Source organism: Pinus tabuliformis, chromosome 6 (assembly GCF_031772625.1).
Source record: "Pinus tabuliformis cultivar Carrire ecotype Pingquan chromosome 6, CPIR1, whole genome shotgun sequence".
Classification (NCBI taxonomy): Eukaryota; Viridiplantae; Streptophyta; class Pinopsida; order Pinales; family Pinaceae; genus Pinus; species Pinus tabuliformis.
Genome location: NC_142292.1, coordinates 1,840,578,117 through 1,841,154,832, shown reverse-complemented (window position 1 = coordinate 1,841,154,832; position 576,716 = coordinate 1,840,578,117). Strand labels below are relative to the sequence as shown.

General features: G+C 39.2%; 3 protein-coding genes across 3 annotated transcripts; 2 read left to right on the top strand and 1 right to left on the bottom strand.

The window, feature by feature from the left end:
• Positions 1 to 9,400: 9,400 nt before the first annotated feature.
• On the bottom strand, positions 9,401 to 50,623 carry LOC149266365 (protein transport protein SEC23 E-like). Its single transcript, XM_089430448.1, has 12 exons — positions 49,583 to 50,623; positions 46,108 to 46,281; positions 44,947 to 45,111; positions 38,079 to 38,221; positions 30,533 to 30,608; positions 29,993 to 30,168; positions 29,788 to 29,869; positions 15,859 to 15,936; positions 14,698 to 14,859; positions 14,336 to 14,599; positions 10,301 to 10,405; positions 9,401 to 10,118 (listed from the first exon to the last, which is right to left on the bottom strand). The coding sequence occupies exons 1-12, from the start codon at positions 50,324 to 50,326 to the stop codon at positions 9,972 to 9,974; spliced, it is 2,316 nt and encodes a 771-aa protein (XP_089286574.1). The 5' UTR covers positions 50,327 to 50,623; the 3' UTR covers positions 9,401 to 9,971.
• Positions 50,624 to 200,885: 150,262 nt separating this feature from the next.
• On the top strand, positions 200,886 to 509,265 carry LOC149266363 (fumarylacetoacetase-like). Its single transcript, XM_089395970.1, has 15 exons — positions 200,886 to 201,765; positions 201,920 to 201,998; positions 267,242 to 267,300; positions 267,403 to 267,527; positions 314,957 to 315,031; positions 342,780 to 342,855; positions 343,325 to 343,424; positions 343,659 to 343,718; positions 343,839 to 343,909; positions 370,068 to 370,130; positions 370,336 to 370,400; positions 448,112 to 448,208; positions 448,442 to 448,570; positions 508,680 to 508,751; positions 508,849 to 509,265. The coding sequence occupies exons 1-14, from the start codon at positions 201,559 to 201,561 to the stop codon at positions 508,740 to 508,742; spliced, it is 1,269 nt and encodes a 422-aa protein (XP_089252096.1). The 5' UTR covers positions 200,886 to 201,558; the 3' UTR covers positions 508,743 to 508,751; positions 508,849 to 509,265.
• On the top strand, positions 460,499 to 461,607 carry LOC149266364 (uncharacterized). Its single transcript, XM_089395941.1, has 2 exons — positions 460,499 to 461,094; positions 461,217 to 461,607. The coding sequence occupies exons 1-2, from the start codon at positions 460,636 to 460,638 to the stop codon at positions 461,418 to 461,420; spliced, it is 663 nt and encodes a 220-aa protein (XP_089252067.1). The 5' UTR covers positions 460,499 to 460,635; the 3' UTR covers positions 461,421 to 461,607.
• Positions 509,266 to 576,716: the final 67,451 nt, after the last annotated feature.

Below are 576,716 nucleotides of genomic sequence, written 5' to 3'. Positions count from 1 at the left end.
AGCAGAGCGCTCTCTGTCTTCAACCCTCAGGCCTCGTCGATGGAGGACAAAGGGCAGCCATCTAAACAGGGCCCAAACAAAGACCCTCTGGGAAATCTCTCCAATAGCAAAGATTGTAATATGTGCATGGCACATACTATTATGATCAACAGTGTGAAAAAACAGCTGAAGGAGTTAACAGAGGACTACCATGCTGACCGAGAATCCAAACGAAAGAAGCTGGGAAAAAGAAAGAAGGAGATTGAAGACCTGAAGGACCGCTGCATCCACATGGAGGCAGTAATCGACCATCTTCGCACCCTCACCGAAAGTCATCAGGCAGAAGCATCGACCAGAGCCAGCGCCCAGAAGGAAGACTCGGTCACTCCTCACTTTCCGTGATTTTATGCATTGCAAATGTATTTGGTTAGGAGGATCCTATGTAAGGCAGTATAGTCGTTTATTTTCAGTTCTGCTTTCAATCAAGAGAAGCTACGAGGAATGCGGGTCTGCGTACCCGATTTTGTGCCTCTGCTCTCATGCTCTTCCCCATCATGTAACAGCTCTACTTTCAGAAAGTTTTTTTAATATATGAGTAGCCGACATTGTAAAAAAAAAAAAAAAATCCTTGATAAAAATTATTGCTAACAACCTCAACAACATTATTCCTAACATAGTCTCCAAAAATCAAGGGGTTTTATTCAAAAATGGAAAATAATTGACAACATCATTTTCATTCAAGAAGCAATTCACTCAATCATGAAAAACAAGGAGAAAGTAATGCTAATAAAATTGGACATGTCCAATGTGCTTGATTGAGTATGTCACTCTTTTCTTTATATAATTTTATAAGAATATGGCTTCATAAATTTGTTAATAACCCAAATTAAAGTTTGCATAGAAGATACTTGGATAACTCCTTAGCCAATAGCAAACCTACTTTTTTCAAAGGAGATGACGATTGAGGTAGTGGAGCCTTGTATCCCCTCATCTTAACATAATAATGGTAGATTATCCCAGTGGAAAAATTGAGTATGATAGAAGAAAACTATAGTATGGTAGAATATTCGACCACTTTCAAGGAATAACAATGGTCAGAGTGGTGAAAGAATCAAATCCTTCCTAGTTTGCAAATGACACATTTCTATTATGAGGAGCATATATCATCATAGATGAGTGATTCGAAGAGATTCTCGAAAATTTTGTAAATGCCATGGGAGGTTGTATAAATAAGAGGAAAAGCAATATATATATGGTGGAACACCTCTCCTCGAGTTTTGAATTCCATTACCAAATTTTTTGACTTTTCCTCTGTTATAAACTAGTCCTTTAAGTCCCTTGAGATTCTAATTATGTTAGGACTTCCAAAGGCGAGTAAAATTCATATATATCAAAAAATACAAAAGTATTGAATGAATAACTCAACGGCTTAACCCAAGAAGTTATGTGGTTCTTCTAAGTATGTCCTTTCCTCCTTTTCCCTTTTGTAATGTTTTGTTATTCTTGCTTTTTTTGGAATCATGCAACATGTTAGGAAAACTCTCAAAAAAATATTGAGGAAAAGGGGTAAGACCAATAACAAGAAATTCCATTTAATAAAATGGACCACCATCAAAGCCTCAAAGAGCATAGGAGATATAGAAGTCAAAGACCCTCAATTAATGAATATGGCATTGGGTGTGAAAATTGTGGCCAATAGTATCAAGTGAGGAGGCATCATGGAAGATAGGCATACATGAAAAATACCTTCAAGTAAGTCATGTCAAAAGTTTAGATTAGCAAATTCCACTAGTGAGAAGATCCTCGATTTTTAAATTTTGCAAGGCCTTAGTCAATCTCGTCCAAGACAGAATTTCATGGGTGCCTAAAATTGAACAAATAATTCACCTTTAAGGAGACAAAATTATGGGAAAGCCACTAACTATCCAAATAGAAAATTTGTATAGAATAGGAAGCCCAAGATTCCTCAATTTTTATCTTATATTTGTAAATAAGAAGGCACCAATTCTTATCTTTGGAAACATTGGACAAATATGGATATCCCATCTCATCTAAAGGTTCAATAATATGTAATTATTTTTAACCTTGAAGGGGAAACTCTCATAAACAACAAAGAATGGGGTCTAAGAGGAGGTATTTACACTATTAAAAGTGGATATAAAGTACAAATCAAAGAGAGGAACCATTTTCCAAGATCCACCATTTGGAACAAAATTTGGGAAGCAAACAGACTCCCAAATATCAAAGTTTTTAGCTAGACTCTGATTCATGGAAAGAATTTGACAACAAAAAACCTAAGGAAGAGAGGAATTCAAGGCTCATCTAGATACCCTTTTTGTATCTAGAATGGAGAATCCTCTACCCATCCATTTCTAAAATGTAACTTCACAAAGCAAGTAGGGAGAATTGCCTTCACAATTTGGGAGTTCAAGTGATCACGCCTCAAAATTGGAAGGAGGCATTCTAGATTTGGAGTAGATTCTACCCATGCACCCTCCAGAGTGTGGATAGAAATTCCCTTGTATTTGACCTAAAGGGTGCAGTTAACCAGAAACAAAATAATTTTCCAACAAGAAAATGCTTCTCCTATAAACGTGGTTTCACAAGCTAGGAGTCTCTTCATGGAAGTTTTAAGATCAAAAGGATAAAGGCAAGAATCTTGTAGAACTAAAATTATAGAAGTTATGGCTTAAATGAATGTTTTAGAAGGTCGAGTCACCCAAAATTTAGGTTTGATAACCCAAAAAAAAAATTGTCTTGGAATTAATATTATGAGAGTAAAATCTATCAAAACGAATTCTAGCATCGTATTCTGCTTTTCAACAAAGCTTCGAAAGGTAGTCAAGGGGTGGCAAGTTCAAGGGGGGGCATACTTAGACCTAAAAGGAAAACAACGTACCACTTTCATATAAGGATCCAATGTCACCAACAATAACCAAGTAGGAATCTTGCTAAATCAATAAAAGGTTTTACTTCTAATAACAACTATACATTAATTAAATCACAGTGATAGGAAATTTCCAAGATATCAATTCACCATTTGATAGACAATTCTCCACCCCTAGAATCTCATTTGAGAAGGCTTCTAAGCAAAGTTCAAGGAGCAATAGCCAATTTAAATTCTGTGGAGCATAATGATGTTTTGTGTGGGAAAAAACAAAATTATGATTTTTTTTACATGACATATTTAGGCCACCCCCTTTGTTGCTTAGGTGTAGATATCCAACAAATTGATAAACATATATTTATGCTCAAACTAACATATTTTAAGATGGTGGACTGTGACACTCATCTACACCTATGAAGGAATGAAATTATCAACCAAGGCTAATTCAAAATCACTAAACAAACAAATCAATGTACAAGACACTAGTTAGCAAATCAATTTATCTTATAGCCATTAGACATAATTTGAGTTATGCTATGAGCTACATATCTAGATTATGACAGCTCCAAAAGTGGGACATTACACAATGAAAAGGAGGTTATTGAAATATGTGAAAGGAGCATCATCTGTTGACATCCTATCATATGGGTAAAAGTAAAGAGATTTAGGATTTTAAATTCAAATTGGATAGGATCTATGGATGACGGGAAATATACAACATGTTACATGTTCAGCTTTGGAATAATGGTAACTTCTTGGATGAAGAAGAAGCATCTCATGTCGCTTTCCTCTAGAGAAACAAAAAAATTGCAATATTTTCCATCCTTTCCTTAAAACACTTGTGGAAAAATAAATGCACTCTCGTATAACATAGTCAACATAGTTTTCATGCTTGTATCTACATAAATTTCCACATTTCAAAATTTTGAAATTGCATGTTTATGTGTGTTGTGTGAGTGTATATTTGTAAATAAACAATAAATAGTTAACAAGATATAAACAATTTTTTCCATCCTTTCCTTAAAACACTTGTGGAAAAATAAATGCACTCTCGTATAACATTGTCAACATAGTTTTCATGCTTGTATCTACATAAATTTCCACATTTCAAAATTTTGAAATTGCATGTTTATGTGTGTTGTGTGAGTGTATGTGTAAATAAGCAATAAATAGTTAACAAGTCATGGATCTCACCAAACCAAGGGCACAACTTTTGGTCATTAAATGACGATAGAACATTATAGAAATATTAGTATTATTGTAAATAATTGTTTCCACTAGCTAATAAGTAATTCCAAAACCATTGTCATGCATCGTTGGCTCTAGACATTATTTGGTTATGTATACAAAATATTCATTAGGAACAATTGTGTGGTTATTTTACTTATCCTATTGGTTATGTTACCCAAAGCTTAAACGTATTCTCAAAATTTGATTATTAGCACACATTTTACTTATAGGGAATTATAAAGATAGTCATACTATATGTAAAAAGAAAGAATCATATCCACTTTATAATATGAAGTCCTTTATAGTGTTGTTATGCGATGTTCTTTAAATTGTGCGTTGTACAATATAAGTTTATTGAGATTCACAGGATTTCTATGTAGCAAAATATATATATATTAGAGTTTTAGTTTTGGCTTTTTTTAAGGATGAAAAATATGTGTGGGGATATATTCACCTTCTATATACAAATAAATATCTTCAACCTTTTAATGTTGAATATATATCTTACAGGACACAGTGATTGAGTCATATATATCTATATCTAGTCTACATGCATTTTAACCCTAAATTTATTAAGCATCAAGAGTTACCAAAACTCTCAAGAGGCAAATCATTTCTCTAAAAATATATACATTTTTTTCTCTAAAAATTATATTTTTCCCTCATATGACTCATTCTATCTTACCACTCACCCAGTCCATAAGTATGCATTCTATTGAGACTAATTAGAAACTACCAAAAAATCCTCACCAAAAACTACAAAATAAACCCTCATCCATAGTTAGAAGCAACATAAAAACAATAAAAGTTAATTTTTCACTATACAAGTACAACCATAAGAGTGTCAGATTTCTTCACATTCTCTATTCTTTAAAATTGTTACAAATTAGTGTAGTGGCAAGTGTAGTGGGATCATGTTCAATCTTGAGGAAAATCAGGAATCAAACTTTGTGTGGGGATTAAGAGAAGCTACTAATAATTAAGCTAATGCTTTAGCACTCTATTAAGGTCTTCAAATTCTAGGCTCAATAAGGTTCAAAAACCTTTTGGTAACAAGGAACTTAACAATCATCCTAAAATATATATGAAATCAATCAACCCCTAAGAACTATATTCTAGCAAGGCGCATCCTCAAAATACAAAGGGAATCGAATATATATGAAATCAATCAACCCCTAAGAACTATTTTCTAGCAAGGCTCATCCTCAAAATACAAAGGGAATTGAATTCCTAACTGATAGAATTCTTCTGTGTGCTAAGAGCATACAATAGCCCTACAAACCAACTAGCTAATTGAGTACTCTTCTAAGCATTGGATCAACAAGGGGGTTATTTCTCTATCCCATATCCTGTCAATCTAAATTTAGTAGACATAGCAAGGGTGCAAATTCCACATACCGATGGAGGATGCAAGACCAAATAGAAGGCGGTGCACATTCATTTTGAAGAGACAGGTATCTACAACCTCCAATCCTTTAGTATTGTTATTCATATGCAAGCTCATAAATGGCAGAAAATGTTTTGGGAGGGATGCAATTGGGATTATTCAAGTTCTCCATTCCTTTCATTTAGGAATACATGAGAAGCATGGGTGATTATCACTACAAGGGACATATCCTCTTATTCTTGGTGTTTTTATGTTCAGTTGTAGTTGTTTATTTTAAAGTTGACAGTTCAAGGGATTTGCTTTTACAAATGGGGTCCGCTATCCAACGGTCATGGCCCAATTGGAGTTTGGTTGTGCTTTCTCAAGCTTGATGTGGCATCGCTGGGAGGAATTGGAGAATGGTCAAACCCGACAACTCTAGTTGAAGCTTCTTGTGTGAGAATTCAAAATTATGTCAAGAACATACACAAATGAGTGTCTTCTCGATTGGTTTTAGGACCCACTAGTGTTCAATAAATATAAATTTGCAGAGCTCATGGTATAATTTTGATATGTGCATATACAAACAACTAGTTACTATTAAAAAAATAATAAAAAATAAGGTACTTGTAAGTAAATCAAACACCATAAGCAACCACTCACACAAAACAAAGACCAATGCATCCGTGTATCACATGATTAAAACCATCAAAGGAAACAGCACATGGCCCCAACCAATGCTGCCAATTGATGAAATATATTAATGCAAGAGGGAAAATAATTACATTAGTTTTTCACAACCAATCACAACGAATGACACTTTGTGCTTTTTAAATATAGATCATCAACCAATCAAGTGTTAAGTCACTAATCAATATCATTGTTAAGATCAAGATGAATATGAACCGTTAAAACATTTTATGTCTAGAACATCGTGCACATCAGATTACGTAACTACAAATGCATACAAGTGTATGACCAAGTTGATTTCAAATGACTCCTTGAGGTCTAAATATCTTAACAATTAGTTTCTAGTCTCTAACTCTAATTCGAAAATATAAATTAAGTTTTCCCTACTTGTTGCCACAGGAGAAGAAATTGTTCAACGAGTTCCAAGAGATTGGGAAATGGAGAAAATTGCTTATGAGCTCCAATTACTAGTAACTATTAAACTTGAAGCTTTCAATGTGCATTTTTTTTCCAACCCCAAGTTTATTAATGTTGCGTACGGTAGTTCAAAATTGCTGCTCATAGGAAGCATTTTTGAATTTTTGTGATCTCTTGAAAACCCAAGTTTGTTCGAATTGTTATGTTGCGTGATCACATGATTAAAATCATCAAAGAAGGAAACAGCACATGGCCCCAACCAATGCTGCCAATTGATGAAATATATTAATGCAAGAGGGAAAATAATTACATTAGTTTTTCACAACGAATCATCAACGAATGACACTTTGTGCTTTTTAAACATAGATCATCAACCAATCAAGTGTTAAGTCACTAGTCAATATCATTGTTAAGATCAAGATGAATATGAACCGTTAAAACATTTTATGTCTAGAACATTGTGCACATCAGATTACGTTACTACAAATGCATACAAGTGTATGACCAAGTTGATTTCAAATGAATCCTTGAGGTCTTAATATCTTAACAATTAGTTTCTAGTCTCTAACTCTAATTCGAAAATATAAATTAAGTTTTCCCTACTTGTTGCCACAGGAGAAGAAATTGTTCAACGAGTTCCAAGAGATTGGGAAATGGAAAAAAATTGCTTATGAGCTCCAATTACTAGTAACTATTAAGCTTGAAGCTTTCAATGTGCATTTTTTTCCAACCCCGAGTTTATTAATGTTGCGTACGGTAGTTCAAAATTGCTGCTCATAGGAAGCTTTTTTGAATTTTTGTGATCTCTTGAAATCCCAAGTTTGTTCGAATTGTTATGTTGCGTGATGTGATTGTAACAATTTTTTAATACAAATTATAATCGGTTGAATAATAAGAAGATAAACAATTAACGGAATTCTTTATAGTTTTTGGGAAGCAACAGGAGAAGAGGAAAATATATATAGTATATTTAGGAAGTTAAGATGATGAATGGACTAGCTTAAATTTCAAACTATCATAATTCTACAAAATGTGTCTTGGTGCATCGGAATTTGAACTTGTTAATGTGATATTACTTATTCCACGTACCGTATGCTTATTTTGTACAGATCTTGAAATCAGAGCTACACATTCATTTTTTACAAAATTCCCTCGAAATCAAACATCGATGGAATTTCTTACACAAATTTCAGGCATCCAAACATAAGGTAGGTTTTCTTTGCATTAATTTTTAGGGATAAATTTTGCCACTAATTTCAATCTTTCGATCAATTTATAAACCACATTTTAATTTACATCTTCATCTTTCACAAGAAAAAGCACACGTTATCAAATGACACCCCAAAATCATCTAAAGGCATGTAAACATGTGAAGAGGGGTGGGAGGCACTAGCTCTTCATCTTCTGTTGGGAAGAAATACTCGGTACCTAACAACAGCAGTGGACTGCCTGCATATCTCTAATGGTTGTAGAGTGGTGTTGAAGGATGCCCAGTCAAAACCCCACAAATCAAAGCAGGTTGAAAAGAGACAGAGAAGTTAAAAGCATAAACAGGATAAAGAAAGCAGGAAATGAAGGGTTTAGAGGGAGATTTTTGTCTTCATTCTTTGTGATTCTTCTCCCTCAAACAAGAGGCTCAAGATCTTCCATCCGAACAAAAACAAGTGGAACAACAATAAATATGTATTAAAAACTTGTCAGGAAACAGAAGGTTGATAATGCTATCGCAACGTTTAAATGCATGTGCTCCATTCAAGATGGCTAGAAGCGTTAATGACTAAAATGCATTCAAAAAAGTTATGCATGGGGTCAGACAAAAGACATCAGAATATAGTTTCCAAATTTTGGAAGAAGCAACCCGTGAAATTGGGGAAGAAAATGCGGTCCAGGTTGTTATCAATAATGCCACAAATTTTGTCAAAACTGAAAAGATGATTAAAAAGAGGTACCAAATAATTTATTGTATAGCTCATAAACTTGATTCTAGATCTGTGGAATTACAAAACACAGATACAACATAGAAATATGTTAATATTATCCCTCTATTCTAGACCTATGGAATCATCTCATCAAGCTTCTAGTCCTGGAAAATGCAAAATCCTACTCAAAATACAAATTTTAGGAATTGCAAGGTACAAAAGTCTAATTTATTTTCATTAAAGAAATGTGGAATCACTCGATTAAGCTTCTGCTCCTTGAAAATGCAAAATCCTACGTAAATGACTTTTGGGAATTCAAGTCTGGACGTATACAGTACAATTGTCCAAATTTCACTTGATAGCATTGCAAGTTTCTGGAAATCGTATTCTATATTGGGGTTTTGCAGTGCCAGATTCATAAAGTTGAAACTTAACTTTTCCCAAATTCTTAGGTTTTGTGGAAGGGATAAATTGAGACCTCCTAACAAAAGGGATTTGGCTGCTTGATAAAAAGAAAGGAAACTTAAAATAGACTGGCTGATCACTATTCATGTCCTTAGAAATGCTTGCTTACCTCAAATCCTGTTCAAATCCTAACAACACTATTCTTACACCTTTAGAACTTCATGGTGCTTCCATGTGCACCTCACATGCCTTAAAACACCACGTACTCCATTTCTTTCTTCCAGATATCCAAATAGTATCACGATCAGTGAGCTAACAAGCTTTCAGAAACAGATGGATTATACCCATAACAGGACGAAAAGGCATTTCGAGTACACATTTGAAAAACTAATCAACATACATGTAACATCTGGCCTATATAGTAAACAACGTCACAATGCAAAGTAAAGAAACTATTAACATTAACATAGCATTGAGATTTTGGAACGACTTTCATCAATTCAAAAGAAGGGTGTAAATGTCAAAATGATAATATTCATTCCGTGCATTATTACTTTTGTGCTTCATTTACAGACTAATTATTTCAGGAAGCTCCACTGTAAAATCATTAACTTAGCTCTTTTAAATGGTGACAAGAAAACAATATTGAAGTAAAAGAAGTACCATCAGCTGCTGTTACTCCAATGAACTCTCTCAGAATACAAAATGAAAGATCTAAAGGTTTATGGTTACAAAAATAAATAAACCGATAAAAGAAAAAATCCTACTGAAGTGCCTTTTACTATCACTACAACTGTCAGCATTGAAATATCCTCTCTCGAAGGTGATTTGGATAGGCTTTCACCACATTTGTCATATTCACAAAAAGCTTATGAGCCAATTGAACCCGCATTGCAAACGTTTTATTGCTTACATGGCAGATGCGACTTCTGATTAAAAGAATAATATACCTTTCTTCTTATTCGGCAAATGAAATCACCTAATTGCAGTTTCAATCTGGATCCTTGTAACCAACTCAATGAAAACTGAAAATTGATTGACAGCAGCCACTGTCCTTGCAGAATTTGGTTTACAAATATCAAGATTGCACAGCTAGCCGTTGAAGATGCTCGACAAATACTTGCAAACTCACATCATCTGTGAAGATTATGTCTCCTCCAGGAGGTGCCTCATTAGCCGAGTTATATGTTGCTGATGGATTCAACTTAGCAAGCAAAAAACGTGCCTATACCAAGAAATGCAGTTTTGTTAAAATTTGTAAGAATTATTTCTTCATCTAAAAGATTGTTTACATAAGCATACCCAAGTTCATATCAGAATATGGAAAGGACTAGCAAAAAATTATTTGCTATTGCGAAGGCTGAAGGCATACAACATACAGAGCTCGGGATGAAAGTAGACACATACCTGTGATCCATGTTGATCACAGACAACCAGTCTAGGTACAGGGAATCGTTCCTTGATTATAGCCTGTGCATCATCATGAGGTGCTTGCAACAATTGAGCAAATGCCTGCAAGAAACAGAATGTTAGAGAAGGCACATGTACAAGTATATTAGCAAGTATGGCTTAGTTGCAGCTCTATTACTCAAGATCTATGACTTCTAATTCCTACAAATGAAGTTTGGTTTTAGTACCTAAAGGAAGCATACACAATTTATATACCCCAGCCATCATATCCATGTCAGTTAATAAATGCACAAAGAAAAACCACCAACCCAAAATCTACCCAACAATGAACACTGAAATGGCCAACCAAAAATTAAATGTTGTATCAACTGGGAGGTCAGGTTGGCTTTATTGTAAGCATTACAATCAGCTGGTCAATCTGAGTAATCTGAGAACTTTGTTTATTATTCAAAATAGAAATGATGATCAATCCTTTAGTGAAAACTAGACAAAGGGTGAACCCTGAATATCAGACCCTATAACAGACCACCAAATCTGTATGATAAGTATGCAATCTATTACTCTAGTCTTTTTCTGATAAATTTTATCTATTTAGCCCAAAAAGTGTAGAAGTCGTAACCTTTGAGAAAAGATTTGAAAATAAATATATTCTCATCCTCCTTTCTCATGAACCAATTTTCAGTCTAACCATGATGTAAAGTAATAAATAAAAAAACTGCAAAGTATTACAGCCTAGTTATACCTTTGCCTATCACTTTGACCTTGTTTTATCTAACTTGCTCGAAAGAAGGCAAGGGTCCCATTCGTTGAGTACATTTCAAAGCAATATTTGAGGAGATATATTTATATATATGTTATGTCCTCTACAGCATTATAACATCCTGTGATATGTTGTAATGATGGCTCTTACAGCAAATTACTAAGCTACAGCCCTGTATTGGACGCAATCAAAAATGAGTATGTTTCTATGAAAGCAACAGCAAACACATATGCAAGGACAAAATTGTGTTTACATTGTTCCTTGATTATGAATATGACATAGCCTCAAGGTAAAGGTTATAAGATATTACAATTAGGGTTATTGACAATGTTGCTTTGCTTAAGTTGAAGTTATAAGGAATTATATGTAACACAGTGTTGAAGCTGATTTGGTTGAGAAACCACCTTCTCTCCCTCTTCTTCAGCTTCAGTAATCCTTGTTCTGCTATTGGTAGCATAGCTGTAGGAGCTGCTTAGGCACACTCCCACTTTGTATCAACTCTGGATGTAGCTTTTTTTCCCACTGACCTATTCTTTGTGATCATTCCATGGAACTTAAAAAAATTACCATATCATTATCACTTTCTGTACTCCCTCTACTATTCCCTAAAACAAAGAAAATAATTAAAAATATGATAAAACCAATTCTTCCCTTCTATATTCTGCTTCCAAATCTTTTGTTACAACATTCCTCTACATTAAACAAATTTCTCTAATTTTCTTGGTTAAAGCATCAAATTTAGAACTTTTGACTGTCAGTGGAATTAGGCACGCACAAATACACTATTGCCATAGTGCTTTAGGTATTAAAGAATACTGAAGCAGATGAACTGTTCAACCACTAATATAGTTAATGAGAAACATTGTGTAGCATTAACAAGAATTGAAAAAAATATTATGCAGTATTTTCTATTTTTTTCTTTCTTCAATTTCATCCACCACTTTTCCTGTTGCTATCACCTCTTTTTTCATTCAAATTATCCCAAGTCATAGCCAAGCTGCTGCAATTCCTGGCTACTCCTCCCAATATGTTGTCTGTAAACGGTATCAGACAAAAGGTCTTTATTCATTCAAAACTCATGATCATCACAGCAAACCATTAATTTGTCAGCATCTTTCTTTGGAGCAAACAAAACAGGCGATGCTCATTCATTTTCATTAAATTTGGAGATAATAGCTGCTTCCAATATTAAATCAATTTCTGCATAGTATATTTAGGATTCACCATGTAGGGTGTTTTAACCTTTTATCCTTTCTCCTTACAATTTAATGTGGTATTTTCTGCTTTCAGATGCAACACCCTTTCTAATTTTGTAGAACCATGCAAAGACATTCTTGTATTCTTTTGAGAAATCCATTGGTCCAACCAACAATTCTGGACTCTACTCAATTCCCATTCAGACGTGTCGACGTTCATTATTTGTTCCTAGATTGATATTTTGAGAGGGAGGTTTAAGTCTAAGACATGCACTGCCTTCCCGTAATTTCTGTTCCCAATTGTAAAATAGTAAAATGGTAAAGATAAATTTCTCTCATCCTTTGTTTGCATAGATTCTTCTTTTGTGATTTTTTGTTCTCAATTCCATTACTGTGTGTCCAACAATATATAATCTTTCCTTGCTATATTACTTCTTTTCTTAATTCAGCCAATTCATGGTTCCCTTCTGATCACTTTCTCATTATACTAATCTCATTTAAAAAAATCATCTTTGTCCCTTGTGCCTATTGCACAGTGACGACTTCCTATACTCTCAGCCTTCCTCATCCATGTGTCATCCATACTATATTGTTTGTGCCAGTTAGCACATACAAGATTTACCAAGAATGGTGCTAAAGAGTCTCTTCATTGAATGAAGACTCCTTATTTTTGCTTCATCATTAATTAGTTTTTGTTTTGATTATTTGTCATTCATTGTAATGGTGATCTAGAGGTCCATGTTTTTCACACATATTTGTTGCTTCCTTGCATGGATAGTTCTTAGCAAAATATCCTCAATCTTTCCATATTCAACATTTTCTAGTTGGTATTTCCTTTATATCCTATTTGATACGTCGGTTGTTATAGCGTCTTCTATTATTATTACTACTTTGATGTTGATTATCATACCCATTAAAGACAGAAAGGAAAAGCATAAGTACAGCCTCTCTAGAGTTTGATGGTCATTTGCTCATATACAATGATTGGGTTGCTATACCTCTTGAGTACGTGTTGACATGCAAAAGACATAGGTCAAACCCAAGCAGGCTTAGAGGCCTATGGATCTATATCTTGACCAGGTTTAACAACTCTCCAAATTTATGTGGGCAGCATTTGTAGCTCTCTATGATTAGAAAGTATTTATCCTTGCAAGAGAAGAAGAAAGAGGGAATCCAAATTAGGTCCATGACCAAAAGTAGCAACAGGCATTTTAAAAAGGGCCTATAGGATGTTCAATGAAAGCATATGTCCATTCAGTCTTGATAAGGATGCTCTCAGCATGTGCATGGTCATGAGAAGTCCCATGTGGAGTGAATACCATCTATTTAGCAATACAATTGAGTGAATCCAGCTTCACCTAGCCCACAATCTCTTCTATTTAGCAAGTTTGGTCCCCATATTCTGGCTGTCCTACCAAATTTCCACACATGATAACAATCTTGACCTTGCCACCCAATAAACAGCTTTTGTAAAGTATCGATTCAGTACAGTTACTTAGTTATGACACATTAGAACATTTATTTCTAATTGCAGGACCATTTTCTCATTGTTATCTCATCTGCTTCGCCTTCCATATATTTTGTGGTTTATTATCTGCCAAGAGGGAGTTTCCTTGGTTTTTTTCATAACACTAGGTTCCCATTTGAGGTTCTGTGTTTTTTTCTATTTCTATCTATGTCTAATCATTTCTGTTAACTTGCCATCTTGACACCATCTGTATTTAAAGATTTAAACCTCTTACAAATATTAATTGAAGTCCCAATCTATCGTCAATTTTCCCACCCAATAAAGCTAGCTTCACCATGTTGAGAGTTTGCTGCCGTAGGATGTGATCAGGTAAGAAAACCCTACGTATTGTAAAAATATACATATCCCATTCACAATCTCGCAGAAGCTTTCGATATTTGTTTGTAATCTCAAAAGCTATAAAATTATAATTTTAATTTACTGATTATCTAAACAACAAATCATGCTTTAAGGTTCTAGGAAGAAATGCAATCAAAAAGTTAACAACGAAAAGGAGAACTGAATAAGTATGCTGCACTGCCTAAATCATTAGACTCTCGAAATCTTACCTGATGCTCTGGTTGGTTATGATAGCCCATGTTGCGCCACTGAGCAATAGTCATACCATGAAAGACAACAACGCTGAAGTAGGCATCCAGCAAAAGTATACGATCTGCTGAAATAGAAGCCACATCTAGCAGTGCTGGCTCAGGAGGTGCATTGAAAGAATAAGAAATCAGCGATGGCTGGATCATAACTACAGAATTGTTGACATTCTCCCTATTCAGTAACATGCGGAAGTAAGCTGTCTCATCTGGGCTATTATTAAAAACCTGCACTAGCACCAAGGATTTATCTTAAACTCAAAGAGTAGATTCTGTCACCTCAAACATGCATCCTATTGCAACTCAAAGCAGACAGCTAATATTACCTGTACAAACTGAGAACGTCTAAGATTGAATATGAATTGTGGCAATATCGCAAAACTTGAGTTCAAGCTGAATGAAGAGACATCATCCTTTCGGTAATCACCAAATCTCGAACACACACGAATTAAACACCTGTCTAACCATCTTGTTGCATTAAACTCTTCCTGCCATGAATAAACAAAAAAGTGAGTTATAAGTACATGAAATTGCCAGTGAAAAATTCACCAGATGACAAATTCTTCTAAAACATTGATAAACATAAACAGAAGATTGCAATACTACAAAGAATGCTACAGATTGCATCAATCATATCTTAAATGCACAACAAGCTAATGTGCTAGGGCTAGGAACTTATATCATTTTTCTGGAATGAATTTACATCACATACAAAAAGCCTCAGATATTCAAGTAATGATAGCCTTCTATCTCTAGCCACACCATGACTTTGGTCGGAATTTAGGAGTAGTTAATACAAATAAAATTGCTTTGCAATCCCAACGGTTAGCTCAGTTGATTCAAACTGACTGTTTCAAGGTGGAGTTCACAATCAGGTCTCCCGTTCTAATCACACTGAATCCATCTGTGTTACCAGCCACCATTGTGGCTGGCAGTCGAGCTGCCCTCCATCTGGATATTCCAGGGAAATAGGGAGGGCTAAACGAGGTTTTCCTTGGAATTTGACAGCTAATTGCTATGTGCAAAAACAATTATTTGAACTATATTAAGTTGCCTCCACATCTTGGAGTAACGTACAACTGCGGTTTGACGTATTTTTGATGCAATTTGTAGGTATGATTTCAAGGTAAAGCATTCAGGAGTCAAAACTGTTTTCTTTGGGCGCATATTAGTGCCATATTATCATTTTTGAATTTCCCATTTTCTCTTTTACATTTTTTTGATCTAACTTATCAATTTTGAATTCCTTCCTGTTTTTCATTCTCGAAGCATAAGTTTCCTTATTTCAAATTTTTGCTTTGTCACAAAAGCAGCTTTTCCATGTTTCAAAAAAGCATTACACACAAAGTAATCTCTGCTCAAAAGTTCTACCCTTCTACTTTCCAGGAGCCAAAGATTCCCGAGTTGCCAACCTCCTGCAAAAGCATCCTCATTACCTTTCCATGACAAAAATAACATCTTAAATCCAGACAACAAAAGAATCATACCTCTGTCTCCATTTTAAAAGAAGCTTGCCTAGCCATCACAACAGCAGCAGTCTCCTGGTCAAATCCTGCTACAAGTTCCTGCAATAGAACACAATATGCTCAGATCATAGTCTTCAAATTTAAATTTGATGTCTGGTTCCATAATTTTTTCCCACGGATCTTACCATAATTCTTAAAACATTAATTCCAGAATCCAAAGTCTACTCAACGAACTTTTACCACTTAAATTCAGTTATACATCAAAATCAGACATATTTCTATATTAATGGATATTATTTAATCAACTAGAATTTCATCTAATCAAATTCCAAATATTGTTTTTAACTTTTTCCTACAAAATACTCCAGAGATGTTTTGGTTAATTTAACAAACGCTTCAAGGAGGAATGTAGCGAGCCAATTTAACAAGGACACGGGAACCTAATGTGCAAGATGGAACTAAGTATCTTTACTGAGAACATCTTAGCCTTCACAAAAATGAGTCTCGTATGTATAGTGGTGGCCTTCTAAACTCTCATAGCCAATGTACCCTTCTAAACCATCAGCAATGCTACACTTGATTTGACCATGGGACCACACAAAAGCACACAGCCATAATTACACCGTCACATATAAAGCATACTTAATTGGCAGATAACTACAAAGAATGATGGATGATATATTAAAAACTACTTGAGATCCACCACAGCTCTAAACACCATTTAACTTCCATTTCAGAACTCTTATCCAAATCAACTATCAGAACTATATCTGTCAGTACATCACAAGCACTTCTAGAAAAGATAACTCCTATATCTTTCACTTTTGTATGTTCATCTTATAGGATATTTACGTCTCCTTATGGCAAGGCTCTTACCTGGCAGGTTCTGCAGAAAAAATAAATTTGGGCCCAGGTTGGTGTCATTTATGCTAATAAGCAGAGTAAACAATAGGCCACTTACTCCCGAATTGTTCATTCTCCAAAAATGTCTAGAAAGTTGGAAGCATTACAGGGTCAAGGAATGTATGGGAATGAGGAAGTACTGAAGAAACATTCAAGTCTTGATATACAAACAAGGATACAAAAGGGAGACTCATCACCTCAAATATGCAATCCAGTGTCTAAATATACTAAATGCAAGCCCACAGGTTGAGGAAAAACCACAAGGACAGGGAATAAAAGAAGTCATACATAAGAGCATTCCTTAGGCATACTTTGATGGTGCCTCTCAAGGCATCTCCCAAAAGGAGGTTCAGGAGGGGGGATTTGTATTTCCCCTCCAATCACATGATAACCGTCAAAGCTGGGATAGGGCAGGAAACTAACAATTACTGTGAATTGATAGCTATCAAATTAACCCTACAGGTGGCTCAAGAATATGGTGTTACACATTTCTAATTTTTTGGAGATTCACTGCAGGTTATTCAATGGTTATGACAGGAAGCATCACTCAGAAATTTCACCTTACAATTACTTGTTGATGATATATAATGGAAAATGACATCCATCCCGCACATTTCTTTGTCTCATACACAGTTATCAGAACCTAAACATTCATCGCACTAGTCAACTTAACAATCTAAACCAGACTGGAACTGGCAAGAAACCGATTGATCAAAAAATACATAAAATATTCAAATTTTGCTAAAAAAATTATATTCATGTGCAACTATATGAATCCAAACCCCTACACACAAATATGTGAAGTTTCTCATTTATATAGCAAGTAATGGTGCACATAACCAAAATACCGCCAAGTGCAATACATCTTTGGATCTAAATACATCAAAAAAAGGCTCTAAATGGGCTTTAGCGTCCAAAACTAAGCATAGTACTAATGAGTAACTGTAGTCTAGAGTCTAGACTTTATACTAACATCTGATCGTATGGTAGAATCATCAGAATCCACATCCTCTTCATCCTCAAGATGACTGGACTCTACAATGGGATTCCAGCATGATTCCCCTAACCCTGAAGGTAGTGGTACGCAGCCAATATTCAGACCCTCTGGCTACAGAAGTAGGTCCAAGTCCATCAAAGAAAGGTCTTTCTGGTGCCTAACTATCCACGACCCACTCAAAAACATCCCAAAAAAATTAAAAATAGTCCCTTGAAACAGCTCCAAATATGCACAAGAAAATTAGTCCAAAAACTCTTCAACTCAGCCCTTCAAACAAGTAAAATCTGCAAGAGAGAAGCCCTCTTTAGGTGCTTGTTCAAGAGGAGGAAGCAATATGATGGATAAACACCTGTTTTTAGAGAGATTCCAGCGCATTTGCATGAGCTAATGGCAGGTTTTTAAAGAGGCTGAACGAATCAAAAAAGTGTGCAGCTGGAAGTTCAACTGAGCACAATTTTTGTAGGTAGACCGAACAAGAGGGGGACCAAGACTTGCTTGAGGTTGAGGCCAAGGTGTCCCACGAGGTTGGAGAGGCCAAGAGGGTTGAGGCCGAGTTTGCAGAGTGGTGCCGCAAGTGAGGGATGCCAAGATGGTTGAGGCCGCATTAGTGGAGTAGACAAGCAGCTTGAGGAGGGCCAAACTTGTGACAGACAGCCAACAAAATGCAAGACAATTTTCTAGAAATCGATTTTGTCAAGTTCTATCCACTGTAGTTTCTGTGTATTTTAAAATTTAGCGGGCCATTTTCCCTGGCAAGGGAGCCAACATTCAGACCCTCTGGCTACGGAAGTAGGTCCAAGTCCATCAAAGAAAGGTCTTTCTGGTGCCTAACTATCCACGACCCACTCAAAAACATCCCAAAAAAATTTAAAAATAGTCCCTTGAAGCAGCTCCAAATATGCACAAGAAAATTAGTCCAAAAACTCTTCAACTCAGCCCTTCAAACACGTAAAATCTGCAAGAGAGAAGTCCTCTTTAGGTGCTTGTTCAAGAGGAGCAAGCAATATGATGGATACACAACTGTTTTAGAGAGATTCCAGCGCATTTGCATGAGCTAATGGCAGGTTTTTAAAGAGGCTGAAGAAATCAAAAAAGTGTGCAGCTGAAAGTTCAACTGAGCACAATTTTTGTAGGTGGACTGAACAAGAGGGGGACCAAGACTTGCTTGAGGTTGAGGCCAAGGTGTCCCGCGAGCTTGGAGAGACCAAGAGGGTTGAGGCCAAGATTGCAGAGTGGTGCCGTGAATGAGCGATGCCAAGATGGTTGAGACCGCACTAGTGGAGGAGACAGACAGCCATCAAAATGCAAGACAAATTTTTAGAAATCGATTTTGTCAAGTTCTATTCACTGTAGTTTCTGTGTATTTTAAAATTTAGAGGGCCATTTTCCCTGGCAAGGGAGCCCTTAAATTTTCCAAGAAGAATTTAATGAAAAAAAAAATTGGAGCATAAAATTTTGCTATTTGTGTGTGATTTTTCCTGAGTATTTCCACCGCAACAATATTGAGTCAAAAGTACAAAAGTATCTGTTTTGTAGTTTTTTTGAATTTATTTACTGCAAAAAAATAATTTGCTGGGTGAAATATTTTATGGGGATAAAATAGCTGCAAGGAAACAAAAATCCAAAACTGGTACTTAGAAATTTACATTGTATCAGAACACTAGAAACTCTGAGAGAAAAGGAAGAGCAGTAGCACAAGGGTTTGCAGCTGCAGATTTTTATTCTTCAGCTGAAGGGTTTTGTGGTTGAAGAATTGATCTAGGAGAATGACTTCTACTGAGTTGACGTTTGAAGACCAACTATAAAGGGCATTTAATTTCAGACCATGGAATGACAGAATTTCACTGATTCTCATGAAAAACAGCCCATGGGAATTCGTTGATACTGACATACAACCTCCTTCGCATGCTACAACACAGACTGCCCACAATCTGAAGGATGTGAAAGCTAGATGCATCATCTTGGACACTGTGAAGTGTTGAAAAATAATGTGCAATGGATACAAGCACTATTTCAGAACTATGGTAATTACATGTGAATATATATTATAGTTTTTTAATCTTCATCAAGCAATCACACTTCAAAAATTCAACCAATAACCCTGAAAGGAAAGTAGAGATCACAATGTTGCAAACTTAGGATATGTGAGATCATGTGTAAGAGAGAGAGTGATGTGAATGATAAGTGAATGTATAAAATGAGAAGTTTCAAGTCTATTTTGAACTCAGGATACCCAAGGGACACGTTTCTTTGTAAGTCAGATCACGTCTCTTTGTAAATTAAACTCTAGTAAGTCTGCAAATTTACATTTTTACTCATATTTGTTAAAATGTTGAAGAACACGTAAATAATGGTGGGTAGTAACTCCTGGTAAGTATATTTATTTACATCTTGTTCCTTATCCCATATTTTACGCAAATACTTGCTTAAATTATGGTGGGTAGTAACTTATGGTAAATATGTTATTTACGTGAGTATGAGCTATTTTCAAGGATCTTAATTTTAGGTGGTTTTGTTGATTTCCTTTCTTTTAATTTAAAATTTAATTTTCTTTCATGTTTTTACATAGTATTATAAATACATCAAGGATTATGAAGACCGACCATAGCTACATTCTTCAACATTCCCTCTTAGCTAGGGAGGTATTAATAACGATTATCCAAATATTTTCTTTATACATGATCTTTCTGAAAAGAAAGGTAAATCTCATCAACATCATCAATAGGTACCACAACCTAGGTTAGCACTCCTAACCAATGGTACTCACTCAACTAGTCAACATGATCCAGTGGACGCCTCACCTCATGGCAATCTGACTAGTTCAGGGTTGCCATCACTCGTGGTCAAACCCTAGGGAAACCTATATCCCAAATCCAAAGGCCTCACTCTAGGCCATGATGTTGAAGAGGCACCACTCCATTAGTGTTCGGGACTCAGAGACCATTCTCTCTATAATGTTTTGTCCCTCATGCTATCTCACCAAGGCACCCACTCTATTGAGTGTCTTGGCCTTAGGGACCCTTCTCTCTAGAATGTTTGTCCCTCATGCTATCTCACCAAGGCACCCACTCTATTGAGTGTTCGGACCTCAGAAACCATTCTCTCTAGAATGTTCGTCCCTCGTGTTATCTCGCCAAGGCGCCCACTCTATTGAGTGTCCAAGCCTCAAGGACCATTTTCTCTCGAATGTTCATCCCTTGTGCTATCTCAACAAGGCACCCACTCTATTGAGTGTTTGGGCATCAAGGACCATTCTCTCTAGAATGTTCGTCTCTCACCAACAATCTGGGCTATGCTCTTGTTGTTACTAACAGTTTGAGCCATGCTCCTATTGTCCATCAACAATCCAAGTCATGCTCTTGTTTTCATCAACAATTTGAGTGATGACCCTATTGTCCATCAACAATCTGGACCATGCTCCTGTTGTCACCAACAGTCCGAGCCATGCTCCTGTTGTCACTAATAGTCCGAGCCATGCCCTTGTTGTCCATCAATAGTTCAGGCCATGCTCATGTTGCCAACAACAATCCAAGTCATGCCCCTGTTGTCCATCAAAAGTCCAAGCCATGCTCCTATTGTCACCAACAATCTGAGCCATGCCCTATTGTCCATCAACAATCTGGGCCATACTCCTGTTATCACCAACAATCTGAGCCATGCTCCTGTTGTCACTGATAGTCCAAGCCATGCCCCTGTTGTCACCAACAATCTGAGCCATGCTCCTGTTGTCACTGACAGTCCAAGCCATGCCCCTGTTGTCACCAACAATCTGAGCCATGTTCCTGTTGTCACTGACAGTCCAAGCCATGCCCCTGTTGTCCACCCATCAACAGTCAAGGCCATGCTCTTGTTGTCCACACAACAACAATCAAGGCCATGCTCCTGTTGTCACCAACAATCCAAGCCATGACCCTGTTGATGTCACATCAATGCTCCCTTTCATTGATAAAGGAGTTCTCCACTATTCCTAAGCTTATCTCTGAAGTATACAAACTTCGCCCGACACAAAAGCTTTGTGAGAATGTTAGTCGTTTGCTCATCAATGGAGATGTACTAAAGCTTTCTTGCTTCCTTTTGCACCATGTCACGAATGTAGTGATACTTGATACCAATTTTCTTTGACTTACCATGCAACTTTGACTATCACAAAATATCATGGTCGATTCCAACACCTGATCGACCAATCTAGAGAGTAGCTTCTGAAGTCATACTCCCTCATAGCATGCCAATCAAGTTGCATTACCATGCTTCTACAGTACTAAGTGCAACAAAGGTTTGCTTCCTGCTCTTCCTTGATATCATAGCAAAACACAAGCTAAAACATACACCAGATGTACTCTTCTTGTCATCCACACTCCCTGCCCAGTCAAAGTCTGTATATCCCTACAATTGTATCTCACCATTCGAAGCATATCTCAAACAGTGGTTAACAGTAACATGAAAATATCTCAATTTATGCTTTGTTGCAATCCAATGCTCATGTCTGGAACTGACTCAAGGTGTCTACCGCAAAGCAAATATCTGGGCTAGTATTTACCAAATACTTCAATGATCCAATCAACTTTTGGTACATGGACAGATCCACCAAGTAAGACACGAAATCTCTCAGCTTTCTCAAGTTCGTCAACATAGGAGTTGCCATAGACTTGCACTCCATCATGCCAAACTTCTGAAGGATCTTGATGACATATTTTCCTTATCCAAGAAGGATTTCACCAGGGTTCTACTAGAATTCCAACCCCAAATAGTAATGCATCAAGCCAAATTCAAAAGCCAACTCCCTTTTACACTATGCAATAAGATGCTCTATAGTGGTCAAGAACAAATCATTAACATATAGTAGCAATATCACCAACGCACCTTTTACAACCTTGATATAAAGATTTGGATCAGCAGCATTTTTTAGAGAAACCGTGTCTTGTCAGATATCCATCAATTCTATAATACCAAGCTCTCGGAACTTGTTTTAGTCCATACAAGGCCTTCTTTAATCTGGCAACTAGGACAAGGACTTCATCATAGTCTTCTCCCTATTTCTGGGAGAATCTTCTATTCTCTCATCTCTAGTCACAGACAAGCATATTTCAAATTTGCTTATCTACCTGCTCCCTCTTAATCTCAAATCTTCAAATCTCAATTATGGGATAAATCCTTTTGTCACAAGATTTGCTTCGTTCTTCCACTTCTCCCTCTGTTGCCAGAGCCATTGGAAACCTTCAACACGTATTTGTAATCCTCATTAGGAGGCCATGGAAGAACAACTTTTGAGAAGAATGTTAGCTCCCTCTTGATCTTGGCCTTCTTGCATCAACTTCATCCACAATGTCATCATGATGTCATATCTTCCTTGCATGAACTAAGATTTCTATCTACAACGGAAACAACCAATTCAAGGTTTCGGTGCTTACTAGGGTTTACAAACCCTAGATTTTCAATTTCAAAATCAAATATCATAATCCTTGAGTCACCATGCCCTTTCAAATATCCAACATTGTCAACCATCAATCAAGAGAATCCAATGATGATGTGCATTCTCTAAATCATTGAAGCAATAGTAATTTGTTCATAAGAGTTTGGCCTCCATTTCAATTTACAAAGAATAACTTCATCATTCTTAAATAGTAGATAGAAGATATCTTTCCTGGCATCAATACTTTCAATCTGAGCAAAGGTCACAAACTTTCCTTATGTGGTTGTGATCTGATCCACAGATTGCATAATAGAGGTGTCATTACTCTAAAGCATTACCTTTACGATTCTTCTTGTAGGTTTGAATTCCCATGACTAATTCAACATCGGGTAGCATCAATTCTTCATTTAGACATGTTCATGATGTTCATAAGGATAATTCGAGGTGATATATCAGTCCAAACTAATACATTTTCCTAATGCCTTCCAAAACTTCACAAAAGGATGACTTTGCTAGATCCTTGTGAGATTAAGGAACTCGATTCAAGATTAAGACAAGTATCATAAACACCAGCATCACAATTTTCCAGGTCAACCCTTTTGACCTATAACAATCATGGCATCCACTCAATACTTATGGTACAACATCAATATCAACTAGTCATCATGATCCAGTCAGCACCTCAACCTCATGGTACCAGACTAGTGATTGGAGGCAAAGACGATAATATATACTCATCATGACCGATCTTATGAAGTTCACTGTAGAGCAAGATGGAGTGTACAAGGGATTTTCACTTGGCAAGTATACCAATGTTGCATTTCCAAGCAACGAGAGAAAGTCCAAGGGTGTGTTAGACTTGATACATTCAAATATGTGTAGCCCCATGTCACCGGAATCTATGATGGGGTATTGTTATTATGTGATATTCCTAGACAATTTCTCCAAAAGGACTTGGATATACTTCCTAAAGGCCAAGAATGTGGCCTTCAATGGTTCCCGGAGTTTAAGGCTCTTGTGGAGAACTAGACGAGGAAGATTAAGGTCCTCAGATTGGAGAATGGGGGTGAGTATACCTCCAATGGTTTCAAGAATTTTTGTAACGAATACAAATTAAAAAGGAGCTAACAATGCCATATAATCTACAGCAAAATGGAGTGGTAAAAAGGAAAAACAAGGCTATCATCAATGCAGCCAATGCTATATTCATGATCAAGATTTGCCTATGTTTTTCGTGGGAAGAGGTGTGCAACGCTGTTGTCTATTTGCAAAATAAGTGCCCTCATACGATTTTGAAGGATAAGACCCCTGAGTAGGATTTCACAGGAGTGAAACCAAAGATGAGCCACCTTCACATCTTTTGTAGTCTAATTTATATACAAGGACCTTCAGAAAAGAGGACTTAAGTTGGAGCCCTCAATGGAGAAGGACATTTTTGTCGGATACAACAAGACTTCAAAAGCCTAAAGGGTCTACATTCTAGTACAGAGTAAAACAACAGTCAACAAGGATGTCAAATTCAAAGAAGGTGGGGCCCTTAGGAGGTCACATGGATCAGATATAGTAGTGGTAGAGGAATGGGAGTGAGAGGCTCTAACAACTGAGGGGCCAATACCACCAACAATAGGAACACAATCTTCTAATCATGATGAGGTAGTAAGATATTCCTTCGAGCTCTATCAAGAGGAGACCAAGATGGGAAAGCAGACATTAAGAGATGTTAGGGAGCATGTGGAGGCTCCTAGAAACACTTTCGGGGAGAGTAGATCACTAAGGAGATTTTCCAATTACATGGCCTTAATCAGTAGCATCAATGAGTCTAAGTCTTCTACTTTTGAGGAGGTAGAAAACTAGCAAGTTTGGAGGGATGCCATGGCGGAGGAGAATAACTCCATCATGAAGAATGATGTCTAGGAGATTGTTAATGTCCGAACAAGAATAAGGGCAAGGGAAAGGCACCTATGGTTGAATTTGCACAAATGGATGAGTTGGCCACCAGGTTTGAGAAGGAATTATCATTGGTGTCTTGTCTTTTTGTCACCATTACATGTAGGGTGTGGTTCGTGAATAGTGGAGCATCTCGTCACATGACGCGATCTTGAGATCTCTTCCCCAGTATGGGAAAGAAGCACAGAGACTTGCATGTGGAGCTTGGTGACAATGCCAAGTGTGCAGTAGAGAGTGAGGAAACCATACAGTTTTAATGGATTCCAAGATTCCAATAGAGGTGAATAAGGTGATGTATATACCAGGGTTTGAGAAGAATTTACTCTATATCGGCCATGGAGGATAAGGTTATGAAGTCAACTTTACAAACGGACAAATATTTAACAGGCCGAGAGGATCTAATCCTAGCAAGAGGAGAGTGATTAGAGGCAAAGACAATAATATATACTCGTTGAGAGGGCAACTAATACAAGCCCTAGTGCATGACAATGACAACCTGTATGAATTATGGCACAAGAGGATGGATCAATGACAACATGTATCAGCTATGGCACAAGAGAATGGTCAATGACAACCTATATGAGCTATGGCACAAGAGGATGGGTCACTTGCATTATAGTGCTTTACCATTGTTACAAAAGATGGTGACCGATCTTTTGAAGTTCACTGTAGAGCAAGATGGAGTGTACAAGGGATTTTCACTTGGCCAAAGATGGAGTGTACAAGGGATTTTCACTTGGCAAGTATACCAATGTTGCATTTCCAAGCAACGAGAGAAAGTCCAGGGGTGTGTTAGACTTGAGACATTCAGATATGTGTAGTCCCGTGTCACCTAAACCTATGATGGGGTATTGTTATTATGTGATATTCATAGACGATTTCTCCAAAAGGACTTGGATATACTTCTTGAAGGCCAAGAATGAGGCCTTCAATCGTTCCAGGAGTTTAAGGTTCTTGTGGAGAACAAGACAAGGAATATTAAGGTCCTCAAATTGGAGAATGGGGGTGAGTATACCACCAATGGTTTCAAGAATTTTTGCAACGAATACAAATTAAAAAGGAGCTAACAATGCCATCAATGGCCCTTTTTTGTCGGATACAACGAGACATCAAAAGCCTACAGGGTCTATATTCTAGTACAGAGTAAAACAACAGTCAACAAGGATGTCAAATTCAAAGAAGGTGGGGCCCTTAGGAGGTCACAAGGATCAGATATAGTAGTGGTAGAGGATTGGGAGTGATAGGCTCCAACAACTGATGGGCCAATACCACCAACAATAGGGACACAATCTTCTAACCATGATGAGGTAGTAAGATTTTCCTTCGAGCTCTATCAAGAGGAGACCAAGATGGGAAAGTGGACATTAAGAGATGTTGGGGAGCATGAGGGCACTCCTAGAAACACTTTCAGAGAGAGTAGATCACTAAGGAGATTTTTCAATTACATGGCCTTAATGAGTAGCATCAATGAGTCTAAGCCTTCTACTTTTGAGGAGGTAGCAAACCAGCAAGTTTGGAGGGATGCCATGGCGGAGGAAAATAACTCCATCATGAAGAATGATGTCTAGGATTTTGTTTCGAGGCCTGAGGGGAAACCAATGGTCACTTCTAGATGCATCTATAAGATCAAACATGCAATAAATGGCAGCGTCGTGAAGCATAAAGCGAAGTTCATGGCAAGAGGATTCCCCAAAAGGGAGGAGTACAATAAGAGGAGACTTTTGCCCCTTTCACCAAATATGCCTCTATCAGGGCATTTATTACCATTGCTTCAAAGATGGAGAGGAATATACATCAAATGGAAGTGAAGACTACCTTCCTCAATGGCATCAGTATATTGAGAAACCTTAGGGATTTGAGATGCATGCGAGGGAGTCCCATGTATGCAAGTTTAAGAAGGCATTGTACAAACTTAAGCAGGCACCTCAAGCATGTGACTAAAGGATTGATGAGTACTTGCTAGGCTTAGGCTTCACCAAGGCAAGGCAAGTATGCGATTGATATCTTAAAGTGGTTTGGGATGGAGGATTGCAAGCCTATGTCAACATCCATGAGGAAGCTTACTTCTTCTAAGAGTGAGTTGATGGATCCCACATTGTACAAGCAACTGATAGGGTCCTTGATGTATCTGGTTAACACTAGGCCAAATGTTTGTTTTGTTGTGAACACCCTAGCCAATTTATGGTGGACCCTAGGAAGATACATTGGGTGGCAACTAAACATGTGCTCAAATACTTAAGATGTAGAGTGGAGTATGGACTCAAGTATATCATAGGTGGTGGAGTGCAGTTCCAAAGCTACACAAATTCAGATTGGGTTAGGAGTGCAGTAGATAGGAAGAGTACTTTAGGTCGTTGTTTCAACTTGTGGTCAACTATAATCTCATGGTTCAACAAGAGGAAGCACTCAATAGCACTTAGCTTAGCAGAGGTTGAGTGCATGGCTGCGAGGCTGGTGAGTTATGAGGCATATGACTTCGTAAAATGCTCACAAGTTTATTTGGTCTTGATATGGGGCTCACAGTGATTCATTGCAACAATGAAAGTTGCATTAACCTTTCAAAAAATAGAGTGTCTCATGACAAGTCCAAACATATAGAGATCAGATACCACTTCATCAGAGACAGGGTCTAGAGAGGTGATGTGAAATTGCAGTACATATCCATAGATGAGCAGACGACAAACATTCACACCAAGCCCCTGGTGAAGGGCAAGTTTGTGTTCTACAAGGACAAGTTGGGGGTGGTGGAGAATCCCTTCCTTGCTAAGAAGTAATGTTGATTTTTATAGCCTCAAATGGTCTTCAAAATAGGCTAATTGTCTTAGCATACAAGAGAGAAGTTCTCTTTAGGTGCATGTTTGAGAGGAGCAAGTAATATGATTTATTTCCTAAGTTTTAACATAGGAAAGGCACATTAATTAATTTAATTAATTAAAATTGACTAATTGAGCAAATTTCTTTCTCAAGATAAATAATTTAATTAATTAAACGACTTAAATCTAATCTCAACCACTGATCTAAAAGGGTTAGCATTTAAACCTAGTTGTTTATCACTTTGCAGAGGATTAGCAGAGGGTTAGGGATTTTGCTCAATTTGAAATTATAAAAGGAGAGGATGGAGACAATTGTTTTCGAAAATATTCTAGCAGATTTGCATGAGCTAATTGCATGTTTGTAAATACACTACAGAAATCATAAAAGTATGCAGCTAAGAGTTCAAGTGAGGACAATAATTGCAGGTGGAGTGCACAAGACGAGGGCCAAGATTTGCTTGAGTTTGAGACCGAGGTGTGCCATGAGGTTGGAGAGGCTGAGGGTTGAGGTTGCACTAGTGGAGGAGCCGAGCAGCTTCAAAAGGGCCAAACTTGTGAGAATCAGAAAGCAAAGTGCAGGACAAATTTCTAGGGGCCGATTTTGCCAGGTTCTATTAGCTGTATTTTCTATGTATTTCAAAGAGCCATTTTCCTAGGTAAGGGATCTCTTAATTTCTCTAACAAGAATTCAATGAGAAGAAATTTGGAGGGAAAAATATTTGTTATTTGTGTGGGATTTTTTGAGTATTTCCACTGCAAAATTATTGAGTTAAAACTACCAGAGTATTTCTGTTTTGTAGTTTTCAGAAATTATTTACTGCAAAAAAAAAAATTGTTGTGTAAAATATTTTCTAGAGATAAAATAGCTGCAAAGAAACAAAAATATGAAACTCGTACTTAGAAATTAACAAAAACTGCCCTACAAATAGCTCTCCAAAACCACCCAAAAAATTCAGCTCAAGAATTCCAAATAGTTCAAACAAACTGTGTCAGTAAAATGGACATGGGGGGTCCTTTTTAATAGCTTTAGTAGGGCCCTAGGGTTAGGAATTTTGCCTGCCCTTTAAGTTATTGTTTTTTCAATAAAAAATTAAGGTTTGGTAGTACTAGCCACGCCATACAGAACCATATCAAACTGGCCAATTCAGTGCTTTAAGGTTGGTTCTGTACGAAATTGGCCTTAAGTGACGCACTGAACCAGACCAATATGGCACTGAAACCAGTCAAACCAACCACCAAATCCAGTTCGGTTTCGATAACTCTAATCTTTGCAATGATGTATTCTTGTATTTTAAAGTCATTAGCAGTCATATTTCTTTGTTGTTACAGCTCACAGTTTAGTGATGGTGAAGAGTTTTCAGATCCTCCATTTATAGATATAATCTATGTCTTTGTAAGTTAAGAAATGGTTTTTCTTTTTGTTTAGCTCAAAGATATGAAAGCATGTATGCAGAGCTGCTTGCTTCATCAGGCTACAAGCACTTTTGAATCCCTTGAGGCATCAAGTCAAAAAATATTTTTTCTTTTTTAATTTAGCTCAATGATATGGAAGGCATGTATACAGAGCTGCTTGCTCCATGAGGCTACAAAGCACTTTTGAAAACCTTGAGACATATGACAACATAATTTTTTTATAACTAAAATTTATGGACCTTTTTCCTTGGAGAGAACAGATATTTACGAGTCAAATGGTTTCTTTAATCTTGACCATTCTAAATTATGTAACAACTCTTCTGTCTCTTCTATGCCACTCTATCCAAATTTCAAACGTACCTATCATTTAAGGAAATATGGTAGTTTACACTCATGCAGAACAGCATTTGAGAAAATAATATAGTTTACAATTATGTATATAATCACATTAAAGAATTGTGCCAAACCTCAGTAGTTGCACTGCCGTCCACCCATGTCCTTGTAATTGTTGTAACCCGGAGCCTCATGTGGCCATCAGAATGCTGGTAACTGCATACAAAAGTATTTGCAACATCATGATGAAATTCTTTCCATAATTATTTTATTTGACACAGCCAACGACGCAGAACTGAGAAAAAAAAAAGCAATTTCAATGGACAGAAAACAACGTACTGTGTTAGAAACTGGATAAAAAGCTGCTGATTGGCAGCCTGTAATGCTGCGCTAGAACGTTCACTTGGTGCAACATCAAAAAATATCGTCAAGGAAGTATTTTTATCAAGTCCACACATCTTCCATGAAGTTGTATTGCCCTGACCAATCACAATGTCTGCGCAAGATGGCCCTTTCTGCAAAATTATCCATGTAAATGGCATTATTAACTGAGAGAATGAATATTTCAAAATAGAACTATATAGGTTAGGTTACTTTGTCAATGCTCTGTTAATTAATACTACTTTAATGAAAAAGTAATCTAATTAAAATATATTAAAAGATGAAATCAGGGTTCCAATTCCAAAGACCTTAAAATGTTTACTGGAAGATAAGACAAGAGAGGGTATTTATTGGGACCCAAACTTGATGAATCTAAGAATTACCTCAGTTTATCATGTATTTGAACATTAGCTAAGTATCATATAAAACAAGCACATCTTCTGAAACAACAGAAATAATACATCAATGATAGAAAGGCAAAAGTGAGCAAGTATAAACCTTTTCCAAAGATGAACAAGGTCCTATAATACCTTGAATCTTTACATCCTTGGAACAATTTACTTCAAAGGTGCCACTGCAATAAACATAGTATGTCAGCTTTAATTTAGCACAAATTTTCTTACTTACACAATTAACAATTACAAACACATGGGTATGAGAGATTTAAATTTTAAAGATGTGATTTTGTTAAAAAAAAAAAGAAAAAAAAAAACTATATTAGCATAAATGATTAGTCATGCCAAAAATGCATGTATATATATATAATAGAATAGCACCGACAACTAGTATTGATCACAAGCTGAATAAAAGATATCATCAAATTCCCATTCTAAATCATTATAGTAAGCCTCCAACTCTTCAGACACATTATTTCAACACAATCAATGACAAATTATAAACATCACACAGGTGTGCCAGATTAAAAGCAATTAAAAAGATGAAAAAAATAGTATTAGCACAGATAATGTCATGTTAAAAAAAGCAAAAAAAATATTATGAACAAAATAGCAATGACACCTGGTGCTGATCACTGAACATTGCTTGGTGCAAATCATGTTAATGACTTGATGTACTGTGAGTGTCTTACATCTATAGATCTGGCTGTGATACGTACATCAAATGTTATTAATAAGGTGACTCTTCCTGGCAATTATCAAGTGTGTGCTCTACCACAAAGCTAATAGCACATTTGCATGACTGTCCTGCTATACCAAAAGCAAGAGAAGCCCTGTCCCTCTCTTTCTCTTCTGACCTTAAGCGGATATAAAAGCTCATTAATTAAGTCCTACATCATTGTCCCCTCCTAGCTTAAGCTTTAAATGTGGCACACTCTTATGCCTCCAAATTCCTGATTCCATTGTCATAGGCAGAACAAACAGGTCAACCTGAACAATAAGATTAAGGACTACCCACTATTTGGTGAAAATGCTGAGGTTTAGGCTCAACCCCTCTACCTCAAGAAGCCCCTAAAGCAAAAGAAGTATGCTGGATAACACTAGTAACTATTCACAGCAAACAGGTAGAAGCCAAAACATCTACAGACGTAAAGGCAACAAAGCTCTGCCAACCAAGGGAGTAATATGACTAAAATGAAATAGTCCTTGGGCTCCACTACGAAGTAACAAGGAAGCCACCCTGAGCTCTTAATCCACAGGCCATCGTAGCCTTCTCCTAGGCATACCAAATGACTTACCCCTTATTAGAACACTCAATGGAAATCCTCTCAGCAGGAACTGCAAAGCAATGACTCTACAATTTTATGATCAAGGCCACTAACACGATCTCCAAAACCAGTTCAAGGCTTTGCAAAAACTACACAAGGAGGGCATGTGCATAGAAACCCTCACTCAGACTTGTCGATGGAAGTAGTCTACTGCAATGTTCAGAAACCCTAAAGGAAAATCATGATTAGATGGGTTCCGAACCTATTGGTTTTCTAGACACTATTTACTTGTGGGAAGTTATTAGGTTTGAGGCTACAGAATGTCCCGAGACAACTGACAAACTGATAATATTGCATGTTAGCCTTATGTTAGAAAAATTGGAGAACAACATGGCCATCTTGACCAAACAGCCAAACACTGGTGTTATGTTAGCCTTCTACTACTGAAATGACTAAGGACCAGCTTAGAATCAAACCAGGTTGGCATGTAAAAGACATTTAATGTTACAACTAACAAACAGTTTGTGTCCCTGTTGTCTTGCCAATTGCCCATCAGACTCTTTCTACATGCTCCTAATTTCTATCTTTCCCAAAAGAGATTAATGAAGCATGTGTTAGAAGTTTAGAGGAATACCTATAAACCACCAAAACTTCCCCTCTATAGTTCTCGACTCTCAACCTACATTCCTTCAAGCAATTTTTACTATCTGAAATGATTTTATAATTTCACTGAAGCATCTTCATCTCCATATAATTCCTGACTTGATATCTCCCCTTATCATAATTGGCAACAAAACAAAGGTTGAGTCCATATGATCACAGAACCACCCCATATAATAATTATGGTTATTAAAGGTTGAGACCTATAGAACATGCGTCTCTTCCTTGGAGGTCACAGGTTCAAAACCAGAGGGGTAGAACTTGTACATGTTGAATGATTAATATTGGACCACTTGAATTAGGCTCAAAGAGTCAGCGTCCCCCTAGAGTGGGACTAGTTAGTTTTTGTAGCATTGGATGTGTTCTAGCCACGAAATTTGGTGGAGAGGCTAAAATACATGAGATCTCCAAGACCCATAAATCGTTTCTGGAAATTCCACCTAGAAGTGACTTAATTAGATTATTAACCAATTTTTTTAATGTTTCCTAAGTCTAAACTTAGGAAAACTGGTTAATTAATCATTATTAATTCATTCAAGGTGAGAATCATCTAGAAATTCAGACGGATCGATTCCAAGATGATCCTAGCCATCGATTAAGTTTTAATCTTGGCCCTTGGTGCTCCAAAAGTGGATTATAAGAGGAAGTCGATAGGCACTTGGAGAACACACTTGAGAACACCAGAAATCCGATTTTTTTGACATATAGATTTCCAGAGTAGCAGCAACCAACTGTCGGAGAGCCAGAGATTGAAACAGTGAAGGGTAGGGACAGTGAGTCTGAAGGAGATTTTCCAAATCCGGAGAGGCTGCAGCAAGTGACAAAAGTGATCCACACAAAAGCAGAGCAGAGGCTGACGCAGAGTAGTTCAATTTAGCTGAGGAGGTCGATTCAGTTTCCAGAGGCCAGGAAAGTCTTCCAGAGGGTCAGAGAGTCACTTCCAGCAGCAGAGCCATGCTAAACGGCTTGCTCAGAGGCAGTATCAAGCCACATGTGTAAGAGACGACACAAAGGCAGCATATAAGGGCTCAAGTTGGGGTTTGGACAGCCAGTTCTCTGTAGAAGCTAGTGTCGGGATTGCTTGTGCGGTGAGAGAATTTTCTCTCTAATTATTTCTGTCAGATACTTGTTGATTGGATTGCTAGTTGAGCATCCATAGATTGTACTCAGATTTTCACTGTTGCATAATAAAATAAAACACTCATCTATTGCACCGGTTTTCCCGCATTGGGTTTTATCGGGACTTTTGTCCAAAACAATGGTGTAAATTTTATGTATGCTAGTACTTTCTCAATTTCCAACACTAGAATTTTACCGCAGTTTTATTTGTGAAGGTTGAAGTGTAATTTATTCAATATTTGTCATAGCAAACAACAAATAAATTGTTGAATAAAATTAACAATTAGGAGAATAATTTCCAGTTGTTGCAATAGGACTCCAGTTGTAGGAATTTTCACATCGTATCAGAGCGTGAGTGATCAGCCTGGAAGAACAAAAGCGGAGATGAGAATTTTGTTGTTCAATGGGATCAGCAGGCTGAAATTCTTGAGGCAATGCAGTTTCTTGATAGGCAAGACGAGTTGTTGAGGCAAGAATTTGACTTTCAGTTGCATTGTTGCTGAAAAATCGAATTGCCCAAGATTGTGATTCCAAAAGTCAAAGGGAGAAACAACAACTCAAATTTTTGTTGAGTTCAGATTCCTTGGTTGGACGTAGAGGGTTGTCCAGAAGCAGAATCAGCGTCGAGTAGAAGAGAAAAGCACACAGAACAGTCTCGGAAGTTCGAATTTCTAGTTGCAAATTGGCAGTAGCAGCTTGCATGACCATGCATTCCAGAAGGGAGTGCGAGTAGCAAAGTAGTAGTCACACATAGGGAAAGAGGTAAATTTCGACTTGATTACAGATGGCCACAAATGGGCTGAGAGATCAGAATAGGTTGGATGGTTCCTCCAACCATGTCATCTAGAAGGACGGGATGTCCTTCCTGTTGGATGAATATGGACTGGCAATTCCCCAGGATGCGGATCCCTGAAGGAATACAAGAAGGATATGGCGCGGCCGAAGCAGTTGATACTGGATGGAGTCTGGGACCATATAGTCTCACACACAGCTGGCAAGGATACTGCCAAAGAGAAGTGGGATGCTCTCACCACGCTATATCAAGGCACTTCCGAGCAATGGAAGATGATCCTGAGATGCATCAGGATGCAAAAAGGGGAAGGCATAGATCCCTTCCTCACCAAGATTCAGAAGGTTTGGGACCAGCTTGCAGCTATTGGGGTAGCACCTCAACCAACAGAGCTAGTGAGGTTGGCACTAAATAGTGTCTCTGAGGAGTGGCAAGTTTTTGTCCAAAGTATATTAGGCAAAGACAAGTTGCTAGATTGGGTCAGGATGTGGGTCGATCTACAGCAGGAGAAGTTGAGGCAAGCTCTGTTAAAGAGCTCCATTAGTGGCAACAGTAGCAAAGAACCAAAGGTGGTGAAGGAGGAGGAAAATGTGGACCTCGCATCAAAGGGTCGGAGTCAAGGGCAGGGGGAGCAGAGAAGAAAGAATGACCTGTCAAAGGTCGAGTGCTTTAGATGTGGTGAGCTTGGTCACTACAGCACGCAATGTCCCCTCAAGAAGAAGGACAAGTCGGAGAAGTAGGACCATCAAGAATCTTTTACAGAGATCGACAGGTTGTCCTCCAAATTGGAGGAAGACTTCGCAATGTTCACAGATATACCCCCAAGAGTAAGGTGGGGAGATTTGGTACTATAGTCCCAAAGAACCACAGAGATTGGGCAAAGCCCTTGAGGAGTCCACCTCATAGATCAGTACCTTGCTACAGGTGCCCACAATGTTTAGTAGCATGACGGATCAGTGGCGGTTGATGCAGTCAGTACCAGAGTGACAGTTGCAGACTAGTAGCAGTCAGATACTGAGGAGGGCAATGCAATGTTGACAGTAGAGCGGGTGGCTTAGTGCAGGGTTGGCAGCAATACAAATTCTTCTGTGACAGTGCATTTCCCTCCTCAGTGCAATGTTGGTTGCAGTCAGAGACTCGGGAGATAGATGCATCATATTCAACACAGATGATTCAGTATTTTGGATGCTTTTCAATTGCAGACATTGCAGTTGCAGCAACAATAGATGAGAGGAAGTTGCAATGCAGATGTAGAGTTGGCAGCAGTATGGCAGTGTCGGCAGCATCAGAGTTGCACAGCATTTGGTGGGCAGCAACGTAACAGAAATGATAGAGAGACAGTGTGTTGTGGCAGGGTGTGCAGCACTAGAACACAATTCTCGCTAAGAGGGAGTGTTAGTTTTTGTAGCATCATATGTGTTCTAGCCACAAAATTTGGTAGAGCGGCTAGGATACATGAGACCTCCTAGAGCCAAAAATCGTTTCCGGATATTCCACCAAAAAGTGACTTAATTAGATTATTAACCAATTTTTTATGTTTCCTACGTCTAAACTTAGGAGAACTGGTTAATTGATAAGTATTAATTACATCAAGGTGATAACCATCTAGAAACTCACACAGATCGATTCCAAGATGATCCTAGCCATCGATTAAGTTTTAATCTTGGTCGTTGGTGCTCCAATAGTGGATTATAAGAGGTAGTCGATGGGCACTTGGAGAAGACACTTGAGAACACCAGAAATTCGATATTTTTTGGCATGTCAATTTCCAGAGTAGCAAAAGTCGGCAGTCGAAGGGGCTAGAGATCAAAGCAGTAAGTGAGGGGTAGGGACAGTGAGTCCAGAGGAGATTTTCCAGATTCGGAGAAGCAGCACCAAGTGACAGAAGTGATTCACGCAGATGCAGCGCAAAGACTGTGTAGAGGCTGACGCAAAGCAGTTTGATTTAGCTGAGGAGGAGGTCGATTCAGTTTCCAGAGGCCAGGAAATTCTTCCAGAGAGTCGGAGAGTCACTTCGAGCAACAGAGGCAGGCTAGACGGCTTGCTCAGAGGTAGTATCGAGCCACATGTGTTAGGGACAGCGCATAAGGGCTCACATTGGGGTTTGGATGGCCAGTTTTCTATAGAAGCCAGTGTCGGGATTGCTTGTGGGGTGAAAGAATTTTCTCTCTAATTATTTTTGTCAAATACTTGTTGATTGGATTGCCAGTTGGGCATCCATAGATAGTACTCAGATTTTCACTGTTGCATAGAAAATAAAACCCTCATCTGTTGCAATAGGTTTCCCGCATTGGCTTTTTCTAGGGACTTTTGTCCAAAAACAGCAGTCTAAATTTTGTGTGCGCTAGTGTTTTCTCAGTTTCCAGCGCTATTATTTTTTCCGCAGTTTTATTTGTGAAGGTTGCAGTGTGACTTATTCAGTATTTGTCGTAGCAAACAGCAAATAAATTGTTAAATAAAATTAACAATTAGGAGAATAATTTCCAGTGGTTGCAATAGGATTCCAGCTGTAAAAATTTTCAAACCCCATATGAGACTGTCTCTAGACATCTCCGCCCTTGCCAAGTCACAAGTACCTGCCAATACTGGTTTGCAGGCTGTCTGTACTAGCTAAACAATTCATTGTAAAAGAAAAAGAGAAGCATGTTTCTTTTAGTAGTATGGTTGATTACAGCTGCAAAAGTAATGATATTTGAAATATCTGAGATCATAACATAACAGAGATCAGGTGTGAATATAGCTAATGTAATAAGTTATTTAACGACTTCCATTACTAACTGATGACTGATGTGGATCAACAACACTAATTAAGATCCTCAACCTTAGGGAAACTATAAACATTATTTAACATTAGGAGACTCCTAACGAAGCTTCATCGAGTGTTTCCAGTACCACTATAAAGTTATAAACCACTTGAGATATAAAGAGGTGTGTTTTATTAAATAGGAGTCAATACATAAATGTCTGTCTATAATACACCTTGGAATAAGTTATTAACCAGCCAGCCACCTTCTTTTTCAATTACCTGATCACCAGCAACCTTACTATTTTGAGGTCAACCAACTGTGTTGCATTGTTCCTTCACAAGCTCTTTCTTCCCAGACGAAAAAGGGAAAAAAGGTTAATAGAAACACAATATAGGATAGACAGAGGGCAGTGGAAGACATCTTGCCCCACCTCTGTACATGCAAATCACCAGGCTCCAACCACTCCTGCAAAACTACCAGACACTATATTGATGTATGAATTTCCAGAAATAACAGTCCACGTCAGGTCAGGAAAACATCTGATGGATGCAACTACCAAGATAAAGCACAGATACTTACAGATCTAGCTACATACCCAATTCAAGAAGATGTCAGACTACATATAAAGGGTCAACCGTCAAGATTCAAAACACAGAAATAAAATAAATATGGGGCCGCTTAAAATAGCAGTTTTGGGAGAGAAAACTAAAATGAGATCTGCAGATCTGCAGGGTGCCCCTACTATCAGCTAGACCAAGAAGGTTTGGCTTGATCCAACTTTTTTTGAGGTGGGTTGAGGAAAACATATAATTGCCAATTTTAGTAGACTTGGACATGTTCAAGATGTGAGCAATTATCCTTGTGCTGCTCATAATGAATTGAGCACAACTTATGGTGAGAAACTTCAAGGTTTACGAGGCTAAAAGAAAAATAAGTTGGGAAAAGAGAAACCTGTCACCATTAGAGAAAAATGTCCCTATAAAAAGAACTAAGTGTCTGTGTAGGATAGGAAGAAATGTATAGTAGATGATATCATATACAGCTGAAATTGCCACTAGTACTTACTTGAACGAAAGACCAAGGGATTGATTTCCAGCCTCAAAAATACGTTTGAAAGAGTCCTTGAACACAGAATGACCAAAGCTTTCTGCTAACACAACCAAGCCACCAGTTCTTTCAACTGCTACTTTCATTTCAGCAACCCCAACCTGAAATGCAGAAGTTTAATAAAAACAATCATTAAACAAGTACTGAGAACTTCTTACAAAAATATTCATCTCAGCCATAAAGAAAAAATTTCAGCAATGAACTAATGTATTATGCTCATTTCCCGCTGTACTAACCAGTACAACATAATATTGGAAAACAATCAAGCAGACATTTTTTAAGCCAGAAACTGATCACTTTAGCACATGCATACCAAGCTAAGTCACCTGAATCTGGGACATGAAGATTAGAGTGTCCACCACTGATACGTAGACCCCCAAAAACGGGACAGAGAGAAAATGATACTGTATAGTAATAATCTAAAAGAATATAGTACTGTAGAATAATAATGTATGTCCACAGCCTGACACCAAATTAACATATAAGACCCCTTGTTTGTGGGGCAAGGCACCCCCTCTCTGAAGCAATTTGACTGTTTAGTCTATGGAGGTATCCACACTACACACCCTACCCTTGTCCAGATTCAAACCTGTGACCTCCAAAGAGAACATGCTCTTAACCGTTAAGCCCATTCAGATTGTGTGTAGGTGTGTGCATTAAAATTACAGAAAAAAAATATTAAGATTAAGATGTAAATATTTTGAACATTTAGATATAAGATCGCCAATAAAGTATAAGATCATACACACAGAATAACAGGACAAAAACTCAGGAGTCAGAACAACCGTTTTTAATTCAATGCCATAAAAATGTATTAAAAAATAAATACAATGATGCCATAGGCAAGATTTCCAAAAGACAATACAAAATAGGGTAAATTCATTGAAGGATCTTATGAGTGATGAGTCATATTCTATATAGCCTGTCCTCTTGCATCTCATAATCAAAACCATCAAGATCACCACCATTGCCATTGTTGTTGTGATCTCCTCCCTCCTCTATATCGAGTGACTATCTGCATCTACTAATGTGAGCCATCATCAAAAGTGTGAAGCTCTAAGACTGGTGAATTAAGATCTGCATCTGCTAATGTGGACTATCATCAAAGGTGACCAGCTGTAGGGCCAGAGTTTTAAGATCAAAGTTGGTCAATGCTAGTAGACAACACAAAATAGGGTAGATTCATTGAAGGATATCGAAGCAATGGGTCCGGGAGTGATCGCTCCCGGGCTTTAAATTTTCGCTCCGAGAGCGAATTGGGCGGCGCCGGGAGCGATCCGGCGGAAAAAAAATACACGGACGCCAAAAAAAATCAAATTTCAAGGAACAAAAAAAAATAGTAATAATAATAATTCATTATCAGTTCAATGAGTTGAGTAGAAGTTGGAGAGCAAGAGCAAAGGAGTGAGGAGAAGCAAGAAGCAAGCACCGAGGAGCAAGGAGCAAGCCTGCAAAGAGGTAAATAACTTAGTAATTTAGTTAGTTTAGCTAGTTTAATTTAGTTAGGTAGTAATTTAGTTAGTTTAATTTAGTTTATTAACTATATTTAGTAAAAAAATCATGAATCTAAATTAAATTAATTAATCTAAATAAATTAAATTAATTTGCAGATTCAAAAGCCTACAAATATCAAACACCATGGACCTGGCTATATTTCTTGGCATTTTCCTCTTCTTGGTCCCTTTTATGGTTATTATGGTGCTGGAGAGTAGGAAACGAAGGGGCCAAAATGAAGAAGCTGGAGAGTCGCATTGATGAAAACCTCGGTGAGGAGGAGCTGGTGTAGGGTGAACATGACTCTCAAAAAACTAAACAAGACCAAACCCCATTGTGGAAATATGTTAACAGGGCTTAAACAGGGAGAGGGGGTGGAACCACTAAATTTCATTGCCCCCGTTGCAACAATGATTACACAGGTTCATACACCCGTGCTAGAAGACACCTCTGTGGGAAAAGGCCATGGGATGGAGACAAACAAATAGGAATCAAAACTTGTCCAACGGTGTCAGCAGCAGATAGAGCCAAATACATAAGGGAAGAGGAGGAAGCCCAATACAAATCAAAAAAATCAAAGGGTTTCTTTGAACCAAGCTCACAATCACAAGCACAAAGAACTCCTTCAGCATCCTCCCAAGGCAGTGGATATGGAGGCACAGGGTCATCAGGTTTAAGGCGTAGAACCATATCAGATTTCCTTGATGAGGGGTGTAGGAATGATGTGGATTCAAAGGTTTACAGGTTTCTCTATGCATGTGGGATACCATTCAATGTTCTTCGCTCACCTTATTGGCACGAAATGGTTTCTGCCATGAATGATGCCCCTAAAGGATACAAGAGCCCTGGGTATGACAAGGCAAGAACCGTTGGACTTGATCATGAAAAAGCAAAAATATCACATTCTTTGAATAGAATGACAAGTTCTTGGACTGACCATGGGGTGTCCATTGTATCTGATGGATGGACAAATGTAAAAGGCAAGCCATTGATAAGTGTTCTTGATGTGTCTGTTAGTGGGGCCAACCTGCACCAGCGGGTAGGATTAGGACCAAACCCCATTTAGATGCAGAGGTAACTAGTGGATATTTGCAAGCATTAGAAAAGTTGATACCTTACATGGAGGAATGTGCAGCTGTGCGCCTTGAAATAGGCAAATACTTCAGTGGCACTGGTTTGTTTGGTACCTTCCATGCAATGGAAGACAGAGACAGATTTGATTCTCTCACATGGTGGGAAACATATGGCGGCCATGGAATTTTGCCAAAATTGGCAAAAAAAGTTCTATCACAGATTCACAGGTTGTGAATACTTCTTCTGCAGAGAGGTGTTGGAGCACCTACAGATTCATACACAATGTGAAAAGAAACATACTCAATGAAAACCGAGCAAAAAGCTTGGTTTATGTGCACTACAACTTGAGATTGTTGAGTCATTACTGTGATCGAGCTTATGAGGATCCCACATATAAAATTTGGGACAATCACCCAAAGGATGACAATTTGGAGGATGGTATAGTGCATCTTGAAGAACTGGAAGAGGAACTTATAAGGGATGAAGATGAAGCAACTGCAGCTGCAACAGCCATGCCACCTCCACCTCCACCATCCAGTAGTAGTGCTCGAGGTCCGAGTCTTGTTCCTAGGTTGTCGCCACCTCCATCTACACCCTCACGTGGAGGGCATGTGCCTTCTAGTTCTGGTCGTTGGTCTGTGCGGGAGACTCCTAGAAGACCACCACGACCTGCTTATACTCTTGGAGACTCTCGTGGCAAGGACCACATGTAGATTTACAGTTTACTTATCTTTTCTAGTTTCTATTAGTTTTCATAACTGTTGAGTCTTGAGACCTTGACTCTTGACTCTTGACTCTTTCATATCATAATGATATTTTTTGTAAACAATATATGACTGTGACAATGAAAATTTGAAGTTTGAAGTTGGCAATTATAACTCATTGGTAATGATTGTGAATTATGAATATGATGCTTCGTGAAAGACTAAGTTGTTTAATTTCATTTCATTATTCATGTTTCATTTTATAACATTTCATTTCATGTTAACATTTAGAAGTTAGGACTTGGAAATATCTAAGATATTACTTCTTGTGATGGTTAAACTTAGCTTACAAGTACAACTTTGGTGATCAATGATGATAAATGTTATATATTGAATTTTCAATTTTGAAAGCTTGAAGTTGAAACTTTAAGATTGAATTTGATGAATCATGATTCACGAGACTCAATATGTTGCAGTTGTAATATGTATTTCACTAACTTGTGGACATGGTTGATGAAGATTATAATTTTAGATGATTGATGTGATATGGTTCAATGATCACTCTATGTTTTTTTATGTTTTTTATATCTAATTCGTCATTCTACATGTTTTTGTTGACATATATGTATCAAAAATTAAAAAATACAGGTTGTCTCTTGTCGAAGGCAGAGACAGCCTTTGTTAAAATTGGAAACTAGGGCCAAACTTCATGTGGGTCATCTTATTCATGGCTGATAATATTTTTATTAAATTCCTCTCGTCGAGAGGTGTAGGATTGATATAAAGATCATCTGATTCCAATAAGTATTCATGGAGATATGAATTTATTTTGATTATGGAATTATTATCAAGCCGACCTACAACTCATGTAGGCTCAAAAGCCCAACAGTCGTATCTATTCAAACACCATCAGTTGTGTATAAATACAAGAGGAATTTTCCTCATTTGCACTCACTCATCTCATCACATCTCTCTCTCTACTGCGCAGAAAAGAGTCTTTTCTCTACTGCGTAGAAAAGGGTCTCTCCCTCACACATGTGAAGCCGGAAGCTGCTGAAACTGAAGTTGCAACTGCAGAAGTAAAGTTTGACCTGCGTGGACTAGAATATCTCCTCATCTGAACTGCATTGCAGGTTCATCTGAACCTCCTCTGAAAGCCGCAACTTTTGGTGGTGGAATCAAGTCAATCCGACGAACGATTTGCAAGATATCGACTGCCCTAGTTTGAAGGAAGTTGCTGAAACTGAAGCTGCAACTGCAAAAGTAAAGTTTGACCTGTGTGGACTAGAAGATCTCCTCATCTGAACTGCGTTATAGGTTCATCTGAACCTCCTCTGGAAGCCGCAACTTTTGGTGGTGGAATCAAGTCAATCCGACAAATGGTTTGCAAGATATCGACTGCCCTAGTTTGAAGGAAGTTGCTGAAACTGAAGCTGCAACTGCAGAAGTAAAGTTTGACCTGCGTGGACTAGAAGATCTCCTCATTTAAACTGCGTTGTAGGTTCATCTGAACCTCCTCTAGAAGCCGCAACTTTTCGTGGTGGAATCAAGCCGACTCGACGGTCGATTTGTGAGATATCATCTGCCCTAGTTTGATGATGAAGCCGCTAATGTTGATGTTGCTGATCTAGGGTTTGCTACTGCTGATATAAATCAGATTTATTGTACTATTTCTCTCTGCTGAATTATTGAAGATAAAAGAAGATTTGATCAAAGGGTTTCCCCACACATTGTGGGGTTTGTCCCTAACTAGCCGCCGCATCTTGTGTCTCTTGTCTTGGCTTGTTTTCTGTCAATCGTTTAATGTTCTATCTGCACTTTACCTTATGTACATGTGATTGCTAATCTGTGGAATATAATAAGAAAAAGAAGTAAACTGTTATAATCATAGAACATACCATAACTCAACAGCCTTCCCTTAGAGGACAATTGCAGACAAATCTGGGGAGATTTTGTGACTGTTAATTGACTACACTTGGACCTGTTGAAGGAGTCTAGCTGCTTTGCTAGGCTGTAAGCCATAGCAAGCAGCTAAGACTGGTGAGTGTAAATGGTTGCAGCATATTGGATGCACTGATGGATGTAGCATGATGTGTGCAGCATTGGGTGCAACTCATTGATGAGAGCAGCTTAGTAATTGGGTGCAGTTCAGTGATGGGAGCAGCACAGTGATGAGACAATCTCAGTGATTGGGAGCAACACAGTGACAAGTGCAGCAATATGATGTGTACAGCATGGTCATAAGGTCCAGCATTGTGATGATGGGTGCAGCATGGTGCAGCACGGTGAGGTGCAGCGTGATGACAAGATGCAGCCCAATGATAGGTGAAAGAGTCACCTTGGAGAATCAGTTGAAGCAGCATGTCTTCAGCGGATCTCATGTATCATTTTCTTAGAGATGATCTATGCTCTTATCTAGATAAGTCAAAGTGTTGACTTCTGTTGTAAATGTACTTTCTCTCTCTCTCTCTCTCTCTCTGCTGAACTATTGAAGAACATATAAGAATTGATCAAGGGTTTCCCCGCATTGGGGTTTATTCTTGGCTAGCGCCACATCTTGTGTCCACTTGTCTTGTCTTGTCCTCTGCGATTTATGTTTATGTTCTATCTGCAGTTTACTTTAATGCTGATTTGATTGCTAATCTGGAAAAGATATTGAGCTAACTCTGAAAATTGAAATAAAATTGCTCTAAGCATAGAACATACCTAAAATTAATAGAGGGATATGCAAGCGTCGAAACAGCAAGAATGCTTGAACAAGTGTACACTATGCAGAAGTAGCTATAGAGGGAGCAAGGGTTTACTATATAGTATATGCAGTGCTTAATGAGGGAAGCAAAGGATGCACCAGATGGAGCAAGGGTCTATACAATGCTGAGTGTACACTGTATAGGAGGTGACAGACTCTGGAGGGAGACAACAAAAGATTCTTGAGTGGAATCTGGATGCTAAAGCTTGGATAGCTTACAGACTTGCAGATTAATGATAAGCGAGGGATACGGAAGTGTCGAAACAGGAAGAATGCATGCCACCAAGTCAAAATATGATGTAATGGTGCAAAAATCTGACATACGCTTCATTTTTGTAATTAAAAAACAAACCCTAAATTAAACTTACCATATTGCCTAAAACAAAAAAATTCATTCAATTCGCCTTGGGGTTCGAATTCAGCTTGAGATTCAAATTCATTCAGGTCCATTATTAGGTTAGACTTTTTGGTTAGGCAAACTTAAATGAACCTCGATTTTTTTTGGGTTCACCAAATTCCAAACCTAAAGGTTAAGGTTCGGTGAACCATGTGACTTAGGTTAAAGGTTCTGAAAATATTAAGCTATGATTGTAACAATGTCATTTATTCACATGAAACTTTAATTCATGAAATATGATATATTTCAATACTATAAAAACAAAAAAAGTTTCAATGTTTAAAAGCATGTTCAAACTTACAATCAAATAGAGGAAAAAACACATACAGAAAACCAGATCATAATCATGAACAAGCTTCATCGTGAATTGAAATGAAGTGTAAAGGAACTTACAAAATGTGACACTACGAACCTGGTCAACGCACAAGCAAAAAGATCCAGGACATGACCCTGGTTGACAAGTTGTTTTGCAAGGCTGTCATAAAATTTGATAGCTTTGTGATAATGTGGAGCTGCATCTTTGTCTAGGTCTTTGTGGGAACGGACGGGCTCAGATAGATCCTTGGACACAATCTGCAACCAATTGAATGTCTTAAATATCTTGCCATAACAGAGAAAAAAACAGGCCACAGAAACACAATCATTCTTTGACATTCAGGATATAGATATTATTTCTACTTGTCTACATCACAAGAAACAACAAAATTTACAACAATACAGATTTTGAAAATGGCACTTTCAAATTTCTGGAAACAGTGAAAAGGAGCACGCACACCACACGATCACAGTGACACACGTGCACACGCACAATGTCAAATGAAGACCCAAAATATTACATATGCTGTTTATGGAGACTCCTTTAAGGTGGCCAGTTTCTCTATCCCATTATTCCTACTCATAATCAAGTCTAAGATTGAAATATCCACCCCAATCCATCGTAACACATATTCAGGAACCCTGTTATTATCTTAGAGCTTTTTGCTTACAGACTTATCTATATCTTGCAACATCTTAGATGTTCCCAACAAAATTTCAGCTGCCTTGTACACTTCACTATTTTCTAGATCTCTCATAAATAATTTCATTGGCTAGCACATGGGGTTAGCTCAACTGATTGTCACCAATGTTACTGGGCATTTGACTAGTTGCATGCCAGGAGATGCCCAGTTCAAATCCCCTGGGTTAGACACACCAGTCTACACAGTCAGATCTACTAGGGATACAATCCACAGATGTGAGAAGCATCCCTTGGGTTTCCCTGCAAGAATTTCCTGGGGAAAAAACAAAAACTTCAATGGCTAGATTCAATAAAGAAAATGTTCTTAGTTGTTTCATCAGTTGAAAAACATTATATATCCTAACAGAAATTCACTGAATATAAGAAACTCTTGAAATCACCTATGTTGTTCACAAGAGACTGCAGAGAATACATTACTAAAGCGCCAAAGTAGACATGCTTGATAAAAGATTAAAACGCCTGTTTACACAGCATGCAAGAGAACACAATGTATAGTGCCACATGTAAGTTGCTGAACAGGTTGGATAAAAGCTTCTGTGCAATTATCTTACCATCCCTGGACCCTCCGTACATGGACCACCAACAAGAGCTAGAATCCGAGCTCCAGTTCCCGGCACACAAGCACCAAGTAAACCTGCTGCAACACTTAAAGCCATGCCAGTACAGCGCATAGCTCTACTATTAGCTCCTACTGGCCATTGATCCCTCTGTAATTCATCAAGAAGCTGCAAAACAAAAGGCATGTAAGAACATAGGGTTTTGCTGAAAAGATTGATTGAAATGTAATCTCTATAAAAACTTATTTTAATGTTAATCTCCACTCCCCAAAGCACAATCTCATTGTTTTGAATTTTTTTAATACAAAAGCTTATATAAGCTGTTGAATGTTCTATGAAGTCCAAACATGAATCAGAGCATAGTCTCCAGAGTCCAAACTGCAAATGTGAAAATGTGAGCACCATATAAACCAACTAGATTTGGAAAAGATAAAATTAATTTCAGCACCAGAGAGGTCTCTTGGGCTTTCTATGTTGGAACAGACATCAAAATTGAAAAGTAATGACCTCATATGATTCAAGTTCTTGTTCACTTAAGTATAGAAGTTGATCAACCTTCTCTCTATATTCAAAAACAAAAAGTGCATTCCAATGCCTCAGGTCACTTATAGCCGGTACAAATATACTATAGACTAATAGGCATCCACCAGCCAGTACAAGAACTCTAAAATGACAAATAGGCATCAAGAGGCTTCGAAAGCAAAGGGCGTGTAAGTAAGTAAGGATTTGCTGAGCCCCAAAGGTTACCTCAAGTGATCATAAGCCAGACACGAGATCTCTCCCCCAAGTTGGGGAGATCACAGGTTCAACTCCCTTAATCCCATCGGGGTTAAGTGCTTGGGAACTTAGGTACTGATGGTTTACCCCATAGGCATCCAATGGGCAGTACTAGAAGTCTAAAATGACTCCAAATATATCAGAATTTGAAATAAAGATCTGAAGATCAAGGGCAAGGTTGGGAAATATGAAAGTTATAAAATAACACTTAACATTATAAACATCACTCAGAAATTCAAATAGTCACAGAAAAACACAAAAATTACCAATTCAAAGAGGAGATATACATAAATCCCAATAACGCTATAGCATTTTTCAAGTTTAGAGGCTAGAGCATAAAGCGGGGTTAAAGTAGGATAGAACATCTAGGACATCTAGAGTAGTCTTGATTTGCCTTTAAATCAAATTATTTAGGCTTTTTCCCTAAGCTTTTTTTTAAGAAAGATTCAGAGATTCAGCTGGCTAAAAGGTTTGGGATCCGGACCTGAACCAAGTATGAACCTGAACTTGTACCCAGTCCAACCAAATCTGGCAAGTAACATTTATCAATTTTGGAGTCTATAGCAATTTATAACCAGCTCATCCCATTTGTCTGAAGGAGTTTGTGAAATTTTCAATGTAGAATCCAAAGTTACACGGGAAATTAAAATTAAAAAATAAAAATGAGACTAAATTTCAGGTATGTCTCATTAATATGAAAGGTTATAATGTCTATATAGTATATATTTCAATAACTTGTTTCTATATAGTATAGTATGTTTTTACTACATACTATAAAATGCCATGGAATCTGGACAGTTGACAGGCCTGTTGGTTGTCCTCTGCGGAATCGTGTAATAAAAACAAACAAAATTAATTTTGTGTTTTTTAAACAGACCACTGAGAAGACACGTTGAGTCCATCTGATTCATGTTTGACTTGCATGTCTTAATCATCTTTGAAAGTGAAAATTGCAAGTATTATTCAGGTTGGGTTCTGACTTGGGTGAACTGAATTTTGATTTCCTCAAAGAGTAAAGCCAAGCTTGAAGGTTGACTCAAACTTGGAAGAGTCTCGTAACAATTGTGGGAACTACATCTCATGCACTTTTCCCACCTGCATTGGTAGGTTGGGGGAAATACACAAAATAGTCAACTCAAACAACTCAATCAAAGATCAAAAGCAAAACAGCAAAGCAGGCACAGATACCTGAATAACTCAGAATACATTTGCAATCAAAAATGATGATTCTAATTGTACTGAAACCAAACACACCCCACTTATCTATTTCAAACTCTATGTTTATTGACTGCTCCATTCATTGTGATTGACTTTAAAAATTATGAAAAGCTAGATGAGGAATCTAAATGGCATGCACTTGCACTACTTGCATAGATGGGTTCAGGGAAATCTATTGTGATGTAACAATGCCTTGACATGTATATTTTGATGGCATGGCAATTGTATCCCTCTAGAAATACAACTTCCGGTTTTTTAAATTATGTTTATGGTTATGTTTGTTTTTAAAGTCCTTGGAGACCTACCCAGTCTATGAGACCTCTTCTCTTAAAATCAAAGTTGAAAAACAAAATTGATATAGAATTTAATCTGAGAATTTGATAAATGATGACGGTTTGTGACATCTTGTCTCTGCAGAAAGGAGCTGATTTATGAAATTACTTGGATCAGTATGGTTTTCATGGAATATAAGTATAGCCTCAACTCCAAAAGAAAAGAGAAATTGCTCTGCTATATGGATGGATGCCCTCGACAAATGTAAGGAGCCACCTCTTGGGTTTCCCACAAAGTTTTCATTGGAAGGAAAATAAGCTTCAGAATTATTTCCAATAATGTTTATGCTTATGTTTGCTTGTAAAGTCCTTTGAGACCTACCTGGTCTACAAGACCTCTTCTCTTAGAATCAAAGTTGAAAATCAAATTTTGGTTTAGAATTTTAGAATTTAGCCACAGAATTTGTCGAATGATGTTGGGTTCTTGGCACCTTGTTTTTGCAGTTGAACACCTCAGTTATTAAGTGTCTTAATTTGGTATGTTTTTCATGGGATATGTTCTTGGCATCTTGTTTCTGCAGTTCGAAAGCTCAGTTGTTAAGTATCTTAGATTGGCATGGTTTTAAAGGAATATAAGTATAGGTTTTTATGTTTACTTTTCAGCCCTTTGCCACCTAACCCGGTCTATAAGACCTCTTCTCTTAGAATCAAAGTTGAAAATCAAAACTTGATTTAGAATTTTAATCAGAGAATTGGACGAATGATATTGAATTTTCAACATCTTGTTTCTGCAATTGAACAGCTCCGTTATAAGATTTCCAAGATCGGTATGGTTTTCATGAAATATAAGCATAGGCCAAACTCCAAAAGAAAAGAGGTTGATCTGCTATCTGGATAAGCGATTCCGGCTACTCCCTCAGAGATCAAAACAAAACACTAAAAGGGGCACAGTCGTCTAACTGCATTAAGAAAAAATTGAAAAAAGCTAGAAATCGGAATTAGATCTCGTGCATTTGCTTTATTTGCATGGGTAGGTTAGCGAAAGACTATTTTGATGTAATGATTGATGTAACGATGGCTTGACATGTTCACTTTCAAGCACGAAGTATCGGGTTTCCGAAAATGAACGAAATGAAACCCAATTCAAACAAGCTGCATGAGAGATCAAAAGCAAAAACACTCAAAGGACCACAGGTACATACAGAATTCAACGTGTATTCACAGTCCGACGCCGCAAGCAAGAATCGATTAATTCCCCCAGCAGTAACACCATTCAAACCCCCTCCACCTGGCATCCCACCGACGGTCGTTCCCTTTGGAAATCCAGGCCGAGGCCCCGTAAGCCCCAGCTGATCCAAAATCTGCTCTTTAGAAATCTCCTTGGAACCCCTGAAAACGTAAGTTTTGAACAGATCTGCAAACCCCAATTCGTGCACATGAACCTGCGTCCCGAATGTAATCAGCCCCACCAGAGCATTCTCCGGCAGCAGAGTTATGGCCTGGCGCAGGGCCGATTTCACGTACCCCAATTCCTCTTCGATCACGCACGTGTCCAGCACGAACAGAAAGACAGGGTTCGGGTTCGAAGCCCGTTCACCGGAAATTGCGTACTCGATGGTCGTATACTGCTGAAAAAGCTCGGCAGGCACATTGCTCTCGTTGATCATGGCGTAATGCTGGGGAAAATGGTTCCGCTGGTAACAAAAGGGGCATAGCCAGATCTTGGCCGTGTAATCCACGCGACTGTAAGGGTTTAGAATGCAGAGACAGGATTTGCAGCGGAGAGGAGGGTAGGGCAGGACGGGCATTTCCGGCGCCGTGCGGAGCGGGCTGTAGACGGCCGCCAGCGGAATTACGCATTTGCTAGCTTCGATCTTGGAGCTCGGCCACACGTTCCATGTCATCCGTATGCTATCCCTACTTTCCATCTCTAGGAAGTCCGCCATTGTTGAAGGCCCTCTGAGCTCAGCTTTGCGAATCGATCAGGGGCCAAGGAGGTCCTACGTTCGAGTCTGGATCTGCTGGTTTATGAATTCTGGGAGCTGCTGTTCGATTCCGGGAGCTGCTGTGGATCGAACTCTAGTTGCTCATCGTGGATCCGCTGACCCGAGACGATCCACGCTGAATTTGTGTAGTTCTTTCGCTCGGTTTGTTTTGTATTCAGCAGGTCCTTTTTTTTCGGTGTTCTAGTGGTTTAAGGGGTGAGATTTCTAAGAGCAGCGGACTTTGGAAAGTGTATAAAGTGAATTGTGGAAATTTTATGTACAGTGTGGGTTTCCATGGGTTGTTGAGGGCGATATTGGTGTGGGTAATTTAAGGTAATGTTACCTAAATTTGCGATAATTAATGGCCTTTTATCATACTTGTAATTGTGTGGGTTATGTGAAAACAGTGCTTGGTCTGTGTTTAATTGGTTGGTATGAGTGGAATTATAAATAGATTAAATATATATTGATCATATTGATAAATATTGGAAAGAAGTCTATGATTTTTGGTTGCTAATTTGTTTAATAATTAAATAGGGAAAAGAATAGAAAATAGTTTATCAATAAGGAGTTTCAAAATTTGAAAATCAAAATAGGTATTTCTCAACAAAAACTTTGGTATTGTTAACAATTTCGTAGCATCTAATTGCTAATGTTATAACCCAAGAAAGCAATGTCTACATGGTGTTTTATTATGAAGGGTCTCTGTCAGGCCAGGCAGTGACTCCATTAGGCAAAAAAACTGATTCGTTTATTTCATTAGGTAGCTATTGTTATATACATGAATGTGACTGATCAGTTCATCTTCTTGATGACTGTTCACATTCCAAATTCACCCAATCGCAGAGGATTAGGTGTCAACATTCCCCCCCTTAATCTGAAGGGATGTTGGTGAGTGCAAGCATCATTCTGAATCTTTCAAGCTTTTCTCTTCCAAGCGCTTTGGTGAAGATGTCTGCAATTTGCTCATTTGTGGAACAATGATGGAGATGGATTGTTTTGGCCTCAACATGATGTCGAATCAGATGATATTTAGTATTGATGTGCTTTGTACGATCATGGAACTTTGGGTTCTTGGCCAACTTTATTGCAGAGGTGTTGTCAATCATGAGTGGAGTTGATTGTACTTGTTTTACCTGTAAATCTTCAAGAATTTTCCTGAGCCACACAATTTCTTTCGTTGCTTCAGCTGCTGCCACATATTCTGCTTCTGTTGTGGAATCTGCTGGAACTGATTGTTTCCGTGATCTCCAAGAGACAGCTCCTGATCCAAGACTCATAACATATCCTGAAGTAGATACTCCAGTTTCTTTGTCTCCATCGAAGTCTGAATCAGAGTATCCAATCAAGCTGAAGTCATCCACCTGTGTATACTTGATTCCAAGGTCTTGAGTTCCCTTCAAGTACCTTAGAACTCTTTTTGCAACAGACCAATGTCCCTCACAAGGCTTTTGCATGAACCTGGAGAGGATTCCAACAGTAAATGAAATGTCTGGTCTAGTAGTAGTGAGGTAGATGAGACTTCCTACAAGCTGTCTATACCTTGTTGCATCCTTCAATAGATGTGAGCTTTAAGTTTTGTTCCATTGGAGTAGAAAGAGGATTGCACTCTGTCATGCCAAATCTGTTTAACAAATCTCTAATGTATTTCTTTTGAGAAAGAAATATGGATTTTGGATGTTGGGTTACTTCAATGCCAAGATAGTAATGAACATAGCCCAAATCAGTCATTTCAAAACTTTTTCCTAATTCTTTCTTTATGGATGCAATATAGCTTTCATTGTTCCCTGTCATTAAAAGATCATCTACATATACCACAAGATATACAACTGTTTTGCCAACTTTCTTGACAAATAAAGTTGCATCATCAAGATCAAAATCATTGAAGTTGAGTTTCAGAAGATGCTTAGTTAGTTTTTCATACCAGGCTCGTGGTGCTTGTTTGAGGCCATACAAGGACTTCACAAGTTTGCATACTTTATGTTCATGTCCTTTCACATCAAATCCTTCAGGCTGGGACATAAAAAAATTCTCTTTTAGATCTCCATTCAAGAATGCAGTTTTTACATCCATTTGATGGACTTTCCAACCGTTCTGAGTAGCGAGTGCAAAGAGTGTCTGGATGGTGGCCCATTTTGTTGTGGGAGCAAAAGTTTCCTCATAATCGACCCCTTCCTTCTGTGCAAAGCCTTTTGCCACAAGCCTAGCTTTGTGCTTGTCAAGTGAGCCATCAGCTTTGTATTTGTTCTTGTAGACCCACTTGCAGCCAATTGGTTTGGTTCCAAATGGAGGATCAACCAGCTTCCAAGTGCCATTCTTTATGAGGGCATCATACTCCTTTTTCATCGCTTCTTTCCATTCATCATGAAAAACAGCTTATTTGAAGAAAGTTGGCTCAAAATCTGTAGACAAGTTCAATTCACAATCATAAGTAACATCCATATCAACAAGTGAATTAGAGTCATCTACATCACCTCCATTTTATCGGTTTGAATTTCTGGTTCCTGTTTTTCCAATTTCATCAGGATGAACACTTTCACGTGTCTTTGTCAGCCACTTTGGGGGACCTTTCTGAGATGGTCCAAGCTGCTCTATTGATTGAGTTGGGACTGAATCAAGATTGAGTCTCCCAATTCTATCAATTACATCACTTAAAGCATCATCCGTTGTTGGAGTTTCATGCAGGGGAGATTGTTCTTCAAAAGAAGATTCCACATGTTGATCTAGTATAGGAATCCCCCCTTCAAGATGTGGAATCTGATTATCAAATTCTTGAAATGATTTCGTTTTTGTGAATCTATCCAAGCGATCAAGTTGCCGCTCAACAACATTGTCAGATTTGGATGATTCAAGAAAATGACATCTCTAGATACAACAAACTTTTTATTTACTTCATCATAGAGGCGGTATGCTTTAGAGGTGTTTGAATACCCCAGGAAGATACACTTACGACTTCTAGCACCAAGTTTGTTTCTATGTACCTTTGGTATCAAAGAATAACAGGTGGAACCAAAGATCCTGAGATGTTTTACCGAAGGAACATGTCCATACCACAATTCATAGGGAGTCTTGTTTCTTATAGCATTAGATGGACATCTATTCTTTATATATGCAGCACATAGAACAGCATCAGCCCAAAACATTATCTTTACATTTTTGAAAAAGAGCATGGATCGTACCATATTCAAGATTGTTCTATTCATTCTTTCAGCTACACCATTCTGTTGGGGATTATAAGGCATAGTTGTTTGATGTTTAATCCCATGTTGGTGAAGATAGTGTTCAAATTCATTTGATGTATATTCTTTTCCATTATCAGTGCGAATAGACCTAATATGAGATTGTGCATCATTTTCAATCCATTTATGAAAATTCTTGAATGTTTGAAAAGCATCAGATTTGTTCTTCAATAAATAAACCCAACACATTCTGGTGTAATCATCAATAAATGTCATGATATATTTATTTCCATTTGCAGAAGGAACAGGCATTGGACCACATAAATCTGAATGAATGAGTTCAAGCTTCCTATGTGCTCTTGAATGTGAATCATGAAAAGACTGTTTGCTATGCTTTCCTAGAATGCAAGCATCACATTGCTTATGTTTCCTAGGAATTGTAGGCAAACCAGCAACACCATTTTTCTTCAATAAGCGGAGACTGTCATAGTTTAAATGTCCAAATCTAGCATGCCATAATAAATTTGATGGAAGTGTACCTTCTTCGTGATGAGAAATATATGAGAAATGTTGTGCATGAGCAGAGGTTCCTTGCAGTTGAGAAGCCTTTCTTCTTCTATTCCCCTCGTGACAAGTGAGTGGTCAGATGCTTTTCTTACCTCAAGCTTGCCATCAAACATATGAATGGAGTGACCTTGTTGGCGGATGTGGACCAAGGAGAGCAAGTTTCTCTTGAGCTGTGGGAGATATAGAACATGATCCAGAAGAAAGTCTGGAAGACCAGGCAGTTTAAGCCTGATTGTGCCAATCCCTAATGGCTTGATTTTTGACTGATCTGCAAAGTATACTGCTCCATCAACATTGTCAGTGAAATCTTCAAAAAAATCTTTTCTATGAGTCATATGAAAGGTTGCTCCTGAATTAAGCAACCAATCATTTTTCGAAGAAGCAAGTGAAGCATTAAACAAATCTTCATTTACTCCAATGTTACATTGTGCCTCAATATAGTGAGCGGATTCAGGTGCTTTACCATTGTCTGTATCATCAGTTTTACCTTTCTGCTGGTTTCTTTTCTGCTCAATTTTGTCCCATGGTAGCTTGCATGTAGAAGCATCATGTGATCCATTTCGTTTGCAGCGAATGCAATGTAAGTCTACCTTTTCTCCTTGAGAATGTCTGCCCCCCTGCCTCTGAAGTATCTTCCTCTTCCTCTTCGTCCACCTCTTCCTCTTGTAGAATCTTGAGCATGATGCTTTTCTTTATGAGCAAGACAAACAGTCTCTTCAGAAGATTCAGGGACTGTCTTCTTTCCAAAGGCTTTCTCTCTTTCAGCAAACTTTTTCACAAGAGAATCAAAGGTTATATCTTTAAGATTTCCATTTGCTTGTAGAGACTCAAGATAATTGGAGTAAGTAGGATAGAGTGCCTTGAGAAAAGCAATAAGAGGGATATCCAGCTCAACCTTAGTGGATTTAATATCATGCATTATAGACTTTACTTCAGATGCAAGAGCAAGAGGATCATTATTTTTCAGTTCAAGAGTGAAGAATTTAATCATGAGCTGAACAACTTCAAGTGCAGAATGTGAGTCAGAGTTCTTTTAGCTTTTGTAAAGCTTCAAAGGCAGTTGAATATGATGAAATATGGCGACTTACTTCTTCATTTACAGATGTTGCGATTAATGCATAGGCTTTGCTGTTCTTGTTTTCCCAAATGACGAGCTCTTTGTCTGATGTAGGCTGCACTGGGTCATTTTCTCCTTCTCCGACACACACTCCCTTCCACAACTCATTGAAGATGAGGGTGTGTTTTATCATCCGAGACCATTCAGGATAGTTCTCCTTGCCAGTGAGAACTATTCCTACCATAGAGATGATTGAATGCATTATGTAAAAAAATACTTCTGCTGATATACAGTGAAATTGTACTCAAAAGGGCAAAAAAAATTTCAAACACTTTTATGTATTGTTTCTTCAAATCCCTCCAAGGATCCTCATATAATATATCCACCATATTCCATATCTACAAACTATTCAAAAAGCGTCCAAAATTTTTTCTCAAGCAAGATGGTGAATATATATATATATATATATATATATATATATATATATATATATGCTGGTCAATCATCAGGCGTCCAAAACTCAAACGTTGGTCAACATCATTCAAGCCACAGTTCAGTGGGACAGCGCATTCAAAACATATATAAACCACGCATTAATTCAGCACCGCTATAATATAAGCCACAACAAATTAATTCAGCACCGCTATCTCAAATAAAAAGAACACTGCATACAGCTATTCAGGTCTTTGTCAGCACCATTATCTCAAAAAAAAAGGAGCACTGCACGATAGTCTTGTTCTGAAACACCGCTATCTCAAAAAAAAGAACAACGCATACAACATTCAGGTCTTTGTGAGCACCATTATCTGAAAAAAGGAGGAGCACTGCAGGATAGCCTAAACTCCAAAAGATCTATCAAAAAAAAATTTGCAATTAAAGCTACAGGATTGAATTTGGTAAATAACGCACGTCTGGACAACTTTTCACACGCATATATATGAACAGTTATATATGGGACGCATTTTAGGATAGTCCGTATCATTGAGAAAATTCATATTAAAAATTATCTCCCGCCAGCTTTAAGCGTATTGCTTAACCAATCCAATCCTTCACAACGGGCCTTCACCCTTTATTGCTGAAGTAATGAATATAGCCCATTTCCGACTTTTTATCTTATGCAGTTCGAGAGCCTTAATTACTACAACATTGTCGACAGAGACCACCACGCTTCCGCTGCGCACCACGCTTCGAACCAGGGCGCAAAGAACCACGGGTATGCAGGAGAATATGACTACAGAAATGGATGAGGCAACCCCTGAAGCAATAGCATTAATGCCGCTTAGAATTGAACAAATTCCTCAATCGCTGTTCGGCGTTCAAGACGCAGCGACGGCAGCCAAAATTGATGAGAATGCCAATGGAATCGAACAAAGCAGCAGGTCCGATGTCGATCATCCAAACACCGCAACACCTCAACACAATGTCTCAACAAATGTCTCAACACAGAATACGACCCCTTCAGCACATCATGCAGTGACACGCTTCAACGGATGTATTCAGGAATGAATGAGATTTGCAGAGTTTCGACAGAGATTTTAGCATAGAAGCGAAATGAGCTCGGACAGGCCATCATCAGGACAGAAGGGAATATGGCAGTGGCAAATCATTTCAGGACAGAGGCAGAGGAGCGCTCAGTGGACAGAATGACAGAGGCGTTTGAGGACAGAGCTCAGGCCAGCGTACAGCCCATAGTAGCAAAACTGAAGGGAGTTACAACTATTTTTAAACTTGGCTCTGATACCATGTCAGGCCAGGCAGTAACTCCATTAGGTAGAAAAACTGATTCGTTTATTTCATTAGGTAGCTATTGTTATATACATGAATGTGACTGATCAGTTCATCTTCTTGATGATTGTTCACATTCCAAATTCACCCAATCGTAGAGAATTAGGTGTCAACAGTCTCCATATAGATAAGAGATAATTGTACTTGGTTATGTGGAGCTCGCATGGTTTGCAATGTAGGCAATTCAAAACCTTCGAGCATATTTTTTAGTTTGTCTTTTAGTCAAGTCTATCTAAGTGTGAGTTGTCTTTGTGACTATGGCATTTTTCTATCTCCCTCTAAGTATGGGTTGTCTTTGTGACTATGGCATTTTTCTATCTCCCTCCATGGAGCATTATGTTGTTAGGCAATCAACATTCTTGGGCTATTGAGTTTCACTCTATTGTGGATGCTTGTAAGGGTTGAAGTGTTTTTTTTTACGATAGAAGGATTGCAATGATGTTTTATTAAATTTTGTTCTCTTGTCATAAGTCTTTTCATGGTATATTGGCATGGGTGTTAAGTTGGCCTTTCATATAACTATGCAAAGTCAAAAGGTTTAGGTTGATATTGAACACCTCTAGAAACATCTAGAGTATTGGGTTAGTGGCCCCTATATTGTGGTCAAAGGGCCATCTAAACATTCTTACTTTGTTATTGCAAGCTCACACAAAGGGGATGGTACGCTCCACCACCACATCGACAAAGAGGTTTGCAAGCGTGGGAGGAGTTAATTGTTGGTGTACCACACAATGAAACACTTCATGGCTCTAGCCTTTGGTATTTATGAAGAGCCTGAACCTCGGAGCCTCCCAATGATGGATTGGAGCATATATAGCATGTTCGCATCAATCCCTTGATCTTTGGATGATTGTGGCTAGCATCCTCCAATAATAAACATGGTTACTACTTGGTGTTTTCTAATCAAACTCTTATTCGTTGCCCTTTGTTGTATTAATTATGTGATTTGTAGGTAATTTATGATATTATAATCACAAAGGTTTTGGCTTAAGCCGATGCATGTATTTTTTTTTAACATCTAATTCGTGGCTATTTTGGCTTAAACCAAGCCATGCCATGTTTTGTTTTTTAGTTGTTCTTGTGGATGATACACATGATGTGACATGTATTTTTTATATCAAAGCCTTGTAAAAATTTTCGATATAAATAATCGAAGATTAAATTCAAATAGATACATATTTTTAAGGATAACACTCAAGAAGGGAAAGGTATGAACCAATTACTTTGTTGTGTTGAGTCTTCTCTCACAGTAATCTCCACCAAATATTAAACATATCATCATTGGTTCCTTAAACATGAAGCGAACAAAGTTCCTTCTACAAATTAATTACTCCAAAAGACTTGGAATATAAAGATATCCATGAGGATACAAATATTATATATTAAATGGATGAATAAGAATGATAATGAATTTACAAATGAGAAAGAGAGGCTTGCTTATATATCAGGCAAGTGTCTCTTCATGAAGAGTCATGTCTCATTTAGACATGCTTCTTCAACCTAATTACTAATTAACTAATAGTTATTTATGCTTATTATCATTTATATTATTTTACATTATTAATATATATTTTATTTGTTACATTGCGTCCTTCCTCAAAAAGCTTTGTCCTCAAAGCTTGTCGATGACAAAAGGCTTGATCTCTCTTTCGGCTTTGAACGTCTTTCTGTCTTGGAACAGTCATCTTCGTCGATACAAGCTGATATGATCTTCTCAATGACAAACATAATTGTCGCACTGAGAAGGGATCAGACCATCCCAGATTAATCTTTTGTATAGTATTATGATCACTGGAATTTTGTAACGACTTGTCAGCATAAGACTGGATTGAGGTTACATCACTATTATATGGAACATCATTTTGTTGTTTCTGGTCTGAATGGTACCGATACATAGCATGGTTGATTGGTCTCCTCTCGTGATTTAGATGTCGATATGGAGTTTTTAGATTTTCTTCTGGCGAAGATGTTGTTGAATTGGTTATGGAACATTCACTTGGAATGTCCATTGTTTGAACTGCAACATCTAAGTATGTAGTTTATTTAACTGACTTGTCTTCTTGAGTTGTCATATTCACTCAATCGGTATTTGTTGTTTTGTCGTCAACTTGAATTCCTACATTTGATGTTTTTTTCTCAATAAGTTGTTGTACCTTGTTTTATAATGACTTCTTATCCTTCTTAAGTTTCTTAACTTGCAACAGTAATTTTTCGCTATGGTTTTTAAATTGAGAAACTTCTTCATTTTTGTCAACATTGATTTTGTCAATTTCTTTTTGCATATTTTGTAATACCTTTTTACCTTCTTGAGACATTACTTTTGAAATATCTGAGATATCTCCTAGTGTTACTGAATTTGGTTTTAGTGTAAAATCTTGGAGCGTTATTTTCTTCTTCTTGTAAGAAAATGTTAAAAACTTCTTCTTTGTATTTAGAATAAAGGAACCTAGAGTTTCCATCCAAGATAAACCCAAAATAATGTCACCTTGATTGTTCCATAGGGTCTGAACTGAGAATTGTGATACAAATGTATAATCTTCAATGTTTCACTGTAAATTGGCTATGTCATATATTTTATTGCGAAAAAAGTCTAATTTTTCAGTTATATTTGACTTTGGAATCACTAGTTGGTTTACGATTTTAGGTGTTATATAGTTTGCATCTTCCGGCGGAGAAATAGAAATAATAACATATTTTCTGCAAAAGTTCCTTTAATGTTAAATAACGCTTTACCGTCTCTTTCTGGGAATCTTATGGGCTTCATTTTTGTATTAGACTCCATTTTTGCTTCTTGAATATTAAATATTTTTTAAATTAATTTTTTTAATAAATCTTTTTTTTTCTATATATATTTTCCAAATATTCTCCTTTAATGTGGATTGTTAAAAACTTGAATACCCTTTAAATTACTCCTTTATATTGTTGCCCTCTATATATGTACATATTTCTTTATATTAAGACCTCTTTTCAAAATAACTTTATTATCTTATAATAAGAGTTTCACTTCTTCTTTTTTAATAATAAATTGGTCCCTTTTTTTATATACTTAATTACTTCCTTGATAAATGTTTAATGTCATCCCACTTAATAAATATAAAGGTCACGTCTTTTCATATAACACGGTCATGATGTTAAAATACCATGGGCTATTACCATGGGTTGTTTCTAAAACCACGGGCTTCTCCTAGTAAAAAGTTTTAAATATCACTTGGTATGAGATTTTGTATCCGCTTTGTTTTTTCTTTTACTTTTAAAATACCATGGGAAATTACCATGGATTGTTTCTAAAACCATGGGCTTCTACCAGGTGATTTTAATTCGTTTTTTATCTTTCTTGATGAATTTTTTTTTTTTTTTTTTTTTTTTTTTTAACACCTTTAATATCTTGTCTTCTTTTTTCTTTTTCTTTTTAATAATCCTTTTAAGTATATATAACATTTATATTAAATCAATATATATCTCACCTCTTTTGACTTGAATGTGGCACTTCCCGACTTTTGAATTTCGCCTTTGTATATATATATATTTTTAAACCGTAATAATCTTACTTTTTATTTTTATTTTTTACTTTTTCTTCTTCTTCTTTTTTTAATTCATTTACTTATAATTTTTTTTTTGGGCCAAAGGCCTAGAAAAACAGAGAAAAGAAGAAACTCCCAAATTCTGAGCAAAATGCTTCAATTGTACGGAAACAAGGTTGACAAATTTCGATGGCCAAGGACTTGAATCGGAGAACAAGCTCTGTGCACCGATTAAGCAACCTAGAGAACCAAACTGCTCTGATACCAATTGAAACAAACAAAGTTCCTTCTACAAATTAATTACTCCAAAAGACTTGGAATATAAAGATATCCATGAGGATACAAATATTATATATTAAATGTGTGAATAAGAATGATAATGAATTTACAAATGAGAACGAGAGGCTTGCTTATATATCAGGCAAGTGTCTCTTCATGAAGAGTCATGTCTCATTTAGACATGCTTCTTCAAACTAATTACTAATTAACTAATAGTTATTTATGCTTATTATCATTTATATTATTTTACATTATTAATATATATATATATTATTTGTTACAAAATATTATTAGGGACATTATCAACTCAAATTGCAAATTCTCACATTGCAACAAATTATCACGAACTTTGTTACCGTCTACCGATGGAAAGAAACATGCAAATTTGTGGTCATCTCCTCCACTCCAAAATAACCCAAAATATTGGAATGGTGCACCTTGTGCAACACTTGCAATGGGTGACTTTCTAAATAATGGAGTTAATGCTCAAGGTGTAAGTAATTTATCCTTTAGTAAATAGTCACAAAACTTATCCTCTAGGAGGAATGTCATGGAGTTATACAAGAATGCATGGAAGTGTGCAATATCTAAATGTTACATGTAAACTTTATTGAAATCCCTAAAAACAAAATGTTGAAATTGTGTAAACTTTGTCCATTGAATGGTCATGACAGGAAACTCAACACTTCTTGTGCTTCCTTTTTTGTACCTATTCATTGTATTGAAGTACTATATGTCTGTTATCTACTTCATGTGATGTGCATTCTTGATCTTGTTATGTGTATGGAGAGAGTGGAGAGGCTAATGGTCATCATGAATGACACCTTTTAGCAAGCATCTAATAATGCCAACACTTAACTGCTTCAATTGACATGGACATCTCTTAATCATATGGTAAATAGCTTAGAATAGTGTCTAGGAAAATCATAGAGTGGTACACAGCAAGTCTCCCATGTTGCATAAATATTGCACTCCTTTGCATGCCCAAAGAAAACCACCACAATCTCATATGTGTGTTAAATGTTAGGTGAGATAAGAATACAAGCAATCACAACTTAGCACTCAATACATTTGAATTCATCTTCTTGTATTATGACTTTACTAAAATGGGCCTTTACATGGTCCAATGCATTCAAAGTGTACATGGCATGGGACAATTGCAACACAGACATTATGAGATAGTTTGGCATTCACATGAAGTTTTGTGAGGCATTAATATTCTTCAATGGTGGCTAGTTGAAATTTTTTGAAATATTGTGATATCAATGCCAAGTCCATCTTACTTCACACGCAATTGAATCCAAACAAGTTTTATCTATGCAAATATATACTTCTTCCTATTCACAAATGGCTCCTCTTATGGCATTGTTGTAAATACTTGGTCCAAGTGCTTTTGATTATCCTCTCTAAATTAACTAAAAATATGTATGTCCTCTAAAGACACAATCACAAAAGAGTAAAGATATGGCCTTAGCACTCCATTTACCACCCCCATGGACATCACAAGGGTGTTAACATGACCAAACAACATCATCAACCAATATTGAAGGTTGCCTTTTATGTATCTTCGAACTCAATGTAGGTTTGATAAATATTGAGCTTGAAAAATATATTGTTAAAGTACTTAACTCCCTAAAGTTGATATAACGAGTCATCAATGTAAAAAATGGACATTAATTTTCAATGGCAATTGTGTTCGAGAGTTTACACTCTACACATGTTCGCTTAAAACTATAATACTGAATTCATAAGGAAATGGGTTTGGTCAAATGTGGTCTTTGACCAATAGCCCTTGAATTTGCTTATGGTTTCATTGTTTTTTAACAATAAAGTACTTTCCAAAGTCTCATTTGCTGGAACAATTCCCTATTGCAAGGCAATGGAGTACTGAGTTTTGTAGTGGGAGGCAATCTAGGTGATTTTTAACAACTCTTAATAGCTTTGCAATAGCTCACCAACTATTTAATCTCTTTTACTTCTCTTATCACATTAGATAGGCAGACAAAACAACTTTGGGGTCCTAGTATCGATTAAAGAGTACCACTCCCTACTCTTTCTTTAGTCTTCCTACGTTATCACCAAATAAGGTTGGTTGTCGTTAATGAGTTTATATTGAGCATGAAGATTCCCATGTTTCAGCATATTGTTGTTCATAGTATTTTGGAATGAAATTGTGTGTCATATTTTGAAACTTCCAACGTTTCAAGTCGGCACTCTACCGCGTTTCGAGTTTACATTGGTTTGGACATTATTAATACACTTCATCACCATGTTACATGTATGTATTTCAACAAACCACGTTGCACCCATCAAATGAAACAATATAAAACTCCACTTCATATACATATTTTGTTGAGATATGAGCTTCACTTAAATTTGCATTCGATGTGTGTGCTTTTGTTCCTACTATACCACAACAAGGAGTAGGGCTATGGATACACAACTATAGGGAAGTTATGCTTCTTTGTTAGTGGTTTTGAGTTGAGGTGTAATTTGTTTCTAGTGTCAAATATTCCATTCACAAGATCTTCATTTAGATCTCAATGGAGAATGATGTTCTACATTTAGTGTAATTAGGATAGGTAATCAACATCAAATAAATACGTTCTACTTTGACATTGGGTATCAATACCTCCTTTCCTCCCTAAATTCTCACAATTTACTCCTATAAATTCTCTATATGCACCCACCAACTTTCATCCTCATAATTTCCTTTGTGCCTACAGTTGTTGCAGAATGGAAACATTGATCGTATTCTTCACTATATGTCATTCTTTAGGAGTTTAGGGTTTATCTTCTATTACGAGGTGTACTAACCTTAACTTGAAATACCAAATAGAACAAGCAAATGTTGTGCAAACAAAAACATTGAATTGTGATCATTGTTTTTAAATGAATTTATTAATTTTTGGTGTTTAAAAACTTATAACAACATAATCTCAAGAGAAAGATTTACATTTATGTACTAAAAAATTACTTCCAAAAGAAAGTCCCTATATGATAAAAATGTCTAATTTTATAGGGTAGATAATTAGAGAGTTAAACAATATCACATCGGTAACTACCAAAACCCTACCTAATAATCCTTAAGTTATATCCTTATCCAAGTATAAACTCTCTTAACTAAAATTGGTTTCACTGCCTACTAGTTTCTTTGTTTTCCAAACATATCAAAATAAAGAAACCACAAGTCAACATAAAATGATTGTTGTTGTAGAGAAGCAAAAGTAATAATCAAACCAAAGTGCATCAAAATGTCACATGTGAGATCTAACATATGAAATTCACAATAAGATGTTGATGCTTTTGTTAGCTTTCAATGTTACTATGAAACTGTTTACACCATACTTGGGGTGATTCATGTGATACGGGGTGTGTGGTGTATGGATGAACCCTGGTTGTTAAGTGATTGACATCCACATATGGAGGTGGCTTGCACTTGAATTACTAGACCTTACATGGATGCTTATGTTGATTTATTCTTTGGAGTGTTGGAGACCTTTAGATAGCTTGGTGACAATGCTCACACTAGCCACATGGAAAATGGTTGCTTTCGTGTGAAGATGCCTTGCTTTAGAAGAGGAGTTTATGCATTATGAAAAATGGCATTGAGCCTTAGGTGGCATGGGCACACTTGGATCACTTGGTTTGGTCTTGGTTTGGTTCGTTGGGTGTGGGGAAGGGAAGGGAAGAAGCTCATGGAGATGAGTTGAATAAAAACGAACTAGAAGTTCAAGACCCTTATTAAATTATTTGCATTAGATAAATTGCATTAGAGGGAAGATGAGGATAGTGGATCGGCTAAGGGGCCTGGCTAGTTCCACATAACCAGCTGGACAATAATGCCACAATTGTAAAAATGGCATAAGAAGGAAGTTCCCTAACTATAACTATGCTTGGTTGATATATGTTTTATATCTCATGAATATGTGAATGATGGGAAAAATAAGAAAATGGCATAATGGTGCCATATCATTTGAAAGGTCATTTGTTGAGAACCATCATAGTAAGAGGATAATTAATTTAATATCGTGATTGTGTAAATGGTATGTAAATAAATTTTTTTACTTATTATGTTTTGGGTAATACAGTGAAGTTACGTGATGGATCCCATGTCACGAGGAATTCCCATTGGGCAAGTGTGTAATAATGATTTTCTTATTGTTAACTACCACAGTTAATGTACTTATGCTTACGCTTATGACATTTATTGTGTAAATGAATGAAAACAACAACAACTAAAAGATGGACTCTAAAAACAACAACATATGAATAGCATGGAATATGTGCATGTACAACACATGCTTGTCAAAATGAACATGCACAGGTTTGGGAGCATGGATGAAGATATGCTTGAATTTGATACATAATGAAAATGTCTTTATGAGAATTCCATCGAAACTTGTAACCAACAGGAATTGATAGAGTTATGACTAATATATGAAGTTGAGATCTTTTCAAGAATTGGTGAATATTGCAACAATAGGTATGCCAAAAGCCAATTGGACCCCCTTCAAAAGACTTCAATTGAAAGCACTAGTAATCATAACCAAGTAAGTGAGGCAACTAGTAAGCAAGGGTAAAAAGGAGAAGGGAAGGAATTTAGTAGGAATTCATTTCACTGAATTTGATATATGTTATTTCAAGATTAGAGCATGTATTCTATGGATGCCCAAGAAGGGGTAGGGTTAAGGTAGCTAGTCATCGATATGAAAGATGGAAATGAGGTAGCAATGCGTGCAAAACAAAATAGAGATCTAAATCACTCATGAATTCAAGATATGCAATTATCATTTCTGATTCGTCGAGGTATTGAAATAAAAGTTAATTTTATTATGAATAACTTAGAATGAATTTGATGCACCCATATGATGTTATGGTAATTTCATTTTAATTCAATAGAAACTAACATAATTGTTAAATATGCAATAATTTTGAGATCGCTTGAGTATGTTGTGAATCTTTGCAATGAAAATAATGTTGCTTAGCTAATTGAAAAATCATATTGTGGGTAGAGTGCTAGAATGGGGTTTGAGATAGAAGGCACCATGACATGATAACACCACCTAAAAAGGATCCCAACAATGTGACTAAAAAATCTCATGCCCATGAGATCAGGATTTTAAATGAAGCAAAGTTAGGCAATTAAACTTTTTTATTTTAAATTTTTGAGTATGTCTCATGGAAATTAAATGTTATGGAACAGGTCAAACAATGGAGCATGGATCTCAAGAAGGAGACTGTCGTGATGGCATTACGGTCATGTGGCCCCTTGCTTTCCTCATGGGAACAAGTCATAACTGATACCTTGATTGTAAGACTCCACGAGCAGTGCAGTGGAGCACGACAAACTGTCACTTGGCCATAAGACTCCTTGCACATTATATTAAAGCATGTCAGATTGACACTTGGACATAAGGCTCTAATTATTTCCCTATGCAGGAAAACCCCTGTTAGCAATCCATGATTCCTTTTAGGCTGAAGGAAAAGGGTCACAAAGGTAACCACAAACCTCTTTTGGTTGATAGACTGGTCTTCTCCAATCAAAGGGGGCCCCCTCACTCGAAAAACTCAGAGATAAGAAACTGTGGAGAACAAGTTCTACCAGAGACCAAATATGAAAATGTTTGATTTTTTTTATTGGGGATTGGTGAAGGATTCTGGAAAAACTAATGCATGTGATCATGACCTCCCTGGTTCATCATGCCTATGCATTTCCCAACCAGTTTCATATACAAAGGCTTGACTAGTACACACTCCAAAATAGGAAAACAGTTTGTAGTATAGTGGAACGTGAAAATCAAAACACTCATCTACAATAGCAGAACAAATGAAATTTTCATTACTACAATTTCAATGAATGAATATCAAGAGGAAGAAATAGACATTCAAAGGCATAAACATTTCATTTTTGCAACTAAAATATTCGGTACAACTAAATAAGAGCATACAAAATGAATTCTAATGAAGTTGTTCCATTACACCTTTAAAGTAGATTAGGAAGAAAACATGAATAAGATGACAGATAAACTAGAGAATGACAATTTTGAAGCATCATACCGCAATAATATTTGTAATGCTAACTAGAATAACTTCAGCATCAAGCATATTCATTAATAAAGATCACATCATGTGTCTGCAATTGCTCAGAACAATGTTCAAACCAACAACAACCTATTCTATCTGTGTTGTTTAGTTTAAATAGACCATAGACAAAACATAATAAGTGTCTAGATACACTGCATCACTAATCCAAACAGCGGATCGATATAAAACCAAAAATAGGAAAGCTTAAGCTCTTTGAGTCCTTTTCCTCAAAAAAAAAAACATAAAAGTATCCTTGGCTTTATCTTAATACAAAAAACTAAAACTTTGTGAAAGCAATCCTATCTTCAAAGAATATTTTCATGAAATGAAACAACAAAAAGAAGAAAAGTTGATTGTTGACTATGCAATGGCTGCGTAGCAATTACGCAACAACTATGATGGCACTTTTTGCTTCCAAAGATGGCATGTGGTTGACAACTGATGGTATGAGTTGGCTGCCACCTCTGCTCCATGCTCACCCCTTTAAATTCTGAAAGTCGGCTTCTTCCAAATGCTCATGCAAGTCTATAGGCAAGGCCTGCGTAGCGGCTGCATAGAAAACTTTCCATATTGCCTCTTATATGCCCTTCAGTCTTAACAAAACACAACCATACTACTATAGGCCACTCCAAACATCAGAATCATTCCAACACACTGATCAAAACAACATCTGCAACTTGAACCCAAAAAAGAAGTACCCCTGTTGTGCAATGTAAATATTTTGAGACAAAAGCTAAAATTTCAAAACTTCAAGAAATGACATGTTACCTCCTCTTCCTTTTGTTTGAGGTCTTGCTGGTGGAAGCTTGAGGTGTGGGATATTTGTGCTCAGTGGGCACTAGCAGAGTGAGATTTGTTTCAGACAGAGCCTTAGACCTCAGCCTTGGCACTCTTCCAGGTGAAGGTGCTTTGGTTGCCTCCTTGTACTTCTTAACCAGTCCCCATGCCTTGTCTAAACTCTTCTTCATGCTCCTCATCTTTGCATTCAATACCAGGTTCCTGGTAGAGGTTTTCGCATTGTCTTCTTACAGGAATTGACCATTTAACAAAATGTTTACCTTTGTCAAGGGCTTTGGATGCCTCACGTACTTCCTTGTCACAATTCTCCAGTAGATGCTGCACAAATTTCTTGTAATTCTGATTCTCTTGCTTAAATCTCTTAACCTCCTCCTGACTCTCCTCGAGCTCTTCTAGACATCTCTGATACTCTTTCCACTGGTCAAAATGTGGCTTACCAGGTGCTTGAGCCACATTTTTCATTTGTTGCACATAACTTAGTTTTGACTTGGCTGATCTAGTTGTAGGCCCACTGGACTCCCCTCCAAGTTCTTTGGCATGTTCAGCAAATGAAACATGTTTACCTTTGTCCTTAACAATGGGTTTAGGAAGTGTCTTTGCACTTTCAGCTGCTAGTTGAGCTGTCTGTTTCAAGTCTCTATTTTTCTTCTTGCTTATCCTAATAAATTTCAACAACTGCATGAGGGACTAATCCCTCCACACCCTTCTTGGCCCTTGACCTAGTCCTAGGCCCCATCAAAAAATCTTCATTCTTGATTATCTCTTCTACTTTAACTTGAAACTTGGTGGTCTGAGATGATGCCACCTGAACCTTTGTTTCCTGAGTTTTCTCTTTTCCTTTTGAAATCTGCTTCTTACCCTACTTACCAAGTTTGCTTATGGACTTCTTGTTGGGTTTTTCATCCTTTTCTTCAACCAACTTTGTCTCTTTCACTGTGTGGGTGACCTTCTTCTCATGTGTTTCATGCACTTCTTGTTCCTCCTCACAAATTTTGACCGATGAAGATTTTGTCTATGGTAGTAAACCAATGCTAGATAGAAAGTCAGACTAATAAATCTTCTTCTTATCAACTGCAAACTTGACCAAAATTTTAATGAGGGAGAAATGGAAAAGACTGGACATATGGTTATCCTTCTGGAGCTAAACTTTTGTTGCCATCCTTTCCAAACTTTTGAGTAAGAAGAAAGGTAGGTTCATGGGTTTTTTGTCTGTGAAATGCCATAGAAGCCTCAAATGATACTGGTACACCCTGCTAAATCTACCCTCACATGTGAAATACCTCTATATAACTTTCAAAATCTCATTGTAATGGTCCTGAAGGTACATGGTGGGGAAAGTTGTAGCAAACTTATCACCGAACTTAGGCTTGACAAACTGTTTAAAAGCTTAAATATCAAGCTCATCACCTTTGAACCAATTTACACCTGTTGTAGGTAGGCTTGTGGCATCTGTAATACTTTTTTTTTATGACAATGATTTCCACATTCCCCAATTTAACTCTATTATCATGGAAATTGAAGGCGATTAGGCTAGCCAATCTTGTGTTATGACCCACTTTTTGAACTTTTTGATAGAATGGAATGCAACCAACATTTTCGAAGGCGACTCTAATGGTTGGGGAGGAGTTTATTAGGTTTAGAGTGTTGGGCTCAATGTGTACAACATCTCCTCCCTTTCTGCTAGTAGTAGGAGCCATTAAACCTAACACCTGGCAAATTCAACTTAAACTTTATGGCAGGCTACGTGTACAGGACAGAGAATGAGAGACTCGACAATTGTGACAGCGCAAAACTCCACTAGACAACAGTACTACACAGTGATGACAGAGTAGGTTTATAATATTCAAGGTGAGCAGGAAAACATTCTATTTGACCTTATAACTTACCCTAGCCACTCAGCATTGCAAAATGACCATGATTTCTCATTTAAAACACACAATCTCGAGCTTTAGGATTCGAATGTACGCATGGTTGACAGGGTGTGCGCATTTTTTCAAAGAGAATGCAATAAGAGAAACATTGTCCTTAATCGGAGTGTTAAACATAAAATTTACAGGTTGGGCAACTGACTCCTACCTCCCACAAATTGAAAATTGATCTGTGTTAGCATTGGTAGCTTCAGGGACACATTGCGCAGTGGTTGCATAATGCTCTACGTAGCAATGATGCAACACAATTTTTTGAAACTCCTTGCAACCTGGCCTTCAATTTATAACCAGTCTTCAATTCTCCTGCATGATGAACCAATACATCTGCCTGCGACCAAAAACAATGAAAATGACGACCTCCTAGAGTGATTTTAAAATGATTCCTAATCTCTGATGACATAATTAAACATGTTGTTTAATTGGTGCTCCACCTGAAAAGAAATCATATTTGAATTTGGGAGCGTGATAGGATCTGGGAAAAAGATGTGGGTATGATGACCAAAGTTCGTGTATGATGTATGTGGGTGATGTTCACTCATCATACGAAATGATGTTTTAGCAAGGGAATTTAGGCCTAGGGTAAAAGGGGATTTAGGCTTAGAATATAATAAGGGATAACATGAATATTTTGGAATAGGAAATAGTTTGAAAGAATAAGGGGATGGGGGAATAGGATAGGTAGGGCTAAGGAAATAAATGGGGAATAAGGAATGGGAAACTTTTTGAGGAAAATAAATGATATTAGAAGAGGGAGAAAAATTGTGATATTTGTAACCATGTTGCTTTAGACATCATCCCTTTGACTGTAAACACATGTTCAGGTGAACCCTCTAACAAACCCTCAGTTTGACATGAACCCTGACTCAAAAATTATAATGACAACTCTCAAAAACTTGAACACCCCTTCCCATTATAGATCAAAACTTTGATGACCAAGTTCATGATGACTTCCCAGGCAGTGGTTGGTCAAACTCATGATAGTGAAAATGTTTGTGAGTTTGACCTGTTCCATGACAACAAAATTATGGATTCGAAGACATTCAACAAATAATAAACTAATTGACTCTACATTGCCTCCATTGGGGATGGTAGCCTCCCTGTGAGGTGCCAAGAACAACACCGCAACCTAGAAGCCTATCCATTAGGCAACGGAAGCAATGTACAAAACTGAGAAAAAGACTAATAAACTAAAAAAAATTATTGACTGGACTGACTGAAAATGATTGCATAACTGACAAACTCTTATTTGACAAACTGACTTATTTATGGCAGCAAATCACTGGAATCTTAGGGCCTTCTCCTCGGGCTTCAAATTCCAATGATAATTTCCCACACCTACTGAAGATATACATACAGTCGTGTGAAATGATCCCACCAATTTAGCCAATCAAGCAAATGGATACTCACTTGAATTTTGCCCACACTTTCCTTGAGCGAGCAGAAAAATAAGAGAATGACAACTCAAACTTCCCACTAAAAATATTTTCATGATCCATGAATTCCACAATGTTCTTCTGCTCTAATGATTATAAAAGACTAGCCACAGGATCTTGAAAAACATGGAATATTCCCTTAAGATATCCTTCTTGTTGACTTAGAGAAAATAAAAGATATTCTTCCCTTGAAGATTCCAACTGAACAACAAAAGATTCTTTAAAAACGAGATCAATCACCTTTACTTGATGATTAGAAAGAGGACGAAAGCATACTTTCAGGAACTTAGGACTATATTCGAAAGGAATGGGAGAAATTTTTTCATTAGTCTTGCCATGTACGTCAAAGAAAGGAAAAGTTTGTTGTTGAAAATATTCAATTAAGGTAGCCACATCAGCAAAAATTTCCACATCCACGGGGTCTTCAATAACCTTCTTTTCATGATTTCCTTCGTTAGCTGTAAACTGAGACAAGGAATGACATGAAGAATAATTTTCTTCTTCTGCCTGAACACTATAGCAACTATCATCTACCATTTCCTCCTGTTGTTGGAAAGGATTCTCATACTCTTGATCATGAAAAGACGGACAAGACTCCTATAAATTATTATCAAACTCAAAGGATGTAAGATGACTGTCATAATTAAAATCCTGTTGGGCTTCATTTTCATCCAAGAGAGAGGCTACCATTTCTTCTTAGTGATGAAAAGGGTTGTCATGAAGGGCCTATAAAATTTCCTCATCCATTAACTCATTATCTTCATACAAGTTTTCCAAATTTTCAATGAAACTCTCAAAATGTCCACTGCAATTTTGAACCAGCAATAAAGACAGATAAGATTCTTTAAAATTTTCAAAGAATATTGTATGAAAATGCTTTAAAGAACATAAACTAGCTGCTAGTAATTTTTCATACCATGACCTTGCCTTTCCTTCCAGAGTAGCCATGAACATCTTCATGAGACAATCTTCATGCCATTCAACTTTAAGCCTCTGTGAATGCATATGAAATTTGATGAGATGTAAAGCAGCATCATCACTCTTCTCATATTTGAACTTTGGAAAATACGATTACCAATCTATACAAGGCATGCGATTTGGAAATCCTGGAATGTGATCTCGATTCATGGGAGCATACCTCGCAGCTGAATTCATTTTGAAAATGTGGAGACACTAGTGGAACTTGAAAATATGAGTTTTTCTTTATTAGAGTCAACAGGTGAATGGTTCAGCCTTTCTAAGTGTGATTGTTCTCCACCATCAACAACCAAATCTGAAACTTTGAAAATCTTTCAGGGGGAATATGAAACCATTCGGTCCCCGACAACAGCGCCACTATGTTAGCACTCCAAGACCCCTTTTAGGTTGAAGGAAAAGGGTCATGAAGGTAACCACGAGCCTCTTTTGGTTGATAGACTAGTTTTCTCCAACCGAAGGGGGCTTCTCACTTGGAAAACTCAGAGATAAGAAACTTTGAAGAACAAATTCTATCAGAGACTAGATCTGAAAAGTGTTTGATTCGGATTGGTGAAGGATTATGGAAAAACTAATGCATGTGATCATGAACTCCTTGTTTCATCATGTCTATGCATTTCCCAACCAGTTTCATATACAAAGGCTTGACTAGTACACACTTTGAAATAGGAAAACAATTTATAGTATAGTGGAACGTCAAAATCAAAACACTCATCTACAATAACATAACAAATGAAATCTTCACTATTGCTATTTCAATGAAAGAATATCAAGAGGAAGAAAGAGACATTCAAAGGCATAAACATTTGATTTGCAACTCAAATATTCGATACAATTAAATAAGAGCATACAAAATGAATTCTAATGAAGTTGTTCCATTACACCTTTAAAGCAGATTAGGAAGAAAACATGAATAAGATGACAGATAAACTAGAGAATGACAATTTCGAAGCATCATACCGCAATAATCTTTGTAATGCTAACTGTAATAACTTCAGCATCAAGCATATTCATTAATAAAGATCACAACATGTGTTTACAATAGCTCAGAACAATGTTCAAACCAACAACAACATGTTCTATATGTATTGTTCAGTTTAAATAGACCATAGAAAAAACATAATAAGTGTCTGGATACACTGCATCATTGATCCAAACAACACATCGATCTAAAACCAAAAAGAGGAAAGCTTTAGCTCTTTGAGTCCTTTTCCTAAAAAACAAAAAACATAAAAGTATCCTTGGCTTTATATTAATACAAAAAAATAAAACTTTGTGAAAGCAAACCTATCTTCGAAGAATATTTTCATGAAATGAAATAGCAAAAAGAAGAAAATTTGATTGCTGACTGTGCAATGGTTCGTAGCAGCCACGCAACAACTATGATGGCACTTTTTTCTTCCAAAGATGGCACGTGGCTAACAAATGATGGTTTGAGTTTGCTGCCACCTTTGCTCCATGCTCATCCCTTTAAACTTTGACAATTGTCTTCTTCCCAATGCTCGTGCAAGTCTGTAGGCGGGGCCTGCGCAATAGTTGCATAGAAAACTTTCCATACTACCTCTTATATGCCCTCCAGTCTTAACAAAACACAACGATACTACTATAGGCTACTCCAAACATCAAAATCATTCCAACGCACTGATCAAAACAACATCTGCAACTTGAACCCAAAAAAGAAGTACCCCTGTTGTGCAATGTAAATATTTTGAGACAAAAGCTAAAATTTCAAAACTTCAAGCAATGACCTGTTACCTCCTCTTCCTTTTGCCGGAGGTCTTGCTAGTGGAAGCTTGTGATCCAAATGGAAAATGGCATCAACCCATGGTACTCATCCACCCATTTTATTCATTGACCCATGGAATTTACCCATGGTATTGTAAATGGCATTTGCCCGTGGTATTGTAAAATCCACGCATGGTATTCATTCACTTATGGAATTTACCCATGGTATTCATTCACCCATGGAATTTACCCATGGTATTGTAAATGGCATCTGCCCGTGGTATTGTAAAATCCACCCATGGTATTCATTCACCCATGGAATTGACCCGTGGTATTGTAACTGAAAAAAACTATAAGTAACAAGTCACATTTTGTAAAAGGACAGATTTTCCGCCACAATGTAGCCTTTACAGTTCAGAGGCATGTAGCCACCACATCTCTTCTCAGAGATAAGCTACCATCGCCCTAGCTGGTTTATTTCCATTACTATTTTAAATAAAAGTTTCTTTGTGGTTTTGTTTATTGGGCATTCTCCTTATTTTTCTTCTGGCAATTCAAGTTTTCAGATCTTGGGGGTCTCTCCTCCCAAGATCCATTTCAATCTTTTAGATCTTGGGGGCCTCCTCCCAAGATCCGGATTAGTGGTATCAGAGCAGGTTATGATTCCATGGGAATGAGGGTTTGATGCATATTTCAGTTTCAAATTTTGCAGCAATATTCACAAAACTTTAGGCATGTGCTACAACCTCCACAAAGCACTTTCTTGGGTCAAGCAGGAAGAATTTTTATTTTTTCATTTTTCTGTAGGAATTTTTTTTGGGCGGCGACTTTGCAGATCAGATCTGAAACATTTGGTACAAAATTTACAAAAACAAATACCAGATCTGGATTCCTCTCGAAAAATCACCCAATTAAAAAAAAAAAGGGTCGAATCGGAGTTCGGATGTGGGAGATATCGCTGATTTGAAATCAACTATTTTATCAAAAATTTTGTGACGGCGAATTGTTGCAGCGTGAATTTGAGATCTCAGAGTGTCTAGATAAGGATTTCCAACTCATGGGAAGATGAAAAATGATCTTTCTGCTTCCAGAAACATGTTATAATAAATATTATGAGTTATATTGACTGAGTTATGCCCATTTTAATTCTGGAGTAGCATTCGGAGTGGGTTCCCATTGGAGACGTGCCCTTCCACCCCACTTTAGTAGGCACCTGCTTCACATTCATCAGTTTCAACATAGCAGCATTCGGCTTGGGTTATTTGGAGACGTGCCATTCCACCCCAGGCTATGTAGGCACCTGCTACTTCATCAGCAACCAACATCATGGTTATGGGTCAACTGCATAAAATCCTTGTCATCGAAGTCCATTTGCTAGGCCGCACACTATCAGAATCACAGTTGGTCACAAGCATTACAGGGTATCTCTATCCTCGGATCTTCGTTTATCAAGGATTTGGGTTAACCACATAAAACCCTTATCTTCAGTGGCTCTTCATATTCAATAAAGGCTTTGCAGGAGGGACTTTACGCAATGGGGACCATTGCTTCTTAAGGAGGGAGGAATGATCCAAATGGAAAATGGCATCAACCCATGGTACTCATCCACCCATATTATTCATTGACCCATGGAATTTACCCATGGTATTGTAAATGGCATCTGCCCGTGGTATTGTAAAATCCACGCATGGTATTCATTCACTTATGGAATTTACCCATGGTATTCATTCACCCATGGTATTGTAAATGGCATCTGCCCGTGGTATTGTAAAATCCACCCATGGTATTCATTCACCCATGGAATTGACCCGTGGTATTGTACCTAAAAAAACTATAAGTAACAAGTCACATTTTGTATAAGGACAGATTTTCCGCCACAATGTAGCCTTTACAGTTCAGAGGCATGTAGCCACCACATCTCTTCTCAGATATAAGCTACCATCGCCCTAGCTGGTTTATTTCCATTACTATTTTAAATAAAAGTTTCTTTGTGGTTTTGTTTATTGGGCATTCTCCTTATTTTTCTTCTGGCAATTCAAGTTTTCAGATCTTGGGGGTCTCTCCTCCAAAGATCCATTTCAATCTTTTAGATCTTGGGGGCCTCCTCCCAAGATCCAGATCAACTTGGGTCTTTGAAGCTTGAGGTGTGGGATATTTTTGCTTAGTGGGCACTGGTAGAGTGAGCTTTGTTTCAGACAGAGCCTTAGATCTTAGCCTTGGCACTCTTCCAGGTGAAGGTGCTTTGGCTGCCTCCTTGTATTTCTTAACCAATCCCCATGCCTTGTCTAAACTCTTCTTCATACTCCTCAGCTTTGCATTCAATACTAGGTTCCTGACATAGAGGTTTTTGCATTGTCTTCTTATAGGAATTGACCATTTAACAAAATGTTTACCTTTGTTAAGGGCTCTGGATGCCTCACGTACTTCCTTGTCACAATTCTCCAGTAGATGTTGCACAAATTTCTTGTAATTCTGATTCTCTTTCCTAAACCTCTTAACCTACTCCTGACTCTCCTCGAGCTCTTCTAGACATCTCTGATACTCTTTCCATTGGTCAAAATGTGGCTTACCAGGTGCTTGAGCCACCTTTTTCATTTGTTGCACATAACTTAGTTTTGACTTGGCTGATCTAGTTGTAGACCCACTGGACTCCCCTCCAAGTTCTTTGGCCTGTTCAGCAAATGAAACATGTTTACCTTTGTCCTTAGTAATGGGTTTAGGAGGTGTCTCTGCACTTTCAGTTGTTGGTTGAGTTGTTTGTTTCAAGTCTATGTTTTTCTTCTTGCTTATCCTCAAAAATTTCAACAACTGCCTAAGGGACTAGTCCCAGGCCTCATCATGAACTCTTCATTCTTGACTGTCTCTTCTACTTTAACTTGAAATTTGGTGGTCTAAAATGATGCCACGTGAACCTCTGTTTTCTGATTTTTCTCTTTACTTTTTGAAATTTGCTTCTTAACCTGCTTACCAAGTTTGCCTATGGACTTCTTGCTGGGTTTGTCATCCTTTTCTTCAACCAAATTTGTCTCTTTCACTACGTGGGTGACCTTCTTCTCATGTGTTTCATGCACTTCTTATTCCTCCTCACAAATTTTGACTGATGAAGATTTTGTCTGTGGTAGTAAAACAATGCTAGATAGAAAGTCTGACCAATAAATCTTCTTCTTAGCAATTAGAAACTTGACCAAAATTTTAATGAGGGAGAAGTGTAAAAGACTCGAAATATGGTTATCCTTCAGGAGCTAAACTTTTGTTGCCATCCTTTCCAAACTTGAGTACGAAGAAAGGTAGGTTCATGGGTTTTTTGTTTATGAAATGCCATAGAAGCCTCCAATTATATTGGTACACTCTGTTGAATCTACCCTCACATGTGAAATACCTCTAGATAACTTTCAAAAGCTCACTATAATGGTCCTGAATGTACATGGTGGGGAAAGTTGTAGCAAACTTATCATTGAACTCTGGTTTGACAAACTGTTTAAAAGCTGAAAAATTAAGCTAATCACATTTGAACCATTTTCACTTGTTGTAAGGAGGCTTGTGGAATCTGCAATGAGTTTTTTTTTGTGACAATGATTTCCACATTCCCCAACTTGAGTATCTTATCATGGAAGTTGAGGGCGAATAGGCTAGCCAATCTTTTGTTATGACCCACTTTTTGAACTTTCTGACAGAATGGAATGCAACTAGCATTCTCGAAGGCGACTCTAACGGTTGGGGAGGAGTTTATTAGGTTTAGAGTGTTGGGCTCAATGCGTACAACATCTCCTCCCTTTCTGCTAGTAGTAGGAGCCATTAAACCTAACACCTGGCAAATTCAACTTAAAACTTTATGGCAGGTTATGTGTACAGGACAGAGAATGAGAGACTTGACAAATGTGACAGCGCATCCACTAGACAACAATACTACACGATGATGACAAATTAGGTTTATAATATTCAAGGTGAGCGGGAAAACATTATATTTGACCTTATAACTTACCCTAGCCACTCAACATTGCAAAATGACCACGATTTCTCATTTAAAAGACACAACCTCAAGCTTTAAGGTTTGACTGTATGCGTGGCTGATAGGGTGTGCGCAACGAATTTTTCAAAGAGAATGCAATAAGAGCAACATTGTCCTTAATCAGAGTGTTAAACATAAAATTTACAGGTTGGGCAACTGAATCCTACCTCCCACAAACTAACTTCAGGGACACACTGCGCAACGCTCTGGGTAGCAACGACGCAACACAATTTTTTGAAACTCTCTACAACCTGGCCTTCAATCTGTAACCAGTCTTCAAATCTCCTGCATGATGAACCAATACATTTGCCTGCGATCAGAAACAATGAAAATGGCAGCCTCCTGGAGTGATTTGAAAATGATTCCTAATCTCTGATGAGGTAATTAAACATGTTGTTTAATTGGCGCTCCACCTGAAAAGCAATCATATTTGAATTTGGGAGCATGATAGGATTTGGGAAAAAGATGTGGGTATGATGACCAAAGTTCATGTATGATGTATGTGGGTGATGTTCACTCATCATACGAAATGATGTTTTAGCAAGGGAATTTAGGCCTAGGGTAAAAGGAGATCTAGGTTTAGAATAGAATAAGGGATAACATGCATATTTTGGAATAGAACAATATAGATTTTGGAACGGGAACTGATGTGATTACCCGTTTCGTTGAGGTAGCAAAAAAGTCAATCGATTTTGAAAAGTGGTGATGCAGAATATATATATATTATTTTTATTTTTATTTATTTATTATTATTATTTTTTTTAGAGCATATGTTTTACACTTTAAATTTTCTTATGTATCAAACATAAATATTTGTTATTAAATATTAGTAATTTTCATGTTTATTTTGAAACGTGTTGATGCAACATCAATCCCTTTTTTTAAAGGACTTATTTTTGGCACTTTATATTTTCTAATGTATTAATTGTGGATATTTTTTAAAGAATATTACATTTTTTTACACTTTAAAATTTTATTTTATTTTATTTTTATTTTTATTTTTATGTTCAATTGTTTTTTAAATGTTAATTACTTAATAAATTTTCTAGTTGTCTTATTTCTTCTTTTTTTTAAATGATGATTACTTAAAAAAACAAATATAAAAAAACATTAAAAAATATGAAAAAAAAACAAATTATTTTGTAAACCATAATTTTTATTTTTTATTTTAACTATAAAAATAAATAAATAAAAATACAACAATTTTTAAAAACTATTAAAAAAGCAAAAAGAATTAAAAAATTAAAAACAAACCCGGTTAAAAAAATAAACAAAAAAACCAAAAAAATTAAAACAATGTTAAATAATTTAAAAACAGACACTAAAATTGAAATTTTAAGTTTTAAAAAATATAAAAACAAAAAAAAATCAAATTAAAAAAAAAGAAGAAATCATAATTAATTAAAAGGGTGGGGTTATGAGAATTGGATATCAGCCCGCTCACTTCAAAAAAAATTATTAATAAATTTTTTTGTTAATAATAATTTATTTATTTATTTTTTATTATTAAAAAAAAATTAAGTGGGCAAGGCTGAGATTCGATTCTGAGAATTGGATTTCAGCACTACCCACTTAAAAAAATAAAATTATTAACATTTTTTTTTAATTATTTTTTATTTTTATTTTTTATTTTGAAGTCGGCGGGCTGAAATCCGATTCAAATGCGGCGCTTGGCGGGAGGAGCTGATATAGGATTTCAGCGCCGCCCCTTTTTTTTTAAGTGGGCAGAGCTGAAATTTGATTCTCATAATTGGATTTCAGTTGCGCCCACTTAAAAGTGGGGATAAAAATAACCCCTCTAATTATTGGACAATTATTATCAGCCCTCTCCTAACCAAGTTATATGGTATTATTTTGGAAAGGTAGTTGAGCATATGGCTTGAAAGTGAAGGTAAGCGGGCTAAAGGCCAAGCGGGTTTTAGAAAGCAACACTCAACGACAGACCACCTCGTTACGCTTAAGATCATTGTGGAGGAATGCCGCAATGATAAATCCAATCTCTTTTGTTGCTTTGTGGACCTTAGAAAGACTTTCGATACGGTTCCTAGAAACAACCTTTGGAACAGATTAGAAGAGCTAAAGGGTTCCCTTTGAGTTGAGAGTTGCTGCTATAAGGTTATACGAGAATGTAATTGCCAAGTTAAAGAGCAATGAGGAGTGGTCGAAAGATATTAAGTGTAATATCAGAGTTAAACAAGGTTGCCCCCTCTCCCCTACCATATTTGGCATTTACATCGACAAGCTAGAAGGTTGTTTAGAGGAAGCAGGATGTGCTGGCACGATCTTAGCTGGGATAGTCATCATCCTTCTTCTCTACGCTGACGATATTATTCTTCTCGCAATGTGTCCATCTGATCTTGATAAGCAACTTATACTTCTTAAGGATTTCTGCTCTACCATGGGTATGATTGTTAACACCCACAAAACAAAAGTTATGATTATCAAATCCAAGAAGGACACTTATGCTAATTTTATGTATGATAATAGTAACTTGGAGGAAGTGTCTTCCTATAAGTACCTAGGAATTAATATTCATCACAAGCTCAACTAGAACTATAACATTGAGAAAATGATTAATGGGGGATGGAAAGCTTATTTTGGTCTTGAAAATAATTGTAAAACAACAAACTTCGTAATGTGGGATAGAAAGAAGTTCGTATTTGAAACTTTAGTCACTCCGATTATCTTATATGGATGTGAGGCTTGGGGTTGTAGCATCTCTAGAGAATCCTCGAGAAAGATTGAGCAAATCCAGAAGCGTTTTATAACGTATAACCTCAAAATTAAAAGTAAGACACCCCATCCTATTCTGCTTATAGAAGTGGGTCTTTCCCCTATCGAGAGCCTAGCTATGACTAGGCTTTTGTTGTACAAGCACAAACTCTTTAACATAGGAGACCATAGACTTCCTAAGCTAGCTTTAAATTCTACCCAAAACCACCTAACGCTCAAACGAGGTTGGTATAAAGATACCAGGTCCTGGTTAAACCATTGGGAGATCGACGAGAATGTTGCATTGCAAAACATTAATAACATTAAAAATATTGTTACTTCTAAGTTCAAAGAAAAAACGTGGTGTGAGAAAGATTTAGTAGCTAAAAGAAAATTAAGATATTATAAGGAGGTCATCAACCCCACCCTAGAAGATCAAAAGTATCTCTCTGTTTTAACTAGCTCAAATAAGAAAATTAATATAGTCAAGATTATAACGAACTCTTGTGAGCTCCATAGTGAAATGGGTCGTTGGGCAGTTCTTAAAACACCATGGATGGAAAGGTTCTGCCATCTCTGTGAGAATACAAACATCGAGGATGAAAATCACCTCCTCTTAGAGTGCCCCGCGTATAACGACATTAGATCTCAGTTTCAACATCTTTGTTGCAACACTGACATTCCTAACCTTTTACATTGTCAAAATTACAGTGAGCTTGGGAAGCTTCTCTCCAAACTTTTTGAGCATAGAAATAAAATCTTAAATCAAACTAAATAATTCGTTTCTTTAGGTCCGATAAACCAAAGTTTGGCCTCAGTGGACTTAACCATCATCGTCATATATATAATAATAATAATTTATTTATTTTTTAATAATTTTTCTTTTTCTAAGATTTTAATATTAATGTTCAAATTTTTTTAATTATATATATATATATATATATATATATATATATTAATTTTAATTTTAATAGTTTTTTTAGTTCTTGTTTTTTAAAATTTAATCTTAATAGTTTTTTAAATTATTTAAATTTTTATTTTTATTTTTTTAATAGTTTTTTTAAAATTGTTGTATTTTTATTTATTTATTTTTATAGTTTTTATAATAATAAAAAATAATTATTTTTTTCTTCGGAAAACATGATTTTTTTTATTAACATTTTTATGATTGATTTTTCTTTTTATTTATCATTTTTTTAATTTCATTTTTTTTAAATATATATGTTTTCATTTAGTTATTTTCTTTTTTATTTCTTTTTATTGCTTTTATTTTTAAATTTATGTTGTCATTATTCTTTTGAAAATTTAATGTTTTTCGGAGTCATGATAAAATCTTTTACATCATTTTCTCAAAATGTTGAAAATTTATCCCAAAAAAAAAGGACGTTATTTTAACATCAACACTTTTCTTTTTTAGGGTGTTTTTTGGACAATTTTTGCACAAAAAATTGGTTTCCATTGCCATATTTAAAACATGTTGAGAATTTACCTTAGAAAAAAAATGTTATTTCAGCAACAACACTTTTCATTTTCGAGTCGATTTTTCATGTTTTTGGGGGATTTTTTTGCTAGAGTTCCCGTTTTAAGTTTATAGTTCTCATTTCAAAGCTTACATTGTTATAGGAAATAATTTGAAAGAATAAGGGGATGGGGGAATATGATAGGTAGGGCTAAGGAAATAAATGGGGAATAAGGAATGGGAAATTTTTTGAGGAAAATAAATGATATTAGAAGAGGGAGACAAATTGTGATATTTGTAACCATGTTGCTTTAGACATCATCCCTTTGATTGTAAACACATGTTCAGGTGAACCCTCTAACAAACCCTTAGTTTGACATGAACCTTGACTCAAAAATTATAATGACAACTCTCAAAAACTCAAACACCCCTTCCCATTATCGATCAAAACTTTGATGACCAAGTTCATGATGACTTCCCAGGCAGTGGTTGGTTGAACTCATGACAATGAAAATGTTTGTGAGTTTGACCTATTCCATGACAACAAAATTATGGATTCGAAGACATTCGACTACTAATAAACTAACTGACTCTAATAACCCCCAAATAGGTAAACTACCCGAAATGATGGTTTCTTGGGCTTAGACGGGTGAGTAGTTGATGGGGGCCCATCCAAGAAAGTCCTCAGACAAGTAGACTACTTGGAATGGGAGTTGTCTAGGCTTGGAAGGGTGAGTCGCTGATGGGGTGCTTATTTGCATCTTAGTGATTGAATTAAAACCACTAGGTGCTTGTAGTTAAACTGGAAAACCACTTAATGCTTACTAAGTGCTTGCTAATTGGCCGATGCACCACCTTCGCAGTGGAATCAATCCATGGCTTAAAATTCTTGGGTGCTTGTTGTTGGTTGTGAAACAACCTAGTACTTTCCAATTTGTTGTTAAACCACATAACTACTAGGTGCTCACTATTGGCGTGAAACCGCCTAGTGCTTGTCAAATTGTTGTTAAACCAACTAACAATTTGGTGCTTGTTGTTGGTTATGAAACCACCTAGTACTTTCCATTTGTTGTTAAACTGCCTAACTATTGGATGATTGCTATTAGCTATGAAACCACCTAGTACTTGTCAATTTGTTATTAAACCACCTACATAGTGGATTCAATTCTAAGAAGTTGAGAAACACTGGCCTTTGTAATTTGGGTGAAACCCCTATGTTTGAAATCCAGAGACTAAGTGAGACAGAGCTCGTTTAGTAAATATCAAGCTTGTTTGGTAAAGATAAAGATGGATTCATTACTTATGAGGACAAAGAAAGCAAAGAGTAACCACAAATATAAGTATCGATTTAAAGAATTTGTTGTTGAAAGTGTGGTTTAATTTGATTTAATTTTTTTTATTAATCTCATAAGAATTGTATGCTTATGATATAGGTGAGATACCAAACTATCCATCACAAATATATGGTGTTGATCGCAAGCAATATCAAAGCGGTATCCGCACGGTAATATCAGAGTGGTGCAATAGAAGCATACTAGAACTAAAGACCTTAGGGGCTAGGACATTGTGCTGATAACGGAATCCTTTAATATGCATTTCTCTGCATGAGATATGTTGTGAGTGACAAATGTTTTGTGTTATTAGAGAAAGCTAGAGGGATGCCTTGGCTGTGAGACTCCATCAGGACTCTTCATGTGCGAGGAAGCTTTGCTAATGAATGGGTCGCCTAAGGGACTGGGGAAGCAGAGAAGGGTTACCCGAACTTGGAAGGTATGTGACTGCAAGTAAGAGGAAACCCAAGTAAATTGGTTTTCAAGGAGTCATGTTCCTACTCATTAAGACCATAAATGCATTAGATGTGTCCTGGGAAGTAATAAGCTGAATGTGTTCCCCGTGGAACCCTTGAAGACAATGGGTGACATGGCTGGATAGGAAAATTCAAGACATAGAAAAATGTCGCTAATGTAAGAGTTAGAGTTATAAGACTCAATTAATGTTTATGTTCTCCGTTGTAGAACACTGAGGACGATGTTCCTTTAAGCGGCTAGGGTTTGTAACATCCACTTGTGCTATCCCTATTCCTTGTAATAATAATTGTGGTTGTAACACCAACATGGAGAACCATGACAGGATGAAACCTAATTAAACATATGACAATTTTAATTAAAATTAATTTACTAAAACAATTGAAGGTTGGATAGTCTTACAGATCCTTGGTCTTAGGGAAGTTTACTTGCTTACTTGTTTTAAAAATCCATGAACCATACCGAACTAAATTAATGTTGCAATTGCTTACAATCGAGAGAAGCCATTGTCTGACAATTTTAGAATGATATGAAGTGAAGAAGAATTGGGTTGTTGCCAATCATCAAGAGATTATATTTGGGTGGTGTAAGTAGAGGGTGACGCCCATTCCTTTTCCCTTCTTGTGGATCGAGGAGACAATGGAGAGAGAAGACCCTTGAGGAAAGATTGATATGAGCCAAGTCATTTCTCAAAGAAAATGCACCAAAGAGCAAAGTTGGTCTCTCCCAGTTGCATGAAGGGATGCAAAAGTACCTATTTATACATAGAGTGAAGGAGCACAGAGGGACGTTGGGACTCACTTTGGTTCTCTATCTCACTCACTTTGGATCTCTATCTCACTAGATCACGCTGGTTCTATTTTCTATCAGAAGGCATTCAACAGTGAATAAAGGCGTTGTGTAGTTGTAGGGTATGGTATAATTGTCTGGGAAGCACTAGAGATAATTATCAATCTTATAATCTAGAGTTGGTGCTTAGTGACCCTAGGTGTTAATCCCTATGACTGTGTTTGAGATTGTGGAGCTCTTTGTATAATCGTGTGTGGTTTGTATGAATCTCAGTGAATGACAAAACTATTGGTGTAAACTTCCCCTCTACAAGCATTTCCTCGGACTCTAGCTATAGCTCAAGGGTGGTCAGCTGCAAGAAAGGTTGCAGTGTAGATGGCCTATGGTTGGGTGGAGAGTGGAAGTCCTTCCTTTAATTGTTAGTTAGTTTAAGTCACAAATATAAGTATAATGGTTTAAGCATATTTCATTATGAGTTATGATAGTGTTTGTTTATGTTATTGGCTGATATTTTGTTTTATAAGATTTATTGATCTAGGTGGATATTGGTGGCCACCTGCCTATTCCACCTAGACGCCCCAGTCAGTTGCATTTGTTTCCTTGTTCATTTACTATTTTTAGCAGTTTTTCAGGTCTTGAACTTCCGGAGCAGTTTTGACCTCGTAAACGACATTTTTTTGGGGTCCACGGCAGGCCTGTGGCCATAAATAGGAACTTGTGGAAAAACCTATAGTACTCGGCAAGACCTTTTCAACAAGGTATTGTATGCGCCAAACGGAGATAATATGACCAAGTTACGACCCTAGGAAATTGGTTGCGCAACTAACCCCAACAGGGCCCACAAATTCTTGGTGTTACACCTCCTGGGATTAGGGTTTTAGTTGTTTAATGTTTTCTCATGTTTTCCAATAATAAATCGGCTGAGCATCATTGTAACATAGTTCAGAGGCATGTAGCCACCATATCTCTTCTCAAAGATAAGCCACCATCGCCAGAGCTATCTTATTTCCATTATGTTTGTAAGAATAGTTCAATACTTTTCTATTAATTAAATGAAGTGTTTTTTTGCTGCATCTTTGTGTTTATGATTATATTTGTAAGTTGTTGCATTTTTGTTTAAGTTTGGATCAGTGGTATTAGAGCGGTCTGCTCTTTCTCTATTTTTCTTTGCATGTCCCCAACGAGGCCAGGGTATAAGGAGTTATGGCTTGATCTGGTTGAACCATTGCAAGATCAGCCTTGCAAAAACCAACGACCTCCAATGGCGAAAGAAAAGAAAGACGAGGGGGCAGGAGATCATTTCAATATGTTGCTCGATGAAGCCCTCGAGTGATAGAGGGATGCAATGATGGATAACTTTGCCCAGATCCTTCGACGGCTACCCACAGGCAATGCATCTTCATCTAACAGCCACTCTGGAGGCACCACTCCTTTTAAGGTACAAGTTAACTTCCATATTTTCATATTCGAAGGCCTGATAGATGTAGATGTCGTAGATAAATGGTTAAATTTGTTGGAAGGATATTTTCCAGTTCATGACTTTTCCAATTGGGAAAATATTACTTTTGCACTTCTAAAATCCGCCCCATGCATCAAGGACTGGTGGGAAACCTACTGTGAACAAAATGACAAGAGTGAACCCTCGCTATTTTCAACCACAACCACTTGGAATTATTTCCGAGATGCCATCAAGGAACAATATTACCTTGTGAGGAGCTATGAAAACAAATACATAAAGTGGACCATGCTACGGCATGGAAGGGACCAATATGTGCCAAAGTTAACAAATATTTTCCATACCCTTCACACAAAGATGGGTATCAAGGATATTGAGCGGAATGTACTGCTCAAGTACCGCAACTATCCACACAAGTACATCCAAGACGAGATGGAGTTCTTGGACATTTCCTTGCTCGACACGACGTATTAGTACAGTATCAAGATTGAGTAGAAGTTTAAACAGAAGAAGCGAGACTTTGGATCTACAAACCTAAAGCAAGGAAAAGGTGCCCCCAAACCACAGAAGGACCAAGCTAAGGTGGGGCCACCCAAGATAGTTGCCGAATTTGCAAGCAAAGAACAACACCACGAAGATGAAGAAGGACTCGGGAAAATGGTGTGAGTTCCATAAGAGCTCCATTCATAATACAAGTGAGTGTCTAGCCAAGCAGTCATTGGTGGCCGAGTTGAAGGCTTCCAAATCAGACGCAAGTTCCGACTTTCAATCAGAACCCAATAAGGGAACTGACAAAGGGAAGCAAATCATTGATGCGGAGCCTAGTGCCACTGTGGCCAAAACCAAGATCCATGAGATTGAGCCTGAAGATCCAGAGGAGGCGGGAACACCTCTTCCACTCACAGATGTGGGTGATGTAGGTTTTAACCCTGTACAGAAATTACCTGCATACGAATTCTAAAACACATAAAATAAACAATGCGAGAGCATAACACATAAAACACATATACATAGAGATTTTCCCTTGGATCCCAAAACCGAGACTACCAGCTTGATTTTTTATTATGTTTCTTTCAATGTTACAATACATATTTATACATGCTGAAGCATCCAATACCATGGACCAAAAACCATTGCGTCCAAAACCATGGATCAAAAAACCATCGCGTCCAAAACCATGTGCGGAAATCATGCACAAAACCATTGGTAGGTCCGCCCAACCTAACATAGGGTCCAAAACCAGGACCCCATAGAGTGGGGTTACTTGTACCCCTCAAACCCCCTGTGACTCCCCTCGCTATGCAATCATCGCAACCAAGGGGGGGGGCTCTGCCCCCCTTCTAACCCCCTGGTTAACTATGTGGGCTAGTCATGGAAAGAATATAACACAACCAAACATTCTCCCACTTTTTGTTTTCTTTCCACATGGGGTCACAAGAGAGCTTAGTCATTTCTCCATCCCTGCAATGCCCATTGTTTATCTACACCAAGAGAACTTCTCAGAGCTCACAAATTTTGTCAATGCATCTGCAACATTCTTCAAAGTGTCCACCTTTACCAGCAACACCTTTTTGTCTTCTATCATATCCTTCACAAAGTGATACTGAACATCAATGTGCTTTGTCTTTGAATGATATGAAGGGTTCTTTGCCAAGAAAATTTCACTTTGGTTGTCACAGTATATCCTTATAGCTCGCTGCACTAACCCCATACTTGAACATAACCTCTGCAACCAAACTGCTTCCTTGCTTGCATGAGTGGCTGCCATGCATTCTGCCTCTGTAGTTGATAGTGCCACTACAGATTTTTTCTTACTCATCCAACTGACTGCACCTCCAAATAAGTTAAACACATACCCACCTGCAAATCTTCTTTGATCTAGATCTCTAGCCTAGTCTGCATCAACAAAGCCACGAATATCCAACACTCTATCCAATCCTGGTCTTCCTTGGTAGCACAAACTATAATCATTAGTGCCACTCAAATACCTGAAAACCTGCTTCAGTGATGTCCAATGCTCCTTCCCTTGTTTTGACATAAACCTACTCAATACTCCCACTACATGTGCAATGACTGGTCAAGTACAAACCATTGCATACATCAGGCTACCAACTGTACTTGCATATGGAACACGGGACATGTCCTCTTCCTCTTCTTGTGTCTTGGGACACTGTTTAGTAGATAACTTAACACCTATAGTAATAGGAACCTTCACTAGTTTACTATCCTGCATATTAAACCTCTGCAGTATTGTCTCGACATACTTCCTCTGATTTAACCAGAGCTTCCTCTTTGCCCGATCTCTTTTAATTTCCATGCCCAAAATATAGTTTGAAATACCAAGATCTTTCATGTCAAATTTGGAGGACAATTGGGTCTTCAAATCCTAGATAATTTCTTTGTCATTTCCAACCAGCAACATATCATCCACATACAAGACCAGATAAATAACATGGTCACCAATTAATTTAAAATACACACAGTGATTTGCTTTGCTTCTAGTGAAGCCAAGTCCCCGTATAAATGTATCAAATTTCTGATACCACATCCTTGGTGACTGATTTAACCCATATAGAGACGTCTTTAACTTGCATACTAGTTCTTTCTTACCCTTCACCGCAAAGCCTTCAGGTTGCTTCATGTAGATTTCCTCTTCCAGATCCTCGTGAAGAAATGTTGTCTTCACATCCATCTGTTCTACCTCAAAATGAAAAGCAACAACAACAGATAAAAGTAATCTAATAGAAGTTACCTTGGCAACAGAAGAAAAAATATCACCAAAATCAATTCCCGGCACCTGGGAATAACCTTTTGCTACCAACCGAGCTTTGTATTTCTCCACCTTTCCTTCTGCATTTGTCTTCTTCTTGAACACCCATTTGTTGTCAATAGGTTTCCATCTAGCCGGCAACTCCACCAGATCCCAAGCCTCATTTTTGTGCAAAGATGCCATTTCATCAACCATGGCCTCTTTCCAGAGTTTTTCATCCTCTGAATCTACTGCTTCCTTCATAGTTCTGGGATCATCATCAGTAATAGATAAAACAAAATTTGAACAGAAAGCAGATGGACTATACCTTTCTAGATGCCTTCTTTCTCAAACTGATCTTCTCACACCCGGAGTTTGTGGCTCTTCATCTTCTGATTCCTCCTCTACTGTAGAGTCTGATTCTTCCTCCTTTAGCTCAAACTCTATCTTCTCAGGTTTCTTTGGTTGGACTTCATGTTTAATAATATCTTTCACCTCTCTGAACACCACATCTCGGCTGTACACAACTTTCCTTGTTACTGGGTTCCAAATCTTATAACCCTTTAAACCATCCTTATACCCAATAAAGATGCACTTTTCAGATTTACTATCCAACTTGGTTCATTTCTCCTTTGGAACGTGTACATATGCATCAGATCCAAATACCCTCAGATGCAAAAGAGAGGGTTTCTTACCAGTCCATACCGCTTGTGGAGTCTTATCCTCCAACGCTGATGAAGGTGATCTGTTGATCAGGTAACATGTTGTGTCCACCGCCTTTGCCCAAAATTCCTGTCCTAACCCAACACCACTGAGCATGCTTTTTTCCCTTTCCATCAACGTCTTGTTCATTCTTTCTGCAACTCCATTTTGCTGAGGTGTATATGGAGTAGTCTTCTATCGTGCTATACCACACTTCTTATAGAATTCTTCAAATTCCTTACCGCAAAACTCTTCACAGTTATTTGTCCTCAACACCTTTATTTTCTTCTCTGTTTGGTTTTCCACTAAAGCCTTAAATTCTTTAAACCTGTCAAAGACTTCAGATTTCTTCTTAAGGGAATATATCTATGTATTCCTTGAGAAGTCATCTATAAATGATACATAGTACATAGACTTACCCAATGATAGAACCTTCATAGGTCCAAACACATCACTATGCACAAGCTTTAATATCTATTTCGCCCTCTTACCACCATGTTGATGTCTCGAAAATCGCTGCGTCAACATCGGGCAAAACCACCCTGTTCGGACCTTAAAAGCAGCTTGTTTTCCGTTTGGTGTGGTGGCTCCGACTAGATATAATGGGACCAGTTTCCCAATGATTTATAAATGAGATGGATAAGTGATCGATTTTCTAATATCTAATGGGAATGATGGATGATTTATTCTAAAATATAACAATATAAATAACTAATCTATCCCAGGAAGTTTCTCTCTTAGTGCAATTTTTGATGATTCTTATTGACAAGTAGACATATAAATGACTCTACTTATAAACAAAAATATTCATTCATATGATAATTACTTTGTTCAAGTAGTTGAACAAAGTAATAATTAAAATGTTATCACACTAATATATCATTGACATACATATGTATGAAAAATAACAACTCTTAAACATTCAATAGTAATAAGTCAAATAATTGATGTGAAAGAATATACATATATCAATAATAGCAAAATAAATAAATGCTGGTTCACATAAAAGCATGAAGCAAAAACATAGATAGTAGTACCATATGTATTTGAGTCTTCTTCGATATAAATCGCATTCAGATCCCACCTTTCAACTTGGAAATACTTTTACAAGAAGCAATAGTGCATATCACATAAAAGTATTCTTCATCAAAACTCAGAATTCAGGTCCAGTCTTTATAAAAATAAATATATCGGAAGCATAATAGTGCAACTCCCAATCCAAATCTTAATACAAAAATTTGAGGATCCTTTCTAAAAACATGAAAGGGTCTCATAGATGATAAAATTTCACATAGGGGAAGAACAAGTGAGATGTTATGACATAATAGGCCCAACTGTTTAGACAATGCATTGGTAATTTGCAGAGCCTCCGATTTGAATTCTCCCACTTGGGGATATTTTTTGAATCTTTCTATTTGCAGTGATAGTTGAGCGATCTATTCTTCCTTTGATTTAGTCGACTGTTCATTTAATGATTGCAACTTGCTCAATGCTTGGGATAGTTCATGTTGCTTATGAATTGCATGTTGATCAATCTTTTGTTTTTCTTTGAGCAATTGGTCATTTGACTGCCTCTGGGCTGCTAACTGTTGTTCCAACTGCTCTATCTTCTGTTGCTTCTCTTGTACCTATGTTTCCAGCAAAATAATTGCTTGGTCTGTTTCCTTGAGTAAGTTGCTGACCTTCGATGCTTTGTCTATTGTAGCCGCCGTGTATGCTCCAGCATACTGAGAAAGTTTAGTGAGATCATCAAATGGATTAACCTCTTCTCTCCATACCACATTTGTTATCTCCATTTGTGAAGGGAAAATAGGAGATTGATCAATTTTCTCTTTTTTCCTTTGTCTATTTATTACAACCCTATGCTTAGGGCTGTAGAAGACATCCAATGGTGGTATTTCTTCAACATGTAAAACAATTTTATCGGAGGGATTTTTTGGAATTATTTCTACATCCTTGTGAGTTATGGGTGGGCCACTAGTTCCTTCAATCGGAACTATATTGATTGCTGATTTCTGACCAGTTGTCATCTCAGGTGTGCTGAATCCTTGTAGGCTCTCAGTATTACTGATGATAGAATCAAATTGTTGCCATTCTTTGATCAGTTTAGGGTCAACATAAATGCTCGAATCAATGAGTTCACTACTTTTTCCTTGTCCCTGCTCCTGCTCTGGCAATTTTTCTTTTTCGGGAATCTTTTCCACTATAGGAGTCTTGTCGGCAGCTTTTTGTTCGCTTTGACTTGGTGGCTGAACTGTAGGGGTTGTAGCTAATAGGTCCAAAGGCAGAGTTTGCAACCTCTGGGCTCTGAGCCTATTGAATGTTTCTAACCCCTCTTCTCCATACCTGATCCTAGCCAATCCTTTAACCTGAAAAAATGTTTCGACTGAAGCAAATAAATCATCAAAGTCATCCGCTTCATGATTGAATTTGGCAAGTTTAGCTTGAGCGGTGACGTTATGGGCAACCTTCCTTGGGTCATATTGCCTGTTTGGAATGGTGACAAGATTCGGCATTTGAATCTTCTCTACCTCTTTCTTTGCATGCTTGTAGTCGTGTAAGATAAAAATTCCACATCGTAGGGGGAATATGGGCCACATATGTTTCTTGGAATCTTTAAGGGTCCTGGATGTCCCTTCGACTGTTATCTGATATGCCAATTCCTGTGCTAACAATTTATCGGGAACATATAGAGGGAGAACATGGGGTTTAGTAAGACTGCCAAAAAGTCTCACATAGGTAAATTTTTCCTCTCCAAACCAGCTACCTACTGCTGTCAGGTCAATTGCTGCTTCCTGGGATATCCCGAGGGAAGGCTTATTGAAAATAGCATAAAATACAAGTAAAAAAAAACCATTGCAAATTCTGTACAGGTGACTTTTATAGTGTGCCTTCCACAACTGCTTGTGATAAATATGAATCAGGTTCGGATGTTGGCAAGTCCACTTCCATCCGAGTACCAGGTATTCAGAATTAAAACAAATAATATCCAGAATATATGCACTGTAGTAGAAAGGAGGAATGATCCGGGAAGTTGTATATGCATTCTTTTTGTACTCTAATATTTCAGTGACTAGTTTATCAAATAAAATATTTGCCCAATCCATAACATAGCCATTAATCGCAGCTTCCATTAAGGGTACCATATCTATAGTGAATTTTGCAAAATCATGTTGTCCCCATAATCTACACAACATCGCTCCAACATAACAATAAGGAGAAGCTAATGAGTAGACAAAATATTTACCCGATGACTCATGCTTATGTTTCTCCGGGAAATGCCTCTAGTGCTTGATCGGGTCCGACTCCAAGTCGTTTTCCTTTGCAAATGCTTCCAAGAATGCTTTGTTATATTGCTTCTCAGGCGGAGGTAGATGGTTCATTTGCCTGAGATCTTCAGGCTTGAATGAGCCAAATATCCTTCCATCAGTTGTGGAAAATGTTCTATCTGAATTTGGGATTTTCTCAACAACCCATCTTACCACATCAGTATATGGAAAAATTTTGGCCCGCGCTGCTATCCTGTGAAGGTATGAACAGGCTAATTATTTGAAAGTTCCCTCTGACTTGTTGGTTGAATCAGTTGTGGATTCCTCCTCTAATTCTTCAGGCTCCTCTGCTTCTATCAAATTATAAATGCTTTCCTAGCTAGCATTTCCCAGACCTAGGCATGTTGTATCTGATATTAATCCCTTCTTGCTCGGTCCTGGTTCTTTGGCTACAGGAGTTGCTTTGGGCTTCTTAGATTTCTTCTCCATCTTCTCTAGATTCATGGGCTCAAAGAAACTATGCACAGACAATTGCAAACCGTAATACAAAGATATTATCGCTAAAAGCCAATATGGAAATTAACAGAATTACGGTGATTGACATATGATAAATCAGACGCAGTTAAGAATTACCATGAATGAAATCTTTTAAAGGATCTACCCTTAACTGTAAAATTTAATAGCCATTCGAACCGCCAATCATGGTGAATAAATACCATAAATACCCATCTCGTCGATCATATATCGAATGATTATTTTAAGCGTGCTTTGGATTTCCTCGATCAGCAATCGGCGATAAATCGCAAATCGCAATCATGAGTTTCAAAGGGAGAGGCTTTAGCACTTGCAACAAATATCTCCGATTGCCGAAAAGTGGTATTATAATAAAGCGGAGTATTATGCATGCAAACTGTTTTAGCGTATGTTTACCTTTTGAGATGCGAGCCCAATTGATTGATCGCAAATCGGGGCTTGGGTTGCGCTTTTATCCTTTTGTCATATGATTTCTTCGATTGTCGATTGCGATTTTCTTTATCGGATCGGAGGATTTGATGAGGCCTTGTTTCTGAATGTCCCTTTGTCATTGCGATATGCAATCTTCGATCGCTTTATCACAATGTAGTTTAATTTATAATATTTTAAATGAACACTTTGTTTTTTATCAAAAGGCTTTATAAAATGAATTATTTACATCAGGCCTTTTGATAAAGATTTTTCTTGTAATGAGGTCAATACCAGTTTTATTCATCAACTCACAAATCTAACTAAGTTTAAAAAAAGGGACCCATTTCATATTAAAAATTTTGTGTAATTTTTTTTATAGAAATGGGAGGTTGTTGTACAGCACAACAATTGGCGATTCACTGGAAGAAACAGTTATCTCTGAGAAAGTAATGTAATATTTTAACCTTCTTAATCTGAGAACCTTAGTGGATAGAGAAAATTTAATATAACTAGGTAATCGTAAATTCTAAATATAATGAAAACTATTTTTGCTATTTCTTTCTCATCTCAAAATTAAATACATTCTAAGTTTAAGTAAACCTTAATTGGTTGATAATGATAAAACAAGAGACTTCTCCAACTTAGCTTGTATAATGACTCCTTTTGTCACAGGTAGAGCCACTGCTGCTAGTGAATGTTCATAGTCTCTGTAGGGCTACCTTTTAACCATTTGATCATTCATTGTCCCATCCATTTTAGAGTATAATTTAAAAGAATGAATCCAAAAGATATGTTTCCACATTTTTTGTATTGCATTTTCTTTTTTCCTTATTTTTATTTTTATTTTATTTTGTGAGATAAAAATGCATTGTCTTGGTTTGGTGGCCAGATGTTGACAATGTCATTCATTGGTTTTAATTTAATTGAACAAGCTGGCTCGTGATGAGACCCCTTGTCTTATAATCATAAGCCATTACCCTGTTTTGGTATGCAGTGTTGGTAATGTCAGTTGAACTAGTCCCCTATGATTATGGTAAGCAGGCTCGTGATAAAACCTCTTATCTTTTACATCTGATATATTTTAGAATTACACTCTGAAAAATTATAAACTTTAATGGATGGGATGAATAATTTTCTCCGTAAGAGAACATGGATAACAGTTTTGGGAGTTAAAGATACTAAGATTGGACTAGTCTTTGTTTTCTATTGATAACCCTTTTTTTTGGCTTCTAAAACTTATAACGATTTACAATATTTTCAAGTCTTGAGAAGATTTCACAAAATAAAAAGGGTTTTTAGAGTTTAATTTTACCTAGTTTCCTATAACTTTTTCTTTTCCTTCAAGGTTTCCATATATCAAAAGTAAATATTAAGATTATTTTCTTTTAAGTAACTTTTTCAAGATAGTAAAGACCAATAGAAGACTATTTACAACTTTATTTTCTAAGAAAGAAAATAAACTAATTATTCACACAAATATAGCTGAAAATTGATTATTTACAATGTGAGAAGGGGTTACCTCCTCAATTGAAGAATTTTTTCAAAATAATCCCATTGATAGGAAGATAATCTCTCTTTCCTCATAGATCTTGCAATATGAATGTTGATGGGCCTATCTTCTCGCTGATTTAGAATGGTTCGAACCACATTGTCTGAAATTTAATGTGTTTTCCTTTATCCTCGTGGACTTTGTCCCATTTCAAAACAAGATCACCAACTTGTAAATGTTTTGAGCTGGTTGAAGTTGTATCAAAAGAAGACTTGATAATTTGTTGATGCTTCGCATGTGTAATTCGGGCTTTCTCTCTTTCTTCTTCTAGTTTCAGGATCTGATTATGTCTCAATTGAATAGAAGATGAGGGATTTTCTTCAATAAACTGCACTAAGGCTAGTGATGGAAGTACTAAGTTTGCTGGTATGACATCCTCATTTCCATACACTAAATTAAATGGAGAAGTGCCTATTGAGGCCTTCTGTGTTATACGGTTTGCCCATAGTGCAAATATCAAAGACTTATGCCAATTCTTATGATTCTGATCAATAGTTCTCTTAATAATTTTAATAAGATTTTTATTGGTAGATTTTGCTAAACCATTACCCTGAGGGTAGTAGTTTGCAAAATATTTCAATTTGAATCATTTTTTGCTGGCAAATTCAAGTATGAAATTAACAGAAAAATAAGATGCATTATAAAAAATAAGAGCGTTTGGGACACCAAACCTGGTAGTGATGAACTAATCTATGAATTCAATGATTGCTTCAAAATTTGTTGTCTTCAAAGGAATTGCTTCTACCCACTTAGTAAAGTAATTTGTAGCTGTAAGGATATACCTATGTTGTTTGGATGATATCCAATCCCCATTGTTCAAAGGGTTGTTCAATGTTGACTGGTTGCAAAGGAAAAGCTGGCTTCCTTTGTCTTCCACTAGTAGTTTGACATGTTCTGCATTTCCTTACATATTCATGAGTGTCTTTAAATAAGGTGGGCCAATAATACCCAGCATGAATAATTTTGTGGGTTGTTGTGTCAGCTCCAAAATGTCCTCCTATTGGACCATCATGTAATTCCTGCAAGACCTTTTGCGCTTCAGGTTTTTCTAAGCATCTTAACAAAATTGAATCATAATTCCATCTAAACAACACATCATCAACAATCATGAAGTTTTTTTCTTTCAGTCTTATGGCACATTTATTTTTATAGGAAAGATTAGAAGGAGCATATCCATTTTTCAAATAGAATATCAAATCTGCATATTGAGATTCATGATTAATGGTACTTATCTTATTGATTTCTTCAATATTGTTTGTATCTTCATGTTCCTGAATATTAGAAGCTCTTGCTAACAACCTGCAAAAACCTTGGCCTTTGACAATCTTTGTTGGTCTAATGTCCAAATCATACTCTTGTAATGTCGTGACCCAGTTTGTCCTTTTTTCTCCTAATTCCCTTTGAACTAGTAACTATCTTACTGCTGAAAAAGGGATTATAACTTTTGTGTAAGCCTTTAAGAGAATGGGCCTAAAGTGTTTTATGGCTTTGTATACAACAAAGGCTTGCTTTTCAACTTCAGAATAATTAAGTTCAGCACCTTGAATATTTGAACTATAAAATGAAATTGGTGCTTCTAAGTTTTGATCATTGATTTGTGTCAGCACTGCTGCGTAAGATGAATCAGATGCAAGAGTATATAAAATGAAATGATTTGAAAAATCAAGGGTGTTTAATGCGGGAGCATTGATAATTGCTTGTTTGATTGAATCAAAAGCCTCTTTTTCTATATGTCCCCATTTAAACACTAAGTTTTTCTTGATCATGGTTTGTAATGGTAAACTAATTTGTAAAAAATCTGGAACAAATCTTTTTACAAAATTAATTTGACTTCAAAATGATTGCATTGTTTTTTAATTATGTGGAAATGGAATGTCAGAAATCTTTTTGATTTTATCTGGATCAATATAAATACCATCATTTGAAACAATGAACCCTAAGAGTTCACCTTGGTCAAGAGCAAAAAATGACTTCTTAGGATTGAGTGAAATGCCATACCTTTTACAATGTTCAAAGGTTTGTTTCAAATCATGTAAATGATTTGATATTTTCTTAGAGAAGACAGTAATGTCATCCAAATAGACAACTACTGATTTATTAATTAGACCTTTGAATGCTATGTCCATCGCTCTTTGGAATGTAGCTACAACATTGATTAATCCGAAAGGCATTTTTTAATAGGCATAAGTCCCCTACTTAGTTCTGAAAGTAGTCTTAAGGTTGTCATCGGGGTGTACCAAAATTTGGTTATACCCTGAAAAACCATCTAAGAAAAACATTAATTCAGAACTAGCTACTGAATGGAGAGTTTGCTCCATTGTTGGTAGAGGGAAGTTATCCTTTTGACTTGCTTTATTAAGATTTCTGAAATCAATACAAATTCTAATGTCACCATTTTTCTTCCTTACTGGCACCAAGTTGGACACCTAATTTGAATGTCTAACAGGAAAAATGATCTTAGCTTTCAAGAGTTTGTTTAACTCAGCTTTTATTTGACTTTCGAGGTTGGGATGAATTTTCTTTAATTTCTGTTGTACTGGTTTTTCTTCGGATGTCATTGGATTTGTATGCTCTATGATAGAAGTATCATATGTTTTCAAATCATCATAATTCCAAGCGAAGACACTTTTATATCTATTCAATAATATGATAAATGCAATTCTTTCTTTTGAAGTAAGTCGTAATCCCAGATTGATGTTTTGTGGCTTGTCCTCTGTACCAAAGTTTATTAATTCAAATATCAAAGTAGAACTTTGGAGCTTTGAATTAGTAACCTGTTTAAACCTATCTTTGATGTCATAAAGGTCTTCAAGTTTGACCACTGGTTTAAGTATTGAATTTTCTTCAAGTTTTTCTTTCATTTGAAGATCATACGCACTTTCATCAATGATTTGATCATCGTAGGACTTATTAGAAGTTAAGAAATTTAAAATGTCATCATCATGATTGAATACTCGCCAGTTAGTGACATTATCGGGAATCGATGGTCTGAAAATTAATTCTACTGAAAACCTATCAAGACTGTAATCTTCAGATGGAAGGAGCTTAGAAGCAACATTAGCTAGTAAATCTGCTGCTGCATTCTGAGATCTAGGAATGGGAGAAATATTAAACGCTAGAAAATGAGATACAAGGTCTTGTACCAAGGATTGATAATGTTTAAGATGACTAGAAAGGCAATGTATAGTATTTCTGACTTGTTTTATAACAATTTTAGAGTCACCAAACACTTTCAAATATTGTACCTTAAGACCAATTGCTTTATAAAGTCCTTGAATCAAGGCTTCATATTCAACAGTATTATTTGAACACTCAAATTCTAATCTACATGATAGCATGGTCTTTTCTCCCTCAGGACTAACTAAAATACATCCTGCTCCTGCACCTTCATTAGATTTAGACCCATCAAAATATAATGACCAAAATAAAGGTTTATCTACAGTTTTATTTACAATTTCCTCAGCAATTTTAACACACCTTGATGTATCTGTTTGAGAAAAAATTTCAATTTGAGATGTGAAATTATTAACTGAGAAAGGTGATGATTGAGCAGTAAAATTACCAAAGAATGATTTAGATGAGTAGTTACCCAGAATGTTGTTGTTGAATGCTATAGGCTGGTTTTCTTGTTCAAACTCTGTTACAGTATGAGTCATATGCTTCTCTTGATCAATCTTAATCTGATTTGGCTTTCCTTTATAGGGCAGCCACATGTGAGACCAATCGGTAGAAATGTAACCATGAAGTTTCTCAGACTAGTCTCTACTTAAAATCAAACCATAGAACTCAGGAATATCAACAATTAAAATGTCAATTCTCTGAACCACTCTTGGATCAGCTGATAACCTAATGGTAACTGAGTTGATTTCTCCTAACACTTGGACCTTAGTTCTATCTAACTGGACAATATGGATTGCAGACTTTTGGGGTTCAATATTCAGTTTAGAACAAACTGAAGTCGACATTATATTCGATGAAGCCCCTGAGTCTATCAAGCAATTGTGCAGATTTCTATTATAAATCTCGTAGGTCAAGAGAAAAGGAGGAGTATGGGAATTTGATCTATCTCCAATTAGAACAACATCAATAGCTTCTACTCTACCAGGTGGTGGTTTACCTGTCTCATTAGCAGCTTTGGACAATACAACATTTGGAAGCGGAGAAGAAGGTATTGCATCTAATTCTTTGAGCAGCAATTTTTGTTGATGTTTGAGTTTACTAAGCTCAAACATAGTGATATTTGCTTTCGTTTTCTTCATATCTTCAATGATGTTGTAATCCATAGAATCTGTAACTACTAACGTTTTAGATGTTGAAGGTGGATTGGAAGCTGATGGTTGATTTTGGGTAAGTGCCGCTGTAGACTTATTTGTGGGAGTTTTTTCTTTAGTAGTAGTACCCATGTTCCTTTTCTTCTGAGTTACTTGAATAGGTTTTGGAGTGCCTTTACTCCTAGTACTTACTAGGAAAGCTTTCTGTTCATTTTCAGTATCAGAATTGGGAAAAATGAAGTCCCACATCCCATGACACTCTACAGTTACCTCTTCTTCAGTTTCTTCAGATGATAAGACTGTATCTTCTTCTTCATTGTCCTCAAAGTCTGACTCTGCGTTAGATATAGCATTAGGGGGTTTTGATTCTAATTTCTTAAAGTTTCTAAATGGCTTTTTAGTTGAAGTCTCAACTACATGTTTCTTGATTTCTATCATTTTATTTGACATAGTCTTTAGAACTTTTTGGAGACCTTCCATATCATATGGATCTTTAGCCATTTTCTTCTTCGAATCATCTTTGAACGTGACTTTTTTAGATTTTCTATCTTCAAGAGCAGCTTTCTTTTCTAATGCTATGATACGTTTTTCTACAGTAAGTGTCTCTTTCATATTTTCTGCTAGAGTAGGTTTTGCAGCTCTATCTACAAAGATAGCTATGTTTGAAGGTAAAGCTGTTATATACCATTCACTTCTAACTTGTTCACTAGGTTTAGAGGCAGTAGGAATCTTATTTAAGAGTTTATTAAATCGTGAATTAAACTCTTTAATAGGATCTCTAGACTCTGTTTTAAGATTTGAAAGATCATTGATTAACGTTGCTACAGATCTGTCATCACAGTATTTAGTTAAGAACTATTCTTAAAAAATATTCCAACTAGTAATGGATCCTGATGGTAAGGAAAAGTACCAAGACCCGGCTGATCCTTGTAGGGTATAAGGAAAAAGTCTGACAACCACATCTTCCTCAGTAACTCCTTTTAAGTTGACTGACAACATAAAGTTGTTTATGTGTTCATCTGCCTATATGCCTGCATCTAGATTGAATTTTGGCAACCATTTTTCAGGATGAGATGGCAATGGGTGCAAAGGTGCAGGCATTATGACTGCACCAGGATTTTTCCATGGGTTTTGTGCCATTGTCGAGCTACTAATGGATGATAGTGCAGATGAAGTTCCAGATGGTTGGGAAGGAGCAGATATTGAAGTTTGAGATGGTTGAGAAACAGATGTTGAAGCTTCAGTTCCCTGTTGAACGACAATCTAAAGTGAAGGAGTGGATAGTTGACTTCACAATGGAGAAGATGAAATGGATGATGATGATGAGATAATTTTATTATCAGATCCTTCAGTTATCTTCCTTGCTTTTTTCCTTTTAGGCAAAGGTAACTCAGTAGGTTCAATACCAAGCTTTTCACTATGAAGTCTGGTGAGGGGGTGAGAAGGAACGAATTGCGAAGTTACATTGCCTTGAGATAACTTGGATTTCTGTGGTGATATTGAGAATCCTTGAATTTTGTGAATTAGAGATTGTACTTCAGGAGATTCTAGAGTTAATTTATCTGAGATGTTTTGAGGTTGAGCAGTGGTTTTTATTTCGTCAACTTCTCGCTTGAAAACTGGAGTTTCAGCATGCGAGGGAGAAGTCGGAGGTGAGGTGGAGGGAGATTTAATCTCAGAATGGATTATAGATTTGGGTTTGCTCCCCATTCACAGTTCATGCCCTCCTTCTAGCGCCAAATGTTGATGTCTCGAAAATCGTTGCATCAACATCGGGGAAACCACCTGGTCCGGACCTTAAAAGCAGCTCCTTTTCCGTTTGGTGTGGTGGATCTGACTGGATATAATGGGACCAGTTTCCTAATGATTTATAAATGGGATGGATAAGTGATCGATTTTCTAACATCTAACGAGAATGATGGATGATTTATTCTCAAATATAACAATATAAATAACTAATCTATCCCGGGAAGTTTCTCTCTTAATGCAATTTTTGATAATTCTTATTGACAAGTAGGTATATAGATGACTCTACTTATAAAAAAAAATATTCATTCATATGATAATTACTTTGTTCAAATAGTTGAACAAAGTAATAATTAAAATGTTATCACACTAATTTTTATATATCATTGACATATATATGTATGAAAAATAACAACTCTTAAACATTCAATAGTGATAAGTCAAAGAATCGTTGTGAAAGCATATACATATATCAATAATAGCAAAACAAATAAATGCTAGTTCACATAAAAGCATAAAGCAAAAAAATAGATAGTAGTACCATATGTATTTGAGTCTTTTTCGATATGAATCACATTCAGATCCCACCTTTCAACTTGGAACTACTTTTACAAGAAGCAATAGTGCATATCACATAAAAGTACTCTTCATCAAAACTCAGAATTCAGGTTCCTTCTTTATAAAAATAAATATATCAGAAGCACAATAGTGCAACTCCCGATCCAAGTCTTAATATAAAAATTTGAGGACCCTTTCTAAAAACATAAAAGGGTCTATAAATACTATCTAAACTAACAAACTATGAAATAAAAATGCTATGTGCTGATATAACCAAATCACAAAAATATGAAAATCTTCTCGAAATAGGTATGCTGCAGTGGGTCATAATGGTTCACTGTATTGGCTGATCATTTGGTGGCTTGAGCTGACAAATGGCAAGCATCGGTTGAAGTTCTGGAGGATGACTCATGTTTGAGTGTAACTGAGCAGTATATGTGGCATCGGTAAGTTCGGGAATCATATGGCCGATTGCATCGGTGAGGCATTTCATCGCTGTACGCTGACTGTATGGTTTAACAAGGAAAAACCAAAAGGTTTCCCATGTTAAAGTTTGAATTCTTGCGATTAATCTTTCCCTCTTCTCTAATCCTTGTTTCCATGTCTGTTCTAATGCTTTCACTGATGGAAGTTTCCTTGGAGAACACTCTGTAATTAAATTTGATAAATAAAGAGTATCATTAATCAGTTCAACCAGATTACTTGTTGCCGATCTGCATCTTGATGTCGCTCTTTCTGCTTTCATTAGTTGAGATTTCCATTTAGTGAATAGGATTTCTTTATGCGATTCCAGAATTTGTGGTAGATTAGTAGCCTTTCCTTCTTTGGTTTCTTGCCAAGAGAGAAAATTTGTTAATCTTTCATCTGCTTTTTCCAAATTTAGTCTTACATCAACTAATTTATCAACCATAGATGATGAAATTTCACATAGGGGAAAAACAAGTGAGATGTTATGACATAATAGACCCAACTGTTTAGACAATGCCTTGGTACTTTGCAGAGCCTCCAATTTGAATTCTCCCATTAGGGGATATTCTTTGAATCTTTTTATTTGCAGTGATAGTTGAGCGATCTGTTCTTCCTTTGATTTACTCAACTGTTCATTTAATGATCACAACTTGCTCAAAGCTTGGGATAGTTCCTGTTGCTTATGAATTGCACGTTGACCAATCTTTTGTTTTTCTTTGAGAAATTGCTCATTCAATTGGTCATTTGACTACCTCTGGGCTGCTAATTGTTGTTCCAACTGCTCTATCTTCTGCTGCTTCTCTTATACCTGTGTTTCCAGCAAGATTATTACTTAGTCTTTTTCCTTGAGTAAGTTACTGACCTCCGATGCTTTGTCTATTGTAGCCGCTGTGTATGCTCCAGCATACCGAGAGAGTTTAGTGAGATCTTCAGATGGATTAACCTCTTCTCTCCATACCACGTTTGTTATCTCCATTTGTGAAGGCAAAAGAGGAGATTGATCAATTTTTCTCTTTTTTCCTTTGTCTCTTGATTATAGCCCTATGCTTACGGCTGTGGAAGACATCCAATGGTGGTATTTCTTCTACATGTAAAACAATTTCATCGGAGGGATTTTTTGGAATTATTTCTACATCCTTGTGAGTTATGGGTGAGCCACTAGTTCCTTCAATCGGAGCTGTATTGATTGCTGATTTCTGACCAGTTGTCATCTCAGGTGTGCTGAATCCTTGTAGAATCTCAGTATTACTGATGACAGAATCAAATTGTTGCCATTCTTTGATCAGTTTAGGGTCAACATAAATGCTCGAATCAATGAGTTCACTACTTTTTCCTTGTCCCTGCTCCTGATCTGGCAATTTTTTTATTATTATTTATTTATTTATTTATTATTATTATTTTATTTATTTATTTTTTTATTTTTTTTTTCGGGTATCTTTTCCACTATAGGAGTCTTGTCAGTTGCTTTCTGTTTGCTTTGACTTGGTGGCTGAACTGTAAGAGTTGTAGCCAATAGGTCCAAAGGCAGAGTTTGCAACCTCTGGGCTATGAGCCTATTAAATGTTTCTGACCCCTCTTCTCCATACTTGATCCTAGCCAATCCTTTAACCTAAAAAATGTTTCGGCTGAAGCAAATAAATCATCAAAGTCATCCGCCTCATGATCGAATTTGGCAAGTTTAGCTTGAGTGGTGACGTTATGGGCAACCTTCCTTGGGTCATATTGCTTGTTTGGAATGGTGGCAAGATTCAGCATTTGAATCTTCTCTGCCTCTTTCTCTGCATGTTTGTAGTCGTGTAATGTAAAAATTCCACATCGTAGGGGGAATATGGGCCACATATGTTTCTTGGAATCTGGGTCCTGGATGTCCCTTCGACTGTTATCTGATATGCCAATTCCCGTGCTAACAATTTATCGGGAACATACAGTGGGAGAACATGGGGTTTAGTAAGACTGCCAAAAAGTCTCACACAGGTAAATTTTTCCTCTCTAATCCAAATACCTACTGCTGTTAGGTCAATTGATGCTTCGTGGGATATCCTGGGGGCAATTTTATTGAAAATAGAATAAAATACAAGTAAAACAAAACCATTGCAAATTCTGTACAGGTGATTTTTATGGTGTGCCTTCCATAACTGCTTATGATAAATATGAATCGGGTTCGGATGTTGGGAAGTCCACTTCCATCCAAGTACCGGGTATTTAGAATTAAAACAAATAATATCCAGAATATATGCACTGTAGTAGAAAGGAGGAATGATCCGGGAAGTTGTTTATGCATTCTTTCTGTACTCTAATATCTCAGTGGCTAGTTTATCAGACAAAATATTTGCCAAATCCACAACATAGCCATTAATCGCAGCTTCCATTAAAGGGACCATATCTATAGTGAATTTCACAGAATCATGTTGTCCCCACAGTCTACATATCATCGCTCCAGCATAATGATGAGCCCCAGAAATGGGTAACTATATGGGCTCATTTTGCCTATTATTTCCATTTAATCCACCATTCTCTATAGTTTTGTGCATGCTTTGAATATAATTATGTCAATTGAGTGAATGGGGATAGTCACTTTGCCACATAGTCTAATGAGAGTTTATTGTAGATTTTTGGACAATTTTTTGACAAGGACCATGCATTTATGAGCAGATTAGCAGCCAAACTCGAGAAAACAGGATTGAGGACTTATAGGAGGGGTGTCTCCTTCATTAATGGCCCATTCCTCGAGTTCTCCACCGGCAACTCGGAGTTCAAAGGCCACCACATCAATGATTCCAAGGGGCAGTCGTGCAACTCAAGTGGGGTTGTTGTTATCTCCAGTTTTATGCAGCCAAGTTCCTTAAGTTTAGGGGGACTGTTGGGGGTCCTCACTTGTATAAATAAGAAGGCTTCATGCCTCAGTAGGTTAGCCATTTCATAGTCTATTTCCGCAATTTTGTGCAGTCTTGTACTCAGCTCATTTTCGAGCTCCTTTTGCAGACACTTTTGTGATGTAACTATTATTTTTTGATCAATGAAGATGAATCCAGCTTTGAATTAGCATTGATCTTTTCTAGAGGGCTGAAGCTCTTGGGTTAGGGCCCAACCCAAGCTGCCCAACACCTCCTTTGTATATTTATATGTTTTTTTCTTGCATTCATAAGCTGATTTCTGTTGTTTAGGATTAATCTTGCTTTGGTAAAATAGGTTGCTTTTGATGATTAAATTAGTTGTTCTTGCTTCCATTTGTTTAAGTAGTTTACTGTAGTAACAAAGAAAGATCCAAAAGGGCTACCAGAAGGCCTTGATCCCCTTTCTCCCTCCTTGGGACCATGCATTGAGTACCAGACACTGTTGCTGCCACCAAAAACACGTTTTTACCTTTCATGCAATCTCTAGTGTGATGTTTTGAGATGGAGAAGCTGATATTTGCTTGGATTCACATGATTAGACCATTTCATGTTCATTTGCCATGGCTTTCTCACATGATTTGCTGTTCATAAAGTTTTGTTCAACAGTACTATGTTTTTAGGTCAGATTTTAAGTCAAATTAGGAAAACTCTGTTTTTTCGGTTCTTGCTTGGGTCAGTTTTAAGAAGTAGGTGTGCAGCTCACTTGAAAAACATTCCAGCTCGTCATCCCACCATTGCACAACCTGTACCAGCTCATCTTTCACAGATTCTTTTACTCATTTACCACATTTCGCCAAACTGCCCTAATTTTTGCATTTTTTTCACCAAGTCGCTTTCTTACCCTTTGAACAAATCAAACCATCTCTTTCATTCCTGATCTTCATCAACAGAGTCCTAGACCCTTCAACACCTTCATCCAACCTTCATTTCCTTTTTCCCACCATTCTTTCCACCTTCAAACCTCCAAAAATCACTTTCAACCTTCTATTGTAGAACTTCCTGTAGATTCCCTGCAGCCTCCTGTAAAAGTTCATGAGAGCGATTTTTCGAAGTCTGATCGCAATGGAAGTCTCTAGAAGGGTACTAGGGACTTCTTAGGACCCCTCCACACCTTCCTCACCATCTGCAAAAGCCAACTCCATTTTCCTTTGCCACCAAACCACTGCACAATCACAACTAGTCAAATCACAAACATAATAAATCCACATAAAAATACTCAAAATTGCAAAAAGATGATTTCTTTCCATTTCTCTTCAGAAGTAGCTTGAATGAATGCAATTTTCCTTTTTTAGTAATCAATGGCACCCATCTCAGTAGTTTCCATCTCTTTTCTTGCACTATTAGGGTTTGCTAGGGTTTGAGTTCCATTTCAGTTTTCATTCTCTTTCTGCAAGTAGAATAGCCCCTGTAGAATTAATCTTCTGCCATCATAGTAAAAGCTTCTTTTGAGAACTCATAGAAGTTGGCTTAAGTTTCTAGCAAACTTGTGCCAGCTGATCAAGTGACAGCCTGCAGTAAGAGCTAGTACTTGTGCATACAACATCGTCGCTTCCAAGTTTGTTACGAACTACCGCTCACCACTCTTTTTAGTGCCGCTGTCGGGGAAGTGTCAGAGTATTTGTGATCACTGCTTTTCTTCTATTTTCTACTGCAACATTCTGCCAAGTAGTTTATTTCAGCAAGAATAGAGTAGTTGTTTCATTTCAATTCCGCAATTTCATTTATGCAAAAGTAGATTAGACATTTCCTGCTTTCATTTCAATTCTGCAATTTCATTTCAACAAGTGTAGATTAGACATTTCCTGCTTTCATTTCAATTCTGCAATTTCATTTCAGCAAGCGTAGATTAGACATTTCCTGCTTTCATTTCAATTCTGCAAATTCATTTAAGCAAGCGTAGGTTAGACATTTCCTGCTTTCATTTCAATTCTGCAATTTCATTTCAGCAAAAGTAGATTAGACATCTACTGCTTTCATTTCACTTATGCAATTTTCATCTTAGCAAAGTTTATTTTAGTTAGTTGCAATTTGTTGTTCAATCCATTTCAATTTTTGCAGGTACAAGTAGAAAAAGAAACACAAAAATCCAAAAAAGAGATTTCCTTTCATGTCTCGTAGGAACAAAGACAATTAAGGGAAATTCCTACCCAACACCCCCAACACATCATTGAGTCACCCTTCTCTCTTCTTTGGTGGCAGTGATCCAAAAGATCTTATAGGTGAACCTCCATAGATATACGAAGATCCTATAACAGAAGAAGAGCGAGAAAACATTCCTCCTGAGACCATGGCTGAAAACAGAAACGTTAGAGGGAATGGGGAAAGAATAGAAGGTACCTTTCCTATCCGGGAGACCAATGGGGACACAAAAATGAAAAACATAAGTCCTTCAGCCCTACCTCACTTCCATGGACTAACTACCGAAGATCCTGATACTTTCTTGTTTGAATTTGTTGTTCTCTGTCGAACCTATGACTATGCAGAAGACAAGCAGAAGTTGAAGTTGTTTCCTTCTACCCTCAAGGATGCAGCCTTGCGCTGGTTCATGGGGTTACCTTGAAACAGTATCACAACTTGGGCTCAGATTTAACAACAAATACCGGGACTATTGCAAGTCAAAGGTAACCAAGGAAGAAATCTTCCGTATGACCATGGGTAGTGATGAATCTTTAGAAGACTATGAAGAGAGGTTTCAACTCAGTTATAAAAGGGCTAGGTGCACACTTGACCCTGAATCTCTGAAGTTGGTTATGCTTAGAGGAGTCCCTGAAGTCCTTCTAAATACCCTCCATTTGCTGGCTGAGGGAGACATCTATCAACTACCTTATGATGACATAAAGACTGTGTTTAGAAACCATTCCAGGTCAGCTAGGAAGAGAGGTAGGGGAAGTCAACCATTAGCCAGTACATCCTCATCCAGCTCATCCCTTAGAAACGAACTTGAATATTTCAAGAGCGAGGTGAGGTAGACTCTTGCCATGCACATGGATACCTTGCATATCAAAAGGAAACAAGAGGAAGCCGAGAGAGCTCTGGCCATCTTCTATCCCAGGTGCACGAGAAAGCACCCTAGGAACGAATGTCCACTGCACTCTATAGAAGTGTGTGTAGTCTGTGAACAAGACCATCCTACGAATCAGTGCCCTTCCTTGCCCGGAATCAAAGCTGCATATCAAGGGGCTGAGGGAGCCATTGAACCACTCTATTTCATGAACCAAAGGAGGCCACATGGGCCCAGACCTTACCAGCAGGGAATGCAAGGGACCTCCCAGAGCTATTACAACCCCAATCAAGCCACTTCCATGCCTTCTTGGGGTCCCCCTGCTCATCCTTCCTGGTCCACACCCCCTCCTTGGTCATATCCTCCTCAATACTAGGCCCCTCCAGTTGCTCATTCGTTTCATCCTTATGCTCAGCCACAGCCTCAGTGGAGTGCACCTCATCAGGGGTGGAGGCCCCAGTATAACTCTCCCCCCGCTCTTTTGCCTCCACCACCTACTCAACCACAACCATTACCTCCTACTCCTCCAAGACAACCCCAGATACCTGCTCAACCGAACCCGAACCCCAACAACAGACAGGCCTAGCAGGTATATAGTGGGGAAACATCATGCCCAACCTATGCTATGGAGATTCAGGAGATTAACCTACTATCTAGGAAGGTTCTCCGAGATAGCCAGCCTCCTCCTAAGGAGGATGAGGAAGAAAAATAGGAAAATGAACCCAAAGTCATTCCACCATTTCCTGAGAGACTAACTAGAACCACCCAACCGACCCCAAAAGAAACTGAACTTCTGGGAGAACTGAAACAGTTATGTGTAAAAATACCCTTTCTCCAAGCCATAAAGGATGTGCTTATATACAACAAGATGATCAAGGAGAAGTGCTTCAAACACCCAAACAGGCGAAAGCGAGATGCCCCAACTCTTAATGTCATAGGACAACTGTCCGATCTAATGTTGGGGCAGGTAATTTGTCTGGAATATCTAGACCCTAGGAGTCCTGTAGTCGATGTCCACATCAATGGCACCATAATCCCCCATACCTTGATTGATCTAGGGGCTGCCATTAATGTGATGACCAGGGACACTATGCTCAAACTCAACCTTCAGGGTTCCCTAAGAAAGACCTCAACAGTACTGCAGTTAGTAGACCGCTCCACCGTGACCCTTGAGGGGATTGTGGAAGATGTCATGGTCTCTATTGATTCCTAGGAGTACCCTGCTGATTTCCTGGTTCTCCAACCAAAGGAAAAACTCACTGGGTATCCTCTCATCCTGGGAAGACCTTGGTTGGCTACTACAGATGCCTACATCAGTTGCCGAGCTGGGAACATGACAATCAAGAATGGGCATATGTCCAAGCAGCTAGTCCTCTATCCTCCTGCCCAACCTCTGCTGGAACATGATTTACCCCTCTGGTTGGAGGAGGAAGATGAGGATGAAGTATATTCCGGACCATTGTGTACAATAGAAACTACCATGGGGGTCCACAAACCGAGGATGATCTTATTGAGAACTTGATCCAGAATCCACCCCCCAGTGTGTTGCCCTTAGAAGAGATGGTGGAAGAAACCCAAGCGAATCCTCTAGTTGATCTCTGTGTGGTTGATCCGAACTCCCACCGAGTCAAGAACATGGAATTTGTCCTAGACAAAACTTTGAAGATCAACTCATCCTTGTCCACCTCTCAGGAGAAAGAATTGTGTAGCTTATTGAAGAATCACTTGGATGCTTTTGCTTGGAGTTATAAGGAGATGAAGGGAGTCCACCCTTCCGTTTGCACTCATCACATTTACATTAAGGAAGATTGTAAACCAGATAGGCAGCCTCAAAGGAGGATGAATCCAGCCCTTAAAGACATTGTCAAAGAAGAACTGCAAAAGTTTCTGGATGCAGGATTCATCTACCCCATCTCTGATAGCGAATGGGCTTCTCCTTTGGTGCTAGTGCCAAAGAAAAACGGGAAGTGGAAAATCTGTGTAGATTATCAGGAACTGAACAAGGCCACCAAGAAGGACCATTTCCCTTTTCCTTTCATAGATCAAGTGTTAGATGGCCTGGCAGGGAAGAAGTTCTTCTCCTTCCTAGATGGGTTTAGCGGGTACAACCAGATCCAAATCAGCTCGAAAGACCAGGATAAGACCACTTTCACTTGTCCATGGGGTACTTTTGCATACTGGGTCCTTCCTTTTGGGTTGTGTAATGCTCCCGCCACTTTCCAGAGAGCAGTACTGAGCATATTTGCTGAACTGGTTCATGATTCAGTGGAGATCTATATGGATGACTTTACCCCTTATGGTTCTAACTTCTAAGAAGCTTTGACTAACCTGGGAAAAGTTTTAGCCAAGTGTATTGAAATGAACCTGTCCCTCAGTCCTGAAAAATGCGAATTCCTGATGACTGAAGGGACCGTGCTAGGTCATACAATTTCTCAGCAAGGATTACAGGTGGATCCCAACAAGATTGCTATCATCCAAAGGGTCCCACCTCCTCAAAAGGTAAGAGATGTTCGAAGTTTTCTAGGCTTAACAGGGTATTATAGAAGATTCATTAAGGATTTTAGTAAGCTAACCTCTCCATTGTTTGGTCTTTTTGGGAAAGATGTTGAGTTTATATGGACTGACAATTGTCAGGAGGCTCTAGATGCCTTGAAAGGTAAGCTGGTAACTGCCCCAATCTTGAGAGGTCCAAATTGGGCCCTACCTTTCCACATTCACACAGATGCCTCGAACAAACCGATAGGAGCAAGCTTAGGACAAGTTGAAGAGAAGTTGCCTTATGCCATATATTTTGTCAGTAAAAACCTGTCTAAGGCAGAATTAAACTACACTGTAACTCAAAAGAAGCTCCTGGTTGTAGTCCATTCCCTAAACAAATTCAGACACTACATCACTGGCTATCAAACATTCGTACACACTGATCATGCTGCAATTAGGTATTTGATGAATAAACTAGATGTAAACACTCGTATCATTAGATGGTTACTTTTATTGTAGCAATTTCATTTGACTATTGTTGATAAGCTAGGTAAGGAAAATGTTGTTGTTGATTTTTTGTCTAGACTAGATCTGCCTGTAGGTGAAGAAGGAATGGTGGATGATCAAATGACAGAGGAACACTTATTTGCTATTTCAGTCATCTCTCCATGGTTTGTTGATATAGCAAATTATTTGGTTTCAGCACAGTTTTCGTCACACCTGTCCTCAAAAGAGAAGAGTAAGATCGTGAGGAAGGGCGCCCCATTCACTTGGATTGGGGGCAATCTTTTCAAACTTGGCCCAGATCAGATTTTGAGGCGATGTGTCAGGGAAGAGGAAGTCTTTGACATCCTCTTAACCTATCATGATGGGCCTTGTGGGGGGCACTTTGCAGTAAAGAGGACTGCTTTCAAATTTTTGCAAGCAGGTTACTATTGGCCCACTCTTCATCAAGATGTTAGGAGATACATCAATCAATGCGACTGATGTCAAAGAATGGGGAAACCGACTCCAAGGGATGAGATGCCCCTGCAACCTCAAGTGACTTTCGAGCCATTTGAGAAGTGGGGCATGGACTTTGTGGGTCCTATCAACCCTCCTTCAAAGCATAAATCTTACATCATTGTGTGTACTGATTATCTGACTAAATGGACAAAAAGAAAGGCAATCAAAGCAGCAACAGAAGAAAAAGTAGCTGAGTTTTTAAGGAAAAATATCTTCTACAAGTTTGGCTACCCAAGAGAGTTAGTTATAGATCAAGGGAGTCAGTTTACCTCCAATTTGGTTGAAGACCTGCTCACACACCACAAGATTAAGCACATAACTTCCACCCCTTATCATCCACAAGCAAATGGACAGGTGGAAGTCACCAACAGAGCTTTGGAAGGGATTTTGACTAAGGCAGTGAGCAGGAGCAGGAAAGATTGGGTAAACTGATTGGTTGAGGCCACCTGGGCTTATAACACCACCTGGAAAACCACCACAGGGTTTACACCCTATGAGCTGGTCTACGGGAAGAAGGCTCTGCTGTCAATAGAATTTGAATATAACACATTAAGGATGGCAGCTCAGCTGGACATAGATCTCGGCCATGGACAAAAGGAAAGATTGCTTCAACTAAATGGATTGGATGAATAGAGAATGCAGGCTCTACTCCACTCAGAGGTAGTCCAACTTCAGAGCAAAATATGGCATGACAGACACCTCAAAGAAAAACAATTCCAGCAAGGAGATGGGGCGCAACTGTATGATTCAAGATATAAAGATTTCAAGGGCAAACTGAGGACAAGATGGCTAGGACCCTATACAGTAGAAAAATGCAATGACAATGGTTCAGTCCTTATCCAGACCATAGATGAAGAAGCCATCCGTATGCTCGTTAATGGGCATAGATTGAAGATCTACAGGAAGCCCCTTTCCAAGCAGGAGTTCATTGAGAATCTAGGAAAAACAGTGTTGATAGTGGAGCAGGTCCCTGCCTCCACTCCACCCACACCCTAAAGAAAAAAAAAATAGGAAGAGGAATAAAAGATCCCTGGGCGAAAACCTCTTGGAGGCACCTAGGTCAGGCAGTGTGGGTGAAAACCTCCTGGAGGCGCCCCGACTGTCTTTAAAAAAAAAAAAAACAAAAAACCTATCTTCTTTCGAATGAATTGCATGTCGTAGGAGGGTCACACAAGAGAGAAAGACAGGACCAGGCTACATGCACCCTTCATAGTCCATCCCTCCATCATTGTCATCCTTTTCCAGGCCTGAGTCTCATTTGTTCTGAAAATTTCGCATCCTACAGGAGGACCCTGTAGAAATTACAGAAAGGCCAAAATCAATTTTAGAAAAGAACCCGAGGGTTGGAAATTCATCTAGAAGACCTATGAACCTCCCTACCACCATCCATCTGCCTAACTCTCCATGTCATCTCTGCACACCCGCATTTCCACTCATCTTTTCCTTTCCCTGCATAGACAAAATACAAAACTCTGTTTTTATCCACTTTGAAAACTCAAAAGAAGATGACAAATAAAGTAGCAACATTCTTCTTGATTATGCTTACCTGATACCTTCCAGCTGCTATGTCGTCCATTCAGAACCTTTATCAGCTATCTTTTTAAGCCCGCTCAAGCATCAGCCTAAATTTCAGAAGGAGAAGCAACTACAGGAAATCCTGTAGGATTCCTGTAGCAGCTGATCCCTTTGTAAAAACAAACTCCAGAGATAGGATCAACGCAGTGGGATGTATGAATCATGTAAGGAGCAGATCGTGATCAAGGAATCATCATCATAAGATGAAGGCTGAGCATGCAAAGCACTAGCAGCAACGACAACGAGGAAATGAGGTGCCAGAGTCCCAAGTATGCATCGCACAACAACGAGGAAATGAGGTGCCAGAGTCCCAAGTATGCATCACACAACAACGACTAAGTAAGTAAGTGGCTAAACCTATTCCTCGATTGCATGAATACTATTTCAAAACTGCATGAGCTATGGGAATGGTCACGATTGAGCAGACTCGGTGGCCAGCTAACTGGCCACCCTTGTTCAGTTCACACACCCTCGTGGAATTCAGTTGAGCCACATCCAATTCAAACTGCCGATCAAATACGCAGTCAGCACGCGTGCCATGTCAACTTAGGAAGAAAACATTCGAAACCGGTAGTGGTGGCGGTGTATAACGGGAGTAAGGGAGGTGATGGCGGTCAGGTGGCATGAAGAACCATAATTACACTGACGTAGGGCCAATGGTTCGGAAGGGGATAACGTACCCATCCGACCACCTCATCTCCTCACCGTGGATTACGCCAACAGTTAAGTACAGTGCAGTCTAAGCCTCCACCACCCTTTGGTTCATTCTCATGCTATGAAGCTCTCGACTAGAGTGCTCGTCTACTACCTTCAGAGCAGCGAACCAGTAGTTTTCTGCCAGTTTTTCAAAACCCTCCCGCCTATCGGGTTCTACAGGAGCACTACTGCATTCTACAGGAGCAGGAACACATTCTACAGGGAAAATAGAGAGCAGCTTTGCAGCCGAAAAATTTGAAATTCTTGTCAAATTCAAGCTGGGAATGAGGTAGGCTCGAAAACCTGCTCTGCATACGATATGTTTAGATAAGGTGGTAGCTTAAAACTAGAGTAGTGGGTGAAGAAAAACGAGGAAAGAGAAATTCAAAAGTCTGTTGTGTCTTTTCTGAAGTTCTACACAGTCTCTCTGTTCCCTTCTCTGTGTTCAAAATTTGCCTTTCTCTTCCTCACATTCTGCTAAAAAAAGGGGATAGAAATCAAACCTGGGGAGGAAACGAAAATTGCAAGTCTGTTTACTCTGTGAAAAACCACTGTTTTATATAGTCCCTGTTCTGTCAACGTATTGATTTCTTCCAAGAACCAAGAAGCAAATTCAGGTTGAGAACAGTTTGGAGAAAGGGAGAATTGCAAATTGGTGTTGTGAAGAAGGAGCACACGGGAAATTCCTCCTACAATTCAGAGAAAAAAACACAAAACTCAGCTGTCCCTTTGTTTCTGATTTTGGAAATTGTTGTTTTTTCTTCTCACCTAAGCACTTCAGAAACCACTAAACACCATGCCAGGAGGTTTTATGAGAAAGGAGCCTTTGAACTCCAACCAATTGCATGAGCACCATGAGGTGGTGGCCCTCTTCACCAGGGCAAATTGGATGATTTTCTTTGAAAGAATTCATGGATATGATGATGAGGTTACTGAATAATTTTTGATGTCCTTAAGACCCCATTCGAAGACACATGCTACAGTCAGTTTCAGGGGTATGACCCTAGAGCTTACACTTGATTTTATCAGTCGAATCACAGGTCTTCCACTTGGGCTCCCTTGGAGCAAGGAGGAAAAAACATTGGGACATGTTCCCAAGAAGAAATGTTTTCAACCTGGGGAGCATCATGTAGAGGATAAAAATGGGGTGAGAAGGACAAGCTTACCTCCTCCATGGAGTGAAGTCAGCTACCAAATAATGAAATATATCACTTGTGAAGGAAGGTTCAATATAATTTATGGTTATCACTTCAAGTTATTGCATGAATTGAGGTATGGGATGGACCTACCTCTAGTTAGAAAACTCAGTCTCCCATATTTCCTCCTCTAGTTTTTGATAGAATGTGGCACCAAGCTGAATGCAGGGGTCCCAGACCAGCTGGCCCACCATGGTCTCATTAAATTATTGGTGGAAGATGCCCTACACACATACACCATCCCCATAGCTTGGGAAATTTTCAGGAATATGTCCAGAGAATATGACATCAAAATTTTGACTGAGGACATCAGCCCATTTGGTAGTGAGGAGGAGGAAGAGATAGAAATTGAGAAAGAAATGCATGAGGAGACACAAAATATTCAAATAGAGGTAGAACAGGAAATAGAAGAGGAGCAGAAATAAGAGGAGAAACTTGACAAACCCACTGTAATACCTAAGGCAGAAAAGAAAACAACCTCAAAGACAGAGAAGAGGAAAAGAACAAAAATTGAGAAGAAAAAGCCCAAGAAAGCCCAGAAAAAGACTACCACAGGAGAGGCAGGGACCCAGCAAGGAAAAGAGAAGACATTACCAGAGATAGCAGAGACACAAGCAAAAACAACAGACACAGAAAAGACTGCAGAAGATGAAGGGGAAGAACAACAGAAAGAAACATCCCCTGAAACATTGGCAAAAGAAGCAGCAGCTGTGCTGGCTGCATTGAGCACTCCAGCAAAACAAAAGGGAAAAAGAAAAAGAGAAACATCCATGTATTTCAAAGCCAGAGATACATCAACCCATCTGGCAGTGAGGAGGAAGAGATAGAAATTGAGAAAGAAATGCATGAGGAGACATAAAATATTCAAACAGAGGTAGAACAGGAAACATAAGAGGAGTAGAAAGGAGAGGAGAAACTTGAAAAACCCACTGTAATACCTAAGGCGGAAAAGAAAACATCCTCAAAGACAAAGAAGAGGAAAAGAAGAAAAATTGAGAAGAAAAAGCCCAAGAAAGCCTAGAAAAAGACTGCCACAGGAGAGGCAAGGACCCAACAAGGAAAAGAGAAGACATTACCAAAGATAGCAGAGACACAAGCAAAAACAGCAGACACAGAAAAGACTGCAGAAGATGAAGGGGAAGAACAACAGAAAGAAACATCCCCTGAAACATTGGCAAAAGAAGCAACAGTTGTGCTGGCTGCATTGAGCACTCCAGCAAAAAAAAAGGGAAAAGGAAAAAGAGAAACATCCATGTATTTCAAAGCCAGAAGGAGCACCAGGATAAAGGTGGGAAAGCCCCAGCCACCATCAAAAGAACCTATAATAATTGAGGATGCACCTACTGAGAAAAAGGAGTAATCCCCCTTTAAATATCTATCACCTATGAGAGATGGAGTCCCAAAACTTCCACCTGGAAGGAAAGAATCAGACTAATGGACTCCAAAACAACAACTACAGGAAGGTCCCCTGGCAGATAAGGAAGCAGTAGAGAAACCGCAGCAAGAGGAAGAGCCATAGCCTGAGGTTGAAATGATGATAAAGCAGCAATAAGAAAGAGAATCTCAGGTAGCTGCTGAAGTGCTAATGTTGAAGCAACAATTGCAGGAAAGGGAAGCCTAGATGGCCTGCATAGCCAGCTAGGCAATGGAGGCATTGCAGTGTAGGCAACCAACTAGATCCTATGCACTATATCTCAAAGACCAATGGCTCTAGTTCCAGATTAAAACATTGGCCCAAAGGGGCACAATCCCATTCCAAAATTATGGTCAGTTTATGCATCTATGTGCTACTAGTTCAGCTGAGGATAAAGCCAAATTAGCAGAATTTTACTTACATAATATGGCACTCCCTGATATGAATTTTTGGGATCCGAATGCTGCATTGGGAGACCTACAACTCATGGCTATGGCTTCTTGGATGAGCCATGAGGAAAAAAGTGTAATGGAAATTCAACAGATCATGGCAAAAGAGCTAAGTGAGCCCCTGCGAATAAGGGTCGAACTGGAAGACCCCTCAACTATCGTATATGCTCATCAACACCTTGCAAGCAATCCTCAAGTTCTCCATGACTACGTTAAAAGGCAAGCACAAGTTATCGCTCATTTGAAGATATGGAAAGATTATTTGGCGATGATTGCCTTCATGCTTGCATGAGAGGGTGGAATACATTGTCATATAGCTGAAAGATCAGGGAGTATCACTCCACAACCAGAATGAGGGAGGCTTTGGTGAGAGTGCCCCTATACAAACAATCAATGCAAAACTTGAAAGCCAGCTAGATTGGCCTTAAGTTCAGTCCTCCACTACTCTTAAAACTATTGGAAGGGGTTAAGGAAGAAGAAGAACAAAAGCAATGGGAGGAAGCGGATAGAAAGACAGGTTTTCATGATAGGGAAGAGGACATCACCTCAGAGGCTTAGGATGTCAGGGAAGCTGTTAAAGCTATCAAGGATGAAGAACTGGATTAGTTGCTCAGAGGATGAGCAACCCATTCAGCAGGGGGGTGATGATGAGCCCCAGAAATGGGTAACTATATGGGCTCATTTTGCCTATTATTTCCATTTAATCCACCATTCTCCATAGTTTTGTGCATGTTTTTAATATATTTATGTCAATTGAGTGAATGGGGATAGTCACTTTTCCACATAGTCTAATGAGTGTTTATTGCAGATTTTTGGACAATTTTTGGACAAGGACTAGGCATTTATGAGCATATTAGCAGCCAAACTCGAGGAAACAGGGCTGAGGACTTATAGGAGGGGTGTCTCCTGCATTAATGACCCCTTCCTCGAGTTCTCCACCAGCAGCTCGGAGTTCAAAGGCCACCACATCAATGATTCCAAGGGGCAGCCGAGCAACTCAAGTGGGGCTGTTGTTATCTCCAGTTTTAGGCAGCCGAGTTCCTTAAGTTTAGGGGGATTGTTGGGGGTCCTCACTTGTATAAATAAGAAGGCTTCAGGCCTCAGTAGGTTAGCCATTTCATAGTCTATTTTCACACTTTTGTGCAGTCTTGTACTCAGCTCATTTTCGAGCTCCTTTTGTAGACAGTTTTGTGATGTAACTATTATTTTTTTATCAATGAAGATGAATCCAGCTTTGAACCAACACTGATATTTTCTAGAGGGTTGAAGCTCTTGGGTTAGGGCCCAACCCAAGCTGCCAAACACCTCCTTTGTATATTTATATGTTTTTTTCTTGCATTCATAAGTTGATTTCTGTTGTTTATGATTAATCTTGCTTTGGTAAAATAGGTTGCTTTTGATGATTAAATTAGTTGTTCTTGCTTCCAGTTGTTTAAGTAGTTTGCTGTAGTAACAGAGGAAGATCCAAAAGGGCTACTAGCGGGTCTTGATCCCTTTTCTCCCTCCTTGGGACTATGAATTGAGGACCAGGCATTGCTGCTGCCACCAAAAACACGTTTTTACCTTTCATGCAATCGCTAGTGTGATGTTTTGAGTTGGAGAAGCTGATATTTGCTTGGATTCACATGCTTAGACCATTTCATGTTCATTTGCCATGGCTTTCTCACGTAATTTGCTGTTTATAAAGTTCTGTTCAACAGTACTCTGTTTTTAGTTCAGATTCATGGGCTCAAAGAAACTCTGCATAGACAATTGCAAACCGTAATACAGAGATACTGCCTCTAAAAGCCAATATTGAAATGAATATAATTACGGTGATTGACATATGGTAAATGAGATGCAGTTAAGAATTACCACGAATGAAATATTTTAAAGGATCTACCCTTAGCTATAAAATTTAATAGCCGTTCGAACCGCCAATCGTGGTGAATAAATACCATAAATACCCATCTCGCCCATCGTATATCGAATGATTATTTCAAGCGTGTTTTGGATTTCCTCGATCAGCGATCGACGATAAATCACAAATCGCAATCGGGAGTTTCAAAGGGAGAGGCTTTAACACTTGCAACAAATATCTCCGATTGCCAAAAAGTGGTATTATAATAAAGCATAGTGTTATGCATGCAAACTGTTTTAGCGTATGTTTACCTTTTGAGATGCGTGCCCAATTGGTTGATCGCAAATCGGGGTTTGGCTTGCACTTTTATCCTTTTGTCATATGATTTCTCCGATTGCCAATTGCGATTTGCTTTATCGGATCAGAGGATTTGATGAGGCCTTGTTTGTGAATGTCTCTTTGTCATTGCGATATGTGATCTCCGATCACTTTATCGCAATGTAGTTTTATTTATAATATTTTAAAGTAACACTTTGTTTTTTATCAAAAGGCTTTAAAATGAATTACTTACGTCGGGCCTTTTGATAAAGATTTTTCTTATAATGAGGTCAATACCATTTTTATTCATCAACTCACAGATCTAAGTTTTAAAAAAGGGACCCATTTCATATTAAAAAATTTGTGTAAATTTTTTATAGAAATGGGGGGTTGTTGTACAACACAACACACCAGAAGGGAAACTAACTCGATTCTGCTTCCCATATACACAATTTCTACAGAAATCAAAGTCCAGAGAGTTATTACTCATACCTTTACCATGAAGTATTCGAAGACTCTTCTCTCCAATATGTCCAAGCCTTTGATGCCACAGCATGGTCTTCTCTCCAGAGACCACTAGATTTTCTACTCCACTTTCAAGAACCACGGAACTGTTGCACCCATCAACAACAGTGCTACCTTGCAGCTTGTACAGAGTTCCAATTCGAACTCCCCGCATCAATACCAGTGCCCCCTGAACCATCTTGCAGGTATCCTTCTCGAACACTGTTTTTACACCTGCATCATCCAGCTTGCTTACAGAAATCAGATTTCTGGCTAATGCAGGAATATGCAGAACACCCGGAAGTGTTCTAACCCTTCCACCTTGCAACTTCAACTTTACTTTTCCGCAACCAACAATTCTAGCCTTCCTGTCATCCCCCAAGAAGACATCACCACCTTCATATCTCTCATACTCGTAGAATCACTCCCTATGGGGAGTGAAGTGAAAGGGTGCACCTGAGTCAATCAACCATGCCTCATGATCTACATGTGTAATTTAAGAAGCCAAGTACACATCCCCACCTTCATCTGAGGCGGTTTTTGCCTCTACATAAGGACCATCATCATATCCCTTTCCTTTATCAGGAGCTTTAGATTTATAGTCCCTTTTGTAGTGCCCGTCCTTTTCGCATTTCCAACACACCACCTTTATAAGTTTTCCTGGAGATTTAGATCTCCCAATCGATGACTTATTTTTGTTTCTGTTCTAGGACCGTCCTCGTACAGACAAGGCATCACCATTATGGCTCTCCATATTTTCCATCTCATTTCCTCCGTCAGCAAGGATGAGACTATTTCATCAGACTGTAAGGCAGTTTCATTGCTACCTATTGCAATAACCAGACTATCCCACGAATCTGGTAGAGAACACAACAAACTGATGCACTTATCTTCATATGAAATTTTAATATCAACAGATGATAACTAACTTACCATAGTATTAAACGCATTCAGACGCTTTGTCACCGAGTCTCCATCTTTCATCCTCATGTTATACAACTTTTTCCACAGGAACAGTTTATTCACCAGAGACTTAGTTTGGTACAAAGTCCCTAACTTTTCCCATAAAGCCTTCGTCGTAGCTTCCCCTGATACATTCAACAATACTGAATCTGAGACACACAATCGTATTGTTCTCTTTGCCTTCCGATCCAACTTCTTCCATTCTTCATTGGACACTCCCATTGGTTTAGTACCCGTATCTACCGCAATCCACTGAACTTTATCCACCAACGGATCCTCCATCTTGAGTTTCCACAACTCAAAACTCTGACCATTAAATTTCTCGATCTCTATCTTTCCACTGCTTGCCATATTCTTTCACCACTAGAATCTATCTCGTAGATCTCCCACTGAACAGGGTCTACCACAAGCTCGAGCGAAACCCCTCAGCAACAAAGGCATCCCCATGAAGCCAAAACAACTTTGATACCAAATGTAGGTTTTAACCCCATACAAAAATTACCTGCATACGAATTCTAAAACAAGGAAAAGAAACAATGCGAGAGCATAACACATAAAACACATATACACAAATATTTTCCCCTGGATCCCAAAATCAAGACTACCAACTAGATTTTTCATTATGTTTCTTTCAATGTTACAATACATATTTATACATGTCGATCCATCCAATACCATGGACCGAAAACCATCGCGTCCAAAACCATGGACTGAAAAACCATCGCGTCCAAAACCATGTGCGAAAATCATTCACAAAACCATAGGTAGGTCTGCCTAACCTAACATAGGGTCCATAGAGTGGGGTTACCTGTACCCCTCAAACCCCCTGTGACTCCCCTCGCTACGCAATCAACGCAACGAAGGGGGGGCTCCGCCCCCCTTCTAACCGCCTGGTTAACTATGTGGGCTAGTCATGGAAAAAATATAACACAACCCAACAGGTGAAGGGTTTTTCGTTGTAGTTCATTATCGACAGTGGGAGCCGAAAGAACCTCATTTCAGTAGAGATCATAAAGCGGCTGGGCCTAAAGACTACAACACATCCACAGACGTACACCATCGGGTTTCTTCACCAAGGACGAGATCTTCACGTCAGCTAGCAATGCCGCCTACCTCACAGCATCAAGCCCTTCACGGATGAGGTACTGTGTGATGTTGCTCCTCTTGAAATTTGTGATGTTTTGTTAGGATAACCATACTTGTGGAAGCGACATGTTGTATATGAGTCTAGACCTCGCTCTGTGATTATTACTTTGGCTAATAAGTTGTACAGGATAACGAAGGAAGCCCTGCCTACTGTCATCTCTTTGATCATTGCGAAGCAATGCAGTCAGATCATTTCCCAAACCAGGAATTTTTTTTTCCTTATGATTCGCCCCCAGGGAAAGAAGAAGTTTGTGGCCACGGTTTCCATGCAAGACTCCTCTGCATAGAAACAACAGATTTACAAGGTCGTGGAGGAGTATAGGGATATTTTCACCTCACTCATAAGGGTACCTTTGCACTATCAGGTCAAGCACTCCATCGATCTGACCCTAGGCGCGACGCTGCCCAATGGACTGATCTATCGACGCTATGATATGGAGAACGATGAGATCAAGAGGCAGATTCAAGATCTATTATATAAAGGGCACATCAGGCCAAGCTCATCACCTTGTCGGAGCCCTATTGTATTGGTACAGAAGAAGGATGGGACTTGGAGGTTCTGTATTGACTATCGAGCACTGAACAAGCTCATTGTCGAGAATAAGTACCAAATCCCGCAGATTAATGACCATTTAGATCAACTCAAAGGGGCCAAATATTTCAACAATATTGACTTGAAGTCAGGTTATCACTAGGTGCATATCGAACCCTCCGATGTGTGGAATATTGCCTTCAAATCCAAGGAGGGCCTTTTCAAATGGTTGAACATGCCATTCGGATTGACGAACACCCCTGCAATATTCATGATATTGATTGACGAAATCTTGCGACCCTTCACCAATGCATTTGTGGTGGTGTATTTAGATGACATCTTGATCTTCATCCAGAGTTAGGAAGAGCACCTCCACCATATTTGACAAGTCCTTCAAACCCTGTGACAACACAAGTTGTGTGATGTCTTGGAGGAATGCACCTTTGGCCTAACCCAGGTTCCATATCTATGATACATCATTGATGAGCAGGGTGTACATGTGGACCCAACCAAGATACAAGTCATTCGGGATTGTCCATCCCCAACCACTCTAACAGTTCTTTGCAGTTGTTTGCCTTTTGCCAATTTCTACCATAAGTTCTTTTTGGGGTTCTCTCATATCACTTGCTCTTTAAGTAAAGTCACCAAGGGTGGAGTGAAAGAAAAGTTTTTTTGGGCGGAAACTCAACAAAAAGTGTTCTCCAAGTTGAAGAATCGCCTTTGTTCTACACTAGTGCTCACATTACCAGACTTGCAACAACCATTTGAGATTGAAACAGATGCCTCCGACTATGCTAATGGTGCAGTTCTTACTGAGCATGGGCATCTGATGGCTTACCACAAAGAAATGTATTCCATTGTGTAGGCCTTCAGTCAATGAAATCATTACATTATAAGGAAGGAAATGATCATCCACACAAACCATCGACCTCTACAGTTCATACAGACACAAGGGAAGTTGCAAAACGATCGCCATTAGAAATGGTCCACTTATCTGCAACAGTTCCATTTGAACATTAAGTATAAGAAGGGCAGCACCAATAATGTCATTGATTACCTCAGCCGGCCACCGGTCATGGCGTTAATCACTGTGCTCGAATCATGTGGGCATGAGACATCGGGGTGTCCACATCTTTACAAGAGAAATCTAAAATTCAACAACATATACCAGACACTCCTAGAAGGGAAGCAATTTCCAAATTTTCACCTTCAGGATGCACTGTTATGCCACCTGGGACACATTTTTGTTCCTTCAAGTGAGCGTGCCAAAATGATTTGGGAGGCACACTACAGTCGGGTCGATGGACATTTCGGAGTAGAGAAAATAGTGGCAGTATTGCAAAGTATTTTTATTGGCCGAAACTTTGTGAGGATGTTGGAAAGTACATTAGATCCTGCACTGCCTGTGCCATTTCCAAACCAACCATCAAGAAGCAAGGTCTATATACTCATCTACCTACTCCTAGCCAGCCTTGGGATCTGTCTCCATGGATTATATGTCGGGCCCTCCTTCTACTAAGCATGAGAACGATTGTGTTTTCGTGGTCGTCGACAGATTCTCTAAGATGGCCATCATGGCAGCTTACAAGAAGAGTATCATGGTAGAGGCCACTGCTAAGCTCTTCTTTGAGTGAGTGTGGGTACACTTTGGGATCCCACAGTCCATTGCCTCAGATCAGGACAATAGATTTCTGAGTGCATTTTGGTCAAGTCTATGGTCAATGTTGTATACAAAACTTACTAAGTCCGTGGCTTTCCATCCCCAAATTGATGGTCAAACAGAGGTTGTCAACATGATGATCGTACACATTCTGCACATGTACAACTCAAAGCATCCACGCACTTGGGATGAAAGTTTCCCCTATGTCCAACACAACTACAACAAAGCTCTCCACAACTCAACAGGGCACAACCCCTTTCAGGTATCGCTGTGATTTCAACCATTATGCCCCATTAATGTGGCCATACCATTTATAGCCACTTAGCTAGATTCGGCTCACGTTCAATTTGAAGCTGAAAGGGTAAAAAACTTCATTGAGTGCATTCAAAACATCTGCCAACAGGTCCATGATATATTGGATAGAGCCAATGCTAAGTACAAGCAACTCCATTATTAACATCTAGTGTCACACAAGTTCCAGGTGGGCGACAAAGTTTGGCTACATTTGTAGAAGGAGACGCCTTGTTGGACCCCACCACAAGATTTTCCTACTCCATTATGGGCTATACACCATCATCAAGGTCGTCGGTGGCAATGCCTTCGAGCTAAACATCCCACCGTTGCTTGGTTTGCACCTAGTATTCAATGTAGATTACCTTCGACCATACTTTCCACCATTTTTGGACACATCTGACATTGCAGAACAACTCACACCAATAGAGCTCAACCTAGACTGCATGGAATAGGCCACAACTGATCAAATCATGGACAAACAGATAAACAACACTTGCCAACAGAGGATACAACTATATCGAGTTGTCAAAGCAGACCAACTCCTTCACCAAGGCAAGTGGTTCACCAGGGACCAGGTTCAACATAAATTTCTTCACCTCATGGAGGCTCTACATGCAATGGGGACCATTGCTTCCTAAGGGGGGAGGAATGATCCAGGTGGATACCCGCCTATTCCACTAGACCCCCTATTCAGTTACATTTGCTTCCTTGTTCATTTCAGCATTTATTATTTTTAGCATTTTTTCAGGTCTTGAACTTCCGAAGCAGTTTTGACCTCCTAAACGATGTTTTTTGAGGTCCGCGGCAAGCTCTTCGCCATTGGCAGGGTCTTGCAGCGAGACCTTTTGAACAAGGTATCATACGTGCCAAACAGAGATACTATGACCAAGTTATGACCCTGGGAAGTTGGCTGCCCAACTAACCCCAACGGGACCCACAAACTCTCGGTGTTACATCTCCGGGGTTAGGGTTTTGATTGTTTAGGGTTTTCTCATGTTTTCCAATAATAAATAGGCCCTTGGGCCTCATTGTAACACAGTTCAGAGGTATGTAGCCACCACATCTCTTCTAAGAGATAAGCTACCATCGCATGAGCTATCATTTTTGCATTTTGTTTGTAAGCATAGTTCAATATTTTTCTATTAATGAAATGAAGTGTTTTTCTGCTACATCTCTATGTTTATGATTATATTTGTAAGTTGTTGCGTTCCTGTTTAAGTTCAAATCAATGGTATCATATCGGTCTGTTATTTCTCTGTTTTTCTTTACATCTCCCTAACGAGGTTAGGGTATAAGAAGTTAGGGCTTGATCTGATTGAACCATTGCAAGATCAGCCTCACAAAATCCGATGACCTCATGGCAGACGAAAATAAAGACGAGGGGGCAGGAGATCCTTTCAAAATGTTTCTCGAGGAAGACTTTGAGCTATAGAGGGACGCGATGATGGATAACTTTGCCCAGATTCTTTGATGACTACCCATAGGCGATGCATCTTCATCCAACAGCCACTCTGGAGGTGCCACTCCTTTTAAGGTACAAGTCAGCTTTGATATTCTCATATTCGAAGGCTTGATAGATGTAGATGATGTAGATAAATGGTTAAACCTGTTGGAAGGATATTTTTCAGTACATGAATTTTCCAATTGGGAAAAGATTACTTTTACACTTCTCAAAGCTGCCCCACATGTCAAGGACTGGTGGGAAACCTACTATGAACAAAAGGACGAGAGTGAACCCTCATTGTTTTCAGTCGCACCCACTTGGAATTCTTTTTGAGACACCATCAAGGAACAATGTTACCCTGTCAGGAGTTGTGAAGACAAATACATAAAGTGGACCACGCTACAACAGGGAAGGGACCAAGATGTGCTAGAGTTCAAAATTTGTTTGCCATACCCTTCGCACGAAACTGGGTATCAAGGATATTGGGCGACATTTGGTGCTCAAGTACCGAAACTATCTACACAAGTACATCCAGGATGAGATGGAGTTCCTGGACATTTTCTCACCCAGCACGACGTATCGATACACTATCAAGATTGAGCAGAAGTTTAAACAAAAGAAGTGAGCCTTTGGATCTGCAAATCCAAAACAAGGAAAAGGCAACCCCAAATGACAAAACAAAGTACCAAGCCATGGCGGGGCTACCCAGGATAGCCCACCGAATCCGCAAGCAAAGAACGTTACCATGAAGACGAAGAAGGACACGGGAAAATGGTGTGAGTTCCATAAGAGCTCCACTCATAATACAAGTGAGTGTCTGGCCAAGTAGTCACTGGTGGCCAAGCTGAAGGCTTCCAAATAAGACGCAGGTTTTGACTCTGAATCATAACCCGATAAGGGAACTGACAAAGGAAACAAATCATTGATGCGAAGCCTAGTGCCACCATGGCCACCACCGAGATCTAGTAGATCGAGGCTGAAGATCTAGAGGAGGGGGGACGCCTCTTCCACTCACAGATGTGGGTGAAGGGTTCTCCATTGCAGTTCATTGTCAACAATGGGAGCCAAAAGAACCTCATTTTAGCAGAGGTCGTGAAGCGGTTGAGACTAGATACTACAACACATCCACAATCGTACACCATTGGGTTGCTTCACCAAGTACGAGATCTTCACGTTAGCCAACAGTGCCACCTTCCCTACAACATCAGGCCCTTCACAGATGAGGTACTATGTGACGTTGCTCCTCTTGAAGTTTGTGATGTATTGTTAGGACAACCATACTTGTGGAAGCGACATGCTATATATGAGTTTAGACCTCTCTCTGTGATTATTACTTTGGCTAATAAGTTGTACAGGATACCAGAGGTAGCCCCACCAACTGCCATCTCTTTGATCACTGCAATGCAATGCAGTAAGATCACTTCCCAGACCAATAAATTTGTTTTCCTTATGATTCACCCCCAGGGAAAGAAGAAGGTTGTGGCCACGGCTTCCAGGGAGGGCTCCTCTGCACAACAACAACAGATGGATAAGGTCTTGGAGGAGTACAAGGATATTTTTGCCTGACCCACAGGGGTACCTATGCAATGTCAGGTCAAGCACTCCATCGATCTGACCTCAGGTGTGCCGCTGCCCAATGGACTGATTTATCGAAGCTTTATTCTAGAGAATGATGAGATTAAGAGGCAGATTCAGGAACTATTGCAGAAATGGCACATCAGGTCAAACTCATCACCTTGTGGGAGCCCGATTGTACTTGTACAGAAGAAGGATGGGACATGGAGGCTCTGTATTGACTATCGGGTGTTGAACAAGATCACTATCCAGTAAGTACCCAATCCTGCATATTGATGACCTTCTGGACCAACTCAAAGGGGAAAAATATTTCAACAAGACTGACTTGAAGGCATGTTATCACCAAGTGCCTATCAAACGCTCCGATGTGTGGAAGACTGCCTTCAAATCCAAGGAGGGCCTTTTTGAATGGTTGGTCATGCCATTCGGATTGACGAACGCCCTTGCAACCTTCATGAGACCGATGGACGACATCTCGCGACCCTTCACCAATGCATTTGTGGTGGTGTATTTAGATGACATCTTGATCTTCAGCCAAAGTTGGGAAGAGCACCTCCACCATATTTGACAGGTTCTTCAAACCCTGCGACAACACAAGTTGTGTGCTAAGTTGGAGGAATGCACCTTTGGCTTGACCCAAGTTCAATATCTGGGCTACATCATTGAAGAGTAGGGTGTACATGTGGAGCTAACCAAGATACAATTCATTTGGGATTGTCCATCCCCAACCACTCTAACAGAGCTCCATGGTTGTTTGTGTTTTTTCCAATTTCTATTATAGGTTCTTGTTGGGGTTCTCTCATATCACTTGGTCTTTGAGTCAAGTCACCAAGGGCAGAGCGAAAGAAAAGTTTTTTTGGTCGGAAACTGAACAAAAAGCATTCTCCGAGTTGAATAATCACCTCTGTTCTGCACCAATGCTCACATTACAAGACCTGCAACAACCATTTGAGAGTGAGATAGATGCCCCTGACTATGCTATTGGTGCAGTTCTTACTCAACGTGGGTATCTAATGGCTTACCACAGTGAGACATTTTCACACCCAGTCCGAAAGTGCCCCACTTATGACAAAGAAATGTATTCCATTGTGCAGGCCTACCATAAATGGAAGCATTACATTTTGGGGAAGGAAGCGGTCATCCAAACGATCCACGACCTCTACAGTTCATACAGACACAAGGTAAGTTGTTCAACGATTGCTGTTAGAAATGGTCCACGTATTCGCAATAATTCCATTTGAACATTAAGTATAAGAAGGGCACACCAATAATGTTCCTGATTGCCTCAGTGGACCACTGGTCATGACGCTAATGACTATGCTCGACTTTTGTGGGCATAATACATTGGGGTGGCCACATCTTTACAAGAGAGATCCAAAATTCAGCAGCAATACTAGACACTCTTGGAAGGGAAGCAAGTTCCAAATTTTCACCTTCACAATGCACTGTTATGCCACTTGGGACACAATTTTTTTGCTTCAAGTGAGCGTGCCAAGATGATTTGGGAGGCGCACTACAGTTGGGTTGCTGGACATTTTGGAGTAGAGAAAACAAGGCAGTATTGCAGAAGTATTTTTATTGGCCAAAACTTCGTTAGGATGTTGGGAAGTACATTAGATCTTGCACCGCTTGCGTTATTGCCAAACCAACCATAAAGAAATAAGGCTTGTATACTCATCTACCTACTCTTAGCCGTCCTTGGGAATCTGTCTCCATGGATTATATGTCGAGCCTTCCTTCTACTAAGCACGACAACAATTGCGTTTTTATGGTCGTCGACAGATTCTCTAAGATGGCCATCATGGCAGCCTGCAAGAATAGTGTCACAGCAGAGGCCACTGCTAAACTCTTCTTTGAGAAAGTGTGGGTACACTTTGGGATCCCAAATTCCATTGTCTCATATCAGGAAAATACATTCCTGATTGCATTTTGGTCAAGTCTCTAGTCGATGTTGGATACAATGTAGAAAATCTGTGATAGGTTAACCCGATAATGCAATATAAATCAAAGCAGAATACTATAACCTACTTCTACTATCAATTTGCAGAACCTTAAAGATCGAGCTGAACAATATAACCATAAGAAGAAGAATCAATGGCACAATACACATGAAAATACTTTGGGGAAAGCCTCAGCTAAAAAACCCCACACTATTGTATTATCATACATGGTGGAAATACATAGGAATTATACAAAGCCTTAGCTCTCACAGCTAGCCAGATCTCAGTACAATCCTCTTAGATGCTCATAGGAAATCATGGCTTCTCTCCAGCCTTCCTCTCTACCCTAAAAGCACCTATTTCGTTGCGTTGTTCCTTGTGGATGATTCTCCTATTACCAAGTGGAAAAGTAATCCTTCAAAACTGCGCAATACTTCAAGGATAAATCCTTGACTGCATGCATGAGTTTTCTCCATGAGAAAACACATGCAATTGATAGTACACTGTCCTTGAACATTAATCTCAACTGGGTCTTTCTCAGAATAGACATGCATGAGTTTCTGATGAGGGAATCTTCAGTTAACTGGAGTAGCACTAGTTGAGTGTATTAATGCATCAACTGACTGTTAACTTACTATTAGTTCCTCAAACACTTTGGAACTAATTTAACTGGACTTAACGCAGTAAACTAAGTTAACTAATTACAACTCAAATATAACTTAATCTTATCTTCTTAATTTAAGGGATATCTCTTGCATGACTTCCCAAAAACTTATAACTTAAATTTATCCAACTAATTAATTTAAAATAAAATAATTAATTATTTCTAAGTAGCTGTTAAGGCTAAATTTGATTTTAATTCACAACTTAATTCAATGACAAATTAAATTGCAATATTCTTGTTGCCATATTTTAAGACTCCCTCTCAACAAGAAAGGGATTATCTTCCACCCCGATCCTGTCTCTATGGAACTCGAATTTACACTTTGACAATGCCTTTGTCAAAATGTTAGCATCTTGCTCCTTTGTCGAAATATACTGCAGCAACATGATCTTCCTCGCTTGTGAAAAGCCACGGGCAACAAATATTGGCTTATGCTTCTCCACACTACCATCAGCAGCTTGATTTACCTTGTAAATCCAACGTGAACTCACAACTGACTTGTTCTCCGGTCTCGGAACCATGTCCCAAACACTGTTACGAACTATGGAGTCATACTCCACCACCATAGCATCAACCCAAATCGGTTGTTGCACTACTTCCTCAAAGGAAGATGGCTCAATCTCAACACATTCCCCAGCAAGGGCCATGTATCCACTGTACCTCTCAGGTGACCTACTCTTTCTATGTTGAGAAGATGGTGCTCCCACATTCTCTCTCGCATCCTCCAACAATCTGTCAGCTTCTCTTGTGCGCTTATGTCCATCTCTGGAAGAGTCTGCTTGAGTGGATGTCTCCACTCCTAGAACCTCTGCATAAGGCTGCTCCACATTAGTTTGAGGCTCCTCCTCCTTAGGAACCAACAGTTCCTCCACAGCTTGTAGTTGGAGCTCCCTCTCAAGGGAAACTCACATGGCCTTCTGCTCATCAAACTTGAGATCTCTGAGAACCACTGTCCTTTGACTGGTAGGCAAATACACCCATAATTGTGAGCTGTATCAGTGTACCCCAGAAATATCCCCAACTCTGCTGTTAGCTCAAGCTTCTTCCATGCATCCTTTGTCACATGGAAATATACCGATGAGCCAAAGATCCTGAAGTGACCCACATTTGGTCTCTTACCGGAGAAAGCTTCCTCTGGTGTCTTCATCCCAAGTATGCAATGTGGGCTTCTATTCTGCAAATAGACCATTGTGTTGCATGCCTCAGCCCACAAGTGAAGTGGTAGGCCTTGGTCATGTAGCATTGCCCGTGTTGCCCCTACAATAGTTATGTTCTTCCTCTCGGCCACCCCATTCTGCTGTGGGTTATGAGGTTCCATCAACTCTCGTTTAATTCCTTCCGCTGCACAACAGTCCTTAAAATCTTGAGAGACATATTCTTCACAATTGTCACTTCTCAAAGCCTTGATCTTCTTCCCTGACTCTTTCTCGACCAAAGATTTGAACTCACAAAACTTTGTGAAAGTTTGGTCCTTCTTCTGCATGAAATAAATCCAGCATTTACGAGAATAGTCATCAATGAAAATCACATAATACCTTTGCTTCGTTGTGGATGCCGTCGAGAATGGTCCACACAAATCAGTATGAACTCACTCTAAGATAGCCTCTGCTCGACTATCTCGATCATGAAAGGAAGACTTGGTGTACTTTCCCAAGGTACAACCTTTGCATGTGTCAACTTGCTCAAGTTTACCTTTGGGAAGTCTTGTAGATATCTATTGCATTATCTTCAAAGCCCCATGATGCAAATGGCCCAACCGCCTGTGCCACAACTCGCCAATGTCTTGGCTTTGCACCAATTATGCTTTCGTACTCAATGCTGCACAATCATCTACCTCTAGTTTATAGAGATTATTCACCCGAATCCCTATCCTCTTGGTCTGACCCGTGTCTATGTGTCTTACGAACGCCTTTCCTTTACTAAAGACAACATCATAGCCTTTATCCTCAAACATCGCGACCGATACCAAGTTCTTCTTCAGTCCAGGCACATACATCACATCTGTCAAGGTGAGAGGAGCTCCATGCTCCCTCTGAAAAGCAACCGCGCCCACTCCTAAAACACTATACCTTCCATCGTCACCCATCTCTATGCGCATTTTGAGGTCTTTCTCCTCTAAGGCACTGAATAAATTTTTATCACTGGTCATGTGGAATGAGGCTCCACTGTCAAGATACCATACACAACCCATCATCGATGACACCATGCATGCGATGAGGGTAAAGTCCATTTCGAACTGAGAGGCTAATGCCTCACCTTCCGATCCTTCTGAGGATCCCTTCTTGGACTTCTTCGATGGGCAATTAGTCGCATAATGTCCCATCTTGTGACGATTAAAGCATCTTACCTTAGACATGTCACCCTTCTTCCCTCCATGAGAAGAATTCGGTTTGAAATGGGAAGCCTTCCCCTTCCCTTTCCTTGCCTTACTTGCTAAGGCTAGATTTTCTTCATCATCATTCTTGGATGGAGAACCATCTCGTGTGCTCCTCCTGATCTCTGTTGCATAAGATCGGACCACAGTCATTCCCAATCCGACAGTTCCTCCCTTCCATTCACAGAGTCCTGGTAGCTATTCCAACTCTTTGGAAGGCCAAGGAGAGCGAGGCTTACCATATCATCATCGGCAGTAGTTATTCCCACACTGCCAATCTCAACTCTGCAAGTGGTGAGCTTGTTCATATATGTGGAAATAGTATCGCACTTCTCCATCTTGATTCTTCGAAGCTTATCCTTGAGTGCTAATTTCCTCTGGTCGCTACTGTTCTAGTAGAGGTCCTTCAATGTCTTCCACATTGAAAATAGAGTATCCTTCCCATGGAGACTCGAGACAATATGGTATCGAACTCCCTGAAGGATAATCCGTCTCGCCTTCGCCACACACTTCTTCCACTCAGCCAACTCTTGTGCATTAATTGAAGCTGGCTTTGGGATTTCTTGATCAATGAATTCCTTCAAGCCATTATCTTCTAATACAACCTCCATTCTATCTTTCCAGCTATGTAATTCGAGCTACCTTACAAGGCATACTCGAGTCTCAATCCATAGAATGCCATTGGCCAACCCTGAAGTATGATATTTATTCGATTTCCACTTGCAACCCCAAACTTCAAACTTCGAATTCTCTTCTCAGTATATTGTTCACAGCTCCGATACCATGTAGAAAACCTATGATAGGTTAACTCGATAATGAAATATAAATCAAAGCAGAATACTATAACCTACTTCTACTATCAATTTGCGGAAGCTTAAAGATCGAGCTAAACAATATAACTAGAAGAAGAAGAATCAATGGCACAATACACATGAAAATACTTTGGGGAAAGCCTCAGCTAAAAAACCCCACACTATTGTATTATCATACATGGTGGAAATAGATAAGAATTATACAAAGCCTTAGCTTTCACAGCTAGCCAGCTCTCAGTACAATCCTCTCAGATGCTCATAAGTAATCTTGGCTTCTCTCCAGCCTTCTTCTCTGTCCTCCAAGCTCCTATTTCCTTGCATTGTTTCTTCTGGATGATTCTCCTATTACCAAGTGGAAAACTAATCCTTCAAATCTGCGCAATCCTTGAAGGATAAATCCTTGACTACATGCATGAGTTTTCTCCATGAGAAAACACATGCAACTGATAGTACACTGTCCTTGAACATTAATCTCAACTAAGTCTTTCTCAGAATAGACATGCATGAGTTTCTGATGAGGGAATCTTCAGTTAACTGGAGTAGCACTAGTTGAGTGCATTAATGCATCCACTGACTATTAACTCACTATTAGTTCCTCAAACAGTTTGGAACTAATCTAACTAGACTTAACTTAGTAAATTGACTTAACTAATTACAACTCAAATATAACTCAATCTTATCTCCTTAATTTAAGGGATAACTCTTGCATGACTTCAGAAAGACTTCTAACTTGAATTTCTCCAACTAATTAATTGAAAATAAATAAATTAATTATTTCCAAGTAGTTGTTAAGATCAAATTCGCTTTTAATTCACAATTTAATTCAAGGACAAATTAAATTGGAATATTCTTGTTGCCATATTTCAACATACAAAACTTACTAAGTCCATGGCTTTCCATCCCCAAACTGATGGCCAAACAAAGGTTGTCAATAGGATGATCGTACACATTCTAAGCATGTACAACTCGAAGCATCCACACACTTGGGATGAAAGTGTCTCCGATGTCCAACACAACTACAACAAAGCTCTCCACAGTTCAACATGCCACAATCCCTTTAAGGTAGGGCTAGGATTTCAACCATTATGACTCATTGATGTGGACATACCATTTATAGCCACTCAGGTAGATTCGGCTTACGCTCAGTCCGAAGTTGAAAGGGCTAGCAACTTCATTGAGTGCATTCAACAAATCCACCAATAGGTCCATGATATATTGGACAGAGCCAATGCTAAGTACAAGCAACGCCATCATCAACATTGAGTGTCACACAAGTTCCATGTGGGTGACAAAGTTTGGCTACATTTGTAGAAGGAGCGCTTTGCTGGACCCCACTGCAAGCTTCACCCGCTCTGATATGGGGCCATACACCATCACCAAGGCTGTCGGTGACAATGCCTTCGAGCTCAGCATCCCATCATTCCTTGGTTTCCCCCAGTGTTCAATGTAGATCGCCTTTTACCATAATTTCCACCATTGTTTGACACATCTGACATTGTAGAACAACTCACACCAATAGAGCTCAACCCGTACTTCATGGAATAGGCCACAATTGATCAGATCATCGACACACAGATCAAGAACACTCGCCAATAAAGGATACAACTATATTGAGTTGTCAAAGCAGGCCAACTCCTTCACTAGGGCAAGTGGTTCACCATTGACCAGGTTCAACAGAAATTTCCTCACCTCATGGAGGCTCTGCACGCAATGGGGAACATTGCTTCCCAAGGGGGGAGGAATGATCTAGGTGGATATTGATGGCCACCCGCCTATTCCACCTAGACCCCTTAGTTAGTTGCATCTATTTCCTTGCTCATTTCAGCATGTAATATTTTTAGCATTTTTTTTGGGTCCTGAACTTCCGAAGTAGTTTTGACCCCCTAAACGACGTTTTTTGGTGTTCGTGGCAAGCCCATAGGCAAACGCAGTGCCATGTGGCGAAACCTGAAGTACTCGGCAAGACCTTTCCAACAAGATATCGTGCGCACCAAACGGAGATAATATGGCCAAGTTATGACCCTGGGAAATTGGCTGCCCAACTAACCCCAACGGGGCCCACAAACTCTTGGTGTTACATATCCTGGAGTTAGGGTTTTGGTTGTTTAGGGTTTTCTCATGTTTTCTAATAATAAATAGGCCCTTGAGCCTCATTGTAACACAGTTCAAATGCATGTAGACGCCACATCTCTTCTCAGAGATAAGCTACCATTGCTCGAGCTATCTTATTTTCATTCTGTTTGTAAGCATAATTCAATATTTTTCTATTAATGAAATGAAGTGTTTTTCTACTGGATCTTTGTGTTTATGACTATATCTATAAGTTGTTGCATTCCTGTTTAATTTCAGATCATTTATGAAGGAATACTTGAAATCACTGCATGTTCATGGTAGACAAGTTGCCTCATATGTCTATATGGTTATATTGACTTCTAACACTGTGTGACTATTATCATCTTTATGAACTGCAAGGGTATCATCTGAGATCAACAACTAACCTATTATCACATTTGTTTCTAGTCATTTGACATGCTTATGAATTTGAAAACTCACAACCATAACCATGATTGTAGGTCATCTTGCATGTTATGAGTTTAGTTTATACGTTGAATGTTAAAAGAATATTTCGATAGATCTTGTTGTCGCTTCCAGAGACAGCCTCATATTGCTTACAAGACAAGTGCCTGGAACATTCAGATTTTGTATGTCTAATATTATTCTTAGGAAACTGGACACACACACACACACACACACACATATATATATTACATGGGTTGGTTCATTCATCTAGAGGCGTAAACCATGTATTTCTAGTACTTCTTCGCATATACAACTCACAGAAATATATGTATAAACTAGTGGAGGTCGAGTACTTCAAGGACCTACAGTTTAATAAGCTTTGGTAGAACAAAATGAGAGGATAAGGAGATAGAGTAACTCATCACATATAGCTTGAAGTGTAAGGAATTCTACACTTATTGCATAGAGCTTGAAGCCTCCAGAATTCTACACGTATCTGAGTTAAAGGTAGGTATAATGGATGAAAGAGGTTGTATGCGATGATTCATGGAACACATTTTTAAAGATATATTATCAAAGATACATACAGGAACATGCATTAACGATTCAATACAAATGAATCTGTAAGAACATATGAAACATTCTAGCAGCTACGATTACATGAATTTAGAGAAGAAACATGGACATAATGGAATTTAACAGAGGTATAACATACTGTAGTACTCGAAGGAGGAATCACCACCATTTCCTTAATATTGTTAAGATATTCCAACACATAGGAAATAGTTAAGTATAACTTGGTCTAGTGTAGAGTTAGGTAAAGTGTGTTTCTTTACTATGTACTTTTCTAACTTACAATTTGACGGTCACGATATGTAGTGATTCGACGGTTCACTCTCCTCGGTATTACCGACACTTGATCCATGGCTTAACACCCGATTGGTCCATGATCTCTATTTAAAGAGCATGGAGGGTCATTTGTAGGGTAACCGTTCATGAGAGAAGCTTATGTAAATTTTCATTCTTTTATTAATAAATTGCCTGAAGTGGCCGCGTTGGCTCAAGCCTCGGACTGTTTCCCTCTTTGAGGGTTTTAACCATGTCAAAAATACTGGTGTATTGATCTGTGATCTGTGTGTGAGCAGTGTACTTTGGTGATCTGTCTAAGGAACTTACCCTGTAAATTCCTACATGGTATCAGAGCTATTTGAGGATTGCATCCATTAGTGATCCAAATATGAAGCCGGTAGAACTGCATCTGATTGTCGTTTCCTAGATCCACTGTTACTAACTGCTTTCGAGCTGAGAGGACTGCTCTATTGTGTTAGGAGCATCTGTTCTAGTGAGGAACCCCTTTCGTTTGACGTGAAAAGGTTTCCTGTAGCTCTAGCTACGTCATTTCTAAGATCTGGAGGTATACAATGTTTATTTGCAGTTTCTAGTTATTTTCTCTCTGTTTATTTCAGTTTATTTAGCTCTCTGTTTTTTTTTATTACTGGATATATACCTTTAATTTCTATGTATGCTCTTTGCCCCGCGACTCTGTGAGATCTGGGCAAATCAGAAACATAAAGGAAGGATTTTTCTCATGCGTGTGCTCGTTTCCGCCACTCCTTAGTGTGATCTCGGAAAATAAAAAACATTGAGGAAAATATTTAGTTTCCGGGTAAAGGTAACTTCAAGCCGTAAGGTTTGTTTTTTTTTTGTATGTCTGTGTTGGGTTTTGTGTTTTTTGTTTTTTAGGCAAAAAATAGCTTTCTCAAGTAAGCACGCCCCCAAAGCTTCAGTGACTAAAAAACAAAAAAAACAAACCCCCCTTCCTCTTTTCCAAAAACTACTAACCTTTTAATCTAGCTCACTTGGTCCAAAGCTACTTTATGAGAATAGAGGTCTTGAGTTCATGTCTTTCTTTTTGTTGAGCTAATTAGATTAAGTTTGGAAAGGGGCCGGATTTTTTTTTAAATATAACATTATCATTCATTTCTGCACAATCCCGCACTTCGTTGGCATCTTCAACAACTTTTCTTCAAAAAGCCATAACTTCTTCATTCGGAAGCCGTTTTCAGAGCCATTTTTTTTTAATCAGCCTAATTTTTTGAGATCTTTCCATTGGAACACTTAGTTTCAAAATCTATAGCTCTAGTTTCTATTAAAATGGAAATTCCATGCCAAGTTATTCTTGACAACACCAACTACTTCCAATGGTGGTTCTACATTGTGGATTTACTTAGAAGTAAAGGTCTTTACAGAATAGCCTCAAGCCAAGAAACCAAACCGAAAGATGAAGATAAGGCAGCCAAATGGGAAAATAGGCAAGATCAAGCATGTGGGTTGATAGGGATGTCTATTTCTCCAGACCTTAATTCCATATTGCAGAACTTGAGACTCCTAATGAAGCAATGAAACAAATCACTAAAGTTTTTGGAATTAAAAATGAACTTAGAGCCCATCAACTCGAAAATGAGTTGCTTACATTGGAACCCAATAATTTTTCTTCCATTGAAGATTTTTTATCCAAGTTCAAGACCCTTAGACTTCTCTTGGAAGGTGTTAAGGTTAAGAAAGAAGATGGTAATCTTATCTATTCCATCCTTACTAAGTTGGGACCGGCCTACTCTGTGTTTGTTTCCACCTTCCATTCTACAAGAGAAGCCTTCATTTCTCAAGGACAAGACTACAAGTCCCCTTCCTTTGATGCCTTTTGTGATTCTTTAATAAGAGAACAAGAAAAACTCTTACATCTAGGTCTTCTTAATATTGGAAACTCTTTTAAGAAAGCCTTAGCTGCCCAACAACAACCAAATTCAAAGAATCCTAAGAAGCCATATCTTAAAAAGAATGGTCCTAAACCAAACAAGGGTCCTAAACCATTTCAGTCTCAAAATGAAAAATCATTTCAACAAAATGATAAGGCAAATAAAAACAAAGGGAAGAAGACTGATAGACATTGCCACTTTTGTAATCGAGATGGCCACTTAGAATCGAAATGCTTTAAGAAGATGGAAGCCTTGGAAGCAGCAATGAAGAAGCATAACATCCATTTGGAGCACTCAACAACTTCAACTTCATCTTCAGGAATGGCACTTTCTGCATGTGGTTGTCAAGCATCTCAGTTTGGATATGCACTAAATGTATCTTCTTCTTCTCATTCTCATGAGTGGGTAATTGATTCTGGAGCTTCTTATCACATGGCCAAAAACAAAGCCATGTTTTCTTCTTTAAATGATTGTAACACCAAAAGTATATATCTTGGTGATGATAGATCTCTTAGTGTTGTAGGGACTGGAACTGTTCATATAGACAATGGTCAATTCAATGATGTATTATGTGTTCCAACCTTATCTTGCAACCTTCTAACTATATATCAGATAACTCATTCAGGTGAAGGTAAAATCATTGAATTTTCACCTCACGATGTTGTAATTAAGGAACTAAGAGATCCTAGACAGATTTTAGCTACTAGCATTTCTGATGATTCTACAAGGTTGTATAAGTTTAACAACTTTGGGTCATCAAATCTTCCCTCGGTATTTGTTGCTCATAATGATGAAGTGAGCAAACTTTGGCATGAGCGATTTGGTCACTTAAACTATCACTCCCTTCAGAATCTATGCAAAGAAAATATGGTGACAGGTCTTCCAATGGTATCTTGCAGAGATGATGTTTGTTTCGGATGTGTATTTGGAAAACATCATCAGGATAGTTTTGAAAAACGTGCCTCTTGGCACGCCTCAACCCCTTTACAGCTTGTGCATAGTGATATGTGTGGTCCACTTCGAGTTGTTTCATTCTATGGCTACAAGTATTTCTTAACTTTCATTGATGATTTCTCCAAACGCACTTGGGTATACTTCTTAAAAATCAAGAGTGAAGTGTTTAACATGTTCTTGGCCTTTAAGGCCTTTGTTGAAAAACAATTTGGACATCAAATTATTAAGCTAAGATCTGATAATGGCGGAGAATATGTTAACAACAAATTCATCAACTTTTGCACTGAGAATGGAATTAAAATGCAACATATTGTTCCATGTACTCCACAACAAAATGGTGTAGCTGAAAGGAAGAATCGCACCTTCTACAAAATGGTGTAGCTGAAAGGAAGAATCGCACCTAGTTCGGCAGATGTGCCACCTCTCCCTATCCCTTCTACTTCTGAAAATATTTCTTCTTCAAACGTTGATAGCGACGATGACAATCCTCTCCCACCTTCTCAGGATCCTCCTTTAGCTCCTCAGCTTCCAAAATGGGTCCGTGCTACTCGGGATGCAGCAGGTGCTCTTGCCGGTGATCCTACAGATAAGTGACGTACACGTTCTTAGTTCGATAGAGCCTCTTCTTTACTAGCTCAAGCTTCAGCTAATTATGATCCTAACACCTTTGCAGAAGCTTTAGGCCATCCTGATTGAGACGCAACTATGAATGAAGAGTATCGTTCATTATTGGCAAATGATACATGGGATCTTTTTCCCCTTCCAAAGGGACGAAAACTTGTTAGATGCAAATGGGTTTACAGAACCAACTATGGACCAGATAGAAAAGTTGATAAACATAAAGCTCGTCTTGTTGCTAAGGGTTTTTCACAAGTTGAAGGCATTGACTATACTGAAACCTTCTCCCTTGTTGCCAAAATGAACTCTATTCGCCTTGTTCTTTCCCTTGCTGCCTCTTTCAAATGGGAAGTCCATGAGATGGATGTTAAATATGCCTTCTTGCATGGGGACTTTCATGAAGAAATCTATATGGAAAAACCTACTGGCTTTATATAAACAGACTCCAGCCTTGTATGTCAGCTTAAGAAATCCCTTTATGGTCTCAAGCAAGCCCATTGGGCTTGGTATGCCAAAATGGATAGATTTCTTTTAGAAACTGGATTTGCTAGGTGTCATTTTGGCAATACTGTCTACACCAAGAAAGTGGCAAGTCTCTTATCATTCTTGTTATTTATATTAATGATCTTATCCTTACTGGTAGTGATCCCAACCTTATAAACCATGTGAAGTCCAACCTTAAAAAGAAGTTTGAAATGACAGACTTAGGACACTTGCATTATTTTCTTGGTCTTCAAGTCTTGCAATGCAAGGAAGGTATTTCCCTTTCCCAGTCCAAGTATGCATGTGATCTTCTACGCCATTTTCACATGGAAGACTGTAAGCCAACCCCTTCTCCCTTTCAGTCTGGAGCCAAACTTTCAGTCACTTGTACTTCCCCTGAAGTTGATGCTACCTTATACGGTCCTTTTAGGAAAACTTTTGTATCTGACCCATACTCGTCCTGACCTTTCCTTTACTGTTGGCCTTATTGCTCGGTTTATGCAAAACCCACATGAAAGTCATTGGAAAGCAACTAAAATAATACTTCGTTATGTTCGAGGTACAATTTAGTTTGGGATTCATTGCAGTGTAGAAGCATGTCCTCTATTAGTTGGTTTCACTGATTCTGATTGCGCTGGTGACCTTGATGATCAGAAGTCTACTGCAGGTTATGTGTTCACTCTTGGTTTCGGATCTATTACATGGGATTACAAGAAACAAAGTGCCATTTCTCTTTCTTCAGCAGAAACAGAGTATCATGGTGTCGTAGAAGCTAGTAAGGAAGCCCTGTGGCTTTGTCAGATCCTATCAGAGTTTGGATTTCAGCAGCAACATCCGACTACACTTTGGTGTGATAATCAAAGTGCCATTCAACTATGCAAAGATCCAGTCCAACATTAGCGCAGTAAACACATTGAAATGCACATGCACTTCATCAGAAATCTCATTCACGACCATGTTCTTGAAGTGCAATATTGTTCAACAGATGATCGTTGCAGACATCTTTACAAAGGCTCTCACAGAGGCAAAGTTTCCTAAACTTCGATTTATGGTTGGGGTTCAGGAAGTTGTCACTAAGGGGGGATAGGCTCTAATGCCTCCTTCCTTCTCCTATTGTGTCATATTTGTACATCCTTCAATCCTATCCCAAGTTGTTCTTAAGGGGGGATGTTAGGATATTCTGACACATAGGAAATAGTTAAGTATAACTTGGTCTAGTGTAGAGTTAGGTAAAGTGTTTTCCTTTACTATGTACTTTTGTAACTTACAATCTGACAGTCACGATATGTAGTGATCCGACGGTTCATTCTTTCCTCAGTATTACCGACACTTGATCCATGGCTTAACACCCAATTGGTCCATGATCTCTATTTAAAGAGCATGGAGGGTCATTTGTAGGGTAACTGTTCATGAGAGAAGCTTATGTAAATATTCATTCCTTTATTAATAAATTGCCTGAAGTGGCCACGTTGGCTCAGGCCATGGACTGTTTCCCTCTTTGAGGGTTTTAACCATGTCAATAATACTGGTGTATTAATATGTGATCTGTTTGTGAGCGGTGTCCTTTGGTGTTCTGTGTGAGGAACTTACCCTATAAATTCCTACAAATATTATAAAGATTCATATCATAAAGTTATACAGTCTCGAAAATAACATGTAGTTCTTTCTTTTGGATTCTAAACCTGTGTGAAGTGTTGCTTCCAACTATTTATATGGAGAGGGGAGCATTTAACAATAATTACAACAAAATATCTCAGTCGAGCCTCAACAGTCGGATCGACTAGCTGTCTCGGCCTGGGATGGCTCAGTGGCCCAAAAATGACTACAAGAGATTAATTGCTTCATTAAATGGCAACACATTATAGGATAACAAAATGATTCAACAATCAGATGAAAACGCCAACAAAATATCTCCATGCCAATCCATGGGATCGCCTTTGCTTCAAGTTTTTGCTTTCCCAAGGTCTGGCCTCCTGTGTCAATCAATCGATTCCCGTCGCTTCTACCTTTACTGCTTGAATCATTCGTTCTTCAAAGATGGGAGTAGCCAACTATCATTTTCATGCCATAGTACAAAAGCAGAGGTCGCCTAGACGGTACTTCATCTTCCCCCTACATGGATCACCATGCTGGATCATTAAGTCCTCCCGAGCTTCCATGTCTTCATTTACTTTGTCAGTGTCGACCTTGATTTCATGTCACAAGGGGCATTACAGGGTCATCCCATGCCGATTTTGAATGTTGCATCTCCTTTCAAGTTTAAATTTTTTCATTACTTTATCGCAGAGTTATCACATTCAGATTTCCCATTAAAGGTCCTTACGGTGTGGGACATTCTGATCCACTTTAGCCCCTTTTGCTTCATGTGACCAGGGGCTATGACCATGCCTTTAGTCCTTAGGTGCTAGGACCTCTAGGCTCGTGTACATGAGGCTCGTCCATTTGTTAAACAAAATCCCGCATATCGATGATTTCTAATGCTTGCTTGTGGTGCCTCCTCCCCAACATTGCGATCTTTGATGTGCGATGTGGTCTGGCCCCCTTGGAAAAAGGTTGAGGGAGAGTATGTGCCCTCTATTGCTTACGATTTCGAATGCCAATCGGGCCCACTCAAGATATCGCAATCAACAATTTCATAATATTTCCTTTGTTTGCTCCCTTTGACACTTGCAAGTGCCGACATGCGGTATCGCTTATCCTGCTCAACTCTTCATTCTTTGCTCTTCTCGTGACCATCAGCTAGCCCTCGTATCGAAGCCCTTCAATCAGAGTTCTTTAAATATGAGGTTTAAACTTTATACAACAATTTTCCTCATCCTTTGATCGTCGATCTACGAGATGACGTCATCCTTTGCCATGTGTCACCTTGTGAGTGGTGACACGTGTCACCCTATTTTGGCCCCTTATGACTCGTTATAATGCCAAAACCGCATGCCACGTGTCCTCCGTACTGCCATGTGATGATGATGTCATATGCCATGCAGATTTATTGGGTCCAATAGTATTCTGCCACGTGGCCCTCTAGAAGAGAGAGAAAAAGGCCCACTTGCCCTTAGTTATTCACTGACATTCTATGTTAAGCATAATCAACTCTCCATGATGCTTTAACACTATTAGTGTATTCCTCCCGCAACTTCTCAAGAGTGGTCCATTGGACCTGTTGATCGTTGATTTGCAATATCGGTGATCGTTGATCGCTAGTTTTACCCCAAACCTCTGATTGCCTCATCGTTGCTTGGACCTATTGATTTGTGATTCTTTCCTCCTTGCAAAGGTGACAAAACCCCCATCTTTAATAGGCGATATCTTCTGATTCTGGGGTCAATTTGAGGAGTTCCATAAACCGTTGGAAAGCTTATTCCGAGCACTATCCAATGGAGAGGGATCAATTTACCTCTGAGATCTTTTGTGGCTTGTAAGATGGTTCAAACTTCGGTGCTCTTTTTCACTTCTTTGTACAACTGGAACTCTCTTTTCAGAAGGTGACAACATTGGCTCCACCTGGGGACGGGGCATTGGATTGCAATGCATCGAGAACCTGTAGACTGTGAACTTCTCTTTTGGGCATGGAGTCTTTTATAAAGAAATGATAATTTTGTGAAAGTGGAATTTTCATCAAAAACTGGAATTTTCATATAATAAATACAATACACACATCGATATTTAAAATGGGTGCAAGACAGGTACCTCTAATTCTGGAAATAGAGTTTGAGGAACTGACCATTTAGTGGCAGCTCCAATGATTCATCGTCCATATTTTCGAGTAGGTATGTATTATTTCCTTTCTCTTCTGAAATTTTGAAAGGGCCGAATCAAAGTGAATTGAATTTTCCATGTTTGTCTTTTTCTTCCCTCGAACATCCCACAGGAGAACTAAATCTCCTGGTTGAAGAGGTCAATCCTTGGCCTTCTTGTCAAATAGGGATTTCATCTTTTGTTGGTAATTTTCCAATTTACCCCCCCACAAGTGTTCTGTTTTCATGACGTTCAACCAGTTGGTTTATCCTTCGTGTCAAGGCGCTTGGCTATTCCTCAGCTTCTTGCAATAACTTTGCCACTGGCATTGACAATTGTATTGGGAAGATTGCATGCTTTCCATACATTAGCTCGAAAGGCGATTTTCAAGTGGATCATTTAGGAGTCACTCGGTTAGCCCAGAGGGCAAAATTCAATTGGGTGTCCCAGTTCCTCTGATTCTTGGTGATGGTCTTCTTCAACACTCTCACCATAATTTTGTTTGAGGACTCATCTAAGTCGTTACTTTGAGGATAGTAGGTAGTGGAGTGCCCGATGATGATATTGAACTTCTGACAGAAGCTGATGAATTTTGCAGATTTGAAGACTTGAGCATTGTCAGTGATTATTTTGATAGGGAAACCAAAACGTGATAATATGTTTTCCTCCATAAACTTAATTACCACCGAGTCAGTAGCGTTTCTGGTTAGGATGGCCTCTACCCACTTGGTGAAATAATCCATGGCTATTAGTATCCACTTATGTTGGCCACTGGAAGGTGGGTTTATCTCTCCTATGAAGTCTAGTCCCCACTGTTTGAAGGGTTCTTCCACATGCACTGGGATCAGGGGAAGAGGAGAAAGATTTGTCTCTCAGCAAAGACTTGGCACTTTTGACATGACCTAACTTGGGAATGAACATTTCCAAACAGTGTAGGCCAGTAGAATCCTACCTTAAGGATTTTGTGAGTTGTGGTCTTCTAGCTGTAATGATGTCCACAAAATCCTCCATGAAATTCCTCAAACACGTTATGAGTTTCGCCTTCTACCAAACATAATTACAAAACTCCCACTGGGTCCTTCCAATAGAGTTGACCATTGGATATGATATACTTTTGAGCTTGCAGTCTCAGGGTTTTGTACTTAGATTTATCCAGCCCTAGTGGGCACCTTAGGAATAAGAGATAATGGATGATATTCTTATACTAGGGTGATCCCTCATATTTAGCATAGATCTTTTGCTCTGATGTTTTAATCCCATTCTGCTGAACTTCTATTCTACCTTCCTCTATTATCAGGTTTATCCCCAAAGCTTGGCAATTAGATTATGATAAAATCTTGGCCAACCCCTGGCCTTTTATGAGCTTAGTAGGCTTTATGTCTAACTCATATTCCTGTATCTTTTCTATCCACCTACCCCTTTTTCCTTCATTGTCTCCTTGCATAAGGATGCCCTTGACCGTTGTCATTGAGACAAATGCTATGATTTCTGATTGTAGCACATACACTCGAAATACCTTCAAAGCCTTGACTAGTGCATAGACTTGTTTCTCTAAGATGTTATATTTCAGCTCATCATCCCTCAAGACTTGGATGAAGAAGGAAATGGGTTGTTCATAACCATCTTTATTCTTTTATAGCAGAACTACGACAATAGTATGAGGAGAATCAAAAGAAAAGATATAGAAAGGCATTAAGTAGTCAGGGATGACTAATATCGGCGCTTCAACCAAAGCCTCTTTAATTCTAGTAAAATAATCTCGTGGGGGGAGGGGGGGGGGGGCAGGGCTCCACCTGACTTCATTTTCCTTTTTTAGCATATCTGTAATACCCTTCACTATTTTTGCATAATTGGGTATGAACCTCCTTAAGAAATTTATTATCCCCAAAAAGGCTTGGATATCTTTCTTATTTCTGGGTAGAGGAATATGACTGATAGCTTCAACTCGCTTAGGATCAATTTTCACTCCTCCTTGCACTACTATGTGTCCTAGTATCTTCCCCTCACTCGGGGTGAACTGAGATTCTTGGGATTCAAAGAAAGTCCATACCTCCTACATTTCTCAAAGGTGAGCTTCAAGTGGAGGATGTTTTCTTCATCGGTCTTAGAGAAGATTGTGATATCGTCCAAATATACCACTATGAACTTGTCTTGCTCCCCTACAAAAGCTATATTCATAGCTCTCTGAAACGTGGCCCCTACATCAATAAGACTGAAAGGCATGTGAGAATACATGAAAGTTCCCCAAGGGGTGGTGAAAGCAGTATTCTTCTGATCATTAGGGTGGACTACCACTTGGTTTTAACCATAGAACCCATCCATGATGGAAATTCTGACTGACACAACCACCTTTTGCAATATGTAATCCATTTTAGGCAGGGGGTAGTTGTCTTTCAACGATGCCCTGTTAAGGTTCCGAAAATATACACATATCCTTATTTCTCCATTCTTTTTTTGGACTGGGACTAAGCTGGCCACCCACTCCGAGTACCTTAAAGGCACTATGATTTTAGCTTGTAGAAGTTTCCTCACTTCTTTTTCAATGTAGGTTTTGAAGAGATTTAAATACCTTTGTTTATATTGCAAGGGGATTCCTTTTGATATTCTGACCATCTGGGGTTCATCTTTGAGTCGATATTGCAACATTCTACTTGTTTGTCCATCTTCGGAGCCATTGGTTTGGAGACTACATCATCCTTGTTAAGTAATCTTTCTAGTGGGACTAGCCGACGAGGAATGGTATTCCCTTTCAGTTGTAGAATTTTATGTCAAACCATTATGTCTTCCGACAAAGTGGGTTCTTGATCTGCCTCTTTTTCCTCTCCTTGATCAATGGTTGAGTTAGCGAACTCCCCAACTAATTGTATAAATTGTTTGATCTGCTCATCGTCCTTGAAAACTTGCCAATGCTTGACATTATCAGGTATAGAGGGTCTATATCTGACCTCCACCTCGTACTTGAGAAATGGATTTTGAGGGGGTTTCAAATTGCTTACTGCTACAACAAGGGAATAAACCATTTTGTTTCCTTCTTTGGGCAAAAATTGGGTATTAAAGGCCAAGAAGAAGTTATCAGTCAAATCCCATACTTCATTCCGGTAAGTCCTAAATCTAGGGTGTTTAGCCTGGCATTGATTTTTGATTTGCTTCACAATCAGCTTGGAGTCTCCATGCACAATTAAGCATTCAATATTCATATTCCTTACTGTTTGTAGCCCAAGGAGCAATGCTTCATACTTTGCCACGTTGTTGGTTGCCTCAAACTCCAACTTAAATGAGACAGGTATCAGGCTGCCCTTAGGAGATACCAACAATACTCCTGCTCCATTTCCCTCTTTGGAATTTTCTCTGTCAAAGTATAATTTCCACACTTTGTTTTCATTTATGTGCTGGTGTTCTAACTGCATCATTAGGTGTACTGGTGTTTCTTCTAAGATGGTCTCATCTTCTTCTAGGAACAGGCAGGAGAGGTCGCTTTCTTTTCCATACACTGGAGAATTCTTAGAACCTTCAGCTGGGGTCACAGTTTTTACATATGTGGACTCCCTATACAACCTCCTTCCTTTACCTCCAAAAGTGGGAATAGTGGCATAAGTTAGATCCAATTTGATATAGCCCCCCACATTGGAACCCCAAGACCTAGATAAGAGCATGTCGAATCGAGGGGGAATATTTTCCACTATGATGTCCATCACTATGCTCTTCATAGGATCTAAGCTAGGTTTACCACCAAATATTTTATCATTCCCAAGCATTTGACCCTCTTAGAGTCAAAGAAGTATAGGCCATTGCAAGGCCTGGTGACCTGCAAGCTAAGTTGTTCCATCACAACTAAGGGAATGAGGTTATGCAAGGCTCCGGAGTCCAACATGCAGTTATGTAATAAGAGGTCATGAATTGCCGGGGTCACATAGTAGGGTGTAGTGGAAGGATCAAGTTCTTCAACATGAGGCGCAAAAACAACCATTTGTGTTTCTTCTTGAAGGCTTAAACAATCATGGGTTTGTACTAAGGTGGATGGAAGCATGGACTGATAGACTTGGGATTTATAAGTGGGCTACTTTAGAAGTTCAATTAGAGGAATAAGAACCTTTACCATTTCAAGTTCCTTCTGAAGACTGAATGTAAGTTGGCCTTTTTCAACACCTCCTAGCTCTGCTTCTCTTTCCTTAACACTGGTAGTTTTTGTCAGAACAAGTGCCTTATCTTCTGTGTGTACCTCAAAGCTATTACATTCCTTATTTGAGGAGACTTTTACCTTGGATGATTCAGTATTCAACTTACCTTTCCCTTTATTTGGCACTGGAGGAATATCTTGGGGAGTAGTTCCCTCTTGTTGTTCTGGTTCCCTCGACCTCTTTCTTGAAGATCTTAGATCATACCTTTGTTGTAGCTGTGATTGCATGAAATCCACAAACTGTTTACAGTAATCACCTATGTCCTCCTCATTTGTTGCTGCTTCTCGATCATGACTTGTCTCCTAGTGAGCCATATTTTAATGTTCTTCTTCAGAGAAAGTGGAATACAAGTTTCCTTGCATTTCATGTGTATCCGATGTTTTTTCATTAGGACCATCTTCTAAATATAGAGGATGAGGGATCTAATCGAGTTGAGCTTTTCTTTGCCTTTGAAGTATTTGCAATGGTGTCCTTCTATATTGTGGGTTATAACCTCAGTTGTTACCTTGAGCATTCTATTTCAGCAGACTCTTTTTCTCCAGCTCGAGTTTCACCACCTTATGCGATAAAGTCCTGATGAGTTTATCCATTTCTTCCTACTTTGAATCTGGTGATTCTTTAGCTTGACTAGAGGAGGATGTTTCTTCTTCCCCCTTTTCTTCTTAGTAGGTTCATCCTTACCTCTTGACTTCCGTGTCGAGGTGAAATTTTCTTCTACCTCAAGAGCATCAACTTGGAGTTGATCCAAAGTGTGAGACTTCCTTTCTCTTAGGGTAAAACCAAAGTCGGATTCAAAGGCTCCCACAAATACTATGCGAGCAGCAGCTTGAGGAGGCTTTATCTCACCAGGCAAGTTATTATACTACTTATTGAACCTTTTTATGAATTCTGAAATATCCTCTTCTGGCTTCTTCTTTATAGCATTGAACTCTGTGAAGACATACTCCTGATTTCTCTTTTCACCCCACTTTTTTGTGAAAGAGTTTTTGAGTTCCTCCCAGGTAGTGATGGAGGCATTAGGTAGGGCTTTAAACCATTTTCTGGCTTCTCCATCAAGGGATTATACAAAGAGTCTCAGGGACACATCCAATTTTTCTACATTTAGATTCTCAACAAAAGCACAAAAGGTTTCAATGTGTCTCTATGCAGTGTTTTCATCCTCCCCATTGAACCTAGGCAAAATCTGTAGGTAATATTGAGGCATAGCACTTAGGGGTTGAGGTAAATCAAGAGGGGCATATTTATTCAATAAAAAACCTAAAACAACCATCTGAATTAACGGAGGGGGATTGAGATTTGCCGAAGGAACTTGGGGATAAAAACACTATGGTTGGAGCGGCTAGACTTAGAGCATGGTATGTAAGGATCTTAGGAGTAAATTTTGAGTAGTGAACGACAATGGGTTGGGAGCTGGATGAGGAAGCTTCAAAGAATGATGAGACAGTAGAATAGGTAATAGGAGTTTTCTCCTTCCAGACTCTCCTGAAAATTAATTTCTCTGGGTCAGATACATATGGGGTTTTCTGCTGCGGTATTTGAGCAAATGTGAGGCTTTCTAAAAGCCAAGATGATAAATGATAATGGGATTTGTGGAGTCACCAAGGTGATGAGGATGCAATTAGAATGTCTTTTCTCACCTAAATAAAGAGTACTTAATTTTTTGTATCCTAGGGGAAAAATCCGTCAATAAGTTCCCCGACAACGACACCAAAAAATGTTGTCGCTTCCAGAGATGATCCGAATTGGATCCATAAAGGATAATTAATAGAGCCATGGTTGTACCGGGTCGGGACAAACTTCAAAGAATTTATAACAGCGATAAAAACACCTCTAAACCAGTGGCAATGGCAGCCAACGTGGAACAACGAGGACCTCGGTCAAAGCGCGCTGACCGAGGCCCATGGAGACTGCGCGGGAGGCGAATTTAGCCCTTGGGAGGCCCGGATCAAGAAAAGGAGGAGGTTTTTGATGCGAAAAAACCCTCAAAATGGGGAAGCCTCGAGTACTTGGCCGCGTGGGAGCGGGAAAACCGTGGGAAAAAAAGGCTAGGCGCTAAAGGACAAGGCGGGCCCCGCGCTCCGAAAACCGGTGGTATTGATCAGGGGTACCCTCAAACAGTAAGCGGAATTGGCGAAAATGGAGTGATCCCACTCAACGATCAATGTGTGTCAAGCGGAGGAGAGAGAAAACCACCGTTGATCGTGCGCTAATGGTCAAGCAAGTCAACCGCGTGAAACGTGCGTATGGCGTCAGATCTGGAAGCCCCAGATCTAACGGATGAGATCGCGCCCGATGGGAAAGCGGAATGATGGGGGATTAAGCCACAGTTTGTAAAGATTTGACGTCTGATTTGACTGCCAAGGTGGCAAAAGACTCATTCCACGACGTAACCGAATAAACAAACCGACGACGCAGGCTGGCGCAGTTGCAGGAGGACATGTGGCCACTCCCTAAGGGCCTAATGATGATGCCGAGAACAGGGAACTCCAAGCGCAGCTGCGGGCAGGAAAATCGATGGAAGTAGAAGAGGAAGTGAATCGCCATGGGTATGAATGGCTTCAAAGCCATGAACAAAGAACAGAAAAAGAACACACACACACACAGAAAAAAAGGAGACCAGAATCCCGAGAGGAGGATGGAACACATAAAGGAAGGACAGAGAGAAGAAAGATAGTGAAGCAATAGCAGAGTGGAAGACAGAGGGTCGAGCTGACCAAAGGTAGCATTGAGCACCAGAGAGCTTGAAGGATTCAAGCCATCCCAGAGAGGATCTGTTCAGACTGAGCACCACATTGGGCTCTCTCCATTGTAGACCAGAAGGTCATAGAGCTGGTAAGGAAAAGATTCTGTGTACTCTAGTGGCTTGGGGCATCCAAGAACCACCCTGCCAAGCAAATTCCGTTTCAGGAGACTCACATTGAGCTCCTTCATTGTAAATTCTCTGCTTCAAGACACAATAAAAGAAGGCCACCACTGAGAGCTGGACCGGAGATGTAGCCCTGGAGGATAGGGTGAACTCCTTATTAATTTCTTGTGTTCTTGTATTTGCTTACTGTATTTCTCTGCTGTTTTCCATTTTTAAGTGTCTGGGTATTGGCAATCTGATCGATCCGTTGCTTAAATAACTTGGACACACCAACATATGAGTCTGTAATACCTTTAACTAATAAATCTTTAACTGAGGTCACTCATAGGGTGATTATCAGATCAAGTGGTATCAGAGCTTTAGGCTGTAAGGTTAGACAAGCTTATGTTGGTTTAGTTGTTGAATGCTCACTAGATCAAAGATTAAATTAGGAGAAGGAGAGTTGGTCGAAACTAATCCTGAAATTGGGAGAGTCTATCCTCGGAATACAATGTGAGAGGAAGGTTCTGTGGGGCCACACCCTCAATTCATAGAGAGTTTCCTAGCTATAAAGTCTATGGTAGAAGAAATGTATAGGGACTTTAGAAATCATAAGGATGAAGATTCATCAGGTTCTAAACAAGACAAAGAAGAAGATGAGTCTCATTCCCATGACCACTCAAAAGGAAAAGGGAAAGAGGAAAACTTTCTCACACCTCCTAATAGCCCTGTGCATAATAAGAAATCATATTTGATTAAGCTAGATGTTAAATTTGATTTGCCTATATATGATGGAGAGCTTAATGCTGAAAAGTTGGACAATTGGATTAGACAAATTGATGTGTATTGCAGAGTGCAGAACATCAACTCAGGCAAGAGCAAAATTCAGCTGGCAAGCCTACACCTAGGAGGCACTGCCTTGGTTTGGTGGGAAGGCAGAGCCCAAGCTGACATGAAAAGACATGGTAAGACCATCTCTGTCTGGAGTGACTTTATCTGCAATTAAGAAGCAGTTCTATCCATTGGCCTACATGCAACAAGCCATGATGAGTTGGCAAACCCTTCGGCAGTTGAAAGGGCAAAGTGTGCAAGGGTATACTCAAGAATTTAGAAAGAGAGCATTGATTCTAGGGATCTCATTAGACTCACTAGAGACTCTTTTGAAGTACATTGGTGGTCTACACAGTTACATGAGGCATACCATCCTCATGTTTAATCTCACTAGTATAGATGAGGTATCTGTACAAGCTACTCATCTAGAAGCTAGAGGAAAGAATGGAAATCTAGAACTTGGGGGACCATCCCAACCCACTGCAAGCAAGAGCAAGGAGAAAAGAAAGCAGAAGTGGAAAGCGAGGAAGGCTAACACTGCACAAAAAGGAAAAGCTTCATGCACTCACTGTAAAAAGGATGGGCATGATGATGAGCACTGTTGGATTCTACATCCAGAGCTGAGACCTAAGAAGTCTGAGGGCAAGAAGAAGAAGACTGCTGCAGCTATTCAGAAAGATTTGGGGTCAAACTCGGGAGATGAAACAATCATTACAACCACATGTATAAAAGGTAAGAATTTTGAAGCATCTACTAGTAATTCTGCTCAATTTGTTATTGATGAAGAACATGAGAGAAAAAGACATGAGCTTTTCCATATTCGAGTTATTTCCAAACACCAAAAGATTGATACTTTGTTTGATAGTGGCTCACAAGTAAATCTGATTTCTGAAGCAATTGTAAAGAAATTGGGATTAGCAACTACACCTCACAAGAAACCATACCCACTAGGATGGTTGAATGATAAAGCACAACTACAAGTGACTAGACAGTGCAAACTCAAGTTTTCTTTTGGGTCAACATTTGTAGACGAGGTTGAGTTAGACATAACTCCTTTGGATATATGTGGAATTGTTTTAGGAAGTCCTTACTTGTATGATAGAAAAACTATTTTCTATAGAGTTGAGAACAAGAATCTACTTGTTAAAGATGGAATCGAATACTTTGTAAGAGCTCATAAGCTTAAGAATAATTATACTCTCATAAATTCAGGGCAGATGAAAAGAATGATAAATTCATGCAAACAATTCTTACTAATGGTTGTAAAGGAAAAGAAACCTAATAAAACCAATGTATTTGAGGGCTGTAATGCTAACCAGCAAGTTGATATAGAAAAGATTGTTTCGGAGTATGATGTCCTATTTCAGGAACCTAAAGGTCTGCCACCCAAAAGGGAAATAGTACATGATATTATTTTGCGGCAAGATGTTCCATTGCCTAACATTGGAATGCACAGGTTGTCTTTTTTAGAGAATGCTGAAATCAAGAAGCAGGTGCAGGAGTTGCTCGAGAAGGGGTTCATCAGGCCTAGCACATCACCATGTGGGTCACCAATCGTTTTGGTGAAAAAGAAATATGGCTCGTGGAGAATGTGCATTGACTATCGAGCACTAAATAAGATAACAATACAAAATCGTTATCCCCTTCCTCGCATAGATGATCTTTTAGATCAATTAAAGGAAGTTGTTTATTTCACCAAGCTGGATTTGCACAGTGGATACCATCAGGTCAGAGTTGTAGAGCAAGATGCATGGAAGACTGCTTTCAAAACAAAGCAGGGATTGTATGAGTGGCTGGTTATGCCTTTTGGCTCAACCAATGCCCCTGCTACTTTCATGAGATTAATGAATGGTGTACTCAGACATTTTCTCGATGATTTCGTTATTGTATATCTCGATGACATTCTGATTTTTAGTAAAACGTGGGAAGAACACTTAAAGCATGTTAAGCAGACATTAGATGTTTTGAGAAGAGAAAAACTTTATGTTAAACTCTCAAAATGTCAATTTGGCAAAACATCTTTAAATTATTTCGGTCATATAGTAGGGGGTGGTGAATTGAAAATAGATCCCTCTAAAGTGGCAATCATTGTAAACTGGCCTAAGCCCAAGTCTGCTACGGAAGTGAGAAGCTTATTAGGAGCAACAAAATATTGGAGGAAGTTCATTTTTAACTTTTCCTCAATTGCAGCTCCCTTACATGCTTTGACAGGATTGAACAAGGTGTTTCAGTGGGGAGGCAAACATCAAAAAGCCTTCGACACCTTGAAAGAAAAGATTCGTACAACACCTGTACTAGCATTGCCTGATCTACAAAGACCATTTGAGATCCAAACAGATGCCAGTGACTATGCCATGGGAGCAGCGTTGACACAGCACGATAAACCCATATGTTATCACTATGAGACTTTTAATCTTGCAGTAGTTAACTATCCTACATATGATAAAGAATTGTATGCATTAGTTCAGAGTGTGAAAAAGTGGAAACATTATTTAATGGGCAAAGAGACAGTAATACATACTGATCATCAACCACTTCAATATCTACACTCCCAAACTAAGTTGCAGCAATCAAGACACTACAGGTGGATGGGTTTTCTACAACAGTTTCATTTGGTCATCAGATATAAAAAGGACGTACACAACAAAGTTGCAGACATGTTATCTAAACCCATTATAAATGCATCTACTATACTTAAGCATAATTCTGTACTACATGAAAGTTACATGGAACAATATGCTCAAGATATAGACTTTAAAGATGTATATGCAACTTTGAGTCAAGGCAAAAAGGTATAAGAATTAGATTATCGTGTGAAAGACCGACTCTTGTATCATTGTGGGAAACTATGCATTCCACAAACAGAGAGAGTAAATATAATTAGAGAGGCGCGCACTTCTCTGATATCAGATCACTTTGGGGTAAGTAAAACAGTTGCACAGCTGCAAAGATTTTGTTATTGGCCGAAAATGAATGAGACAGTTTCTAGATATGTAAAAGGGTGTACTATGTGTGCTAAAAGCAAACCTAGCAATAGAAAACTAGGATTGTACACTCCATTACCAGTTCCTTCTCACCCTTAGGAAAGTGTTCCCATGGATTTTATTGGAGGACTGCCTAAATCTAGAAAGGTCATGATTATCTGTATGTGGTTGTGGATAGGTTCAGAAAAATGTGTATTTTGATACCTTGTAATAAACAGATTACAGCTGAACAAACTGCAAAACTATTATTTGAACATGTATGGGTTCATTTTGGATTACCCACTTCTATTGTATCTGATCGAGACACTCGATTTGTGGGAAAGTTTTGGTCAAGTCTGTGGGAGCTGATGGACGCCCAACTGAAGAAAAGCACAACTTTTCATCCACAAACCAATGGCCAGATAGAAGTAGTTAACATGATAGTGATCCAGTTACTCAGAGGATATTGCAGAAAACATCCTAAGCTTTGGGATGAACACTTATGTTATGTGCAGCATGCTTACAACAGAGCAAAACACTCTTCTACTCAGAGATCTCCTTTTGAGACCTGTTTTGGTTTCATACCAAGGTCTCCCTTGGATTTTGTCTTTGGTAATGATACCATAGTTGATGGACACAGTGATGTGCACAAGGTAACTAGGTTCATTGAACAGATCCAGGAGATCCACCAGGCAGTACAGGAACAGTTGGAAAAGAGCCAAGCCAAATACAAAGCAAGGCATGACAAGCATCGGATGGAGCATAGTTTTCAGGTTGGAGACTAGGTCTGACTGTATATCAGCAAGGACAGGATGCAAGGTGAAGGTAAAAAGCTAAAGCCTATCAGCTATGGACTTGTTAGGATACTTGAGAAGATTGGTGAAAATGATTTTCGCTTGATCTACCAACTTACATGCACATCTACTCAGTCGTAAATGCAGATTGTTGAGATTGTTTGAACCTTCAATGATTGAGGATCTTGAAGAGCAGAGTCAATTGCCTTCTATTGATGACCTGCTACCTGAATATCTGAATGAATTGCAGGAAGACACAGTCTTGGATAGGAAGGTGAGGAAAATGCACAGGGGAGATTTTGAGTACCTCAGAGTTGGACTCAAAGGTTCGAAGCTGAGCAGTGCAAAGTGGATTGAGATTGGGCAAGTGAGACAACGATACCCTCACTTAGTCGAAGCTTGAAAGAAAACAAACTTTTGGTGGTCCAAAAGCTTTTTAGTGGGGACGCCATGATCCGAATTGGATCCATAAAGAATAATTAACAGAGCCATGGCTGTACCAGGTCGGGACAAACTTCAAAGAATTTATAACAGCGATCAAAAACACCTCTAAACTAGTGGCAATGGCAGCTAGTGTGGAACGACGAGGACCCGGTCAAAGCGTGCTGATCGAGGCCCATGGAGATTGCGTGGGAGGTGAATTTAGCCCCTGGGAGGCCCGGATTGGGAAACAGCGAAGGTTTTTGATGCATTGCTGGGAAAAAACCCTCAAAATGGGGAAGCCCCAAGCACTTGGTCGCGTGGGAGCAGGAAAACCGTGGGAAAAAAAGGCTAGGTGCTAAAGGACAAGGCGGGACCCGCGCTCCGAAAATCAGTGGTATTGATCGGGGGTACCCTGAAACGGTAAGCAGAATTGGCGAAAATGGAGCGATCCCACTCAGTGGTCGACGTGTGTCAAGCAGAGGAGAGAGAAAATTGTCGCTGATCACATGCTAACGGTCGAGCAATTCAATCGCGCAAAACGTGCATATGGCATCGGATCTGGAAGCCCCAGATCTAACGGCTGAGATCGCGCTCGATGGGAAAGCGGAATCGACGGGGGATTAAGTCGCAGTTTGTAAAGATTTGACGTCCGATTTGACTACCAAGGTGGCAAAAGACTCATTCCATGACGTAACTGAAGAAATGAACCGACGACGCAGGCTGGCGCATTTGCAAGAGGACATGTGGCCACTCCCTGAGGGCTTGATGATCACGCCGAGAACAGGGAACCCCAAGCACAGCTGCGGGCAGGAAAATCGATGGAAGTGGAAGAGGAAGTGAATTGCCATGGGTACAAATGGCTTCAAAGCCATGAACATAGAACACAAAAAGAACACACACATAGAGAGAAAAAAAGGAGACTAGAATCCCGAGAGGAGGATGAAACACAGAAAGGAAGAACAGAGAGAAGAAAGATAGTGAATCAATAGCAGAGCCAAAGACAGAGGGCCAAGCTGACCAAAGGCAACATCGAGCACCAGAGAGCTTGAAGGATTCAAGCCATCCTAGAGAGGATCTGTCTAGACTGAGCACCACATTGGGCTCTCTCCATTGTAGACCAGAAGGTCACAAAGCTAGTAAGGAAAAGAGTCTGTGTTCTCTAGTGGCTTGGGGCATCCGAGAACCACCCTGCCCAGCAAATTCCATTTCAGGAGACTCACATCGAGCTCCTTCATTGTAAATTCTTGCTTCAAGACACAATAAAAGAAGGCCACCACTGAGAGCTGGACTGGAGATGCAGCCCTGGAGGATAGGGTGAAATCCTTATTAATTTCTTGTGTTCTTGTATTTGCTTACTGTATTTCTCTGCTGTTTTCCATTTTTAAGTGTCTGGGTATTGGCAATATGATTGATCCGTTGCTTAAATAACTTGGACACACCAACATATGAGTATGTAATACCTTTAACTAATAATCTTTAACTGAGGTCGCTCATAGGGTGATTATCAGATCAAGGGACAACCCCAGATTGCTTACAAGACCAGTGCCTGGAACATCCAGATTTTGTATATATAATAATAATAATAATAAACAACATGGGTTGGTTCATTCATCTAAAGGCATAAACCATATATTTCTTGTACTTATTCACATATACAACTCAAAAAAATATATGTTTAAACTAGTGGAGGCCGAGTAGTTCAAGGACCTACAGTTTGATAAGATTTGGTAGACTAATGAGAGAGGATAAGGAGATAGACTAACTCATCACATAGAACTTGAAGCATCAAGAATTATACACTTATCGCATAGATCTTGAAGCCTCTAGAATTCTACACTTATCTGAGTTAAAGGTAGACATAATGGATGAAAGAGGATATGTGTGATGATTGATGGAGCACAATTTTAAAGATATATTATCAAAAATCTATACAGGCGCATGCATTAACGATTCAATACAAATGAATCTGTAAGAACATATGAAACATTCTAGCAGATACGATTACATGAATTAAGAGAGGAAACATGAATGTAATGGAACTTAACAGAGGAATAACATATTGTAGTACTCAAAGGAGGAATCACCACCATTTCCTTAATATTCTGAAAGATTCATATCATAAATTCATACATTCTCGAAAATAACATGTAGTTCTTTCTTTTGGATTCTGAACCAGTGTGAAGTGTTTCTTCCCACTATTTATCTAGAGAGGGGAGTATTTAATGATAATTACAACAAAATATCTCAGTTGAGCCTCAGTTGTCGAATCAACTAGTTGTCTCGTCTTGGGATGGCTCGGTGGCCCAAAGATGACTACAAGAGATTAATTGCTTCATTAAATGGCGACACATTATAGGATAATAAAACAATTCAACAATCAGATGAAAACGCTAACAAAATATCTCCATGCCTATCCATGGGATCACCTTTGCTTCGTGTTGTTTCTTGCTCAAGGTTTGGCCTCCTGTGTCACTCAGTTGATTCTCGTCGCTTCTTCCTTTACTTCTAAAATCATTCATTCTTCAAAGATGGGAGTGGTAAACTATCAGTTTCATGCCATAGTATAGAAGCAGAGGTCGCATGGGTGGTACTGCATCTTCCCCCTGCATGGAGCAACATGCTGGATCATCAAGTCCTCCCCAGCTTCCATGTCTTCATTTACTCTGTCCGTGTCGACCCCGATTTCATGCCACAAGGGGCCTTACAGGGTCATCCCATGTCGATTTTGAATGTTGCATCTCCTTTCTTAAATGCCTCAGCTGCCGACACACCACGCCTTTAAAGTTTTTCACTACTTTATCGTAGTTATTGCATTGGGATTTCCCATTAAAGGTCCTTACAGGGCGGGACATCCTTATCCGCTTTATCCCCTTTTACTTCATATGACCAACGACTATGACCAGGCCTTTAGTCCTTAGGTGTTAGGACCTCTGGGCTCAAGTCTGTGAGGCTCGTCTGTTTTTTAAACATAATCCCACATATCGATGATTTCTAAAGCTCGCCTTTGGTGCCTCCTCCCCAACATTGCTATCTCCGATGTGTGATGCGGTCTGGCTCCCCTTGGAAAAAGGATGATGGAGAGTCTGTGCCCTCTGTTGCTTGTGACCGCTGAATGACGATTGGCCCCACTCGAGATATCGCAATCAACAGTTTCATAATATCACTTTTGTTTGCTCCCTTTGACACTTGCAATCATCGGTATGCGGGATCGCTTGTCCTACTCAGCTCTTGGTTCTTCGCTCTTCCTGTGACCATCGACTAGCCCCCTTATCAGAGCCCTTCGATTAAAGTTCTTTAAATGAAAGGTTTAAACTTGATACAATGCTTTTACTCATCCTCCGATCTCCGATATGCTAGATGATGTCATCCTGTGCCACGTGTCACCTTATGAGTGGTGACACGTGTCATCATGTTTTGTCCCCTTATGATCCCTTAAAATGCCAAAATCGCATGCCACGTGTCCTCCGTACTGCCACGTCATGATGGTGTTAGACGCCACACGGATTTATTGGGTTTAATAGTATTATGCCACGTGGCCCTCTATAGGGGAGAAAAAAGGCCTGCCTACCCTTGCTTTTTCAGTGACATTATTTGTTAATCGCAATCGACCCTCCACGATGCTTTAACACTATCAACGTATTCATCCCACAACTTCTTAAGAGTGGTCCGTTGGACTCGCTTATCACCGATATGCCTGGACCTGCCAATCGCCGATTTGTGATATCAACGATCACTGATTGTTGGTTTTACCCAAAACCTCTCGTTGCCTCGTCGCTGTCTGGACCCGCTGCAATTCTTTCCTCCTTTCAAAGGTGACAAAACCCCCATCTTTAATAGGCCATATCTTCTAATTCTGGGGTCCATTTGAGGAGTTCCATATACCGTTGGAAAGCTTATTCTGAGAACTATCCAATGGACAGGTACCAATTTAGTTTTGAGATATTCAGTGGCTTAGATGATGGCTCCAAACTTCAAATCTCTTTTTCACTTCTTTGTACAACTCGAACTCTCTTTTTAGAAGGTGACAATAGATCCGATGGCCACTCACCCCATGAATGATGTGATGATTTTGTAGCCATGCACTCTTATATATTTTTTTAACCGAGAATTGTAATTAGATGTAACACCTTGAGATTCACCATTTTAAGTATGGTTTGTAACCCTCTTATGTGATCATGTAAACTTGTATGTCACCTTGTTGTTGAATCAATAAGTCATATCTCATAGAAGAGGTTAACTAGCCTGGAATGGTCATAAGAGTTGGAAAAATCTGTATAAATCAAAGTGTGCAGTGTTGACAATGGGAAAATGGCCATTGATACCATGCCTTTTTTATGCCGACTATACCCACATACGTTGGTGGCCCTGGTTGATTTCCTTTTATATCAATACCATGGATTGCTTATCGCTCATGCTTCGACATCATTATGGGATCCCTTAAATATCTATGTAATCAAGACTATGGATTAGTTCAAACTTTGACAACATTGTTAGTGCTTCCCTTAATGCCCAAAGGTAGTCACCATTAGATAATACATGATCCCACACTATCCCCAAATTCATCACACCTAGCTCTAAACACCAAGGGCTTACAACTTCAAAGCATATGACTACTGTTAGATGTGAAATTTTTTATATTGTTGAAGTTACTAGTTATTATTCACCTACATGGAGAGATTATTTGTCATATGTAATTTTTATGTGACAAATACTAAATAAAACACTATTGTAACTTCACAAAAAATTAAATCACAAGAACTGAGAAAATATTTCACACACACAAAATAATGAACACGATATTTTTGGACAAATGTTAGAAAAACTTTGAAGGAAAACCAATGCAACATATGAGGATTTTTGTTATTCTTCTTTAGCGAAATCTGTGATTAAAATTTTACAACTACTTGCTGTAAATTGGCAAAGCTGTGGTAATTAATTTTCTCCAACTACCATCACATAAAAATACCTAGAAGGAACTTGGCCTCCATCTATAATATAACTTGGTGCTCCTAAGACAATCCAACCTCCCTAAGCAAGTGCGTACAACCTCACATGTGCAACCCTGGATGAAAGAAATCTGATCTCACGGCCTCTGGAAAACTCATCCTCCTGCGACAACAAAACTTGGCCTAACCTATTATTGGCATTATGATGTATGTGTTGTAATTGATGGCAACCCACTTGTAGCAGAACAACTCACTTGTATATAGATGAATCTATAGAAGAGATATCAGATGTGACAGAATGCATAACAAGGGTGTTTACAAATGTGATGAAATGTAGGGCAGCTTCAAGTAATCAGTTCAAAAAGCAACTCACTCAGATGACAGATCACAGTACTGCAGGTTAACAACACAAAATTACAGATCAGACTACACATAATGAAGAAAGAGAGGTATACAGGTTCACCATTGACCAAGCCACGTATACATGCAGTTTCACTATATACAAGTCGCGTATATGTACACACGCACTTTCACAAAAGGAAAAGCGCGTATACCTTGGAAAACTAAGTGTTTGGTCTGAAGTATTTGGTCCATGGTATTTTGATCCATGGTATTTTTCCAAGGTATCAGGTCCGAGGTATTGACCCCAGGTATTTGGTCCAAGGTGTTGGTTCTAAGAGGTTTTGGTCCATGGTATTGAGAAAGGCCCAAAACTATAAAAGGAGGAGAAGATCATTAGGCCATGTGTGCAAGTATCAAATATCTGATGAAGTGTGAGATCTAATATGCAGGTTATTAGCTTATGGTGTTGTGCTTGATCTGAACCAAGGATGAACCTTAGCATTTGATGAAGGATAAGATCTAATGATGTATCAGGATCTCAAGGCTTGAAGTGAATTATCTTTATGTGGTTTCATCATGTATCTGAATAAATGACGCATGTTATAGTATGTAAATATGATGATTTGGGTATGACTGAAGTATGGAATAGTTGTAATGTATGAACCACACTGGTTGGTTCGAAACGCGTCGACAAAAGATTGGTTATGTGATTATGCCGAAGATTATCTAACAATATTATGGATCACAGAAGTCTAAATTCCTTAATCATTTACAGATCTGTACGCAGGTTCACTTTAGAAAAGAAGCGTATACATGCTGGTTCTGCATATCAAAGCAGTGTATACATCATAAATTTGATTTGTAGATCTGTATGCTGGTTCGCCTTGAGGAAAACGTGTACGCATGCAGGTTCGACACATGGAAGTAGCGTATACCTTATAAATATGTTTTAGTTGCTTCTGTTTGTTGTTGCAGTGTTCTGGGTTCTGGTTACTGTATTCTGGCGACAACATTCTGAATGATCAGATTGATGGGTTGTCAAAGTGGTTGATCGATTTGGTTGAGGTTGGTTCAAAAGGAGATTGGTTGATGCAGATATATTTGATGATTGAATGATGTTGTTAATGGATCCATTCTGAAAATTTATGAAACGTGGTCCATGGAAGAAAAGAGAAGGTTGTAGCCTTCTATAGGACGACACCTACGTGCTATTAAACATATCAACTAGTACAAGAGCTAGGGGGTTGTATCTCCCTTCCAGTAGAAGTTGGAGAATGAGGGAAGGTTGTAGCCTTCTGCAGGTAGAAGTCTGCGTACTGGTATAAGACTGCGCCAGTACAAAAATTGTAAATAGAATTCTCTTATTATTAAAAGAAGACAGAGAGGATTGTAGCAGGTGGTTTTCACCCACATTGGGTTTCCACCTTATATCTTGGTGTTCATGTGTGTTGCTTATGTGTGATGCTTTATTCTGTATTTACTACAATGTCTAATGAATTCCTGATATACTGGTTAAAGTTCAAAGCATGATAATTTGGACAAATCAAAAGGTCTCTGCATATATGCTAGTTGCATTAAGTACAGTTGCGTATACATGCTAGTTTACTAAGTTGAAGTAGCGTATACAAATCAATTTTGAAAATTAAGTTATTAATCAGATAATACTAATTCACCCTCCCTCTCAGTATTATTTCCGACAATTGGTATCAGAGCAGGTCCTTCAGAAGAAGCTTGATCGCTTGAAGGAAGATCCATCATCATGAGTAATCAAGAAAGCGGGGGATCCATCAGACCGCCAATCTTTGATGGGAGTAACTTTGTTTATTGGAAGGTAAGAACCACGCCTATCTTCAATCTCTTGGAACAAATGTATGAGAAATCGTGGAAAGAGGATATACATTTCCATCAACAATTCCTACAGATATAGCAAGTAAAAAGCAATATGAAACCAATGCCAAGGTTGTCAATACATTATTGGGAAGTCTGTCAGAATCAGAGTTTGTCAAAGTTAAACAACTCAAATCAACCAAAGAAATATGGGACAAAATCATTCTAAGCTACGAAGGAGACTCTCAGGTAAACGTGCTAAACTGCAAACTTTCATAATTCAATATGAAACTCTTAAGATTCACAATGATGAAAGTATAGCTAGTTACTTCTTACGTATAGGTGATATTGTTAATTACAAGAAGAATTTGGGTGAAGAGATAAAGGAAGTTACCTTAGTTGAAAAAGTTTTAAGATCCTTATCTGCTAAATTTGAATCAAAAGTATCTGCCATAGAAGAAAAGCAGGATCTACAGACTATTACTATGACACAACTTCACGTAATCTTAACTGCTTTTGAGATGAGAAAAGGAGGTCCATCAGATATGAGAGAAGCCGCATTTAAAGCTTCAGCGAAAGGAAAAGAAGAACTCAATGATTCATGACATATTTCACAAGAAGAAGAGGAAGCAAACTTTGTCAAGAAGCTTCAACGGGGTTCCGAAAGATTCAAAGGTAAACTACCTTTCAAATGTTTTTCCTGTGGTAGAGTTGGTCATTACGCTGCCAAATGTCCTCATAAAGATAAATATGATAAAGGGAAGGAATCTGCAAAATGGAATAGAAAACAAAGTTTAAGTAAAAAGAGCTACTATACTCATGAAAATAACGATGGTTTATCAAATAGTGATGAAGATGAAAATAGTAATGACTATAGACTTCTGATGGCTTATGAAGATGATGATTTTTTGGATGCTTTAGATCAAGATGACCTTTATGAAGAAATTTGTAAACTCTAAATCTGTTTAGAAGAAGAGAATATGATTATAGATACCTTGACATACCAACTTGCTAAAAGAGAAAAACACAATGAAAAGCTAGAATGTGAAATTGTGGGTCTAAGAAAGGATCTTGAGAAAACAAAAGCTCTCAATATTAGATTTGCTAAAGGATCAGAAACCTTAAATTAAATTACGAAAATGTAGTGCTCTCCTCTGATAAAGACAGGTCTTGGATATACTAAAGAAACATCTCAATCGCAGAAGTCATCAACCTCCACTAAAAGCTATCTTGATGCAACAAAGAGCAGTGAACAATTTGACAATCGTCAGCAAAGGCATAAAGCATATCATCAAGTGAATCAGGCTCTATTTACTTCAAGGATGAACAAAAGCCACAATCAATCTCAGGTAAATCGTATTCAATTTGCTTCAAAGATAAATATCAATAGAAACTACAATCACCAGGTCAGTAGATTCGATAATTGTAGGATGTTCATTAATGGTCAATGTTTCTCATGTCATAATTTTGGACACAAAGTTGCTCAATGTGTTGCCTACAAAACTATCATGACTAGAGAAGCACGAAATCAAAGGAATGTGACAGGGATCAAAAAAAGTTCCTATAATAACTTTTCTCTTCTTGAAAAGTAAATAGAATGCTCAATCTGTAACAACTTTGGCCATGAATAATCTGAATGCAGGAGTAAATTTCGGCAAATAGCTCAAAAGGAGCAAACTTTATTAAATCCCAAAATATGGAGAAAGAAAGAACCGCAAACAGAAAGATGAGGTATAGCCTTGTATGTAGAAGGACAAGAAAACTAGTGGTACATCGACAGTGGATGCTCAAAACATATGACAGGTGACAAAGAAAAACTACACTCATATAATGCCTTAGAAAAGGAAAAGAGTGTCTCATTTGGAAACGACACTCCTGCTGTCATAAAAGGTAAAGGCTCTGTTTTCTTGAAAGAAAAAGTTAAAGCTGGGAATGTTATGTATGTTGATGGCTTAAAGCATAACCTGTTGAGTGTGAGTCAAGTGTGTGATCAAGGAAATGAAGTAGTGTTTCAATCAAATTTATGTGTTGTTCGTGAGCTTGATACAAGAGAAACCGTGATCAAAGGGACAAGAACTCCAAATAACCTATACATACTCAAGGGAGGACAACAACAGTGCTATCTAAGTAAAAATGATGAAAATTGGCTATGACATAGAAGATTGGGACATCTAAGCTTTTCTCAAATAAGAAAAGCATGCAGATTCTAAGCAGTTTGTGATCTTCCAAATATCAGCATTCCTAAAAATACTATATGAAAATCATGTCAATTCGGTAAGCAAACCAGATCTCACTTCATCGAAAAGGAAGGGTCAGCTAGTAAGCCTCTTGAACTTGTTCATACTGATTTATGTGATCCATCAAGGAAAAAGTCACCTCGTAGAGAAGAATACTTTATATTGTTCATTGATGGTTTTTTCCAGAATGCGTTGGATAGGTCTTCTAAAGCATAAAGACGAAGCATTTGAAAAGTTCAAAGCCTTCAAAGCTTTGGTTGAAAATGAATCAAATCGCAAAATCAAATCCCTAAGATCTAATCGAGGAGGGAATTTACCTCGGATGAATTCTTTGAGTTTTGTGAACAACATGGAATAAAAAGGCAGTTCTCCACCGCAAGGACTCCTCAACAAAATGGAGTGGTATAAAGGATGAACAGAACTGTTCAACAAATGGCTCGTGCTATGCTAGATGAATCTGGAATTCCTGCAACCTTCTGGGGTGAAGCTACATTCGCCGCCGTCACTATTCTCAACCAAGCAAATGTTTGGGTAAGCAGCACTCAAACTCCACATGAACTTTGGTATGGTAAGGCTCCTACTGTAAAATACTTCAAAGTTTTTGGAAGCAAATGTTACATCAAAGGGACTGATGAAAAACTTGGTAAGTTTGAACCCAGAGCAGATGAAGGTATTCTTCTAGGATACTCTTCCTGAAGTAAAGGATATAAATTTTATAATAAAGACTTGGGAAAATTATTGAAAGTATTGATGTTGTCGTTAATGAAGCATGCAAAATCCAAAACAGTTAAAAACTGAAGATTATGACAATGAAGAAGATGAGGATCATTTTCCCACATCAAATCACACTGATTCTAAAGAAGAAACCATTGAAGCACCAGAAGAAGAGTTAAAGATAGAAGAAAAGACTCCGTCCAGGTATGTTCAGAAAAATCATCCAGAAAATCAAATTTTAGTGGAAAAAGGGGCAGGTGTGCAGACTAGAACAACCACTGCCAAAGCTTCAAGCTATCTAGCATTACTATCTTCCATTGAACCTCAAAATGTAAATGAAGCATGCAGAGATGAATGTTGGGTCAAGGCCATGAATGAAGAACTTGAGAAAATTGAAAAGAATAATACTTGGGAATTAGTTCCTAGACCTCATGATAAGAATATCATAGGAACTAAATGGATATTCAAAAACAAGCTGAATGAAAATGGAGAAGTTATTAGAAACAAAGCTAGACTTGTTTGTAAAGAATATGCTCAACAAGAAGGTATAGACTTTGAAGAAACTTTTGCACCTGTTGCTAGACTTGAAGCCATAAGAATGTTTCTTGCTCTTTCTAGTTTTCAGAAATTCAAAGTATACCAAATGGATGCAAAATCTGTCTTTCTTAATGGAGACTTAGAAGAAGAAGTCTATATTGAACAACCAGAAGGATTCATTCTTGGAAACAATGCAAATCTTGTATGCAAACTCAGAAAATCTCTCTATGGTCTAAATCAGGCTCCAAGGGCATGGTATTACCATCTTGACAAATATCTCCACCAAGAGGGTTTTTCAAAGGGTTCAACAGGTAGCAATCTATATACAAAGATGGACACTGGTAAATTGCTAATAATTATTGTGTATGTTGATGATATCATTTTTTGTAGCAATGAAGAATCCATGAGTCAGAATTTTGCTTTAGTAATGAAACAAGAATTTGAAATGTCCTTGCTTGGTGAGCTTACCTATTTTCTTGGTTTACAATTTCAACAAAATAAAGATGGTATTTTTCTCTCACAAACCAAATATCTCGAACAGATCCTGAAAAAATTACGGCATGGAAGATTCTAAATCAGTATGTACCCCAATGGTAACAGGATGCAGTCTTAGCTCAAATGATGAATCAACAACAGTACATCAACCAACTTACAGATCCATGATTGGCAGTCTGCTTTATCTAACAGGTACCCGATCGAACATCATGCATGCAGTGGGAATAGTTGGAAGATTCCAAGCAAATCGAAAGGAATCACACCTTCATGCAGTCAAAATGATCTTCAAATATCTTCAAGGAACATAGAACTTTGGTTTATGGTATCCTAGAGATACAGATCTTACACTTCATGCAAATACAAATGCAGATTGGGCAGACAGTGTTGATGACAGGAAAATCACTAGTGGTGGTGCATTCTATATGGGTTCCAGGTTGGTGTCTTGGTTCAGCAAGAAACAAAGTTCAATTGCATTATCTACAGCTGAAGCAGAATACGTGGTTGCTGCATCTTGTTGCACACAATTACTTTGGATGATGCAAACCTTGCAAGATATTCAGATCACATGTACTCCACCCATCTCCATTCTATGTGATAATACAAGTGCCATCAGTATTTCAAAGAATCCAGTCATGCACTCCAAGACCAAGCACATACCCATCAAATATCATTTCCTACGTGAACAAGTGCTTGAACAAAAGGTCAAATTGGAGTATGTTCCCTCCAAAGAACAGGTTGTTGATATATTCACTAAACCACTGCCCAGAGAGACATTTGAATATCTCATACAAAAGCTGGGAGTAGTTTCTGCATCATCCTACTATTAAATCCTATTTTTTAGAGAAAGGTGGTTATACACGAGTTTCATGAAGTGTAGTCGCGTACATACGCGAGTTTTTGTGGACACAATCGCGTATATGTTGGTTTGAAGAAAAGTAGTGGGCCAGACTCAAAAAAAAGGGGGGTCTGCTATGGTTCTATCAATTATCTGCTATGTTTGATGATGGTTTCAATCTACTGATATATTGGTCCTCATAGTGTTTTTGATCACTTGATGTATATCTGATTGATGATGATGCTTTGATATCTCTTACTGACATATGCAATGATCAGATCTGACAGTGAATAGGTGGAACAGGTTCAGGGGGAGAACATGGTTGATGATATTTTAGGAACTAATGATGGACATATACAGGTTGTTGGTCCGGATGCCATTGACAGATACTGCTGATGATCGTCGCTGATGACTATCATGGTCTTGTTTACGACATTTGGTCTATGCTATATATGTCATGTATATATTTTAATGTAACGGTCATGAAAAGACCTAATGTGTAACCCCACTATGCATGGGATGGATGATGTAATGTTTCTTGTTTTTGACATGTATAAACAATTGATATATCCCCACTTGGTTGGGTGGATGAGTCAAATTTGGTATATCCCCTCTTGGTTGGGTGGATGAGTCAAATTTGGTATATCCCCACTTGGTTGGGTGGATGAGTCAAATTTGGTATATCCCCACTTGGTTGGGAGATGGATGCATGTATGAGTCATTGATGATAGGAAGGTCATTCGTGATGTATGTATAGAGTCATGTTCTTCTTTTAGAACATCTTTTTGCAAAATTTGCTTATGCTCAGGGGGAGCATGGACTCGATCATGGGATCTCAATCAGCACACTTCAGCATATTAGAGAATTCAGCATGCACTTAGGGGGAGCATGACCCTCTGCCCTTGATGTCAAAGGGGGAGAGTGACTTGGTGTGGTTGTTGCCATCAAGTCCAAAGGGGGAGATTGTTGGCATTATGATGTATGTGGTGTACTTGATGGCAACCCACTTGTAACAGAACAACTCACTTGTATATAGATGAATCTACATAAGAGATATAAGATGTGACAAAATGCATAACAAGAGTGTTTACAAATGTGATGAAATGCAGGGCAGCTTCAAGGAATCAGTTCAGAAAGAAACTCACTCAGATGACAGATCACAGTACTATAGGTTAACAACACATAATTACAGATCAGACTACACAGAATGAAGAAAGAGAGGTATACGCAGGTTCACCATTGATCAAGCCGTGTATACATGTGGTTTCATTGTATACAAGTCGCATATACGTACACACGAACTTTCATAAAAGGAAAAGTGCATATACCTTGGAAAACTAAGTGTTTGGTTCGAAGTATTTGGTCCAAGGTATCGGGTTCGAGGTATTGACCCCAAGTATTTGGTCCAAGGTATTGGTCCTAAGAGGTTTTGGTCCATGGTATTGAGAAAGGCCTAAAACTATAAAAGGAGGAGAAGATCATTAGGCCATGTGTGCAAGTATCGAATATCTGATGAAGTGTGAGATCTAAGATGCAGGTTATTGGCTTATGGTGTTGTGCTTGATCTGAACCAAGGATGAACCTTAGCGTTTGATGAAGGATAAGATCTAATGATGTATTAGGATCTCAAGGCTTGAAGTGAATTATCTTTATGTGGTTTGATCATGTATATGAATAACTGGTGCATGTTATAGCCTGTAAATATGATGATCTGGGTATGACTGAAGATTGAAATATTTGTAATGTTTAAATCATCATTTACAGATTTGTACGTAGGTTCACTTTAGAAAAGAAGCGTATACACGCTGGTTCTGCATATCAAAGCAGCATATACATCATAAATTTGATTTGCAGATCTGTATGCTGGTTCGCCTTGAGGAAAGCGCGTATGCACGCAGGTTCGACACATGGAAGTAGTGTATACCTTATAAACATACACATAGCCCTATTGTAAACATACACATTAATGGTATTGAAATTCCAAACAACTTGATTGATTTAGGAGTAGCCATCAAATATCATAAGCAAAGAAACTATGGATTAGTTAAAGCTTCCTAATCTTCAATATACCCCAACTTTACTACAATTAGCAGATAGATCCCTGATCAAACCAAATGGTATATTGGAAGATGTTTCCGTGTCTTTAGATCCATAGGAGTATCCTATTGATTTTATGATTCTAACTCCCATGAATAATTTTGGAGGCCATCCATTGATCCTTGGTAGACCTTAGCTAGCTACAACTAATGCATTCATAAGTTGTAGATCTCGTGATATGTATATCTTTGAAGGTAGCTCTACTAAGAAATTCACATTGTATCCCCTTGCAAAAACAATAACTGAAGTCGAAAGTGAAGTTTGGATAGATGATGATAATGAGGTCTTTGATGACATTCAACCAGTATTTACTCTTTCACAAATAGATGAGGATGATCAATTAACAATTTTGATGAATGATAATGATTTTTATTCATATTGTGAGCAAGATCAATTTTTTCAAGAGCAGTGTAATATTGAATATTTATCATCTCATCAAATGGATTTACATTTTATGGAAAAGTTTGGCAATTCCTTAATAAAAATATTTCCAGGGAAAACATTAAACATTAATAATAACTTGGAAGAATCTCAAAAGAGAAAATTGATAAAGATGCTACAAAAACATTCGTTTGCACATGCATGGGAATATATTGATATGAAGGGAATTGATCCTAACACATGCATGCATCACATTTACATTCGAGAAAATGCCAAACTAGTTAGAGAACCTAGGAGAAAGATGAATCCTAATTGTCAAGGAGGAATTACAAAAGCTGCTTAATGTGAATTTCATTTATTTGATATCATATAGTCAATGGGTTTCACCTTTACTGATTGTTCCAAAGAAGAATGGAAATTTGATAGTGTGCAATGACTATAGGGAAATGAATAAGGCTACTTTAAAAGATCATTTTCCACTACCTTTTATAGATCATGTACTAGATACCTTAGCAGGGAAGAAATATTTTTCATTTCTTGATGGTTTTAGTGGATATAACCAAATCCAATTAGCACAAGAAGATCAAGACAAAACAACCTTTACATGCCCATGGGGAACATATTCCTATAGGGTACTTCCTTTTAGGTTATGTAATGCACTTGCAAGATTTCAAAGAGAAGTCTTAGGTATATATTCTTATCTAATTCATGATTGTGTGGAAGTTTACATGGATGATTCAGTGTCTATGGAAATACTTTTGAAGAAGACCTTGAAAAATAGAATAAGCTCTCATTAGGTGTAAAGAAGAAAACATTTGATTAAGTCATGAGAAATGTTTTATGATGTTTAATGAGGGGATTTTTTTAGGCCACCATCTTTCAGGTGAAGGAATTAAGGTGGACACATTTAAGGTGGAACTAATTTCTAAAATTTCAGTTCCTACTTGTTAAAGAGATGTTAGAAGTTTTATTGGTTTTAGAGAATATTATAGAATATTCATAGAAAACTTCACAAAAATAGCCTCTCCACTTTTTAAACTTCTTACAAGAAATTGTGATTTTGTTTGGAATTCTAACTGCTAGAAAGGATTTGAATCATTGAAGTAGAAAATCACTTAAGCACCAATTTTAAAAGGACCTAATTGTTCTCTCCCTTTCCATATTTCAATTGATGCTTCAGATACAACTTTAGGAGCTATGTTGGGACAAAAATATCTAACTCCTTATGTTATTTATTATACAAGTAAAATTTTGACTCCTCCAGAGTTAAATTATACTGTAACAGAAAAGCAGTGTTTAGCTATTGTGCATGTCATCAATAAGTTTCGACATTATATCACTGATTATGAAACTTTCATTCACACAGATCATTCTGCTATTAGATAATTAATTAATAAACCACTTACTAATGGCAGGATTACCATATGGTTGTTTTTGTTACAAGAATTCAATATTAGCATTCTTGACAGACTAGAAAAACAAAATACAGTTGTTGATTTCCTTTCTAGAATGCAGAATGATAATAATGATATTCCGATAAAAGATAATTTTTCTGACTAGTATATTTTTGCAGTATCTACTAAAACTCCTTGGTTTGCAGATATTGCTAACTATTTGGCTACACGAAAGTTACTCCCACAATTATCAACCAATGAGAAACATAAATTTATCAAATTCAGTGCACCTTACTCTTGGTTAGAGGGAGAATTATATCGAACTAGACCTGACTTAATCACCTGAAGATGTGTTCGAGAAGATGAAGCATAGATATTGAAAGATTTCCCTGATGAACCACGTGGAGGACACTTTGCTGATCAAAGAACTGCTTACAAAATCCTTCTTTTGGGATATTATTGGCCTTCTCTTTTTAAAGATGCCAAGGAATATGTCAAAAGATGTGATAGCTGCCAAAGAATGGGAAAACCCATTCTATTGGATGAGATGCCTCTACAACCTCAGGTACTTATAGAGACTTTTGAAAAATGGGCTCTAGATTTTATTGGTCCAATCAATCCTCCATCTAAGCAGAAAAGGTATATACTTGTTTGTATAAATTATGTTACAAAATTGGTAGAAGCTAAACCACTTATTTTTGCTAATGAAAATGTTGTAGTTACATTTCTTTTTGAGGATATTTTTACTCGTTTGTTGGGTGTGGAGCCTGATTATCTTCTATAGTACTGGCATTTTGGACCCCAGTTCAAAATGGGGCGGCAACGCCGCCCGTAAAATGATCGCTGCCGGAGCCCCCCCTGGCGGGGGGTTTCGGGGGCAGCGCCCCCGAAGCTAAAAACAACTGTAAAATTGCCTTGTAAAAGTATAGTAATTTCTAGTCAATCTGGGCCGTTCATTAGGCGGATGATCTGACGGTAGAACTTATGTTTAGTTTAGGGTTTTTTTCCCTAGAAGGCAACCCCTCTCTTTATATGAGGGCATTGTATTTGAGGCTGTGATATATGTGTATTCGGTGAGCGAGAAACATAGAGGTGAGACTGTGAGAGAAAACAGAGGATATTACAGCGGTTTTGCTGTAGGTTGTATCTCTTCATTTTGCTGGATAATAGAAAGGAAGGACTGGCTGTTCGGGGTGGACGTAGCCCAAACTGGGTGAACCACGTATATCTGTGTCTCTCTTGTTTTGTGTGTTTTCTGTGTTTATATTTCTGCAATATTTTATGTGTTCCATTGCTCCGTAATATATAAATTTCTAACATCGTTTTGGTGTCCCAAGGTAAATTGTGACATATCAAAGTACTCAATTCACATCCAAGTTGGTGCAGAAAATAATGGAGCAATACAAAATCAAACACCAGAAGTCTACTCCATATCATCCACAAGCCAATGGGAAAATGAAATCTACTCATAAGGCACTTGAAGCAATTCTAACCAAGACAATACACTTTCATAAAAGGGATTGGGCAGAAAGGCTTCCAGAGGCACTTTGGGCATATAATACCACATGGAGGAACACTACTTGACACACTCCCTATGAGTTTGTCTATGGGAAGCAAATATACTTCCAATTGAGTTACAAGTGGAGACTTTCATAAAAACAACAAAATTGGGCCATTGTCTGTCTAAAGCTCAAAAACAAAGGTTAGCACAATTGAATGAGTTAGATGAAATTCAACAATATGCTATCCAAAGAACTAGCGTAGTCCAGCAGCAAAGATCAAAATGGCATGAGAAATTCATCAAAGCTAATAAGTTCAAGCCAAGTGACCGAGCTTTTCTTTTTGACTCTAAATTCAAAGATTTTCAAGGAAAATTTTAGACTCACTCGCTTGGTCCCTATGAGATAGATATTGTCTTCAATAATGGAGCAGTTAGAGTCAGAACTATTGATGAAGAAAATATTGCCTTCATTGTTAATGGTCATAGACTAAGGTTCTATCATAAACCATTAACAAGAGAACATTTTGACAAATATTTGCAAAATGATTATGATTTCAAGATGGTTGAGAAAGGAGAATTTTCTCCTAATCCTCCATCCAAACTATATTTTTCTTTCCTAAATTAATATATATATATATATATATATAAACCAACATCGTTGACATGCCTATACAAAAAATCTTAACTAAAAACCATGAATTCTTGGCGGTTTAAATTTTTCATATTCCTTGTCTTTTCCCACTTTATATTTACCCCTATTTTCATCTAATGAATTTACATGTCTAAAGCAACATTTTTTAGGCGTAGTTTTCTTCAAGTCTCATGAGGAAGCAACAACAATAAAATTTCACTTCATCAAACAAAACAAAACAAATTCAAAGAGAACAACTATTGAATCAGTGACATTCCATAGCCAACTTTAAATTCTATAGATCACATCAATCTCTATATCTAAAGAAGCACTAGAACACTCTAGACCCACAACAAAGGAGAATACATCAAAATTCAAAGAGGTATGTGCTAAGGTATGCAAATAGGATGTGAGGTTATTTTTCATTTAAAGACCATTAGATTTTTAAACTCCTTGAATGATCATGATATATATATATCATAAAAAAACAAAATTTTGAGAAAATTTTAGACTTTGCAACACTCCTACAATTATATTCCCACAATCATATCCTTTGTAACCTTATGTTGTCATCATATCCTGATTTGTCACATCGAAATCTCTCTATAATCGCCTAAATTCTAACGATCCTATAAAGATGGATCTAAGTATTGTAGCAATCATTTACACAAAATGAGAAATTATATTATGAATTGACCACCACCATAAGTGACCTATTTCACTTTCCCCTGACCTTGACACCATCAAACTATTCAGCCTTATCAATCATCCTTCCATCACCTCCATCACCTTTGTCGAGAGAAAAAATTCAGGATCAAAACTCCTCCCTCACCATGGGTGTCGTTGTCAAATCAGAACCCAATGGAGTAAAATTTCTTCAAGCATATCCACTTGACAAAGATCCGTTGCAGCAAGTGGGCTGGCTCGATTTCTTAATAAATTTGATGGGCACGAGACAGAGGTTACAAAGGCATTTGCAAAGGATTTTGATGGAGTAGAAGTGGAGATTGGAAACATTAAACTCATAATTACATAGTCCATTATGGCAGAGGCAACAAACTTACCCACGAATGGGGAGAGTTGGTTCAAAAATAGGAATATTAAAGAAAAATAATGGACAATCTTCCTCCGAGACCCAGGTATGGACACTTCCATCTTTAAGAAGGGCATATTAGTAACTACACTAAAAGCTAAGTGGAGAAATTTGCTACTAGTCATTTAGAAATTTCTAGCATGTGAGGGACAGTATGGAACCATGTTTTTCTACCATGTTCAACGCTTAATGCACTCCATTGATGGAAATGAGTTGAATTTACTCTATTTTCTACTTTGTAGTCTCAAGAAAATGGCTTCTAATGTACAACTTGTTCCTAAAACCCTTGACAGTGCCCTATACCATCATGTGTTAATTAAAATTCTTGTTGAAGCACATTTGAATGCTAAGGGAGATAATTGGAAAAGTTTTGTTTGGTTTGAAACCATTTTATGGAAACTCCAAAAGAGGAAGTAGTTACAAAAATTAAGAGAAGTTGTCGCAGGACAATTTCAAACCCTAACCCTAGGCTCATCAATGAAGAAGAGGGTTTGACTATCAATGAAGTGGAACAAATGGAAGCTTCACTAGTGGTACCTGAGGAAAACACCCCTCTTTGTTAGAGTTTATAGAAAATGAAAAATGAAAAACAAGATGTTAGAAGAAAGAAAGATAACACAAGCATCAAGCAGTTTGAAGAAATAAAAGAAACAGAACCACGGGACAAAGAACAAAGGAAAAAACAAGAGAAAAAAGTCTCTAAAAGAAATTGGAATCATGATTGAAGTTGAGAAGGAGTAAACACATTTATAAGCATTTAAAAATACAACCACTTGAGATAGTTGACCTCGAGGAGGGAGATCATAGCATCAGTGAAGAAGCGAGAGCATCACCATTTTATCAAATGCTAAGTCCAACTAGGAAGACACTTGATATCGATCCAATCCAACAAAAGGTCTATGACTATGTAGAATCACTGGAGAAAAGAGCACAACAAAAGGTAAAATTCCCTCTCCAAAGTGAATATGAATATACTTTTAATGAATAAGTCCCCTTGACTTATGGCATTCCTAAAAAAGAATACAAGATTGAAGATCCTTTAAAACATGATATATATGAGTTAAAGGTACTAAACAAGCATCTCAAACAAGAAAACGAGGAAACAAAAGTACAAAATGAAATTTTGAGGACTCTAAATGATGACATATTGTTTGCATTTGTGCCACTGGTATAAGAAAAACAAGAAACTCAAGACGAACAACAAGTTTCTCAGAAACAAAGTCAGAGGGTTGGAAAGTAATATCTTAATGAGGAAACCCAAACTAGCATTTAATGGTAAGAGTCGGCAAGGAGCACTAATTTGGATGTTCTAATCCAAGCTTCAGAGATAGCGCAGTGAACAAAATAATTTACAAATTTTGAAGTTTTGATCTGGTGTGGGGGAATGTTGAAGTCCTAAATTGTCTTATTTTTTATAACCTTTTTACTTTCCTTTCCATCCTTTTCACGATAGTTTTGCTACATTTTCAAGTTGAAAGGTCACCTCATATATCCTCAAACATCATAAAAGGTGTCAAACATTCATGGTTTATAGTCTATTTTTTCTTTATGAAATTTAATCAAAACATTCCTATAGCTACTGAATTGCACCCATTATGTAGCTAACCAAAGATTCTGCAACTATATCCATGATTAGACAGGTTCCAATGTGCTTGAGGAGGAACAAAGGATATAGGTAGATGGAAAATGTTTGATATATGGACATCCACCTATCACATTTATTTGGCAACTCACTTGGTTCGAGAAAACTAATGGTGAAACCAGAAGTCAAATCTGGTTATAATACCTTAACCGTGCACAAAATTTGAAGGAGGATTGTGGCATCACTAAGCGAGAGTGGAATTGGACAAGAAGAGTTTGGAATAAAAAGCTACCATATGTCAAATTGAAATCTTCTCATGATTTTCTCTTCTCGTAGCAAATCATGAGAAGAATAATTCCTATTTTAGTTTAAGCTCTTATTTGTCAAATAAAAACTAGCTTCTTGGCTTATAACACTCGACTGTTATTCAACAGAGGATTATAAAAAGCCTTAGAATGAAGCAATGAACATCTTTACTCTCTTTAAGTCTGTAATCATTTGCTATTGAATACCTCTACATTTAATACAAGTTACTATGTTATTTCGGTGATTAATGCATGGGTGAATAGCTTGATAATTGATTTCATGCTTTCGGTCAACAGGAGGCCCCCTGAAGAGTTGTAATTTAGTTTAGTAATTGGTTATATTAGTTGTTGATTTATTTCATGAGTAGTTTCTTTTCACTACAACTAGTTAGATGGTTTCGATTGGTACTTTGTTAATTAATCTCATGCTTTCTGTGATCAAACATTAGGTAGTATGCACAGGTCGAGTGATCATACATGTTAAAAAGACTAAAAACATTTCACTTTCACTGTTTTCTTCTTCTAATTGTTTATTTTAGATTCATCAATTAATGACCAAATCGACTCTAGTCTCAAATGCTCACACTAGTAGGTCCTCAAAATTATATTTTGGATTGTCATTTTCAAGTTCCGTTTCTGAAGCCCTTAGATTAAATTTTCCTACTGTTGAATAGAGTAGAGATTTTGGTTTCCAAGTATTTGGAATAACATTTGAATTTGTTGCAAGTAGAATAAGATTTCAATTTTGCTGATTAGAATAATTTTTTCAATTCAATTCAAATAGATTAAATTGTAATTCTTGTCAAAATATAAATAGTTTCAATTCAGTTTGGTAGTTTATAACTCTCAATTGATTTTGCCTTGAACATTAGTTTGCTGTCAAAAGAATAATTTTGATGAAAAGAACATGTGCGTAGGAATGATATGAGTTAATCTAGTTACATTTACATTTTATCTCAATCTCATCTTCTAAAATAAAAATTATAACTCCTAGCATATAATGTGCACATGCACTTCACAAGTAAACGAACCTTGATTGAAAATGAATGAAGTAATTTAACCAACAATGAAATTACCCATCAACCACATTTGATCAACCTCCTCGCCTTGAGGGAGTCTAATTGTGTCGTTGCAAAGGAAGGATGGAACGTGGAGACTTTGCATTGATTATAGAGCCTGAATGAAATCACTATCAAGAACAAAAACTCAATTCGTCAGGTTGACAACTTCTTGATTAGCTTAATGGTGTCAACATTATGCAACCATATCACAAAACAGAAGAAAATATAGATCAACGACTTGAAAATTAGCCTCTTCGAGGGGGAAACCTACTTTACATCACATAAATGAACAATTCTTGAATGATATAAATGACAAGACCTCCTTGGTATATATAGGACTCTAAAGGGTCACAATATAATCAGGGACTACATAATAATAATAATGTAAGGGCTCAATAATAAAAATGGTGGGCTTCTATGGGCCTCAAGAATAACAATATGGGGGTTACATGGGGCACAACAATAACTATATGGGGGCTACACTAGTATTATAGGGACCTAACATGACCCTCTCCTTCAAAAAAGTGTTGTCCTCAATGCTTGAGTAGTTATGGATGCTTCTGTATAAAATTATCATTCTCCCATGTGGAATCTTCAACTGTTAAGTTATTCCACTAAGTGAGATACTCTAAAATTGATTGATTTCGTAGATGTCAGGTTCTTGATTCCTTTACTGCTTTAGGCTCCAATATGATTTTTCCTTCCTCGTTAAGTTCTGGAAATATTGTTTGATCTAGGAGCTTGTCACATATAACCTTCTTTAATTATGAAACATGGAAAAATAGGCGTACTCGAGAAGATGCACATAGCTCCAATTTGTATTTCATAGTACCAATATTTTGCAACACCTTGTATGTACCATAGTACTTGGGTGATAATTTATTATCCTTCTTAGCTTACTTGAGGGACATTTGTTTGTATGGTTGAATCTGTAAAAATACCCAATCACTTACATCAAAACTTATTTCACTGCTGTGCTGATATGCTTGTTGTTTCATTTGTTTTTTCTTCAGAGTCAGGTTATCCTTTAAGAGTTGGAGAACTTGTTTTTTATGCTCGATGTGATATTCCACTGCTTGAACCTTAGATTTTTCTCTTACAGACAACATGATGGACAGTGGATGATATCCATGAAGCGTTATAAATTGGGTCATTTTGTTGTGGTATGGAAGGAAGTGTTAACCACCATTCTACCATAGGTAACCACTTGACCCATTGTGTTTCTTTATAAGATACAAAGCAACAAAGATATCCTTTCAAACATTTGTTCACTATCTCATTTTTCCCATCAGATTGAGGATGATAAGATCAGCTATGAGATAATTGAGTACCAAGACAAGAAAATAATTTTGTCCAAAATTTGCAGTGAAAATGGGATCTCTGTCACTTACAATAATCTTTGGGTTTTCATGTAGCTTTTGAACTATTTCCATAAATGTAGTAGCAACTGTACTGGCTTTGAAAGGATGAGATAGTGCACAAAAGTGTGCATACTTAGTAAGTCTATCAACTACCAACATGATGACACTCTTTCCTTCAAGCTTGGGTAAAATTGTGATAAAATCCATAGAGACATCCTCCCAATGTGACTTGGAATGGCTAAAGGTTGTAACAAACCCGGTGCCATAATTGTCTCAACTTTATTTTGTTGGCAAACCAAACATTCTGCCACAAAATTCCAAATATCATATTTAAATCCATCGCCAAAAAATTATTTCTTGACCCTGTGTTAAGTTTTTAAAAATCCTGTGTGCCCTTCTAAAGGAGAGGTGCGCAATTCTAGTTGTTCTTGAACTATTTGGTGAATCAACTGAATTTTCTCAATGAATTTCTTTGCCATGTCTATGTCACTATGTCCACAGCTACATCTTTCTCAAAGATGAAATCCAAAGGCGATTTAGGCAAATACCCAAGACATGCCTCAAAAGGTGAAGTTAGAGTAGAAGAGTGTTTTGCTCGGTTGTAAGCATGTTGAATATAATGCAATTGTTCATCCCACAACATAGGATGTTTGTTGCAATATCCTATTAGCAAATGAATTATTGTCTTGTTTACTACTTTAGTTTGACCATCTGTTTGCGGATGGAAGGTTGTACTTTTCTTCAACTTGGTGTCCATCAAGTTCCATAAACTTGACCAAAAATTCCCAACAAATCGAGAATCACGATCACTTACAATAGAAGTAGGCAATCCAAAATGAACCCATACATTTTGAAAGAAAAGTTGAGTTGTTTGTTCAGCTATAATTTTCTTTTTACAAGGCATTAATATGCACATCTTTCTGAACCTATCCACAACTACATACAAATAATCATGACCTTTCCTTGACAAAGGAAGACCTCCTACAAAATCCATAGAAACACTTTCCCATGGTCTTGAAGGCACTGGAAGTGGTGTGTACAATCCTAGTTTCCTATTACTAGGCTTACTGACTGCACACAATGAACAACCTCTGATAAAACGTGACACACTTTCAAGCATACAAGGCCAATAAAAATACCTTCGAAGATTTGCCACTGTTTTACTTACACCGAAATATTCAGCAATAAGAGAAGTGTGCGCTTCCCTTGTGACATTTACTCTCTCTCCCTGTGGAACAAAAAGTTTTCCCAAATGATACAACTGATTATCATGTACATGGTAGTATAATTCCTCAACTTGGTGGCCTTGACTCAAGTTTAAATATACCTCTTGAAATTCAACATCTTGTGTGTATTGTTCAACATAGCTTTTAGGCAAAACATAATTATTCTTGAGTCAAATGGATACATTTACAACCGGTCTAGAAAGCATATCAGCAACTCTGTTATACATACCTTTATTGTAGCTAATTACCAAGTGGAATTGCTGTAAAAATCCCATCCAACGAAAGTGCCTTGACTGTTGCAATTTGGTTTGAGATTGTAGATATTGCAGAGGTTGATGATCGTTATGAATAATGGTTTCTTTTCCCATCAAATAATGCTTCCATTTCTTCACACTTTGTACCAATGCATAAAGCTATTTATCATACACAGGATAGTTTATAACAACACCATTAAAAATCTCAGATTGAAATGAAATGGGCTTACCATGCTGTAAAAGAATTGCACCCATGGCATAGTCACTTGCATCTGTCTGTATTTCAAAGGGTTGTTTCAAATCTGGCAATGGCAAAACTGGGGTTGAACTCATCTTTTGTTTCAAAGCATCAAATGCTTTTTGTTGTTTGTCTCCCCACTGGAAGACAACCTACGCACTAGTCAACGCATGTAGTGGAGCTTCTATGGAGGAGAAATTGGAAATGAACTTCCTCTAATACTGCACTGCTCCTAGAAAACTCCTTACTTCTGTAACTAATTTGGGTATGGCCAATTCACAATGACCAAAACTTTAGAGGGATCAATCTTCAACTCACCTCCTCCAACTATGTGGCCCAAATACACTAAGGAAGTTTTCCCGAATTCACATTTAGACATCTTTAGAAATAACTATTCTTTTCTCATGATATCCAAAACTTTCCTAACATGCTTGACATGCTCTTCTCGTGATTTGCTGAACATCAAAATATCATCTAAATAGACAATTATAAACTCATCAAGAAATGATCTTAAAAAATCATTCACAACTCTCATGAATGTAGCTGGAGCATTACAAAGACCGAAAGGCATAACCAACCACTCAAACAATCCATGTTTGGTTTTAAAAGAAGTCTTCCATATTTCCTCCTCATCGATTCTAACTTGATGATATCCACTTCTCAAGTCTAATATAGTAAAATAATTTTCATTTTTCAACTGATCTAGCAAATCATCTATTTTGGGAAGTGGGTATCGATTCTTTATTGTGATATTATTTAAATAAATCTACACACATGCACCATGTTCCATCTTTCTTGGGTACCAATATAATTGGTGAACCACATGGCGAAGTAGAAGGACGAATTATTCCTTTATCTAACAATTCCTAGATTTGTTTTTTAATTTCTAAACTTTCCAGAATTGACATTTGATACATACCAATGTTTGGGAGTGGACAGTCCTGCTGTAGCTGAATTTCATGATGAATTCTCTTTTTGGCGGCAGTGCCTTTGGTTCTTGAAACATGTCCCCATATTGATTGACCACATCAACCAATTTAGCTTTCAACTTCACATCACAACCTGCAAAGGATTCCTGCTCTGTTTCATTCTTCTGCTTGATCATGAGGAGCAGGAGACTCTTGCTGGAATTAATGAGTCGTTTCATTTCCTATGCTTGCCAAAGACAGACTAAGATTTCTGCGATGAGGTCTCACAACGTACTCCACTCCGTCTTTGAACAAATGGTATTTGTTTTCAAATATGTGGAAAACAACCTTCCTGTCATACAAATACGAACTTCTCAGCACAATTTTTGAGATGTCCAATGGTGCAATGTCTAATTCAACTTCATTAATGAAATTGGCGGTGATTGCAAATCTGAAAACGCATTTCCATGTGACGTGCAAATTGGCATCCTTGGTTATCCAACCCAATGGATACGGTTTATGATGAGGCACGGTTTCCAAATTCAATTTCTTGACTAAATCCACATAAATTATGTTGGCCTAAGATCCATTGTCAAACAACGTATCAATTTTTGTATGCTTGGAAATAACTTGGATATGGAACAGCTCGATTCGATTTTCCTCATTCGATTTTCCTAACCTCTTTGCTTGCTTTTGCCATGACTTTTCCTTTGGTGACTGTGGCTGCGATTTTTTTTCATCCCCTGAGTCTAAACTCAAGTCTTGTTGTGCAACAACATTGGTCTTATATTTCCCTTTATTGTTGAATTTCTTTGGTCATAATCCTGGATGAAGCTTCCAACAATGTGCTTCATCATGTCCTTCCTTAGAACAATTCTTGCACATGGGCCTCTCCCCTTGTTTCTTAACAAAACCATTTTTCTTCTGCTTTCCTTTAAACTTCTTCCCTTTTTCAACACTCTGAAATGGATTCTTCTTACCCTCTTCCTGTATATTTTTCCCTCTTTCTTCGAGGTGTGTAGCTTGAGCACAGACCTCATCAAAATTCATGGGAGTGAACATAAGAATGGTATGTCGAAGATAGCTATGCAACCCTCCTATGTATTTCAGCAAGGTATCTTGTGACTGTAAGTCTACTCCTAGTAGAAGAGCTCTTTTCCTAAACTCTTGTGTATACTCTTGCACATTTGACCTTTCAACTGTCTAAATTTTTCCAATTCATAATGGCTTTTTGCATATGAGATAAAATATAGAACTGTCTTTTTATAGTAGCAATGAAATCAGACCAAGTAATAGAGATCTTACCATGTTTCTTGATATCGTCTTGAGTCCTTGCTTCCCACCATACAAGTGTTGCATCCTCCATTCTCAATGAAGCCAACTGAATCTTGATATCATCCTCTTGAAGGTTCTGAATTCTACAATACACCTCCAATTGACGAATCTAGTTATCCAGCTTCTCTGCATTAACTTCTCCATTGTACATAGGCAACTCGAATTTAATGCCAAGATTCAGAAAAGGTGATTTACCAACCCCTTTTGAAGAATGATGATGAGTATGAGTAACAGTGGTATTTGTGGAAGAGTGTGAGGATGCTTTCAAAGAAGAAGATGAAGAAGATGGTGGATATTGGAAGGCTTGTCTCCATTCCCATTGTTTCCTTTTCATTTATCTTCTTTTCCATTACCTCCTTCTGAAGAGCCTTCTCCATTAGGAGGCTTGGAACTTTCGCCTTGCAATATGTTGTTCCTCTCTTCATAGAGGACCTTAGCCATCTATATCATATCAAGGAAATCCTTTCTGAAGGTCTTCTCATCTTTTGTCATGATAGGTTCTCCTTCATGAGACATGGTCTTTGAAGACTCAACTACAACTTGAGCTTGTACTAGTATTGGAATCTCAACTAGAACTTCTGCAACTTGAGGCTGAAATGGTGTAGAAGACTTTGGAAACCTTGATCTTATTCCCTTTCACCCAATTTCAGGGCTTTCAACCAACTTTCCTTCACCTCTTTTGAGCTTTAACCTTGTGAGCATGACATGAACTTGCAAACAATTAAATCCTTCTTTCACAAAGCAAATCTAGTAAGAAAAACCAGTGCTCTGATACCAACTTGATCTGAATTGGAGAAGATTAGTAATGTTTAACTAATTCCCCATTCAAAAATAAACCCAATATGCTTATCATTTGCATTTCAATTGCTTAAGGATTCAAAAGCTTTTGCAATTAATAAATTCCCAAGAGAGATTCTTATGTAAATGTTATAAACAATTTAACATAAAAACATATGTTGTACAACAACAATATAACAACAATGAACATCAATATACAACACACAACAAGCACATGATAAAGGAGTTCACCCCTCTTGGGATATGTCTTTTTGGTCCAACTTCTAGTGGCTTGGGCCTCTCTATTATGCTCAAATTACATCAAAAGTGTGTTTACAATGCTCAGATGCCTCTGAAACTTGTCTCAATGAGTTCAAAATACTCAAAAAAATTCCATCCATCCTCTTATTTCATCCCATTTGGATAAGAACTGAAGAAGTTATGACTTCTCCCAATTTCTCCACTAATTGTTCCACAAAATGCTCCAAAACTGACCAAAACCCTTTTTCCGCTACAAAATTTGTTAGGAAGCGAAAATTTCACCGCACTGCGAGCCATATCCTATCGGCCATATCGCAATCACAATCGGCTAAGCTACGAGCTCTTAATACTGAAAAATGATGCAATGTGGGGTTACGAACCCGACGAGATATTAAATTGGAACTTATAAAACTCCTGCATCTGGAATCCTCCTGCTCATCGCAATCGGCGAATTTGGGCGGGCGCAAGGTCTTGTTTACCCGGTAGAACACCGCAATTATGATTTCGTTGACCCGTCGGTGTGTTAAAATGCAGTATAAAAATTATCGCGTCTGGGTCTATTGCATTGGAAACTCAATCGCGTCGGGGATGATTCCTGTTGCTGCTTCTTTCCTGCAATTGTGATATGTGTTCTCATTGCATCGCAACCCTGAACCTGCCGGGGGCCGATTTGTAACACCGAAACACTTACTGCTGCGATATGAGATTTGTGAAGGCCAATGAGGGGCTTCCACTTGGTGCCTCCTTATTCGCTAAAGACTTGCCACATCATCTTAATCTTTCCATGTAGGCAAGTCAAACCTAGACTTTGACTTGGTCTAACTTCTACATACGAACTTGATTTTGTGTCATTCGCACTGTTGGATTCAGAATGACCAGATCTTCATTCTGAAGTTGAGTTTGACAAGATTCTGACACTTTGATTTTTTAGCGTAATTCTAAGCACCTAAGCAGCGTTACAGGGTGGTAACAGAGTGGATTCATTTCTCTTTGGGTGATATCTAATACCACAGGGTGGTATTAGAGCTTCTAGGTTGCAATACTTGGACTGGATGGGATAGATGTGATTGTTATGCATGCATATTAGTCATATTCATGCATTGTAGTGGTTATGGTTGTGGTGTAAGTAATCAATGTTATAGTCTATGTTACTATGCATGATGTGGGATGTTGATAGAATGATGATGATGATGATGATGATATATATATATATATATATATATATATATATATATATATATATATTGTGTTAATCTAGATTGATTATGCAGACGAGATAACCTTCCCTGAACTTCGCAGAGGTATGATTTTGATTATGTCTATATTTGGTTTATCTAACATGGCATGTTTGCAAGAAATAGAAGGTCGGAGATGAAGAGCATAATGGTGGACTACATTTCATGTGACTCTCCTTACAAATAAACTAAGAAAAAAGGAGATGTGTATTCTCGTGATTTAGCAGATACATTGAGAATTCTGAAGGTAGAAATCAGAAGTCGCAAGGCAGATAATGACAAGATAATTGAGTCATAGGAAAGACTTGCCAGAGCTTAGGAAAAGAAAGCAGAGGTCAATGCAGTCATCCTTCATAGCTTATCATATTTGCAGGGACATGGGCATCCAAGAATCAGTCATGGACAATAATACAAGACTAATGGGGCATATGGTGGCAGGTCTCGATCAGGATACAGGTTGGACATGGATGACATAGTTAGAGGTGGCAAATGGTTGAATACACCTGACAAGAGAAGTAGTGCTTATGTATTTTATTCTAGTTTTGGTTAAGAGAAACATCATGGTCATCATCGCCATCATCCTTATCGTAGGAGTGAGAAGCAATATTTTTCAAATGAGTTCAAGAAATCCAAACCTCCTACTTTTGATGGGGATCTGAAGAAACTATAAGATGCAGAAGGATGGCTACTTGGGATGAAGAAGTTATTTGAATTTATACACAGAATATGAAATCCAGGATAGCTATTTTTAGTCTCAAAGAAAAAGAAGATATATAGTGGGAAGACGTGAAGCATGTCAGAGGCATCAAGGTAGAAGAGTTGATTTGGCATGAGTTTAAAAGACTCCTTCGAAATAAGTACTTGTCTGAGAGAAATTATAATGGAAAGGCCAAGGATTTATATGAGCTGAAGATGGGATCTGTGACAAATGAAGATTATAGGACTAAGTTTCTGGAGTTATTGAGGTATGTTCCATATCTCAAGGATGAGAAAGAATAGGTCCAAAGGTTCATCAAGGGATTTCCTTTAGCATTTAAAGATCAGATTGAATATGATGAGCCTTGATTATTGGAGGATGTCATCGAGAAGTTGAAGCATTTTTATGAGAATTCTAAGTGCAAGTTTGAGCCTAAGAAGGGTTTAAAAGGTAATGAGAAGACTAAAGGGAAGTGGCCTCATAAGTGAGGAATACTTTAGGATGTAGGTGATAAGTAGAATGTGACACCTTATAAGAAGTTCAATGCAGTTGACGAAGGACATGGATTTCAGTGTGAGGAGCATAACAAAATAAATGGAAAGAAGCCCTTGCAGTGTTGGACTTGTGGTGGAGAGCATCGCAGGAGAGATTATCCTCAACACCAGGGTGGTAGACGTTAGATTTACAATGCTCAGGATGCACAGACAGTTGAGGATGTTGGTTAGAGCATTCCTCGAATTTATATAACACTTAATAATAGACAGGCGGACCATCAGACATTCATTATTGAGATGGGAGATAAGCTTTGTGATCAAGTTGTTTTCATTTTGATTGATCCTTGACCTAATTATAGTTATATTAGTCCTGACCCGGTGGATTAGTGTGGCTTGAATAAAGAAGTGCATGCAGAGTCTTGGTTGGTGAAATTAACTACAAGGACAAAGAAAAGAGTTCATCATTGGGTGAGAGATTGTGAATTTGAGTTGAATGGTATTACATCAACACATCTAAATGTGCTTCATTTGGGTTCATATAGTATGATTTTGGGCATGGATTAGTTGTTTACTCACAGGACCAAGGTAGATTTTTATGAGAATGCTATTGAGTGCCTGCATGATGATGGAGAAAAGAGAATATTACAAGGAAAGAAGAATCCTACATCAATGAGAAAGGTTACAACTATGCAAAAAAAGTGCAGTTGCAGGAAAGAGTGTGTATTAATATTTATAGTCATAAAAGAAAGGATGTTGAGGATGATGAAGTCTTGAAGAGGTATCCTATTTTGCAACAGTTTCAAGATGTGTTTCTTGCAAATATTTCAGGGTTACTGCCTCATAGGGAAGTGTAATTTTCTATTGAGTTTGTACCAGGAGTATCACCAACATCAAAGGCATCGTACACGATGAGTACTCTAGAGTTGGTAAAATTGAAGTTGCAGATTAAGGAGATGCTTGATAAAGGATACATAAGGCCAAGTGTGTTGTCTTGGGGTGCATCACTATATTGTTTGTAAAGAAGAAGGATGGTACTCTCGGATTGTGTATTGATTATAGGAAATTGAACAAGGTGATTATCAAGAATAAGTATCCTTAGATGTGGATTGATGACTTGTTTGATCAATTGAAGGGAGCAACAATGTTCTTAAAGATTGATTTTAGATTAGGATATCATCAGGTGCACATCAAAGAAAAGATATTTACAAGATTGAATTTTGTACCAGGTATGGGCATTATGAGTTTGTAGTGGTTTCTTTTGGTCTTACTAATGCTCCGACTACTTTCATGTGCTTGATGAAAAGTGTGTTGTGTCCTTATTTGGACAAGCTTGTGATAATGTTCATTGATGATATATTGATATATTATAAGAACGAGGAAGAACATATATAGCATCTAGTAACAATGTTGAGATTGTTGAGAGGGCATCAGTGGTATTCCAAGTTGAGCAAGTGCAACTTCTTTCAGACTGAAGTTCATTACTTGGGGCATGTTGTTTCCAAGGAAAGTATAATAGTGGACCCGGAAAATATTAGAGCTATCATCGAGTGGTAAGCTCCTAGGAATGTGGATGAGGTTAGATCATTCATGGGACTAGCAAGCTATTAAAAGAGGTTCACCAAGAACTTCTTACAGATTGCCTATCCTATTAAATCTTTGCAGAGAAAATTGGATAAGTTTGAATGGACTGAGGAGTGTACAACTAGTTTTGAGAAGTTAAAGCATTTGCTTACAAATGCTCTAGTTTTGAAGATTACAGATCCTGATAAGGAGTTTGTGGTATGTAAAGATTCTTGCAGGAGAGGACTTGGTGGAGTCCTGATGCAAGAAGGGCAGGTGGTATGCTATGAGTCAAGGAAGTTGAATGAGCACGAGCAGAACTATGTGACTGGTGATATTGAGTTGGAAGTTATCATTCATGCAGTGAAGATGTGGAAACATCATCTTCTTGGTAGTCAGTTTATTCTGATGAGTGATCATAGTGGACTGAGGTATTTGTTTGAGAAACCAAATCTAAAAGCTGGGCAAGTTAGACGGTTCAATATTCTTAGTGAGTTTGACTTGGAGATAATGTACATCAAGGGAAAGGAGAATAGGGTTATATATTCTCTTAGTAAAAGAATGTAGGTGAATCACATTTAAGTTGTGAACCCTTATGGAATAGATGTGTAGGAGCAAATATTGCAGGAAGGACAAAATGATGACAACTATCAACAGTTGAGGAATAGGTTGCAACATCAGGTTGAAGATGATAGGGATGAGGAGCATCACCTCATAGATGGGTTAGCCAGATTCAGGAATATGATTTATCTGTCAGATAACATTGAGCTAAAGAGGCTTATCTTGAGGTAGTTTCATTTCAAGTTGTATTCAGGTCTCCCGGTATACCAGAAGACTTTGGCAACAATCAAGAAGTTCTACCATTGGCCGAACTTGAAGAAAGAAGTGGTTGAGTTTGTTGCTAAATTTTTGGATTGTCAACATGTGAAAGCTAAGTGTAAGCACCCATATAGTCTATTACAACCTATTCTGATTCCATAATGGAAATGGGAGGTCATTTCCATGGACTTTATTACAGGTCTGTTGAGGACATCGAAGAAAAATGATTCCATCAGGGTTGTGGTTGACAAGTTAAGAAAGGTTTTTCACTTCATTGCAGTGAAGTCTACAAATTTAGCTAGTGAGGTAGCTCACATCTTCATAAGGGAGATAGTGAGATTGCACGGTGTTCCACTTATAGGTTTTGGAAGGAGTTATTTCTAGGCTTGGGGAGAGATTTAGCCTTCAATATAACTTATCATCCGCAAACAAATGGACAAACAAAGAGGGTTAATATGATTATCGAGGACATGTTGAAGATGTATGTCATGCATCAACAGAGGAAGTGGGAGGAGTATCTTCCACTGGTGGAGTTTGCATATAACAATGTGTATCAAGAATATTTGAGGATGAGTCCATTTGAGGCTCTTTATGGGTGGAATTGTAATACTCCTATCAACTGGAGTGATCGAGTGAACCAGGTGTTGATTGGACTGAACATGTTGGCTGAGATGGAGCAGGAGATGCAGGTTATAAAGAGGAATTTGAAAGCAACATAGGATAGGAAAAAGAGTTATGTAGATCAACATAGAGCACTGAAGGAGTTTCAAGTTGGGGAGCATGCGTACTTGCACATCAAACCCAAGAAGAGATCCTTGAGGATTGGGCCATGTGCCAAGATGACACCTCAGTATTGTGGGCCTTTTGAGATCCTTGAGAGGATTGGACCAGTGGCCTACCCACTTTCACTGCTGCCAACAATGAAATTCCATTATGTTTTCCATGTTTCAATGCTTAAGAGATATGTGCAAGACGTTGATCATGTGATTGATTGGTCTATATTGTAGGTGGAACCAGAGGGACAATTCCAGCTAGAACCACAATGTGTATTGTAGTGTAAACAACTCATGCTCTAGAACAGAGCAATCGAGCAAGTTAAAGTGTAGTGGAAACACTTTGGGCCCAATGAAGCTACATGGGAGACAATTGATCAAATGCGGGCTATGTATCCTTCCTTATTTTCCGGCTGAGCATATGTGTTTGGTATATGTGTTCTGGTTTATGTTTATATATACATATGTGTATTGTAGATAATTAAACAAGTTGTGTTATAAAGCTCCAATAAGCATATGTTGTAAATACTACATTGGGTTGTGTTATAAAGCTCCAATAAGAAGTATGGTGTTCATGGTTCAACAATTTGGTATGATTTAAATGTTGCATCGAGTTTTGTTATAAAGCTTCACGGGCAACATGTTTTTCTAGTTATAAGCATCATTGAACACCGAGCACAGTGTTCCCCCAAAGGGTAGGGGTTTGTAACAACCCTTGGTTGATTGTCCATGTAAATAAAATAAGACCAAGGTCATGGGACATGTATTCCAAGATGAATGGTGGGTAAAACATTATAATGGACATCACTTGTGGATTAATAATGGATATGGAAATTGGCAAAGGCAAAGAGGCAATAATTGGCATTTAATTACGAAAATAAAGGAAAATAGGACACATATTTGCATGCAAGGGAAATATGAGGAAAATGAAGAAAATAGAGGCATCAATGATAAAAAGGCTTCAAAGAAACAGTTCACAACTTTTGTTAGTTCAATTTTTGGCTCTCTCATTTCATTCTCTCATTCACTGGGATTGGAAAAGGAAAGCAAAGGAAAGCAAGGAAGCACAAGGAGATTGTGCTTCCCTATGGCTGTGGGTTGGAACAAACACCCTGGAATCCCTAGAACAATTTGGGTTGAGTTATTAGTTCCTGGAGTCGTAGGTTGGGACAAATGCTCTGGAGCCCTTGTGTAACATACCTAGTCAAAAATCCATGTAATAAAGTTAATAAAGGCGAAATATTAACCAAGATCATGGGACATGTATTCCAAGCTGAGTATTGGGAAAAAACATAGTGATGGAGATCACTTGTGGTAAATAAATGGCTATGGAAATTGGAAAAGGAAATAACAAAGGCTTTGGAAAGGCATGTGGCATTTATTTATGAAAATAATGGAAATTAGAGAAAAGGGAGGTGAAAGGTCACAGGTTGCATGTGAGGAGGAAAATGAAGGAAAATAATGGAAAATTGAAGAAAATAGAGGCTTCATTAATAAAAAGGTTTTTGAGGATCAGTTCACAACTTTTGTCACTTTAGTTTTGGAGCTCTCATTCTATTCTCTTTCTCTCATACTCTTGGACACTTAGAGTTTACTTGGAGCACTCTTGGAGGAGTGTGGCATACTTGGGATTTGGAGCAAGAAGGAAAAATAAGAGCATGAAAGTGCAAAAGGACACTGGGATCAACAACTACAACAGGTTTTGTTTGTAGGTACCAAGTTTCATGTGTGATTTGCTTGCTAGTTTTGGCATGCATGACACATGCATGTGGTTTCTTGGTTATGATCTGTCATTGGCATGGAGGATTTCCTAGATTGACAGTGGATTTTCCTAGCCTTTCCATTTCCTGAATACCCATGGTGATTGTGGGTTTTACCTTTTGTTTTCTGGTTTGTTCTCATATTCCTTTCGTTGTGGTTTGAGTTACTAGTTCCTGGAAGCCTTGGTTGGATAAATGCTTTGGAAGCCTTGTAAAAACTTGGGTTAAGTTACTAGTCCTGGAAGCCTTGTTTTGAAAAACGCTCTAGAATCCCTTGGTGGGTTGAGCGCCCTTGTTGGAAAAACACTCTAGAATCCCAACGACAACTGTGGGTTGAGTTACTAGTTATAGAAGCCCTGGTTGGAACAAACGCTATGGAGCCCTGGACAACCTGGGGAGGGACTAATTTGGTGATTCTTAGTGATGTCCGACTGTGAGGTGGAATCATTGGTGGAGGGTTGAGGTGGTTTGGCCTCTGGAAGCCCTGGTTTGGTTTGTTTGGATTGTTTCATGAGATCCCACATTCATGCTTGGAATATGACATAGGGATGATTTGATGAAAGAGAGATTTGGTTCAGCCTAGTCTATGGTTGGGTGGTTCGTGGAAGTCCCAGAATTGGTTGAATTTTGCATATGTTAATAAGAACTCTCTTTCCTCTTGTATTTGATGGATAAATGCACTTGTTATTATGTGGTTATATGGTTGTTATATCCTTGTTATTTCTGTTGTTTATATGTTGGTTATGAGCATGTTTTATGACAATGATGATGCATGGTTCTCATCATGTTTTGATTTGTAAATGGATGAAAAATGAATATATGACCTAATAGTTGATAATGCAACTATTGTGATAAGGCCTCAATGCTTCTTATCAATTCTCGGATAAGTATGAGACCCATATGCTCAGATATGTTGTTAGAACCTCTAGGCTACATATTTGTGACATATTTGAAAAAATTCCTGTCATGGCTAGTAGGGGTCCAGTCAAGTCATTGATCAAATGTTTGCATTAGTACCTTTGTTTCCTTGTTATTTATCATTTTCCAAAGTCTCATGGAGTTGTGGGTAGTGGCTTGAGTCCTGGCCCTTTAAAAGTCCACAGTCGCTAGGATGACCTTGTTGTGGGAGAGTCTCAGTCACACTGTTGCTTTGTCATGAGAGCGACTGCGGTGTTAGGTCAGTGCAAAGGAAAGTTTCCTCAAGCGTTAAGCACCTGGAAGGGTTGGTTGGATCATGAAGGTTCTGTAGCATGTGTGGAAGGTCTGTTTGGCTTAGTTATGTGAGTTCCACTTCCTTAACTGTACATGGGGATTTGAATCACATGATAGTGGCCTCTTGTAACATGTTTACCCCAGTGGACCAGTTAGCTTGGGTACATGTGGGAAGAGGGTGTTACAGAGTGGTATCAGAGCATGGTTTACCCCTTAGACTGAATGGGCGGTGTGCGTTAGTCATGCATACATGTCGATTACATATGTGTTACTTATGCTTATGGTCTATGTGTTTGTTCCTTATGCATGGTGTTGGTCATAGTTGTAGTAGTGTCACCATGTGAAAGTTGATGGTGATGTTGTTGGATGTGTTCTTCATGAGTGCATGTCATTTTTGCATGGGTCATGCATGTCAGTGTTCATATGTTGTTATGAATGCATTAGTATGGTGACAGTGGTTGATCCGAATTAGATCATTATACTAAAATACTGAAATACGGTGATTATAATTATCCGTTTTCCAATTCAAATTTAAAGAAAATAAAAGATATACCCCTTAAAATTTTAATGTGAATTCCCTTAATCTCTAAATAAAAATGGTTGGGCGCCATTTAATATCTAACTTATTCACAACTTCGACACTATTTAACATCTAACTTTTTTTTTTTTTTTTTACAATGTCGGCTACTCATATATTAGAAAAACTTTCTGAAGTAAGATCTAGTACCTGGCGAGGAAAAGAGTAAGAACTGAGGTACAAAACCGGGTACGCAGACCCATAGTCCTCAAAGTTTCTTTTGATTGAACACAAAACGGTAGACAAACGGCAATACTGCCTTACATAAGAACCACCTAACCAGGCAAATTTGTAATGCATAAGATCAAGGATAATGAGCAGTGACCAAGTCTTCCTTTCGAACGCTGGCTCTAGTCGAGTTTTCTGCATGTTGGCTCTCAGTGAGAGTGCGCAGATGATCAATAACCGCCTCCATGTGGATGCAGCGGTCTTTAAGATCTTCAATTTCCCTTTTTCTTTTTTCCAATTTCTTTCTTTTGGAGTTTCTATCAGCATGATAGTCTTCTGTTAGTTCTTTAACCTGAGCTATAAGGTTGTTAATCATCACAGTATGTGCCTTACACATATTACATTCTTTGTTGTTGAAGATGTTCCTCATTGGGTCTTTGGTCTGGGCCTGGTTGGAGGTCTGGCCTTGCTGACCCGCCATTGGAGTAACCTGAGGGAAGAGAAGGGAGAGCGTGCTTTTGAAGAGGGAATCAGAGTCCGCCTTGAAGAGCGCGGGACCGCAGAGGAGCTGCGAATTTGAGAGGAGGCGAAGGGGCCTTTCGGTCTTCTGGCAATCTCTGCTTGGGGAGCAAGAGCGACTGTTAGAAAAAAACGAATTCACATATAACTGAAAGTTTCTTACCACAGGCTCAGTACCGGTGAGGATCCTTGAGGAGAAGTGTGCTACCCAAGTGCACCAGGAACTTGCTGTAGAAGATCGATCGCTGACAGAGGAAATGTTATGGAGCTGCCCACTGTTTATAGGTGACGGAAGGTTCTGCGCGCTGATGGATCGGATCTGAGAGTGCTCAAAAATAGAGTGAAAACGATCAGTTTCCATGATTACCATTTTGACATACTGATTGCAAGAGGTATGGACTTTGCTGTATACGCCCAGAGAGCCGGCCTTGGAAGGACAAGGAGTCACGCGGGCAGTTCGGACGCTGAGGGGTTTAGATGCCCGAGGTTGAGATGCTCCATCATTGAGCCGGAAAATGCAGAGAGATGCGACAAGGTGGCTCTGATGTCTGAGTTGACTACTCCCTTGGTATGGAACGACGGCTGGCTTGTGCTCACGGGATTTCCTTGGCATAGAAAGAATTGTTTTCTCTGACCTGGCCGATCCTCCTTCTGACCGCTTGGTTAGCTTGCTGGTCAGCCTCCTTGTTGAAATTCCTGAGGATATGATTAAAATTGACTTCTCCTAACACTCTGACGTTCTCCATGATTCGATTCTTAATGTTGTTAAGGGCCAATTGTTTGAAGTCTCTACCTGAATTCATGGCAGCTATTATAATAGCTGAATCTCCTAAGATGAGCAGATTCTGAAGGCCTTTGCTCTTTGCAATGAGAGAGCCCAGAAGGAGGCTATAGGCCTCGGCTTTGTTGTTAGACATTTGGCCTAAGCCCCATTCAAAGGAGACCATAGTGTTCCCCTGCTCATCCTTAATGATCCCACCAGCCCCAGCTTGGCCTGGGTTCTTTTTTGAGGCTCCATCAAAATACAGGGTAGGCCTTTTTTGTTTCCTGATCCAGGTACTAATTTCTTCTTCGGTGCCGCGGAGCTTCCAATTCTGATTGCCATTCCTCTCTCTGTTGCCTACAAAAGGTCTTGGAGTAAGGTTGAATTTTCCCAGCCAGTCCTTGAGCCTTTCATCCTCGACCTCCAGGTCTTTCTCAGAAACCCCTGATGCTTCGAAAGACTCTGCAATGAGGGCAATGGATTTAGCCACGATACCTGTAATGGAAGGCTTTTGGTTGTTGAAGATGCATTTGTTACGTGCAATCCATATTTGCCAACTCAGATTTGCAGGGATGCTGTTCCAGATCCTATGCACTATGTGGTTACCTTTTTTGGGTTGATAGAGTCTTTTGTCCCAGTTTTTGTGGAGGGTCGAGATCTGAGGAGGGAGGGCTTCTGAAGAGATAGCGCCAGAGAGAAGGTACCAACAAGCTTTAGATGTCGGGCACTCAGCAAAGAGATGAGTTATGGATTCTTCTGCTGACCTGCAAAGACAACACATAGATGGCCCCTGGATACCTCGTTTCCTGAGGTTCTCAGCAGTTAGAATTTTGCCGTGGAGAAGGGTCCAATTGAATAATTTGACCTTTGGGGGGCATTCAGGGCGCCATGCAGCTTTGTACAGGGGCCAATTGTTTACCACAGAGATGTCTTGGAGAGCTTTGTATCCTTCTTTAACTGAGTAATTGCCCCCATTTGGGTCCCAAACGAACTTGTCTTCATCCCTTCTGCTGGTGGGTGCTGAACCACTGAGGGAGCTTTTGAGCTCATCCCAGAGCTTGACTAAATTTAGAGGGAGATTGGGGAGGAACCAGCCAGCCCAGCTATCATGATCCCATAGAAAGATATCAGAGAGAGAGTTGAAATTCGAATCAGCCATCCATCTTTGAAGGGGGACCATGTGATGGAGGATTTCTCTGGCCTGAGACCCCATTATTCTATCTTTCCAGATGCTTATTTCTTTGCCATTCCCCGGAGCTCTAGAGATGAACGGCTTGCAAAGGGGGATCGTTTTCTTGATAAGGTTCCAAGTTGGAGTGCCTTGCCTTTCTATGATGTTTTCTGTTAGGATATTGCTGTTTGGGCCATTTAGGTATTTTTTCTTCATTATGGAAGTCCACCAAGCCCCTTTTTCATTTAAAATCCTCCAGATCAACTTGAAGCCCAATGCTAGATTTGCTAACCTAGGAACCCTTATTCCTAGCCCACCCTTTTCCACCGGAAGGATCACCTTATCCCACTTTACCAAACTGAACTTCTTGGTATTCTGCTTACCACCTTGCCACAGAAAACTCCGAATTATCAACTCCATATGATTGTGAATGCTTGCCGGAGCAAGAGCGATAGCGAACTGATATATGGGAAGAGAGGCGAGGACTGACTTGATCAAAATCGATCTGCCTGCTAAATTCAACCAGTGCACTCCCCAACTTTGCAATTTGCCTCTGAGCTTTTCAATAATCTTGACCCAAATCCCTGAATTGATTTTCTCTTTAGCCAGTGGGAGCCCCAGATACATGAAATGGTTCCAATTCAGCTGCGCTGGAATTTCCATGATGAGGGATATGCGCTGTAAGATATGGTTAGGGATGTTCCAGGCATACAACATGCATTTGTTATTGTTGAGTTTGCCTCCTGAGGCAAGAAGAAAGAGGTCCAAGACTTTTTTAAATCTCCTCGCCATTATGCTAGATGCACCTCCTATGAGAAGGGTGTCATCCGCAAACAGAGAATGATTGATACCTTTCGATCCTCTGACAATTTCAATCCCTGTTATTTCTCTTTTCTTCCTCCGATTTTCCAGCTTCGAACTAAGAGCTTCCGCCATAAGAATGTAGAGGAAAGGAGAGAGCGGGCACCCTTGCCTCAGGCCCCTAGAGCTTTTAAAAGCTTTGCTGGGCCTTCCATTTATGAGGGGGGCGGTCCAATTGCCCGATATGCACTCCCGGACCCTGCTTATAAAGAGCTCTGATATTCCCATCTTTTTAAGGACTGCCTGGAGGAAAGAGTGGTTTACTCGGTCAAATGCATTGGCCATGTCCAACTTCATTATCATACCCTTTTCATTCCTAGTGATGCTACTTTGAATTGCCTCCTGAATGAGAATTACATTATCAGCAATTTGTCTCTTCGGGACAAAGCCCCCTTGGTTCTCCGAGATAAGGGTAGGAAGGATGGATTTAAGCCTGTTAGCAAGGATCTTAGTTATGATTTTGTAGGATACGTTGCAGAGGGAGATAGGACGAAAACGATTAAAGGAGAGGGGGTTGGGATCTTTAGGGATTAAGGCAAGGAAGGAGGATTTTATTCCACTGCCCATCTTGCATCTTTGGAAGAAATTTCTAACAACTCTGATGTAATCCTTTTTGATGATGTCCCAGTGTGTCTTGTAGAAATCCACAGTGAAACCATCGGGTCCCGGGGCCTTGTCTAAGGCCATATTGCGCATTGTTTGCTCAATCTCTTCCTCAGTAATTTCCTTGTCCAGCTCAGAATTTTGATCTTCAGAGGTTTTACATTCCATCGTGTCAAGAATTTCCATGCCATCACTGCTTTGCTGGCCCGCGGTGAGGAGATCTTGGAAATGAGCAGACGCAGCCTCCATGATTTCCTTTTGCTCTTTTATTTCTACTCCATCAACAGAAATTTTATCTATATTATTACCTGCTCTCCTGATTTTCAAGTTGTTGTGGAAAAAGGAGGTGTTCCTATCTCCCGACTTGAGCCATAGACATCTTGACTTTTGTCTTTGTTCCTCTTCCTCTTTTCTGTTCAGCTTGTACAGTTCCTTTTGGAGTTCCATCTCTTGGATCTGCTCCTCTTCCGTGTCTTGTCTGCTGTCTTTCCCTTGATCCCACTGCATGAGTTTGGCTTGGAGTGCAGATTTGTTTCGATTTTCTTCTATTACCTTGGTTTTGACCCACTGTTTGATGGCCCAACGCAGAATCTTTATTTTGGATTCCCAGACATAGTGCGGGGACCCTCTGATCTCTGTTGACCAATGTTCTTTAATCAGAGTTCGGAAATCTTCCTGATCCTCCCACGCTTTGTTGTATCTGAATGGTAGCGGACCCAGATTTTCTCCTTTATCCAATTTGAGTGCTACAGGCTTATGGTCTGAGAAGCTCCCTTGGATAATGAGACTTTTGATGCATGCAAATTTAACCACTATTCTGTCTTGGACGAGAATTCGGTCCAGTCTTTCCTTAATATTGTTTCTACCTGCTCTCTTGTTGGACCAGGTGAATCTCCCATTCTGAGGAGGGAAGTCCACTAAATTGTGATTTAGAATGATTTCCTCAATGGCATCCCTAGAGGGATCAGCCAGGAAGTTTCCCCCCATCTTTTCATCAGCATTCCTTATTAAATTTAGGTCTCCCCCTAGAAAAAGGTTCCGTCCTTGAGTTTCTTGGAGGTCTGCTGCAATTGACTTCCAACAGGCATCCTTGTCTCGATAGTGTGGGGGGGCGTAGACATTATAGATAGTATATTCTTCTGTCTCTGTTATGTTTTGAATATCTGAGCGGATCCACCAGCTGCTTTGCTTTTTATTTAACAATTTCCATTTTTGTTTGTTCCAAATGGTCCCTATGCCCCCTGAGGCACCAGCTGCGCTAACTGCTATTCCTTCATAAGTTCTGTTATTCTTTAGGTAGTTTTTGAAGTCCTGTTCATTAATTTTGGTCTCCTGGAGGAGGAGGATGTCTGGGTGTTCTGATTTAAGAAGGTCACGGACTGCGTTGACTTTGAGGGAGGAGCCCATCCCCCTACAATTCCAAGAGACCAGATTCATTACTTAAATAATTTGTTTTGAGGACCTCCTTTCTCTTTCCCTTTCTCGCCATTTCCTTTCATCTTATCCAGATAAGTATCCATTGGCTGTTGAATCCCTGTTGTCATTTCTTTTGCTGCCGCCTCATCCCTTACTTCCTTATTTGTTTTCCTTCCGACTTTCCTTGGTGGTTCTACGGAAGTGTTGCTTTCCTTAGACTTGTTCCGGGTTAATATTCTCTCTATAGTGTGTGGGGGGGAGGAGGGAGAGGGGGAGGAAGGCGGGGGTGACAGGAGGGACTCTAGGGAGAGGGGGGGGGGAAGGAGGGTCAGCTTCTGATAAGGTTTCAAATGGGTTGGAGGATGCGGGCATGGTCGGCCTTGACGGAGAAGGGGGGAGAGGGGGGGCTGTAGGGTTGATGAGTTTTCCTTTAGGAGGGTTGGGCCTCTTCTTTTTGACGGTTTCCCAGGCTTCCTCTGTTGTTTCAGGGTTAGAATCAGAAACATTTGCATTTGCTTTACTACATCTATTGGCAAAATGTCCATACTCGTGACATACCTTGCACTTGAAGGGGAGCTGTTCGTAATCGACTTGCTGAAGGTGCGTCCATTGGTCAACTCTGAGCTTGATGGCTTCTGGTAGTCCCTTCCCGAGGTCCACTTCTACACAGATTCTTGCGCATGCGTGCATGTTCTCCTTTGGTTCCGATCTGTCAATATACTTCCCTATTCCGTTTCCAATTGCCTTCACTGATTCATCTCCCCAGCAATGTAGAGGGAGATGCGGGAGCCGGACCCAGACGGGAACTGCATTGGGGACATCCATCTCCGGGTCAAAATCCGGTGTCCATCTGTTTAGGTAAAGGCCTCTAGTATCCATGAAATATGGGCCGTTCCGGAAGATTAGGTTTCTGTCTTCCACTGTTTCGAATAGGAACGTAAAAAACCCTCTTCCGCAGAAGCGGATCGCTATCTTGCCTTGCACGATTGAGTTCCAGTTTCTTTCCACCCATCGCTGAACAGTGCGTGGGGAGGGCCATAAACCTGTGAACTGACCAACCAAACCTCTATCAGCTAGAGCAACTGCCGTTCTCCGGGGAAGGGCAGGGGGGCGGAATTTCTGGGATCTCATCCATTTTTTTGACGAAGCGAGAAGTAACTGGTCTGATCCTCTCCGAGGAGTTCTCCTGGGTGAGGGAGGCAAAAGATTTCATAAGATCGACCTGATCCGGTCCAGAAGGGCCCAAGGCCGCCATGGTCGGGGAACAGCCAGAGGCAGGCGACCTAGCAGCAATAGCTGCTAGGCGCAGGAGCAAGGAGAGGCAGGGTCGAGGTCAGGAAAGGCGAGGGGGAGAGAGGAGACACGGGGAAGGGGGAGGGAGGGAGATGGCGGGCTCAGGGGGAGGCCCGATCGCAGACAGACCTCGCAGCCAGGCTGCAAGGCACGGGGAGGCAGAAGGGGCTCAGGGCGCGGCCATGGCGAGGAGCGCGCGATCCATAAAAAATCAGATTAGCATCTTTTGAAAAAAAAAAAAAAAAAAGATTAACATCTAACTTATTCACAATAATTTTAAGGAATAAAAATAAAGAATTATCTCTGAATTATTATAAAACCAAAATTCAAATACGACTTTAATCTTAAATTTTAAACAAAACATTGCATTTCCCAATAGGGAAATTGCACCTGTGTAAACTTCTGCAACTCCTCACCAACCTTAAAAACCCGAAAAAAAACCAAAATATTTGTTCGTTCTCGTTGTCCTTTATCTACACGGGCTTGTACCACTTCAATTATGAAACTTTCTTCAAAGGGACACTTCTGTCCATACCCATATAACGACTGTCCATTATTAAATTATGATTGAAAGATACAAATTCGGTACAGAGAGACTGATATGACAAGTCAGGGAAAATCCCCATTGCCAAATCTCTTACTGCCAGAGATGAGCTTGGGAAACAAAAGAAAACCTATAAAACTTGTACAAGTACCGGTAAACAAAAGATAAGGGAAAAAATGAAGGATGAAAAAATATAAATGCAAATTTGTTGGCATGCTAGCAGACTGAGGAAATCATCCAGCGTCTTCTGGATACAGAGTACAGTGCAGATTCTGTCCGCCATAAAAGGTAGGACGTTCAATAATTACTCAATCATTGAAGATTGGAGGACGATCAATAATCGCTTGGTCGTGTTGTAACCATGGGCTGGTGGGAGTCTAACACACTCAGATTTGGTTCTTCTCAGAGCATTTCTATTTTGGCGCCTTATCCCCAGACAACATATCCCAGCTGTTTTCGTCGCCCCAGGACATGTTCCCAGGAGTTTCCATTCCCTTGGGCCAAAACTTGGGTGATTCCTGTTAAAAAAATCCCTACATCCAAAACATTATCTACTACTCCCCTCTGCTTGCCCTTATAAAAGGTGGTGAGTGATCACAATATGCTTATTATTGGCAAGGGACGTGATTACTAACTTGGGAGGAGCTACTGCTGCTGAATTTGAATTTGGCAAGGAAGGGAAAAGATCAGAGCAGATGACTACAATGAAATCTTTCATCCCCATAAGTCCAGAGTCCCATTTCTCTCTGCAAAATCTGCCATATGGAGTCTTCAAGCCCACTCAAGCAGAGGAAGCGAGGCCTGGTGTGGCCATTGGTGAATGTGTATTAGACCTCAGCATCCTTTCTCGAGCTGGCCTTTTCAAAGGACCTCTGCTCAGCGGATCCGATTGCTTCCTTCAGGTTCTTACTTTCCTTCCTCAAGTTGGGCAGTTTTTCTTTATTGCTAGTTTGGCGAAAAGAACCACAGTTCTTCCAGTTGGAAGGAATAGGATATGATATTATATGTGTTCTATATTCAGTGTTGAACTCACATGCCATCAAACCCTTTTTGTAGCCATCTCTTAATGCTTTCATGGCGATGAGAAGACCTGCATGGAAGGAGGCACGGGCAACAATTCAGAAACTTTTGTCAGGTAAGCTTTGATGCCCACGCCTGATGTCATTATCACAAATGCATCTTGTCTCGAGGCATGAATGACCCCATAATAAACGTTATGTCTGTCTTCCTTTTTCATATAAAGTTTTACAAATCAATTTATTATTTAACCTAACAGAGCACATTCACAATATGCTAGCAAGGGCCACATGGATGTAAGTTATAACCAGTAAGTATTCAATTTAATATTTAGCCTAACGGATCATACTCACGATATGCTAGCAAGAGCCACATGCGTGTACGTTATAACCAGTAAGTATAACTTAAAGCAATAGTCTAACTGTTAGATGTTTTGGCCTTTTTTGGATAACTTTTTCGGTATGAAATCTGGAGAAATTTCTTGGAATTTTAATTTCCAGTGATGTAATCTACGAAAATTAAGTGCCACAAGGTTTTTCAGGGCACTGAATCTATTTATACACTCAAAAAACACATTTTAAACCATTTAAATTCATAATTATGACAAAAAAATTATATCATCAGATTTCGACAGAAAAGACAAAACTTCTCTTATCTTAAAAACACTTACTAAGACATCTTTGGCCTGATGGGGCATGCGGGATAAATGTCCGATACTTAGTGGACTTAGTTTGATTATGTTTTATGTTGTAGTTTATTCTTTTTTACTTTATTTTTTGTTTCTCCCGTCTGAGTGTATGTACTTGTTAGATGACTGTATTTTTTCAAATCTAAAGTTTGAGTATTGGATGGTATAGGCTTTTGAATCTGTTGGAAGCTTTTAAGATCAGAACATTACTATTAAATTCTTCTGTGTCATTTATTTCTGAAAGATAAGTGTTTTCTAAGCCATTGATCTTACATTTGCCTAGATTTTCTCAAGGCCTTTCCTTATTGCTTCAAATCTTCTGCATTTTGTAGAAGGATGATATTGAACCAATTCTTTTATCCAAGAACTGAATTCTTTTCTATCAGCTTTCTTGGAGAGATGAAAAGGGAGGACTCCATTGATTTTAGGTTGTTCTTTTCATCGATGATGCACCTAAATATGTATTTTTTATTGTAACCCTAAACTCTATCCACCAAAAACAATCTGACTGGCTTCAAGAGTGCAGCTTTTCAAACAGATCTAAGCATATAAACCACATTTATCGCAAAGGATTGTTACTATCGAAAACTGGAAGAGAATAACCAAACAAAAACGCATGAAAATGTCACAAACAATATGCCAAATCTGTTGTATACACTTCACAATAAGATACTGTTGTTCTGTCCTGAAGAAATCAGTTTCAAGCTGGAATAATTTGGAAATCAGTTTCTAGCTGGAATAATTTAGGCAGAAAACACGGAAGTAGAGAAGTAAAATGATGTAGAAGAAATGAGGGAGTCTCCTCAGTTAATCTGTCCAAAACCACCTAAAAACTGTAGAAAAATGAGATTGTCTCTCTTGAAGCTCATTGTAATTCCTAGTTGGAATCAGCAATTATTGCTTGTGGATTTTGGCCTCCGAGCATGTGCAGACACTAGATTTTCGTCCAGATTCTGCAAAAATGTAACCGCCCTCTCAAGATTCTCCAGCCCTGTATTTCAAGTAATGCAAAAATGATAGCCCATACAATGCTGTCCTTTTCTTTTTGATTTAAAAGCCAATAATCCTAGCCCACTATCCTTGGGTTCGATAAATCATTTCAAGATTATGGAAAATATGAGACGGTGAACACTTGTAATAAAATGCGCATTTAATGTGTCTAAGGCCTCTCTTCTAACACTTAGATATAAACAATAGCCATATGGGTACATAAAGATTTAGTATGTTTTTCACTTAAGCGACCCATAAACATTCAAATGCCTTTTAAGTATAAAACATTGAGCCGGCAACACAAAGTGAAACATAACTCCCGGAAGACATTTTGGATGGCTAGGAAGTGAAGCATTCTAAAAAGTAGACTCATGCTCGGTTCCAACAACTAGTTCCATGCCCCCAATGGGATAATCAGAACTCACAAAAAATTCCTTAGAAATAGTGTCAAGAGTTTTCTAACAACATTTTGAATCTAGAGGTTCAACGAAATCAAGAAATGATCATAACATCATGACAGGTGAGTGAAGAACTGACACTTGAAGTGGATCCCAACCCCGCTACACCTAAAAAATAAGAACAATTGTTATGAAACCAAATCTCACAAAACAAAAGAAAATATAGATCAACGACTTGAAAATTAGCCTCTTCGAGGGGGCAACCTCCTTTACATCACATAAATGAACAATTCTTGGATGATACAAATGACAAGACCTCCTTGGTATATATAGGAGTCTAAGGGGTCACAATATAATTAGAGCCTACATAACAATAATAATGTAAGGCTACAACAATAAAAATAGTGGGCTTCTATTGGGCACAACAATAACAATATGGGGACTACATGGGCACAACAATAATAATAAGGGGGCTACACTAATAATAACAATAAGGGCATTACACTAGTATTATAGGGATCTAACATGCCCATCTTCTTCAAAAAGTGTTGTCTTCAACTCTTGAGTAGTTATGGATGCTTCTGTACAACATTCTCATCCTCCCAAGTGAAATCTTCAGCGGGTAAGTTCTTCCACTTAATGAGATACTCTGAAATTTATTGATTCCGTATTTGTCGGGTCTTATTTCCGTGACTACTTCAAGGTCCATTATGATTTTTGCTTTGTCATCAAGTTCTGGCAATATTGTTTGAACTGAGAGCTTATCACCGGTAACCTTCTTTAAGCATGAAATATGGAAAATTGGGTGTACTTGGGAAGGTGCAGGCAGCTCCAATTTCTAGCCCATAGTACCAATCTTTTGCAACACCTTATAGGGACCATAGTACTTGGGTGATAATCTATTATCCTTCTTAGCTTGCTTGAGAGACACTTGTTTGTATGGTTGTAGCTGTAAAAATACCCAATTGGCTATGTCAAAACTTCTTTCACTGCGATGTTGATCTGCATGTTGTTTCATTTGATTCTGTGCCAAACTGAGGTTATCTTTTAAGAGTTGGAGAACTTGTTGTTGATGCTTGATGTGATCTTCCATTGCTTGAACTTTAGAATTTTCTCTTAAAGATGATGTGATGGATGGTGGATGATATTCATAAAGTGCCATAAATAGGGTCATTTTTGCTGCAGTATGGAAGGAAGTGTTATACCACCATTAAGCTAGAGGTAACCACTTGACCCATTGTGTTTGTTTATCAGGTACAAAGCAATGAAGATATCCTTCCAAACATTTGTTCACTATCTCAGTTTGCCCGTCAGATTGAGGATGATAAGATGAGCTATGAGTTACATGAGTGCAAGACAATAAAATAATTCCGTCCAAAAATTTCCAGTGAAAATGGTATCTCTGTCACATACAATAATCTTTGGGTTTCCATGTAGCTTTTGAATTGATTCCATAAATGCGGTAGCAACGGTACTGGCTTTAAAAGGATGAGATAATGCACAAAAGTGTGCATACTTGGTCAGTTTATCAACTACCACCATGATGATAGTCTTTCCTTTAGACTTGGGTAAACTTGTGATAAAATCCATTGAGACCTCCTCCCAAAGCTGACTTGAAATGGCTAAAGGTTGTAATAGACCTGGGGTTTTAATTGTCTCAACTTTATTTTGTTGGCAAACCAAACATTTTGCCACAAACTTTTGAATATCAGATTTAAGGTCATCCCAAAAAAATTCCTTTTTAACCCTGTGGTATGTTTTTAAAAATATTGAGTGCCCTCCTAAAGGAGAGGTGTGCAATTTCAAGAGAATCTTTTGTTTGATTTTGGAATTCTTACATAGATATAAGCGATCTTTGTACCATAATGAGTCATTTTTCCAGATAAATGTATCCGATGTACTGGGATCTTGTTTCTACCTCTTCATCATTCTTCCATTCCTCCCTTGCTTTAGTTATCCAGTCAGGTTGGATAATAGAAATGGCATAGAGCAATGCTTCCACATCTTCATCCCTTCTTGAGAGTGCATTTGCAACAACATTTTGCTTCCTTTTTTTGTAGATGATTTCAAAGTCATAAACCAACATCTTAGTGGCCCATTTTTGCTTTTCTTCTGAAGATAATCTTTGTTCCAAAAAGTATTTAAGACTATCATGATCTGTTTTTACCTTGAAGTGTCTTCCCATTAGGTAAGGGCACCATTGCTTCAGGGCATGTAGTATTGCTAACATTTCCTTCTCATAAATAGGTTTGTGTAAATACTTTCCCTTGATTGGACGACTTTCAAAAGCAATGGGTCTTCCTTCTTGCATTAAAACAACACCAATTCCATTTCCTGATGCATCACATTCCACCATAAAGGTTTTTTTGAAGTCTGGAGTAGCTAAAACTAGAGCTTGGCACATTGCCTCTTTAAGATGTTCAAAGGATTTAGTTGCTTTTGGAGTCCAAAAAATGCATCTTTCTTTAGTAATGTTGTTAGAGGTGTTGCTATTTTCCCATAATTTTTAACAAACTTGCAATAATACCTTGTCAACCTAAGAAATCCTCGAAGATGCTTTAGGGTTGTGGGGATTTTCCATTCCTTGATGGCTTTAATTTTGTTAGGACCCACCTTAACACCCTCATGAGATACAATATGACCCAAACATTCCACCTCCTGTACCCCAAAGAAACATCTGGAGATTTTTGCATACAATCGTTTATCCTCCAATAGTTTGAGCATGCTTTCAATGTGTTGAACATGATCCTTCCAAGACTTGCTGTAAATTTTTTTTTTCTCGGTAAATCTATTCTATTTTATTATGTACAGAAGAAAAACATTACAGGCATATATTCAGATTGCCCAAGGCCGACTGTGGCTCTTTGGAGCATGATTTCTCAACACCAGACCCGCCCTCGCAGGGGCTGCTCGACCAGACAAAACTATCCTCACAGTACATTAAAATATGACAGTGAATCTTTACCATGCAAAAAACATCCCGCGCAGGGGCACCGGAGCAGAGTAGAACATCCCTCGCAGGGGCAACAAAAGAGTTATAGACATAGCCGGAGCCGACATAGACATAAACGTAAACTAGAGGGACATAGCCATAGCAGACATAGACAGAAACATAAACCAGAGAGACATAGACATAGATATAAGACCGGAACAAGGCCTGCACAATTGTGGAAAACGACAGATTGAACCAGTGGAGGTTAGTCCTCCGACTTCTCCTCGACAATTCTGCACCATCCATACTTCTCTCGCTCTTCTGCAGTGGGGAAGGAGTCCCAGTCTTCAGCAGTGTTCTCCTTGGATGTCGACGCCTGCTGAGCCTGAGGGCTGATGGAAGCTTGCACAGGAGCCCCCGCCGGTCTTTCCTCGTCACCTTCCATGCTTTCGTCTGGGACCTCCTCCTGATTGCGCGAGCCACCCTCACCATCCTGATTTTCCTCGATGAATAAGACCGAAATGTGAGCATTAATGCGTGGTTTATTCTTCGAGCTGCCGAAAGTGAAGATGGCTGAGCCAAACGCAGGAAGAGGGTCTGGTTCAGAGCTTGGACTGCTCGCATCCATGAACTGGCTCGCCTGGAGGGGATTGGCCTCTGCCCTTCTGTGGCAATTACAGCAGCAACATTGGAGATGGGGCTCTGTAGCTGGAGGACGAGAAGACCCTCCCCGAGAAGAGCCTCGTCGACTGAGCAGTCTTTGCCGGGGTCTAACCATAGTTGCAGGAGTACCAGCGGCTTGAAGCAGTATTGCGATTGAAGACCTTCCCAACTGGATACAGCCCCCAACTGAGTTAGCGTTGCTCTCAGCAGACCTGGGACAACACTCAACAGAGCAAAGGCGGCAACCAGCAGAGTTTCTGGCCTGGAGGCAACCCTCTCCACCTTGAAAACTGGCCTTGACAGCAAGAGTTGTGGCCTGTAGAACAGAACAACACTCAGGAGCCTGAACCTTGTTACCACAACACTGAGCTTGACCCTGCTCCATACCTTCAGCCACCTTAATAACCTCAACATTCCCTCGATACTTGTTTTCCATAACTGCAGATTGCAGTCGCACCAATGAACCGGACGCTGCATTGAATTCCCATCACCCTCACCTGAGCTTTTAATCTTCGGCGGTGAGAGACGCATTAGCATTTAAGCTTGAGCTTAAGGCTCCACATGGCTGGCATGTGTCTCCTCCCTGCCACCCGTACTATCACCCGCATCCGGGACAAGACTTGCTGTAAATTAGTATATCAATGATTTGAAAATGGAATTCATCAAACCTTGAATTGTGGAAGGTGCATTAGTAATGCCAAAAGGAATGACCAAAAATTCATAACGAACTTCATGAGTTCTGAATGTTGTTTTCAGAATGTCTTCAGTCTTCATTCTAATTTGATGATATCTTGACCAAAGATCCAGCTTGATGAAGTAAATTGCTCCATGTAATTCATCCAACAATTCATTAATGACATGAATGGGAAATTTGTCTTTAATAGTGAACTTGTTAGCTCCCTATAATCCAGACACATACGCCATGATCCATCCTTCTTGTGTACCAATACTACTGGAGTAGAGAGAACTTTGGCTAGGTTAAATTATACTTGCCTCTAGCATTTTTGCAACCATACATCAATTTCTCTCTTTTGGGCATAGGGATATCTGTAAGGTCTGATGTTTGGAGGAACGCTTCATGGAATCAAGTGAATAGCATGATCATGATCACGAATAGGTGGGAGGCTTTTGGGAGTCTCAAATCCCTTGGAATGATTGTCCAAGATTCTTTGGAGATCTCGAGAAACAAATGATTTCGACGCTTAAACATCTAGTGAGCATAACTATGCAACTTGTTGAAGGAAATGTAACTAGGTTCGATCTTCATAAATGTACTTTTGATATTTGTATTTATTCAAGAAAAGAAATATTATTTTTATAATATATGTCAATGAGTTTCTTGCTCATTGAAATAGGTCAAGCACATGATTAAGTGCTATAGGTAAGTCAAATAGTCAAAAGGAAATGTTGAAGACCTTAAAGGCATGTTACACTATGCATATAATTGTATTAGAGTCAAAAGGAATACCTCCAAGAAAAGTCAAAGTCATCTCCTTGCAACGAAAGCCTCCAAGCAGAAAAATGGTAAAGAAATAAACAAGTCAGCCTCAAGTCTACATGTTGGCCTCAAGTTGGCTCAAAAGAAGGAGACATACTCCTATATAAGAAGCCATTAGACCTCCTCAACGTAGAAGTGAATCATCTCTGAAATCTACGAGATAGAGGACGAGAAAAGGGTAACAATGTTGATTTGGGGTAACATCGGATGTGCTCTAGCCATGAAAATTGGTGGAGAGGCTAAAGCACTTGAGGTCTCCAGGACCTAGAAATGGTTTGCACATATTGTACCCGGTTTGGGAGATATTAAAATAATTAATATTTTTAATGGAGTTCCTAAGTTTAAACTTAGGAAAAATAAAATATTAATGGGTATTAATATAAAACTAGGTTAGAAGGTTCCAAAAGTCATGGATCAAGCCAAATCTAATCTTAGCCATTGATTAGAGATTTAATCTCGGTTGTTGAAGGACCAACGAGAAAATTATAAGAGGAGGCTTGAGGGTCAGTTGGAGAACACACCAGAGTGATCAGTCATTCATTTTTCTAGAGCGGGGTTGCTAAACAAAGTTGAATCAGTGATCAGCAGCGAGGGGCAGTGAGTACGAGGCAAAGACAATATTGAGAGACCAACGCAGCAGCAGGGAGAGTGAGAGCAGCAGCAGTTCAGGCCACGTAGAGCCCAACAGAGACAATGCAGAGGCTAGAGGGACTGTGTCATCCACGTAGAGGCTACTGGAGTGATGCAGAGGGTCCCAAAGGCTGCGCAATGCCTCAGAGGGCTGATGCAGAGGGTCCTGGGGCTAACGCAGGTCAACAATAGACTGACATAGAGGCCAGAAGGGCCAGCGTTGAGCTTCAGTTGTGCCGGAGAGGGTTTTGTGGGACAAGTTTTCTGAATACCTATTTCCGAATATAGAGGTATTGCTGCCGTGTATTTTTCTCTGTCGGGTGAGCCGGTTAGGCACCCTGTTGTACTCAGAAAGATTGCATAATAATATAACCCTCTGAATAGCTACATTGGTTTTCCCACATTGGGTTTTTCTGGGGACATTTGTCCAAAAATAATGGTGTCACTTGTGTGCTTGTTTTCTTTCAATTGATGATCTGTATATGTTGTGACTGTATTGTGTTTATTTCGGTATTTAAATGTTTTAAATAACTTGTTCGAATTTAAACAAGTAGAAGAAATAAACCAGCAGAATACAAATTAAATTTCTAATGGATAGACTTAGAAAATTCAACATGGTATCAGAGCGTGGTTGCAGATCACAGGAAAACTGAAGGAGATCCGTGACCAATTGACTTCCATAGGGGCCACGCCGGATCTGGAGTTGGTGGTAAGGACCGCACTTAACGCGGTATCCGAGGATTAGGAGACATTTTTCCAAAGCATACTGGGCAGGACGAGTCTTCTGGATTGGGAAGAACTGTGGGCGGCTCTTCGTCAAGAAGAGATCAGACGACTGACCAAGGCGGGAAGTAGCATCAAAGGGGTCAGGATCAAGAAGGGAAGAGGGTGCGACTCTAGAATCTGTGGGAAAGCAGGACAAGAGGAAGAAGAAGGACCTCTCCAAGGTCAAGTGCTTCCATTGTGGGGAACTGGGTCACTATGTGAACCATTGTTTAAGGAAGAAGAGTAAGGGAGAGGCTTTTGACTCGAAGGCAGCGCCAGCGAGGGTGGAGAAAGAAGTTGAGGAGGATGACAATTGTGCCATGAGTGCTCATGTGCCACTTGAGAAGAAGTGGGGAGACATCGAGCTGTAGTCAGGAGGACTATAGGTGATGAGGGGCAGGATCCTTGAGGTACCCAACCTCTTATATTATACCTTGCTACGGGACCCCCGAAGAGGAGTAGCAGGACTGATGGATGTAGGTAAAGACGGATGCGGATGAAGCAACAGAGAGTGCTACAGTGTAGGAGTCTCAGACAGCGCGAGGCTAGCAGGCTGCAATAGTGCGAGAGGCACGAGAGTGTTTCACCAGTGCAAGATGACACAGAGAGGTGTGCAACGGTGCGAGATGCAGCGAGTTGTTGTAGCAACGCAGAGATTAGTAGAGGGAGCACTTGTTAGCGGCAGAGGGAGCTTCAACATTGGGAGTGTTTCTAGCCTGACAGGGATGTCAGAGTTGGGTGGATCAGTTACTTACTTCTCAGTAGCTGAGTTGCAGTGCAGTAGTATGATGCAGCATGATGAGAGGGGGATGCAATGCAGATGCAGCGCTGGGAGGATGGACCAACAACAGCACAGATGCAGAGGGAGCTGCCGTATGGATGCAACAGTGGCAGTGGTAGGGCCATGGGCAGTAGTACAGGATGTAGAAGTGCAGAGGATGTTGGGTGGGGAGGCCTAGCATCAGCACTGGGATCAGTGCCGTATGATCAGCGTAATGCTCAGTGAGGAGTATTACTAGAGCACAGTCCTCGTTAAGAGGGAGTGTTGATTTGGGGTAGCATCAGATGTGCTCTAGCCATGAAAATTGGTGGAGAGGCTAAAGGGCATGAGATCTCCAAGACCAATAAATGATTTAGACAGATTGTACCCTGTTTGGGAGATATTAAAATAATTAATATTTTTAATGGAGTTCCTAAGTCTAAACTTAGGAAAAATAAAATTTTTAATGGGTATTAATATAAAACTGGGTTAGAAGGTTCCAAAAGTCATGGATCAAGCCAAATCTAATCTTAGCCGTTGATTAGAGATTTAATCTCGGCCGTTGAAGGACCAACGAGAAAAGTATAAGAGGAGGCTTGAGGGTCAGTTGGAGAACACACTAGAGTGATCAATCATTCATTTTTCTAGAGCGAGGTCGCTAAGCAAAGTTGAATCAATGATCAACAACGAAGGGCAGTGAGTACGAGGCAGAGAGGCAGAGACAGTATTGAGAGACTAGCGCAGAAGCAGGGAGAGCGAGAGCAGCAACAAGTTCAGGTCACGCAGAGCCCAACAGAGACAACACAGAGGCTAGAGGGACTGCGTCATCCATGCAAAGGCAGCTGGAGTGATACAGAGGGTCCTAGAGGCTACGCAGTGCCTCAGAGGGCTGACGCAGGTCAGCAGGAGGCTGATGCAGAGGCTAGAAGGGCTAGTGTTGAGCTTCAGTTGTGCTGAAGAGGGTTTCGTGGGATAGGTTTTCTGAATACCTGTTTTTGAATATAGAGTTATTGCTGCTGTGTATTTTTCTCTGTCGGGTAAGCCGGTTAGGCACCCTGTTGTACTTAGAAAAACTGCATTATAATATAACCCTCTGAATAGCTGCACCGATTTTCTCGCATTGGGTTTTTTCGGGGACATTTGTCCAAAAATAACGGTGTCACTTGTGTGCTTGTTTTCTTTCAGTTGATGATCTGTAGAAGTTGTGACTGTATTGTGTTTATTTCGGTATTTAAATGTTTTAAATAACTTGTTCGAATTTAAACAAGTAGAAGAAATAAACTAGCAGAATATAGATTAATTTTCTAACAGATAGACCTAGAAAATTCAACAAACAAAAGGATAGTTTAAGGGTCTCCAAGTGCAGCGAAGAAGAAAGGAAAGAAGACTGAAGTTCTGGACTGTTTCTAGGGCTAGAAACAACCACATGTGCGAAAAAAAAGGAGAACTGTATGCAAGTATAACAACAATAACATTTCAGTCAAGTATCCATCTTTGTTTGGGCTAGATATTAGGCCTACAAGGCCTCTCACTCAAGCGAAGGAGTCCCTCCCTCAAGCGAAGATAAAAGGAGCCTAAACTACAATCTAACCTATCACATGTGTGAGAATTTAGGGCTGTTGTACAGTCATATCAATTTTCATATATATCTCAAGAAGTATTTTGTTGGAGCAAGAAAAGGGTGTCTCCACAAGCAAAGGACATCACCAAGAATTAAATAAGAAACATCTCATCTAGAATCTCACATAAGCAAGGTCTATCACTAGTTGCCGAAGGAAGTAGGAGGACGGAGTGTCGGAAGAAGGAGGACGAAGTGCTGGGAAAACAAAGTGTTGGAAGAAGGAAGGACTTGACTTGTGCTTGGAGGGTATTCTTTTTGAAGGAAATGTAACTAGGTTCGCTCTTCATAATTGTAATTTTGATATTTGTATTTATGCAATTAAAGAGAAATTATTTTTATAGTATTTGTCAATGAGTTTCTTGCTCATTGAAAATAGGTCAAGCACATTTTAAAGTGCTTCTAGAAAGTCAAAGTCAAAATGTAATTATGATAAGACCCTTTGAGGGCATGTTACATCTTGTATGTCAATGTACAAGGTCATGTGAACACCTCAAGCAAAGTCGAATCCTCTCCTAGCCACAACGAAGTCTCCAAGCAGCAAAATGATAAATAAAATATGAATTATCAAGTTGGCCTAATGGACAGTCATGTTGGCCTAAAGAGGAGGGACAAACCTCTATTTATAGAGGCTGTCCACTCCTCATTTGACATCACTTCACTCTGAAATCTGCAAGCAAGAAAGAGGACTAAGAAGGATGAAGAAAAGCCAAGGTAAAGGGTTACAAGGGCAGCGAGATAAGAAGGCGGAACAACAAAGGTAAGAAGGTCATTTCCAGAATAGCTACAACCACACGTGCGAGGTTAAGGAAGGTCTGCCTGTGACCATAGCAACAGAAAAGTAAAGGTCATCATATCTCAACGTTTTGGGTGCTAACAAAGTCTACAAGGCCTCCCTCCACAAGCAAAGGAGAAGCCCTCACAAGCGAAGAAGAAGGAAAGGACAAGAAGGAAAAGGAGACTGTTTTAGGGTTTCTGTCCACACATGCAGCACGTAAACCTTTGCAGATTTGACAACAGAAGAAGGAAGCAACATTCGATATGTATCTAGGTCTACAAGGTATCCAAAGGAAAGCGAAGAAGACTCTCTCTATAACGAAGTAAAGAAGCCCTAATGTTCTAGGGTTTCCTAACTTAGACAAGCAACAAAAGAAGGGTGAAGTGCTGAGGAGCAAAGTGCCGGGAAAACAGAGGTCCATGTGCCGGAAGTTGTAGTGCAAAAAGAGGAAGGATTTGACTTATGCTTGGAGGATATCCTAGTTAAGGGTCTAGGGTTTGGCAGTTGTTCAAATAAGAAGCTTCAATAAGAGAAAACATACAAAGGGTTTACCTCTCAAGAGTGGAGAGGTTTTGTCCTTGGCAGAGAGCTAAACTTTGTGTTCTTGTTATTTTGTTTTGGTAGTAGGTTGATGAAGCACACACATATGCACTAATATGAAGAATACAAAGCATAAGCTAACAAGAAAAGTAAAAAGACTCCACAAATTGTTATTAAGTAATGAAGAATCACACTACACTAGTATGCCCTAGATTCTTCAACAATTCTTAGGGTCTAGGGTTTGGCATTGATCAATAAGAAGCTTCAATAAGAGAAACTTACTCAAGGCTTTTCCTCTCAAGAGAAGAGAGGTTTTGGCTTTGGTAGAGAGCCAACACCTTGTGTTCTTGTTCTTATGTTTTTGGTAGCAGTTTGATGAAGTACACACACATGCATTAATAATAAGAAGAAGATTAAGCTTACAAGAAAAGTAAAAAGACTCCACAAATTGTTATCAAGAAGAAGAAGAATCACACTACACCTAATTGCCCTAGATTCTTCAACATGGTATCGGAGCTAAGGTGACACATCAAGGAAAGGGCAACTCAAGAACACTCATCATGGAAGGACATCTACAAAGTTGAAGCATCAAGCCGAGAAGTCTCAATCACTTCAAGGAAAAGAAGGCTTGCCATCTATCATTCATCAAGGAAGACTACATAGCAAGAAGAAGAGCCTTACAGAAAGGCACCTACAAAGAAGTCAGATCAAAGAGGGACCTACATCATGTACAAATTACCAAGCAAATCTCATCATCAAGCAAGTCCACTTGGAGAAGGCAACTTGAAGAACATCAAGATCCTAGGAAGGCAAGCCATGAAGTCTTCAAAAGAAAATCCACTACGTCTAAAAATCTATCAAGTAAGTATATGGCCCCTTTTAAATATACACCAATGTCTTTTTGCAAGGAAAACAACAAGTTTGTAGGTACTAATAACTTTCTTGCATGGAAGAAGAGGACTAATTTACTTCTCAAGGAGAATGAACTTCTAGAACATGTCAAAGGGAATATCACTATCCTTGCTAAGGAACAAACCCAAGCCTTAGCCAAGTACAATAAGGATGAGACAAGAGCTCAAAGGATTCTAATAGAATCTATCAAGGACTCTCTCATTCCTTATGTCTCCAAATTTGAAACATCAAAAGAAATCTATGATAAACTAGTAGAGCTATTCTCAGTAACCACTACTAGAGAAGTGATATCTCTAAGAAATGAATTGTACAAGATGAAGATATCAAAGGAAGGAATAGCTCCCTACTTCATGAAGATCTCTGAGATGAGAGATCAACTTCAAGAGCTAGGGGAAGTCATGTCCGACAAAGAAATGACAACTGTAGTACTCAATGCTCTACCTGAGGATTGGGGCAACTTCACATCTAGCATATATGCCAAGAAGGAAGCTACCACACTAAGTGAAATGTGGTCTCTATGCAAGACAAAGGAAACTAGACTCAAAGCCAAGGAAGATGTGGGATCAAAGGAGCAAGCATTTGCTACCATGGCCAAGAGAAAGGGAAAATTTGGCAAATTTGGTCCACGAAGAACAAACAACAAAGATATGTCTAAAGTCCAATTCTTGGGATGCCACGAATGTGGACACTACAAAAGGATTTGTCCTTAGCTTAAGAAGGACAACGATAACAAAAGAAAGAGGGAAGAAGCTCACATGACTCAAGAGGTGAAAGAAGAAGAAAAGAAGCAAAAGAAGGAAGATCCTCCGGATCTCTACTATGACCAAGTCAAACTCTTTACTTCAAGTCTTCTTTCAAGGTTTTGAGTAGGATAAGAGCATGTAGGAATAAAACAAAATTGCATCATTAGAAACATCTTCTAGAATCTAGAAGCATGAAGTACATAGAGTTCTAGATACTCATGAAGAAGTCGCATTTATAATGAGAATAAAATGCATGGTTAGAAATATCTTCTAGAATATAGGAGCATGGTAGATATAGCTCAAGATATTCATGTAAAAGGATCATACATAGTATAGGACCTCATCCACGATGAAAGAAAATTGATCATGATTAAGAATCTTAGAAGACCTCCATCATCAAAAGAAAAGAAACATTTGCAAGGCAAGGGTCTTTAAGATCCTATGATGGAATCTTCAAAAGAAGGTTCATGAACCAAAGTAGATGTCTCATTGGGAATCCCATTCATGGGATTCAAAAAAAGGATGATATGCAGGCAAGCTAAGATGAAGCAAGAAGGGCCACACCAAGGACAACCAAATGAAGCTAAGATGATCAAAGGAGAATCAAGATGAGGTATGTATGCATCAAAGTTTAGTCATGTTATCATTTGTATATTATTGAGTCATGGGAATAGTTCTATAACATGATCAAGTAGGAAATAATCTCTTTCACCAATGACATGCTCGAAGGCATGTACTACAATGCAATAAAGGTCAACAAAATGATATGCTCACATAAGGAGTATAAGATTGCTGACTAAGAAGCAAGAAGAAATGCTGACTAGTCCAGGAAGCAAGTAATGAAGAAGTGCTCTCAAGGAGCATAAGGTGGTTGACCAATTTATCCAAAGAGAAGCAAATGAAGAAAGTAATCAAGCATGTGAAGAACACCATGATCACCATCTAACAAGATACTTTGAAGATATCTCCCGAAAGAAGGTAGGACAACTCTGACAAAGGAAGGACCCTTGACACCTATGAAGGCCTTGGAGATATGAAAGATGCAGATAACTTATTCTACTCTACAAAGATGTCATGATGAAGAAGCCATCCAGCAAAAGAAAAAGCAATGTTGAAGCAATATTAGGATGAAGTCATGATGGGCTACTAGGTCGAAGCATGTAAACAAGCAAGTACGACGAAGCATCCATGAGAAGAGTATTCTGAAGCATGGAAAAAATTCAAATGACAAAGGAGTATCCAGATGACAAGAAAACCTGATGTATGACAAGAAAGCCACTTTCCATGAAGGAAGCAATGACATGACAAACCAGGAAGGAAAGTGATCGATGGATGGTTCCCTACCTAGAAGAAGTTGGAACAAAGACTTCATGACATCAAAGAAAGGAAGGAGATCAAGCAGCTGAAGGACCCGTGAAGTAGAAGTTGTTGATGAATGAAAGAGTCCCTAGTTAAGAGGGAGCTCTGACAGGTCCCTGCTCAAGAGGGAGTTTGGGATCACCCCTCATTACAAAGGAGTGACAATTGTGTTTTTCCATTTCATGTATCATGCACTAGACCAGGACTAACAGCCGTAAGTTGAGATGAAGGCCTTGAATGGAAATGTAGACACAAGCTAGACACAACATTCTTGTCTTCACTTGGAAGAAAGAATGAGAGGATTAGGTAATCATCTGGCATCTGATACTCTTTGAGGATGTGTAGGGCATCCAAGACAAGAGCAGGCAAGAGGACCGATATTCTTTGACGGTTGGGAATCCAAGATAAGAATAGTCCTAGAAGGTCATACTCAGAGAACACCCGGGTGGGTATGTACCTTGAGAGACAATGATGAAGGTGTCTATAAATCATTGGTTTCACCAACATTGTAGCTCATGGTATCATGAAGAGATGGAACTGTTAGTTTTGGCCTTGCACTATGACAATGCTGATTGATATGATGCTATAACAGATGGATTTCAAATCCGGTTTCTCTTATGTGAATTCATCAAGATTGAAACATAACCAAACACCTTGTAATGTTGTATGAATACCTCCCTAGTTAAGAGGGAGTGTTGAAGGAAATGTAACTAGGTTTGGTCTTCATAAATATACTTTTGATATTTGTATTTATTCAAGAAAAAAATATTATTTTTACAATATATGTCAATGAGTTTCTTGCTCATTGAAATAGGTCAAGCACATGATTAAGTGCTATAGGTAAGTCAAATAGTCAAAAGAAAATGTTGAAGACGTTAAAGGCATGTTACACTATGCATATAATTGTATTAGAGTCAAAAGGAATACCTCCAAGCAAAGTCAAAGTTATCTCCTTGTAATGAAAGCCTTCAAACAACAAAATGGTAAAGAAATAAACAAGTCGGCTCAAAAGAAGGAGACAAACTCCTATATAAGAAGCCATTAGACCTCTCAACGTAGAAGTGAATCATCTGTTGATTTTTGGGGTAGCATCGAATGTGCTCTAGCTCCGAAATTTTGTGGAGGGGCTAGAGCAAATGAGATTTCCAGGACCTAGAAATTGTTTGGTGAAATTCCACCCAGATTGTATTTTATTAAAATAATTAATATTTTAATGGGGTTCCTAAGTCTCAACTTAAGAAAATTAAAATATTAATGGGTATTAATGAAAATATGGGTGAGAAGCTTCTAAGAGATGAGGATCAAGTCTAATTTAATCTTAGCCATTGCTTAGAGATTAGATCACGACCGTTGATTTCTCAACAGGAAAAGTATAAATGAAGGCTTGGGGTCAGTTGGAGAATACACACAGAGAGAGAAACACTTGAGCTAGATCGAAATTCTGGGGCATGGTTTCCTGAGAATTTCGGAGTGAGCTTCTAGTGTAGAGAGGGGCAGTTCGGCAGTGTGACTTTCATCCAAGGCTGAGAATACATAGCAGAGAGGAAGAACAACACCGACGAGAGACAACGTAGCTCCGGGAGGGTGACACAAAGGCTGGAGGGTTGACGTAGTCACTCAGAGGCAGCGCTGGGGTTTCTGTGAGGCAGATCGAGCATCAGTTCAGTAGATCAATTTCTGAGTTGCGAAGGCTCATTGGGAGGGTGACGCAGCTCCTCGAGGAGGTGACACAGTTCCAGCGCAGAGTTGGGAGCAACCATCGCTGCACAGTACTGGGGACAACACAGTCACCTGTGGGGTTTGTTCATCCAGTTGTTGGATTCGCCAAAATATCTGTCTTCGGATAGAGGTACTTTTGCCGAGTTTATTCTCTGTTGGGTGAGCTGGATTTGGCACCCTACTTGTATTCAGAAATTTGCTTAATAATAAAACCCTCATATCTGCTGCACTGATTTTCCCACACTGGGTTTTTCCGGGGACATTTATTCCAAAAATAAGTGTGTCCTTTGTGTGATTGTCTCATTTATTTTTCAGTACTTGATCTATATATTGGTGTAGGCTGCAGTGTATTTGCATTAATATTTTCTGAATATTTATGAAAATAACTTGTTAAAATGAAGAACACAAGTAGGTAATGCAAATCAGTTTACTGCAGTAGGATTTTTGGTTTGTTAGGTTTAGATATTTTCACATGGTATCAGAGCATTTGTAGATCAAGGAGGACTAAAGCCATCAACAAAAGGACAGAGGAAAATCTGTGTGTGAAGACAATTGTCCCTAGAGACATCACAGTTTCTGGACGAGAGAGTAGAGGAGGGGTGGCGCAGTCACCAAGGGAGGCTCACGCAGAGCGTGCGTCAGCCTAATTGGGTGCCGTTATTGCTGCAGAGGGCAGCGTAGTGGTTACTGGGCTGACACAGAGACTGTTGAGTCTCGTTTTTCCAGTTGTCGTGGCTAGAGGTGCAGCATATATTTCATTTGGAGTTGCTGGTGGGGTGAAGATTCTGTTGGTGCAAAACAATACCTAGTAGGGCAGAAGAAAAGTAGAGGGAATCAGTTCCTCAAAAGATTTCTTGCCAAGAAATCTAGATCCAGTGCTGAGCAGCAACAAAGAGAGATCAGAGAGGGGTGGTTCGACAGTGGTTGGCAGAAGGATTTCCGTGAAGGAAATCAAAATTTAGAGGGAGCTTGTTCCTTAGAGGATTTCTAGCGCCAAAGAAATCCAAATCCGATTTTTGCTGGGGCAGCAGCGAAAGAGGGAGAAGAGAACCATTTCGACATTCATTTCAGCATAGATGGTCGTTAACAGACTGAGGGATCAGGATAGGTTGGATGGAGCATCAAACTTCGTCATCTGGAAGGCCAGGATCCTGGCAGTTTTGGATAAAAATCGCATCAAGGATTATGCCTTGAAGACGTTTGCTATTCCGGTTGATGCTAATCCTCTCAAGAAGTACGAGGAGGCTCAGGCAAAAGAAACGTGCATAATCTTGGACGGGCTCAAGGAATATGTGATCCCACATATTGCTAAGAAGGACACAACAAGGGAAATGTGGGAAGGCTTGACCACATTGTATGAGGGAACTTCCGTTCAATGGAAGATGTTGCTTGAGAGTCAGTTGAGACAGTTTCAGATGCAGAAGGGAGAAGAAATTGATCCCTTCCTTCTTAGGTTGCAAAGGATCCGTGACTAGCTAACTTCCGTAGGGTCTACACCAGATGCTGAATTTATGGCCAAGACTGCCCTGAATGCAGTCACTGATGACTGGGAAACCTTTGTCCAAAGCATCTTGGACAGGGCTTCTCTTCCTAATTGGGAGGAGATGTGGGCAGCTCTTTGACAGGAAGAGATCAGACGATTGACCAAGGCGGGAAGCAACAACTGTTGTCCTCTGAGATAATTCTAGGTTAATTATTCATTCTAGAGCATCTAAAATGTTTTGTTGTTTTAAGTTTTTTTGGATGACCAATGTTATGAACAGTTAAAGACAGGTGCTTAAACCTTAACAATGCTAAATACAATGAAAGCGTTGATTCTTTGTCTCTAAACAATTAATTGATTTATAGTTGCAGGAATAGCAGAGTTGAAAAAGATATAACTCACTAAATATTCATACAGAGTATTTATCTAACTATAAGATAGAATGCAGGTAAACAATGTTTACATGCCCAAACAAAATGTAATTAATTCTATGAAGATGGGTGTGACAATTTATAAATGTAGAGGAGTTTATAATAACAAACAGTGTTATAAACTATTCTCTAATATTGATTATAACTTCACAGGGGATTTAAGGTAGACTAACATTCAATGTAATCTTACCCATAGTTCTTCATTAAAACTTAAATACATGAAGAACAACATAATGAAATGAAAACATGAGAAAGACTCACAAGGAGACAAACTATTTGAGGCAAATCTAGAATCCTTTCATTAATTTGAAGCAAATCTCCAGTTTGATTACGATTCTGCTTTGGAAAGCTCATCCAAGGGTTCAGCACTTAATAACTCGAATGAGGAGTTATTATACAAAAAAACTCGATTTTCTAGAAATATCTTTAACAAATTACAAAAATAGTACAAAAATATAGGACTCCAAAAATTGTTGAGCTACTGGCACTGTCTTCAAGGAAGTTGTTGATGATCTGGCCCCAGAATGTGCTGCCTCACTGTTTGTCAGTTGTAGGTGAAAGTTACTCAATGATTTCACACAAGTGATCCCATCTGTCTTCACTTGGTATAGAAAGATTAATTAATTTTCTATAGACTTCATCCACCTCGGTATACTTTTCAAAAGTACGCTTATATACAAAGATATGTTGAATTTCATGCTTGATCTTTAAATCAAAGTTTAAAGCCTCTAAGAAAGCCTTCCCTATAAGATGACCTTTGATACCTGCAAATTTAGCTTTATCAGTTGCAATTGTATAAAGCTTTTGGCAATATTTCTTCAGACTAATCAGTGTTTCATTTGGTGCTACTAGTCCTGGAAATCCTCTTTGATTAAGCAAGTTGAACTTAAAATGAAATCTCTGGACAACAGTTCTCAAAGTCTGGCACTTTGTCTAAAACTAAGTCATAAGATTCTTCTTCTGCAAAACTTTCTTAATCTCTAAAATGGTTTTTGTTCTGTTTGCAATCTGAATCTCTTCTAATTCAACTCTATTTTTGAATTCAACACTTTAATCATATTTGTTGTCTCATCTAGTTTTTGTTTAAGTGTTGTTTTGACTTCTTCAATAGCTGTCTAGCATCTAGTAATAAGCTCTTCCCGTTCAAAAATAATTTGTATGGAGGGCCAAACTTCAGTTATAGCTTGAGTTATATTTGCCCAAATGTTTTCCTTGGCTTGGACCAAGGTCTGAGTCATTAGTGTTGATTTGGGGTAGCATCGGATGTTCTTTGGCCATGAAAATTGATGGAGAGGATAAAGCACATGAGATCTTGAAGACCCATAAATGGTTTGGGGAAATTCCACCTGCTTAGAGAGATATTAAAATAATTATTATTTTTAATGGGTTCCTAAGTCTAAACTTGGGAAAATAAAAATATTAATGGGTATTAATATAAAATTGGGTGAGAAGGTTTTAAATGACATGGATCAAGCCAAATCTAATCTTAGTCATTGATTAGAGATTTAATCTCGGCCATTGAAGACTCAATAGAAAAAGTATAAGAGGAGGCTTGAGGGTAAGTTGGAGAGACACCAAGTTGATCAGTCAGTTCGATTTTCCGGAGCGGGGTTTGCTGAGAGAAATCGAACTAGTGATCAGAGTTGCAGCGAGGGGCAGTGAGTGCATAGCAGAGAGGCAGACACAGAACCAATAGGAGCCACACAAAGGGCCAGAGTGACTACGCAGAGGGCTAGAGGGCCAGCATAGAGCATCTGTAGGATGACGCATAGCCTCATAGAGGCGCTGGAGAGACTTTCGTGGAGCAGACTTGCCGAATATCTGCTTCCGAAGAGAGTTATTATTGCCAGATTGATTTCTCTGTCGGGTGAGCCAGTTTGGCACCTAGTTGTACTCAAGAAAAGTTGCTTAATAATAAAACCCTCAGAACCGCTGCATCGGTTTTCCCAAGTTGGGTTTTTCTGGGGATGATTGTCCAAAAATAACGGTGTCCCTTGTGTGTTTGTCTATTCTTTTAGTTGATGATCTGTAGATAGTTGAGACTGCATTTGTGTTTATTTTCAGTATTTATATAGTTAAATAACTTGTTAAAGAATAAAACAAGTAGGTGAAATAAACTAGATAGTGCAGGAAAATTTCTATTGGGTTAGACTTGGAAATTTCAACAATTAGTGACTCATTTTCCAACTCTTCAATCTTCTTGGTCAGTCTGTGGGTCTTCTGCATCTCTTCTACATAAAGAGTGTCATTCTTTATTTTCCGTGCCTCCAGATTTTTGAATTTCTTCTAAAGTTTTTCATTTTCCTATCTCTGGAGAGACAATTCTTGTATGACGTTATTTAGATCACTTGTTGTTGATGTAGACTGTGTTGTCGCTGATGTTGATTCTCCTGCGGTCCTTGCCATTGTGATGGGTATAGCTGTGACTGGAGCTATTGCCACTTGTGTAGACTTCCTTTTCCTTGAGCAAGCTTTCTATCTGCTCCTCCATCTTCTTTATTTGTATATTCCGTGCAATGATTAGTTTGAGAATTTCTTCTTTATGTTGCTTGCTTTCTTCTATCTCCTTGGTTTGAAGATCCTCTGTAGAAGGTAATTTGCGTTGCTTCCTAAGTGCTGTAATGTCTGCATTCTTTTTCTTGATGATGTCCTCTACAACTTTAACATCAATGGGATCATACCCAATCTTGATCACTAAATCTTCTAATGATTTGACCCTATTATCCTTTGCCAAGGAGGATATCTTCTCTATCTTCAATTGTGACTGCACATTTGAAAGAGCGGTTCTTAACTTTGACAGTGCCATGACAGTGTTAGTCATGGTGGAGAAAAGCATCTCTCCAGACTGTCTATGCATGTCCATTTGGTCGATAGGATGTATTTGTTTTGCATCAAAAGAAAATATGGTTTTCTTATAGTCTGAAGAAGTCTTTGGAAAAGGCACTTGGGCCTGTAAGAATGCCATTTGCATCCTTCCTTTTTCACTGTCAAATGCTGTCAACAATCTATGCTGTGAAGTAGATGTCTGCTTCCAGAATTGAGCATAGACATTGGCCTTAAGAGATTCATTCTTTTGCTTAATTTCCAGAAAATTAGTAAAAATATTTGGTTCATCGTGTTCACTTACTCCTGTTGACTGTGTAATGTTCAATAGATTCTGTGAAATTGAAGAGGAGGATGGAGTATTAAGGACATTTTCCTTTGATCTTGTAGAAACCTGTGAATCATCCAAATTAATAATTATTGGCTCTTTCTTACCTTGAACGGTGGTAACTTTAGGATCAATGTTCTGTTTCTTCTAATAAATGACAAACTCTTTTGCACCCTTTGTTGAAGATGATGATTCTTCTCTCGGCCTCGTTTCCCGTTTACTTTGAGAAATAGGAGTCTGGAGGGTAGAAGTAGGTAGAATTTGCTCTTCTGTTTCTTGAAATGTGTTCTCCTCCCACTGTTCTTGATTCCTGTATTTCTCAATCTCTGGTCTGGGAGTGTGATTATAAGGTGTGGTTTTGAGTTCCACCCTTAAATTAGAAATTATGTTGAATGGGTCATATGACCAGGTAAAGTTTGGTTGGAATCCCATTTGCTTGAGAATTGAATTTGCTTCAATTGCTGCTGCTTTGGTATTACATATAAAAGGTCCCACTTGGGACTTGATCTTAAACTGAGACTTCCTCTTACCTGAAACAAAATGAAGCTCATCCATGTTAATCATTTGCCTTAGATATTCAAGAGATAAAATTCTCATTGGAACATATTTAGGCAACTTATATGGAGCTAGCTCACAACCATATACCCTTATATTTGTATAATTCTGGTAAAGATACCAGTCTCTAGTTTTGTCTTGGTCACTCAAGTGTAGGATCCTTTTTATCTCTAAACTAATTCTAGGTTCACTCTGGCTGTTAAGAAGTTGTTCAACTGGATGAATGAATCAATCAATAAAATCTGCAAATTTAAACTCGGTTGAGTTTCTTCTGACCAATGAGGTCCACTGTATAACTGATTGATTGATTTGTTGATCATCCTGCTTATGTAAATTTATTGGCAACATGTCTCCTTGTTGAAAAATGAACATATGAACCAATATAGAAGAGTATTTGAACACACCCTCAGTAGTGATCTTCATTATCTGTTCATGCATATTTTCAGCCAAAAATTAACTGTAATTATACATGAATGTTGGCTTGTGCTCTTTGGAGAAGATGGATAGATAACCTAGAATAGGTTCATCTACCCATTGGTCTGTCTAGTAACCTAACAGGCAAGAAACTAGGGAGATGATTTGTTTGGCTCTCTCTAGGAACATAGAGGCTGGATATGGAGGATTCTTTTTGGGAAGCTCAGCATCTTTTGGAAGAAAGATTTCAAAAATTTGAGTTCTTTGGGGGAAAGTGAGTTTATGATATAAATCCATGAGGACAACAACGGAGAAATGGCTAAGGGAGTCATTCTCAGGAATTAGTAGCATTTTGTTTATGGTTTCAGGTGTGATAGAGATTAGAATGTCTCCATTCTGGGCCACAACAGTTCTTTGGAGGGGATTATACCTAGCTTAACACCACATGACCAAATAAGGAAATAAGTGGGTTTGAGGGAACATAAACATGGGCAACAGGGATTCCCATAGATTAATCTCATCCTCTGAATCCTGGTAAGTTTGTTTTAACTAGTGGTGTAATTCGACCATATTGAATTCACACTCTGTATCAATGATTTTGAAAAACTGGTCTGCGAAGGGGATATGGTCAAGGTCTAGGGTATTAGAGGTTTTAATATTTTCCTAAGTCGGGGTTTTGCTACCAGAGGGTTGGTCTTTTCTCTTTGATGCCATATTCTGAAAAAATAGAGAAGAAGAGTAGAAACTGGTGAGTCTGGTATCTGCTTGAAAAAGTAAGCGCAGTCTGTAACAGAGTTTAACCAGAACCGAGCTTTAAAACTTGTAATTTCAAACAATGGCAATGAAGTCAGGGGAATCGCGTGAAAGGAATGGAGGGTTTATTTATAACAACAAAATGAATTACCATTAAGATCAAACTGTTACCAAACGGGATTTGGGAGCATTAATGGACAACAAGAACCTGGTAACGGGCATGTAGCAACAAGTATGGATACGTGGGATAATATGATTATTGGAGGGAATGCGCGGAAGTGGTGTGATAAGCTTTGGTAGGATGACGTGTTGTTGTTAGCAGGATAAGTGGATTTCGGATGGGGGGGTAGTGGTCAGCGGTATGGAGCTTGGGGGGGGGGGAGGGGGTGTGAAGTTGCAAGGGGATTACACGTCGCAAGGGGCCCGCCGAAAAGAATACCACTTTTTGGACCCCCCTCCCCCCTTGCCGTTAACGTGAAATGGGGGAAGGGGGTGCGAAATGACTTCCCCACCGTTGATCTGGGCAGGGAAGAGGATCACCGTTGAAAGCAAGCCACTCAATAGCGCTTGGCAACAAATAAATTTTGTTGTTTTAATCTTTGTTACACAAGAACCTCTCCCAAGAGTTGGGAAACTCGTTCCAATGGTTCCCGCGCTCCCAGGAGCTTTGGAATTGTATGGGAATGTTCCTTTTTCAGAGGGAGCTGCAATGGGAGCTTGAGAAAGTTCCGAGAGCTTTGAAGACTATTTTTTTGGGAGTTCTGATGTTCCTTGGGGTTGGGGAATACAAAGCCTGTAGAGAAATATGTTGAACTGCCCACAAAACATGAGCCTATGTTGAAACCTTCGCAGGAAGAAAGGCCAAAGACATCCTTAACACCAATATCCTTAATTGAGAAACTAGAGCAATCTCTTGATGGGTTAAGGAAGCGTGTGGCACCTCGATGTAAGGGCGATATCTGGGATGTCATGCTGATGAGTATTTCTTTTGTTGTTTATGTATATATATCGCAGAAGATTGTGTGTGCATATTGTATGTGGTAGTCAATGCTTAAACATTAGAGTTGCTTTACTTTTTCTCTTAAGAACAACTAGAGAAACATATGTAAAACTACTCCTTTGTATTTTTAAGCCAGATTGTTTCAAGGACTCATCATGTGTCAGAGAACTAATAATGAACTTGACATTTTTATATTTTATATATATAAAAGGTAGAGACTCGTGAAGAGAGACACCCAAAGAATATATTTATATATAAGAGAGATTATATCTTTATTATTTATATATTTAAATTGATTTTAATATTTTAATATTTTGATTCAATATTAATTTTGATTATAATGACATGTAAATTGTAAACCCTAGGAAACTAGAATATAGTTTTGAAGCTCTGTAACCCTAATGGTCAGGCGGCCATGAGTTAGGCGGCGCGGGGAAAACTAAAAACTGCAGCAAGCGACAAACACAGAAACCAAGAACCAGAAGAAATGACAGAGGAGGAGAGGAGGGGAGAGATCCCCTCCTATCGAGACGCGGCGGTAGGAGAAGGCCAGAACACCAGCAACCAGGCGGAAGAAACAAGAAAACCGGGACCTGTCCTTGGAGCATGATGGCAGGCAGCAGAGGCAAGTGTTTACCATGTGCGACGGAGAAACCAAGATTTATAATCCCGATGAACAAACTGGAGCGATACAGAAGCTACATGAAAGACCATGCACTAATCTGCAAGTTCATCGGAGTATGGCTGACGGAAAAGGACCTCACCAGATGGATCTAGCAAAAATGGCAACCCTGAGGCCATATTGAGCTAAAGCTGGGAGCAAGAGGCTTCTTCACGGTAATCTTCTTGAACCTGCAAGATAAAGAAAAGGTGTTTGAAAATGGTCCTTACTTTCATTATAATGTTGGACTGTTTATGAGATACTGGGAAGAATGTTATAACCCCGATAAGGAAAAATTCTTGGCAGCCCTGGTATGGGTAAGGTTATTCGGGCTACCAATGGACTTTTGGGATCTGGAAATCCTAGAGGGTATAGGGAACACAATAGGAAGCTTTGTTAAAATAGCTAAAACTACCAAAAAGGGAAGATACACCTCATATGCTAGAATTTGTGTTTACATGAATAAAGCTGACCCTATTCCAGATACAGTCGAGTTAGAGTATCATGAGGAGGTATGGCAACAAACCCTCGACTATGAGCACATTCCATTCAGATGTAGAAGATGTCATGAGTATGGACATTTGTTTAAGGAATGCCCACTCAATACAGAGGAAGAGGAGCGAAGGAACAAACAATAGAGGAAAAATCAAGAAGACAAGGAAGGGTTTCAGGAAGTAAAAAGCAAAAGAAGGCACACAAGAGAGCACCCCAGTGAAGGAAGGAGAGAACAACAACAAACCAGCCAAGTAATACAAACAATGTTGAAATCCGACAAGAAGAAGAAGAAGATAACAACGAGACCCAAACAATGGACTATCAGGGAGAAAAAGGAAAGGAAAGCAGCACAAGTCAAGGCAAATCACATACCAAGAGAAAGGCACAAAGTGAACCAACAGAGAAGGAGGAAAAGGAAGCGAGGGAGAAGATGGACAATGCAGTAATGGAAATTGACACAAGCAGAGGAGAAGAACTAAGCTCAGAAGAAGAAGTATTGTGGAAACTTCTAGATGAATGGAGACACCTGGATGAAAGATTCATTCCAGAAGAGCAAAAAAGAATATACAGAGAAACTTTTCAACAGTACCAAGCGAAACAGGGACAGGGAAAGATGGAAATGGTAGAACAACTAGGCCTCCAACAGGATAATACTCAAGACCATCAAAGCAAAGCAAAAGGTGGGAAAAAAGAGGTCGGAGAAATCTACAGGAATCGATACAGATCATGGGAGAAATGTTAGTGAACACCGAGAGAGTAGTTCCGCTCTCGGTGGTATTCCACCAGACAAGCCAAGCACCCCAATGATAATCACATCCTGGAATATAAGAGGCCTTAATAGTAAAGGCAAACAGAGACACTTAGCGGAAAGGCTAAGAAAAGAAAAACCCCAACTAATGTTGTTACGGGAAACAAAAATCTCAGGAAGGAAAATGGAGGAAATCGTAAACAAAATCAAACCGAAATATGAATGTATGACCATAGATGCGAAAGGCAGTGCGGGAGGCATAGCAATACTATGGAACCTTGCAGAAATCATAGTAGATTACTAGATAGGCATGAAAAGAATACTCACGGGGAAGTTTCGGTTAATCGGAAATAGAGAATGGTTTCTAGTTTCAGCAGTATACAACCCTCATACACTAGCGGAAAGAGGAAGCTTTCTCCTCCAACTTTAGCAGCTAGGAAACCTTCATGAAGAAAAATTGTGGTTGATAGCAGGAGACTTTAACATGACAACATCAAAAGATGAGAAGAAAGGTGGACTGCAAAGAGAAGAGCCAGAGATGGAGAGATTCAAGGACCTTCAAGCAGAACTGAAAATGGTAGATATCCCAACCATAAATGGAAAATACACGTGGAACAATCGACGAGGAGGGAGCAAACAAATAGCATCCAGGCTAGACAAATTCCTAGCAACAGAACACTTCATTGGAAAAGATATCTTCTATGAAGCAACAATCCTCCCGTGTCTAGGGTCGGATCACTGGCCCATTAAAATAGAAATCGCTATGAATTAGCAGACATAGTATAGACCCTCTAGGTTTGAGGCATTCTGGTTGAGAGATCCCACCTTCATAGATAAAATGAAGAATTGGTGGAAGGAGACTGAGATTGGGATGGAAGGAAGAAATAAAATGCACACCCTCCAACTCAGATTAAAAGACTTAAAAGGAAGGATAAAGAAGTGGAACAGAGAAGAATTTGGAAATATTCATAAGGAATAAGAAACGCTCCAGATAAAGATGAAACGAATACAATAGAAAATCATAGATGAAGCAAGAAATGAAGAATTGGCAGAAGAAGAAGGACTGGTGCTAAGTAAATTGGAGGAAAGAAGAAAACAAGAGGAAATCTTATGGAAACAAAAATAGAGAATCCAATGGCTAAAAGAAGGAGAAAGAAACACGAAATTCTTTCATAAGGCAATGTTACAGCACCGACAACAAAATAAAATATTCTCCCTAAAAGACCACCAAGGTAACAGGTTAACACATAAAGCTGAAATGGAGAATCTAATGGTACAACATTTTAAAGAGCTCCTGACAAAACCCAATATCAGAAGGGAGGACAACATTGATAAAATTAGTCAACATATCCCCAAAATAGTGACTAGAGACCAGAACTTGGCACTCCTAAGGGTCATAATGAAAGTAGAGGTGGAGGAGGTAATAAAAAAGATGGCAAAGAATAAAGCACCTGAACCAGATGGATTCACCTCAGAATTTTATCAAGCCACGTGGAACTTCATGAGCCAGGATATAGTGAATGCAGTAGAAGAGTCTCGATGCACCAAAAGAATGCACCCGACCTTGAATGCTACATTCCTAGCCCTAATACCAAAGACAGAGAACTCAGAAGAACCATAAGGATTCCGACTGATAGCGCTCTACAACATTATATACAAAATACTAGCTACAATCATGGTGAATAGACTAAAACCAATATTACCAGAGTTGATATCCCAGGAGCAGACAGGGTTTGTCAAAGGCAGACAAATAATAGATGGCATAGTGGTAGCACAAGAAGCAATTCACTCATTGAAAAATTCAAAAACCAAAGGGATGCTGATAAAACTAGACCTAGCCAAAGCTTATGACATACTTAATTGGGGATACCTCCAACAAATCCTAAAGGCATACGACTTTGATGACAGGTGGATAAACTGGGTAATGTCAATGATAACTATGCCAGTTATGTTAGTACTACTAAACGGGTCACCAACAGAAGCCTTCAATCCATCTAGAGGACTTAGGCAGGGTGACCCGATATCCCCGTTCCTGTTTATCCTCGCAGCGGATGGACTAGGAAGACTGATAAAAGCTAAAGTTAATAGCGAACAACTGAAGGGATTAAGACTTTGGGGAAATGACCTACCTCTAACCCACCAACAATTTGTCGATGATGTTATGTTATATGGACAGGCAACACTCAAAGAAGAAAAAAAAATAATGGAAATTCTCACAGAATTCACAGGGGCCTTTGGGACAGAGATAAGCAAAGAAAAATTGGAAATTTATTTCTTCAATACCCAAGCTTCCTCCCAAGCCTTCCTGGCAAGAACCATGGGATTCAGAGTCGGGAACTTCCCTACAAAGTACTTAGGCATCCTGTTAAATGACAAGCAAAACAAAGTTGCTAATTGGGGTACCCTGATGGGTAAAATTCAAAGGAGAATGCAAAACTGGACATTTAGGGCGTTGAATATCCCAAGCCGCATAATCCTACTAAAATTAGTGCTCCAGTCCATACCGATCTATCAACTTACCAGCCAAGCCACACCTAAAACAATCTGCCAGAAAATGGTAGATATGTTTAAAAAGTTCCTATGGCAAGGGTCGAGTAAGATAAAAAAATGGGTGCTAGTAAATCCCTAAAAGAACGAGGACTAGGCCTGAGAGATCCATACATCCTGAACCAGGTAATGGGGGCAAAGTTGTGGTGGCGATGGACACAGGGAGGGGACGACCTGTGGAAAAAACTATGGGAGAGAAAATATGAGATGCCCAGGTCTCCAGAAGGAAAGCTGAGAAGCCAAACCGAGAAGAAAGGCTCTGCAATCTGGAATTTGGCAAGTGCCAATAGGGATCTGATTAGGGAGCATAGCTTCTAGGAAGTAAGAGGAGGGGATAAAGCGAATTTCTGGGAAGAGGCGTGGCAACAGAGAGAAAAACTCAACAACCAGCCTCTACTCCAAGAGATCCACCAGTTCACCAACGAAACTGAGGGCGATACAGTATGAAACTACTGGAGCCTGGAATCTGATGGATATTGGAGAAAGTGGAAACAAAAGGAAAACTGGCCAGAAGCACCTGTAACAACCCACTGGGAAATATATGAAAAGGAAATGGAAACAAGGAAAGTAGCGATCAAAGAAGGGACATACACTCTAAGATGGGGACATAGAATCAAAGGTATGTTCACAATAGTAGAAGGATACCATCTAAAAGTAGGATACAACAGACACCCAGAAACAAAAAAATGGGAAAGCATATGGAAAACAAAAACATGGCTGAAGGTAGCATTCTTTACCTGGATCCTGAGCCACGGGAGAGCACTAACATGGGACCAGCTGAGGAAAAAAGGAACGCAAGGCCCATCGAGATGCGCCCTCTGCAGAGAACAGGAAGAGACCATGGAGCATTTAACCAACGCTTGCAAAGTCAGCGGCAACCTGTGGAGACAACATCAACAACTTTTTGAAATCAGTGATAGAGACATAAACAGCATGAAAATAACGATAGAGAACTAGAGGAATAAACCTTACCAGAATACGATCCTGAACAGGGCATGGAGACTCTCGATAGGATTCGTTCTGTGGAATATCTGGAAAGAGCGGAATCGATTGATTTTCAAGGAGGCTGGTAGAGCAAATACAACTACCAAGAGTACGAGGGTAGTGACGGAAGAGAACGACAGAGAGGAGGGCAGGGCAGAGAGCAGGAGGGCGGGTAGAAGAATGATAACAAGTGGCAGGACAAGGACAGCAGGAACACGGCAAGAGCAGCTGGGAGAAAGTGCGGATTAATGAGAGGAGATGGCAGTAAGGACAGAAGGGCAGCATCCCGAGATGAGGGTGTAGGGATCCGTGCAGGTAATAAAGCTAGACAGGTGGCAGTAAAGGCAAGGGACCAGAGGGAGAGAGGAATAAAACTTAACGAAAATAAGAATATAGCAAAATGCATGCAGACGAAGACGAGAAACGCTGGCGAGAGGGAAGGTGGCCGAAGAGCGAAGACGCAGGCGGCAGACGGAAGAGGAAACAAATCGACAAGTTGGTATGTAGTCCTTTCGCTCCACATTCTTGTTAGGCTCATAATTATTTTCAGTAGGAAAATAGGAAGGCTGATATGGAACATGCATAAGACTGTAAAAAAGGATAACAGAACCTGTCGCAATAATGGTAAAACCAATTTCGCAATGCATCTGAATTTCCAGGGCAGGGAGATTGGGTGGGAGGGTTTCGCACCCACGAAGGGAGAGGGCCACCCTGTGAAAGAAGCCTGTAGTATTCCCTGAAAGAACATGACCCTAGCCAGCCCTGTAGGAATTGATGGGAGTGAGCCAGTAGGCAGAAGGGAAGAAACTTGAGGAAAAAACCCCAAGGATTATAGTGAACCAGGCAATCATGCAACCTTGGGGAAGGGAAGAAGAGCCGGCTCCAGGAGGAAACCTGTTGACAAGACAAAGAGACCCTGGGAAAGGTGGAACAAAAATCCGACCTCATCCGGGGAGGAACCCATGAGGATGACCAAAATGGAAAGGCTGGGCACAGACTGCTGCCACGGGAGGAAAATGGGAAGAAACCCAAGCAAACACCAAACCCTTACCAAAAAAAGGACTGGCTCTAAACCCAATCTGACTAAAACCCCGAAGGTAGCAAATACTGGAAAGGGAAAGAAAACGAGCAATTGGGAAATTGTTTTGATTCAATATTACAACTCTGATAAATGCAACGATTTTGTGATAGGTATATTAACATACCGGGGAAAGTACAGTGAAAAGAATAGAGAACACCAGGAAGAAGATAGTTGCAGACAGGCAGGGAGCAAAATGGCCCCCAGGAGAGGAAAGAGAGTAGCCAAGACGGAAGAAGGAACAAGTGGGCCGACCAGGAAAAGAGGAAGGAAGCCAGGCAGTGAACATATGAAGACAATTATTGACGCTTACATGGCAGGGAATCCGTCGGACATTAGAGCCCAAATTGCGAGTTGGGAGAGGGAACTGAACCAGTGTGGAAAAAGTCCCGAAAAAATCGGGATTTATTCCTAAAAATGCGATTTTTTCAGTGAAAGGATTAAATCGGCTGATTTTTTGGCGATTTTTTCAAAAATGAAAAAATCGCGATTTTATCAAAATACTCCCAATTAAATCGCGAGTCGATCGAAAAAATCAACGTGAAATTTTTTTGGCTGATAAAAAGCCGCAAAGGGTTATTAACTCGGTTTAGTTTTGCCATTTGGCCTGTGCGTTTTTCATTGCGCGCTGTGGCTGCTGTGGAAAACCGAGAGAACAAGGGTTTGCATTGTGCAAGCGTGGAGAGGAGCCGACATAAATTCAAATTGTGAGCCGGATTGATAGCATTGCTGCATTTGCCAAGGTTGACCGTTGAACAATCTGCCGTTGAATAACTGTTCCAACTTCCAGTTCAACATTGCCGGTAGATCCAATGTTAAATCCTTTCCTGTTTAATATTTATTGCTTTTCATTTCCTTATAAATATTAAAAACAAAAGTCCTGCATGAATTTGTTCTACTGCTACACATGTTAAACTTTTAAAGGATTCTGTTGGTTCATTTCTCAATTTTGTGGGTTTGAAAGTTTTTGTTGGAAACTTAAATTTTTCTGAAAGAGCCTGTGGTCTCACCAAAAAATTTACCTTAGGTATGCAAAATGAAACCCAATGAGAAATAACCTCAAAAAAAATTGCAAAAAAACATTACACTTAAAACCCTTGAAAGAAAATTCAATTAGGAGCAGAGGGTAGCCTTAAAATGCTTGTGGCTTCGTAGAGAGACTAGGAAAGGTCTGCAGCCCTCAAAAATTCCCAAAAAAAATTGATAACTTAGGCCACAAAGGAGGAGGGCTTTCCCTTTAAAAAATTAATTTGTTTCTCTTCTTATGAGGCCATATCCACCTGTAAAAACTTGTTTAAGAGATCTACGCCCTACCCTTCAAATTTGCAAGCAAACAGTGAAGTAAAATCCCAAATATATATTCACAAAATAAATAAAAAATATATACACAAGGGCTGAAAATTGAAATCACAGTGATAGTACCACTTTCATGCATTCTTTCCATTCAAAGAAAATGCGAAAACAGTGAAGTAAAATCCCAAATATATATTCACAAAATAAATAAAAAATATATACACAAGGGCTGAAAATTGAAATCACAATGACAGTACCACTTTCATGCATTCTTTCCATCAAAAGGAAACTTGCTGATGCCTGTTACATGGCAGCTTTCCTCACTTGCACTATGCTAATTTTTTAACAAATTCATGCCCATGGAGTCACATTAATGCCTATGAAATTTGAATATGTTAGTGGGCAGTGTAGAGTAGCACAGTTGTAGAAAGGGCATCAAATGAAAATCACTGTGACTGGTCACTGAACGACATTTAATATTTCCATATTTTGGGAAAAATATGATCAAATTTTATGTGATGTATTACGGTATTACTTATGGATTCTTGTCATATATTATTGAGAAGTCATATATATTACAGTGACATTTTGTTCTGTCATTAAATTGATGGATCATTGCTACTATTTTGATGGATCATTGCTAATTGAATTTGTTTCATTTTTTTTGTGCCCAAGTTTAAACTTTAAATTCAAACTCAAAGTTTAAAACAAAATGCCAAGGATTTTGGATTCTATGTGGGAGTTTGGTGAGCCTGATGCTACACCTGAAACTGGGGGAGTCAATAGAATGTATTTGACTTGCAAGTTGTGTGGCAAACATATGTCAGGAGGCATCAACAGATTAAAATTCCATTTGGGGCAAACTCTGGGGCAAAATGTTGAACTTTGCACAAAACCAAGTCCAGAAATCATCCGACGGGCCATTCAATCATTGATGGATAAAGAGGAAGGAAAAGACACCAGGGTAGCACTAAGAAACCAACTTGTAGGGGGCTCAAGAGTGGGGGGAATTGAGAGTGGCAGTGCTTCTACAGCAGCATTGCCTTTCTCACCTATGGGTACTCATCCTTCTATCTCATCTTTTTTTGTTCCTAGAACAACAGCTGATTCACAAACTGGGATCAAATCATCAATGAAAAAAAAGGAAAAGGCAGACGAGGGGTTAGAGAAACAACAGGTCATATGGAGAGTGATTGATCAGCGATGGAACAATACCCTCCATTCCCCATTCATGCTGCAAGTGTCTACCTCAACCCTGCATTTTCTTATGCTTGTGGTTTCAGATTTGATGCCGAGGTGATGGATGGATTCTTCACTTGTGTCGAGAGGATGGTGTCATCTGAGCAAGAACATGAGGAGATTTCTAAAGAAATGGAGGTCTATAGGATGGGAGGTGGCACATTTGGTTTTAACATGGCTATTAAGAATAGGACGACCAAAATGCTAGGTAAGCTTCAGTTTGTTTCAAACTTCCAAGTTTAGAATTTCAATGTTTTTTTTTGTGTTTCTCATTTTTCTTTTAACTTGTAGATGCTTGGTGGACAAGCTATGGTGCCAGAGTACCCCATCTCCAAAAGCTTGCCATTCGAGTGCTCAACCAAACATGCAGTTCCTCTGGGTGTGAGCGCAACTCGAGTGTATTTGATAAAATGCACTCCAAAAAGCGCAACAGGTAAAAACTAAAAAGATTTCAAATTAAATTTTTTGAATTCGTTTGATTAATTTTAATATTTAAATTTTCTAACTACTAATTTACAATCTATGACTCTAATACAGATTGGAGTCCCAACGCCTCAATGACATGGTCTACGTGTACTGCAATCTTTGATTGTGGGTGAGATAGCTTCAAAAACCTACTGATGTGGAAGCCATCTCATTGGACAATATTCATACCACCGCTGCATGGAGAGTCGAGACTGAGAGGCTGATCTTGGACACGATCCCGGATTGGTTAGGTGTGGATCTAGAGGATGTAGCAGTTGCAAAGTAGGGAGAGCCAGCGATAGAGGAGGAGGAGGCGGAGCAACATCAGGGTCAGGAGGCAGTAGCAGAGCTGGATGAGGATGCTGAGGAGGAGGTGACACCATCTAGGGTGGGCAGCAGCAGCGGCAGCATAGCACAAAGGCCACCTCTTCCATCAGCTTCTAGAGGACGATTGAGTCCATTTCATTTTGTATCCCCAGGGGCAGGGTCTTCTTCCTCTAGAAGAAAAGGCAAAGCCATTCCCTATTCCCGTAAAAGGGGAAGAGGATCTCAGTGACTGATTAGTGATTACTTGATGACTTTTAGATGACTCATGATGTACATTTATTATATTTTTTGTTGATATTTTGAATCTTGAGAGTTGAGACTTAGACATGACTCAAAATTCAAGAGTTGATTCACTATTTTGATATGTGATGTAGCACTAGACTAAATATACATATTATGTATTAGCTTTCTTTACATGTTTATGTGGAAATGCATTTATTTGATGTTGTGGATACTCTAGATGTTAAAAAAAAAAAAATAAAAAAGAATAATTTTGTGTTTTTTTAATTTTGCCGACTTTTTCGAAAAACTCCCGACTTTGCCGAGTTTTTCAACTTTTGGACCCTTTCCGAATTAATCCCGACTTCGACTTTTTCCACATTGAACTGAAGGACATTATCAAGCACCGGGACATCCCCATGGAAGAGTGGGAAAGCATGGTGCCGGATCTCAGGAATACTCGTGGAAGGCATTCCCTATTTAGGCAAACCATACAACAGTACTGGGTAATGAAGAACGTGGTGGCACAGGCCATGACCCTGCATCGAGAGCAAACGACGGGTGAAGGAGCAGAGGCACAGGAGAAGAACAAGGAAAAGGACCCAGTCATGGCGGGAATTACTCAGGGAGATAGCGACAATTTAGATACAAACCTACATAAATAACCTAGCCCTGGGTAGAATTGAACAGACTCTTAAAGAGCTGAAGTGGAGAATTGAGCAGCGGAGCGAGATGCCAGGATCCAGTGCCAAGGCGCCAACCCCAGTAATATCCTCGGATGAGGATTGACGCAGTGATCCAGTTTGATTTCAAAAAATTTTCTTTTGATGAAATGCATTTACATGTTTAATTTTCTTTCTAGAAACAATAGTATAGACAGTCAAAACAGTGATGCTAGATGGATAGCAATAAACCTCTTTAAATTTTGGACAGGGTTTAATGCTGACAGGTGGTTATCTGGTTTCCTTCGGGCAGGTAAGCCACCTGGAGCAAATGGTTGTTAAAGTTTTTGAAAAAGGAATATAAATAGAGGAACTGCCAAGTTTACAAAAAAAAAAATATTAATTTTGATTATATATAAATTATATAATATATATATATACTTTTTTTTTTAATATTACTGCTCTTGATTAGCCGTTTTAGGTAAATTTTAGGGAAACCTCGAGCCGATACTGACACCCGTACCCAAGTTCCCAATGTTCCCATGTTCCAGAAACTCATGCAACATAGCATATAATTAATCACCCTTAAAAAAGCAATTAACTCCTAATTAAAGCAAAATTACTCTATGAATAGGTGCATTTGATCTAGCGGCCATTTTATTTTTCCTAATTCTATTCTAACCCTACTCTAGTACATATTTTGCATTTGGCCAAGTTTTGAGTATATTTGGTCAATTTTTCTTCCTATTCTATCCTATCTAATTCATGTTCAACCAATATTAAACAATTTGGTGAACTTATTCTTAATCTAGAGACAAAAATTTAAATGATTTGATCATGGCTAAATTGTATGATTCAAACCAAAATATTAGGTTGTGGCATTTAAACAAGCTACACAAAAAACCCTAATTTATTTCTAATGCAAATATTATCCTTTTCTAGTGGTATTTAGATTTGCTCACTTATACAATTGTTTTTTCTTTTCATGGGGTTTCCTTTCATCATTTTTTTATTGCATTTTCATTCTTTTATTCTATTTTTTTTTATACCCTCTTTTTGTAAAAAAAACTAACTTATCAAAACCAAATATGTTACAATAGCCGCAAGGGATCAGAATCAAGGAGGAAGAGGAGGATGCGGCTCTCGCATCAACAGGACAACAAGGGCAACAAAAACGAAAGGACATATCAAATGTCAAATGCTTCAGATGTGGAGAAATGGGTCACTTCACCACGCAGTGCCCTCGGAAGAAGGGCAAAGAAGAGAAGTCTGACTCAAAGGCTGGTCCAGTGTAAGATGACAAAGAGGACGATGAAGATTGCGCCATGAGTGCTCATGCACCTCTAGAGAAGAGGTGGGGCGATATTGAGTTATAGTAGGGAGGACTACATATGTGGGCAGTATTCTTGAGGTGCCCTAACCTTTGATCACTTACGACTACGGGAGCCCTTAATGACAGTAGCAGAATGACGGAGTTAGTTGGTGTGAGGGATGATGGAGCAACAGTGGCAAAGCTAGAGTGCCAAAGTCTGAAGTAGCGCAGTAGAGCGTTGCAGCAGTTTGGAAGGCACAGAGTAGATACAACAGTAGCGCAGTAACATCAGAGGGTCAACACAGATTAGCAGTAGAGGTAGCTTCAGTGTCAAGGGGCATCCAGACTGACCAACATGTCAGCTTTTGGGTGGCTTTTCAGTTGCTTACTTCTCAACAATTGAGTTGCAGTGCAGCAGTTAGCAGTGGCAGTGCTATGGGCAACATGATGCAGCATATTGAGAGGGAGTTGCAGTACAGATACAACAGTGACAGTGACAGTGTCATGGGCAACAGTACAGATGACAATAGCACAGTGGATGAAGGGCAGCAGCTCGAGCATCAACAACGCAAAGGACCGATATCATGGATCAGTGTGATACTTCTACTGGGAAGTATTGCTAGAGCAAATTCCTCGCTAAGAGGGAGTGTTAATTTTTGGGGTAGCATCGGATGTGCTCTAGCTCCGAAATTTTGTGGAGTAGCTAGAACACATGAGATCTCCAAGACCCATAAATCGTTTGGTGAAATTCCACCCGGATTGTATTTGATTATATTATTAATATTATTAATATTTTATTAAAATAATTAATGAAAAAGAACAGTGAAATACAAGCACAAGAATCAATCACATCAACACAGTTATTTTTGGACAATAGTTCGTGGAAAAACCCAATGGGGGAAAACCAGTGCAGCAGATAAGGGTTTATTTATTATTCTTCAGCAAAAATCTCTTTACAAGGAATGATTTTGTAGAACATAGAGAAACCTCTGAGAAAACACCTGAGATAATTTTCCTCCTCCCTTTGGAGAAATTCTAACAGCCCAAAGACCCTCCAGCCTTCACTGCGTCACCTCTACGTCATCTCTGCGTGAGAACTGCGTCCCTTGTTACGTTGCCTCTCAGAGCTGTCCCTCTGCACTGTCGCTCTGATGCATTGCGTCACCTCCTCCTCAGTCTCTGACTGATGCTGATGCCCTCCTCTTCCTTCACTCTGCAACTCGCCCTCTAAAATCGAACTCTTACTCCTTGAGAATCGATTTCCCTTGGGTTATTGAATATTTGCCCGATGTGTCTCCAAATGACTCTCAAGTCTTCCTTTATAATTTTCCTGTTGAAATATCAATGACCGTGATTTAATCTCTAATCAACGACTAAGATTAAATTAGACTTGATTCTTGTCTCTTAGAAGCTTCTCACCCATATTTTTATTAATACTCATTAATATTTTAATTTCCTAAGTTTAGACTTAGGAACCCCATTAAAAATATTAATTATTTTAATAATATACAATCCGGGTGGAATTTCACCAAACAATTTCTTCCCAATGTGCCCTCTTTGGTTCCACCATGAATTGATTGAGGGTGTTGACAGTGTAACAAATGTCTGGCTTGGTATTGACCAGATACATCAGGGACCCTATGAGTTGCCTATACAAGGTGGGATCGACTTCTTTATCTTCAGACGCGTCAGTCCTCTTGTAGTTGGTAATCATTGGAGTAGCCATAGGTCTACAATCTTGCATTGTGAACCTTTTCAAAATTTCTGTAGCATATCTCCCTTGTCCAAGGAAAATTCCACCCTTCTACTGCCAAACTTCCAACCCCAGAAAAGAATGCATTCGTCCCAAATTCTTCATGTCAAATTCTATAGCTAGGTTTTCCTTGTAATCTTTGATGAGCCTAGATGAACCTGTTAGGAAAAGATCATCCACATATAATACCAGAATTAGAGGCTCATTCTCTGCAATCAGATAGTAGTGGTTGGGATCTGCATCACACTTGATGAATCCGATCTTTTGCAAGTAACCATCAATTCGATCGTACCATGCTCTAGGTGCTTGTTTAAGCCCAAACAAGGCTTTCTTCAACCTGCATATGTGAGTTTTCTTCTCATGTGTCTCAAAACCCTCTGGTTGTTCAATGTATACTTCTTCTATCACTTTGTTCAAGAATGCAGTCTTGACGTCCATCTGGTGAATCTCCCACCCCATCTGTGCTGCAAGGGATATCACGGATCTAATAGAAGTATACCTGGCTACTGGGGTGAAGGTTTCTTCGTAGTCTATCCCTTCCTTCTAAGCATACCCCTTAGCCACGAACCTGGCTTTGTATTTTTCCACACTGCCATTTGCAGCATATTTGACCTTGTAGATCCATCTCGAACCTACAACTAACCTGTCTTGAGGCCTAGGTACCACTTCCCAGACATCATTGACCATTATGGAACTGTATTCCTCCACCATAGCATCTACCCATACTTGATGCTGAACGACCTCCTGAAAACTAGAGGGTTCTCCAACCTGAGCCACCAAGGCTTGGTATCTATCTGGTTGTCTACGCTCCCTTTTCTCGTTCCTAGGAGCTCCAATGGAATCCTCTGCATCCCATAATATTTGTCGAAGTTCCTGACTCCTTCTTCCACTCGTAGTGGGTAGATCTATTTGCTCCTCCTCCAGAGACTCCACCCGTTGTGATACCTCTGGATTTTTGTCTTTTGGAGAAATACTGGTGCTGGTTTCTTCCGAAGGCATTTCTCGGGATTTCCTAAAAGCTTTGTCCTCCATGAACTTTACATCCCGTCGTACTATGATCTTCCTATTTCCCAGAGGATAGATTCAATATGCGTTAGCATTCTTGCTATATCCCACTTGATATCCTTTTTCTACAGTTCAATCCCACTTCTTCCTCTTTTCTTTGGGTATATGGTAGTATGCCAAACTCCCAAATATTCTGAAATGCCACACCTCAGGCTTCCTATCGTGAAGACACTCTCTGGAGTAATCTTACCTAATGCCCTATGAGGAGTCCTGTTCTGGACATACACTGTTGTGCTGCATGCTTCTGCCCATAGAAATTTGGGCATATCCTGATCATACAACATTGCCCTTGCTGCTTCAACAATAGTCCTGTTCTTCCTCTCTGCTACTCCATTCTGCTCTGGATTATATGGAGCTGTCCATTCTCTTCTGATGCCTTCCCTTGCACAGAAATCAGTGAAGTCCTTATCAATGTATTCTCCACCATTGTCTAAGCGCAACACTTTTATCCTCTTCCTTGTCAGATTCTCAACCAGAGCTTTAAACTCTTTGAATCGATCAAAAACCTCATCCTTGGTTTTTAGAAAGTAGATCCAAGTCTTCCTGGAATGGTCATCAATGAAGGTGACGAAGTATTCGGCACCACTAAGAGCTTTTGTGGACATGGGTCCGCAAATATTTGAGTGTATCAATCCCAGAACACTCTTTGCCCTACTGTTACTTCTGGAATAAGCTGCTTTGGCGTACTTGCCTAGTACGCAACCTCTGCATACATCATCTCGTTTGGTACTTAATTTTGGAACTCCTGTGACGATTTTTCTAAGAATTCTTAGAGCCCCATGGTGTAAGTGCCCCATCCTCCTGTGCCATAGTTCATTCAAATCTTTTCCCCACTGCTGCCTATCAGTGCCATTGGAGATTCTAGCTGTAACTTATACAGTCTGTTACTTTTGACTCCAATTTGGGCCTTCTTCTTCCAACTCAGATGTTTGACATATACTTTCTTCCCAATGAAGAAAACATCATAGCCCTTGTTTTGTAACTGAGATACAGAGAGTAAGTTCATCCCCAATCTAGGCACATGCAGCACATTGGTAGCTCGAAGCTGATCCCCTGCTTTTGTTTGAAAAACTACAAACCTCTTCCTACGGGGGTACATTTTGACTTATTTCCCATGGTGATTTGGAATTTCATCTGTTCTTCTTGATAGCTTGAGAAACATTCTCGTATTCCTATCATGTGCGCAGAAGCTCCACTATCAATATACCAAAGCTCAGAGGAAGCAGAACTTGCCAAGCAAACGACTTCTTCCAGTCTGGAAGCTAACATAGAATAGTCGTGATCCATATTCTTCGTGCTTTCCTCTTTCCACAGATAACTGCGTGAGTCCTTTTGAGTTGTTGCTCCAGCATCATGCTCCTGACTTATTGCAGATTCTCTAATCCCGTTGCTCGATCTCTGCTCTGATACCATGTGAAAATTTCTAACACGAAATTCTACTGCAGTAACTGATTTATTTCTCCTACTTATTTTCCACAATAAGTTATTTACAAAACCCTTCAGTAAACATCAAAGTAAATTCTACTGTAGTTGTCACAGAATAGCATAGAGAAAAAGAACAATGAAATACAAGCACAAGAATCAATCACATCAACACAGTAATTTTTGGACAATAATCCCCGGAAAACTCAATGCGGGAAAACTGGTGCATTAGATGAGGGTTTATTTATTATTCTTCTGCAGCAATCTCTTTACAAGGAATGATTTTGCAGAACATAGAGAAACCTCTGAGAAAACACTTGAGATAATTTTCCTCCTCCCTTTGGAGAAATTCTGACACCCTAGAGACCCTCCAACCTTCACTACGTCACCTCTACGTCATCTCTGCGTGAGGACTGCGTCCCTTGCTGTGCTGCCTCTCAGAGTTGTCCCTTTGCGCTGTCCCTCTGATGCACTGCGTCACCTCCTCCTCAGTCTCTGACTGATGTTGATACCCTCCTCTTCCTTCACCTTGCAACTCTCCCTCTGAAATCAAACTCTTACTCCTTGAGAATTGATTTCCCTCGGGTTACTGAGTATTTGCCCGGTGTGTCTCCAAATGACTCTCAAGTCTTCCTTTATACTTTTCTTGTTGAGATATCAACGGCCGTGATCTAATCTCTAATCAACGGCTAAGATTAAATTAGACTTGATCCTCGTCTCTTAAAAGCTTCTCACCCATATTTTCATTAATACCCATTAATATTTAATTTTTCTAAGTTTAGACTTAGGAACCTCGTTAAAAATATTAATTATTTTAATAAAATACAATCTGGGTGGAATTTCACCAAACAATTTCTGACTCTTGGAGATCTCATGTGTTTTAGCCCCTCCACAAAATTTCAGAGCTAGAGCACATCCGATGCTACCCATGCTACCCAAAAATTAACAAAAAGGGTAACAAAAGGATAGTCTAAGGGTCTTCGAGTGTAGCGAAGAAGAAAGGAAAGAAGAGTGAAGTTCTGGACTGTTTCTAGGGCTACAAACAGTCACACGTGCGAAGAAAAAGGAGGATTGTATGCATGTATAACAATAGTAACATTTCATTCAAGTATCCCTCTTTGTTTGGGCTAGATCTTACTCCTACAAGGCCTCTCACTCAAGCGAAGGAGTCCCTCCCTCAAGTGAAGATAAAATGAGCCTAAACTACAAGCTAACCTATCACATGTGCGAGAATTTAGGGCTACTGTACAATCATATCAGTTTGCATATATATCTCAAGAAGTATTTCGTTGGAGCAAGACAAGGGTGTCTCCACAAGCAAAGGACATCACCAAGAATGAAATAAGAAACATCTCATCTAGAAGCTCACATAAGCAAGGTCTATCACTAGTTGCTGAAGGAAGTAGGAGGATGAAGTGCGAGAAGAAGGAGGATGAAGTGTCGGGAAAACAAAGTGCTGGAGGAAGGAAGGACTTGACTTGTGCTTGGAGGATATTCTTAGGGTCTAGGGCTTGGCATTGATCAATAAGAAGCTTCAATAAGAGAAACTTATTCAAGAGTTTTCTTCTCAAGAGAAGAGAGGTTTTGGCCTTGTCAGAGAGCCAACATCTTGTGTTCTTGCTCTTATCTTTTTGGTAGCAGTTTGATGAAGTACACACACATGTATTAATAATGAGAAGAAGATTAAGTTTAGAAGAAAAGTAAAAAGACTCCACAAATTGTTATCAAGAAGAAGAAGAATCACACTACACCTAATTGCTCTAGATTCTTCAACACAATTATGCCTCATTGTTCTTTCTCAAAAGCTTTGTCATGCGATTAGTGCTGATTATCTTCCCCAGTTTCCCTACGATGCCCCTAAATTCAATTTCCTTTCCTTCCCAGGACAATTTTGAGAAAAGTTATTGAAAACTAAAAGCTATTGTTCTTAAATATTGTAAACATTGGACTCGTAATACAACATCAACACTGTGAAAATTTCACCACTGAAATTCTATTGCAGCAACTGCAATTAATCCTTCTAAGTGTTAATTAATTTAACAATTTATTGCTATGGAAACAATGAATTAATCACATTGCAATCTTCACAAATAAAAATACGGCGGAAGATAAACTGGAATTTGAGAAAATATTGGCGCACACACACACAAAAATTTAACACAGTTATTTTTGGATAAAAGTCCTCGGAAAAACCCAACTTGGGAAAATCGGTGCACCAGCTGATGGTTTTTTATTATTAAGTAGCAATGAGAAATTCTGAGTACAATAAATATCGCTAAACTGCTGAATCTATCCAAGAGAAATACTGGCAAAAATTCTCTGAGGGAAATTACCCTTTCTCCGAGCAATCCCGACACTTGACTGCATCTGAAAAGCTAGCTGTCCAACCATCTCTACGCAGGCCCTGTGTCACCCTACCGCAGTCCCTCACATGCTCTGCCTGAGTCAGCTGCCAATCTAGCCATCTTGCCTGCTGCTGACTAAGAAACTCTCTCTTCGACACTTTGAAAGTATTCTCGACCTCTGGAATTGAAAACGAGCTCCTTTTTAGCTGGGATGAATTGCCCTCTCGAGGTTCTGCTGATCCGGACTTATGCAGGAACGCGACAGAATACATATATAAACATCAACACAGAGATGTAGCATAAATAAATCTTCATTTCATTAATATTAAATAACGGAAAGATGCTTACATACAGAATGGAAATAAACTAGCTCGGGGGATTGTAGCTTATCTCTAAGTAGAGATGTGGTGGCTACATGCCTCTAAACTATGTTACAATGAGGCTCAAGGGCATTTTTATTATTGAATAACCAAGGGAAACCCTAAACAACCAAAACCCTAACCCTGGGAGATGGAACGCCAAGAGTTTGTGGGCCCCGTTGGGGTTAATTGGGTAGCCAACTTCTCGGGGGTTGTAACTTGGTCATATGATCTTTGTTTGGCATGTATGATACTTCATTAGAAAGGTCTCTTTGAGGACTACAAGACTTGCGGTAGGCCCTAGCCTACAACTATGGTCCTGCTGCGGACCTCAAAGAAATGCCATTTAGGGGGTCACAACAACTCTGTAAGTTCAGGACTCGAAAAATTGCTAAAAATAGTATATTATGCTATAATCAAGGAAACTGATGAAACCAACTGGAGGTTCAGGTGGAATAGGTGGGTGGCCACCAATATCCACCTAGATTAGCCCCCCCCCTTAAGAAGCAATGGTCCCCATTGCATGTAGAGCCTTTGTGAGGCGATGAAATTTTTGTTGAACTTGATCCTTAGTGAGCCACTAGCCCTGATGAAGGAGTTGGCCTGCTTTGACAACTCGATATAGATGGATCCTCTGCTGGCGAGTGTTCTTGATCTGTGTGTCCATGATCTTATCAGTTGTGGCCTATTCGATACAACTTGGGTTGAGCTTTATTGGTGTTAGTTGCTCAACAATGTTAGATGTGTCCAACAATGGGGGAAAGTATGGCCGCAGTTAGTCCACATTGAATATTGGGTGCAGGCCAAGGAACAGTGGAATGCTGAGCTCGAAAGCATTGTCCCCTACAACCTTAGTGATGGTGTAAGGCCCATATCGAAGCGGGCGAAACTTGCGGTGGGCCCCAACGAGGCGCTCCTTCTGCAAATGTAACCAAATTTTGTCGCCCACTTAGAACTTGTGTGGCACCTGATGCTGGTCATGACGTTGTTTGTACGTAGCATTTGCTTTGTCCAATATGTCATGGACTTGTTGACGAATGTGTTAAATGCGCTCAATGAATCTGTTAGCTTTGTTAGGTTTGGACTAGACATGTGCCGAATCTACCTGAGTAGCTACAAGTGGTATGGAAACATCAATGGGACATAGTGGCTGGAATCCCAATCCCATCTGGAAGGAGCTGTGGTCAGTTGAACTGTGGAGAGCTTTGTTGTAGCTGTGATGGACATAGGGGAGGCTTTCATCCCATGTGCGTGATGCTTCGAGTTGTACATGTGCAAGATGTGCACGATCGTCCTGATGACGACCTCTGTCTAGCCATCAGTTTGGGCATGGAACGCCGTGGAGTTAGTGAGCTTGGTATCCAATGACGATCAAAGGTTTGACCAGAATGTACTTAGTAATATGCTGTCTCGATCTGAGATAATGGACTGTGGGATCCCAAAGTGTACCCATACTTTTTCAAAGAAGAGTTTGGCAATGAATTCTGCTATGATGCTCTTCTTGCAGGCCACTAGAATGGCCATCTTATAGAACTTGTTGACGACCACGAAAACACAGTCGTTGCCATGCTTGGTAGAAGGAAGGCCTGCAATCCATGGAGATGGATTCCCAGGGTCGACTAGGAGTAGGCAAGGGAGTATACAGGCCTTGCTTTTTGATTGTAGGTTTGGCAATGACGTAGGCAATGTAGGATCTGATGTACTTCCCAACATTTTGTCGAAGGTTCGGCCAATAAAAATACTTCTGCAACATTGCCATTGTTTTTTCTACCCCAAAATGTCCAGTGACCCGGCTGTAGTGCGCCTCCCAAATCATCTTGGCATGCTCGCTGGAAGGAACACAAAGGTGTCCCAGGTGGCGTAATAGCGCGCCCAGGAGGTGAACGTGTAGAACTTGCTTGCCTTCTAGGAGCATTCGGTATGTGGTGCTGAATTCTAGATCACTCTTGTAAAGATGTGGCCATCCCGAAGTCTCGTGTCCACAAGAGTCGAGCACAATGGTCAACACCATAACTGGCGGTCAGTTGAGGCAGTCTGCGACATTATTAGCGCTACCCTTCTTGTACTTGATGTAATGGAACTATTGCAAAAATGTGGATCATTTTTGATGGCGATCGTTCTGCAACTTTCCTTGTATCTATATGAACTGCAGGTGTCTGTGGTCTATGTGAATGACCGTTTCCTTCCCCAGAATGTAATGCTTCCATTGTTAGCAAGCCTGCACAATGGAATACATCTCTTTATCATAAGTGGGATACATTCGGATTGTATCTGAAAGTGTCTCACTGTGATATGCCACCGGATGCACCTATTGGGTAAGAACTGCACCAATAGCATAGTCGGAGGCGTTTGTCTCAATTTCAAATGGTTGTTGCAGGTCTACTAATGTGAGCACTGATGCAGAACAGAGGCGATGCTTCAACTTGGTAAACGCCTTCTATTGGGATATAGACCAAAAGAACTTTGTTTTCACTTTGCCCTTGGTGACTTGACTCAAAGGCCAAGTGATATGAGAGAATCCCAACACGAACTTGCGATAGAAATTGGCAAGTCCCAGAAAGATGCGGAGCTCTGTTGGAGTGGTTGGGGATGGCCAATCCCCAATAACTTGTATCTTGGATGTGTCCACATGCACACCCCACTCATCAATAATGTGACCCAGATATTGAACCTAGGTCATACCAAAAGTGTATTTCTCCAAATTGGAAAACAATTTGTGTTGTCATAGGGTTTGGAGGACTTGTCGAATATGGTGTAGGTGCTCTTCCCCAACTCTGGCTGAAGATTAGGATGTCGTCTAAATACACTACCACGAACGAGGTCATGAAGGGCTACAAGATATCATCCATCGACCTCATGAAGGTTGAGGGGGAATTCGTCAACCCGAAAGGCATGGCCAACCATTCAAAAAGACCCTCCTTTGAATTGAAGGTAGTCTTCCACACATTGGAGCGTTCGATTGGTACCTGGTGATAACCAGACTTCAAGTTAATATTGCTAAAATATTTGGCCCCCTTAAACTAGTCCAAAGGTCATCAATCTGTCGGATTGGATACCTATTCTGGACAGTGATCTCATTTAGCGCACGATAGTCAATACAGAGCCTCCAGGTTCTGTCCTTCTTCTATACCAACATGATCGGGCTCCCACAGGGTGATGAACTGTTGATTTGTGGTAGCATCGGATGTGCTCTGGCCATGAAAATTGGTGGAGAGGCTAAGGCACATAAGATCTCTAAGACCCATAAACGGTTTGGGGAAATTCCACCCGGTTGGAGAGATTTTAAAATAATTAATCTTTTTATTGGGGTTCCTAAGTCTAAACTTAGGAAAATTAAAATATTAATGGGTATTAATATAAAACTGGGTGAGAAGGTTCCAAATGACATGGATCAAGACAAATTTAATCTTAGTTGTTAATCAAAGACTTAATCTCAGCTGTTGAAGACTCAACAGAGAAAGTATAAGAGGAGGCTTGAGGGTCAGTTGGAGATACACCAAGATTGATCAGTCAGTTCGATTTTCTGGAGCATGGCTTGCTAATAAAATTTGAACAAGTGATCTGTTGTAGCGAGGGGTAGTGAGTACATAGTAGAGAGGCAGAGATAGTGCCAAAGGGTCAGTGCGGTGACTAATGAGGCTGACGTAGAGGCAGCTAGAGCTACGTAGACGCAAAAGGAGCCACGCAGAGGTAGCTGGGTATTGCGTAGAGGTTGAGGGGCCTGCGTGGGTGACACAGAGGGCCAAAGAGCTGACATAGAGAGTCAGAAGGCTGACGCAGAGGGTTTAGAAGTGATGCTGAGGCTAGCAAGGCTGACGTAGAGCCAAGAGGAAGCGCTGAAAGGATTTTCGTGGGCAGACTAGAGCTGAGAGGCTGAATATCTGTCTCCGAGAAGAGGTATTACTACAGTGTAACAATCTCTGTTGGGTGAGCCATTTCGGCACCGTAGTTGTACTCAAGAATCTGCATAATAATAAAACCCTCAGAACTGCTTCACCGGTTTTCCTTTATTGGGTTTTTCGGGGGATGATTGTCCAAAAATAACGGTGTCCCTTGTGTGTTTGTTTCAGTATTTCAGTTGATGGTCTGTATATGAGTTAAGGTTGCATTTGTGTTTATTTCATTATTTATATTTATAAATAACTTGTTAATGGAATAAACAAGTAGGAGAAATAAACCAAATAATGTAGTAAGGGTTTCTAATGTGTCAGACTTAGAAATTTCAACATGAACTTGGCCTGATGTGCCCTTTCTGCAACAACTCCTGAATGTGCCTATTGATTTCATCGTTCTCCAAAACATAGCATCGATAGATCAGTCCATTAGGTAGCGGCGCACCCAGGGTCAGATCGATGGAGTGCTTGACCTGACAGTGTAGGGGTATCCTTGTGGGTGAAGTGAAGATGTCCCTGTACTCCATGACCTTGTCCACTTGTTGTTGTCGTGCGAAGGAGCCCTGTTTGGAGGCTGTGGATGTGGTCACAATCTTCCTCTTGTTCTGAGGGCGAATGATAAGGAAGACAAATTTTCCAGTCTGGGAAATGATCTTAATGCATTGTTTAGCAGAGATCAAAGAAAAAGAGGTAGGCAACGTTATTTCTGGTATCTGAAGCGAACAAAGTTCCTTCTATAAATTAATTATTCCAGAAACTAGGAATATAAAGATATCCATGAGGATATAAATATTATATATTAAATATGAATAAGAATGATAATGATAATGATTTACAATGAGAACAAGAAGCTTGCTTATATACCAAGCAAGTGTCTCTTCATGAAGAGTCATGTCCTATTAGACATGCCTCTTCAACCTAATTACTAGCTTAACTAACTATTATTTATGATTATTATCTTTTACATTATATTTATATTATTTATATATTTTATTCGTTACATTGCCTCCTTCCTCAAAAAGCTTTGTCCTCAAAGCTTGTCGATGAAAAAAAGCTTGATCTCTTTTTCGGCTTTGAAAGTCTTTCTCTCTTGGAACAATCATCTTCGTCGATACAAGCTGATATGATCTTCTTAGTGACAAACAAAATTGTCGCATTGAGAAGGGATCAGACCATCCTAGATTAATCTTCTGTATAGCATTCTGATTATTAAAACTTTGTAACGACTTGTCCTCGTAGTACTGGGTTGAGGTTACATTACTCTTTTTTGGAACATTAGTTTGTTGTTTCGGTTCTGACTGGTTCAAATATGTAGTATGGTTGATTCGTCCGTTCTCATGGTTTTGGATGCCGATATGGAACTTTTTTTGTTTGATTTTTCCTTACTGGGCATGTGCCAATTTTTATATTTTCTTCTGGCGAAGATGTTGTTGAGTTGGTTATGAAACATTCACTGGGGATGTTCATTGTTTGAACTGCAACATCCAAGCGTGTGTTTTCTTCAACTTGCTCATCTTCTTCCTGAGTTGTGACATTCACTGAATCGATATTTGTTGTTTTGTCATCAACTTGAATTCCTACATTTGATGCTTCCTTCTTAATAAGTTGTTGGACCTGGCTTTCTAATGACTTCTTATCCTTCTTAAGTTTCTTAATTTGTGTCAGCAATTTTTCGCTATGGTTTTTAAATCGAGAAACTTCTTCATTTTTGTCAACATTGATTTTGTCAATTTCTTTTTGCATATTTTGTAATAGCTTTTTACCTTCTTGAGACATTACTTTTGAAATATCTGAGATATCTTCTGGTGTTACTGAATTTGGTTTTAGTGTAAAATCTTGGAGCGTTATTTTCTTCTTCTTGTAAGAAAATGTTAAAAACTTCTTCTTTGTATTTAGAATAAAGGAACCTAGAGTTTCCATCCAAGGTAACCCCAAAACAATGTCACTATCAATGTCAATATCGTCAAAACGTAAGGTTTTCACGGTGAATTTTGAGGTAAAAGTATAATCTCCAATATTTAGGTGTAAATTGCTTATATTGTATTGTTTGCCAAAAATATTTGTTTCAACTATATTTGATTCAGGAATCACCAATTGGTTAGCACATTTAGGACTAACATAATTACTTCTTTCAGCACGACAAATAGAGATTATATGTATCAACATATTTACCAAAGGTTTCACGAAACCTTTCATCTCTCATTTTTGGACTACACTCAATTTGTTTATTGGTTGACTCCATTTTTACTTTGTTAAGATGAAATTGGGATTTTTTTTTTCTTTTATATATAATATTTTTTTTTTAACTCTCTTTTTATTTTAATCTATAAAATATATTTCCACTTCTCTCTTATAAAAATCTAATATATATATATATATTTCAAATATTCTCTTCTTCTTTTGCTTCTTCTTCTTCTTTTGTTCACTCTTTTAATAAAATTCTTATATAATAATAATTTTTTTTATATATAATTATAAATTATATATATTATATAATTTTAATTTATATATATTATAAAATTATAATTATATAAAATTTATATATACTTTTTTGAGACCCACTTTTCTTTTTATATGTAACTATATAGGGCTTATATAGTATCCTTTTTTTATAATTAAAATAATATTTTTTTTAGAATTTGGATGAGTCGTGACTATTTTGGATGAGAGGTGACTCTTGGTACGGTCACAATCTTTAGATTTGAACGATTAAAATTATTTAGATCACACCTTTTTTCTCCAATGTTATCAAAATATCTTTTACTTTTTAAAATACCATGGGCTATTACCATGGGTTGTTTTTAAAACCTCCTGTAAAAAGTAATATTTACGTTCACGTAAGAGCTTTTGTATCCTTGTTTTTTCTTTAACTTTTAAAATACCATGGGCTATTACCGTGGGTTGTTTTTAAAACCTCCGTTAAAATGTTCTCCACGTAAAAAGTAAAACCTCCGTTAAAATGTTCTCCACGTAAAAAGTAAAACGTATTCCTTTTGCTTTTTGTTTTTCTTTGTTTTTCTTTTAACTTTCTAAAATACCATGGGCAATTACCATGGGTTGTTTTAAAAACCGCGGGCTTCTCCACGTAAATTTTTTTAAATATACTTGAAAAGATTCCCGCTTATCTTTATTATGCACTTTTATCAATAATGTAAAACCCTTATATATATATATTTCATTTTTTTTCTTCGGAATATATTGTTTCCTTTGCTCTCTTTTTTTATATACCCTTCTTCTTTATTTTTTATTAATTTTTTTTAAATAATGGCCAAAGACCTAAAAAATGGAGAATCTCCCAATATGTAGCGAAACACTTCAATTATGACAACAACGAAGTTGATGATAGGTTGATAGCCAAAGGCCTGGTGATCAGCCAACGTGGCTCTGATACCACATGAAGCGAACAAAGTTCCTTCTATAAATAAATTATTCCAGAAACTAGGAATATAAAGATATCCATGAGGATATAAATATTATATATTAAATATGAATAAGAATGATAATGATAATGATTTACAATGAGAACAAGAAGCTTGCTTATATACCAAGCAAGTGTCTCTTCATGAAGAGTCATGTCCTATTAGACATGCCTCTTCAACCTAATTACTAGCTTAACTAACTATTATTTATGATTATTATCTTTTAGATTATATTTATATTATTTATATATTTTATTCATTACAGTATCCTGTACAATTTCTGACCCAAAGTAATAATAACAGAATGAGGTCTGGATTCATATACAACATGACGCTTCCATAGGTATGGCTGACCTAATAAAACATCACAGACTTCCAGAGGGGCAACATCGCACAATACCTCATCTACAAAGGGCTTAATGCTATAAGGCAAGCGACACTGCTGGCTGACACGGAGATCTCGCCCTTGGTGGAGCCACCCGATGGTGTACAACTGTGGGTGCGGCGTTGTTGGTAGCTTCAATCTCTTAACGACCTCGGTTGAGATCAGGTTCTTCTAGCTTCCACTGTCAACGATGAACTGCACCGACGAACCTTTTACCCACATCTACGAGTGGAAGAGGCGCTCCCCCTCCTCTAGATCCTCAGGTTCTGCCCTTTGGAGCTTGGTGGTGGTTATCGTCGCAGTGGGTTCTACGTCAATGATCTGCTCTCCCTTGTCGGGTTCCAACTTAGAATAAGAGCATGCATCCATCTCTGAGGCTTTTAACTCGACCACCATTGCTTGCTTTGCGTGACATTTGTTCGTGTTATGAGTGAGAGTTTTATGGAACTCACACCACTTGTCGGTGTCCTTCTTCGCCTTCCCATTATTCTTGGCTTGCGGCTTTGAAGAGTTGTCGTAGGGGGTTGCGGCCTGGCTTTTCCCTTTGCTATGTGGTTTGGGGGCGCCTTTGCTCTGCTCTAGGTTCGCAAATCCAGAGTCTCTCTTCTTCTACTTGAACTTCTACTCAATCTTGGCAGCATATCGGTATGCTGCACCAAGCGAGGAGATGTCCAGGAACTCCATTTCCTCCTGAATGTATTTGTGCAAACAACTGCGGTACTTGAGCACTAGATGTTTCTCAAAATCTTTGATACCCAACTTTGTGCGTAGGGTATGGAAAAGATTCGTCAGCTCATGCACATCTTGATCCCTTTGCTTCCGCAGCATAGTCCATTGTATGTCCTTGTCTTCATAACTCTCGACATTGTAATGGTGTCTTAGAAAGAATTCCAAGTATGTGCTGCTGAAAACAGTGAGGGTTCCCTGTCGTCCCTCTTCTCACAGCAGGTTTCCCACCAGTCCTTGACGTGGGGGGAGGCTTTGAGGAGTGAAAAAGTAATATTTTCCCTATTGGAAAAATCATGAACCGAAAAATATCCTTCCAACATATTAACCATTTATTTACGACATCTTCATCTGTCTAGCCTTTCAATACGGGAATGTCAAAGCTGAATTCTACCTTAAAGGGAGTGGCCCCTCCAGAGTGGCTGTCGGATGAAGATGCGTCGCCAGTGGGCGTCCGCCGAAGGATCTGGACAAAGTTGTCCGTCATTACGTTCCTTTGTCACTTGAGGGCTTCTTCCAATAATATTTTGAAAGGATCTCCTGCTCCCTTGTCTTTCTTTTCTTCTGCCATGGGAGGCTGTTGGGTTCGGCGAGGCCGGTGTTACAAAAGCTCAACCAGTTCGAGCCCTAACTCCTTATACCCCGACCTCGTTGGGGACATGCACAAAAAGACAAAGAAAGAGCTGATTGCTCTGATACCACCGATCTTGACTTATGCAGGAATGCAACAGAATACATATATAAACATAAACGCAGAGATGCAGCAAAAATAAATCTTCATTTCATTAATATCAAAGAACTGAAAGATGCTTACATACATAATGGAAATAAACTGTCTCAGACGATGGTAGCTTATCTTTGAGAAGAGATGTGGCAGCTACATGCCTCTGAACTGTGTTACAATGTGGCTCAAGGGCCTTTTTATTATTGAACAACGAAGGGACCCCAAAAAACTACTAAAAATAGTAAATTGTGCTATAATCAAGGAAACTGATGAAACTGACTGGAGGTCCAGGTGGAATAGGTTGATGGCCACCAATATCCACCTGGATCATCTACATTGCCTCTGCGCAACATCTTGGAGAAACTCTCGGCCTCCTCCTTCTGACTCTCTGGAACTGGAAAAATTCCTTCGGACTCACTATCTCTGCCCCTCTCTATCTCTTCTTCCCTTCTCTGGATCGAACTCTGCCGACAACTACTACTGCGCTCTGGAAAAATAGAACTGCCCAAGGAAATTGATCTCAAGTGTGTGTTCTCCATCTACCCAGCGACCTCCTCTTATAATCTCCGGTTGGGACTCCAACGACCAAGATTAAAACATAATTGATGGATGAGATCATTTTTGGATCTATTCGTATGAGTTTCTAAATGATTAACACCTTTCTCAATTAACATTGATTAATTAACCCCTTTTCCTAAGTTTAGACTTAGGAAATATTTAAAAATAGACTAATAATTTAATTGAGACACTTCTATTTGGAATTTCCAGAAATGATTTCTAGGTTATGGAGAACTCCTATGTTTTAGCCTTTTGCACAAAGTTTGAAGACTAGAACACCTCTGATGCTACAAAAACTAACACTCCTTTTTAGCGAGTAAGGTTTTCTAGTGCTGCACTACTGTTACAACGCCCGGTCTCTATATCACCCTCTATCACGCTGCTGATGTTTAGCCATCGTGACTGACTACCATTGCCTACCAACCACTGTGCAACTCTGATATTGCATCTATGCTGCTGTTGACACTGCTATGTTGCTGCCAACTCTGCATCTGCACTACAACTCCCTCTCAACTGTTGCTATTGCTACTGCAACTACTGCAACTGAGAAGCATCCGAAACACTGAACCCACTATGTCCCTGTGTTGCATGTTTCTCCTGAGCATCTGACTGCTACTAGCCTCTGCACTGTCCATTGGGGAATCTGCACTACTGCTGACTCTGCTACTGAGCCTCCTACTCTGCGATTCTTAATATTTGACTGCAACTGTCACTGTGGAATCTGACTGCATCAACTGACACTAATACATCCTACTACTGAATACTGTGGGCCCCTGTAGCAAGGTAATGATCCATGAGGAAGACACCTCGATGGACCCTTCCCAACCTCTGCGCTTCTCTGGGACTATAGCTCCATATTGCCCCACCTCACTCCTGGAGGTATAGTTGCTATCATAGCAAAATCTTCCTCCAGCCTGGAGGACAACTTGTCTCTTTGCGGACGCTGCTGCCTGGTCCTGCTTCTCCTGCTTGTCCTTTAGAGAGGACATTGGGTAATATAGTGGCTAAGCTCACCACATCTGAAGCACTTGACCTTCAATAGGTCCTTCTTCTTCTTCTTCTCCCCCTGTCCTTAACTGGGACCCTTTGATGCTAGGGCCACATTCTCCTCTTCCTTCTCAACTTTGGTTCTCTTGCTGCTACTTTCACTGATGGTGCTCTTTAATAGAGCTTGCCTCAACTCCTCCTGTTGTAGGTCAGACCACATCCTGTCCCATCTAGGCAATGTGTCTCGGCCCAAGATACTTTGGACAAACACTTGCCACTCCTTTGAGACACTGTTCAGTGCCAACCGTACAAGCTCTGTTGGTTGAGGTGCCTCCCCAATGACTGCAAGTTGATCACGGACCTCCTGAATCCTGGTGAGGAAGGAATCTATGCCTTCACCCTTCAGCATCCTGATGCTTCTTAGCTTCTCCTGTAGGAACATCTTCGCTACTCAAAAGTGTTCTGATATAACTGGATGAGAGCATCCCACATCTCCTTGGCAGTATTCTTGCCAGATATATGCGAGAGAGTATATGGTCCTAGACTCCATTCTCGATCAACCGTTTCGCCTTCGCCATCTCTTTCCTGTACTCCTTCAGCGGATTTGCATCCCAAGGAACTTGCACCACATTATGTACGTAGGCTTTCAGGCCATATTCATCCAGAAAGGACATCTTAGCCTTCCAGATAACAAAGTTGGAGTCACCCTCCAACCTATCCTGATCTCTAAGCTCAATTGTGGTCATCTTTGAATCTGTACGAAAAACTCCCTCTTCCTCTGCTTGTCTGCTAACTCTGCTATTCACACTCCCTTCTGGATTGATAAACTTGCTTGCAGCTATTGCCAACTGCAACTGGGAAAATCAGATTTCTAGACTAGAAACCCTCTGAGAGAAATGCATTATGTGTGTGCCTTTCTCTTCCACACGATGCTGATTCTACTACTGCAAACTGCTACAAAACCCTTTTGCACTCAAACAAGAAATCTGCCTAGCGAAAAAACTTGATCATTGCTCTCTCTGCCTGCTGGAATCACTCGAATTGGAAAGCCGAATTTTTCTGCCCACCTGCACTGAAAAATCGAACTTGCTGAAGCAACTTGAACTGCCTGGCTTAGGTTTTGCGCAACCTCCAGTTTTTCGTCCTGCTGTCCACTTTGAACAACGAATTTTTGCCTCTGCTTCTGAGCTTCCCCGTTTGATCAAAATCTCTCTGATACCATGTGAAAATTTCACCATTGAAATTCTATTGCAGCAACTGTAATTAACTCTTCTAACTGTTAATTAATTTAGCAGTTCATTGCTATGACAACAATGAATTAATCACACTGCAATCTTCACAAATAAAAATATTGCGGAAGATAATTGGAATCTAGGAAAATACTGGTGCACACACACAAAAATTTAACACAGTTATTTTTGGACAAAAGTCCTTGGAAAAACCCAACTTGGGAAAACCGGTGCAGCAACTAAGGGTTTTTATTACTAAGCAGCAATGAGAAATTATGAGTACAATAATTATTGCCAAACTGGCGAATCTATCTAAGAGAAATACTGGCAAAAATTCTTTGAGGGAAATTACCCTCTTCGAGCAATCCCGACACTTGACTGCCTCTGAAAAGCTAGCAGTCCGACCAAGCTTTGCGCAGGCCTGCGTCACCCTAGCGCAATCCCTCACATGCTCTCTTGAATCAGTTGCCAATCTAGACGTCCTGCCTGCTGCTAGCTCAAAAATTGTCTCTTCGACACTTTGGAAAATATTCTCGGCCTTTGGAAGTGAAAATAAGCTCCTCTTCAGCTAGAACAAATTCCCCTCTTGAGGCTCTGCATTGCCTATGCGCAACCTCTTGGAGAAAATCTCGGTCTCCTCTTTCTGACTCTCGAACTGGAAAACTTCCTCCAGACTCACTGTCTCTAGCCCTCTTTGTCTCTGCTTCCCTTCTCTGGCTCGAACTCTTCTGGCAACTGTTGTTGCTCTCTGGAAAAATCGAACTGCTTAAGGAAATAGATCTCAAGTGTGTGTTCTCCATCTACTCATCGACCTCCTCTTGTAATCTCCAGCTGAGACTCCAACGACCAAGATTAAAACATAATCAACGACTGAGATCATGTCTGGATCGATCTGTGTGAGTTTCTAGATGATTCACACATTTCTCAATTGATATTGATTAATCAACCCCTTTTTCTAAGTTTTAGACGTAGGAAATATTGAAAATAGGCTAATAATGTCATTGAGATAGTTCTAGGTGGAATTTTCAGGAACAATTTCTAGGTTTGGAGAACTCTTGTGTTTTAGCCTCTCCACAAAGTTTCGAGACTAGAACACCTTTGTTGCTACAAAAATTAACAAGCACCACCCATTAGAATGGAAAACATTGGACTATTCAATAGATATTCCTCCATGGTTAGATTGATATTATGAAACTCTCCTGAGCAATTTATAGTGCCTCCATTTGCAACCATCATTTGACACTTTGGTGCTGGATATCAAAAGCAATTCAATTCCTTGACTATCTTACAATGAATAAAATTATGGGTACTACCAGAATCGATCAACACTATTACCTTTTTTTGTTGATATATCCTTCTACCTTAAGAATTTAGGAGTGGTAATTCCTGCCAATGCATTACAAGGTATGGTCAGATTCATTTCTTCTTTCTCTAGGGTTGGTTCCTAGTGTATATCCTCTTCTTTTGATGTTTCTAGTTCTTTTTCTTTATCCTTTTCACAGTCTATGTAAAATAATATTTTCTCAACACACTTATGACCTGTTGCACTCATTTTGTCAAAGTTCCAAGGAAGCAGAAAAATTGAACCCTTTGACCTTGGTGGTTAAGTCAAAGTCATTTTTTTGAGGAAATTAGCTCAAAATAATTAATTTTGAGCTAATAAAAAAGAGATTTAATGAGAAATTCGAAAATTTCTCAATATAAATCTTTTCAACGACTAAGATTAAAAGGTCATCAAGGATTTAGCAATGGCCGAGATTATTTTGATGAAGATCAAGCCAACTAGCCGTTATTTTTCCACTTGGAAGATTTATCAATAAATGAGATAGTTGTTCATTAGAGAACTTTTAAGGTCTAAAATGGGCCTCCTAAGAAAAATGTACAACCAAAATAAACTTTATAAGAACCAATAAGATTCAAGATGATGATGTCAACCATGGGGGATGATTCCCTGATTTTGGGGTAAAAAAGTAAAAGGATTAAAAATTAATAAAATAATAAAACTACTTTTTCAACTTGTATTTTCAACTTATATCCCTAAGGTTTTACTCAAATTTCGAGCGGGAGTACTCGTTGGATGTAAAATTTAATTCCTCATCCAAGGAGTACCCGTGTTGCATTCTTTCGATGGACCCTACTGCACGAAAAATGAGAAATGCATGAAAATCGTGATTGCAATCACGTTTTTCATGCATTTCTCATTTTTCGTGTAGCAGGTTCCATCGAAAGTATGAAACATGGGTACTCCTTGGATGAGGAATCAAATTCTGTATCCAATGAGTGTTCTTGCTCGAAATTTGAGTAAACCCATAAGGAGATAAGTTGAAAATACGAGTTGAAAAAGCTACTCCAGTCAAGCATCTATGGTCACTATGCAAAATTGAAGAAACTAGGTTGAAGGAAAAATCTGATGTAGGATCAAATGAGCAAACTCAAACATATGCTTCTATGGCAAAGAGAAAAGGGAAGTTTGGGAAATTTGGTCGTCAGAAAAGAAAGAAGAATATGGCAAAGGTTCAATGCTATGGATGTCAAGAATATGGGCACTACAAAAGAGATTGTCCTAAATTCAATAAGGACAACAATAAAAGAGGAAGAGAAGAAGCCCATTGAAGAAGTGGAGGAAGCTGAAAAGAAGAAATCCAAGAAGGAGGAAGTAAACCATCTCTACTATGATTGAGATAGTCTTCCTCACCTAGTTCTTTTCAAGTCTCTATTTTCAAGTTTTTTGTTGTATGGCTACCATGGTAGGAGTCACTTAGAGGCATGATAGGATGCATCATGGCATCAAAGAAGCATACGATTGAAAGCAAGAGCTCATGACATCATATTAGAAAAACATGAAAGATGGCTGAAATAGAAGTCTATGACAAGTCAACTATAGAAGGATGTAGCTCTTGGTAACCTCATTAGAAGCATAAGTAGTACTTATGAGAAGAAGAAAGTCATCTAGTATAAAACTCATCATACATCATTCAAGAAGAACATTTGTTGGATGAGGAAGATCAAGATCCTTCGTTGGAATCTTCACTAGAAGGTTCACCTATTGGAAGCAACAAGCGTCGCACCGAGAAGTCCACCTTGTATGGGACTCATGGAATGAAGGTATGATGTCATGAGAAGCAAAGCAGGTCAAAGTGGCTAAAGTTCTTTCAATCAAGGAAGCTGTTGAAGGAAGTCTAGATGACCTAAAGGAAGAAATGAGTTATTCATGCATATATTTAGTTAAGTCATGTCATATGGTTGCAGATATCATGGATGAATGCTCTACCTCAAGAGCATGACCCAAAAGAAAGGATCTCCTCCTTTGGAAGGATGCATGAAGGCATGATTCACTTTTTTGACTAGATGAAATCAACATAATGTCCTTGTATGAAATATGAGGTGGTTGACAAAGTTGGAGGAACTATGATTGGAAGTTCCTGGGAAGAAATGTGTGAATAAAGAAAGGAAGAGATCATGAAAAATTCAACTATGGAGAAGGCAATCAGCATCCAAGGACTAAAATATTTGACTATGATATCTCCATGGGAAAGATATGAAGATCTTGATAAAGTTTGAAAAAGAAAGAGACCCTTGACTTTGTATAAATATTTGGAGATGTGTCAATATATATGCATGATGTTGATGCAAACAAGGAGATGTCATGATGAAAGACCATCACAAAGGTAATTTTGATGTACACTTCTTGTTTTTGAACGATATCTGGATGGGCTAATGCAGGGCTACCAAGGAAGAGTTGTAGATGTCATCTACAACTGATTCTCATGTTGTAGGGTGAAAGATCCTGAAGGAAACTTGACATGAAGAAGGTAGCAAGGCATAAAGGAAAAGCCAGATATGGATTAATCTATCACTTTCCGATGAAAAGAAGGATGACATGACTGACATGATTCATGAATGAAAGTGATGGATGGTCTGTTCCCTATGAAGAAGTCCCAAAAAGATGTAGGCTCCATAACAAAGAAGAAATTCATGAACATCAAAAGAGGGAATCCTACAAGCCACTGTTTGTTCCATGATCTCCACCTAAAGAGCTGCTGGAAGCAAGTCTTTGGTCAAGAGGGAACTTGGTTAAGTCCTTGATTAAGAGGGAGCTTAGGTACATTCCTTTTATAGGAATGGGTACATTCCTTCATTGGAATGGGTATATGCTCTCTATTTTAGAGGGAGAGATAGACACATCATTCTTGTCTTCACTTGGGAAGATAGAATGGAGGATTGGGTAAGCATTTGGCATTCGATACTCTTTGAGGATGTGATAGGGAATCCAAGATAAGAGTAGTCGTAGAGGACCAATATTCTTTGAGGTCTGGGAATCCAAGAGAAGAATAGTCTTGGTGGAACATATCCTGAAAGAACTCGGGTGGGGTATATTTTGAGAGAGACAATGATGAGGGTCTCTATAAATCATTGGTTTGACCATCATTGTTCTCTAATCTTGTGGAGAGAAAGAGCAGTTAGTCAAGGCCTTGCTATGTGAGAATTTTGGATGATATGATGCTAAACAGATGGGTTACCAATCCGACTCTTATTATGAGAATTCTTCAGATTGAGAATGTCCAAGGACCTTGTATGGATTATGAATACCTCCCTAGCTAAGAGGGAGTGTTGAAATATGTAACTAGGTTCAGTCTTCATAATGACACGTATAATCATGATTTTATGTAATTAATGAAAAGAAGAAAAATAAAATTATTTTATGCTTGAGACATGGGTTTCATGCTCAAGGAATTTTATTCTAGATCAAGATCCCATTGTGAGCTATTAGGATTGGTCATTAAGTCATTTGATTCATTGTCATATATTGAAGACTCATTAGCCCCAAGGGTTAGCTCAGTTGGTTGAGTTCTCGTTGCTAAGTACCTCGCTAGTTGGGAGGTCAAGGGGTCAAATATCCTCGACGCCCTTGGGGTTAGGCCTTGCTTGTTTGGTTGGCGAATAGATCCTTTGAGGTTGATCTGCCTGGATTTTCTCGTGGATGTAGTGACCACCCAATGTCCATGAACCACCCTTAAAACAAAATATTGAAGACCTATTTGGGCATGTTACATATTGTAAAAGAGAATTTATTTGAGTCATTAGAAGAGTCAAAAACCCTCCAAGACCTCGTCACAAGTCAAGTCAGCCTTCCAAAGAAGCTATAGATCATTCTAGAAAGAGATGTCGGCCTAGACAAAAGGACAAGTCAATTTATTTGCATGGACAAATCACTATATACAGGAGGACTCGGCCTCACTTGAGAATATATCCATCAAGCATCCAAAATAGAAGAAGAAATGCGAGTAAAGGGTAGAAGGAAGCCTCTCATCCAGTGAAGGGAAAGAGAAGAAGATTGAAGTCATTTTGGCATTGTTTCTGGGTCATCTTCCTCACACGTGTGACTCCAATTAGGGTTACTGTAGTAAGGTCACATCAGTCCTTGAAGAAGCCAATAAAAAGGTCACTAAACAAGCATCCTTGCTAGCTGAGATCACAAGGAGAAGTGTCCAAGTAAAGTGAAGGGAAGGAACCTCACCAAACTCCTCCAATCAGCTCACATGTGCAAAATTGCAGTGATTTTAGGTAGGCCGAAAATTGCAGGTCTGTGTAAAGATGCTAAATTTCAGAGAAGCCGAGATCAAAAATGTAAGAAGCTAGTTTGTCAAGCGTTGACTTGGAAAGAAAAGAAGAAAGCGTTGTCAAAAGGTCTTGTGACTTGGTCTTGGAGAGGTTAGTAGGTCAAGGGTCTCGGTCTTGGAATTCATCAATTGAAGGTTATATAAGAAGAAAAATTTGGTGGGTTTTCCTCTCAATATTGGAGAGGTTTTGGCCTTGGCTGATCGCATATATCTTGTGTCCCTTATCTCATTGTTGTTTATATTTTGATAGTTGTTTGATGAAAAGATCACAATAATAATTGAATTAAAGAAGTGTTGAAGAATTTAGGGCAAATGAAGTTAATGAGATTCTTCTTGCCATGATAAATATTTGTGAGGTTTTCTTAACTTTTCCTTATTAGTACAAGCTTCTTTCATTTTTAGAGTGTGCCTTCTTAGTTCATCAAATAGTTACTAAAATGAAAGAGATAAGAACGCAAGATGTTGGCTTTCTGCCAGGGCCAAAACCTCTCACTCTTTGAGAGGAAAACCCACACAAAATTCTTCTTATAGAGACTCCAATTGACGAATACCAAGACCATGACCCCTGACCTAATAAGCCACTCCAAGACCAAGTCACCAATCCTCTTCTTTGTCACTTTTGAGATCATCATTATCACTGCTACTTCACTGAGGTCATTATTATTGCACCACAAAGGTCATTGCAGTTGCATCTTTGCTTGTACCTTCACCTAGATCATTGCTGCAATTTCACTGAGTTCATCACCATGTCAACTAGGTCTTTATATTGACCTTGTCTTCATCGAGAACATGATTGTGTTTACATGATTACTTCTATGAGAGTATAGATGCACCTATAATGTATGCCAAGACAGAGAGTATCACTGTAGGATCATTAAGATTCTTATCATTACAATGAGACTGTGACTGTGAGCATGCCGAGTGTATTATCCTCTTCATAGCAGGTATGCAGAGACTGTGTGTGCTACTTTGAGATCATTGTGATCCTTAAACATGCCAAGAAAGTAAGACTGAAATTACACTTAGAATGTATGTCGAGACAGTAAGGGTTACCGAGATCCTTCTTGTCACATATATGCAAAGATTGCTTAGGAGACAGGTCATCCACCGAGACTATGATAGTATTCTTTCTTGCACCGAGATCTTCCCTACACCGAGACTGTAATTACTCATTGTAATTACTGATGAAGTTTCAGAGACATCCGAAATTGTATCCTCCTATAGTGCGAATTGCAGACCCTTGTACTCATCTGAATTAATTTTGAGAATCCGAGTTCCTGTGCTTTTTGTGGTGACCCTGGCCACAAATATATAGTGGTTAGCATTGTATATAAGCTGACATGAACCAACGAATAGATGTGTCACCTTATTTGAGCTGACTTGAGTGTATTTAATTTGATTTGTAGGCCGACATGAGGTAGAGGATTGTGCTTGTCATTTGGAGGGCTTCTTCCAAGTATAACATGACTTTATAAATATTATAATGACTTTTATTCATTATGACAAATCCTAAAGACATCAAGAAGAAGTCTTTGACCTATGAATATGAATAACACTTCTTGCTCATGAAACCCATGATGCAAGGAATACAATAAATATATTTTTTACATAAACTTACAAGTCATTATGAAAACTGAACCTAGTTACACTTTTTTCAACAAGAATAACCTAATTAGTATAAGTAAAAAGTATTCATAGGCAGTTATCATTGCTAGAGAAATCACCTCATCTCTTTACCCTAAATTTCTCAACACTCACATTGTCTACTCTGGGATGGAGTCATCTATAGATGTGCATGTGAGGAGTCATATTGTCTACTCCAAGATGGAGTGATCTATAGACGTGCATGTGAAAATAGACTACATCAACATAGCAAGCTCATGAACTTTCCTTGTGGAGGATAAATTTCAGCTAAGGAGAAATTTGTTGCAGCCAAGGAGAATACCTTCTTCACTAAGAGGGAGTGCTGATTTTTTGTGTAGCATTGGGAGGTATTCCCACATGCCTAAGTCAGCCTAGAAGAATTATGATGAATTAAAATAAAACTTTGATGACAAGTCTGCCCAAAAAGTCAAGTTAGCCCTGGAGTGTGAAGAAACATGTTCCTTGGGTTATTTCACCCCATTTGACTAGTATATATAGGTGATGTGACATTTCATTTTCTCCACCAAGAAGAGCAATTATGAGCATGAAGAAGTCAGTTTTGGAGATCATATTTCTATCTCTCTCTTGGCCGCACGTGTGAAGGAGTCTTTGACCGAGTTCTTGGACGAGTTTGACCAACATTCTTGGATAGTCACACTAGTGAACAAAGGATGAATTTGACTGCAGGAATTGACTGAGTTTGACTATTTGAACAAGCTGATTTGACTGCACTTTGATCAAAATCCATACTTCAATTGACCACAGGAAGGTTGACCAGGCTGACTTGACCAGTGTTGAATTTCTAATATTTTGGCTGATTTGACTAGCATTGACTTGCTGAAGATTGACCAAGTTTGACTGGTATGTTGACTTGCATTATTGGCATAGGTTTCTAGACAAAATTGTTGGTTTTGTAAACCTTGTTTGAAGAGTAATTTATCCTAAAGAAAGGTTGTTGGGTTTTCTCCCAACGTTGGGTTTCCGAGGGTAAAATTTGTTGTCTCTATTGTGCATGGCTGTCTTTCTATGATCTTTGCTATTTCAACTGCATTTATTGTTGATATTTTCTGATGTGTAATTATTCAACGATATCAGTGGCATAAGAATACTATGTGAAAATCATTAGGAAGTAATTATCTGGTAGAAAATTGTTTCTATTGTATATCTTGTAGAAAAATTCAACAGGGGGACGCATCCCTGTGGATTTCTATGAAAATTCTTACTTAAAAAACCCTATCAAATGTTTAGAAACCAAATAATCAAAACCTTAAAAATAAAGTTGACAAGTCAACAAATAATAAAGAACTTTCATGCTTGAAGGATTGTACTCAAAGTTTACTTACACAAATTAAGAATCTAAAGAATGATAAGAAGTCGTTATAGAACAAGTTATAAGTTATAACAACTTAACAAGAAAGTACTAAAGAAACAATGATCAAACATATGGAACTGCATAAGTCTGCAGACGTAAAATTCCAAGTCAAGGAGAAAGGAAGCAATACAAATCTAATAAACATCACAACTCAGAATGGTGCAAATCTAGTTAATATAAAGATATTCTCAAATGTCGAAGTACAAACAATGGAAATGCCAAGTGCACTTACTAATAGAAATTCATCAATCAACAAAGCAACACAAGTGTCCAAAAAAGACTTACTACCAAAAGTGAAACAAGAAAGCAGAACAAATATGGTAAGTAAAGATCAAGTTAGAAGGACACCTTATCAACATTCTAGTCACAGGAGCATTCCTTAACGAATAAGTGTATCAACATTGCTTTGAACAAAAACAATTGACTTATATTTGAAAGAATATCAATCCCAGAATAATTTGGTCCCAAAGTAAAGTCTTCTTGAGAATTACAATACAATAGGTTCTTTCCATAGAACCCTATAAATGTACAATTCTATAGAAGATTGAATTAGCATGGTTAGATCCTCTGATAATTTTAAAACTCTGCTCAATGCTTTGACGATCATATCATCTCACGTCCTTAACCATCATCAACTCAGGAATTGAAGGATCATGGAAAGACACAACTAGCCATAACGAATGCATAACTTTTTATGCTTTGAGGACAAAACATGTTTAAAGGGACAGACAATGTAATAAAAACACCACACCCAAAATAAATAATAACAACAATGAATAAACTTAATACAATAAATGAAATGAAAAATCCTAACTAAAGGACATGACAATGCTAGAAGTACACTGTCACATACTTTGTAATCATATCATATCATTCATTCATTTTCGTATTCAATTATTTACTTGTGTTTTATGGATTTTGGTCTATTGTCCTTCTTATGTTGAAAACTTATACAATGAATGAACTTGGATCATTTCATCTTGCTTTTGAAAAACTGGTGTTATCTTGATGTGCACTAAAAAAAACTAATGCTTATTATCTTCTCACAGTTGATGAACCGGCCTTGAGAGATAATGCTGAATTGCAGAAAAATGCATTGTTCCCAATGGTGAGGCACTTATTTTTCTCTTTTAACCCCCAAACAGTTGATATGAAATTTGCTTTAAGCTATTCATATATCTGATAGAAATATTGCACTTTTGATCAACAGAGTCAAGTCCAGTTGATGCTGCCTGCTGTAATAGGGGACTACACAGATTTTTTAACCTCCAAGAATCATATAAAAAACTGTGGCATGATATTGCGTGGCCCTGAATATCGTATTCCCTCAAACTGGTAATCATACTTCTTTTAAATATATTTGAAGGAGTGTTGAATGTGAATAATACAATGGTTCTGACTGGTTCCGAGACCTATCCTGAGTTTAATCTGTTTGATTTTGTAGGTGGTAAGTAGGCATGGTTATCACAAAATATTTCTGTAATACACTTTTCCATCTTTTTTGAAAAAGGAAAATAGGACTGCAATAATATAATTTAATGTTTTTCCAAACATCCATAGAAGCAAATTTTCAAAGGGGAGAATCATTGAAATGACAATATATTATTCAAAGATTTTTGTATGTCATAAAATATTTCTGATCATTGTGCTAAGAGGCACTCTACAGCCTAATATGACAGTGATGTTGTAAAACATTATGTAATATAATATAATGTTATGTTGACTTGGTCAAATTATTTAAAATAAAATTAAAATTAAAAAATAATAATTAATACTTGATATAGTTAGATGTTGGTTTGACGGATGGATAGGTTGCATCCCTTCATATTAGGGATAGGGGAGATGTTGCAATGTTCATAAATGAGTGTAAACATTTTGATAAAAATTTAGGAGAGTGGAGATGTTGTGTAAATACTAAATACTCATTTAAATAAATATATTTACCTAGAGTTACTGCGATATCTTATATGATATTATATCTTACATCCTATTAATTTATCTAAGTGAGATATGGTTGTTGTATGTTTTGGAGACGAAGGTGATGCTTCTGTCATTGAATTCATGAAGAGTTTGTCGGCAAGAAACTTCAAAATGATAGAAAAAAAGGTGAATGTTGCCATCAAGGACATGTTTAGACATTTCTATCCATTTTTCCCTTACTATAACTTGAGAGATGGTTGCAAGCTTAGGTATCTAAATAATATATAGAGTTTTAATGTAATATTGGGTTTAATATATTATCATATTTGTTAATGCATTAGGCTAGAGAGCTTTAGTATAATATAATATAATATTATAATACAAAATATTAATATTATATTATATTAGGGGTGGCAGGGAAGGGACCCTTATGGCCCCAGAGAAATCAAAGTTTTAGAGTATTCATGGGGCTTGGAGAAGATGACAAATAATCAGGTATAATCCTATGGTTTACTCCAAGGCATTCTTCTCGCCAAAGAATTTTAGGTCTCTTCTCTCATTGTGTTGGGTGACTCCCTTTTAATAATTCAATATTTGGTTAAAGGAGTTTCACCTAGAGACAAAGTTTTGGAATATCTCCTAAATAAAATTAAGAAGGTATCAAAAGATATCCCAAAGATGAGTTTCAAGCACATTCTAAGGGATAATAACCAGGAAGCAGATCAATGTGCCAACCAAGGTTGCAATTTGAAGTTTGGAGAGTTGATGGTTAATGGTCAATTAAGACCATCCTCCATCCCTTAGTGGATTAAGCATGAATCCTATGTTAAAGACACAACATAATGAACAAACTGTGTCTTCCTCCACAACCATTGACCTTTGGCTGGAAGCTAGGGGAAAATTGGATAAACATGAGGAAGAAATCAAACTCCTTCATTAATAGGTTGAAGAATTGAGATCTTTGGTCAATAGTTTGGTCTTAAATATGAAAGATTCAGTCAATTCTAACAACTCTAATGTCAAGTGTTCAGACCTGAAAGATCCAGTGGATCTGGGGAAATATGTTGTAATCAAGGATTATATTTTGAAGTAGGCTATATGTATTGCAAGTTTTGTTTAATTTTGGGGCTCTATTGGAAGGTATTCACCTCCAAAGACCGTATATGCTTAGTATCAGTTGTATTCCTCTTCAGAGTATAATTTTGGTTCAAGAGTCTGTAGATGATACTGAATATGGAAGAAAATTGTAATGTAACTCCTAATGTACCACTGCGATCCGAGCATAAATTTGGCAATTAATACAAAATTTGCAATTGAGGTCCTAATTCGAGTTTAGATTATTTTGACATTAATATTTTTCTTTTTATTACTTAAATAGATGTATTGATTTCAATGTAGATGTTCATTTATGATATGATGTAATTAGATGAATGATGTGCATTGCTTTCAAAGTAATTAGATTAATAGTGTGCATTTATTTCGGTGTATGCACAAAGTAATTATTAACAATGTACATTGATTTATGTGTTATAGTGATCATCAACCTAGATCCATATTAAATAAAAATGAACAACAAAGAGCCTAGATCCATCTTAGTCATTAGTTTATATATATCTTAAAAGAGAAATGAACAACAAAGAGCAAGCTGGCAGAGAAAGGCACAAGAAATGAAAACTAAGGATGTATTGATTTTAGTATAGACATTAATTTGTGATATGATGTAAATAGATGAATGATGCACATTATTTTCAAATTAATTAAATTAATAGTGTGCATTATTGACATTGAACATTGATTTTTGTGTTACAGTAAGCATTTCAACTAGTCTCATTTCTATACATTATAGGTTGGAAGGAATTACACATCTATTACTAACACCAACCTGGATCCATCTTAACTTCGGATCTTAAATTATTGATGTCGGGCATTGATTTCTATGTTACAATAATCATTAGCCTATATCCATATTAAATAGAAATGAACAACAAAGATTCTAGATCCATCTTAATCATTAGCCTAAATCCATCTTAAATAGAAATGAACAACAAAGAGCAAGTCGATAGAGAAAGGCATAAGAAATGGTAGTTATTGAGGAGTATCAACACCAAAGGGTGAAGCAAAGAGCAGATCAACAAGATAGTCACAACAAATAAGAATTGAACAACAACATGAACATATGAAGGAAAAAGTTGAATGAAAAAAAGCATATCAAAGAGAATATCAAAGAGCATATCAATAAGGAAGGGCACAAAAAATTACAATTGAATAGTGTTTATTGCCCCAAAATCTAGCAGGTCTTGTGAGGGGAGCTCACAAGGTAAGAACTAGACTAAGAGCCAAGTTCACTGTGAGGTGTGGCCCATGTTGAGAAACCAAGTGTTGTATAGATTAAGGCTTGATTCCTCTTTCTTGATAATTACTTGTGAAAAGTAGTTGTCTTATTTTAAAATTATGTTCTCTTCATCAAGCAACTATACAAAACTTCAATGCATAAAGATTAGAAAGAGACAAAGAACACTAGAAATTAGGCTCCAAGCCAGGGAAAAACCCCACAAGGGGGAAAACCCAAAAATCCTCTTCTTATAGATCTAGATCAAAGTGAGATATCCAAGACCCAAGACCAAGACCAAGACTGTCAAAAAGATCCAAGTCAACCCTTTTCCAAGTCTCCTCTTAGTCAAAGTCAACAAAAGTCAATTCTGGTGAAACCTTCTCAAATCTAGTCAAAACACAGAAATTTCTGACTTGCGGTTTGGAACCATAACTTTCATAGGGTTACCCCAAAACCTTCACACGTGTGAACAAAAACAAGCTAGAAAACCTAATTTTCTCTCTCCTTTGACTTCGCTTGTTTTTCTTATCTTGGCACATAAATCGATGTGATGATGATGAAATAATGAGGTCGATTTGACTTGCATTTATACATGTCCAAGAGGGTCGAATAGCTACCCTTAAGGCCGACTTGGTCTTGTGTTGACTTTTTGACTCAAAATAAAATTCTTTTTCTTTTTCTTTACAAAAGTCCAAAGAGGACTTAATTACATTTCTTTTGACTCATAAAAAAAATCTTTTTGACTCAATTGACCCTATAACCATGAAAAACATGCTTTGACTAAAAATAAAATAATAATAATGAATATATAAATACATCAATGCTACATTTTGAATTACATTGTTAAGACTGATAGTAGTTACATTTTCAACACTCCCTCCTAACTGGGGAAGTATTCATAGTGACACAACAAGATACTATCAAACTGAAATATTCATATAAGAAAGGATTCAAATTAATAAGCATCAATGATGGTTTGCATCATCATAGCCATCATTGTCAAAATAGCAAGGCCTTGACTAACAAGCTCTATCTATTCACTAGATCATAGCACAATGCAGGGAGGCATAAATTTGGACACTGCCACCTCTCAGGCACATACCCCATCCGGATGTTCACTAGGTATGTCTTCACAGGGCTATTTCCTGCACTAGGAATATCGGTCCTCAGGACTACTCTTATCTTGGATTAAATTCTTAAAGAATATTGGTCCTAGATGCTTATCCAATCCACCATTCTCGTTACCAATGCCTTCACTAGGCTTACGACTGTTACTCCTGGCCATAGTGCATGACACATGGAGAATATGGTGTCCACCATCACTCCCTCTCAACCAGGGAGGAGATATCTACAAGCCCAAGCTTGTCTTGCAAATACTCAAGCTTCTTGTTAGGAAAAGACTTTGTCAATATATTTTCTATTTGTTTTTCATTGGAGACAACTGTAGCTTCAAGACCCCATCCTACACCAAGCTTCAAATGTAATGATATTTGATATTAATGTGCTTCGTCCTTGCATGGAAAATTGGGTCCTTTTTCAACTTTATGCAACTTTGGTTATCACAACATATGGTAGTAGAGTCCAAAGTTCCTTCAAATAGATCTGCAAGTAACTTATAGAGCCAAACTGCTTCTCGAATAACTTCACTAGCTGCTATGTATTCATCTTCAACAATACTCAATGCAACCGAGTCTTGTTTCCTGCTCGTCCTTGGAACCATAGTGGATCCCAAACAAAAATAACCACTTGTAGTACTTTTTCCATCTATATCATTGCCTGCATAATCCAAATCTGTGTAGCTCAATAACTAAATCTCATTACCTGCAACATATTTCAAGCAATGATGTATTGTCCCATGGGGATATTGTAAGATGTGTTTAGCTGCTATCCAATGATCATGTCTAGGCTCCATCTTAAACTAGCTAACAATATTCATTGCAAAACATATATTTGGCCGGGTGTTCACGAGGTACATTGAAGAACCAATCAGCTGTCGATAGATTGTTGGATCAACAAAACTTGAATCTAAACTCCTTAGCTTCTTCAAATTGGTGATCATAGGTGTTTTCATAGGTTTACTATTCATCATTTCAAATTTCTGCAAGATTTTGATCACATATTTTCCTTGACCAAGACAAATCTCATCGGGTTTCTGCCAAACTTCAAGTCCCAGATAATAATGCATTAGTCCAAGATCTTTCATATGAAATTCAGCTGCTAGTTCCTGTTAGTTTTTGGAAATGGAGTTTGGAGTAGCATCAGATAGGCATTCTAGTCTCTGAAGTGTCTAAGAGGCTAAGGAATACGAGATCTCCAATACCCATAAAATGTTTTGCGAGATAATCTTGCGAAACACCTTAATTAAATTAATTTTCCATAATTAAATTATTTCCCAAGTTTAACTTAGGAAACGTGGTAAATTAAAGTGAATTAATAATTAAGGGTGTTCGATATTTCTCTAGAGACTTCTATTGATGAAGTCTAAATGATCTTAGCCTTCGATGGAGATTTAATCATGGCCGTTGAAGGCTTAATGAGAGATTATAAGAGCAGGTCGAAGGGGCTTGGAGAAGACAGATTTGAGGATATCGAGCATCAGTGTGGGAGGCAGTACAAATTTCTCAGTGCACAGTTTTCAAGCGAGGGAAGAGTTCGAGCCAGGGAAGGAGAGCAGAAAGGGTTGCAACAGTGAGAATTTCTGGAGAAATCAATGAGCGAAAACGGGAGCGGGGGGCGGGAGTGAAAATGGGAGCGGGAGCGACCATTTTCAGAAGCTCCCGGTTTGGGAGCGAATCCGGGAGCGATTTTTTAAAAATATATATATTTTATATATTTTTTAATTTTTGATACATATATGTCAACAAAAACATGTAGAATGATGAATTAGACATAAAAAACATAAAAAAACATAGATTGATCATTGAACCATATCACATCAATCATCTAGAAATTATAATCGTCATCAACCATGTCCACAAGTTAGTAAAATACATATTACAACTGCAACATATTGAGTCTCATCATCATGAATCATGATTCATCAAATTCAATCTTAAATTTTCAACTTCAAGCTTTCAAAATTGAAAATTCAATAACATTTATCATCATTCATCACCAAAGTTGTACTTGTAAGCTAAGTTTAACCATTACAAGAAGTAATATCTAAGATATTTCTAAATCCTAACTTCTAATTGTTAACATGATATGAAATGTTATAAATTTATAAAATGAAACATGAATAATGAAATGAAATGAAACAACTTTAGTCTTTCACGAAGCATCATATTCATAATTCACATCATTACCAATGAGTTATAATTGCCAAGGCCCAACTTCAAACTTCAAATTTTCATTGTCACAGTGATATATTGTTTACAAAAAATATCATTATGGTATGAAAGAGTCAACAGTCAAGAGTCAAGGACTGAAAACTCAATAGTTATGAAAACTAATAGAAACTAGAAAAGACAAGTAAACTGTAAATTAGAATCTACATGTGGCCCTTGCCACGAGAGTCTCCAGGAGTATAAGCAGGTCGTGGTGGTCTTCTAGGAGTCTCCCGCACAGACCGACGACCAGAACTAGAACCTCCACGTGAGGGTGTAGATGGAGGTGGCGACAACAATGGAACAAGACTCGGACCTCGAGCACTGCTACTGGATGGTGGAGGTGGCATGGCTGCTGCAGCTGCTTCATCTTCATCCCTTACAAGTTCCTCTTCTAGTTCTTCAATAAGTACAATGCCATCCTCCAAATTGTCATCCTCTGGGTGATTGTCCCAAATTTTATATGTGGGATCCTCATAAGCCCGATCATAGTAATGACTCAACAACCTCAAGTTGTAGTGCACATAAACCAGGCTTTCTGCTCGGTTTTCATTGAGTCTGTGTCTTTTCACATTATGTATGTAGCTGTAGGTGCTCCAACACCTCTCTGCAGAAGAAGTATTTACAACCTGTGAAAGAACTTTTTTTGCCAATTTTGGCAAAAGTCCATGCCTGCCATATGTTTCCCACCATGTGAGAGTATCAAATCTATCTCTATCTTCCATTGCATGGAAGTTACCATACAAACTAGTGCCACTGAAGTATCTGACTATTTCAAGGCACACAGCTGCACATTCCTCCCTGTCAGGTACCAACTTTTCTAATGCTTCCAAATATCCTTTAGTTACCTCTGGATCTAAATGGGGTTTGGTCCTAACCCCACCCCCTGCTGCAGGTTGGCCCAACGAAGATGTAGAGTAGTATTTTGGCATAAGGATATACGCCAAGCAATGTAGTGGAAGATTAAGCCTATTCCACCGTTCACACACACAATCATGAATTAGTTTGTACAAGTTGGGATCTCTATTATGAACAATGTCTTTTATTTCCCTCAACATGGTATCCATTTGCTCATACACCTCGCCAATCACTGGTTTGTCTGTATCTGCAAACCGAATCATGTGATAAATTGGCTTGGTGAAATCCAATACCTGCCTCATAGTTGTCCAAAACTGCCCATCAAGAGCGGCCTCCTCCACCATTTCAAAACCTACCATGTCAGCTACATTTGTAGCCCTTTCCTTTAATACCTGCCAATGTGGACTTGATACCATGCTAGCTAATGCCTCTCTTACCTTCAAAAGGCGCCTGAAGGTGAGGTAATAGCTACCAAATATGGTCTTTGCAATCTTCAGCAACTCCAATCTCGAGTGGCTGCAGAAAAGGCCATGGGTATTGCTATGATTTGTAATAAATTTTATCATTTGTTTGCCTTTCTTGTACAAATCACCAATCCATTGGTATTGTTCATTTTTGTTCTTGACAATATCATGCAACAGAAGGTTCAATGTGTGAACCAAACATCCAGACCAAAATATGTTGGGGTATTTATCCTCAATAATTGCTCCCGCTGCCTTACAATTAGGAGCATTATCAGTGATGACTTGGATGACATTGTATGGGCCAATACGCTCAATTGTTTCAAGTAATGCTTCTGCAATGTTGATGGCGGTCTTGAACTTGTCTGAGTAATCATGTGCAGCTAGAAATATGGGACCACTAACAGACACAGCAAGAACACTTATCAATGGCTTGCCTTTTACATTTGTCCATCCATCAGATACAATGGACACCCCATGGTCAGTCCAAGAACTTGTCATTCTATTCAAAGAATGTGATATTTTTGCTTTTTTAGGATCAAGGCCAACGGTTCTTGCCTTGTCATACCCAGGGCTCTTGTATCCTTTAGGGGCATCATTTATGGTAGAAACCATTTCGTGCCAATAAGGTGAGCCAAGAACATTGAATGGTATCCCACATGCATAGAGAAACCTGTAAACCTTTGAATCCACATCATTCCTACACCCCTCATCAAGGAAATCTGATATGGTTCTACGCCTTAAAGATGATGACCCTGCGCCTTCATATCCACTGCCTTGGGAGGATGATAAAGGAGTTCTTTGTGATTGTGAGCTTGGTTCAAAGAAACCCCTTGATTTTTTTGATCTGTGTTGGGCTTCCTCCTCTTCCCTTATGTATTTGGCTCTATCCGCCGCTGACACCGCTGTACAAGTTTTGATTCCTATTTGTTTGTCTCCATCCCATGGCCTTTTCCCGCAGAGGTGTCTTCTAGCACGGGTTTATGAACCTGTGTAATGAGTGTTGCAATGGGGGCAATGAAATTTAGTGGTTCCACCCCCTCTCCCTGTTTCAGCCCTGTTAACATATTTCCACAATGGAGTTTGGTCTTGTTTAGTTTTTTGAGGGTCATGTTCACCCTCCTCCAGCTCCTCCTCACCGGGGTTTTCACCAATTTGACTTTCTCCAGCTTCTTCATCCCCCTCTTCAGTTTGGCCCCTCCGTTTCCTACTCTCCAGCACCATAACAACCATAAAAGGGACTAGGAAGAGGAAAATGCCAAGAAATATAGCCAGGTCCATGGTGTTTGATGTTTGTAGGGTTTTGATTCTTGAATCTGCAAATTAATTTAATTTAATTTATTAATTTAATTTAAATTTATGATTTTTAAACTCAATAAACTAAATTAAATTAACTAAATCACTACCTAACTAACTAAACTAACTAAATTACTAAGTTACTTACCTCTGCAGGCTTGCTCCTCGCTCCTTGGCACTTGCTCCTCGCTCCTTTGCTCTTGCTCTTGCTCCAAACTCTTGCTCAATGAAGTCACAATGAAATTTTTTTAGGCCCATTGGGCTTTTAAAACTAATTATTTTTTTTAAATTTGATTTTTTTTTGTGTCCGCGGAATTTTTTTTTCTTCGGATCGCTCCCGGCCTCCGTCAAACGCTCCCGGAGCGATTTTTTACGCCTGGGAGCGATTGGGGAGCAATCACTCCCCGATCGCTCCCGGGCGTTAAAAATCGCTCCGGGAGCGACGGAGCGATCGCTCCCCGAAACGCTCCCGAACAGGGCAGGGAGCGTAAATTTTTTTTAGGGAGCGCGCTCCCGAAAATCGCTCCCATCCGGGAGCGATTTTGGGAGCGCGCTCCCGAGCCGCTCCGGCACGGAGCGCGATTCGGGAGCGGGTTCGAGGGGGGGGGCGCTCCCCCGCAACTATGGGAGAAATTATCTGGTGGTTTTCAGTTTCTAGATCTAGGAAGGGGATGTTGAATTATCTAGTAGGGAGGTCAAAATTCTGCAGTGCAAATTTCCAGTTGTCAATGAAGTGTGAGTGTAGGATCTAGAGCGAAGTGCAGGATCCCGGATCTACATCCCAGAGGTAGAGTGAATTGGATTCAGGATGAGAAAGGGGCAGGATGATTCATCTAGAAGTGATCCAAAGGTAGATCGATTTCTCTATAGTAGAGAGTGCACATTTCCAATCTAGCAAAGTGAATTTGCTGGGAAGTGCGAATTTGACAGAAAAGGCTAGAACAAGTTGCTGTGAGGAAAAAAAGTAATTTTCCAGTTGAGATAAATTGTCGGAGTGAGGCCAGGAAGGCTTGTAGTTGTAATTTTGTAAGTTTGCTGCATAATAAAATAAACCCTCATCTGCTACACTAGTTTTCCCTTCGGGGTTTTTCCGTGGACATTTAGTCCAAAATGGCTATGTCAGATTTTTATTGTGTGTACATTTATATCTCAGTTCCTATTTTATTCCGCAACATGTTTTATTTTAGTGAAGATTGCAATTGTGAGTTTATTGATATTTGTTGTAATAACAAATAAATTACAATCAGTAGGAGATAAATTTCTAGTTAATTGCAATCATGGAATTTTCACATGGTATCAGAGCGGTAAAGATTAGATCAGAGGCTCTAGGCGAAAGGAAGCATGTCTTGCAGATTCAAAGGGAGATCTGAAGCACCAGCTTCCAGATTTGTGCACGCTAGCAAAGGGTGCGAATTACAGAGAGGCAAGAAATTCGATTTCCAGATTCAATATAGAGGAAAAATGCGAATTGCCTTAGATCTTTAGCAACAATCAGTGTGGTTGCCAAGAAGGGATTCCAAAGAGAAGATCAGTTAATTCATAGAGAAGATCTGAACGCAGAGATTTGTAACAAGAGGTTGCAGCTGCAGATCTGCACAGGGAAGGAAGAGAAAAGTATTATGCCCAAGACGTCCCAAGTGTATTTGAATTTCTTGATGCCTCAGATTTATCTTCCAGATTGGAGGAAGGATTCGCTTAGATGGCTTGTCTCTCTAGCTCAACTTCACAAGGCGTCTGGTATATAGATAGTGGAACGTCAACGCACATGACAGGAGTTAGAGACTACTTCTCTAACTATAAAGAGGAGGAGATGGACTTCCAGATTCAGTTGGGAAACAAAACTAAATGTATTCCAGTTGGGAGAGGCACTGTTGAGATTCAAAGGGAGTAGGGAGCTAGTACCAATGTTACAGATGTGTTGCATGTGCCAGGCTTAGGCATGAACCTCATTTCAGTGTTTGAGGTATAGGACAAGGGTATGATGTCTACTTCGTAGGGAAGAAAGTGTTCATAAGACACCAGAACTAGAAGAAAGTGAGGCAGATTTGAGTCGAAGAAACATAATTTACAGGTTCTAGTTCGATTCTCCAAAGGCTCTAGTAAGCGACAGTAATAGTAGTAGTAGTAACAGTGGTAGAGACTTGAATGAATTATGGCATAGGAGAATGGGTCACTTACACCATGGAGCACTGAGAATGCTCAAGGAGACAATAACAGGTGTTCCATAATTGAGCATGGAACACGATGATGTGTGTAGGGGGCGCGTACTTGGGAAATACGCTAAGGAAACATTCCCAAGGAGTGACAGTAAATCAAATGGTGTGCTACAACTTATAGACTCAAATATTTGCAGCCCAATGTCCACTAGGTCTATCAGAGGATACGAGTACTTTGTTACCTTTATTGATGACTTTTCTTGGATGACCTGGATCTATTTTCTGAACACCAAGGATGAAGTCTTCAATCGATTCAAAGAGTTTAAGGCTTTGGTTGAGAACCTAACAGACAAAAAGATCAAGGTTCTACACATAGCTAATGGGGGAGAGTACACATACAATAACTTCATTGACTTTTATGTGAAGGAGGGCATCAAGAGAGAATGGATAGCTCTATACAACCCACAATAGAATGGAGTGGAAAAACAAGTCTATAGTAGGACCAACAAAAGCCATGCTATATGTTGTCGCTCAGATTGTACATGCACTATGACGACTTAGGTCGGGGGCTGTCACCCTGATCCCTGACCTCTCCGTTCTAGCTGTTTCTGTTAGGTCCCTATAATACTAGTGTAGCCCCTTATTGTTATTAGTGCAACCCCCTTATTGTATTGTTTTGCCCATGTAGTCCCCACATTGTTATTATTGTGCCCCATAGAAGCCCGTTATTGTTATTGTTGTGCCCTTATATTATTATTGTTATGTCGGTTCTGATTATATTGTGACCCCATAGACTCCTATTTATAGAAATGAGGACTTGCCATTTGTAACATCCAAGAATTGTTCATTTGTTTAATGTAAAGGACGTTGCCCCCTCGAAGAGGCTGATTTTGAAGTTGTTGATGTATCTCTTCTATTTTGTGAGCTGGTTGCATAACATTTGGTATCAGAGCTTTGGATTTTAGGGTTTCACTGCTTCAAATAGGTCATCATGACATTTTCACTATAACTTTGTTCTACGAAGTTTCAGAATATGAAATTAAAACCCTGAGCCGAAATCCTGATGAACCTTGTGTCCGAATTTCAGAACTTGTATCGCTATATTTTAGGAGATATGATCCAAGGAAGTTAGGGTTTTTGCAAGTTTCCGAATTCCATATCAAATAGGTGACCTTGGGAAAATCATCATAACTTTCTCTTTGGGCATCATATTCAAATTTCGTAAGAGGTGACAGAAAGAGGACGGATTGTAGTTTGTTGGGTATCGTTTTCAGGGCTGAAGGTTGAAACAGTGACACGTGGCACTTTGTACAAGTTCACTCTACTGAACCTGTCTATAATCAAGTCATTGTGGGAGATTAGGCATAACTCTTTCTTGGAGAATCCAATCTCGATTAGACTTGCGGGGTCGGAAATTTGACTCAGAGGGCTACCACAGGAAGAAATTTCAGAACTTGGAGATCCGAAATTATAGAGTTATAATCGTTTCAATATCAAGCTCCTAAAAGAAAGAAAAAGAGATATGAGAAAGTTTGATGGCAAGGATCCGGTAACTTGGATACTATAGATGGAGCAATATGTTGATCTACATGATGTGCAACTGTTACAAAAGGTATGTATTGCATCCTTATATTTAGAACCGGATCAGTTTGTATGGTATGGAGGGCTCTGGTCTCATAAACGACTTGTCACCTGGTCAATTTTCACGGAGGAAATGATAGAACATTATGAGGATACAAAGAGCAACACCTTCTTTAGCCAATTGATAAATATCAAACAAAAGGATTCAATGGAAGAGCACATTGAGGACTTCCAAAAATTGAATATAAGGGTAAATGATATTCCAGAGAAGCAGAGGATTGATGTCTTCATAGGGATTTTAAAGGATAGCATTCAACATGAGGTTTGTCTTTGGGAACTTGATTCATTGGAGAAGGCATTCAGGGTAGCAAGAAAAATTGAAAGCAAAATTATGGCAACAAGGAATCCTACCACTCACAACTATAAATATGGAAGTGTTGTTACTCCTAACCTTCCACAACCTACAAGGTTGACACCACAAAAATTGGAAGAAAAAAGAGAAAACGGGCTTTGTTACAGTTGTGATAACAAATACACTAAAGGTCATAAGTTTGTTGAGAAGAAATTATTTTACATAGATAGTGAAGAGGAGGAAGAAAATGATCAAGAAATGTCAAAATAAGAGGACATACACCAGGAACCAACCCTAGAGAAAGAAGAAATGAATCCGACCATATCTTGTAGTGAATTGGCAGGAATTACCATTGCTCTGTATCTGATAAACAAACACAATGGGTCAAGTGGTTACCTCTGGTTGAATGGTGGTATAATGCTTAAGCAAAAATGACCCCAGTTATGGCACCTTATGGTTATCATACACCATCCATCACATCATCTTTAAGATAAAATTCTATATTCAAGCAATGGAAGATCACATCAAGCATCAACAACAAGTTCTCTAACTCTTAAAGGATAACTTCATTTTGGCGGAGAATCAAATGAAACAATAGGCAGATCAACATTGCAGCGAAAGAAGTTTTGATGTAGGCCACTGGGTATTTTTACGGCTACAACCATACAAACAAATATCCCTCAAGCAAGCTAAGAAGGATAATAAATTATCACCAAAGTACTATGGTCCTTACTAGGTGTTGCAAAATATTGGTACTATGGCATACAAATTGGAGCTTCCTGCATCTTCCCGAGTGCACCCAATTTTCCATGTTTCATGCTTAAAGAAGGTTATAAGTGACAAGCTCCCAGTTCAAAGAGTATTGTCGGAACTTGACAAAGAAGGAAAAATCATATTGGAACCTGAAGTAGTCATGGAAATAAGAACCCAACAGCTACGAAATTGATCAACTTCAGAGTATCGCATCAAGTGGAAGAACTTAACCGCTGAAGATTCTCTATGGGAGGATGATAATTTTATACAGAAGCATCCAGAACTGCTCAAGCATTGAGGACAACACTTTTTGAAGAAGAAGGGCATGTTAGGTCCCTATACTGCTAGTGTAGCCCCTTAATGTTATTAGCGCAACCCCCTTATTGTATTGTTGTTCCCATGTAGTCCCCATATTGTTATTATTCTGCCCCATAGAAACCCACTATTGTCATTGTTGTTCCCTTACATTATTATTGTTATGTCGGCTTTGAAGATATTGTGACCCCTTAGACTCCTATATATAGAAAGGAGATCTTGTCATTTGTATCATCTAAGAATTGTTCATTCGTGTATTGTAAAGGAGGTTTCCCCCTCGAAGAGACTATTGTTGAAGTTGTTAAAATTGGCAACTAGGGCCAAAATCCATGTGGGTCATGTTATTTATGGCAGCTAATACTTTTCTTGGATCTCTCTCATCGAGAGGTGTAGGATTGATCTAAAGATCACCCGATTCCGATAAATATTCATGGAGTTATGAATTTATTTGTGTTATAAGACAATTTGTCAAGGTCGGCCAGCAACTAAATAACAACCACATGTGCTCAACGTTTTAGTATAAAAGGAGATGACTTGAGAGTCATTTCACACACACTTCTCTCTTGATTTCTCTCCACTTGTCTTGAATTTTAGAGGAAGAGAAATCTAAGAGTAGAAGACCTAAACGCAGTCTTAAGGAGGAAGCCCTAAACACAGTTCTAAAGTGGATGCCCTAGCCACAGTCCTAAGGAGGATGATCTAGCTCTCAACACAACTATGGAGGAGAGGTCTAAACGCTGTCCTAAAGAGGTCATGACACCTAGCTGTAGTCAAGGAAGAATCTATCTACGCTAATATAAATAAGATTCACACACACTGTCAACGAGGGTTAGGTGCCCTAGGTAATAAGGGATGACACAACAATCCCATATGCTGTCCTAACCTGGCTGTTAGGAAGGCCGAGGTAATTCTGGACAACGTGATTTGGAGAAGACATAAGAAGGAGAACTTGCATTTTGGAGAGGAGATCTTATGTTCAGGCCGCAGGTTAGTAGGCACCTCAGGGAAGGAGAAAAGGTTAAGTTTGTAGCCTTTTCATGACTGTTTTGAAGGCTAGAAAACCAAGCAGGAGGGCTAAGTTGTGTAAAGGAGATCTGGGCTACTTGTGACAAGTTTGAGGGTTGTCTTCCTGTGATCTAGGGCAGCAGTTGCTACAGCAAGAGATCGAGGCCTGTTCTGAAGTAATCAGAGGATTAGTTGGAGAGTCTTGGGGCTAGGAATTAGTCTTAAGGACAATGTGTTGGAGCAGCAAGCTTAGAAGGGAAGACCATAGTTGTAGGAGGCCTTAGGTGTTGATTAGATAGAGGGGCCTAACAAGGACTGTTAGGAAGCCCTAACCAGTTTGCTGCAAACAAATCATACCTCAAAACTGTGAGCTAAGGTATGTTGTCTATGACATTTCGTGTAGATGTTGAGGATCAGTTTGGACCAGATTGTTGGACAGTCTGTGGGAGCCAAGTTGGTGGCTATATATAGTATGGTACATGGGACAAAAACAACAACAAGGTGCAACAAGCATAGTGCTGCAAGCACATTGGGACAACAGTAGGGTACTTGGTGCAACAAGTACACGAAGCAACGATGGTGCAACAAACACATGGGTGACAACATGGTGCAGCAGTGGCACAAGGTACAATAGTGCTAAACGTTGGGACAACAGTGCAGCATAAGGTGCTGTAGTATGATGGGTACAACATGGTCATAAGGTCCAGCGTTGTGATGATGGGTGCAACATGGTGCAACAAGGTGCAACATGATAACGAGATGCAACATAATGATAGGTGAAGGAGTCACCTTGGAGAATCAGTTGAAGCAGCATGTCTTCAACTGATCTCATGTATCATCTTCTTAGAGATGATCTATGCTCTTATCTAGATAAGTCAAAGTGTTGACTTCTGTTGTAAATGTACTATCTTTCTCTTTCTCTCTACTGAACTATTGAAGAACATATAAGAAGAATTGATCAAGGGTTTCCCCAGATTGGGGTTTGTCCCTGGCTAGCACCACATCTTGTGTTCTCTTGTCTTGGCTTGTCTTCTACGATTAATGTTTATGTTCAATCTGTCGTTTACTTTAATGCTGATGTGATTGCTAATTTGGAAAAGATATTGAGCTAACTATGAAAATTGAAATACATTGCTCTAAGCATAGAACATACCTAAAATTAACATGGTATCAGAGCTGAGGTGAAGATAATACCCAAGCAAGAGTGAAAGAGCAATCATCGGAGACTGTTGGGTAAGGACGCAAGGATCAATGGATTCCTCATCCCTCTTCAAATTCACCAAGGGTGAAGTCGAAGCAGAGAATATTATCAGAATGGCGCAGCGGAAGTTTGTGATGGCCTACCTAAAGATCACTTCAATGGGAAGTTTGGATCTAAGGGTGGAAGGAAAGGCAGATGCCTTGGTTGTAATAAGTTCGGCCATTATGCAAAGGAGTGTCCGAGGTAGGGACATATCACTTGATGATGATAACTATCATTCCAGGGACATCTTCAATGATTAGAGGAATGACAGGCAATGTAGGTCATCAAGGAAATGACCGACTCTTCAAAGAAAGCAAGAAACCCCAGGTATGAAGAATCACATGTGTTTATGATAAGATAAAGGAGCGTTATCTTGTATTGGCCCTCTCCTTTAGATTCTATGAGAATCTGGCTTATTGATTGTAGTGCTTCAAGGCACTTCATCAGATAGAAGGGTGATCTCTCTAATTTAATAAAGATGGAAACAATCGTGGGATTATACTTGGAGTCGATGCCAACTATATCGGAAAGGGTGTAGGGAATGTTACCCCCCAATCGAACGAGGGTATCTCGATTCATTTACAAGAATCGCTTTTGTGTACCTGATCGCAAGAAGTACCTGGTGTCCGTTTCGACAATGGAAGTCAAAGGCTTCAGCGTGGCATTCATTGATGGAAAGGTACATGTTTGAAAATAGAATTTTCAAAGATGCTTTTACTCATGGGTTCAGGGTTTGCAATTTGTATCAAGTTGCAGGATGGTCCATTGGGATCATGTCAATTGACATATCTTCTCATCTATAGCACCGAAGGTCTACTTATTATAGGACCCTACTTGATGTGAGTCAAATGGTGACAGGGATGCCTAAATTCAAGAAGAGCATGAAGGTAAATGTCTGAGATGTACCAAAGGAAAATCTTACAAGGTGACCATTCCCCTCATGTAGCAGGTCCACAGGTTTGGAACAACCCGAGGGGTTTGAGATTCATGATTGGGAATCTCGTGTATACTGTTGGAAGAAAGCCCTCTATGGCTTGAAGCAAAACACCCCAAGCTTAATATGAGAGGATTGGTAGCTGTCTGATGAAGCTGAGATTCACTAGGAGTGAAGCTGATCCAAACCATTGCTTGAAGGTTGTGGATGATAAACCTCTCATACCGGCACCTTCTAAGGACGACCTCTTTCTGACAGGTGCAGACCCTCTCATTTACAAAAGTAAGAGGGAGTTGGATTCCGGATTGGGAATGGTGAACTGCAAGCCTGTGACTACCTCGATGGAGCTTAACTTTTAGAAGTTATGTGGTAGTGATGTCGGACTAGATTTGGGAAATGCCTCTGAGTTTCATAAACTCATTCGTGTTGATGTTCTTGGTTAACTTCTGTTCGGACATATGATTTGCAGTTAGTATGATGAGCTCATATATGGTTGAGCCTGACTAGATTGGTGCCAAGAATCTTCTGAGATATCTTTAGGGCACAATCTCTCATGGATTGAGATACCTTGCCGGAAATGTGAAGCTACATGATTATTCGAATGTTGACTGGGTAGGCAATGTGGAGGATCGCAAGAGCACTTCCGAGTGCTGGTTCTCTTTGGGTTTTGTTCGATATCCTGGATGAACAAGAAGCAGAAGTCGGTTGCTATAAGCATCGCTGAGACCGAATACATAGCTACGAGTATGATCTCGTGTGAAGCTACCTGGTTGTGGAAGCTCTTCAGCGAGCTGTTTGTACACACAATGGATACCACCGTGATCCTCTGTATCAACCAGGGTGGGATTCGATTGTTGAGGAAACTCATCTTCTATGATTTCTCCAGCAGATAAACATCAGATACTACCTTATCATGGATATGGTACGTCGATGAGCGAGGAGGCTCCATTACATTGAGATTGATGTACAGGTCGCAGACATTCTGTCAAAGCCCCGGGGAAAGGTCAAATCTGTGACTTTCCCGAACGACTTGGAGTCGTTGAGAGACCCTCATATGAGGGTCCTGCATGTTGCATGCATTGAGCTTTGGGAGCTCCGGGGCCTTGGGGTACTTATTGGAGCAACACGCGACCATAGGGTGACTCACCCTCCCCTAATGGTGCCCTGTGTATAGGGTGAATGGCTCGGCCTTCGCCTGTGATACCCTGTGGCGACTTAGGGACAGGATGAACAGTTCTCTTGTCGAAGCATCCTACCCATGCAGTCTGGGACTCATGGGAAGTACCTCTCATCTGGCCAATGAGCAGGGAAATGGGGTTAGGGACTATAGTAGTACCATTGATGGACGCATCATTGTATCTACCATACTCCCTATGCTAGGATGACCTCCATTGATTTGGGATTAGTATGAGTGGTTTGAGACACCCTCCTGTGATATTGATCTGGGATCAATAAAACTGACTTCGGGTCAGTAGAGAATGGTACGAGACATTCTCGATCAATTCTTCTTCTTCATGGTTCAGAAGAACAAAGCAGAGAAGAGTAGAGCAAAGTAGAGCAGTGTAGGAAACTGATAGCAGAGATAGTACAGTCGGACATATGGATTACAGTGGGACATATGGATCAGCGGATGGAGTTCTCCCTAGTTGAGAGGGAGTGTTAAAATTGGCAACTAGGGCCAAACTCCATGTGGGTCATCCTATTTATGGTAGCTAATATTTTTCTTCGATCCCTCTCATCGAGAGGTGTAGGATCGATCTAAAGATCATCCGATTCCGATAAATATTCATGGAGTTATGAATTTATTTGTGTTATAAGACAATTCGTCAAGGTCGGCCAGCAACTAAATAACAACCACATGTGCTCAACGTTTTAGTATAAAAGGAGATGACTTGAGAGTCATTTCACGCACACTTCTCTCTTGATTTCTCTCCACTTGTCTTGAATTTTAGAGGAAGAGAAATCTAAGAGTAGAAGACCTAAACGCAGTCTTAAGGAGGAAGCCCTAAACACAGTTCTAAAGTGGATGCCCTAGCCACAATCCTAAGGAGGATGATCTAGCTCTCAACACAACTATGGAGGAGAGATCTAAACGTTGTCCTAAAGAGGTCATGACACCTAGCTGTAGTCAAGGAAGGATCTATCTACGCTAATATAAATAAGACTCACACACATTGTCAAGGAGGGTTAGGTGCCCTAGGTAATAAGGGATGACACAACAATCCCATATGCTGTCCTAACCTGGCTGTTAGGAAGGCCGAGGTAATTCTGGACAGCGTGATTTGGAGAAGACATAAGAAGGAGAACTTGCATTTTGGAGAGGAGATCTTATGTTCAGGCCGTAGGTTAGTAGGCACCTCAGCGAAGGAGAACAGGCTAAGTCTGTAGCCTTTTCATGACTGTTTTGAAGGCTAGACAACCAAGCAGGAGGGCTAAGTTGTGTAAAGGGAGATATGGGCTACTTGTGACAAGTTTGAGGGTTTCCTTCCTGTGATCTAGGGCAGCGGTTGCTACAGCAAGAGATCGAGGCCTATTCTGAAGTAATCAAAGGGCTAGTTGGAGAGTCTTGGGGCTAGGAATTAGCCTTAAGGACAACGTGTTGGAGCAGCAAGCTTAGAAGGGAAGACCATAGTTGTAGGAGGCCTTAGGTGTTGATTAGAGGGGCCTAAAAAGCACTGTTAGGAAGCCCTAACCAGTTTGCTGCAAACAAATCAGACCTCAAAACTGTGAGCTAAGGTATGTTGTCTATGACATTTCTTGTAGGTGTTGAGGATCAGTTTGGACCAGATTGTTGGGTAGTTTGTGGGAGCCAAGTTGGTGTGTTGGGTCCCTATAATACTAGTGATTACCCCATTACTATTGTAGTTGCATCCCTTATTAATATTGTTGTGCCCCTATTATCCCCATATTGTTATTATTGTGCCCCATAGAATCCCTCTATTGTTATTGTTGTGGCTTTATATTATTATTGTTAGGTCGGCTGGGTTATATTGTGACTCCTTAGACTCCTATATATAGAAAGGAGGTTTTGTCATTTGAATCATCCAAGAATTGTTCATTTATGTAATGTAAAGGAGGTTGCCCCCTCGAAGAGGCTGAATTCTAAGGCGTTGATCTATCTTTTCTATCTTTTTTTGAGCTAGTTTCATAACATTTGGTATCAAAGCTTTGGATTCTAGGGTTTCGCTGCTCCAAATATGTCGTCGTGGCATTTTCGCTATAATTTTTTTTTTTTTGCGACGTTTCATAAGTTAAAAAAAAATCCATTTGAGAAGAAATCACGCTGAAACTCGGGTCCGAATTGCAGAGCTTTTCGCGCTATATTTGCGGACATATGATCTGAGGAAGTTGGTCTTTTTGCAGACTCTTGAATTACATTCCAAACAGGTGACCTGGGGAAAATCGTCATAACTTTCTCTTTGATTATCGGATTGAAATTTTGTAAGAAGGTACAGAAAGAGGACGGACTGCAGTTTCTTGTATATATTTTTTAGAGCCAAAGGTCGAAACAGTGACTCGTGGCACGTTGTACAAGTTCGCTCTACTGAACTAGTCTATAATTAGGTCACTGTGGGAGATTTCGCATAACTCTTCCTTGGAGAATCCAATTTGGATCAGACTGGTGGCATTGGAAAGAGGACACAGAGGGCTACTGCAGGTCGCAATTTCAAAACTGGATGATCTGAAAGTACAGAGATACATCAGAGGCAATATTGAGCTCCTACAAAGTGAAAAAAGGTGTGTAGATTCTTTTAAATTTTTGCTTAAAATTGGTTTGAAAATTTATTTTGAAAGAATTCAAAGGGCATAGTAGAGCATTATTATCGGTAACTGATGCCCCGAGGAAAGAAAATGCAAACACCTAGTAAGCAACCTGAAAGCTCTAGCATGATTCATGAAGAAGAGGAAGAAATGCTACATGATATATCAAAACTACAAGAACAAGTGCAACAAATGTCACTATCACAAAAGCTAACAGAAGCTAAGATAAATGGCGTGGAATCTAAGATAAAGGGCGTGGAAGCTAAGATGGATGATTTGAAGATAGACTTGAAGACAGATTTGAAGAGAGACATGGCAGATTTGAAGACAGATTTGACAAATTTTCTATAAGAAATACTTACTAATGGTGAAAAGGTAGTAAAGGAAACTCATGATGCGAACAAAAGAAATGTTAATCATGATTTCATAGACTCTAATGTGGGATCGAAGACCCACCATATTCCAAAAATCGATATGAGGAAGTTTGATGGCAAGGATCCCGCACCATGGATATTACAGATGGAGCAATTTTTCGATCTCAATAATGTGCAAAACACACAAAAGGTACGTATTGCAACTTTATAGTTGGAACCAAATCAGTTTGTATGGTATCAATGGTTTTGCTTTCGTAAATAAATTATCACTTGGGCAATTTTTACGGAAGAATTGACAACACGTTATGAGGGTACAAAAAGCAACACTTTTTTTAGCCAATTGATAAGTCTCAAACAAAAGGTTTCAATAGTGGAGCACATTGAGGAGTTCCAAAAATTGAACATAAGGGTAAAAAATATTCCAGAGGAGCATAGGATTGATGTGTTCATAGGGACTTTAAAGGATAATAATATCCCAGAGGAGCATAGGATTGATGTGTTCATAGGGACTTTAAAGGATAATAATATGGTTGTCACTGTGAAAATTGAACATAAGGGTAAAAAATATTCCAGAGGAGCATAGGATTGATGTGTTCATAGGGACTTTAAAGGATAATAATATGGTATCAATGGTTTTGCTTTCGTAAATAAATTATCACTTGGGCAATTTTTACGGAAGAATTGACAGCACGTTATGAGGGTACAAAAAACAACACTTTTTTTAGCCAATTGATAAGTCTCAAACAAAAGGGTTCAATAGTGGAGCACATTGAGGAGTTCCAAAAATTGAACATAAGGGTAAAAAATATTCCAGAGGAGCATAGGATTGATGTGTTCATAGGGACTTTAAAGGATTGAGGTCCCTGTACAAATATCCCTATGCCCAAAAGAGTGAAATTGAACATATGGTTGCAGAAATGCTAGAGGCTGGTATAATTCAACCGAGTCAAAGTTCTTTCTCTGCTCCAGTAGTATTAGTGCACAAGAAGGATGGATCATGGCGCATGTGTCCGGATTATAGGGAGCTCAACAAGTTCACTATTAAAGATAAGTTTCCCATTCCTGTCATTGATGAATTACTAGATGAATTGCATGGATCAATTTACTTCACCAAGTTGGATCTTCGTTCAGGATATCATCAAATCAGAATGAAGACTGAAGACATTCCGAAAACAACATTTAGAACTCATGAGGGTCATTATGAATTTTTGGTCATGCCTTTTGGCCTTACCAATGCACCTTCAACATTTCAAGGTTTGATAAATTCCATTTTCAAACCATTCCTTAGAAAATTTGTTTTAGTATTTTTTGATGATATACTAATCTATAGCAAGTCTTGGAAGGATCATGTTGAACATGTTGACAGGGTGCTACAACTATTGGAGGAGAAACAATTATATGCAAAAAGATCCAAATGTTTGTTTGGAGTACAAGAGGTGGAATATTTGGGTCATATTGCATCTCATGAAGGAGTTAAGGTAGACCCTAGCAAAATTAAAGCCATTAAGGAATGGAAAATCCCCGCATCCATAAAGCATCTGCGAGGATTTCTCGGGTTAATAGGGTATTATCGCAAGTTTGTTAAGAATTACGGGAGAATAGCAGCACCTCTAACAACATTATTGAAGAAAGATGCATTTTCATGGACTCCAGAAGCAACAAAGGCCTTCGAACATCTTAAAGAGGCAATGTGCCAAGCACCGGTCTTAGCTACACCGGACTTCACAAAAACCTTTATTATGGAATGTGATGCTTCAGGAAATGGAATTGGTGCTGTTTTAATGCAAGATGAAAGAATCAAGGGAAAGTTTTTACACAAAGCTATTTATGAGAAGGAAATGTTGGCAATACTCCATGCACTTAAGAAATGGCGACCCTACCTAATGGGAAGACACTTCAAGGTAAAAATGGATCATGATAGCGTTAAATACTTTTTAGAACAAAGATTATCCTCTGAAGATCAACAAAAGTGGGTCACAAAGATGTTGGGTTATGACTTTAAAATCATCTACAAAAAAGAGAAGCAAAATGTGGTGGCAGATGCACTCTCAAAAAATGACGAGGATGTGGAAACATTGTTGTGCGCCATTTCTATTATCCAACCAGATTGGATAAACAAAGCAAGGGAGGAATGGAAGAATGACGAAGAAGTGTGGGCACTTATTCAAAAGTTACAACAAGATTCCAGTACGTTTGATACATTTAGCTGGCAAAATGATTCTTTATGATACAAAGATCGCTTATACCTCTGTAAGAATTCCCAACTAAAACAAAAGATTCTTATGGAATTGCACACTTCTCCCTTAGGAGGGCACTCAGGATTTTAAAAAACTTGCCACAGGGTTAAGAAGGAATTTTTTTGGGATGGCCTTAAATCGGATATTCAAAAATTTGTGGCGGAATGTTTGGTTTGCCAACAAAATAAAGTTGAAACAATTAAGACACCGGGTCTATTACAACCTTTATCCATTCCAAGCCAACGTTGGGAGGAGGTTTCAATGGATTTTATCACAGGTTTACCCAAGTCTGAGGGAAAGATTGTCGTCATGGTGGTAGTTGACAAACTTACCAAGTATGCACACTTTTGTGCATTATCACATCCATTTAAAGCCAGTACAGTTTCTACTGCATTTATGGAAACAATTCAAAAGCTACATGGAAACCAAAAGATTATTGTAAGTGACAGAGATCCCATTTTCACTGGAAATTTTTGGACAGAATTATTTTCTTGTCTTGGTGCTCAGTTAGCTCATAGCTCATCTTATCATCCTCAATCTGATGGGCAAACTGAGATAGTAAACAAATGTTTGGAAGGATATCTTCGTTGCTTTGTATCTGATAAACAGACATAATGGGTCAAATGGTTGCCTCTGGCTGAATGGTGGTATAACACTTCCTTCCATACAACAACAAAAATGACCCCATTTATGGCACTTTATGGATATCAGCTACCATCCATCACATCATATTTAAGAGAAAATTCTAAGGTTCAAGTAGTGGAACATCACATCGAACATCAACAACAAGTCCTCCAACTCTTAAAGGATAACCTCGTGTTGGCACAGAATAGAATGAAACAACAGGCAGATCAACATCGCAGCGAAAGAAGTTTTGAGGTAGGTGATTGGGTATTCCTACGGCTACAACCATATAAGTAGATGTCCCTCAAGCAAGCTAAGAAGGATAATAAATTATCACCAAAGTATTATGGTCCGTACAAGGTGTTGCAAAAGATTGGTACTATGGCATACAAATTGGAGCTTCCTGCAGCTTCTTGATTGCACCTAGTTTTCCATGTTTCATGTTTAAAGAAGGTTATAGGCGACAAGCTCCTAGTTCAAACAATATTGCCAGAACTTGAAGAGGAAGGAAAAATTATATTGGAACCGGAAGCAGTCACAGAAACAAGAACTCGACAGCTACGAAATCGATCAATTTTGGAGTATCTTATCAAGTGGAAGAACTTATCCGCTGAATATTCCACATGGGAGGATGAGAATTTTATATAGAAGCATCCAGAACTACTCAAGCGTTGAGGACAACACTTTTTTGAAGGAGATGGGCATGTTGGGTCCCTATAATACTAGTGATTACCCCATTACTATTGTAGTTGCATCCCTTATTAATATTGTTGTGCCCCTATTGTCCCCATATTGTTATTACTGTGCCCCATAGAATCCCTCTATTGTTATTTTTGTGGTTTTATATTATTGTTGTTAGGTCGGCTGGGTTATATTGTGACTCCTTAGACTCCTATATATAAAAATGAGGTTTTGTCATTTGAATCATCCAAGAATTGTTCATTTATATAATGTAAAGGAGGTTGCCCCCTCGAAGAGGCTGAATTCTAAGGCGTTGATCTATCTTTTCTATCTTTTCTTGAGCTGGTTTCATAACATGGTGGCTGTAGATAGTATGGTACATGGGACAACAACAACAACAAGGTGAAACAAGCATAGTGCTGCAAGCACATTGGGACAACAGTAGGGTACTTGGTGCAGCAAGTACACGAAGCAACAATGGTGCAACAAGCACATGGGTGATAACATGGTGCAGCAGTGGCACAAGGTACAATAGTGCAGCATAAGGTGCTGCAGTATGATGGGTACAGCATGGTCATAAGGTCCAACATTGTGATGATGGACGCAGCATGGTGCAGTAAGGTGCAACATGATGACGAGATGCAACATAATGATAGGTGAAGGAGTCACCTTGGAGAATCAGTTGAAGCAACATGTCTTCAACTGATCTCATGTATCATCTTCTTAGAGATGATCTATGCTCTTATCTAGATAAGTCAAAGTGTTGACTTCTGTTGTAAATGTACTATCTCTCTCTCTCTGTTGAACTATTGAAGAACATATAAGAAGAATTGATCAAGGGTTTCCCCACATTGGGGTTTGTCCCTGGCTAGCACCACATCTTCTGTCCTCTTGTCTTGGCTTGTCTTCTGCAATTCATGTTTATGTTCAATCTGCAGTTTACTTTAATGCTGATGTGATTGATAATCTGGAAAAGATATTGAGCTAGCTATGAAAATTGAAATAAATTGCTCTAAGCATAGAACATACCTAAAATTAACATGGTATCAGAGCTGAGGTGAAGACAATGCCCAAGCAAAAGTGAAAGAGCAATCACCGAAGACAATTGGGTAAGGACGAAAGGATCAATGGATTCCTCATCCCTCTTCAAATTCACCAAGGGTGAAGTCGAAGCAGAGAATATTATCAGAATGGCGCAGCGGAAGTTTCTAATGGCCTACCTAAAGATCACTTCAATGGGAAGTCCGAATCTAAGGGTGGAAGGAAAGGCAGATGCCTTGGCTGTAATAAGTTTAGCCATTATGCAAAGGAGTGTCCGAGGTAGGGACACATCACTTGATGATGATAACAATCATTCCAGGGACATCTTCAATGATTAGAGGAATGACAGGTAATGCAGGTCATCAAGGAAACGACCGACTCTTCAAAGAAAGCAAGGAACCCCAGGTATGAAGAATCAGATGTGTTTCTGATAAGATAAAAAGGCGTTATCTTGTATTGGCCATCTCCTTCAGATTTTGTGAGAATCTGGCTTATTGATTGTAGTGCTTCAAGGCACTTCATCGGATAGAAGGGTGATCTCTCTAATTTAATAAAGATCGAAACAATCGTGGGATTATGCTTGGAGTCAATGCCACCTATCTCGGAAAGGGTGTAGGGATTGTCACCCCCCAATTGAGTGAGGGTATCTTGATTCATTTACAAGAATCTCTTTTGTGTACCTGATGGCAAGAAGTACCTGGTGTCCATTTCGACAATGGAAGTCAAAGGTTTCATCGTGGCATTCATTGATGGAAAGGTACATGTTTGAAAATAGAATTTTCAAAGATGCTTTTACTCATGGGTTCAGGGTTGGCAATTTGTATCAAGTTGCAGGATGGTCCATTGGAGATCATGTCAATTGACATATCTCATATATAGCATCGGAGGTCTACTTATTATAGGACCCTACCTGATGTGAGTCAAATGGTGACAGGGATGCCTGAATTCAAGAAGAGCATGAAGGTACATGTCTGAGATGTACCAAAGGAAAATCTTACAAGGGGACCATTCCCCTTGTTGTCGCGCAGATTGACACGACAACGCTCAGACCGGGGGCTGTCACTCTTATCCCCGATCCCTCCGTTTAAGCCTGTTTCCCGCGGCTAAGGGGGGTAGTCCCTGTGAGATGAATGAGACCAACTGTCGACCAATTGGTTGGGAGACACGAGATACGATGTAAAAAGCACTTGATGGATTTGATTAATTGAGCAGACCAGTGCCTTAAGAGATTATGGTAAATCATGAACAGCAATCATTTGTCATCGAAAGGTATCAGCTAAATCACATGACCATAACGATATCCGGCAACTGAAAATTTTGAAGAGATAAATGCCTTAAAATACCATGAATCATAAACCATTAACCAGATATTAATTTCGCATCTCGACTTGAATAAAATCAGATCTCAACATGAAAGATATAACATGAAAAACCACTGAAACTGACAAAAACTAATTTTCCACAAAAAATTTTTAAATCCTTTTTTTTTATTTTTCGATATTATAAAAATGAAAATTAAAAAATCCAAAAATTTAAAACTTCAAATCTATTCTAAAACTAAATTATATTAAAACTAAACTATACAAAACAAACCCTAAATAAATCTTTTTTTTTCTTTTATTTTATTTTAAAAAAAAAATCTAACCATAAAAAAGCTAAAATTTAAAATATGTACAAATCTAATTAAAACATTATAAATCTAAAATCTAACTAAAGCTAACACATTTAAAATTAAAACAAAATAAAATCTAACTAAAATAAAACCTGAACTAAACTATACAAAATGAAAATCCCCTAAAACAATTTTAATATATATCAAAAACCTTTACCATTAAATAACAAAAGCCCTAAAAAAAAACAAATCAAACCTATTTAAAATACATTTAAGAAATGAAAAACGAAACTACAACTAAATCCTAGACTAAAACCACGCAAAACTCAAATATAACCACGCAGACTGTAACCATGCAAAGCTCAAATATGTGCAACGAAAATTCGATTTACTTGTTACGGAAAAGTTTGATTACCTGTTACCGCACGTAAATGAGACTTGACGCCGTGAGGATTATACATTGACGAATGCTGAAGCCACTGTTTGTCTGGAGCAAAATGTTTTACGCATGGGAGTTTGCAGTCGGTTCTCTTGCCTGGATAGCTTGCGTATGAAATGATAAACCTGAAGATGCCCTTTCGTATAAATCAAATTTCACCTGAGCTTGTGAACGATTCACGTCTATGATGAACGTATATTGCATTTCAACAATTGCGTAGGAAGAAATGACTGAATCAAAACTTTTAAAATCGAACAGCAGTATCGAAATGAGCCATTTGTGCGTAGGCCTGGGGTTTCAACGCTTTCTCTTTCTTATATGTGCGTGGACGTGTGCGGGGAAATTGTCGACGGAAGGGCTTACGCGAAGAAATGCCAATGACTGCTTGCTGAATGCGATGGTAGACAGCTACATAAATTGATGCCCAGCATGTAACCTTCAGTCTCAGATCCAAGTCCATGAGGTGTACTGAAAGTTAATGGTAAATCAAATGTTGCATGGCCCTTTCTCCAAATTTACGCTGTTGCTTTCAGAACCATCTTTCCAGAGAGAGATTAGTGCAGAAGGACGGCTGGCGAAACAAGATCACCCAAAAAAATACACCTAAAACCAAAAACTGGAAAACCCTAAATGAAGACTGCATAAAACAAAATATGAAACCCTAGATCAGCTAATTTAATGTACAGATTTAGCCCCTTCACAGCCAGATTTAACAATAAGAATAGGAAAATTTTAAAGAAAAGAAATTTCAGATTGTCACTGTGAAAAAACTTCAGAAATTCTCTCATGCAAATCAGAAAAATAAAACCGAATGATAGACCCAGGATCAAATCCACTGGGCTCAGCAGAAAATGCTTGTGGGAGTTGGCTGGTTCAGCCGAGAAATTCCCCTCAACGCCCACAAAATTTCCTTCAACGATGTTTTCTGCACAGCTCAAAACAACTGTCAATAAAGAGGGTAAAAATGCTGCTAGATCTCAAACAGTAATGGAGATACCTGCCATTACTTCAGAAACCCTAACAGCACCCAAACCCTAGCAAGTGAGCAAGATACCTGTACCCACAATACTCTACAAAAGCTATTATTAATGGCTGAAAAGAAAATATGCAGAAAATTAAACAATCTCACAACATTTCAAGAGAGTAACACCAGCAAGATATGGACTCCAAAGTCTTCTTTTATTAACCAAAACAGATTTACAAGAGAGCTTCTTCAGTATCAGACTCACAGATCGAATGATCTGAAAATGACTCCTAGCACCCTATTTAAAGGAAATGATCCAACGGCTAGTTCGATTGATCCATGTAGAAATGATCTCGACTGTTGATGAGGATCAAGACATCTCTTGATCTCATCCGTCGATTTATTCACTTAATTTTTTATTATTATTTTTTAAATTTTTAAATTTTTTATTATTATTTTATTATTAATTTTTTTAAATTTATTATTTTATTTCATTTTTTAAATGGATCATCGAACTAAGCCTTTGGAAACATCACCTAGGACCTAGGACTTAGGACTCACGAGGGGATTTAAAACATTTTCAACCCTCAAGACACATTTCATGATGACTTTTTACAATTTACATCTCAAGGGGACAAACCCACTTAATACAGACCCTCATCAATCACCCAGTTCTGCGACACAACTATAATCTAGCAGATTAACACACTAGGATTCTCCTAAAGTTCTAATGACAAAATCCATCCCGGCTTTGGGGTCAGGTTTGAAGGAAAACTCTGCCGATCCATGGATCGGTGAGACGAAAAACCTTCCGGGACATAGATTATCATAGAAAGTTAGGTCCACCTAGGCAATTTTACGAAAATGACTCTGGTCTGCTTAGATTATTTACAATTCATACATGCAGACTGGGTTTACAATTGAAATGATCAAGCTGCTGATGACTGCTGGATGGCACGGACACGTCGTTCAGGTGCTACCCCTTTCTGCCAAGAAAAGAGGGTGTACTGCATGGGAAGTTGACCAGTAGTGGTCAACAACTGGCTCTACTTGGGGACACGTTGCTGCTTGCAGGAATGTGAGAATCCAGAATCTGCATCCATACAACACAAAAATAAGTAGCGTCCATCCAAAAATCAGCATATACATTAAGCACAGAAAAGAAAAAAAAAAGCTCTTCATTTATTAACTATCTAAAACAGAAATGAAAATGCGGAAAAACAAGGAGTAGGGTTAGAAATACGATACAAAAGGATGCCCTACGGCATCAGATGTGTTCAATGTAGTGCATACTGAGCATTTACCTGCTTTCAGGCAAATCTGTGGGCTGCTTGTCGGATGTGCCATGTCCAATTTTGCATTTGGTAGGACTTTTTCCTATCCGAAAAACAAGCTGCTCAGGGCCGTCTGATGTATCATATCTTCGTCTCATCTTCTTTCTCTTACGTTTTTTCTTTCTGGCAGGTGGAATTACTGATGACCTGGAACTTTCTGTTTCAAAACTATCAGATGAAGTATGCATGATATGTCTTTCTTTAGCCCGCATCTGATCTTTATCATTCTTAAGTCTGTCCGGATCACCTTCAATTAACCATCTTTCAATCGAATCAACAACCTCCCAATAATAAGATGAATCTTGTTGCAGCAAATGAGAAGACTCCTGATCTGTCAATGTTTGCTGGTTTCTCTTATCCTCTGCCAGTTGCTGAAACCCTTGAACTTGTATTTTAATGGCATTCATCTGACTAGAGTGTTCAACCTTTATAGCACTGATTTGTCTGGCATGGTGCTCCTGCATGTCTTTTATTACTTTAACATTCTTTTCCTTTATGTCCATCAAGCAATGCTGCATAAAATTTATTTCTTCTTTATGATTCGCTTGCATGTCAGCCACTTGATTATTATGATTGAACGTCATGATAGTAATTTCCTCATCCATAGTTAATAACTTGTTTTGCATAGAGTCAATTTCCTTATCATGATCAGCTTTCATGGTCACCATATTTTCCTCTAAGACCGACAACCTGCTTTGCATGATTCTAATTTCTGTTTCATAATTAGTTTTTATGGCCTCAATTTCTTTAGCATGGTGACTTTGCGTGACCTCAATCTCCCTGTTACGTTTTTCCAGATGGGTGCATAAAGTTCTCACATCATTGACATAATTAGTTTGATTGCTTTCCATATTTTTCACCAGCATCATTAAATCTTGTATTATTTGCTTTTGCTCTTCCCTTTCATTGTCATTTGTCCCTGATTTTTCACTATCATGAACTGCAATATTTCCGGTGGATGACACATTCTGACATGATGAATCGTCTTGGGATCTTTCAGCTGGACCTCTTATTAAATTACTTTCATTCTGCTGCACAATTTTAGAGGCAGAAGGCAAGCTGTTTGGATAACCATATTTATCTTTAAAAGCATCAATAATGTCTTCTAAAGAAGTGAAAGATTCCTTAGGAAAACTGTTAAACCAATTCAAAGCATCATCTTCTAAAGAAAGGACAAATAGACGCATTTTGATATCTTCATGATTAAATTGAGGGGATCTGCAATATATGATCATGATGCGATCAAACAAGCCTAGATGCCTTCTAACAGCGATTGGATCACCACCTGAAAAAATAGGTAATTTAGAAATGGCCTCTTCTGGAAAATCATGGAGATGGTGAATAAAACGACATTGTTTAAATGAATAATCCATGATAAATAATAAGGGATCAGATGGATAATAGAACTAGCTCTTTGCTCAAGAAAATCAAAAGATGAAAGAAGTGGAGTCGCCACTTGAACAATGAATCTGATTCTAAGATCCAAAAAGTAACCACAAGCAGATATGAGGAAAGCTTCTTGTCTGGGAAAAATGAGAAAGTGGAGTCGCCACCCAAACAAGAAACAAAACCGAAGAGATGTTGCTGATATGTGATGAAAAGATGCCAAAATATTGAATCTGCCAACTCAAAATGAGAGATGAGGAAGATGAGAAGGTGAATGTCGATGAAACCCCAGGAACAGAAAAACTCTGTCCCCGGCAACGGCGCCAAAAAATGTTGGCGTTGCCGGGCCAGATGAAAAGATAAAAATGAGAGAGAAGATTGTCGTTGAAACGCCGAGAAAACAAAGTCCCCGGCAACGACGCCAAAAAATGTTGTCGCGCAGATTGACACGACAACGCTCAGACCGGGGGTTGTCACTCTTATCCCCGATCCCTCCGTTTAAGCCTGTCTCCCGCGGCTAAGGGGGGTAGTCCCTGTGAGATGAATGAGACCAACTGTCGACCAGTTGGTTGGGAGACACGAGATACGATGTAAAAAGCACTTGATGGATTTGATTAATTGAGCAGACCAGTGCCTTAAGAGATTATGGTAAATCATGAACAGCAATCATTTGTCATCGAAAGGTATCAGCTAAATCACATGACCATAACGATATCCGGCAACTGAAAATTTTGAAGAGATAAATGCCTTAAAATACCATGAATCATAAACCATTAACCAGATATTAATTTCGCATCTCGACTTGAATAAAATCAGATCTCAACATGAAAGATATAACATGAAAAACCACTGAAACTGACAAAAACTAATTTTCCACAAAAATTTTTTAAATCCTTTTTTTTTATTTTTCGATATTATAAAAATGAAAATTAAAAAATCCAAAAATTTAAAACTTCAAATCTATTCTAAAACTAAATTATATTAAAACTAAACTATACAAAACAAACCCTAAATAAATCTTTTTTTTTCTTTTATTTTATTTAAAAAAAAAAATCTAACCATAAAAAAGCTAAAATTTAAAATATGTACAAATCTAATTAAAACATTATAAATCTAAAATCTAACTAAAGCTAACACATTTAAAATTAAAACAAAATAAAATCTAACTAAAATAAAACCTGAACTAAACTATACAAAATGAAAATCCCCTAAAACAATTTTAATATATATCAAAAACCTTTACCATTAAATAACAAAAGCCCTAAAAAAAAAACAAATCAAACCTATTTAAAATACATTTAAGAAATGAAAAACGAAACTACAACTAAATCCTAGACTAAAACCACGCAAAACTCAAATATAACCACGCAGACTGTAACCACGCAAAGCTCAAATATGTGCAACGAAAATTCGATTTACCTGTTACGGAAAAGTTTGATTACCTGTTACCGCACGTAAATGAGACTTGACGCCGTGAGGATTATACATTGACGAATGCTGAAGCCACTGTTTGTCTGGAGCAAAATGTTTTACGCATGGGAGTTTGCAGTCGGTTCTCTTGCCTGGATAGCTTGCGTATGAAATGATAAACCTGAAGATGCCCTTTTGTATAAATCAAATTTCACCTGAGCTTGTGAACGATTCACGTCTATGATGAACGTATATTGCATTTCAACAATTGCGTAGGAAGAAATGACTGAATCAAAACTTTTAAAATCGAACAGCAGTATCGAAATGAGCCATTTGTGCGTAGGCCTGGGGTTTCAACGCTTTCTCTTTCTTATATGTGCGTGGACGTGTGCGGGGAAATTGTCGACGGAAGGGCTTACGCGAAGAAATGCCAATGACTGCTTGCTGAATGCGATGGTAGACAGCTACATAAATTGATGCCCAGCATGTAACCTTCAGTCTCAGATCCAAGTGCGTGAGGTGTACTGAAAGTTAATGGTAAATCAATTGTTGCATGGCCCTTTCTCCAAATTTACGCTGTTGCTTTCAGAACCATCTTTCCAGAGAGAGATTAGTGCAGAAGGACGGCTGGCGAAACAAGATCACCCAAAAAAATACACCTGAAACCAAAAACTGGAAAACCCTAAATGAAGATTGCATAAAACAAAATATGAAACCCTAGATCAGCTAATTTAATGTACAGATTTAACCCCTTCACAGCCAGATTTAACAATAAGAACATGAAAATTTTAAAGAAAAGAAATTTTAGATTGTCACTGTGAAAAAACTTCAGAAATTCTCTCATGCAGATCAGAAAAATAAAACCGAATGATAGACCCAGGATCAAATCCACTGGGCTCAGCAGAAAATGCTTGTGGGAGTTGGCTGGTTCAGCCGAGAACTTCCCCTAACGCCCACAAAATTTCCTTCAACGATGTTTTCTGCACAGCTCAAAACAACTGTCAATAAAGAGGGTAAAAATGCTGCTAGATCTCAAACAGTAATGGAGATACCTGCCATTACTTCAGAAACCCTAACAGCACCCAAACCCTAACAAGTGAGCAAGATAACTGTACCTACAATACTCTACAAAAGCTATTATTAATGGCTGAAAAGAAAATATGCAGAAAATTAAACGATCTCACAACATTTCAAGAGAGTAACACCAGCAAGATATGGACCCCAAAGTCTTCTTTTATTAACCAGAAACAGATTTACAAGAGAGCTTCTTCAGTATCAGACTCACAGATCGAATGATCTGAAAATGACTCCTAGCGCCCTATTTAAAGGAAATGATCCAACGGCTAGTTCGATTGATCCATGTAGAAATGATCTCGACCGTTGATGAGGATCAAGACATCTCTTGATCTCATCCGTCGATTTATTCACTTAATTTTTTATTATTATTTTTAAAATTTTTAAATTTTTTATTATTATTTTTTTATTAAAATTTTAAAATTTTTAAAATTTATTATTTTATTTCATTTTTTAAATGGATCATCGAACTAAGCCTTTGGAAACATCACCTAGGACCTAGGACTTAGGACTCACGAGGGGATTTAAAACATTTTCAACCCTCAAGACACATTTCATGATGACTTTTTACAATTTACATCTCAAGGGGACAAACCCACTTAATACAGACCCTCATCAATCACCCAGTTCTGCGACACAACTATAATCTAGCAGATTAACACACTAGGATTCTCCTAAAGTTCTAATGACAAAATCCATCCCGACTTTGGGGTCAGGTTTGAAGGAAAACTCTGCCGATCCATGGATCGGTGAGACGAAAAACCTTCCGGGACATAGATTATCATAGAAAGTTAGGTCCACCTAGGCAATTTTACGAAAATGACTCTGGTCTGCTTAGATTATTTACAATTCATACATGCAGACTGGGTTTACAATTGAAATGATCAAGCTGCTGATGACTGCTGGATGGCATGGACACGTCGTTCAGGTGCTACCCCTTTCTGCCAAGAAAAGAGGGTGTACTGCATGGGAAGTTGACCAGTAGTGGTCAACACCCCTCATGTAGCAGGTCCACAGGTTTGGAACAACCCGAGGGGTTTGAGATTCATGATTGGGAATCTCGTGTATACTATTGGAAGAAAACCCTCTATGGCTTGAAGCAAAACACCCCAAGCTTAGTATGAGAGGATTGGTAGTTGTCTGATGAAGCTGAGATTCACTAGGAGTGAAGTCGATCCAAACCATTGCTTGAAGGTTGTGGATGATAAACCTCTCATACCGGCACCTTCTGAGGACGACCTCTTTCTGACAGGTGCAGACCCTCTCATTTACAAAAGTAAGAGGGAGTTGGATTCCAAATTGGGAATGGTGAACTGCAAGCCCGTGACTACCTCGATGGAGCTTAACTTTCATAAGTTATGTGGTAGTGATGCCGGACCAGATTTGGGAAATGCCTCTGAGTTTCATAAACTCATTCGCGTTGATGTTCTTGGTGAACTTCCGTCTGGACATATGATTTGCAGTTAGTATGATGAGCTCATATATGGTTGAGCCTCACTAGATTGGTGCCAAGAATCTTTTGAGATATCTTTAGGGCACAATCTCTCATGGATTGAGATACACTGCCGGAAATGTGAAGCTGCATGATTATTCGAATGCTGACTGGGTAGGCAATGTGGAGGATCGCAAGAGCACTTCTGAGTGCTAGTTCTCTTTGGGTTCTGTTCGATATCCTGGATGAACAAGAAGCAGAAGTCGATTGCTATAAGCACCGCTGAGACCAAATACATAGCTACGAGTATGATCTCGTGTGAAGCTACCTGGTTGTGGAAGCTCTTCAGCGAGTTGTTTGTACACACAATGGATACCACCGTGATCCTCTCTATCAACCAGGGGGGGATTTGATTGTTGAGGAATCCCGTATTGTATGATTTCTCCAGCAGATAGACATCAGATACTACCTTATCATGGATATGGTACGTCGATGAGCGAGGAGGCTCCATCGCATTGAAATTTGAGACTGATGTACAGGTCGTAGACATTCTGTCAAAGCCACGCGCAAAGGTCAAATTTGTGACTTTCCCGAATGACTTGGAGTCGTTGAGAGACCCTCGTATGAGGGTCCTACATGTTGCATGCATTGAGATTTGGGAGCTCCGAGGGCTTGGGGTACTTACTGGAGCAACACGCGACCATAGGGCGACTCACCCTCCCCTAATGGTGCCCTGTGTATAGGGTGAATGGCTTGGCCTTCCCCTGTGATACCCCGTGGCGACTTAGGACAGGATGAACGGTTCTCCTGTCGAGGCATCCTACCCATGTAGTCTGGGACTCATGGGAAGTACCTCTCATCTGGCCAATGAGCAGGGAAATGGGGTTAGGGACTATAGTAGTACCATCGATGGACGCATCGTTGTATCTACCATACTCCTTATGCTAGGATCAGTCATTCATTTTGCTAGAGTGGGGTTGCTAAGCAAAGTTGAATTAGTCATCAGCAGTGAGCTCCTGTCGAGGCATCCTACCCATGCAGTCTGGGACTCATGGGAAGTACCTCTCATCTGGCCAATGAGCAGGGAAATGGGGTTAGGGACTATAGTAGTACCATCGATGGACGCATCGTTGTATCTACCATACTCCTTATGCTAGAATCAGTCATTCATTTTGCTAGAGTGGGGTTGCTAAGCAAAGTTGAATTAGTAATCAGCAGTGAGGGGCAGTGAGTACGAGGCAGAGAGGTATAGACAGTACTGGGAGGCCAGCGCAGAGGCAGAGAGGTATAGACAGTACTGGGAGGCCAGCGCAGAAGCAGAGAGAGCGAGAGAAGCAGCCAGCCTAGGCTACGCATAGCCTAGCAGAGTCAGCGCAGAGGCTAGAGGGACTACGTCATCCACGGAGAGGCTGCTGGAGTGACGCAGAGGGTTGCAGTGGCTGTGCAGTGCCTCAGAGGGCTGATGCAGAGGGTCCTGGGGCTGATGCAGGTCAGTAGGAGGCTGACGCAGAGGCCAGTAGGGCTAGCGCTGAGCTTCAGTTGTGTCCTAGAGGGTTTCGTGGGATAGGTTTTTTGAATATCTGTTTCTGAATATAAAGGTATTGTTGCTGTGTATTTTTTCTCTGTCGGGTGAGCCGGTTAGGCACCCAGCTGTACTCAGAAAGACTGCATAATAATATAACCCTCAGAATAGTTGCACCGATTTTCTCGCATTGGGTTTTCCTGGTCAGATTTGTAGAAAAAATAACGGTGTCACTTGTGTGCTTGTTTTCTTTCAGTTGTTGATCTGTAGATGTTGTGACTGTATTGTGTTTATTTCAATATTTAAATGTATTAAATAACTTCTTCGAATTTAAACAAGTAGAAGAAATAATCCAGCAAAATACAGATTAATTTTCTAACATATAGACTTAGAAAATTCAACAGATGGCACAAAGGTGTGCAACGGTGCGAGATAAACGGAGTTGTTGCAGTAATGCAGAGGTCAGTAGAGGGAGCACTTGTTAGCAATAGAGGGAGTTTCAGCATTGGGAGTGTTTCTAGCTTGACAGGGATGTCAGATGTTGGGTGGATCAATTACTTACTTCTCAGTAACTGAGTTGCAGTACAGCAGCACGATGCAGCATCACGAGAGGGGGATGCAGTGCGGATGCAACAGTGGCAGTGGCAGGGCCATGGGCAGCAGTAAAAGATGCAACAATGCAGAGGATGTTGGGCAGGGAGGCCTAGCAACAACACAGGGACTGGTGCCGGATGATTAGTGTAATGATCGGTGAGGAGTGTTACTACAGCACAATCCTCACTACGAGGGAGTGTTGATTTGGGGTAGCATCAGATGTGCTCTAGCCATGAAAATTGGTGGAGAGGCTAAAGCACATGGGGTATCCAAGACCCAAAAATGGTTTGGACAAATTGTACCCGGTTTTGGGAGATATTAAAATAATTAATATTTTTAATGGAGTTCCTAAGTATAAACTTAGGAAAAATAAAATATTAATGGGTATTAATATAAAACTAGGTTAGAAGGGTCCAAAAGTCATGGATCAAGCCAAATCTAATCTTAGCCGTTGACTAGAGATTTGATCTCGGCCATTGATGGACCAACGAGAAAAGTATAAGAAGAGGCTTGAGGGTTAGTTGGAGAATACACCAGAGTGATTAATCATTCATTTTGCTAGAGCGGGGTTGTTAAGCAAAGTTGAATCAGTGATCAATGGTGAGGGGCAGTGAGTACGAGGTAGAGAGGCAGGAACAATACTGGGAGACCAGCACAGAAGCAGAGAGAGCCAGAGCAGTAGTGAGTCCAGGCTATGCAAAGCCCAGTAGAGGCATTGCAGAGCCTAGAGAGACTGCGTCATCCACGCAGAGGGTAGAGGGAGTGACGCATAGGCTCCCAGAGGATGTAGAGTGCCTCAACGGGTTGATGCAAAGAGTCTTGGGTCTGACGTAGGTCAGTAGGAGGTTGACGCAGAGGCCAGAAGGGATAGCGTTGAGCTTCGGTTGTGCTGGAGAGGGTTTCGTGGGACAAGTTTTCTAAAAACCTGTTTTTGAATATAGAGGTATTGATGCTGTTTATTTTTCTCTGTCAGGTGAGTCGGATTAGGCACCCAGTTTTACTCAGATATACTGCATAATAATATAACCCTCTGAATAGCTGCACCGGTTTTTCCGCATTGGGTTTTTCTAGGGATATTGGATCTAAAACAATGGTGTCACTTTTTTGCTTGTCTTCTTTCAGTTGATGGTCTGTAGATGTTGTGACCGTATTGTGTTTATTTCGGTATTTAACTGTATTAAATAACTTGTTCGGATTTAGACAAGTAGGAGAAATAAACCATGAGAATACAAAATAATTTTCTAATGGATAGACTTAGAAAATTCAACATGGTATCAAAGTGTGGTTGCAGATCATAGGAAAACTGAAGGCATCAACTTAGCAGAGCATTTGCAGTGGATTCAACTGTCCCGAGTGACAAAACTGATCCTTGTAGAAAGAGACAAAGGAAGGAGTGACACAGAGGGACTGCGTCATCATTCTGGGTTAGAGAAAGGCAGCGCAGAGGCTAAGGGAGGCAGAATCAAGCTCACGCAAAACCACATAGAGGCCTGGAGGGCTGACGCAATTGGCTGGAGGAGCTAATTTGCTAGTGTCGGATTGTGCAGAGCCAAGTAGTTCAATCCTTCAGTTGCTGGGGCATTGGAGGCTGTGGGTAATTTGCGGAGCGAAGTTGGTGGAGTACTGTGGTCAGAACAGTACCTAACAGGGCAAGACCAAGGAGGAGGGAGTTGCTGCCGAGGTGGACTTCTAGCCAAGGAATCCAGATCAGTGTTGCAGTTGCACAGACGATCGGATTGGGGCAACTTGACGTTGGCAGAAGGATTTCCAAGACGGAAATCGGGACTCAGAGGGAGTCCAGAGGAGAACTTCCAGATAGGAAGTAGAGAGACTTAAGAGTTGTCAAACTGAGAACTTCCAGACGGGAAGTAGAGAGACTCAACAGGAGTTGAACAAAGGACTTCCATGAAGGAAGCATAAAGACTCGGAGGAGTCGACAGAAGAGCAGCGAGATCGCTGTGAATGGGCTGAGAGATCAGGATAGTCTGGATGAAGCATCCAACTTTGTGGTATGGAAGGTCAGGATCTTGTCCATTCTAGACAAACATCGCATGAAGGGCTTTGCCTTGAGAACGATGGCTATCCCAGTTGACCCGGTAGCAAATGATAGGTACGAGGAGGCAATGGCTAAGGCAAAGTGCATCATCCTTGATGGGGTCAAGGATCATGTGGTACCACATATTGCCAAGAAGGAAACAACAAAGGAGATGTGGGACACTTTGAAGCATTGTACTGGCATATTTCCGTGCAGAGGAATATGCTTCTGTAGAATCAACCAAGGGCATACCAGTTGCAAAAGGGAGAGTAGATAGCTGTCTTCCTCGGTCGGTTGAAGGAGATCCGTGACCAACTAACTTCCATAGGGGCCACGTCGGATGAGGAATTGATGGTGAGGACCGCACTTAACGCAGTCTCCGAGGATTGTGAAATTTCTATCACTGCAACAGCTGATTTATTTTACCTACTTATTTCCCGATAAGTTATTTATGAAAATCCTTCAATAAACATTAAAATAAATTCTGCTGTAGATATCACATCATAATACAGAAACAAACACATGCACAAGAATTAACACATTGACACAAATATTTTGGACAATCAGTCCCCGGAAAAACCCAATGTGGGATAACGGTGCAGCAAGGGAGGATTTTATTATTCAACAATTCTTCAATACAACTTGGTGCCAAATTGGCTTACACAACAGAGAGAAAATTCTTTAGCACCTCCCCCAGTCTCAGCGTCAACCTGGTTGACCTCTGCGTAGCTTCCATACCCTCTGCGTCAGCCCTTGCCTCTTTGTGTCAACACTAGCCCTCTCTGCTCACCCATGTAGGCCCTCTAGTGACTACGCAGTCTACAACCTTTGCGTCTGCCTCTCCAACCTCTGCGCTGTTCCCCTGGTGCTGTTCCCGACTCTCTGTTCCGTACTTGCTACATCCTACTGATCTCCAGACCAGTAGTTTGAATTTCTCTGCTAACCCCGCTCCAAAAATCGAACTGATTGCTCTCCCTCAGTGTATTCTCCAACTGACCCTCAAGCCTCTTCTTATACTTTTCCTGTTGGTCCTTCAACGACCGAGATTAAATCTTTAATCAATGGCGAAGATTAGACTTGGGTTGATCCATGACTTTTGGAACCTTCTAACCCAGTTTTATATTAATACCCATTAATATTTTATTTTTCCTAAGTTTAGACTTAGGAACTCCATTAAAAATATTAATTATTTTAATATCTCCCAAACCGGTTAGAATCTGCGCAAACCATTTCTCGGTCTTGGAGATCTTATGTGCTTTAGCCTCTCCACCAATTTTCATGGCTAGAGCACATCTGATGCTACCCCAAATCAACAAAGATTGGGAGGTATTTGTCTAGAGCATACTGGGCACAATGAGTCTTCCGGATTGGGAAGAACTGTGGGCGGCTCTTCATCAAGAAGAGATCAGACGACTGACCAAGGCGGGGAGTAGCGGCAAAGGGGTCAGGATCAAGGAGGAAGAAGAGGATGTGGCTCTAGCATCTGTAGGAAAGCAAGAGAAGAGGAAGAAGAAGGACCTCTTCAAGGTCAAGTTCTTCCATTGTGGGGAACTGGGTCACTATGCGAACCAGTGTCTGAGGAAGAAGAGTAAGGGAGAGGCTTTTGACTCAAAGGTAGTGCCAAGGAAGGCAGAGAAAGAAGTCGAGGAGGATGACTATTGTGCCATGAGTGCTCATGTGCCACTTGAGAAGAAGTGGGGAGACATCAAGTCGTAGTCAAGAGGACTACAAGCGATGAGGGGCAAGATCATTGAGGGACCCAACCTCTTGGATTATACCTTGCTACGGGAGCCCCGAAGAGGAGTAGTAGGATTGGCAGATGTGGGTAGAGACGAATGCGGATGGAGCGGCAGAGAGTGCTATAGTGCAGGAGTCCCTGGACAATGCAAGGCTAGCAGACTGCAATAGTGCAAGAAGCACGAGAGTTTTGCACTAGTGTAGGATGACACAAAGAGGTGTGCAACGGTGCGAGCTGTGGGGAGTTGTTGCAGCAACGCAGAGGTTAAAAGAGGGAGCACTTGTTAGCGGCAGAGGGAGCTTTAGCATCGGGAGTATTTCTAGCATGACAGGGATATCAGATGTTGGGTGGATCAGTTACTTACTTCTCAGTAACTGAGTTGCAGTGCAGTAGCACAATGCAACATGATGAGAGGGGGATGTAGTGCGGATGCAGTGCTGGGAGGATGGACTAGCAGCACCACGAATGCAGATGGAGTTGCAGTACAGATGCAGCATTGGCAGTGGCAAGGCCATGGGCAGTAGTACAGGATGCAACAATGCAGACGATGTTGGGCTGGGAGGCCTAGCAACAACGCAGGGACAGGTGCCGGATGTTCAGGGTAATGCTCAGTGAGTAGTATTACTAGAGCACAGTCCTCGCTATGAGGGAGTGTTGATTTGGGGTAGCATCGGATGTGCTCTAGCCATGAAAATTGGTGTAGAGGCTAAAGCACATGAGATCTCCAAAACCCAGAAATGGTTTGGACAAATTGTACTCGGTTTGGGAGATATTAAAAAAATTAATATTTTTAATGGAGTTCCTAAGTTTAAACTTAGGAAAAATAAAATATTAATGGGTATTAATATAAAACTGGGTTAGAAGGGTCCAAAAGTCATGGATCAAGCCAAATCTAATCTTAGCCGTTGATTAGAGATTTGGTCTCGGCTGTTGATGGACCAACGAGAAAAGTATAAGAAGAGGCTTGAGGGTTAGTTGGAGAAGACACTAGAGTGATTAGTCATTCATTTTGCTAGAGCGGGGTTGTTAAACAAATTTGAATCAGTGAACATCAGCGAGGGGCAGTGAGTATGAGGCAGAGACAACACTGGGAGACTAGCACAGAAGCAGAGAGAGCCAGAGCAGCAGGCAGTCCAGGCTACGCAGAGCCCAGCAGAGGCAGCGCAGAGCCCAGAGAGATTGCTACATCCACGCAGAGGGCAGAGGGGGTGACGCATAGGCTCCCAGAGGCTGTGCAGTGCCTTAGAGGGCCGACGCAGAGAGTCCTGGGGTTGATGCAGTTCAGCGGGAGGTTGACGTAGAGGCCAGAAGGGCCAGCGCTGAGCTTCGGTTGTGCTGGAGAGGGTTTCGTGGGACAGGTTCTCTGAATACCTGTTTTCGAATATATAACCCTCTATCAGGTGAGTTGGATTAGGCACCCAGTTGTACTTAGATATGCTACATAATAATATAACCCTCTGAATAGCTGCACCGATTTTCTTGCATTGGGTTTTTTTGGGGACATTGGTCCAAAAATAACGGTGTCACTTCTGCGCTTGTTTTCTTTCAGTTGATGATCTGTAGATGTTGTGACTGTATTGTGTTTATTTCGGTATTCAACTGTATTAAATAACTTGTTCGGATTTAGACAAGTAGGAGAAAGAAACGAGCATAATACAAAACGATTTTTTGACAGATAGACTTAGAAAATTCAACACCGGGAGAGCTGACACAGAGGCAGTGTAGTAGCCGGGAGAGCTGATGCAGAAACGCTGCCTGTTTCGTAGAATCCAGAACTGCCAGAACTATCGGAACTGTCGGGAACTGCTGGAACTGTCGGGAGAGCTAACGCAGAGGGCAAAGAAGGTGACGTAGGGTTGACCTAGAGCCAATATATGAATAGACAGGGTTAGCCAGTCTTGTGCCGGATCAGCCAGAATTTTGTCGAGTGAAGTGAGGTAAAACTCACTGAGATTTTTTGCCAGTATTTTCTCTGTAAATGATTGCTAAATGAGCATCCTAGATTTGTATTTAGATATTTTTCATGCATAATAATAAACCCTCACAACTTCTGCACTAATTTTCCCTCATTGGGTTTTTTCGGGGACTGTTGTGTCAAAAACTAAGTGTGTCCTATATATCTTGTTCTTTGCTCTGTTTTATGTTTCAGAGATCAAATATTTAATTAGTGTAGGCTGCAGAAGTGATTTGCTTCAGTATTCAAAAGAATAACTTGATGAATGTAATTTAAAAAAATCAAGTAGGTGAAGTAGATTCAGATTTACTGCTATAGGGGTTCCTTCGGGTATAGGAATTTTCACATGGCCAAGTGAAACTCGTAATCCTCAAGAGTGGAGTGCTAAGAGTAGAAGAACCTGAGATAACTGTGAGATGAGGCCCCACATAATCTTCAGTCCAAATATACCATAGAATATTCCTTCAGTGCATGAGCTCCTCTAATAAATTCAATTTCCACATGTGCAACTACTGCTTTATTTCCGGGAAATTTGATTTTATGAAATAATGGTGTATTTATGATGCAATGTGTTCAGTCATCTTCCACATGTCCATTGACTCAACTTTGACTTAGGCTAATTTCCAAGTCATTTCCACGTTATTTTGTCACATGGAATAATTTATTTCTCTCTATTTTATTTAATTCTAGCCTAATTAAAAGCCACGATTTCCACTAAACTTAGGAAATGTGGGTTTTGAGGGTCCAAAACACATTATTAACCCCTCAAAGTGTGTCATAGTAGAAAATTGAGGGTGAGAGGTGTAATTTTTATTACTCATATCCCATACAAATTCTCTAGACTACACTTATTACAATTTAAACACAATTTTATTTGCAATTTTTGACCTACGGGAAATCTTCAAATTTAAAAAATGACTACCTAGACCTAACCAAATTCCATGAATTTTTTTGTGTGATCTAGTATGGTAATATACATCGACTCTAGACACTCAGATATGTTAGGGGCTCAACCGTCAAACTGTCACCTTAGCTTTGGGGTAAAAAGTGAGTGAAAAAACTCAGAAATTATCTGTGTCTGAAAAATAAGGGATAATTAACCGGATAAAAAAAACTCCAAGGTGTACTCGTTTGCTGATTGAGTCCCAACATCCTAGCCTTGTTACAAACTCAAAACTCATCATTACTAGTATCACTTATTACAATTCTTCGCAAGGTGTGGAATCTGGGCACAAAAAAGATGAGTTAAAAAATTATGTTGAATGATGATATCTGATGGTACAAGTGTCCTCTGGATTATCCTTGGGCATGGAGTCTTTCATATAGTCATCAGGTTTCATCCTAGTGGTCAACAAGACCCATTAAAAATAATTAATTTTTTTAACAAAACTGTCTCCGGGTGGAATTTTGCAAAACGATTTTTGGGTATTGGAGAATGCATATGTCTAGGCATCCCTACAAAATTTGAGACTTAGAGCAGATCCGATGCTACCATAAATCAACATTATGTTGTACTTTTATAGATATGAGATGATGTTATGAATTATTGCATATATTGTGGTTTTTATAACTTATAAGGATTGGAATTGTCATTAGTTTCTTTTTTGTGCTTAAAATTTATCATATTTTAACGTTTTTTTGTATTTTGACCAGTCTTATATGAGTCTTATAAGGGTCGTTCCAGAGTCTAATACGAGTTGACGAGTTAATGCCGTGACGAGTCTTACACGAGTATGAGTCGTGCAACATTGATGGAGACCTCCATGGCTCGCCTCATTGAGATGAATTTTGACCCTCCAGGATTTAAAGACAACCCTCTCTGATATTGTTACTTGAACAACCAATTATGTGTGATTCCCTACTCTGAAGAGGATTTTGCATGGTCTGCCCCATGAAGGAAATGCAACAAAACCAACGGATGAGCTCAATGCTAACATTGAAGTGAAATTTGTAGCTAGTGTTGTGATGAGGCTCCAAATCTTGTTATTTATGGTATGCATTGTTACTGTTTATTTTTAGTAGGAAAGTTTATTAGACGAGATACTAGTTCTTATGGGGCATATAAAAATTTTCTTTGTTGATTATACTTCTTGTAGAAAAGAGTCTCTCCCTTGCCAAAATTAGAACTTCTATTTTTGTAACCCTTTTTGAATGCTAACTTGGTTGGGACACAACAATATATATATATATATATATATATATTTGTTATTGTGAAAACATATGTCTGATACAACCATTGAATACCATTTTTAAAAGCTTGATTTCACTTGATAATTCAAATTATTCTCAATTGATGGCCTACATTGACAATGAATTTCATCAAATAATGAAATCACAGATTTTAGAAGTTTGTAAGTATGTCAAAATTGTAACAGAGATAGTTAGTTTCTTTTATTTTTTTGAAAAATAGTTATATTTACAGAAAATATTTACAATAGGTTGAACAAGAAATGGAAGGGTATATACAAGGAACATCATCACCTCTTCCTTAAAGCGATAGATGCTGAATTGAAAATTGAAATCATAACATGCTGCAGGATCCAAAGATTGAGTGTCTTGGATCTATAGAGAACCGTTGGCCAAGAGCTGATGGCATACCTCATCCTTCCATATAGAATAGAAAGAAGACAAAGAACTGACATTATGACCAAATATTGCTTTATACCTAAGCTTCTAGAGAATAAAAAGAGCTGAGATCCTCAGACACTGCCAAATCCCTACAAACATGGCATGAACTTGGGAATAAAAATCTCCAAACAATGCAGAGTGTGAATAAATCTTTCTTGGATGCATCAAGGAATACTGATGCTCAATGTACTTCTATCACTATTTGTCAAAAAAGCGCTCCCAAAAGATATGCTTCATTGTCTGCTGTATATGGCAAACAAGACAAATGGCATGAAAGAGTCCACTCTTGACCAACATGGCCTTGGATGGAATCCCCTAATGCATCACCAACCAAGCAAAAACTCGAAGCTTATAAGAAACCTACACTGACCAAACATTATTAAGTCTTTAAAGTTTAAACCTATCTCTCCTCTAAGTCCTTTAAAAGCCAGTGAACATTTAGAACTAGGGATAACTGATGCCACTGACAATGCATGGAATGCAGCTAATGGGAGTCGTATCGTAGAAGAGGAAAACCAAAGAACCAATCCTGATGCCTCCAAAATGGTCCAAGCATCCCAATATTTATTTTAAACAACTCGACTTTTGGAATAAAGCCTCACAGCTCCAAAATCGAAAGATGGTCTAGAGCGAGAAGACCACACTTCTAAGCAGGAGCATGCCCAAACCTTCCTTGTACGAGATGTAGATTCCCACAAATTGTCCTAGAAGAAGATGCCCTTTCGTCTCAGGTAGTTCATTATCTTCTGGGTTCAACACCTTGGTAGGGTCTGTTTTGGAATTTTATGAGCATTACATAGCATATTGGGCTTTTGGTATTTCCGATATCTTCTTTGTGACCCACTTATTATTTTAAGTGTTGGGTTCTCTCATCTTCAAAAACATTTGGATAGCATGGAATGCTGACACATGATTGGTTCATTGGCATTGGGAGGATAGATGAGCAGGGTTGGATAGTCAGTTTCTTGTAAAACATCGATTTTACAAAATTTATAGATTTGAAGTTTAGCCATTGAGAATTTAAAAGCCAAATACGTTGGCAATTAAAATGAAATATAGTGTATGCACAACATCATTTGGGAAAGCCCACTATCAAAAAATGGAACACACAAATTAACAATATCATTGCATTCCCAACTATTTACAATGTATATAACATGTCAAAGTATGAACCAGTGTATCTGATATGCTATGTAGATTCATTATTCTTGCCCTATATCTCTCGTTGAATTATTCATCTTTTGAAAGACCATTGTTTGAATAGATAGTTGGCCTACTTAACATCTGCTTTTGAAAGTGTGCATGTTGCCAAAAAAGTTTGAACACTCTGATATATCTTTTTTATATTTACATCTATTTTAGTTAGATCCAATTGTGCTGTTATGTTCCAGGTTGTATCTTCCTGAGGCATATCATGGAAGAGCGTCCTCTGTTGTCATATCTGGAACAAATATTCACAGACCTAGGTAAAACATTTTCTCAAATTATTTTTCTTTGTTTACTCTCAATGTACATGTTCCCAATTGATGTATGAAAAATAATATTAATCCTTTCATGTCTCTCTGCTTGCACAAAGCTAAATGTATAAAATTTAAATAGCCTCGGTACTCTGATGTATCCATTTAAGAATGATCGGTGTCATAGTCATTTTATCTGCACTGAAATTCCATTACCATATTGGTAGATATCTCATGGATAGTGGAAAGTAATCTTTTCAGCTATAGCAGTATCTGTTCCTTTGTGAGTCACATATGACAAAGAAAATGCTTGGTCATCTTCGAGAGTTGACCAACCATAACCAGAATTTGATTGTGCTGATCTTGGGTCTTGGGTAAAACACATCATAAAATGCAATTAAATACTTTGCAATTTGTTAGATTTTGTAATGATGACTTCAATATTATATTTTATTAAATGTAATTGTGAAATTAGGTGATCATTTCCTAACAAGAATAATGTAACTTGCTAGTTATATATATGCGCCACCTTATGTACTCTTACACATTTGATATAATACATCTCTGTTATTTAGACTCCCTCACCTTTCTCTCATATTCTCCATCGCATAGTTTAGTTTAACACATTTTATACTATAACATCCATAAGCTACTTGGAGGTTCTCCATGAGCTTTCTATAATTGCCTTTGCATGCAAGACTTCAAATAATCTGCCATTTCTTTCCTCGTTCTCTTTTCATATGCCTACCTTTGCACAAGTTGTTGAAAATTGGCAGCTGAAGGATGAATTTCCTTGAATAAAATTTCATTTCTGACAATTCTAGAGTGACTTTCTAAAAATAGAAAGTCATGTCTATCATTCCAAGCATGACTTTCCAAAAATAGTAATCTACCTTACTTCAATTGGTAATCAAGTATAGATGATGGAAAATTACTTATCCTTAAGCAATCTTGATTGTTCAATTTTTTATTTAATCATCTATATTATCATTAATATTATTATTAACCTTATCATACTATAATATTATTATTAAAAAGGAAATTCATGTCACCTTTCCTTCTTGGCACTCAATCATGCCACTTTGCACCTCTCTCTCTCTTTGATGGCACTCGTAACTCTCTCTCTGACCTTAATGAAGTGTTACTCTCTCTCTTAATGGATTTGTTGCACTTCTCTTACACTCTCTTACACTCATTAAAGTTTTGTCATAAAAGATTCCTCTCACGCATTCTTCAATGCATATGCTACACTCTTTAAGGCATGAGTTACAAGGCATGCATAGGTCTCTCCTTTATGGCATGAGTTACAAGGAACTCATACCTCCCTAAATTGGCATATGTTACCCTTCCTCAAGGCATGCGAGTTACTCCTCCTTTATGACATGAACTCGTTGCTCCTCCTATATATATGTGCCTCATATCTTCACTCCTTACCATGCATTGTGAAAGGAGAATTCAAACTTGTCAAAGAGAGAGTTAGAGATAAGATAAGATAAGTTTATTAATGTCCAACAAATGACCATAATAGATCAATGGGACTGTCAGTTACAATGATTACATCATGCCAAGCCGGTGGACCAAACGATCCCCTTTAACATTTCTTAAAAAGCAGAAATACATCTATAATCTAAGTAAATGTAAATGTAGAAGCTAGAAGCTCTCGACTTTGAAACAAAGCATTGCGATGAAGCAGAGAAGGAGAAGAAGAAGAAAGGGGGAAGGAGTCTCCTGCCCAGTTCCTACTCCTAACATCCGAGGTCGAGAGAAGAAAACTGAGAGAAGCTTGTCAAACTCTGTTGTCCTGTGGGCATACTGGGCTGTAGCTGCTGTTGCCTGGAGGTTCTAGGGCGCCTCCCAGGGGTGGATCCAATCCTGGAGCGCCGATGCAGTTTGGTGGGTCGGCCCCCCCGGGATCACACTGATCTGGTCTCAGTGTCTGTGGGTCAATCAATGGTTCTTTTGGTGCCCCGCGCTAATGGTAGCGCCCTAAAGAAGTCTGTGATCTTCTGCGTGGTGTCCAATCTAATGGGGGGCTGAAGAAAACGGGCCCGAAATTTGAAGGCCTCCTGGAGATAAAGTGCAAGGCATCTCTGATCAACATATCTGAGGAAGCTGGTCAAAGTCTGAGAAGACCTGAAGAGACAATGGAAACGACCTCGAATCTTGTAATAAGCAGGGCATCTGAAGATGAAGTGTGTCTCTGTCTCTATCTACTGTAAGTGATAGAGCTGGCAAATTCTATCTGCCCTATCGATGTGGTGATCTGTCTCCACCCAGAGTCTATGAGACCCAACTCTGAGCTGCCCGAGGGGATTCTAAGGGCATGCATCCAATGCTGGAATGTGTACTAGGGTCTGATGATGAGCCCATCCCTGATCTCCAGGCAATGCTCCACGTAGAAGGCCATTTTTGGATGCAACCCATTGGGAGGATTGGTCCATGTGGTCCGAATGTATCATCTATAAATATCCTCCTTAATGATTTTATTCAGCTCTTGCTGATTGGGAAGGAGGTGGCCTGGAGCATTCAGAGAGTACTGAAAAGGAGGGGGATGGTCAATCTGGATTCCTAAAGCCTCCAGAAGCTTTGTCACATTGGTGTACCAACATTTGGATCGACCTGTATGCGTACGGGCGATGTTCTCCGAGGAGAAATATGCTAAATATGGGTATCTGTCACGACCCTTCCTCGTGTCTGCCAGGCCTCGGAGCCTGTGCAGGAGTGACACTACCCTGAATATCACCTGTAGGAGAGATTGAGAAGGATTGAGAGAGAGAGAGAGAGACTTGGAGAGTAAGTGCAGAAGTTGGTGAGCCAAAGTGATTCAGTGTTTGCATCAGCTGCTGCTACCAAAGATCTTCTTGCTACAACAAGTTTAAATTTGGGTAAACTTACTCATTGTCTTGATATCTTGTGAAAATTTGATTGCCCAAATTTCTACTACAACAACTGATTATGTTTCTTCTATTTGTTAATTATTGAACAACATTGTTCACTGTTTCCTACAGTAAACACCGAAAATAAGACATGGTAGCCTTCACCATTTAAATAAAATGCGGAAACAAGAAACTGAAAAAGAAATAAATACACAACACATCGACACAATTATTTTTGGACAAATGTCCCTGGAAAAACCCAATGTGGGAAAAACGGTGCAACAACTAAGGGTTTTATTATTATGCAATAGTAATTTATGAATACAATCTCTGGATGCCCTCCTGGCTATCCAATACAAAGAATATCACTGACAGAGAGATAAGTGAGATTACCTCACACAATCACTGGAGATCTAACTGATCCAGCCACTGAATGAATCACCCCTGGCTGCCTCTGCGCAGTCACTGCGTCTGCCCAACATCACAGCCTCTAGGAATTGTGTCACCCCTTCTGTTGATCGATTTTCTGCCCCGGAACTTCGAATTTTACCTTTTGGTCTCACACCACGGCTTCTAGCCTTTGAAATCGATTCCTCCGACAAATTTTTGGACCTCCTCAAGGCTCTGCGCTTCCTCTACGCCAGCCTACGCTGCCTTTGTGTGGCCCTGCATCAGCCTCTGCTGAGTATTCCTAGATCAAGAGAAATCTCCAACTGGAACTATCCCTGTCCCTCACTACAAAAGATTACTTCGAATATCTCGCTGGCAGTTGCTCTGCTTCAAAAATTCGATCTTTTGAACTCTACTCGATGTGTTCTCGAAGTGCCCCTCATGCCTCTTCTTATATCTTTCTATTGGACAAACAACAAACCAAATTAACTTCTAATCAATGGTTCATATCATTTTGGCTTGATCCTCGTCTTCTTCTAGAAGTTTCACCCACAGTTTAGATTAATACCCATTAATTATTTTAATTTCCTAAGTTTAGACTTAGGGACCCATTAAAAATAATTAATTATTTTAATAAAACTGTCTCCAGGTGGAATTTCCCAAAACAATTTCTGGGTATTGGAGAATGCATGTGTCTAAGCCTCCCTGCAAATTTTGAGACTTAGAGCACATCCAATGCTACTAGAAATCAACACTCCTCTTAGCGAGGAATGTGCTCTAGCAATGCAACCTGCTAAAGTAGCACTCCGTTGTGTAACATCTTCTTCTGCACTGCTGATGTTTGACATCTTGTCCACCAACTACTGCGCAAATGTTGCATCTGTACTGCTGCTGACCCTGCCACTGTCAACACTACATCTGTACTGCAACTCCCTCTCAATTCTGCATCCGTGCTGCTGCTGGCACTGCCACTGCCAATACTGCATCTGCATTGCAACCTTCTCCAATTGTTGTTGCTACTGCATCAACAATGGAAAAGCATCCCAAATTACTGAACAAGTGTTCAGTATGATGCATCTCGCTGCTGTAGTTCTGACTGCTGCTAGTCTCTATGCTGAACCTCTGAAGCCTCTGTGCTGTTGCTGACTCTGCTCTGTGCAAACTGCACTGCTACTAACTCTTCTCTGCACTGCTTAGTCTCAATGGAATAAAATTATTTTAAGATCAAGTATCTGCCTCAGTCCCTTTAACCAACTATATTCTATAGCACCATTGTCACCATTTCGATAAAGAGCCATCAGATATATAAAACTGGATTACGTAACATACGAATGTAAAGATAGATGTAGGCTAGCCATGTGCATGCCTCCCTTGCATTTTGAATGGTACCCAAAGAAATCTCGATTTTTTGTTTGTTTTGTTTACTAGTTTTGACACGAATTAGATCTCAAATAGCAATAGTAGATTCATAAGAGAGAGGTAACACTATCCTGAGATTATTATAGGAGTCGTACTGTGGCCTCAAGCATCTGCATAATATTTGACAAACTGAGTTGAATTCCACTTGTAATAGCATTATCCCTATGGACACCAAAACTTGAATATGGTCGTCAGCAAAAGAAAAGATCTTCTACAAAAGTTCGATTTGCTCTGACCATCCCTGCATGATGGTTTGCAAAGTTATACAATAATAGATCTTAGTTTTCGCTGATTCGGTCTCTGATTGTCTTCCTTCAGAAGACGTCCAAGAGTGTCATTTTCAAGGGCTACATCTCGAGCTGTCTTTGTTGTTTCTTTTCTGGAATGCACAAAGACCAAAACTTGATGTTTGCCAACAACAATCATCCTCTTTTCGTAACGCACATTATTAATAGACTGAAACCTTTGGAGTGACTTCTTGATAGTGATTATATATTGTTGAGCCAACGAACAAGGCCTATAGCCGTTAAAATATAATAGTCCATCTGACTTAACCCTAAAAAAAACAGGGTCATATCCTTCTTAATTTGGAAGTGTTGCAGACAATCCCTCCAATCAAATCATTTCCTGAGCATTCTCGATATGCCTGCTAAATCAGTCTAGTTTTGATAGATCTCACAGTGATGTACTTATGCCATAGGAGCTTATCAGTCTTTGTGCCGTCTGGGTATAGGATCATATAAAGAAATTACTCCTAGCTAGAATAAGAACCGCAGAGATAGAGATCTGCTAAGTGTTGAATTTTCTAAGTCTATCCGTTAGAAAATTAATCTGTATTCTCCTGGTTTATTTCTTCTACTTGTTTAAATTTGAACAAGTTATTTAAAACATTTAAATACCGAAATAAACAAAATATAGTCATAACATCTACAGATCATCAACTGAAAGAAAACAAGCACACAAGTGACACCGTTATTTTTGGACAAATGTCCCCAGAAAAACCCAATGCGGGAAAACTGGTGCAGCGATTTAGAGGGTTATATTATTATGCAGTCTTTCTGAGTACAACTAGGTGCCTAACTGGCTCACTTGACAGAGAAAAATACACGGCAACAATACCTCTATATCTGGAAACATGTATTCAAAAAACCTTTCCCATGAAACCCTCTTCGGCACAACTGAAGCTTAGTGCTGGCTCTTCTGGCCTTTGTGTTAGCCTCCTGCTGACTTGTGTCAACCCCAGGACCCTCTATGTCAGCCCTCTGAGGCACTGTGCAACCTCTGGGACCCTCTGCGTCACTCCAGCAACCTCTATGTGGATGACACAGTCCCTTTGTCCTCTGCGTTGTCTCTGTTGGGCTCTGCGTAACCTGGACTGGCTACTGTTCTCGCGCTCTATGCTTATGCAGATTAGAACAGGGCAAAGCATAACAAAGCAGAGCAGGCAGAGTAGAGCAGAGTAGAGCAGGGGTCAAGCTGTACAGGGCAGTGCATTTGATGGATGAATAATAGCGACCGACAAATGAATTGCAGATGGAGTTCTCCCTAGTTGAGAGGGAGTGTTAAAATTGGCAACTAGGCCAAACTCCATGTGGGTCATCTTATTCATGGCTAATAATATTTTTACTAGATTGCTGTCGTTGAGAGGTGTAGGTTTGATCTAAAGATCATCGGGTTCCTATAAATATTTATGGAGATATGAATTTATTTTGATTATGGACTAATTGTCTAAGTCGGCCAGCAACTTATGTATGCTCGGAAGCCCAATAGTCGCATTTATTCAACCCCAACATTTTCGTATAAATACAGAAGGTCTCCTCCTCATTTGGACACTCACATCTCAACACACCTCTCTCTCTCCTGTGCAGAAAAAAGTCTCTTCTCTCTCTTGCGCAGAAAAGGCTCTTCTTTGACATGTGTGGAAGGAAGGACGCAGAATTTAGGGCTGCAACTGCAGATCAGAAGTTTGACCAGCGTTGACCATCTCTCTCTCTTAGAACTGCGCTATAGGTGAACCTGACTCTTTGTGGAGGGTCGCATTTTTTGGTGAAGGAATCAAGCTGATCCAACGGTCGGTTTGCAAGATATTGTCTGCCCTAGTTGAGGCCTGATCTAGGGTTTGCTGCTGCTGATGTAAATCAGATTTATGTCCTATTTCTCTCTGTTGAATTATTGAAGATAAAAGAAGATTTGATCAAAGGGTTTCCCCATATTGGGGTTTGTCCCTGGCTAGCCGCCACATCTTGTGTCTCTTGTTTTGGCTTGTTTTTCTATCGATCGTTTAATGTTCTATTTGCGCTTTACTTAATGTACATGTGATTGCTAATCTGTGGACAATAATAAGAAAAGAGGTAAACTACTCTAACCATAGAACATACCATAATTTAACAACATTGTATGACTAAACCTGCATAGATGCTTTCTAACATCGACTGAATCGCCACCCGAGAACAAAGACAATTTATGAATGGCCATTTCCGGAATATCATGGAGAAAATCAGTAAAATGACACGGGGTAAACGAATCATCCATGATGAATTGCCTGAAGGAATAATGAGGGACCAAATGGATGATAGAGAGAGATCCTTGCTCAAGAAAATCAAGAGATCCCACAAGAAGCAAGCTTCTAGTAGAAATTATTGTAAGAAATGAAATAAGTGGAGTCACCACTTGAACATGAATCTAACTCTAGGATCCAAAAGGCAACAAACAACCGGATATAAGGGAGGGCTTCTTGTCTGAAAAATAATAATGGAAGAAGTGGAGTCGTCACCCAAACAAGAAACGAACCAAAACGTCCAGGTGCAGATGAAATGATTAATGAGATGACGAAAGATAGGGCGATGAAAAGATCAAATGACACTAGGAAATGTTGTGCTGCTTGACAAGCTAATGAATGGCGGAAAAGATGAGATGATTAAAATGATGTCAAAGAAACCAAGGACATAAAAAACTCTATCCCCAGTGGCAATGCCAAGGAGTGTTGACTTTGCCTGCTCGAATGAGAGATGAGAAAGATGAAAGATGAATGTCGTAAAGCCAAGGCCCAATAAATTGGTCGCTGGCAGCGACGCCAAAAAATGTTGGGGTTGCTAGCTCAAATGAAAAGTTGAGAAAGATGAATGTCGTAAAGCCAAGGACAGAAAAACTCTATCCCCGGCAACGACACCAAAAATGTTGTCGCACAGAATGTCTAGGCATTGCGACAACGCTCAGATCGGGGGCTGTCAACGTGATCCCCAATCTCTCTGGTTAAGTTGTCTCCCTACAACAAGCTAAGGGGGGTAGACCTTATGGAAAAGTGGAATGAAGAAGAACTAGTTGGGAACCAACCAGTTCGGGAGACACAATGAAGCGATCAAGTACTTGATTAAGATTTAGCAAGACTTATAGGATTTGATTAGATTTTAAACGATTGAAACTAGTGCCTTATGGAGTCAACGATCTTGCTAGGGAAATTAAGACCAAGTAATCGATTAGCAACTGCTGCTTAGATGAATGACTATTTTATAGGAAATGCAGATCCTAAAACTATTGTGAGATGCAAGAATCTTGGTTAATTTTAGTTAAATGCCTATTTAAATGTGAACCCTTCAATCCTTTCTGTGTTGAGCCTGATTTCATAGTAATTGGCAGAGAAAAGATCAGGAGAAGCACACTAGGGTGTGATTAACGATACCTTTCCTGAAATTCTAACAAACCCGGTGCCTTCGGCGCTGCAGAGAACTATGGCTCTGACGACTGCAAGGTCACCGTTTTAAGTACTATTAAAACAGGTTTCTCAAGAAAAGACGGATGGAGATCTATCTGTCTATCGACCAAGCTTATGCTTGGAAATAAATTTTATCTAGGCAAAGTTAACTTATATGGAAATGCACCGGAAGATGAGATGAAGTTAGACTCGAGAATGGGAAAGCACTTGTGCCGCAAAAGCTCTCAATTACCCAAATGAAATGCTCGCCTTTTTTTAGATGAATATTTAGAAAATAAACTCTTGAAGATATTATAGTTAAAACACCAGCTTATTTCAAATTTTCTTGATACAATTTAGTTCAAAGAGAACAAAAACAACTTTGCAATTCGATATCAATGTCAACAGAGGATCAAAAAATTACTTAGTTTATGAAACAAAGGATATGCATTTTATCACAGTTCCATGACAGAGTACTTAATTTTCAGAAATTAATTTTTAGGATAGCAGTAAGAAAAACTTTATGACGACAGCAATATGACAATGAAAACAATAAGCTATCAATGATATCTTTATGCCAAAAATTCACTGAAATTTTTCCAAACTTGCCCACATGAATTATCAAAAAAATTTAGCCTGTTATGATGTGATTTCCAGAATTATATCAAATCTGATATACTTATTACAGTGAGTGATTAAAACATGAAATAAGTCTAATGATGAATGCCCAACTCAAGAAATTAATTCCTTAATGTATTAAACAACTTAGGAACTGATTTTAGGCTAACCCACATGAAATTTTTCCATTGTTATATTTAAGACTTCAGATATAGAATTATTCAGAGATAACTATGACCCAAAATGTAGATCTAGGCCAAATTTTTGATACACATCAAACATAAATGACTTATTAATGTATTTAGCAATTTTTTAGTTAATTTCAAACCACTTAGATGTGTTTTTCACCACTATTAGAAAGGTATATGACTGCGGTAGCAAACAATGAGGAAAAAGATGGTTTAGAGATCAAACCCTTAGGCCCTAGGCCTTGAAGATCACTTGCCTAAGTTGCCAAAAAAATTTCAATATCTGAAACACAAATTTTTACCAAATTTTCTGCAAAAACCCACAAATGATTAGCTTCAGAAAATCAAATATTCAAATCAGAAATGGAGCAAGGGAATCTAAGGCCAATTAGAGCTAGCATTAGGCTCAATAGAACTAGCGTTGGGCTAGGAGAAGACAGATATGGGCTTACGAGCCCCAAAACTTGAAACCCTTGTTCTAAAAAAAAATATTTTGCTTCAAATCTTCAGATTTATTGCAAAATCTTTAATGGCTAGCCTTGTAAAAAGATTTGGGATAAGATATTGCCCTCCAGGGCTTAGATCTGTCTCAAAACCCCAGATTTTCTTGAAAAAACTCAGATTAGAAGATTTACTTGGCTGATTTCTCAGATCTATTCTTGCAAACAATATTTGAGCCCAGATCTTGCCCTCTAGGGTCTAGATCTCGCTAAGATCTAAAGATTTATTTGGCTAATTTCTCAGATCTATTCCTACAAACAATCTTTGAGCCCAAATCTTGCCCTCCAGGGTCTAGATCTAGCTCAGATTTGAAGATTTTCTTGGCTGATTTCTCAGATCTATTCTGCACAAGTAAAAGGAGAAAAACCCACTACCCAATATGTACAAAAATATAGAAAATCCAAAAAACCCAAGTGTTAAAATTCAAAATTATGTTACAAAATTTCAGACTACACATGTAAATGACATATATACACAAATAATTTACAGATCTATCAGATCTGAGGAGTATGAGTCCAACTCCGCTCCTAGATTTGATAATCTAACGCTCTTAATATCCAGATCTATCAAAATTTCCACAAAATATTTAAAAGATTTTGAAATTTTAGAGAGGTACTAGCCCGAAAACACCCTGCAAAAAAAAAGATTATCGTTAGATAAATCTTAAGGCTTATATGAAGTAGGCTCTTTAAAAAATATGTGTTGAGAGTTGGTTGGTCCAACCGAAGACTATCCCCAAATGCTCAATAAGAACCTGAGAGATCTTCTGCAAACACTAGATCAACCATCAAATCAAGTAGAGAAATAGAACAACAATAAAATTATGAAGAAATAGAGATACCTGCTACTTCAATCAAAATTAAAAATGTTACCCTAGATCCAACAAATTGAATAAGGTACCTGTATTCAGATTATTCTAAGAGAGATATTGATTGATAGTTTTCACATAATATTAAGCAGAAATTAAAACAATGTTACCATAAATTCATGAAGATGAACACTACAGCACGTTGAAACCCCAAAGACTTTTGCATTAATTCAAAAAAGTATAGAAGAGAGCTTGAGAGCTTAGTACACGATCCAGAGATCGGATGATCTCAACTGACAATTAACCTCTTATTTAAAGATATATCTTATAGCGGCTGGTTTTAGTGATCCTTGTCAAAGTAATCTAGACCGTTGATGAGGATCAAAATTTATTTTAATCTCATTCGTCGAAATTTTAATTATTGAGGAAATTTCAAAATTTTCAATTAAATGCATTTTAATTAATTCAAAAAATAATTTTTTTGAATTAATTTCCTCAAAATTTTGACTTTGACTTAACCTCAGGGACCAAAGGCTTAAAAGTTAACAAAATAATCAATTAACCTCAGTCCCTGGATCTCTTAAAATTTAATTTTTAAAGGACCCATGATTTTGCTTTTGGAAAATTTAAATTTAGCTAGGACCTATAATTAATTAAATTTATGGCTTATGATTTTAATTAATTTTGGCCAGAAAATTTAATTAATTAACCTATGAGGGGATAAATTATTTTTCTAACCCTCGAGCCACTTTACATCATGATTTTCACATTTTTTACATCTCAAGGGAAAAGACCCATTTGCAAAATACTCTCACAGACTACCCAGTTCTGCGACACAAATATAATCTAGCAGATTAAGCAATTTGTAATAAAATAACCTAACCAAATAGTTAGAATTATCCCCAAATCACTTTTACATAGACTCAATCTAGAACACTAGGACTCCCCTAAGATCCCAGTGACAAAATCCATTCCGGCTTTGGGGTAAGGCTGAAGGAAAACTTTGCCGACCATCCGAGAATGGATCGGTGAGACAAAAACCTTTCGGAATGTAGATCGTCACTAGAAAACTAGGTTTACCTAGGTGATTACATACACGACACGAATCTGCTGAGATTATTTACATTATACACATGCAGACTGGGTTTACATTATAAGATGATTCTCAGACTGATGATGATAGCTGGATGGAGGGAACACATCGATCAGGCGCTATCCCTTTTGCGAAAAAAGGGGGTGTACTACTATGGGTCGTTGACACGTAGTGGTCAACAAGTCTCTAATAAGCCTTAACATGGACTGAAATCTCAGTTCACATCACCTCCAAAATTTCTTCATAAAAATTATGATTCTTCAACAAGTAGACTGAAACTTTTCTTGGCGAATGCTTTCTCCTCTACTCTTGCTCAGGCTTGTCCTCACTTGAGCTCTGATACCATGTTAATTTTAGGTTAACATGTTCTTTTCTTAGGACAATTACTTCAATGTACCATATTAGCCCGATTTTCATTTCTTTCCATTAGCAAAACCATATCACATTGATAGTAACTGGAGAAAGAACATAAACAACATATGTAGAGGACAAGTCAAGTCATGAGAACACAAGAAATGGCTCAAGCCAGGGAAAAACCCCAAGATGGGGAAAACCCTTTGACAATTCTTCTTATTATCTTATATCAAAATATTCAGCACAAAGAGAGATAGAGTACAACGATTCAAAATCAATAGTGACTTGCTAGCATCACAACCCTTAAAAAAATGAAAGATATATTCGAATCTGCAATCTGGCATGAATTGCCTACATGCTACTGAAGAGGGTTAGACTGATTAGTGTTTCTCACAGATCACTGTTAACTGCATTAAAAACCCTCCTTTATGACTGCGGCTAAGCTTGACATGCAAGGAGCTATTCTACCCTTCTTCTACTTGGTCAAGAACACCTCTATCAACTGTGGCCAGCCTACAAACAAGGTTTGAAACATACTTTTGTTAGACCGAGCAAATACAAACCCAAAGGTAGACCAACGACTCTCCTTTGTGCAAGGATGTGAAGCTTGGTCTTCATATAACATATGATATAGGCCAACGACTGCCTTAAATCACAATGGCTGCCTTCTACTCTTATTTGGCCTCCACAACTGACTTCAACGATGCCCTGAATTATCCATAAAGTACAGCGACCGTCTTTCATGAATCATGAGACCCTCGGCCCTGTGATAGAAGAGAAAACCCAAGCCAGAACACTCCTTTGTCTTCCATCTGTATTCGAATACTTTAGGCATTCTTTTGTGTTAAATGAGGATGGAGGATGCCTTTATATACAATTTGTCATGACGATTTGTCCTTATGGAGGTGAAGCCGACCTTGACATTTTGGAGGCAAATTCAAAATTTCAAATTTTCAATTTTTCCTGCCTTGATAAGATTATGACTTATAGAACTTCTTTTGAATAAATAAATATTTTTCCTTATTAAATTTGGTGATCTTTACGTCGATTTTTATCCTCACCAGATGAGCCACCCAAAGTGGAATTTGGCCCTAGTTACCAAATTTAACATTCTAGCCACATGTCAGCCAAACTAATGATTATTGATGAATGAATCAACGTTGGTAAGGTAAATCTGTGCCAACTCTATATGAATGTTACAATCTAGATGAGGATATAAAATTAGACATGCAAATAATATAATTGTTGTTCCACTTTGTGATTTGCTACTTTCTTTTCAGGTTTGACTGAAGCTACACAAGAGTGCTTTGGTTTATAAAGGCCTATTAATACACGGTGTGAATTTGAATAGGATTTTTAACCAAATTGCATATGATGGGTTCCTGAATTGGAAATTGATGATTTGTATTGTATTATTGAACGAACATAGTTCGTTCTTTAAGTTAAATACTCCAGAAGACTTGGAATATGTAGAACTTCATTGAGATACAAGAATATATATATATATATATATATATATATATATATATGAATGAGAATGATGATACTAGAATATGTAGATATCCATTGAGATACAAGAATATATATATATATATATATATATATATATATATATATATGAGAATGATGAGACAATTGAGAGTGAGGGTCCTATATATATAGTCAGGTAAGTACCCTTTCACGAACTGTCATGTTTGTAGAGAAATGCCTCTTCCCTACTAATCGTTAGTTAATTAATCATTGTTTATGTCTATTATTATTTATATTATTTTTACTTTTTAAATATATATTTTATTCATAACATTGCCTTCCTCCTCAAAAAGCTTTGTCCTCAAAGCTTACTGATGAAAATATTGATCTCTTTTTTTCTGTTTCGAATGCCTTCTTGTCCTAGAACTGTCATCTTCATCGAAACAAGACAATATGATCCTCTAAGTGATAAACAAAACTGTTACACTGAGAAGGGATCAGACCATCCTAAATTAATCTTCTGTGAAACTTGGCAATTACTTGATAACTGGGATAACTTGTTATCGTCAGACTGGATTGTGCTGACATCATTTTCCTTTGGAACATAATTTTGTTGTTTATGTTCTGAGTGATATGAATTCGTAGATTGATTGAGATGTTTGTTCTTGTGATTTGGGTGTAGATAAGAAGTTCTTTTGGTTTGTCTTTTCCTTATCATATGTGAGGCAAGATTCTGATTTACTTTTGGTTCTGATGTCGTCGAGTTGGTTATAGAATCTTCACTTGGGTTTTTCATCATCTGAACTGCAACATTTGAATATGTTTTCCCTTCAACTGGGTTGACATTTTCTTGAGTTCTGATATTGCTTGTATTAGTACTCATTCCTCTTTCTTCAACTTGGTCAACTATGTTTGAAGACTTCGATATGTTTTTCTTGCTTTTAAATAGAAGTGTTAAAGGGGACCGTTTGGTCCACCGACTTGCATAATGTAATCATTTGTAACCGACAGTCCCATTGACCTATTATGGTCATTTGTTGGACATTAATAAAATTATCTTATCTAGTTTGCTTTTCAATATTTTCTGTCATTTTTAAGTTTCTTAATTTGCTTCAATAATCTCTCTATGGTTTTTGAGGCGAGTAACTTCTTCATTTTTGTCAGTGGTGATTTTTTGAATTTCCCTTTGCATATTTTTTATTACTTTTCTTCCTTTTTGAGAAATTATTTTTGCGATATCTTGGATATCTTTTGGTGTTACGGACTCTGGCTTCACTGTAACATCCTGTAATGTTATCTTTTTCTTTTTGTATGAAAATGTCAAAAACTTCTTCTTCATATTTAGGATAAAAGATCCTAGTGATTCGATCCAGGGCGAACCCAAAACCATATCCATTGTCGCAAAATAAGGTTTTAACGGTGAATTGCGAGACAAAAGTATAGTCTCTAATAATTAGTTGTAGATTTATTATGTCGTATTGCTTCTCACCCGTGTCAACAAAATTCGTTTCAACTATATTTGATTCATGAATCACTAATTGGTTAGCACATTTAGTACTAACATAGTTATTATTTTGAGTAGGATCAATAGAGATGATAACATCATTTTCCACGACTGATCCTGTAATGTTATCTTTTTCTTTTTGTATGAAAATGTCAAAAACTTCTTCTTCATATTTAGGATAAAAGATCCTAGTGATTCAATCTAGGGCGAACCCAGAACTATATCACTATTGTCGCAAAATAAGTTTTTAATAGTGAATTGCGAGACAAAAGTATAGTCTCCAATACTTAGTTGTAGATTGCTTATGTCGTATTGCTTGTCACTTTGTTCAACAAATTCGTTTCAACTATATTTGATTCAAGAATCACAAATTGGTTAGCACATTTAGTACTAACATAGTTATTATTTTGAGTAGGATCAATAGAGATGATAACATCATTTCCCGCGAATAATCCTTTGATTTTAAATAGCGCACCAACACATCTACTAAAAGTTTTAGGAAATTTTCCCTCTTTCATTTTTTGAATTACACTCAATTTCTTTCTCGTTAGCGATTGACTCCATTTTTACTTTGTTAGGATGAACTTGGGGATTTTAAAAGTAATTTTCTTTTTGTCTTTTTTTATAAAATAATATTTTAAGTCCTTTTCACTAGAATTAGACCCCTCTTTATAACCTTCCTTTTTCTAAAATATATATATATATATTTTCTTAATAACCTTAATCACTTGCTTCTTTCACACTTTAATAATTTTTTTCTTTGTAACCTTAATTACTTCCTTCCTTCACACTTTAATATAGTACTTACCTTATTATAGATATTTTTATTAAAATGTTCTGTAATTCTTTTCCAGGGGTAACTTAGTGTTGTTTGTTCAATATAGTTTATCATAAATTCTTTCTTAATCAAAACCATAAAACTTTTTGTATGGAATAACCACCAAATAGTCATGTCCGTATGAAGTTATGAACTAGGCACTAGTGGATAATATGCGATCAAGATTGGAAAACAAGATGATGCACGGGAATAGGCAGACAAGTTTTGGGAATATGGGGGCAGGTTTGCGGCTCGATGGGTGGTAGGGCATATGGTTTGGCGGCTGGACGAAAATGACCAGGCAACGCATTGGTATCAACAACAAGGACAGGTGGTCATAGTGCTTACGGTGGAGCGTGGCCGGCTGTAGAAAATTGACTAGTCGGAAAGGATGGCTCGCCGTGTCTTTTGGGACAGTTTCAATGGAGAAACAATGTTGTCTATGGTGGTCGACTGATCTAGGTGGATATTGGTGGCCACCCGCCAACTCCACTTGGACCCCACCATTGTTTCTTTCAGTTTTTCAGTTTCCTTAATTGTAGCACAATTTACTATTTTTAGCAGTTTTTCAGGTCTTGAACTTCTAGAACCGTTTTGAGGCCCTAAACGATGTTTTTTGGGAAAACTAGGAGCAACATAGGTCCAAACAAAGATTGTATGCCAAAGTTACGACCCCGGGAAGTTGATGTTCTAATTTACCCAAAACGGGGCCCATAGTTTGGCGCTTCATCTCCTAGGGTTAGGTTTTTGGATGTTTAGGGTTTTCATTGTTTCTCAACAATAAATGGGCCTTCGAGCCTCATTGTAAGACTGTTCAGAGGCATGTAGCCGGCACATCTCTCCTCAGAGATAAGCTACCATCACCCGAGCTAGTTTATTTCCATTTCTGTTTGTAAGCATATTTCAGTATTTTACATTAATGAAACGAAGTATTATTTCTGTTGCATCTCTGTATTTATGGTTATCTCTGTAATTTGTTGCGTTCTTGTTTAAATCCGGATCAGTGGTATTAGAGCAGTCTGCCCTTTCTCTGTTTTTCTTTGCATGTCCCCAACGAGGTCGGGATATAAGGAGTTAGGGCTTGAACTGGTCGAACCTTTGCAAGACCAGCCTCGCAAATCCCGATGGCCTCCCATGGCGGATGAAAAGAAAGATGAGGGGGTAGGAGATCCTATCAAAATCTTACTCGAAGAGGCCCTCGAGCGACAAAGGAACGCGATGATGGACAACTTTGCCTAGATCCTTTAGCGGCTACCCAGGGGTGACACATTTACTTCTAGCAGCTACTCTGGAAGCACCACACCCTTTAAGGTACAAGTTAACTTTGACATTCCCATATTTGAGGGTCAAATAGATGTAGACGCTGTAGATAAATGGTTAAATTTGCTAGAAGGGTATTTTTTGTTCATGATTTTTCTGGTCGAGAAAAGATTACTTTCACTCTTCTCAAAGCCGCCCCCACGTCAAGGACTGGTGGGAAACCTACTGCGAGTAGAAGGATGAAACTACGGCTTCACTGTTTTCAGCTGCACCCACTTGGAATTCATTCCGTAATGCCATCAAGGAGCAGTACTACCCTGTTAGAAGCTATGAGGATAGATACATAAAGTGGACGACGCTGCGGCAGGGAAGGGACCAAGATGTGCCAAAGTTTACCAATATTTTTCATTCCCTTCGCACAAAGCTGCGTATTAAGGATTCTGAGCTGCATTTGGTACTCAAATATCGCGACTGCCTACACAGGTACATCCAGGACGAGATGGAGTTCCTAGACATCTCCTCGCTCGGCACGACGTACCGATACACTGTCAAGATCAAGCAGAAGTTTAAACAGAGGAAGTGAGACTTTGGATCTGCAAATCCGAAGCAAGGGAAAGGCGCCCCCAACTGCTGAAGAAAGGACAAAGCCAAGGTAGGGTGCCCAGGACAACCCGCTAAAGCTGCAAGCAATGAACAACACTGCGAAGCCGAAGAAGGACACGAGAAAGTGGTGTGAGTTCCACAAGAGCTCCAATCACAACACAAGTGAGTGTCGAGCCAAGCAGTCATTGGTGGTCGAGCTAAAGTCTTCAGAATCAGATGCATGTTTCGACTCTGAGTTAGAACCCGATAAGGGGAATGACAAAGGGAAGCAGATTATCGATGCAGAGCACAATGCCATCTTTGCCACCACGAAGATCCAGAAGGAGGAGCCCGAAGATCCAGAGGAGGAGGAGCGCCTCTTCCACTCCCAGATGTGGGTAAAGGGTTCCTCGCTACAGTTCATTGTCGATAGCGGGAGCCAAAAGAACCTCATTTCGGCAGAGGTCGTGAAGCAACTGGGCTTATCGACAACAACACATCCACAACCGTACACAATCGAGTGGCTTCACCAAGGACGGGATCTTCGTGTGAGCCAACAGTGTCGCCTTCCATACAATATCAAGCCCTTCACGGATGAGGTATTATGTGACGTTGCTTCCCTTGATGTTTGTGATGTATTATTAGGCCAACCATACTTGTGGAAGCGACATGTTGTGTATGAGTCAAGGCCTTGTGTTGTTATTGTTACTTTGGAAAATAAGTTGTACAGGATATTGGAGGTAGCACCGCCTATTGCCATCTCTTTGGTTACTGCAAAACAATGCAGTAAGCTCATTTCCAAAACCGAGAAATTTGTTTTCTTGATGATATACCCTCAAGGAAAGAAGAAGATGGTGGCCATGACCTCCAGACAGGGCCTCTCCACACGACAACTACAGATGGACAAGGTCATGGAGGAGTACGAGGACATCTTCACCTCCCCTGTAGGGTTTCGTCTGCACTGTCAGGTCAAGCACTCCATCGATCAGACCCTAGGCGCGCCACTGCCCAATGGACCAATATATCGCGCTTCGTTCTAGAGAACGATGAAATCAAAGGGCAGATTCAGGAGCTGCTGTAGAAAGGTCATATTAGACCGAGTTCATCGCCCTGTGAGAGCCTGATCGTGTTGGTATAGAAGAAGGATAGGACTTGGAGACTCTGTATTGACTATCGGGTGCTGAATAAGATCACTATCCGAAATAGGTACCTGATCCCACGGATTGATGACCTTCTAGACCAACTGAAGGGGGCAAAATATTTCCGCAAGATCGATTTGAAGTCTGGATATCACCAGGTACTAATCGAACCCTCTGATGTATGGAAGACTGCCTTCAAACCCAAGGAGGGCCTTTTCGAATGGTTGGTTATGCCCTTCGGGTTAATGAATGCTCCTGCAACCTTCATGATGCTAATGGATGACATCTTGCGACCATTCACCAACTCATTTATAGTGGTATACTTGTATGACATCCTGATCTTCAGCCAGAGTTGGGAAGAGCACCTCCGCCACATCCGACAGGTTCTCCAAACACTATGGCAACACAAGTTATGTGCCAATTTGGAGAAATGCACTTTTGGCATGACCCAAGTTTAGTATTTGGGATACATTATTGATGAATGAGGGTGCATGTGGATCCAGCCAAGATCCAAGTCATTCGGGATTGGCCATCTCCAACCACTCTAACAAAGCTCCGTAGCTTTCTGGGTCTTGCCAACTTCTACCGCAGGTTTGTGTTGGGATTTTTCATATCACTTGGCCCTTGGGGAGGAGCGAAAGAAAAATTCTTTTGGTCTGAATCTCAACAGAAGGCATTCACAGAGTTGAAACATCGCCTCTGCTCGGCACCAATGCTCGCATTACCAGACTTGCAACAACCATTTGAGATCGAGACAGATGCCTTTGACTATGCTATTGGGGCAGTCCTTACTCAACATAGGCATCCAGTGGCATATCACAGTGAGACACTTTCAGACACAGTCTGGAAGTATCCCACTTATGACAAAGAGATGTATTCCATTGTGCAAGCCTGCCGACAATGGAAGCATTACATTTTGGGGAAGGAAACGGTCATCCACACAGACCACCGGCCCTTGCAGTTCATACAGACGCAAGGGAAGTTGCAGAATGATCGCCATCAGAAGTGGTCCACATACCTGCAACAGTTCCATTTGAATATCAAGTATAAGAAGGGCAGCACCAATAATGTTGCAAATTGCCTTAGTCGACCACCGATCATGGCGTTAACCATCGTGCTCAACTCTTGTGGGCACGAGACTTCTGATAGGCCACTTCTTTACAAAAGCGACCTAGAATTCGGCCACACATACCAGACACTCTTGGAGGGTCAGCATGTTCCAGATTTTCACCTCTAAGATGCCCTGTTATGCCACCTGGGTCACCTTTGTGTTCCTTTAGGCGAGCGTGCCAAGATGATTTGGGAAGCGCACTACAGTCGGGCTGCTGGGCATTTCGGGGTCGAGAAAACGGTGGCAGTACTGCAGAAGTATTTCTATTGGCCAAATCTTCGACAGGATGTCAGGAAGTACATCAGATCCTGCACTGCCTGCGCCATTGCCAAACCGACCATCAAGAAGCAAGGCCTCTATACTCCGTTGCCTACCCTTAGTCGACCTTGGGAATCCATCTCCATGGATTACATGTCGGGCCTTCCTTCTACTAAGCATGGAAACGACTGTTTTTTTGTGGTCGTCGATAGGTTCTCGAAGATGGCCTTTATGACGGCCTACAAGAAGAACATCACAAGAGAAGCCACTGCTAAACTGTTCTTTGAACGAGTGTGGGTACACTTTGGGATCCCACAGTCTATCATCTCAGATCGGGACAGTAGGTTCCTTAGTACATTTTGGTCTAGTCTCTGGTCAATGCTGGACGCCAAACTCACTAAGTCCACAACCTTCCATCCCCAAACTGATGGCCAGACAGAGGTTGTCAACAAGATGATTGTACACATTCTGCGCATGTACAACTCAAAGCATCCACGCACATGGGATGAGAGCCTCCCCTATGTTCAACACAGCTATAACCAGACTCTCCACAACTCGACTGGCCACAACCCTTTTTAGGTGAGCTTGGGATTCCAGCTACTATGTCGCATTGATGTGGCCACGCCATTTGTAGCTACTCAGGCAGATTCAGCTCATGTCCAGTCCGAAACAAATAAGGCAAACAACTTCATTGAGCACATCCAACATATCCGCCAGCAGGTCCATGATATTTTGGAGAAATCAAATGCCAAGTACAAGCAGCGACATGATCAACATCGGGTGCCACACAAGTTTGAGGTGGGCTACAAAGTCTGGTTGCATTTGCAAAAAGAATGCCTTACCAGAGCCTATCGAAAACTCAGACCACTCTGATATGGTTCTTACACCATTACCAAAGCTGTGGGAGACAATGCATTTGAGCTCAACATTCCCCCATTCCTTGGCCTGCACCTAGTGTTCAATGTGGACCGCCTTCGGCCATACTTTCCACCATTACTAGACACATTCGACATTGCAGAACAATTCACACCAACAGAGTTAAATCCAGATTGCATGGAACAAGCTGCAACTGATCAGATCATGGACACACAGTTCAAGCACACTCGCTAGTAGAGGATCCAACTGTATCGAGTTGTCAAAGCAGACCAACTCCTTCACCAGGGCAAGTGGCTCACCAGAGACCAAGTTCAGTAGAAGTTTCCTCATCTCATGGAGGAACTCAACGCAATGGGGACCATTGCTTCCTAAGGGGGGAGGAATGATCCAAGTGGATATTGGTGGCCACCCACCAATTGCACTTGGACCCCCCATCATTGTTTCTTTCAGTTTTTCAGTTTCCTTAATTGTAGCACAGTTTACTATTTTTAGCAGTTTTTCGGGTCTTGATCTTCCGGAGCTGTTTTGAGGCCCTAAATGACATTTTTTGGGAAAACTAAGAGCAACATGGGTCCCCCAAAGTTGTAGTCCTCGGATAGATCTTTCTAACGAGGTATTATGCGTGTCAAACGGAGATCGTATCCCAAAGTTACGACCCCGGGAAGTTGATGTACTAATTTACCCAAAACGGGGCCCATAGTTTGACACTTTATCTCCTAGGGTTAGGTTTTTGGATGTTTAGGGTTTTCCATTGTTTCTCAACAATAAATAGACCTTCAAGCCTCATTGTAAGACAGTTCAGAGGCATGTAGCCACCACATCTCTCCTTACTACTTAGAGATAAGCTACCATTGCCCGAGCTAGTTTATTTCCATTTCTGTTTGTAAGCATATTTCAGTATTTTACATTAATGAAATGAAGTATTATTTCTGCAGCATCTCTGTATTTATGGTTATTTCTGTAATTTGTTGCGTTCTTGTTTAAATCCGGATCATCAACCGGGCTACGTGTTTTTGGACGAGGAGCGGTGGATCAAACTAGCGATGAGGTGGATGCGACAATGGAGAAAGACGACTGTGTGTTGGGGAAGAAGGTTGGTTATGATAGTGGAGAAGTTGGTGGTGCGAAGATTTCAGCGGCTATAAGCTGTAGGCAAGAACAGAATGGGTGTGTGCAAGCAACAACTAGTCAACAACTGTTTAGCTGGTGATGGTCGGTGGTAGCCGTGTTCCTTTGCATGCGGTGGCTATGGTGACGACCCGTCAGGTAAATTCGTGTTGTTTTTTTTTGTATATAATTTTTTTTATAATATTTAAAATTTCTTTAATTTTTTTTTTTTTTTTTTTTTAATTTGTTTTCTTTTTAATATAGTTTAATTTTTAATTTTTTTCTTTTTATAATTTTTTTAATATCCCTTTTTTATATAATATTTTTTTGACCCTTTTTTATTATTTTTTTGTTAAATAATTTTTTTTGATTTTTTTTTTTTTTTAAATGGCCAAGGGCCTTAATGACGAAACTGGCGAAATGGAGAAACTCCAAACTTTTGTAGTGAAATGCTTCAATGGCAACAAAGTTGACGACTGTCAACGGCCAAAGACTTGGATCAGACTAGCTCTGTGCAATGGTTGAGCAGTCAGAGGATCAAACAACTCTGATACCAAATGGAACGGACAAAGTTCGTTGTTCAAGTTAAATACTCTAGAAGACTTTGAATATGTAGATCTCCATTGAGATACAAGAATATATATATTAAAAATGTATGAACAAGAATGATGATACAATTGAGAGTGAGGGTCCTGTATATATAGCTAGGTAAGTACCCTTTCATGAACGGTCATGTTTGTAGAGACATGCCTCTTTCCTACTAATTATTAGTTAATTAATCATTGTTTATGTCTATTATTATTTATATTATTTTTACTATTTATATATATATTATTCATAACATATTCCCATATGCATCGTCAATGCATTATTAAAATGGCCTATTCTAACCTCATTTTGACTAATGTTTTATGCCTATTTTGACATGGTAAAGTGGCATTAAAATACAGTCTCGACTCTCTACTAAAGAATTTATTGCCCAAACTGAAACCCGAGGGCCAAGATGGGCTACTAATATTCTCATAGACTTATCTGGTTTCCTTTTATCCTCGTATAGTAATTATCCCTGAGGAAGATATTGCGTCTTTCTCATTCTAAGCTACCAAGCTGACAAACAAAACAAAGCAGAGATGAGAAAATAGTCATGAGAGTTTGCCTTAAATACCAAAACTTGAGGCATTATCATTTTAATGATTTTTGATACATATAAGAATCTACTGTTCAGCAGGAAGAGCTGAAAAAGGCAGACTTGAGAGACTGCATCTTAGTGTCTAGTGAAAGTCGTAAACTAGGGTCAAACAAAAGAGAACCACAATATAAATAACTAGTCTCACCCACCAAAAAGAGAATGCCAGATTTGTTGTCACTAGTTAGTTCACCAGTACTGAAGTAGGAAGATGATATGATTAATGTCGAGCCTATGCCGGATGACTCTTAGGAGCTGGGTTCTGTAGATATAGAGCTTCAAAAGGGTTTAATGGTAACATCCTGGGAGGAGAGTCCATCTTTTATTTGGTTCAATGTCTACATGTTTTGGGCGGTAGAAAATATATTGTTACCCACCATGAAAATTTTATAATTTTAGTGGGTGAATCATATCCATGGATCTGATGCAAGTGTGTTCAATAATAAGATGGATGATGTTGGATTCCAACTTTGACACTGTTCACCCTTTCCAACAAAGCCAATTTTCCTTTTATTTTGTCCTAAAGATCCTTCTTTTTGCCCACTTCTACCAGGTTAATGGCATAACAAGCATACTTAAGGTAGTAAGTTTTTTCTAATTACAAATTCCTGATTTTGGCTAGTAAAACGTTATTAAAGGTCATTTACTCATTAAAATTCCGAGTTTCAGGTTATTACTGGAATTAATTCCTGTAATTCGTCCAAGGTTTGCACAGCTACACTCCACTGAATCAAGATCCGTCACTTGGAGGCTGTTCGTGGGCTTCATAAGATGGTGAAATTTCTATTTTTCCTTCCTCAAGACAATTGCATCCTTGCGTCAACGCACATTCAACGCAGCAGCTAGAAACAGGAATATGCATGATCCATGATTTGGTAAAGACCACCTATTTTGATAAGATCCAGTATTTTGCTCCTGGGATCTTGGACTCATGGCTGGAGGAAGCTGGACCACTCTCATCACATGGAGAATCAATGGAATAGCGAGAGATATTCAGTAGACACGTTAGGGATCTCCTATTCCCTGTTTTGGGACAAGACTTTGATTGTAACCAACACAACAGTCTAGGAGAGGCTGTTAATTTCAACAGTGTTCCATCTTTTTCAAACAATATGTTTGTAAAAATCAGAGATTGAGGGTATGATAAATATATATATTGAGATTATAGTTGAGACACTTATATATATATATATATATATATAACTTGAAAACTGATTATTCCAGTTATTTAATATAAGGATCTTATGTTTCACACCAGGTGTTAATAATCATTTAGTACTGTAGTTTGTCTCTGCACCGTATACTCAATCAGGAGGCCTCCCTGTAGTATACTTAGGGGGATAGTACGGGGTACAGAGGGAGGTACCCAAGGGAATAATGTAATAATGGGATGGGCCATAGTAATAAAAAAAATGGTTATTCCATATCATGTAAGGGACCACAAGTAGTTAGCAATAATGTAATAAGCCCATTGTATTAAATAGATGGTATTGAGGGAACCATGGTAATGACCCATGGTACTGTATGTATGAGGCCTATATAGAGGCTAGATACTCCCCATTGGGAGATGTCAAGGAATATTGTATGAATAGGCATATGGCTTGTGGAGTGTTCTCCTTCTTTAAGGAGTGAATATATGGTGTTGCCCTACCTTAAGGGTTTTGATATCAATAAAGAAGCATTTCTATATTCAGATCTTGTTATTTCTTGGGTATATTTGTATTTTCATATATTTGCAAGTCAGATCCATAACAAGTGGTATGCGTTGCACATTAGTTAGTTTTGTAAATAGATTTAATGTATTTCTAATTATTGTCTTGTATATTTACTTTGTTTCTCATTTCCTATTCCATGTTCTTTAAGTTCTGTGTGTTAACAGAGTTATTCTAAATTCTAATATTTACCTTTACTTGTTCATCAAATGAATTGTATACATCTCTAAAGAGAGAAAATAATCAGAAATATTCTTGAATAACTCTGCACTTAATATTCTGTTTTCTTTTTTGTTTGTAAATACAATAGAATAGCTGTGTTCTATTTCTTGACACGGTAGATTTCAAGTATTTCCTTACGGAGTGTTTTATAGCAGAACAGAAGGTTCATCTTAGAGTACTACCTAAACGGATCAAGCCATATAAACTAGGAGCGAAGTCTCCGTGACAACGAAGTAATCTTTGATTTCAAGAGAATTGTTGTGACTTGTGTGTTTACAATTACCCGTTATAAGGATTATTTGATTTGGAAGTGCCATCTAGTCTTAATAGGATTAATTCTGTTTAGTTTATTTCCAGATTTCATTCCTTTTTGCTTAAGTAGATTCTTCTGATCTTCTAGTTGATGTACTAATATGTTTTTGATTCCACATGTTATAAATAAAAATGGGTTAATATAATCAATAGTACATATATAATAATTTAATACTATTAATAAATTTCTTATTTGATATTATAATAATTTTAATATTATTAATAAATAATTAAATATTTATATAAAAATTAACGGCTAGTTTATGACAGCTAGTTTTTAATTGGAATTTAAAAATTAAAAATATATTAATTTATTAATTAAATAACTAATTTCCTAACGACTAATTTCTAATGGCTAATTTTGGACTCTGATGCTTCCTTGCTATTTATTCATTAGGATCTATAGATTTTTTCACCTTTGTCTTGAGGATGAACCACACTAGTTGGTTCGAAACGTCGACCAAATAATACCTATGTTGCATGGGGATCCGTCCCCCCCAAAAATACTCACGTACCCTGCGTCCCTGTGTTCCGGGGACTTTTGGACCCTTATGGAACGTCCCCAAACTGTTGGGGACTCCATTGGGGACTTGGGGACTTGCTAGTCGTCCCCAAGACGTTCCAGACAGATTTCAGGGATGCTTTTGGCAGATTTCAAGGGTTTTCAGGGCAGATTTCAGGGATGTTTTGAGAAGTTTTTAGGGATAATCCAAGCACAGAGCTTCAATTTCGATAATCATGGACATTGATGATTGAACAATATGATCATTTTTCCCATTCATTTTTTTTGAAATGCATTGAATCTAATTTTTTTGTACAAGTTGCAGCTCAAAATATGGGTTTTGTTTGATGGGTTTCATTTTGGATTTCTAGTGATTTAGATATTGGATTTTCAATGGTAAAATTACAAAAAGCACCCTCCATGTCAAGAAAACAGAAAATACAACGTTTTAAAAGGATGACCCTTGTGGTTATTTTTCTTGTTCTTTCTTAGGATCATCTCAGCTTTTACATAGTGTATGTGGGTTTCGAGGTCTTATTCAAGTTCAATGCTTTCATCCTCTCGACCCCAAGCATTGTGAAAACAATCATATAGTTGTGAATTAGATTGACTACTAACTGTTTAAATAAATTCCTATTCAATCCCCTTCTTAATCTGAAATATGAATTTAATATCATTAGAAAACCAAATTATTTTATAGTGGTTTTCAACACAACTATACAAATTTGCAAAACCTATTGAAAAGGGAATGCCTTTTGCGTTTAACATAGTCATCATTAACAAGAAATATGAGGAAAAAAAACTAATATAAAGACAGTTCTCTTTGATAGATTGTTCATGGACCTTATTACAAATTTAAAGTAGTTACACTTAAGTTTCCTAAAGCTAAAGCTCATGTCTAGTGGCCAATAATGGATTGTCACTCAACCCCTTTTCAAATTGTTTGAGATTTTAATTGGAGAGTGTAAGGGTTGTGCATAATACTAGCTTGAAACAACTACAAATGTTAATATTAAATTATATATATATTGCCGTCCCCAACCCCTCGTCCCCTGAAAATTTGGGGGTGCACTCTAGCCGTTCCGGGGACTCGTCCCCTTGTCCCTACCGTTCCCCCATCCCCAAAACCAATGCAACATAGAATAGTACTGATGTGATTAATCCGAAAGACATGCTTACTAAATTATGGATCACAAAAACCTAAGATCTAACAAGAATCATCTCATCATAGAATAAGATAAAACCCTATGAATGCATTTCCACTAGTGAAGCTACAATAAACCTTGATTGGAAGATTATCTTTGCTTGACCTTACATTGTAGCATGGAATTAGAATAGGTCACTCTTAGAAAAGTAATATTTTACAAGATAGGAAATTGTCAGCCTGCACATACAGTGCATGACATCTTATAAGCTTATGCCCCTAGATTGATAAATAATGTTTAAAACTTAGGCAAAGAAGTTGCCCAACAGACAACAGAATTTTTTCCTATAAACACAGAAATTGATGGAGTAGATAAATATTAAGAAAAAAATAAGACTTGAAGATTAGATTATCTTACTTCAACCTTTGAATTATCAATGGAAAACTAAGGTGCCTTCCCAAGATAAGATCATTTATTAATGTCAAATGAATTACCACAAGAGGTCAATGGGACTAAAAACTTAAACGGTACATCTTATCTTATCTTGCTGAGATATTTTATGACTTTTCTTCATCAAATCACTTTTTATATAGATGTCAATTTCTGCTTTTTGCAGAGGACAAAAACGTCCAGTGGGCAAGCCTGCACCAGAATTTGGGCCAAGTACAAAACTTGACTTTGAGCTAGAAATGGTAAGATTCTCAACAATGTTTTAGTGAGTTGTAACTGAATGGGATGATAGCGTGTACAACAAAACTCATGCTTCGTTTGTCCATGTGAAAAATTCCACATTTGAAAGAAAAGCAAGATGGTAACAGTGTAGTACAATCGTTGCTGTTTCCTGTCCCCCACTCTCAAATATTGCAATTGCGTAAAATGTGGATGCTATGCTTGCATCTAGTGCAAAACTTGTTTCTTTTGATTTCAATTGAAAAGGTGCTTTTTCCCAACCCCCTATTCCTAAAACTAGGAACAGGGGATTAAGTGAAACACAATGGAAAATTTTAACTTATTTTATTTGCTTGGTCTTTTAACATGTACTTGAGTGATGAGCTGTCAAGAGACTCTGTTATTTACATGTACTTGTCATAGGGATGCCTTGTCATCTATATAATTAAATATCATATTGAAATTACAGATAATTCGTATTTTGTTTTTTAGGCTATGCTAGTTGGACCTGGAAATGAGTTGGGAGCATCTGTGAACGTGGATGATGCAGATGACCATATTTTTGGGCTGGTTCTAATGAATGATTGGAGCGGTACTCCATTTTGGAAATTGCCCTTTTTTTTATAATTTTACTTTTTCTCTGATAATATCTCTAAGTTTAAGTCAAATCAGAAGAGTAGATTATCAATTATGGGCAATGAAAGCGTCAATAATTTAGCAATAGATAGATATGTCCTCAGATAATAGCTTTTGGTTCTTGGACAACCTATTGGGTAGAAATGAATCTTGATTCATAGCATTCATAAACAAACCATGGTATTGGCAGCAAGGGATATACAGGCATGGGAATCTCAACCTCTTGGGCCATTTCTAGGAAAGAGTTTTGGTAAGTATACCTTCTTGTCACCTTTGTTCATATGAGAATTATCTTCTGAGTACCATGGACTGGCTTTGAAGCAGAAACATGTGTTCAGGATGATGCTTATTGGATTTTATTTGATCACAGGAACAAGCATCTCACCCTGGATTGTCACTCTAGACGCTTTGGAACCTTTCTCTTGTGAAGCGCCCATACAGGTAATATGGATTTTCATTTTCTTTATTGAAATTTGTGATTGTCTTTTCACAATCAGTCCTTGTTGTGAAAGTGATGGTCATCGTGCATTTTTTATTGCACAGAATCCATTATATGGAAGAGGAAAACCTATCTTTTTAGTTTCTTTACTTTTTCAAATTAAATGCTTCTTTTGATTATTAATATAAACAATAAATGTACATAGAAGGTCTCTCTTATACCGAAAAAACAGACTGCTTAAACAGCCACCACTAGCAGTCTATGAAGCCAATAAATTTCTCACTATCAAAAGTTAAAACTATACCACTTATAGTAATGCCGACAGAGTACAAATATCATGAGAGCAGACCACATAGGGGAACAGGTCAACTGTCATGTACAATGATAATAACAGAACCCAATAAACATAAATTTTGCAGTGTGGGGAATCATCTCGTTATTAGGAGGGGGATTGCCTCACTCCCTAGGGGTTGGTCCCCATTTATCAACTGCTAGTTTAGGGTGAAAAATGATGGACTTCCAACCATCATTAGCTGGCTCAAGCTTTAGAAGTTTTCTCTGCATCTGAGATGGCAAGGGATATGTTGGGGAACTTGTCATTTTGATGTTGAGGTGGTGGGGCCCTGATCCAAACTTGTGTACTTATCAAAATTAGGGCATCCACAACAATAATTGCAACATGTTCTCTGTTACATATAAAAACAACTGATTATGGAAAGCTAAATTATGGAGCTTATCAGACAAACATAAATGAATCCACACAACAACATACATAATTGGCACAAATGTGTGGGCAGAATATCAACTCTGAACTTCATTAACAACCAAGTCTATACAACAATGATATGAACAACATGAAGATTTACAACACTCCAATCGAGCCCAACAATGACTAAAACCAATGAACTGAGTGAATCCTCTTACCAGCAGAAATTGGGGTATTAATAATCTGTGAAGTAGGGGTACATGAACCTAGAGGTGTGGTTCACGTACCCGTACTCGATTCGCGCACTCAAGCACCGGAAACGGGTTTGGGTTTTTCTCAAACTCACCCTTCCAAACCTGGTTCGAGTATGGAGAACCCGATACTCTAAAATTTAAAAATGGATTCTTTCTTTGTGATAGGTAATTGGTACTCCATCAAAGAGTGTGTGGTTCCTCGAAAACGGGTACAAAGGGTTGCCTACTTAGTCAGTAATGGGTGGTGGATGAGCAGGAGCCTCCAGATGAGAGTGCCTCCCTAGAGAGCCTATTGACTGATGAGCTTAGTGATGTTGATCATGATGACATGGATGTTGATGAGTGATGACATGGTTTGAGGAAGCCAAATCAGTTATCTTGAGACTTGTTCATTGTTTAGTTTCACTTTTTTTTTGGAATTTTCTATTTCATGTGTGGAAATGCCTTAAGGCAAATTTTGAATGTAGTATGACAATGGAGTCCTGGACATATAATATATATCTATTATCATGATTCATATCTCTCTGCTTGATATTAAATTTGAAATTTCAATGTGAATGTTCAATGTTTTATTTTTCTTGTTGTAAATTGGAAGATTTCAAAATTGAAAATTCATAATTTGAATTTCATCTGTATATATATATATATATATATATCTTCAACAAACCCACACACCCTGTTTCAAAAAGTGACAAACTCTTCCCCATACACGTACCAGTACTAGGACCCGTAACTGAACTTGTGTTTTTTGGCAACTTAGTTAATAATACATCACGATGAAATAATAAGTGATCTTCATCACCGTCTATCCCTCAAGGGCTATGCTTTTCTTCCATAAAGCTCATTGTAGATCTACGAGACACTATGGTTTGCTATTGTCCCCTACAAAATGCGCCTGCTCTATTATCTCGCTACTTCTCTTCGCAGCTACTCCGCAATGGGACATCAAATCGCTAAATAGGAGTTGAGCCTCTTTCCCTCCTTTCAGCTAGGGTTTTAGACCTTTCCTTGGTCATTAGCACTAGAATTTCCAATTCTTGAATTCTAGATTTCTCTAGTGGATTCCCATACTCTACTAACTCCAAATGGGTTATCACAGTGAGCTGATGTGGATGCCACTTGGATTTGTGGGGAATAATTTGACTGCTACTGTTGATTTGGGGTAGCATCAGATGTGCTCTAGCCACGAAATTTGGTGGAGAGGTTGGGGCACATGAGATCTCCAATACCCAGAAAGGGTTTGGGCAGATTCTAAATAGATCAGGAGATATTAAAATAATTAATATTTTTAATGGAGTCTTTAAGTCTAAACTTAGGGAAAATAAAATATTAATATGTATTAATATGAATCTGTGTTAGTGTGGTCCAAAAGACATGGATCAAGCCAGATCTAATCTTAGCCGTTGATTAGGGACTTAATCTCGGCCATTGAGATGTTAACAGGAAAAGTATAAGAGGAGGCTTGAGGGTCACTTGGAGAATACACCAGATGATCAGTCATTCTATTCTCTAGAGCGGGGTTTCCTAAGAGAGATAGAATCAGTGATCGGGAGAGAAGCTGAGGGGCATTGAGTACAGAGAAATAGAGAAGGCAGAGATTGTGCCAGGAGAGTAGCGCAACAGCCAAGGAGAGTGACGCAGAGCTAGCAAGGGCTCACGTAGGGCTACGCAAAGGCAGCCAAGTGCTGCGCAGAGCACCAGAGAGGCCAGCGTGTCTGACGCAGGGCCTCCTGGGGCTGACACAGGCCAAGAAAGGCTGATGCAGGGCCAGCGTGAGACAAAGAGGGGCTGACGCGTCCAGATTGGGCAGACACTGGGGTTGTAGAGCAATTTTATGCTGAGGCACTGTCGGAAGGATTTTCCGGGGTTTTAGCCAGGACATTTCTCTCAAACTGTGAGGTATAGCTGCTAAGGAAATTCTTTGTTGGGTAGGCTAGTTTCAGCACCCAGATTGTACTTTGATATTGCTTAATAAGAAAACCATCAGGTAGCTGCACCGGTTTTCCCGCATTGGGTTTTTTCAGGGACATTGGTCCAAAACAATGTTACTTGGGAGCGGCAGTGAAAATGGGAGCAATAACGACATTTTCAGAAGCTCCCGGTTTGGGAGCGAATCCCGAAGCGATTTTTTAAAAATATATATATATATTTTTATATTTTTTAATTTTTGATACATATATGTCAACAAAAACATGTAGAATGATGAATTAGATATAAAAAACATAAAAAAACATAGATTGATCATTGAACCATATCACATCAATCATCTAGAAGTTATAATCTTCATCAACCATGTCCATAAGTTAGTAACATACATATTACAACTGCAACATATTGAGTCTCATGAATCATGATTCATCAAATTCAATCTTAAAGTTTCAACTTCAAGCTTTCAAAATTGAAAATTCAATATATAACATTTATCATCATTGATCACCAAAGTTGTACTTGTAAGCTAAGTTTAACCATTACAAGAAATAATATCTTAGATATTTCTAAGTTCTAAGTTCTAACTGTTAACATGAAATGAAATGTTATAAAATGAAACATGAATAATGAAATGAAATGAAACAACTTTAGTCTTTCACGAAGCATCATATTCATAATTCACAATCATTACCAATGAGTTATAATTGCCAACTTCAAACTTCAAATTTTCATTGTCACAGTCATATATTGTTTACAAAAAATATCATTATGATATGAAAGAGTCAAGAGTCAAGAGTCAAGGACTCAAGACTCAACAGTTATGAAAACTAATAGAAACTAGAAAAGACAAGTAAACTGTAAATCTACATGTGGCCCTTGCCACGAGAGTCTCCAGGAGTATAAGCAGGTCGTGCTGGTCTTCTAGGAGTCTCCCACACAGACCGACGACCAGAACTAGAAGGCACATGCCCTCCACGTGAGGGTGTAGATGGAGGTGGTGACAACAAAGGAACAAGACTCAGAACTCGAGCACTGCTACTGGATGGTGGAGGTGGCATGGCTGCTGCAGCTGCTTCATCTTCATCCCTTATAAGTTCCTCTTCCAGTTCTTCAAGATGTATAGTGCCATCCTCCAAATTGTCTTCCTCTGGGTGGTTGTCCCAAATTTTATATGTGGTATCCTCATAAACCCGATCACAGTAATGACTCAACAACCTCAAGTTGTAGTGTACATAAACCAAGATTTCTGCCCGGTTTTCATTGAGTCTGTTTCTTTTCACATTATGTATGAAGCTGTAGGTGCTCCAACACCTCTCTGTAGAAGTATTTACAACCTGTGATAGAACCTTTTTTGCCAATTTTGGCAAAAGTTTCTGGCTGCCATATGTTTCCCACCATGTGAGAGAATCAAGTCTGTCTCTGTCTTCCATTGCATGGAAGTTACCAAACAAACCAGTGCCACTAAAGTATTCGCCTATTTCAAGGCGCACAACTGCACATTCCTCCGTGTCAGGTATCAACTTTTCTAATGCTTTCAAATATCCACTAGTTACCTCCGCATCTAAATGGGATTTGGTCCTAATCCTACCCCCTGGCGCAGGTTGGCCCAACCAAGATGTAGAGTAGTATTTTGGCGTAAGGATATACGCCAAGAAATGTAGTGGAAGATTAATTTTATTCCATCGTTCACGCACACAATTGTGAATTAGTTTGTACAAGTCGGGATCTCTATTATGAACAATATCTTCTATTGCCCCAACATGGTATCCATCTGCTCATACACCTCACCAATCACTGGTTTATCTGTATCTGCAAACCGAATCATGTGATAAATGGGCTTGGTGAAATCCAATACTTGCCTCACACTTGTCCAAATCTGACCATTAAGAGCAGCCTCCTCCACTAGTTCAAAACCTCGCCTGTCAGCTGCATTTGTAGCCCTTTCCTTTAATACCTGCCAATGTGGACTTGATACCATGCTAGCCAATGACTCTCTTACCTTCAAAAGGCGCCTGAAGGTGAGGTAATAGCTACCAAATCTGGTCTTCGCAATCTTCAACAACTCCAATCTTGAGTGATTGCGGAAAAGGCCATGGGTATTGCTATGATTTGTAATAAATTTTTTCATTTGTTTTCCTTTCTTGTACAAATCACCAATCCATTTGTATTGTGCATTTTTGTTCTTGACAACATCATGCATCAGAAGGTTCAATGTGTGAACCAAACATCCAGACCAAAATATGTTGGGGTATTTATCCTCAATAATTGCTCCCGCTGCCTTACAATTAGGAGCATTTATCAGTGATGACTTGGATGACATTGTATGGCCCAATACGGTCAATTGTTTCAAAAAATGCTTCTGCAATGTTGATGGCGGTCTTGAACTTGTCTGAGTAATCATGTGCAGTTAGAAGGATGGCACCACTAACAGACATAACAAGAACACTTATCAATGGCTTGCCTTTTACATTTGTCCATCCATCAGATACAATGGACACCCCATGGTCAGTCCAAGAACTTGTCATTCTATTTAAAGAATGTGATATTTTTGATTTTTCATGATCAAGTCCAACGGTTCTTGCCTTGTCATGCCCAGGGCTCTTGTATCCTTTAGGGGCATCATTTATGGCAGAAACCATTTCGTGCCAATAAGGTGAGCGAAGAACATTGAATGGTATCCTACATGCATAGAGAAACCTGTAAACCTTTGAATCCACATCATTCCTACACCCCTCATCAAGGAAATCTGATATGGTTCTACGCCTTAAAGCTGATGACCCTGTGCCTCCATATCCACTGCCTTGGGAGGGTGTTGAAGGAGTTCTTTGTGCTTGTGATTGTGAGCTTGGTTCAAAGAAACCCCTTGATTTTTTAGATTTGTTTTGGGCTTCCTCCTCTTCCCTTATGTATTTGGCTCTATCTGCGGCTGACACAGATGCACAAGTTTTCATTGCTATTTGTTTATCTCCATCCCATGGCCTTTTCCCGCAGAGGTGTTCTCTGGCACGGGTGTATGAACCTGTGTAATTATTGTTGCAATGGGGGCAATGACATTTAGTGGTTCCACCCCCTTTCCTTGCTTCAGGCCTGTTAACATATTTCCACAATGGGGTTTGGTCTTGTTTAGATTTTTGAGAGTCATGTTCACCCTCCTCCAGCTCCTCCTCACCGGGGTTTTCATCAAATCCACTTTCTCCAGCTTCTTCATCCCCCTCTTCATTTGGGCTCCTCCGTTTCCTACCCTCCAGCGCCATAATAACCATAAAAGGGACCAAGAAGAGAAAAATGTCAAGAAATATAGCCAGGTCCATGATGTTTGATATTTGTAGGCTTTTGAATCTGCAAAATTTAATGGGAATGGGAATGGGAATATGAATGAGAAAATTAATTTAGATTAATTAATTTAATTTATTAATTTTATTTAGATTCATGATTTTTTTTACTAAATAAATTAAACTAACTAATTAAACTATACTAAATTACTACCTAACTAAGGTTTAAAATACTAAATTACTAAGTTACTAACGTAACTAACCTCTTTGCAGGCTTGCTCCTCGGCGCTTGCTCCTCACTTCTCCTCAACTCATTCAAGTGATAATGAATTTTTTTTTTGCCCCCAAGTCGTTTTAAAACTAATTTTTTTTTAAATGAAATTTTTTTCGCGTCTACGGAATTTTTTTCGCCCGAATCGCTCTCGGCGTCACGCGGGTCGCTCCCGAAGTGAAAATTAAATGCTCGGGAGTGATCGCTCCCGAGCTGTAATTTTCGCTCCGAGAGCGACGGGAGCGATGCTCCCGATTTTGGCAGGGAGCGTAAATTTTTTTATCAGGAGCGTGCTCCCGACCCACTCCCACCCGGAGCACAGATTGGGAGTGGGTTTGAATGGGGGGGGAGCGCTCCCCCGCAACTCTGGTCCAAAAATAATGGTGTCATGTGGTGTGTTTGTATTTGTTTCTGTTAGTTGCTGATCTGTAATATGTTGAGCATGCATTGGTGTTTATTTTCAGTATTTACTTTGTAAATAACTTGTTAAAGGAAAATAACAAGTAGGTAGGAATAAATCAGGAAAAATGCATGAAGGGTTTCTAAACTAAGTAAACTTAGAAACTTCAACATGTTATTAGAGCGTGATTGCAGATCACAGGAGGACTAAAAGACATCAGTCGAGCAGAGTAATAACAACAGAAAACAACTGTCCCGAGGTGACAGAAGTTGTTTCTAGCAGCGCAGAAGCGAAGAAATGTGACGCAGAGCCAGCCAAAGCCACGCAGAAGAAGCCAGGAGTTGTGCAGAGGGCTAGAGGGATGACGCAGGGCATCCCAGGGTTGACGCAGATCCATCTGGGGTGACGCAGAGGTAGCGTGAGGCAGAGAAGGGCTAACACAGTTTACAAAGAGGTAGTTGCTGGAGTCTAGAAGGCTGCAGAAATATTGTAGAGTGGAGTTGGTGAGATACTGTAGTCAGAACAGTACCTAACAGAGCAGGGCCAGAGGAATTGTTACTGAGGGTTTCTAGCCGAGGAACCTAGATCAGTAGTGCAGTTGCACAAGACGATTAGAGTAGGGGGCATATCAACAAGCGGCAGAAGGATTTCTAGGAGGGAAATCAGGACTCTAGAGGGAGTCCAGAAGAGAACTTCCAGATGGGAAATAGAGACTTAGAGGAGTCGAACAAAGAACTTCCAGGAGGGAAGTAGAGGAGCATCATGGCACTACACGGGGTAAGAGACCAGGATAGATTGGACAGAGCATCGAACTTCGCAGTCTAGAAGGCCAGAATCTTATCAGTGCTTGACAGGAATCGTGTCAAGAACTTTGCCTTGAAGGTTATAACTGTCCCAGTCGACCCCATTGAAAATGATAGGTACGAAGAGGCGATGGCGAGGGCCAAGTGCATTATCCTTGACGGGGTCAAGGATCATGTGGTACCACATATAACCGAGAAGGAAACGACAGTTGAGATGTGGGAGGCTCTCAAGAACTTGTACCAGCATACTTCTGTGCAGAGAAGAATGTTGCTCGAGAACCAGATGAGTTCGTATCAGATGAAGAAGGGTCAATCGATTGACACCTTCCTCGGAGGATTGAATGAAATCCGAGACCAGTTGACTGCTATAGGAGCCACACCGGATCAGGAGCTTATGGTGATGACAACCCTGAATGTTGTCTTAGAAGATTAGGAAGTGTTTGTCCAAAGTATCTTGGGTAGAGGGACTCTCCCACCTTGGGACAAGATGTGGGCAGCTCTTCACCAGGAAGAGATCAGACGGTAGTCGAAGACAGGTAGCAGCAACAAAGGGATCAAAATTCAGCAGGAGGAGGAGTATGTGCCCCTAGCATCTGAGGGAGAGCAGGAGAAACGGAAGAAGAAAGATATCTCCAAGATCAAGTGCTTCCATTGTGGGGAGATGGGTCATTATGCGACCTAGTGCCCAAGGAAGAAGAATAAGGGAGAGTCTTCCGAGACTAAGGCAATGCCAGCACGGGCAGAGAAGGCAGTTTTGACAGATGATAACTGTGCCATGAGTGCACATGCACCACTTGAGCGGAAGTGGGGAGACATCGAGTTGTAATAAGGCGGACTACAGGCGATGAGGGGTAGGATCCTTGAGGTACCTAGCCTCTTGGATTAGACCTTGCTACGGGAGCCCTGACGAGGAGTAGCAGGACTAACTGAGTTGGGTAGAAATGGATGCGGATGGAGCGACATAGAGAGCTACAGTGCAGGAGTCCCAAGACAGTGCAGAACTAGCAGGTTGCAGCAGTGCGAGAGGCACAAGAGTGTTGCACCAGTGCAGGAAGGCACAGAGAGGTGTGCAACGGTGCAAGATGTAGGGAGTTGTTGCAGCAATGCAGAGGTCAGAGAGAGGGAGCACTTGTCAGCGGTAGAGGGAGCTTCAACATTAGTCGGTGTTTCTAGCCCAATAGGGAGGTCAGTTGGGAGATCAGTTACTTACTTCTTAGTAACTGAGTTGCAGTGCAACAGTGGACAACACGATGCAACATGATGAGAGGAGGTGCAGCGCAGATGCAGTGCTAGAGGAAGGACCAGCAGCAGCATGGATGCAGAGGGAGCTGTCGTACAGATGCAGCAGCGGCAGTGGCAGAACCATGGACAACAGTGCAGAGGATGTTGGGCAGGAAGGCCTAACATCAACACAGGTATTGATGCCGGATGATCAGAGTAATACTCAGTGAGGAGTATTGCTAGAGCACAACCCTCGCTAAGAGGGAGTGTTGATTTGGGGTAGCATCGGATGCGCTCTAGCCACAAAATTTGGTGGAGAGGTTGGGGCACATGAGATCTCCAATACCCAGAAAGGGTTTGGGCATATTCTAAACAGATCAGGAGATATTAAAATAATTAATATTTTTAATGGAGTCCCTAAGTCTAAACTTAGGGAAAATAAAATATTAATGTTTATTAATATGAATCTGTGTTAGTGTGGTCCAAAAGACATGGATCAAGCCAGATCTAATCTTAGCCATTGATTAGGGACTTAATCTCGGCCGTTGAGATGTCAACAGGAAAAGTATAAGAGGAGGTTTGAGGGTCACTTGGAGAATACACCAAATGATTAGTCATTCTATTCTCTAGAGCGAGGTTTGCTAAGAGAAATAGAAGCAATGATCGGGAGAGCAACTGAGGGGCATTGAGTACATAGAAATAGAGAAGGCAGAGATTGTGCCGAGAGAGCAGTGCAGTAGCCAAGGAGAGTGACGCAGAGCCAGCAAGGGCTCACGTAGGGCCGCATAAAGGCTGATGCAGGCCAACGTGAGATAGAGAGGGGCTGACGCAGTCTAGATTGGGCAGACGCTGGGGTTGCAGAGCAGTTTTGTGTTGAGGAGCTGCCGGAAGGATTTTCCAGAGTTTTAGCCAAGAGATTTCTCTCAAATTGTGAGGTATAGCTGGTAAGGAAATTCTCTATTGGGTAGGCCAGTTTCGGCACCCAAATTCTAGTCTGATATTGCTTAATAAGAAAACCCTCAGATAGCTGCATCGGTTTTCCTGCATTGGGTTTTTTCCGGGGACATTGGTCCAAAAATAATGGTATCATGTGGTGTGTTTGTTCTTGTTTCTTTTAGTTGCTGATCTGTGATATGTTGAGCATGCACTGGTGTTTATTTTCAGTATTTACTTTGTAAATAACTTGTTAAAGGAAAATAACAAGTAGGTAGGAATAAATCAGGAAAAGTGCATGAGGGGTTTCTAAACTAAGTAAACTTAGAAACTTCAACAACTACTTGCTAGAGGCATAAATTTTGGCTACAAATTCCTTTTCAGGAAAAAAACCACCACTAGAAATCAATTGACGCATAAAATGTAGTGAGGACCACAGGACAAATCTCAGATCCATACTAATTTTTGCAAATCCATATAGGATCACACATATGTTAATGTTAGTTTGTCAATCAGTTGGTGTCCCCCAACTTCTCAAATAATTGTGAGATCACCTAGACTTATCATGGCTTCACCTAGGCATACATGCAGCAGTACGTATTATAAGAGTGTGGTCAGTTCTCAATTCAATGTTGGCATATCAACACCCATAATTATTTTTCTATCGTTTGCTAGGGGCTCGTTGACCTTAGATGTCAAGAGAGCTTCAATGGTGAGAAACTAACTTCTCACAAAGATAATCCATCTTGGCCACCCTAGCCCAATCCATTCTCCAGTATACATCCCTTTTCTTTGCATTTGTTCCTTCACATTTGTTGACAAGGGTGAAAACCCCACTTTTGTTTCTAAGTGCAAATTAGCCTTTTCTCACCTTGCACAAGACTGGTCGCTATTTCATTGACTAAGATTTACCTTTTGGGTTTACTCCTTTGTATCTTTATTTTGCTTTTGTTTCCAATAGATCCCTTTGGTACTTTTGCATTGCCATTATTGCTTGTCGAATTTTTGCATCCCATCTGACCTCTTTTGGTCATCTTATTTTGCATCCCATCTAACCCATTTTGGTCATCTTATTTTGCATCCCATCTAACCTATTTTGGTCATCTTTGGGCATTAAAGAGGTCATCTTTGGGCATTAATATAAGGCGTAGTCTAACTTATAGACGAAATGGTCTTTTCACTGGAATTCGACAATACAATCTCAAGCAAGATTGTGACTTTTGTTGTTTAAAATACATTTTTGGATGCATAAATAGATTCAACACCCTGAAAAACCCCTAAGGCTAAGGCATTCGAATTCCACAGATTAAACAACTTAAACTCAAGTTTTGAAAAATATCTGTCCAATTTTGATTAAAATTAATCAAAAAATGCTCTAAAAAACCATTTCATCTATAATTTAGACTATGCCTTAACATAATAAATCTTCTTTTGTCTTTATTGCATCGAGAAGCGCTTTACAACTTAGTATGGAGTAGATCTCACGTAAACGTAAACGCAACATTTAACATGTAATGTTTAACATTTAACATTTAACATTTTTAATCTAATGTTGACCCTATTTAAAAATCAATCTAATTATTATTATGTATAAACACAATATAAATTTAAAATATAAAGAGGTTTACCAACACTCAAAAAATAGGTATGTTAAATAAATAAAAATATAAATAAACTGGAGGTATGGTAAATAAATAAAACCTCTTTTTATATTTACTCCATAAACCTCTTTATATTTACGAAAACTAAAAAGGAGGTTTTATTTGGGTGAAGCCTAAGGGCCAAATACCATGTTAATACTATGGGTCAAATACCATATTTATAAAAGAGGTATGATATATAAATAAATATAAAAGAGGTATAAAAATGTATGATAAATAAACGAAAATATATCAAATAGGAATAGAAATCAACGTCTAAACTCTTATATCCAACCTAATGCAAAAATAACATGGGCCAAATACCATGGTAAATAAAAGAGGTATGGTAAATAAATAAAACCTTTTTTTATATTTACTCTATAATCCACTTTATATTTACGAACACTCAAAAAAGAGGTTTCATTTAGGTGAAGTCTATGGACCAAATACCATGGGCCAAATTATTATTAATATCATCCAAAAAACATTATTAATCTTGATATTAATATTAAAATATTAATATTAATATTATTATTAAATCTAATATTCATATTAATATTATTAAATTTAATAACTTTGGATTAATACAATATTAAATTTGTTATATTATGATATAATTAATATATCATGATATATATTAACTCTAGATATGGGAGGAAAGAACAAAGACATAGAGTGATAGAGGTGGAGAGATAGGGGGAGTGACAAGGGAGAGATGGAGATAAACTGAAGGATAGGGGAGAGAGAGGAATGAAGAGAGAGAGGGAGAGGAGTGAGAGAGGCAGAGAAGGGTAAGAGACGGAGAGGGAGACACAAAGATGGAGGGGGAGAGAGAGAAGGAGAGAGAGAGGGAGATAGTGAGAGGATTGGAGAGAGAGAGAGAGATTGGGGAAGAGAGAGGGAGGTAGGAGACAAAGTGAGAGAGAGGAAGGACGAGAGAGACAGGAGGATAGAGGGAGGGATAGAGAGATGGAGTTGCAGGGGGAGAGAGGGAGAGAAGAAGAAAGACAGAGAGAGTAATAAGTGGAGAGATAGAGGGAGTGACAAGGGAGATATGGAGAGAGAGTATGTATGTTTAGGGGTGAGATAAAGAGACAAAGGAGATATGGAGAGAAGGGGGGAGAGAAAGAGAGAGAACGAGAGAGGGAGGAATATAGTAACATAGTTGGGGAGAGAGAGAGAGAGAGAGAGAGAGAGAGAGAGAGAGAGAGTGATAATCATGTATAATGTAATGTGTGAGATACTTTACAAAATCATGCCTCAAATTTTCCAACTTCAAATAATAATACGACACACTAGCACATAAAGATTAATCTCAAATATATTTAGCATATTTAAAATGATTATATTAATATTAGATGTATTTACATATTATTGATAAAATTAATCATATCTTCGATAGATTTTCCTTGGTCATACACGACTGAAACCAACATAGATCCATCTTAACTTTGGATTTATCAAGTGCCGAGAGGGATCAAATCTCTCGAGGTGCAAACCTTTCCTCAATCTTTGCACTCAAAAAAGAGGTTTACACCTCAAGAGATTTGATCCCTCTCGACGCTTGATAGATCTGGAGTTAAGATGGATCTAGTTTGGTTAAATTGTGAATAGGTTTTGCTAAAATACCATGGGCCAATTCCATGGATTATCTGTGAAAATTTGGAGACCCAAATCCCTACTGCAACTGATATTACTTCTCCTACTTGTTTATTCATGCAAGTTATTTATTGTGTTACACTGTAAATATCGAAGTAAATATGACTATAGCCTTCACTAATTAAATTATATACGGAAACAAGAACTGAGCAAAAAGAAATAACACATACACAAGTGACACCGTTGTTTTTGGACAAATGTCCCCGGAAAAACCCAATGCAGGAAAAATGGTGCAACAACTAAGAGTTTGTATTATTATGCAGTAGTTCCTAAATACAATCTTTGGATGCCTTAATGGTTATCTGATACAGAGAATCTAACTGGAAAAGAAATTAGTGAGAAATACCTCACACTATCACTAGAGATTCAATACTGATCCAGGCTCTGGATGGCAAGCCCCACATTTCCTTCGCGTCAGCCTACATAGTTCAACGTCATAGCTACTAGGCTCTGCGTCACCCTTCTTGCTGGTTGATTTGCCTCTAGAACTTCGACTCTCTACCCTTCCGGTCTCACACCCTGGTGTCTAGCTCTAGCATTCAACTCTCCAACAAATTTTGAATCTTCTCTCAGGCTATGTCCTACCTTAGCGTGGCTCTACGTTGCCTAGCATAGCTTTGCACTGCCTCTTCTGGATCTCTCTCTGCCTCCTCTACAATGTATCCCTGGATTAGGAAACTCTCCAACTAGAAAACTATCCCTGCCCCTCACTGCAAGAAATTTTCTCGATGACCTCTCCGACCACTGTTGCGCTGCTCTCTTGAGAAAATCGATCTCTGATCTCTCACTCAATGTGTCTTCCAAATGCCCATCAAGCCTCTTCTTATAATCTTCTCGTTGATCAATCAACAACCCAAATTAAATTCCAATCAATGACTCAGATCATATTGACTCGATCTCTGTCTTCTTCTAGAAGATTCACACCCAGTTTTATTAATACCCTTTAATTATTTTAATTTCCTAAGTTTATACTTAGGCATCCATTAAAAATAATTAATTGTTTTAATAAAACTGTCTCCGGGTGGAATTTCCCAAAACGATTTTTGGGTATTCTGGAATACATGTGTCCTAGCCTTCCTGCAAATTTTGAGGTTTAGAGCACATCCAATGCTACCAGAAATCAACACTTCCTCTTAGCAAGGAATGTGCTCTAGTAATGCAACCTGCTAAAGCATCACCTTGACTCTGTAACATCTCCCTCTACGCTGCTGATGTCTGACATCACTGCCCAACAACTACTGCACTAATGTTGCATTTGTGCTGCTACTAACTCTGCATGTTGTTGTCAACTGCATCTGCACTACAACTTCGCTGCTATTGCAATAGAAAAACATCCAAAATATTGAACCGAAGGTGTTTCGTGTGATGCATCTATTGCTGGAGTCCTGACTACTGCTAGTCTCTGTGCTGACCCTCTGACGTCTTTGTGTTGTTGTTGACTCTGCACTGTGCTAACTGTACTGCTACCAACTCTACTCCGCGCTACTCAGTCTTTGGCGCTTCTAGCCACTGCAACTGTCACTTTGACATTCCTCTGCACAAACTAACACTGGTCCATCCTGCTACTTCTGATATGGGCTCCCATAGCAAGTTATTGATCCAAGAGGTGGGCTCCTCAAGGATCTTGCCCATCTGTAGTTCTTTCAAACTATAGTACTAGATCACCCCACCTCTCTTCTGGAGGTATTTGGGCAATCATGGCAAACTCCTCCTCGATCTTTGTGATTAAAGCCTGCAGATCATGTTTCTCGTCCTTGTCCTTCTTCTTGAGAGAACATTGCATAGCATAGTGACCAAATTCACCACACTGAAAACATTTGATCTTCAAGACGTCCTTCTTCCACCTCCAGTGCTCCTGTTGCCCCTTTGATGCAACAGTTGCATTCTCCTTGTCCTCCTTGGGCTTCGTGCCACTGCTGCTGCTGCCATCAAGTTTGCACTTGACTAAGTCTCGCCTCATCTCTTCCTGTTGAAGAGTGACCCACATCCCTTCCCAATTCGATGATTTCTCTCTGCCCAGGATACTCTGGAAAAAATACTTGCCATTCTTCTGAGATTGAATTCAGGGCCAGCGTCACCATCTTTGTACGCTGAGGTGATGATCCTAAAACTGCCAACTGATCTCGGACTTCTTGAAGCTTCGATAGGAACGAATCAATGTGTTCCCCCTTTTACATCCTCGCGGATCTCATTTTCTCCTCTTATCTTCCGCTGCTCGAAAGATCCTTGATACAACGTAGCCAAGGCATCCCACATCTCTTTGGCCGTCCCTTTGCCAGCAATGTGAAATACAACGTGATCCCTCACTTCGTTGAGGATCAAATGCTTGGCCTTTGCCATCTCAACCTTGTACTTCTTGAACGGATCTACATCGACAGGTTCAACTACCACACTATCGACATAGGTTTTGAGATCATGTTCATCTAGAAGGCAGAATATCCTGGCCTTCTAGATCACATAGTTGGATGCTCCTTCCAACCTATCTTGATCTCTCAGCCTATTAGCTGCCATTTCTGCCAAAAAAAGTCGAACTGCTCCCTCTCTCCTCTGTGCAGCTTCTAGGTTGGCCTACGGACTCCCTGTTGGACTTAGTAGATCTGCTCCTCACTACTGCTGCTCAGCAACTGAGAAATATAATTCCTTGGCTCATAATTCACTGAGGAATAAAAATCCCTCAAAAGGTGTCTTCTTCTTTCTTCTAACGTTTTTCTACCCCAATAATTGAATCCCACCTGAAGACTGCTCAACACTGAATTTGTTGTTGCGCTTCTCCCTCTGCCATTGACAAATCAAGAACAGGAAAACTTACCTCTCTGTTAACTCGCTCAGAGAGAGATTATCCTCGAGAATCTTGCCCTCCTGGCCTGGATTGCGCAATCCCTCTGAGGATTCGATCTGCTGCCTACACAACACTTTGATCTCCTTCCTTCTCTTCAATGTTGGGCTCTTCCGGTCTACGCTCTTGCTTCACCTGCGCTTTGATACCATGTGAAAATTTGGAGACCCAAATCCCTATTGCAACCAACTGATATTACTTCTCCTACTTGTTAATTCATGCAAGTTATTTACGGTGTTACACTGTAAATATCGAAGTAAATATCACTGTAGCCTTCTCTAATTAAATTATATGTAGAAACAAGAACTGAGCAAGAAGAAAGAACACACACACAAGTGACCGTTGTTTTTGGATAAATGTCCCTGAAAAAACTCAATGCGGGAAAACCGGTGCAGCAGCTGAGGGTTTGTATTATTATGCAGTAGTTTATGAATACAATCTTTGGATGCCTTACTGGCTATCCGATACAGAGAATCTGACTGGCAGAGAAATTAGTGAGAAATACCTCACACTATCACTGGAGATTCAATATTGATCCAGGCTCTAGATGGCAAGCCCCACACTACCTTTACGTTGCCTCTGCGTCACCCTTCTTGCTGGTCGATTTGCCTCTGGAACTTCGACTCTCTGCCCTTCTAGTCTCACACCCCGGCTTCTGGCTCTAGAACTCGACTCTCCAACAAATTTCGAATCTCCTCTCAAGCTCTGCGCTACCTCAGCGTGGCTCTACGTTGCCTCTTTTGGATCTCTCTCTGCCTCCTCTACAATGAATCCCCGGATCATGAAACTCTCCAACCAGAAAACAATCTCTGCCCCTCACTGCAAGAAATCTCTTCGATGACCTCTCTGACCACTGTTGCATTGCTCTCTTGAGAAAATCGATTGCTGATCTCTCACTCGATGTGTCTTCCAAATGCCCATCAAGCCTCTTCTTATAATCTTCTCATTGATTAATCAACGACCCAGATTAAATTCTAATCAATGGATCAGATCATATTGACTCGATCTCCGTCTTCTTTTAGAAGATTCACACCCAGTTTTATTAATACCCTTTAATTATTTTAATTTTCTAAGTTTATACTTAGGCATCTATTAAAAATAATTAATTATTTTAATAAAATTGTCTTCAGGTGGAATTTACCAAAACGATTTATGGGTATTCTGGAATACATGTGTCCTAGCCTCTTTGCAAATTTTGAGGCTTAGAGCACATCGGATGCTACCTTATGGGTATTCTGGAATACATGTGTCCTAGCCTCTTTGCAATTTTGAGGCTTAGAGCACATCAGATGCTACCAGAAATCAACATTATCAATAACACATGCCCAAAACCATAACTTATTTCACATCGAGAATATTTTATAACAATATGACAGGATTCTTAACCATGGATATTTACCCTCACTTTACCGTGGATATTATTAACTCATAAAAACTAGGCTTTGTTACAATACTATAGACCAATACCATGGCTTATCAATATCGCATTCCCAAAAACATAACTTATGGATATTCACCCCCACTTTACCATGGGTATTATTAACTCAAATAGGCTTTGTTACAATACCATGGGTGGATGCCATGGCTTATTAATACTACATGCCCAAAAAACATAACTTATTTCACAATTAAAATATTTTATAACAATATGACAAGATTCTTAACCATGGATATTCACCCCCACTTTGTCTTTGATATTATATTATGAACTTGTGAATAGACTGTTACAATACCATGGGCTAATACCATGGCTTATCAATACCACATGCCAAAAAACGGTAACTTCTATTTCATAATAAAAATGTTTAATTTTATAGCATTTTTTAGTTGAAGCTAAAAAGAAAAAAATTATACTTACTTTGAGATATATGTAAACCCTCTAAGGAATACTAAAACTATTTCCATAGAAATTAAATTAAGGTTTTAATAAAATAAAAAATGAGAATACTTTTATATTTAAAGTTGTGAAATGTATATAATATAAATAGTATTATTAAGAACCAACATAGATCCATATTAACTAAAGATCCAAGGGACAAGATAAAGCAAAGTGACTAACAATAATAAAGGAAAGATAGTGCATGATTTTTTAAAGTTTTCATTATTGTATTTTCTTTGACACTAAATCACCTGACACGGGGATTCGGGATTCGGGGATTCAAGTGTCGGATTCAGACACGTTGACCCCTCGGAACAGGACACGTAGGATTCGTTATATATATATATATATATATATTAAAAATTAGATATTTCTTACACAAATTCTAATTAATGATACAAATTCATTGATTTCAAACATAGATCTTCATCTATAGCATGCATAGTACATACAAAATTCAAATACATGTCAGTGGTCACATAAATCATGATTCATAATTCATAAATGAAAGACAACTTACAACTACAAGATAGTAAGATAAAGACACTGACAACTGTAGTTTTCTCATTAAGTCATCAAATCAAAATGTGTTACATAGGTAGTGCTGGTGCAATGCCAATGGCAAATAGAAATAGAAAATATAAAACAACTATAGGTATACAAGCTTCAAGGCAATAGGTCGTCATCAGTCCTCAGAGTCATCATCAGAATCAGCATCAACATCCTCATCATCATGGTCACCACTGCTCTCCTTTGCATCCTCCTCCTCCCTTGTATCCATAGTCGCCTCTACATCTGCTGGTGTGGAGGATGACCCCTCTAAGTCATCAAATCCTACATTACCGGATCCGCGGGGGTCAGGTGGTGAAACCTCAGATCCCCGAATCTGAAACGGGTACGGATACGGATACGGTGGGATCCGTACGATCAGTTAACGAAATGTATGTCGCAGTTCAAGTGGGTTTGGATCCTCAATTAACAGCTGATCCAACTCAGCTAATTGAAATTTTATTATCGTTTAACTTCTAGTTTCACTCCTAGTTTAGCTGCAAGGAATTTTATAAAAAGACGACAGTGAAATCGATTTTGGCGTGGGCGAGTCTCGTTGGCAGCATTGTGGGAGAGTAGGCATCTGTGCCACGTGTGAGAGCAGGTATTTGTGCGGCTTCTTTGTGCTGCGTCGTGGGTCAAGCTGTGCGGTGTTATCTGTGCAGCGTGTGGGTCGAACAGAATCGAGGGAGCGTTGGCGTCGTGTGTCTCCACTGTCCAGTTCTCCGCGCGCGTCGTGTGTCGGGCAGAGCAATAGCTGTGGGCGTCTTGGGTCGGCCCGCAGAGTTGCAGGCGGTAAGTTTTATTTGGTTAAAAATCATAGTATTTTTTTTTTATGCGTTACGACTCATGGACCATAGGTTATATTTTTGTTTTAAACTTTTCTGCGTTATTTTTTTATGCGTTATGGGATGCGTTATGGGCCATAGCCATAGGTTATATTATAAAATTGGGCCGTAAGTTATAAATAAAATTAAAAGCCGTAACCTGTAAGTTGAAAATAAAATTAAAAAAATATTTTATGTTTATAATTTTATTTTAATAATTATATCAATTATTTAATATGTGTATTGTTTTTTATTAATATTTATTAATTTATTAGTTTTTAAATTATGTATATATATAATTATTTATTTATTTAAATTTTAAATTATTTATTATAAAATAATAATTTAGAATTTTATATTTTTTTTGTAATTTTATTTTAATAATTATATCAATTATTTAACATGTGTATTGTTTTTTTATTAATATTTATTAATTTATTAGTTTTTAAATTATGTATATATAATTATTTATTTATTTAAATTTTAAATTTTTTATTATAAAATAATAATTTAGAATTTTATATTTTTTTTGTAATTTTATTTTAATAATTATATCAATTATTTAATATGTGTATTGTTTTTTAATTAATATTTAAATTATGTATATTTTTTTGTAATTTTATATTCTATATTAGGAATAGCAATTTAGAATTTTGTTTTGAGAATGACAATTTTATTAATTTTATTTGGTTATCAACGCAGGTGTGATAAACATGGAACCATTACAGCATGAATCTAGTGAAGGAATAAATGTCAATAAAGATCCAAGATCTCCTTTATGGCAGTATGTGGAAATTCTTGGCAAAAACTCTAGTGGTGGTTCGTACAAATGGAGATGTAGTGAATGCAATAGCATTCGAAATGGCTCATACACTAGGGTGAAAGCCCATCTCACTGGGCAAACTAACACAGGTGTGTTAGTATGCAATGGTCCAAATGGCCAACTTGGGACATGTTTGAGTCCTGCAAAAGTTAAGTTTTATGCATCTTTGCAAGATGCTGCTGATAGGAAATTCAGCAAGGGAAAACTCCCTGTGCAAGCCTCTACAACCAAGTCTTCATTGCCATCTACACCAACTCTCACAAGTAATAAAAGGTCTACTCTAGGACCTCTTGGAGCAGCATTCAATAACCAGGGTAGAGAAGTTGCAGATGAGCATGTTGCTCGTTGCATCTATGCAAATGGACTAGCATTCAATTTGGTGCGCTCTCCTTATTGGCAACAAATGATTAAAGCAGTTAATGAAGCACCAAAAGGATACAAGAGCCCCGGGTATGAAAAGGTACGCACCACTTTGTTAACATCAGAAAGAAAATTTGTGGATAGACAATTACAATCAATCCGTGATACATGGGCAGAAACAGGGGTGTCCATCGTTTCTGATGGATGGAGAGACCAAAGAAATCGCCCTTTAATTAATGTTATTGCAATTTGTCCCCAAGGAGCAATGTTTTTGAAGGCCATTGATTGCAGTGGAGTGGAAAAAGATGCAACGTTCATCTCGACAATTCTTATTGATGCCATAGAAAGTGTGGGGTCACAAAATGTTGTCCAAGTTATCATAGACAATGCAAAGGTTTGTAGAGCAGCAGGCCTGATTGTGGAGGGTCAATACAATCACATATTTTGGACTCCATGTGCAGTGCATTCATTGAACCTTATGCTAGCGAAGATTGGTGAAATTGAGTGGATCAATGAAATATATGTAGCATCAAAGGAGATCCAAATGTTTATCACCAATCACTCAATGTCCCAAGCCATATATTGGAGTTTTGCAAAGTTGGAGCTACTAAAGGTACTCCAATTTTAATCAATGTTATGCATTATGAGTTTTGAATTTTAATGTTCAATTTATTTTATGTCTGATTTAAGATTTTACTTTTCAATATGTTTATGTAGGTTGCCGAAACTCGTTTTGCTTCCCACACTTTAGTCATAAAGAGGCTTTTGGAGGTCAGACAAGCATTACAGGCAATGGTCATTGACCCTCTTTGGGAATCATGGAGGACTTCAACTTCTGATAGAGGACAAAGAATAAAGTATATCATTCTTGATGATGCATGGTGGGACAAGGTCCAATACTTTTTGCAGTTCACATAACCAATTCTAACCATGATTAGGGCATTTTACACAGATATGCCTTGCTTGGGGGAAGTCTATGAAAACATAGATAGTATGTTGGAGAAAATACGGGAAATTATCAAGGCAAGTGAGAATGACCCCTTTGAAGTATTTTACAATGAAGTGAAAGACATAGTTACAAAAAGGTGGAACAAAATGACCACGCCATTACACCTTTTGGCATATGCTCTACACCCCAAATATTACCATTCCAAAATATTGTCTTTACCTAGTAGAGCAGCACCAAACAGAGATTCTGAAGTGGTACAGGGATATAAGACAGCTTTGAGGAAAATCTATAGGGAAGTTGGAATTGCAAAGGATGTACGTGAGGAATTTGGAGCATTTGTACAATCCACTGGGATCTTTTCAAATCCAATAGCCATGGATGATCGGGGGCATATGGATCCTATTACTTGGTGGGGCTTCCATGGTGGAGATAGCACTTATCTCTCAACCCTAGCCACGAGGTTGTTATCACAGGTTGCCAGTTCCTCATCAACTGAGAGGAACTGGAGTACATATGGCTTCATCCATTCGGTAAAGAGAAACAGATTGGGAGCAGCGAAGGCTGAGGATCTTGTATATGTCCATTCCAACCTTCGCCTTCTATCACATTCTACTTCAGAGTATAAAAAAGGTCCAAATAGGATGTGGGATGTGGAACCTGAGATATCTGACTTGAACATGACATTGAATGCCATGACTCACCTTAATCTACTTGAGGATGCTACACAACCACTTTCTACTTCTACAACAACTTCTGACATTCCTGGTGCACGATCGTCTATTCATGATGTAGAGTTGCAATATGTAGATGATGATGATGTAGACCCATTTCATGATTTGTAGACACACCTACTCTATATTATCATATTAATAAAGTGATCATTGATGAAATATTCATTTTTTTTTTACTACTATCATCTTTGTATGAGGCAGATGCATCGAAATTGTCTAATAATTTTAGTTCTAATGTTGTGATTCATGAATAGTTTTGATTTTAAACATCAAATGTATTTTTTAAAATTTCAAAAAATATTATTATATATTTTTGTACTTGTCGTATCCTCGCCGTATCCGGATCCTGGCTTTTCAAAAATCCAACGGATCCGTATCCGTATCCGTCTCCTGGTAACTTAGATAAAATCTAATAGGCTCTAGCACTGGATCATTGAGATCCATGTTGGCCAATGCCAACTCAACACTGCTGTCCAGACCCATATCATCAGGAAAGACATCCCACATCTTTGTCTTTCCCCTCAACCACTCTTCCCTCTGCTTGTAAATAAGACGAAGGTTGGTGTGCACATACACCATTGTCTCTGCCCTAGACTGCTCAAGCCTGCTCTTCTTCACACTATACAGATTCCCATATGTGCTCCAATTCCTCTCACAACAAGAGGATGAAGTCACCTGAGAGAGGAGCTTCATGACTAACTACTGAAGAGGAGGGCTTGTTGCCCCATGATTTTCCCACCAAGAATAGGGCTTCTTAACCCCCTTGTCTCTAATCACATCATATCCTCCAAATCGACCAGTGCCAGTGGAAAACTGTGCAAAGGCATCCTCCACCTCATCAAGCAATGCTCTATCCTGAAAAACCCGCCTGAAGGCATCTTTCCTCCCTTGTGAGATTTCATCATCCATGTGAGGAGGGAATCTGCGGGAAGGTCCACCATTCAACCACTCATGGCTATAGTATTTTGGGTTCAATGAGTGAGCCAAACAATGTAAAGGTGTACAATTCTTGTCCCATCTGTTGACAAGAATATCCTGTATAGTATCACAAAAGGCCTCTGGTGATGTCTCATACTCGGGGCACTCACTCTGTAGAATAATGCTCCTCACAGACTCAATCATGGAATCCCATCCCTCATAAACCTCTCCTAGGATGGGTTTGTCTGTATATACAAATCGAAGCAAAGAAATGATAGGGTCCATGGTCCGAATAATTAGATCTACCCTCTCCCACCAAGCATCATCTAGCACTGTGTCCTTCACTCTTTTAGAGGCTATCTGATCTGTCTTTCTCAAAAAGACCAAAACTCAGAAATAACCATGGACCCAAGAGCGGTCTTGACCTCCCTCTACCTCTTCAACATCATGAATGAAGAGGCAAACCGTGTATCAACAATCTTCAACAATGATAGATTGGTGTACTCCTTGTAGATAATGAGGGCATTTGTATGATTTTGCACAAAGTTACAGATATGTTGTGCATCCTCAATAATGTTACCAATCCAAAGCACATCAGAAGCAATGGATTTAAGTACTAAGTTCAATGAATGGACAATGCAAGGTGTCCAAAACACTTTTGGATATTTAGCTTCCACAATCATGCCAACAGCCTTGCAAACAGGTGCATTATCTGTAATGATTTGCACACAAGAATCAACACCTACATCTTCACAAACTTTAATAAATAACTCACCAATAAATTGTGCATCCTTGTATTCTCCAGGTGTATCCACTGCTTTCAAGAAAACTGGACCATTCAAGGAAGACACCATGAAGTTGATGATTGGGTGTTGCGCTGGATCTGTCCATCCATCAGAAACAATGCTAACCCCAGATGTTGGCCATGATGCTACAATAGGCTCAAGCATTTTTTGCACCTCTTTTTTTTTTCCTTCGTCAACAATGTGGTTCTCAGCTTCTCTGACCCAGGAGGCACATACCCTGATGGAGCCCCTTGAGTTAGAGCTCGGCACATATCAATAAATAGAGGTGAACGTGCAACATTAAATGATATGAAGTTTTGATAGAAGAAGAAGGAAATTGTGAGATCAAGCTCTTCCCGTCTCTCTTTTTGGAAAATCTTGTCCATTGGACCAAGTGCAATTGCTTTTCTTTTTGCTGCTTGTCCCCCAACAGAAGTAGAACTCTCAAACGGAATTTGGTGGTGCCTTTCCTCAAAAATGGAAGGGGGTCTTCATTCTTGGTTTTTCTTGATTTTGCAGCCACATTTTCCATATCAACATTGGACTCTTTGTCCATTTCTTTCCTCTTTTGTAAAGGAACAACTTTACAAGCTCCAATTCCACAACCTGGTAAAGCCAACAAATGGCCTTTCACACGGAAATATGTGCTTTTGAAAGCAATGTGACAAAAGTTGCATCTCCATTGCACATTGCCTCCTCCCTTCCCCTTGGTGCTTGTCCCATCCTCTCTTGTGACATATTTCCACAAGGGATATTTTTCAATGTTGTCTTTAGGTCCTCCTCTTCCCTCAACATTACTTGCAGCAGACTCTGATGATATTGGGGGAGGAGGGGCATCTCCAATGGAGACATTCTTCCCCTTCCTTTGCCCCCTAACTGCTGCCTTTGATTGAGCCATGAATACTGTAAAAAAATGAACAAAACATGCACACATTTGTAAATAAAAAATCATATACAAACTGCTGTAATAGAATAAGAAATGCAAAAAAATGGCGCTGAAATGCACTTCCCTGGTGCTTGAATTTCCTTGCCGAACGCTCTCCTGCCTTAGCTCCTTGCCCACAACTCAAACAATGCAAAATGAACTGAGAAAAAGCGTGAATGAATAAAAGAACAACGTGTTTTTAAAGCCGTGGACGTCGTTTTTTTGGGATATGAATCCCAGAATCAGGATTCGATGTGCCCGTACGGGATTCGTACGAATCCTGTACAGACACGTCGAATCCTGTTCTGGGATTCGAATTCCCAGCGAATCGTATCCGATTTGCGGGATTCGGATTCGCCATGGGTTTTCAACGAATCCGGTTACTTAGCTTTGACATGGTTGATCTAAAATATAGGTTTAATATTTTACAACCAATTGAAGTTTTTTTAATTTAGATATTTTCTGAAACACAATACAATGGGATCAAATTTAAGAGGGGGTAGGGGGGAGGTGCGGGCGAGCAGGAGGCAGATAGTGACAACGCTGGAAGGCGAAGAGAGAGAGAGAGAGAGTGAGTGATGGGGGGAGAGGGAGGAAAGAAAAAAGACGTAGAGAGATAGAGGTGGAGAGAGAGAGAGAGGGAGTAACAAGAGAGAGATGGAGAGAGGAGAGGAGGGGAGAGAGATAGGGAGAGAAGGGTGAGAGAGAGAGAGGGAGACACAAAGATGAAGGGGAGAGGGAGAGAGAGAGAGAGAGAGGGAGAGAGATGGATGGGAGACAAAGGGACAGAGGACTCAAGAGAGAGAAGGAGAAAGAGATGGAGTTCGAGAGGCAGAGATAAGGAAGGAAGAAAAAATACATAGAGGGAGAAAGGTGGAGAAAGAGTGAGGGAGAGAGGAGAGCAGGGCCCAAGAGAGAGAGAGGAGAGAAGGGGAAGAGAGAGAGAGGGAAAGGGAAGAAAAAGAGGGAGAGGAAGGAGGGATTTAGAGAGAGATAGATATGGAGAGAGATTAGTGTGTATGTTTGGGGGGTGACATAGAGAGAGGGAATAAGAAAGAGACACGTAGATACAAATATAGATGTTATATAGTATTATATGACCAACCTAGATCCATCTTAACTTTGGATCTAAGTGTCGAGAGAGATCAAATCTCTCGAAGTGCAAATCTTTCCTCATGTTTTGCATTCAAAAAAGAAGTTCGCACCTCGAGAGATTGAATCTCTCTAGGCGTTTGATAGATCTGGGGTTAAGATGGATCTAGGCTGGTTTATTTATTTCTCCATGAAAAAAATTGGATAAATATTTGACATAGTTTACACTTTCCAATTATGGGTTAAAACAATTTAACGATCACATCATTTTGATTCTGTAACAATTAAACACAAAAATGTAGTAGTCAGAAAATTGGATGAAATATTTTTATTAAACGAAATGGCTAAGAAATTTTTGTAGCATACTGATTTAGTTATGATTAATACTTGTACTGCAGGATCCACCTCCACTGCCGTATCTTGCTGGGAAAGGTTGCAAGAGCTACGATATCCCTTTAGAGGTAGTCCAAACCTATATTTTTTTTCATCAAAAATAACATAGCCTTTGAATTTGATGTTAAATTTAATTTTGAATTGAAACTATTCTTCAATTTGGAAAGTTTAACATACTTGGACGTTTTCAGGATAATTTCAATGTTATTGGCATATTAGATGAAATCATGTATGTCATACATAGCAACATCATGTAGCATGGCTTTTGTGAAGGTTTCTATAAGACCAACAGGGGAGGACAAAGCTTCTGTCATTTGCAAGAGTAACTTCAAACACTTGTAAGTGAGAAACTTATCTCTTTGCATTTTTTGTTTGCTTTGTTTGCTCATAACCATTTTTATTTTTATCTTTATATATATAGATATGAAGACAAGGAATTGTTTTTTTTGAAAAAAAGACATTTAAAACAAAATTGCGAAAAAAAATTAAAAAAGAAGAAGTTAAAATCAAAATTTATTTAGAAAACAATGGAATAAGAAAATAATAAAAAAAATCAAAACAAAATGTTTTAGAAATCGAATTTTAAAAAAACTGAAAATGTTACTATTTCTTTTTTTTAAACAAATTGGAAAAATAACAACATGGGAAAACAGTGTTAGAAAAAAAAGTAAAAGAAAAAAAACATAATTAAAAAAAAAATAATAAATAAATTACAAAACAAAGTAAAAAAAAATTATTTAAAAAAATATTACAATTTAAAATAATATGTATTTTTTAAAACATAAAATATATTAAAAATAGAATAAAATTAAACAATAAAATTAAAAAGAAAATATTAAAAAGCACTGCAGTGAGGTGAGGCAACTTTTCAATTCTTGGAAATGACAACCCACCCAAACAACAATGTGTTGGCGGGTTGTTGATTCCGAGAATTTACGAGCTACTTGCCTCGGTGCCAAGGGCCATCGCTCTGGCAGCCCTTTGGCATCTTGGCGGGGTGGCTTGCCAATTCTTGGAATTGACAACTCACTCACACTGCTTTGACTACCTTGTTGGCAATCCTTTGGCATGGGGGCAAGGCGAGGCGTTGATACCTTGATGCCAGGGAGTTTTAATGTTTTTAATTTTTTTTTAATGTTTTTTTATTGTTATTTTGTTAGATGTTTTCTCTGATATTTTTTTTGTAGTATATTTTTTAAAATTTGTCTTGCAAATTTTTTTTTTTTTTTTAAACAAAAAAAAAATTAAGAAAAGTCTTTGGTAGAAATCACATAAGAGAAACTTTTGGCCGATGTAGTTTCCAACCAACAAATGTGACCAGATGATTAACCACACTTGTTGGTTCGAAACGCGTGGGCCAAAAATTTCTCTTATGTGATTTCTACCTAAACACTTTTCTTAATTCATTATGGATCATACAAAAAAATTTCGAAAATTGTTTTTAATAATCTTTTTAGTTTGATTATTTTTAATTTCTTTTATTTGTTATTTTTTTAAAATTATCTTTTTTAGCAAGATTTTTTTTTTTTCAATTTCTTTTGTTTTGTATTTGTAAGTCTTAAGAGCTTCTATTAATTCAAAGGAAATTTATATCACTGAAAACAGTTCAGCCCAATTCTTCTGGTCTCACTCCTATTAGATTTGTTGGCCAGAAGAAAAACACTAAGGCACATTCCCATATAGTCGTAGAAACCAAAAACAATATGGCTAGTGAAACCAAAAGACATACAAAACCAAACAATATGGCTAGTGAAACCAAAATACATTCCAAACCAAAAAACTAGCAACAACCATCCAGGTTTGGAAGAGTTGATCGAAATGGGTTCTCTGCTATAAAACCAAGAGAGAAAGGATGTTGAAAATCACAGTAAACATGCTGTGTACAAGCCTGCCCTCCAAATGTTCCAAGTTCTCCAAAATTCTTCTTTGAGCCTTCACCAAAGTGGCCAATCGATCTTGCATTCTCCACTGATTGCTTTTACATCATTAAGGAATTCTATGACCACATTTTGGTCCTCATGTCTATCATGACTAAGCTGCTCCATAAGAAGAGTAACTCGGTTAAGCTAACTGTCAAGATGTGCTTTTACATCATTAAGAAATTCTATGACCACATTTTGGTCCTCATGTCTATCATGACTATGCTGCTCCAAAAGAAGAGTAACTCGGTTAAGCTAACTGTCAAAGACATCTTGAGGAAGTGGGAGTACAACTGAACTAGGGGATTGTGTGGGGGTGAGGGTCAACAACCTCTGAGATCATGAAATTCCAAATGGCCCTTCGGGCCCAAACTTCTCCTCCACCACCATGGAGACGCTGCAGGGCCTGTCTAGCGAGGCTCCACCGACGCTGGAACACCAGAACCCCATCCTCAGACTAGCTGCACCACCCTACCAAGGAGTCATACCAGACCCTGATTTTCCCAAACAATCACTACAACAGAACAAATAGAAATAATCTTGTGATGGCACTTCTCCCTCGTTCGTCAAGTTACTACGACATAAAACCCTAATAGACTACTACATAGCCAAAGACAAAATTCGATCCTCCCAATATCAACACCAGGAGGTAGACCAGAGGAAAACCAAAATCCCTTTTCCCAGAACCCAACCCCAAGCGCAGCCGACCAACAGAACCCAACCCAACGTGCAACCGCCCAAGGTGGCGACAAGTCTCTCTTTCTTTCGGCCAAGACCTTCTGAACGGCTCTAGAAACTTACGGGGCAGACCAGATTTCCACTTAAACCCTATGTTACCCGATCCGTTGACCTTGGGGGAGGATCCGGGGATCCCCGGATTGGATCCGGAATCGGATTCGGATTCCACTGGATCCGCCGTTTGATAACGTTTCATGCGCTGATCGAAATGAATCTGTCCACTATAAAACAAATCCCAAAATTAATCTGTGCATCTTATAAATTTTGGTTTTTTAAATATAAAAATAAGATGTTTTCTCTGCAATTGTGTATTAGTCGAATTTCAATGACCGCTCATTCCCAACTCGACTGTGAATCAGGGATGCATCTAATTCTAACGCTGAAATTCAAATTCTAAACTATCTATTTGGGGGGCGTGACATGCTGAGCAGTGAGCATTAGAGAGCCGAATTTCACCACCCCATGCCGCCATACTGCGTCTGTTGTTCCCAAATCTACTGAGGTTTCCTAAACTCGGAACATAGTTAATCCTCGATTTATTTTCTGTGGCCTTCACTAAAGAGCCGAATTTCCCCAACAAACGCTGTAATGGTTGAAGCCATACTGCGTTGGCTGTTCCTAAATCTATTTTTTTTTTTTAAATTTAAAAGGTTGTGTATAGTTATTAAAGTGTGTACACTGTATATATATTAATTAGATTATATGACGAATGCCTTAGTGTTATATCTATATTATTTATATTTTACCATATATATATAAATATTTAAAATATTAATTTATGTTATTTTTTATTATACATGTGGTGGTAGGTATGGTATTGGGCACTTAGTTTTGTTTTTAACTGTATTTAGTTTATCTCTGACAATAAAAATTATGCTATTTATCTATAGTTTAACATTAGGAATTCAATTTTTGTATTTTTATTATTATTAAATTTATTTATTTGTAAGGTTATTGTTTAAGGTCTTATTATGGGTTGTTTTATAACTTCTATTTTTATTAGTTATTGATTTTTTGTTTTTTGTTTTTTCTATTATTTCCATTTTCATGACTTTTTTTATTTTTATTTATTTTTTAATTCCATACTTTCAATTTACGATAACTTCTTAAAAACACACTTAAAAAAGTTTAATTATATATATAATAAAACACGTATAAAAACACATATATTAAAGTGTATATATGTTAATATAAACAATATTAGTTAATTATATTTTTTAATTTTTAGTGATGGCATTCAACAATACAATATTTTATTAGTTGTTTTATTTTTATATTTATTGTTTTTTAATTTAATTAAGCTATATTTAAGCTAAACAGCTGGTACTAACTATTATATAACCCTTCTTCCTGTGAAATTCACTAAATAAAATTTTAATTTAAAAAATTATGTATATAATTATTAAAAAGTGTGTACATAGAAATATATTAATTTATTTAATGCTTTATTCTTTGTCACGTTCACTAAAGAAATTTTTAATTTAAATAATTTAAAAAGTTATATACATATGAACGTATGTCTTTTTTTTAAATTTAAATAATTTAAAAGGTTATATATATAAAAACCTGTCTTTTAGTTTTATATCTATATTATGTATATTATTAAAAAATAATTTATATATTAAAATATAAATAAAATTATATATATATATATATTTAAATATTTAATATATTAATTTATTTTATTTTATATCTGTACACTTTAAAATGGTTGATTGGCTAAAATCTTGTTTTTCTCAAAAACTTAGGAGTGAAGCTAACCACCAAGACTTAGAGCATTTGCCAAGAGTAGAACTTTGCCCCTGACGTAACACCAATGGATTATTTTATGTGGCTAGGTTTTTTCTACACAGAGAGATGTAGTTGCATGTTGAGGTCTTTAAATTGTATCAAGAGAGAGAGACTAGGTTAGAACTTTGCTCTTTATGTAACACCAATGGATTATTTTATGTGCTAAGTTTAGTCTACACAAAGATATAGTTGCATGTCGAGGTTTTTAAATTGTAAAGAGAAAGAGATTAGGTTAGTGTATATATATATATATATAGCACATGTCGTTTCCTTTGCCGTAGGATCAGTATTTGTATCTGAATCCTGATAACTTAACTTAAACCCCTATGGCCCTAATTCTCCTCCCACAACATAGAAGAAAGCAAAAAATACCAACAGGGAAAAACCTCCTTGAAACATAGCAATACAAAGACCAATCAACAAACCAGCAAGGTATTATCAGTGTCTAAAGACGAGGTCCATCTTTGAATTCCAGCCAAACTCCAACCAAGCAAAGGATCCTCAACTCTGGTGTCCCCTTTTGACAACGGAACGAGCTCCTATGGAAACCTGCAATATACCCATATCCTAGACCCGCTTCTCCATCAAATTTGTAGGTCGCCCACCACCCTCGAAAAGTCTTCCAAACTCCCACATAAAGAATCCAAGCACATTTCAACTCATGCAGATTGTTAGGTCCCTATAATACTTGTGTATCCGCATTATTGTTATTGTTGTGCTCATGTAGCCCCCATATTGTTATTTTTGTGCCCCATAGAAGCCCACTATTGTTATTGTTGTGCCCTTGCATTATTATTGTTATGTAGGCTCTGATTATATTGTGACCCCTTAGACTCCTATATATACAAAGGTCTTGTCATTTGTATCATCGAAGAATTGTTCATTTATGTAATGTAAAGGAGGTTTCCCCTTCAAAGAGGATAGTTTTTAAGTCATTGATCTATCTTTCTGTGAGCTGGTTGCATAACATTTGGTTTCAGAGCTTTGGATTCTAGGGTTTCGCTTCTTCAAATGGGCCATCTTGGCATTTTCGCTATAACTTTTTTCTGAAAGGCTTCATAAGCTGAAATTTTAACCACGTTGAGCCAAAATCTTGGTGAACGTCGAGTACAAATTTCAGAGCTTGTTTCACTATATTTTCGAAGATATGATCTGCGGAAATTAGCGTTTTTGTAGGCTTCAGAATTCTATCTCTCACAAGTGACCTAGGGAAAATCGTCTTAACTTTCGTTTCAAGCATCGGATTTGAATTCTGTAAGAAGTGGCTGACAGTGAACAAATTGTAGTTTGTTGTGAATCAATTTCAGGGCCGAAGGTTGAAACAGTGATACGTGGCATACTGTACAACCTTGCTCTACTGAACCAGTCAATAATCAGGTCATCGTGGGAGATTTGGCATAACTCATTCTTGAAGAATCCAATCTTGGTCATGTTGATTTCTGGTAGCATCAAATGTGCTCTAAGTCTCAAATTTTTCAAGGAGGCTTGGGCACATCTATTCCAAAGAACGTAGAAAGCGTTTTGGGAAATTCCACCCAGAAACAGTTTTATTAAAATAATTAATTATTTTTAATGGGACCCTAAGTCTAAACTTAGGAAAATAAAATAATTAATGGGTATTAATCTAATTGTGGGTGTAACTTCTAGAAGAAGACGAGGATCAAGCAAAAATGATCTTAGCCATTAATTAGCTTCTAATCTGGGCCGTTGAATGTCAACGAGGAGATTATTTAAGGAAGCTTGTGGGTCATTTGGAAAAACACACCGAGAGAGTTCATAAGATCGAATTTTTGAAGCAGAGTAGCTGCCGGAGAGAGATTTTAAGTGAGATTTTGTGGTGAGGGGTAGGGATAGTATCCGAAGGGAAATCTTTCCCATTCGGAGGATACTCAGTAGAGAAGACAGAGGGAGATCCAGCAGTGGCAGCGCAAAGCCAGAGAGGTTGATGCAGAGCTATGCGAGCCCACATAGAGGCAGCGTAGACTGACGCAAAGGCCAAGAGGAAGTCCGAAAATCTGTTGGGAGATCGATTTCTGTGGCTAGATTTTGGGGTGTGAGATCGAGAGAGCAGAAGTCAGATTTGCAAAGGAAAATCGAGTAACCAGGAAGAGTGACACAGTTCCTAGATAGTGAGACGTTGGGATGATGCAGACACTACGCAGAGGCAACACAAAGGCAACCAAGGGTTGTCCACTCAAGGGCTGGATCAACCAAGATTTCCAGTGATAGGGTGAGGTGATCTCACTTATCCTTCTGTCAATGACATTTCTTTGTAACTGGATTGTCAGAAGGGCATCCAGTGATTGTATTCAGATTTACTACTGCATAATAATAAAACCCTCAAGTTTGCTGCATTGATTTTCTCGCATTGGGTTTTTTCAGGGACATTTGTCCAGGAATAACGTTGTTATTGTGTTGTATTTTCTTTCTTTCTCAGTCTCTTGTTTCCGCATATAAATTAATTAAGTGAAGGCTGCAGTGTATGTATTTCAATATATGTCGTAGGAAACTGCAAATAACTTGTTCATGTAAATCTAACAAGTAGGAGAAATATCATCAGTTGCTGCAATAGGGATTCCAGTTTAGGAATTTTCATAGGCCAGACTTGTGGGGTTGGAAAGAAGACTTAGAGAGCTAACCCAGGAAGAAATTTCAGAACTTGGAGATCCAAAATTACAAAGTTACAACCGTTTCAAGATCGAGCTCCTAAAAGCAAGAAAAAGGTGTGTATTTTTTTTTTTTTTTGTTAAATTGAATGACTTTTGTTTGGAAAATCAGTTTGAAGTGATTAGAAGGGCATATTGAAGCATAAATATTAGTATTGGGTTCTAAAATGCCTCCTAAGCAAAAGAATTCTACACCCATTAAGCCCTTAGAAAGCTCTACTATGACATATGAAGAGGAAGAATTGCAACATGATCTATCAAAATTACGGGACCATGTGCAACAAATTTTGCTCTCACAAAGAGCAACCAAAGATGAACTAAAAGGTGACATGGATGGTTTAAAAGGTGACATGAATGATTTAAAAGCATACATGGAAGCTTTGGTAAAGTTGTTGCAAGAAAGGCTTCCCAGTGGTGATAAGGTAATCCATGAAAATCATGATGAGGACAAAAGGAATATGAATTACAATTCTAGAGACTCCAATGTGGGGTTTAAGAACCACCACATTCCAATGATAGATATGAGGAAGTTTGATGGCAAAGATCCGGTAACATTGATACTACAGATGGAGTAATATTTTGATCTATAGGATGTGCAACCCTCACAATAGGTATGTATTGCATCTTTATATTTAGAACCCAATCAGTTTGTATGTTATAGATGGATTTTCTCTCGTAAACCACTTGTCACCTGGTCAATTTTTACGGAGGAAATGATAGCACATTATGAAGATACAAAGAGCAACACCTTCTTTAGTCAATTGATAAATCTCAAACAAAAGGGTTCAATGGCAGAGCACATTGAAGACTTCCAAAAATTGAATATTAGGGTAACCGATATTCTAGAGGAGCATAGGATTGATGTCTTCATAGGGACTTTAAAAGATAACATCCAACATGAGGTTCGCCTTTGGGAACTTGATTCATTAGAGAAGGCATTTAGGGTGGCAAGAAAAGTTGAAAACAAAATTATGGCAACAAAGAAGTCTACCACTCACAACTATAAAGATGGAAGTGTTGTTGCTCCTAGTCTTCCACAACCTACAAGGTTGACACCACAACAATTGGAGGAAAAAAGAGCAAAAGGGCTTTGTTACAGTTGTGATAGCAAATACACTAAAGGTCATAAGTGTGTCGAGAAGAAATTATTCTACATAGATTGTGAAGGGTAGGAAGAAAAGGAACAAGAAACATCAAAAGAGGAGGATATACACCAGGAACCAATCTCAGAGAAAGAAGAAATGAATTTGACCATATCTTGTAATGCATTGGCAGCAATTACCACTCATCAAACTCTCAAGATAGAAGGATATATCAAGAAGGAAAAGGTAATAGTACTGATTGATTCGGGTAGTACCCATAATTTTATTCATTGTAAGATAGCCAAGGAATTGAATTGCTTCCTATATCCAGCACCAGAGTGTCAATTGATGGTTGCAAATGGAGGAACTATAAATTGCTCTAGAAAGTGCCATAATATCAAGCTAACCATGGGGGAATATGTATTGAATAGTCCAATGCTTTCCATCCCAATTGGTGGTGCTAATGTTGTACTAGGAGTTCAATGGTTACAATCTTTGAAGACAATAGCTTTCAATTTTCAAGAACTTTTCTTGAAATTTTTTTGGGAAGGAAAAGAAGTTGAATTAAGGGGTATCGTAGGAAAACCAGGAAAGATAATCAACTCTAATGGCTTGACAAAGTTTCTGAAGAAAGAAGGGCATAATTGTGAAACAATTATGCCCACTAGGGGTTTAAAAATAAAAATCATTTATTTCTCTAGATCTCCAAAAAGTCTTGGATAATCATTCCAAGGTGTTTGAGACTCCCAAAGGCCGCCCACCTATTCGTGATCATGATCATGCGATTCACTTGATTCTAAGAAGTGTTCCTCCAAACATCAGGCCTTACAGATACCCTTATGCCCAAAAGAGTGAAATTGAACGTATGGTTGTAGAAATGCTAGAGGTTGGTATAATTGAACCTAATCAAAATTCTTTCTCTGCTCCAGTAGTATTGGTGCACAAGAAGGATGGATCATGGTGTATGTGTCCGAATTATAGGGAGTTCAACAAGCTTACTATTAAAGATAAATTTCTCATTCCTGTCATTAATGAATGTTGGATAAATTACATGGAGCAATTTACTTCACCAAGTTGGATCTTTGTTCAGAATATCATCAAATTAGAATGAAGATTGAAGACATTCCGAAAACAACATTCAGAACTCATGAGGGTAATTATAATTTTTGGTCATGCCTTTTGGGCTTACTAATGCACCTTCCACATTTCAAGGTTTGATGAATTCCATTTTCAAACCCTTCCTTAGCAAATTTGTGTTGGTATTTTTTGATGATATACTAATCTACAACAAGTCTTGGAAGGATCATGTTCAACATGCTGATAAGGTGCTCAAGCTATTGGAGGCGAAACAATTATATGCAAAAACCTCTAAATGTTTCTTTGGAGTACAGGAGGTGGAATATTTGGGTCATATTGTATCTCATGAGGGTGTTAAGGTAGACCCTAACAAAATTAAAGCCATTAAGGAATGGAAAATCCCCATAAAGCATGTTCGAGGATTTCTTAGTTTGACAGGGTGTTATTGCAAGTTTGTTAAGAATTATGGGAGAAAAGTGGCACCTCTAACATCATTACTGAAGAAAGATGCATTTTCTTGGACTCCAGAAGCAACAAAGGCCTTTGAACATCTTAAAAAGGCAATGTGCCAAGCACCATTCTTAGCTATGCCAGAGTTCACAATTTTTTTTATTGTGGACTGTGATGCCTAAGGAAATGGAATTGGTGTTGTTTTAATGCAAGAAGGAAGACCCATTGCTTTTGAAATTCGTCCAATCAAAGGAAAGTATTTACACAAACCTAGTTATGAGAAGGAAATGTTGGCAATACTACATGCACTAAAGCAATGGCGACCTTACCTAATGGGTAGGCACTTCAAGGTAAAAACAAATCATGATAGTCTTAAATAATTTTTGGAACAAAGCGTTGAAAAGTGTAACTAGGTTCGGTCTTCATAATGACATGTAATTGTGACTTTTGTAAATGATGTAATAGAATTATTTTTGTAAGCCTCACTTCACAGGTTTCATGAGCAAGTGATTTTATTTTAGATGGCTCCCATTGAGAGCCTTAAGATTTGTCGTTAAGGTAAAAGAACTAATGTCATATATGAGAAGCTCTTCTTGAGCGTATGTAAAATGTATGAGTCAATATAGTGTCTAGAAAGCCCTCCAAAAGACAAGCACATTTCTCTTGACTTGATGTCAGCCTGCAATATGAAGAAAATAACTTATGTTGGCTCACCCAAATGTCACACCTATTCGGATGATCAAGTCGGCTTAATATATGGTCGAATCACTATATAAAGGAGGCTAGGCTCCTCGCATAAAGACAGAGAACAAACTTCGGGTATCTCTAAATTTCGGAAGAGGGAAAAGAGACTCAGGTTACCTCTGTTTCAGTGAAGGCTACAAGGATGCGTACTACAGTTTTGTAAGGGATCCCTCTTATCTAGAGATCACAATAACAACGAATAAGAAGGAGAAACTACAGTTAGAATTTCGGTGGCCATTCTTTGTAATTTCAGAAGACATGGACAATGGCCTAGTGTGGAAGAAAATGGGAATGTAGTGACACTGTCTTAGTGTTGAGGAGAGTTCATTGTTCATAAGAAGACTATGTTTCAGATCAAGTTCTATTTAGAAAAATAATCCTCGGTACTACCACAGCAAGAAGGATCCAGTGCTAACCTTGCTCAAGTCACAGTCTCAATGATGTTGCAATTCAGGCATGATAACAATACAGTGATAAGGTCCTGACTCCTTAATGACATTACAATGATGGATTTCAGAGCTCTCTCTTCTTTATCACAACGAAGGTCTCTAGTGCTGTAGTCTCAACAATGGAAGAGGAATCTAGAAGACAAAAGCAGAAGAGGACTCGTGTATTGATCATGGAGTGGCTAATAGGCCAGGGGTCTTGGTCTTGGTATTCATCAATTGGAATCTCTATAAGAAGAATTTGTGTGGGTTTTCCTCTCAAAGAGTGAGAGGTTTTGGCCCTGGCAAATAGCCCACATGTTGCGTCTCTTGTCTATTTATGTTCATGCATTGGTTAATGTTTGATGAAGAAGAACACTAAGAATCTAACATAAAGAAAATCCTAATCTAAACAAGTAAAAAGCATTCACAAGCAGTCACTAATGGAAGAGAAATCAACTAATACTAATGCCCTAGATTTCTCAACATGGTATTAGAGCTAAGGTGTTGAAGTCAAAGGAAGGGCATCTAATCAAAGAGACACTCAAGGATCGAGTTTCAAGAAAGGCATCAAAGCAAGTCAAAGGTTATCAAAGAAAAAGATCAAGATCTACATTGAAGGATAAAACCCTAGATCAAAGAAGTAGTCTACAACAACAAAAGTTTTGGATCCTCTAATCATCATCAAAAGACCACAAAAACCCTCATCAAGTTATCTACAAAGCAAGGTAGCTCAAAGGACTTTAAAGATGAAGATCACATCATCTTGAAGAAAGTCGAAACCCTAGTAGCAATTCTGATATGCACTCATTCACTACCAAAGTAGTTGAAGTATCTTGAAAGCAAGAAGGCATTATCATCAAAGCTATGAGGCAAGTTCCCTCTCATTCAAGCAAGGTTCCTCTCCTTGCCCTTGAAGAAGATCATCCAAGGAAGCAGCAAATACATCTTCTTCAACCATCATCAAAGTGATAAAGTAAGAAGATTTCATCTTCACTTATCAAGTAAGTATCTTTCATTCTTTAATCAATTTGGTAAAATGACTTCGTGTTTGCAAGGAGATCTATAAGTTGGATGGGTCATTGAAATTCCTTGCATGGAAAAGGAGGATAGATATAGTCCTCGAAAGTGAAGTCGTTGAACATATCAATGGAAAGGTCTCCTCTAAATTTATGGAAATGGATTCTTATGAATGGTCCCCTCATATAGCAATATTGGAGAAATCAAAGAGATATGATAAGCTCGTAAGAACATTCTCTGAAGATGCATGTCACATGAGCTAGATTTGATCTACACAAAATTGAAGGTATCAAAGAATGAAGGGATATCTTCATAAGATCTCATCTACGAGATCTGGGAGAGATGATAAGAAGATAATCACCATTGATCTAAAATGCACTAACTGATGATCAAGGTAAGAGATATCCATGGGGATAAGAAATTTATCTCATTCGACAAACTTGTGATTTTTATCATGCAAGATAGAAGAAGACAAGTTGAGGGCAAAGGTGTTGAAGGTTAAGGAATCAAACATTTGCTGGAAAGAAAGAAAGAAGAGTATAGCTAAGATTCAATATGATGGAAGTAAAAACTAAGGAATTTACAGGAAATATTGTCCTAATGGGACAATATCAAAAGAAAGAAAAGAAGCCCATATCACCGCAGAAGTGGAGGAAGCTGAAAAGAAGTCCAAGAAAAGAGGAAGTAAGAGATCTCTAGGTTTGAGATGGTCTCCCTCTCAAAGAGGCTTGACATAGCTTCTAAATCTTATGTTATAGGATATGGCTATAATAAATAATAAGATGCATCATGGAAGCATTAGAAACAAGAGCACGTGACATCATCATAGGAAACATGAAGGATGTCTGATAATCAACTTTGAAGGATATTGCTCTTGGTGACCTCATTGAAAGATCAACAGAAGAGGTCATCCAGGACAAGTCTCATCATACATCAGTTAAAAGGGAAACATATCCGCTGAATAAGGATATGCGAGATGGAATCCTCATTGGAGGATTCACTGATCTAGAGAGGAAGAAAGTGTTTCATAAAAAACTCCAATTTGTGGAGTTCATGGGATGATGGTATGAAGACATGAGAGATGAAGCAGATCAAGGGGTTGAAGATCTTTTCAATCAAGGAAGCTGTTGAAAGAAGCCTAGATGACCTAAAGGTAAAATGAGGTATGTATGCTTGTATTTAATATTATAATGTCATGTCGTATGGTTGCAGGGAACATGGATCATTACTTCTATCTTAAGAAGCATGATCAAGGTAAAAGGATATCCTCCTCTGAAAGGATGCAGGAAGGCATAAGTCGCACTAGATGAAATCCACATAATATGTTATCATATGAATCGTGTGGAAGCTGCTACAATCAAGGAACTTTGATTGGAAGCTCTTGGGAATGTAGTGTGTAAGAAAAGATAGGAAGAGATTGTGATAATATGCAACGATGGTAGAAGGCACTCAACATTCGAAGTCCAAGAAGATGTGACTAGAATATCTCCCAGAAAGATGTGAAGACTCTGATAGAAGTCGGAAAAAGATAAAGACCCTTGGCAAAGAATATCTACGAGAGATCTGTCAATCTGCATGGAGGATGTTGATACTTATAGGAAGATGTCATGATGAAAGATCATCACAAAGGTAATTTTGATTTGAAGTGATCATTAATTATTTTTGAACTAACATTTGGTTGGGCTTATGTAGGACTGTGAAAGGGAAGATTTGTGAATGACTTCCAAGCAGACCATAGAGAAGGATGTAATGACCTTCCGAAAAATATGGCATGAAAGCAGAATGACATGAAGCAAAGCCAGATGGAAAATCTGATGGATCACTTTCTGATGAGTTGAAGACATGACTAACTCATGAATAAAGTGATGGATGATCTGTGCCCTATATAAAAGTTCCGAAAGATGAAGACTCCTTGACGAGAAAGAAATTTATGACATCAAAGGCAGTAGCTCTTCAAGCAGTCGATTGTTTCAGGATCTCCACATAAGGAGTTGCAATAGTGTTGAGAAATCTAGGGCATTTGACAATTTCTCTGCTTGTTAATTGCTTGTGATGCACTTTTACTTCTTAATCTTATAGGTGTTTCTTCGTTAGCTTATTAATGTGTTCTTTCATCAGATAATTACCAATATGCATAAAAGACAAGTGACACAATATCTAGGCTTCTTCAGCCAGGGCCAAAAGCTCTCACCTCTTGAGAGGAAAACCCGATCAAAATTCTTCTTCTAGATCTTCAATTGATAAGTACCAAGACCTTGACATAGACCCTTGACTCTAGTATCCTCTCAAGAACCTTGTCACCAACCTTGATGTTCTGCCTCTTCCTTCCTTTGCCTTTCTTCTTGATCTAGAACTGCTCCCTTTCGGCTCCTTCTAGAGAAACTCGGTCTCTATCCTTTTCCACTGCACCTTCACAACTTCCCTAGAGAATCTCGGTCTCTAGGTCTTCTATAGAGAAACTTGGTCTCTACTTTGATTACCTAGAAGAGTCTTTCCTTTGCTACCCTAGAAGATTCCTTCCTTCGCTATCCCAGAAGAAACTTTGCTGCCCTAACTTCGCACTGCCCAAAAGATACTTCACTGCCCCAGAAGAAAGTCACTTTCATTGGCCCAGAAGAAACCCTAACTTTGCATTACCCAGAAGAATCCTCTCTCCCTTCTTCACACTTCTATTCTCTTCCTTCTTCGTACTACTGCCTTTCACCCTTTCTTCGCACTTCTTCAAGTCGAGTTGCTTGTCTGAATTGTGTGTCTACAAATGAGGCCGAGTTAGGCTATTTATACACGTCTTCACTGGGTCTTTAGGCCAACTTGATAGTTGGAGATTAGGCTGACTTGTTCTAGCATATTCCTTCATCGTTGTAGGCTGACTTGAAGAGGTTAGGTGACAAGTTCTTGGAGGATACTTTTACATAGACAAGATGACCTTTTACAAAGTGTAACATGACTTCATTACATGACAATGACTCTTACATTTTATGACTAGATGACAAATAAATCCTAAAGACTCTCAATGGGAGTCTTGACTCAAAAACAAAATCCTTGCTCATGAAACCCATGAAGCAAGTCAATAAAATAATTTCATTTTTCTTATTTACATCTCATTACATAAAATCATATTTACATGTCATTATGAAGACCGAACCTAGTTACACTTTTCAACACTCCCTCTTAACTAGGGAGGTATTCATAATGGTACTTGGACTTTCTCAATCTGAAGAATCTCTCATAAGAAGAATTCAGACTTGTAACTCATTTGTATAGCATCATATCAACCAACATTGTTATATAGCAAGGCCTTGACTAACAACTCCATCTCTCCACAAGATATTGAGCCCAATGCTGGCGAGACCAATGATTTATAGACACACTCATCATTGTCTCTCTAGGAACATACCCCACCTGGGTTCACTCAGGATATGCTCCATGAGAACTATTCTTATCTTGGACTCCCCAATCCTCAAAGAATATCAGTTCTCCACAACTACTCTTCCATGGGATGCCCTATCTCATCCCCAAAGAGTATCAGATGCCAAATGATTACACAATCCTCCATTTTGTCTTCCCAGGTGAAGATCAGAACAACATGTCTATCACTCCTTTTGAACCAGGAGGTTTTATTCCATTAAAGGAATGTACTCATTCCTATCACAGAGGAATGTACCTAGGCTTCTGCTTAGGAATTTCCAGGTTTCTTCCAAGTAAGAAACTTTTTCTCAAGGTCCCTCTTAACTAGGGACCTATCACGGCTCCTTTATGTGGAGGTCTCGTAACTACTAGTTGCTTGAAGAGCTCCTTCCTTCGATGTCATGAAACTCTTCTTTGTCAAGGAGTCTTCATCTTTGGGAACTTCTATAACGGGCACAAATCATTCATCACTTTTTATCCATGAGTCAGTCATGTCCGCAACTCATCAGAAAGTGATCCATTAGATTTTCCATCTGGCTTTGCTTCATCATTCTACTTTCATGCCATATTTCGAAAGGACACTACATTCTTCTTATGACCAGCTTGGAAGTCATTTATAGATCTTCCCTTGAACAGTCCTACATAAGCCCAACCAGATGTTAGCTCAAAAATAATCAATGAACACTTCAACTCAAAATTACCTTTGTGATGATCTTTCAACATGACATCTTCCTATAAGTATCAGCGTCCTGCATGCAGATTGACACATCTCCCACAGATATCCATTGTCAAGGGTCTCTATCTTTTTCCGACTTCCATCAGAGTCTTCACATCTTTCCGGGAGATCTTCTAGTCAAATCTTCTTGGACTTCAGATGTTGAATGCCTTCTTCCTTCGTTGCATATTATTCCAATCTCTTCCTTTCTTTTATCACACATTTTATTCCCAGGAGCTTCCAATCATATTTCCTTGATTATAGTTAGCTTCCTCATGATTCCTATGAGAATATATATTATTTTGATTTCATCTAGTGTGACTTGCACTTTTGCTGCAATCTTTCAGAGGAGGAGATCCTTTCTTTTCTTGATCATATTTCCCAGGATGGAAATAGTGATCCATATTATCTGCAACCATATGACATGACTTTCATAATAATCTATGCAAGCATACATACCTCATCTTTCTTTCGGTCATCCAAACTTCCTGTAGCAACTTCATTCGAAAGGACTTTATCCTGCTTTCTTGTTATGTCATTATACCATCATCCCTTGAATCCCACGAGTTGGAATTCCTGAAGAAAAAATTTTGCTTCCTTTCTAGATCGGTGAATCCTTTGACAAGGATTCCATCAGAGAAACTTGAGGATGTTTCATATCCTCACCCGACATATGTTTTCTTCTATGATGATCCCAGTCAATGGTGACCTTTGCTTCTATAAGTATTAATGAGGTTTCCGAAGAGATTCCTATTTTTTGTAATCAGTAGGATCTGTAACTGACATACTTTTTGCTTCCCATGTCACGAGCTCTTACTTCTAATGCTTCTATTATGATGCTTCTTTCTAATATGATGCATCCTATCTTATTTACATTGCTTCCTATCTATAACTTACAAGTGAAAGGAACCTTCTAATGAAGAAGATCATCTCAGTCATCTTTTTGCTTCTTCCTTCTTATGCTTCTTAGTCTCAGGTTCTTTTACTTCCTTAGTAGAATAGTCTTCTTCCTTGTCCCTCTTGCGATTAGGACAGTCTTTTCTGTAGTGCCCAAAATTATGACAACCATAACATCTTTCTTTAGCCATGTTCTTCCTTTTCTTCTTTGGATTACTAAACTTTCCAAATTTTCCCTTTCGTCTTGTCACTATTTGTTCCCTTCTATCTGATCTTTCGTCACTTTCATTCTTCATCCTGTCTTCCTCTGCTTTGCAGAGAGACCATAATGAATGGGATAACTTCCTCTTCCCTAGTAGCAATGAGGTTACCTTGTTCATCAATTAATGCATTTAGAATAGCGGAGATTATTTCGTTATCAGATACCATCTCTCCTAGATCCTTCAATTGACCTTTTATTTGAGATGCTTTAGAGAGACATGACGATATCCCTTCATCCTTTGATACTTTCAATTTATGAAGATCAGATCTAAGTGATAAGATCTTTTCTATCGTGCTTCTAGAGAAAAGTTCTCCCAACTTATCATATATTTCTTTAGATGTCTCTAGCTTGGCTACATAGGAAATGAGTGAATCTTTGATGGACTCCTTGAGAATCTTTTGAGCCTTGAGATCCCTTTCCATGTATTCAGACAATGCTTGTTCTTCAGATGGCTTGGAGACCTTCCCATGGACATGATCAATGACTTCATTTACTTTGAGGACAATGTCTATCCTTCTTTTCCAAACAAGGAAGTTTGATATCCCAACCAGCTTTTGGTCTTCCTTAAAACATGAAGTCATTTTTACTAGATTGTATTATAATAAGAGGTACTTACTTGAGAAGATCAAATCTTCAACTTGATGATGAACTTGCTGCTTCTTACTTCAAATATTTTGGTGAGGGAGGACTTCCTTCTATGAGATCTTTGCTTCAATAGAGAGAGGATTGACTTTTGATTCAATATTTCTTATATTTGAAGAGCTTCCACTTCCTTTGAAGTGCTTCTAGGGTTTCGGTCTTTCTTTCTGCCTTCTTCGATCTAGGGTTTCTTTGATGTAGATCTTGATCTCGTTGATAGACTTTGACTTACTTTGATGCTTTCTTTGAAGATCGATTCTTGTGTGTCAGCTTGTTTTGACTACCCCTTCTTGTCTTTAGCACCTAAGCTCTGATACCATGTTGAGAAATCTAGGGCATTTAAAGTTAACAATTTCTCTGCTTGATAATTTCTTGTGATGCACTTTTACTTCTTAATCTTATAGTCTTTTCTTCGTTAGCTTATTAATGTGTTCTTTCATCAAGACAATTACCAATATGCATAAAAGACAAGTGACATAGTATGTAGGCTTCTTCAGCCAGGGCCAAAACCTCTCACCTCTTGAGAGGAAAACCCAATCAAAATTCTTCTTCTAGATCTTCAATTGATAAGTACCAAGACCTTGACACAAACCCTTGACTCTAGTATCCTCTCAAGAACCTTGTCACCAACCTTGATGTTCTGCCTCTTCCTTCCTTTGCCTTTCTTCTTGATCTAGAACTGCAACCTTTCGGCTCCTTCTAGAGAAACTGTAAAGTTTTGTAGATGTTCTATGCTAAGAGCAATTTCACTCACAGCAATCATACAAGTAGATAAGCAAAATGCAGATAGAACATATAAGCAGATCTTACAGAAGACAAATCAGAAACAAGAAAAATGTATGTGTTTGTTTCGGCGGTCAACAGGATGCTTCAACCAGCAAAGTCTCCTTTGGTCAGCCAGCCCAGCATGTGTCACAACAACCCTCCAACCAGTAGATGAGTCAACCCAAGTCAGTTCTACAAAAGTCAACGCTGTCCTGAAAAGTCAACGCAAGGGCAGCAAGCTAAAAGTCAACGCAGCAGCAAACGGTCAACCCTTTGACCTCGATTTTTGTGCCAGGTAGTATGGCCTTCAAAAATCGAACCTCCCACAAGTTTTCAACTTGTTTGGACCAAGCGTTGACCAAAGTCAACGCTGGTCAAACTTCTGCGAAACCCTGGTAGCAGAAACCCTAGCAGCAGAAAAATCCTCTTCGTCCTTCCCACGTGTGGCTGAAATTCGTCCTCCAGGTAGCTCGTACCTTTTAGGATGAGAGAGGAAGATGTGAGTTGTGTTGTGATCAAATTCTCTCCAACTTTTCCTGTATATATATATCCATCAATGAGGGTGTGTGACACATCTGTTGGGCATGTGAGCCTACATTACAAAACTCGCTGACCTTTGCACATATAATTTATTAAGAATAATAAATTCAAAATATAAGTTCTGCTCATCGGATTAAGACTATTTTTATATGGATTTTACACCTCTCAGAAAGAGGAATCCAACAAAAATATTAGCCTCTTAATCTGAGCATCAGAACATGGAGTTTGGACCTAGTTGTCCAAATTTAACACTCCCTCTCAACTAGGGAGAACTCCATCTATTAGTGCAATTAACATCGTGAGTCATCCCGCCGAAACTTGCTTTGCTGGCTTCTTTATTTCAGAACAGAAGTGGGTCAGTCACAAAGACATCATTCCCCGACTGACATAATCAGTCCAGAGGTCCCAGACCTCACAAATCTTGATCCCAGATCAAGTGGTTGGACCATGCCATCCTAGATAGAGAGTACGGCAATCTCTGATGCGTCCATCAGTCTTTGCTAATAGTCTCTAGCTTTTCCACACCTCATTGGCCAAATGAGAGGTACTTCCCATGAGCCCTGAACTCAATGGGTAGGATGCATACGGGGCACAGATTAAATGAGTGGCGAACCAGCTCAATAATCACAAGGGTGGGGCAGAAGCATTATGAGTGCTTATAGCTCCGAGAAGCTATCCCCAAAGCCCCCCAGAGCTCCCAGAGCTCATCGTCCAACAGGACCCACATCATAGGGTCTTTCCACGACACCAAGACTCTCACGGAAGGTTAGGAACTTGACCTTCCCCAGGGGCTTAGTGAGAATATCCGCGACCTGCTCATCAGTTCCTATATGATCGAGCCTTACGGCGCCTCGCTGTACCATATCCCGGATAAAGTGGTACCTGATATCAATATGCTTAGATCGGTCGTGGAACACAGGATTCTCAGTCATACGAATCCCACTCTGATTATCACAGAGTATTACAGTGGTATCTAGCACATGTTGGAACAGCTCACTAAAGAGCTTCCTCAACCAAACTGCTTCACAACAGGCCATACTAGCAGCAATGTATTCGGCCTCCGCGGTGCTCAAAGCCACCGACTTCTGCTTCCTGCTCATCCATGAGATCGAAGCAGAACCAAGATTGAAACAGCATCCAGATGTGCTCTTACGATCCACCACACTGCCAGCCCAATCGGCATCAGTATATCCCCGGAGTATCACACTCCCGGCAGTATATCTCAGCCCATGGTTTATCGTGCCCCGAAGATATCTCAAAAGATTCTTGGCACCAACCCAGTGAAAATGATGAGGCTCAACCATCTGTTGACTCAAAGTATTCACTGCAAAACATATGTCCGGACGGGTGTTCACTAAGAACATCAAAGCTCCTATGAGTTGACGATACTCAGTAGGATTGGCCAAGATAGGCCCTGCAGCGCTGCCACTCAACTTCTTAAAGTTGAGTTCCATTGGTGTCGACACGGACTTACAGTCCACCATCCCAAATCTTTCCAGAAGCTTCACAATATACTTTCCTTGAGAAAGGAAAATCTCTCCAGGTCTCTGCCAGACCTCCAGGCCTAGGAAATAGTGCATCAGTCCTAGGTCTTTCATCTCGAATTCAGCAGCAAGCTCCCTCTTACATTGATGAATGAGAGGGTCATCCCCTGTCAGGAAGAGGTCGTCCACATACAGCACTAGAATGAGAGGCTTTCCTTCCTCAACCTTAAAGTAAAGGTTTGGATCAACATTGCTTCGAGTGAAGCCCAGCTTCATCAAGTAACTATCCATCCTCTCATACCAAGCTCTGGGTGCTTGCTTTAACCCATAGAGGGCTTTCTTCAACCTGCAGACATAAGTGTCTCGATCTTGAACTTCAAATCCCAGAGGTTGTTCTACATACACCTCTTCCTTTATTGCACCATGCAGAAAAGCGGTCTTGACATCCATCTGATGAAGACTCCATCCTTGCGTAGCAGCAAGGGCTATGATGGATCGGATGGTGGTATATCGAGCCACAGGTGCAAATATATCGTCATAGTCAATTCCTTCCTTTTGAGAGAAGCCACGGGCAACAAATCTTGCCTTAAACTTTTCAGCACTCCCATCAGATCCATGTTTAATCTTGTAGAGCCATTTAGCGGTGACAACAGATTTGTCCTTCGGTCTCGGGACCACATCCCAGACATCATTCTTCATAATAGCCTCATATTCTTCATGCATAGCATCCTTCCAGACTTGATGCTTGATGGCTTCTTCAAAAGATCCAGGTTCAGATTGTATAATAGTACTCATGGCAGCTAGATACCCTTGGTATCTACACGACTTCTTGCTTTCTCGGAATGTTCCCCTTGGGGCAGCATGACCCTCAGCATCTTCGAGGGTGTCCCTGAGCCATGATGGCCTCTTTCCTAGAGAAGGGGAAGGATCAATAGGGTCCATTGGCCCTTCAACATCAGGCATAGTCTCATCCTGGGGTTCTTCCAGATTTCCAGGTCTTTCTTCATGGTTTTCTTCAGATCTAGGAAGATCTACTACTTTCTTCAGGGAAGCATCTTCGTCAAAAGTGACATCATGGCTTATCTCTACTTCCCTTTGACCAGGTACATAGACTCTATATGCCTTAGAAGTCTCACTGTAGCCCACAAACATTCCTTTCTTCCCAGTAGCATCCAGCTTACTTCTCTTTTCTTTCGGCACATGAAAATAGACAGGACATCCAAAAATTCTAAAATGTGAGACATCAGGTTTCTTACCAGAGAAAACCTCTTCGGGAGTTTTGGAGTCCAAAGCGGAATGAGGGCATCGGTTTTGAATGTACACAGCAGTATTTGCAGCTTCTCCCCACAGAAACTTTGGAAGACCCTGGTCACATAGCATGGCACGGGCAGCTTCCACAATAGTCCTATTCTTGCGTTCAACAACACCATTCTGCTCAGGAGTATATGCAGTGATAGTCTCCCTCTTAATGCCAGCTTCTCTGCAAAAGTCTTTGAACTCATTTGACTCATATTTAGTGCCATTGTCAGTCCTCAAAATCTTGATCTTCTTTCCGGTCATATTTTCCACCAAGGCTTTGAAGGTACGGAACCACATGAAAGCCTCATCCTTCTTCTTCAAGAAGTATATCCAGGTTTTGCGAGAGAAGTCATCAGTAAATGTCATATAGTAAGAACATCCCCCCAGGGATGTTACAGGCAACATACCGGAAAGATCAGAATGGACCAGTTGCAATATCTCAGATGTCTTTGTGACACTTGAGGGGAAAGGTCCCCTTGTATGTTTTCCTTCAGCACAGCCCTTACATACACCTTTATGATTATTTCCAAAATCAGGCATCCCTGTCACCACCTTCCTTGCTTCGGGAAGAGCCTTGTAATGAAGGTGTCCAAATCTTCGGTGCCATAGTTCGGTTTGACAGATAGTATCACAAGTCATAGCTCCCAACGGACTCCCTCCAACCTGGTAGAGTGTACCAACTCTAAAACCAATTGAGATAGCTTCCTTGAAGCTCTTCTTCCACATGAGTACCTTTCCATCAGAGAAAGTTACATTGAATCCTTTGTCTTCCATGGCAGATACAGACACAAGGTTCTTCTTCAATTTGGGTACATAGAGTACATCTTGTAGATGGAGGACTTGTCCTTGAGACAAGTGGAGGGTCACAGTCCCGGTCCCTTTCACAGGATAAGTGGCATTATCCCCAAGGATAATTTCTAGATTAGTATCCCTTTCAACCATGTCAGAAAGTGCTTCCTTGAATCCGGTGATGTGTCTTGAGGCACCACTATCGATTAGCCAGACATCCATAGTGTCGAGCGGAGATGCAGCTGAGAGAGCAGATATTAGAATATACTCATTTCTTTTATCAACAACATTAGACTCCTCATACCTGGTATTTCTGGTCCTTTTAGAAGGTGGATGGTTTCCTTCAAAGTGAGCCTTCCTCTTTCCTTTGGATTTGTCATTTCTTTGATTCCCATTCCTTCGGTTGTTGTTGTTGTCGTCACTATCGGGAGAATTCTTCTGGAAGGGGCATTCTCTAGCATAGTGTCCAGTCCTATGGCAGGTGAAACATTTACCCTTCTTCTTTTGAGTCTTAGTCCTTCCTTTGTCCTTGGAACCACCAGAGTTCTTCTTTCGGGAATGAGCAACATAGGCAGCATTTCTTTCATTATCAAATTCCTTCATCCTTGTTTCTTCTTGCATACATCTAGACAGAAGCTCATCAAAGTTAGGGATGGTATTATTGTTGAGAATGGTAGTTGTGAATACTTGCCATTCATATGGAAGTCCTCCAAGTGCGGTGAGAACCATCTCACGATCAGCTATTGTCTCCCCAATAGCTAGCAGATTGTTCCTGGTTTCGGTCAACTTCATAAAGAAAGTTTGAATAGACTCGTCTCGGTCCTTCTTCATATTCTTCAACTTGTTCTTGAGGAATAGCACTTGGTTCACATTGTTTACTCGGAACATAAGTATCAGTTTGTCATACATCTCCTTGGATGTGCCTAGTTCAGATATGTAGGCAACCAGACTCTTATTTATGGATTCCCTGATCAACAGTTTTGCTCTGATTTCTCCCTTCTTATACTTGTGTTTAACAGCAGCAGAGGCATTTGATGGAGGTTCTTGAATCTTCCCTGTCACATGATCTAGGAGATCATGATCTTCTAATTTGAGATCTAATAACATCTTCCAGGCATGGAAGTCATCACTTCCAGTCAGCTTGTCATTCTCCCTGAATTCAAGCTTAGAGGAATCCATTTCCTTCGATGATGATTGCTATAGATAGAGTTTGTCTTCACCTCAGCTCCGATACCATGTAAAGTTTTGTAGATGTTCTATGCTAAGAGCAATTTCACTCACAGCAATCATACAAGTAGATAAGCAAAATGCAGATAGAACATATAAGCAGATCTTACAGAAGACAAATCAGAAACAAGAAAAATGTATGTGTTTGTTTCGGCGGTCAACAGGATGCTTCAACCAGCAAAGTCTCCTTTGGTCAGCCAGCCCAGCATGTGTCACAACAACCCTCCAACCAGTAGATGAGTCAACCCAAGTCAGTTCTACAAAAGTCAACGCTGTCCTGAAAAGTCAACGCAGGGGTAGCAAGCTAAAAGTCAACGCAGCAGCAAAACGGTCAACCCTTTGACCTCGATTTTTGTGCCAGGTAGTATGGCCTTCAAAAATCGAACCTCCCACAAGTTTTCAGCTTGTTTGGACCAAGCGTTGACCAAAGTCAACGCTGGTCAAACTTCTGCGAAACCCTGGCAGCAGAAACCCTAGCAGCAGAAAAATCCTCTTCGTCCTTCCCACGTGTGGCTGAAATTCGTCCTCCAGGTAGCTCGTACCTTTTAGGATGAGAGAGGAAGATGTGAGTTGTGTTGTGATCAAATTCTCTCCAACTTTTCCTGTATATATATATCCATCAATGAGGGTGTGTGACACATCTGTTGGGCATGTGAGCCTACATTACAAAACTCGCTGACCTTTGCACATAATTTATTAAGAATAATAAATTCAAAATATAAGTTCTGCTCATCGGATTAAGACTATTTTTATATGGATTTTACACCTCTCAGAAAGAGGAATCCAACAAAAATATTAGCCTCTTAATCTGAGCATCAGAACATGGAGTTTGGACCTAGTTGTCCAAATTTAACAGAAACTCAGTCTCTATCATTTTCCACGGCACCTTCACAACTTCCCTAGAGAATCTTGGTCTCGAGTTCTTCTATAGAGAAACTTGGTCTCTACTTTGATTATCCAGAAGAGCCTTTCCTTTGTTGCCCCAGAAGATTCCTTCCTTCGCTATCCCAGAAGAAACTTTGTTGCCCTAACTTTGCACTGCCTAGAAGATACTTCGTTGCCCCAAAAGAAATTCACTTTCACTGGCCCAAAAGAAACCCTAACTTCGCATTACCCAAAAGAATCCTTTCTCTCCCTTCTTCGCACTTCTATTCTCTTCCTTCTTTGTTCTACTACCTTTCACCCTTTCTTCGCACTTCTTCAAGTTGAGTTGCTTGTCTGAATTGTGTGTCTACAAATGAGGCCGAGTTAGGCTATTTATACACGTCTTCACTGGGTCTTTAGGTCGACTTGACAACTGGAGATTAGGCCGACTTGTTCTAGCATATTCCTTCATTGTTGTAGGCCGACTTGAAGAGGTTAGGTGACAAGTTCTTGGAGGATACTTTTACATAGACAAGATGACCTTTTACAAAGTGTATCATGACTTCATTACAGGACAATGACTTACATTTTATGACTAGATGACAAATAAATCCTAAAGACTCTAAATGGGAGTCTTGACTCAAAAACAAAATCCTTGCTCATGAAACCCATGAAGCAAGTCAACAAAATAATTTCATTTTTCTTATTTACATCTCATTACATAAAATCATATTTACATGTCATTATGAAGACCGAACCTAGTTACACTTTTCAAGAGATAGGTCCTTGGTTAAGAGGGAGCCTGAGAAGAAGTTTCTTACTTGGAAGAAACTTGGAAAATTCCTAAGCAAGAAGCTTAGGTACATTCCTTTGTGATAGGAATGAGTACATTCCTTTAATGGAATAAAACCTCTTGGTTTGAAAAGGAGAGATAGACACGTCGTTTTGTTCTTCACCTGGGAAGACAGAATGGAGGATTGTGTAATCATTTGGCATTCGATGCTCTTTGAGGATGAGATAGGGCATCCAACAGTAAGAGTAGTCGTGGAGGACCGATATTCTTTGTGGGACTGGGGAGTCCAAGAAAATAATAGTCCTTATGGAGCATATCCTGAGTGAACCCGAGTGGGGTATGTTCCTAGAGAGACAATGATGAGTATGTCTATAAATCATTGGTCTCGCCAGCATTGTGCTCTGATCTTGTGGAGAGATAGAGTTGTTAGTCAAGGCCTTTCTATATAACAATTTTGGTTGATATGATGCTATACAAATGAGTTACAAATCTAAATTCTTCTTATGAGAAATTCTTTAGATTGAGAATGATAAAGTACCATTATGAATACCTCCCTAGTTAAGATGGAGTGTTGAAAACTATAACTAGGTTCGGTCTTCATAATGACATGTAATTGTGACTTTTGCAAATGATGTAATAAAAAAAAAATTGTAAGCCTTACCTCATGGGTTTCATGAGCAAGTGATTTTATTTTAGATGGCTCCCATTGAGAGCCTTAGGATTTGTCATTAAGGTCAAATAATTAATGTCATATATGAAAAGCTCTTCTTGAGCGTATCTAAAATGTATATGAGTCAATCTAGTGTCTAGAAATCCCCCCAAAAGACAAGCATAATCCTCTTGAATTGATGTCGGCCTGCAATATGAAGAAAATAACTTATGTCGGCTCATCCAAATGTCACACCTATTCGGATGATCAAGTCAGTTTAATATATGGTCGAATCACTATATAAAGGAGGCTAGGCTCCTCGCATAAAGACAGTGAACAAAATTTGGATATCTCTGAATTTCGAAAGAGGGAAAAGAGACTCGGGTTACTGTTGTTTTGGTGAAGGCTACAAGGATGCGTACTACAGTTCTGTAAGGGAATTCGGATCCCTCTTATCTAGAGATCACATTAACAGTGGATAAGAAGGAGAAACTACAGTTAGAATTTCGGTGGCCTTTCACTGTAATTTCAGAAGACAAGGAAAATGGCCTAGTGCAGAAGAAAAGGGGAATGCAATGACACTGCTTCGGTGTTGAGGAGAGTCCACTGTTCATAAAAATCCTGTGTTTCAAATCAAGTTCTGTTTAGAAAAAGAATCCACGGTGTTGCCATAGTAAGAAGGATCCAATGCTAACCTCGCTCAAGTCACAGTCTCAATGATGTTGCAATTCAGACATGATTATAGTATAGTGATAAGGTCCTTAATGATATTACCATGATGGATTTCAGAGCTCTCTCTTTGCTATCACAACGAAGGTCTCTAGTGATGTGGTCTCAGCAGTGGAAGAGGAATCTAGAAGACAGAAGCAGAAGAGGACTCATGTCTTGATCATTGAGTGGCTAATAGGTCAAGGGTCTCGGTCTTGGTATTCATCAATTGGAATCTCTATAAAAATAATTTGTGTGGGTTTTCCTCTCAAAGAGTGAGAGGTTTTGGCCCTGGCTCATAGCCTACATGCTGCGCCTTTTGTCTATTTATGTTCATGCATTGGTTATTGTTTGATGAGGAAGAACACTAAGAATCTAATGTAAAGAAGATCCTAATCTAAACAAGTAAAAAGCATTCACAAGCAGTCACTAATGGAAGAGAAATTAACTAATACTAATGCCCTAGATTTCTCAACACAAAGATTGTCTTCAGAAGAGCAGCAAAAAATGGGTGACAAAGATGTTGGGTTATGACTTTGAAATCATCTACAAAAAAGGGAAGCAAAATGTTGTTGCAGATGCACTCTCAAGAAAGAATGAGGATGTAGAAGCATTTCTTTGTGCCATTTCTATTATCCAACCTGAGTGGATAACTGAAGCAAGGGATGAATGGAAGAATGATGAAGAGGTGTGGTCACTCATTCAAAAGTTGCAGCAATATCTCAGTACATCTGATACATTTAGCTAGAAAAATGATTCATTATGGTACAAATATCGCTTATATCTTTGTAAGAATTCCCAACTCAAACAAAATATTATTTTGGAATTGCACACCTCTCGCTTAGGAGGGCACTCGGGATTTTTAAAAACTTACCATAGGGTCAAGAAGGAGATGTATGATAAGCTGGTTGGGATGTTCAAAGTAAACAATGCAAATCAAATCCTCATTCTCAAGAACAAGGTGAAGGACATCAAGATGGAAAAAGGGGAGTCTATTCAATCCTACTTCATGAGGATCACCCAGATCAAGAATGACCTTCTATCTATTGGAGAAGTTGTTGCTGACCGGGAGCTCGCTTTCATTGCACTTGGAGGTCTTCCAAGTTCATGGGATGTGTTTAACACAACCATTCTCAACAATGATAGGATACCTAGTTTCAACGAGTTATTGACTAGATGCACTCAAGAAGAGACAAGGATGATGGAGAGAGACAAGCCTTCAAATGGAAATGAACCTACTGCCTTCTTCGCTCATGCTAAGAAGAAGAATACTTCTGGTCCAATGAGACAGGATCAAGGGATCAAGCAGACATTCAAAAAAGGAAGAAAAGGAAGGTGCTACAATTGCAACAAGTTTGGCCACTATGCCAAAGTGTTCTCACAAGAAGGATACTTCAAGGGATGATGACAACAACAACCACATCAACTTTAAAGGCAATGGAAAACAAAGGAACAACAGGTTCAACAACAAAGGAAAGAGGAATGCTCCTGCTGCTAAATATGGAAATAGTCGATCTCCCAAAAGGACGAGAAATTCCAAGTATGAGGAAAGTAATATTGTAGAAAAATAAAAAGAATTTTATCTTATTTCCGCTCTATCTACTATCTTTCCTTCGAATATTTTGGAATCTAGATCATTGGTTGATTGATAGTGGAGCGTCAAGGCACTTCACGGGGTACAAGGACGCCCTCTCAAATTTGGTTGAAAAGAAGACTAACTTGGAGATCATACTTGGAGATAATGCCACCTATCCCGTGAAAAGAATAGGTATTGTCACTCTTCACTTGAATCAAGGTCAAACCATTCATATACAAGTAGTATTGTATGTGCCCGATTTGAAGAAGAACCTGGTGTCTATTTCGGCAATGGAAGATAAAGGCTTCAAGGTAGCATTTATTGATGGAAAGGTACGCATTTGGCAAAGAAACCTTAAAGAGGCATTTACACTTGTATTTAGGGTTGATGGTCTCTATCAAGTTGGAGGAATTCCTTTTGGAGCCTTAACTTCTCATACCTCTCTTCAATTTCAATTATGGCACCAGAGATTTGCTCACCTTCATTACAAGCCTTACCTGGGGTAAAGGAAATTGGTCACAGGTATGCTTGAATTCAGTATGAATCATGAAGGGGTTTGTTAGGGTTGTGCAACTAGGAAACTTACAAGGGGACCATTCCCTTCAAGTGAAAGCTATACTTTTGATATTCTTCAATTGGTTCATTCTGACCTATCTGGGATGTTGCCTGTAACATCATTGGGAGGATATTTATACTATGCAATTTTTGTAGATGATTTCTCTCGTAAAGCATGGATCTATTGCTTGAAGAAGAAGGATGAAGTGTTCAAATGGTTCCGTTCTTTCAAAGCCTTGGTGGAAAATCAAACTAGGAAGAAGATCAAAATATTGAGGACCGACAATGGAACCGAATATGAATCAAATGAATTCAACGACTTTTGCAGAGAGGCTGGCATTAAGAGGGAGACAATTGTTCCATATACTCCTGAGCAAATGGCGTTGCTAAAAGGAAGAACCGAACAATCATGGAAGCCACCCGTGCTATGTTCCATGATCAAGGGTTACCAAAGTTCTTATTGGGAGAAGTTGCCAACACTGTCGTGTATGTTCAAAATAGGAGCCCACATCAAGCATTGGATTTAAAGACACCTTAAGAAGTTTTCACTGGTTAGAAACTTGATGTTTCTCATTTTAAAATATTTGGTTGTCCCGTGTATTTTAATGTGCCAAAAGGAAAATAAACAAGTTAGAAACATTTGGGAAGAAAGGTACATTTGTGGGTTACATTGAAAACTCAAAGGCATATAGAATCTATGTGCCTGGTAAAAGAGATGTGGAAATTAGCCATGATGTCACCTTCGATGAAGATACTTCCCTTGGGAAAGCCAGAGATCTCCCCATTCCGAAGAAGGACAATAATGATGATTCTACAAGAAAACAAGATGAAACTCCGACCAATGAGCCTATGCCTGATATTGAAGGCCCGATGGATCCCATTGATCCACCTCCTGGTAATCCCTCTTCCTCAAGAAAAAGACCTTTGTGGCTCAAATATACTCTCGAAGATGCTGAAAGACATACGGCTCCAAGAGCAACATTTCGTGAAAGAAAGAAGCTAAACATGTATCAAGGGTACTTAGTTGCTATGAGTATTATTATTCAATCTAATCCATGTACATTCGAAGAAGTCATAAAGCACCAAGTCTGGAAGGATGCGATGAATGAAGAATACAAATCCATTATGAAAAATGATGTTTGGGATGTGGTGCCTAGACCAAAGGGCAAGTCCGTAGTCACCTCAAAATGGCTATACAAAATCAAACATGGAGCTGATGGGAGTGCTAAAAAATATAAGTCCAGGTTCGTTGCTCAAGGCTTCTCTCAAAAGGAAGGAGTGGACTATGACGAGATATTTGCACTTGTTGCCCGATACACCACTATCCGATCAATTATTGCTCTCGCTGCCTCTCAAAGATGGAGCTTACATTAAATGGATGTTAACACTACTTTCTTGCATGACTCGCTTAAGGAGGAAGTCTACTTGGAACAACCTCAGGGGTTCGAGGTAGAAGAACGAAGGACACATGTATGATGGTTCAAGAAATCCCTCTATGAGTTGAAGCAAACCCCTAGGGCTTGGTATAAGTGGATTGATAGCTATCCTATGAAGTTGGGATTTACAAGGTTTGACGCTGATCCTAACCTATATTTCAAGGTTGAAAAGGATATGCCTCACACATTGGTCCTTTATGTAGATGATCTCTTTCTGATAGGTGCAGACTCTCTCATTTATTAATGCAAAAGGGAGTTGGCTTATGAGTTCGAGATGAAGGACCTAGATGCATTACTTCCTATGCCTGGAGGTCTGGCGAAATTCAAGTGAGATTTTCATTTCTCAAGGAAAATAAATTGTGAAGTTGCTCGAGAGATGTGGGATGGTGGATTGCAAGTCTGTGTCTACTTCGATAGAACTCAACTTCAAGAAGCTATGTGGTAGTGTTGCTGGGCCCGGGTTGGAAAACCCTTTCGAATATAGACAACTTGTGGGGGCCTTGATGTTCTTGGTAAACTCTCGTCCAAACATATGCTTTGTCGTGAATATGTGGAGTCAATTTATGGTCGAGCCTCATCACATACATTAGATTTCTGCTAAGAATCTCTTGAGATATCTTTGTGGCACAATGAACTATGGACTGAGATACATTGTCGGGAATTTGAGGCTACATGGATACACTGATATTGACTGGGTTGGTAGTGTGGTGGATCGTAAGAGCACGTCTAGATCTTGCTTCTCATTGGGGTTTGCTCGAATTTCTTGGATGAGTAGGAAGCAGAAATCGGTTGCTCTAAGCACCATTGAGGCTAAATACATTTCTGCTAGTATGGCCTGTTGTGAAGTTGTTTGGTTGAGGAATCTCTTTAGTGAGCTATTTGAGCATGTGATTGAACCACCATGACTACTACAGAAATCAATGTGGGATTCGCCTTTTACAGAATCCTGTGTTCCACGACCGCTCCGAGCACATTGATAGCAGGTACCAATTTGTCTGGAATATGGTACAACAGGGAGCAATAAGGCTCCAACACATCAAGATTGATGAGCAGGTCACAGATATCCTCACGAAGCCCTTAGGGAAGGTCAAATTCTTAGCTTTCCGCAAGATACTTGGAGTCATGGAAAGACCCTCTCATGAGGGTCCCACATGAGTTGGACATTGAGCTCTCGGAACTCCTGGGGTTTTGGGGTACTTCTTGGAGCTATGAGCAACCATAGGGTGAGTGGTTCACCTTCCCCTAGTTGTGCACTATGTACAGGGTGAGTGTTTCACCTTCCCTTGTGATACCCCATGATGGTTGACATGTGTGCAGGGTGAGTGGTTCACTGTCCCCTACGATTGATGATATATGCATAGGATGAGTGGTTCACCTTCTCCTATGGCATATAAGCAGGATGAGTGGTTCACCTTCTCCCGCGGATGCCTCAGCATACATCCAACCCATGTAGTCAGGGACTCATGGTAAGTACCTCTCATCTGGTCAATGAGTTGGGAAAAGTGGATAGGGACCATAACACTACCGATGGACACATCGTGTATTGTTGTACTCCCTATGCCTAGGATGCATGGTGTTCAACAACTTGATTTGGGATCAAGTCCGGCTGAGGTTCTACCTTTGGACTGACTTTTGTTAGTGGAGAGTGGCAAGGTCTTGTGACTCACTCTCGATCGATTCTTCTTCATTATTCATATTAGTGTTCAACAGAGATGAGATGAGACACAGGAATGGTTCATGATGACAAGATGGCATGATGATTGATGATTGATGGGCAGGTGGAATTCTCCCTAGTTGACAGGGAGTGTTAAAATTGACAACTAGAGCCAAATTCCACCTTGGGACAACTCATTTGATGGAGATAATGATTGCATTAAATTCCTTTTTTTGAGAAGACCAAGATTGGTATAGAGATCATCTGATTTGAACAAGCAGAAGTGTGATTTTGAATTTATGTCCACTCATGTACAAATTTTTCAGGTCGGCCTCATCATCATGTAGGCTCATGAAGACCAATAGACATGACTCTTCACCCTCATCGACTTGTATAAATACAAGTGTCCTTTCTCCTCATTTGGCATCTTCATCACTCAAACATTCTCTCTCCTCATTTGGCATCTTCATCACTCACACATTCTCTCTCCTTCTCTCATTGTTTCATACAGCATTGGGCATTCTCTCTCTCCCACGTGTGGCACAGGGAGGACGAAATTTCATATTGAATTCCAGGACCGAAAATCTCAGGAAATTTTGCAATTTGACTAGCGTTAACCATGACCTTCCAAGCATCATTTGACTTCAATTTTCTGGGGTTATTTCTATCTCAGCAGGAAGCATCTTTTGGCACAGAAATTGAGGTATTTTGTGCACGTTGACTACAGACCAAAATTGCAGGTTGATTGCAGATTTCAAGACAGCAGTTAGACCAAGTTTGACTGTTGACTTTGTCACTATTTTGGGCTGACTTTGACCTCCTGATCTGGCCGAGTTTGATTAGGGAAGACCGAGATGTTTTGAGGACATTCTATTGTTGCTTTGACTAGTGTTGACTTTCTGTTTAGGATTGAAGTTTGACTGCAGAAATTGACATGGTTACTTTGACTTTGAATTGGGCAAGTCAATTTGACTTTTGTACTCTCTTTCTGCTAAACATTTGATATAATAATAAGATTTGATCAAAGGGTTTTCCCCACATTGGGGTTTTTCCCTGGCATCCGCCAAATTTGGTGTCCTCTTGTCTTGGCTTGTCTTCTGCATTTTGTTTTATGATCTATATGTTGTTAATGTCAATGTGATTAATGGTTAATGTGATTGCTATTGGAAAACTAAATTGGAAATTGTCATTAGGTTGCTTAAGGAACATTGAAGTAATTGTGCTAAGCATAGAACATACCATTGTTAACTAAAATTAACATGGAATCAGAGCCCAGGTGAAGACAAAGCCCAAGCAAGAGGGAGAAAAGCAATCACTAAGAGAGATCTGTTGGAGAAGACTATTGGACTAATGGCTACTACATCTTACTTCAAATATGAGGATAAGCTCAAGGACAAATCTGACTATCATGAATGGAAGATGACTTTGGATTTAGCTTTGGAAGAGAAAGATGCCATGGACTATGTAAAGGGAAGAGTGGTGGAGCCTCCTTCAAATGCACCTGTTGCTGCAAAGTCAAAGTACAAGAAAGGTGACCTCAAAGCTAAAAGAATTATCATAGACTCCATTCAAAAGAATTTGATTGCCTCTATTTCTGATTTGGAAAAATCTAAGGAGATATATGATAATCTGGTTCGGATATTCAAAGTAAATAATGCAAATCAAATCCTCTTTCTCAAGAACAAGGTAAAAGACATCAAGATGGATAAAGGGGAGTCTATTCAATCCTACTTCATGAGGATCACTCAAATCAAGAATGACCTTCTATCTATTGCAGAAGTTGTTTCTAAGAGGGAGTTCACTCTCATTGCACTTGGAGGTCTTCCAAGATCACGGGATGTGTTTAACACAACCATTCTCAACAATGATAAGATACTTGTTTTTGATGAGTTATTGGCTAGATGCACTCAAGAAGAGAAAAGGATGATGGAGAGAGACAAATGGAAATGAACCTATTGCCTTCTCCGCTCATGCTAAGAAGAAAAATTATGGTCCAAGGAGACAGGGTCAAGGGTTCAAGCAGGCATTCAAAGAAGGAAGAAAAGGAAGGTGCTTCAATTGCAACAGGTTTGGCCACTATGCTAGAGAGTGTCCTCACAAGAAGGATACTTCAAGGGATGATGACAACAACAACCACATCAACTTCAAAAGCAATGGAAAACAAAGGAACTGTTAGCTCTGCCATAAAACAGTGATTTGCCGAAGTCGGAAGCATATTTTGTCCGTGGTCACATTCAAAGGAGCGGCTATGGTGGTTGCCCTCACATTCTCCTCTACTCCCGTCACCCTCCATTGGTCTTTATTTCTCGTGTTTTCGTCGAAAATCATATTAAAAGCCCTTTCCAAGTCCCAGGCATTAATACACACAAACCTTATGAAACCCGGGCCCGCACGCCCGCTCGCCTTCATAAAGCCATCGTGTAACCCCAGCTGTTGATCTCTGCCACCTTGATCTAATGGCTCCCGTCGCATAAACTCGCGCAACCGTTCCCCACCATCCGATCATATTTTCCCCCCGCGATCGGACGACAGTCTCTTTCCCCGCACCTTCAAACCGCGAGGACGTTAACTCGCGATAAAAGCGGTTTTCGTCCGTTCCCCGTGGCCACGCGTCATGCATTGTGTGGAATTGCGCACCTTTGTACGATTACTGCCCAACCCTCCACGGTGGTGCGATCAATACCATTCGCTCTCGGAACCGTTTTCCCCGACCGTTAACCTTTGCACACCTTCGACGCCCAATGATAGTTGGATCTGCCCGTCCGAGATCCAACAGCCCGTGTCCACTCCGCTTCCGTATTTCCCAATACCTCCCGCCAAGCCGTATCCGCCATCCATTTGTTCAATCTGACGGCCAATCTTGTTCCTCCGCCCTACTCGTACATCCGCCATGTAGTCCACTCATCTTGATCATGCCGTCCACCCAAAGGACGAAGGTGATCATCTACTAGTACCCGACGCATTTCATCTTCAACAACTGCATTTGAGAAACAGTATGGCCGAGGAGAAAAGGATAGAACCCGAGCAGGTGAACGCATTTAACAGTTATGGAATTCTATCCTCTACGACACTCCACCTGCCCGAGAAGGACAACAGAGCGCAGGAAAGGATCAAATCCATCCACTACAGCAAGCAGTTGCACTCAGAAATCCATCCAGTTAGTTAAAGTGGTTGGTGGTCAATTATGACCCCTCCATACTTAGAATGGTCGAGTGCCTTTGTAATTAAAACTCTATATATACCCAGAAACAAGATGTAATCCGGGTTGATGGTTGTTGTATTGATGTAAGGTTCAACTTCTGGAGTCTGTAACTGCTTTGATACTTGCAGCGTCTTGTCTTCATTTTCAGCTAATACAAGCTTCTTTTGCAGTTGATTGCTCACTTTCCATTCCTTTTCTATTCCAAGCTGTGCTTGATATGCATTTTTCCTGAACTCTAGATGTGTAGCAGTAGAGGAGTTGTCATCCTACCTCTGTGTTATCATCTTGCATGTATCAGTGAATTGTTATTCAGGTTTCTGTTTACTTAGTGCCAGAGAGCTGTCACCCTTTCTGTGCATTAGGGAATAGATTTGCAGACCTCTTTACTGGTTGCAGTCGGCCATCACATGGTCTTGTGCATCTGCTGGTGTGGTCAGTATTCTCCATATTCACCTAATCCTTAAACTGTGAGTGATTGGTGGTCTAAAGCCTTGTAGTCTGGGGGTGTTCACGCATGTCTGGAGTTAAGCATAGTAGAAGTGGTTATCTGGCTTGAACAAGCATCATTCCTTCCATTCATCCATTTCCAACATTAAGTTGAGTTTGTAATGTTCTCGAGCATCTCCGAGCTACAACCTAGGAGAGTTTCTTGGGGTGATAACATTAATTGGCGCCGTTGCCGGGGAGAGGAGATTGAAGCTCAGCTTCCCTGGGAGAACGACACAGTTCCAGCTTTGATGATAGACAAAGTCTGGACACATTTCTGGTTGTAATCATCTATCTAGCGACTCTACTGGAGGACCAACCTTTGGCGACTCCACATTACAGTTCTGGCTCAGTTTTTGAGGCATACTCGAAGAAATCCTCAGAAATCACCCAGCTGACCCGATGCTTGACCCTGAGAAGATCGTTAAGAAAAAGAAAACATTGCATAAAGGAGCATCGGGATCAGGTAAGCCCACGAAATCTTATGTATCTCTACAGGAGAAGGTTTTAGTTGAGAATACACAGTTTGAAGATCCAAAACCCAGTATTGCTAGTGAAGAATCGCCCTCAGAGATTCATAAAGCTCCTTGTTCATTCATATCCCCTTTGGATCTCAGTCCAAAGAAAGCATCCCATAAAGTCCATCACATCCCTTTGTCTCTGTCATCCATCGCACTGTTCCCTACCCCTCAATCTACCAGTATCCTTTCACCTAGCCCAGTCATGGCAGGCCAGCAAGTTCCCACAAAGATGGAAAGAATTATAGCTGCTAGGTATGGACCCTTGGTCTTGCCCGTTCCTTTGAATGCCATGCCTGCAGGAGAATATCAGAAATATATGCCTAAGTTCACTGGTACAGAGGGGGTAACAGCTAAAGAGCACCTTGAGTCTTTTATATTTATGCTGATAACTTAGATATCAGTGAAGATGATGTGTGGATGAGAGTGTTTGTTCAGAGCCTTGATGGAGAGGCTAGAAAGTGGTTCAGAGAATTGCCCCATAGGTCCATAACAGACATTGAGGCATTGGATGATGCATTCCTGAAGCAATGGGGAGATAGAAAAGACCTGCTCTACTACCATACAGAGTTTGGAAACCTAAAGAGGGAGAATGGGGAATCACTGCCTGATTTTAATAAAAGATTCAATCGTATGTATAGTAAGATACCAGCTGAAGTGAAGCCAACCCCCACCTCTACCAAACTTGCCTATGCCAACTCTTTTGACTCTGATTTTTGCCTGCTTTTAAGAGAAAGGAGATGTGCCACTCTAGCTGAAATGCAAGATGCAACACTAGAGGTGGAATCAAACATTATGGCTTCCATCTGTATAATGTATATAATGTTAGCATATCATGGTGAATCTGTAAAGACCTGGCTGATCTATGGAGTTGCCATCTCCTCTTCGTTATCCAATTCTGTAATGAAATTTATGTCTAGGGCCTGACAGTTTGATTCAGCCATGAGCTTGGCTAAATCTTGGCCTTTGATCAATTTTGTAGGTTTAATTTCTAAGTCATATTCTAATATGGTATCTATCCACTTATGTGGTATCTATTCTAATATGTGCCACTCATGCTGATAGAAGAAGGCAGAGAGGTGAGGCTTCTTCTTCCTCTGCTTCGTCTTCAAAACCTAAATTAGATAAAATGACTAAGATGATAGAGTCATTGGCTGCTGAGATATCTAAGCTGAAAGTTGAGCAGAGCTCTGGGAAGGCTAGGCTTCCAAACACATTTGCTCCAAGAAATCCAAATCCATTCAGAAGAGAAAATGAGCAAATGTAGATCATTCTGAGGGGTAAAGAAGCTAACGAAGATCAAAGAGTTAAAGCTCCTTTCCAAAATGTAGTCATGGAGGAGGAACAGTTTGAAGATGAGGATGAAATTCATTGCATGGAAGATAAAGGCAATGTAGCCTTTTTGACATTGGCTGCATATGAAGAATCATTACTACTGGACCAAACAAGTCAAGAGTGAGACAGAGAGGCTGTTCTGCAGACTGGTGAACAGCAAAGATACAATCTGAGGTCAAAAGCAAACAATGTGAAGGAGAATCCTGCCCAAAAAGCTGCTATCCAAACAGAGTCACAGAATATCGGACAGAAAAGACCAGCAGCTGATCCAGTCATCCTCAAAGCGCCAGCTCAAGAGGTAAGAGGCCCTGACAAGTCCCCTTCCCCTTTCAGCTTTGAATCAGAAGTCCAGAAGTTAAAAATATCTGTACCTCTGATAGAACTGGTAAAGAGTGAAGTTTTTAGAAAGCCTATCCTTGAGGCTCTTGAGCTGAAAGCCACACAAACCTCCATTGACTATGTCAATTTGCAAGATGATAAACCTACAGTTGTGCTTAGTCCTATGATCAAACCTGTTGATAATAATTCTCCATCATTTTATGTCTCCTTGACCATTCATGACAAAATCCTCCACAACTGCCTACTAGACACAGGGGCTAGCCACAATCTGATGCCTAAAGCTGTGATGGAAGAGTTGGGCCTTGACATCACTAGACCATATCGTGACTTATTCTCATTTGATTCAAGGAAGGTAAAATGCCTAGGATTAATCAAAGACCTGGCCATTACCCTGACTCAGTTGCCGATGAAGAGCATGATGATGGATATTGTGGTGGCAGATGTTCCTCCTAAGTTTGGCATGCTGCTGTGTAGAGGGTGGATTAAGAGACTAGGTGGGACATTACAAAATGACTTATCTTATGCCACTGTCCCAGTTTTTGGAGGAGAAAGCAGGAGATTGTACAGAGAGACACAACGGGCATACATCATCAGTGATGAGAAGAATCCTTCCAATCATCCCATTTATGCTGTGGACACTGATTTTGGAGCATGTATCCTCCAAATCGAAGAATCCCAGAAGGCCTCAATGCAGATCAAGAAATCAGTGAATCAGGCCGAAGCAGAGCAAGGAAGTCAGGTTTGGGAAATGTTCTTTGATGGAGCATGTTCCAGGGAGACTGCAGGAGCAGGGGTGGTGCTGGTATCTCCAAAACAAGAAAGCACGTATCTGTCTTTTAAGCTGGCTTTTCAAGTCACAAACAATATAGCAGAATAAGAGGCTCTGATATTGGACCTTAATGCAGCTAAAGACAGAGGAATCAAGAATATAGAGGTGTTTGGAGATGTTGATCTTATCATTCAGCAAGTAAACAGAACATTTCAAGCAAAGCACCCAAGGCTGAAAGCATACAGAGATGAGGTATGGAGACTCAAAGACTCTTTTGATAGTTTTTGTATCTCTTACATTCCTAGAGCCAAAAATCAACTCGCTGATTCCCTTGCTGTGTCTGCTAGCATGTTCATCCCTCCCATGCCTCCCAGACTAGTTTATGAGGTCCAAATGAAGTATAGACAATCCTTGCTTGATAATGTCCAACATTGGAAAGTTTTTGAAGATGATAATGAAGTGAATATATTCTTGCAGGTCATTGATGAATTTTCTGAAATGCAAATTGACCAAGAGAATGAAGCCTTGGAAGAAAGCCCCCAATCCCAGCTCAGAAACAAAATTGGCAAAGATAGCATTGTTCAACTACCCAACAATCATATACCTAAAGTTCTAGTTCCTTTAGAAAAGCTGTTTGACCAGAATGATGTGCCTTACAAGGCTGCCCAAAAAGAAGACCAATCTGCAGTCTATAAGCATAATATAGGGAGTCCAGGTCAGCCAAGATACATAAATCTGTCCACCCATCTGTCTGCTGACCAATGTTCTAAATACTGCAATTTAATGAAGCAATTTGCTGATGTCTTTGCCTGGGAATATAGTGACCTGAAAACATATGACAAAAAGATCATCCAACATAAAATGCCTTTAGAGAAAGACACCATACCTTTTAAGCAGAAGCTGAGACCAATAAACCCTTTACTCCTTCCTCTTATTGAAAAAGAAATAAAGAAATTACTGGTTTCCAAAATCATAGTTCCTCTCAGATATTCCAAATGGGTAGCCAATTTGGTAGTAGTGAGGAAGAAAAGTGGAGAAATCAGACTCTGTGTTGATTTCAGAAACTTGAACAAATGCTCCAAGATAGACAATTATCCTCTGCCCAAGATGGAGCATTCGCTGTGAAGGTCTCAGAAGCCAAAGTAATGTCTTTCCTGGATGGATTTTTAGGCTACAACCAGGTTGCTGTACATCTAGATGACCAAGAGAAGACTGCATTCACCACTCCTTGGGGCACTTTTATGTATTCCAAGATGCCTTTTGGATTGATGAATGCTGGAGCCACCTTTCAGAGAGATATGGATATTGCATTTGTGGGGGAGAAGGACAAGTTTGTCCTTATTTACCTTGATGATATAACAATATACTCCAGCAGCCATCATGATCATTTGCAGCATTTAAAGAAAGTGTTCCAAAAGTGCAGAAGGTTTGGGATTTCAGTCAATCCTAAAAAGTCACAGTTTGCTTTAGAAGAAGGCAAGCTGTTAGGACATGTTGTTTCTGCTGCAGGAGTCCGGATTGACCCAGAAAGAGTAAGGGCAATACAGACCCTGTCTCTCCAGAGCTCAAAGAAGGATATCCAGTCCTTTCTGGGCAAAATAAATTTTGTGAGGAGGTTTATCCCAAATTTTGCAGAACTTGTGAAGCATATTACCTCCATGTTGAAAAGGGGTCAGAGATCAAATGGATTGATGTAGCAAGGAGATCCTTTGAGTCCATTAAGAAAGCTATTATGGAAGCTCCTACTCTAATCAGCCTAGATTACAGCAAGGAGTTCCACATATTTTCATTTGCCTCTAAAGACACCCTTTGCAGCAGTTTTATTGCAAGCAGATGAAGAAGGCTCAGGGCATCCAATGGCTTTTTTCAGCAAAACCTTAAGGGATATTGCGCTGAGGTATGATATTATGGAGAAACAGGCATATGCTCTTATCAAATCTTTGAAGGATTTCAGAATTTACATCCTGCATTCCGAGATAATTGCATATGTACCCTCTGCTTCAATAAAAGATGTCTTAACACAGCCTGATGTTGATGGAAGAAGGGCTAAATGGATTGCAAAGTTGATTGAATTTAATATAGAACTGAAGCCCACCAAGTTGGTCAAAGGTCAGGGTCTTGCCAGAATGTTGGCTGAAGAAAATTGCAGAACATTGGACATAAATCTCATGGGCTCAATTTCAAAAAGTGGTCAAACAGAAAAGGAAGCAATTGAATTAGGGAGAAAGCAGTCATTAGCAGAAGATCTAGCTTCTTGTGAATGGTACTCTGAAATAACTCAATTCTTGCTGAAACTAGAAATTCCTCCAGGGATTACTCAAAGTCAAGCCAGAATTGTTAAACTCAGGGCAGCAAAATATTGCATCCATGAAAATCTGCTCTATTGGAGGGACCCATCTGGAATGCTTTTGAGTTGTCTGGACAAAGAACAATCAATTGAGGTTATGCAGCAATTTCATTCCAGCATGTGTGGAGGACACCATCATTGGAAAACTACAGCCCACAAAATCCTTAGAGCTGGGTACTATTGGCCCACCTTGTTTGCTGATGTCTTCTCATTTGTTAAATCATGTGACAGGTGCCAAAGATTTGAAGGAAAGCGGTAATTGAAGTCCCTGCCCTTAAAACCAATACATACAAATGGCCCTTTTCAGCAGTGGGGCTTGGATTTCATTGGAGAAATCAATCCACATTCTAGTGGCCAGCACAGATGGATATTAGTAGCCACAGATTACTTCACTAAATGGATTGAAGCAATTCCTATCAGAAAGGCTGATCATAATGTGGTCATCAAGTTTTTGATTGAGCATATCTTCACCAGATTTGGTTGTCCACACAAATTAGTCACAGACAATGCAGTAGCCTTCAGGGCAAAGAAATTAGGGGATATGTGTGATTCAATGGGCATTAAACTGGTTCATTCCACCTCATATTACCCTCAAGGCAATGGTCTAGCAGAATCTTCCAACAAAAGCCTGATAAGGATAATTAAAAAGCTGCTAGATGTTAAAATTGGCAACCAGGGCAAAACTTCATGTGGGTCATCTTATTCATGGCTGATAATATTTTTATTAGATTCCTCTCGTCGAGAGGTGTAGGATTGATATAAATATCATCCAATTCCGATAAGTATTCATGGAGATATGAATTTATTTTGATTATGGAATTATTATCAAGCCGACCTACAACTCATGTAGGCTCAGAAGCCCAACAGTCGCATCTATTCACCCACCAACGTTGTGTATAAATATAAGAGGACTTTTCCTCATTTAGACTCACTGATCTCATCACATCTCTCTCTCTCTACTGCGCAGATATGAGTCTCTTCTCTACTGCACTGAAATGGGTCTCTCTCTCTCACACATGTGAAGCCGGAAGCTGTTGAATTTGAAACTGCAACTGCAGAAGTAAAGATTGACTTGCGTGGCCTAGAAGATCTCCTCTTTGGAACTGCGCTGTAGGTTCATCTGAATCTCCTTTGAAAGCCGCAACTTTTGGTGGTGGAATGAAGTCAATCCGACGAACGGTTTGCAAGATATCGACTGCCCTAGTTTGAAGCCGGAAACTGCTGAAACTGAAGTTGCAACTGCAGAAGTAAAGATTGACTTGCGTGGCCTAGAAGATCTCCTCTTTGGAACTGCGTTGTAGGTTCATCTGAATCTTCTTTGAAAGCCGCAACTTTTGGTGGTGGAATGAAGTCAATCAGACGAACGGTTTGCAAGATATCGACTGCCCTAGTTTGAAGCCGGAAACTGCTGAAACTGAAGCTGCAACTGCAGAAGTAAAGATTGACTTGCGTGGCCTAGAATATCTCTCATCTAAACTACGTTGTAGGTTCATCTGAACCTCCTCTGAAAGCCGAAACTTTTGGTGGTGGAATGAAGTCAATCTGATGGTCGGTTTGTGAGATATCGTCTGCCCTAGTTTGATAATGAAGCCGCTAATGCTGATGCTGCTGATCTAGGGTTTGCTACTACTGATATGAATCAGATTTATTGTACTATTTCTCTCTGCTGAATTATTAAAGATAAAAGAAGCTTTGATCAAAGGGTTTCCCCACACATTGTGGGGTTTGTCCCTGGCTAGCCGCCACATCTTGTGTCTCTTGTCTTGGCTTGTTTTCTGTCGATCGTTTAATGTTCTATCTGCACTTTACTTTATGTACATGTGATTGCTAATCGGTGGAATATAATAAGAAAAAGAAGTAAACTGTTATAAGCATAGAACATACCATAACTTAACACTAGAAGACAATAAAAAGAGCTAGGATTCTAGGATCAAATATGCACTGTGGGCTGACAGAGTGACCATCAAGAAATCCACAGGGAATTCCCCATTTACGCTGGTATATGGCACTGAAGCTGTATTCCCAATTCAGTTAACACTCCCTGTGGCAAAGTTCTTACAGGAAGCACAGAATGAGGAAGAAGATATGGCAAAAAGAATCACTGATTTAGCAGAGGTACACCAAATCAGGGAACAACTAGTTGAGAAGTCAGTAGCACATAAGAAGAAGATCAAGGAGGCTTTTGACAGAAAAACAAAATCAGATACTTTTCAGGTTGGAGATCTGGTTCTGAAGTGGGATGCACTGAAAGAGAAGAAAGGCAGCCATGGGAAGTTTTATTCTTTTTGGACAGGGCCTTTTATCATTTCTTAGATCCAAGGGAACAATACCTTCATACTGCAAAGTATGGGAGGAGAAACAGTTTTTGATGGCCCAGTTAATGGGCGGTTTTTGAAAATTTACGTTATCTAAGGTCTTGTGGCCTTAAAATTGTAAATATATTATTTTACCTGTTTTAGTGTAGGTTCAATTAGACTCCATGCTCAATGGAACACTAGGAAATTTTGCTAATTGATTTTATAGGGAGGGCATTGATCTACGAGTTCTTGAGACCTCACAGGGAGGATCTCATCCCCAGAAGGAGCCAGTGTTAGCTCTGCCATATAACAATGATTTGTCGAAGTCGGAAGCATATTTTGTCCGTGGTCACATTCAAAGGAGCGGCTATGGTGGTCGCCCTCACATTATCCTCTACTCCCCTCACCCTCCATTGGTCTTTATTACCCGTGTTTTCATTGAAATTCATATTAAATGCCCTTTCCGAGTCCCGGGCGTTAATACACACAAAACCTTATGAAACCCGCGCCCGCATGCCCGCTCACCTTCATAAAGCCGCCCTGTAACCCCAGTCGTTGATCTCCGCCACCTTGATCTAATGGCTCCCATCGCAGAAACTCGCACAACTGTTCCCCACCGTTCGATCATCTTCCCCCCGCGATCGGACGACAGTCGCTTTCCCCGCACCTTCAAACCGTGAGGACGTTAACTCGCGATAAAAGTGGTTTTCGTCCGTTCCCCGTCGCCACGTGTCATGCATTGTGTGGAATCACGCACCTTTGTACAATTACCGCCCAACCCTCCACGGCGATGCGATCATTACCACCTACTCCTAGAACTGTTTTCCCCGCCATTAACCTCCGCACACCTTCGACGCCCGATGACCGTTGGATTTGCCCGTCCGAGATCCAATGGCCTGTGTCCACTCCGCTTCCGTATTTCCTGATACCTCCCGCCAAGTCGTATCCGCCGTCCATTTGTTCAATCTGACGGCCAATCTTGTTCCTCCGCCCTGCTCGTACATCTGCCATGCAGTCCACTCATCCTGATCATGCCGTGCACCCGAAGGACGAAGGTGATCATCTACCAGTACTCGACGCATTTCATCTTCAACAACTACATTTGAGAAACAGTATGGCCGAGGAGAAAAGGACAGAACCCGAGCAGGTGAACGCATTTAACAGTTATGGAATTCTATCCTCTACGACACTCCACCTGCCTGATAAGGACAACAAAACGCAGGAAAGGATCAAATCCATCCACTACAGCAAGCAGTTGCACTTAGAAATCCCTCCAGTCAGTTAAAGCGGTTGGTGGTCAATTATGACCCCTCCATACTCAGAATGGCCGAGTGCCTTTGTAATTAAAACTCTATATATACCCAGAAACAAGATGTAATCCGGGTTGATGGTTGTTGTATTGATGTAAGGTTCAACTTCTGGAGACTGTAACTGCTTTGATACTTGCAGCGTCTTGTCTTCATTTTCAGCTAATACAAGCTTCTTTTGCAGTTGATTGCTCACTTTCCATTCCTTTTCTATTCCAGGCTGTGCTTGATATGCATTTTTCCTGAACTCTAGATGTGTAGCAGTAGAGGAGCTGTCATCCTACCTCTGTGTTATCATCTTGCATGTATCAGTGAATTGTTATTCAAGTTTCTGTTTACTTAGTGCCAGAGAGCTGTCATCCTGTCTGTGCATTAGGGAATAGATTTGCAGATCTCTTTACTGGTTGTAGCCGGCCATCACATGGTCTTGTGCATATGCTGGTGTGGTCAGTATTCTCCATATTCACCTAATCCTTAAACTGTGAGTGATTGGCGGTCTAAAGCCTTGTAGTCTGGGGGTGTTCACGCATGTCTGGAGTTAAGCATAGTAGAAGTGGTTATCTGACTTGAACAAGCATTATTCTTTCCATTCATCCATTTCCAACATTAAGTTGAGTTTCTAATGTTCCTGAGCATCTCCGAGCTACAACCTAGGAGAGTTTCTTGGGGTGATAACAGGAACAACAAGTTCAACAACAAAAGGAGGAATGCTCCCACTGCTCAATATGGAAATAGTCGACCTCCCAAAAGGACGAGAAAGTCCAGGTATGAGGAAAGTAATGTTATAGAAAAATAAAAATAATTTTATATTATTTCCGCTTTATCTACTGCCTCTCCTCCAGATACTTCGGATCATTGGTTGATTGATAGTGGAGCCTCAAGGAACTTCACTAGGTACAAGGAGGCCCTCTCAAATTTGGTTGAAAAGAAGACTAACTTGGAGATCATACTTGGAGATAATGCCACCTATCCTGTGAAAGGAATAGGTATTGTCACTCTTCACTTGAATCAAGGTCAAACCATTCATCTACAAGAAGTATTGTATGTGCCCGATTTGAAGAAAAACTTGGTGTCTATTTCGGCAATGGAAGATAAATGCTTCAAGGTAGCATTTATTGACAGAAAGGTACACATTTGGGAAAGAAACTCTAAAGATGCATTTACACTTGGATTTAGGGTTGATGATCTCTATCAAGTTGGAGGAAGTCCTTTGGGACCCTTAACATCCGATTCCTCTATTCAATCTGAATTATGGCATCAGAGATTTGCTCACCTTCATTACAAAGCCTTACCTGGGGTAAGGAAGCTGGTCACAGGTATCCCTGAATTCAACATGAATCATGAAGGGATTGTCAAGGTTGTGCAGCTCGGAAACTTACAAGGGGACCATTCCCTTCAAGTGAAATCCATACTTTTGATATTCTTCAATTGGTTCATTCTAACCTATCTGGTATGTTGCCCATAACATCATTGGGAGGATATTCATACTATGCAATTTTTGTGGACAACTTCTCTCACAAAACATGGATCTATTTCTTGAAGAAGAAGGATGAAGTGTTCAAATGGTTCCGTTCTTTCAAAGCTTTGGTGGAAAATCAAACTGGGAAGAAGATCAAAATATTGAGGACCGACAATGGAACCGAATATGAATCAAATGACTTTTGCATAGAGGCTGGCATTAAGAGAGAGACAACCGCTCCATATATTCTTGAGCAAAATGACATTGCTGAAAGGAAGAATCGAACAATCATGGAAGCCACCCATGCCATGCTCCATTATCAAGGATTACCAAAGTTCTTATGCGGAGAAGCTGCCAACACTGCCATGTATGTTCAAAATAGGAGCCCGCATCAAGCATTGGATTTCAAGGCACCCAAAGAAATTTTTATTGGTAAGAAACCTGATGTTTCTCATTTTAAAATTTTTGGTTGTCCCGTGTATTTTCATGTGCCTAAAGAGAAAAGAAACAAGTTAGAAGCATATGGGAAGAAAGGTACATTTGTGGGCTACAATGAAAACTCAAAGGCATATAAAATCTATGGGCTTGGCCAAAGAGATGTGGAAATTAGCCATAATGTCACCTTCAATGAAGATATTGCCCTTGGGAAAGCCAGAGAACTCCCCATTTTGAAGAAGGACAATAATGATGATGCTACAGGAAAACAACAGGATGAGCCTCCGACTGATGAGCCTATGCTCGATATTGAAGGCCCGATGGATCTCATTGATCCACTTCTTGGTGATCCCTCTTCCTCAAGAAAAGACCTTTGTGGCTCAAATATACTCTCGAAGATGTTGAAAGACATACTAGTCCAAGAGGGACAATCCATGAAAGCAAGAAGCCAAATAGGTATCAAGGGTACTTAGTTGCTATGAGTACTATTTTTCAATCTAAGCCATATATGTTCGAAGAAGTTGTAAAGCACCAAGTTTGGAAGGATGCGATGAATGAAGAATATGAATCCATTATGAAAAATGATATCTGGGATGTGGTGCTTAGACCAAAGGACAAGTTCATAGTCAACTCAAAATTGCTATACAAAATCAAGCATGGAGTTTATGGGAGTGATGAAAAATATAGGGCCAGGTTCGTTACTCGAGGCTTCTCTCAAAAGGAAGGAGTGGACTATGATGAGATATTTGCACCCGTTGCCCAACACATCACTATCCGATCGATTATTTCTCTCGTTGCCTCTCAATGATGGAGCCTACATCAAACAGACGTTAAGACTGCTTTCTTGCATGGCTCGCTTAAGGAGTAAGTCTACTTGGAACAACCTCAGGGATTCAAAGTACAAGATTGAAGGACACACGTATGCAGGTTGAAGAAATCCCTCTATGGGTTGAAGCAAGCCCCTAGGCTTTAGAATGAGAGGATTGATAGCTATCTTATGAATCTGGGATTTACAAGGTGCAAAGCTGATCCTAACATATATTTCAAGGTTGAAAAGGACATGCCTCTCTTAGTGGTCCTTTATGTAGATGATCTCTTTCTACCAGATGCAAACACTCTCATTATCAATGCAAGAGGGAGTTGGTTTCCGAGTTCGAGATGAAGGACCTAGGTCTGATGCACTACTTTCTAGGCCTGATGGTTTGGCAAAATCCAGGTGAGATTTTATTTTCTCATGGAAAATACATTGTGAAGCTGCTCGAGAGATGTGGGATGGTGGATTGCAGGTCTGTGTCTACTCCGATGGAACTCAAGTTCAACAAGCTATGTGGTAGTGTTGTTGGGCCCGGGTTGGCAAACCCTTCCGAATACAGACAACTTGTGGGGGCCCTGATGTTCTTGGTAAACTCCCGTCCAGACATATGCTTTGTTGTGAATACGTTGAGTCAATTTATTGTTGAGCCTCATCACATACATTGGATTGCTCCTAAGAATCTCTTGAGATATCTCCATGGCACAATCAACTATGGACTGAGATACACTGCCGAGAATTTGAGGCTACATGGATATACTAATACTGACTGGGTTGGCAGTGTGGTGGATCGTAAGAGTACATCTGGATGTTTCTTCTCATTGGGGTCTACTTCAATTTCTTGGATAAGTAGGAAGTAGAAATCGGTTGCTCTAAGCACTACTGACGCCAAATACATTGCTGCTAGTATGGTTTGTTGTGACATTGTTTGGTTGAGGAAGCTCTTTAGTGAGATATTTGAGCATGTGTTGGATACCATGTGATCTACTACGACAATCAAAGTGGGATTCGCTTTTCAGAGAATCCCGTGTTCCACGACCTCTCCAAGCACACTGATACCAGGTACCACTTTATCTAGGATATGGTACAATGGGGAGCAATAAGGCTCCAACACATCAAGACCGATCAGCAGGTCGTAGATATCCTCACGAAGCTTTTAGGGAAGTTCAAATTCCTAGTCTTCCGTGAGAGACTTGGAGTTCTAGAAAGACCCTCCCATGACAGTCCCACTTGAGTTGGACATTGAGCTATGGGAATTCTGTTGATTTGGGGTAGCATCGGATGTGCTCTAGCTATGAAATTTGGTGGAGAGGTTGGGGCACATGAGATCTCCAATACCCAGAAAGGGTTTGGGCAGATTATAAACAGATAAGGAGATATTAAAATAATTTTTATTTTTAATGGAGTCCCTAAGTTTAAACTTAGGGAAAATAAAATATTAATATGTATTAATGTGAATCTATGTTAGAAGGGTCCAAAAGACATGGATCAAGTCAGATCTAATCTTAATCGTTGATTAGGGACTTAATCTCGGTCGTTGATATGTCAACAGGAAAAGTATAAGAGGAGGCTTGAGGGTCACTTGGCAGACACCATATGATCAGTCATTCTATTCTCTAGAGTGGGGTTTGCTAAGAGAGATAGAATCAGTGATCAGGAGAGAAGCTGAGGGTCATTGAGTAAAGAGGAACAAAGAAGGCAGAGATTGTGTCAGGAGAGCAATGCAACAACTAAGGAGGGTGATGCAGAGCCAGCAAGGGCTCACGCAGGGCCACGCAGAGGCAGCCAAGTGTTGCGCAGAGCACCAGAGGGCCCGGCGTAGCTGACGCAGAGGCTCCCAGAGCTGACGCAAGGCCTCCTGGGGCTAACGCAGACCAATAAAGGCTGACGCAGGGTTAGCGTGAGACAGAGGGGCTGACACAGTCCAGATTGGGCAGACGCTGGATTTACAAGAGCAATTTTGTGTTGAGGAGTTGCCAGAAGGGTTTTTCGGGGTTTCAACGAGGAGATTTCTCTCAAACTATGAGGTATAGCTGCTAAGGAAATTCTCTGTTGGGTAGGCCAGTTACGACACCCAGATTGTACTATGATATTGCTTAATAAGAAAACTCTCAGATAGCTGCACCGGTTTTCTTGCATTGGGTTTTTCCGGGGACATTGGTCCAAAAATAATGGTGTCATTTGGTGTGTTTGTTCTTGTTTCTTTTAGTTGTTGATCTATAATATGTTGAGCATGCACTGATGTTTATTTTTAGTATTTACTATGTAAATAACTTGTTAAAAAAAAATAAAAAGTAGGTAGGAATAAATCAGAAAAGGTGCATGAAGGGTTTCTAAATTAAGTAAACTTAGAAACTTCAACATGGTATTAGAGCGTGATTGTAGATCACAGGAGGACTAAAAGACATCAATAGAGCGGAGCAATAGCAGCAGAAAATAGTTGTCCCAAGCTGACAGAAGCTATTGTTTCTAGCAGCGCAGAAGCCAAGGAAGTGTGACGTAGAGCCAGCCAGAGCCACGCAAAATATGTCGGGAACGGCATAGAGCCTCAGGGAGGCCAGCGTTGCTGACGCAAAGGGCCAGAGGGTTGACACAGGGCATCCCAGGGCTGACGCAGACCCATCTAGGGTGAAGCAGAAGCAGCGTGAGGCAAAGAGGGGCTGACGCAGTTCACAGAGAGGCAATTACTGGGTCTAGAAGGCTGCAGAAATATTGCAAAGTGGAGTTGGTGAGGTACTATAGTCAAAACAGTACCTGAGAAAGCAGGGCCAGAGGAGTTGTTACCTATGGTTTCTAGCCGAGGAACTCGAATCAACAATGCAGTGGCACAAGGCGATCAGAGTAGGGGGCATCTCGACAAGTGACAGAAGGATTTCCAGGAGGGAAATCAAGACTTAGAGCAAGTCTAGAAGAGAACTTCCAGACGGGAAGTAGAGACTCAGAGGAGTTGAATAGAGAACTTCCAGGAGGGAAGTAGAGAAGCGTCATGGCACTACACAGGGTAAGAGACTAGGATAGACTGGACAGAGCATCGAAATTCACAGTCTGGAAGGCCATAATCTTATCAGTGCTTGACAGGAATCATGTCAAGAACTTCGCCTTGAAGGTTATAGCTATCCCAGTTGACCCTAATGATAATGACAAGTACGAAGAGGCGATGGCGAGGGCCAAGTGCATTATCCTTGACGGGGTCAAGGATCATGTGGTACCACATATAGCCGAGAAGGAAATGACAGTTGAGATGTGGGAGGCTCTCAAGAACCTGTACCAACATACTTCCGTGCAAAGAAGAATGTTGCTCGAGAACCAGATGAGGTCGTATTAGATGAAGAAGGCTCAAACAATTGACTCCTTCCTCGGAGCATTGAATGAGATCCGAGATCAGTGGACTGCTATAGGAGCAACACCAGATCAGGATCTTATGGTGAGGATAGCCCTGAATGTTGTCTTAGAAGAGTGGGAAGTGTTTGTCCAGAGCATCCTGGGCAGAGGGACTCTCCTACCTTGGAACGAGATGTGGGCAACTCTTCGACAGGAAGAGATCAGATGGTAGTCAAAGACAGGTAGCAGTAGCAAAGGGATCAAGGTCAAGCAAGAGGAGGAGGATGTGGCCCTAGCATTTGAGGGAAAGCAGGTGAAGCGGAAGAAGAAAGATCTCTCCAAGATCAAGTGCTTCCACTGTGGGGAGATGGGTTACTATGCGACCCAGTTCCCAAGGAAGAAGAGTAAGGGAGAGTCTTCCGAGACTAAGGTAGCACCAGCACGAGCAGAGAAGGAAGTTTTGACAGACGATGATTGTGCCATGAGTGCACATGCACCACTTGAGTGGAAGTGGGGAGACATCGAGCTATAGTCAGGAGGACTACAGGCGATGAGGGGCAAGATCCTTGAGGTACCCAGCCTCTTGGATTAGACCTTGCTACGGGAGCCCCGACAAGGAGTAGCAGGACTGGCTGAGTGGGTAGAGACGGATGCGGATGCAGCAACAGAGAGAGCTGCAGTGCAGGAGTCTCAAGACAACGCAGAGCTCGCAGGCTGCAACAATGCGAGAGGCACAAGAGTGTTGCACCAGTGCAGGAAGTCACAACGAGGTGTGCAATGGTGCGAGATGCAGGGAGTTGTTGTAGCAATGTAGAGGTCAGAGAGAGGGAGCACTTGTCAGTGACAGAGGGAGCTTCAGCATCGGTGGGTGTTTCTAGCCCAACAGGGAGTCAGTTGGGAGATCAGTTACTTACTTCTCAGTAACTGAGTTGCAGTGCAGCAATGGGCAGCACGATGTAGCATGATGAGAGGAGATGCAGTGCGAATGTAGTGTTGGGAGAAAGGACCAACAGTAGCACGGATGCAGAGGGAGCTGTCGTACAAATGTAGCAGTGGCAGTGGCAGAACCATGGGCAGCAGTACAGGAGGCAGCTGTGCAAAGGATGTTGGGCAAGAAGGCCTAGCATCAGCACAGGTACCAATGCTGGATGATTAGAGTAATACTCAGTGATGAGTATTGTTAGAGCACAGTCCTTGCTAAGAGGGAGTGTTGATTTGGGGTAGCATTGGACATGCTTTAGCCACGAAATTTGGTGGAGTGGTTGGAGCACATGAGATCTCCAATACCCTGAAAGGGTTTGGGTAGATTCTAAACAGATCAGGAGATATTAAAATAATTAATATTTTTAATGGAGTCCCTAAGTCTAAACTTAGGGAAAATAAAATATTAATGTGTATTAATATGAATATGTGTTAGAAGGGTCCAAAAGACATGGATCAAGCCAGATCTAATCTTAGCTGTTGATTAGGGACTTAATGTCGATCGTTGATATGTCAACAGAAAAAGTATAAGAGGAGGCTTGAGGGTCACTTGGAGCAGACACCATATGATCAGTCGTTCTATTCTCTAGAGCGAGGTTTGCTAAGAGAGATAGAATCAGTGATCAGGAGAGCAGCTGAGGGGCATTCAGTACAGAGGAACAGAGAAGGCAGAGATTGTGTCGGGAGAACAGCGCAACGGCCTAGGAGGGTGATGTAGAGCCAGCAAGGGCTCACGCAGAGGTAGTGAAGTGTTGCGCAGAGCACCAGAGGGGCTAGCGTAGCTGATGCAGAGGCTCCTAGAGCTAACACGGGCCAAGAAACGCTGACACAGGGCCAACGTGAGACAGAGAAGGGCTGACACAATCCAAATTGGGCAGATGCTAGGCTTGCAGGAGCAATTTTGTGCTGAGGAGCTGCCGGAAGCGTTTTCCGAGGTTTCAGCCAGGAGATTTCTCTTAAACTATGAGGTATAGCTGCTAAGGAAATTCTTTGTTGGGTAGGCCAATTATGGCACCCAGATTGTACTCTGATATTGCTTAATAAGAAAACTCTTAGATAGTTGCACCAGTTTTCCCGCATTGGGTTTTTCCGGGGACATTGGTCCAAAAATAATGTTGTCTTGTGGTGTGTTTTGTCTTGTTTCTTTTAGTTGTTGATTTGTAATATGTTGAACATGCACTGGTATTTATTTTCAGTATTTACTTTGTAAATAACTTGTTAAAGAAAATTAACAAGTAGGTAGGAATAAATCAGAAAAGGTGCATGAAGGGTTTCTAAATTAAGTAAACTTAGAAACTTCAACAAATTCTTGGGGGCTTGGGGTACTTCTTGGAGCTATGAGCGACCATAGGGTGAGCGGTTGACCTTCCCCTAGTTGTGTGTTATGTACAGGGTGAGTGGTTCACCTTCCCCTGTCATACCCCATAATGGTTGACATGTGTGTACGGTGAGCGGTTCACCTTCCCCTAGAATTAATGATATATGCATAGGATGAGTGGTTCACCTTCTCCTATGGCATATGCGCAGAATGAGTGGTTCACCTTCTCTTGCGGATGCCGCAGCATACATCGTACCTATGTAGTCTGGGACTCATGGGAAGTACCTCTCATCTGGACAACGAGTTGGGTAAAGTGGATAGGGACCATAGCACTACCGATGGACGCATCATGTACTGCCGTACTCCCTATGTCTAGGATGCATGGTGTTCAACAACTTGATCTAGGATCAAGTCTGATTGAGGTTCTACCTTTGGACTGACTTTTGTCAATGGAGAGTGGTAAGGTCTTGTGACTCACTCTCGATCGATTCTTCTTTATTATTCATATCAGTGTTCATCAAAGATGAGATGAGGCACAGGATGGCATGATGATTGATGATGGATTGGCAGGTGGAATTCTCCCTAGTTGAGATGGAGTGTTAAATTTGGCAACCAGGGCCAATTTCCACCTTGGGACAATTCATTTGATGGAGACGATGATTGCATTAAATTCCTCTTTTCTAGAGGACCAAGATTGGTATAAAGATCATCTGATTTGGACAAGTAGAAGTGTGATTTCAAATTTCTTCTCACTCATGTACAAATTATTCAGGTCGGCCTCATCATCATGTAGGCTCTATTATCCATCATTTTGTGGGTGATATCCTTAAGAGAAAAAATTTCTCCAAGATGGTCCTCAGTTTGCCGCCAACAGCCCCTTGCAGCCACCAACTAGCTCGTTGTGCCACTTCTATGCCACCTGAGCTAGCCATGTGGTCCCTCACCCATCTGTCATGATTGTATGTTTGAAGGTGGGCCTCCCAAACCTAAAGATATGCCTTGTCATTTGGTAATTGAGTATTGTAGTTTACTTATCATGGTGACTTTTGGACATGAATTAATGGGCAGATTTGGTGGAAAGAGTGGTCTAGGTTTGTTCTCTTGTCCCGTAGACCTCTTTTGGACGTTACCCTTGGACCTTTAGTCCCATGGGATCTCTTTTACTGACCTTTGGGCTTTCGGGATGGTAGTTCACGGGAAACCCCAATTTTGGTTGCGTGGTCCCGCTCCCTCATTCACCTGCCTCACTCCCCCTCCACTCATTATAACCCCATTTATCATTTCTCCCACTTGGTTACACATTCCCCCACTGGGTCCATATAGGGTTAGCCTCCCCTTCCCCTTGCCCACAACTTGGGTCGGGCTTGGAACGATGCCCTGAAGGTTGATGCAGTTGAAAAGACAAGTAAAAGCATAATTAGCCACATTCAAGAGGAAAATGTACCACAAAATGCAAAAGATGGTTGGGACAAACACATTTAGCACGTGGGAAAAAACCAATGCATGAGCTCCACACCATTCTCATGTGTGAAAATTTCTACCACGAAATTCTACTATAGTAACTAATTTATTTCTCCTACTTAAATAAGGTATTTACAAAACCCTTTAGCAAACATCAGAATAAATTCTACTACAGTTGTCACATAATAGTATAGAGAAAATAACAGTGATATACAAGCACAAGAATCAATCACATCAACACAGTTATTTTTGGACAATTGTCACCGAAAAAACCCAATGCGGGAAAACCGGTGCAGCAGATGAGGGTTTATTTATTATTCTTCAGCAACAATCTCTTTACAAGGAACAGTTTTACAGAATATAGGGACACCTCTAAGAGAAACACCTGACACAATTTTCCCTTGCTCTGGAGAAATTCTGACATCCCGAAGACCCTTCAGCGTTCATTGCGTCACCTCTATGTCACTTCTGTGTGAGGTCTGTGTGAGGACTGCGTCCCTGCTGTGATATCTCTCTGATCTTCCCTTTGCATTGTCCCTCTGATGCTCTACATCACCTCCTCCTCAGTCTCTCACTGATGCTGATGCCCTCCTCTTCCTTCACCCTGCAACTCTCCCTCTGAAATCGAACTCCTCCTTGAGAATCGATTTCCCTCAGGTTACTGAGTATTTGCCCGGTGTATCTCCAAATGACTCTCAAGTCTTCTCTTACATTTTCCCTATTGATGAATCAACCGCCGAGATTAAGTCCCTAATCAATGGCTACGATTAAAACGGACTTGATCCTTGTCTCTTTGAAACTTCTTACCCATAATTTTATTAATACTCGTTAATATTTTTATTTTCCTAAGTTTAGACTTAGGAACCCCATCAAAAATATTAGTTATTTTAATAACTCACAATCTGGGTGGAATTTCTCCAAATTATTTTTGGGTCTTGGAGATCTTATGTATTCTAGCCCTTCCACAAAATTTCGGAGCTAGAGCACATCCGATGCTACCCAAAATCAACACTCCCTCTTACCAAGGTATATGCTTTAGTAATACTTCCCAATAGAAGTATCACACTGATCCATGGCATCGGTCCTCTACACTGCTGATGCTTGGCCTGCTGCCCCTCATCTACTACGCTACAACAACCTGTACTAATGCCCATGACATTGCCACTGTCATTGCTTCATATGTACTGCAGCTCCCTCTGAATATGCTGCATCATGTTGCCCATAGCACTGCCACTGCTAACTGTTGCACTGCAACTCCCTGTACTATCTGCTTCTGCTACTGAAATGGATTGTAAATCATCCCCATCTTCTCCTTGAAATAAACAAACTTTGTTCTTCCTAGAGCCTTGGTGAGAATGTCTGCCACCTATTCTCCTGTCAGAGTGTACCATAACTGTACTGCCCTTGTTGGACACAGTCTATGATAAAGTGACACCTGATGTCAATGTGCTTCGACCGATCATGAAAAACTGGACTCTCAGAGAGCTTGATGTAACTCTAATTATCACACAAAATATTGGTCGCTTCCATCCTTCTCCTTAATAGATTCACAAGCAACTTCCTAAGCCATATGGCTTCACCCGATGATGTGCTAGCTTCCATATATTTAGCTTCAGCTGAGCTCAAAGCTACGGATCTCTATTTCCTACTACACCAGGAAGTCATTCTTGATCCATTATTGAAACAGTACCTAGTGGTACTTTTCCGATCTACTGAACTTCTAGCCCAATATACGTCAGTGAACCCACTCAGTCTGATGTCATTGCCTTGGGTGTACATTAGTCCATGCTCGACTGTTCCTCGTATATATCTGAGAACATGCTTGGTTGCTGCCTAGTGTGCCCTCTTTGGTTCCACCGTGAATTGACTGAGGGTGTTGACAGCGTAACAAATGTCTGGCCTAGTATTGACCAGATACATCAGGGACCTTATGAGCTGCCTGTACAAGGTGGGATTGACTTCTTTATCTTTAGACACATCAATATTCTTCCAGTTGATAATCATTGGAGTAGTCATAGGTCTACAGTCCTGCATTCTGAACCTTTTCAGAATTTCTGTAGCATATCTCCCTTTTCCAAGGAAAACTCCATCCTTATGCTGCCAAACTTCTAACCCCAGAAAATAATGCGTCTGCCCCGAATCGTCAAATTCTGTAGCTAGGTTTTCCTTGCAATCTTTGATGAGCCTAGATGAACCTGCTAGAAAACGATCATCCACATATAACACCAGAATTAGAAGCTCATTCTCTACAATCAGATAATAGAGGTTGGGATCTGCATCACACTTGACGAATCCCATCTTCTGCAAGTAACCATCAATATGACCGTACCATGCACTAGGCCCCTGTTTAAGCCCATACAAGGCTTTCTTCAACCTGCATACATGAGATTTATTCTCATGTGTCTCAAAACCCTCTAGTTGTTCAATGCATACTATTCTTCTATCACCTCATTCAAGAACACAGTCTTGACGTCCATCTGGTGAATCTCCCACCCCAACTGTGCTGCAAGGGATATCACGGATCTAATAGAAGTATACCTGGCTACTGCGGCGAAGGTTTCTTTGTAGTCTATCCATTCCTTTTGAGCATACCCCTTATCCACAAACCCGGCTTTGTATTTTTCCACACTGCCATATGCAACACATTTGACCTTGTAGATCCATCTCGAACCTACAACTGACCTATCCTGAGGCCTAGGTACCATTCGGAGACATCATTGACCATTATGGAACTATATTCCTACACCATAGCATCTACCCATACTTGATGTTGAACGACCTCCTAAAAACTAGAGGGTTCTTCAACTTGAGCCACCAAGGCTTGGTACCTATCTGGCTGTCTACGCTCCCTTTTCTCATTCCTAAGAGCTCCAACGAAATCCTCTGCATCCTGTAGTATCTGTTGAAGTTCCCGGCTTGTTCTTCCATTGGTAGTGGGTAGATCTATTTGCTCCTCCTCTTCCTGAGACTCCACCTGTTGTGATACCTCTAGAATTTTGTCTTTAGGAGAAATATTGGTGCTAGTTTCTGCTGGTCGAAGTGGCTGGACCAATGGATCATCCTTTGACTGCTCTTCGGAAGGCATTTCTCGGGATTTCCTGAAAGCTCTGTCCTCCATGAACTTTACATCCCGTCGAACTACGATCTTCCTATTTCCCGGAAGATAGACTCTATATGCCTTAGCATTCTCACTATATCCCACAAGATATCCTTTTTCTGTAGTTTGATCCAATTTCTTCCTCTTTTCTTTGGGTATATGGTAGTATGCCAAACTCCCAAATATTCTGAAATGACTCACCTCAGGCTTCTTACCGGTGAAGACACTCTCCGGAGTAATCTTACCTAATGCCCTGTGAGGAGTCCTATTCTGGACATACACTGTTGTGCTGCATGCTTCTGCCCATAGAAATTTGGGCATATCCTGATCATACAACATCACGCTGCTGCTTCAACAATAGTCCTATTCTTCCTCTCTGCTACTCCATTCTGCTCCGGATTATTAGGAGCTGTCAATTCTCTTTTGATGTCTTCCCTTGTGTAGAAATTAGTGAATTCCTTATCAATGTATTCTCCACCATTGTCTGAGCGCAACACTTTAATCCTCTTTCCTGTCAGATTCTCAACCAAAGCCTTAAACTCTTTGAATTGATCAAAAACCTCATCCTTGGTTTTTAGAAAGTAGATCCAAGTCTTCCTGGAATGGTCATCAATGAAGGTGACAGTATTCGACACCACTAAGATCTTTTGTGGACATGGATCCACATATATTTGAGTGTATCAATCCCATAACACTCTTAGCCCTATTGTTACTTCTGGAATAAGCTGCTTTGGCGTACATGCCTAGTGCGCACCCTCTGCATACATCTTCTCGTTTGCTACTCAACTCTAGAACTCCTATGATGGTTCTTCCGAAAATTCTTAGAGCCCCATGGTGCAAGTGTCCCATCCTCATGTGCCATAGTTCATTCAAATCTTTTTCCCCACTCTTGCTTATTAGTGCCATTGGAGATTCTAGTTGTAACTTATACAACCTGTAGGCTGTTACTTCTGACTCCAATTTGGGCCTTCTTTTTCCAACTCAGATGTTTGACATATACTTTCTTCTCAATGAAGAAAACATCATAGCCCTTATTTTGTAACTGAGATATAGAGAGTAAGTTCATCCCCAATCCTGGCATATGCAGCACATTGGTCACTCGAAGCCGATCCCCTGCTTCTGTTTGAAAGACTATAGTACCTCTTCCTACCGGGGTACATTTTGACTTGTTTCACATGGTGATTTGGAAGTTCATCTATTCTTCTTGATAGCTCGAAAAACATTTTCGTATCTCTATCATGTGCGCAGAAGCTCCACTGTCAATATACCAAACCTCAGAGGAAGCAGAACTTGCTAAGTCAACGACTTCTCCTTCCAGCCTGGAAGCTAACATAGAATAGTTGTGATCCATATTCTTTGTGCTTTTCTCTTTCCCGGGAAAACAAAGTGAGTCCTTTTGAGTTTCTGCCCCAGCATCATGCTCCCGACTCATTTCAGATTCTCTAATATGTTGCCCGATCTCTGCTCTGATACCATGTGAAAATTTCTAACACGAAATTCTACTGTAGTGGTTGATTTATTTCTCCTACTTAAATAAGTTATTTACAAAACCCTTAAGCAAACATCAAAATAAATTCTACTACAGTTGTCACATAATAGCATAGAGAAAATAACAATGATATACAAGCACAAGAATCAATCACATCAACATAGTTATTTTTGGACAATTGTCCTCGGAAAAACCCAATGCGGGAAAACTGGTGTAATAGATGAAGGTTTATCTTTTTTTCTTTAACAACAATCTCTTTACAAGGAATGATTTTACAAAATATAGAGACACCTCTAAGAGAAACACCTAACACAATTTTTCCCTTGCTCTGGAGAAATTCTGACACCTTGGAGACCCTTCAGCATTCACTGTGTCACCTCTGTGTCACTTCTGTGTGAGGCCTGTGTGAGGATTGCATCCCTGCTGTGCTGTCTCTCTGATCTTCCCTATGCGTTGTCCCTCTGATGCTCTGTGTCACCTCCTCCTTAGTCTCTAACTGATGTTGATGCCCTCCTCTTCCTTCACCCTGCAACTCTCCCTCTGAAATCGAACTCCTCCTTGAGACGATTTCCCTCGGGTTACTGAGTATTTGCTTGGTGTATCTCCAAATGACTCTCAAGTCTTCTCTTAAACATTTCATGTTGATGAATCAACAGTCAAGATTAAGTACCTAATCAACGACTAAGATTAAAACAGACTTGATCCTCGTCTCTTAGAAGCTTCTCACCCATATTTTTATTAATACCCGTTAATATTTTTATTTTCCTGAGTTTAGACTTAGGAACCCCATTAAAAATATTAATTATTTTAATAACTCACAATCCGGGTGGAATTTCTCCAAATGATTTCTGGGTCTTGGAGATCTTATGTATTCTAGCCCCTCCACAAAATTTCAGAGTTAGAGCACATCTTATGCTACCCAAAATCAACATCATGGCCATGACCTTGGTTCGTATAGGCCCTAGATGAGCTTCTTTTATCATTCACGAACCCATGATGGTCCCAACCCCTGGTGGGCAATGAACTGCCTCACCTCAAAGGGGGTATCCATTGCTATACTTTACATATCATGCTCTCACTCCTTGAGCCCTGAGCAGTTAACCAAAGAAAAATCATAAAAGGCAAAAGGCAAATGAAGAAGGGTGGGAAAAACCAAGGTTGGGGTGACTCTTGTACCACAATTTCTCCCTCCTATACATTATATACCCAAGTGTGGCCTTACCTTGGCATGTGACCCAGGATTGCCCCTTCCATCCCCTACTTTGTTCCATCACTTTATCACATATCACCACCATTTGAAGGATGTAACTTGGACATATCATCCCCTTTAAAAGTGGAAACCATCTAATAGAGCACTTGGTTAACCCCTCTTGGAGCTTGGAGACATTAGCACATGCCAAAGCCCACTATGGAAGGGCATCCCATTATGAAATGCCCACCTATTTTCCATGGTTTGTAAGCTCTTTAACTCGATTTCTTTAAATGACTTGTTGTACTGGAAGTCAAGAGGACGCATTGGATCTTTTGCAGGATTAGAGATGGTCTTCATTTTGGGTTTGGTCTCCCTATACAGGGTCCTAACCCTCCAGAGGGATACATTGGCACATGTAGGGTGTGTGTAGAGAGCCATGGGCCTCCACAGTAGTAGACACTTCATGGATTCCCAGAGATGTTCAAAGATTGCTCAAGTTTCATCTATTGGACGAGGAAGATGCACCTGGTTCACCATGCCCAGTCAGCCCCATAGTTGTATCATGGACTTGGAAGATGACCCAAGACCTGTATGTTGATGTGGCATCACTTACACCATCATTCGAGCCCTTGCAGATGGTCTACAGGCATCTTCGATCTACTTGGAGACTCATGAGGTTACTTGTGTGCCCTCACATCCATTGGGAGCACCACAAGTTTATTATTTGAGGAACAAGGGGCCAACCCCTTGTCCACTACTTTTGGGAGCCCTATTCATCATTGTGGCACTTATGGACTTCATCGGGCTTCTTAGAAGGCCCAACGACATGTATTATTGATCATTCGACCTCTTGAGAGACTTATTCTTTTGTTTATGAGCTAGTTTGGTCGGCTTGTCACCAAAAGTTAGTTGTTTTGCACATTATTTTATTCTAGGGGCTAATGTAGGCCCAAGTAGCTAAATCGAACTCATTAGAAGTGTATAAATAGAAGTGATGAGGATTCATTTTAGCATCATCACTTGATTTGGACTTGCTCTCTTTAGAGAACTTTGTTATCCTTCTTGGAGGATGAATTTTTGGAGCATGGAATGAATTTTGATGTTTGGATTATTTTCTCATCTTGAAGCTTCTTGATTGGCAAAGTTTTGATGGTTGGATATACTCTTAATACATGTAAATGCACATTTAATGCTATTCTTTTTGCCACATACATTGTTGTTGGGATTTCGCTATACTAGGGCTAATTACTACATCCATTTATGCGAAGTTGTGGAAATTTTGTTTCTAGATAGTGAAGCTTCATGTATGGACCATGTATCATGAGTGAATGTTCCTAGAGATGCTTCTCCATTGAAATTCATCTTGATAAGCCATCTATTTTTCCAAATGAAGTATAAAGTTCTTGAAGTTGCTTTTACTGTTGCCCTATTTCAATGCGAAGTTGTCTTTGAGGCCTCCTTGACATAGAAAATCCAATGTCCATAGTCATAATTACTCGTGACTCCAAATCTCCCCAAAGGATTAGGCACTAGTCTACCATAGGGTGATCACTTTAAACCTTATTTTATTTCCCCACCCCTTCTTTTCTAGGCCTAGCCCAGTAGGTCTCTTAGGGCATCACTTATCTCACAATCTAGCCATCCACAACTGCGTTGGAGTTTGCTCTAGAGGCCCTCCAAATTTCAAGCAAATCCAATGGTGGGATCTCAAGATATTGCAAGCCCTAGCTCGGGGACCATTCCTTGCCTTAGGTTTCCCTTGGCTAGAAACCTCACAGGGATCATTGCATTACCTTTCATTAAAAATTCCTTCCTTGATCCCCTTCTCCTCCCTGATTAGGTCAGACACATCATTGGTTGCTCAACCTCATTCCCTTGACCTAACATCAGGTCCACTTGGTCCCGTGTGTTCCCACAATTTACTAAAGCCAATTTCACAAAGACCACTTGGAAGCCAAGTTTCCACAAGGATTTTAGGAGCTAAGAATCTTCTTGACAAGTCATATACTCAAACCCTAGCCCTTAGAACTCCCTTAAGCCCTTCCTAGGGAGCTTTTCATCTTTCTTTCAAAGCAAGCAAGCTATATATCTAAACCTCTCTTGTGAATAGGCTTTTAGGATAAACTCTCATCCTATTATTGATCCATTCAATTTCGTGATTCTTATTATAATGGATCTCCTCCCATCAGTGAAAGTCTGTAAAGAGTAGGGGGCCTTAGCCAAGGTGGCAATGGGCTATTGCTCCATTGTTGCCCTTGACCTAGTGGCAGCCCTTTAAGGATCCCCTTTTAGGACCCCTTCTAGTTTGAGCGGTAACAGGCCCATGAAGCCCAATAGACATGACTCTTCACCCTCACTGACTTGTATAAATACAAGTGTCCTCTGTCCTCATTTGGCATTTTCATCACTCACACATTCTCTCTCCTTCTCTCATTGGTTCGTACAACATTGGGCATTCTCTCTCTCCCACGTGTGGCACAAGGAGGACGAAATTTCAGACTGAATTGCAGGGCCAAAAAGCTCAAGAAATTTTGCAGTTTGACTAGTGTTGACTATGACCTTCTAGGCATCATTTGACTTTGATTTTCTAAGGTTATTTTTGCCTCAGTAGGTCACATCTTTTGGCACAAAAAATGAGGTATTCTATGCACTTTGAATGCAGACCAAAATTGCACGTTAACCACAGATTTCAAGACAACAATTTGACCAAGTTTGATTGTTGACTTTGTCACTGTTTTGGGCCGACTTTGACCTCTTGATCAAGCCGAGTTTGATTGGGGAAGACTGAGTTGTTTTGAGGACATTTTATTATTTCTTTGACTAGTGTTGACTTTCTAGTTAGGGATGAAGTTTGACTACAGTTGACTATAGAAATTGATAGGGTTGTTTTGACTTTGAATTGGGCAAGTCAATTTGACTTTTGTACTCTCTCTCTGTTGAACATTTGATATAATAATAAGAAGATTCGATCAAAGGGTTTTCCCCACATTGGGGTTTTTCCCTGGCCTCTGCCAAATTTGGTGTCCTCTTGTCTTGGCTTGTCTTTTGCATTTTGTTTTATGTTCTATCTACTGTTACTGTCGATGTGATTAATGGTTAATGTGATTGCTATTGGAAAACTAAATTGGAAATTGTCATTGGGCTGCTTAAGGAACATTGAAGTAATTGTGCTAAGCATAGAACATACCATTGTTAACTAAAATTAACACCTGATCTTCAAGTGGGCCATATTCAACCTCAAATAATGTACTGTAGCAGATGGGCAACAAGGTAGGATTTGCATAGTGAAGGAAGAAAGATCTGATTTTGGACAGTTAGAGAAGTAGCCTATGTACAATGATTGGAGGACTGTAAGTAGTTGATTGGTAAGGCCTAAGTGTTGTGGACAAGTGGCAGACTTGTCACAACAAGTGGACTATATGTTAATTAACTTTTGGAGAAGCCCTAAGAAGCAATCTTTCAGTAAAGTCTAAAGGATGTTTAGAGGGCAGATTTGAAGAAGCTCTTTGTACAGTGAGTGCAAGTGTTGGCTATTGTGCGGGAAGATTTGTGAAAACTCTAAAGTAGTGGATATTCATTGTCAAGTGGGTTGTGTTTGGAAGACCTTATGATAAAAATCTTGGAGATATTGGAAGGCAATTTGATTGGTGCCCTAAGGACTGTCAATTTGAGGGTTGTGTATAGAAACCTTAACGATAGTTATCCTAGAGGAAGGATTGACTAGAAGGTTTATTTGAAGAACTTAAGAGTTGGTTATTTTGGAAAGATGAGAATAGAAACTAGATGGCATAATTATTTGAGACTATAAATTTGCATTGTTTGATAAACACTGATTGGAAAGGTTAGCCAAGTTGACTGAACAATGGATTGGATGACCTAGTATTGTGATGATTAGAACTGTGTGATGGATTATCTTCGAGGAAAGTAGTGTAAGAAGCAGTGCAGTGCAGTGCAGAAAGTAGTGTTGGACACAGTTCTGGATGCAGTTGGTGAAGACCTAACCACCATAAGTCTAGTGCATGCATCACAGATAGGGAGAATGGATTGAATAAGTTTGATTCACCTCGTGTCAGGTACTATGACAGATTAGGATTGATATCCGAAGTCAAATACATAGACATCGATAAGAAGAATGGTGGATTGGATAAACATCTTGGACAAACATTCTTGAGTCATGTACTGTGATGGATTAGGATGGAGATTCTAAGTGAAGTACATGGACTTGGATAAGAATGGTCCGATGGACAAACATTTCCGTGAGGGAAATGGTCCAGTGAAAGATATACTTTGGGTATTCTAAAAGGAGTATGTACCTCGGTGAGGCGGTGTGGTGTCCCATGGAATGCCTCCTAGCATTGTGCTTTGATCTCATGAGAGATAGAGCGTACCTATTAAGGCTTTGGTAATGTGACAATGCTAGCTATGATTATATCTTGATGCTTATCAATCTGGATCCCTTCTTATGGGAATATTTCAACTTCATATAAACTTGTTGAGTCAGTATGAATACCTCCCTAGTTAAGAGGGAGTGTTGGAAAAGTAAGTAGGTTCGGTCTTCATATTTATCTTTGTCTTCTATCAATTTGTATTTTATGTAAAAAAAGAAAAATAAATTTATATTATTATTTATTTAGTCAAGCTTGTTCTTCATGTTTCTAGGTTTTGTTGAAGTCAAAGAACTGAATTTGAGTCAAACTCCATTTGGACTTTTTGTAATAAAAAGATTTTTTTTGTTAAAAAGAGTGAAAAAGACCTCCATAAGACCAAGTCAGCCCTACATATGGTTAGGTTGGCTTGCTGAACAGATGTGACCCTTCATAGTGATGAACAACTATATATTGGCACCTATTCTCATTCATTTTGGTAAGAAAAATTAGTGGATCTTCTGTGATAGTCTTTGCGGTAGAAAATGCGAGTTTTCTATTGTATAAGATGCGAGTTTCCCAAAGTTGAAGACCTAAAGAGATTGCAAGTTTTCTGAGATTATGTCTTGAAAAGACGTGAATTTTTAAGGAGATATGTGAGCTACTAGAATTGTTTCTGTGATAACATGCTAGCTGATGTAGGAATGTAATGTGGGCTAATAAAGGACCTTAATGATTGTAATCTTCACGTTGAAGGAGGACTACAAGGTCAGTAAAATACAAGGTACAGGAAGGACGAAGACAAGACATCTTGTGACAATTTGACTCTCTTATTGAAGATGAATCATGACAGAAGATGGAGGGCTGACGAGGGGATCTTATGGAGGTAGTTGTCTTGGTCTCGGTCTTGATATCTCATTTGATCTGATTCTATAAGAAGAGGATTGTTTGGGTTTTCCCCAATTGTGGGGTTTTGCCTTGGCGTGGAGCCTATATCTTGTGTTTATTGTCTATTGTGATCTTCATGTTTATATTTTGGTAATTGCTTGATGAAGTAAAAAGAATACAAAGAATTTAATAAAGAAGCCAACGAAGTTCACACGTAATTATTAAGTAAGGAAAATCAACCTTTACCTTCAATTTTCGACATGGAGGTCCAACATCTTGAGTATAATGATGTAAGGAGGGAGCAATCATGGAGGCATGAGTTAACCCTTTTGACCTACTTTTTTCACCCCTTCGATATGCCTTTTACTTTAATGATTTATCTTTCTGTGGTGCATAGCTCAAGAGATGAGGCTTGCTTTGTGTTTTTCCAATACCCCTTAAAGATGTAACAGTTTCTCGCTCATCGGATTTGGGGCATTCAAGAGTTCCTTTATTTTAGATGAAGCATTAAATGGTTGAGGTACTGGGTGATGGCTAATGAGGGGGCTAGAGCTCATATTAGGCTTTTGCCCACATGCTAAATAAGTCCCAACCATATTTTTGATTTTACACTTTCTTTCTATTGTGGCTTTACATGCTTTTATTATTTTTTCAGCTACATCAACCTTTGGGGCCAAGTTTTCAGATCCTGACTCAAGGATGTGGATATAAGGTGCCAATCCCATTGAACAATGACTACCAACCCAAATAATGGAGATGAATAACAAGAATGGAAAGTCGTATGGTGTATGTGAAAATTTCTAAATAGAAATCCTATTGCAATGATTAATATTATTTCTTCTACTTATTATCTCATAAATAAGTTATTCACAATGTTCTTACAACAAATATCGAAATATATTCTACTGCAGCCTTCACAATTAAAACATTGCAGAAAGTAAATGTAAGGAAAAATTTGGCACAAATATAATCACAATGATAGTTATTTTTGGACAATCGTCTTCGAAAAAACCCAATGTGGGAAAACCGGTGCAACAGATGAGGGTTTTATTATTCTTCAGTAAATTCTCATGTACAAATTACAACCAACAAAATAGGAATGAGAAATTTTACAAATGCTTCCTGACAAATTTTTGACCCAGGTGAAGCACTTCTTCTTCCTTGGAATCCTTCTACGTCCCTCTGCTTCAAACTGCTCACACTGGACTAGTGTCAAGCTGCCCATGCAGGCTTTGCGTCAATCTGCCTCTGCGCTGCCTCTTTCTGCGTCACCCTGTTCCTGCTCCGCGTCTTGTTGCCTTGCACTCTCTGAATATGTTGATACCCTCTCTTCCTTTCCCACCTGCAACTCTCGCTCTGATTTGATTTTCTCTTGCCGAACTTCGACCATGAAAAAATTGATCTTACTCGGGTATCTGAGTATCTGCCTCTGGTGTGTCCTCCAAGTTCCAATCAAGCCTCCTCTTATAATACTCTCGTTGATCAATCAACAACCCAGATTAGATTCTAATCAATGGTTAGGATTATTTGACTTGATCTCTGCCTTCTTCTAGAAGTTTCACCCACAATTTAGATTAATAACCATTAATTATTTTAATTTCCAAAGTTTAGACTTAGGTTCCCATTAAAAATAATTAATTATTTTAATAAAACTGTCTCTGAGTGGAATTTCCTAAAACAATTTCTAGGTGTTGGAGAAGCATGTGTCTAAGCCTTCCTGCAAATTTTGAGGCCTAGAGCACATCCGATGCTACCCAAAATCAACACTCCCTCTTAATGAGGAATGTGCCCTAGCAATATACTGTTGTTGCATCTTGCTATGACTTTGAAGCATTGTCCTCTGCATTGTTGATGACTGACATGTTGTCCACCAACTACTACGCTGCTACTGTAACTGTATTGCTCTTGACACTGCCACTGCCAACACTGCATCCGTACTATAGCTCCCTCTGAATGTTTGCATCTGTGCTGCCGCTGACACTGCCACTGCCGATTGTCCCTACACTGCAAACCACTGTTGCTACTAAAACAAATTTTCTACCATACCCATCTGCTCTCTGAACTGAGTGAACTTAGCTCTTCTGAGATCCTTTGTGAGTATATCGGCTACCTGCTCTCCTGTGGGGACATACTATAGCTGTACTGCCCCACGTTGAACACAGTCTCTGATAAAGTGACAATGAATATCTATGTGCTTCGACCAATCATGAAACACTAGATTCTCAGAGAGTTTGATACAACTCTGATTATCACATTAAACCTCGGTCGCTTCCATCCTTTTTTCTGAACAAGATCACAAGCAATTTTTTGAGCCATATAGCTTCGCACGTAGTTGTGCTAGATGCCATATATTTTGCTTCTACTAAGCTCAGAGCAACTGATTTTTGCTTCCTGCTGCACCAAGATATCATCCCTAATGCAACACTGAAGCAGTACCCCGAGATACTTTTTCGTTCTACTGACTTACCTACCCAATTTGCATCAGTGAACCCATTCAAATTGACGTCCTCCCCTCGGGAGTATTTCAATCCATATCTGACTGTTCCGCGTACATACCTAAGAATGTGTCTAGCTGCTGCCCAATGCATCCTCTTTGGTTCCACCATGAACTTACTAAGAGTGTTGAAAGCAAAACAAATGTCTGGCCTAGTGTTAACCAGATACATGAGTGACCCAATGAGCTGCCTGTACAAGGTGGGATCTACCTCCTTGTCTCCTGATGCATCTATTTTTTTCCAGTTGATGATCATGGGAGTAGCCATGGGTCGACAATCTTGCATTCTGAATCTCTTTAGAATTTCTATAGCGTATCTTTCTTGTCCAAGGAAGATCTCCCCATTCTTTTGCCAAACTTCCAACCCTAGAAAATAATGGATCAACCCCATGTCCTTCATGTCGAATTTAGCTTCAAGATTCTTCTTGCAATCCTGGATGAGCTTGGATGACCCAAATAGGAACAGGTCATCTACATACAATACCAGAATAAGTGGTTCATTCTCTACCATCAAATAGTAGAGATTGGGATCAACATCACTCTTGACAAATCCCAACTGCTGCAAGTAACTATCAATCTGACCATACCATGCTCTGGGTGTCTGCTTCAGCCCGTAAAGGGCTTTCTTTAACCTGCAAACATGAGTTTTCTCCCCTTGAGTTTCGAAGCCTTCGGGCTATTCTATATACACCTCCTCTTCTATCACCTCGTTCAAGAATGTGTCTTGACATCCATTTGGTGAATCTCCCATCCCATTTGAGCTGCTAGGGATATAACAGATCCGATAGAGGTGTATCAAACGACTGGGGCGAAGGTCTCTTCATAGTCTATTCCTTCTTTCTGAGCATACCCCTTTGCCATGAACCTTGCCTTGTACTTCTTTGTACTGCCATCTGTGTTGATTTGGGGTAGCATCGGATGTAATCTAGCCACGAAAATTGGTGGAGAGGCTAAAGCACATGAGATCTCCAAGATCCAGAAATGGTTTGGGCAGATTCTAACTGGTTTGGGAGATATTGAAATAATTTTTATTGTTAATGGAGTTCCTAAGTCTAAACTTAGGAAAAATAAAATATTAATGGGTATTAATATAAAACTGGGTTAGAAGGTTCCAATAGACATGGATCAAGCCAAATCTAATCTTAGTCGTTGATTAGAGATGTAATCTCGGCCATTGAAGGACCTACAGGAAAAGTATAAGAGGAGGCTTGAGGGTCAATTAGAGAATACACTAGAGTGATCAGTGATTCGATTTTCTAGAGCAGGGTTTGCTAAGAAAAGTCGAATCAGTGATCAGTTTGCAGCGAGGGGCAGTGAGTACTGGACAGAGAGGAAGAGATAGTACCGAGAGACTAGCGTAGAGGTAGACGCAGAAGCCAGAGCAGGCCATGCAAAGGCTAGTTGAGATAGCGCAGAGGCCAGAGGGCTTGCGTCATCCACGCAAAGGGCAGCAGGAGTGACGCAGAAGGTCGTAGAGCCTGCGTAGTGCCTCAAAGGGCTGATGCAGAAGGTTTCAAGGTTGACACAGAGGCCAGGAGGGCTTACTCAATGCTTTAGTTGTGCTGGAGAGGGTTTCGTGGGGCAGATTTTCTGAATATCTGCTTCCGAATAGAGGTATTACTGTCGGTTATTTTTCTCTATTGGGTGAGCCAGTTTGGTACCCCATTGTACTCAAAGATATACTACATAGTAAATAAACCCTTAGAATTGCTACACCGGTTTTCCCAAGTTGGGTTTTTCTAGGGACGAATTGTCCAAAAATAACAGTGTCACTTGTGTGTTTGCTATTTATTTCAGTTGTTGATCTGTACATGGCTGAGATTGTATTGTGTTTATTTCGATGTTTATATGTTTTAAATAACTTGTTTGTAATTAACAAGTAGGAGAAATAAACCAAAAGAATACTGATAAAATTTCTAACGGTTAGACCTAGAAATTTCAACAATCTGTAGCATACTTGATCTTGTAGATCCACCATGATCCTACAACTAATTTATCTTCTGGTCTAGGTACTACTTCCCAGACATCATTCGTCATGATGGAGTTGTATTCTTACACCATGGCATCCACCCATACTTGGTGTTGAACAACTTCCTAAAAGCTACAGGGTTCTTCAGCTTGAGCTACCAATGCCCGGTATCTATCTGGTTGGCTACGCTGCCTATTCTCGATTCTAGGAGCTCCAACAAACTCCTCTACGTCCCTCAGTGTTTGTCATACTTCTCTGCTGGTTCTACCACTGGTAGTGGGAGGTTCAACCAACTCCTCCTCCTAATCCTCTCATTCCATCTACTGACAACTATTTGCATTTCCTCCTTCTAAAGAGATACTAGTACTGGTCACTGTACTCTGTTGATTTGGGGTAGAAATGGATGTGCTCTAGCCATGAAAATTGGTGGAGAGGCTAAGGCACATGAGATCTCCAATACCCAGAAAGGGTTTGGGCAGATTCTAAACAGTTTGGGAGATATTAAAATAATTAATATTTTTAATGAAGTTCCTAAGTCTAAACTTAGGGAAAATAGAATATTAATGTGAATTAATATAAAATTGTGTTAGAATGGTCCAAAAATCATGGATCATGCTAGATCTAATCTTAGCCTTTGATTAGGGACTTAATCTCAGTCGTTGATTTGTCAACGAGAAAAGTATAATAGGAGGTTTGACGGTCACTTGGAGAACATAACAAGAGATCAAGATTTCGACTTTCTGGGGCTTGGTTTGCTAAGAAAGTTGAGAGAGTGATCAAAGTTGCAGCTGAGGGGCAGTGAATACAGAAGCAGAGAGGCAAAGATAGCACCGGGAGGATCAACGTAGTATCCGAAGAGAGGGACACAAAAGTAGCCAAGGGTTCACGCAGAGCCAGCCAGGAGTTGCGCAGTGCCTTAGAGGGCCAGCGTGGGTGACACAGAGGGCCAGGGGGCTAACGCAGGCCAAGCCAGAGTGACGTTGGGCTAACGCTGGGCTAGAGAAAGGATGACGCAGTCCCTAGAGGCTGATGCTGGGGTTTCGTGGCGAAGATTTATTGTTGTGGAGCTGCCAAAGTGTTTATCCGGGGTTTCAGCCGGAATATCTGCTTCTGAGTAGAGAGGTACTACTGCCGAGATTTTTCTCTGTTAGGTGAGTCGGATTTGGCACCGAGATTGTATTATGAAACTCCTTAATAAATTAAATCCTCAGATAGGTGCATCGGTTTTCCCACATTGGGTTTTTCGATGTGATAGATGTTTTTCTTAACTTCCTAGCAGAGTAGTAGCAAGGAAGGGGTGACGCAATACCTGCATCATCAAGATTGAGCCAAGAAGAGGCTGCGCAGAGGCTGAGGGAGGCAAAGACAGGCTCACGCAAAAGTGGGGAGGGCTAACGCAGTTCGCTGAGGAAGCTGATTTGCTGGTGCCAGGATTGTGCAGAGCCTAGGAGCTCTAACCTTAAGTTTGTTGGGGTTTAAGAAGCTGTGGGTAAGTTGCAGAGTGGAGCTGGTGGGGTACTGTAGTCAGAACAATACCTAATAGGGCAAGGCCAAGGAGGAGGGAGTTGCTACCGAGGGTTTTTAGCCGAGAAATCTGGATCAGTGGTGCAGCTGCACAAACGATCAGAGTGGGGGCATCTCGACATTGGCAGAAGGGTTTCCAGGAAGGAAATTGAGGCTCAGAGGGAGTCACACCAAGAATTTCTAGGAGGGAAGTAGAAGAGCAGCGAAATGGCACTACACGAAATAAGAGACCAGGACAAACTAGACGGAGCCTCAAACTTCGTAGTCTGGAAGGCTAGAATCTTATTCGTACTTGACAGAAATCGTGTCAAGCACTTTGACTTGAAGACGATAGTGGTCCCAGTTTAGCCGACTGATAACGATATGTACGAGGATGCAATGGCGAGGGCTAGGAGTATCATCCTTGACGGGGTCAAGGATCATATAGTACCACATATTGCCGAGAAGAACACGGCGAGGCCCTAACGAAGTTGTATCAACGTACTTCCGTGCAGAGCAAGATGCTACTAGAAATCAGCTGCGATCATACTAGATGCAGAAGGGAGAACAGATCAACCCATTCCTCAATCGATTGAATGAGATCCGGGATCAGCTGAATTCCATAAGGGCAATGCCGGATTCAGAATTGATGGTGAGAACAGCCCTGAACGCAGTCTCAGAAGACTAGGAGGTGTTTGTCCAAAGCATACTGGGCAGGGCGACCCTTCCAGATTGGGAGGAAATGTGGGCTGCTCTTCGCTAAGAAGAGATCAGAAGGCTGAGCAAGGCAGGAAGCAGCATCAAGGAGATGAGAATCGAGAAGGAGGAGGAGGATGCTTCCCTAGCATCTGAGGGAAAGCAGGAGAAACGGAAGAAGGAGGACCTCTCCAAGGTCAAATGCTTCCACTATGGGGAGCTGGGTCATTATGCGACCCGGTGTCCAAGGAAGAAGAGTAAGGGAGAGGCCTCCGAGACCAAGGCAGCGCCAACAAGGGCAGAGAAGGAAGTGGAGACAGACGATGACTATGCCATGAGTGCTCACACTCCACTTGAGCAGAAGTGGGGAGACATCGAGCTATAGTCAAATGGACTACAGGCGATGAGGGGCAGGATCCTTGAGGTATCCAACTTCTTGGATTACACCTTGCTACGGGAGCCTCTAAGAGGAGTAGCAGTACTGGCAATGTCAGTAGAGATGGATGCGGATGGAGCGACAGAGGGAGCTACAGTGCAGGATTCCCAAGATAGCACGAGGCTAGCAGGCTGCAACAGTGCGAGAGGCATGGGAGTGTTGCACCGATGCAGGATGGCATAGAGAGGTGTGCAACAGTGCGACATGCATGGAGTTGTTGCAGCAGCGCAGAGGTCAGCGAGGTAGCACTTGTTAGTGACAAAGCGAGCTTCAGCATCAAGAGTGTTTCTAGCCTGACGGAGATGTCAAAGTTGGGAGATCAGTTACTTACTTCTCAGTAACTGAGTTGCAGTGCAGCAGTTAGCAGTGGTAGTGCTATGGGCAGCACGATGCAGCATGATGAGAGGGGTTGCAGTGCAGATGCAGCAGTGGCAGTGGCAGTGCTATGGGCAGCGGCACGGATGCAGAGGGAGTTGCAGTACAGATGCAGCAGTGGCAGTGGTAGGGCCATGGGTAGTAGTACAGGATGCAGCAGTGTAGATGATGGGCAACAAGCCTAGCATCAGCATAGGGACCGATGCCGGATGATCAGGGTGATACTCAGTGAGGAGTATTACTAGAGCATAGTCCTTGCTAAGAGGGAGTGGTTGATTTGGGGTAGCATCGGATGTTCTCTAGCCACAAAAATTGGTAGAGAGGCTAAGGCACATGAGATCTCCAATACCCAGAAAGGGTTTGGGCAGATTCTAACAGTTTGGGAGATATTAAAATAATTAATATTTTGAATGAAGTCCCCAAATCTAAACTTAAGGAAAATAAAATATTAATGTGAATTAATATAAAATTGTGTTAGAATGGTCTAAAAGTCATGGATCAAGCCACATCTAATCTTAGTCGTTGATTAGGGACTTAATCTCGGCCGTTGATTTGTCAACGAGAAAAGTATAAGAGGAGGCTTGAGGGTCACTTGGAGAACACACCAAGAGATCAAGATTTTGACTTTCTGGGGCTAGGTTTGCTGAGAAAGTTGAGAGTGATTAGAGTTGCATTTGAGGGGTAGTGAATACAGAAGTAGAGAGGCAGAGATAGCACCAGGAGGATTAGCGCAGTAGCCGGAGAGATGGACGCAGATGCAGCCAAGGGTTCACACAGAACCAACCAGGGCTCACGCAGAGGCAACCAAGAGTTGCACAGTGCCTCAGAGGGCCAGCATGGGTGACGCAGAGGGCTAGAGGGCTGACGCAGGCCAAGCCAGAGTGACGCTGGGCTAACGCTGGGCCAGAGAGAGGCTGACGCAGTCCCTAGAGGCTGATGTTGGGGTTTTGTGGGGCAGATTGGAGCTGTGGAGCTGCAGGAGTGTTTATCCCTAGCATCTGAGGGAAAGCAGGAGAAACAAAAGAAGAAGGACCTCTCGAAGGTCAAATGCTTCCACTATGGGGAGCTAGGTCATTATGCGACCCAGTGTCCAAGGAAGAAGAGTAAGGGAGAGGCCTCTGAAACCAAGCCAGCGCAACGAAGGGCAGAGAAGGAAGTGGTGACAGATGATGACTGTGCCATGAGTGCTCACACGCCACTTGAGCGGAAGTGTGGATACATTGAGATGTAGTCAGACGGACTACAAGCGATGAGGGGTAGGATCCTTGAGGTACCTAGCCTCTTGGATTAGACCATGCTACGGGAGCCTCGAAGAGGAGTAGCAGTACTGGCAATATCAGTAGAGACAGATGCAACTAGAGCGATAGAGGGAGATACAATGTAGGATTCCTAGGACAGCACGAGGCTAGCAGGCTGCAACAGTGCGAGAGGCACGGGAGTGTTGCACCAGTGCAGGATGGCACAAAGAGGTGTGCAACAGTGCAAGATACATGGAGTTGTTGCAGTAGCGCAGAGGTCAGAGAGGGAGCACTTTTCAGTAATAGAGGGAGCTTCAACATCAAGAGTGTTTCTAGCCTGACGGAGATGTCATAGTTGGGAGATCAGTTACTTACTTCTCAGTAACTGAGTTACAGTGCATCAATTAGCAGTGGTAGTGCTATGGGCAGCATGATGCAACGTGATGAGAGGGGTTGCAGTGCAAATGCAGCAGTGGCAGTGGCAAGGCCATGGGCAGCAGCACTGCTGCAGAGGGAGTTGCAGTATGAATGCAACAGTGGTAGTGGCAAGGCCATGGGTAGTAGTACAGGATGCAGCAATGCAGATGATGGGCAGCAGGCCTAGCATTAGCACAAAGACTAATACTGGGTGATCAGGGTGATACTCAGTGAGGAGTATTACTAGAGCATAGTCCTCGCTACGAGGGAGTGTTGATTTGGGGTAGCATCGGATGTGCTCTAGCCACGAAAATTGGTGGAGAGGCTAAGGCACATGAGATCTCCAATACCCAGAAAGGGTATGGGCAGATTCTAAACAGTTTGGGAGATATTAAAATAATTAATATTTTTAATGAAGTTCCTAAGTCTAAGCTTAGGGAAAATAAAATATTAATGTGAATTAATATAAAACTGTGTTAGAATGGTCCAAAAGTCATGGATCAAGCCAGAGCTAATATTAGCCATTGATTAGGACTTAATCTCGGTCGTTGATTTGTCAACAAGAAAAGTATAAGATGAGGCTTGAGGGTCACTTGGAGAACACACCGAGAGATCAAGATTTCAACTTTCTGGGGTTGGGTTTGCTAAGAAAGTTGAGAGAGTGATCAGAGTTGCAACTGAGGGGTAGTGAATACAGAAGCAGAGAGGCAGAGATAGCACCAGGATGATCAGCACAGTAGACGGAGAGAGGGACACAGAAGCAACCAAGGGTTCACGTAGAGCCAGCCAGGAGCTGCGCCGTGCCTTAGAGGGCCAGCGTGGTTGACGCAAAGGGCCAGAGGGCTGACGCAGTGCCTCCAGAGGCTGACGCAGGCCAAGCTAGAGTGACACTGGGCTAATGTTGGGCTAGAGAGAGGCTGACGCAGTCCCTAGAGGCTGATGCAGTCCCTAGAGGCTGACGATGGGGTTTCGTGGAGCAGATAGGAGCTGTGGAGCTGCCGTAGTGTTTATCCAGGGTTTTAGCCAGAATATCTACTTCCGAGTAGAGAGGTACTACTGCCGAGATTTTTCTCTGTTGGGTGAGCCATATTTGGCACCCAGATTGTATTTTGAAACTACTTAATAAATCAAACCCTCAGATCGCTGCACCGATTTTCCCGCATTGGGTTTTTCTGGGGACATTAGTCCAAAAACAACGGTGTCACTTGTGTGCTTGTTTCTATTTCCTTCAGTTGATGATCTGTAATGTGTTGAGCATGTACTTGTATTTATTTCTAGTATTTACATGGTAAATAACTTGTTATTTAACAGAACAAGTAGGTAGGAATAAATCAGTAAAGTGCATGAAGGGTTTCAAATGTGTCAGACTTAGAACTTCCAACATACTCGATCCAAGTGTCTGTCCTCCTTCCCGCCCTGATGCTCTTGGACTAATGGAACATTTCCTAATTGATCTTCTGCAGGTATCTCATGAGATTTCCTGAAAGCTTTGTCCTATGAAAATTCCTAGACTCGATGGAACCCCTACTGCAGCAAATCTGAATCTACTTCACCTACTTGATTTTTAAATTACATTCATCATGTTATTCTTCTGAACACTTAAGCAAATTACTTCTACAACCTACACTAATTAAATATTTGATATCATGAAACAAAAAACAGAGGAAAGAACAAGATACATAGGACACTTATCTTTGGACACAACAGTACCCGGAAAAACCCAATTTGGGAAAACCCGTGTAGCAGCTCTGAGGGTTTTATTATTATGCAGGAGAAATATCTAAATACAAATCTAGGATGTTCATCTAGCAATCCTTTACAGAGAAAATACTAGCGGAAAATCTGAGTGAGTTTTGCCTCACTTCACTGGGCAAAATTCCGGCTGATACAACACAAGATTGGCTAACCCCATTTAAGCAGCTTTGTAACTATTTTCTCGCTAGGAACTATTTTTTCAATCATAATAAAAACTTTAGGGTGCAATTCAAGGTGTTTTTGCTTAATGATTTGTGGAATGTGCTGACTATGGGCATCTCTTTGTTGTGCTGAATATTGGTAAGATTTTTTTTTTCATTAAATGGAGATAGAACCATACTATTGATAGTTTTGGGCTAATCTTAAGTGGTTTGATTCCCCATGTGATCTAACAAATTATTTTGAGATAAATTCATAGTGCTTGCAGGTACTTCAGTCTTTGGCCTCCAAGTTCACAAACTTGGGCAAGAATCATTGTTGCTTGGATTCCAAATATTTATATTGTGGATTAAATCTTCGCTAAGGCCATAGTATACATTGGGGTTTCTAAAGTATGTTTAGTCATTCTTCAAAGGAAAAAACTCCATAAAATTATTTTTCTCATAATCTCTTGCATATCATATAAGTTAGTCAATCATTCAAGCAGCAGGGGTCCATTTAGTCATTTGGTTCTAATTCATAAGAAACAAGGATTTGTGAGTCCATTAAGGCACTGGTCTCATAATAGAAAATCTAATTTAATCATAATCTTGCTTAACTTCAACCAAGTGGCTAGGCTACTCATCCGTGTCGCACAAGCAAGTTGATTCTCAACTTGCTTTTCTTCACTTCATTCCATAGGGACTACCCCTCATAGCTTGTTGTTGGGAGACAACTAGAGTGGAGTGGGCGAGGGTCAAAGTGATAGCCCTCGTCCTAAGTGTTGTCGCAATGCTTGTACAATCCGGGTGACAACAGTACCTATTGATAGATGACCCACCTTCCTTCAAGCAAAATGCTAGATGGGAGAGAGTGTTGACGGGAGAAATAAGTGGAGAGCTTTGACATAAATCTATCTGAAGACCATCATAGGGCTGCTCGTTGGTTCACTGTCAAATGAGGAGAAAAAATTTATCCTATGGATTACCCACTTTTGGTGGATAACAGTCTCTTCATGCTAAATGAATGTACCTCATGTTCTGTATTAAGAGAAAGCGATGTACGATACGTGAGAGAGAAATCAATACAATATGATGTTTAAAGGATATTTGTGTTCCTGTGGTATAATTTTCTGTGTCATGTTTTTTTATGTTCGTTCACAATTTCCAACAACATCTAAAAGAAATTCAGTGCTGAAAAAGTGACTGAGTGTTCCATCTACCTACTAAAGTATCTGAATAAGACATTCCCAGTTGTTTCCTACATGCTCTTGCGGCCATGTCTATCTGTTCATAATAAGTAACTATCTGAGCTAACAATAATGCATAATGGGAACCATCAAATGCACTTTGTTTTGTGGTAACATGGTTGTTTATATTTGCTGCAATGTAGAGTGAAGGAATATCAACTGATTTCGTAAACTAATCTTTTGTGAATCAGATACTGGACAATTGAACAACAACTTGCACACCACACCATCAATGGCTGTAATTTGAGACCTGGTGATTTGCTAGGATCTGGAACCATAAGTGGGCCTGTAAGTCATTACTTTATGTTCCAATTGCTTTTTAGACATTCAATCTGCCAGTGTTGATATGGTAAGTCAAAATATGGGTTTGATTTCTTCTGTTGAAGTTTTGGAGTTGGCCATACAGTTAGAGATCTTAATTATCATTACAGAATTTAAATGTGAATCAGTATTTATGGTTTGATAGCGTCCTCAATTTTGTAGTACAGTGTCTTTAACTGAGTTACTTTTTAATGATGCAGGAGCCTGATAGTGTTGGTTGCCTGCTAGAGCTATCATTAGATGGGAAGAATATAGTGAAACTTGGAAATAACCTAAATCGAACATTTCTGGAAGATGGCGATGAGGTCATTTTAACAGCATGTTGTCAGGTTATGGCATTTCCACCTTATCAAGTACTGGCCTCTGAAGTATGAAGTTGCCTAAATGTCAAGATAAATCTTCCCTTCATTGTTTCTCTCTATCAATCTGTAAAAAAAATAAAATCATTACACCAAGAGAAGGGAGGTGCATTCTACAGCCCAGTATAGATAAGATGTGTAACATCTGTGCATATAAATCAACACAAAAATAATGAAAATCCATAATGTGAATATATATATATATATATATATATATATGATTGTAAATCGTCTTAATTTTTAAGTGTAAATCCATCTTAATTCTGGATTTTTTAAGCACCAATAGATTCTTATCTCAATTTCTTTTTTGGTCTGCCCCGGTGCTTAATAGTTCTCGAGTTAAGATGGATCTATGCTGCTAGTTAGATAAAACCACTATGTGTCACAATGCTATTTGATAGGAATGGTGTACAGTGACTTCAAGAAATGCCAATCCAATATTCTGCTTTTGCGTCTATTTATTTTATGTTTGCATCCTTGCTAGTATGAAACCACAAGTTCAGTGCCCTCATTTGTTTTATATATTTCATCAGGTTTAACTTCTTGCCATTAGAAAATGGCATTACCTGAATTTCGATTAAAGAAAGATTTTCGTTAACATTGACTACGAGATTTACAGCAGTGAAACATATTATATCAACATCTTATCCACCCAGGATATATTGAACTACAGGGGACGATAAACAATATGTACTACTGAAATATAAAATGAACACCTATTCCAAATGTGATAATGTAGACGCACCCTGTTTGCCAAAACCTCACTTCCGTAAAAATCAATAGTTGCCCAGCAACCAATCTTTAGAAAGCTGCATTTTCATCTTCAAATTTGATAGGAAAACATTGTTTGCTAAAGAGATTTTACTAGTTATATCCAAAATTTTGTTTCTAATTCTGACCCTTGTTAATCTTAGATTGCTAGGCTGCCACTACCTGTAATGTTTTGTCAATCACCAACTATTACATCATTTATTATAGAATATAGATAGACCTGTCAGAAAATAAAATAAAAAAATAATGTGTTGCAGAATATCCTACTTGTTTCTCTCAGGGTATCTTATGAAGTCCAGAAGATTGATAGCTTGCTTCATTAGGTGAGAGATATGTTTTGATTACTCAGATCAGAATGGGAACTTAGTTGACAAATCCCTTTGGTTCCTAGTAGTAAAGGATGATTTTCAATACCCATTCCACTGATAACAAAAATTTAATAAATGTTATGTCATATATTAAAAGTGCCATTGTTCTACATGGTGAGCAAAACCTACTATAGATATATATAAACTCATATAATTTGTGCTTGTATAAATAGCTAATACTATATAGAGTGTACAACTACATAATATAGATCGTATGCATGTGTACATTGCAGCAATCTCGTTAGTTACTTGCATATTTGCTATTGAATTTTCCTCCATGTGAGTAATTTTTGCATTGTTGTTTTCTGCCCATATCTACCATACGTGTCCATTATAATGGTTGTCAATTAATAAAAATGGTAAAAAAGAATATTGCGAGTGAATATTGAATGCATGCTGGTATGTCTCTGCTTTCTTGATGGCAGGCTTTCTTCAGCCAGGACCTTTCCCTTCCATAGCGAGCAATGCATCAGAATGGGAGGGAATAGTAATGACGGAAGAAAGGAAAGGAATAATGTGAATAACAATAGTGGAGTAGAGTAATTGGTGGACAGCCTTGTCAGGGTAAAGAGTTACCCTGCCCCTGTTGGTTTGAAAGAATACGGCCACTTCCTCTGTCTTCATCATAGTAAGCCAGCCTCCAACCAAAAGCACATTGATTCATCCATCTATCCGGGAGCTACTACCTCTGCCCAGCATCTCCATTATGATCAGCAGTGAGCGTCCATCTGCGAGACTAAGTCTTAGCTCCTCATGAGTGAAGTCGCTCCGTAAATGCTGCAAACCTAGAAGTGTGTCTCATCCATAAATCACTTAGATGAATGTATGCCGCTCCTTGGTGATACCATTGAGTGTTGTACAGACCAACTCATTGTCTGATGGTATCAGTCCAATGGTTGCAAGTTCATCTCTGACCATCTGAATCCTGGTGAGATAGGATGTAATGTTCTCACCCTTCTACATCTTGACCATCCTTAGCTTCTCCTTGAGAATCATTTGTTGATTCTTAGATGGATCCTCATACAACGTCACAATGACATCCCACATGTCCTTTGTTGTATTCTTGTCTGCAATATACGGAACAATATGATCCCGAACTCCATCTTGGACCATCCTTTTGTCTTTGGTCATCTCCTTCTTGAAGGTTGCCAGTTGTTGTGGATTTGTTGGTTCAACTATTATTGTTGTCACCAATTCCTTCAAGTCGTGTCATCCAAAAGGAATTGCATCCTGGCCTTCCAGATGCCAAAGTTAGAGGCCTCGTCTAATTTGTCCTAATCTCTGGGTCCTGCTACGACCATCTTTGCGAAACTCAAATAAAATGGAGAATTATATGCTGAAAATCTCCTTCTCCTTCTGGTAAACTAACTCAGCCTTTCTCCTGCACTCGCACTCCCTACTGGAAATGTGCAAATTTGCGCCTGGATGATTCACAGTTGCCTTCTGGTGTCCTTCCCGAAACTCACACTACCTATTATTCCTCCTCTGGACAACTCGCTCTAATTCCGGATGTCCTTCTCTAGTACTGGCACATGCACCGCTAACCCTGAAATTCGCATTGGCTGGACTATCAAGCTCACTACGTCCTTTGCTGCTGGAAATTATGGCCTCCTTTCCTACAACTGGAAAACTGTAAACCCTCTAAGAATTTCTAGAAATTCCCTTTCTGTGTGCTTTTCTCTTCCTTTCTTACGCTGATCTGCAACTGCAAAACCCTTGTTGCAAAATCATTGCGCTAGATCTGCTCTATGAATCTTTGATCTGCTCACCGGAAACCCTCTCCAACAATCCTACTGTTTGTTGCTACTACTCCTGAGACAAATCGAGCTCTTCCTTCACCATGAATTGGAAATCAGTTTTCTGCCTCCAACAATTCACACTGCCTGGTTAGCCTGCGTAGATCTAAAATTTTGTGCTTCAAATCTCCCTTTGAAACTGCACAATTTCTCTTGCTTTCGCCTAGATCCTCTGATCGAATCTTCTTCGCTCTGATACCATGTGAAAATTCCTTGAATGCAATTATTACTCTCCTAATTGAAAGCAATTTATTGTCTTCTGTTAATTATTAACAACAAATAGCGAATAATTCACAATTGCATTCTTCACCATAAAAATGTTGCGGAAATAAAACTGGAACTAAGAAAATAGATGCATACACAATAAAAATAGACACTGTTATTTTTGGTCAATTCTCCCTAGAAAAACCTCGAAGGGAAAACCAGTGTAGCGAATGAGGGATTTAATATTATGTAGTAAATATAGAGAATTACAACTGCTAGCCTTTCTAGCTTAGCTCCAGTAATTTATCTCCATTGGAATATACTAGTAAAATCCTTTTCCCTCTCAGCTACTCGATCTGGCCCTCTCCGGGCATCTCACACCTCCTTGACAATTTGCACTCCCTGACAGGGAAATTCACCCTGCTGTCTCGAAAAAATTGTTTTGCCTTGGAACCACCTCCAGTTGAGTTTTCCTGCCTTTCCTTGCCTCAGGAAACAATTCGCTCCGCCTCACGGGACTAGATTCAGGTACTAGCAACTAAATCGATCCTCCTTTTGGCAACTCGCATTGGGGTTTATGGCTAACTCACACTGCAGAATGCGGCCTCCTCTGTTGGATAATTCGACCTTCTGTCTTGACCTTGGACCATTGGAAATCCTCCTAAGAATTTCTCTGAAAATTCTCATCGCTGCAAACCCCATTACTGTCTCTTCCCTAGCTTCAATTGCGCCCTTGTTGAATGCTGCAAACTAGGTAAGTCAAACTGATGTTAGTTTTTGATGAGTTTAGTAGCAATAGATAGGTGTTCTAGTCTCGAAATGTGTATAAGAGGCTAAGGAACAAGATATCTCCAAAACACAAAAAAGGTTTCAAGAGAAAATCTTGGGAGACACCTTAATTAAATTAATTAGCCATCATTTAAAATATTTCGTAAGTCTAACTTAGTAAAAGTGATTGATTAAAGTTAATTAATTAGGGTAGATCAATTTTTCTCTAGAGGCTTCTATTGATGAAGTTAATTGATCTTAGCCATCCATGGAGATTAAATCTTGGTCATTGAGACTCCAACGAGAGATTATAAGAGCAAGTTGAAGGGGCTTGGAGAAGACACAAAAAATAGTTGAGGAATTCGACTACCCAATTGCAAGTATTCAGTAGGGTGAAGTTGAACCTAGGGAAAAGACAGTAGCGGGGCTTGCAATAGTGAGAAGTTTTGGAGAAATTCTCAAGAGGTTTTCCAGTGGTCCAGGGTCAAGACAGGAGGCCGAATTATCTAGTAGATGAGGTTGTGTTCTGTAGTGCAAGAAAGCCAGATTCCTAGTTGGTGTTTCCAGAAGGGGCATTGATTCAATTGCTAGTGCCCGGATATATTTTTGGGTGGTAGAGCGAATTGTTTTTAGAGGCAGAGGGAGGCAAGAGGACCTGCCTGGAAGGGTTCCTTAGCAAAATGAATTTATCAGAGGCTACAGTGCACATTTCTGGTTAGAAGTGCAAGTGCCAGGAAGGAGTGTGAGTAGCCCAGAAAGGACAGATCAAGTTGTTGTGAGGAAAAACGATTTTCCCAGTATATTTCCAGTTGAGATAAATTGTCGGAGCTAAGCCAAAAAGGCTAGCAGTTGTAATTCTCTATTTTTTTTGCATATTAATAAAACCTTCATTTGCTGCATTGGTTTTCCTTTCGGGCTTTTTCTAGAGACTATTGTCCAAAAATAACCGTCACTTTTATTGATTGTGTGCATCTATTTCTTAGTTCTAGTTTTTATATTTCTGCAACATTTTTATTGTGAAGAATGCATTAGTGAATTTATCGTTATTTGTCATTAATAATTAAAAGAAGACAAATAAACTGCAAATAGTTAGAAGATAAATCTCCAGTTGTTGCATTCAAGGAATTTTCACAAATGATTGTGAACATTCTTAGACTTGAAGGAACCCCTATTGCAGCAAATTTGAACTTACTTCACCTACTTGATTTTTAAATTACATTCATCAAGTTATTCTTCTGAACACTGAAGCAAATTACTTCTGCAACCTACACTAATTAAATATTTGATCTCATGAAATAGAAAACAGAGCAAAGAACAAGATACATAAGACGTTTATTTTTGGACACAATAGTCCCCAGAAAAACACAACGTGGGAAAATCGGTGCAACAGTTCTGAGGGTTTTACTATTATGTAGGAGAAATATCTAAATACAAATCTAGAATGTTCATCTAGCAATCCTTTACAAAGAAAATACTGGCGGAAAATCTGAGTGAGTTTTACCTCACTTCACCTGGCAGAATTCTGGTTGATCCGACACAAGACTGGCTATTTCTGCCTCACCTCTTCAACCATCTACGTCAACTTTCCTAGTTGTTCTGGCAGTTCTGGCTGTTCTTGACAGTTTCGGCTTCTGTCCTCTGCATTAGCTTTCCGACTATTCTAGTAGTTTCGGTTGTTCCCATTAATTTCGGCTTCTGCCCTCTACGTCAACTTTCCGAGCTGTTCCGGCAGTTCTAGCTTCCGCCCTTTGCGTCAACTTTCTCGGCTGTTATGGAAGTTGCCGGCAGTTTCGAATTTTTCCCTCTACGTCAGCCTTCCTGACTGTTCCACCAGTTCTGGTTGTTCCTGGCAATTCTGGCTTCTGCGTGACAGACAACTTTTCTGCTCTGCTGGCTCTCTCTGGCTCTCTGTTTGTATTCTCCGAAAAGTCCTCCCAGATTCTCACTGCCCCTCTGCTACAGAATGATCATTTAATTCGAAATCCTTAGCAAACCCTGCCCTAGGAATCAAATTCTTGATCAATCCGTTCTCTCTGTGTGTGTTTCCAAATGAACCCCACGCCTCCATTTTATACTTTTCCTGTTGAGTCTTCAACAGCCGAGATTAAGTCTCTAATCAACGGCTAAGATTAAAACATAACTTTATCTGCCTTCTATATCATTCTCACCCATATTTTGATTAATACCCATTAATATTTTAATTTTCCTAAGTTTTGACTTAGGAACCCCCTTAAAAATATTAATTATTTTAATAACATACAATCCAGGTGGAATTTCACCAAACGGTTTTTGGGTTCTTTAGAACTCATATGCCTTAGCCTCTCCACCAATTTTCAAGGCTAGAGCACTTCCGATGCTACCAAAAACTAACACTCCCTCTAAGCGAGGAAAGTGCTCTAGCAACAATGCCCAACTGCATGCTACTCTGTTTCTAAAGCATCTCCCTTTCCGCATTGTTGCTGCCATCAACACTGTGTTGTTGTTGCTACTGTATTGCTACCCATGACAATGCCATTTCCACTGTTGCATCTGTACTAAAACTCCCTCTCAAACGCTGCATCTGCTATGCTGCTAGCACTGCCACTACTAACACTGCATCGTACTGTAGCTCAGTTGCTGAGAGAAGCAACTGAAAAACATCCAAAATTAGTTGACCTTAACTGTGTTCAACATAATACAATGAATGTCGTAATTTGACTGCTACTGATTCTGACCCTCTAAATCTTCGATGCTGTTGCTGACTCCTGCACTGCTGCCAACGTTGCTTTGCGCTAATCAGTCTCTGGTCCCAAGCTACTGCGTCTGTCCTCCAAACAATCCACTGCATCATATGACACTAAGTCCATCTCACTACTGTTGAATCTTGGGTTCCCGTAGCAAGGAATTGATCCAAGAGGTGGACTCAAGGATCCTGCCCACATGTAGTCCTCTCGACTACAGCTCAATATCGTCGCTTCTCCTACCTAGAGATCTATGGGCACTTATGGCAAACTCATCCTCGTCAATCTTTGTTGAAGCAGCGTTAGGATCTTGTTTCTCATCCTTGTCCTTCAAAGGACACTGGAACGCATAGTGGTCCATCCCGCCACAACTGAAACATTTCACCTTTGAAATGTCCTTTCGCTTCGGCTTTTGTTGTCCCTTCGATGCTAAAGTTGCGTTCTCCTCCTCCTCCTCCTTCATCTTTGTGCCACTCGCTCTACTGCCACTAAAGTTGACCTTCACTAGGTCCTTCCTTAACTCCTCTTGTTGAAGAGTCGCCCACATCTCTTCCCATGAAGGTAGTTTTTCTCTGCCCAATATGCTTTGGACGAAAACTTGCCATTCATCCGAGTCTCCATTCAGGGCTATCCTCACCATCACGGTTGGCTGAGGAGTGGACCGCATTGCAGTGAGCTGGTCTCTAGTGTCCTAAAGACATTGAAGATGGTGGTTTACCCCTTCTCCTTTCTGCATCAAAGTCTGTTGCAACTTCTGCTCCAAATACATCTTCCGCTATTCGGAAGAGCCTTCATATGGTGACGCCAAGGCTTCCCAGATCTCTCAGGTTGTATCCTTGTCCTGCAAGTGTGAGACCACATGATATCGAACTCCATCGACAATGAGCCTCTTTGCCTTCCCCTGTTCGGCCTTGTACTTCTTCTTTTGATCGTTGTCAGCAGGAACAACTACAACACTTTCGACGTAGGCCTCGAGATCATATTCCTCCAAAACAGCTAAGATTTCGGTCTTCCATATGACATAATTGGAAGCTCCTTCTAACCCATCATGCTCTCTGAACCCATGCGGTGCCATTTCACCCAACTGTCAAACTGACTCCTCTAGTCACTGCTTAGCACTGTTTCTGGCAGAAAGTTCTCTGAGGATAAAATTCCCCTTATACGCGTCTTTGTTCTTTTTTGGCGGATTTTTGCCCGAGTAGAAATTGTGCTGAGGCTCTGCGTCACTCCCTCTGCCTCTGCAAACTCACAAATTGGAAATCATACCTATCTATTGTTTCACTCAAAGAGAGATTTCCTCGGATCTGCTTCTCGACAAGGATTGCACAATCCCTTCAAGGGGATTCGAATTGCTGCCAAGTGAAACTTTCGGCCTCACTACTCAGTACTGGATCTGCTCTTCCTGTTTCAAAATCAATGCTCTGATACCATGTGAAAATTCCTAGACTCGAAGGAACCCCTACTGCAGCGAATCTAAATTTACTTCACCTACTTGATTTTTAAATTACATTCATCATGTTATTCTTCTAAATACTGAAGCAAATCACTTTTGCAGTCTCCACTAATTAAATATTTGATCTCATGAAACAGAAAACAGAGCAAAGAATAAGATACATAGGACACACTTATTTTTGGACATAATAGTCCCTGGAAAAACCCAATGCAGGAAAACTGGTGCAGCAGTTATGAGGGTTTTATTATTATGTAGGAGAAATATCTGAATACAAATCTAGCAATCCTTTACAGAGAAAATACTAACAGAAAATCTAAGTGAGTTTTAACTCACTTTACCGGGTAGAATTTTGGTTGATCTGGCATAAGACTGTCTAACTCCGACTCTTTCTGTGTCACCTCTTCTGCCCTCTATGTCAACTTTCCTGGCTGTTTTGGTTGTTCCCAGAAGTTCTTGCTTCTTCCCTCTGCATTAGCTTTCCTAGTTGTTCTGGCAGTGCCCTGCAGTTTCAGTTGTTCCCAACAGTTCTGGCTTCTACCCTCTGTGTTAGCTTTCCCTACTATTCTGACAATTCTGGTTGTTCCCGACAGTTCCGGCTTCTGCCCTCTGCGCCAGCTTTCCCGGCTGTTCCCAGCAGTTCCAGTTGTTCTTGGCAGTTCCAACTTCTGCTCTTTATGTCAGCGTTCCCAATTGTTCTGGCAATTCCAACTGTTCCTAGTAGTTCCTGCTTTTGTGTGACAGGAAACTTTTCTGCTCTACTGGCTCTCTCTGCCTCTTTGTTTGTATCCTCTGGAAAGTCCTCCCCGATTCTCATTGCCCCTCTGCTGCAGAATGATCACTTAATTCGAAATCCTTAACAAGCCCTGCCCTAGGAATCGAATTCTTGATCAATTTGTTATTTCCGTGTGTGTTTCCAAATGAACCCCAAGCTTCCATTTTATACTTTTCCTGTTGAGTCTTCAACGGCCGAAATTAAGTCTCTAATCAACAACTAGGATTTAAAGATGATTTGATCTGTCTTCTAGATCATTCTCACCCATATTTTGATTAAGACCCATTAATATTTTAGTTTTCCTAAGTTTGGACTTAGGAATCCCATTAAAAATATTAATTATTTTAATAAAATACAACCATGTGGAATTTCACCAAACGGTTTCTGGGTTCTTTAGAACTCATGTGCCTTAGCCTCTCCAACAATTTTCAAGGCTAGAGCACTTTCGATGCTACCAAAAACTAATACTCCCTCTTAGCGAGGAAAGTGCTCTAGCAACAATGCTCAATTGCATGTTTCTTTGCTTCTGAAGCATCTCCCTTTCGACATTGTTGCTACCACCAACACTGTGTTGTTGCTACTACTGTACTGCTACCCATGACACTGCCACTGTCACTGCTGCATCTGTACTACATCTCCCTCTCAAACGTTGCATCTACTATGCTGCTAACACTGCCACTGCTAACACTGCATTCGTACTGCAACTCAGTTGCTGAGAGAAGCAACTGAAAAACATCTAAAATTACTTGAACTCAGTGTTGCAGGAAGCGCCCCCCCCCCCGGATCCTAGGCCGGAATCGCGTCCCGTACGGAAGCGTTCCGGAAGCGTCAAAGGAAGCGCGATTCCGTTTTTTCCGAAGCACGATTCCGCAATTTTGGAGCGATTCCTGGTTTTTGGGAAGCGTTGCCCCCGAAGCGCGCTTCGGAGGGCGCTTCGGGCCTCCGGAAGCGCCACACTTCGGGCCCGGAAGCGCACGCTTCACGAGCGCTTCGGAGCGCTTCCGGAAAAATCCGCGCGGGCAAGGAATGACACTTCAATTTTTTTTAATTTTTTTTAAAAGTTAACTTAACTTGCAATGAGGGGGTGGGTTAGGGTGAGTTTAGGGTGAGTTTAGGTGAGGAATGAAAAGCATAAAGCTCCCATTCATTCCTCATTTTCTCACTTTGAGTTTATGAGAGTTGGAGAAGAGAAGAGAGGAGAGGAGAAGAGAAGAGAGGAAAGGAGAGGAGAAGAGAGGAGAGCTTGGAGGAGTGAAGAAGGAGGAGCTTGGAGCAAGAGCTTGGAGGACTTCATCTACAAGAGCTAAAGAGGTAAGTTCAAACCCCAAACTCCCTTGTTTTTTTGAAAAAAAAATTGTATTTTTCTCCTCCCTCTCCTACTCTTTCCCATTGTTTCTACTTGCTCCTTTATTTACAGGTTGTCCACCACCTATATCCATATTCCAAGATGGTGTTCTTTTGGCTTCTATGTATCATTCCACTCTTGGTTTTAATGATGGCAAGGGTGAGGAATAGAAGGGAAGAGGAAGGGGATGAACTTGGTCCTAATAGTAGTGACCCAATGTATGATGAGGAGGAAGGGTTTGAAGAGGAAGGGGATGAACTTGAAGGGGACACTGAAGCACAAGATGGGAAAGGTACATCAACACCCTTGTGGAACTATGTGACCAAACTTGATGGGGGAAAGGGTGGTGGATCTTACAAATTTGTGTGCCCTCATGGTTGTCATGGAGGAAAACCATATTGTGGTTCATATACCCGTCTGAGGAGGCATCTTTGTGGGGTGCTGGACAGTGATGAAAAAAAGGGTTCTGTGGGGGTACAAATTTGCCCAAACATTTCAACTGAAGAAAGAAGAAAATACATCCAAATAGAGATGGTTGCACAACAAAAAAACAAGAAACAAAAAACTCATTCTGAATCAAGTGCAACCTCTAAATTTGGTAGTTGCCCATCTCCTCATGGTACTTCTGCAACCTCTGGAGGTAGAAGAACAATAGGGGATTTCCTTAATGTTGCTGGGAGGGATGATGTGGATGGAAAGATAGTCCGTTTTCTTTGTGCTTGCGGTGTACCATTCAATGTGCTTCGCTCTCCCTATTGGCATGACATGGTAAAGGCCATCAATGAAGCCCCAAAAGGATACAAGGCCCCCAACTATGAGAAAGCTAGAACAGTGTTATTAGAAAGTGAAAAAGCTAAGGTTCAAAGAGCTTTGACACGTTTTACACATGAGTGGGTGGATTCTGGGGTATCCATTGTATCAGATGGGTGGACAAATATTAGAAACCAACATTTGATAAATGTTCTTGGTGTTTCTTCTAGTGGTGCAGTATTTATTGCATGTCATGACTCCTCCATCAGTGCAACTGCACAAAACATTGCAGATCTCCTATTGAAATCAATCAAAGATGTTGGTCCGAATAATGTGGTTCAAGTGATCACAGATAATGCAGCAAATTGTAAGGCAGCAGGAAAAATTATTGAGCGTACTCATCCACACATCTTTTGGTCTGGGTGCCTGGTTCACACATTGAACCTTTTGATGCATGATATTGTGAAACACAAAGATTGTGGGTGGATTGCTGAGGTTTACAGGAAAGGGAAGCAGCTCATTAAATTCATCACAGGGCATACAAGGGTAAACTACTTCTATGGCACTTTCTCCAAGTTGCAATTGCTTAAAATTGCAAAGACAAGATTTGCTAGTTATTACCTCACCTTTAGGCGGCTAGTGAGGGTGAGACAAGCTTTAACTAATCTGGTGTGTGCTGAAACATGGGATGAAATTAACACTGACACAGATGGTGCTAATGCAATCAAGGACACTGTTCTTGACAGTTACTTTTGGTCACAGGTTAAATATGTTTTGCAATTCACCAAACCAATTTATTACATGATCAAGTTTGCAGATTCAGATCGACCAGTAATTGGGGAGGTGTATGAGCAAATGGATAGCATGTTGGGGCAGATTAAAGACATTGTTGAGCCTAGAGATACCACCTTGTACAATATATTCGTGTAGAGGTGCAAAACCGATGGGAAATGCTAAATATTCCATTGCATGCATTAGCATATGTTTTGACACCTAAATACTATCATCCATCATGGCTTTCAACACCAGCACCTGGGGGGGGAAGCAGGAAAAAACCACACCAAGATAGAGAGGTTCACGAAAAATATATGGCTGCATTGAGTAAATTAATCCCTGATGAGGAGGAGGCTGCATTGGTACGGAGACAGGTGAGCAACTATACGCTCAACACTGGTCCATTTGGGAGCATGCATGCAATTCAAGATCGAGAGACTTTTTCTGCTCTTGAGTGGTGGAACATGCATGGAGGGGGTACTCCACTTCTACAGAGTTTGGCATTGCGGGTGCTATCACAGGTGGTAAACACTTCTTCTGCAGAGAGGTGTTGGAGCTCTTATTCTTTCATCCACAGTGTTAAAAGGAACAAGTTGAATTTAGACCGGGCAGAGAGCTTGGTTTATGTTCATTACAACTTGCGATTGTTGTCCCATTACTGTGAAGATGCAAAGTCTAATAAAGACTTGTTGATTTGGGACAAGAATCCAGAGGAGCCCAATTTGGAGGATGGAGTGTTGCGACTAGAGCAATTAGAGGATGCTCTTATCCAGGTATGTCCATTGTGGTATGAATTTTCCAATTTTCCCTTATAAAGCATTTCTCTAATTCATGTTTTTAATTTTTTTGTTAACTAGTGTTTTTTTTTTTGCATGAATTTTTTGAGCGATTCTAGGATGATGATGACCGTGTTGATATGCCACCACCCCCACCCCCATCTGGTCCCTTGGTTCCTAGGTTCCATGGTTCAACACCAATAGCAGGGGGTTCTTCTTCATCAGTTTCAGTGCCACGACTTACACAGGGACCATCTTCTTCATTGCCACCACGTGGAGGCCCGCCATCACGTTCTATTCGTGGTGGAAGGAGGAGAGATTAGTAGATATATTCACAATCTACTACTTTTTGTCATAGATTACTCATTAGACTTGTAGACTTGTGAATTTGAATTTTGAACCTTTTTGGCTTGGCGGTGACCAAGTGACATATTTTGTAAACATTATTATTTGAATTTTGGACATGACAAATGTTGACAGTTGCTCACTTGCTAGATAAATCATAATATGCTCTATGTTTTATGTTTTATAATATGCTTAAATGTTTTATGTTTTATAATATGCTTAAAAATTTGATGTATGTTTGTAATAGCTAGAATATAGATGATTGTTGTACATACTAGTAACTACAATGGAATCATGGATGCCATATCTATCTTGATTTATGCAAAAATATGCATGTTTTCATGTCTTCTACAATTAATTTGGTATTTGGGATGTTTGTTTTGAGTATAAATGCAAAAAAATATAAAAATATATATATATATATAGCAGACGCTTCCGCGGACGCTTCGCTTCCTAGATTTTTGGAAAATGACGCTTCCGCGCTCCCGCTTCGGCTTCCGCGCTCCCGCTTCAGCTTCCGCGCTCCCGCTTCGCTTCCGCGCTTCCGCTTCGCTCCCGCTTCGTGCAACATTGCTTGAACTTCACTGTGTTCAACATAATACAATGAATGTTGGAATTTGACTGTTGTTGATTCTAACCCTTTGAATCTTCTGCATTGTTGCTGACTTATGCATTGTGCCAACTGCATTGCTACCAACCTTACTTTGCGCTGATCAGTCTCTGGTCCCAAGCCACTGCATCTATCCTCCAAACAATCCACTGCATCATCTGACACTAAGTCCATCTCACTCCTGTTGAATCTTGGGCTCCCGTAGAAAGGAATTGATCCAAGAGGTGGACTCCTCAAGGATCCTGCCCACATGTAGTCCTCTTGACTACAGCTCAATATCGCCCCATCTCCCGCCTGGAGATGCATGGACACTCATGGAAAACTCATCCTCGTCAATCTTTGTTGAAGCAGCCTTAAGATCATGTTTCTCATCCTTGTCCTTTTTCTTCAAAGGACACTAAGATGCATAGTGGCCCATCTCGCCACAACTAAAACATTTCACCTTTGAAATGTCCTTTCGCTTCAGCTGCTATTGTCCCTTCGATGCTAAAGCTGCGTTCTCCTCCTCCTCCTTCGTCTTTGTGCCACTTTCACTGCTGCCACTAAGGTTGACCTTCACTAGGTCCCTCCTTGACTCCTCCTATTGAAGAGTTGCCCACATCTCCTCCCATGAAGGTAGTTTTTCTCTGCCCAATATGCTTTGGACAAAAACTTGCCATTCATCCAAGACTCCATTCAGGGCTATCCTCACCATTGCGGTTGGCTGAGGAGTGGACCCCACTGCAGCAAGTTGGTCTCTAGTGTCTTGAAGACATTGAAGATAGAGGTTTACCCCTTCCCCTTTCTGCATCAAATTCCGTTGCAACTTCTACTCCAAATACATCATTCACTGTTCGAAAGAGCCTTCATACAGTGCCGAAAAGGCTTCCCACATCTCTCGAGCTCTATCCTTGCCCTGCAAGTGTGAGACCACATGATCTCAAACTCCATCAAGAATTGAGCCTCTTTGCCTTCCCCTGCGAGGGCTTGTACTTCTTCTTTTGATCGTTGTGAGTAGGAACAACTATAACACTTTTGACGTAGGCCTCTAGATCATTTTCATCTAAAACAACTAAGATTTTGGTCTTCCATATGACATAGTTGGAAGCTCCTTCCAACTTGTCCTGATCTCTGAGCCCATGCGATGCCATTTCACCCAACTATCGAACTGACTCCTCTAGTCACTGCTTAGCACTACTCAGCTGCTGAGCAAGTGATAAATTCATACTTTCTGGCGGAAAGTTCTCTGAGGAGAAAATTCCCCTTCTCCGTGTCTTTGTTCTTTTTTCAGCGGATTTCTACCCCAGCAAAAACTACGCCCTTCAAGCACTGGGTTGAGGCTCTGCGTCACTCCCTCCGCCTCTGTAAACTCACAAACTAGAAATCATACCTATCTGTTGTCTCAGTCAAAGAGCGATTTCCTCGGATCTGCTTCCCGGCAAGGACTGTGCAATCCCTTCAAGGGGATTTGAATTGCTGCCAAGGGCAGCTTTCGGACTCACTGCTCTTCTTGTTTCAAAATCAATGCTCTGATACGGTGATACCATGTGAAAATTCCTAGACTCAAAGGAACCCCTGCTGCAACAAATCTGAATTTCCTTCACCTACTTGATTTTTAAATTACATTCATCAAGTTATTCTTCTGAATACTAAAACAAATTACTTCTGCAGCCTACACTAATTAAATATTTGATCTCATGAAACTAAAAACAAAGCAAAGAACAAGATACATATGACACACTTATTTTTGGACACAATAGTTCCTGGAAGAACCCAATGCGAGACAACCGGTGCAACAATTATGAAGGTTTTATTATTATGTAGGAAAAATATCTGAATACAAATCTAGGATGCTTATCTGACAATCCTTTACAGAGAAAATACTGGCAGAAAATCGGAGTGAATTTTACCTCACTTCACCTGGCAGAATTTTGGCTAATCTGGCACAAGATTGGTTAACCCCAACTTTTTTGCATCACCTCTTCTGCCCTCTGCATCAACTTTCCCGGTTGTTCTGGAAGTTATCGGTAGTTCTAGCTGTTCCCGAAAGTTCCCTCTGCGTCAACTTTCCCTGCTGTTCTGGCAGTTTCGGTTGTTCCCGGCAGTTCCAGGTTCTACCCTCTGCATCAGCTTTCCCAGTCGTTTTGGCATTTCCCAGCAGTTTTGCTTGTTCCTGGCAGTTCCGACTTCTACCCTCTACGTCAGCTTTCCCAGCTATTCCGGCATTTCCCAACAGTGCAGGTTGTTCTCGATAGTTCCGGCTTTTTCCCTCTGCGTCAGCTTTCCTGGCTGTTCCGGTAGTTTTGGCTTGCCCTTTGCGTCAGCTTTCCTTGCTGTTCCGGCTGTTCCTAGCAATTCTGACTTCTGCGTGACAGGAAACTTTTTTGCTCTGCTAGCTCTCTCCGCCTCTCTATTTGTATTCTCCGGAAAGTCCTCCCAGATTCTCACTGCCCCTCTGCTGCAGAATGATCACTTAATTCGAAATCCTTAGCAAACCTTGCCCTAGGAATCGAATTCTTGATCAATTTGCTCTCTCCGTGTGTGTTTCCAAATGAACCCCAAGCCTCCATTTTATACTTTTCCTGTTGAGTCTTCAACGGCCGAGATTAAGTCTCTAATCAACGGCTAAGATTAAAACATGACTTGATCCGCCTTCTAGATCATTCTCACCCATATTTTGATTAATTCCCATTAATGTTTTAATTTTCCTAAGTTTAGACTTAGGAACCCCATCAAAAATATTAATTATTTAATAAAATACAATCCGGGTGGAATTTCACCAAACGGTTTCTGGGTTCTTTAGAACTCGTGTGCCTTAGCCTCTCCACCAATTTTCAAGGCTAAAGCACTTCCGATGCTACCAAAAACTAACACTCCCTCTTAGCGAGGAAAGTGCTCTAGCAACATTGCCCAACTTCATGCTTCCCTGCTTCTGAAGCAACTCCCTTTCCGCACTGTTGTTGCCACCAACACTGTGCTGCTGCTACCCATGACACTACCACTGCCTTTGTTGCATCTGTACTATAGCTCCCTCTCAAACGTTGCATCTGCTATCCTGCTAGCACTGCCACTGCTAACGCTACATTCGTACTGCAACTCAGTTGCTGAGAGAAGCAATTGAAAAACATCCAAAATTAGTTGAACTTAACTGTGTTCAACATAATACAATGAATCTTGGTATCTGACTACTGCTGATTCTGACCCCTTGAATCTTCTGGGCTGCTGCTAACTCTTGCACTGTGCCAACTACACTGCAGCCAACTTTGCTCTGCGTTGATCAGTCTCTGGTCCCAAGCTACTGCATCTGTCCTCCAAACAATCCACTGCATCATTTGACACTAAGTCCATCTCGCTACCGCTGAATCTTGGGCTCCCATAGCAAGGAATTGATCCAAGAGGTGGACTCCTCAAAGATCCTACCCACATGTAGTCCTCTCGACCACAACTCAATATCTCCCCATCTCCCGCTTGGAGATGCGTGGGCACTCATGACAAACTCATCCTTGTCAATCTTCGTTGAAGCAGCCTTAGGATCATGTTTTTCATGCTTGTCCTTTTTCTTCAAAGGACATTGGGATGCATAGTGGCCCATCTCACCACAACTAAAACATTTCATCTTTGAAATGTCCTTCTTTCGCTTTGGCTTCTGCTGTCCCTTCGATGCTAAAGTTGTGTTCTCCTCCTCCTTCGTCTTTGTGCCACTCCCACTGCTACCACTAAGGTTGACCTTCAATAGGTCCCTCCTTAACTCCTCCTGTTGAAGAGACACCCACATCTCCTCCCATGAAGGCAGTTTTTCTCTGCCCAATATGCTTTGGACGAAAACTTGCCATTCATCCGAGACTCCATTCAGGACTATCCTCACTGTCGCAGTTGGTTGAGGAGTGGAACCCACTGTAGCAAGCTAGTCTCTAGTGTCCTAAAGACATTGAAGATAGAGGTTTACCCCTTCTCCTTTCTGCATCAAAGTTTGTTGCAACTTTTGCTCCAAATACATCTTTCGCTGTTCGGAAGAGCCTTCATACAGTGACAATAAGGCTTCCCACATCTCTCGGGTTGTATCCTTTGAACTTTCCCTGCAAGTGTGAGACCACGTGATCTCAAACTCCATCGAGAATGAGCCTCTTTGCCTTCCCCTGCTCAGCCTTGTACTTCTTCTTTTGATCGTTGTCAGCAAGAACAACTACAACACTTTTGATGTAGGCCTCGAGATCATATTCCTCCAGAACAGCTAAGATTCTGGTCTTCCATATGACATAGTTGGAAGCTCCTTCCAACCTGTCCTAATCTCTGAGCCCATGCGATGCCATTTCACCCAACTGTCGAACTGACTCCTCTAGTCACTGCTTAACAAGTGAGAAATTCGAACTTTCTGGCAGAAAGTTCTCTGAGGAGAAAATTCCCCTTCTACGTGTCTTCATTCCTTTACAGCAGATTTCTGTCCCAGCAGAAATTGTGCCCTTCAAGCACTGTGTTGAGGCTCTGCGTCACTCCCTCTGCCGTTGCAAACCCACGAACTGGAAATCGTACCTCTATGTCGTCTCACTTAGAGAGAGATTTCCTCGTATCTGCTTCTTGGCAAGGACTGCACAATCCCTTTAAGGGGATTCGAATTGCTGCCAAGTGCAGCTTTCGACCTCACTGCTCAACACTGGACCTGCTCTTCCTGTTTCAAAATGAATGCTCTAATACCATGTGAAAAGTTGAACTAGTAAAGGAACCCCTACTGTAGCAAATTTGAATCTACTTCACCTACTTGATTTTTAAATTACATTCATCAAGTTATTCTTCTGAATACTGAAGCAAATTACTTCTACAGCCTGCACTAATTAAATATTTGGTCTCATGAAACAGAAAATAAAGCAAAGAACAAGAAACATAGGACACACTTATTTTTGGACACAATAGTCCCCTAAAAAACCCAATGCGCGAAAACCGGTGCAGCAGTTTTGAGGGTTTATTATTATGCCGAAGAAATATCTGAATACAAATCTAGGATGCTCAGCTAGCAATCCTTTACAGAGAAAATACTGGCGGAAAATCTGAGTGAGTTTTACTTCACTTCACCCAGCAGAATTATGGCTGATTTGGCACAAGAATAGCTAGCCCCGGCGATTTCTGTGTTGGCTCTGCGTAGGATCTGCATCAACCTTTCAAGCTTTGCATCACCTTCTCTACCCTCTGCGTCAGCTTTCCCGACTATTCTGGTAGTTCCCAATAGTTTCGGTTGTTCCGACGGTTCTGGATTCTTCTTGACAGGCAGTTTTTCTGCTCTGCGCTAGCCCTTCTGGCTCTGCATGGGCCCAGATTGGCCTAGCGTCAGCCTTTCCCGGCTATTGCGCTGCCTCTTTGCAAGCTCTCTCCACCTCCCTGTCAGTGTTCTCCCGAAAGTCCTTCTCCCAGATTCTCACTGCCCCTCTACTGCTAAATGATCACTTTGTTCGAATTTCTCAGCTTCCTAGCCCCAAAAATCGAACTCCAGATCAATTTTCTCTCTCTCTATGTTTCCAAATGAACCCCAAGCCTCCATCTTATACTTTTCCTACTGAGTCTTCAATGGCCGAGATTAAGTCTCTAATCAACGGTTAAGATTAAAATATGACTTGATCCACCTTTTAGATCATTCTCACCCATATTTTGATTAATACCCATTAATATTTTAATTTCCCTAAGTTTAGACTTAGGAACTCCATTAAAAATATTAATTATTTTAATAAAATACAATCCGGGTGGAATTTCACCAAACGGTTTTTGGGTTCTTTAGAACTCATGTGCCTTAGCCTCTCCACCAATTTTCAAGGCTAAATTACTTCCGATGCTACCAAAAACTAACATGCAATGGAGGACTCCTAGAGCGACTTTTCTTCCACATGACTTGTATTCCCTCAATGGATCGACCCAAGGAGCTTTGTGTGATTGGGATACTTGCAAAAGTCTTATGAAGCTATCCTCAACAATGGCTAAGAAGAAAAGGAATAGAAAATACCAATCCACAAGACAATTGTTTGCACCAGAAATAGTTTTTTACTATGGCATTATGATCTCATTGTTCAATAACAACAAAATTGGAGGGACGAACCTTATATAAGTTTCCTTGTAACAGCTGGTTTGAAACCCTCACCCAAAAATAATTAATTGACTTGTCATCCACAACCTATAGACTAAGTTATTACATGTAAAATAATTTTTTACATGAGATAATTTCCCACAAGAGGGGTTCGACTTGCTTCAATTAGGAAAATGGCTAGCATAGGACGGCTAAATTGACTTGATTAGGCTTGATTTGGTTGAAGAGATGTCCTATTTGGTTGCTAAAGAGGTTTCTCCACTTTCTAACAACTAATTTCATCCACACATGATCCAATGTTTCATTTGTTTGACTTCAATAATCTCAACATTCACTTGAAGGAGAAAATGGCTAGCTTGAGGAGGTTGATTTGGTCCATGCGACTTGATTTCCAACACCCTTGGACTTTTTTGACTTGAAAAATTGTCTTTCCTTTATCTCTTAACTTCCTCCAATGTTCACTTAGCCCCAATGGCTAAGTTTGACCTACCAATTGACTAGATTGACCTAACACATGTGGGGCGTCACCTTTGCATGGATGGGTGACACACTAGATATCCAACACCTTGGCTAATTTGATCAATTTAGAACATGGGTTTTGTTCAGAATAATTCTAGATAACTTTTGGCATAAAACTTGTCCCTTCATGTTAGGTATGGACCTCAATTTGCCAATTCTAACCCACACATGCCACAATAGAGTGTATGACCACCTTTTACTTCAAATATTTGCTTCTTGCTTTCAATTTTTTGACAAAATTTGTACGTGGCATGTCAAGTACACATTGTTCCAAGCATTTTGAGCTTTTGTTGATTTGGTTGACTTAGGACCTTTTACTAGAAAATCTAGTAGGCCTTGGAGAGGGAAACCATACAAGACAAGAACTAGGCTACGTGCTAACAATGGGACAATGGCCCACTATCACCACAGCCAAGGTCCCATGCTCTTTATGGACTTTCACCAATGGGAGGAGTCTTGGTAAGATAATAATCACCTTTAATAGATATTCTAGGGTTTAGGGTGCAAGGTGATGGATTAGGACCTCTCAAGGAAAGCTCAAGATTATGATATAATGCTTCAAAAGGTACTTCACTCCCTATAAGAGACCTAGAGATGAATTGCGCAAGACCTAGGGTTTTGTGAATAATCATGGATGAAGGTACTCCTAAGATCAAGGCAATGAGGAGAAAGGGCTTCTTATGATATACTTCACCAAGTACTAAGCTCATACAACCCTCAAAGAAGTCCCCAAGTTGAGGAAAAACTAGCTAGGGTTTCCCTCTTAGGGCAATGCCTAGGGCAAGAGATTTTATGGACGAAATCCAAGTGGATGCCCACCAAACTTTAGGGTCAAGTAGTCAAGACCCTAGGCTTGATGTTTAGGCTCTTGGAATCCCACCAAACCTCCTCCTATGCAATTCACTCTAAGCCCTAGATAGTCGTCCTACCTTAAGAGGACCGAAATTTAGAGAGGAGAATTTATGGAGAAGAATTGAGTTTGACCACCAAGGACTTGGACTAGTGCCTTGTCCTTTGGGTATATGGAGTCTTAGGATGTTCAAAATGAGATAAAACATCTCTAAGGAGGCCTATAATCAATGCCTGTTAGAGAATCTAGGCAAAAGTAGTGTTATGATGATTCTCTGAGACTTGATAACAATTTGTGAAGTCTTTTTACTTTTTATTAGTTAGCTTATACTTCTTCTTCTTATTAGTGCATATTTGTGTGCTTCATCAAACTGCTACCAAAACAAACTAACAAGAACACAAAATTTGGCTCTCTGCCAGGGACAAACCCTCTCCACTCTTGAGAGGGAAACCCTTTGTAAGTTTTCTCTTATTGAAGCTTCTTATTTGAACAACTGTGAAACCCTAGACCCTTGACTAAGATCTCCTCCAAGCATGAATCAAATCCTTCCTCTTTCTGCATTGTCACTTCCAACACATCTTCTGGCACTTTGTCTTCTAGGTTAGGATACCCTAGAATATTAGGGCTCCCCTTCTTCGTTATAAGGAGATCCTTCTTTGTTGTCCTTAGGAGACCTTGTAGACCCAACTACTCATCGGAAATAGGCCTCTTATGTTGCTGCCCTAAATTATTGTCAAGCCCTTCTTGCACCTTGCATGTGTGATTGTTGTAGACTCCTTTTCTTCTTTGTTGGAGTGCTTCTTCCTTGCTTGAAAGTCTTTCTTCTACGCTAGTGTAGTAGGCCTTGTATGCCTAGTTTCAGCCTCAACCAAGGGTGGATGTGTGAGTGTAGTTTTAGGCTACGCTAGCCGTAGGAACAACTTCAGATTGCCGCACATGTGACTGTGTATGACCCTAAAGCCAGTCCCTTATCCTTCGCTTGTGAGGTTGCCTTCAATGTTGGAGTGGGAGACCTTTTTTGACCGAGTAGCTAGCCCAAACCACAAATAATGTACCCCAGTTGATCTCGCCGGTAGTGTTAAGTTATGGTATGTTCTATGCTTATAACAGTTTACTTCTTTTTCTTATTATATTCCACAGATTAGAAATCACATGTACATAAAGTAAAGTGCAGATAGAACATTAAACGATCAATAGAAACAAGCCAAGACAAGAGACACAAGATGTGGCGGCTAGCCAGGGACAAACCCCACAATTGTGGGGAAACCCTTTGATCAAATCTTCTTTTATCTTAAATAATTCAGCAGAGAGAAATAGTACAATAAATCTGATTCATATCAGCAGTAGCAAACCCTAGATCAGTAGCATCAGCATTAGCAGCTTCATTATCAAACTAGGGCAGACGATATCTCACAAACCGACTGTCGGATTGACTTCATTCCACCACCAAAAGTTGCGGCTTCCAGAGGAGGTTCAGATGAACCTACAGCGCAGTTCAGGTGAGGAGATCTTCTAGGCCACGCAGGTCAGTCTTTACTTCTGCAGTTGCAGCTTCAGTTTCAGCAGTTTCCGGCTTCAAACTAGGGCAGTCGATATCTTGCAAACCGTTCGTCGGATTGACTTCATTCCACCACCAAAAGTTGCGGCTTTCAGAGGAGATTCAGATTGACCTATAGCGCAGTTCCAAAGAGGATATCTTCTAGGCCACGCAGGTCAATCTTTGCTTCTGCAGTTGCAGCTTCAAGTTCAACAGCTTCCGGCTTCACATGTGTGAGAGAGAGACCCATTTCTGCGCAGTAGAGAAGAGACTCATTTCTGCGTAGTAGAGAGAGAGAGAGATGTGATGAGAAGAGTGAGTGCAAATGAGGAAAAGTCCTCTTATATTTATACACAATGTTGGTGTTTGAATAGATGCGACTGTTGGGCTTCTGAGCCTACATGAGTTGTAGGTCGGCTTGATAATAATTCCATAATCAAAATAAATTCATATCTCCATGGATACTTATCGGAATTGGATGATCTTTATATCAATCCTACACCTCTCCACGAGAGGAATCTAATAAAAATATTATCAGCGATGAATAAGATGACCCACGTGAAGTTTTGCCCTGGTTGCAATTTTAACACATAGACTGTCCTTGGTTTCTTTGCACATGTCGCTGCAGAAACCCTAGAAAGCAGCCCCTTAACTTCATTGATCTTTCTTGTTCCTTCGCTACCCTAACAGACTTCTTATCCACCTTTACTTGGTTGTTCTTCTTCCCTTTTGTCACCTCCTTTCTTGCGGATTTCAGAGCTTGAGTGTATATGTCCAAATGAGGAGTGGACAACCTCTATTTATAGAGGTCTGTCCCTCCTCTCTCAAGCTGACATCACTGTCCATTAGGTCGATTTGACTGTCTTCTAGGCTGACTTGATAGTTGCATTATATTTCACATTTATTCATCGTTTTGCTTCTTCTAGACTTCGTTGGAGCTAAGAGAGGATTTGACCGTGCTTGGAGTTATTTCCTTGACCTTGTATGATGACTTACATGTTGTAACATGCCCTCAAAGGGTCTTTTCATAGTTACATTTTGACTTTGACTCTCTAGAAGCACTTCAAAATGTGCTTAAACTATTTTCAATGAGCAAGAAACTCATTGACAAATAATACAAAATAATAATTTATCTTTTCTTGAATAAGTACAAATATCAAAATTACATATATGAAGACCGAACCTAGTTACATCTTCTCCAACACTCCCTCTTAACTAGGGAGGTATTCATACAACATTACAAGGTGTTTGGAAATTTTCAATCTTGAAGAATTCACATAAGAGAAACCGGATTAGCAATCCATCTGTTATAGCATCATATTCATCAACATTGTCATAGTGCAAGGCCTTGACTAACAACTCCATCTCTTTACGAGACCATGAGCCACAATGTTGGCGAGACCAATGATTTATAGACACCTTCATCATTGTCTCTCAAGGTACATACCCACCTGGGTGTTCTCGAGTATGACCTTCTAGGACTATTCTTATCTTGGGTTCCTAGCCCTCAAAGAATATCAGTCCTCTTGCCTACTCTTGTCTTGGATGCCCTACACATCCTCAAAGAGTATCAGATGCCAGATGATTACCTAATCCTCCCATTCTTTCTTCCCAAGTGAAGACAAGAATGTTGTGTCTATCTTGTGTCTACATTTCCATTCATGGCCTTCATCTAGACTTATGGCTGTTAGTCCTGCATGACCCATGACATGGAAAACACAATAGTCACTCCTTTGTAATCAGGGGTGATTCAAAACTCCCTCTTGATCAGGGACTTGTCAGAGCTCCCTCTTAACTGGGGACTCTTTCCTTCATCAGCAGCTTCTTCTTTGTGGGTCCTTCAGCTGCATGATCTCCTTCCTTTCTTGATGTCATGAAGTCTTTGATTGAACTTCTTCTTGGTAGGGCACCATCCATCCATCACTTTCCTTCTTGGTTAGTCATGTCATTGCTTCGTGGAAAGTGACTATCAAGTTCTTCTAGTCATCTTGGCTACTCCTTTGTCATCTTGTCCATGCTTTGGAATGCTCTCCTCATGGATGCTCCATCATACTTGCTAGGTTATATGCTTTGACCTGGTAGCCCATCATGACTTCATCTTGATATTGCTTCAACATTGTTTTTCCTTTTGTTGGATGGCTTCTTCATTACGACATCTTCATAGAGTAGAATCAGTGATTTGCACCTTTTATATCTCCAAGGCCTTCATAGGTGTCAAGGGTCCTTTCTTTGTTCCTCAGAGTTATCATGCCTTCTTTCAGAAGCTATCTTTCAAGGCATTTTGTCAGATAGTGATTCTCCGTGATCATGATGTTCTTCACATGCTTGATCTCTTTCTTCATTTGCTTATTCTCAGATAGATCGGTTAACCACCTAATGCTTCTTGTGGAAGCATTCCTTCATCCCTTGCTTTCTGGACTTGTCAGCATTTCTTCTTTCTTCTTAGTCAACAATCTTATGCTCCTTATGCGAGCATGTTCTTGTGTTGACCTTCATTGCATCGTGGTGCATGCCTTCGAGCATGTTCTTGGTGAAAGAGATTCTTTCATGCTTGATCATGTTATAGAACTATACCCATGACTCAATAATATACAAATGATGACATGACTTAAACTTTGATGCATACATACCTCATCTTGATCCTCCTTGATCATTCTTTGGTGTAGCCCTTCTTGCTTCATCTTAGCCTACCTGCATATCATCCCTTTTCTTGAATCCCATGAGTGGGATTCCCAATGAGACATCTGCCTTGGTTCACGAACCTTCTCTTGAAGATTCCATCATAGGATCTTAAAGATCCTCGCCTTGCAAATGTTTCCTACCTTTGATGATTTAGGTCTTCTAAGTTTCTTATCATGATCAAGTTTTCTTCCATCATATATGAGGTCCTATTCTAGGTATGCTCCTTCTACATGAATATCTTTGAGCTATATTTTCCATGCTCCCATATTCTAGAAGATATTCCTACTTATGCATTTTTTTTCTTCTCATAAATGCTACATCTACATGAGTGTCTAGAACTCCATGTACATCATGCTGCTAGATCCTAGAGGGTGATTCTAGCCATGCAATTTAGATTATTCCTACATGCTCCTATTCTACTCAAAACTTTGAAAGAAGTCTAGAAGAAAAGAGTTTGACCCTAAGTCACCTAACACGGGGATTCGGGGTTCGTAGGATACGGGGATTCGAGAGTCGGATTCGGACATGTTGACCCCCTGGAACAGGACATGTAGGATTCGTTATATATTATTTTATTAAATATATATATATATATAAAATTAGATATCTCTTACACAACTTCTCATTAATGATACAAATTCATTGATCTCAAACATAGATCTTCATCTAGATGTTAGTTTTATTGTTTACAAAGTAAGTTAGTAACATTATAGCATGCATAGTACATACAAAATTCAAATACATGTCACATAAATCATGATTCATAAATGAAATACAAGTGACAACTTACAAGATAGTAAGATAAAGACACTGACAACTGTAGTTTTCTCATTAAGTCATCAAATCAAAATGTGTTACGTAGGTAGTGCAATGCCAATGGAAAATAGAAATAGAAAATATAAAACAACTACAGGAATACATGCCTTAAAGCAATAGGTATCCCATGACTCATGAGTCTACAATCCTCATAGTCATCATCAGAATTAGCACAAATATCACCGTCATCAAATCTAACAGGCTCTAGCACTGGATCATTGAGATCCATATTGGCCAATGCCAACTCAACACTATTGTCCAGACCCATATCATCAGGAAAGACATCCCACATCTTTGTATTTCCCCTCAACCACTCTTCCCTCTGCTTGTAAATAAGACGAAGGTTGGTGTGCACATACACCATTGTCTCTGCCCTGGACTGCTCAAGACTGCTCTTCTTCACACTATACAAATTCCCATATGTGCTCCAATTCCTCTCGCAACAAGAGGATGAAGTCACTTGAGAGAGGAGCCTCATGGCTAACTGCTGAAGAGGAGGGCTCGTTTCCTCATGATTTGCCCACCAAAAATAGGGCTTCTTAGCTCCCCTATGTCTAATCACATCATATCCTGCAAATCGACTAGTGCTAGTGTAAAACTCTGCAAAGGCATCCTCCACCTCATCAAGGGATGCTCTATACTGGAAAACCCACTTGAATGCATCTTTCCTACCCTGTGAGATTTCACCATCCATATGAGGAGGGAATTTGCGGGAAGGTCCACCATTCAGCCACTCATGGCTGTAGTATTTTGGGTTCAATGAGTGAGCCAAACAATGTAAAGGTGTGCAATTCTTGTCCCATCTACTGACAAGAATATCCTGTATAGTGCCACAAAGGCCTCTGGTGATGTCTCATACTCGGGGCACTCACTCTGTAGAATAATGCTCCTCACAAACTCAATCATGGAATCCCATCCCTCATAAACCTATCCTAGGATGGGTTTGTCTATATCTACAAATTGAAGCAAAGAAATGATAGGGTCCATGATCTGAATAATTAGATCTACCCTCTCCCACCAAGCATCATCTAGCACTGTGTCCTTCACTCTTTTAGAGGCTACTTGATCTGTTTTTCTCCAAAAAGACCAAAACTCAGAAATAACCATGGCCCCAAGAGCGGTCTTGATTTCCCTCAACCTCTTCAACATTATGAATGAAGAGGCAAACCGTGTATCAACAATCTTCAACAATGATAGATTGTTGTACTCCTTGTAGATAGTGAGGGCATTTGTATGATTTTGCACAAAGTTACAGATATGTCGTTCATGCTCAATAATGTTACCAATCCAAAGCACATCAGAATCAATGGATTTCAGTGCTAAGTTCAATGAATGGACAATGCAAGGTATCCAAAACACTTATGGATATTTAGCTTCCACAATCATGCCAGCAGCCTTGCAAATAGGTGCATTATCTGTAATGATTTGCACACAAGAATCAACACTTACATCTTCAATAACTTTAATAAATAACTCACCCATAAATTGTGCATCCTTATATTCTCGAAGTGTATCCACTGTTTTCAAGAAAACTGGACCATTCAAGGAAGACACCATGAAGTTGATGATTGGGTGTTGTGCTGGATCTGTCCATCCATCAGAAACAATGCTAACCCCAGATGTTGGCCATGATGCTTTAATAGGCTCAAGCATTTTTTGCACCTCTTTTTTTGCCTTCGTCAACAATGTGGTTCTAAGCTTCTCTGAACCAAAAGGCACATATCATGATGGAGACCCGTGAATTAGAGCTCAACACATCTCAATAAATAGAGTTGAGCGTGCAACATTAAATGATATGAAGTTTTGATAGAAAAAGAAGGCAATGGTGAGATCAAGCTCTTTTTGTTTCTTTTTTTGAAAAATCTTGTCCATTGGACCAAGTGAAATTGCTCTTCTTTTCGCTGCTTGTCCCCCAATAGAACTCTCAAATGGAAATTTGGTGGTCCCTTTCCTCAAAAATGGAAGGGGGTCTTCGTTCTTGGTCTTTCTTGATTTTGCAACCACATTTGCCATACCAATAGTGAACTCCTTTTCTATATTTTTCCTCTTTTGTAAAGGAACAACTTTACAAGCTCCAATTCCACAACCTGGTAAAGCCAACAAATGGCCTTTCACAAGGTAATATGTGCTTTTGAAAGAAATGTGGCAAAAGTTGCATCTCTGTTGCACATTGCCTCCTCCCTTCCCCTTGGTGCTTGTCCCATCTTCTCTTGTGACATATTTCCACAAGGGATATTTATCAATCTTGTCTTTAGGTCCTCCTCTTTCCTCAACATTACTTGCAGCAGACTTTGATGATATTGGGGGAGGAGGGGCATCTCCAATGGAGACATTCTTCCCCTTTCTTTTCCCCCTAACTGCTGCCCTTAATTGAGACATGAATACTGTAAAAAAAAATAAACAAAACATGCACAGATTTGTAAAAAAAATCATATACAAACCGCTGTAATAGAAATGCAAAAAAATAGAGATGAAATGCACTTACTTGGTGCTTGAATCTCCTTGCTGAATGCTCCACACCCTTAGCTCCTTGCTCCAAACCCTTAGCTCCTTGCCCACAGCTCAATGTATGAAAAACTAAAAGAGAGAAATGGTAAATGAGTGAAAGAACAACGCCTTTTTATGCCCGCGGGTTTCCCTTTTTCGAGATTCGAATCCCAAAATTGGGACACGTTGTGTCCTAACGGGACACGTACAAGATTCGAGCATGTCCCATTAGGACACGACGTGTCCCATTCTGGGATTCGAATCTCCAACGAATTGTGTCCGATTCATGGGATTCAGACTCGTAGCCTCCTTTCAGCGAATCCAGTTTCATAGGTTTGACCTAGTCATAGTAGAGATTCGGAGCATCTTCCTTCTTTTGCTTCTTTCCGTCCTCTTCCACCTCTTGAGTTATATGAGATTCTTCTCTCTTTCTCTTGTTGTTATTGTCCTTCTTAAGCTTGGGACAATTCCTTTGGTAGTGCCCATATTCTTGGCATCCAAAACATTGGATCTTGGACATGTCTTTGTTATTTGTTCTTCGTGGACCAAACTTGCCAAATTTACCCCTTCTTTTGGCCATGGTAGAAAATGCTTGCTCCTTTGATCCCACATCTTCTTTCGCTTTAAGTATAGTCTCCTTTGTTCTGCATAGAGACCACATATCACTGAGAGTGGTTGCTTCCTTCTTGGCATAAATGCTTAATGTGAAGTTTCCCCACTTCTCAGGTAGAGCATTGAGTACAACAGTTGTCATCTCTCTGTCAGACATGACTTCCCCAATATTTTGAAGTTGATCTCTCATCTCAGAGATGTTCATGAAGTAGGGAGCTATTCCTTCCTTTGTTATCTTCATCTTGTATAATTCATTCCTCAAAGATAATACTTCTCCGGTGGTGGATACCGTGAATAGCTCTACTAGCTTATCATAAATTTCTTTTGATGTCTCAAACTTGGAGACATAGGGAATGAGAGAGTCCTTGATTGATTCTATCAGAATCCTTTGAGCTCTTGTCTCATCCTTATTGTACTTGGCTAAGGCTTGAGTCTGTTCCTTAGCAGGGACAATGATGTTCCCCTTGACATATTCTAGGAGCTCATTCTCCTTGAGAAGTAGATCAGTCCTCTTCTTCCATGCAAGAAAGTTATTGGTGCCTACCAATTTATTGCTTTCCTTGCAAAAAGACATTGATGTATATTCAGAAGGGGACATATACTTACTTGATAGATTTTGAGATTTGATGGATTTTCTTCCTCCTTGAAAGCTTGATGGCTTGTCTTCCCTGGATCTTGATGTCCTTCAAGTTGCCTTCTTCAAGTGGACTTGCTTGGTGATGAGGTGTGCTTGAAGACTTGTAGCTTGATGTGGATCTACTCTTCTTTGGTAGGTGCCTTTATATAAGGCTCTTCTTCTAGCTTTGTAGCCTTCCTTGATGAATGATGAGTTGTAGACCCTTCTTGTTCTTGAGGTGGTTGAGCCTTCTAAGCTTGATGCTTCAACTTTGTAGATGCTTGAGTGTTCTTGAGTTGCCCTTTCCTTGATGTGTCACCCTCCCTCTGATACCATGTTAGAGAATCTAGGGCAAAGTAGTGTTATGATGATTCTCTGAGACTTGATAACAATTTGTGAAGTCTTTTTACTTTTTCTTAGTTAGCTTATACTTCTTATTAGTGCATATGTGTGTGCTTCATCAAAGTGCTACCAAAACAAAATAACAAGAACACAGAATTTGGTTCTCTGCCAAGGACAAACCCTCTCCACTCTTGAGAGGGAAACCCTTTGTAAGTTTTCTCTTATTGAAGCTTCTTATTTGAACAACTGCCAAACTCTAGACCCTTGACTAAGATCTCCTCCAAGCATAAGTCAAATCCTTCCTCTTTCTGCATTATCACTTCCAGCGCATCTTCTGGTACTTCTTCCTTATAAGGAGAATCTTCTTTGCTGTCCTTAGGAGACCTTGTAGACCCAAATGCTCATCCGAAATAGGCCTCTTATGCTGCTGCCCTAAACTGTTGTCAAGCCCTTCTTGCACCTCGCATGTGTGACTATTGTAGCCTCCTTTTCTTCTTTGTTGGAGTGCCCTTCTTCCTCGCTTGAAGGTATTTCTTCTACGCTAGTGTAGTAGGCCACGTAGGCCTAGTTTCAGCCTCAACCAAGGGTGGATGTGTGACTATAGTTTTCTGCTGCCCTAGCCACAAGAACAACTTCAGATTTCCACACGTGTGACTATGTATGACCCTAAAACCAGTCCCTTATCCTTCGCTTGTGAGTCTACCTTCAATGCTAGAGTGGGAGACCTTTGTTGACCGAATAGCTAGCCCAAACCACAAGGAATGTACCCTTGTTGATCTGGCCGCAGATTGTCCTTAGTTTCTTCGCATGTGTGGTTGCAAAAACCCTAGAAATCAGCCCCTTAACTTCGTTGTTCCTTCGCTGCCCTAATAGACTTCTTATCCACCTTTACTTGGATGTCCTTCCCTTTTGTCACCTCCTTTCTTGCGGATTTCAGAACTTGAGTGTATGTGTCCAAATGAGGAGTGGACAACCTCTATTTATAGAAGTATGTCCCTCCTCTCTCAAGTCGACATGACTGTCCATTAGGCTAACTTGACCGTCTTCTAGGCCGACTTGACAGTTGCATTATATTTCACATTTATTCATCGTTTTTGCTGCTTGTAGACCTCGTTGGAGCTAGGAGAGGATTTGACCATGATTGGAGTTATTTCCTTGACCTTGTATGATGACTTACATGATGTAACATACCCTCAAAGGGTCTTTTCATAATGACATTTTGACTTTGACTCTCTAGAAGAACTTCAAAATGTATTTAACCTATTTTCAATGAGCAAGAAACTCATTGACAAATAATACAAAAAAATAATTTCTCTTTTCTTGAATAAGTACAAATATCAAAATTACATACATGAAGACCAAACCTAGTTACATCTTCTCCAACAATGCCCTAGGTATCAATTCTAAACATTTACCCACTTCAAGAGATAATGAAGTTTCATGAAGAGTTTAAGGATTTTCCTCCACTAGGAACATTCATTACATGCTATACATTGAATAACATATGCAATACTCAACTAGAAAGCCTTCCAAAATTAATTTTCAACAATTAGGACACAAGTGAGCATATTCTAGAAGCAACAATTCCACACACTAAACAAATTCAAGAGAAAATTATCATCCACCTAAAGCACTTACAAGATGACATGCAATATATCCAAGAAATAGCTCCAAAGAAGAAATGTAAACTAGCTTCCATACATTGAAATGCATCCACAAGATCTCCAATAGCCAAAGAAACAAGTGCAAATTTATCCCAAGAAGACTAATCTCAAGTGTGATGATGATGAGAGACTCAAATGAGGTCTCTTATATTTATACATGTTCTATCAAGTCTAATTTTAGCCTAGAAGCCCCTCTTAGTTGTCAAATGGAGGGCAAGACGCAAATCTAATTGTGGTTACAAGCTAGCCACATAGCCAATGCAAAATCATAAAGATAAACCCATAAGATGGCCAAAATTCTGACATCATCCCTATGTAAGCCTCTTGGAGGCATGCGTTGAGCTCTCTTGGTGCCAAATTGAAGGAAGAGGCCTCAAAAAATTGTCCTCTAGGGTTTGGCCCGTAGATATCCATGCAAATCATCATGTGGGCACTAGTTTTGTATTTGGCGCACAAAATGGGGCTCATGGGTCTCCTAGAGATAGAATAGCTTGAGTTTGCTCCATCGTTGAGGACTCGGAGAATGGTGCTAGCTCTCCCTTGTCTGAAAGGGTGAGACAAACCTCATCTGGGCCTCGGATCAGCTCCCAAACCATGTGATCACTGCTAAGTCAGTTGGTGCAAATTGGTCCAAGTGCATCATCTCATGAATAATGTGGGGAAAAATGCATACTGTTGTGGTGTTGAAGGTGCCCATGGAATGAAGTAGTGATGCTCTGCAAGTAACCAAAGTCTCGTGGTTGTCAACGCTTCACCTGGAGGGTGTCATATGCTCCTCTAGTGGACTTAGACCCTAATTAAGTTGCTCAACCCATGATGAAACGACTTGCCAATCATGCATAATGTCCAATGTTGCATCCTCACTGTTATATACCTAGGGGGGATAATATGGGGTACCAAGGGAGGTACCCAAGGTAATAATGTAATAATGGGATGGGCTATAGTAATAAATAAGGTGGTTAACCCATGTCATGTAAGGGACCACAAGTAGTTAATAATAATGTAATGGGCCCATGGTATTAGTTGATGGTATGAGGGAACCATGGTAATGACCTATGGTATTGTATGTATGAGGCCTATATAGAGGCTAGAGACTCCACTTGGGAGAGAGTGAAGTATTATTGTATGAACGGGGATATGGCTTGTGGAGTGTTCTCCTTCCTTAAGGAGTGAATGTATGGTGTTGCCCTACCTTAAGGGTTAAATCAATAAATAATCATTTCATATTATTTCTGGGTTTATTTGCATTGTCTTATATTTTTATATCAAATCTATAATATTTCCGGGTTAGATCTATAACAAGTGGTATCAGAGCTCTTTCTTGGGCACAATAGTGGAGTTTTTTTTTTATTTTTTGCAGGGTTTCAGGGGCGGCGACTTTGCAGGTCATATCTGTACATTTTGGTGCAAGATCTGTAAAATATAATTACAGATCTAGATTCTTTGTGCAAAAATAGTCGAATTCAAAAAAAAATCAGTTGAATTGGAGTCCGGATAAAGGAGATATCACTGATTTAAAAATCAGTGGGGTTGCAGACAATTTTCAGGGCAGCGATTTTGCGGCGCAGATCTAGACGTCCTGGTACAAGATCTGCAAAATCTAATTGCAGATCTGGATTATTTGGGAAAAAATACCCAATTTCAACAAAAAAAATCAGTCGAATCGAAGTCCGGATGAGGGAGATATCGCTGATTTAAAATCAGCTCTTTTTGCAGAAATTTTGGTGACGGCGGGAGAGTAGCAGCACAGATCTGAAATTTCAAGTGCCTGGATCAAGATTTCTACCACATGGGCAGATGCAGAATGATTGTTCCATTTCTAAAAATAGGTTATAATAGAGATTCTAAGCAATATTGACGAAACTGTGACAATTTCAAATTTTCGCCAAGTGTGTGTTTTTTTTTTTCAAAACTCTCTTCATGGCTTCTAGCAAGGTTCTATGTTCTACAGGAACAGATAATGGTCCTACTATTGAAGAATGCATAAAATAACACAAGTTATTATGGACACCTCATTGGAGAACTTTTATAGTGTTTAATTTTAAAGATGAGGCAGCCACATGGTGGGGATTACTTAACCAAAAGAAGTGTTCCGACCTGCCTGATGAAGAATTTGAAAAATTACTTTTAGACAGATGGTCTCATGCCAGAAAACAAGATAAAGAGAAACATGTGGGTTTATTTCCTACTAGTATATCCTTATTGCAGGTTCATGGATTGATTCAGAAAGAAAAGATCATTGTTTTTATAAATCCTAGTTGCAAGCATAATCTCATAAATGTCAACTTGGCAAAAAAATTGCAAGTTCCAGCGAAACAAATTGAAAGTACACAGGTTGATGATGAGGTTGTTCAAATTTATAAGGATTTGAAACTTTCTATGGATAAGTATGTGTTTCATGGTGATTTTTATGCTTCAGATATGGATAACATGGATGTTCTTTTGGGATACTCTTGGATGGAATTAGTGGGTACTATAAATATTAATGTGTAGAAGAAATTCATGAAGCTCTGGTATAAAAAGAAGAAAATTACATTACAGGATATTTCCATTAATAAGCAGGTAGAGTCCAAGGAGGTTGAAGCAGAAGATGTTACAGGGACTGACAAATTAGATGATGAGCAGTTGCTGGTCGATAATCAAACACAAACAGAGGCTGAAGCCGAAAAGGTAACAGGTGTTGACACATCTGATGAGGGTTCAGTGGTTGAAGTAATATTGGAAGATAAGGCACCACATCAGGCACCACAACATGCACCAGATAATAGTCAAGCTCCAGTAAGGGGTGAATTAAAGAAAAAGACATCGTGGGTTAAAACTTCAACATATCATCACCCACATCACCCCGCAAGACAACCATCAAGATGGAAACCAAGTAGTCACATGACGGATAGCGAGGAGAGAAGATCCACCCACTACACATCAACACAGAAGAGCTGCCACGGTCAACTTCCATCTCAAGCGAGCGAGGCACCAGCGAGATCGAGGGTTCACCTTTCTCTTAGATGGCTAGATGCACGTGCATGGTATCAGTGGACTACTCTTTTGAGTAGATCTTATTATTTATGTTCTTCCCATGTTTCGGGGACGAAACATGCTTAGGGGGGTGGAATGTTATATACCTAGGGGGGATAATATGGGGTACCAAGGGAGGTACCCAAGGTAATAATGTAATAATGGGATGGGCCATAGTAATAAATAAGGTGGTTAACCCATGTCATGTAAGGGACCACAAGTAGTTAATAATAATATAATGGGCCCATGGTATTAGTTGATGGTATGAGGGAACCATGGTAATGACCCATGGTATTGTATGTATGAGGCCTATATAGAGGCTAGAGACTCCACATGGGAGATAGTCAAGGATTATTGTATGAACAGGCATATGGCTTGTGGAGTGTTCTCCTTCCTTAAGGAGTGAATGTATGGTGTTGCCCTACCCTAAGGGTTTTGAGATTAATAAAGAAGCATTTATCTATATTTGATATTGTTATTCTTGGGTTATTTCTATTATCATAATATTTCTGGGTGCTCTGACCCAGAAATATTATGATATTAGAAATAACCCAAGAATAACAAGATCAAATATAGATAAATGCTTCTTTATTAATCTCAAAACCCTTAGGGTAGGGCAACACCATACATTCACTCCTTAAGGAAGGAGAACACTCCACAAGCCATATGCCTGTTCATACAATAATCCTTGACTATCTCCCATGTGGAGTCTCTAGCCTCTATATAGGCCTCATACATACAATACCATGGGTCATTACCATGGTTCCCTCATACCATCAACTAATACCATGGGCCCATTATATTATTATTAACTACTTGTGGTCCCTTACATGACATGGGTTAACCACCTTATTTATTACTATGGCCCATCCCATTATTACATTATTACCTTGGGTACCTCCCTTGGTACCCCATATTATCCCCCCTAGGTATATAACACTCACCATCAAGTACAATAATTCATTAGTGCATCTAAGTGAACCAAGCTTGTTAATCAAGGGCAAATTGAGACTTCATATGGGGCTCCTTTTCCAAATTTGGGGTTTTGATCTCGTAATAGTCTTACCTCCCTAAGTAGGAGTGGCTAATAGACGATCCTATTAGGTCTTCCCAGCCCCTAAGGGGAAAGACATGTCCTTGGTACATCCTTCAATCAATAGGTGGCATGTGAATGATGATGGAATGGATGGGGTGTAGGGGTCTCAAGCAATGTTGCACGAAGCACCCCCCCACGGTTCCAAGCCCCGAAGCGTGTCCCGTAAGGAAGCGCCTAGGAAGCTTGGCCGGAAGCGCGCTTCCGAATTTTTTGCCGCTTCCTGGAAATTTGGAAGCGTGGTACGGAAGCGCTGCTTCCGAAGCACCGAAGCGTGCTTCGTATGACGCTTCGGGCGTCGGAAGCGTGGCGCTTCGGAGGAGGAAGTGTACACTTCCCATACGCTTCCGGAAAAGTGTTTAGAAAATCGTTTTTTTTTCAATTTTTTTTTTTAATTTTAGGTGAGTTTGCTTGTTGGGGGTGGGTCCACCTTGGGTTAGGGTGACGAATGAAGGCAAAAAAATATATAAATATAGCAGATGCTCCCTCATGGTAATGTTAAATTCTTAAAGTAAAAGTGACATTCTCCTTTATTTTTCATTTTCATCCTTTTACTTAAATTTTTAACATTACCATGAAATGACTCGGGATGTTTGAGGGTGGTTCCAGCCTCATTGGACTTCATATGGAGAAAATAGAATTTCATATCCTATTCAAAATTCAGCAGACTTAACAGTTTTCAAGAATTCAGGATCAATGGGATTGTGGCATTTCATTAGATTATATCGAGTATGAAGGTATGCGATTAGCATTTAATCAAGAGCACCAAGCCCTATATGTACCCTAGTGTTGGTGGTGTTAATTGTTGAACTCCTTTGTCACGTGGCACGCCCTTGGCATGCCCTTAGCAAAGAATTACCTTTCAATCAAGTCAAAATCATCGATCAAGCATGTTAAGCTTTTTCTACCATATTTTAAGTCTTGAATTAGGTAGTTTGATCAAAATTGGGCAATGTTGACTAATATCCCTAGACAATCGAGGTAGAGGCAAAGGTTAGACAAGAGGAGAAGAATCTAGATTCTAGATGGTTGATGCTCGAATAATTAATCTTTAATGTACAATGGATGTTATATCTGTCTTGATTTATGCAAAAATATGCATGTTTTCATGTCTTCTACAATTAATTTGCTATTTGGGATGTTTGTTTTGAGTATAAATGCAAATATAGATATAGCAGATGCTTCCACGGACGCTTTGCTTCCTAGATTTTTGGAAAATGACGCTTCCGCGTCCCCGCTTCCAAAAAACGCTTCCGCTTTGCCCACGCTTCGTGCAACATTGGTCTCAAGGCCAAATGCCATGGGTACAAGGATAGAAATAATGAGGAAGTCCACATATTGGGTGTACATACGTGAAGAGGGGAGCAATTGTGGTTACATGTGTTGTCCCAACGTTTGTTTTTCCACCCCTCTTTATTTGTCTTTTTCTTTTTATTGATTTTTCTTTGTATTACTGCTCGAAGCTCCAAGAAATGAGAGCATGTTGTGAATGATGTAAAGCAGTTATTACCCCCTTAAGGTGGGGCAGTTCATTGCCCACCAAGGGTTGGGACGTGCATGGGTTCCTTTAATGATGTGGGGGCACTCATGGGCCCTAAGAACCAGGGTGATGGCCATAATGATAAGGGGTAGAGCTCATGTTTTGGCTTTTGCCCACATGCTATATTAAATGTCCCGACCATCTTTTGCATTTTATGATCTTCCTTTTCTTTTGTTTCTTGCTTGTGGCCATGATATGCTTTTAACTTTCTTTTAGTTGCATCAACCTCTAGGGCAACATTTCCAGGCTCAACACAACTATGTGGACAAGGGGAGGGGGGTTGCCAGAGCCTTGTGGACCCAGAGAAGGAAAATGATGAAATAGGGCTCGTAATGTGCAGAGGGGAGTGGAAAATATGGAACAGGAAAACGAGTTCACGCTACCAAAATTGAGGTTTCCAAGGTAGTGCCCTTCCTAAAGCCATAGCTCAATAGGGGAGGTCCCACAAGACTAGGATTGAGGATTAACCCCCCATTTAAGGTGAGGCAACAAAACCACAATCAAAGCCCTTCTTTCTTCCAAGTCACCTAATAATCCATGCTCAAAATGCCCAAATGAAAAACAAGCATAAGCACCCGATTGCACAATGAAAAGCATACCTTTTGGGTCAGATTGCCACCTTCTAACATATGCTCTCAACAGATGGGTGAGGAAACATACAACTGATGCAAGAAGTGGAGATAAAGTGGCACATCACATCAGCTATGGGTGGCTCTCCTGGGTTGTTGGACGCTGGTTGGAAGAAGATGAATAGGAGAAAAGCTCTCCTAGGGGCACCTACTTTTGGTGGGCAACAAGACCCTATGCATTGGGATCTGTGATTTGAGAAATTTAAAACGTTGTGAATTGTGAGATTGCCATGTCGAGAACTGTAAAATGAATAATTCACCAAGGCCAAAGAATGTACATAGACTCTATGACACATGACCATGTGGGGAGACATAGGTGCGCTCAATACATGGAATAGATTGGCTCTACAGAGTGTGATCACCCATACAAGGCCAATGGGTCCTCCAAACCATGTGTCTGAATAGGACCATCCTAAGGCCTCCAATTGTATCCATGACGAAAGAACTTATCAGTGGACTTAAAAGGACTAGGCATGGCCCACCAAAATAGGCATAAGTAACCATAATAGATAACATCACATGGCCTACAAGGCTTTTGACTTGCATCCTTTGGGTGCACAATGGTGTTTCCAAAAGCAAAATGGCTATAGGTACCCCAACTAAAACGGGGGTAACAAGTGGCTCCTGTAAAATTTTCTGTTTCCCACCCCGGTTTTCAGTTTCACCTTATTTCTCCCATATAGTTAAATGCCCATTCCCATAGCCATACATTTAACAGACTGAAAAAATAAATATTGCTGAAAACACAAATTCTGGAAATTTTTCAGAGTGCTGGAAATTGCAGAAATAAAAAAAAAATCAGCAATTAAAACAGCCATTAAAACACATTTAAACTCAGTGATTTTTGGTCAACTTGACCCTGGAAAAACCCCCTACAACTCTTGGGGAAAACCAGTTTGAGAGCTCTTCTTTATTTCTGGAAAATACCTTTTTTACAGTAGGAGAAATGTTCAGCAAAAAATCAACAAACAGAGTTTTACAACTTATCTCAGCCTTGCTGAAACACCGTTGCTGTTACACCGTTGCTGTTGCTGTTACTCCGCTTTCAACTTTGCTGTGACACCGCTTGCAGCTTTGCTGTTACTCTGCGTGCAGCGTTGCTGTTACTCTGCGTTCAGCTTTGCTGTAACTCTGCGTGCAGCTTTGCTGTTACTCTGCGTTCAGCTTTGCTGTAACTCTGCGTGCAGCTTTGCTGTTACTCTGCGTTCAGCTTTGCTGTAACTCTGCGTGCAGCTTTGCTGTAACTCTGCGTTCAGCTTTGCTGTAACTCCGCTTGCAGCTTTGCTGTTACACCGCTTTCAGCTTTGCTGTTACACCGCCCAGAAATCTCCCTTGCTCTCTTGCTCTCCTTCTCTCAATCTGCTCATGAAAGAATGAATGATCTTTTCCCTCCTTTTCCTCCCTTAACCCAACCCTAAATGACTTTTGGGTGATCCCTAAATCCAATGGCTGAAATAGATTTAGATCAATGGCTGAGATTAAATGCTCATTTAAATCTCACTTTCTATTTTTTAATTCACCCCACTTTAATAAAGACCCACTTAGTCATTTATTTCCAAAGTCACTTTTCCTTTCTAATTTTTTTTTTTCATTGACTTTATAAAGTCACTTTAAAATTAGACTTAGTAACTTTATCACTTAAAGTCACTTTCAAATTAGATTTAACTTTATAAAAATTATAAAGTTACTTTAGGAGAAAAATTAAATTCTTTTGGACACTTTTCCCTAGGCCAAAGATCAAAGCCTTAGGGAACCACCTGTCCTTCGGTACCAAATTTCAACACTCCCTCTTACCGAGGAAGGTGTTCCTCACCACACCCATCTTGTCTCTGAAGTAGACATGCTTGCCCCGTGGTAAGGCTTTGGTAAGAATATCTGCAACCTGCTCATCAGTGGAAATATACTCAAGCTTCACAGCTCCCTTCTGAACATGGTCTCTGATGAAATGATATCTGATCCCGATATGCTTTGACCTGTCATGAAATACTGGATTCTCCGTGAGTTTAATGCAACTCTGATTATCACAGTAAATCACTGAAGGTCTCAACGGCTGACCAAATAAGCCAAACAACATCTTGCGAAGCCAGATGGCCTCACAACTAGCTAGACTGGCTGCCATATACTCTGCTTCCGCTGAACTCAGTGCTACTGACTGCTGCTTCCGGCTGAACCATGACACTACTGCTGAACCCAACCCAAAACAGCACCCTGAAGTGCTCTTCCTATCAGAAGCACAACCTGCCCAATCAGAATCAGTGTATCCTGCCAATCTCACTCCATCTCCCTGCCTGTAGTCCAGACCATAATCCACTGTCCCCTGCAAGTACCGCAAAATGTGTTTTGCAGCCACCCAGTGAACCTTCCTAGGCTCACACATAAACTGACTCATCGTGTTGACTGCAAAACAGATATCTGGTCTGGTGTTGACCAAATACATCAAGGAACCAATCAGCTGCCTGTACAATGTGGGATCCACCAACTCGGAATCCGAAGCATGAAGCTTCTTCCAGTTGGTGATCATCGGTGTCGACATGGGTCTACAATCCTCCATGTGGAATCTGCTAAGGATGTCCACAATATACTTCCCCTGCCCCAGGAAGAAATGCCCCTCCTCCTGCCACACCTCCAAACCCAAAAAGTAATGCATCAAGCCGATGTCCTTCATCTCAAACTCCGCCGCAAGATCTCTCTTGCAGTGCTCTATGAGTCTCTCTGCACCTGTAATGATCAAGTCATCCACATACAGCACCAGAATGAGAGGCTCCTCACCAATCACAATAAAGTAAAGGTTCGGATCTGCCTCACTCTTTGTGAAACCCATCCCCTGCAAGTATGCATCTATCCTGGAGTACCAAGCTCTGGGAGCTTGCTTCAGGCCATAAAGGGCCTTCTTCAATCTGCACACATGGGACTCCTTCCCATGCACCTCAAAGCCCTGTGGCTGCTCAATGTACACCTCCTCCTGTATGAAGCCATTGAGAAATGCGGTCTTCACATCCATCTGGTGGATCTTCCAACCCATCTCTGCTGCTATCGATATAATGGAGCGGATCGAAGTATATCGAGCCACGGGAGCGAAGGTCTCCTCATAATCAACTCCCTCTACCTGTGAGAACCCTCTAGCCACAAACCTTGCTTTGAATTTCTCAATGCTGCCATCTGCAGCATGCTTTACCTTGTAAAGCCATCTGGAAGTAACCACGGATTTGCCCTCAGGCCTCGGCACCACCTCCCAAACATCATTCTTCATGATAGAAGAATACTCCTCCTGCATGGCCTCTCTCCAGACCTGCTGGCTAGCTGCCTCCTCATAGCTAGAAGGCTCAGAGTCAAGGATGCTGGTCACCATCGCCATATAGCTACAAAATCTCTCAGGTGGTCTACTCTCTCTGACCGGCCTCTTCGGCTCAGCAACAGATGTGGCATCTCTCAAGGTGTCCTGAAGCCACTTGGGCTTCCTCTTCCCTGAGCATGCTTCTCCCATAGGAGAATGAAACTCCTCCTCCTCATCCCCATCAGTAGCCTGAACTCCTGACTGTCTGTCTGCTGTCCTCCTGCCTGCACCTGAACCTGTAGAAGCTGAGGTACCGTGTGAACTGTCCATCAGTGGACTCCCTAGTGAACTGCTCTGCATGCTGCCCGGAGCACCACCCCTCTGGCTCGGCGAGCCACTGCTCACTGATGGACCTGACATCCTCATAGATGTACCTCCGGATCCTCCTGATCCCTGCCCACTGGATCCCTGCGACTGACTCAACTGCTGCTGAGGGTCTGGCTGATCCAGATACTCTAACTCCCGTGACCTCCTAAAGGCCCTGTCCTCCTCGAACTTCACATCCCTTCTGACAACAACTTTCCTCTGTGCAGGAATGTAAATCCGAAAGGCCTTTGAGGTCTCACTGTAGCCCACAAAGATACCCTTCTCTGCGGTGGGCTCTAGTTTGGTCCTCTTCTCCTTGGGTATATAGGAGTATGTAATGCATCCAAAGATATGAAGATGACCAAGATCAGGCTTCTTCCCAGAGAAAGCCTCCTCCGGAGTCATGTGCCCCAAGGCACGATGCGGACTCCTGTTCTGCAAGTAAACAGCTGTGTTGCAGGCCTCTGCCCACAAGAACAATGGCAACCCCTGATCATGTATCATGGCTTTGGCAGCCCCTATGATGGATCTGTTCTTCCTCTCCGCAACCCTGTTCTGCTGGGGGTTGTAAGGAACAGTGAACTCCCTCCTAATGCCTGCCTCCGCACAATAGTCAACAAACTCTCCAAGGGTGTACTCTCCTCCATTGTCCGACCTCAGGGACTTGATCTTCCGACCTGTCTGTGTCTCCACAAGAGCCCTAAACTCCTGAAACCGCTTGAAGACCTCACTCTTGGTCTTCAAGAAATAAATCCAGGTCCTCCTGGAGTGATCATCAATGAATAAGACATAGTACTCATATCCACTCAAGGAAACATGAGACATCCGACCGCTCACATCGGAATGAATCAAATCAAGTATCCCCGTCGCTCTGCTGTCACTGCTGGGAAAAGGGGATTTGGCAAACTTGCCCATCGCACAACCTCTGCAAGTATCATGGTGATCAGTACTGAAATCTGGCACACCTGTAGTGATCTCCCGCAATGTCCTCAAGGCTCCATGAGACATGTGCCCCATCCTGCGGTGCCAAATCTCACACAGCTCAGAACTGCTAGCTCTGCTGTCGGTACTACAACTCAATGCCAAAGGGGGCTGGAATGCAAACTTGTACACCTTTGCATGGCGTACACCTATCACTCTAGCTGAATCAGCTGGAGAGCCCCTGGGATACATCAACACCTGTCCTTCCCTGAACAGTACCTCATATCCTCTGTCCTCCAAAGCTGAGACGGATATGAGGTTCTTCCTCATCCCTGGCACATAAAGAACCTCTGACACCTTCAAGGGAGGTTTGGACTCCCTCTGAAATGTCACTGTCCCCACCCCGACTGCTCTAACAACTCTGTCATCACCGAGTACTACCTCAATATCAGTGCCACTCTCTGAAAGCTCTGAGAAGTACTCCCGGACTCCTGTCATGTGACGTGAAGCCCCACTGTCCACATACCAGATACCTGTAGATGCTCCGCTAATCGAGGGAAAAGCATGCTCCCTCTGAACCTGTGTGGCAGGTGATCCTGCACTAGAGGACTCACATGTAGTGAACGCAAACTCCCGGTCAAAACGACCTGCAAAGTCCTCAATCTCAGCTGACGCTGCCACATCCTGGGTCTTCCCCTTCTTCTTCTTCTTCTCCGGACACACAACTGCATAGTGTCCCATCTTCTGACAATTCCAACACTTCACCTTGGAATAGTCCTTCTGTGTGTTGCCCTGTTTACCTTTACCTTTGCCTTTGCCCCCACCACCGCTTGTGGAAGCCTGCTTCTTCCCTTTGCCTTTCTTGCCTCCTGCCATCAGTGCTACGTCCTCATCCTGCTCAACTGGCTTGGCTGCCCCAAGCTGTCCTTTCCTGATCTCTGTCTGAATACAATCATCCCAAAACCTCTCCCATGTGGGAAGGGTCTCACGTGCACAAACCCCATCAGCAAAGTTCAACCATGAACGGGGGAGGCCATTCACTGCAATACGCACCAACTCAGTGGATGGAATGGCCTCTCCAATCGCAGCCAACTCATCTCTCACATTGGTAATCTTTGTGAGATATCCAGCTGCACTATCATTCCCCATCTTAATGTTCTTCAACTTCTCCTTCAGGACCATCTTCCGGTTCTCATTGGTACTCTGGTAGAGATTGGACAATGCTGTCCACATCTCATGGGCATTGCTTTTTCCTCTCACATGAGGAATGCAATGGTCTTTGATTCCGTCTAGAATCAGCCTCTTACCCTTGTTGTTCTTTTTATTATAAGCTGCCAACTGAGTAGCATCAGTAGGCACAACAACAGGGTGCTGTGCTGTATGCACCATGATATCCCAGACTTCTGCCTCCTCAAAGATACTCTGCATTCTCTCCTTCCAAACGCTGTAATTTGTATGCCCATCCAACCTATCCTCCACCCTCAATCCCAATGACATCTTGCTGTCCTAAAACTGAAAAATAGCACTGCTGTGGTAAAGATAAACCTGCTGTTTATGAAAAATCAGCTTGCTGGAATTTTCTGAGTGAAAAAATCAGCAGCTGTATTTTTTCTCTTTTGCTGTCCCAAACTGCCCTTCAGCACTCAAGCTCCGATACCATGTAAAATTTTCTGTTTCCCACCCCGGTTTTCAGTTTCACCTTATTTCTCCCATATAGTTAAATGCCCATTCCCATAGCCATACATTTAACAGACTGAAAAAATAAATATTGCTGAAAACACAAATTCTGGAAATTTTTCAGAGTGCTGGAAATTGCAGAAATAAAAAAAATCAGCAATTAAAACAGCCATTAAAACACATTTAAACTCAGTGATTTTTGGTCAACTTGACCCTGGAAAAACCCCCTACAACTCTTGGGGAAAACCAGTTTGAGAGCTCTTCTTTATTTCTGGAAAATGCCTTTTTTACAGTAGGAGAAATGTTCAGCAAAAAATCAACAAACAGACTTTTACAACTTATCTCAGCCTTGCTGAAACACCGTTGCTGTTGCTGTTACTCCGCTTTCAACTTTGCTGTGACACCGCTTGCAGCTTTGCTGTTACTCTGCGTGCAGCGTTGCTGTTACTCTGCGTTCAGCTTTGCTGTAACTCTGCGTGCAGCTTTGCTGTTACTCTGCGTTCAGCTTTGCTGTAACTCTGCGTGCAGCTTTGCTGTTACTCTGCGTTCAGCGTTGCTGTAACTCTGCGTGCAGCTTTGCTGTAACTCTGCGTTCAGCTTTGCTGTAACTCCGCTTGCAGCTTTGCTGTTACACCGCTTTCAGCTTTGCTGTTACACCGCCCAGAAATCTCCCTTGCTCTCTTGCTCTCCTTCTCTCAATCTGCTCATGAAAGAATGAATGATCTTTTCCCTCCTTTTCCTCCCTTAACCCAACCCTAAATGACTTTTGGGTGATCCCTAAATCCAATGGCTGAAATAGATTTAGATCAATGGCTGAGATTAAATGCTCATTTAAATCTCACTTTCTATTTTTTAATTCACCCCACTTTAATAAAGACCCACTTAGTCATTTATTTCCAAAGTCACTTTTCCTTTCTAATTTTTTTTTTTTCATTGACTTTATAAAGTCACTTTAAAATTAGACTTAGTAACTTTATCACTTAAAGTCACTTTCAAATTAGATTTAACTTTATAAAAATTATAAAGTTACTTTAGGAGAAAAATTAAATTCTTTTGGACACTTTTCCTAGGCCAAAGATCAAAGCCTTAGGGAACCACCTGTCCTTCGGTACCAAATTTCAACAGCTCCAACTGCGAGAAATGTGCTCCACTTGGGATGTGATAACTCCAGAGTCTTGACCTATAACCTGTTTCTTGTTCCACAACAAAACCAATTAACCTTTCTAGAACTCACGTTGATGAGCTCTTTTGTGAAATTTCTTCTTGGTTCTTTCTTGGCTTTTGAAAAATGATTAAATGATCCATTTTAATTAGTTGGTCAATTCTGTTTTACATAGTTTCTGAGAGCTACATGATCTTGTATACTAGGACTTTTAGATGAATAGGCAATGTAGCCTCCATGAATAGGAGAAATGTCCTTTGTGAGGAACACAACCCTACATAATGATTAAATATAATCAATATAATATAATTTATGCTCATTACAAAATCTGTTTTTGAGTCCTCCTAGACATGAGGTTAAACTGCAACCAAGGTATAGTATCGTAGGCTTCATGTATGGGGCTGATTTATAGGTGCTGTGTAGACCATTTGACTCCTCTAGCAATGTGAATGATGACCAGATTGGGATATTATTTATCGTGTACACGGTTATGGCATGAAACCACCTTTTTAGTCTTTGAGTAAAACACTATGAAACCGGATTCGCTGAAAGGAGGCTACGTGTCTGAATCCTGTGAATCGGACACGATTCATTGGGGATTCGAATCCTAGAATGGGACACGTCATGTCCTAACGGGACACTTACAAATCCTGTACGTGTCCCGTTAGGACACAACGTGTCCCGATTTTGGGATTCGAATCCCCAAAAAATGAAACCCGCGGGCATAAAAAGGCGTTGTTCTTTCAGTGTTTTACCATTTCTCTCTTTCAGTTTTGCATACATTGAGTTGTGGGCAAGGAGCTAAGGGTTTGGAGCAAGGAGCTAAGGGTGTGGAGCGTTTGGCAAGGAAATTCAAGCACCAGGTAAGTGCATTTCATCTCTATTTTTTTGCATTTCTATTACAATGGTTTGTATATGATTTTTTTTTTACAAATTTGTGCATGTTTTGTTTATATTTTTTACAGTATTCATGGCTTAATCAAGGGCAGCAGTTAGGGGGCAAAGGAAGGGGAAGAATGTCTCCATTGGAGATGCCCCTCCTCCCCCAATATCATCAGAGTTTGCTGCAAGTAATGTTGAGGGAAGAGGAGGACCTAAAGACAGCATTGAGAAATATCCCTTGTGCAAATATGTCACAAGAGAGGATGGGACAAGCACCAAGGGGAAGGGAGGAGGCAATTTTCAATGGAGATGCAACTTTTGCCACATTCTTTCAAAAGCACATATTACCGTGTGAAAGGCCATTTGTTGGCTTTACCAGGTTGTGGAATTGGAGCTTGTAAAACTGTTCCTTTACAAAAGAGGAAAGAAATGGAAAAGGAGTTCACTGTTGGTATGGAAAATGTGGCTGCAAAATCAAGAAAAGCCAAGAATGAAGACCCCCTTCCATTTTTTAGGAAAGGCACCACCAAATTTCCATTTGAGAGTTCTATTGGGGGACAAGCAGCAAAAAGAAGAGCAATTACACTTGGTCCAATGGACAAGATTTTTCAAAAAGAGAAACGGGAAGAGCTTGATCTCACCATTTCCTTCTTTTCCTATAAAAACTTCATATCATTTAATGTTGCATGCTCACCTCTATTTATTGAGATGTGTCGAGCTCTAACTCACGGGTCTCCATCATGGTATGTGCCTCCTGGTTCAGAGAAGCTTAGAACCACATTGTTGACGAAGGCAAAAAAAGAGGTGCAAAAAATGCTTGAGCCTATTAAAGTATCATGGCCAACATCTGGGGTTAGCATTGTTTCTGATGGATGGACAGATCCAGCACGACACCCAATCATCAACTTCATGGTGTCTTCCTTGAATGGTCTAGTTTTCTTGAAAGCAGTGGATACACTTGGAGAATACAAGGATGCACAATTTATGGGTGAGTTATTTATTAAAATTATTGAAGATGTAGGTGTTGATTCTTGTGTGCAAATCATTACAGACAATGTACCTGTTTGCAAGGCTACTGGCATGATTGTGGAAGCTAAATATTCACAAGTGTTTTGGACACCTTGCATTGTCCATTCATTGAACTTAGCACTGAAATCCATTGCTTTTGATGTGCTTTGGATTGGTAACATTATTGAGGATGCACGACATATTCGTAACTTTGTGCAAAATCACACAAATGCCCTCACTATCTACAAGGAGTATAACAATCTATCATTGTTGAAGATTGTTGATACACGGTTTGCCTCTTCATTCATGATGTTGAAGAGATTGAGGGAGGTCAAGACCGCTCTTGGCGCCATGGTTATTTCTGAGTTTTGGTCTTTTTGGAGAAATACAGATCAAGTAGCCTCTAAAAGAGTGAAAGACACAATGCTAGATGATGCTTGGTGGAAGAGGGTAGATCTAATTATTCAGATCATGGACTCTATCATTTCTTTGCTTCGATTTGCAGATGCAGACAAACCCATCCTAGGAGAGGTTTATGAGGGATGGAATTCCATGATTGAGTCTGTGAGGAGCATTATTCTACAGAGTGAACGCCCTGAGTATGAGACATCACCAAAGGCATTCTATGGTACTATACAGGATATTCTTGTCAACAGATGGGACAAGAATTGCACACCTTTACACTGTTTGGCTCACTCATTGAACCCAAAATACTACAGCCATGAGTGGCTGGATGGTGGACCTTCCTGCAGATTCCCTCCTCGCATGGATGGTGAAATCTCACAGGAGAGGAAAGATGCATTCAAGCGGGTTTTCTAGGATAGAGCATCCCTTGATGAGGTGGAGGATGCCTTTGCAGAGCTTTTCACTGGCACTAGTTGATTTGCAGGATATGATGTGATTAGAGACAGGGGGGCTAAGAAGCCCTATTCTTGGTGGGCAAATCATGGGGCAACAAGCCCTCCTCTATAGCAGTTAGCCATGAGGCTCCTCTCTCAGGTGACTTCATCCTCTTGTTGCAAGAGGAATTGGAGCACATATGGGAATTTGTATAGTGTGAAGAAGAGCAGGCTTGAGCAGTCCAGGGCAGAGACAATGGTGTATGTGCACACCAACCTTTGTCTTATTTACAGGCAGAGGGAAGAGTGGTTGAGGGGAAAGACAAAGATGTGGGATGTCTTTCCTGATGATATGGGTCTGGACAACAGTGTTGAGTTGGCATTGGCCAACATGGATCTCAATGATCCAGTGTTAGAGCTTGTTATATTTAATGACAGTGATATTTTCGAAGGGTCATCCTCCACACCAGCAGATGCAGAGGCGACTATGGATACAGGGGAGGAGGACGATGCAGAGGAGAGCAGTGGTGACCATGATGATGAGGACATTGATGTTGATTCTGATGATGACTATGAGGATTGTTGACTCATGAGTCATGGGCTCCAGCTACCTATTGCCTTGAGGCTTGTATACCTGTAGTTGTTTTATATTTTCTATTTCTATTTGCCATTGCGGCATTGCCATTGCACTACCTATGTAACACATTTTGATTTGATGACTTAATGAGAAAACTACAGTTGTCAGTGTCTTTATCTTACTATCTTGTAACTGTAAGTTGTCTTTCATTTATGAATCATGATTTATCATTTTATGTGACATGTTGATGTATTTGAATTTGGTATGTAGTATGCATGCTAATTGCTATAATGTTACTATTACTAACTTACTTTGTAAACAATAAAACTAACATCTAGATGATCTATGTTTGAAATCAATGAATTTGTATCATTAATGAGAATTTGTGTAAGAAATATCTAGTTTTTAATATATATATAATAAAATAATATATAACGAATCCTATGTGTCCTGTTCCGGGGGGTCAATGTGTCCGAATCTGACTCTCGAATCCCCATATCCTACGAATCCCAAATCCCCGTGTCAGGTGACTTTGGTAAAACATTAAATTACTTTTGGTTGGCTAAGAGTTCATCTTCCTTAGGCATATGGAAACAAATTAATAGCCCTATATCCACAGGCATCTGGCAAGAGTGGTAGTATGCCCCCTTATTGACGATTAGCAGGCTATTATGTTTGGTGAGTTTTTCCTGGAATACAATGATGTGTTTGTGTGCTTTGGAGGTTAAAGGACTCTTGGAGGCCAACAAATAGAAGGTGAAATGTTTTTCCTCTTTTGAAAAGTAAATAAATAAAAATAAAATAAAAAATTATTGAAAAGGACAAAACAAAACAAACTTTCTTGACACTTCTGCAAACTGGTGGATACTGCAATGCTGATAGATAGTTAATGCATATTTATTTATTTATTCTCTTTGACATATTGCTTCAAATATGGAACAAAGAATCACAACCAATAAAGATAAGACCTACGCGTAAGATCCTCTTCCCGTGAATAACTATGGTGGTTAATCAACCCCCACTCCAGTTATCAGTTTTTCTTATCACTCCATGCATTTAGTTTTAAATCCAAGCATGATAAAAATTCTAAAATCTGGAAATGATAATATTTTTTTGAAAACACAAATTTAGAGATTTTACAACTGCTGAAATTGCAGAAATAAAACACAGCAAAATTATGACAGCCACACACAGAAAATAACATAGTGATTTTTGGTCAATGTGACCCTGGAAAAACCCCCTACAACTCTTGGGGAAAACTAGTTTGAGAGCTCTTCTTTATTTATGAAAATGATTTTACAGAGAAACTGAAATACACAGTAAAAATTCCAGCAACCACAAATTACAATTTATCTCGATTTTCATGCTTGAACTCCACCTTGAAAATCGTGCCAATCAGCAAACAACCAAAACAGAAATTTTTACAGCAATAAAACAACATTAAACGTTGTATGGCCAGCCTTGATAAATTTGCCCAAAACTTGTTGTCCCTCTTTCTCGATTTTTGTGTCTTTCTCCTGTTGTATGGTTTTTCTTTGGGATGTGTGCCAATAAATGTTGCTGCCCAGATTTGCTGAAATGTTTTCTTGCTGCTTTCCTTCACTTCCTCACTGCTCAGAAATTCTCTCCTTGCTCTCTCTTAAATGCTCATGAAAGAATGAATTGATCTTTTCCTCTTCTCTTCTCCTTTTATTCTCTAAATGACCTTTTGGGTTACCCTAAGATCTAATGGCTGAGATTCATTTAGATCTAGGGATGAGAATAAATGTGCATTTAATTCTCACTTTCTATTTTTTAACTCACCCACTTAAATAAAGAACCACTTAGCCTTTTATTTCCATAGTCACTTTTTCACTTTCTAATTCTTCACTCACTTTATTAAAGTCACATTTAAAGTCAAATGTAACTTTACCACTTATAAAGTCACTTTTAAATTAGAATGTAACTTTACCACTTATAAAGTCACTTTTAAATTAAATTGACTTTACCACTTATAAAGTCACTTTAGGAGAAAAGTAAAAAATAAATTTGGACACTTCCCTAGGCCAAAGATCAAAGCCTTAGGGAACCACTTGTCCTCTCGTACCCAAATTTTAACACTCCCTCTTACCAAGGAAAGTCTTCATCACCACTCCCATCTTGTCTCTGAAGTATACATGCTTGCCCCGTGGTAAGGCTTTGGTGAAAATGTTTGCTACCTGCTTATTTGTAGAAATGTACTCAAGCTTGACAACTCCCTTTTGGACATAGTCTCTAATGAAGTGATACTTGATCTCAATATGCTTTGACCTGTCATGAAAAACTGGATTCTCCGTGAGTTTTATGCAACTCTGATTATCACAGTAAATTACTGAAGGTCTCAATGCCTGACCAAATAGACCAAACAACATCTTACGAAGCCATATGGCCTCACAACTAGCCAAACTAGCAGCCATATACTCTGCCTCAGCTGAGCTCAATGCAACTGACTATTGTTTCTGGCTGATCCACGACACAATTGTCGAACCCAACCCAAAACAACACCTGGAAGTACTCTTCCTATCTGAAGCACAACCTGCCCAATCTGAATCCGTGTACCCTGTTATATACCTAGGAGGGATAATATGGGGTACCAAGGGAGGTACCCAAGGTAATAATGTAATAATGGGATGGGCCATAGTAATAAATAAGGTGGTTAACCCATGTCATGTAAGGGACCACAAGTAGTTAATAATAATGTAATGGGCCCATGGTATTAGTTGATGGTATGAAGAAACCATGGTAATGATGCATGGTATTGTATGTATGAGGCCTATATAAAGGCTAGAGACTCCATATGAGGATGAAGAGAAGTATTCTTGTATGAACAGGCATATGGCTTGTGGAGTGTTCTCCTTCCATAAGGAGTGAATGTATGGTGTTGCCCTACCATAAGGGTTTTGCTAATAAAGAAGCATTCATATCTATTTTGATCTTGTTCTTTCTTGGGTTTATTCTGTTATCATATATCTTTTGGATCAGATCTACAACAATTGGTATCGGAGCTACAACAAGTGGTATCAGAGCACTTTCTTGGGCAAACCGTGGAGAATTTTTTTTTTTCATTTTTGCAGGGTTTCGGGGGCGGCGAGTTTGTAGATCAGATCTGTAATTTTTGGTGCAAGATCTGTAAATTATAATTGCAAATCTGGATTCTGTGTGAAAAAATACCCGATTTCAAAAAAAAAATCGGTCGAATCGGAGTTCGGATGAAGGAGATATCGCTGATTTAAAAATCAGTGGGGTTGCAGACAATTTTCAGGATAGCGAGTTTGCAGCGCAGATCTAGAAGTCTTGGTGCCAGATCTGCAAGATCTAATTGTAGATCTGAAATCTTTGTGAAAAAACACATGATTTCAAAAAAAAAACCAGTCGAATCGGAGTCCGGATGAGGGAGATATCGCTGAATTAAAATCAGCTCTTTTTGCAGAAATTTTGGGTGACGGCGAGAGAGTAGCAGCGCAGATCTGGAATTCTAGTGCCTGGATCAGGATTTTTATCATATGGGCAGATGCAGAATGATTGTTCCATTTCCAAAAATAGGTTATAATAAAGATTCTGAGCAATATTGACAGATTTGTGGCCATTTCAAATTTTCGCCAAGTTTTTTCAAAACCCTCTTCATGGCTTCTATCAAGTATCTTTATTTTACAGGAAAAGATAGTGGTCCTACTATTGAAGAATACATAAAACAAAAGAAGTGGGTATGGAAAAACAATTGGAAATTGTGGGCAGTGATGGATTTTAGAGATGAGGCGGCCACATGGTGGGATTACTTAACCAAAAGAAGTGTTCCAACCTGCCCGATAAAGAATTTGAAAAATTACTTTTAGACAGATGGTCTCATGCTAGAAAACAAGATAAGGAGAAACATGTGGGGTTATTTCCTACTGGTATATCCTTATTGCAGGTTCATGGATTGATTCAGAAGGAGAACACTCCACAAGCCATATGCCTGTTCATACAAGAATACTTCTCTTCATCCTCATATGGAGTCTCTAGCCTTTATATAGGCCTCATACATACAATACCATGCATCATTACCATGGTTTCCTCATACCATCAACTAATACCATGGGCCCATTACATTATTATTAACTACTTGTGGTCCCTTACATGACATGGGTTAACCACCTTATTTATTACTATGGCCCATCCCATTATTACATTATTACCTTGGGTACCTCCCTTGGTACCCCATATTATCCCCCCTAGGTATATAACATACCCTGCCAATCTCACTCCATCACCCTGTCTATAATCCAGACCAAAATCCACAGTCCCATGCAAGTAACGAAGAATGTGTTTTGCAACTACCCAGTGCACTCTCCTGGGCTCACACATGAACTGACTCATAGTGTTAACTGCAAAACATATATCTGGTCGAGTGTTGACCAAATACATCAAACAACCAATCAACAGTCTGTATAGAGTAGGATCCACCAACTCAGAATCATAAGCGTGAAGCTTCTTCCAGTTAGTGATCATAGGTGTAGACATGGGTTTGCAGTTCTCCATGTGAAATCTGCTAAGAATATCCACAATGTACTTCCCTTGTCCCAAGAAGAAATGCCCCTCCTCCTGCCACACCTCCAATCCCTGAAAATAATGCATCAAGCCAATATCCTTCATCTCAAACTCTGAACCAAGATCTCTCTTGCAGCCCTCAATGAGTCTCTCTGCACCAGTGATGATCAAGTCATCAACATACAACACCAGAATGAGAGGCTCCTCACCCACCACAATGAAGTATAGGTTCATATCAGCTTCACCCTTTGTGAAACCCAACTGCTGCAAGTATGTATCAATCCTCGAGTACCAAGCTCTAGGAGCTTGCTTCAGGCCATAGAGTGCCTTTTTCAATCTGCATACATGGGACTCCTTCCCATGCACCTCAAAGCCCTGCGGTTGCGCAATATAAACCTCCTCCTGAATGAAGACATTGAGAAATGTGGTCTTCAAATCCATCTGGTGGATCTTCCAACCCATCTCTGCTGCAATCGATATAATGGAGCGAATAGATGTATACCGAGCTACAAGAGTGAAGGTCTCCTCATAGTCAACTCCTTCTACCTGTGAGAACCCTCTCGCCACAAATCGAGCCTTGAACTTCTCAATGCTGCCATCTACAGCATGCTTTATCTTGTAGAGCCATCTAGAAGTAACAACTAATTTACCTTCAGGCCTCGGCACTACCTCCCAAACATCGTTCTTCATAATAGAAGAATACTCCTCCATCATGGCCTCTCTCCAGACCTGCTAGCTGGCTGCCTCCTTATAACTAGAAGGCTCAAAGTCAACAATACTTGTTACCAATGCCATGTAACTACAGAACCGCTCAGGTGGTTTACTCTCTCTAACATGTCTCTTTGGCCCAGCAACTGATGTGGCCTTGCACAAAGTATCTTGAAGCCACTTGGGCTTCCTCTTCCCTGAGCATACTTATCCCACTGGAGTGAAAGAATCCTCATCATCATCAGAAGCTTGAACTCCTATAGGCTTATCAATTGACCTCATGCCTGAACCTTTGCCTGTAGATGTTGAAATACCGTGTGAACTGTCCATTAGTGGACTACCCTATGAACTGCTCTGCGAACTGCCCTGCATGCTGCCCAAAGAACCACCCACCTGACTCTGAGAGCCACTGCTCACTGATGGAACTGACACTGTAATCAACGTACCTCCCGATCCCTGACCATTGGATCCATGTGATTGAATCAACTGCTCCTGAGGATCTGGTGACTCTGGATACTCTAACTCCCGTGACCTCCTGAAAGCTCTCTCCTCCTCGAACTTCACATCCCGCCTGACAACCACTTTCCTCTGCGCAGGAATATAAATCTGATAAGCTTTCGAGGTCTCGCTATAACCCACAAAGATGCCCTTGTCTGCAGTGGGCTCTAGCTTGGTCCTGTTCTCCTTGGGGACATAGGAATATGTAAGGCACCCAAAGATATGAAAGTGCCCGACATCAAGCTTCTTCCCAGAAAAAGCCTTCTCCAGAGTCACATTCCCCAAGGCACGATGTGGACTCTTATTCTGCAAGTACACAGCAATGTTGCAGGCCTCTGCCCACAAAAATAAAGGTAACCCCTGATCATGAAGCATGGCTTTGGCAGCCCCTGCAATGGATCTGTTCTTCCTCTCTGCAACCCCATTCTGTTGGGGGTAGTAAGGAACTGTGAACTCCCTCCTAATGCCTGCCTCAACACAAAAATCAACAAACTCACCAAGGGTATACTCCCCTCCATTGTCCAACCTGAGGACCTTGATCTTCCTACATGCCTAGGTCTCCACAAGACCTTTGAACTCTTGAAACCGCTTGAAGACCTCACTCTTGGTCTTCAAGAAATAAATCCAGGTCTTCCTGGAGTGGTCATCAATGAATAAAACATAGTACTCATAGCCACTCAATGATACATGAGACATCCGACCACTCAGATCGGTATGTATCAAGTCAAGGATCCCGGTCGCTCTGCTGTCACTGCTAGGAAAAAGGGATCTGGCAAACTTTCCCATAGCACATCCTCTGCATCCATCAAGGTGATCAGAACTGAAATCTGGCACACCAGTGGTGATCTCCCGCAATGTACTCAAGGCCCCCTGATACATGTGCCCCATCCTGCGGTGCTAAATCTCACACAACTCTGAACTGCTAGATCTGTTGTCGATCCTGTCTCCGTTGTTGCTACTCAATGCCATCAGGGGCTGGAATGAGAACTTGTACACCTTGGCATGGCACACACCAATCTCTCTAGCTAAAGAAGCTGGAGTTCCCCTAGGATATATAAGCACCTGCCCTCTCCTAAACAACACATCATACCCTCTATCCTCAAGTGCTGAGACGGATATCTGGTTCTTCTTCATTCCAGGCACATATAAAACATCTAGCACTTTCAAGGGAGGTTTGGGTCCCCTATCAAATGTCAATGTCCCCACACCGACTACTCTAACAACGCTGTCATCACCAAGTACTACCTCTGATTCCTCTAGAAGATGCTTTGCTAGTAGCGGGGAATGCACACTCCCTCTGAATCTGTATGGCAGGTGATCCTGCACTAGTGGTCTCACAAGCTATGAACCCAAACTCCTGATCAAATCTCTCTGAGAAGCTGCCATGGGTTTGTCTTTCCCTTTCTTGTTCTTCTTCTCCGAACACACAACAGCATAATGTCCCAACTTTTGACAATTCCAACATTTGACTTTGGAATATTCCTTCTCCTTGTTCTGTTGCTTGCCTTTACCTTTGTTTTTTCCTCCACTGTTGGAAGCTTGCTTATTTACTCTGCCCTTCTTGCCTCTTGCTAACAATGCCACATTGTCATCCTCCTCCACCTGTTTGGCTGCCCCAAGATGGTTCTTTTTTATCTCATTCTGAATGCAATCATCCCACAACCTCTCCCAATCGGGAAGGTTTTCCCATTCAACAATGCCATCCACAAAATTCTCCCAAGTCTTGGGAAGACCATTCAAAGCAATTCTCACCAACTCAGTAGGTGCAATGATCTCACCTACGGTTGCCAACTCATCTCTCACTGAAGTAATCTTTGTGAGGTATGCTATAGCACTGTCAGTCTTAGCCATTTTAATGGCCTTGAATTTCTCCTTTTAGGACCATTTTTCTGTTTTCATTTGAGCTCTGGTAAACACTGATCAAGGCTGTCCACATCTCATGTGCATAAGTCTTTCCTCTCACATGAAGAATGACATGGTCTTTGATTTCTTCCAGAATCAACCTTTTTGTCTTAGCATTCTTTTTATTAAACTCTGCCAACTGTATAGGGTTAGTAGGTACTACCACTAGGCTCTGTGTGGTATTTACCATAATGCCCTAGAGTTTTGCTTCCTCAAAGATGCTTTGGATTCTCTCCTTCCACGCGTTGTAGTTGTTCTGCCCATCCAACCTGTCTTCAATTCTCAAACCCAAATACATGTTTTACTGTCCTACCAAATTGAAATTTTCAAATATGTGGTAAAGGTTTCTGTTTTCTGTGTAAAAATCAGTTTGCTGTAATTTTCACTTTGTTGTTCCAAACTGCACTTTTCAGCCAACCAAGCTCTGATACCATGAAGAAATTTCAACCCCCACTCTGGTTATCAGTTTTCCTTATCACTCCATGCATTTAGTTTTAAATCCAAGCATGATAAAAATTCTAAAATCTGGAAATGATAATATTTTTCTAAAAACACAAATTTAGAAATTTCACAACTGCTGAATTTGCAAAAATAAAACACAGCGAAATTATGACGGCCACACACAGAAAATAACACAGTGATTTTTTGTCAATGTGACTCTGGAAAAACCCCTACAACTCTTAGGGAAAACCAGTTTGAGAGCTCTTCTTTATTTCTGAAAATGATTTTACAGAGAAACTGAAATACACAGTGAAAATTCCAACAACCACAAATTACAACTTACCTCGATTTCCGTGCTTGAATTCCACCTCGAAATATGTGCCAATCAACAAACAACCAAAAAAGAAATTTTTACAGCAATAAAACAACATTAAATGTTGTATGGCCAGTGTCGAAAAATGTGCCCAGAACTTGTTTTCCCTCTTCCTCGATTTCTGTGTCTTTCTCCTGCTGTACGGTTTTTCCTTGGGATGTGTGCCAATAAATGTTGCTGCCCAGATTTGCTGAAATGTCTTCTTGCTGCTCTCCTTCACTTCCTCACTGCTCAGAAATTCTCTCCTTGCTCTCTCTTCTCTTTCTCTCAAATGCTCATGAAAGGATGAATTGATCTTTTCCTCTTCTCTTCTCATTTTATTCTCTAAATGACCTTTTGGGTTACCCTAAGATCTAATCGGTGAGATTCATTTAGATCTAAGGATGAGAATAAATTTGCATTTAATTCTCACTTTCTATTTTTTAACTCACTCACTTAAATAAAGAACCACTTAACTTTTTATTTTCATAGTCACTTTTTCACTTTCTAATTCTTCATTCATTTTAATAAAGTCACATTTAAAGTAGAATGTAACTTTACCACTTATAAAGTCACTTTTAAATTAAATTGACTTTACCACTTATAAAGTCACTTTAGGAGAAAAGTAAAATAAAAAATTTGGACACTTTTCTCTAAGCTAAAGATCAAGGCCTTAGGGAATCACTTGTCCTCTGGTAGCCAAATTTTAACATATATATCTTGTAACACTTACGCCAAGTAAAAAACACAGTAAGCAAAGAGCATAGTCAGAAAAATAAACAGCTAAAGCCTTTAGATTTGACAATGTAACTGATCTGTCAAGGGACGGAATAGATCTGCATCTAAGCTAATGGCCACGATTGCATCAGGTCCTACCAAGATCATATTGTATGCATAGTATGGTTAATACATGAACTCCATATAAAAAGAAAATACAGTCGACAGGTCAGATAATAAAATGCGGTGGATACGAAGTATATAATAATGCAAAAATTTACAATAGTTTGTGAGAAAATTTGGTGGCCTCACAAAAATCCTGTCTATTAACATAAATATATTTACGTCTGGAAAAAGGAGAAAAACATATAGCAGAAGGGTATATACAATTGTATTTACATCCTCTTCCTCAAAGCAATTTGAACAGAAATAAAACCTGAATATGCAGCAGTATTTGACAATTTGGCATCCTTGATCAACAAAAAAAACCTTTTTCCAACTGCTGCGTAAGTACCTCCTCTCTCCACATATATGATAAAAGGCAGACTAAGTGCAAACCTCATTCTTAAAAACATGTTTGCACCTAAGCTTCCAAAAACAAAGATAGTTGAAATTTTTTAGTGTCAAATGACACTAAGAGCAGTATTTGACAATTTGGCATCCTTGATCAACAAAAAAAACCTTTTTCCAACTGCTGCGTAAGTACCTCCTCTCTCCACATATATGATAAAAGGCAGACTAAGTGCAAACCTCATTCTTAAAAACATGTTTGCACTAAGCTTCCAAAAACAAAGATAGTTGAAATTTTTTAGTGTCAAATGACACTAAGAGCAGTATTTGACAATTTGGCATCCTTGATCAACAAAAAAAACCTTTTTCCAACTGCTGCGTAAGTACCTCCTCTCTCCACATATATGATAAAAGGCAGACTAAGTGCAAACCTCATTCTTAAAAACATGTTTGCACCTAAGCTTCCAAAAACAAAGATAGTTGAAATTTTTTAGTGTCAAATGACACTAAGAGATGAGTGGACTAAAGAACTGGAAACACCCAACAAAATTGCTCAGCAATGCAAACTACTTCGAAGAATAATTGCCCACTCTGTCTGAACGTGATCCCACCCAACAAGATCCCACCCAACGAGAGATGGCAAAAGGACAGTCCCATAATAAATGCTTCACCATTTCCAACCTAAGTTATGAAGGGAAAAGAAAATAAGAGACACCACTCTTAGGCAACTAAGCATTGGAAGGAAGACCTTGGTAAATCACAAGAAGCAAACGCCTAGTGCTTATAACCTGCACCGACCATACAGGGTGTAACCACCAATCCATCGATTCAGCATCAGATGACACCCACTTAACGTTATGGAATATACCAAAATTACATAGCATATATTGATATGTTTATGCTTTCTTTTATAATCATTGAGTCGAGAGGTTTATTCTACAGTCTAGTATAAGGGGATGTGTAAGTTTGTCTGTGGGTCTGTACCCATTTCAAATAAATAAAAAATAAAAATTATATTCTAAACAGAAAAAATGAATATGTTATAAAGCAATTAGAAGTAAAAAAAAATATCTGAATCAGATATTTAAATCTTATACTTTTCAAAAATATTTCAACAAGAGATTTAAATAAACTATTAAACTATTTGAAGATCTATGTTAACTAATTTATGTTGATATTAAAAAAAAGAAGGTTTTATGGTTAAATTTTTTATTTGGTCGTATATATACTCTATTTAGCATTCAAAAATACAGTTTAAACAATGAAAAATAACACATTGTATTTTGCACTCCAAAAAAATTTGCACGTTAAAAAATTTGATCTCTCGACTCATGTTAAATCTGTACTTAGGATAAATCTATACTGGTTTAATTTCTTCCTAGTCTATAAGATTCGTGGTCTTAGAATTAAAATTAAAAAATTAAAATGAATCTCATCAAAATTAAATTCTTTCAATTGGGGATTTGATCAAGGGTGTAGGTTTTTTAAGACCACGTTTTTGGGTTTTAGGTTCGTTAGTCTTAAAAAAGAGTGCATGAGATATTGCAGACTTTTTATAAATAGACATATGGATGAATGTGATGGATAACTTGCTATCAATGCAAATGTAAACCTCTTTAATGGCACAGATTTTACAATGTTTCTACTTGATTGATATAGAATCAGCCACATAGATCAATGTGTTGAATAATCCGATATCAATGCAGTTAGAGACCACTTTAACAGTACAGATTTTGCGGTGTTTTTTCTTTATTGATATAGCCACACTTACATTTCATGACATTGCTTTTGTATGTTCAGGGGGATGGGTATAAGGTAGGATTTGGTACATGCTCCGGAAAGATACTTCCAGCAATTTCCTGAACAATAAAGGCAATCTCTTTGTTCCTACTGTGCACCGTACCTTACAGACTTTGGGTGAAAATTCCTTTAAGGAGACTCATTTGTGGTTTATTATGTGATTTTGCAGGCATTCTTGACCGGTGATTTGTTTGTAGTAAGGGACATAGAGGCAGCAGGATTGTGAAGGATTCAGCAAATTTGCACTTACCATAGAGTTACATACTTGAGTGTCAATTGCTTGATGTGATAATACATGGGTAGGGGTATCTTTCCTCTTTCATTCGAGGTCATTATGGACCGCTATTAATTTTGTCGCCCTTAGGCTTGCACATTGTCAGGGTTCATTGGTGTCAGTTTTCTTATTTGATACATCAGCGCTTTGACTGAGATTCTTGACACATTCGGTTGTGTGATTCTTCGCTTGCCTTGGTTGTTGCTAGGGTGCATTTTTTGTATTTACAATTTCTAAATGTTTGAGAATATATGATCTAAGATTATCGTCTTAAAACAGTTATATAAATAAGATATTTGATCCTTCGGACTCTATCTATGAGTTCTTTGGGCATTCCTCGTTTGTTGCTTCAATTGTATTGCATTTTGTATTTGTAGAGATTTATATCAGTTTGTTACTTTGGGTTGTGTTGCATTTTGCACGTTTGAGAATATATGATCTAAGATTAGCGTCTTAAAACAGCTATATAAATAAGATATTTGATCCTTCAGACTCTATCTATGAATTTTTTTGGGCATTCCTCATTTGTTGCTTCAAGTTGTATTGCATTTTGTATTTGTAGAGATTTATATCAGTTTGTTACTTTGGGTTGTGTTGCATTTTGCACTGGTAGAGTGTTAGATCAAAACATAATACAATTGTTTTCTTAATTTTCTAAGGAATTAAACGTCATTTTTATAATATAACAATAATGATTTAAAGATCATAGACAAGTAGGAAGCTAAAACATGCATTATTTAATGAAAATTTCAATTGTTATAATGCAGTTTTAGAATAAGTCATTAATAGCCATTAAAGTATTTCCATTTTGACTATGCAAACAAAGTTAAGGGTAAAATGGTAAAAGCAAACCAAAGCATTTTAATATTTTCAAGAAAATTAATCTCATTTATGTAAGGATTGATTTTCTATGTTTGTATAATACAATATGAAACAATTTATAAAATTGAAGAAAGAAATTACAGTAATGCCCACTAATGTCCAAAATAGGTCAATAAATCTCAAGCACAGCGATTAATCTTTTCCTCATGGCCTAGCTTGTGCCATTATAGAAAGAATTATGACCATTACAAGTAGGAAGCTAAAACATGCATTATTTAATGAAAAATTCAATTGTTATAATGCAGTCTTAGAATAAGTCAATAATAGCCATTAAAGTATTTCCATTTTGACTATGCAAACAAAGTTAAGTGTAAAATGGTAAAAGCAAACCAAAGCATTTTAAGATTTTCAAGAAAATTAATCTCATTTATGTAAGGATTGATTTTCTATATTTGTATAATACAATATGAAACAATTTATAAAATTGAGGAAAGAAATTACAGTAATGCCCACTAATGTCCAAAATAGGTCAATAAATCTCAATCACAGCAATTAATCTTTTCCTCATGGCTTAGCTTATGCCATTATATAAAGAATTATGACCATTACAAACCTCCCAAATGACACCCCACTCTACTATCGTTACTACCTTAGGGACTAGATGATAGCTCAATTGCAACCTCTAAATCATGTTTGTTATCCACTATAGTAGTTAACCCGCCTCAATTCACTTAGGGGTTGTGGAATGGAAATGCAAACTAATCCATGGCACAATTGTATTCACTATCACATCCTATATCATATCATAAGCTTAGGGCTTCTAGGACTGAATTGCAAAGTAATCAATGTCACGAATGATATACTATCATACTATAAGCATTAAAAGATGATAACAAATCACATGTAACAACATTCAACTAAAAGATAAGAAATTTTTTATTTGCAAATGTCACTGTTTAAGTTATATATTTGCATTTCAACTTCATGGTATCCAAAACAATAGCATGGATAATTTTTCATTTGCAAATGTAACTCAGTTTTAAATTTGCATCTCACTATTGTGGTAGGCCAACCAATAGCATGGATATTGTCAATTCTTGCACCATTTGTGAATTGAAGTCAATATAAAATATGTTATTTAACATTAATCAAATTTACATTAATGTGGTTATGGTTTCAATGTGAAATGCTAATGCTAATACGAAAAGTAGGCAAAGATTTATGTATAGATTAATCGTAGGCATCATATAGACACAATCATGTTGAAGAATGTAACTAGTGTCCGTCTTCATAATTGTATTTGTCAAAAGAAATTTTATTGTAAAATAAAATTGACTTATTAAAGCATGGGTTTCATGCTTGGGTCATTGGTCAATAGGTCAAAGTCTTCTGTAAGATTCTAGGTTTATGTCGAGTCATTGTTGTTGAAAATAGCAACAAGAAATATTAAAAATAGAATCTAGAGATTCCAATTTAATTTGTCATTGAATTAAATTATAATTATTTTCTCATAACAACTTGTAAATAATTAATTAAGTTTAATTAACTTAATTAACTTAGGAGTTTCAAGTTGGAAGTCTTTCTGAAGTCATGTATATGTTATCCCTACATTATAGGGGTCTATGATGAGTCAAGTATGAGTGGTAATTAGTTAAATCAGTTTATTGAGTTAATTCCAGTTAAATTAGTTCCAAACTGTTTGAGGAACTAATAGTGAGTGAACAGCCAGTTGATGCATTAGTGCACTCAACTAGTGCTACTCCAATTAACAAAATATTCCCTCATCAGAAACTCATGCATGTCAATTTTGAGAAGACCTAGTTGAGGCTACAGTGCAAGGACAATGTACTATTTGTTTTAGATTTTTCTGAGTTGAACTAATAGTGCATGCATTCAAGAACTTAGGAATTTCCCTTTAAATACGGGTTAATTCTCTCAGGAATTGTGCAAAGAATTAGAAGCTTGGTGGCTTGGAAATTTTGCTAAGTATTGGCCAAAAGAAGTCATCAAGCGGAGGATAAGAAATACTTTTGCTGGTTAAGCTCAAGGTTGAGCAGAGCATATTGTATTCATCTAAATTCTTTGACCAAGGGTTCAAGGAAATAGGGAGCTTAGAGAGCAAAGAAGAGGTTTGTATTTGGCTTGAGCTTGCTTGTGATTTGGGAGATTGATTTTATTGAGTGCTAGGATTGTTCTTATGAGGACAAGCATTGTAATCTCATCTTGATTTTCCGAATTAATGCAATACAGATAGTGGGGTTTTGATTGTGGCTTTTCCCAGGAAAACTTATTGTGTTATGTGCCATTGATGTTCTTCCTCTTGTTAATTATTGTTTAATCGATCTTTATGGGCTTTCGTTGTAAAGAGTAGAAGTAGATTCTTGTCTCTTGTTTTAGTAGATTACATTAGCCTGTGAATCTACAAGATTTTCTACATGATATCGGAGCTATATTTGTAGAAATTTTCTACATGGTATCAGAGCTGGATTGTTTTTTGGGCCGCGAGTTTGCAGAGCAGATCTGAAATTTTTTATGAAAAATTTTCAGAAACAAATAGCAGATCTAGATTCCTTGTGAAAAAATACCCAAATTCAAAAAAAAGATCAATTGAATCGGAGTTCGGATGAGGGAGATATCTTGATTTAAAATCAGTGCTTTTTCTAGAAAATTCAATGATGGCAGGACAGAGGAAGATATGGTGAGTCTTGCTCTTCTTGGACTCCCAAAGAGTTGGCATAGTTATCAGGACTTTGGCAATGGTCAGGAAAAGCTTCTAGATTGGGAACGACTATGGTCTGATTTGATGCAGGATGAGATCAGGAGGAACACCAGAGATGGGACCTCTTCCAATGAAGTGGAAGAGGATTGTGCCTTAGTGAGTAAGGAAAAGTGGGCCAAGGGAAAGAAGTCCCAAGGCAAGGAGGGCAGAAAGAAGATGGACTTGACAAAAGTCAAGTGTTTTCATTGTCACGAGCATGGACATTATGCCAAGAATTGCCCACAGAAGAAAGTAAGCAAGAAGGAGCCGACAGTAGTGGCAGTAAGTGAAGCTCTAGCTTCACAATTTGAACTTGATTTCACTCTCATTTCATGCATGGTCATCACTACCATGGGAGGTGTGTGGATCTTGACATCGGTGCCTCATTCCATATGACAGGGAATAGAGATCTCTTTAGTGATTTTGAGGAGAAAGACCTCAAGTAGAGCATAGAGTTCGAAGATGACGAGAGGTATAGAGCTACCGAGATCGGTATAGTTACCTTTCAGAGGGAGTCTAGCTCTCCTTTCAGGATCACAGATGTGATGTATGTTCTAGGACTAAAGAAGAATCTTGTTTCAGTCGCAGTATTGGAAGACTTTAGATATGAGGTGTTTTTTAGTAAGAGAAAGGTTTTCCTTAGACACATCACCACGAGATAGGTGAAACATATCAATTCATAGGTCAAGAATCTGTATGCTCTTGAGGTTCAAGACGCATGCAAAGCCTTGAGGAGCAAGAAAAATGTTAGAGACTTAGTGGTTGAGAGGAAGAGTAAATTACCTCTCAACATGTAGCCCTAGAAGAAGCCTTTGAAGTAGCTTCAGGAAGTTGTGGAGCAGCCACAATTGGAGAAGCTGAGAGGAGACCGAGTGGAGAAATCCACTCAAGCAGAGAAGAAGCAGTGTCAGACAATTGTGGAGCAGCCACAATTGGAGAAGACGAGAGGAGACCGAGTGAAGGCATCCAGTTATGCAGAGGCCTCCAATAGGGGGAAATTTCGAACCAAGTGGGTAGAGGGATCACATGCAGCCATATCTCCAGGTGTGAGGTCGGGTGATATGAAGTGATAGTCCCAAGAGGGCTAAAATCGGCCAAGGTCCATTGAGTGGTTTTATCTTATGGATCGTACCTTGCTACGGGAGCCCAAAGTACATAGTAACGAGAGGAATCAGTGGGATTGATGCAGTCAGAGATCAAAGTGATAGAGGCTAGAGCAGTCAGATACTGAAGAAGCGTAGAGAGGGTTGACAACAGTGCAGAAAGGTAGAGTCAACATAAGCGCAGAGTTTTCAGTCGACAAAGGCAATAGTAGTCAGAGACTTTGATGACAGAGGCATCATTCTGATTCAGGTTGGATGTTTTTTGTTTCTGGAGTTGTTGGAGCAATAACACTAGAGAGAAGTGTTACATGTGGGACATTCCAAAGGTTCAGGATCAGGATCGAGTCGAATCCCTTTATTGTTGAGAGGGAATGTTAAAAATAGCAATAGGAAATGTTAAAAATAGAATCCAGAAATTTCAATTTAATTTGTCCTTGAATTAAATTGTGAATTAAATTGTAATTCTTTTTTCATAAAAACTTGTAAATAGTTAATTAAGTTTAATTAACTTAGGAATTTCGAGTTAGAAGCCTTTTTGAAGTCATGTATATGCTCTCCCTATATTATAGGGGTCCAGGATGAGTTAAGCATGAGTGTTAATTAATTAACTCAGTTTATTGAGTTAAGTCTAGTTAAATTAGTTCCAAACTGTTCGAGGAACTAATAGTGAGTTAACAGTTAGTTGATGCATTAGTGCACTCAACTAGTGCTACTCCATTTAACTGAATATTCCCTCATCAGAAACTCTTGCATGTCAATTCTGAGAAAGACCTAGTTAAGACTAGAGTGCAGGGACAATGTACTATTTGTTTTAGATTTTTCTGAGTTGCACTGATAGTACATGCATTAAGGAACTAATGAATTTCCCTTTAAATATAGACTAATTCTCTCAGGAATTGTGCAAATAATTAGAAGCTTGGTGGCTTGGAAATTTGGCTAAGTATTGGCTAAAGGAAGTCATCAAGTGGAGGATAGGAAATATTTTTGCAGGTTAAGCTCAAGGTTGAGCAGAGCATATTGTATTCATCTGAATCCTTTGACCAAGGGTGCAAGGAAATAGGGAGCTTGGAGAGCAGAGAAGAGGAATGGATTTGGCTTGAGCTTGCTTGTGAGCTAGGAGATTGATTTTACTAAGTGTTGGGATTGTTCTTGTGAGAACAAGCATTATAATCTCATCTTGATTTTCCGGATTAATGCAATACAAATAGTGGGGTTTTGAGTTGTGGCTTTCCCCGAGAAAACTTATTGTGTTATGTGCCATTGATGTTCTTCCTCTTAACAGTTATTGTTTGCTCTATCTTTATGGGCTTCCGCTGTAAAGAGTAGAAGTAGATTCTTGTCTCTTGTTTTAGTAGATTCTTGTCTCTTGTGAATCTACATGATTTTTTACAATTGTCATTATCATTATATTTTAGACCCTTCTTCGGCTCATTATGTCAAAGAAAGAAATTTATTTTAGTCATGTAAACTCCTCCACCATCAAGTCGGCCTCAAGCACTTAACGTCAGCCTCTTTGAAGGGTCATGTCCTCACATAAGAAGAGTATATATATACGAGCGTTATTGTACCTATTGAAGGGTGATACAAGTGATCTGTAATTTACATTAATAGAAGGAAGTGCAAAGGTGTCTAACATAATTATTTTGTCATCACAATGTAGAAGTTATCATAGTGAATGATCTAGGTAGATATTAGTGGCCACCCGCCTATTCCATCTAGACCTCTAGTCAGTTTCATCAGTTTCCTTGTTTATAGCTGCGTTTACTATTTTTAGCAGTTTTTCAAGTCCTAAACTTCTAGAGTAGTTTTGACCCCCTAAATGACGTTTTTTTTTAGGTCCACGGTAGGCCAAAAGCCCTGTGGAAAATCATGTAGTACTTACTCAATGAGATATTTCCAACAAGGTATCATATGCGCCAAACGGATATAATATGACCAAGTTATGACCCCATGAAGTTAGCTCCCCAACTAACCCCAACAAAGCCCACAAACTCCTGGGTTAGGGTTTTGGTTGTTTAAGATTTTTCCTTGTTGTTCAATAACAAAAAGGCACTTGAGCCTCATTGTAACACAATTCAGAGGCATGTAGCTGCCACATATCTTCTTAGAGATAAGCAACCATTGCCCAAGCTAGTTTATTTCCAATTCTGTTTGTAAGCATATTTTAGTTCTTTAATATTAATGAAATGAATTTTTATTTCTGTTGCATCTCTATGTTTATGTGTATATCTGCATTTTGTTGTGTTCTTGCGTAAGTCTGGATCAATGGTATCAGAGTGGTCTGCTCTTTCTTTATTTTTCTTTGTATGTCCCCAACGAGGTCAGGGTATAAGGAGTTACGGATCGAACTGGTTGAAACTTTGCAAGACTAGCCTCACAAACTCCAACGACCTCCCATGGCAGAAGAAAAGAAAGACGAGGGGGCAGGATATTATTTCAAAATATTTCTCAAGGAATCACTCGAGCAAAAAATGAACGTGATGATGGATAACTTTTCCCAGATCCTTCGGTGACTACCTGTGAAAATTCGAGAATCCCACCTGAATCAACTACTGCAGCAACTGATTAAACTTCTCCTATTTGTTAATTACTGAAACAAATTATTTATTACTTCCTACATCAAATATCAAAGCTAATACAACTACAGCCTTCACTTAATAAATTAATTTGCCCAAAACGAGAACAAAATAATTGAGAAAGATACACATAAGTGACACATTATTGTTTGGACAAATGTCCCTGGAAAAACCCAATACGGGAAAACCGGTGCAGCAGCTCTGAGGATTTTTATTATTATGCAGTGCTTTCTTAATACAACTCTGGATTCCCTTCCGGAAATCCAGTTACAGAGAAAATAAACTGGGAGAAAAACTTAGTGAGATTACGTCACTCTACCTGACAATCCCTCGCTGTTCCAGCAGTTCAACCAACTGTCCCCGACTATCTCTACATTAGCCCTATGTAGGCCTTGCGTCAGCCTCAAAAAGATCTGTCAGCTCAACTGGGAAACATTTGCCCTCCGGAGAGGTTTCCAACTCTCCTAGCTCAAAAATGTCAGCTTCCCCAACAAACTCGGAATTTTGCACTGAAGACTGCACAACTTCTACATGAGCCCTCCTGGCTCCACGTCAAGCTCTGTGTGGGCCCTTTTGGCCCAACGTTAACCGCTCCTAGGTTTGTATTGCCTCCTCTTGGTGTCTCTCTACCTCTTTGTTATGCATCCTATGCTCTGGAGAAGATACTCCAACCCAACTATCCCTACCCCTCACTGCAAAAAATCACTATCGAAATTCTCGTGGCAGCTCCTTTGCTCTACTTCAAAAAATCGAACTTATGAACTCTTTGTGTGTCTTTCCAAATGACCCTCAAGCCTCCTTAAATAATCTCCTCGTTGACATTCAACGACCTAGATTAGAAGCTAATCAATGGATAAGATCATTTTTGCTTGATCCTTGTCTTCTTCTAGAAATTACACCCACAGTTTATATTAATACCCTTTAATTATTTTATTTTCCTAAGTTTAGACTTAGGACGCCATTAAAAATGATTAATTAATTTAATAAAACTGTTTCTGGGTGGAATTTCCCAAAACGTTTTCCATGTTCTTTGGAATACATGTGCCTAAGCCTCCTTGCAAAATTTGAGACTTAGAGCACATTCGATGCTACCAGAAATCAACACTCCCTCTTAGCGGTGAATATGCTCTAGCAATGCAACCTATTGAAGCATCACTTTGTTTCGTAACATCTCCCTCTATGATGTTGATGTCTGACATGATGTCCACCAACCACTGCACAAATGTTGCATCTCTATTGTTGTTGACCTGCCACTGTCAACATTTCATCTGTACTGCAAACTGTTGTTGCTACTGCATCAGCAACGGAAAAACATCCCAAATTACTAAACTAACTGTGTTCAGTATGACACCACATGAATCCTAGAGCCTGACTGTTGCTAGTCTCTACACTGACCCTTCGAATCTACTGCATTGTTGCGGACCTCTACTTTGTGCCATCTGCACTGCTTCCAACACTTCTCTGCGCTTCTTAGTCTATGGCACTCCTAGCCACTACAACTGTCTCTCTGACACTCCTCGACACCATCTGACACTAGTCCATCTAGCTACTTCTGATATGGGCTCTCGTAGTAAGGAATCGATCCAAGAGGTGGGATCCTCAAGGATCTTGCCCATATGTATCTCTTTCAAACTACAACTCTAAATCAGCCCACCTCCCTCCTAGAGGTATCTCGACTTTCATGGCGAACTCCTCCTCGATCGTCGTAGGCGCAGCGTTCGGATCGTCTTCTCATCTTCGTCCTTCTTCTTGAGAGGACATTGTGTAGCGTAGTGACCCATCTCACCACACCTTAAGCACTTTATCTTCAAGACGTCCTTCTTACGTCTTCGTTGCTCTTGTTGTCCCTTCGATGCAAGGGTTGCATTATCCTCCTCCTCCTTGGGCTTTGACCCACTGATGTTGCTTCCGTCAAGCTTACACTTGACCAAATCTCTCCTCAATGGCTCTTGCTTGAGAGCTTCCCACATCTCATCCCAATTCAGCAAAGTCGCCCTACCCAAGATACTCCGGACAAAGACTTGCCACTCATCTGAGACAGAATTGAGGGCTAGTCTAACCAACTCTGAGTCTTAATGTGTATACCCCACAACAAATAACTCATCATGGGTCTCCCGAAGCTTCATGAGGAATGGATCCACACGCTCCCCCTTCTGCATCTGAGCAGATCTCAACTTTTTCTCTAAGTACATCTTCCGCTGCTCGGAAGATCCCTGATATAGCGTGGAAAATGCATCCCACATCTCCTTAGCAGTCACTCTGCTAGCGATGTGACAGACAACGTGATCCTTCACTCCGTCGAGGATCATTCTTTTGCCTTTACCATTTCAGCTTGGTACTTCTTCAACGGATCTGCATCTGCAGGCGCAACCACCACACTGTCAACATATGTCTTGAGGGCATGCTCATCTAGAAGGAATGGCATTCTAGCCTTCTAGATGACTTAGTTGGATGCTCTGTCCAACCTATCTTGATCCCTCAAGCCACTAGTTGCCATCTCTACCACTGAAAAATGTCAAAAATCTCCTCTCTAGTTCTTACTTCTGCTGCTCAGCCAATAATAAAGTGAAATTCTTGGCAGGAAGTCTTACTAAGGAAGAAAATCCCTCAATCGTACTTCTTCCTTCTCTTCTGACGTCTTTCTACCCAACAAAACGACCTGTGGAAAGGATTGCATCCCAGTAGCTTCTCCTTACGGTGAGGCTTCAACGTTGCTCCCTCAGACCCAACAAACTTTCGAACTGGGAGTCCTTCCTCTCTGTCGACTCACTCAAAGAGAGATTGCCTCAAAAATCACCGCTCCGACAAAGGACTGCGCAAACCCTCTGGGGTTTCGAATTGCTGCCTCCTGCAGTGATTTCGATCTCCCTATTTTTCTCAGCGTTGGGTTCTCTAGAATTGTTCTTCTTGCTTCACCTACACTAGCTCTGATACCATGTGAAAATCAGAGAATCCCACCCGAATCAACCACTGCAACAATTGATTAAACTTCTCTTATTTGTTAATTACTGAAACAAATACTTTGCTACGAGAGTGCAAAGTACATAGTAGCAGGAGGAATCAATGGGATTGATGCAGTCAGAGATAAAAGTGACAGAGGCTAGAGCAGCTAGATACTGAAGAAGTGTAGAGACGGTTGACAACAGTGCAGAAAGATAGAGTCAACATAAGCGCAGATTTTTCAGTCAACAAAGGCGATAGTAGTCTGAGACTTTGATGACAGAGGCATCATTCTGATTCAAGTTGGTTGTTTTTTGTTTCTGGGGTTGCTAGAGAAACAACACTAGAGAGAAGTGTTTCATGTGGAACATTCCAAAGGTTCAGGATTAGGATTGATTCGAATTCCTTTTTTTTGAGAGGGAGTGTTGAAAATAACAACAAGAAATGTTAAAAATAGAATCCAGAAATTCCAATAAATTTTTCCTTGTGTTAAATTGTGAATTAAATTGAAATTCTTTTCTCATAACAACTTGTAAATAGTTAATTAAGTTTAATTAACTTAGGAATTTTGAGTTGGAAGTCTTTCTGAAGTCATGTATAATTTCTCCCTATATTATAGGGGTCCAGGATGAGTTAAGTATGAGTGGTAATTAGTTAACTCAGTTTATTGAGTTAAGTCCAGTTAAATTAGTTCCAAACTATTTAGGGAACTAATACTAAGTTAACAGTCAGTTAATGCATTAGTGCACTCAACTAGTGCTACTCCAATTAACTGAATATTCCCTCATCAGAAATTCATGCATGTCGATTCTGAGAAAGACCCAGTTGAGACTAGAGTGCAGGGACAGTGTATTATTTGTTTTAGATTTTTCTGAGTTGCACTGATAGTGCATGCATTCAGGAACTAAGAAATTTCCCTTTAAATATAGGCTAATTCTCTCAGGAATTGTGCAAAGAATTAGAAGCTTGGTGGCTTGGAAATTTGGCTACGTATTAGCTAAAGAAAGTCATCGAGCGGAGGATAGGAAATACTTTTGCAGGTTAAGCTCAAGGTTGAGAAGCGCATATTGTATTCATCTGAATTCTTTGACCAAGGGTGCAAGGAAATAGGGAGCTTGGAGAGTAGAGAAGAGGCCTGGATTTGGCTTGAGCTTGCTTGTGAGCTGGGAGATTTATGTTACTGAGTGCTAGGATTGTTCTTGTGAGAACAAGCATTGTGATCTCATCTTGATTTTCCGAATTAAGGCAATATAAATAGTGGGGTTTTGAGTTGTGGCTTTCCCCGAGAAAACTTATTGTGTTATGTTCCATTGATGTTATTCCTCTTGTCGATTATTGTTTGCTCGATCTTTATGGGCTTCCGTTGTAAAGAGTAAAAGTAGATTCTTGTCTCTTGTTTTTATTAGATTACATGAATCTACAGGATTTTCTACAATTGTCATTATCATTATATTCTAGACCCTTCTTCGGCTCATTATGTCAAAGAAAAAAATTTATTTTAGTCATGTAAACTCCTCCACCATCAAGTCGGCCTCAGGCACTTAACGTCGACCTCTTTGAAGGGTCTTGTTCTCACATAAGAAGAGTATATATATACAAGCGTTATTCAACATATTGAAGGGTGATACAAGTGATTTGTAATTTACACGAATAGAAGGAAGTGCAAAGGTGTCTAACATAAGTATTTTTCATCACAATGTAGAAGTTATCATAGTGAATGATCTAGGTAGATATTGGTGGCCACCCGCCTATTCCACCTAGACCTCTAGTTGATTTTATCAGTTTCCTTATTTATAGCAGCGTTTACTATTTTTAGTAGTTTTTCAAGTCCTAAACTTCTGGAATAATTTTGACCCCCTAAACGACGTTTTTTGAGGTCCACAGTCAACCCAAATCCCTGTGGAAAATCATGTAGTACTCAAAGAGATCTTTCCACTGAGGTATCATACATGCCAAACGGATATAATATGACCGAGTTATGACCCCAGGAAGTTAGCTGGCCAACTAACCCCAACGGAGCCCACAAACTCTTAGCATTCCATCTCCTTGGTTAGGGTTTTGGTTGTTTAAGGTTTTCCCTTGTTGTTCAATAACAAAAAGGCACTTGAGCCTCATTGTAACACAGTTTAGAGGCATGTAGCTGCCACATATCTTCTCAGAGATAAGCAACCATTGCCCAAGCTAGTTTATTTCCAATTTTGTATGTAAGCATATTTCAGTTCTTTGATATTAATGAAATGAAGTTTTATTTCTGTTGCATCTCTATGTTTATGTGTATATCTGTAATTTGTTGTTTTCCTACGTCAGTCTGGATCAGTGGTATAAGAGCAGTCTGCTCTTTGTCTGTTTTTCTTTGTATGTCCCCAACGAGGCCAGGGTATAAGGAGTTAGGGACCGAACTAGTTGAAACTTTACAAGAATAGCCTCACAAACCCCAACAACCTCCCATGGCAGAAGAAAAGAAAGACGAGGGGGCAGGATATCATTTCAAAATATTGCTTGAGGAAGCCCTCGAGCGACAAATGAACGTGATGATGGATAACTTTGCCCAAATCCTTGGGCGACTAGCTGGGAAAACTCGAGAATCCCACCCGAATCAACTACTCCGGCAACTGATTAAACTTTTCCTATTGTTAATTACTAAAACAAATTAATTATTGCTTCCTACATCAAATATCGAAGCTAATACAACTGCAACCTTCACTTAATTAATTAATTTTCCCAAAACAAGAAAAGAATAATTGAGAAAGATACACATAAGTGATTTATTTTTTGGACAAATGTCCCCAGAAAACCCAATGCGAGAAAACCAGTGCAACAACTCTGAGGGTTTTTATTATTATGCAAAAGTTTCTCAATACAACTCTGGATTCCCTTCTGGAAATCCAGTTACAGAGAAAATAAACTGGCAGAAAAACTTAGTGAGATTACGTCACTCTACGCAGCAATCCCCGGCTATTCCTTCTCTTGAACGAACTATCCCCGACTATCTCTACATTGGCCCTATAGAGGCCTTGCATCAACCTCAAAAGGCTCTGCATTAGCTCAACTGGGAAATGTTTTCCCTCTGGAGAGGTTTCCAGCTCTCCTGGCTCAGAAATGACAGCTCCCCTAACAAACTTGAAATTTTGCGTTGAAGACTGCATAGCTTCTGCGTGAGCCCTCCTGGCTTAGCGTCAAGCTCTGCGTGGGCCCTTCTGGCCTAGCGTCAACCCCTCCTAGGTTTGCATTTCCTCCTCCTGGTGTCTCTCTACCTCTCTACTATGCATCCTGGGCTCTGGAAAATATACTCCCACCCAACTATCCCTACCCCTCACTGCAACAGCTCACTATCGAAATTCTCCCGGCAGCTCCTCTGCTCTGCTTCAGAAAATCAAACTTCTGGACGCTTTGTGTGTCTTTCCAAATGACCCTCAAGCCTCCTTAAATAATCTCCTCATTGACATTCAACGGCCTAGATTAGAAGCTAATCAATGGCTAAGATCATTTTTTTTATCCTCGTCTTCTTCTAGAAGTTACATCCACAGTTTGTATTAATACCTTTAATTATTTTATTTTCCTAAGTTTATACTTAGGGTCCCAATAAAAATAATTATTTAATTTAATAAAATTGTTTTTGGGTAGAATTTCCAAAAATACTTTCCATGTTCTTTGGAATATATGTGCCTAAGACTCCTTGCAAAATTTGAGACTTAGAGCACATCCGATGCTACTAAAAATCAACACTCCCTCTTAGCGAGGAATGTGTTCTAGCAATGCAACTTGTTGAAGCATCACTCTGTTCTGTAACATCTCCCTCTATGTTGTTGATATCTAACATGATGTCCACCAACCACTGTACAAATGTTGCATATGTATTATTGTTGACCCTGCCACTGTCAACACTCCAACGGTACTACAAACTGTTGTTGCTACTGCATCAGCAACGGAAAAACATCCCAAATTATTGAACTAATTGTGTTCAGTATGATACCATGTGAATCCTAGAGCCTGGTCGTTGCTAGTCTCTGCACTGACCCTCTGAATCTACTGCGTTGTTGCTGACCTCTGCTCTGTGCCATCTACACTTTTGCCAACTCTGCTCTGCGCTTCTTAGTCTTTGGCACTCCTAGCCACTGCAATTTTCTCTCCGACACCATCTGACACTAGTCCTTCCTGTTACTTCTGATCTGGGCTCCCGTAGCAAGGAATTGATCCGAGAGTTGGGCTCCTCAAGGATCCTACCCACATGTAGATCTTTTGAACTACAACTCTAAATCATCCCACCTCCCTCCTAGAGGTATCTCGACTGTCATGGTGAACTCCTCCTCCTCGATCTTCATGGGCGTAGTCTTCGGATCGTGCTTCTCATCTTTGTCCTTCTTCTTGAGAGGACATTGTGTAGCGTAGTGACCCATCTCACCACACCTTAAGCACTTTATCTTCAAAACATCCTTCTTACGTCTCTATTGCTCCTATTGTCCCTTCGATGCAAGGGTTGCATTATCCTCCTCCTCCTTGGTTTTCAACCCACTGATGTTGATTCCTTCAAGCTTACACTTGACCAAGTCTCTCCTCAACTGCTCTTTCTTGAGAGCTGCCCACATCTCATCCCAATTCAGTAAAGTCGCCCTGCCCAAGATACTCTGGACAAAGACTTGCCACTCATCTAAGACAGAAATGAGGGCTAGTCTAACCAACTCTGAGTCTTAAGGTGTAGACCCGACCACAAATAACTCATCACGGGTCTCTTGAAGCTTCGTGAGGAATGGATCCACACGCTCCCCCTTCTGAATCTGAGCAGATCTCAACTTCTTCTCTAAGTACATCTTCTCTTGCTCGAAAGATCCCTGATATAGCATAGACAATGCATCCCACGTCTCCTTAGCAGTCCCTCTGCTAGCAATGTGACAAACAACATGATCCTTCACTTCGTCGAGGATCATTCTTTTTTCCTTTGCCATTTCAGCTCGGTACTTCTTCAACGGATCTGCATCTGCATGCACAACCACCACACTGTCAACATATGTCTTGAGGGCATGCTCATCCAGAAGGAATGACATTCTAGCCTTCTAGATGACATAGTTGGATGCTCTGTCCAACCTATCTTGATCCCTCAAGCCACTGGTTGCCACCTCTGTCACTGAAAAATGTAAAAAATCTCCTCTCTAGTTCTTACTTCTTCTTCTCAGCCAATAAGAAAGCGAACTTCTTGGCAGGAAGTCTTACTGAGGAAGAAAATCCCTCAATTGTGCTTCTTCCTTCTCTTCTGACGTCTTTCTGCCCAGCAAAACGGCCTGCAGAAGGATTTTGTCCCACCACCTGCTCCTTACGGTGAGGCTTCAACGTTGCTCCCTTAGCCCTGACAAACTTTCGAACTGGGAGTCCTTCCTCTCTATTGACTCACTCAGAGAGAGATTGCCTCAAAAATCAGTCCTCTGGCAAGGACTATGCAAACCCTCTGGGGTTTCGAACTGCTACCTCCTGTAGCTATTTCGATCTTCCTCTTTTTCTCAGCATTGGGTTCTCTGGCACTGTTCCTCTTGCTTCACCTACACTAGCTTTGATACCATTTGAAAATTAGAGAATCCTGCCCGAATCAACTACTGCAACAATTGATTGAACTTCTCCTATTTGTTAATTACTGAAACAAATTATTTACTGCTTCCTACAACAAATATCGAAGCTAATATAACCGCGGCCTTCACTTAATTAATTAATTTTCCCAAAACAAGAACAAATAATAGAGAAGATACACATAAGTGACACAATATTTTTGGACAAATGTCCTCGGAAAAACCCAATGCGAGAAAATTGGTGCAGAAGCTCTGAGGATTTTTATTATTATGCAGTAGTTTCTGAATACAACTCTAGATGCCCTTCAGACAATCAATTTACAACGAAAATAAATTAACAGAAAAACTTAGGATATTACCTCACTCTACCTAACAATTCCCAGTTGTTCTGACAAATGAACCAACTGTCCCCGACTATCTCTGCACTATCCCTACGTAGGTCTATGTCAGCCTCAAAAGGCTTTGTGTCAACTCAACTGGGAAACATTTTCCCTTTTGAGAGGTTTCCAGCCCTCCTGGCTCAGAAATGTCAGCTCCCCCAGCAAACTTAGAATTCTGCACTGAAGACTGCATAGCTTCTATGTGAGCCCTCTTGTCTCAGCGTCAAGCTCTTCATGGTCCCTTTTGGCCTAGCATCAACCCCTCCTAGGTTTTCTCTGCCTCCTCTTGGTGTCTCTCTACCTCTCTGTTGTGTATCCTGGGCTCTGGAGAAGATACTCCAACCCAACTATCCCTGCCCCTCATTGCAACATCTCATTATCAAAATCAAAATTCTCCCAGCAGCTCCTTTTCTTTGCTTTAGAAAATCGAACTTTTGAACTCTCTTTGTGTCTTTCCAAATGACCCTCAAGCCTTCTTAAATAATCTCCTCGTTGACATTTAACGACCCATATTAGAAGCTAATCAGTGGCTAAGATCATTTCTGCTTGATCCTCATCTTCTTCTAGAAGTTACACCCATAGTTTATATTAATACCCTTTAGTTATTTTATTTTCCTAAGTTTAGACTTAGGGTCCCATTAAAAATAATTAATTATTTTAATAAAACCGTTCATGGGTGGAATTTCCCAAAACACTTTATGGGTCCTTTGGAATACATGTGCCTAAGCCTACCTACAAAATTTGAGATTTAGAGCACATCCGATGCTACCATAAATAAACATTATGCATGGGCGATACATCTTCATCCAACAACCACTCTGGAGGTGCCACTCCTTTTAAGGTACACGTTAACTTTGACATTCCCATATTTGAAGGCCAAATAGATGCAAAAGTCATAGATAGATGGTTAAATCTATTAGAAAAATGTTTTTGAGTTCATGACTTTTACAATCGAGAAAAGATTATTTTTGGTCTCCTCAAAGTTGCCCCACATGTCAAGGACTGGTGGGAAACCTACTATGAACAAAAGGATGAGAGGGAATCCTCACTATTCTTAGCCTCACATTCTTGGAATTCTTTCTGAGATGCCATCAAGGAACAATATTACCCTGTCGGGAGCTATGAAGATAAATACATAAAGTGGACCATGCTGCAGTAGGGAAGGGACCAAGATGTGTTAGAGTTCACAAATGTTTTCCATACCCTTCGCACGAAGCCATGTATCAAGGATTCTGAGTAGCATCTGGTACTCAAGTACCGTGGCTGTCTACACAAGTACATCCAAGACGAGATGGGAGTTCCTCAACATCTCCTTGCTTAGCGACACCTATCGATACGCTATCAAGATCGAGGAAAAATTTAAACAGAAGAAGCGAGACTTTGGATCTGCGAATCCGAAGCAAGGGAAAGACACCCCCAAATCGCAAAACAAAGGACAAAGCCAAGGCAAGACGATCCAGGACAACCCTTTGAAGCCGCAAGAAAATAACAACATCATGAAGACAAAGAAGGACACAGGGAAATGGTGTGAGTTCCATAAGAGCCCTACTCACAACACAAGTGAGTGTCGAGCCAGGTAGTCACTGGTGGCAGAGCTGAAGGCTTCTAAATCAGATGCATGTTCTGACTGTCAGTCAGAAACCGACAAGGGGAATGACGAAGGTAAGAAGATTATCGATGCGGAGCCTAGTTCCATTGTTTCCACCACCAAGATCAAGAAGGATGAGCCCGAAGATTCAAAGGAGGGGGAGTGAATCTTCCACTCATAAATGTGGGTGAAGGGTTCTCTGCTACATTTCATTGTCGACAACAAGAGCCAAAAGAACCTCATTTCAGCAGAGGTCGTGAAGCGTTTGGGCCTACCAACCACACCACAACCGCAGTTGTACACCATCAGGTGGCTTCACCAAGGGTGAGATCTCTGCGTCAGCCAACAGTGCTGTCTTCCCTACATCATCAAGCCCTTCACAGATTAGATATTCTGTGATGTTGCTTCTCTTGAAGCTTGTGATGTATTATTAGGCCAACCATACTTGTGGAAGCGACATGTTGTGAATGAGTCTAGGCCTCACACTATTATTATTATTTGGGAAATAATTTTTATAAGATACCAGAGGTAGCACCGCTTACCACCATTTCTTTGATCACTGCGAAGCAATGCAGTAAGATCATTTCCCATACCGGGAAATTTGTTTTCCTTATGATTCACCCTCAGTACAAGAATAATATTGTGGCCACGACCTCTAGACAGGGATCCTTCGCACGAAATTAGCAGATGGACAAGATTATGGAGAAGTATAGGGACATATTCACCTCACCCATAGGGGTACCTCTACATTGTCAAGTCAAGCACTCCATTGATTTGACCATGGGCACATCGTTACCCAATGGACCGATCTATCGATGCTCTCTTATGGAAAACTATGAAATCAAGAGGTAGATTCAAGATTTGTTGCAGAAAGGACACATCAAGCCAAGTTCATCACTTCGTGGGATCCCGATCATGTTGGTATAGAAGAAGGACGAGACTTGTAGACTTTCTATTGACTATCGGGTGTTAAATAAGATCATTGTAATAGGTATCCAATCCCATGAATTGATGAACTTTTGGAACAGCTCAAGGGGGCCAAATATTTTAGTAAGGTGGACTTGAAGTCTGGTTATCACCAAGTACCGATCAAACCCTCTGATGTGTGGAATATTGTATTCAAATCTAAGGAGATCCTTTTCGAATGGTTGGTCATGCCTTTCGGGTTGACGAATGCCCCTGCAACCTTCATGAGGCTAATGGACGACATCTTGCGACCCTTCACCAACTCATTTGTGGTGGTGTATTTGGATGACATTATGATCTTCAACCAGAGTTGGGAAGAGCACCTCCACCATTTAATAGGTCCTCCAAACCTTGTGGCAACACAAGTTGTGTTCCAATTTGGAGAAATGCACTTTTGGTATGACCTAGGTTCAATATCTAGGGTACATCATTAATGAGCAGGGTGTGCATGTGGACCCAACCAAGATACAAGTCATTCGGGATTGGCCAACCCCAACCACTCTAACAGAGCTCCACAACTTTTTGGGTCTTGCCAACTTCTACCGCAGGTTCGTGTTGGGGTTCTCTCATATCACTTGGCCTTTGAGTCAAGTCACCAAGGGAGGAGCGAAAGAAAATTTCTTTTGGTTTGAATCCCAACAGAAGGTGTTTGTCGAGTTGAAGCATCACCTTTGCTCTGCACCAGTGCTCACATTACTAGACTTGCAACAACCATTTGAGATCGAGACAAATGCATCCGACAATGCTATTGGTGCAATTCTTACCTAATAAGGGCATCCAGTGGCATATCACAATGACACACTTTCAGACACAGTCTGAAAGTATCCCACCAATGATAAAGAGATGTATTCCATTGTGTAGGCCTTCCGACTGTGGAAGCATTACATTCTAGGGAAGGAAACGGTCATCCACACAGACCACCAACCCTTGTAGTTCATACAAACACAAGGGAAGTTGCAAAACTATCGCCATCAGAAATGGTCCACATACGTACAATAACTCCATTTGAACATTAAGTACAAGAAGGGCAACATGAACAATGTTGCAGACTTCTGACCATGGTGTTGACCATTGTGCTCGACTCTTGTGGGCACATGACTGCGGGCTGGCTGCATCTTTACAAGAGCGATCCAAAATTCGGTGTCACATACCAGATGCTCCTGGAAGGCAAGCAAGTTCCAAATTTTCACCTCTAGGATGCACTGTTATTCCACCTGGGACACATGCATGTTCCTTCAAGCGAGCATGCCAAGATGATTTGGGAGGCACACTATAGTTGGGTCACTGGACATTTTGGGGTAGATAAAACAATGGCAGTGTTGCAGAAGTATTTTTATTGGTCGAACCTTCGACATGATGTTGGGAAGTACATCAGATCCTACAGTGCTTGTGTCATTTCCAAACCAACCATCAAGAAGAAAGGCCTATATACTCCTCTGCCTACTCCTAGTCGACCTTGGGAATCCGTCTCCATGGATTACATGTCGGACCTTCCTTCTACTAAGCATGGCAATGAATGTGTTTTCGTTGTCGTTGATAGATTCTCTAAGATGGCCATTATGGTGGCCTGCAAGAAGAGTATCAAAGCAGAAGCCACTGCTAAGCTCTTCTTTGAATGAGTTTGGGTAGACTTTGGGATCCCATAGTCCATTATCTCATATCGGATCAATAGGTTCCTATGTACATTGTTTCCAATTCTCTGGTTGATGTTGGATCCCAAGCTCACTAATTCCACAGCTTTCCACCCCCAAACTGATGGCCAAACAAAGGTCGTCAATAGGATGATCGTACACATTCTACGCATTTACAACTCAAAGCATCCACGCACATGGGATGAAAACCTCCCTTATGTCCAACAAAACTACAAAAAATCTCTCCATAACTCAATTGGCCACAGCCCCTTTCAGGTTGGATTAAGATTCCATCCACTATGTCCCATTGATGTGATCATACCGTTTGCAGCTACTCAGGTAGATTCAGCCCATGTCCAATCTGAAGCTGGAAAGGCTAACAACTTCATTGAACACATTCAGCACATCTATCAGTAAATCCATGACATATTGGACATACCCAATGTTAAGTACAAGTAGCAACATGATCAACATCGGGTACCACACAAGTTCCAGGTGGGCGACAATGTTTGGATGCATCTGCAAAAGGAACGCCTCGTTAGGCCCCACCGCAAACTTCGACCGCTCTGATATGGGCCATACACCATCACCAAGGTTGTATGGACAATGCCTTCGAGATCAACATTTCATTGTTCCTTGGCCTACAACCAGTATTCAATATCGACCGCCTTCGGCCATACTTTCCACTATTGTTGGACACATCTGACATTGCAGAACAACTCACACCAATGGAGTTAAACCCAGACTACATGGAACAAGCCACAACTGATCGGATCATCGACACGTAGATCAAGCACACTCACCAACAGAGGATCCAACTATATTGAGTTGTCAAAGCGGGCCAACTCCTTCACTAGGGAAAGTGGTTCACTAGGGACTAAGTTCAAAAAAACATTTATCACCTTATGGAGGCTCTGCACGCAATGGGGACCATTACTTCCTAAGGAGGGAGGACTGATCCAAGTGGATATTGGTGATCACCCGCCTATTCTACCTAGACCTCCAGTTGGTTTCATCAGTTTCCTTGTTTATCGTAGCTTTACTATTTTTAGCAGTTTTTTCAGGTCTTGGACTTCCGGAGCCGTTTTTACCCCCTAGACGATGTTTCTTGAGGTCCGCAGCAAGCCCAAAGCCATTAGCAAGGTTTTTTGTCAAATCTTGTGTTACTTGGATATATCTTTCCAATGAGGTATCATACGTGCCAAACGAAGATAATATGACCAACTTACGACCGAGGAAGTTGGCTGCCCAACTAACCCCAACGGGGCCTACAAACTCTTGGCGTTCCATCTCTTGGGGTTAGGGTTTTGGTTGTTTAGGGTTTTCCCTTGTTGTTCATTAATAAAAACCTTGCCCTTTAGCCTCATTGTAAGATAGTTTAGAGGCATGAAGTTGCCACATCTCTTCTCAGAGAAGCTATCATCATCTGAGCTAGTTTATTTCCATTTTTGTATGTAAGCATATTTTAGTTCTTTGATATTAATAAAATGAAATTTTATTTATGCTACATCTCTGTGTTTATGCATATATCTGTGTTTTGTTGCATTCCTGTGTAAGTCTGGATCAGTGAAGGAAGGAGAGATTTATGGAGTCGAGATTCTGCCTCAAATATGAAGGGAATAATAAATATTGCATGAGTCGAAGGTGCAGGATAGAAAACAAAGACCAAGGATTGCAGAAGGAGAGGGCCGAAATTCTAATCAACAAATTTTTTGGAAATTTGACTTCATTATGAGAGGCTAACTTGATGGTTTGGAGTGAAGAATGTATTTTTTCTGGTCAAAAGGGTATTGGTTGTCTCAATCTGATTTGAATCTTCTAATGGAAGAGTTTGACTGGGTTTTCCCCTTCATAGGGGTTTTGTCGTGACTGGATGCCTACATATTGTGTCTTTTTTATCTTCATAGTTTTGGCAATTATCTTGATGATGAAAATACAAAAAAAAAGTAATATCTAATCATAAGAAATTGTCAAATAAAAGATAAATCAAATTAACAAAAAAACCTAATGCTTCCCTAAATGGATTTCTCAACATGGTATCAAAGCTAAGGTCAGTAGGACAAGGCAGCTTAGAAGGTCACTTATAATTTCAAAGAAAAGAGTTTCAAGTCTACCTAGAAAGGGAACCGAACTTATGTGGTAGATTTCTGAGCATGATAATAAATCCTTAATGCTGCAATTAGGCCACAAACTTGGGGTAATAGGGCCACGGTCTAGATCTTAAACAATGAGAGAAATCGAGGAGCATTTTTACATATTTGTATTGCTATAGTATTAGTCTATTCAATTCTGAGTTCTTTGTAAGGTACAACGAAGTCCCAAGCATGAATTGAAGCTCCAAAAACACCTCAAAAATCCAAAGTGATCAAGTTTTGAAGTCTAGAAGAAAGTTCATGCAACTAGCAAAAGGTTCAAGAATTAAAAGTCTAGGGACCGAATTATTTTAGATCTGCTATAAAATCTCAATCACTCTAAAAATCAAAGGATTCGAGACCCTTGTGGAAAAAGACAAGTATATATATTTCAAACACATGAGATCCTTCCATATATATATATATCTATATATATATATATATATATATATATATATATAAGGTTTGAGCCTCGATAGTTACATAAAAGTTGACCTGGAAGGATCTCATGTGTTTGACATAATAAGAGTTTTTTTGAGAAATATCATGAGACATTTGAAGTCCATCCACCTTGCAATTTGAGGATCGTTGAAAGAAATTAAGGTCTACAATCCTTATGGAGAAATGATCTATGTCAGTATAAGGAGAAGTCAAAATAAAAGACTTGGAGCAGCCCATTCCCAATACACTCAAAAGAAAGTATCTAGTAGTTTGAGATCAGCTTGAAGCTTTTATCTAACTCAAGTAAGTATCAATATTATTCTTTATGTTTTTGTCATCTAACAAGATACTTTCAGATTGCAAGAATGAACAACAAAATATGTGGAACATGAATCTTTCAAGTCAAAGGTACGTAACTTTGAGGTATTTATAGCTTGTTCATTAAAATTATTTTAGGATTCAGTTGCTTGTGTGATTCTAGGGTTTGAAAGTTTTCATTGTGGTAAAGGTTATTAATATCTAAAATTGTAAACCCTAATTAGTGTATATATGAAAATCTCATTTGTTTATTCCCTATTAGAAACCCTATATCATAATACGTAGTGTTTGTAAGTAGTACAAGGTATATGATAATCCTTTGTAAACATAATTGAAAGATGTTTAGTTTTCTGACATATTGTTGTCTATAACTATTAAGGGTTTGTACTTAAAATCCCTTGGAATCCATTCTCCAAAATAAGTAATGAAAAACCAAAATAATCATCACAATATTATACTTGTATATTTTGGTTGTGCATGTCAATATTGCATATAGACTTTGCTGATCTTAAGAATGGAGATTTGGTGAATCGAGTTGAATCCTTGGACACTCTAATATAAGTGGACCTATATGGCAATGAACAATGAAGAAGCTAAGAGGGAGCCCTTCAAATAAAATCCTACAAGGTTTGTAAAGGAAGAATCTTAAGGTTTGTATAAAGATTTGTAGTAGATATTTTTACACATTAAAAGGTACAGTCATTTTGAAATTTGTTTTTATATCATTGACTTTCTCATGTTTAGGTATTTTGCATCATAGAAATTCTTGTTGGGGTGATTAATCTATAGATTGAATCTACCCTTATCATGTTATCTTTTTCCAATTGTTTATTTTGGTAAAACTAGTTAATCTTTAGGGTTCACTACAAAACCCTAACCTTTTGGTGCTTAGGGTATGTTAACAATGAAACCCTAGTCTTCTTAGGGCTTAGAACTCATGATGAAATCCTACTCTCTTGAAGTTTAGGGTTTTGATAATATTATGGTAAAACCCTAGTTTGTTGTTGATGTCTAGGTTATATAATGAAACCTTAGATTTTTAGATAAATTAGGGTTTATGACAAAACCCTTTCTATAATCAATATAATATCGTAGCAATAAAACCCTAGGTGTATTTGCTTCCGTATGATCGAAACCCTAGCCTAGTAAAAAATTGTTATATATTTAATTTTTAAGTTTAATGTTTGTATCTAGGGTTTATGATAAAAACCATAGTGAGAGATTGATATATGTTTCTAGGGAATAATAATGAAAATCCTAGATATGAAATGCTTGAATGCTAACTTGACTCTTGATTTAGTTTTATTAATAAAATATAGGGTTTGTGACAAAACCCTAGGACAATTTGACATGAAATTATAGGACATACTATTGAAACCATGGATGTAAAAATGTTATGATTTGGTTGCTAACTTGATTTAGTTACTAATATCTAAGGCTTTAAGTCTTGATGATAGAATCTAGGGTTTGTGACAAAACCCTAGCAAATTTGTTGAAGTTTAGAGTATGAAAAATGAAACCCTTGTTGATTGTAAACCTAGCTAGGTTTAGGTTTTGAATATCTAAAGTTTGATTTATTATTTTGATAAATGCTCCCATTTATGATAACATGTTAACCCTATATTGATAAATTTAACTTCATTCTCTTGTATATTTGTACTTTGTTTCACTTATTATTGAATATTTGCAGGTACATAGTCTTTAAGATGTTGAAGATGTTCACCTACCTCATACTTAATGATAACTTGATGATAATGTTGAGCGTGATGGAAAGAGGAGGCTATAAAAATCTTGATTGCATTAAAGTTTTGATGTTCCTGAAGAAATGAAGTTTTGGAAGATCAAAGTTCTCTGATGATTATGATAATGTGAAAGAAAGCGGTTGTGTGGTTGGAAGAAATAGGTTTATGTTGGATTTGTCCCAGAAGAAGCTTGGATAAAGAAAAATATATCTCTCCCCAGTTGAGAGGGAGGGCATATTGTGACAACTATAGTGAATACCTTGACAAAAGAATGATATCGTGGAATGGCTAAAGAACTACAAATGGTTGATTGATGAAGTTATAAACAAGATTTAGATATTCTAGAAGAAGTGTTGAGGCTGAGTTTGGTGCTGCTAGAAGAAGTTGAAAAAGAAAAGCTTCATACAAGATGTGATAATATAAACAACATTAGAATGATTGAGGAACCCTGAAGGTTTGTGCTAATTTGTATATATTTGAAAGTTTGCTACTAATTTGGGTTGTTATTGTACAGGTAGATCTCTCCATAAGAAGGTTGAACATTTTTTAAGCATACTTGGACGGATGGATATATTTGATTTAGTTGATAGGGAGAGATGAAGCATCTTGGTGAGACAAGATTCTTGGGAGGACATGTGGCTGACCCATGATGATGTCTAAATCCCAAATTAGGGAGGGTAATGTTGGTCTTGTCGAGCTCTGACCTTGGATATGATACTTAAATCCTTGGGTTGGTGTTATATTTGAAGCTTGATGGTACCTATAATGGCTAAAGCTTGGAACACATTTTAGTCCAAACTAGTTAGGTACCTTGGTCAAGTGTCTAATATGTAGCACTACGTATGTTGAGACTCTTCATAGGAACATATCATTTGAGTTCATCCATGTATCTATATATATATGTAATTATGAATAACTCCCTAGTTAATATGGAGTGTTGAAGAATATAACTAGTGTTGGTCTTCATAATTGTATTTGTCAAAAAAAAATATTGTAAAAGAAAATTGGTTGATAGGTCAAAGCCTCCATTGTAGGCTTCTAGGTTTATGTATTGAGTCATTGTCATTGTAATTATATTCTAGGCCCTTCTTGGGCTCATTATGCCAAAGAAATAAATTTATTTCGGTCATGTAAACTCCTCCACCATTAAGTCGGCCTCAAGCACTTAAAGTCGGCCTTAAGCAGCGGTCAATTCGACCTGTTTGAAGGGTTACATCCTCACACAAGAATATTATATACATACAAGTGTTATTCGGCCTATTGAAGGAGTGATGCAAGTGATCTGCAATTTACATGAATAGAAGGAAGTGTGAAGGTGTCTAACAAAAGTATTTTGTCATCACAATGGAGAGATTTATGGAGTCGAGATTCTGCCTCAAATATGAAGGGAATAATAAATATTGTAGGAGTTGAAGGTGCAAGATGGAAAACATAGACTGAGGACTGCAGAATAAGGGGAGGGCCAAAATTCTAATCAACAAAAGTTTTGGAAATTTGACTTCATCATGAGATGTTGACTTGATGGTTTGGAATGAGGAAGGTCTTTTGTTTGGTCAAAAGGGTCTTAGCTATCTCAATCTGATTTGACTCTTCTAGTGAAAGAGTTTGACTGGGTTTTGCCTTACATCGAAGTTTTTCCCCATATAAGTGCCTACATCTTGTGTCTTTGTGATATTCATTGTTGTGGAAATTATCTTGATAATGAAAATACAATAAGAGATGAAGAAGTAATATATAATCACAAGAAATTGTCAAATAAAAGAGAAATCAAATTAATAAAAAACCCTAATGTTGCAGTAAATGGATTTCTCAACAAAACATAACTAACATCATAAGTAAAGTAGACTTTATTATTATGAAGTATGTATAAATGATTATCTCTTTGTGGAATCAATGTCAATATAACATACCCATGCTAAGGATTAGAGAATGACCAACCTTCACATCTTCTATGTGTCCTTTCATATGAAATAATCATAGTTGGTGACTTAGGTAGATGACCATTTGTGGTAACTTTTGATGTATATGCATGTACATGAATGGCTTAATCTCAAAACTACATGAGGATGTTATTTAACAATCTCCTTTTGATTCTTCAATTAAACTTATAATAAACAAATACATTTTTTTCCTCAATATCTCCCCTGATAATTTAAAATTTAACATTCAATTATAAATTCAATGTTACATCTTAAACAAACAAAAGGGAAATATAGGTAAAGACATCAAAAGAAAGCAAGTACTATATATGCATCAACCATTGGAAGCTCAGCAAAATATTGAAAATGGAGTCATTAGTAATGCTAATGATTGCATAAGATTGGGAGATACTAAGGCTATGTATGGGGCCTTGATGAACAATACTGATAGCAACATATGAAAATTTTGGGGGCAAGGGAGCTATTACAAATAATGAAAACTCCATAGTTACACTACCCTTTGAAGACCACGATGCAAGCTAGTTGAGGAAGGTGATGTTATTAATCGTACTAAAAGTGTAATGGAAGTTGCCAACAAAGTAGGCTCATATACTTACATAGGATCATATTATCTCTTGAAAACGATGTCTCCTCAACACATTCTTTTCCTCAATAATTTTGTACTTTTTTTTTAAGGCAAACATTATGGGATCATTGCATCTTCCTCAAAATATCCAAATGGAGGGCGATGTCCACAAAAAAATCCATTGAAATCCAAAGGGACTTAATCAGACTAGAATTTATATCTTCCCCATTGGCAACATGCCTTTGCCAATGGATCCAATTGATTGGGCTAACCCTTGAGGCTTTTTGTCTTAATACATGCTAAGTTGTTGTTTCGCTCAAGCCTTCTTTACACCCTCTTGCATACCCTTTCTTGATGCCCTAAAGTATTCATTGTTGTAATTCCACTTGTGTGCATTTATATTACATTAATATGCTTAGCATGGGTCTAAGACAAGTTGTTAATATGATCTATTTAACTAGGGAATTTATAACCTTTCCCATGTTAATTTTCCTTAGGGCTATATTGTTCTATGCTTTGATAATTTCATTTCTTCATTTACACATTGAATTAACCCCATAACATCATTACATTGTTTAGATTTACATCATTATTCAACATCATATGAAACTATGTAGAAAGAACAATATCATCATCATCAATGTAGCAAAACATAAAGGAACAATAGAAGAAAAGCATTCACACATAGAGACACCAGGATTGGTCAGAGACTGGGGCAAAATCCACTATGGGGAAAACCCTTTCATTTTCTTCTTCTTCTTAGATTCTCATTGAATGATTTGACAAAAGAGAGTACAATGATCCATGTCTTCATCTATGCAAATATCTAGCAAAAACAACTACAACATCCATGAAATGAACCCAACAATGCTTATACTCAAATCCATGATTCTGAAGCATGTAATGAACTTTCACTGTCTGTGGTCAACTATCAAACACTGCGGTCACTAAGTGAAATCTTTGGACAACTGAAATTTCATCATTTAGGTTCTGGTTGCATGGAGGAGGAGTCATGCATGTGATTAAGAAGGTTCAGTCACTCTCTTGAGCCTAGAAGCCAATGACTATGGTTGAATTCAATCTTTGGAAAGCCTACGACTGCGACTCAAAAACCCTAGATGCCAGTCACATGGAGGACATGTTGTGCGAGCAACTGAAAAGCTTCAGACACATGGATGAGTCGGTCAACAAGCAACTGCAGTCAAGATCTCTATGTGTTAAGCCTGGGACCGAGGCCCAAAACCATAAAACATAAATGTGAACTTCGGACCCTACAATTTCATCTTCGATCGAACCCATTCCTCCGTGGACATAGCTCAGACCTATGCGAGCTAAGAAACCAAGAAATAGAATAGAAGAATGTCTCATGATGATGTCCAAATGAGGTTGAGGTCACTTGTATTTATAGCCTTCCAAGGGTGTCCAATTTGCTTTAGGGATGACCTTATCAAATCTGCACATGTGGGATTTTCTTCATAAGTACACTTTCCCTTATTTGATTTGGGTGATCTTTAGGTCAATTTTTGTCCTTTTGAAAAGATGAATTGAATGCAATCATTATCTCCATCAAATGAGCTTTCCAAAGTGGAATTTGACCGTGGTTTCGTATTTTGACACTCCCTCTCAACTAGGGATAATTCCACCTGCATCATGTCATGTGTATCCTATCATCAAATCATATCCAGTCTCAAGTATCTCATCATCACGTATCATCATTTTTAATCTGTATTCATCTCTTGGTGATTCCTTCTTATCTCTTAATTTTCCTTGCTCATATGCTGAGCATTCTCGAATCTAAATGAAGAAGAATTTGACATCGGAGGGGATCTCAATCTACCACCTTCTATCCATCGAGGAGCCACTGCTACCACTTGGAATATTTTCCAGTAGGGAGCCCAATGCTACCACCCAGGAAACATGAGCGGGGAGTCAAATCTATGACCCACATCATCATCAAATATCATATAATCAAGGAGAACATCTCAACCTAGAACCACATCAGGGAGTACATCTCAACCTGAAATCTCATGGGGGATCTAAACATCGATCCCATATCAAGCAATAGGTGATATAGGGGAGCTACTACTCAACCCATCCTATTGCCTATTGATCTTCCCAAAAATGACCCTCAAGAGTCATGTGTTAGAACACTTGCATCATAATCAACTTGGGATGCACACCCCCAAGTACACTCTCAACCCATTGGCCATATGGGGAGCAGTATTCCCAACAAGTCCAACTTGTGGGTATGATGCCCATTGCGGTATACTATGCAAAAACCAAGATAGGGGAGAAACATCTCCAACCCTATGGGTAATATATAGGGGAGTAACATCTATGAACCTATTGTCCAGAGATCCCTCAACCCCAGAAGCCCTCCATCTCAATTCCACACCCTAGGAGCTCAAACAGGGGGGAAGAGTTGGCTCAGTGTCCTCGATCTGTGATGCTCTCTATAGAGCAACAACATTTCCTCGTGCTCATATCTGGTAATCATCATGTCTCAATAGTAGTTGTCTCTTGTTCATACAGGACATCAAATCAAATATCATATTAGAACAAAAATATACATATCATAAAAAGGATACCATAGTCATCCTCGCTCTCAAGGAGGTGCCAACCACAAGCCTAAGCTTGTCTCATACAATAGTATTGTCTCAATGAAGGTGTCTCAATCTCAACTACATGTGAGATTATTTTCCAATCAGTTCCCATTCGTTGTCATTGCGATGTATCTATGTCATAACTAGAACTTCCTCAAATGACTTTCCACAGAGCTTTTTCATCCTGCGTCATAGTTATCCATGCTAGCAACATTGTACTCAACACCAATCATGCTTAAAGCTATGGAACTATCATCCAAAAACATCATGGCATATCTCATACTAAGGCAACACTTAGATGTGTTCATCTCGTCAATAACAATCCCAATCATCATCAGTACATCCAAGTAGTCACATATCACAAGAAGAATGTCTGAGACCAAAATAGATCATCCCATGCAAATATATCTAAGAGAGCTCAGCGACAACTCAATATGTATAAAGCAACTCAATCACGAACATATATGTATACGGACATGTGTTCAAATGGAACATCAATGCTTCAATCAATTGTCGGTTGCCAAGTCAAGTTCAACAATATCTCTTCATATTTTCAATTCGAGTGTCCAAGGATTTTCATTTCCACTTTCCAACAATTCTTTAATAGCTTCACAATATACATTTTCTTTTCCCAATTTTAGAAATCGATGTCATGATTCATTACTTCAAGCTTCAGAAGCCAACTCCCTCTTACTTTGATCATCATAGGCTCATTACTTGTTAAGAGTAGACCATCAGTATATAAAATCAAAATCAAAGTCGTACCTTGGACCACTTTGAAGTAGACGCTTGGATCGACACATCATCCTAGCTTCATTAGATAACTATCAATGAGAACATATCAAGATCGGGGAGATTGCTTCATACAATGCGTTCTGCAATCATAACATTTGACCAAAGCAATATGTTTATCCTTACACAAATCAATATTGGGCAATTAAATCAACTACATCAACTTATCAAAGTTTAGATGCCATATCAGAACTAATATCCAAATCATTAATATTACTATAACAAATCCTTTGGACCAGGTGACAGGTAAAGCTCTCATCCAAATATCAATTTATGACTTTATCTATTAAGAAGTTGTTATTTACCAAGAAATATCAAACCAAACTTCATCAAGTCATCCTTATGATCATAATATGAGTCACTAGATGCAATTGCATACACCAAGAATGAGTCATGCAGGTTCCATCCATTTATTGTGAGATTACTTCATACTGAATCACAATTATTTGTACTCCAACCAATGTGTCAAAGCTATTGATGTCAACACAAAATACCAATATAAGTCACTGAAATTCACTATGCCCATATATCGTTTTTATCAAGGCAAATCATCAGTCGTCAAATCAAATTATTAATTATCAAGTCAAATCCAAATTTGTTATCACAGTGAGATCTATAGATCACAACATATCTCAACATCACATCAAAGTTGTAAATCATTATCAAGTATCATGTCAAAACTCCAAACACTTCTCGTCTATATCAATAAGCCAAATCATGTCAAACCCTTGCAACTATTATCAAACAATGTCATTCAATGTATAAATCATAATGACATTGATATGCATATCCCGGTAACCTACAAACACAAGTTTAGTCAACATATTCACATTATAGTAAGTCAGGCATTCAGACTTTCCTGCTCATAGAACTTTTTGTTGTCTGCTCCATGTATGTAGGATTGTCATCCTTCATGTGAACTTCTAATTTTATGCACAAAGCTTCACTTTTTTGTCCTATAGGTATAACTGCACCCATATGCCTTCTTATGTGCGATCAAGAGGCTACAAACACACTCTTAAGCCTTCTTCTGTACGACTGAGTCTTGGAGTAATGAAAAACTATCTCTTCTCATACCAGAACTTTGTTGCTGACCAACAATATCAGATATTTGTTTATTCATGTCCATAAATCATACTTCAACAATAAATAATCTTCTATACATATAATGCAAATGATAATATGAGTAAGGATCTTATGGAGAGATTCTCCCTCTGAATGGGAAGCCACTTCATTCATCTTCATTCAAGTCATCAACTTGTCTATAATATTGTCATAGATCTATTAGATGATAAAGTCAGACTATATCACATATTTATCATGGTCATATATGTTAGCATCAACTACTTCACCATTACATCATGACATCAATCTTTCATCAAGGGTTAGTGTCAAGTAGTTAATAAGAGTATACTTTAATAATCATGATCACAACATTACTTCTTTGTCACATAACTCAATTCAACAAGTCAGGGAATTCAAATTTACCATATGCCATAATTACATCAAAACATAACCACAGACAACAAAAGATCCTAAATGTCAATCTCATTGTTACACTTTTATTATTGGGGCTACTATTATTTTCACAAACATTATCAATAGTATCAAGTTACCATTTATTAGAATCAAGGTGCTAGCCTTCTTTATGGGATTAAGATATCCAAAATGATAGATGTTATTCAAACATCAAGTATACCAATATATTAACGATCAATATTAAGTAGCTTCATAGAATCAAGAAGCTCATTGTGTCAAAAAGATAAGATCCTTGTTTAATACCAAATGCACCATTTCATCATAAGACTCATGAATCCAAATCACTTTCATATGCATGCATGACCCATTTGTGAATGATACATTCTCATCATACCTTAGGGATTACCTTGCTATCAATATTGTAGCTAAAACATAATATGGAAACAACACCATACATACCTTGTAGTGTTTAGATACATGTGCAACTTCTTATTTTACATAGGCATATTATAGCACTTTGTCACCTTTTTGTTAGGTGCCCCGTTTGCCAGTTCTTATCTTCCTACACTAGCCATGATCCTCAATAAGGATCCACTTATCACAACTCATAAGGAGGTGATCATCTCTCTCTTGAACCAACCCTCAAGGGTCATCAATTTCCATTGTCTATATGACAATGTTTCCTTCACCATTTCAATCAACTTTATCAACAACCAGGCCTACTAGAGACTGTCCCATCTAGGGCTCCATAAAATTTGTCACAAGTGCTTGAGCATATTCACATTAACCATGCTAGGGTTTCTAAATTTCATATCTAAAATATCTTTCCATAAACCAGGGTTTCTCCCAAACCCTAACCTCATAATATCCATCAAACCCTAATACAGAAATTCCCTAAGATTTTCTTCAAACCCTAGAATTATTTTAAGTCTCCACCATCCTCTCGTGCATCCATCAATGGCGTCATAATAGGGGTGATCTCCATGAGTTTTCATCAACCCAACTATGACTCCATGTTAATTTTCCTTAGGGCTATATTGTTCTATTCTTTGATAATTGCATTTCTTCATTTACACATTAAATTCACCCCATAACATCATTACATTATTTAGATTTACATCATTATTCAACAAAATATGCAACTATGTAGAAAGAACAATATCATTATCATCAATGCAACAGAACATAAAGGAACAATAGAAGAAAATCATTCACACATAGACACACCAGGATTAGTCGGAGACCAGGGAAAAACCCATTATGGGGAAAACTCTTTCAAATTCTTCTTTTGATTAGATTCCCATTGAATGGTTCAACAAAATAGAGTACAATGATCCATGTCTTCATCTATGCAACTATCAAGAAAAAACAACTACAACATCCATGAAATGAACCCAACAATGCCTATACTCAAGACCTTGATTTTGAAGCCTGTAATGAACTGTCATTGTCTGCGATCAACTGTCGAACACTATTGTCACTGAGTGAAATCTTTGGAAAACTGAAATTTCATCATTTAGGTTCTGACCACATGGAGGATGAGTCATGCGTGTGACTAAGAAGGTCCAGTCTCTCTCTTGATCCTAGAAGCCAATGACTTTGGTCGATTCAGTCTTTGGAAAGCCTGCGAATGCAAATCAGAAACCCTAGATGCCAGTCACGTGGAGGACATGTTGTGCAAGCAACTAAAAATATTCAGTTGCAGGGATGAGCTGGCCAACGAGTGACTACAGTCAAGATCTCTTTGTGTCAAGCTTGCGACTGAGGTCCAAAACCCTAAAAACAAAATGCGAGCTTCAAACATTGTAATTTTGTCTTCGAGCAAACCCATTCCTCCGCGAATGTGCCTTAGACCTGTGCCAACCAAAAAACCAAGGAAGAGAATAGAAGACTGTCTCGTGATGATGTCCAAATGAGGTTGAGTCCACTTGTATTTATAGCCTTATAAGGGTTTCGAATTTGCTTTAGGGCCAACCTTATCAAATATGCACGTGTGGGCTTTTCTTCATAAGTACACTTTCTCGTATCCAATTTGAGTGATATTTAGGTTGATTTTGGTCCTCTTGAAAAGAGAAATTCAATGCAATAATTATCTCTGTGAAATAAGTTGTCCAAAGTGGAATTTAATTGTAGTTGCATATTTTAACATCCCATGTAGGTTGTTCATATAATTTATATTGTTTTATCATTAAATCCTTTCTACATGGTTATCACTCCTCAAACTCGTTGTTCTTGAGTACCCACCTTGAAAAATGTATGAAGAGCAAGATCTCAAGGATTTTTCCCAAAAATCACTCTAGAGACAATACCCATCATCACCTTGGTATTCATATCTCTTATCCTAAGGTTGGTTCTTTACAACTCAAAGGTGATATCCCTTGAACAACTTAGGTTTGACATTGAAGCACATATGTTAAAAGTTGTAGGGAATGGAAATAATGGATACCAAACGCAAGCCTTTGGAAAAATAAACTCAAATGTTCTTATGCCTTAAAGCTATACTGTGGAGTTAAAGAAATTAGATTTGGGTTTTGGAATAGATATGGACAAATTCTTAAAACTATACCATGGAGTTAAAGAAATTAGATTTGGGTTTTGGAATGGATATGGAAAAATTAAATTGGGCATTTTGTTTTCAAGGAATCGAAAAGAATATCCGCAACCTAACATTGTGTATCAAATATGGAGAGGTTTGAAAGATTAATTACATCCATCAATAATCATAAACCAAAAAAATTAAGCATATCGAATAACTAATATTTTTACTTGTTAACTTTCAAAGATGGAGAGGTTTGAGAGATCAATTACATCCATGAATAAACTAAACAACAAAAAATTAAGTGTATTGAATAACTAATATGTGTATTTGTTAACTTTTGGGTTACTCCAAAAGTGTTTTCACCTTGTCAGGAGAGTGCTACATGTAGGTTTTAACCCTATACAATTAATTTCTGCAAACATATTATTGTGAACATAAAAGATATGATAGAAAACAAACACATTTACACAAATATTTTATCTTGGAAACCGAAACCCAAGAAAACCACACTCTAATAAGATTTTTTGTTTCCCATATGTTTTTTGTATGGTATACACCCTATAGCATATGAACCACCAATCAAACTATAGTTCCATAATGGAAATTACAAATCCATGGACAAAACCACCATGCACTACAAAACCACTTTCAAAAAATTTGTGGGCCAAAAACCGCCAAAAACAAATGCCCCTTTGTTCGCGGTGTATATAATTCATTCAAAAATATTACATATACCCAAAATTCTCCTACTTGTTGTTTTGTTTGCACATAGGGGGATACAGGAGTGCAAAGTTAACACTTCAAAGTATTAATTCCCATTATTTCTCTACACCAAGAGAATTTTTCAGTGCTTATATATTTTGTTATTGCATCTGCAACATTCTTCAAAGTGTCCACCTTTTCTAGCAACACCTTCTTGTCTTTGATCATATCTCTCACAAAGTGATACTAAACATCAATATGCTTTGTCTTAGAATGATAAGCAAGGTTCTTCATTAAGAAAATTTCACTTTGTATGCCACAATCTATCCTTATATCTTGTTGTACCAACCGAATGTTGAGAAATCTAGGGCATCATGAATTAGGTGATTTATATTTATTAGTAACTTCTTGTGAGAGTTTTTACTTCATTAACTTAGGATCTTATCTTTGCTTAAGTTATTAGTGTTCTTCTTCATCAAACAGCTACCAATTCATGAACATAAAGATATAAGAGACACAGATTGTAGGCTATGAGCCAGGGCCAAAACCTCTCACTCTTTGAGAGGAAAACCCACACAATTTTTTCTTATAGAGATTCCAATTGACAAATACCAAGAGCAAGACCCTTGACCTATTAGCCACTCCAAGACCAAGACAGTAGTTCTCTTGACTGTCTTATGCTCCTTTCTTCTTCATGACTCCTCTTTCGCTTTCAACCTTCTTAGCATTGAGATAATATTTGTCATGTCATCAAAGATAGCAACGAATCTTTGTATCTTCATTATACCACTAATATGAGACTCCTTCCTAACACCGAGACAGAGATCCGAACTTCATGTAATGACTTGATCTGAACTAGTCACTGTAATCCGAATATAGAGATACATCTAACTGTGGTATTATTATAGCACTGAATTGTGCTCATATACCCTTGTCCAATCTCTGAACTTCTACTATAATACCAAGAATTTCCTTCTAAAATATGAGCCATTGTTCTTGCAATCAACCCTTATACTTCTTTGTTGTTCCCTTATCATCTTACTCGCTGTCCATTCCATCCGAGCTCATCTTTGTTCTAGAGATCTGAACTGATCTCTGTTCTAAGTCATTCGAAAAACACAGAGCTATCAAACTTTTGTCCTGTCCTAATGCGAGGACCCTAGTCGTGTATATATAGTATTTCTTCTATATAAAATCTGATTTGTGCATCGAATAGGTGTGACTTCAAACTGTGAGCCAACATGAGTTTGTTTCATTCATTTGGAGGCCGACTTGAAGAGGAGGACAATGCTTGTCTTTGGAGGACTTCTAGACACTTTAATAGACTCATATACATTTTAAACATGCTCAGGAAGATCTCTTCATAAATGACATTAATTATTTTGACTTTAATGACAAATCCTAAGGCTCTCAATGGGACCCATCTAAATAAAATCTCTTGCTCATGAAACTCATGAAGCAAGGCATTACAAAAATAATTTTATTATCATTTACAAAGATCATAATTATGTGTCATTATGAAGACGGAACCTAGTTACACTTTTAAAAACTCCCTCTTAACTAGGGAGGTATCCATAATGGTACTTGGTCATTCTCAATATGAAGAATTTATCATAAGAAGAATCAGATTGTTAACCCATATGTCTAGAATCATATTAACTAGCATTGCCACATAGCAAGGCCTTGACTAACAACTCTATCCACATGATGAGAGAACAATGTTGGTGAGACCAATGATTCATGGACACCATAATCATTGTATATCAAGGTACATACTCCACCTAGGTGTTCACATAGTATGACCTACTTTGGACTATTCTTATCTTGGATAACCAGTCCTTAAAGAATATCATTCCACGACTACTCTTAACTTTTTTTCTTCCAATTGTTGTGGTGTAATCCTTGTAGGTTGTGGAAGGCTAGGAGAAAAAATACTTCCATATTTATAGTTGTGAGGGGTAGACTTCCTTGTTGCCATAATTTTGCTTTCCACTTTGTAACAAAGCCATTTTTCTCTTTTTTCTTCCAATTGTTGTGGTGCTGCTCTAAAGTAAGTGTTGCTCTTTGTATCCTCATAATGTGCTATCATTTCCTCCATGAAAATTGACCAAGTAACAAGTTGTTTATGAGAACAAAGCCCTTTATACCATAAAAATTGATCTGGTTCTAAATATGAAGATGCAATACATACCTTTTGTAACAGTGGTACACCATGTAGATCAAAATATTGCTCCATCTGTAGTATCCAATTTACTAGATCCTTTCCATCAAACTTCCTCATATCACCTTTTCTTGATTTCAGGAGTTTGATCTTGAAATGGTTGTAACTGTGTACTTTCAGATCTCAAAGTTCTGAAATTACCTCCTATAGTAGCCCTTTGAGTCCTCTTTCTAAGCCCACAAGTTTGATAAGAATTTGATTCTCCAAGAAAGAGTTATGCCCAATCTCCTAAGATGACTATATTATATAATGTTTCAATAGAGCGAACTTGTACGACGTGCCGCGTGTCACTGTTTCGACCTTCGGATCTAAAAACTATGCACAAAAAAACTATAGTCCGTCCTATTTCTGTAACTTCTTATGAAAATTCAATCTAATGCTCAGAGCGGAAGTTATGACGATTTTTCCCAAGGTGACCTGTTTGGAATGTAATTCGGGGTTTGCAAAAACCCTAACTTCCTCATATTATATCTCCAAAAATGTAGTGATACGGGATCTGAAATTCAAAGCCGAGGTTCAAACCAATTTCGTCTCAAATGGGTTTTTTTTAGCTTTTGAAACTTCGTAGCGAAAGCGTTATAGCGAAAATTCCACGACATGTTTTAGAGGAAATTTTGGAGCTTGCAAAAACGCTAACTTCCTCAGATGCTATCTCTAAAAATATAGCGCGAAAAGATTTGAAATTCAGATGCAAGGTTCACACCAATTTCTTCTCAAATGGGTTTCTTTTGTAGCTTCTGAAACTTCGTAGTGAAAATATTATACCGAAAATGCCACGATGGCTTGTTTTAGAGCAACGAAACCTTAGAATCCAAAGCTCTGATACCAAATGTTATGAAACCAGCTCACAAAAAGATAGAAAAGATAGATCAATGCCTTATAATTTAGCCTCTTCGAGGGGGCAACTTTCTTTACATTACACAAATGAACAATTCTTGGATGATACAAATGACAAGACCTCCTTTCTGTATATAGGAGTCTAAGGGGTCATAATGTAATTAGAGCCGACATAACAATAATAATGTAAGGGCACAATAATAACAATAATGGACTTCTATGGGACACAATAATAACAATATGGGGACTACATGGGCACAAAAATATAATAAAGGGGTTGTACTAATAACAATAATGGGTTACACTAGTAGTATAGGGACCTAACAAAAACACTTAGTGCTATAATTCGCTATCTGGATCATTTTGTGTTATGCCATTGTATAGAATGCCTGGAGGCCCATATGCATTATATACTATCTAACCTTTACAAAACATGCCTGTTACATATCATCTTTTCACTGTACATGTACTCCCCGTTCCTCGATCCCGGAGGACCTCTACAGTGACCCTCATATGTTTCCCTGCCATGAAGAACATGTCCCTACATCCCTCTTCATCTACAGAACATTTCCCTCTTACATCATTTCCCAAGAATATTCCTTCAAACTCAGTTTTCAATACTGGCGCTAGCACTCAGTTTCCTCCCTACGCTGATTTGCAGAGTCTAACACTGGGCCTAGCACCAAACGGTGCTAGTCATCCATTCATGACCCACACCGACCCTCTTTTGGGAAGTTTTTAAAATGGAGTCAAAGCTTCTAGGTCTAGAAGCTTCATGAACGGAAGTTTGGTAAATGGTTGGGCAAGATAGAGCTGACAGAGACTGTTTGGGCTCCTTTCCCCTATTAAAATGGAACAAACCAAAAGGGATAAGGCCTCTCCCATCATAAGAGGGTCTATTTCCCCTCTATCAAATCTATATAAACTCCTCATTTTACAACCTTAGCTAGCTTATGAAAGGGATGAAATAATCTGCAAATATTGAGAGCCATATTGAGAACCTTAGCCTTCTAGTTTGTGTGCAAAGGGAGAATAAGCTTATAGTGTTTGGTTTGGACCAAAGGGAAAGAGGCCTTGAACTTCCATTGTTTTGAGGGTGAATCATGAGATGCTTATAGTGGTGCTGGAACCCGGACATGCTGAAGGGAACCTGCAACGTCAAGGCTCTGGTTGTATTTCTCTTTGAAGTTTATATTAATACAACTAATGGTTTATTTCCTATATCGTGTGTAATATTACATTTGATAGCTTAGAACTCCTTGACCTTTAAAGTAGATTGAATTCGATTTTCTGCTATCACATTTTTTGTTGTTTCTTGCATGTTTTTTTTAGGTATTTGAGCGAAACGAACAAAAGGAAGCTGGAGCAAGGAAGCAAGATCGCCATCAAGTGGATTAGTGTTATAAGAGGTAGGCCCTCTTATTCGATTCTAATCTAAGGAAATTTACATTAGATTGTATTTTTTGCAGCTAGACCCACTCTCTTGGGGTAGAGGGATCGTCTCTGTACATAGAGAGGATACTCCTATTTCACAAATTTGCAACCATACTGGGGATCCATCCCTCTTTGGATTGTTTTTCATTTCATGATTTGTGAAAACTTTTCTTGTTTCACTCTTTCTCTTTGGTTTGTACTTCAAGTCATCTGCCCAAACCCTCATGCTTGCATCCCATCTTGGAAGGTATAAGGAAGCACCTCCCCTCGCGACAACAACCCGGTAACAAAGTAGATGTCAACCTCTGCCAGTATCGAGAGGTATGTATGGAATATAACCATCACCTAGCGATCTGCATCCCAGCATCCAACCAAATATCGTAGGAACCTATCATGCGACCTCATCAACAGGTTCTGAAGAAACTTCAGCAACCCGCACTGCACTAGATCTGCCGCGCACCAGTATCCTACGACACAACATTCTGGAGAGGAGTCCAATCTCGCTCTCTCCAGATCATCCTACCACCCAGGATGCCATAAGTGAGAAGGGAGAACCCCTTAGATCCTCAAAAAAAATCAAAATGGGGCAAAAAACTAGTTTTTCCCCCACTACGCGCCTGTTCTTCATAACAACGCACGGTGTGCGTGCCTGCATCCCATACAGGTGTGCACCGAGCATGCAAACGCTTGGGAAATTCGCAACAAATGCCAGCAAGGTTTGTCGCACAAACCCATAACTCAGGCGTGCGCAGCACACATCTGAGTATCCCTTTCACACGGGGTCTTCGTGCATAACTCTTGTTATGCGTAAAGACTATGCAGCTCCAGGAGAATCGCCTGCACAATCCTCAAGATTGACCATAAAAATCCATTCAGGGGACCATTGTACGACCTACCTAACTTAGCAAGCTGAAAATCATAGAGATTAGGGTTCAAGCTATTACCTGCTTCTGATGGCACAAATCTCGGGTGCACAGGATGACCGCAACGACAAGAAATGCTCTAGGAAAGCTCTCTGACCTCTGCAAATCAACAATGAAAATGATTGATATTTGGGCCCCATGGCCCTATCTATTGCCCTTTTTTCCATCTCTTTGGGTACATCATTGAAGCCTGGGATCTCCGTTGACAAAACCGAAAGAGGCAAAGATCAGTCCTGTCAGGTCAATTTACTAAGTAAACTAACGCATGTGTTTTACTTGTCAATCCGGGTTTGTAGACTTGGAAGCACGTCCAAAGTATATGGATTTCAGATAAAGTCAATTTTGAAAATAAAGGATCAAAGTTTAATGGAAATGCATATTACAAATAAGTTCTAATTTTAAAGAAACTAAAAAGTCTCTGGTTCAAGATGTAGTAAGCGAAGGAAGAGGCTCCTAACTTAGGAGGTCCTGGTTGTCCTTCCCCACAGTACAATCCTCAAGAAGAGACACTAAAGAGTAGTAATTTGTGATGTGTAGAAAGCAAGAGAAAAGGCTCCTAACTTAGGACGTTCTGGTTGTCCTTCCTCACAGTTCTACTCCAACAACATTACCATTGCATCAAATCATAAACTGAAATTCAAAAAACAATTTAATAAATACAAAAGGATGATTTTTAGTTGTGATTCATAATTTGATAGAAAGAGAATTTAACTTAAATCCTTGGTTTTCCTTTCATACGCAAATTAGATTTTAAACCAAAATCATCCAAAAATCATATAGAAATCATAACACATCTAAGTAATGAATCATAAAACTAAAACAAGAAACACAGAATCAAAACTATCCCAGAAGAACTCCAACCTTATGTACTTAGCTTGGTATGGAGGCCCTCCAACCTTGCCTTGTACACCAGAAGAACTCTTCAGCTACAGCTAACTTAATAAAGCATCCACGTCATGAACAACAAATAGAATAGTAGAAATGATTCTTCAAATTATCTCAAAAGTCTCCAATAATCTTAATACAAAATTACACACCCTTGAATGGTCCATAAACTCTGTTTAAATAGGAAAATCATAAACAAACTTTGTTATAATGGCTCTAACAGACTTATCAATCCTAATTCATCCATACAAGTCGAACTCATCAGGTCTGGTTTACAAAATCAGGAAAAATCCCACAAAATAATAAATTTGTTCATTTTTACTAGGAATTCCTTAATGACAGGTCAAGTTTGACCAGCATTGATTGTGCCTGTTTTTGCTTAGTTTGACTGAACCAATAGGTGTTTCTTCATCTTTGGTTCCCAAGATTTCCAAATATGTGCTCAAATCTCACCCAGGTGTCCTGCACATATGACTTTAATGAAGCTATTACGAGAATTTTTAATGCAGTCCAAATTTACTCTTAAAACCCATTTTTTTACATGAATTTCCAAAATTGAAAAACTTAATTTAGTTACCTGAATATGCAAAAGAGGAATAAAATGATGCATATATAGGTGAAATATAATGGAATATGGTGGTAAATAAATGGATTTAGGATAGGCAAAGATGACCAAAATTGAGGGCCAACTTCTCCACCTTGCTGATGTTCAAGCATGTCCTCATGCTTGCCTCCTCCGTTTGGGTCTCCTGATCGATGATGCCCCTGTTGTTCTTGATCTTGTAGCTTCTTCCTGTGTCGCCTAAAGTAGAATGTCAATACCCTCATGTTTCCCTTCTTTGTATGGCAGTCTTCACTTTTTTTCTCATATTTGTACTGCCATAACTTTTTCTCCTTTAGCCATATGTAGGCTTGTGTGGAGATGAGAATATTCTGAGTCTCAAGATTTTTAATCTGCTTGCTCAATTGCTTGTTCTCCTTGATTATGTTGTCATTATTTTCTTTATACATTTTGTTCCCCGTTTACAAATGCCTCTCCATGATATTGTTGTCTTCTAGCTCACTTGTCAACTCTGTTATTTTCTTAAGATATACTTCATTGTGTAGCTCTTTAGATTCTTCCTTGGTCTCTTTGGCATATGAGTGAGATGAGGTGGCTCCTACCCAAGCATCTTCAAAATAGGATTCTTTCTTTATGGGCTCTCTTGGACTTCCTCCTCCAATCTCTATATAATCTCATCAATCTACTTTGATGTTTGTGGAGGCTCAGTTCCAATAATTTCAATTTTTTGATCATTTTGTTTGTTGCTTGGTTCCTCTTGTGATTTTCTTCTAGGCCTTCTAGGAATGGACAGAAAGGATTTCTCTTTTCCAAACATAATATCATCTTGCTTCTTCAATCTTGTCTTAGAATACAAAGGAGAATGCATGATACTTCTTGTTACATGCAACTGGTCAAACTTCTCCTCATTTCCTATTGTTTGTTCTTCAAAATGATGTTTAGCCAAAAACTCCTTCCAATGCAACCCCTTATTCCTTCAACAAATATCTTGATTAGCCCATGATGATAGATATTGGCTTCCTTGGCTTTCGTTTTGTTCTTGACATTCTCTATCATTTTGGTTAGGCTTTTTGAAAAGAAGTAGAGTAAGTTGATTTTACAATCTCCCTTCATATGTTGAAGCAATTTGATATGATAGAGGTATACCACACTATACCAATTATCACAAGTGGAGTACTTCAGGATAATCAAAACCAACTCTGACGATGGCTCTGTGAGCCAATCTCTTATAATCCCTCTTGTTCTGTCAAAGGACCCCTTCCTTTGTTTCTCCAAGAAAAAGGTCCACCCCTTCTCCTTAAAATGCATACCCTTGTGATACTCTTCACCTATTAAAGGAAGGTCCAATGCTTGAGAAAGAAAGGTTGGGTTCAATGGTATAGAAATTTCACCAACTCTAGTTTTTCCATGTTCAAAATTCTCTATGAACACCTCTGTGATTTTATCATTGTGACCATTGAAATTTTTAAGAAACTCCAGTAGCCTTGCTTGGTATAGTTTCTCTATTGTATCCTTAATCCAGTTTTCTATCTTTAAGTCTTTAGGTTCAGTTTTGGTTGCCATTTGCATTTGATCTGTGTACCAATTAATATGGCCTTGTCTAGTAAATAACCTCATCATGAATATAACAACAAAAATATATATATTTGACCTTCTCATTCATGCAATATTTGGATAAAATCATGGTGAATGTACTTATCAGACCTCTGTAGCTTTGAAAAAAAAGAATGATATTACTTCTTCTGCCTTTAGGTCTTCAATTTCTCTGTCTCCTATTGCAAATGGTATTAAAAAAAAATCCTCTGTTTGTAAAACTGGGTAAAAAAACTCTCACTATGTGAAAAAACATGTAAAAACATCTCCACTGCATTCAAAATCTCTCACTGTTTGCAAAATTGTGTTTAAAAATCCTCTTTGTTTGCAAAATTGCCCATAAAAATCCATGAAAAACCTTCTCTGTTTGCAAAATTTCATACAAAACTGCTCACTGTGTTTTTTTTTTATGTGCAAAATTTGGCAAATTGTGTTTTAAAATGTATGAGGAAATCGTTTTTTGAACGATACCCGAGATGCAAATGATTGCTGAAACCTTGTATATATTATCTTGTTAAGGTTTGTTTTCTCTTGTGTAAACATACATTCCTAGTTAAACTCTTTGTCTCTAGCAATTCGAAAAATCATTGGCCTACAAGTGGCAGAGCCTTTTTAGGGTGACAAAGCATTGCCAAAGTCGTGTTTCTCTCATAGTATGACACATTCAAACAACAACTTAAGTTGAACCCTTTTCAAGTGAATAACACAATCTTAGAAATCTTTTAACTGTTGAGAAGACCCCGAGATCTATTCTTACCTGATCAATGCGCAATTTATGGGATTTGATGGAGAATATGTTTGCTCAGCACAGAGGAAATCTTGGTTTGGTGCTCTCCTATCTCTCCTCCTTTTAAACACAATGCTCCTCCTTATTTCTCCACACAATTCCTCGTGTTATCTCTATTGCACAGGGTTCTCCTCTTTGCACGCAGTTCTCTTTCAATCTCTGCATATTTCTCAGTCAAATAGGGTTTGCTTTTGTCGTGTTTTCTTTAGGTTGTGGATAAACAATGAATACGCAGTGTCCTTTGATTTTGAGTTGGGTTATGATGAAACTTAGTTGTGATGATGAAGAAAAATGCACAGACAATGTTCAATTGTGCGTGCAACCCTTTGAAACATATTTTGACTGTTTGTTGTTGTGTTTTTTCAATTTGACTAGTTGTTCATTATGTCACTTGTACCTTTGTCTGCCACTTGTTTTACTTGATGCATCATGATTTTATGCGCATGATATAACTCTATTCCCTTTGTACATAGCTTACCATTTGTTTAAACTTGTACATGACTTGCATCATGATTTTACACTCTTATCACCACTTTGTAACACAAGTGATGTCCATTGTACATGTCTCGACACTTGTTTTGTTTCTTGTTAATGTTGCATCATAGCTCGTAACTGCTTGTAGTTTAAAGCTTTCAATACTCATCACTACTAGGACTAGTCTATGACTTTTGCAGTGCATGCTTTCCTAATTATGAATTATGCTTATTCATTGTGCATTTTTAGATCCATTATACTTGCATTGCATGTTTCATATCTATTATTATGCCTTTATCATTGCATACTTGCCCTTTCCTTTTTTGTGTCATCATTTACATATACTTATGTATTGATTTGTTTTGAAATGACCATAATCTTGGGTCATTTCAAATCAAGTTCTTTTTTAAATAAGATGTTAAATATATTTGTAATGATACTAACTCTCTTAGTTCTTGTTTTGTAGGCATATGATACTAATCCTTCTTGTTTTGAAGGCAATTTTCCATGAGGCAAAATTATTTTTTTGGGCCCAAAAACAAGATGTGGCCAAAAAGTTTGGTCAAAAATGAAAATGAATATGGTTGAGTGAATGATGAATTGATGAATGTAAGGTTATAATAAGGTTAATGAATGTAATAAGGTGAATGAATAATGTAAGAGGTAAATGTATATAATGTAGGGTGATGTAGGATATAGGGTAATGTGGGATAATGTAGGATGATATATACATGGATAGGGGTATTGCATATTCAAGTTTAAACTAGTTTATCAATCTTAGAAAAAAAAATTCAAAATCGAAGGCATTAAGAATAATTTAAACTTACAGTACTTTCCTTTTGCTTGATAGCTCATTGTCAATGCTTTTCTTCTCTTTGATGATGACCTTAGCTCTTTTGTCAACACTTGAACTTTTGCTAATGATGACGATACTTTGACGTCAAAATGAATTCTGTTGAATGATTTCGATGGATTGGATGCTTGTAGCTGTTTCTCAAGTCCCTTTGATGTTTATTTTCAGATGAATAATCAGATCCCTTCTGCACTAATATATGGCTTTGATCTTGTTTAGGTCCTTTACTGATAAATATTGATTATGATGTCTTAGGTCCCTTCTGTAATACAGATGTTTGACATTAAACCAGTTGCATAGTTTGTTGGTTTATTATGAATCTCCCCCCTTGCTGATCTTGAGACTTGTCCTCAAGTCTTTGAATTTGTGAGGATTATTATGCAAAATGAAATTGAAAAACATAAAAGAGAATTCATATTGGCCAAACAAGTTGGCTTTCCGATATGAATTCGAGTTTTTATTGTGCCAGTATCTTGGATTTTCACAACCAAACTCTTTTATTATTTTTTAACTTTTTTATTTTATTTTTTATTCTAGAAGTAGGGAAGGCATATCACTATGTTGTTCCAGTACTTCCATGTTGTTTTCTGCTGAGATTATCTTCAAAAAGTCTTCTTTATTAATAGGCTTATTATAAACTTTGAGTCTATGACCATTAACTAGAAATGAAATGGTGGCTTCATCAATTTTCTTGATCTTGACTGCTCCATTGTCAAAGATTTCTTCTATCTCATATGGCCCAAGCCAATGAGTAGTAAACTTAGCTTTGAAATATTTGTACTTGGAGTCGAAAAGAAGTGCCCACTCTCCCTTGTGAAAAAAATTGTTTTTGATAAATCTGTCATGCCATTTGATTTTCTACTATTGTACTAGTGATGTATGCTCAACTACTTGTTGTCTGATTTCGTCTAGTTCATTCCGCTGCATAATTCTCTGTTGTTGGGCTTTTGACAAGTCTAATCCCAATTCTGCTACAAGTTTAAATGTATGAATTTGAAAATCGATTCGTAACAAAACTTCTTTACCATATACCAGTTGATATGAGATGAATCCAGTAGTATTTCTCCATGTAATTCTGTATGCCCATACTGCATCTTTTAATTTGTCTCACCAATATTTTTTGTTCTTTTGCACTGTCTTTGTCATGATGTTTTCCATAATCTTATTAGTATATTCCACTTGTCCATTTGCTTGAGGATGATACGGAGTAGACTTTCTATGCTTGATTTTGTATTTTTCCATAAGATTTCGGACAACTTTAGAAGTGAACTATGATCCCTAGTCTATAACAATCTGTCTTGGAACTGCAAATCTTACAAAGATTTCTTCAAATAAAAATGAAACCATTGTTTCTTCTATTGCTCGTGCCACTGCTTTTGCTTCTACCCATTTTGTAACATAGTCTGTACACACTAAGATGTATTTCTTTCAATTTGAAGGTGGGTTAATAGGTCCCACAAATTCAAGAGCCCATTGTTCAAATGGTTGTATAAGTACTTGTGGTATCAATGGCATCTCGTCTGATACTACAGGTCTTCTAGTTCTTTGACAGCTATCACATCTTTTGACATAGGCCTTTGAGTCCTTAAAAATTGTTGGCCAGTAGTAGGTTAGCTTGAGCACCTTGTATGTTGTTCATTTCTCTGCAAAATGGCCACCACATGGTTCATGATGACATGTTTTTAGAATATCAAGAATTTCATTTTCTCTTACACATTTTCTTATCAAAATATCAGGACTAGTATAAAAGAGTTCACCATTGACCCAACCATAACTAGCATTCTCTCTTATTATTTTTCTTTTTTGATTGTTAGTAAAATGAGATGGTAATATTCCAAATGATAAATAATTAGCTACATCTGCAAACCATGGGGTTTTAGTTGTTATAGAAAATAGATATTCATCAGGAAAGTTGTCTGAAATAAGAATAATATCACTAGGAGAATGAAGTCTTGACGAGAAATCTGCCACTTGATTATCTTTTCCTGGTCGATCTAGAACACTGAGATTGAATTCTTACATTAGTAAAAACCATCTAGTAATTTTTCCATTGGCAATTGTTTTGTTCATTAACTTTTTAATGGTTGAATGGTCTATATGAATAAACACTTGATAGCATGTTATATGATGCCTAGATTTATTAACTGCATGCACAACAACTAGCATTTCTTTTTCAGTTACTGTATAGTTTAATTCTGTCGGAGTTAGATTTTTGCTAATGAAATAAATGGCATAGTTAAACTGATTTTCTTTTTGTCCTAGAGATGCTCCTATAGTTGTATCTGATGCATCAGTAGATATGTGGAATGGAAATGACCAATTTGGTCCTCTGAGAATGGGTGCTATAGACAATTTTTCTTTTAGTTTTTCAAATGCATTTTGACAATCTGTAGTCCATTGAAACTCAATGTCTTTTGCAAGTAATTTGAACAAGGGTAAAGCTATTTTGCTGAAGTTTTCAATGAATCTTCTATAATAGCCTGCATATCCCAAGAAACTTCTTACTTCTTTCTGTGTTGTTGGTGGCATTAAGTTTACAATGACTTGTATCTTTGTTGGGTCTACCTTTATTCCAGAAGAAGAAATGTGGTGTCCCAACATTATCCCTTCAGTTAACATCATAAAACATTTCTCATTGTTGAGGGATAAGTTTGTCTCTATGCATCTCTTTAGAACTTTTTCAAGGTTGTTTAAACAATCATCAAATGTACCTCCATAGACAGTAAAATCATCCATGTAGACTTCAACACATTCATGTATAAGATCTACAAAGATAGCTAGGACTGCTCTTTGAAATGTAGCAGGTGCATTACATAATCCAAAAGGTAAAACATTGTAAGCATATGTACCCCATGGACAAGTAAATGTAGTTTTATCTTGATCCTCTAATGCTATCTTGATTTGATTATAACCATTAAATCCATCAAGAAAGGAAAAGAACTTTTTCCCTGCCAATGAGTCTAGTACTTGATCAATGAATGGTAGTGGAAAATGATCCTTAAGTGTTGCCTTATTCAGTTCCCTATAGTCTAAACAAATTCTTCATTTTCCATTTTTTTTTGTAACCACAACTAAGGGAGAGATCCATTGACTATCATAGATGGGGTAGATAAATCCTACCTGTAATAGTTTCTACAATTCCTCTTTCACTATCTCCTTCATCATTGGATTCATTCTTCTTTGTGGTTGTCTTACTATTTTGATTGTTTCATCTGTGTAAATGTGATGGATACATGTTTTTTAATGGATTCCCTGCATATCTATATAATTGTAGGCAAAAGCTTTTGAATATTTCTGTAACAATGCAATTACCTATTGTTCTTGTGATGATTGTAGATTATTACCAATATTTAGATTCTTTCCCGGACTGATTTCAATCGTTTTGCTTTGAGAATTGGTAATTGAGCTGACAGGAAAAATGCTTTCAAATGAATTTTGCAATGATTGAATAATACAATTTTCCTGAAAACATTGATTTAAAAGATGATTTTGAGCTTCATATTGCGTTATTCTTAGCTGCTCATAAATATCAGGTTCTCAGATAAAAAGGTCTATTAAATCCTCATTTTATTCTTCTTCTCTAAAAGTAAAGGCTTGATTAATGCTTAAAACATGTTGAGTTTCATCTTGTTGGTCATCAAGCCTATTAGAAAATTATATATTACAGAGCAATGGAACACATAAAATATTGCAGAAATATAAACATAGAAAACGCATAAAACAAGAGAGACACAGATATACATGGTTCACCCAGTTTGGGCTACATCCACAGAGAAACAGCCAGTCCTTCCTTTTATATTATCCAGCAAACTGAAGAGATACAGCCTACAGCAGATCCGTTGTAATTCCCTCTTCGCTCTCAATCTCCTCTCTCTTCTTCACTTAGCATACAGATCTACCTAGATGCAATACAATTCCCTCATATATAGTGAGGGTTGCATTCTAGGGCAAAAAACCCTAAATTAAACATAACTTCTACCATTAGATCTCCTCCTAATGAATGTCCCAAATTGACTACGAAATTACAACATTTTACAAGGCAATTTTACATCTATTTTTAGCTTTGGGGGCGTTGCCCCCGATCCCCCCACCAGGGGGGGCTCCCAAAAGTCACAGCCTCCCCCCTCTAGACCCCCCTACAATGAATATTTTACGTGAACTAGGGTCCAATGTGGTGATACCTTTGAATACAGAAGATAATCAAGCTCCACACCCAACAATCTCCCATTTGGAGACTGATTATAACAACTCCACCGCTGCTTCATTTGTTGGACAATGACTCCACTTTGGACCTAGTTGTTTCTCATCTTCTTCATCATACTTGAAGACCAATTTAGACTGAGTAGATTCTCAGTTTCCCCCTAGTTACAACTTTTGTTAACATATCTGCAGGATTCTGGCTAGTGTGTATCTTTTCTAGCTTCAATTGTCCATCTTCCAACATGACTGTATGAAATGGTACTTGAGCTGTATATGTTTAGTCTTGGAATGAAATGCATAGTTCTTTACAAAATGTATGGCACTCTAGTTGTCACTATATAACCTACCCAACTCCTGCTTTTTACCCAATTCATCCAGAAACCTTTGTAACCAAATCATTTCTTTACTAACCTCTGTAGCATCAACATACTATGCTTCTGTTGTTGAGAGTGCAACAACACTTTGCAGTTTTGAGACCCAACTGGCAGTTGTTCCACCTACAGTAAATGCATACCCTGTTGTGCTCCTCCTATTATCTCTATCAGCCGCCATATTTGCATCAACATATCCTTGTAGAGAAATGTTTGAACCACCAAAGCAAATGCTTGATTTGTGGTAGCTCTCAAATACCTAAGAATCCACTTCACCGCTATCTAATATTCTTTTCTTGGATTGTTCATGTACCTGCTTACAACTCCCACTGCATGTGAAATATCAGGCCTTGTGCAGACCATTGCATACATTAAGCTTCCAACTGCTAATGCATATGGAACTTTAAACATATGAGCCATTTCTTCCTAAGTCTTGGGACACTCCTCCTTACTTAATTTGAAATGGCTAGCCAAAGGTATACTAACTGGTTTTGCATGCTGCATATTAAACCTTTTCAACACCTTTTCTATGTACTCACTTTGAGACAATGTTAATTTGTGATTCTTCCTGTCTTTAGTTATTCTCATACCAAGGATTTGTTTTACAACACCCAAATCCTTCATTGCAAATGAGTTCGCCAATTTCCTTTTGAGCACATTTATTTCCAGCATGTTAGAACCTGCAACAAGCATGTCATCTACATACAATAACAATATAATATAGTTGCCATCATTTTTCCTTTTGAGATAAACACAATGATCAGAGTGACATCTAGTATAACCTTGTTCAGACATAAACCTGTCAAATTTTAGATACCACTACCTTGGAGCCTGTTTTAAGACATAAAATCTCTTCTTCAACCTGCACACTAGTTTCTCCTTCCCTTTTACCTCATATCCTTGTGGTTTCTGCATATATATCTCTTCCTCCAAATACCCATGGAGAAAGGTTGTCTTTACATCTAATTGCTCAAGATGCAAATCTTCAGCTGCTACTAGACTTAAAATAGTTTTGATTGAAGTCATTTTCAACACAGGAGAAAATATCTCATCAAAGTCTATACCCTTTTTCTGTGCAAACCCTTTCACCACAAATCTAGCTTTATACCTTTTTCTACCGCCATCTTCTTCCTTCAAGTTGTAAACCCATTTATTCTGCAATGTTGTTTTACCTGTAGGCAACTTGATTAAGTCCCAAGTCTGGTTATGTGCTAAGGAGTCCATATCTTCTTTCATGGCTTGCTCCCACTTCTCCCTAGTTTCTATCTATACTGCTTCTTTGTAACATTCTGGTTCACCAGAATCAGTCAACAATACATAATATAATGAAGGAGAGTATCGTTCAGGGGGTCTACTTATCTTGGTAGATATTCTAACACCACTTTTAGGTGTTTGAGGTGCTTGTTGTTGTTGTGGTTGTTGTTCTGGACATTGATCATTATGATTTTCAGGCACCATCACTTTTTCTGTGATCTCGTCAAGCACTGTGTATTCTCTGTTTTCTTTTTCCTGCTTCTTTTCCTGCAGCTAATCCTTATACAAAACCTTTTCATTGAATATGACATCTCTGCTCCTAATGATTTTTTGTTTTTCATAATCATAAAAGTGATAACCAAAATCATTAACACCAAATCCAATAAAGGTACATTTCTTTGATTTTTCCTCAAGCTTTGTTCTATTTTCTTTATTAATGTGGACAAAGGCTTCACAACCAAAAGTCTTTAAAAATAGTAGTTTACCTTTTTACTTGTCCATGCCTCCTCTGGAATAGCACCATCCAAGGAACTTGAAGGCCCTCTGTTTATTAGGTAAACAACAGTATCTACAGCATCCACCCAAAATTGTAAAGGCAATCCTGCATGCAATCTCATGCACCTTGCACGCTCCATGATTGTCCTATTCATCCTTTCTAACACACCATTTTCTTGTGGTGTTCCTGGAACTATCTTCTCTCTGCGAATTCCATTCTCTGAACAATACCTATCAAACTTTTTTCTGCAATATTCAACTCCATTGTCTGATCTGAGACACTTCAACCTTTTTCCTGTCTCATTTTCAAGCAAAGCTTTCCATTTCTTGAAAGTATCAAGTACATCAGATTTGTTTCGAATACAATAAATCCAGGTTTTTCTGGTTGCATCATCAATAAAAGTAAGATAATAATGAGAGACACCAAGAGATGATATTTGAGCAGGTCCCCATACATCTGTATGCATAAGCTCTAATTTTTCACTCTTCTTTTCTTTCCCAACTCTGAGGAATCTGACTCTCTTCTGTTTTCCATAAACACAATTCTCACAGAATTTTAAATCAACATGCTTCAAACCTGGCAACAAATTTCTTGAGTGAAGAATCTGCATCTCCTTCTCACTCATGTGCCCAAGCCTAAGATGCCACAATGCTGTATCTTCTCTTGTAGAGGTTAAAGCATTAATAGAATTAGAAATACCATTGCATAAATACAATGTACCAACCTTTTCTCCCTTTGCTATTACCAAGGATCCTTTAGTGACCTTTCAGGTTTTATCTGTAAAAGTAGTCACACAGCCTTCACCTCCCAACTTCCCTGTTGAAATCTGATTTTTCTTCAGATCTGGAACATGCCTTACCTCCTTCAATAGCCATTGATTTCTATTCTATTGTTTTATGAAAATTGTACCCATTCCAATGATTTTACAGGGTTTATCATCACCCAATCGAACCTGTCCAAAATCTCCTTGAATATAATCATGAAAATGTTTCCTATCAGGTGTGGCATGGAATCAGGCCCCTAAATCTACCACCCAGGCATCAATAATATTTTCTAAAAAAAGGTTCAAAGCATCTTGCAACACATCACCTGTTACATTCGCTTCATGATTATTTTCTTGTTGCGTGTCTCCTTATTTTCCCTTCCAAGACTTGCAGTATTTCTTCAGGTGTCCTTTCTTCCCACATTTCTAGCACACTATCCCCGATCTAGACTTGGATCTGCCTTTTCTTGACTTGTTGCGATATCCAAGGCTCTTTCCTCTTTCCATTTTTCTTCCCCTAGTCTCTACAGTCAAAGCATTACCTGATGTCTCACTGAAGCTTTTCCGTCGCATTTCCTCGCTAAGGATTGCACCGACAACATCATCAAACTCTAAAGTACTAGATCCAGAGACAGAGTTACTAATGGCCATAACTAAACCATTCCAACTTTCTGGCAATGAACACAGAAATAACAGAGCCCTAACTTCATCATCAAAAGTTACCCTTGTAGAACTTAATTGACTAGTAACTGTATTAAATTCATTTAAATGATCGGCAACAGACCCACCTTCTGACATTTTAAAATTAAATAAATGCTTCATAAGAAATACCTTATTTGAGGTCGAGGGTTTTTCATATATTTTGGCCAATGTCGACATTAAACCCTCTGTCGTCGTTTCCTTTGAAATATTAAACGTTACCGACACCGCTAGGCACAGTTGTATTGTTCCAAGTGCCTTTCTATTGAGAATATCCCATTCTGTGTATGTCATACACGTCGGCTTCTTTGCCTTTCTACTCAATGGTTAGTACAGATCTCTCTGATGAAGATAATCTTCCATCTGCATCTTTCATAGCTGGTAGTTTTGGCCATTAAATTTTTCGACCCTAAACCTATCATCTTCCACCATTGCTCCAACTCGAACTAGGAACCCTTCTCTCCTGCCAGTTTATCAACCAAATATACCTTCGGCTCTGATACTAGTTGTTAGAAAATTATATATTACAGAGCAATTGAACACATAAAATATTGCAGAAATATAAACATAGAAAACGCGTAAAACAAGAGAGACACAGATATACTTGGTTCACCCAGTTTGGGCTATGTCCACGGAGAAACAGCCAGTCATTCCTTTTATATTATCCAGCAAACTGAAGAGATACAACCTACAGCAGATCTGTTGTAATTCCCTCTTCGCTCTCAATCTCCTCTCTCTTCTTCACTCAGAATACAGATCTAGCTAGACGCAATACAATTCCATCATATATAGCGAGGGGTTGCCTTCTAGGGCAAAAAACCCTAAATTAAACATAACTTCTACCGTCAGATCTCCACCTAATCAACGACCCAGATTGACTACAAAATTACAACATTTTACAAGGCCATTTTACATCTATTTTTAGCTTTGGGGGTGCTGCCCCCGATCCCCCCCCTAAACCCCCCTGCAGCGAATATTTTACGAACTGGGGTCCAATGCGGCGATACCTTTGAATACAAAAGATAATCAGGCTCCACACCCAACAAAGCCATGATGGTAAAGGAGATTGAGTAGGAGGATAGAGTGTAATATGTTTCCTTTCATCTCCATGTGATGTGATCATGTTTCCTGATCTGCATCCAATGAAGGCATATGATGTGGCTAACCATGGTTTGCCAAGAATTAAAGGATGACCTCCTAGATTTGCTTTTGGTTGCAAGATCAGAAAGTCTACAGGGTACTCCCATGAATCCAAAGAAACAATGATGTCCTCAAGTATTCCTTCCGGTACAACTTTAGATCTATCTGCTAGTTCTAAAATTGTAGTAGTAGGTCGGATATTTGGCAATTTTAAATACTTCATAGTTTATGTTGTCATGACATTTATAGCAGCTCCTAGATCAATTAAAGTTTTAGGAACTGAAAATTTATTGATTGAAATGGTAACCATAGGTATCCCAGGATCAATATACTTTTCAATTGTTGTTTTTGCAGACATGAGACTAGCTAATTTGCCAATGACTTGGATTGTGGGTGGATCTCTTTTCTTTCTGCCAGTTTTCTTAATACATAATTCCTTTATTGTTTTTGTATAGATTGGAATATCTTTGATAGCTTGCAACAAAGGAATTTTGACATAAGAATTCTTTAATTCATCTAAGATATCAAATTCAGGAAGAGAAATTGAAGTTTTCTGCTCTACTAACCTTTCTGGGAAAGGTGGTGTTTGAGTCATAACAGTTTTACTTTTCTAAATTTGATTCTTTGGATTAGATTTTTCAAATTGTTCTCCTTATTCAATTTGTTCTTCTATGATTGGTGGAGAATCCTTTTATAGAACTTTTCTAGACCTTATGTGGATGTCTTGAATAGGAAGAATAGAATATGTAGGAAATAATGTTGTTTCATCCACATTATATGTTGACATTTCCACTCTATTACTCGGATTTTCTATTGGCTGAGCTGGTAATTGAGTTGGTCTGGGTGGTGGTTGGTTAGATGGTAGCTAAAGCTGTTGTGGTTGAGTTAGTAAGGGTGCAGGATTTTGCTATGGAAATGGCATTGGTTGTTGAGGGTATGGCTACTGAGGGTAAGGTTGTTGATATGGTTGTTGAGGATAGGCTTGATCTTGATAGAATGGTTGAGATGGTAGGGCATATCCTCTCCAACCTTGGTTTTGAGTTTGAGGGAGCCAATTTTTCCATGGCAGAGGAGTATTCCCTGAATTTTGATACTGAAAATTCTAGGGAATTTGCTGAGGACACTGTTGAGATGTACCTTCAAAACGTGGTTTCCAAGCTCTTCTTGGTGCCATACAATAAAATCCTTGATTTTCTTGGCCTACTTGCAACTCTTTTAATGTTAGACAATCATCTCTGACATGATTTTTTGTACAAAGTCCACAAACATGTATATTATCCAAAGGACATTCTCATAAAGGATGCTTCTTCCTACACTTAGGACAAAAGATTGATAGTGTTTGTTCTTCTTCTTCTTGTTTCTTCTTTGCTTTCAATACATCAACTTGTGTTCCTAAGGTGCTCAAAAGATCAGTTTTAAATTTTTCTAACAAACTCCCTATTTTTGCTCTTGTTACTCCTCCTGTTGTTGATTTAGAAGCTCTTGAAGTTATATCTCTTTTTCCTATTTTGGCTCTACCTCTAGAATACTTCTAACATAATTCAGCAATTTCATCGAATGGTAAGTATGAAATATCTCCTTTACCCATCACATTGAGAATATCAAGATACTCATCTCATATTCCTTTGAGAAAAATTATTTTAATGGTATCGGGATTTAGAAAATGTTGCTTGGATTTTTGTAAGTTGTAAAGAAATCATTCTAAGTATTCTTCCAAACTCTCATCTTTTTGTTGAGACATCCTACAAATATCTTCCTTTAAATCTCTAGGCCTACAATAGGGTTGATACTTCTTAAGAAAAGATTTCTTCATGTCTTCCCAAGAATTAATAGTGTGTTCTCATAATCCCATAAACCATTTTAATGTAGCTGCTTTAAGAGTAGTAGGAAAAATGCGAAGCTTATGTGTATCATCCATATAACCATAAGTACGACATAAGATATCAAATTTAAACATGAATGAATCAAGATTTTCAGAAGGCATTCCATAGAAATTTGGTAAAACTGAAGGTGGAATATTCTTCATTTTTACCTCTTCTCCAAGAATTTCCCTAGTATCTAAAATTGGGAATCCAAAAGTAGCTTCTTCATCATTTTCTATTTCTGCATCTTGTCTTCTCTTATGATCATATTCTCTTTTGTCGTCTTCTTCTCTTTTCCTTTCTGCTTCTCTTCTTGTCTCTTCCTCCCTTTTTCTTTGCCATTCTTTTTGTTGCTTTTCATATTGTACCCTTTGTTCTAGAGTGAGTATTGGGATGTTAGATCCTTGCCCTTCTTCTACCATATCTTTTTCAGCAGTTTCAAATGTTTTAGTAACAAATTGAGATTGTGTATTTTCAACTTGTTTTGTTTGTTCAAAAATAGTTTCAAATATAGGTTGATCTATTTGTTCAAGAATAGGTTGATCAATTGGTTTTCTTGTTTCTCTTTGTTTTCCTATGGAAGATGTTCCTATTTGTTTTTGTTTTCTCTTTACTTCATAAGCTAACAAAGTTTGTCTTTCAACAAGTGTTAACCTTTGTCCTGAACGTTGTTTTTCCTCTAACTCTTCCAAGGTTGGTTTTCCAGCAATTGGTGTAGTTAATTCAAATGGAGGTAGTCCTGCTTCTACCAATGGTTTAGTAGTTGGGGGGTCTTGTTTTGTGTATCTACCATTTTCATCTCTTTGTCTAGGCATAAATGACCATAATGAAAAATCCTAACTACAAATTTTTATTTTTGTTTTTGTTTAAAGCTTCCTATTTTGATTAAATTTGAATGTGCTTCCCCAACAACGACGCCAAAAATGTTAGGTCAATTTACTAAGTAAACTAACGCATATGTTTTACTTGTGAATCTAGGTTTGTAGACTTGGAAGCATGTCCAAAGTATATGGATTTCAAGTAAAGTCAATTTTGAAAGGCAAGGCTCAAAGGTTAAGGGAAATGCATATTACAAATAAGTTCTAAGTTTAAAGAAACTAAAAGGTCTCTGATTCAAGATGCAGTAAGCAAAGGAAGAGGCTTCTAACTTAGGAGGTCCTGGTTGTCCTTCCCCACAGTATTGTCCTCAATAAGAGACACTAAAGAGCAGCAGCTTGTGATGTGTAGAAAGCAAGAGAAGATGCGCCTAACTTAGGAGGTTATGGTTGTCCCTCCTCACAGTTCTACTCCAACAACATTACCATTGCATCAAATCATAAACTGGAATTCAAGAAATGCAAAAGGATGATTTTTAGTTGTGATCCATAATTTGATAGAAATATAATTTAACTTAAATCCTTGGTTGTCCTTTCGTATGCAAATTAGATTTGAAACCAAAATAACCCAAAAATCACACAGAAATCATAACACATCTAAGTAACTGAATCATAAAACTGAAACAAGAAATATTGAATCAAAACTATGTCAATTTATATAAAATTTAACCAAAGTGTACTTAGCTTGGTATGGGGGCCCTCCAACCTTGCCTTGTACACCTGAAGAACTCTTCAGCTACTTCCAACTTAAAATCATCCACAGTATGAACAACAAATAGAACAATAGAAATGATTCTTCAAATTATCTCAAAAGTCTCTAATAATCTTAATACAAAATTACACACCTTTGAATGGTACATAAACTTTGTTTAAATAAGAAAATCATAAACAAACTTTGCTATAATAGCTCTAACAACCTTATCAATCCTAATCCATCCATATAGGTCGAACTCATCAAGTCTGGTTCACAAAATAAGGAAAAATCCCACAAAATAATAAATTTGCTCCTTTTAACTAGGAATTCATGAATGACACGTCAAGTTTGACCAAAGTTGACCGGGTCTGTTTTTGCTCAGTTTGACTAAACCAATAGGTGTTTCTTCATCCGTGATTCCCAAGCTTTCCAAATATGTACTCAGATCTCGCCCATGTGTCCTACACATATGAATTTAATGAAGCTATTACGGTAATTTTTAATGCAGTCCAAATTTACTCTTAAAACCAAATTTTTACAAAAAAAATCTAAAAAAAAAATAAATTTAGTTACCTGAATATGAAAAATATGACTAAAATGAGGCATATATAGGTGAAATAGGATGGAATATGGTGGTAAATAAATGGATTTAGGATAGACAAAGATGACCAGAATTGAGGGCCAACAAGTTCCACAACATCTTCATCATGGAACCCTTTGTTCCTGTAAACACAAATAAAAATAAATAAATAAAAAAACAATCTAGGCCTACCGCACATGTCAGGTACTTCTCCAACTCTCTAAGTCCATAACATTCATTGAATATGTATGTCTTTAATGATGCTTTCACTTCTGGTTTTGGTTATATCTATTGTAGGAATATCGCACGTGGTCAGCTTCAACCAACACCTAGACAAGCGAAAAGAAAGCAGGTATCATTCCCTACTCAACATGATAAGCTTCCCGCTAAAAAAATATTTGCATATCCTGACATCATTCCTCTGAAATGAGCCATAAGGTCCAACATCTCAACCATGTTTATCACCATCTCATACTTGTACATGATAAGCATTCACGTCGGTCGATAGAAACACCCCCCCCATGGCTCCTTTCATCATTTTAGATACTTCTTCACACAAAGGAGCCATGACCACTCACTCCGGTCCAGGAACCATCTCACATGCATATTAGAAATTTCAGCCTCATTATGCTACATTCATTACGCATTCACCCTGTTTTCCTAGGCCCTCTCACAAATACTAACGCATGCACCTCTGCATCCTACATTTGGTTTATCGTTCATCCACATCACATAGCCCATTTGTACCACTTCACCCACCCACCCGACACGTAGACCAATCGATGGGGCCCCAACCCTTGGTAGATACATTACACCTTCACACAAGTTATTATCATCATGGGGTACCCGTCTCCATGGTTGTACATCCAAACCAACCCCTATTCTTTTGGTAAGTGTACAAAGATTAAAAAAAAAAAAAAAAATCTCCCATCCATATTTGATTCTTACAATTCATGGCCCTCGCCTGCATGCAGTCTCTAATCACCTTTGATCACAACTCATCAGCAAATCACCCACATTTTTTACATTTGTCAAAAAATCACTTATACCCATCCTGGAAATCCTACCAACTCCATGATCATTAGATAGCATGTTTTTGACCGTCGTCGTTTGCATCTCAACCTCTGGACTCAGAATAGCTATTTGTATCCTCCAATATCGAATAGCTTTGTTCATATCTCACATTGATTTCTCGACTCACCATGTCGGGCGGATGACAAAACTTTCCTGTCGACTTCAACAAATATATTCCAGGAAAGAGGTAGTACCTTGGATACTCCCTCCCTTAATAGGGATATCCTTGGGTGGCACATTGGGAACCATTATTGCCCAGTGATGTCACCGGTACCCTTGACATTTGACATCAACTCAGTCATTCATGTCAAGGTGGTGCCATACTTAGTTACTATTGCAGCTCGTTCACATAGTCAAAGAACCCCGCATCACTAAGCACCTCATTCAACAGTGCTTACATTATGATGTGGGGGAGGTAACTTCCGCCAAATACCTATGCATACCACAACACCCATCAACAAAGTGATTCACCAATATATGCATAGGAAAAACAATATTTTTCCTATTTAACTAGAAAGCGCCCCTGAGGGTGTCAACAATTTTTTCACTGTCAGCTACACATCAACAATCACCATGTTGACTGGACAAAAAATAATTTGTTGTCCGATTGTAATCAATTCTTATTAAGCCATAATAACGAACATGGGACATGCCTGCTCGTATAGACACACCATTATTGAAGTTTTTTTACCAGAGCATGGGTATCATTGATACTCAGTTAAGGGGATTTTCTCTACTCATCTCCGAAACAAGCTATCCTCTCTCTCGAAAAGTTAATTAGACTCTCCAAAGGAAATGAAAACATGATTTATTTCGGCTATTCATTTGCTCCTAACCTCACACATCAAGGGACAACTGTTAACACCGAAAAATTGTACACCTACTAGTATAGTCCAGAAGACATTAAAAGTGTCCAGCAGAATGCATAGGTGGATAGTTTTCCATCTGAATACATTATAAAGATTCAAAAATCAAAGGTTCTCCTAAGGTCAAAATTTTATAAAGGAAATCAATTAAGGTCATGTGTATATTTCTTCGATAAACGCGTGCGTGGCATATCCTCAAAAAGTTGTGTGGTTGCAGAAAAGGTGACTCCGCAGTCCAGGACCACTCTACACACTTGGAGTCGATTTCTTGATACGAGATCGACCTAGTATAGCCGAATTTGAGTTGCCTTGGAGAAGTGCAACCCTAAATGGAATCCTCTTATCCTACTCATGTGTCTTTATCATACATGTACCAAGAGAGGGAAGAGGGATTCAAAAAACTCTATATAAATAGGCCATGGGAGATCCAAAAGAAGAGACATTGTTATGCTAGCCAAATTGCTTGTAAGCAAACCACCATTTAATTGTTGAAACCAAGGAAGTGAAGAGCACTAGCATGTTGGCCAAATTGCTTCTAAGCAACCCAACATCTTAGTGAGTTAAGAGGAATCCACCCTTTGGAGAGTCTTCATACTTATTTGAGAGAGAGGAGAAACTTGCAAAGAGATTGAGTAAAGGAAACCCCCTTGCTGAGGATTTTTGAGCTCCCTAGCTCAAGGAATTCTCTTCAAGTGTCTAAGATTCTAATTTTATTCAACCTCTACCACCAACAGTCAATAAAGGGATATTTTTCCATATATTATTGGTGTGTTTGCTCCATTTGAGCATTGTTTTGTTCGTGCACCTGTTTATTTAAGTTTATGTTTGTGTATGCATTGTTTCCACTATTTACAATGTTGTGTTTATTTAAGTATGTCCACTAACAACACCAATTTTGACTGTGGCCATTTGCAAGTAACAATCCATTGCTAAGGGGTTGTTTTTTGGTACACTTGTGCTCCAAAAACACTACAACAGACACATAAGACAAAATAAGGGGTTTGTGTTGGGATAAAAACATAGGTTTGACCGAAGGTAGTGCTAAGAAATCCCACAATGCCACTAAGCATCAAATGTGAGGCCAAAGTCACACATTTAGAGCATGGAAGGGCCACTCAAAGGAGAACTTCAACACATGTGAATCATCAAAGAGGTCAGACAAAGAACCTTCATTTCATCTCAACACAGATTTGGGGCAGTTGATGCCTTTTTTTTAAAACAACAATGCATATCATTACATTAGAAAAAATTGTAGCCTGGTCGATTAACATTGTAATACAAACATAGAGAGAGGTGGTTGTAACCTAATGCCAAAATTATTAAGTATTTGGTTTAGAAACCCTTATAGCTACGTAACCAAGCCCAAAAATAATTAACATGGTAGGTATATTGTTTGACAAAGAGACATGCAATTAACGAAACTTTACAATACATTTCATAAAAGGAGAAAAACTAGAATGGTGGCCCATGAAGTGTACCTTTTATCACCTAGAACTTCTTCAGAAACTCCTCCTTTTGCTTTTCCATGCTTGGGAGATCTTGACAGCAAGCTCCATCCTTAGATGCTTCCAATTTTATAAAGGAAGAGTGTTAGACTACCATTTCCCAAAGAGTTGTGTGAAGATGATTCCCTAATTTAACTAGTGGTTGAAGGAGGGAGGTGACCAATTTACCTCCAAGGGAGGTTTAGAAAATACGTAACACAAGAAACCAAAGAGGCCATCAATTCCAGCGTCAATTCCAACTCCAAATGCCTGTTATTTTTTATTTCATGAGAGTTTTTAGCTCTATTCCCATCTCTCGCAAAGTTTTTAATGGGGCTAAAAACTCCACAACATACCTATCACGTTCTTGAATTTCGACAAGAGAATTTCCTGCCCACATTTCATTCCATTGACTCCATTAAAGGGTCAAATTGACCACTTCCTTATGGACCTTTAAAATTCCCATTTACACCTCTTCATCTATCACTTAATTTTAGCCAAGTCATACAACACACAACTCTCATTCTTACAATGGGCCATTGAAACCTTTGTGATGAATAATTCCTAGACAAGAAGTTGATTCCACAAGGATCCAATAATAAATACTCTTGACTCAATACCATAGGCCTTCAGACTTGAACTGTAGTATCCAGGGGCCAATAAGAGGAGGAGAACTACAATACAAATCCACATAATAAGAATAAAAAGACTACATGTAGGAAATGCCCAACCCTTGATTCATTTCATAATCATGAACATTGGAAACTTGACGAATTAAAATGGAGGGAGGAGTAGGCAACATAAATCTTCATCATTCTAAGCCTACATGTCTAGCCACTTTTGCATCCCTACCATCACTGACTCAATGAGAATTAATATAATGGGATGGGCATGGAATGAGGTGCTCCCACTTTTATTTGAATTAATCATCCACCCAGTTGCACTCTTATATTAAGAGGCAATTGACCTTTGTATCGTGAGCTAAAAATACCTAGAAGAATGAGACATTTTCAAAAAATTGGCCATTTCCATAATTCTTTGAACCAAGTAGTTAATGTTAGGGTTTTAAGGAATAGATTATTGAAGGAGAAACCTTACAATTATAGAAGAATCTCCAACTACTATAGCATGTTTCACTATGTTCCCCTTGAATTGTTGTAGACCTTTTAACATAGCCAATGCCACGACCTCATTCTTAGTGGTGATAACCAAACCCCAAGTGAACTATATTCCAACATTTCCTCTAAGATCTATGAGAACCCCCATTGCACTCACCACCCTTGTTGGGTTGTCCCATGCATTTTGCAAACTCCATGCAATGATATTTATGGGGATATGTGTCTAGGTCGTATAAAGTGCAATACATTAAGAAATCCCAAGTGGGGTGTGATGCACCAATCACCAATTACTCATGTGTAAAGTGGCACATTGAGATATTGCACTTAGATCCAATCACTCCACTGCTAAGAAGATTCAAAGTGGGGGTGTTGCAATTAGTCCCACAAGCCAAACAAAGCACTAAAATGGACACCAACAACGTTCTACAAACTTTGTCCACTACAGAATAGGGGTGGTCTCTTTTGTGTTTTTACATCAGATCACGCCCATGCACTCTAGTAGACACTCTAATAAATTCCTTGTCATGCTTACATTCACATAGATTTCAGTAAGGTCATGGTCCTAAAGGCTACAACTTATGTTTACTATACATGTTTAAGAAAAACGGGATATCTTTACCTTAGCAAAAATGCAAGCGACAATCTTACATTTGTTAACCCACCTTTATGCACTAATCTCGAGCTTTTCTCACACAAATAAGGTTTTGGTTTTGAGTTTAATTAAAATTTACTTTGTTTTCAATTTTAATCTTTTTGTCAAGCATGTGTTGAAATTTTTTATAATGGAGGAAAATTAATCTTTAAAAATGAAATACATTCCTTTACATACTTAAGGTCTTTACATCTTCTACTTAGAATAATGGAGAATTATAGATTTCTCTAGATTATATTGTTATTAGCTAATTGTTGTGTTACGTTAAAATTGTGAGTTTTATTTAGTTTTTAGATCCTCTATACGAGGAGGTTGTTCAAACTCCTCAATTGATTTGTAATCATGTATGTATGTGTTTTCTAGATAATCGAATCAAGTTATGAGTGCAGGAAATCTTCAAGTTGATCCAGCCTCACCTGAGCGCTGCACATATTTTCTTCATACTTTGTCTTCTATAATTTTTGTGTTGGTATCAAAGCCCAAGGCTAGTTTTGGGTTTGTGAAAGTGGTGTGACTAAGTGGTGAGTAGGTGTTGTTGAGATGCGGTATTGAGCATTGTGTAGAGGCGTTGTTGAACTTGATGAGTGTGGATGAGAGGGGCATGTGTTGAAGTGGAGTTTGTTGTGAACTGACGTTGAGTTGTGGATGCATTTGAGGTATCGCTAGCGGAGAGCAATATTTGTTGGATTATTTCCAAGTTGAGACTTGCTTTTCCAATTGTATTAGGGATGTGTGCAATTGTGTGAATCAAGGAGGAACTGTTGCAAGCATAACAATCTATTGTTGAGTTGTGAGATTTCTCTGAGGGAGTGAGAGCCATCGCCAAGCCACCTTCCTAGAATATTCTTGCCAATCATTGTGTGTAGTTGCTGAAGAAAAGAGATAGTGTTGGATTATCAAGCCACTATACAGAAATTATGTGCAACATAGAAAAGTAGCTTGTATAATGTGAAGTAGAGAACACATAGCCTAATTCGTGTTGGAGAAAAGTATGACGTGTCCTATATGTGGGAGAGAAGATACAATGTGGGGCATGGAGCGTGATTGGAATGTTAAAGACTCGTGTGCATGAAATAAAGGAGCCTACAGGAATCGATCACCAACCTATGTTGACTTATGTGTGTCTTTATTTAAGTCGATACAACGTGCAATGATCCCAATGTTTGAGAAATTACCAAGCAACTAAAGCAACCAAGGAAGTGGGCAGGAGTGGCCTACGTGTGCAACACGTAAAATAGTCAGCATGTGAGGAGCAACCTGCATCAAGCATGAAGCAACTGCGTGGAGCAACCTATTCGTGGAGTAGAAATAACGTGTTGATTTGTGTGTGGAGTGTGTTGAGCCTGTGATCTGGAGGACACTGTTATAATTTCAGACTCTATGTTAAGAGGGTGTTGTACCGACGTAAGTTTGGTACATTTGGTGTAAAAATCTTTTTTTCCTAACAAATCTCTACGACCAAAAAGTGGTGGTGTCTTATTGTAAATTCTTCTTCTTCTTCTTCTTCTTTTGTTTGTGTTTTTTTGGATTGAGGTGTGCAATGATCCAGGTGGCTCCAGAAATAGAAGTGGCCTTGAAAAAGCTCAAAAATTAGAGTCATCAGATTGAATTGAAACCAGGACTAGATCGTAGTGCTTGTTAGTTTCAGTCTTTCCAGCCTTCCTCCAGTGATCAAACGTGCTCTTACAAAGTGATTTTGAAGTGTCAAGGTCAAATTTTGTCATTTCAGTGAGTCTTCAAGAAAAATTTGGTCACTAGGCATTAGGTCTAGGGTTTGCTCTCACTCTTTTCAAAGTTGCCCAAATGCCAATCTATATCACTATTCAGCTGAGTCTATCATCATTCATAGGGTTTTCATTATCATCTCAGTGTCTAATGAGTCTTTTTACACCTTGTCCATGCTTCAGTTGCGCCTAGGTAAGGTCATTTTCCTCTCTTAGGGTTTTGAAGCCAATTTCTCTTGGACGGTCAAATCATCGGCAAAACTTGTATCCTGATGTTCATACACCTTCCCCTATCTTTAAAGTACCTTACCAAATGCTTCCCATCACTGAGATTCCCCAAATTCCTCATTTTCGCACAAACCCTAGTTTCTAGCTACAACCTGGCAATTTTCTAGGTTGGGCCTGTGTTTTGCCCTTTTGGACCCCTTCCCCTCACTCAATCTCTGAGATTCCACTTTCCCCTGCTTCCTAACATCCCTCCCTACTTCCAAAAATTTCCCCAAGAATTTAGAAGCCCCTTATCCCCTTCATTTCGCTTCATTTCGACAAAATTCCTTGTTTCACACATCCGGATAAGTTTCACTCAAAAGATGTTTCAGAGCAATCAAAGATGAATTTTGGAAAACTGAGAGAGATTTTTTTCCACGACATGCCAAAGAAGAAAAACCTCCTTCACTTTTTACACAGGTGTCATGGTTTTAAAGAAATGTCAAAAATACAATCGCCAGATCCAAGGAGGTTGAGCAAAGCACTAAAACGGAGAAAAAGGCCCGATCCACTCCAAATTTTGGCCAAAGCCTCTTTGACTGAGCATGGTACTTTATTGGGGACTCCCAACCCAAATTTCAAGAAATTTGGAGAAAATTTTGTCAATTGTGAATTTTTTGTGCTACACACAGATTTTTGCTCTGAACGCGTAGCGCGCCGCACGCTACCCTGAAGATGGGCAAGTCCATTCCTCAAAAACTCAGCATTTTTGGATTTTTCATGACAAACTACACTTGCTCAGCAATGGCCAAGACATTTCATCAGGTTTTGAGCCCTCAGAAGGTCAAAAAACATGCAAAAAATGACTTTTTGCCACTTTTTGACACACAGGAAGCAGTCTTGGGAGATTGCAATTTTGGAGGGGCAAATGGACACCAAATTGAGAAATTCCACTTGGGTTGGAAAGTAGACATCCAGACCTTTCAAAAAAACCTACTTTTGCCTCATTTGGATGCCAGGAAGTGCCTCAAAAGTTGGCTCAAAGGCGCGCTACGCGTTCAGGATTGGGGCGCTACGCATCAGCACATTTTCTCAATTTTTCATCTACAGCTCAGGAATTCGCCCAGCTTTGACCAGTTTTGACTTGTGATGGGATTTTTCACCCTCTTTGATGTAATTAATGTATTTTCATGTTGACGTGACACTTATTTACCTATTCTAGAAGATTCATTCATGAAATAGCACAAATTTAATGAATGAATTGGTTTCCTAGCTTATAGAGGCAAGTTGTTTTGACTGCCTAGATTGTAGTGTTCAGTTTAGAATTGGTTGAAACAGCTCCTAGGATGATGAGCTCGACCCCTAGAGGCAAGGAAGTGTGTTAGCTTGCCTATATTATGTACTTTCTTAGTCATTTTTATGGTTGGACTCTTGAGGGATAAGCTTCTATTGTATTACACTTTGTATCTCTGCAATTTTGGCAAAGGAAAGACCAGGGTTTTGCAGCACTATTTGGGATTCCTGTGGTTATTTGTGTTGATGGTATGCTTCTCTCATGTACTT

What these genes read in the sequence shown, in the direction of transcription:
- LOC149266364 (XM_089395941.1), top strand. Translation starts at nt 460,636, where the DNA reads ATGGCTGCATTGAGTAAATTAATCCCTGATGAGGAGGAGGCTGCATTG. An exon ending in TAGAGGATGCTCTTATCCAG is followed by an intron (nt 461,095 to 461,216) that starts GTATGTCCATTG and finishes GAGCGATTCTAG; the next exon opens with GATGATGATGACCGTGTTGA.
- LOC149266363 (XM_089395970.1), top strand. Translation starts at nt 201,559, where the DNA reads ATGACTACAATGAAATCTTTCATCCCCATAAGTCCAGAGTCCCATTTC. An exon ending in AATTCAGAAACTTTTGTCAG is followed by an intron (nt 201,999 to 267,241) that starts GTAAGCTTTGAT and finishes ATCTTCTCACAG; the next exon opens with TTGATGAACCGGCCTTGAGA. An exon ending in ACAAATATTCACAGACCTAG is followed by an intron (nt 315,032 to 342,779) that starts GTAAAACATTTT and finishes TGCTTTTTGCAG; the next exon opens with AGGACAAAAACGTCCAGTGG.
- LOC149266365 (XM_089430448.1), bottom strand. Translation starts at nt 50,326, where the DNA reads ATGGCGGACTTCCTAGAGATGGAAAGTAGGGATAGCATACGGATGACA. An exon ending in GTACGGAGGGTCCAGGGATG is followed by an intron (nt 45,112 to 46,107) that starts GTAAGATAATTG and finishes AATTGGTTGCAG; the next exon opens with ATTGTGTCCAAGGATCTATC. An exon ending in ATAACCAACCAGAGCATCAG is followed by an intron (nt 10,406 to 14,335) that starts GTAAGATTTCGA and finishes TGTTTCTTGCAG; the next exon opens with GCATTTGCTCAATTGTTGCA.